The sequence below is a fragment of the Rhinolophus sinicus genome, chromosome 1 (assembly GCF_057876585.1).
Source record: "Rhinolophus sinicus isolate RSI-liver-muscle chromosome 1, RSI-T2T, whole genome shotgun sequence".
NCBI classification, from domain to species: Eukaryota; Metazoa; Chordata; class Mammalia; order Chiroptera; family Rhinolophidae; genus Rhinolophus; species Rhinolophus sinicus.
The window spans coordinates 100,606,496-101,183,211 of NC_142501.1; the positions used below are offsets into that span (position 1 = coordinate 100,606,496).

At 46.6% G+C, this 576,716-nt stretch overlaps 3 protein-coding genes, 1 long non-coding RNA gene and 2 pseudogenes across 16 annotated transcripts in view; 1 reads left to right on the forward strand and 5 right to left on the reverse strand.

Moving 5' to 3' along the window:
* Window positions 1–13,218: 13,218 nt before the first annotated feature.
* Window positions 13,219–357,118, reverse strand: DIP2C (DIP2 acetate--CoA ligase C (putative)). Of its 6 annotated transcripts, XM_088802036.1 has the most exons (38): window positions 356,656–357,103; window positions 186,393–186,464; window positions 184,675–184,842; window positions 178,164–178,274; window positions 162,739–162,864; window positions 132,560–132,769; window positions 125,328–125,462; window positions 122,808–122,927; window positions 120,500–120,697; window positions 107,793–107,884; window positions 100,953–101,063; window positions 96,102–96,225; window positions 95,773–95,882; window positions 95,523–95,625; window positions 93,608–93,672; window positions 91,307–91,400; window positions 91,080–91,199; window positions 89,543–89,657; window positions 84,775–84,914; window positions 83,603–83,739; window positions 82,269–82,477; window positions 81,275–81,389; window positions 80,675–80,876; window positions 76,830–76,939; window positions 75,752–75,832; window positions 68,741–68,864; window positions 68,116–68,237; window positions 66,721–66,832; window positions 66,527–66,636; window positions 57,645–57,775; window positions 47,649–47,817; window positions 45,537–45,707; window positions 36,139–36,200; window positions 27,093–27,150; window positions 25,066–25,140; window positions 19,088–19,262; window positions 18,465–18,588; window positions 13,219–16,094 (listed from the first exon to the last, which is right to left on the reverse strand). In XM_088802036.1, exons 1-38 carry the CDS (start codon window positions 356,738–356,740, stop codon window positions 15,842–15,844), a joined length of 4,839 nt encoding a protein of 1,612 aa, XP_088658162.1. In that variant the 5' UTR covers window positions 356,741–357,103; the 3' UTR covers window positions 13,219–15,841. The 6 variants fall into 6 exon arrangements, with proteins under 6 accessions (XP_088658162.1, XP_088658164.1, XP_088658167.1 ...); XM_088802038.1 differs by lacking the exon at window positions 184,675–184,842 and having other exon boundaries at window positions 356,656–357,101; XM_088802041.1 differs by lacking the exons at window positions 13,219–16,094; window positions 18,465–18,588; window positions 19,088–19,262 and having other exon boundaries at window positions 25,103–25,228; window positions 356,656–357,109.
* LOC109439097 (calmodulin-binding transcription activator 1 pseudogene) lies at window positions 121,377–121,903 on the reverse strand (annotated as a pseudogene).
* Window positions 357,119–369,353: 12,235 nt separating the features above from the next.
* Window positions 369,354–418,333, reverse strand: LOC148759134 (uncharacterized). The gene is made up of 5 exons (XR_016022852.1): window positions 417,807–418,333; window positions 387,531–387,760; window positions 384,613–384,750; window positions 370,658–370,767; window positions 369,354–370,128 (listed from the first exon to the last, which is right to left on the reverse strand). It is a non-coding gene; the product is annotated as an uncharacterized LOC148759134 (long non-coding RNA).
* Window positions 418,334–432,918: 14,585 nt separating this feature from the next.
* On the reverse strand, window positions 432,919–507,423 carry LARP4B (La ribonucleoprotein 4B). 8 transcript variants are annotated; one of them, XM_019718064.3, is made up of 18 exons: window positions 507,169–507,423; window positions 484,272–484,406; window positions 483,556–483,615; window positions 472,030–472,180; window positions 471,646–471,786; window positions 464,963–465,041; window positions 463,572–463,708; window positions 461,644–461,747; window positions 452,777–452,887; window positions 451,765–451,818; window positions 451,470–451,679; window positions 449,254–449,360; window positions 448,528–448,779; window positions 444,422–444,467; window positions 439,784–439,948; window positions 437,350–437,474; window positions 437,157–437,265; window positions 432,919–436,150 (listed from the first exon to the last, which is right to left on the reverse strand). In XM_019718064.3, the coding sequence occupies exons 2-18, from the start codon at window positions 484,350–484,352 to the stop codon at window positions 435,893–435,895; spliced, it is 2,190 nt and encodes a 729-aa protein (XP_019573623.3). In that variant the 5' UTR covers window positions 484,353–484,406; window positions 507,169–507,423; the 3' UTR covers window positions 432,919–435,892. The 8 variants fall into 8 exon arrangements, with proteins under 8 accessions (XP_019573623.3, XP_074181163.2, XP_074181162.2 ...); XM_074325062.2 differs by having other exon boundaries at window positions 439,664–439,948; XM_074325061.2 differs by lacking the exon at window positions 507,169–507,423 and adding an exon at window positions 496,595–496,617 and having other exon boundaries at window positions 439,664–439,948.
* Window positions 507,424–517,809: 10,386 nt separating this feature from the next.
* Window positions 517,810–518,624, reverse strand: LOC109438270 (2-iminobutanoate/2-iminopropanoate deaminase pseudogene; annotated as a pseudogene).
* Window positions 518,625–558,195: 39,571 nt separating this feature from the next.
* Window positions 558,196–576,716, forward strand: part of GTPBP4 (GTP binding protein 4) — a 21,306-nt gene continuing 2,785 nt past the window's right edge. Inside the window, exons 1-15 of the mRNA XM_019718065.3 lie at window positions 558,196–558,800; window positions 560,166–560,336; window positions 563,004–563,107; window positions 563,191–563,327; window positions 564,940–565,040; window positions 567,346–567,438; window positions 568,088–568,279; window positions 568,356–568,421; window positions 569,851–569,940; window positions 570,789–570,899; window positions 572,220–572,297; window positions 572,584–572,635; window positions 573,148–573,248; window positions 574,646–574,843; window positions 575,938–576,003. Coding sequence (XP_019573624.3) covers window positions 558,753–558,800; window positions 560,166–560,336; window positions 563,004–563,107; window positions 563,191–563,327; window positions 564,940–565,040; window positions 567,346–567,438; window positions 568,088–568,279; window positions 568,356–568,421; window positions 569,851–569,940; window positions 570,789–570,899; window positions 572,220–572,297; window positions 572,584–572,635; window positions 573,148–573,248; window positions 574,646–574,843; window positions 575,938–576,003 — 1,608 coding nt within the window. The 5' untranslated portion in view covers window positions 558,196–558,752. The remainder of the gene's footprint in view (window positions 558,801–560,165; window positions 560,337–563,003; window positions 563,108–563,190; window positions 563,328–564,939; window positions 565,041–567,345; window positions 567,439–568,087; window positions 568,280–568,355; window positions 568,422–569,850; window positions 569,941–570,788; window positions 570,900–572,219; window positions 572,298–572,583; window positions 572,636–573,147; window positions 573,249–574,645; window positions 574,844–575,937; window positions 576,004–576,716) is intronic.

Sequence of the window (576,716 nt, forward strand, 5' to 3'; positions counted from 1 at the left end):
GAAAAATCATTCATTCACTAAACATTTAACTTGAAATTTGCCCGCTTTCAAAGACTCAAAGTACTTTCACCACTTCTCAAAAAATTCAGGTTTGTTTGACCACAAAGCCTGTTTTCCTAACTCCTATACTAGGCTGAACATACAGATAGAAAATTATTCAAAAAAACATTTTTATCCATATTAATCAATTTCAATATATCAAGAATCAAACCCAGCGGTCCTAAATCCTTCTGGGGATCTCTCCCTGTTACTCACTTTTCCAACCAGGTCATGTGAAGCCGCCCCAGGCCAGGCAGCATCTCTCACCTTCAACATGTAACCCAGTGGTCCCCAGACGTCTGCCATCAGCACCACACAGAGCCGCCCCACCCCACACTGGATAGCTAAGAAGCTGTCATGTTGCTGTTAGGACCATCCTTTCATAAGCACTGCTTTCCTCATGAAAATCAAAAGAGCGAGTGGGCCATTTCATGAAAGATGCACATGTGTACACAGGTTAGTATTTCACAGATGCCTAGTGCTCATCCCCACCCCCAGCAGGACTCAAGTCCCTCCGGTTAAGAATCCCTGACCAGCGGGATTGGGCGGGGAGACAGATGGAGCCCCGTTCCTGGGACCGAGGTCAGAGCCTCAGGTCCGTGTGCACAGATCAGCTGGGGGTCTAGTTCAGTTGTAGCGTCTGGCTTAGTAGGTCTGGGGCGGGTGGGGCTGATGATGCTCCGTGTCTCATACGCCTCCACGTGACGTGATTATGCCAGCCAGGGGTTCACACTGAGGGGCAAGGTGTTCAAGGGGATGTAAGTTCACAAAAGAATTTAAAATTTTCAAATAGCATATTAAAGCAAAAGGGTGAAATTAATTTTAATATAGCTTAATAGAGCCAAAACATTTCAATATTTAATATAATGAATGAAATATTTTACATTCTTGTTTTGCAATAATCCAAACTCCAGTGTGTCACGTGTTCAGCATACCTGCCCTTGGAAGAGCCAGATGTATTCACAGGCGGCTGGTGACGACATACCTTGCATAGTGCAGCCGAAAAACTGAGCTTTGTCTTAACTGAGAACGCCTCCCCTGTTGTCAGTACTCAGCGTGTGTGGTGGAGGGCCTGCTTCATCCCAGGAGCTGATAGGAAAAAACAATCCATTGTCAGAATCAGCTGGCTGAGGCTTGTGGTCTGCTTCAATCTGAGATTGGGGAGCTCCGTCACCAGGCAGCGAGGGCGAGTGAAGAGCCCCAGGAAGTTTCCCTGAGGCTCTGGGGCCCCTGGGCTTCCAAACCTCGACCCTGGTCCTGGAGAGAAAGCTGAGATCCAGACCTGTTCGTGCTGTCTTGTCTCCTCTCCTACAGCCGCCTGAGGACGAGGGGGCTTAAGAAAGTCTTGGCATAGATGAGAATTGGAAGCCAGTGTAAACATGAATTCTTTTAACAAACACCTGAGCTCCCACAGCATGTCTTTGATGCTGAGTAGATAATAATGATCAGAACAGACATTTCCTGTCCCCACACAGCTTACATTCTAGTGAGGGCATCAATCAAATACCACATTCTACTTACACACCGGTCAGGCACAACGAAGGAAAATGCAGAGAAAACCTAACAGAGGATGGGAAAGAATTGGGGAAGGCTAAGTGTTACATGTCGGCTGAATCGTGAAAGGTGAGGGAGTTGGCGGGAGCAGAAAGGCATTCCAGAGGACTCACCACTGACGGCTCGCTCCTTCTTGTGCTAAGAACATTACTTTCAAAATTAGGGAAAAAGTTAGTAACATAAAAGGCCTCACCAGAGAGGTCGACAGGGTTAAGGGTTATAGGAAAGATGGCTGTTTTTTGTTTTCAAGTAATGAGATGTGACAAGGTCAAGGAAGCCAATGGCAGGAGAGGGAATGTGAAGGTGGTGGCCTGAGACGAGCTCGGGTTACGGGCAGAGTGACAAAGGAGTGAGGTTAGACAAATCTCCTCTGGAGAAGTTGGTTAGTGACTAGGAGAAGTAAAACGGAAATGAGGCCAAGGGGACACACGGTGACATGGGCATCATGCAATGAGAGGTGTTCCTTTTTGTCCTGTTTTCAGCAATGAACTAGACCTCCACCCACAAGCTTTGGGACCTTCAGGAGTGCTGCCCACCTGTGGCCGGCACCAGGCACACACCGCAACACGGACCAGCAAGCCGCCATCAAGAGAAAATGTGTGCGACACCCACAGACCACAGGACCGCAGAGCCACTTCCCCGGTGGAGAGTCAGAAGAGTGCGCACGGTGCTGACCACCCAAAACACAGAGCAGACAGCTGCGAGTGGGTGCGGGACACCACAGGGCAGCGATCAGGTACACGGGAGATACAGGCAAGGCCACCAAAGGGCCACGAAGGGATGCAGGTCCTGCTGTCCATGCTTGACCGGACGTCACCCACCTGGCAGCCCTCTCGGCTAACGGGCACCCCAAAGTCCCCGTGCTACGCCTGCACTGGGCAAGACAGCTGAGAAAAGGGCTGCAGCAGAGGGACAGGCCACAAACGGGCAACAGCGACACCTTCTGGGAAATGGGAGACGTTCCCAGCAGCCCACCCACCCAGTTGTCACAACCAGAGAAAACAAAAGTTTAAGAATTCTGCCCCAAGAGGGAGCGAGAGGGGAGCCACCCGGAGCAGAGAAAACCCCGGCTAATGACAAGATGACAGAACACCCCCATCTGAAGGCAGCCAGCAGATAGAAGGAGCATCCTCAAATGCGAGAGTAGCAAGGCAAAACCACGAGACACGTCATCAAAAGGTAACAGTTCGCCAATGACCAAGCTAAAGTCATGGGCATTTGCAATCCAGTTGATAAAGAATCCAAAATAGACGTTATGAAGAAACTCAACGAGCTACAAGAAAGAAAGACAATCCAATGAAATCATACACACAAAATGCAGGTTCAAAATGAGATATGTACCAAAGGCCAGAAATCATAAAAAATAACCAAGCAGAAACTGGAGCTGAAGACCTCAGTGATAGCTGTGGAAAACGGCATGCAGAGCACATGAGCACACGAAAGGCAAAAGTGGGAAGTTGTGTGTGTGTGGGCGGGGAGGGTGCTTTGAAATAACCCAGTTAGAAAACAAACAAAATGTATAAGAAAGAGTGAAGAAAGCCTATGTGATCGATGGGACTCCATGAAAAGAACAAACAGTGGAATAAATGGAGTTTCAGAAGGAGAAGAGAGGGAGAAAGGAGCGGAAAATTTATTTACAGAAATAATAGCTAAGAACTTCCCAAACCTGGGGAGAGAGTTAGACATCCAAGTTAGTGAAGCTAATAGATCATCCTATTATCTCAACGCAAAAAGACTTTCTGAAAGACACATTATAATGAAAATAGCAACAACAAAAAAAATCAAAGAATCCTAAAATATGCCAGGGAAAAAATTAACCTACAAAGGAACTAGGCTATCAGTGGATTCTCAGCAGAAACCCTATGTGTTGGAAAAGAGTAGAATGACATTCATGTGTTGCAGGAAAAACATTGCCAGCCAAGAGTCTTCTACCTGGCAGTTATTCTTCAGATATGAAGGAGAAATAAACATCTTCCTGGACAAAAGCAGAGGGAGTTGCCCATCTCCTGACCTGCCTCACACGGATGCTGAAAGTAAGTCTTCAAGCTGAAATGAAAAGACAACATACAATGATACAATGAACTGGAACAGTCAGCGTCAGAAAACTCTAATTCTGCAATAGAATGGTGTGTTAACCACTTACCTACAGTATAAAGGTCAAGGAAAAGAGCATTAAAAATAATAGCTACTATAAGTTGTTACCGAATACACAACATGAAAGAGGTAAATAATGACGCTAAATTTTAAACGGGGGAATAAAAAAGTGAAGCTTTTGTAGATTATCAAAATCCAGATGCTAATAGCTGAACATGAAGCATTTTATTTATGAGATGTGATATGTAGGCCTCAAAGAATCATAGCAAAAACTGAGACTAGATGCACAAAGAAAGGGGAGACAGAGAACATGGCCACAGAAAATCGCAGTTACAAAGGTAGGCAGAAACGGGGAATACAAAGCCAGCAGAAAACAGTAAGATGGCATTAGTAGTAAGTCCTTACACATCAATAATAACTCTAAATGTAAATGAATTCACCAATCAAAAGAGAAGGGTGACTGGATAGATAAAAACAAGCTCCACGCACAGTCTGCCAACAAGAGACCCACTTTAGCTACAAAGACAACACAGGCTCCGAATAAAGGGATGGAAAAGATAACTCGTGCGCGTGGAGACAAAGGCCAGTAGGGACAGAACTCAGGTCTGAACTGCAGCTCAACTGAAGAGTGCACGTTGTTCAAGATCAGGTCCGTGGTTGGGAGCCCAGGTATGGGAGGGCGGACAGCAGTCACACCCAAGGTCAACTGCGTCAGATCACACAAGCTAGACTTGAAGCCAAAAATGGTAACACGAACAAAGACGGTCAATATATAATAAATGGGCTGATTCATTAAGATAAAACAATTGTAAATACGAGGTCTGACAATCAGGTTTGCGAGCTCATCCTAGAAAAAGTGCTACATACCCCATTGCTGAATATCACTATGGTCACCTTCAAAGGACTCCCCTTGGGAAGCTATGCACTGACGCCAGGGCCTAGTCCACCCTTCAAAGCAATTTTGGAACTCTTTTTCTGGAATGGCCATCAGAGCTGTCATCGTATTACCCTTGATGTCCTGAATGTCATCAAAATGTCTTCCTTTCAATATTTCCTTTATCTTTGGGTAAAGAAAGAAGTCATTGGGGACCAGATCAGGTGAGCAGGGAGGGTGTTCCAATACAGTTATTTGTTTCCTGGCTAAAACCTCCCTCACAGACAGTGCCTTGTGAGCTGGTGCATTGTCGTGATGCAAGAGCCATGGATTGTTGGTAAAAAGTTCAGGTCATTTTCCTCTTTTTCACGCAGGCTTTTCAGCACTTCCAAACAGTAGAGTTGGTTAACTGTCCAGTTGGTACAAATTCATAATGATATAAAAAATGATATAGCCTCTGATATAAAAAAAAAAAATGTTTAGCAAGATCATTGGGCAGCAAGTTCGTGAACGTAATTGTCAGACCTCGTACATATGCACCCAACATCAGAGGACCTAAATATATTAAGAAAATAGTGACAGATAAAGGGAAAAACAGAATACAATAATAGTAGGGGATTCATACCCCACTTTTAGCAACTGATCAATCACTCAGAAAAACAGCCAGGAAACAGAAACACTGGACTTGAAACACACATTAGACCAATGGACTGAGCAGACATTTACAGACTTTGCATCCAACAGAAGCAGAACATACGTTCTTCTCAAGTGCACAAACGTTCTCCAGGATATGTCACATGGCAGACAGGACACAAACAAGTCTTAGCAAATTTAAGAAGACTGAAATCACATCAAGTATGATCTTTTCTGACCACAATGGTATGAAACTAGAAATCAAAAAGAAGAAAGCTGAAAAGTACATAAATACGTGGAAGTTAAACAATACATGTTGGAATAACCAAGAGGTCAAAGAAGAAATAAAATTAGAGAATATCTTGAAACAAAGGAAAATGGAAACAAAACAGCCAAAACCTATGGGCTGATAGAAAAGCAGTTCTGAAAAGGATGTTTATACCAATAAATGCACCTATTGAGAAAACATCTCAAATAAACAACCTAACTGTGCACCTCAAGGAACTTTCTGAAAAAGAAGAAATGAAGTGCAAGGTTAGCAGAAGGAAGGATATAATAAATACCAGAGAAAAAGTAAATGAAATAGAGACTAAAAAAAAAAAAAAAAATCAGTGAAACTCAGAGCTGGTTTTATTAAAAGATAAAATAGACCAGCCTTTAGCTAGACGCACCAGGAAAAGGACTCAAACTAGAAATGAAAGAGAAGCCATTACAGCTGAGACAAATACAGACAATCCAAGAGATGTCCATCCATGAGCAATTATATGCCAAGCTGGACAACCTGAAATAAATGGAGAAATTTGTACAAATATACAACCTTCTAAGATGGAATCAGGAAGAAGCAGAAAATCTGAACAGAACAATACTGCATAAGGATTTGAATCAGTAACAAAAATCACCCAACACAGAAACCCCAGGACCAGACCGCTTTACTGGTGAGTGCTACCAAACATTTAAAGAAGCGTTAACACCAATCCTTCCCAAACTTTTCCCAAAATGGAAGAGGAGAGGAAACAGTTCCTAACTCATGTGACCCAGCAACCCCACTCCGGGGCACACACCCCAAAGGACTGACAGCAGCAGCGTCTCGAAGAGAGATCTGAATACCCATGTTCACAGCAGCACTAGTCACAGTAGCTAATACGTGGGAGTGACCCAAGCGTCCACCGACAGATGCCTGGATAACACACGTGGTGTGTACAGGCCATGGAACGTTACCCAGCCTGGGAAAGGAAGAGAATCCTGCACATGCGACAGTAAGGAGGGACCCTGAGGACATTGTGCTGAGTGAAATGAGCCTGTCATGAGAGGACAGACACTTCTGTGAGGTACTTAAGAGTAGAAGAATCGGAGAGACAGAAAGTAGAAGGGTGGGTGCCAGGGGCGGGGGAGGGGAGGCAGTTAGTGTTCAATGGGGACAGAGCTTCAGTTTTATAGGAAGAAAAGTTATGGGGATGGTGATGGTGGCTGCACAATATTATGAATGTGTTTAATACACTGAATTCTATACTTTTAAATGGTTAAGATGGTAAATTTTATGTTATAATATTTTACCACTGGAAAAACACTGGAAAACAAAGTAAAACAAAAAGAACTGAACTTGGAGATTGAAGTTTGGATGGAGGAAGGGGAAGGGGAGTGAAGAGAATAAAACCATAGCATAGGTGGGTCTAGTTTTGGTCCCAGAGAAAAGTGTGTAGAGAAATAAAAGTAACCTCGAGGATTCCACTGTCCTCTCACGCCGGGCTCTGAGGACGGCAGCGTCCCAACTGCTGTGGGCTGAATATGCCCCCCATATTCATATACTGACACACCGCCCCAGGGTGGTGGGGTCAGGAGGTGGGGCCTCAGGAGGGGATGAGGTCATGAGGGCGGAGCCCCCATGATGGGATGAGCGTCCTTATAAGGAGACCCCAGAGAGCCCCTCACCCCTCCCACCCTGTGAGGTCACAGGAGAAGATGCTGCCTGTCCTCACCAGACCCTGAACCTGCCCTGACCCTGGATGTCCTGCCTCCAGATTGTGAGGGATAAGTGTGTGCTTATAATTGTGTGCTTACAAACCTGGAAACAAGCACCTGCACTGGCTGTGCGGTTGGTCCACCTGGAGGCCAAGGTGGCGCTTTCCCCGCGCCAGCCAGGGGACGGGACATGGGGGAGGGGGCGGGAGGCTGGTGCACAGCAGGGAAGGGAACCCTCACACCAGCAGACGCCAGTCACATCAGGGAGTAGGCCCTGGGCTGCAGTAGCTCAAAACCAGAGACCGGGCGACAGGAACATGGTTTAGAGACTAGCAGGCAGAGTGGAGGTCACTCATGGGTCCAAAGGCCCTTCACCTTCATCCACCTTGATCCAGGGGCAGAACACACATGTGTCCCCCGAGATAAACACTCTTGGAGGGGGAGCAGTTAGCTTAGGGCCCAAGAGGCTGCACATGACCTAACGGTTGTCACGCAGGGTGTCATGCGGGGTCTCTGGTCCTGCTCCCCTCATAAGAACACAGGACATGGTGAGGCCAAAAAGGAACACCCACGGAGCCATAGGTAGGGGAGTCATACCACTATATTCTCACTGGCGGCTGGGTTGGAGACACAGAGAGGAGGAGCCACACGATCCGCAATCCACAATCCACCCTTGCTAGCCCCCATTTTTCTGCTAGTGGAGCCACAGCAGTTATATTAGTGGCCAATGGCTCACTGGTTACAGCTGACGGCCATCCAATCACAGCTGATGGTCATTTACTACCTGAGCCAGCACCTTTCCACGTGAGGCCAAGAGTCTGGAAACTGCACTCCTGGCTCTGCCCCCACACTCCACCCCTACAGGGTCTCGCCTCACAATCTATGCCTTCGGTAAACCGTCTGGACCAAGCTTTCCATCGAACTTGGCCTGTTCACTGAGTGGGTCTCAGAAAGTAGGCCAGGTTGGGTTTGTACTGTCAACTGGCAAAAATAACTCTCCAGAAAATCCACCAAAAGAGCAGTTTATTCGGGAAAAGAAAAAAGAAACAAAAACACACACCTCCAACCCAGGGCTCCAAACTGCCGTCCACGTGAAGAACAGCTCTGGTTCCAAGATGGCTATTCTATTTATTATCATCCCTCCCCTGGAAGTCACCACAAAGTTTTAACAGGAAGTCAGGATTAGAGTTAACAGGGGGCCCAGCTCTACCCATAGTCCTCTCAGCTCTATGGGTAAGCATCTTAAGATGCCAGTTCACTTTTATCAGCAAAAAAGAAAGAAATTGTATTTTTTTCTGCTTAAGAAAAAAAGGAATGGCCTCCCACTTATTTCTAGCTCATTTTAAAGAGAATCATAAAGATTAGGAAAGCTGAAACTATAGTTCTTACAATGTTTTAGAAACTCTAGAAACAGAGCCAGGCAGATGTGACCTCACATTTCTGACTGCCTTGCCTCCAGTAGAAACCTGTGATTTGTGTTCCTTTTCTTTCTCCTACTTATCTTCAGGTCAAAGAGTGGAGCTCAGCTTCAAAATAAATCTATTCCTTCCCAAGCACTTTAATTCGGATCTGACAAGGGTCTGCAGAAAGTTGTCCAGAGGCACAAAGAATGGCCTCAGGCACTTCCCAAGGTCCCAAGGCGCCTTCTGGGGATTGACTGCAACAGGTCCCCCAATTGCGTGGGGGGCTCTTCACCCTGGGCCTTGAGCCTGGGCCTGAACAGGAAAACGATAATTAGGAAGAGCTCAAAGACTGGATGAGGGAAGGGGCGAGAAGGTGGGAGACTTGAAGTAAGCCTGGCAGAAGCACTGCTGTTGTTGGCATTTACAAAGACATTGCATTTCAAGGAAGCAGGTACAATGTGTATGGTCACTGCTTTTCATGCCAACTGAGCCTATTGGAAAAGCAACTGTAAGTGCAACGTGCCACCAATGTATCAAGGTGTCTGTATCAGGCCCCTTTTCTGTTGGGAAGTGATCTTTGCCTCAAGTCTGTCTTTGCACCACCATCTCTTGAAACAACCGAAACCAGTGCCAGTTGATCTAAATCTTCAGTGCAGCTCTCGGAATGATAACTGTGTCCCAGCCCTAACTGTCCAAGCTGACACTTTTGTTTTTTTAAACATCCAACTCAGGTCCCACACTGAGCTTTTCTTTGTGAGTTAGTCCTTTCCAACTGGAGCGACCGGATCCTTATGTGCGCAGCAATGGCGTTTAGTCATGACGCGCACACACGCTCTTCGGGTCAGCAGCTGCGGCCACTGGCTTCAGAGTCTGAGGTGCACACCTTCCCCCCGCACCTCTCTTCCCTTGAAATGGTTCTGTTTGAGAGTGCGTGCTGAGAGAGGAGACTGTTATTTAAGTAAATAAGGGTTAGCACAATCAGAATTCAAAGCAGAATTTTTCCCGGTCTAGTAACACGCCTGAGGGAAAGGCCTTCCTAGTGGAAACAAACCACTTGTCAGAATGACTATCGCCAGGCCCTCAGCCATCTGAGACCCCAGGAAGTCTCAGTTAAGAAATGGAAACTCCCAAACTGAACAGGGGTGGGCTAAAAGTGCCGTGTGCTCAAACATGACTCAAGGTGCAGAAATTCAACTCCATAACAATAAAAATTTTAGCAAAAAAGCAAATTAAAAAAATAAGTGACAAAGTGGGAAGAAAACATTTTCAACTCATCACAGATGAAAGGCTGACCTCCTGAATTAACAGCCCGTAACAGCGACGAAAATGTCTTTGAAAGGGTCACGTCAGAGCTGTAGACATGAGCCCCTTACAGATGCAACAGAAACGCAGGCCAAGATTTCACTTAGTTCACAACAAGGAAACACATAAGATGTCGCAACAGGTTCCAAGCAGAATCGCAAGGACACGCATACACAGAAAACAGGAATTCTGCAGCAAACTCACAAATAGGAGTGAAACAGGTGTATTCACAGTACAATAATCAACTGGGCGCATGGGACACAATTTGCATTTATATGGGCAAGAATAATTCGTATCATCATCAGTTTTCTATAATTTACAAAGTGTAAAGTGACTCAAAGACAATAAAAGACAGAGAGAGAACCTGGGTAGAGGAGCTGGATGGCACAGCCAATAAAAACCTTTAACAATATTTCCTGGAAAGCTCAACAACCCAGTAGTCCAAGAGACCGGAACAGTTTGCAGACAGATCAACACCAACGGCCTTCTGAAATAGTCTTGAAATGCTCGGCCTTTCCTATAATGAGACGGATGCTACCAAAATCAACACTTTCTGCTGGTGAGGGTGAGAACACAGGTGACAGACCCTGGCCCTGTCTCCCAGAAACCCGCTCTCTTGTTACATGTCCTCGCCCACATCGGAAGTGGACCAGGCTTTGTCACAACAAAAGCTGGCTATTTACAACACCAAAGACTGGAAAGGCTGCGTGTCCACTGACGGGAAGGGCATTTCTTTAACAGGAAAAGCAGACGCTACCGAGGAGGGCAGGACCCAGCATGTGGAGGGTGCCTATGGGATCAGAAGGGGGGTAGCAGTAACAACAGGTCCAAGGAACACAGAAAAGAGACAACAGAAAGGAGCACAATTATTATTTGCCAGGGGCTCTAGGGAAGGGACAGGGACATGATGAGGGACATGGCTTCACAACGAAAGCCTCTTTATGTAGTTTCCATACTTGGACTATGTGACTAGATTACCTATTTAAAACGACATTTTTTCAGAAGTGGTGATTTGGTTCTCCTAACAGCCCAGGCAGGTAATAGAACCGTCCCTAACTCGAGATCTGCACCCCTCTCTCCTCGTGTGCACTTCCTAGCTTTATCTCCATACCCAGCTTGTTGTCCTTAGTACAGTTGAGCCTCCTGACACCATCCCTACCCCCAGGTTCATGCTTTAAACCCAGAACTCCTCAGAGGTCGTGACATCAAGCCTGAGGCTGGGCTGGGCTGAGCGCTGGCAGGAGGTGGTGATGGGCGGGAGCTGGCTGTAGAAAACACTGCCCGCAGGCCACCCTTTCACATGATGAAACAAAATGTTTAACGTTTTACTACCAAAATATGGACTTGACCTTTAAACAGACCAAATGGAGGCTTTAATCATTCTCGTTATAAAGTGTCAAAGGGCTTCTTCTCAGGTTTCTCCACAGCCCCCTCCCTGTCCCCCAGACCAGGGGTTGCCAGCACACTTTCACTGTTCCATCCGTGACCCTGACATGGCCCTTGTCACACCCTAGCAGCTGGCAGCCACTCTGGATGGTGGCAGCACCTGCCTTAATCAGAGACTGCACAAGCCTGCTGTTCTCGGTTCTCAGACTGGGTCCTTCTGACACTACCTACCCCCCAGAGCACCTGAGTCCTTGGTGGACAAGCTGGTCACCTGCCATCGCCCAGGGGGGAAGACGCAGTACCTGCCTTTGCACTGGCTCAGCAGGCATAGACACAGTCAGTAGTGGCTGCACTGCACCCAGCCCCTTGCGAAGCCGTCCCAAGGGTAAAGGGTGTGGGGGCAGGTCCAGCTCACCTCAGTCGCGGCATCATGTACTCCGTCCCAGCTGTCATCTGCACCGCTGATTCTGAGTGCAGGTTCTGAGGCCGCCCTCCCGAGGTTGAGCTGGAGGGGAGGCTCCAGGCTCCATCAGCCTTGGGGCTCGTGTGCCCTCTGAGGCTTGCAGCATCCCCTTCACCTTACCCCCTGCCTCATCTCAAGCACCCATGGCCATGCAGACCGGGCCCCCTCTGCATGCCATGACGCTCGCTCGCAGCCTTTTCAGGGCCCACTTTGCTATTTCAGGGCCCGAACCTGCTGTTGGCTTGTGGGTAAATGGCCTGTCCGCTGAGCACATTGTTTCCAATTCCTCCCCCTTCTCCTTGTCATCCTTTATCCTCTCTCTGCTATTCCCAGTCATCTGTCACATGGCAGGGACGCTGGTGCCCAACGCGGTGATCAGAATGAACACACCGGCAACAGGCCCAAGGCAACAGCGCTCTCGGGATGCACTGCCACCTTCCATATGATGGGAAAGGCACGTTCTCCACGTTCCCAGAAGCTCCTTCTAGCCACCCGCTGTTACCCACCTCCGGGAGGGCTGTGAGCCCTCGTCACGCGGCCCTTGGTGCCACTGACCTGTGGGGAGCTCCTCGTCAGTGTGTTTCCTGAATGTGCGCTCTGGGCGGAGCAGGCAGCCCTGTCCTCCCACAGGAAGCTGATGGGTGAAGAGATAGTTAATACGATCGACATGTCAGCAAACAGCACGGGGACCGTGTTCCGAGGCATCAGGGAGCGTTATTATGATGAACAGCAATCGACCACAACCAAACTACCAGTGTCCCAGGAAGTCAGCACTGTGCTGGGGACGGAGCCATGCCATACTCACACCCAGACATGCACACACGCGGGCCCAGGGCCGCCTCTCGGTCACCCTCTCTGTACTGGACCCATCACTATCTGCCAGCCACCCACTTCCACCTGCCCAAAGCATCATCCCTGAGTATGGGCTGGTCCTGAACACAAGTTGGGGTGTGGCTACAAGGCCGGCACCCAGGTCGGGCCTGGGGACCTGCAGGCACACTTGAGTTCCACTGAATTCTAAGTGCATAAAACTTCTTTGGATAAGCTTTAGGCTGGAGGTCAGTTAGCCAGCTACTGCTTTCCAAAAGACAAAGCCATATGAATTCTCAGATCTTGGGCAAGAGGTCAAATGAACGAAGAGAATGGTTGGAATAGTCAGCTAGACCTACTTCCTGATATGCAAAGGTTCCCTGCCCACAGGTGGTGGCAAGTGTTTGCTTCCTCTTTGTCCCCAAACTTACCAAAATAATCAGTGCACTTGCAGCAAAATGTGAACAAATATATTTAGATATATATAAAAGAATTTAAAAAAATTTCACAAAACATTTGTTGCCATCGGATTTTTTTAAAGGCAATATATGCCCACATCAAAATTTAAATGGGTTCAAAGTATGATGACCTGGCAAATCACGGAAAGAGGCAGACGTGTCCCACGCCGCTGTAGGAGTCACCCGCCTGTGGACTGAAGCTGTCCCACACAGTGTGCCACGGGACCAATGAAGAAACTGCTATTTTCAGAGCAACAAAAATAAAAGCTTTTATTTATTCATTTGAATATAAAACAGGCGTTATCACAGATGTACAAAGCTTACTGGTGGTTCAACATACAAGAAGGTTGCCGTCCTTTGCACATAAAAACTCTGTGTGAAACCGTGACTGGTTCAGTATAGGAACTTCCCTAAGCAGTCACCACACTATGAAATAACGCTGCTAACATTCAACTGATAAAAGGGACGGTCTCCGGGGTAAAGTGTCAAGCAGGGTTAGATATCTATAATAAACAAGCACCATGAGGAAGCCGCCCTGTTGGGTCAGGTCTGTGTTTCAATGCTCGTGTGTGCCCTCCTTTGTGTGAGCTGATCACGCGCATCTGTCTGACCTCAAAAGCACACACGGGTCACAAGCAAACATTGGTGACATTCCCGCGAACGAGTTATCTACAGAACGATCCTTCTTTATTGCTGAAACGGTGGAAAGTGTCTCCTTGCCTCTTTCTTGTGTGACAAGAGCTTCAACCCCAGCCCCCCACCCTTTGAACCTCAACTCCAACAGCAGAGGTGACAGGATGTCACTGACACCGCCCTCTCTGGCCTGGGGGGCTGACCTGGGGGGGGATGTGAGTGTCATGTTTGGAGTGACACCTGACTTGCTGCTTCCGACCCTGCAATCATGTCGCCTATTCGGAGCCTCACCTGAAACCCTGGAGCCCCCTAAACCCGGCAGGTATGTAAGAACGTGTCTCTTCTGTGTGTGGTGGGTTTGCTGAGCCGGCATGTACAGGGATGTGTATCTGAGGCAAGTAGGGGAAATGGTTATCTGCCGCGATGAAGTCAAACGATATTGTAAAAGCCCAATGATTCATGGAAATGGAAGGGTGCACCCCACATGCAGACAAATTAAAAAAATACACCACTTAAATTTTTCAGAAAACAATTAGCCTTGGATCTCAGAAGTCAAACAAAACTCTTTCAGCAAAGGGCTTAGTGCCGGTGTGTCAGCAAAGGCAGTGCAGTGAGACAGCCTGGTTCTCTGCTCAGCGGCCATCTTGGTCATGCACATGGGGCCCCTGCAGGCTCACACTGGGGCAGTCACAAAACAGATGACGCTTGCAGGGCTGGCACCTGCTCCTGGCGGGACAGACACCGGCTCAGGCAAGGACTGTGCAGATGAGCTCTGGAAATGGGCCCCGTGAGGCTACGGTGGCCGTGACAGATGGGCGTCAGGAATGTGTCATCCACAGGTCACTAATGAAGGCAGCTGTGAGGCTTTCTTGTTCCCGCCAGTGGCTGTGGGGGTCCCTGTGGGCTGGCCCAGGTGACCGTCACCTGTGAGTCTCTTCCCTTAAAGCTGTCCTGGACACTGTCCACTCCACCCAGTGGCCAGCTGAGGGGACTCAACGCAACCGGTTCAGGTGGCTGCAGAATATCATTGCTTTTCATACCGAGGACCAAAAAGGGTGACACTAACCAAAAGGATGAAAAACACTGTGCAGCTAAGGGAGCCGTGTGTGGGCCGCCGGACTCCCTGAGGGGCTCACGCCGTCGTCGTGCCACCCCTGCATGAGGGGTGTGTGCATGTCCACCTCAGACCCCCCACCGCCTTCGAGATGCTCTACAAGAATGTCACTGGCTGGTCTCCGGTTCTGGAAGAAATGCTCACACTGGGCTCCTGGCCGTCTGGTCGCTCCCATCAGCAGAGTGGGCATGAGAGTCTCTTATCTACAGTACAGTGGGGGACGCCATGCAAGTGACAGGTCTGAGTGTTAGACTTTAAATCTCCTTTGTTCATTAGTGAATTTACATTTCATATATATATACTTGTTGTGATACTATCCACGCAAGATGATACAACACTTTTTATATTAGCAAACATTACAAGATTTTAATACTCTTGAATGTTCTTCTCGTTTATACTTCTAGAGAGATCAAAATAAATTAAACGTTTTGTACATAATTACATACGAAGAAGTTAACTTATTTCATCTTTTTAGTTTAGTACAAAGATATCTGCAAGGTAATTGCGGAAATACACCTTATTTATAATTTCTTCTCCTTCTATGCTAACGTCAGAGGCCACGTGCGAGCCTCTGTGTCTTCACATGGTTCTGACGGAAGCTGCTAAGACCTAACTGGAAGGTGCTAGTGGAAGGTTTCGTACCTCGACAGACTTTCCTAGAAGGGTGAGACTGAGCCATGGCTTAGATTAGGAACAGGTCCATGTCATTGTTAAGGTTTCAGGACACATTAAAACAGAGAAAACAATTCTTTGTCACACTACATAAATTGTTTAAAGGAACCCACCTGTAGGGCAGAATATTTTTTAATTGCTATTTTGGCTTAACAAAATACCACATTTACGAAGAAAGCACTTATCCAATAACTAATAAAAAAAGAAAAAGAAAAGAAAGAAAAGTTTCAAAATGGGCTTTTCCACCAAACTGAAGGCAGTGACTCGAGGTCCCCTGAGCGAAGCTCGGTGGCGGTTCACGTTTGCTCCATCGTGCCAACCAGGATCGCTGTGGGAAGTCCCCTGCGCTCTACCCATGACACAGGCTCTGTCCCACGGACGGACGTTGCCCTGGCATCCAAACTTCAGTGATAACGAGGAACGCGCTGGCATCAGGGCCAGCCCGGGCTACATGTTGTAGGCCACGTAGATGGGGTCGAGCTGGTCGGCCAGGAAGCCATCCCGCAGGTGCATGCGCTGCTTCTCGCCCCGGGAGTTGATGGGGATCACGCCCACGTCCACCACCACCACCACACCCACGACCAGGTAGTGCTCCTCCAGCACCACGTTGGTGACCAGGGGAACCAGGTCCAGCGCCTCCTGCTCTGACCCGTCCAGCTCCACCACCACCACCAGCAAGTTTGTCCAGGTGAACACAGCGCTGGAAGAGAGAGAGAAGCGTCAGCACGTGATCTGCCTGAGCCTGGCCGTGCCCTCGGGCACACAGCCCTCTCTGAGCCCATCTCCTCCAGCTCATGAGCGTGCCACACACACCTATCACCAGCCTTTTCCACCTGCCTGCTCTCAGGGTGGCCACTTGTGAGCTCTCTGTGCCTGCGAGGCCCTGTCCCCAGCTGCTGTCACATGGCAGTGGGGGTCAGAGCCCCACCCTGGATCTGTGCACTGCGACCACAGGGTGAGTCTGTGTCCTGCCCTCAAGTGCAGGCCACATGCAGTGTGGCCTGTGGGTCTGAATGGGGCTGGTGCTCCTAGGAGGTCTCTGCCACAGCAGAGGGAGACCTCCTAGGAGCCGCCAGCTGACCCATGGGCCCAGCAATCAACTACATATATGGGGGATACAACCGATTACGGCTAAGTGGCTATACTGCAGTGAAAGCTGACCCATATGGGGGTTATTCTAGACCACGTTGCAGATTCAACCCCACTGTCTCACTAGGATCTTCCCACAGGCGGGTAACCCAGAGTACTTAGTCTGCCTGATTAGCGAAAGCCTAAATCCAGGACTTTACACATTAAAGCAAATTAGCCTTACATGGTGGGCTTTTACCAAGTGGTTGTGTAAGGACCGTAACACTCATTGCCCCTAGTGACAGGGTCAGCTTGGCAGCAGAGGCCAGGAGGGTCCCAGGTGGGGGCGTGGAGGACAAGTTGCCCATATTTGCTTTCCAATGCCAAACACACAGAAGGTTTTGTATCAGCTGAGGCAGGAAGCATTTAGGAAAGTCATATTGTTTTCCGAAATGTGGAAGTGTGTCCATTAGGAAATAATCACATTATTTTTCAGCAGAAATACACATATATGTAAAATGAAAGGGAAATAGTGGGAAATGTGCTCAACAGATTGTCTCCTGGATTTGCATTGTGACCGCCTGTCCCCCAAGAATCCCCATAATATAGTGTGAGACAGTAAAGCAGTGCTCTCTGCATGGTCCGGTGAACCACACTGAGTGGTGACACCACAGGTGACCTGTGTCTTGGCCACTCTGAAAGGACGCGGTCAGGAGTTGGTCACTTCTGTATTGAGCTGGGTTTGCTGGGAAGCTGCAGGCTGGCTGCTCGTGACATTTCCTGTGTGTGCCACAGCTTTCCTAGGGGCCGAACACAGTCACCACAGAGGACAGCCGATGTGAAGGGAAGACCCTGACGGCTGGACTGTGCGACAGTGGGACAGTCATGATACGTGATACGGGTGTCACCCCCTTCTCATTCCGACGGTGACCTGGGGGAGCACCATGGGTGGCTGAAGGCAAGTGGAGGCTGATGGTGATGACGGCAGCTCCCACTGCTGAGGCCCAGCAGGGTGGGACCACCCACTCTTCTGTCCTCCTGGTGCTGTGTGAACCTGGTACAGTGTAGACCTACACCCATCGGGGACCCCACGGCAGGGACCGCAGTGATGTTGTCAGGAACTAGGATCATGGACCCAAGAGGCTGTACCAGGGAGCCGTGGACACGGGCTTTTGAGGCGGAAACAGGAAACACTTGAGGGAGGAGTACCAGCCAGTCTAAATTATTTTCTTAAAAATGCAAAGCAGGAGGCTGTAGTGACCATTTACAGCTACTTAGATGGAAACAGGTAGGCCTTTGCCCAGCTCTGAGTCAGGGCAAGTGGGACGTAGTGTCTGAGGTATAGGACCAACATGGGCACAGCCCGTCCTGGCATCTCAGGTGCCTGCCAAGCCCTCTATGCTCAGAGCAACAAATGACAACAAACGCCAGCCTGCAACCAGTTAACAGGAGGTATGAAAACTCAGCCCAATCCAGGGCACCTGGGGCTGCGGGCACCTGTGCTGCCACTAGCTTTATCAGGCCTCTGGCAGCTCAAGGACCAAACGAATGAGCAAACCCGCAGCCAACAAGGCGGGGACACCTCTTTCCTAAATGCCACCTGAGGCCACTGCAGCCCCCTCGCACTGTCCTAGGAACCCAGGCACGGCCAACACAGTTCTGTCACTGTGAGCCAAACCCCAAGACCCCCATCCTTGCTTGCTGCAGTGACTTCACACTTTGGTTTCATTTGGGCAATTCTGCCCTGTCCCCCCACACGTCACATTAACTTTCACAGTCCCCATGCTGACAGCCACGAGTGTCTCCTGTGTGTGTGCAGTGTACCTTCCCATGCTTCCTGAAACTACAAACCAAATAACAACTGCGCTACTGGGAGACGTGTGCTACCCAGCCATCCGTGGGTCATTGTCTGGAAATGTGTGGCACACCTGCCCGACCTGCCATGTCATAGCCAAGATGGTACAGTCTCTGTCCGCTCTCGTGGGCAGAGGTCCCCACTCACCATTCAGTGACACTTTTGTGGGCTCTGATGACGGACGTCTCGATGTCGATGGGGTGGTACCTCATCCCGCGCAGCTCCATGGCCTCGTCCAGGGCTCCCACCACGTACAGGGCATCATGGCGCTCTGTGCAGGGGACGAAAAACAGGTGAGCTGCACCGCAAGCCGCTCAAGCCCCTTAAAGAAAAGATTAAAGCGACTCCTAAGAGAGAAAGAGACGCAAAGACAGGGGGCCACTGAGCTGGGAAAGTGGCCCCTCTGCTGGGCCAGCTCTCAGCAGGGGCCTCCAGGACACGGCGGGGCAGGGGCGCACCCTGCTGGCCTAGGTCCTAGGACCGAACCACTGCCGGGGTGGGATCTGTCCCCACCACATGTGTCCCCTGGCTCCTGCGGGCAGCACTCCTGCCCTCGTCCTCACAATGCTCCCCCAAGTGACAAGGTTGGGACATCCCGGTCTAATATCTGTCCGTGGCTAACAGGACAGCACAGGGCTTGTGATGCCAGTCTCGGCTCTCTGCTCTCGGCCGCTGGCAGCCAGTGTGCACATGCTCTGCTGGCTCTGGGACCTTGGGCCCCACAAGGGATCAGTGTTGGGACCTGGCCTTTCGCCCCTCTGCGTGCCCACCTCCGTTGGCATCTGTGAGCTCCGTTCTCCGCAGGAAGCCCAAGTAGCCTGTCCGCGCCCATACGGTCTGGGTGTCCCCGAAGCTCAGCCTCGAGCTGAAATGGTCTGACTGCAAGGACTCGTCCCCATAGATGGTGAAGTAGCCGCTGGCGTTGTGGGCACTGTGGACCCATATCTGCAGGGAGGACGCAGGGCGAGTCGGTCAGGGGCCCTCCAGGGACTGCACTGCTACCACGTGCAGTAAATTACACTCAGCGACACAAAGACGGGATGATGTGTGCTTACCCATTTCTGAGCTTACACAGATGCCACAGAAGGCGCCACGGCAAGCCCATGGCCACCATGGGATTCTGGTGAAGCAGGTGATGGAGGGTTTTCAAAATGAATATATCAAGCGGTTAACTTGTACACATTCAAATATGACGGCTGTTTCCCAACCACAATGGAAAAGTGTGCAAGAGCTACTGGCTTGTCCTGGCCCTCACCCCCCACCCTCCTGGCTCATTCTTCTACCTGGCTTGTTTTCCCCTCCCACCCGGTTTGCTCACTCTCAGAAACGTGCTGCAAAAAACACTACACAACAAACTCTAAGAGGGAGAAGCTCTAACATCAGAAAATGGGAAACAAAAGTGCCAGAGTGTGATCACTTGGGGACACGGCAAAGGATGAGGTTGTCCAGAAGTGACGGCTGCATGGGTCACACAGCACATGGAAAGCCTAAGAGGAAACTACTAGGCCAGCAAAGCTCCTGAAACCCTGACACAGCTGCCTGTGAGGCCAGCTGTGCGGTGATGTGGGGGGACCCAGGGTGCTGGGCTGAGCGTCCCCTTGATCTTTACACCAAAACCTTCAGTCCCTGGACACCACAAACACTGTTGTGTGTACACTGCACACAGGACAGTGCCTGGCACAGCGGGCACTCGACTGACACTTGCCCAACACAGGAGGGCACCACTCTGCTCCCTGACAAAGTCCCACAGAGGGACCAACCGGCATGGGCCCCATGTGGCACGCTGCCCTCAGGATCAAGCCAGGGCCACAGCAGGGGGATGCCCAGCAGCAACCCCCAAGGCCCCAGCGCGTTTCTGGGGATGGATTAGAAGGGAGTCCCAAAATAAGATCGGTGTGGAATTTTATCATCTCAGCTCCAACTTCATGTATGAAGTCAGGGGACAAAGAACCTAAGCATAGGAGCTTAGGGCGTGATTCCCCCGTGGCCTCCTGTTTACCACGGACGTGTGTCACTGTGGGCGCCACCCTAGGAAGAGTGGTGCTCGTGTGTTTTCATAAGGCGTCAGCCAGAGAGGCAGGCTGTGTGTGGCCGGAGCCCTTCCGTGGGAGGGAGAGTGGACGCAGGGCAGGGGATACGCACAGCAAGGATGACCCTGCTGGGCCAGTCCCCTCACCTGGGTAGACACCCCTAAGTACACTAAACTGGGTGGATACCCCCAAAGGCCCCGCACCTGGGCAGATACCCACTAAATCCCCTCACCGGCAGATACAACTAAGTCCTGTCACCAGGCAGATACCCACTAAGTCCCCTCACCAGGCAGATACCCACTAAGTCCCCTCACCAGACAGATACCCAGTAAGTCCCCTCACCAGGCAGATACCCACTAAGTCCCCTCACCAGGCAGATACCCACTAAGTCCCCTCACCAGGCAGATACCCACTAAGTCCCCTCACCAGGCAGATACCCACTAAGTCCCCTCACCAGACAGATACCCAGTAAGTCCCCTCACCAGGCAGATACCCACTAAGTCCCCTCACCAGACAGATACCCAGTAAGTCCCCTCACCAGGCAGATACCCACTAAAGCCCTCACAGGCAAATACCCACTAATTGCCTGCACCGGCAGATACCCACTAAGTGCCCTCACCGGCAGATACCCACTAAGTCCCCTTACCAGGCAGATACCCACTAAAGCCCTCACAGGCAAATACCCACTAATTGCCCGCACCGGCAGATACCCACTAAGTGCCCTCACCGGCAGATACCCACTAAGTGCCCTCACAGGCAGATACCCACTAAGTCCCATCACTGGAAGATACCCACAAAGTGCCCTCACCGGCAGATACCCACTAAGTGCCCTCATAGGCAGATACCCACTAAGTCCCCTCACCAGGCAGATACCCACTAAGTGCCCTCACCGGCAGATACCCACTAAGTACCCTCACTGGCAGATACCCACTAAGTCCCCTCACCAGCTGATACCCTTTAAGTCCCCTCACCAGGCAGATACCCACTAAGTGCCCTCACGGGCAGATACCCACTAAGTCCCCTCACTGGCAGATACCCACTAAGTGCCCTCACCAGCTGATACCCACTAAGTGCCCTCACAGGCAGATACCCACTAAGTCCCATCACTGGAAGATACCCACAAAGTGCCCTCACCGGCAGATACCCACTAAGTGCCCTCACAGGCAGATACCCACTAAGTGCCCTCACAGGCAGATACCCACTAAGTCCCATCACTGGAAGATACCCACAAAGTGCCCTCACCGGCAGATACCCACTAAGTGCCCTCACAGGCAGATACCCACTAAGTCCCCTCACCAGGCAGATACCCACTAAGTGCCCTCACCGGCACATACCCACTAAGTCCCCTCACTGGCAGATACCCACTAAGTCCCCTCACCAGCTGATACCCTTTAAGTCCCCTCACCAGGCAGATACCCACTAAGTGCCCTCACGGGCAGATACCCACTAAGTGCCCTCACCAGGCAGATACCCACTAAGTCTCCTCACAAGGCAGATACCCACTAAGTGCCCTCACCAGGCAGATACCCTCTAAGTCCCCTCACCGGCAGATACCCAGTAAGTCTCTTCACCAGGCAGATACCCACTAAGTCTCCTCACGGGCAGATACCCACTAAGTCCCCTCACCAGGCAGATACCCACTAAGTCCCCTCACGGGCAGATACCCACTACGTCCCCTCAACAGGCAGATCTACCCATTAAGTCCCCTCAACCAGATACCCACTAAGTCCCCTCACCGGGCAGATACCCACTAAGTCCCCTCACCGGGCAGATACCCACTAAGTCCCCTCACCGGGCAGATACCCACTAAGTCCCCTCACCAGGCTGATACCCACTAAGTCCCCTCACCAGGCTGATACCCACTAAGTCCCCTCACCAGCTGACACCCACTAAGTCCCCTCACGGGCAGATACCCACTAAGTGCCCTCACCGGCAGACACCCACTAAGTCCCCTCACCAGCTGATACCCACTAAGTCCCCTCAAAGGCAGACACCCAGTAAGTACCCTCACCGGCAGATACCCACTAAGTCCCCTCACCAGCTGATACCCATTAAGTCCCCTCACCAGGCAGATACCTACTAATTGCCCTCACTGGCAGATACCCACTAAGTGGCCTCACGGGCAGATACCCACTAAGTGCCCTCACCGGCAGACACCCACTAAGTGCCCTCACCGGCAGATACCCACTAAGTCCCCTCACCAGGCAGATACCCACTAAGTCCCCTCACTGGCAGATACCCACTAAGTCCCCTCACCAGGCAGATACCCACTAAGTCCCCTCACCGGCAGATACCCACTAAGTCCCCTCACCAGGCAGATACCCACTAAGTCCCCTCACCAGGCAGATACCCACTAAGTCCCCTCACCAGGCTGATACCCACTAAGTCCCCTCACTGGCAGATACCCAGTAAGTCCCCTCACCAGGCAGATACCCACTAAGTCCCCTCACCAGGCAGATACCCACTAAGTCCCCTCACCAGGCAGATACCCAGTAAGTCCCCTCACTGGCAGATACCCAGTAAGTCCCCTCACCAGGCAGATACCCACTAAGTCCCCTCACCAGGCAGATACCCACTAAGTCCCCTCTACAGGCAGATACCCACTAAGTCCCCTCACCAGGCAGATACCCACTAAGTCCCCTCACCAGGCAGATACCCACTAAGTCCCCTCACCAGGCAGATACCCACTAAGTCCCCTCACCAGGCTGATACCCACTAAGTCCCCTCACCAGGCAGATACCCACTAAGTCCCCTCACCAGGCAGATACCCACTAAGTCCCCTCACCAGGCTGATACCCACTAAGTCCCCTCACTGGCAGATACCCACTAAGTGCCCTCACCGGCAGACACCCACTAAGTCCCCTCACCAGCTGATACCCACTAAGTCCCCTCACCGGCAGATACCCACTAAGTCCCCTCACCAGGCAGATACCCACTAAGTCCCCTCACCAGGCAGATACCCACTAAGTCCCCTCACTGGCAGATACCCAGTAAGTCCCCTCACCAGGCAGATACCCACTAAGTCCCCTCACCGGCAGATACCCACTAAGTCCCCTCACCAGGCAGATACCCACTAAGTCCCCTCACCAGGCAGATACCCACTATGTCCCCTCACTGGCAGATACCCAGTAAGTCCCCTCACCAGGCAGATACCCACTAAGTCCCCTCACCGGCAGATACCCACTAAGTCCCCTCACCAGGCAGATACCCACTAAGTCCCCTCACTGGCAGATACCCAGTAAGTCCCCTCACCAGGCAGATACCCACTAAGTCCCCTCACCAGGCAGATACCCACTAAGTCCCCTCACCAGGCAGATACCCACTAAGTCCCCTCACCAGGCAGATACCCACTAAGTCCCCTCACCAGGCAGATACCCACTAAGTCCCCTCACCAGGCTGATACCCACTAAGTCCCCTCACCAGGCAGATACCCACTAAGTCCCCTCACCAGGCAGATACCCACTAAGTCCCCTCACCAGGCTGATACCCACTAAGTCCCCTCACTGGCAGATACCCAGTAAGTCCCCTCACCAGGCAGATACCCACTAAGTCCCCTCACCGGCAGATACCCACTAAGTCCCCTCACCAGGCAGATACCCACTAAGTCCCCTCACCAGGCAGATACCCACTAAGTCCCCTCACCAGGCAGATACCCACTAAGTCCCCTCACTGGCAGATACCCAGTAAGTCCCCTCACCAGGCAGATACCCACTAAGTCCCCTCACCGGCAGATACCCACTAAGTCCCCTCACCAGGCAGATACCCACTAAGTACCGTCACCAGGCAGATACCCACTGAGTCCCCTCACCAGGCAGATACCCACTAAGTCCCCTCACCAGGCAGATACCCACTAAGTCCCCTCACCAGGCAGAAACCCACTAAGTCCCCTCACCGGGCAGATACCCACTAAGTACCGTCACCAGGCAGATACCCACTGAGTCCCCTCACCAGGCAGATACCCACTAAGTCCCTTCACCGGCAGATACCCAGTAAGTCCCCTCACCAGGCAGATACCCACTAAGTCCCCTCACCGGGCAGATACCCACTAAGTCCCCTCACCAGGCAGATACCCACTAAGTACCGTCACCAGGCAGATACCCACTGAGTACCCTCACCAGGCAGATACCCACTAAGTCCCCTCACCAGGCAGATACCCACTAAGTCCCCTCACCGGCAGATACCCACTAAGTCCCTTCACCGGCAGATACCCAGTAAGTCCCCTCACCAGGCAGATACCCACTAAGTCCCCTCACCGGGCAGATACCCACTAAGTCCCCTCACCGGGCAGATACCCACTAAGTCCCCTCACCGGGCAGATACCCACTAAGTCCCCTCACTGGCAGATACCCAGTAAGTCCCCTCACCAGGCAGATACCCACTAAGTCCCCTCACCGGCAGATACCCACTAAGTCCCCTCACCAGGCAGATACCCACTAAGTACCGTCACCAGGCAGATACCCACTGAGTACCCTCACCAGGCAGATACCCACTAAGTCCCCTCACCAGGCAGATACCCACTAAGTCCCCTCACCAGGCAGATACCCACTAAGTCCCCTCACCGGCAGATACCCACTAAGTCCCTTCACCGGCAGATACCCAGTAAGTCCCCTCACCAGGCAGATACCCACTAAGTCCCCTCACCGGGCAGATACCCACTAAGTCCCCTCACCGGGCAGATACCCACTAAGTCCCCTCACTGGCAGACACCCCATACTCACCTCGCCCAGGTGTGAGTCTCCCAGTGGCCCTTTCGTTTCTGGATTGGCGATTATGATCCGAACCCCCGGCAGGATCTGCATGAGGAAGAAGATCCTCGTCAGCAAACAGACAGGCAGGCGCCGCTCAGCAGCCAACCTGGTGCCTTCATGCCCGTCGTCCTTTCTGAAATCATTTGGGAAGTGGTGTGGCTTTAAATCAAGATGACACAACTACAACATTTCACTGTAATTGTCACTAATACAATAGAACCTGTGTCATAGTGATCTCAAAATTAGGCATTGAACAAAAAGATGATAAAAAATGTAATTTAACATAGGCTGATGTCTCCAAATGTGGATAGAAAGGCGTGCCATGGCATGCACCCTTACAGGTGGTCTGATAAACTCCTGGCGGGGAGGGGTGGGGGAGGCAGTCTGCCCTAGGCCTGTGGCTTCCTTAGCAAAAGGCTTATCTTTGCCACAAGCCAGCCCTGCCCATTGCTCTGTGCACCTGGGCTCGCACGCCTTTGAACTATGTGTGACCGGCTTCAAGAGAGCCCGCAGTCATGTTAACTGTTCTGCAACCCAGCCCCGCCTGCTGCCTGCTCCTGTCATTGTCCTCACGTGCCCTCAAGTCCAAACATATAAAAGAAGCTGCAAGCTGTTCTTCTTGGGAACTTGTAAGATCTTGCTCCCCTGCATATTGTCAGCTTGCTCAAATTAACTCTTACAAAATTCTCTGCAGGTTTGGACACTAACACAAAATATGAATTTTCAGTTATTTCCATTGATTTCCTTCCATTATATTTGATACTATGTCGTATACATGGCTATGAGCAGGCGTGAAGGGCGATGTCTGCAGCACACACTGACTGAGGAAATTGGGACAAGGTTTCCGGAGGTGAGTGTGGTGTGACCCAAAGTATGGCAGGCGTGGCCAGGCAATGTAGTGCAAAAGCACATTCGCGGTGGCCAGAAGAGATGTGTGTCACCTCTTGTATGGCCTGGCGGGTCCAGATGGGGACGCGTGCGCTGCTTCAGTATGCCGTCAGCATCTTCTGCAGGCAAGCGTCTTGTGCTATGATGTCCGCACTCAGCTTCTCCTTTTCAGGGGGAGTTCTGTTTGGCGACATTCTGAATCCCACTGGGATGCGTTATGTAAGGAGGCAGACGCTGGCCCTGCACATGCAGACGGCAGCCCACCCGGTTCTGCCAGCTTAACGTGGTGTGGCTGCCAGTAGGCGGAACAGCTGCGTCAGACATGCTTGGAATGGCTGCCCTGACGTCTGCAGGTGACATGTTTGGTGGGGCGCCCGCCAGGCTGGTGTAAGCACTGCCTCCTGCCAACACCACAGCTTAGAAGGAAGAAGCCCGACTGGCAGCCATGTAGACACAGAGTCTAAAGGTACTTTTAGAATCAAGTAGAGACCAGATCTGACAACTGGGGCAAAGAGAGAAACGAGGTCTTCATTTAGGTTTAAGTTTCTTGTCACCACGGTGGCAGGCACTACTACTAGTTCTTCCCCGACAAGGACTCTTCGCCATGTCCACAGGAGTCGCTAATCCCACTGTCACACCTCCAACTTTCCCTTCAGCTTGGTGTGACTGTGTGACCACATTCTGGCCAATGGGATTTGAGCGTGATAAGGCAGCTTAGGAGCCTTCCTTCAGGTCTGCACGGTCTGTCACACCTCGTTTTCTGTTTGTCCTCTTGCTGACTGAAATGTAGGCATGACGGCTGGAGCTGGAGCAGTCACTCTGCAGCCTGAGGTGCACTTAGGAACAGAGTCCACGCAGAACAAACAACAGATAAGTGCCACGGCCCTGGTGGCTTCATGGCTCTTTTAGGCGACAGAATAACATCTAACTACTTTGAAATGCTGTTGTTTTGAGTTTCTGTACTCATGGCCAAACCTAGTCCTGATACATTACATTCAAGAAAACATTTTGGAAAAAATATTCCACAGCACACATTTCTTAAAATGTCAAAGCCCAAATGCCAGGCTCACTTTTATACAGAAATGCACATTTCTTCCTCTCATACTTACTTTTCCGGATTCCATCAGAGGCAAGCTGTGAGGCGACCCTCTCTCTACTAAGCGGACCCTACAAAGGGAAACAGGGTGTTACTGAGCATGTCTGAGTGTGGCTACCCTGTGCACCATCAGCCCCTTGGCAGTGCCTGGCCGGCAGCTGGGGCGCTGTAACTGCAGCTCAGATGCCCAAGAGAACACAGTCAGACAGCAGGGTGCCACCGTGCTCCCAGGGAGAGGGCCACGAACGATGCACAGGAAGTCCCATTTGCCAAATCCACAAAGTGATGGGAAAATGGTTCTGCAATTAAAGGAACCAGGAGGCAATTTAGCACTTGTGGAAAAGGAAAAACACAGGATTAACTGTGTCCCCACAAGCTGCCAGCCACCGGTGACAGCTGTGCTCGGCCCTGAAGCACTCATAGCTCTGCATTTGCTGTGACAAGGCTGCTCGAGACAAGAGTGAGGGCCCAATGTCCCTGACTTTGCAATCGTGCCAGGATGCTCACACTGCCCCCCCATCCCTCCTGGGTGACACACGGGTAGAGTGGGTGGGGCTCCCGGCCATGCGCATGCGGTCCAGTTGTCAGCTCTGATCAGCAGCGTCCTCTGCCCTCTTCCCGCCTTCAGAGCTCACCTTGCCTCCCAGGACCAGGTCTGCCTGCAGACACGGCCCACGCGGCCTGCTGTCACCCACTGGCAGACTGCCTGTCACACCACCAGCTCTGGAGACATGTAACAACCGAGAATCACACTATTTGCCCGACAGGAGCGATGGCGTCCCTACGGCTACTGCCAGAGCGGTCACTTCAGAATCACAGACAACAAGCCCAGGGCGGACACAATGCTCACTAGAGTGGTGTCCGTCCTAGTGGCCACGTGCTGCCCAGCCCCGGCCACCCACTTGCTCCTGTGACCTGAGGATGAGCGCCATCTACTCCTTCAACTGCCACAACCCACAGGGTCCAGCAAACACAGACGTGGCATCACAGCAGGGACAGAAGGGAACAGGACCAGAGCACACACACGCCTCTGCACAGCCCATCCCACCAGGAGCGCACAAGACAACCAGCCGTGACGTGTAATTCAACAACATCTTTGTCCAGAAATAACCTGAAGCATTTGAAAGACCCAACACAACGTAACAAGACCATCGGAACAAGTTCTTTAGAATGCCACATTCCAGAAACAGGTCACTTAATCCAGGCTCAACGACTGGGTACAGTCACACCAGCTTCCTGGCCACCAAGAAACAGACACCAGAAAATTAGACAGGTATTAACATCTTCTGTCTCCTTTGCTGCTGCTGAAGAACAGAGGACAACCAGAGGTACAGGGACAAATGAGTGCAGAGGGCACAGGTGGCACTGCGCACACCTGCCAACAGCAGCAAAACAACAAACTCCACAGGACCACTGCTGCCAAGGAGGCTGGCCCCTGAAACTGGCACTTAATAAAGCTGCAGGTTACATTAGGCCAGCCCAGGTGCTGCCACATAGCCACCTGCTGACACACCCAGTCCCTTTCTGACACACTCAGTCCCTTCCTGACAGGTCCAGTCCCTTCCTGGCTCCTTTCACCCTTACGTCCCATCAGACACTACTCTCGGTTTGTCCATCAACTGCCTCTGCCAAAGTGGTTCTAACTGTTTCCTGTCACTTCCCACTCTAAGATCTTAAGTTATATGGACCTCCTTTCCTTTTCTGAGTGATAACTGAAGACCTAGTAATTTCTAGATTTGATGTGCTCATGAGCTTTGTTTTAAAAATAAGTATTTTAAAGTAATTTTAAAACTATAGGAAACTATAAAAATGAAAATAGTACAAAGAACACTTGTACTAATCCTTACCCACCTTCACCTATTGTTAATATTTTACTCAATTTGCTTTTTCATTGGTCCTCGCACACACACACACACACACACACACACACACACACAGTTTTCAGGAGCATTTCAGGGTGAGCTGATTATGTCGTGACCCTTTACTCCTGAGTATTTCGGTGTATGTTTCCTAAGAGGAGCGTCACTTCCTCCAGAAGCACAGAGGGGGTCACCCCCAGTGAAGGACCACTGACCTGACACTTGGACCTGCCATCTATGTTGCAACGCGGCCCATCAGCCCCAGGGTGGCCTTCACAGTGTCCCCCTTGAGGACAGGGCCCAGGGCTGCATCAGGCTCTGCATTTGGTTGTCATGTCTCTTTAATGCCCATTAAGGAGGGGCATTTCCAAAGTTCCTTCTTTATGATATTGACATTTTTGGAGAATACAGCCCCTGCATTATAAAAATATTATTTAAAATCATTTAACTCAAAATGGGTAAAGGACCTAAATTTAAGAGCTAAACCTATAAAAATGTCAGGAGAAAACAGGGCACAAACTTCATGACATTGGACTTGGTAAAAATTTCTCAGATATGACACCAAGTGCATAAGCAGCAAAATCAAAATATGGATAAACTGGACACCAAGATTAAAACCTTCTGTACATAAAAGGACAAAGTTAACAGAGTGGAAAGGCAACCCGTGGAAGGGTAGAGAATATCTGGTCATAAGGAATTAATATCCAGGATACATGGAGAATTCCTACAACTCAATAGCAACCAACCCAATTTAAAAGTGGGAAAGGAAAAAAAAAGCAACAGTGGGAAAGAACTTGAATAGACATTTCTCCAGAAAAGACACACAAATGGCTGACAATCGCACTAAAATCGCACTAGTCAACAGGGAAACGCAAATGAAAACACACTGAGATACCACCACCCACCTGTTATGATGGCTGCTGTTATAATCACCCAAAAAAATAAGTACTGGTGAGGATGCGGAGAAATTGGACCCCTTACGCGCTGCTGGTTGGAAGGCAGCGGATGCAGCTGTTGTGGAAAACGGTATGGTGGTTCCTCACAAAGTTAAAGTAGAACTACCACGTGACTCAGCAACCCCACTCCCGGGCACACACCCCAAAGGACAGACAGCAGCAGCGTCTCGAAGAGAGATCTGAACACCCATGTTCACAGCAGCACTAGTCACAGTAGCTAATACGTGGGAGTGACCCAAGCGTCCACCGACAGATGCCTGGATAACACACGTGGTGTGTACAGGCCATGGAACGTTACCCAGCCTGAGAAAGGAAGAGAATCCTGCACATGCGACAGTAAGGAGGGACCCTGAGGACATTGTGCTGAGTGAAATGAGCCTGTCACGAGAGGACAGACACTTCTGTGAGGTACTTAAGAGTAGAAGAATCAGAGAGACAGAAAGTAGAAGGGTGGGTGCCAGGGGCGGGGGAGGGGAGGCAGTTAGTGTTCAATAGCGACAGAGCTTCAGTTTGGAAAGATAGAAAGTTCTGGAGATGATGGTGGTGATGGTTGCACAATAATTAATGTATTTATTGTCACTGATGTGTGTATCTACCACACTTTAGAAATCACTGGACATCACTTGAATTCTCTGACATTTCCTGGTGACTAGACCAAGCACTCAGCAGGGCTGCCACAGAGGGCACTGTGCCCCCCTGGGATCCTGTCTAGAGGCCCATCAGTCCATGTAGTACCTTGGGTTTTGTTTCTGAGCTTGTTAATTCTTTGTCCCTATAGCAGAACATTCCAGCGGTCAATAATGAAAGGGAATGCACTTAAAATATCGGCATGCCTCTTTTTAGCTTGCAGCTCTTCTGTGTAATGCGGGGGAAGAGCGAGGTAAAGGGGAAAGCTGCCTGTTAGCTCCAGACGCAGACACAAACAAAGCCAGGTGAGGTACAAGCCGACCATCACCCGTGACGCTGTCACACCAGCCCCAAGCTTGGTCCCCATCTGCTCATGGGCAGAGGGTGGGCTCACGTCCCACAGGGACATCAGCTCTTTCTCCACAAGAACGCATTTATCTAAGCAAATGGATGCTTGAGTTCAATGGATCTAGGATTCTTTTACAATAATTTTCACTTTCTAACAATAGATTGACTGACATATAACAGCCACATGCAAACAATTACGTAATTGTCCTTAGCTTTTCGTTGATAAGTGAAGAACATTAAGATTGTACAATCCGATGTCACTGGGAGCTGTGCAAACCCCACTGAAGGTCCCACCCCAGAAACGGCCTTGATGAACCAACAGGAAGTAAGGCAGACACTCAAGTACCCTCCCAGCAAACCCTGCTCAGACGAACTCACACACACACACACACACACACACACTCACACACACGTGACACACTCGTGCACAGAGACCTGGCCAGATGCATGTCCCCACCCTCTCCTGCTGGCTTATCAGTATCCCCTGTACTTTTGTTCCGTGATCCTCGGCCAACCACTCACCAGAAAGTAAGTGACGTCCACGCTTCTCTGAGGCTTCAATTCTGACTTCAGTTAGAGAGAGTAAGGAAGCCACAAAAGCTTCCATTCCAGCCTTTGTGCTAAGATTTAACTCCTAAACTGTTTCTTTTAATGATGAAAATAACTTTTTTCTTTCCTGTTACAAAATTCAAGTGCTTAAGGAAGGATCAAATTGAAAGGGATTGAGACACTGCGAATTTGTCTTAAATAAACTCATTATAAAGACAATTTTAAAACTTAGCAGTCACTTCCACATAGTGTAACAGCAGTTTCATCATCGTCCCTTTGTGCATGGGGGAGCTAAATCAATTCAGAAGTAGGAGTACAAGCGTCTCACATGCACATGCACACACGATCTCTAGGGAAAGTGCACACATGTATTGACAAGTTAACCTTCTCTGGGTTAATTAAGTGTCATTTGGGCAGGTGCCCTGGGGCTCCCAGGTGAATGTGCTAAAGATATAGGAACAAAAATTGATCCTGTAACTGAATATTACATAGTGGAACTTGGACACATCAGCAGTTCCGCTCTAGATCACTGAGTGCAGGTAGACGAGGACCATGGGAAAGTGAGCACCAGCCACGGGAAGGGGAGCACCCGCCACGGGAAGGGGAGGACCGACCGTAGGAAGCAGCGGACTGACCGCTGGAAGGGAAGGATCGACCAGGGGAAGGGGAGGACCACAGGAAGGGAAGGACCACAGGAAGGTGAGGACCGATCGCGGGAAGGTGAGGACCAATCGCGGGAAGGTGAGGACTGACCGTGGGAAGGGGAGGACTGTGGGAAGGGAAGGACCAACCACGGGAAGGGGAGGATCATGGGAAGGGGAGGACCATGGAAAGGCAAGAACTGACTGCGGGAAGGGGAGGACTGACCACGGGAAGGGGAGGACTGACAGCGGGAAGGGGAGGACTGTATGAAGGAAAGGGCAGACCAGGGGAAGGGGAGGACCAACCATGGGAAAGGGAGGATCACGGGAAGGTGAGGACCACAGGAAGGTGAGGACTGATTGCGGGAAGGTGAGGACTGACCGTGGGAAGGGGAGGACTGTGGGAAGGGAAGGACCAACCATGGGAAGGGGAGGATCACGGGAAGGGGAGGATCACAGGAAAGGGAGGATCACGGGAAGGGGAGGACCATGGAAAGGCAAGAACCGACCGTGGGAAGGGGAGGACTATAGGAAGGGAAGGGGAGGACTATAGGAAGAGAAGGGGAGGATCGACTGCAGGAAGGGGAAGACTGTATGAAGGAAAGGACCGACCATGGGAAGGGGAGGACCAACCATGGGAAAGGGAGGATCACGGGAAGGGGAGGACCACAGGAAGGCAAGGACCTACCCCAGGAAGGGGAGGACTGTGGGAAGGACCAACCATGGGAAGGGGAGGACCAACCACGGGACAGGGAGGATCATGGGAAGAGGAGGACCACAGGAAGGGGAGGACTGACCGCGGGAAGGGGAGGACTGACCACGGGAAGGGGAGGACTGACCTCAGGAAGGGGAGGACTGTGGCAAAGGAAGGACTGACCATGGGAAAGCAAGGACCAACTGTGGGATGGTGAGGACTGTGGGAAGGGGAGGACCACGGGGAAGCAAGGGCAGTAGGAAGGGGAGGATTGTGGGATATGATGTTTATGTGGGTGGAGCGGGGTCTTGCTTTCAGTTTGTAAAAAACTCAACTCCTATAAGTACAGTAAAACGAGGTAATTTGCACAGCTCAAGTTAGGGGAAAAAACAGTCCCCCTCATTTTTTTAATAGAAATAGAGAAGAAAGAGAGAGGGTCACTATCTTAAAAGGCTCTCCTGTTACTCCTCCCCCAGCTGGGTCCTCTCTGTGAGGGCAGCACCAGGTGGCAGAGGATGGACACATGAGCTCTCCATGGGGACAACACAACCTCAGCACGGGGGTCAGTCCTCTTACCCACCTGCTCCCAGCGACAGCTTCTACCCATTCTGGCACCCCAGGGGTCCCTTGGGGCTGGTTTCAGTCTGAGCACAGGGACCTGAGGTCAGAGAGCTTGTCCAAGGACTGGAGGGGAGAGAGCTCAACTCTGACAGGCCGGACTCGCGGGCCTCTCCGTCATGTGGGCGCAGTGTAAGGCACATTTGACACATGTTCATGACGTCGGAAGTGACGCAGGGACTGCACGCTGGGTGGGCTGTTCGCTGGGGACTATTCAGGGGACAGTGTCTGAGCTGTGCTTCAAAGAACAGGAACTCCAATAGTGAAGGGAGGGGCAGAACAGGAGTGGCACCGGGCGGCTGGGGAGGGACAGGCGCACCTGTGAGTTCCTCTGCCACCTTCTCAAGACGGGCAGACGGGGCAGGACGAGCAGGGCCACGGCCAGCCGGAAAGACAGGCTCAGAAAAGCCCAGGATGGAACCTGCGATGACAGGTCTTTGAGGAAAGAAGTGACAGCAAGAGGGCAAGGGCCAGGGCCAGGCAGAAGTCAGGGACTGGGAAGTGCCTCAGGGACAAAGCTCTGGGGACAGAAGAAGAGAAGCCCGTGCATATGTGCTCCCCTCAGCCCCGGCACGCGGGTCCTCTGACGCAGGACACAGAACTGAGGACGGGAAAATGAAGCGCGACTGGGGTGGGGTGACTGAGCCCACGAACAACCGAGGCGCGGTGCAGTTCTGAAGGTGTTCCGGCGGGTGGCCCCGGTGGGGCACGTGGGGCAGCTGTCAGGCCACTCCGACACTAATCACCACTGCCATGAACTGTAATGACCAGTAACATAATGCACAGCAACTCCCAGCTCACAAAGCACTGTCACTTACCTCTCGGGTGACCCCGTTAGGGAAAATAATGTGTTAGAGATTATTTCACAGATTAGGACAAACTATCACTTAAGAGGATTATAGACTTGACAAACTGGAGGACTCAGTAGTTACCAAGAAGTTTTTAGGACTCGGAAGATGGCTCTTTCTAGAACAGACACAGGTCTGATGTTGAAACTTCACCACTCTACTGTCACACTGTACTGGTTCTGATTTTATGTCTCTTTTCCCAAATCACACCTTTTCTCCATATGAGATTTGCCACAATGAAAACAGTCAAAGGGGTGGGTCTGAAAATTGTTAGAAAGGATGCCCTGAGGTTTTTGTCCTTTTCCAAGAGGACAAATCCTCAGCCCCTGGTCCCAGCCACCCCAATATGCCAGGACACTCGAATGCAAAATGAGGTGACTGTTCTTTGTAATTACCTTTGTGATAAGTTGTTTGAATATGCAGTGTACCCTCTTGTGTCCCAAAGGGCAGCGGTCCTCAGCCAGAGACCTTAGAGTGCTGGTTTTTCACGTGTTCTGAGGGCCAGGCCACAGACAGAATTGCGTGAATGTCACTCATATAGAGTCTCTGATGAGCTATTGCTCACCTTTTTAAATTATAACATTATTTTCAAATAATTTTATAGGGAGTAAAGCCTAGAAGTTCCATCTGGACATTTGTGCACCCCTTGAGCCAGTTTCTTAATCTCTTCAAAGATAAGTTTCTGATTTTTGAAAACAGTCCAGAGGGGACTTGGACAATATAGCTGGTGTCTTCTTGGGGGACCCCAGCTTCCCAGGAGGGGCTCCCACCACACTAACCTGCAATTCCCTTTGAACAGCAGGGTCTAAAACGTGGGCTACAGTGACCAGGCCACCTCTGTGTGTGACATGAGGGTCATATGAAGAGCTTATCAGTCTCAGCACAACTGGTATTTATTTGGTAATGTGTTGTCCCTGTCCCTGGCTCTACCTCTCTGATGCCAGCTATACAACGCCTGAAATTATGCCACTCAGACATGACCAGGGGTCTGCTGGCAGCACAAGCAGCCTGCCAGGAACACCTGGTGTGAGTGGGGGCTGGGGAGAGCAGGTACAGGCCCCCTGCACCCCCGTCAGCTTCCACAACCTGGCCCCACCACACTCGCACGTGGCACTCAGTGTCCCAGGAGAACATGCTCAGGACATCTGCTCGGTCAGGCTGGGGCCAATTTCCCAGTCTCACTTCCTCTTCCCATGAGTTGTGTGGCACAATGACACCCGTTGGTGGCTGAGCACAGAACAAAACGCAGAGCAGGAGTGGGGCACCAGCCATCGGAGCACGCTCACGGAGCACTGCTAGTGATTTACGACAGAAGACACCCATACTGGGACCCGCTGCCACCATCAGTCATGTCGTATAAGCAGTGATTGAACAGACAGCTGCATAATTCCCAAACAAAAACGAGCTGATGGGGAAAGTCTAGAGAGAAATGTACAATTCTCTCCTCCCCCTCAAGCCTTTTGACAGCTCCTGCTGGTTCAGGCTGTCTTCTCGCTCCCACTGCACCCCTCCCGTGCCTCAGGGGCTCACAAACAGCCCCCAACACCTTAATTTTCGCTCAGGGCGGCTTAGGAAGTTGCAAAGGAAGGCAACCGGGCTTGTGCTTTTCTTTTTCATGGAAACACCTGGACAAAAAATTTCAACTCTTGTAAAGAAATGTGTTGATATTTTATGAGGCACTTCCCTGAAATGGCCGAGGAAAAGAGCCAAGTGCTCCCATGAAACTTAGAAAAAGTGACTCTGGTGGCACCTGGCTGTGGTGACAATTTTCATTTGCATCTCAAACGAAAATTCGCTTGGCCTAGCGAGGTCTGTGAACGAAACAGAGTTGGCGGGAGTGTGACTTAGCCAGTCCCACCACTCCACTCCCAGGGAATGGGAATGGCCGGCCCCCAAGGGAACATCACAGTGTGTCATACCTGTCATGTCTCAGGGCTCTCATGTCAACATAGACGGTGGTTGGGTCAGGTCCCGAGGTCCCCTGTAAGTAAGATAACAGTGTGGTTAGGTCACGTGTGGGTGGGAGGAGTCTGGGTCTGCTGCCTACTGGCCAGTGAGCATCTCTGTGGTGAAACGTGAAACTGAACAAACCTAAACACACCGAAACCACACCTCTCCGCTAACCTTCAGTTTGCTAACCTACATTCCTAGAGGAACTCATTGGGGTTATATACTAGGCTCTCACACGGCATGGCTGTCAATCTCGTTTATAAAAATAAGAAAGGAAGGAGGCATGCCACATGTCTTGCCACACACAACAAGGCTGACTCTGCTGAGACCACGTTTGCTGGGCAAAAGCAGCTGTCATGGATATGAAGCTTCATTTGCTGAGAAATTTTACTGCAGGCATCCCCAAATACCTAGAGCTCAAGATATTAAAAGGGACATATGACAGGCTAAGAAAGAAGAGATAAAAGATAATTATCTTGTTCCTTCAGGTTTTACTTGTGTCTTTGTTTTCCTCCAGCCGAGAGAGGTTATTTTTGTTGGAGATAGGGGTCAGGGAGGTGTGTGCACCGCTCGTCAGTCAGCGGCACTCTGTGGTCTGAGCCATCTGTCTTCTCACTGAACCCAGGGGCCCAGAAATCTCATCCTGCACCATGAGTCCCTTCAAAGCACATGCTGAGTCGACTTCTGACCAGTGAGCTCTGATTGACATTACGGCTACAATACAAACCAAAACTCTACGTACATTTCTTGGGAAGGCAATGCAATACAATGAGTAGAAAAAGATGGAACTTCAAACAAAGTGGCCAAAAAATAAGGGAGCACTTCAGAATTTATTTGAAGAACTACACTAAAGCTCTTTAGGAGAGAATCTTGGACCAAAGGCACGTTTAAATATAAGAAAAAGACACAAATGAAGTCGCCGTCATTAAGACATACTGTGCTACTGAGTAATCCTGGTGACCAGCACCTGCCCACTGTTACAGAGGAGCACACGGCCGCCACAATACAATGCAGAGATGTCCTGTCTGACCTGCGGCTGCACGGTGCGGCTGTTACAGGCTGGCACCGAGTGGAGGAGGGGTTCCACGTTCTGAGTAATGCGAAAGAAACGCAAAACCAGAAGACTGATCGACAAATAAACAAATCAGAAAACAGGCCACCCAGAGTGGAAAACAAGGTAAGATGGAGAGAGTCCCAAACAGGTGAAGAAACCGCCAATCCTGTACAATCAGGAAGTGCAGTGCTCGCAGAAGTGACGGCACTCGGGGCGTCAGTGCCCTCGACACAGGGTCTGGAAGCCCCAGTCGATCCCTGCACTCAGGTCCCAGCCTGTCCCACCGCTGGGAGCTGACAGGTCAGTGGTGGTGGGGGGGAAAGAGGTCCCTACCTGCTTGGCCAGCTTCCACAGCCTGTGGGGCTACAGCAGCAGGAGGTGGGGACAAGAAGAGAGAACACCAGCCCGACAGAAACCAAGAACAGACAACACACAAAAGACAGAGACAAAACAACCCAACAATTAAAAATGGGACGAATAAGAGGAAGGGGGGGGGGGGGAGGACAATGCAACAAGCAGGGAACAAAGTACAAAGAAGATCAAAGACAATGTCAAATATGGAAATCATTAAACTCAATCACTATACCACTAAATGCTAAAAAAATCTTAAAAAGATGTCAACATATCCACAGAGCAACAGAAGCGAGTAATAGATGACTGGCCGCGGACACACAGACCTGAGAGATTTTTCTAACATGTAAGGTCACTGGGTAGTTTAATTTTACGGTGGCTCCTCTTGAAACGGCTTTTCTTTCCTGTGCGCAGTGGGGAACATGAATTATGAGGGTGAATGTCCCTCACTGAAACAGTTCCAAGTTTCCTGTTACAGGGAACCTGGAGGCTTTCTAGCTAAGCTCGGGGTCCACTCCTCCTCACACCAGATTAGGTACAAGGAGGAGACCAGAGGCCGCATGCAGCATGGGGGGAGGGGACGTCGGGCTCCGACACACGTAGCTCAGCACCCTCACGGCTGCTGCCCCAGAGACACCTCCTTCATTTCCGCCTCGTGCTCCGTGGCTTTCGTACGCACCTCCATCCCTATTCAACTACCTACACTGGCCTGGCGGGAAAGCTCTAGAAAGCAATCTCCCTGATACAATATGTTTTCCCAGGTGACTTAACGTGTCTTTCCCACACATTCCCAGACATAGAAGTTGTCCCACGGGCACCTGAACGGTTGCAGTCACTTGTGCACATGGCCTCGCCAAGCCCCTCTCCCTACCCTCACACTACCAGGGGACTCCAGAGGTGACAACAGCAGCAGTAAAACAGGAGTCTTAACTTGACAAAGCCAGACTGAACAACCACTACCAGTTAACGTGGAGGCGAGTCTATAAAAAAACCAGTGGTCCCAGATGGAAGTGATGCCCCCCTCCATGGTAACTGTGTTCCTTATCTCTGGGACACTGAGGCTGGGCGTGAGATGGAGCAGGGCTGCGAGGTGTGCATGTCGGAGGCGCTCCGGACTTTCACTGCATCTCTTCAAGCTGAATGCAATGGTTTGAAGGGTTTTCTTCATGATTCCACAAATCCCGAACGTTAACTGGAACAAAAGTAAGTCAGTGTTCTCTCCAAATTATTTTAAATTTTAAACTTTGTTATAGGGGCTCCAGGGTAGTATCTGAAAAAACCTGAATGGGAACTCATTTCCTAACCCTGATGGGTGGGGAGACACAACACAGCATCTGGAATGAAACCGCACGCTGCCTCAGTACGGGTCACAGAGGACAATTCTTATGCAGCTGTTTCCAGATTTCAAAACCCAAAGGTTCAAGAATCTGAGACAGCAAGACGTGTTAGGAGCACATGCTTAACCAAATCCGCCCTCTGCCATGGAACACAAGTGAAATCTCCTTGAGTAAGATCCTTCATGCACAGAAATGTCCCTGAATTCTTAAAGACCATCAAATAGTTGCAGAAACAACTAGCAGGAAAGTGAAGTTACTCATTCTAACCCAAACTGATCAGAAATGAAGAGAAACTGAAACTGCAAATTATATTAACCAGAAGAGAGGATTAACCTTAAGTCCAGTGGTGAAAAAAATGTCTTACGTGTGGACACATAACATGATTGTACTGACATTGTTTTTCTCATTGGTGGAGAAGTAGCGCTTCAGGTGGGGCTAAGTACTTCCTGAACAGTCACATTTAAAGCTCAGCTGTAGATGTGCAGACGTACAGCACACAGCACACAAAGCCCAGCACAGACACGATACCGCTTCAGCCGAGTGGCAGTTGACTCGCACGCTGTAGTATTAGGATGACCCAGGATCAGCACACACCTCCTTGAGTTCATGCAGATGTTCTCAGTAGAAACGTGTAAAACAGACACAAGTGCCTGACACTGGGCACATCTGCTGTGCTGGGTATTTGAGGGGCCAGGGAGGTCATGGGGGGCAGTCCCTGCAGGTGTGGGTGATGGGTGCTCACCACGGGCCCACGTCGGCAGCTGAGCGCCACACAGTGTCCCACCTGCAAGGCACTGGGCCGTGTTCTCTGGCCGTCCTAGCGGAGCCACGCAGGAACAGTATTTTGATCGAGGTCTAACAGTGAAAGGCACAGATCTCACGTGTCTGGCTAGGTGAACTTTGACAAATGTACACACCATGGGACACCACCCCAAATAGCACATAAAACTGGGTCAACCGACGGTATTCCCCAAGACTCTGACTTTCCGCTGCTCACACCACGTGAAGGTTAGTCCAACCTGGCCTCGGCTTCATGTGAATGGTGCAGCATGCTGTGCGTTCCTCTGTGTCGGCTGCGGTCACTGAGAACACCACCCTTAGAGTCCATCAAGTGGCTACTCATCCCTTTAAGTTCTGACAGGTGTCCACTGTATGTGTCATCACCACCTTTGTCCTGTGGCCACTGACCATCTGCCTTACTCCCAATATGGGGCTGCCATGAAAAAGCTGCTGTAAAGCTTCTCACATAAATGTTTGTGGACGTAATTTCCCAGCACACTTCCAGACACGCTTGCTGTTCATGGGGCTGAAATGCAATGAACTTCCTAAGAAGCTGGCATCACTCCCCAAATCATCACGGTGACAAACGGAATGAACACGTGATTCTTTTCTAGTGAAAATCACAGCTTCAGCATAGGGCACTGCATGCTGAGCCCTGACTCGTGTCCTGTCCTTGCAGCTGACCCACAAAGGGCCTTTGGGAATTATACAAAATGAGGACCACTAGCAGGTGTGGGTCCCCCTTGCACAGGCTGAAGCCAGCACGCCACGTAGCTTAAATGCATATTTTCCTGATGAAAGATGACCTGGGCACCATATCACGCACTTATTTGTCAATACCTTCTTTGCGACGTGTCCACTCAAGCCTTTTGTCCATTTTTTATTAGGTTTTCTATTGTTGATTTGTAGTTTCTAATATATTCCTGATATATTATTACGAATATATTTCCCCAGTCTGTAATTTTCTTATTAATCTTCTTAAATATGTTGATTAAAATTAATTTTAACTTCAGTGAAGTCCAGTGAATCATGTTTTTCTTTTATGGTTAGTGCTTCTTGTTAGTCCTAAGAGAACTTTGTATATCCAGAAGTCACAAAGATATTCTATGATACTTTCTTCTAGAAGCTTTACTCTGGAAGTTTTAGTATAGACTTAGGTCTGTGATCCATCCAGGTTTCTTTTTTGTGTATTTTATGAGGAAGGAATTGAGGTTACTTAATTTCATCTTCAGTTGTCCCAAAACTGTTTGTCCCAAAACCTTCTCATTCCCTTCAAGAAAAACTGACATTGATGGCTTGCGTTCGGGGACTGCCGACCCAAAAACTTCCGCGAAAGCACATCCGTTTCTGCGGCTGCCGAAGATAAATAACAAAGGAGAAGCTCAGATGTTTCTGTGCTTGTTTGGTTCAAGGCACAGATGGAAAACATTCTATGACTGACAAGGAATCACGTGTGTGCGTGACAAGAGGAGAGAACCCAAACCAGAGCGAACGTATGCCTGTGTAGCGGGTGGCTCCACGTCGGCTGGACGGCCCCTCACACCCACTGTCCCACACGTTCAGATGGCAGAGCCGACACTGTCCGTTCTGTGTGGGGACGCCCGGGCCAAGCGCACTGGACATGCCAAAGTGTGAAGTGTGTGACTGTGCCCTGTGCTCTCTCCTCGTGTCACCAGAGTGGCCATCTTTCTCTTCCACTGTCTGAGCTTCAAGATGACTGTTACTGTTGATGTAATTCACACAGCTATTCAAAATAAAGCTCATCTCTCAGATAAATTAATCATTATTTTGTTATGTAAGATCAAAGTCTCTGTGTGAGGTGGCTGCGAAGCTTTTTCCCAATAAAGCGAAAACGGAGGTCTCCTTTGGACAACAGGAGACCTCATTTTCCCCTCCTTCTGCTGGCAAGGAGGATACTCACTTTTCTGTTTCACTGAAGTGATTTTCTAAGTCTAACAGGACCAAAGTCCTCTCGGCTCACACTCTGAGTGCAGTAATTGTGGCCGCAGGCAATGTCTTCTTCAGCAGAGGTTAATAAGCACCTGACAGACTTAAGAATACCACGGGAAATTTATGTTAGAGCTGATTAAACTGAGAAGTCATTAATTTGATCTTTCTAAGGTTCACCTTGGTCATAAACTCAACCAATCAAAATTGTTTTAAATTCAAGTCATTTTTTTTAATTAGTTTCAGGTGCACAAGACAAAGCAAAACTTAGACGTTTATCATTTATATCCCTCACACTGTGTGAACCCCCCTCCCCCCATCCACTATCCCTCTGTACGTTCCCCAAATCAATTTTCAAAACCCCATGGTCATCCAAGTCATTTTTAACAGCTAAGGATTCTGGGAAATGTCATTTCTGCATATACCAAATGGCTTATACTCGTACGTTCCCTTCTTCTGCAGAGTCTAAAATATACCAACAGGTCATGTAAAGTCAAAGTCATCCACACTTTTTATGAGTCCGTTCCTTTGCCATGGTGCCACAACATGGCACTCAAAGGGACAATGGCAAAATAATTAATGTGACAATTCCTGCCTCAAAATGATTAAAGGCGTAAAACAAGTCACCAGTTTCTAAGGTGAAAGAATTGAGACAGTAGCTTCGCAGAAATTACTGTCTCAAGTTTTATTTTTCTATATTTGGAATTGTCTCATTCAAGGTTTTATATTTGCCAATTTGTGTACCTGACAATGATGTACTCATCAGTGCTCATGATTTCGCTTACATTAAAATACCAGGGTTTCACATGAGAGCAGGTGTTATGGAGCAGGCAGCACAGCCCGTGACACTGCTCCCAGAATGTCCCACCACACACCGGACACATATGTGGCTTTTGAACCACTCGATTTCGGTCACATGGAAACAGCAGGTCTGATTTAAGATGTCAGAGGAAAGGAAACAGCTGAAAACCGAAGCCAGACTACTCTGCACACAGCTATAAGAGGGACTGCTTCACACGGTCACTCAGCCACAAACAGAACTGGCACTCACAAAGGCTCTGGGCTGCCCTCCTGAGCGAGAGGAGAGCCAGCTACATACATGCTGCCTGGGGGCACGGGGTCCACCGGGCGCGGTCCGTTGGTAGTTTTGTCTTTTTTTTTTCCCCCAAGTGAAGTTGTTGTCCTTTCAGTCTTAGTTGTGGAGGGCGCAGCTCAGCTCCAGGTCCAGTTGCCATTGCTAGTTGCAGGGGGCGCAGCCCACCATCCCTTGCGGGAGTTGAACTGGCAACCTTGTGGTTGAGAGGACGTGCTCCAACCAACTGAGCCATCCGGGAGCTCAGTGGCAGCTCTGTTCAAGGTGCCATGTTCAATCTTAGTTGCAGGGGACGCTGCCCACCATCCCTTGCGGGACTCAAACCGGCAACATTGTGGTTGAGAGCCCACTGGCCCATGTGGGAATCGAACCGGCAGCCTTTAGAGTTAGGATCACGGAGCTCTAACCGCCTGAGCCACAGGGCCGGCCCCGGTTTTGTCTGTCTTGAGGGTAAATGCCTCTTTTTCCAGGGCGCCCTGACCTGAGGTCTGAGACGCGGATGCTGCTGGCACTGAGCTTTACTTGGAAGGAAGACTTGGTCATGACGACACCGTGGACTCGCATTTGATGGCGATTCCCAGTGTGGCTCCTTGTGGATGAGGACGTCACTCACACGACAGGTGGGGATCGAGTGTAGTGTAACAGGGGTTCACATCTGGAAGGGACTGTGTGACCATGGGAGGCACTGGCTCTCCAACACAACTGTCCCGAGCACAGGGGACGGGACAGTTATGTGCGTGACAACGAAATATGGTAGAAGCATGAAGTGGTGGAAGGGACAAACTCACAAGAAGAACACCCCTGGGGGTCAGAGAGCTGCCTCTGCCCCATGGAGATGGGGGTGGCCCGTTTGAGGCCCAGAGTGGTGGGACTTGCTAGGCCAGGAAGTGACAGCATGAAGGCAGACAATGTCATTCACTATAAAAACGTAAAGTGGGGACAGAGCAGCTTGAGGCTGGATTGTGAAAGGTTCGGGATGCCATCAATGAAGACTATTCTTGCAAAGTAAAAACCAACCCCTAACTATCTAACTTTAAACCTCACATGTCAGACACGTCTGATTCTCAGCCACAACAACCGTCATCTTTCCCAAAGACCAGGAGACTCTTGAGGAAGCGGGACTGGGTTCTGCAAACACTCCCGGACACCACAGCTTGTGAACTGCAGGGCTTGGACACTCGGACACGGCCCCCTCCCTCATCTAGACAGTGGGGTCCCTTAATGGACCAGACGCCTCTGCTATAACAGGACTGCCCTCCTCTAGATGCCTGGAGAAAAACCGGGACCCTGCTGAGTAAGGGTCACAGACAATCAACTGAGAAAACAGCGTCATCAAAAAACAACGAATCCATGAAAGCAAACGTGCCCTCTGACCTACTTCACACACAGTGGTCACTGCGATGCTTCCAGGGGAAGACAGTAAAACGTTCAGGGCTTTAAAGATTCAGGTACAGGGTCTGGGACACCCTGGCTCTCTGTGCTTTTAATGGTGATTCTGGGAAGGTGGAGTTATGGGTGTTGTTATTTACTTATTGTCAAATATGTACTTTCTGGTTTTGTTTTCTAAAATGAATATTCTTTTATTAAAAAAAAAACAGAGCAGAAAAAAAAAAGGAAATTCAGCCTATAAAAAAATTCCAAAACTTTCAGGTTATTTCCCTTGTTGTCTAAACAGTCACAACAATTCAGCTTTAGTTAAAACATTTAACAAGCCTTTCTAAGCATTTATTCTCTGTCAGGCCTGTAGAAATACAGCAGGGAGCAGGACACACGGGCTGTCTGCCCTCAGTACCTGGGCTACATTCGCTCTGTTTGCATGGTACCACCGTCACAGATTTCACATTTTGCAAAAATGAACAGAAAGCGTACGTTTCAGTGACTGGCCTCAAGGCTTCATACTTGCTGCCACCATCACCCAAATTCTGCAGTCCCTCCACTTCACAGGACACCTGGCGGGGACGTCACGTCAAGAGGCCTTCCGAGGGCCCCTCCCACAGTCGCCTCCCATGTGTTCATGCCCCTCCTTCCCCTATCACGCTGCTCACTTTTACTAAGAACACTTTATTCATTTACTGACAAACTTATGTGTACGTTCACTGTCCATCTCGTGGGTTACGAGGAAACGGTCAGTGACAGCAAGAACTCCATCATATGTATCCTGGTGGGGTCACAGATGGGTCACAGTGGGGGGCGGGGAGCGGGATGACTTGTGCACCTGCCGTGTTCGAAGGTGAGGCTGGAGGAAGGGCCCTGGGCAGAGCGCCACAGTGCTCGCCACGGACTGGGTCTCGTGTCAGCTCAGAAAGCGGGGAGCGGTGGGGAGACTCAGAAGCAGGCTAGAGAACGGGGAAAGAAGACAAGCACTTTCAGCCATGGGGGATGCCAGGCATCTGCGCCATAGAAACACAGCCATAGTTATTTCTAAGTTGTCACAGCAGCAAATTCCCAAACCTGCCTCAAATACTGAGCCTTCCTCCAGAAGTCTCTGTCACACAGAGAACAAGCACTGCAAGAGACGGGATTTCTTGCCATGACGAAACATTTGTATCTAATCTTTGAAAAACAGCTCTCCCTGTTACAAAAATTAAAATGTTCAGGACAGGATAACTGCTATGAAAGGTGGTTTACTGACAAATACAGAATAAAAGAAAGGAAGAAAGAAACAGGGCCAGTCACATGCTTGATTACAAGGTATCTTCTCAACGTAGCTGAGCGTCAGCCAGGGAGCGGGCTGGGCTGGAGCGTGTGTGCTTCTGTCACCAGAGCCACTCTCCCGCCAGCACTATGGGCGTCAACAACACTCACCTGTAAGCAAATCGCCAGGTTCACGCGGCAGCCGAACGAGGTGCTGACGGCCCGCGGGTGGAGGCCCAGATCCTTGAACAGCTTCGAGAAGGACTGGGTAAGTGCTATTCGAGGCCGCTCCTCAGCGACCACCACACACGTCCGCACGCGGGACAAGTCCAGTCCTCGCGCCTGGGGACAAGAGCGGTAAGAGGTTAGCTGTGCAAGAGCCTGGGTGTGTGACCTCCTCAACCAGACCCGTCATACAGCCTAGTCCACACAGATACCCATCTCCAGGCTCTGTGCTTCCACTGAAACCTTCCAGGATATCTGGGCAAAAAAAATCAGCCAGTCAACCACACATTCCTAGGTGGTCAGGGCGCTGGGACAAACATATTTTAAATAACAGCAGAAGCAACCCTGAGAATGAGGGTTCGGAGCAAAATAAAGGCCGGGCTTTGCGGGAGAAAGGAAGCATTTGTACGCATGCCTGCAGACACGGACACAGGAGCACACACTGGAGAGAATGACAAGACCCATTTTAATACAGGATGGACAACCAAAAGGCAGCTCTCCTTTTATGCCCCATGAGACTTCAAAGGTCACAGATAACTTTTGTAACCAAGGGCATAGGCTTCTAAGGGACGCACACGACTAAGTGTACCTCAGTTCTGCCCCAAATTCAGTCAACTGAGCAGAATGGCAAAACACAGAGGAGGAGGAATTCAAGGGAGTAAAACACACTCTGTGGTGACAGCTGGCACGCCCTGTGTGCTGAGAATTGTGGTTAAACCTGAGGGGAGTGGAACGTGGTGCTGACTCTAACGGCCACAGGCAGACCCACTCGGTCCTTCAAGCACCTGCAAGGTGGCCTTGGTACAGGGACAACTGGCAAGGGCTCCTGAACTGAGGAAGGAAGCACAATTCAAGAAATCTTTAACACTGGAATTTAGTGCATAGACAGGATTTGATATCCACACAGTCACACAGGAAACGGTAAAATCTGGGTGACACAGTGCTTTGCACAGGTGTATGTTTGGGAGGCAATGCAGCCAGATGGTTTGGGGTGCTGGACCTGGAGCCAGAGACTCAAAACTGAGCCCCAAAGTTTATGAAATGCAAGAACTTCGAAGAGTGCTAAGTTCTCTGTAACTTAAGTTGCCTCATTTTAAAAAGGAAGACAATGGTTTCTATTTCAGAGAGCGGTGGCAAAGGTGAAATGAGTCACTTATGATATCACTGTTCCAAATGTACACAATCATTTTGCAACGTGTTCAGGTGAACATGAGTAACAGTTATGTTTTATTAATTTATTTCCCTGTATAAATATGTAACTTCAGGTAATTATACATTTATTTATGTAACTTAATATCAAAGTTATCTTGCATTTTAATTCCCGGTTCAAGCTTAATACACTAGGTGTGAAATGGGAAACAAAGTTCAGGAGAGACAAATGCATCCCTTTGCCGTCTGTATGTGCACACACATGTGATCTGTGCACACGGCGCCCACGACACATGTGGATGTGATCTGTGCACACAGCACCCACTTATCTGGGCTGTGATAGTGAAAAGTGCTTGGAATATAAACCACAGCAGGCCGTGTGATTATTCCCTCCTAGTTACTTGGATAAGAAGCGACTTAATTTACCTGAAAAATATGTCCATCCCAGTGTCCTTGGTTTAAATGAAGGGAGATGATATTATTGTCAGATAATGATAATTATATATTAAAACATCAAACCACTGTTCACTTAATTGCAAAAATGAATTTCGGTGAGGACCCAGACCTACAAATCAGTCTTCAGAGAAAACAAAAGTGAGTGTCTGAATTCAAACGTGTGACTTCAAAACCAGTGTCAGAATGAAATTAACTGTGCTGGAGAATTCAGCAACAAACAGAAAAGCAATGTAGGGCCACTCGTGTCGAGAGAGGGAATGAGATACCGTGCTTGTGTGAGCAGGGGACACACTCCCGCTGTGACCGGGTTCACAGCAAACAACCTGCAAGCTTCAGGGGACAGCGGGGTAGCCCTCGACTATTGTGATGGCTGTTTTCGCTTCAGCAGCCCCTCCGTGGCCTCGGACACTCGAAGCGCCCCCAGGCCCCTACGGGGCGGGTGATGGCGCTTACCTTGAGGGACTCTGTCTGCGAGCCCAGCCCCTTGGTGCAGAGCTCCATCACTGAATAGGAACAAAACGTATCGCGGACTTTGTACTGACTGACGGCAAGCAGCCACAAGGCAGGGTTGGTTTCCAGTTCCGACGGTGGGATGAGGATGGACTGGTGCCCAGAGTACACACTGCAGGGGAGACAGGGTGAGCAAGGCTGAGGACAGGCCACCCGGGGCCCCGAGATGCCCGTGGGAGACGGGGGTCAGTGAGGCTGAGGACAGGCTGCCCGGGGCCCCGAGATGTCCATCGTCCATGAGCGACAGGGCATTACCGGCAACTCTGCTCTGAGGGACGTCCAAGTACCAAACAAAAGCGTGTGTGTGGAAACATCCTTGAACAAAAGAACCCTAGGAATTGTGACCCAGGGTTACTACTGTGTTGAGCACACGCCCCAGTCATCTGAGCTGTGACACGGAGGTTTCTCTCAAGCTGACACTTAACAAACTGGGCTCTTTTCCACAGCAGGAAACACGTGGCTGGATTTTGGTAAAATGCTTGGAAGTTTAGACTGGAGTCAGCAAACTCTCTGCCCGTCTCTGTAATGGTGTCACTGGGCCACGGCTACTCAGAGTCCACGTGCAGACTCAGCGTGTGACAGAGACACAGACCCTCGACCACTCAGCGGCAGTCTGGGAAGGCGTGCCTGCCCATTGCTGTAGAAAACTGACATGCAGAGGAAATGAATGAAAGGGAACTCGGCACATGAACTCTGTAACTCAATTCTTCAGAATGATCCCAACAGATCACTTTCTAAGAATAATACAGTAAAAAGGATCTTCTAGGGACAAAAAACTCATAGATAAAACAGCACAATGGCTATGTTATGATACTAAAGCCAATTCTTCTTGAACAAAACCAACCTCACATTAAAAATTTCAAGACTGTTTACAATAGAATCCAACTGGTTTAAAAAATGTAAGGAAATTAAGCTGGCTCACAAAATCTACTTTAAACATGGCCCTTAGAAGGAAAAGTATTCTTCAGGGTGTTTGGGGGCAACTTTCCATTTTTCTTTATTTTCCATCCCAAAGTTTCATTTATGTTTGTCAAAAGGAAAGACAGCAAACACTGACCTTTTCTGTTATCTTCTCAAAGGGCTTAATCATCTGAAATTTGTCCTTGGGATATTAATTTAGGTCATTAAAGATCCCTTTATAGTAAGGGTATTCAAGAGATCAAATAACATTACAACAAACATGTCTAAATGATAAAACACTGACAGTTGGCATGTGTTGTTTCTTACACTGGAGACATACCATATTATTCTTAAAATAACCTTCTGAGAACTATACACTTGGGGTCTGAGAACAAACCAAACGTCTCCAGGACACGGGTCCTGTGGCCGTCTGTTTCCAAGGGCCTGTGAGAGCTAAGACAGCATGTCCTCTCCCCCTGGGACCCTGGTTCTTGGAGGCAGGCAGCTCCGAGGGCAGTGGTAAGCACGAGGGAATGCCCACAACTGGCTCAGTGGAAGCTGCGGTTTTGTTTTGCTACCGTGGACACAGTCTTTCAGTCCTCTTCTGTCACCTGCAGGCCAGTGTGGCAGAATCAGCCTGCACATCTGGTGTGACTGAACTAGAGCCTTTCTCAGTAGCTTATAGTGAAGACGGTTATTTTCTGAGAATTTCTGGAACCTGAATTTTTCTAGTTTAGATCTTAACTTCAAAAACAACAAAATGAATGAAAAGACATTCTGGAATATTTCTCCCAGCCTGTGGTCTCTCTTTTCGCTCTCTTGACAGTGTTTTTTACAGAGCAGAAACTGTTAACTTGAATGAAGGCCAGTCTATCGATTCTTTCTTTTGTGGATCGTGCCTGTGGTGTCATATCTAAAGAGTTATCACCAATACCAAAGTCAGCTAGGTTTCCTCCTGTTCTATCTTCTAGGAGTTTCATAGTTTTACGTTTCACACTTAGGTTTCTAACCCACCTTGAGCTAATGTTTGCGAAAGCTGTAAGTCTGTGTCAAGATTCATATTTTTGCCTGTGGATATCCAGTCGCTCCAGCTCCATTTGATGAAAAGACCATCTTTGCTCCATTGTGTTATCTCTGCTCCTTTGCCAAAGACTGGGTGCCTATATTTAAGTGGGGCTAGTCCTGGCTCTTTGCAACACCAACAGTGACCCTGATGTAGATTTTGGACTCTGGGTGACGATGACGTGTCAATGTGGGTTCAACAACAGATTGTAACAAATGTCCCATCAGGTGGGGGGTGGTGGTGGAAGAAGGGAAATCTCTGTGCCTTACTCTCAGTTTTGCTGTGAACCTCAAACTGCTCTGAAAAGTAACGTCTATTAAAAAATTTAAAACATGGGTAACCAGTAGAGGGAAAAAAAAAGACATTGTGGTAACTAATATAAACAATTGTAAACTACCACAACTTGGGCACTCAGTAAGGCAGCCACATGGCTCACTGGGACACACATTACCCCGCGTGTCATATGGGCTTGTGTGTTGTTCTCTTTTTAATAAAGATTTTATGAAAACCCATACATTTTAAGCCTAGAATTAAATGAATTTTAGTAAATTGCAGGTTGTAGAATTATCACAATGCAGTTCTAGAACATTCCATCACCCTAAACGCAGGCTTATGTCCGTCCCTTTGCATTCAGTTCTGTTTCCAACCCTCACCACAATCATTCCATTTTCTGTCTCTATAGATTTGCCTTTTCCGCATATTTCAGATAAATGGCACCATGATACAACCACATAACGTGTGGCTTTTGGGTCTGGTTTCTTTCACTGAGCACATGGGACGTTGATCAGTGTGGCAGCTGCCGTCCATCATATGGATGTGACAAATAGAGTATCCACTTGCCAGTTGGTGGACATTTGGATTTTTTTAAAACGAAGGCTGCTATGAGCACTGCAAGCACCAAGCGTCTGTGTGGACACGTGTCCCTTTCTTTTTGGTAGGTGCTTATGAGTGGCACTGCTGGGTCCCATAGTAAATGTGCACTTAAGTTTTAAGAACATGCAAACTGTGCTTTCACCATTTTCCATTCCCACCAACAGTGTAAGAGAATCTGTTCCGCACATGGCTGGTTACCAATGCTTTATGGTGTGTGTTTTGGTAAAACGTCTGTTCAGATGTGCTGTTCATCTGTAAACCATGTTGCTTGTCTCTCACTGTGTTGAAAAGTCCCTTTATTTCTGTTTGGAAGGGGTTTATCGGATAGATGATTTGTAAATATCTTTTCCAGTCTGTGACTTGTCTTTTAACTTTCTTAATGGTGTCTTGATGCGTAAAAGTTTTAAATTTTGTTGGAAGTCCAAATTATCAACATTTCATGTACATATTGTGCCTCTGATGTCATATCTAAGAGCTCTTTGCTAACCTAGGACAATGAGTATTAACTTTGATGTTTTCTTCTGGTAGTTTTATACTTTCACTCTTACATTAAGGTCTGTGATCCACGCAGAGTTAATTTATGTACATGATGTTAGGTAACTATTTAATCTTTTTGCATATGGCTGTCCAATTTTCCCAGCATCATTTGTTGAAAAGACTATCCTCTCTCCATTGAGTTGCCTTGGTTCCTTTGCTGAAAAATCAAATCACCAACATCTAAGGGCTTATTTCTGGACTCTCCATCCTGTCTCAGTGGGTATTTTATGTGCCTACATTCTTTATGTCTGTACCATGCTGTCTTGGTTATACTAATAAGCGTTGAAATTGGGTAGTCTGGGTTTGCCAACTTTGTTATTCTATTCCAAAATTATTTTGGATATTGTGGGTCTTTTATTTATATTCCAGAATCATGTCATCAATTTTGGCCAAAAAAAACCCCCAAACAAACCTGGCTGAGATTTTAACAGGGATTACATTGAATCCCTAGACCAATATGGTGAGAATTTCCATTTTAACAATATTGAATCTTATAATCAGTGAATATCAACTATCTGACATACTTTTTAAGACATGTATTATCTTTAAAATATTTTCAGGTGACTTTGTTGTATCAATGATTCTTAGATAAACCCTTTTCTACTTCATGACTGAAGGAAACTTTAGGATGAAGACATAAAAAAAAATTGTTTGAATTGATTTTTAAAAAACACTTTGAAACAATTACAAAGTTACAGAAAAGTTCCAAGTAAGTAAAAATAACTTTCCCCTAGAGTCATCTGATGGTGAGTCACTGCCCCTGAACACTGGAGGGGGTATTTCCCGCAAGTAAGTATATTTTCCTCTGTAAGCCAATTAAGACATCAAACTCTGGAAACAGACATTTTTTCCATCTAAGCCTCAGACCCTACTCAAGTTCTGCCTAATGATACCACACAGCGAAAAGATGAAGTTCAGAGTCTCTGCTGCGTGAAGCTGACAGCCAGCCCTGTCTGGAGCTTCCTTGAGCCACGACAATGGCGTCCGTGAAGCTGACAGGCAGCCACACTGCAGTGTCCCTCAATTTGAGTGTCTGATGTCCCCATGATTAGATGCAGGAGACATGTCTTCAGACATTTCTTTTCCTCATTGTGAGCCTCCCAGTGACAGTGTCCCACTGTTGACCAGCTTCACTTTGACCTCTGGATTCAGGCTTCTGTTCTGTGAAGACTCCCGCTGCCCTTTGTAATCAACATCTGCCATGTAGATCCTTGTGCCTCGCTGTGCTTGCAATCTGTTCATCTATTTATATCTGAAGAGTCAGACAATTTCCTATTTTATTCAAAGTGTTAGTAACCTACTACAATCTTTATTCATTTTGACGCTCAAATTGCCCAGTTTGGCCAATGGAATCCCTTTCAAGCTGGTGCTTTGGTCCTTTCGGTCCCCATCATTCTGTGAGCACCTCTTGTTTTCTCGCACAAAAAGACGTGCAGGCCATCTTGTACACTTCCTGGGACAGCTCTGAAATCAGCCATTTTTTGAAGGAGTCTGGCTCATTTGGGAGGAACACGGCATGTGCCATGTTTACAGACGCTCGGGGCTCCTCACTACCGCTGGGGCTCCCAGGTCCAGTTCTGACACACAGACAGGGGTCCTCTGAGGTCAGTGGTTCCAAATAGGCTTCCTTCTCCATTGGCCAAATGTGTGTGAGGTCACTTTGGCTCTACTGTTGGGATGGAATATCCTGAACTGTTTCCCAAGAAAAATGTCACCCACAGTGAAATGCCACTGCATTCTAGATTGAGGCAAAAATCATTAAAATATTTTAATTGTTCAGTTCTATTTGCTCTCTCAAAAAGTTTAATTGTCCTAACTAGACTGTTAGTGTTTTTTAAAGATACAGGACTAGATTTTAATCCTATCTAATACTATTAAATATTATGAATGCATCAAATAATTGTTTCAGAAGTGTCTGAAGACATGAGGAAATATCTACTACAGACGATTAAGGAAAAAGGGAAATTATGAGGCATTTCATGCTGTTGCATATCGGTTTTATAAATACACTGATGCACATTTACAAAATTGTACGAGGTATGATGAAACAATACAGTGAATGTTTTAAAAAAATTATTATAGCAAAAGACACATTGCTATTAATCCCCCTCAAAATACTCCCCTTCGCTTTGAACACACTTATCCCATCATTCTTGCCACTTTTTGAAGCAGTTCTGGAAGTCCTCTTTTGTGAGTGTCTTTAGTTGCTCTATTGTGGCTGCCTCGATGTCCTGAATCATTTTGACTTTGGGGAAGAGCCAGAAGTCACACGGTGCCAGATCTGGTGAATAAGGTGGATGAGGACACACCGTAACGTTTTTATTGGACAGAAATTGCCATTTACCAGAAGCGATGTGTGACAACGGAGCATTGTCATGATGGAGGATGATTTATGGCACACTTTAAAATACACGTTCTCTCAACCGACTGACTGCTCACACCTGACTGATTGCACTGAACAAGTTGAAACTTGTCACACACACTGTTACTAAGGCTCGATGTGACATTTCTCGTATTAAAGATCCCTACCTTTCCATTGGATGGCACTCGACAGCAGCATTCATCGTATTTTCTGATCACAATGGAAAGGATCTGTGTCACACATCGCTTCTGGTACGGCAATTTCTGTCCAATAAAAATATTATGTTGTGTCCTCATCCACCATATGCACTACATCTGGCACTGGCTCTTCCCAAAGTCAAAATGAGTCAGGACATCGAGGCAGCCATGACAGCACAACTAAAGACACTCATGAAAGAGGACTCCCAGAACTGCTTCAGAAAGTGGCAAGAACTATGGGTTAAGTGTTTCTAAAGCGAGGGGGAGTATTTTGAGGGGGATTAGTGGCAATGTGTCGTTTACTTTAGTAAATTTTTTAAAATTTAAACATTCACCATATCTTTTGATCACACCTCATGTGTGCACTTAAAGATTTATGAGTGAACTCATGCGTTGTTTGGTGTTTGCTTTAAAATGTTCCATATGAAAAAGGGACAGAAAAATTAGAAAGATGGAGAAAACAAAACAGGCAACAGGTAGACCCTGTGAATCTGGAGGGTGGGCACTGGAGTCCACTGCAGCATTTACACACTTGCTGTGTTAATAAAAAAAAAAAGCTATACTGCATTGGAAGATAAACTCAGAAAGACTATATGCCAACTCTAACTGAAGATTTCGTGGTATCAGTAGGTGGTATGATTATTGATAGCTTTATTTTCTTCTTTGTATTACTCTGCATTTTCTAACATTTGTACAGTGAACATATATGTTTAACAGAAAAAAAATGCCAGTAAGCCTCCATGTTCACCCTCTCTATAAACACTGGCTATGAGCCTGGCTCCGCGGGCTGCTGGCTGAGGCCAGTGTAACTTGGAGGGGAAGGCAGTGTGACCTGCAGCGTAGGACAGTGTGACCTGACGGGAGGGCAGTGTGACCTGCAGTGTAGGACACTGTGACCTGGAGGGGAGGGCAGTGTGACCTGGAGAGGACAGTGGACCTGGAGGGAAGACCAGTGAACCTGAAGGAGAGGACAGCAGACCTGAGGACAGTGTGAACTGAAAGAGAGAACACTGTGACCTGCAACGTAGCACAGTGTGACCTGGAGGGGAGGACAGTGTGACCTGCAGCGTAGGACAGCGTGACGTGGAGGGGAGGACAGTGTGACCTGCAGTGTAGAACAGTGTGACCTGGAGGGGAGGGCAGTGTGACCTGCAGTGTAGGACAGTGTGACCTGGAGGGGAGGGCAGTGTGACCTGCAGCGTAGGACAGTGTGACCAGGAGGGGAGGGCAGTGTGACCTGCAGCGTAGGACAGTGTGACCAGGAGGGGAGGGCAGTGTGACCTGGAGGGGAGGGCAGTGTGACCTGCAGCGTAGGACAGTGTGACCTGCAGGGGAGGGCAGTGTGACCTGGAGGAGAGGGCAGTGTGACCTGCAGGGGAGGGCAGTGTGACCTGCAGGGGAGGGCAGTGTGACCTGCAGCGTAGGGCAGTGTGACCAGGAGGGGAGGGCAGTGTGACCTGCAGCGTAGGACAGTGTGACCTGGAGGGGAGGGCAGTGTGACCTGGAGGGGAGGGCAGTGTGACCTGCAGCGTAGGGCAGTGTGACCTGGAGGGGAGGGCAGTGTGACCTGGAGGGGAGGGCAGTGTGACCTGGAGGGGAGGGCAGTGTGACCTGCAGCGTAGGGCAGTGTGACCAGGAGGGGAGGGCAGTGTGACCTGCAGGGGAGGGCTTTGTGACCTGGAGGGGAGGACAGTGTGACCTGCAGGGGAGGGCAGTGTGACCTGCAGCGTAGGGCAGTGTGACCAGGAGGGGAGGGCAGTGTGACCTGCAGGGGAGGGCTTTGTGACCTGGAGGGGAGGACAGTGTGACCTGGAGGGGAGGGCAGTGTGACCTGCAGGGGAGGGCAGTGTGACCTGGAGGGGAGGGCAGTGTGACCTGGTGGGGAGGACAGTGTGACCTGGAGGGGAGGACAGTGTGACCTGGAGGGGAGGGCAGTGTGACCTGGAGGGGAGGACAGTGTGACCTGCAGGGGAGGGCAGTGTGACCTGGAGGGGAGGACAGTGTGACCTGGAGGGGAGGGCAGTGTGACCTGCAGGGGAGGGCAGTGTGACCTGCAGCGTAGGGCAGTGTGACCTGGAGGGGAGGGCAGTGTGACCTGGAGGGGAGGGCAGTGTGACCTGGAGGGGAGGGCAGTGTGACCTGCAGCGTAGGGCAGTGTGACCAGGAGGGGAGGGCAGTGTGACCTGCAGGGGAGGGCTTTGTGACCTGGAGGGGAGGACAGTGTGACCTGCAGGGGAGGGCAGTGTGACCTGCAGCGTAGGGCAGTGTGACCAGGAGGGGAGGGCAGTGTGACCTGCAGGGGAGGGCTTTGTGACCTGGAGGGGAGGACAGTGTGACCTGGAGGGGAGGGCAGTGTGACCTGCAGGGGAGGGCAGTGTGACCTGGAGGGGAGGGCAGTGTGACCTGGTGGGGAGGACAGTGTGACCTGGAGGGGAGGACAGTGTGACCTGGAGGGGAGGGCAGTGTGACCTGGAGGGGAGGACAGTGTGACCTGGAGGGGAGGACAGTGTGACCTGCAGGGGAGGGCAGTGTGACCTGGAGGGGAGGACAGTGTGACCTGGAGGGGAGGACAGTGTGACCTGCAGCGTAGGGCAGTGTGACATGGAGGGGAGGACAGTGTGACCTGGAGGGGAGGACAGTGTGACCTGGAGGGGAGGACAGTGTGACCTGGAGGGGAGGACAGTGTGACCTGGAGGGGCGGGCAGTGTGACCTACAGGGGAGGACAGTGTGACCTGGAGGGGAGGGCAGTGTGACCTGGAGGGGAGGACAGTGTGACCTGCAGGGGAGGGCAGTGTGACCTGGAGGGGAGGGCAGTGTGACATGCAGGGGAGGACAGTGTGACCTGGAGGGGCGGGCAGTGTGACCTACAGGGGAGGACAGTGTGACCTGGAGGGGAGGGCAGTGTGACCTGGAGGGGAGGACAGTGTGACCTGCAGGGGAGGGCAGTGTGACCTGCAGCGTAGGACAGTGTGACCTGGAGGGGAGGGCAGTGTGACCTGGAGGGGAGGGCAGTGTGACCTGCAGGGGAGGGCAGTGTGACCTGGAGGGGAGGGCAGTGTGACATGCAGGGGAGGACAGTGTGACCTGGAGGGGCGGGCAGTGTGACCTACAGGGGAGGGCAGTGTGACCTGGAGGGGAGGGCAGTATGACCTGGAGGGGAGGGCAGTGTGACCTGGAGGGGAGGGCAGTGTGACCTGGAGGGGAGGGCAGTGTGACCTGCAGGGGAGGGAGTGTGACCTAGAGAGGAGGGCAGTGTGACCTGCAGGGGAGGGCAGTGTGACCTGGTGGGGAGGGTAGTGTGACCTGGAGGGGAGGACAGTGTGACCTGGAGGGGAGGACAGTGTGACCTGCAGGGGAGGGCAGTGTGACCTGGAGGGGAGGGCAGTGTGACCTGCAGGGGAGGGCAGTGTGACCTGCAGGGGAGGACAGTGTGACCTGGAGGGGAGGACAGTGTGACCTGGAGGGGAGGAGAGTGTGACCTTCAGGGGAGGGCAGTGTGACCTAGAGAGGAGGGCAGTGTGACCTGCAGGGGAGGGCAGTGTGACCTGGAGAGGATAGTGGACCTGGAGGGGGAGGGCAGTGTGACCAGAGGGGAGGACAGTGTGACCAGAGGGGAGGACAGTGTGAACTGTAAGAGAGGACAGTGTGGCCTGGAGAGGACGACAGTGTGGCCTGGAGAGTGGCGGCTGCTTCCATCCCACCTGCATCAGGGAGAACTCTGAAGGAGGACAGCACCTGGAACACCCACTGATTTAACGCAAATTCCAGACCAGGGAGAACTGCTAGGATTTAAAGGCAAAAGAACAAAGCTTGGGGCCTGTGAGTCCTCTGCTTGGGAAAATATGAGTTCCCAACAAACAACTCTCAGAATGTCCCCAGAGGCTGCCATCTCTGTGGCTTTCAGCATTCTTCACAGAGACTAATTTTTTCAACGCCACAGAATGTGGAGCTCGGTCAGCCGAGCGGGGGTGTTCATTGTTTGGAAGATATTAAAGGGGACACTCACCTGCAGAGGCACCACAGGACAAACCCGAGTCCACAGTAGGGGTCCAAGCAGATGGCCACTTCTCTAGAGGGGTAGAGCTCGCACTGCAGCTTAATGGATCGGCAGAAGGCACTGGTGGCTGAGTGACACATCTACGAGACAGCAGGGCCCAGGGTCAGCAGGACGGGTCACGTGGACAGTCATGCTTTCTGGGCGAGAGTGGGCTGCTATGTGCTCATCAGCCTTCCCGTCCTAATGAGAAAGCCACACGCACCAGCTCCTGGTCCCCAGGGCCTCAGCACCCGAGCAACTGAAGCACAGAGGTGAGTACGCAAGGGTTTCCTCTGTCACCTGCCGCAGTGCCCACTCCCAGGGCAGGGACTGCATCTCATTCATGTTCATCTCCAGGCCCCACACTACGCCTATCATGGGACAGGGGCCAGCAGAGTGTGTGGGCTGAAGCACCCCGTCTTGGGGATCAGGAAATGAGGCTCAGAGAAGGTACAGAGTTGGCTGAAGGTCACACGTCTGAGCTGGAACCAGAGTCCGGTGCACTGAGACACTATCATGTGACAGCTGCCAAAATCTACTCTCAGCCCACCATTAAGGGACAGGAATGTGCTTCCCCACTTCCAGTGTCGGTCCCACTACAGTCGGTATGGAACAAGATTTATTTTAAAGTGCTGTAAAATATATCTAATAAAACCAGTTTTCTCATAGAAGCTTTCTAGCCAATCAAACCTAAGAGGAAAAGGAAAGTGGCAGAAGTGCAGGGACCGGTCCCAGGTCCCAAGTTAATGTGATGTAGCATCTCACCAGAGTGGGACTCTAAAAGGACCAGTAAGAGGATCGCAATGTGCAGGGGACCCCGCAAAATGCCTGGGAAGCGTTCGCTGGTCACTCCAGTGAAAGCTGTCTGAAGAGCAGTGTGCGGGGACCCTTGCACTCAGGGTCACTGGGACAAGCCCTGCCCTGGAGGTTTCACACGGATATTTTGACTGAATGCATACGAGCAATGCCTAATTACTCTAGAATCGAACACAAGTAGCTCTTTGTAGCTTGCTTTCAAAGCTGCAATATTTAAGGAGGAAAAGAGGCTGCATTTATGAAACACTCCTTTAGCCTCCTGTCTCCTGGGTCAGGAGTCAGTAAAACCCGCACTACCAGTGTCACTCACTCAGGTTAGCAGCTAAACAGTGTTTACTGAACCATGCTCTGTGCAGGCACTGCCTACAGCTCGACAACCCAGTTCTTCCGCTCAGCTCAGCCAACAAAAAGAAAGATAGCTATCCAAGGACTTGTTAGTATCAGGCTTCATATTAGGTACTTGGGACAAAAAGAAAAAAAACAAAAAAGTTCTGTCTGTGTCCCCAGGGGCTTGCAATCTAGTGGAAATTCAGAGACAGCCTGAGAGCTGTGCCTGTAAGCACGGGAACAGAGCAAAGAAAGGACCCTACTCTACATCACCCTGGGGTTTTCAGAGGGTTCTGACCCAATTCTAACGAGGACACACTTGTACTTGGATAAAGAATGGTTTCCCCAATGGAATTTAACAGCTGTATACGATGTCAGAGGGGTAGCAGATTGGGAGGTGGGTTATCACTTTGTGAGGGGTGTAAACGTCTATTACATTGCTTTGTACACCTGAAACTAATAAAAAAAATATCAGAAAAAGAAAGGATGGTTTCCCCAAAGCCCATATAACAAACGTTGATGCTCTCCTGTAAAAGAGGCATGGAGAGTGGGGACAGCATGTGCAGGAATCGTGAGGACGCCGCCTGGGCTTATTGTCAAGAGGTGTCTGCCACGGATCTTGGGCCGCTTTGGCTGATGCAAAGTATATGCCCACTCTCGGGGTGCACACCAGTTAAAGTGCACAGGAAAGTGTGCAGAAGCATACTCAGTGGGAGGGAGGGCCACCTGAGTTCTTAGCTATCCTGTGGGAACCACAGCTACATAAACTGTAGGTGTGCTGTGCATCTTCCACCTGACTTCCTTGATGACCCCCATGGACCCACTGTGTTTCCCCGAAAATAAGACCTAGCCAGACAATCAACTCTAATGCATCTTTTGGAGCAAAACTTAAGATAAGACCCGGTCTTATTTTACTATACTGTAAGACTGGGTATAATATAATATAATATAATATAATATAATATAATATAATATAATATAATATAATACCAGGTGTTATATATTACTTTTTGCTCCAAACAATGCATTAGAGCTGATGGTCTGGCTAGGTCTTATTTTGAAGACCTATTAGGAATCTTCAGAGTTCAAATTACATTTTCAAACAGGTAATTTTATAAAACTTAATTGAACATATAAACATATATCATGAGTGTTATACTAAATCAGACACTTTATAGCCCACTATGGGGAAAACAGTCTTCCAGATAAACTTCTCTCTCAACTCTTGGTATGTAATTCAACACTCAACAACATTTTGTCCAAAAGCTGAAACTAAATTGGAATTTCTTCCTGAGAAAAATGGTGACCTGTACAAACACACAGGTAGAGGGATTTCCTTCTGGAGAAGACTCTAAGCCAGATGATTTCAACTCTATTTATGTCTCTCAGTATTTAAAGCAGATTAAATGACATCACAATGTATTTCACTTCAGGTACTCATCAAATAAATTTAACGGTCAAAAGTTTAAGAAAAATGTTTAGGAATTTGACAGAAAGTCTAGTAATTCAGCTCTCTGAGATTTCTAGGGTCTCTACTTATACTAACTGGAAGCACTAGGAAACCATAATGTAGATTATCTCTGTTTCAAGCAGAAATATCTTTATTGAATTAGGATTTAATATTATAGCTCCCATTTCTGTAGACAATGAAGAAACTGTATGATCAAAAGTGCATCTGTCTTTTGGTTATGACAGTAGGAGGCTCAAAATTAATTTCAGTACTATAGTAAGCATGGTCTAAACACATATCTTAGTTTTTTTTTTTAGTTTAGAGAATTATTTTATTGTATATTGTACTTTATTTGGTGTATCACCTCAAATTCTACTAAAAATCAGAGGAGAGAATTCTTGGAACATGGTAGAGCAGAAGCCCCAGGAGTGTCTCTCAGCGGGACAACTGCACTAGCAGCATCGGATGTAACCAGTTTAGGACTCTCTCTAGGGTCTGTAGAAGGCTTACAACTTCCAGAGACTTCAATGGTAAGCTGGAACTAATTTGGGAGGAATTATCACATGCAAGGCTACAAAAACAGTTGAGGGAGTTTATTAGATTGATAGTGCCATGAAAGAAATTCTCAAGAGAGCTTTGCAGGTTGTACAGAAGGGCACTAGACATAAGTCGAAGGCACTTGAAGAAATAAAGATCTTAGTAACGGTAAATTTAAAGCAGTTATAAAACCAGCCTGAGAAAGGAGGTTTAATACAGCAACTACAGTTGCTACAGTTATACTTAACTGTAGCAATAGTTTGTAAATCTACCTTTCCCCACATGATTTAAGAGACTAATACATTAAAATGAAACAACTGTTAGTCTAAAAACTATTATTATAACTTTGGGTTTTAATTTCACATTTTCCCAACATAATTTAAGAGACTAACGCATTTGAACAAATTATTACTGTATGTTTTGGGCCACACAATGTATAAAGATATAATTTTGTTACATCAACAACTGAAAAAGGTGGGGTTGAAGCTGTACAAACACAGTTTTGTATGTTATTGAAGTTAAGCTTCTATAAATTCAAAATGGAATGCTACAACTTTAGGATGTTAAATGGCATCCCCATGGTAACCTCAAAGAAAATAGCTATAGAATATACACACAAAGAAATGAGAAAGGAATTAAAATGTTTCACTACAAAAAAAAATCAACTAAGCACAAAATAAGAAAGTAATGCAGGAAATGAGAAATAGAAAAGCTATTAAGACATATGGAAACTAGCAAGCTGTGAGAAGTCCCTTCTTATCACTTTGAATATAAATGGATTAACACTCCAAAGACAGAAACTGGTAGAATGGATAAAAACCATGATCCAACCATATGCTGCCTATAAGAGATTCATTTTAGATCAAAAGGCACACACAGTTTGAAAGTGAAAAGATGGATACACATATTCCATGCAAATGGTAACCAAAAGAGAGAAGAGGTAGCTATACTAATATCAGACAAACAGACTTTAAATCAAAAAAAGTTACAGGAGGAAAAGAAGGGCACACACCCCAAAGGACTGACAGCAGCAGCGTCTCGAAGAGAGATCTGAACTCCCATGTTCACAGCAGCACTAGTCACAGTAGCTAATACGTGGGAGTGACCCAAGCGTCCACCGACAGATGCCTGGATAACAACACGTGGTGTGTACAGGCCATGGACTATTACTCAGCCTGAGAAAGGAGGTTTAATACAGCAAGAAAATATAAGAACTATAAACATCTACACACCGAGTAGGAAACCATCAAAATATATAAAACAAAAATTGAAAGAATTGAAGGGAGAAACAGGCAGCTACACAATAACAGGAGACTTCAATACACCACTTTCAATAATGGACAGAAGAACTAGACAAAAGTAAAGAAATAGAGGACTTAAACAACACATTACCACAGTGCAACCCCCAAACAACACAATAAACCAAAGAGACAAACAGACATACTCTATTCAACCACAATAGAATACACATTCTTTTCCAGAGTACGTGGGTCATTTTCCAGGACAGACCATATTTTATGCCACAAATTAAGTCTTAATAGCTTGTAAAAAATAGATATTATACAAAGTATCTTCTCTAACCACAACAGGATGAAATTAAAAATCAGTAGCAAAAGGAAAACTGGAAAACCCACACATTTGTGGAATTTAAACATAGTGCTCTTAACCAGCCAATGGATCAAAGAAGAAATCACAAGGAAAATCAGGAAATAATTACATATAAATAAAAATGAAAACATAACACACCAAAACTTATGGGACACAGCAAAAGCAGTATTAAGGCCGAAATTTATAGCTATAAATGGTTACATTAAAAATCAAGAAAGAGGGGCAGCCGGATGGCTCAGTTGGTTAGAGCGCGAGCTCTCAACAACAAGGTTGCTGGTTCGATTCCCACGTGGGCCAGTGAGCTGTGCCCTCCACAACTAGACTGAAGACAATGAGCTGCCTCTGAGCTGCCAGTGGGGTGTCCGGATGGGTCAGTTGGTTAGAGCGCAAGCTCTTGATGACCAGGTTGGCAGTTAAATTCCCGCATGGGATGGTGGGCTGTGCCCCCTGTAACTAAGACTGAAAATGGCGACTGGACTTGGAGCTGAGCTGTGCCCTCCACAACTAGATTGAAGGACAACGACTTGACTTGGAGCTGATGGGTCCTGGGAATACACTGCTCCACAATATTCCCCTCTCCCTCACCAAAAAGAAATAAATAAATAAAAATCAAGAAAGATCTCATATCAACAACCTAACTTTACAATTTAAGGAATGAGAAAAAGAAGAACAGACTGAACCTAAAGCTAGCAGAAGGAAAGAAATAATAAAGATTAGAGCAAGACAGACAAAAAGAGAATGAAAAAATAGTACAGATAATCAATGAAACCAAAAGTTGGTTTGTGAAAAGCTCCACTAACACACCTCTAGCTAGATGAACTAAGAAAAAAAGAAGGAAGACTCAAATTGCTAAAATCAGGAATTAAAGTAGTGACATTTACTACTTATTCTACAGAAAGATGAGAGTACTATAAACAATCGCACATCAACAAATTGCACAATTTACATGAAATGGAGAAATTCCATTTCATATTATTTGAAACACAAACTATCAGGAAGGAACACAAAACCTACCAAGACTAACTCATGAAGAATAGAAAACCTGAATAAACCTATAACTTGTAAGAAGATCAAAGCAGTGTTTTAAAAAAAAAACCCAACAAAGACAAGCCCTGAACCAACACGGCTTCACTGGTGATTCTACCAAACATTAAAGAAGGACTAACACCAATCCTCCTTAAACTTTTCCACAAGAATGGAAGAGGATGGGAGCATGGAACACTTCCTAACTCATTCTATGATGCCAAAGCCAGACAAAGACACTACAACGAAAGAAAACTATGGATAAACAAACCTTATGAATATTGGGGTAAAACCCTAATATACTAGTTGAGTATACTAGCAAATGGAATCTAGCAACATATGAAAAGGCTATTATACATCATGACCAATTGGGATTTATTCTGAACAGAATGCAAAGATGGCTCAACATGAAAATCAATATAATATATTATATTAAGAGAATGAAGGAAAAAACACACACAGTCATCTCACTTGATGCAGAAAAAGCATCTGACAAAATTCAACATCCTTTCATTAAAAAACACACAAGAGACTAGCAATAGAAGGAAAGTATCTCAACATAATAAAAACAATATATGAAGAAAAACATAGCAAACATCATACTCAATTGTGAGAAACTGAAAGCTTTTCCTCTAAGATAAGGAACAAGGACACACACCTTCTCTCTTTCTATTCAACAAAGAACTGGAAGTTCTAGCCAGAGCAATTAAGTAAGAAAAATAAAAGGCATCCAAAATGGAAAGCAAGAAGTAACGTTATCTCTGTTCACAGGTGATAAGATCTTAGAGGTAAAAAAGCCTAAAGATTCCACAATTGTTAGAAATTATAAATGACTTTAGCAAAGTACCAGGAAAGTCAACATGCAAAAATCAGTTGCATTTGTATACACTAAATAAAATTCTGAAAAGTAAATTAAAACAGTTCCATTTACAATGTCATAAAAAAGAATAAAATATAAAGGAATTAACTTAACCAAGGAGGTGAAAGGTTTATACAATGAAAACTATAAAACATTCTTGAAAGAAAGTAGACATAAACGAAAACATATCCCATATACACAGATGTCAATACTACATAAAACAGTCCAGATTCGATGCAATTTCTTTCAAAATCTCAATGATACGAAATAGAAAGACCCATCAAAAAAATTCATATGGAAACTTGAGTAACCAAACCAATCTTGAAAAAAACCCAAAGCTCAAGGACTCCCACTTCCTGCTTTCAAAACTTACTACAAACCTACAGGAATCCAAACAGTGTGGTGCTGCTATAAAGACAGACATAGAGGTCAACTGAATAACATAAGCAGAAAAAAACCCTCACATACACAGTCAAATGATTTTTGACAAGGAAGCCAATTAATGGGGAGGCATAGTCTCTTCAACAAATGGTGCTGGGATGACTGGACATCCACGTGCAAAAGAATAAAGCTGGACCCCCTACCTAATACCATATACAAAATTACCACAAAATGGAATGAAAGCCTAAAACAACAAAACTCTGAGAAGAAAACATGGGACAAAATCTTGAGGATATTGGAGTTGGCAATGTTTTCTTGGATACGACACCAAAGGCACAGGCAACAACAACAAAAAATACAAAATTGGACTTTATGAAAATTTAAAAAATTGTGCATCAAAAGACACTATCCACATAGTAAGTAAAAAGGCAACCCAAAGAATGGGAGAAAATATCTGCAAATCACATATGTGATAAGGGATTAATATTCAGAATATGTAGAGAACTCCCAAAACTCAACAAGAAATAAACAACCCAATTCAAATATGTGCAACAGACTTGAACAGACATTTCTCCAAAGAAGACATACAAATAGCCAATAAGCACATGGAAAGAGGCTCAGCGTCACTAATCAGTAGGAAATGCAAACCACAACTGCAGTGAGATACCACTTCCCACCCGTTAGGTGGGAAAAATAACAGAAAATATTTTCTGTGACAATAACAGAAAACAGTAAGTGTTGGTGAGGATGCTGAGCAACTGGAACCCTTGTGTGCTATTGGTGGGAATGTAAAATGGTGCAGCTGTTGTGGAAAACGGTATGGTGGTTCCTCACAAAGTTAAAATAGAACTACCACGTGACTCAGCAACCCCACTTCCAGGCACACACCCCAAAGGACAGACAGCAGCAGCGTCTCGAAGAGAGATCTGAACACTCATGTTCACAGCAGCACTAGTCACAGTAGCTAATACGTGGGAGTGACCCAAGCGTCCACCAACAGATGCCTGGATAACAACACGTGTGTACAGGCCATGGAACGTTACCCAGCCTGAGAAAGGAAGAGAATCCTGCCACATGCGACAGTAAGGAGGGACCCTGAGGACATTGTGCTGAGTGAAATGAGCCAGTCACGAGAGGACAGACACTTGTGATCCCACTTCTATGAGGTACTCAGAGTATAAAAATCTCAGACAGAAAGTAGAAGGGTGGGTGCCGGGGACGGGGGAGGGGAGAACGCGAATATAATAGATGCAGGTTTCAGTTTAACAAGATGAAATGAGTTACATGGGAAGTGATAGGGCTGACGGCTGCACTTTTGAATGTATTTAATGCCAGTGAAATGCAGACTTAAATTGGTTAAGATGGTAAGTTTACATTCTGTGTATTTTGCCACAATAAAAAAACTGGAGAAGAACATGGACATAGCAAGGGAAGTGAGCTGAACTGCATAAAGTCAGCAGTAAGACTCCAGAGGCAGACAGCGGGGAAGGGCTTCCAGAGGATGCAGAGAATTTAACAGCTCCGTGTCTGGGATGGCCCTAATTCTGGGGTCAAACAGCCTATTCACTGATAGGAAAAGGGGTCATTGCAGCTGCTATGAGCAGCAAACTGGAAGTCATAACGAAACCCCAGTTAAAAAAGCAAGAAGCTACCGGGCAGATTTCTGATAGTGCATTGGGACTCGGGAAGCAGCCAGAGAGAAACAGGCCGCTTCCTGGTGGGGCTAGAAGGCTGTGCTTACATGAAGACTTGGACCATTTACAGGGAATCAGGCAGCCTTGTTAAGCGCAGTGGGCACACCTATGCACACCCGCCCAGTCCCGGCAGGCCCCCAGAGGCCCCGTGGCTCACCTTCACTCCCGCTAGCATCCCCGTTGTGGACACGCTGAAGTCCAGGTAGGCCAGCGTGTCGGGGTTGGACGGCTTGTAGATCTGGGCCGGCCGCTTCTTTGGCAAATCATCTGGAGAGCAAAGCGGAGTGATAAGCCCATCCGCTCACAGGAAAAGCATGGGACAACATGCGCTCGGGCCGCTGGCAGGCTGACCTGTGTCCAGAATGGGGGGCCACGCCCTGACGTCCACAGCCGCAGCTGCCTCCCTGGACCTTAACAACTTGCAGATGAGTTGTGTTGTCATCAAGCAGGCAGAACGGCTCACCTGAGGGGCAGAGGGCAAAAGAGGGAGACGGTGAGCTGTAGACAGCTGTGCACGCGCATGTGCTTCCTGCTCACGTGTGCTGCCCATTAACACATGGCAACCTGCGGCGCCCAGAGTGGCTGGACCAGCAGGAGCATGGCTGCCTGGTGAGGAGCCAGAGTGGCCAACGGGGGCTCAGGCAGCTGGGAGTATGACCTGGAGGCCCAGCGAGTCAGGATATTGACACTGTATGCAGATCTCAAGGGTCCTGCGGTCCCTGGAAACTCCTAGAGCCGAGAAGCGTCCACAGTGCTGTGGTCACACTCAGAAAGGGGCTTCTGAATGCAGTCTGGCACCGTTAGCTGTCTTACTGTAAGTCCACGTGTGTCCACAGAAACAGGCAGAACGATGGTGAAAGTTCTCCCACATAGCTACTAGAAACACTCCCCTGTGGTGTTCCCACACTAACCTGTCCCTTGTCTCCTCCTCCAAGGAGACATTTCCTGATTCCCTTAAACTTCCCCAGCATAAAACAAATGAAAACAAATCTGCTTTCAAAACAGGACAGGACACCACCAAACGTCGAGGAAAAGACTTTACAGACTTGTCATGCGGGGTGTCATGTGGGGTCTCTGGTCCTGCTCCCCACATAAGAACGTAGGATATGGTGAAGCCAAAAAGGAACACTCACGGAGCCATAGACGGGGGAGTCATACCACTATAGTCTCACTGGTGGCTGGGTTGGAGACACAGGAAGCAGGAGCCACATTATCCGCAACCTGCTGTCCACTTCACTCTGCCAACCAACCCCACTTGCTAGCCCCAATCCGCCCTGTGAACTGCAATCCGTGCTTGCCAGCCACCATCTTCTTGCTAGCCCCCATTTTCTGTTAGCGTAGCCACAGCAGTTATATTAGTGGCCAATGGCTCACTGGTTACAGCTGACGGCCAACTAGCCACAGCTGATGGCCATCCAATCATAGTTGATGGCCATTTACTACCTGAGCCAGCACCTTTCCACGTGAGGCCGAGAGCCTGGAAACTACACTCCTGGCTCTGTCCCCACTACATTGTGTGGCCTTTTCACTTGGTTGGCCTGGGTGACCTCAGGGATGGCCCCTGGGGAGCTGCACTGTGGAAGGGACGTCCAGGTCAGAGGCTGCCCTGTAGTCCTACGTGCACCCAAAGGGGGGCACTTGCTTCCCAAGCTGTGGTGAGGTCCTGGGCAGAGGTTGTGCATCACCCCGCTGTCCCCCCACCGTCCCTAAAGCCCAGCTCTGACCTACGGGGACGGGCGCGGTTACCTCCACGATCATCTTCACAGTGGGCAGCGTGGTGGCAATGTTCTGGGGGTGTGGGGGGCGCACGGTGATGGGCACACAGCCCGCATACAGGCAGCCGTAAAATGCTGTGATCAGGTCTATTCCTGCGAGAGAAGAGAGGGTCTCATGGAATGGATGGCGCCCCAGCAGAACGCTCACTGGGAGACGTCAGCGGGGCACGTGACAGCGAAGAGCTCGCACACCCTTCCCATCCTGAGGGTTTGGCTAAGCTCTGGCCGCAACTTCCACCTGGCCCGGTCTGCAGCCCTGAGGTGCCAAAGCAGCCCTGAAGTTCAATTTCCATCATCCCTCTAAGGAATTACTCAAGGGTGATTATCAACCTATCAATTAAGAACTTAACTACTATTAATTAAATGGATGACCTCACGTAGCTAATAAAGCAACTTTAGACACATAAGTCTTTGTGAAATATCACTTCATTCATGCCCCTGAAAGTCACACAGCTTTGGCACAGTCCCTCCCAGTGGTAGTAACTAGACGCATGTGAGTACAGTGTGACGTCTCAGGGATAACACAGCAACTCAGGTCACCAAGCACCAATATGTGCAGTGAGGTGGCTCGAGCAGTGGCTGGCCCTGCCTTTTACCTGGAGGGTAGACGAGAGCAACGTGGTCCCCATCTTGCAGGCGCCCCCTCTCCATCAGCATGACAGCTATCTTCTCCGCTCGTTTGTGCAGCTGGACACATGTCAGTGAGTTCGCTATTGTCCCCTGAGTGTCACAAGACAAAGGGGAAGGGAGGTTTCTTTCACGTAACAACTTTAGTGAGATGTACTATACAGTTCACTTATGAAAATGTACAATCACGTGGATATCAGTATATGACACTTGTGCAACCACCGGCCACTTATAGGGACTTTTCATAAAGACTCCAAACCATCAGCAGTCACTTCCCTCCCTCCCCTCTAGCCAGGAAGTACAGCACCAAAGAGGCATCCAGCTATCCTCACACTAATAAGACATATTTACAAATAATCACTTGCCCTAAACTAGCTAAACTTACCACTTACCAAAAAAAAAACAAAAAAACACAAACAAACAAAAAAGAAAGCAACCTAGTAATTTTGGTACTTAAGTATAATTGCCATGGGCAGTGAAATTAGCAGTCAGCCTGCAGGACTGTGGAAAATAACACCATTTAAAAAGTGTCTATTGAGAAAGACCACTTAGAAACATTTAGCCTTCCTAGGCTGAATCACGAAGAATTGCAAAATCTAAATAGACCGATCACCAGTAATGAAATTGAATCAGTCATCCGAAACCTTCCCAAAAGCAAAAGTCCGGGACCTGATGGCTTCACTAGTGAATTCTACCAAAACTTCAAAGAGGATCTAATACCTGTTCTACTCAAACTCTTCCAAAAAATTGAGGAAGAGACAATACTCCCTAACTCATTTTATGAGGCCTACATTACCCTGATACTAAAACCTGGTAAGGATAACACACAACAAGAAAATTACAGACCAGTATCTCTGATGAATACAGATGAAAAAATCCTAAATGAAATTCTAGCAAATCGAATATCAACAATGCATTAAAAAGATTATTCATCACGACCAAGTGGGGTTCATCCCCAGGGCACAAGGATGGTTCAACATCCGCAAATCCATCAATGTGATACATCACATAAACAAAATAAAGGACAAAAATCATATGATTATATCAATAGATGCAGAAAAAGCATTTGACAAGATACAATGTCCATTTATGATTAAAACACTTAATAAAATAGGTAGAGAAGGAAAATACCTTAACACAATAAAGGCCATGTATGACAAACCCTCAGCTAATCTCATAACTAACAGTGAAAAACTGAAGCCCTTTGCTGTACATTCAGGAACACGACAGGGCTGTCCCTTATCACCTCTGCTTTTCAACATAGTGTTGGAAGTCCTAGTCAGAGCAATCAGGCAAGAGAAAGAAATAAAAGGCATCCAAATCGGGAATGAAGAAGTTAAATTGTCACTCTTTGCAGATGACATGATGCTATATATAGAAAACCCTAAAGACTCCACCAAAAACCTATTAGAAACAATAAACAAATACAGTAAAGTTGCCAGATACAAAATCAACATACAAAAGTCCATTGCATTCCTGTATACTAACAATGAAATCTCAGAAAAAGAAATACAAAAAACAATTCCTTCTGCAATTGCAACAAAAAGAATAAAATACCTAGGAATAAACTTAACCAAGGATGTGAAAGACCTATATGCTGAAAACTATAAGACTTTTTTGAAAGAAATTGAAGAAGACACAAGGAATTGGAAAGACATTCCATGCTCATGGATTGGAAGAATCAACATAGTTAAAATGGCCATATTACCCAAAGCAATATACAGATTTAATGTAATCCCCATCAAAATCCCAATGGCATTTTTTAAAAAGAAATAGAACAAAAAATCATCAGATTTGTATGGAACCACAAAAGGCCCGGAATAGCCAAAGCAATCCTAAGAAAAAAGAACAATACTGGAGGTATCACACTTCCTGACTTTGGCTTGTACTACAGGGCTACAATAATCAAAACAGCATGGTATTGGCAGAAAAACAGAAACACAGAAAAATGGAATAGAACTGAGAACCCAGAAATAAGACCACATAAATATGGACAGATAATTTTTTACAAAGAAGCAAAAAACATAATGGAGGAAAGACAGCCTCTTCAATAAATGGTGCTGGGAGAATTGGAAAGCCATGCACAAAAGAATGAAACTAGACTGCTATCTGTCACCATGTACCAAAATTAACTCAAAATGGATCAAAGACCTGAAATAGATAAGACCTGAAAAAATAAACTGCATAGAAGAAAATATAGGTACTAAACTTATGGACCTTGGGTTCAAAGAGCATTTTATGAATTTGATTCCCAAGGCAAGGAAAGTAAAAGCTAAAATAAATGAATGGGACTATATTAAACTAAAAAGCTTCTGCACAACAAAAGAAACCATCGACAAAATAAAGAGGCAACCAACTGAATGGGAGAAGATTTTTGCAAACAATGCCTCTGATAAGAGGCTAATATCCAAAATATACAAGGAACTTATACAACTCAACAACAACAAAACACCCCAATTAAAAAATGGGCAGAGGACCTGAAGAGATATTCCTCCAAAGAGGACATACAAATGACCAACAGACATATGAAAAAATGCTCAACATCACTAATCATCAGAGAAATGCAAATCAAAACCACAATGAGATATCACCTCACCCCAGTCAGAACGGCTATCATCAACAAGACAAATAGTAACAAGTGTTGGAGAGGCTGTAGAGAAAAAGGAACCCTCATACACTGTTGGTGGGAATGCAGACTGGTGCAGCCATTATGGAAGGCAGTGTGGAGGTTCCTCAAAGAATTACAAATAGAATTGCCATATGACCCAGCAATCCCTCTCCTGGGTATCTACCCAAAAAATCTGAAAACATTTATCCCTAAAGACATACGTGCTCCAATGTTCATTACAGTTTTATTTACGGTGGCCAAGACATGGAAACAACCAAAATGTCCTTCAATAGATGAATGGATAAAGAAGTTGTGGTATATATACACAATAGAATACTATTCTGCCATTAGAAAAGATTAAATAGTGCCATTTACGACAACATGGTCGGATCTTGAGATTATCATGTTAAGTGAAATAAGTCAGACAGAAAAAGCAGAGAACCATATGATTTCACTGATATGTGGTATATAAACCGAAAACAACCAAAGAACAAGACAAACAATTGAAGAAATAAAAACTCATAGACACGAACAATAATTTACTAGTTACCAGAGGGTTAGGGTGGGGGTGTAAATGAGGATAAAGGGGATCAAATATATGGTGATGGAAAGAGAACTGACTCTGGGTGGTGACCACACAATGTGAGATATAATGTATTATAGAACTGTACACCTGGAATCTATGTAACTTTACTAACAATTGTCACCCCAATAAACTTTAATTTAAAAAAAAGACCACATCAACGTCAAGGATGTCACCAAACAAACACCTCCCCCTCAAAAACAGTAGAAAAAGAAACTAAAGAAAAAAACAAACTGTCAGAAATTCATTTCATGTAGATTTTTAAACATGTCTGAACAAATGGAAAACACATTTGCATTGACAAATGCCTTAAAAACAGTTGTTAGGGAAGATTAGTAGCAAAACAGACACTAAGAAGTAAAACCTATGGGATTTACAGTTTAAACTGTAAAGAAAAGTGTGGCTACATTGCAGATATGAACAGACAACCAACCCGAAAACGCTTTTCCTGAGGACGCACTTCACCACTGAAGTACATTTGCACGAACTCTCAGGCATGAGGAGACCACTCTCTGCAGCTATCGAAAACTGCTTCTTCGTGAGCAAATCTATTTAAAGTGATAACAGAGAATTAAGAACCAGGAAACTGCCCAGCAGTGTCCACGTCAGGAGAACCCTTCAGCTGAGAAGTGACCCTGACCCTAAACACTTGTGTTTAGGCCACAGCTCCCCAGGAGTGTGAGTGGGTAACAGGGGGGGACCCGAACGCCACATGTGCAGGAAGAAGTCCAAAGGGGTGGGGTTGGCTGCCGACCATGGGAGGAGACGTGGTGTGGATAAGAGAGACCAGAATCTTCGGGCCATTAAAGGACAATGGTGATCTGGTGACGTGGTGTTGTGGGGAAAGACACGTCTGTACAGGGTGGCGCGGGTGGACCTTTCCTAACCACCGGGACACAAATAGCAGCACCTGAGCTTTGCAGAGACAAACATTCACAGAACAAGTGACACGTTTCATTTCCCAGTGTTGTTCAGAAAAGCATGAAATGTCACAGGTGAGGGGTCCATGAGGTAGTAGCCATTGGTTACCTGGCACCATCAACATTCATGGGAAAGATCGTGTTTCCAAACAGAAACCCACCACCCAAGAAGAAAGTTCTAGCACAAGCGATCTCACCAGAGAACTCAGGGCTGACTTTCCCTAAAAGAGATCTTGGTCATGACAGATGACAGCCCATGCTGAGAAACCACCATCCGGTCCCTGCCACGGACAACACATATCAATGTTGTCCTGATACTCACGAAGTCTGGGTTTTACATTTCATTCAATAATGACAACTAAAGAAATATTGAGGAATGAAGAAAAAGCCAAAGAGGATTTATATTTTAAAATTCTAAAGAAGTTGCTACAAATTATAAAAAGGTTCAAAGAGTTGGCGATGTTTCTGGTAAAAAAAATAACAGATGCTGTTTTGTATGTAAACACGTCTCCAGAATGTAAGCTTCTTGTGTTTGCAGTGGAAGGTGTCCTGCTACCTACCACAAATGTCACACACGACCCATCCTGTGGACGGGAGAGTGGCACAGCCAACAGGAGCCTCGCTCAGTCAGGGATGAATGCTGGTTACCTCATGTGAGCTGTGATCGGGGGCCGAGCTCACAGTGCACAGAACGCGCCATCCAGGGGGCGAGGCTGGTGGTTGTTGGGCCACTTGATGGAATAAACAGTGTTGTGGGTACGAGGCCTGACAATTAAGCTTGCAAACTCATCCTAGAAAAAGTGCTACATGCCTCATTGCTGAATATCACTATGGTACCTTTGAAGTACTCCCCTTGGGAAGCTATGCACTGATGCCAGCACCTAGTCCACCCTTCAAAGCGATTTTAGAACTCTTTTTCTGGAATGGCCATCAGAGCTGTCATTGTATTACCCTCGATGTCCTGAATGTCATCAAAATGTCTTCCTTTCAGTATTTCCTTTATGTTCTCATAAAGAAAGAAGTCATTGGGGGCCAGGTCAGGTGAGTAGGGAGGGTGTTCCAATACAGTTATTTGTTTACTGGCTAAAAACTCCCTCACAGACAATGCCATGTGAGCTGGTGCACTGTCGTGATGCAAGAGCCATGAATTGTTGGAGAAAAGTTCAGGTCGTTTTCATCTAACTTTCACGCAGCCTTTTCAGCACTTCCAAATAGTAAACTTGGTTAACTGTTTGTCCAGTTGGTACAAATTCATAATGAATAATCCCTCTGATATCAAAAAAGGTTAGCAACGTTGTTGCAACAAGTTCACGAACTTAATTGTCAGACCTCCTATAGTAAGGCAAACTATTAGAATTTCACTAGCTTTTCACCTTATTTTAATGTTGCTTTTAGAAAACAGAAAATTATGTGTGTCTTGCATTATATTTATATCAGACAGTGATGACCTGGAAGATTGATTTCAGTGGAAGCTGAACTTGTAACAACCACAGAAATGATGCCCCTGACCTTCAGTCCAGGTTGAGTGCTTGTCATGAGAGTCCATGTGGGGTCGGAGAGGGTGGGGACAGACTCCGGACTCAGCCCTGATGCCACCCTGCCGAGCAGGGCTCAGCATGTCGCTGCCCCCACATCAGGTCCACAGGAAAAGGCGGGCTGCGTGTAAGGGCCCCTTCTGTATACCCCACTCTCCATGCTCGGGGCTTTGGTCTCCCATCTCTTATTTCTGATGGAGTCCCTTTCAGGGTCCCAGTTGATGAGGCAAAACAGGAGTTAACAAAAGTGAGCCTAAAGCGGGACTGCCCAGGCCTGCATCCTTTCCCCAGGGACCGCCAGGGCTCATCCCCCAGAAATAAATCAAAATATCCAAACACTCCTAAAAAGAGGAGCTAACACCCGACTGGTTCTAACTGGTTCCTCGCACATGCGCAAACTGCTGAAACCTCCCTGTTCCTTGAAGTCTAGCCTCATTATAATACAAATAAAATAAAATGAACATTAAGGCCTGGCCACCCTCTGCCTTTTGGGTTTTTCTGTATACATTATGGGTAAGAGCATGTTCAGAAAGAGACTAGTTATATAACCAACATATGTCAATCAAATGACCTCAGAGGGACGTCACATCTCCCGCTGTAAGAAAATTTATCTACCCATTGGTAATAAGAAAAAGTTAGCCTACAGTACAGAGTAGCTGTCTCCCTGAGACACTTCCAGTTTCCTACCTCTTAACCGTAATAAAAACTTCTCCTTGTCTTTTCACTTTTCTGTGCCTTGTGAATTAATTCCTTCACACTTTGCGAATGACCAGGGGTATCAAAAGACAATATACCAGTCACCTCCAGTGAACGCGTTTTCCCAAACATCCAGTGTCTGGCTATAGCAAGTGACTGACCCTGGGTCAGGAAACACACATCACACGGGTTAAAGGAAATTAAAGGAAATTGTAAAGTAAAGTAAATCAATACTTTAATTTATTTGATGTATTTTAATTATACTTGTAAAATAGAAATGATTTTCATTCTTAGAATGAAAATCTATAATTAAAACCTAATTTCCTACTTATAAATAGTAGTTTAGTAATAAAAGTAAAGACACCGATAGCCCATAGATCTTTAACTGTTCTGTGTTGTAGAGACCATTTTGCGGGGGAAGAACTGCAGAAACAACTGCTAAAATACATACGTACACACACATATAGGCAGATGCACTGGCCCTTGCATTTAGAAGAAAGCCTTCCTAAGGGAAAGCCTCAGTCAAAACAACAGGGAGTCCCTAAGATTTGCTCAGTAGGGAGAGGTAGGCGCAGTGGATAGTGTGGTGGCAGGGAGGGCACAGGAGGGGTGAGGGGCAGGGCGGGCACAGAGCTCACCCGGCAGTTGAGCAGCGTGTAGAGCACGTGGTCGGGGGTGGTCTGCGCCCTCCACTGCAGGACCTCAGACAGGAACAGGAACTGGAACAAAGCACAGGGTTAGGATCGGACCCCGGGGTGGGGGGCTCATCCCCACATCGTCTATGTGCAGAGGAAGGGGGACCCCTGACCAGAGCAGCAGACAGAACAAGCTCAGTGTCCTCCGGTGATGACTGCACTGGAGTTCACGTGGCCACTGCAGTCTGACTCCGTTATCATTGTTCTCATCCCACTCCCGCAAGCAGCTGACCCAGAAAACCACCTTCCGGGACTTCCAGGAGGTCTCATGTGACTTTTGGGGCCGCCGCAGCAGAATGGGCCTTATCCGGTTGTGACACAGGCTCCTGTCAATGTGTTGGGAGTGGGCAGGCGGATGCCATTCAGCGGCACCGCAGACAGCAGGGACCACGTGCACCAGCCTGACTCAGGATGCAGTGAAAAGCTCAGTCTCCCTCATGTCAGCGTCCTGGAAACCCTACGTGTGCCTGTCATCTGTTTTAGCATGGAAATGAGCTGGGAGGTGGGGACACGGTGACCACAGCTTTCAGTGAGCACATCACTGTGTGTTACCAAATTCTCAGTATTTCAAATGGTTTTTGTCGCATTTCTTGGCAGCCATACAGAACAGGCCCACCTTTTGCTGAACGGTTATAATAGGACTGGTCCCCACTCGTGACAATTGTGATGTGCCTTTGGTGGCATGGGGTCAGGAACTTCTCCTACGCCCCTGAGGCTACTTTAAGCAGGCCTGGCTCCCAAACCTGGTTTGACCTGAAGTCCCTTGCACTTGTACACAGGACGGAAGCCTTGTAACAAGGCTGCCGTGAGGCACTGTGGTGCCTACCTGTCAGGGCCACGGGGAACTGGAAGCACGTGCTCAGGGGACCAGGACTGGAAGGGCTTCCCAGTCCCCAAGCCTGCCAGCCGTGCGACTGTCACCCACCCATCTCTGTGCTACTGCCACGTGTTCTGCAACACTGCATCCCCAACATACACTTTCCTTATAAAGGTATGTGGGTGTCTCCTGGGTAGCACTCACCTTCCGGGCCTGGTCATTGTCTTCTATCTGCCCCAGGTCTCTGCCACTGGCCTGCGCGATCCTCTTCCCAGAGACTAGGTTCCCGACCATCACAGAGGCGGGGCCGATCTCTGGAAAGCAACGATAGCACACACATGAGGAAAGCAGTGAAATTCCCCAGAACACGACGTCCCACCTTGGCCAAGTGCTTACTCTGGGAAAACCCTTTCAAAGACCTGACTTTGAAAGAATCTTCTCAGAACAGGGTTTCTGAAAGGTCACTGTGATGACAATGGCAATACAAACAAGCCTTTGTCAGGGTACATGAAGGAATGTGTGCACCAAGCCACCAGTGCCCCTGAGCCTGCTGGCCTGACTGTGCAATCGGGGCTGCTGAGGTCTTGTCACATTATGACTATAGAAACACTGCAGAGGACAAGCATGAGCCTCATGCAGGACTTGTTTCAGTGGAAATACTGGAAGGCTCCTGGACGGGGCGTCTGGCTGCCTGGTGGCACCGCACACCACTGACCAGCCGTGAACAAACACCACACTGCTGCTCCTCTGACTGAAAGGCCTAGCTTCTCCTCCAGTCCCACCGAAACACGGCTGCACGAAGTTCCCGACTTGATCACCACGCTCCTTCCACAGTTTATGCCACATTTCAAAGAAAAAAGCAGATACAATCTTTGTGGCAGCTTTCCTTTTCTTTTTTAATGAAAGGAAGTTTCTTAAAGAACTGTGGTTACACTTTCAGAATTTCTGACAGTAGCAAACCCTCGATCCCCTCAGGTTTCTAAAGTACAACCATCTGCAGTTTATTTCCGTCAAACAAACGGAGGCATACATGTAATAGCAAGAGCTTAGGGGCTCCAGGGGTTCCAGGGGGACATGCCAGTGGAGCGTGTGACAGTGTGTGAGTGGGACAGTGTCATGTGAGTGTGAGCGGGCTCATGTTTGAGTATGAACATGCAAGCATGTGTATGAGCATGCAAGTATGTTTGTGAGCATGTGTAGCAGTGTGAGTGTGAGCGTGTGTGGGTGTGCGAGTCTATAGGAGGAGAGGAAGGCTGAGAGATGCCGCCCAAAAGAGCTGCAGCTTAAAGTAACAAAGATGACGTCGGTGCTGAGTCCTTGGTGCGACCAAATGCAAGTCGAGGCCGTTCGTACGAAGCATTTTTGTTTGTTTTTAGTTTTTCTTTATTAAGGAAGGCGCAGCTCACAGTGGCCCATGCAGGGATCAAACCAGCAACCTTGGTGTTATTAGCACCGTGCTCCAACCAACTGAGCTACCAGCCGCACCCCTTATTAAGCTTTTGATGGAGGTAAGTTACAGGCTTAGAAATCGGGGTATACTTGCGGGTTTAGGGTGTGACAACACTGAACAAGGCACACAGTTGCCATGACAACCGCCCCAGGAGTCACAGGGGAGTGATGGGGAGTGCAGGGTGAGTGCCTGGGTCCCTCGGGCCACTGTCCCTGTGGGCACATCACCACAGACACGTGGCCTCGTGCCTCCAGGTGGACCAGACTCAGGAGGATGGCCTGTAGCAGAGCAACTTTCTGGGCTCCTGCCTGCGGGTGTCTTTGGTTTCAGATGTTTGTCAGAGCCTTGATAGCAGTTTTCATGTGTCACAGGACATACCTTCTGCACTCAGCTAAACTGCGTTTGAATTTTCATGTGTGGGAGTTTGGGATGAGTCAATTTCTTTTCTCAGCTCTTAATAAAGAAGCATGAAAAAGACAATTAGGCATCATGGTGGGTGCAGAAATGCCGGGCGCTGCTGTGTGGCTGGAGTGAGAAAACTGCTGTCAGACGGACAGATGAATGCCCTCAGACCATGGCTGCGCTGGCCAGTTGCTTCCTGTCTCCAGTTCTGTGACAAAGTGCCCCACGCTCTTCCTGGAAACTGGCTGAAACCAGTCTGAAGGCATCTCCATAACTTATTTTTAAGAATTCAAACTAGGGTAGGACAAGCACTGTTCCAGGGTCAGGTTCTCAAGGTGCCCTATTTTGTGCTTCTGTCCCGGTCACTGAGTTTATTTCTGCAGGAGTTCTCTGGATGCAAAGCTTTGGTCTTACACATGTCTCTCTCCCTACATGGGCTTAAAAATTTGTATTATATTTTCCGAAAGTTGCCAGGAGACAGGCAGCTTTCCTGCTACTGTAATTTACAAACTTCCTTAGATTTGTAAGTGTGCGGCTGAGACAGACCCGAGTGTGCTGAAGAGCATGATGCTCCCTCTCCTCACACGGTCCCCTCCTGGATTTACAAATTTGCAGTGTTGTTGAGCCCCTGCCCTACCACACTTGATCGGTTTGTGCAGGGACATGGACAGCTGTATGTGACAGAGGCATCCTGCTCCGAGGGCCCCAGCTCTCCAGGCCATTGCTCAGGTCCACTCTAGCATCTTCGATACAATGTATTCAGCTGCTTCCCTAATTTTTATAACACTGCCAGCTGATGGGTTAAAGGTTGGGGAACAGTGTGTTTTTCCAGGACCTGTCAGCTCCAAGTCAAGTCGTTGTTTTCAATCTAGTTGTGGAGGGTGCAGCTCACTGGCCCATGTGGGAATCAAACTGGCGACGTGGGTGTTACGAGCACTGCACCTAACCACTTAACCCTGGCTGCCCCGGGTTAAAGGTCTTTTAACAACAGAAATTTATCCCATTAAAAAGGCTATTAGGTTGTCTACAAATTTGCTACATTTTAGGGGCTCTATTTCAAGCATGTAGCAATACCCTTACACAGAAGTGGCCTCACTGAATTTTGCTTTCTGCCCACGAGTACCTGTTCCAGGTCATAATTTTTATTCTACGGGGGCCTTAGAAGTCATCCAGTCCATTCTCCTCATTGTACTTATGGAAACCGAGGTCTCTGGGAAACGTCACCTGCCTAAGGGACATCGCAGATCAGCTGAGCTAGGGAAGCTGACGGGCACCTCACAGCTGCCATTTAGTATTTGTTAAAAAAAATATTTTCTGAAGACACAAAATCAAATAAGACACAGAATCTCAAGAACAGGTGGGACCAAATAGCATTAAGAAAATTCTTTCCTTACAGTTATCAGTCACCATAAGCTCTATTTACCATGTTGTAGGGTAAAGCGGTCCTACACCTCCCTGGTGACCCTTGCCGGGCCCGCCCTGGGCTGAAGGCCGTCCCCACAGCCAAACACCTGGGCCTTGCCCCTGGGCCATGCTTCTCGTCTGGGTTCCTCAACAGCTGGCAGGTTAGCTGAGCCAGGAGCTCTGGACCATACATATTTGCAAATGACCCCTCCACAGACATTTGTCGTGAATCCCACTGCCACATACTGATGACCTTCTCTGCACCTGGGCCACCTGGGCAGACAGTGACAGGGACATTCCCGTTATCTCCTGCTGTCATGACAACCCCAGGGAGCCTACACCATTAGCAATTCCACACCTGAGACTGCCGTGCCCAGACAGCGCGTCCCCCAGGGCATCCACGCCCTGAGATGAGACAAAGCGACGAATGTCACCCTATGCACTGCTCACTGTTTCTGAGGCCCCCACTTGAAGTCAGGGTGCCCACATCAGCACAAGCCTACATTTCACAACAGCAGTCATATAAACCAGGGATTGAGAGAAAGAATAAATGTAGGAGGAGAAAGAAGTGGGGGAGGAATATCCGTTACGGAAACCTGGGTGGAAATGAAAGAACAGACCTAATGCAAACCCCGCGACACGTAAGCTGCATTTTGACGGCCACACAGATGTCTACACAGGAACTGCTGTGGCAAGGCGGCCACTCCCCCAGGAGGGGACACCTGGAGAAGACAACTCCACTGGCTCCAGGCCCACCTGAGGCTGCGCAAACATGCCTGGCTCTTGGACATACCTGGCTGCTTTTGTCGAGGTTTAGGCAGGTTTGTGACACAGGTGTGGGGGCACATCAGGACATTGCAGGGGTGAAGCGAGCCCTCCAGGAAAAGCTGCTTCGTTTCTGACAGATGGATGCCACCAAGCGGGGTCTTGGGGAGGGTGTTGGCCGGCACCAAGGCCAAGCAATACACCCCAACCTGGTGAATGCTGTCGATAGCCTAGAAGCCATGAAAAGGGGTGGTGTCAGAATGGGGTCGAGAAGAGACCTGGACACACAGGACACACAAGGCCACCCACAGCATGGGACATGGGGGCTGCCGCTACGCTCGCCATGCCAAGGGTCAGAGAGACTGGGGACACACACCTGGACGGGAGGTCGGGGAAGAAATGCCCTTGGAATCGTAACAAACCTAACTCGCGACCCCCACGTGGACGGCAGGACAGTCTGCAAACCCCTGACGCGACCTCGGTCTAACCGCACATCTGAGTTTCAGAGTTGGTACATTTCTGGTCAAATGCAGTGACGACGAGGGACAGATGCCCTGGCGACAAGGCTCGGCCACATGCTAACAGACGCTGCGGGAGCTGCCACAGGCCCAGGTGGGGGAAGGGCTACCTGGAGCACACGGCTCATCCACTGGAAGCTGTCCTCCTCTGTGGAGTCTGGTCGCTGCTCAGCCACAATCACGATCCTCTCGTCATGCAGGACGGTGACCGAGAACACGGCTATTCTGTGGGACAGAGGGACGGCAATGTGGGCACATGCCAGGGGCGCTCGGGGACGAGCAGTCTGCAACAAGGAACTTTAGGGCCCTGCTCACAGGGTGGAGGGCCCAGTGCCGGTGACCACTTCAGAATGGCCGTCTCCTGCCAGACACTTGCTAAGGAAGGCACCGCTGCAAGACTGGGGGACAGTGCCCCACCCCACCTCTGAGCACCAACAGGAGGTCCTACGGCCATCAGAGCTGCTGAGGTTCAGACAACACTCGATTCATATCCTGGGTTTGCATGTGTGAAGCAACGTTCTCCAAATCAGTGGACCCCTTCTGCTGGGGAAGCAGGCTTTTCTGCTAGTCAGCCTGTCACCCAGCACAGGGCCGCCGTGACTCAGTGCCCAGCACCCCTTTGCACAGAAGGGCTGCGTTAAGAAGGATTCTAAAGCAGTTCATGACTTTCTTAAAGTGAGCCCCATGGCAGGGACTACATGACCTGGAGCGCCAGACAAGCCAGGGATGCAGTCAGGCAGGGAGGCCTGGGAGCCAGCTTCCTGCGCAGCTTTGTCGCTCAGCTCATATCTTTGGGTCTTTTGTCAGGACCTGCACCAAGGTGAGTATTTGGCTCTTTGGATAGTTATTTATTGAAAATAAGTTTTTCAAATGGATATTTTAACCTAATTTAGAGGGGAAGTTAATGAAAATGTTTATGGTGCTCGGGAAATTTCTACAAAATTGGACATTCAAAAAACTAGGTAGAACCTCAAAGGTCACTGTGCCCTGGTGCGTCCTTCACAGACGAGGAAGCCGAGTCGGGCCAGTGGAAGGAATTCATGTTTCTCCTATAAAAACCGTGGTGCGCGGGGAGCGGGGCACTGTCCCCAAGGGCACACTCACCTCCCCCGATAGACGAACTTCATGGGCTCTACCGCCAGGGCGGTGGCTACGATGTCGTCCGCGTTGTGTCGCCGCCCGCTCACCACCATGAGCCCGTCCATCTTGCCCACCACGAAGACGAGCCCCCCGGGGCCGACGAAGCCCAGAAGGCCTGTCCTCACGAAGGGGTACTCGCTGACTGGGGCGCCCGAGCTCGTCACGGGGAACACCTGCGGAAGCAGCAGCTGCGAGTGCCCAGCTCTCTCCGCCCTCTGTCCAGCTGCCTCCTCCCCGAACCCCCTGCAGAGGCCGGTCCAGGTGGCCACTGGCTGCGCCACAGACCTGATGGCCTGCTGTCCCAGATCTTCTCCACTCAGTGGCCTGGAGCCTCGTGAGGTGGGGCCCGGAGGCCATCACAACAGCCCAGGAAACACTGGTTCTTCCATCTCTGAGGCCACAGCACAAAAGTGACCAGTGCAGAACCAGGTGCACTTTGAACATCTTTTAGCCGTGACACGGTCACTGTTCACTAAAATAACACTTCCTCACTGGGACCACACTGAAAAGAAGGTAAGGGCGCAAACCATGGGCATGCAGGCTGCAGCCGCTTCCATCATATCTGGCAGGTGGGTCGCATAGAAAAGGAGGTAGAGCTTCATTTACACGCCCAGGAAACTGAGTCACGCGCAACAGCCACAGCTCCAGACCTTAAGACACATGACCCCAAACCACTTCAAGAGAAAGTGGACATTCAAAAAACCAGGGTCAGCATCACTCAGCCAATGACAGACTCTGAGAATGCTGAGCTCCGGACTACATCCCTCAACCTGTCACTCATGAGTCCAGTGTATGTGTGCATGTGTGTGCTCATGCCACACGTGTATACATGTGAGGTGTCATGTGTGCACACGCACCACACAAGTGCACAGAGCACACACACCTGCTCATGCCGTGGAGAGTCATTTACGTGTACATCTGTCCATGCCGGCCAAGTGTGTCCTGGGCTGAGAGGCCGCAGGGGACGCCCCCCTTGCCCCCCCAAGCAAGGCTGTGCCACGTGTGCACTTCCTCTTCCCACCCCGCCTTCTGGCGCTCGGACCAGATAGGCGAAGGTGGAGCACCAATAAGCTGGAAAGGCCCGTTGCTTAGCAACTGTGCATGCCCTTTCTAGACACTGGTTACGAGGTGAAAACCATGCCGATAGCACAAATTTACTGAAAACTATAAAAAAAAAAAAAAAAAAAAAACGGCAGGAGAAAGTGCAACCACTGGAACAGCTATGAAAACGTTTTACTGAGAAATTACCCCCTCCTCTTTCACACCAACCCCTGATGATGATGCTCAGCCTGACCTACCTCGAAGGTGTTCTTGGTCATGCCCGACAGACCGTAGTAGGATGTCCCCGTGGCCACGGCACACACGCACAGCTCCCCGATCTCGTCCGTTCTGCACAGCTGTGGGACCCCGTCCGGTTTCACAGAGCATGTGATGGCTGAGCGTGGGGGCACAAATTATATGGAGGAAACGCACACGAACAGAAACGACATGGGAGAAAACCAGTGTGACAGGGAGACAGCGAGCCGGGCAGCCATTGTCCCTCAAGGGAGCCACAACTTTCCATGTTGTAGCAAATGTCAGGTGTCATGGCTGTGATATCAGTGGATAATTCCATCTGCTTTAATTTTAATGTGCAAATTCCATTTAAGAGGAGTAGCACTTTCTGCTCCTTAGACACGAGGATGACACTCAGAGTAAACCTAAAAGTCATCAGCCACAGCCATGCCATCAGCAAAATGTGGGGAGGGGGCCCCACAGGAAGGGCAAACGGGGGGAGGGTGACCCTGGGGGATGGGGACCCAGGGGGAGGGAGCCCCCACAGGAAGGGCACTCAGGGAGGGAGACCCCCATGGGAAGTGGTCCCTGTGGGAAGGGGACCTAGGGGAGGGCACCCCACAGGAAGGGGACCCAGGGAGATGGGGACCTATGGGGAGGGGGACCCTGGGAAAAGGGAACGCAGGGGGAGGGGGCCCCCACGGGCAGGGCACCCAGGGGGAGGGAGACACCATGGTAAGTGGTCCCTGTGGGAAGGGGACCCAGGGGGAGGGGAGTCCCCACGGGAAGGGGACCCAGAGGTAGGGGGTCCCCATGGGCATGGCACACAATGAGAGGGAGACCCCATGGGAAGTGGTCCCTGTGGGAAGGGGACACAGGGGAGAGGGCCCCACAGGAAGGAGATCCAGGGGGAAGGGACCCCATGCAAGGGGTCCCTGTGGGAAGGGATCCCATGAGAAGGGGACCCAGGTGAGGGGACCCCGCCCCCAGTGCCTCCCCCTCAGCCTCTGGAACACTGGGCTTTCTGTTATCAGGAGGAGCAGCATTACTGCAAACCCGCGAAGCTTAGCGGGCTGGGGAGGCTGGAGCTAAGCAGCATGCCCAGAGCTCCCACCCGAGGCTGTGGTGCCCTTAGGGGAGCACTGATAAGTGGGCCAGCACTGGTCGGGGCCCGGGGCCCCCGGCCCCCACTCACCTCCAGGCATCACGAGGCCGACGTCCTGAACAGTCAGCACCGACAGCTTTTCCTCCGAGTCCACACGGATGACCCCGTAGGTGAGCCCGTGCATGGACAGGATGCCGCGGCCCGGGGGCTGGTTGCTGTCATCCGTAGGCCTGTAAGAGCAGCGATGAACCATGAACACATGGCAGCGATGAGCCATGGTGACGGAGGCAGCGCCTCTTGGCCCCGCAAGGCTCCTGCGAGCTCACAGTCGTGTGCCTACGCCAGGGGCCCCGCCTTCTCAGTCCTAGCCTACCTCTGGGCTTCCGGTGTCTGTAAAAGCACCTTTGATGAGAGAAGACACTGCAGCATTCCTGGCACCCATCCCCACATGAGCCCACAGATGGCTGTCACCACGCCCTCTCTCTGCGAGGCTACATTTTCGTTTTGAAAATGGTGAGAAAGGGAGAGGAATGATCCCAAGAACACAGACGATGGCACGGACTGGAAATGGCAGAAATTCAGTTTGTCCAGCTTCACGTCCAGAGGGACACTGACTGTGAAGTGAGGTGGACACTACGCCGTCCGGACTCCAGGTCCTTAGGGACACTGCCCAACAAAACACATGCGATCACTTGCTTTATGGTCATGGGCTGCGGGGTTTGGATGCAGCACTGTCACTGTAGCCACAGTCAGGCCTGTCCTCCCAACCCCCACCTGGGTTCTTCCCACAGACATCCATCTGAGTCCCCCTCACTCCTCCAGGAAGGCTCAAAGGGGCACTTGCTCGTCACCCCATAAAAACAGCGCTGCCCCTCTGTCTCCACAGCTGGTGTCACCTGACTGCCTCCATCAGAGTCTGAACCTCCTAAGGGCAGCCAGGTTCCTCAAATCAACTTGTTCCCTCCCGTGCAGCAGTGCCAAGCGATACATGTCTGTCGACTGAATCAGTGAACAAAGAAAACGTTTCCAGGGTCACGGATTCATCCCTGTGAACTGAGTGACAACACAGTTTAGGGCAGCAGCACCTCCATGCCTGTAATGTTCCATATACAAAATATCAGGAAGGTCTATAACAAACCTAAAAGCGTAATTGGAGAAACGTGAAAGCTAAAATTTGTAAAGTGAGCTCTCGTTTCAATCAAGCAACTGGTGTGTTTTAAAAAGAAATATATGTTATATATCAATTATAACTCGAAAAATAAATAAAAAAGAAGCAAAAGAGTCTGGAAATAGAATTATTTGTAGGAATCTAAAAGGGCAGAGCCAACTGGATAGAAAAGTCTGCCCAAATAGTATGACGCACGTGAAACCACCGGAGATGACGAGCTCAAACACTGGAACCAAAAGACCACAACATCAGAGACTGGAAATGCCAGTGAGGAGCCCTGATGCCGGACCCTCACCTGCGGCTGTCCCCAGCAAAGATCCAGGTGACAGTCAGAATTTGGAAGCCTTAGTATCTGTCGTGGGTTGAACTGTGTCCCCAAAAAGGCATGTCCATCCAAGTCCTACCCCCAAGCTTTGAATGGGAACTTACTGGGAAACAAGTGCTTTATAGGTATAATTAGATAAGATGGGGTCACATTGGAGTAGGGTGATGAGCCCCTAATCCAATGACCAGTGTCCTTAAACGGAGAGAAAAAAGAAACAGACGGGGGTGAGATAGGCTGTGTGATGACAAGCAGAGAGTAGGGTGACGTGCCTATTCGCTGAGGCACAGGAAGAGCTGCTGGAACCAGCGGACGATGGAGAGGCCTGGAACCAGGTCCCCGGAGCCCCTGCATTCCAGAGTTCCAGACATGGGACTGGGAGGGGACAGGTTTCTGCTATTTAAAGGCACCCAGTTTGAGGCACTTTGTCATGAGAGCCGCAGGAAACACATGCTGTGTTAAAAAGCCACATGAAAGCAAAATACAGCCTGAGCCAAGGCACAGCCCAACATGTGGTGAGCGGCAAGCCAGACGGACAGGTTCTGTTAAGATGCAACAGCGTGCAGCCTGCCGCCTCAGTCACGTGGCCCGCTTCCCACGTTGATAAAGAACAAGCAGCAAGACTCCTACGGGTGATAAGCAAACACCCTAAATTAAAACTGCACTTGTTATAGGACATTTTCAGTGACGTGAATAAAGTGATGGTTACAGAAGACTTGAGTCTTCTCAGTTACAACGCCCACCAGTGACATTAACCATGTGACATTAACCATGTGGCACTTCAATGCCCCGCTCTGTGTTACTATGTGATGAGTCCCTGTTGTGCAGAGACAACTCAGACCCGGGGCCCTTTTCCTGGCAGATGTGCACAAAGGCAGAACAGAGGACCCCAGACTCAGCCTTGCCTCCCGACTTTTCTGTGGGACCTGCCGGCTGATAGCACCAGCTCCCTGATGACAAAGTTTGGCTCAGCTGACACTTTTGTGTCCCAGCCTGTCTGTAAACAGAAACGCTATCCTAGCTGGCCGGGTGAGTGGAGGGCTTGGTGGGATGCAGACCCAGGCACCAGCCATGCCCCTTCCCAACACTTTCCTGGCCTCTGCCCTAGAGACGGAGCATGTACTAGTTCAAGAAGTTTCCTTTTATGAGACTTTACAAGAAATGATGTGAGCACACCCTTGTACACACAAGTCCAACACTGCGGAGGGCACAGCAAAGGGCGAAAGCCCCTGGGCTGCGCCCCAGGCTGCCGACACCACCACAGAAGTCCCAGTGTCTCTAAAAAGCATTTCCGTGTGACATGCGTGCACATGCGAACGCATTCACATTAAAGAGCAGGACCACAGTATGACGGTCTCTGCCACTGCTTTGTCACCAAAAACGTCTTGCACATCTTCCTATGTGAGTAGTATGTGTGTGTGCGTATGACTGTGTGTTGTGTGTGAACTGCACATGTAATGAACTGAGCTGTTAGGTAGCAATCCAGTAACGTGAATATGCACGCACATATTTTATTCTATTTAATTTTATACAGTCGGACATATTTCCTGCAGATACATACTTAGAAAGGGAACAGAAGAACCAAAATGCACACTGACAACTTTCATAAACTTCAATAAAGTCTAAGTGTCCCCTAGGACCTACAGCACCTTGCACCCCACTACGTGCTGTCGGTCAGTGGACAACACGCTGAGGGGTCACCTGCAGGATGCTGCGTCAGCGCTCCAGCACAGTGACTAGCCTGTCATCACGGCACCTGTGAGCTGGGCAGGAGGCCCGTGAGGAGGGGCGGATCCAGGCGGTCAGCTCAGTGGCCTGTCAGCACCTACCCGGTTTCCCCAAAAGTAAGACCTAGCCGGACAGTCAGCTCTAATGCGTCTTTTGGAGCAAAAATTAATATAAGACCGGGTCTATAATATAATATAATATAATATAATATAATATAATATAATATAATATAATATAATATAATATAATATAATATAATACCGAGACTTATAATAATTTTTGCTCTAAAAAAACGCATTATAGCTGATGGTCCAGCTAGACATTATTTTCAGGGAAACAAGGGATGTGAGTTACCTGTGTCCATGGTGCTGTGTCACAGAACCGCAGAATCTTAAAATTCACGGGTGAGGTGAAAGGAATGGAGAGATTACTGAGTCCAATCCCCCATGGTTTTGGGGGGAGGGGCGGGAAGCTGAGGCCCTGGAGGGCAGGGACTTGCCAGGACGCACAGTGAGATTAGGAGGGCACATGCTTTAAGGTGTAAAGAGGGTCTGAAGGGTTCAGGACGTGGGCCTGAAGTGCACTGCTAGCCAAAGTCACACGTAATTGTCAGGAAACCGTTTGTGATGAGATGCCTGTTGTTAGGCGACAGTGCCACCAGCCTTTATAAAAGGAGGATTGGCATCTGCTTAGTGGTGCCATGTTTCCTCATCAATTTAAATTATGATAGAGATTCAATTTCCAACTCAATCGAAATGAAAAGTTACTTCTCATCCTTTAAAGATCTTACGTTTCTCAGCCTGTCAAGCACTCTAGTTAATTTTACGTTAACAAACACCTAAAAGCATCAGGTTTCTCTTTTAAGGCTGTTCTTCCAGTGAATATTTTGGAAACCAAACCTTTTGGTCATCAAGAGCAGAACTCACATGCTTTGCGTCCTGAAAGCTGTCAGCCTGTCCTACAATGCAGCATACCTGTGTGATGCACTAAAACCTAATTAGAGACGGGACCCAAGGATGCTGAATTAGGTCATGGTGCAAGCTGCAAATACCCAGGAGATGCAGACGCCTTCTCATTAGTGCGGACAAACAAGGCTGATGACAATCAGGGCCTTCCTGGCAGCTCTGATCCAGGACAAGCCTGCCTGCATCCCTGTCCACTCCCTGACCCTGCTCTGAGAGAGCGGCACTGCTGCTGACCTTTGACCCTGGGTACTAAGTGAGTGGCTCAGGAGTGCCAAGCACCACACGCGCCACCGACCCACAGAGAGCAAATATGGAGGAGACTTGGAGTCCACACGTCAGGTCAAAGGGCATAGGCAACAAAAATCCCGCTTCACCCAACACTGGCTAGCCCCCCAAACTCGACCTGAGCCTGACACGAGCAGAGGAGACAGTGAGTAACCTGCAGGAGAGGACATCCAATGTCCCCCGTCGCTTCCCCTCAGGCGGGGATCAGCCACATGCCAGTGAGGGGTGTCCCCAGCTGGTGAGCCCAGACTTGGAAAGATGCCATGCCAGCACCTGGGAAAGGCAGGTCCTGCTCTCGATCCCTCACTGAGGTTAACAGCTAGGACAGCGGCCCTCCAGTACTGAACCATGACCACTCCCAGGCTGTCCTCGGCAATCATGGGGAAGTACCTCCGGATGGCCACTGTCAGCGCCTCTGGCGAGCTGGCACAGGGACAGATGACCTCTTGGCGCAGCCCTTTACTTTGGAACACATTGAGAAACGCGTCGCAGGAAGAGATAGACCCTGGAGTGACAGAAGAAGGGATGGTTATCAGACTCGGATTAAAATACCCCATGGAGAAAAGGTAGCATGGCTACACTTCACTTAGTACAGTGGGTCCTCTGTGTTCCCACGAAAGGTGACAACCTCTAACCTAGAACTTAAGAGCTTACAAAATACACTTCTGTGCTTCATTGAAACGTATCTGCTGGCTGATGAACTTGAATAACGTTTCTGAGACACGTCTACCATTTTTCAATACGCATGTTCTAAAAGGTGATAAATCTAACCTCAACTCAATGAAGGAAACTGTACTGACTTCAATGACAAGATCCAGGTATGATTATAGGGACTTGTCTAGGGACCTGTCAGCTGTCAGTTTCCTGATACGACTTTACTGGGCTGCATATGACATGTCACTCTGTAGTTACAGGTAAAACCAACTGTGCGTTAAAGTAGCTCACGATTCACGGAGTCATTTTTTAAGTGGAAGATCATATATAAGAATAACAGTAACAAATTATCTGTTTGAAAGTCCACTTTTGCATATCAGATGTCCTTTAACAAAGTACTGTGTTTCCCCCAAAATAAGACCTCGCTGGACCAACAGCTCTAATGCATCTTTTGGAGCAAAAGTTAATGTAAGACCCAATCTTATTTTACTATAATATAAGATCTGGTATAATATAAGACCCGGTCTTATAATAATATAAGACCGGGTCTTATATTAATTTTTGCTCCAAAAGACGTATTAGAGCTGATTGTCCGGCTACGTCTCATTTTCAGAGAAACACGGTATATGCAGTTTTAACTTACAAATATGTACATTGCACAGTTCACACATGTGGCAAGAAACCAACATTTTTTCATTCCATTCACTTTCATTCATCTCCTTTGTTTCTGGCTTATACATTTTTCTGATTTAAAAAAAAGCTAGCTGGCATTCTGTTTCAACTGATGAACTATTTCTCAAGTATAGTAAAGGTATCTGTGAAACTGCTAATTAACTTGACCTGGGTGGTTTCTGCTATAGGGTTTGATAATGAAATTCCATTGAAAATGACAAGTGAATTTCCTGATCAATCAAGCTACTATGGACCATAAAATAATAAATCACATCCCAAGGAACTGCACACAGGAATTACTTCATCTAATCCTCATAAAAATCGTATGATTTAGGTACCATTTGCAGCTAAAGAAAGAAAAGGATTAGATAAGTAAGTGATGTTCTCTACAGAAGTAGGAGGTAGGGAGCCAGGACTTAGCCCTGGGCCGTGTCTACTGGCCCCATACTCCCGTCACGCAAGGAGCCTCTGGCCCATAATTCTGTTTGGCTGTTATCTTACAACTTGTTAACTAAGGTCAAGACTAGGAAAAGGAAGACCAGAGTGTGAAGAGTGAACCCACAGCCGGCCCGCCTCCACCTGAGCAGGAGACATCACTTACAAGGGTTTGCACCGTCAGCCACGATCAGCATCCGCAGAGAGGACAGGTTGATGTCTCGTTGATCCCTGTGTGCCACCAACGCCCAGTGCATGTCCCTGGACTTGACACAGGCCACTTTTGCTGAGGGAGCAGGAGGGGGAGGGGGTTAACTTGTATACCGCCAGGCGTACAATATTAAAAGAGGGGCTTGTGATGGTGGGGACACGGAGGCCACACTGAGGACGCACCTTTGTACTGGCAGACCTTCTGAATCCAGGACAGTGGGTTCACCTTCATCAGCGAGTACGGGATGCTGATCACGTGCATCATGTTCATGACACTCTGAAAACAAGGACACACCTGGAGGTGACACAGCACAGGGCCTCCCCACCCGAACCAGACTACGTGGGGACATGATGGGGGTGGGGGGGGAAGGGCTTATCCCACTGCCGGGGTGCTTGGTGCGAGCTGATTCCAGTGCATTTTGGAATGATCGGGAATACAGTCTTAAAGGCTATCTAGTCCTCTCACTCCTGTGGTTCCTGACACAGTTAAGGAATCCAAGTGCAAATCCTGTTCTATAAAACCTTCAGTCAAGTGATCATCATCCATAGTCTGGAAGCTGATTCTTTCTAGTGCTTAATTTGAAAACAAAATTTCCTTCATCAGATGTTCCACTGAGATGTCACAGAGCGGTGGGAGGTCCCCATCGCCCTCAGCGGGAGGTCTGTCTCCATCGCTCTCAGCGGGAGGTCTGTCTCCATCGCCCTCAGGGGGGGGTCTGTCTCCATCGCCCTCGGCGGAGGGGGGTCTGTCTCCATTGCCCTCAGCAGGCGATCTGTCTCCATTGCCCTCAGCGGGGGGTCTGTCTCCAGCGCCGTCAGCGGGTGGTATGTGTGTATCACCCTCAGGATTCCACCCAGCCATACTAATGTGGATCAGACCCCTCAGGGGCTCTTTTCAAATGGATGTGCAACCCTAACTCACTTTTAAAATAAATGGTTAGTCCCTGCACTGCAGGAAGGACTCACAATGCTGACAGCACTTGGGAGTGGGCAGTTAGGGGTCCACCAGGTGGGAGTACTGGCCACAACCCTCAGTGGCCGGCTCTGCCACAGTGACCACAGGTGGAGGGAGTGGGTATGGACACGTCAGACACGCCTGCCTGAATCAGGACGCTCTGAAGGATACTGTCCCCTGCCACTCCGGTCACTCCCACCATACAAGATGCCGCAGAAGAGCGTGTAGCTGTCTGGCCAGAGACCCGCCATGCTCCAGGTAGTGGCCATGACAGAGCCTCCTGGGGCCATGACTCAGAGCAGGTGAGCAGGTGGTGGCAACATTGACAAGGTCTAGCACAGGCCTCCCTTGGGGACCTTGGAAGTGAGAGAAACTCTGTTGGCAACACTAACAGCAGCTGTCACATCATTGAGCATGTGGACAGACCACATGCACTTTAAACATCAGGCCACACAATTGTCACACACACCGTCATTCCCATGGACGGACAGGGAAGGTGAGGTGCAGTCTGACGCAGGCGCGGGTGGGTGACTGGCCTGCAGTCACTAGGCTGGAGGGGGACGGCTGAGCCTGAGCTGGGCTCTCTGCCCCCTGCTTCTCCCGCTACCACATCATGGCGGTGTGAGTGGGCACGCGGAGTCGTGCCTGTGTGCTGTCACCCACAAATGTCCCGAGGGTAGGAATGAGTCGCATAGATCACAGAAAGAGGCTGCTGGGCGGTCACTGCAAGCCTATGGTCTACGTGATGCTTACATGCTCGTGTTCTAATAAATTCTGATTTGTCAAGAAACAACAGATCCCACTTTTTGTATTTATGTTCCTATCAATCATGCAAGAACAACTAGATTTTTCTACTGAAAAGAATGTATAAAGTTTCAGCATAAGAAACTTAAAAACAAAACTGCGCAAGTGAAAACACAAGGAAAGTCGAAGCAATTATGCTGCATTTCTAAGTAGTAAACATACTTAAATAACGAGGTATTTCTCTGTTAAATGTGCCTACAGCTTTGAGCTGTCATTTACCAAATGGCACCAACCACAACGAGTCATGCATTTCCTACAACGCGTGCTGAATTTTCAAGGGGGGAGATCAGGGCCTTGCCCCAGAAGCAAAATGAGACAGGAGGCTCCCTAAGTATTCATAAACACTGACTCATAGAGACAGAAGGAACAAGAATGTCGTAGCCAAGGCAGACATGTGGGACAATGACCCAAACAAGAGGCACTGGGAGCAGCACCGTGGGCCCGGAAGTGCAGGAGTGGGGGAAGCGCTGAGCTCCCGGCCTGAGGTGGCTGCCCTCACAGCTGTGGCCTCAGGACGAGGTTCAGTGACTCGGGCAAGAGGCTGTGAGACCCACGGAAGTTATGTTAGCTGACAACTCCAGACTTCGGGCGATGACGGCTTGTCTTTATAACGTGGCAGGCAGGGGCTCACCCGAGCCGCTAAGGACACAGATCCTAATTCTAACTCTGACACAAGCACCTCCCATGTAAGCAGGACGCAGCAGGGCCAGGGGCGTCACACTTACTGTTAGGATCCCATGCCAGAGCCCAACGTCTTTCTTGAAATCCAGCACGTTCACAATTGTTTCGGCTGTACAAACAAAAACAGTAAAGAGAGTTTTACTTATGAAAGTCAGGCACAGGACAAAGGGCAAAGAAAACCCGGCATCACATTAGGGGTCATGACACGTCTTGGAAAAACATCATTTCCCTGTATCTTTGTAGAAATTCTGCAGCCTCCAAACCCATTTAAAAGTGCTGGCTGCCTGGAATGTGTTCTGGGTGAAAATTCTAACACGCACGTCAAGAGCAGTGACGGTCACACCATTACTTAAAGCTCCTTATCCTGCTTTTCATGTGTTTATTTCCCCCTCCTGCCTTTTTTCTTTTTTAAAGATTCTTTTCATTTCCATCACATGTCCTCCCAGGAAATGGGGAGCACGAGGCAACTTCCAGCAAATATTGTCTGCTGCGTCACCGAAGCCCTGGAGGCAGAGCTTTGCCAGCACAGGACACAGCGCATTCAAGGGTCATGAGGGAGGCTCCTGAAAGCTGGGGGCAATAAAGGGAGCTAAAAGTATGTGGCGGAAGACAACTACAATGATGGGATGTGGGAGTTGCTGCCAGCGACACCATGAACCATGCCTCTGATGTCCTATTTGTCATCTGGCCTGGGCAGGTGGCCTGGCTGCCCACACATCTGCCCCACACTGCTTGTCGCTGAGCCCACGCGTTTGCCAATGCTTCGTCTTACATTTCTACTTGTTCATTCCAGCGATATTCCCAAAGGATAGCCTTTCACAGAGGAACCTGCACAGGGGCTTCCAAAATAAACATGCTCCAAGGAAACAGCCTACATTGCACTTTATACAGTGTTTCAGTTGAGAAATAAGGAACAAATGTATACTATATATTTGTATGTATGTATGTATATTTTCCTTCTCCGACCCCCATCGGAATGACAACCTTAGACTTCAAAAATTTAGGGCAAGGGAACGGATCATGAGATTGTAAGAAATTAAACTGAAAACAACGGTAAGTACGGTGGTAACAATTAGAGGCAATGTGTCTCATGTGTGAAAATGTCTGGGAAATGGGTCCAGGGACTGAACGCCTCACGACAGTGAATTGTTTTAAAAAGTGAGACTACCAGAGGATGGGAGAGAGAGAGGGAGGATAACAGAGGAAAAGCATTTCATCCTACAGTGGAGTGACCGGTGACACCAACTTCCTAGGGTACCAGCCCGTTGTGAGCCTGTCATCCCCACGCAGGGCTGGTCACAGCGCCCAGCCAGGGAGCCCTGGCAGCGCTGCTCACACCACTTCTGCCTCCATGACTATCCCGTTCAGGGGAAGAAAGTACAACATGAAAACCCATTGTTCCCAAGGTGGATCCCACTATCAGAGGCTTGGACTCCGCAGGTAGGTGGGCCCAAGTGTGGGCATGTTTTGCTGCTGCCAAGGAGATTCTGAAGTGCGTCCAGAGGTGAACGTGCAGGTACCAACTACCTGTTTGTGCCTGAGGCAGGCTCCCCAGGGCACAGGTTGACGCCCTGCTCCCTGATGTGGTGGAATTTGGAGATAGGACCTCTAAGGAGGTGACTGAGGTTACACAAGTCCATGGGGCAGGGTCTGTCCTCATCGCCCCACACATGTGAGGACTCGGCGGGCAGGTGCCGCCCACGAGCCAGGAAGATGGCTCACCACCAGCCACCAGCCCTGAAGGCACCTCATGCCAGCCTCCCAGCCTCCAGAACTGGGAGAAATACTGTTTCTAGCCCCTAGTCTGTGGTGTTTGTCACAGTGGCCGGAGTAACTGGGACACTGAACAGTCCAACTGAACCTTCAGCTGGCTGGGCATCAAGCCAACACACCCCTCACAGTCATCAGCAGGTCACCATGCATGTCACAGGCGGGGCTGGCAATGGGTCCTGCCCATACCTTCTGTGTAGCCACACGCCTGCGTGAGGGCCTGGCAGTGGGTCAGCAGCGCGATCCTTGTCACCGTCACCCCAAGGACACTTCCATCCTTGCACGTCTTATACTGAAACGACAGGACAAGGTGTGGACAAGTACCACTGAGAGGACAAAGCAGGGACCACACCCACCAGCTGTCCCAGTGAATGAAGAGGCTGTGTCGCCACGGGAAGCGCGGTGACTCAGTTCCTGAAGCTACAGATCAGCGACTTACCTCGATATATGCAGTGTCGTTATTCGCATCTTTAATGTGTGGGAACCAGTCACGAGGAGGTTTAGAGAGATGTTTGGACTCTGTGACAAACCACAATAGCTTTGGCCAACCTTGGAAATAAAGGACACATTCCTTTTAGGCAAGTGTTTCCCAGAGGAGGTTGGGGTCACCTCCCCAGCCAAGGACACCCACAGCCCCGTGCGCCACACTGCAGGCTGGTGACAGGGCACGTGTTAGCCAAGATGGTCACATGTAGGGAAGCGTGTCCTGGAACAGACATGAAGCAGTACACGCATCCCCAGGGAGGAGCCAGCCTCGTGCGGTCCTACCTTTGAACTGCGGGATCTCCCCTGTCGGGCTCTTGGGCAGTCCTTTGTGGCAGGCGTCGCTCGTCAAGGCGACAGTGACTCCACAGCTGCCCAGCAGGAACCCGATCTGCTGGCTTCCTGCATCCTGGGAAGAGAGAAGAGGCATGAGGCTGACATGCCGGCCGCCCTCCGGGCCAAACCTGGCCTCAGCCCTGGTCCTGGGATGGCTTCCTGGAGTGGCCCACGGTTTGGGCACTGTCATGATCTGTGGCAGCACATCACACCGTGGCTGCCACTGGCCAGCTGCATGACCTCGGAAGGGGCAGCTAGCTCGCATGGCCCTGGTGTCCTCATCTGTAGCAGGGGGTGAAGCAGAGCCAGCTCACAGGTCTTCAGGGAGAGACAAACCAGGGGCCACACATGAGTGCCCAGCACATGGCATGAAAACCCACAACTCTGTGGATGGAGACAGGATGTAATGACTGTGGAGGACGGACAGCCCACAAGGGCATCTTCGTCTGAGTGATCATGGAGGCCAGATCCAAACACTCCACAGAGGGCGGTGCTGTTCCACCTCGTCTGGCGTGGGGCCAGGTACCCACTCTCGGTTGGAGAAGTGGAGATCTGCTCACAGCTCCTCACCTGAGCACACTGCATCTCACTAAATAAGGACACATGTCAGACAGACCACCTCTGCATGACACTGACTCTTGTGACACTGAGTACTGAAATCCTCCAAACGACCAGATGCTGAGGCTGCGGTAGCCCCTGGAACTGCCAGCCCTGTGAGTGTTGTCAGTTGCCCCACGGGAAGAGGGATGGCAGCATGGCACGTCAGTTGGCTTTCTTTACCCCCGCCAGCCACACGGGCTGTGATGCATACTGTGAAGGAGCTGGCGTGCTAGAAGTGTCATGTCTGCAGTGACCCTGTCACCTCCCACCATCCCCACTAGCTGTGCCTAAACCCGCTGGGAGGCCAGACACCTGGTGTCACCTTGCCAGAAAAAGGGTGAGGTGACATGGTGACTGCACCCAGGTTAAATCAGCAGCATTCACATCTTAAAAGTGTCATCTTTCAGGGGACCAATGCCTCCTTTTCTTTTCTTACTGCAGATTTAACCCCCAGAGGACCTCGTCTCTCTACATGAGGCTGTGCACAGACAACCAGACGCCCTGCGCAGCCCCAGGGGGCAGAGGTCAGGCACCCACAGACAGGGCCACATTTGGTGCTGTTGAGGTACTCTTCCTTCAAGCAATGCTTTTGCAAACAGAGTTATTATGTTGGTGCAAAAGTAATTGCTTTTTTTGCAATTATTTTGAACCTTTTAAACCACAATTACTTTTGCATCGACCTAGTATCACTCACTTCAATGTGAGAGTGGATATCACATCACCAACACTAATCACGCAGCGGGGATGGCATCTGACGTCAGGTTCTGCAGTGGGAAGGCGTCTCTTGTGGGCGCGACTTTGCCAGAGTGCCCAGTGCCTGCCCGGCTCTCTGAGGGCGCACGCTGACTAGGGTGAGGGACTTTCGTCCCTAAACCCTGCCCTCTGATACCAGCTCATGACCTGATGTCCAAAATGATGACACTGCAATGATAAAGACACCCAACATGCAGAGGGACTGCGTGGGAGGGAAGAGACTGGGAACAGCTCACTGGAATTCGGACTGCACATCTGCCCATCCCTTGGCTGCAAGGGCCTTCATGTCCTTGCCATCCGGGCAATTCCTACTTGGAGTTCCAGTCAAACGTTGACTGCAGCATTAGCTCTGCCCACCACACTCACTGGCTCGCAGGGCAAGCTCTGCATCCCCATCAGGCACTGAGACCCCAAAACAAACTCACGCTTGAACCCAGAGCCTGGAGCAGAGCCTGCACATAGAGATACTCAACACGTCCTCCACGGACCCTGGGACGAGGACGACTAGACATTGGACGTGCCCTGCATATCCATCCACATGGCGCTCCATCAGGGGCAGCCGCCTCGTTTCAGGAAGAACGTGGTGACACTGCCCTCCCTGCATGCATGCTACCTGCCTGGGGCCCGTTTCCTGATGGCAGCTGGTCAACTCCCATCACAGAATCTCGCTGATGGCTCTTTTCAGGCATCAGGAACAATGGACCACACTGAGCTTACACCTTCCCTTTGCTTTCCGTCTTTCCCCAGTATGTAGAGTTGACTGTGTCACTTCCTGGGGAGCCACACCTCACCATGGCCACCCTGACAAATACGTCCTGCAGCAGGACAGGCCACATGGACACACAACTTGACCTTCATCTCCCCCATGCCCGTCCTGGCTTCCCATCAGAAAGCATTAATCACATCTGTGAAAAGGATTCTCGCACCAACAAGCGTGAGGCAAGTTCATGCAAAGTCTCTCCCGTGAACTCATTTTTTATTTGCAGCCTCACAACCAGTGATGTTTACCCAATCCTTTCCTTTGCCACTTAAATCCCGACTGACGGGTGGCTGGCTCTCAGGAAGGGTAAGACAATAACAGAGACCAGAGGGCAACACAGGCTCAGATAAACTCGTCTGCAGAGCGAACATAAGAACACTGCAGATTGACGGGCTTATGGTATATTATGGTCGTGGAGCATGGAGGATCAAAGAACATGGACACAAGACACTGCTTATCAATACCAAGACGAGCTAGTCCTTTGTACAGATAAGTATTTTGCCAATTAACTTCTAGCTTTTTACTTATAATGGAAATACCCAAGCACACATGTAAAGAAAAGGAAAAAGAAATCTCACGCACCATCACCTAGCTTCAACAACTATCAATGTCTGGCAAATCTGGTCTCACCGCACATGTGTGTGCACATACATGCACATGCACACGCAGACCTCAGTATTTTAAAATGAATCCCACATGTGGGTGCAGCCTTTCACACACAGGCACTTTGGCAGGTGACTGTGGCCCTGGCTGTGCTGTTTCCGTTCCCCACACCTGGTCCCCGGTCCCCGGTCCCCTCGCTGCCTTGCATTTCCCGAGAGGGGGGTTCCGCAACTGGTCACAGGAGGTTGTAAAATCGTGACAAGATGTCGATGGTACTTGTTCCAGAGAGATTTCATTTTAAAGGGATATTTCAAAACCTTTACTCTAGCAAACAGGCGGGTGGTGTGCTAGAATTCTAACAAGGGCGATCTGCCATCAGTTGGGAGAGTGAGCCTCTCGCAGGACAGACCTGAGCCTGCGCATCCAGTGGCACAGAAGCAAGTGCTGACAGGCCAGGCCCTGGCCGGGTCTCCTGTGGACCAAGGGCCGTCTTGACTCTGGTTCTGTCATACTTAGAAGTCACAAATTGCCCCTCCTCCTGTCACAAACACATGCCTGTGGCAGAGCCTATGTCCACGAGGGGAAGTTCTGGCTCAGCCTAGTTTCTACGGCTGACAGATGTGCTGGCCTTAACAGACCCGCTCGGCCACCCGTACAGAGCTTTCCCACTGTGCTGTGACTGCACAGGGCCTGTCGTGGCACAGGCTGCGGATGTCCTCTCCCTCCTCCTGGCATCCTGGCCAAACAACACAAGGACCTCGACTTCTGCTGTGAACTCTTCCCAGGAAGGGGGCGCATCCTGTCACCCCAGGAATCACCCCAGGAATCAGAATGGAGGCTACGTGTACACAGGGCTGAACCGTTAGGGCCCTTAAGCAGCATCCGGTGTGCTGGGCACAGAGCTGGTGGACAGCAGCAGTCCCAGGCATCACGGCCATGGCCCCATTCTCCACGCAGCCGAGCCAGGGGTTCTTACAACCAGGGTCATGTTCTGAGGTCACAGAGCCTGAGTGACAGAGGGGATCCCCCCACCATGACCATCAGCTCCGTCTCTGGGATGATATCACACTATCTTGGGTGACCATCGGCATCCACGCCAGTAGGTGTCCGTCTATCCTCCCACAGCTACTGCGGCTCTGGAGTGTGGACAAGCAAGCCAGTGATGTGCATGGAGGAACGTGTGCCAGTGAGCAGGACGGTGCTTTGCTTCTTTTCACACTGCAGGTGACCCTGAACCACGCAGGTCCACACCAGTGGATTTTGTTCAATAGATACCCCTATTGTTTCTGATTTGCGGTTTGGGGACTGGGATCCGCACATCCGAATGCTGACTGTGTGTACTGATCTACCCCACATTACCTAGGGGACCTGAGCATCTGTGGATCTGGGGTCCTAGAAGCCATCAAGGGACAACTTGAGTTTTCAAGGAGTCAAGTTACATGTGAAATTTGAACTGCACAGCGGTGGGGGAGGGATGGAGGGTTGGTGCCCCAACCCCACATTGCTCAAGGGTTGACTGTATAATTATTAACATCAAGATTTGACATTTATGCTAATCATAGAACGAGAGCTGACAAACTACAGGTGAACCTGGGACTTGTGAATGTCCAGGCACCTGCACAAAAGCAAAAACCAGCAGCGCCCAAAATAAGCAAAAACATTGCCATTTTAACAATGGCGCAAACGAAGAAAAACACCACCATTTTAATAACAGCAGAAAGAAGTAAAAACACCACCATTTTAACAATGGCGGATAATAAAACACCTGCCATTTACCCAGACTTCCAGTGTCACTACGCTGAGGGACAGGATACCCAAACGCTTGATTGACAGATGACTTGGCTCAGCGCTGTTACCAGCGCACACTCCCACTAAATCCCACCACTGAGCTGGGCTGAGTGCGTAGTTACTGTCCCCTCTCCTGAGGTGACCGCTGGCACCTCAGACACAGGAAAGCCCTGTCCCTCTTGATCCACATCCTGCCGAGGTGGAAAGTGCATATCCCGACCTCATGGCACAATGTTCCGGCACAGCCGAGCCCGCATTCCTGTTCACAGGCTTCAACAACACAACATGCCCCTTACCTTTCTCGTGAGTGGGACCTCGATGGGCACGGGGACGACCTCGGCCAGAAGGCAGCCGTAGAAGGCCACCATGGACGCAGCAGGGTCATTGTTGGGGAACACCAGTGCCACCTGGAGGACACAGAGGGGAGGGATGCACCATGAACATGGGTGGGCTTTAAAACACCAGGAAGGGTGCACCACCACGCACAGCAGGGTTCCCGTTCCCCCTGGAACGGACGCTGGCACATTCAGTGCCCTAGTTAAAAGTCTGTCAGCATATACTTTTCCTTTAATGAAAGGCAAACATATTACCAATGGTCATTCCTAATACTGCACCAGAAAACAGCGATCTTCATTTTCTGCATCCTGTCTTCCACATCGGCATATTTTTATGAAGAAACTCTAGGGCATGCAACTGTTTTGTTTCCCATTCTTGTCACTAGTCTTTACAACCATGTCCTCGTGTTTCCATGTGTTGTCCACTAAGCTGAGGAGTGCTGAGCGCCTGCTCCCCATGCTGCGTGGGCAGCTGGACCCACTCAGGGCAGGTCAGTCCCCAGCAGTCTCAGCACTGAGGCTGCGGTCACAGTTTTAGCCCCTCTACACCTTTTCTCATCTGAAAAACGAGAGCACTAGTAGAACCTACATCTTAGTGTTGTGATAAAGGCTCTAAGTCAGGTTCATTTAAATTGCCACACAAATAAACAAATACGGGCAGTATGGTTTTAAAATGTTTTCTGACACTCCTTAGGGTATCTTAGTGATGAACAGTTTTCCATGGGGTGTCTTCTGACCATCCTTCCTTGTACAAATGGCTTTTCCTTTCCCGGCCTATTTATCTGCTAGTATTTTGACACTGCCCCTAAAATCTGGATGAACTTGATATGAATTTGAGAGTATTGCCTCTTACATTTGATGTACAGACTTCTTGAGATAATATTTCCTGTTTTATTCTTACTGGTGCATTTAATGTTTTATGTAAATTTGCCAAATCTTTCCTTTATCACCCATCACTTCACAAATGTTGCATCCAATTTAAATTTCATTAGGAGCTCATTTTACGGTCTGCAGTGTAGTTAACTTGCACTCCAGTCACCCCAGGGCTCATTCTGGAGTAGCAAGCGGTCACAGCCGGCAACTTTAGAAGGCAGGCTGTCGGTGTGAAGTTGTGACAGGCAGCCCTCTTTCGGTGCCCTCACCCCACCCCATGCTGCAGAGTTCTGCTTCACTTTGGCAGGCACCTCTCTGTATGGGTTTGGTGTGTTGTTATAAGCACATCAATCCTATGACTTAGCACATGCATAGTATTTTTACAGTACCTCATTCAGGAATTTAATCAATTTTTTCTTTAAAAATGTCTTAACTAGAAGTTATTAGTTTTGACATAAACAGTTAGCTAAAACCCTTTATTTCAATATCGAAAGAGAGGCTGGCATAAAAGAATTCAGATGGCAGCTGAGAATGGGGCAGGCTGTATCTTAAATGTGGCTGTGTTGTTGGTCATTTAACAACACAGACGGTTGGTGGGAACAAAAGTAAGTTTCAGAAGACTTCATTTCTCTGTGGCATTCCTGAAGTTTACTGAAATCAGCTAAATGAGAGACAAAACTATAAGGCCAATAAAAGCCATTCTGCACTACTGATGAATTTTATTCGAGAAACCCTGTGAAATAATTATTAATTAGATATTAATCCTTATTTCGTCCCAACAGCACCCAGACCCAGACAGATGGCAGGCGACCATCAGAGGACTTTCAAGGAGGAATAAGAGGACTTTTCTGTGTGCCTGTGCATATGAACCTCAAGCCATCATTTTAAAAAATGATCTGAGGTTTGCATTAGCCTCAGGTGTTCTGCCTCCAACTGGTGGGCCCAAACTGATGGTGTCTGTTTTTAGATCTGGACCTGGCAAAGCAACAACATGCAGCTAAATGTCTGCATATCTTCCCGGGCACCACTGCCACACTGCTTCCCTCCCCAAAGTGGACCTCGGCGTTTGCGGAAGCTCATCACACTGCAGTGAAAACGCAGGAGATGCTGAAGTTCCACTCAACACTGATGGTGTCGCCCATTCACGAAGGACCAGCTAAACAATGACTTGTTCTTCTAGAATATGTCTATTATGCAGGTGGGGGGCCTGGTCACAAGCAGGAAACCAAGAGGAAAAAAGGTGACGTGCCAGAACCACACTGGATCGGTCCTGTTTCTGAGATTCGGGTCTAGCTCCCATCCCAGCTCCACTCAAAGGAAGAACGACTTGATCCAGGACTTAAATTCCCCCCTTTCCCACTAGTCTGTGCAGATAATGCCAGAGTACAGAGCCTTGCAGAGTTGTGTTAAAACAGGATGCAATGCTACATTAATGTAAAATGAATAAAAGTGGAACATAAAATTCTACATTATTATATGCTCTCACACATAAAAATAATGGACAGAAAAGGCTCCTCTAGAATCAAAACTGAAAAATTGTTTTGAATTTTTTGGAAGGGAAGTCTACTGACATCGTTCTCATTAAGTCTTCCGTTAATGTCTGACCAGTTCCGAGTCTGTGCGGGTGACTCCAGTCATTCCAGCGCAACAACATACAAGAAAAAAGTGCTTCGTTTTCATAAACCTACATGGTTTCCCTTCATTTGAGTCTCTGCATTCCTCTGACATTTCATTGCACCTACTTATCCTCAGAGCAGAACGGCAGCAACAAATGAAGAAGCGGAAGCCCACCTAGTGTTTGCCAAGGTTCAAGCCCGTTGAGCAAGGCCCACCTTCTTCCCATGCCCATTCACGGTTTGTCGCCTGACCACAGGCCCCTCAGCTCCTTCCCATGCTCTTCCTGGAACCGGACCCAGAGCTTGCCACTTACTTCTCCCCAAGAAGACTTCTCAGATCCCAGATGCTCCCAAAACAAAAGGGACCTCTCCTTCCCAACAGTTCAGCTGTATGTCTCATCACCTCCTTTGAGGACCTGTATCTCTTCGCAATTTGTAGAAAAGCTGGTTACAGCGTGTTTAGTCTTTAATACTGCTGGCTCCCTAAAGGCAGGCTCCACACACAATGCATCTCTGTAGCCCCCACGGCTCTCCTATGACATCTGAACACTCAGTCACTCAGGCCCAAGAGGGCACTCCACAGACTGGACTAAGGACCACACAAATGAAAAGTGTTTGTAATTAATGCTAAGGACCGCATGTTCATTATTCTGGGAAAATTTATGTTTAATTCAGAAATAATTTTCGAAGAGGGTCAAGAATCTTGTTTATTGCAACAGAAGGTTTTTTATCAATATACAGTTACGTATGCTTATTTAATAAGCACTTATACAAACATGCCACATGAATCATTTTTAAGGAATAATTTAGAAAGTAGTCTCCCTCATACAACGCGAACCGGCCCCTGACTAAAAAAATCCCTTTGCATGTGTTACTCTCTCAGAACTGCATTCCACATTCCTACAAACATCTCAGCTAAACAGCGGCAGTTTTATTTGTAATTATAAGGGAATGTCAAGAATCTGCAGGCCATACTACAAGAGAATTTTTTAAAAATATTACTCCACTAAGACTTTTAACCAAATTATAGATAAGGAAGATATGTTACAACTGACTTTTTTATTTTTTTATTTTTTTACTGTGGTAAAATATATACGAGGTGTGATAAAATACGGTAAATGTTTAAATAAAAAAAATTACAGTAAAAGACACATTGCCATTAATTCCTTTCAAAATACACCCCCTCGCTTCGAACACATTTATCCCATTATCCTTCCCACTTTCCGAAGCAGTCCTGGAAGTCCTCTTTCATAAGTGTCTTTAGTTGCACTGCTGTGGCTGCCTCGATATCCTGAATCATTTTGACTTTGGAGAAGAACCATAAGTCGCACGGTGCCAGATCCTGTGAATAAGGTGGATGAGGACACATTGTAATGTTTTTGACAGAAATGGCCATATACCAGAAACGATGTATGTCACGGAGTGTTGTCATGATGGAGGATAATTTACGGGACACTTTAAAACACACTTTCTCTCAACTGTAGCTCACACCCGACTCACTGCACCCAACAAGTTGAAACCTGTCACATACTGTTACTAAGGTTTAATGCACCACTTCCCGTATCGAAGATCCCTGCCTTTCCATTGGGTGGCACTCGGCAGCAGCAGTCACCATATTTTGTGATCACAACAGAAAGGCTCCGTGTCACACATCGCTTCTGGTACAGCAATTTCTGTCAAATAAAAACATTACGGTGTGTCCTCATCCACCTTATTCACCAGATCTGGCACCGTGTGACTTCTGGCTCTTCCCTAGGTCAAAATGACTCATAACATTGAGGCAGCCATGACAGTGAAACTAAAGACACTCACAAAAGAGGACTTCCAGAACTGCTTCGGAAAGTGGCAAGAACGATGGGATAAGTGTGTTCGAAGCAAAGGGGAGTATTTTGAGGGGGATTAATGACAAAGTGTCTTTTACTGTAAATGTTTTTTTATTTAAACATTCACCATAGTTTTTGATCACACCTCATATAACAAAGTTGATCATCTCAACTATTTTCAAGTGTACGATTCAGAGGCATTAAGTACATTCGTATGAAACAATCACCAGCATCATTTCCAGAACTGTCATCTTCCTAAATGGAAACTCTGTCCCACTAAACACTAACACCCACGTCTCCCAGCTCCTGGTAACTATCATTCTTTGTCTCTATGAATTTAACTACTCTAAGTGCCTCACAGAAGTGGGATCACACAATATTTGTCCTCTTGTGGCTGGCTTATCTCATTCAGCATAATGTCCTCAAGGTTCATCCATGCTGTAGCATATGTCTGAATGTCCTTCCTTTTCAAGGCTGAACAATATTCCATCGTATGGTTGGATCACATTGTATTGTCCATTCATCTGTCCATGGACACCTGGCTTGCCTCCACCTTTGGTTTGTGAATAATACTGCTGTGAACATTGGTGTAGAAACAAATGTTCAAGTTTCTGCTTTCAATAATTTTGAAATTGAAGTAGAATTGGACCAAAAGGTAATTCCATGTTTAGTTTTTAAGAAACCACCATATTCTTTTCCACAGCAGCTATACAACTGTATGTTCCTACCACAATATATGAGGGCTCCAATTTCTTCACATTCTTGCCACACTTATTATTTTCTACTTTTGATAATAGTCATTCTAGTGGGTATGAGGTGGGATCTCACTGTGGTTTTGATTTGCATTTCCCTGATGATTAGTGATGTTCTTTACATTAGTGAACTTCTTGACATGTGCATATTGGACACCAATGAATCTTCTCTAGAGAAATGTGTATTCAAGTCTTTTGCACCTTTTCAAACTTTTTTTGTTGTTGTTGTTGTTGTAGCTGTAGGAGTTCTTTATATATTCCGGATACTAACCAGTTATTAGATACATGATTTGCAAACATTTCCTCCCATTTTTTTATGTTGCATTTTCCCTATCAACAGTGTCCTTTAGAGTACAAAAGTGTTTTCATTCTGATGAAGTCCAATTTATCAATTTTGTTGTTGCCTGGGCTTCTGGTGTCATATGCAAGAAATCACTACCAAATCCAATGTCATGAAGCTTCCCCTATGTTTTATCCTAAGAGTTTTATAGTTTTAACTTTTATGTCTAGGTTTTTGATCCATTTTGGATTTTTTTATATATGGTATAATGGTTCAATTTTGTTTTTTTGCTTGTGGATGTCCAATTGTCCTAGGACCAGCACTGAATAGACTGTCCTTCCCCCATCTAATGTCCTAGCACCCTGACTGAAAATCACTTGGCCACACGTGTGAGGGTTTATTTCAGGGCTCTCCATTCCACTCCATTGGTCTCCGTCTGTCTTTATGTCAGTGCCGCACTGTTTAGATCACTGCAGGTTTACCGTAAGTTGTGTAACGGAAGTATGAGTGCTACAATTGACTTTTAAAGGCTAAAGGTGAAACTGGTTCAATAAAAAATTGGAAAGAAACATAGTTCACACAGAATCCTGGGGCAGCAGCAATCGCAATCTTTTAAAAATTCACTGTAATGGGCCCATGTCCTTATAATATCTCCTCAATGAATCATAGATTGTGTTCTATGGTGCTCTATGATGCTCTGTGGTGGCATCTTAATAAAATTCACTGGGAGGCCTTTGGGTGCAGGTATCTAAGATGCCAGTCTCGGGGCATCTAAGGTACATAGCAGCTTGTGGGGAAAAAGGCAAGAAAACTCGGTTCCATACCCAGCCCCACCTCTAACCTGGGTGTGAAGCTTGGACAAGGTTATTAACTGCTCTGGGTGTAACATTAAAGGGAAATACTAATATCTGTCCTCTGTAACTTATCAGGTTGCAGTAAGAAAAAAATTTGCTTTACAATGAAAGATCAAGAAATTTAACACTGGGGAAGGAATGGTACCAGCAGTTTACTGCTGAGATCGTCAATCTCACTAATGTAAAAGGAATTTAAAATGTAATTGTCCTGCCTACCCAGGTAGACGACACAAAATGTTTCAAACTAGGAGACCATATATGACAGTGGTTAGGACACAGGCTTTGGGGCCGGACAGAAATGGATATGAGTGCTGGCTACACCACCAACTAGTTATGTGCCTGCATCTGATATAATACTTGACCCCTCAAGTCCGAATGTCTGCATGGATAATGCATGGGGAATACTCTAGTTTAGCTCACTGAGTTGCTGTGAAGATTAAATGACTTATGTGTAATTGCTTTGGGTTCATAGTAAATGTTAAGAAAGCCTTACTTAGCAGCATTAGTATTAAGAGACACTGGGCTCTGGAACTTTATGACAGTAGGTAACTTTTTCACTAAGACAATGTGTTTTGCAGATGCAACAAATTAAATTGCACTCACCCTGTCTCCAGGCCGCACCATCGGCTCTTGCTTCGTACCTAATTTATGCAGGATGTTGTAAGCCACCTTCATGCTTCTTGTCCACAGTTTGCCTATCAATACAAAGTACAGACACAAGTAACTGGACACGTGCGTTCCCAGTTATGGACATATATGCACATTAAACTGCAAAGAGAGTATTACATTTTCATTTTAACCCCTCAGTTTATTCTGAGTCCCTGGAATCAAGATGGGCAATAAAAGCCAGCAATTCTGAATCATGAAATTCGAGAAGCCTGAACACTGGAATACGGTACTAGTACAAACACTCCTAGTGTACAAAATACCTACAGCAAAGCCACAGAAATTTAATTATCATAGAAGTTGTGAGGGAAGATTTCTAGGGAGTAAAGTAGGGTGAAGACCACGGCAATAGTGCGTTACCACTAATTTATGTTGTGCAAAGTGACACACATTTCCCTGGCAAATTCTACCAAACTTTCAAAGAAGAATTAATACCTACACTTCTCAAACTCTTCCAAAAAATAGAAGAGGAGGAAACACTTCCAAACTCATTTCCTGAGGCCGCCATTACCCTGATACCAAAATCAGACAAGGGTGTCACAAGAAAATTACAGGCAATTATCCCTCCTGAACATAGATGCAAAAATCCTCAACAAAATATTAGCAAACAGAATTCAGCAATACACTGAAAAGATCATATACCACAATCAAGTGGGATTCATTTCAGAGATGCAAGGTTGGTTTAACACATGCAAATCAGTCAGTGAGATTCATCGTATATAGCAAAATGAAGGATAAAAGTTCTATGATCCCCATAATAGATGCAGAAAAGGCATTTGACCAATTCCAGCACCCATCTGTGATAAAAACTCTCAGCAAAGTGGGTATTGAGGGAACATATCTCAACATAATAAAGTCCACATGTGATAAGCCTGCAGCTAACATTAAAGTCAATGGTGAAAAGTTTTTTCCTCCAAGATCAGCAACAAGACAAGAATGTCCAACCCAGCTGCTTTTATTCAACACAGTATTAAAAGTTGCAGCCAGATCAATTAAGCAAGAAAAAGAAATAAATGGCATCCAAATTGGAAAGGAAGAAGTAAAGCTGTCATTATTTACAGAAGACATGATACTATGTATAGAAAACCCTGAAGAATCCATCAAAAAAATGTTATAACTAATAAATAAATTTAGTAAAGGTGCAGGATACAAAAGCAATATATAGAAATTTGCTGCATTTCTATACACTAATAATGGACTATCAGAAAGAGAAATTAAGAAAAGCATTGCAAGTAAAATTTCATCAAAAAGAATAAAATACCTAGGAATAAATTTAACCAAGGAGATGAAAGACCTGTATGCTGAAAACAATGACACTGATGAAAGAAACTGAAGACACAAATAAATGAAAAGGTATTCTGTGATGATGGACTGGAAGAACTAATACAGGCATACCTGTTTTATTGCACTTCACCGATAATTGCATTTTCACCAACATCAAAATGAGACCCGCCACCAACAAAAACATTATGACTTGCTGAAGGTTCAGATGATGACTAGTACTTTTTAGCAATAAAGTATGTTTATTTAAGGAATGTACATTTTTATTCAGATATAATGTTATCGGAAACTTAGACTACAATATAGTGTAAACATAACTTTTACATACATTGGGAAAACAAAAAATTCATGTGACTCACTTTATTGCAATATTCTTTTTATTGCAGTGGTCTGGACGTAATGTACAATATCTCCAAGGTGTGCATGTAATGTTAAACTGCCCACACTACCCAAATCAACCTATGGATTCAATCTAATCCCCATCAAAATTCAAATAGCACTTTTACAGAAATGGAACAAACAATCCAAAAATGTATATGGAACCACAAAAGACTCTTAATAACCAGAGTAATCTTGAGAAAGAACAAAACTGGAGGCATCACAACCGGTGATTTCAAACTACACTATAAGGCTATAGTAATCAAAACAGCATGGTGTTGGCAGAAAAACACACATAGATAATTGGAACAGGATAAAGAGCCCAGAAATAAACCCATGCACATATGATGAATAAATTTACAACAAAGGAGCCAAGAATATGCAATGGGGAAAGGACAGTCTCTTCAATAAATGGTGTTGGGAAAACTGGACTTCCATATGTAAAAAAATGAAATTGGACTATTTCTTACACCATACACAAAATTAACTGAAAATGGAGTAAAGACTTGAATGTAAGACCTGAAACCACAAAACTAGAGAAAGCACAGGTGATAAGCTCCTTGACATTTGTCTTGGTGATTTTGTGGATCTGGCAACAACAGCAAAAATAAATAAGTAGGCACATCAAACTTCTGCACAGAAAACGAAACCATCAAAAAAAATAAAATAAAAAAAAAAAAATGAAAAGGCAACCTACCGAATGGGAGAGAATATCTGCAAATCCTACCTCTAACGGGGGTTAATATCCAATATATTTATAAAGAACTTGTACAACACAGTAGCAAAACCCCCAAAACAATCCAATGAAAAAATGGGTGGAGGACCCGAATAGACATACCGATGGCCAACAGACACATGAAAAGACACTCAACACCACTAGTCAGAGAAATGCAAATAAAAACGACAATGAGATACCACCTCACACCTGTCAGAATGGCTGTCATCAATAAATCAACAAACAAATGTTGGCGAGGATGAGGAGAAAAGGGAACATTGGTGGGATTGCAGATTTATGCAGCCACTATGGAAACAGTATGGAGGTTCATCAAAAAACTGAAAATAGAACTTACCATAGGATCCAGCAATCCCACTACTGGGTATTTATCCAAAGAAAAGAAAAACACTAACTCAAAAAGACATATGAAGCCCATGTTCATTGTAGCATTATTTTTTTTTTGAAGGAACTTATTCTTTATTGTATAATTTTTTCTTATTTTGAGTCAATCTCAAAATTACTGAAAATATCAAGTATAACACAGCAAACTACATTATTTCCTCAAGCCATTTGAAAGTAAGTTACCAGCCTGATGCCCTATCGCCCCTGAATACTGAATACCTAAAATAGTTTATATTTCCAATAAATGACGACACTCTCTTAGATAATGACAATATAGTTATCCAAATTAGGAAATTAACATTGAAGTCCAGTTGTCCTAATAACATTCTTTGGGCCCTAGTCAGAATCACATGTTGCATTTAATTGTCATGTTTTTTTTAGTCCCCTTCATTCTGGAACAGTTACTCAATATCTGACTGTTATGACCTTGACATTTTTGAAGATTACAGGGTCAGTTATTTTATAGAGTGGCCTTGAAGTGGATTTGTTTGGTGTTTCCTTGTGATTAGATGCCAGTCATCCTTTTTTTTTTTGTACGCATATAGTTTTTTTATTAGTTTCAGGTACACAAGACAAAGTAATACTTAGACGTTTATCATTTATATCCCTCACACTGTGTGAATCCCCTTCCCCCCATCCACTATCCCTCTGACATCGCACAGAACCATTACATTTCCACTGTCTCTATTCCTAATGCTGTACTCCATTTCTTGTAAGTATATACATACATATATATATATATATATATATATATATATATATATATATATATATATATAAAATTATAGTTGGCATTAATTATTGTTCAGCTTCAGGTGTACAGTGCAGTGATCAGGCATCTACATCAGCCCTGAGGTGGTCTCCCAAATGGGACACGTGTCCATCGGATACCCTACAAATTTTTTACAACATTATTGATTATGTTCCCCAAATTAATTTTCAAAACCCCGTGGCCATCTTGTGGTTACCGACTATTTTCTAATCCCCTCACCTTCCCCTTATCCCCACCCCCCCGCCCCTCTAGCAACCCTCAGTTTTTCCTCCATGTTTCCAAAACTGTTTCTGATTAGTTCATTCACTTATTCTTTTCTTTAGATTCCACATATAAGTGAGATCATATGGTATTTGTCTTTCTCTGTCTGACTTATTTCACTTAACATAATGTTCTCTAGGTCCATCCATGTTGTTGCAAATGGTAAGATTTCTTTCTTCTTTGTGGCTGCGTAATACTCCATTGTAGAAATGTACCATAGTTTCTTAATCCAGTCATCTGCCCATGGGCATTTTGGTTGTTTCCATGTCTTGGCTATTGTGTATAGTGCTGCAATAAACATAGGAGTGCATAAAGTTTTTTGAATTGGAGTTTTGGATTTCTCTGGATAGATACCTAGGAGTGGAATTGCTGGATCATAAGGTAGTTCCATTTTCATATTTTTGAGATACCTGCATACTGTTTTCCATAGTGGCTGCACCAATCTGCAATCCCACCAACAGTGCACACGCGTTCCCTATTCTCCCCATCCACACGAGCACTTGTTGTTTGTTGATTTATTGGTGACAGCCATTTTGACTGGGGTGAGGTGATATCTCATTGTGGTTTTTACTTGCATTTCTCTGATGGTTAGTGAGGTTGAGCATTTCTTCATATGTCTGTTTGCCATCTGTATGTCCTTTTTAGAAAAATGTCTCTTCAAGTCGTCTGCCCATTTTTTAATTGGGTTGTTTGTTTTTTTGGAGTTGAGTGAGATTTTTTATAAATTTGTGATATTAACCCCTTATCAGATATATCATTGGCAAACACCTTTTCCCATTCAGTAGGATCCCTTTTTGTTTCATTGATGGCTTCCTATGCTGTGAAAAAACTTTTTAGTTTGATGCAATCCCACATGTTTATTTTTTTCTCTTACTTCCCTTGCACGAGGGGATATATCAGTAAGAATCTTACTCCGGGTAATGTCTTTGAAGTTTCTTCCTATATTTTCTTCTAGGAATTTTATGGTTTCAGATCTTACATTTAAGTCTTTAAGCCATTTTGAATTTATTTTTGTTTATGGTGTAAGGAGGTGGTCCAGCTTCATTTTTTTGCATGTGTCTGTCCAGGTTTCCCATTTATTGAATAGACTGTCTTTACCCCACTGTACATTCTTGCTTCCATTGTCATAAATTAAATGGCCATATACGCATGGAATTATTTCTGGACTCTCTATTCTGTTCCATTGATCTATATGTGTCTGTTTTTATGCCAGTACCATGCTGTTTTGATTACTGTAGCCTTGTAGTATAATTTGATGTCAGGTATTGTTATACCTCCCACTTTGTCCTTATTTCTCAAGATTACTGAGGCTATCCGGGGTCTTTTATGGTCCCATATAAATTTTAGGATTATATGTTCTATTTCTGTGAAAAACATCATTGGTAGTTTGACAGGAATTGCGTTGAATATGTATATTGCCTTAGGCAGTATGGACATTTTAACTATATTAATTCTTCCTATCCATGAACATGTTATGTGTTTCCATCTACTTGTATCTTCTTTCATTTCTTTCTTCAGTGTCTTATAATTTTCTGAGTACAGCCCTTTTACTTCTTTGGTTAAATTTATCCCCATGTATTTTATAGTCTTTGAAGCAATTTTAAGTGGGACTTTTTTTTTTAATTTCTCCTTCTGTTTCTTCTTTGAGTTAGCCTTGGAAGGTTGCACGCCTCTAGAAAATTGTCCATTTCTTCCAGATTGTCAAATTTGTTGGCATATAGTTGCTCATACTAATTTCTTAAAATTTTTTCTATTTCTGCGGTGTCTGTTGTCACTTCTCCTCTTTCATTTCTGATTTTATTAATTTGGGTCCTCTCTCTCTTTCTTCTTTAATGAGTCTGGCTAAAGGTTTGTCAATTTTGTTTAACTTCTCTAAGAACCAACTCTTGGATTCATTGATCTTTTGTATTGTTTTTCTGGTTTCTATTTCATTTATTTCCGCTCTGATCTTTATTATCTCCTTCCTTGTACTCCCTTTGGGCTTATTTTGCTGTTCTTTTTCCAGATCCCTTAAGAGTGAAGATAAACTGTTGATTAGTGATGTTTCTTGTTTCTTTAGGTAGGCCTGCGGTGCTATGAACTTCCCTCTTAGTACTGCTTTCGCGGCATTCCACAGATTTTGTGTCGTCGTGTTTTCATTTTCGTTTGTCTCGAGATATCTTTTGACTTCTTCCTTGATCTCCTGGTTGACCCATTCATTATTTAGTAACATGTTATTCCGCCTCCATGAATTGGTGTGTCTTCCAGTTTTTTTCCTGTAGTTCATTTCTAATTTCATAGCACTGTGGTCAGAGAAGACAACTGGTATGATTTCAATTTTCTTAAATTTATCAAGACTTGTTTTGTGGCCTAACATGTGGTCTAGCTTGGAAAATGTTGCATGTGCGCTTGACAAGAACGTGTATTCTGTAGCTTTGGGGTGAAATGCTCTGAAAATATCGATTAAGTCCAAGTGGTCCAATGTGTCATTTAAGGCTTTTGTTTCCATATTGATTTTCTGTCTGGAAGACCTGTCCCTTGTTGTCAGAGGTGTGTTGAAGTCCCCTACTATGATAGTGTTACTGTTGATCTCTGTCTTTATGTCAGTCAGTATCTGTTTTATATATTTAGGTGCTCCTATGTTGGGTGCATAGATGTTTACTAGGGTTATGTCCTCTTGTTGGATCGATCTCTTTATTATTATATAGTGCCCATCTTTGTCTTTTAATATGTTCTTCATTTTAAAGTCTATTTTGTCAGAAATAAGTATTGCAACTCCAGCTTTTTTCTCTTTTTTTCCCCTTTATCTTTTTTCTTTTATTTTTTATTTTATTAAATTTATTGGGGTGACAATTGTTAATAAAATTACATAGATTTCAGGTGTACAATTCTGTATTACATCATCTATAAATCCCATTGTGTGTTCATCACCCAGAGTCAGTTCTCCTTCCATCACCATATATTTGATCCCCCTTACCCTCATCTCCCACCCCCCACCCCCCACCCCCTTACCCTCTGGTAACCACTAAACTATTGTCTGTGTCTATGAGTTTCTGTTGTGGTATATAAACCAAAAACAACAAAAGAACAAGACAAACAAATGAGAAACAGAAACTCCAGCTTTTTTCTCATTTCCATTTGCATGAAAAATCTTACTCCAACCCTTCACTTTCAGCCTGTATGTGTCTTTTGATCTGAGGTGAGTCTCTTGTATACAGCATATACAAGGGTCTTGCTTTCTTATCCACTCAGCCACCCTATCTCTCTGGATTAGAGCATTTAATCCGTTTACATTTAAAGTGATGATTGGTAGGTACATAGTTATTGCCATTTTTAAATTTGTAGTTAGATTGTTTTCATCTTTCTTCTATTTACAGAAGTCCTTTTAGTATTTCTTGCAATGCTGGCTTGGTGGTAATAAATTCCTTTAGCTTATTCTTTTCTGGGAAGCTCTTTATCTCTCCATCAACTTTAAATGATAGCCTTGCTGGATAAAGCAATCTAGGTTGTAGGCCTTTGTTTTCCATCACTTTGAGTATCTCCTGCCACTTCCTCCTGGCCTTCAATGTTTCTGTAGAAAAGTCATTTGATAGTCTTATGGGAGTTCCCTTGTATGTAACCCTTTGTCTTTCTCTTGCTGCTTTTAGGATTCTCTCTTTGTCTTTAACCTTTGCCATTTTAACTATAATGTGTCTTGGTGTGGGCCTGTTTGGGTTTATCCTGGTTGGAACTCTCTGCACTTCCTGTGCTTGTATGTTGGTTTGCTTCATCAGGTTAGGGAAGTTCTCAGACATTATTACTTCAAATATGTTCTCAATCCCTTGCTTCCTCCCTTTACCTTCTGGTATTCCTATGATGCGCATGTTGTTGCGCTTGATGTTATCCCAGAGGTCTCTTAAACCATCTTCATGGTTTTTTATTCTTTTTTCTTTCTGTTGTTCTGTTTGGGTGATCTCTGCTAACTTGTCTTCTGAGTCGCTGATTCGATCCTCTGCTTCATCTAACCTGCTGTTAATTCCTTCAAGTGAGTTCTTTATTAGAGTAATTGTGTTCTTTAGTTCTAACTGGTTGTTCATTGTGATTTCTCTATCCTTCTTTATGTTGTCTCTAAGCTCCTTAAACATTCTTATCATCAGTGTTCTGAACTCTGTCTCTGATAGGTTGGTTACCTCTGTTTCCTTTGGTTCCATTTCTGGAGGTTTCTTCTGTTCTTTTATTTGGGACGTGTGTCTTTGTTTCCCCATTCTGGCTGACTCTCTGTGTTTGCTTTGATGTATTAGGTAGATCCCCTAGAGTTCTTAGTTCTTGCTGGGTTATCTAGTATGTGTCCTTCATATTTGACTTGCACTACTTCACTCTTCTCCTCTGCGTGTGCTCCAAAGGTGACTCTTGTGTTGTGTATATTGTCCTGTTAAAGATCTTTAATTGCTTTTCGCTTGTGAGTAGGTGGGGTTAACTCCTAGGCTGACTAGTTGTGAGACTTGGCTCTGCCCACTGCAGGGTGTTCTGCTGCATGAAGGTTGACCACTTAAATGTGGTTTGGCCTCTATGGGCTCTTGTGCCTGTAAGAATTCCCTCTGGGTGTGTCACTTGTAGGTCAAACCCGGTAGTAGTCTGGTTTGGTCTGGAGTTGGCCTCTGGGTATGTTGAATCTTGTGCCTCTTAAGCTGGGCCCTGGTAGGGCAATTTCAGAACAAAGCAAATCACCAAGCACAACAACAACAACAACAACAACAACAAGGAAAAAATCAAATACATTCACATGTAAAAACAACCGACAACCCACACTCAACACAGGCAAAGATATCAAAGATATAAAGACAAAAGAAAAAAGAAAAAAAAGCAGCGCCAGTCTTGGCTTAAGCCCACCAAGTAATCTCCAGGTCGTCCTCTGCTGTAACAAAGAGTCCTCTGCGTATTGTGCAGGCAGAGCCGGTCACCTGGTGCCCAGAGTGATGTTGGAACTGCAGATTTAGATGCGTGGGGCTGAGGGGTCTGGATGATAGTTTCTACAAAGTCAGTGCAGTTTCTGCTCTAGCCTGCACATATGTGTGCACTGAGAGTAGCACAACCAGCCCTGTGTCCAGTTCTCCTGAGTCTTAGGGCACTTCTTCTGCGCGCGTGTGTTTGTGTGTGTTGCGGGCGGGAGATTTCTGAGCTGCTGAAAGCCCAGAACTGCATCTGCTTGCCGCCTACTGCTGATCCCTGGGAGTGCCTCCGCAGTTGTAATTGCCCTGCCCTAGGCAGGCCAGAAAGGGTAGGGGCTGGGGATGGAGGGGTCTTCTCTCTCCCAGCCCAGCCATGTCACACTCTTCCCGGAGGCCAGAAAAGGTGGTGGGTGGGGGTGGAGGAGTCTCTTCCCTCCTAGCCCAGCAAAAATCACACTCTTCCCAGCCTCTTCCCTGGGTCAGAGCTGCACGCCAGTCTTCCCAGAGCCTGAGCACTAAGGTTCCTCTGTAATCTGACACCACTCCTCAGTTCAGGGGCCAGTTTAAGTCTCTGGAAGGCTGGGGATTGGAAGAGCGGGGGTGAGGGGTCCAGGTATGGAGTTTGTGTCCTTTGTCCACCCTAGGGCCCAACTGGAGTTCTCACTGAGGTTATTGCCTCAAATGCTGGATATGCTGCCCCCTCGGTGGGAGAGATCAGCTGTGGGACGCAGGGAAAGAGCCCACCTCCTGGCTTTTGTGTTGTCTGTTCCATCCTGGGATCCCCTGCGTCTCTGCAGCTGCGGATGTCGGACTCGTTTCCACAGCCGCAGATGCGGACCGCATTTCCATAGCTGCAGATACGCGGCGTGTCCCCACTCTGCTCCCTTCCCTCTTCTCCTGCTCGCCCAATTTGCCCACTTTCAAGTAATCCTTGCATTGGAGCATTATTTACAACAGCCAAGATAGGGAAGAAACCTAGGTCTACATCAATAGAGGAATAGATAAAGAAGATGTGGTACATATATACAATGGAATGTTACTTGGCCATAAAAATGAAGGAAATCTTACCATTTGCAACAAAATGGATGGACCTAGAGGGTATTATGCTAAGTGAAAGAAGTCAGACAGAGAAAGACAAATACCATATGATTTCACTCATATGTGGAAGAAAATAAAAATAAAAATAAAAAACTGACCTCATAGGCACAGAGAACAGACTGGTGGTTGCCAGAGGTGAAGGCAGGAGAGGTGGTGGTGGGGCGTGGCAAAACGGGGGAAGGCCATCAAAAGGCACAAACTTCTACTTATAAAATAAACCATGAGGTTCTAATGCATAGCATGGTGACTCTAGCTAATACAATTAATAATACTGTATTGCATACTTGAAAGTTGGGAATTAGACATGAAATTGCCCCGATTTAAGACAAGTTCAACAGATGCTATAACTGGGAGAACAGATCCTGGGACCCAGACAGCAATGTGCATGTAGGAGAACAAAACATGTGGGAAAGATGAAAACACCATCCTATTACGTATGGCTTTTAACTTTACTTCAGGTTGAGTGAGACGCAAACACTGTGGAGCGTGGAATCCGGGGTGGGGGTGCGGGGAGGTGGTCAGAGCCTACAGGGAACATGGTGGCTAGTTCACCTGGAAATTGCATGGGGGCTTGGGAGGCCATTGCCAACGGTGCAGAAACCCAAAAAGATACAGAAAGGCTGCTCGATGCTTTTCTAGTTCAAACATCTAAATCCCTCGAAATATATGGGGCAAAAGCCAAAAAGCAAAGAAAAGAAATAAAGAAAAAGATGAGCATTTGTTTGGGAGAAAAGCCGCAAGCAAGCCAAGGGATCACTGTAGGATTACGAAGCACCATGGGTTCTCTTTAGCATGTTCTTTTATCTAGATTGGTAAATAAAAAGCAAAAGATTTCTTAAATAAGTTTGTTCACTACCTTTATTCGCCCTTTGTATTTTCTACTAAAGACCTTGTTCTTGGCTGGGAATTCTGCTACCCGAGGGCTTGGCAGGAAACTACACTTGGGGCTGGATGAAACTACCATGCTATAAAGGTCTGGTCCTTTGCTTATACCAAGTTACCTGGTACTAGAACAGTTCTTACTCATGAACTTTTCTGTGTCTTTTCAGCAACATCCACCACTCAGTGTTCCTCTGTTTAGTGTTTCTAAGTAGAAAGCACATTTCTAAAGCTTTCATCATGTTAGCCCACACGTTCACTTTACATTCTGATAAACTGTAATCTTACATTTGGAAAGGCACAGCTTTCCGATGCTCCTGTAACGAAGCAAAAGCCAAGATTGACCCTCAGTCTATGTCTCTTATCAGTGATTAAAATACAGCAAAATATAGAGGACTGAAAAGCAGGAGTTGGATGCCTTACTATAGACACACCAAATTGTCCTAGATGGCTGATCTGGAGCTGAACCTCAAATTTACCTTAGGAAAGTCAGCCCCATCCGTCCTCCTTTCTGGTGGTGCTTCCAGTCTGGCTCAGCACCGGGGACCACATGTCACTCCTCTTTGAGCCCCACGCCTTGGTGCCGTGTGGGGCACAGAGTGCTTCAAATACCTTAAGTGTTTGCGCACCTGTGGCTGACGGACAAGGCAGCGTTCATGTGTGCATACAGGTGGCGGTTAGAATTCCCTAACCGCGGGCAGGTATGCCCTGAAGGACAAGTAAGGAGCTGCATCTGACAGGAGATGATGCTCACCCAAGAGAGCCTTCTAGTTTTCTGACTGCATAAAACCCATTTCCAGGAGCATAACTAGAAAAAAGAAAAAATCCAGCTTATGCCTCATCATGGGTGAAATACCCTTTAACTACTTAGAATTACGCAACGAAGCCATTGAAAACAAGGTGGCTATGAAACATGCTGCTAAGGTCTGTGTAACTGCTGTCCACAAGATGTCCGGGACAGTGGCTGAGTCTGGCTGGGGGTTCCTGGGGCCCCACACCCCCAGAAGGCTGGACTGCACATTAGTTCATGTAACATCTGGCTCTTGGCCTCAGCTGCTAATGTAGACATCTATTTCTTTCCTACCTGTACTTCGAAGAGTGTTATTGCCATAAAAACTCAAAGTTTTAAAAAAAGTAATCTAACTTCACACATGCAGATATGAGTTATGAAACTGGTTTTTACAAAGCTGCAGCAGATCGCATGAATAGAACCTGACAATCAGATTTCTCACGGCCTCTTCTCCATGAACAAAGAGAAAGGGACCCCTCTGGTACAATTAACTATTTCTGAAAATTTATGGACTGCGTTAATTGCACTGAACAAAGAATTAAAGAAAACCTTCTTTTGTTTTCTGAAAAAGCACTTTGGAAACAGATTTCGCTTCTTCTGAATGATACATGTCAGAGTTTAGACACACCTTTAAGTGCCAACCCTTCCTGATTTCATGAATGTCACAGACACATTTCAACAGGTAACACCTAACACCCTGGGACAGTGGTCGTCACTACGTTTTTGGATCCAGACTCAAAAAACATTTAACCATAGTAACTTTTCTTATTCAAACCAAAACATTTCCCTGAAATATTTCCTTTCAGAGTCTATGTATTTTGCACTGGAAACATAAGGCAGCACAAATATAAGTTAGCCATCTGGGAGTGGCAGGTGTGTGCAGTTAGCCATCTGGAGTGGCAGGTGTGTGCAGTTAGCCACCTGGAGTGGCAGGTGTGTGCAGTTAGCCACCTGGGAGTGGCAGGTGTGTGCAGTTAGCCACCTGGAGTGGCAGGTGTGTGCAGTTAGCCACCTGGGAGTGGCAGGTGTGTGCAGTTAGCCACCTGGGAGTGGCAGGTGTGTGCAGTTAGCCACCTGGAGTGGCAGGTGTGTGCAGTTAGCCACCTGGAGTGGCAGGTGTGTGCAGAAGCAAACAAAGGCAGCTGAGCCCCATGGGATTACCGTAAGTGAGGATGTACAGGGGCTTCCCATTTGTATCCATCGTGGTCAAGCACGGGGCCTTTGGCGAGATGGTTCCCCATCGCTGTAAGGCGGCTTCTAAAGACGGGGGCCAATTCGTAACCACACCGAGCTGTTCCCCACGCATGGCCAACATCTGCGCTCCCTCTGGCTTTGGCTGGTTTGGATCTGGTTGTTGAACTAAATACATGTGAACACAAGAGGTTTTCAAAAAAAACACATCCATGTCAGCATGATCACGTTTTTATCCCTTTTAAAGAAGCTAGGAGATATATACTCAAGGTATAAACTTATTAGAGCATGGAAAGCACGCACACATGCTTTTCTAGAATCACAGATGTAATGGAGGCACTTAATTCTTACAATTTCCCCAGCGGTGTCGGGTGAGGTACCCGAATGCATCTGTGAACTGACAGCAAGTAAAGCTATATATATGAACATGCCTTGAGTACAGGATTGTAACACTTAGGTTTAAGAAGTCGGTTGTCTACATACGAGGTATGATTAAATAATATGGTGAATGTTTAAATAAAAACAAAAACATTATTACAGTAAAAGGCACATTGCCATTAACCCCCCTCAAAATACTCCTCCTTGCTTTGAACACACTTATCCCATCATTCTTTCCGAAGCCGTTCTGGACGTCCTCTTTCGGGAGTTTCCTTTTTTTTTTTTGTTAAACTGAAGTGAATTTTAATACAGAAAATGAAGACAGTATTTTGCAAATTTATCGCTCAAAGGTATATCTCTATTTGCGGAAATCAGCGTGTTACACTTTGAGAGATGAAATGTTACAGCTTGTACACCAAAATTTAAAAATTAAATTGAAAAATGAAATGGTTACCAAGGTAATGCAGGTCAGGGGATCAAAGGTGAAGGGTCATACATTATAAAAAAGAAGTCCAAAAGGATGGCTGCGTCATGATCACTCATTAGTGTTCCAGTGGTGCGTCTCTCTGGGTAAGCTTGAACACTTCGGCAGACATTGAAGCATCTTTTTCAGTAAAAACATGTTTACATGACTGCTATTGCTGTTCCTACGATCATCTCCTAGAGGTGGCATGGTGTTCAGGACATAGTAGGTGCTAGTTCTGCAGAATACATTTTGGGAAACGCTCTCTGGCTTGTTTTCGGCAGCCATTTCCCCTCCGTGTACCACATCCTCTTCCTCCTTGTGACCGGGACCCCGTACTGAGTGTCCTTAATTGTGCTGTCATAGCTGCCTTGAATTCCTGAATCATTTTGACTTTGGGGAAGAGCCAGAAGTCGGACGGTGCCAGATCCGGTGAATAAGGTGGATAAAGACACACCGTAATGTTTTTATTTGACAGAAACTGCCATATACCAGAAGCGATGTGTGACACAGAGCGTTGTCATGATGGAGGATGATTTACAGCATACTTAAAACACACCATCTCTCAACCGTAGCTCACACCTGACTGCACTGAACAAGTTGAAACTTGTCACACACTGTTACTGAGGTTTGACGTGCCGCTTCTTGTATCAAAGATCCTGGCCTTTCCATTGGATGGCACTCGGCAGTAGTATTCACCGTATTTTGTGACCACACCTCACGTACGAGTAATTCTGGACTCATATACGAGTAATTCTGGATCTTGCTAAATTATATTCTGCCCTTAAATACTGAGATGCAAATTTAAGTTTGCTAGAAGTACTATGAATGACAAGCACAGATCATATTTTCTAGAGTAAAACAAAAAGAATGCCTCAAAATGAAATACGATTTGCCCAAGTCTTTAAAGAGGTGAGAAGCTGAGATTTTTCTTTTTGTTCCTGGAAGAGGTTTCTCTCAGTTTGTGATGGACAGCTTCCACGTAGTAGAGAGAACCAGCTGCCTCTTCCTGTGGTGTAAAGTACAGAACTAGGGGCTTGCGTTGGATGTGATAAGTGTGCTTTGTTTCCACTTCTGGGGTTTGTGTTAAGAGGCTCATAAGCACAGCTCCTGGATTCGTAAAGTGGGGTGGAAGCAGCTGTCTGCTCTCTGTGTGCATCCCAGGCTTATTCTCAGGGGACTGTGTCACTGTTGACAAGGTTTTCCATGATTTACTTGCATGTCTGAACCCGAGAGAGTCCTTAGAAAGAGGCATGGCTGACGGGACAGTACTCGCACACCTTCACAGAACCTCCAGTCTCCAGAGAGGAGTCCTGCCTTCTAGTGAATGCCAAGGTTATTGTCTTTAAAAGGTACACTAGCCTTGCTGGAAAAATATCATAGTGTATGGGATCAGATGCCATTAAAACAAAAGGGGGTGGGAAAGGGTTCTCTTACCTTCTAACAATTCTTCAAAGTCGTCAACGAAGAATTCCCGTAAGGGTGGTCGTTTAGGTCGTTTGAGGGTGTTGACAAGCTGCTGAATTTTCGCTGATACCCGGCTACTGACTGGCACTCCTGAAACACAGAACCCCGGGTAGAGGGATGCCTTAGCACACTGAACAAGCACCACAGTGCAGTGGCCGTGACACGCACCCACAGCTCCATCGGAGGGATGGTCTTAAGACCAGTGTCCCGCAAAGTCCCACCTGGGATGATGTGCCGAGGGAGGACATTCTGCTGGGGGACTCTGCTGGGGGACCCTGCTGGGGGACCCTGCTGGGAAGCTGCGAGAGACAAAGTGACAGCAGACATGATTCTGCTTCACAACTTTGTAGAACGTCCTACTCTTGTGATGTTGGGAAGACCGGGCGGGGTCCCACCTCCAATGCCTAAAACAGGGTCTGTCACCTCCTCACTCACATGGTTTCAGGTCCTCTCTATCAACAGGGCTAAGAGAGCTGATGAAATAGTGAGACCTTCTGAGGCCATCTCTGCTGAGACCACTGTGGTGTTCGACCTCCTGAGGCCAAGAGAATGTTCTGCTGGGGATACAAACTCGGGTGCCCCACAGCGACGGCACTGCCCCCCACCGCTCATGACCACCGGGTGCCTCCCGCATCTCATTTCCGTTCTCCTGAGTGAACATTCAGGCAGTGCATCCCAGAAGCACAGCAATGAAAGTCTCTAAGTTCAGTTTCTTGCACAGAATGCTGGCATGTATTTATCCATGAGCACTGAGGAAAACTAACTTCACGTTATATAATACATTTATTACAACAACGAATGTGACATCATTTTGAAAACTGAGTAAGTGAAATAAATGATCACTGAAAAAGGCAAGGGCTTTTCAAAGTTTAAAATTACCCAAATTAATGAACAAAAGCAGCACCAAGGTGCCGCCGTCCTCAATGGTCACATGTGCCTCTGCAAGGGGCTCGGTGACCATGGTGTGGGCACTGTGCAGAGCCTGCTGTCTGAGAACCGCGGCCGCAGGGGGGTCTTCCCATAATGGCGTGGCAGTGCCCACCTCCTCCACTGCAGGCATCACAGAAACAGACCTCAGTCTTTGTAATGAATATGACAGATTCAAAGAAAACTTTCTATCAAATGAAAGCACTTTAACGATTGCCTCAAAATACTTCATGAGCACCTTCAAAGTTGAGATGTGAAATATTTTATAGTTTCGAAAATATACAAAAAGACACAACCCAGACTCCTCAGTACCTGAACAGTGTTTCCCCAGTAAACAGTCAGACCTGATTCGGTCCAGACGAACCCAGGTCATTTCACAAGGCTGCTGCTTCTCCAGCTGCATTCAGAACATGAAGGACCCGAGCTGAGGTCTGGGGCATGGCCCAGAAACTGCTTTCTGACAAGTGCCCCAGGGGATTCTGAGAGTTGGGGTCCCCACACGCTGAGGAACACTGGACAACACGTACGTTATGGAGTCACAGGGACACGTCTGAACCCACCAAGGAGAGCGGGGGAAGATGCTGGACCTCACAGTCAGGCTACTAAGATGCCGGCGACCAGAAGAATAGCAACGACCAATTTAATAAACAGCAAACTTAGTGGAGAAATAAACCAAACACTGAAACGCAGAGCATTCCAGGGGAACTAACCAAATTGGAAACTGGGGGACTTCAAATGTATGAATGGGGCTCATGAACCCCAGCGCCTCTAGGCTTTGGCCGTCCTGGAGCCGTCTGCTGCTGTGAGAGGCTGGGCCCAGGCTTCCTCCTCACCTCCAAACAACACAGTGTCACGGGACACAAGCACAGTGGGGTGGATGGCACACCGAGGCCACGGGAATAGCATTTCATGTCATCATCGGGGTCTATTCTTACTTTCATGGCCCTGAAAGGACTGAGACTTAGGGAAAGCAGAATAAAGCATGCAGCTCACATCACGCCTGCTGCTGCATGTTGGGTCACAGAAACGGCCCCTCATGAGAGCTTATCCAGATTAAAGCTATGAGGAATAAAAGAGAACCCCTACTGCTACATTTTATCAAACCACTAATACTGTTTCCAATGCGGAGAAGAAACAACTCTCTTTCTTCCAAAGTCTAAAGTACCACACTGCCCCACATCTGTCAATTACTTTGTTCACGTCTGACTTCATCCTGCCCCTCTAAGTAACCATTCACGATACTGACACTAGCACACTAATTTGTTAATTGCTGAACCAACATTAGTTGTTCAACAAGAACATCAGAATTTTATCCAATTTCCTTCTCACACCAAATTCCCACATCATCATCATTGTTTTCCTACAAGGAGTAATGCCTGGTCAACTTGGAGACAATGTGCTTTGTTGGAACTATGCCACTTTCTATGGGACGCGTGTAAAGAGTTTGGTGAGTTAGATTCAGTGAGCTGTTTATCTGGAAGAAACACATCCAATCGTGGTCTGAAAGGTAAGTTAGTGGAAATCTGCCCATGAAGGAGGGAGAAAAAGAGCTGGGAGACGTACCGTCGCCAGTTTCCATGAGCTCGGCGTTGCCGTACTTGGGTGCAGTCCGCGACGTGGCTGAGCCTTGGGGCCTCTCTACCTGGATCGCGTGCTCTGAGGTGTACGTGGTCACATCAGGAGGTGCAGAGTGGTTTTCTGTAATGAAGCACATCACAGGTTCCCTGATTCTCATGGCAGAGTTATTCTGAAGGCAAAGGAAGCAACAGGGTTTCAGAAACTGCCATGTTCTACTAGAGACCATGATTCTGAATCAAAGTCCATTACAGAAATCTCAGCATAAAGTGACTTTTAAGATAATTCAAACTGCTCAAAATGGAACAAAGTGAGGCAAAACTTCAGATATAATAGCATAACAGGCGCCATCAATTTAACTAAAATAAGATTTTCAAGCAGCCAATGGAAAAAGTGACAGAGCCATTTTCCCATCTGTCACTATCACAGCTGCTGAGCTCAAGGTTCGAGGCAGAGCTCTGCAGATTCAAGCTCTGGGCAGTGTCCCAACCTCTCTGTGCCTCAGTGTCCCCATCTGTCACAGAGGATGGTGGCGACTTCCTTACAGGGGACGTAAGGTTCTCAGGACATTGCTTGGCAGAGGGTGAGCACTGGGCATGTGTGTGCGATGTGTGCCTCGGGTCCGGGCACACAGGGAGACCTGCAGCAGGCCCCACAGCGCTCGTCCACTGACAACACTGATGCTCAGCGGTTAAATGGGAAGGCACAGCTGTGAATAAGGCTTTCAGGCGAGCAGGTAAAGTAACACTACCAATGACATTTGCTTCAAATCAGCACCTAAAACAAAAGCAGCTAAAATGTGAGTTCACTGCATTTCAATTTTATTCAGATTCACTGTGTGTGAAGCTGTAGCCTCATCATGGTTGACAGGCGGCCAGTCCGTCTCCACGCTGGGCAGCAGGAACACTGCCACGTTCCCACTTGGAGGTTAGGAAAAAGAATGATTCTAGTATATCTGGTGACTAAAAAATAGGAATAGTGACAGCTGGGTGACTTCAAAGTACTTTCCAAATTTGTTTAGACGTCACTTCCCCTCCCACTCGCTGTCCAGCTCCTCACACGTGCTGCCTGTGGGGGTATCGCCCCAGCAGCTGCATCTGTCAGGAAGCAGAAAACGTTCTGACACTGCAGGGACATACTGTGCCCTGCTATTCTGATGATGGTCAAGACTCCAAGTGTTTAACCAGCTACCTATCTTTTGGGGAGCCCTTAACAGAACCTTGTGTGTAACAGATGCTCAGGAAACACCTGTCAATGGGGAAGAAAGTAGAGTCAGGCTGAAGGAGTAGGTACATAGGTCTGAGACGCTCCAGTTCCAGGCACAAGGCCATGAGGACACGCGCTCCAGGAGCACTTGGAAGATTAGGCCACTCAGCAGAGTGGGGCTATGTCCTGAGCTTACAGCCCACTGCTCCTCAGATCAACTCTGCAGTAATTTCATATCAAGAGAAAAATGGCGGCCACCCTTCCAGCCATCTGCCAAGCATCCATCCCCTCAACCATGAGCGCCACCACACAGCTACCGTGACGCTCTCACACATGCCCCACAGGAGGCGCTCTGCCTCAGCCAGCCCTGCATGGCTTTCGCTCTCAGCTGCTGACATGGGTCCCCGAGAATCTGTAATGCGAGACAGGCACAGGAAGGAGGGCAGGGAGTGCACTCAACCACTTTCACGACAGCACCCGCACACCACTTTGGTACCGTCTCAGCAGAGCTTCCGTCTCTTCTCTTCCAACAAGTCACGCTGTTTCTGGCTGGGACCATTTCCTGGTCCCGCGGAACCCCACCTTGGAAACCTTGCTCCCTCTGCTTGTGCAGGTGTCTGGCTCAGGTGGGCTCTGTGTCCTATTCAGAGGCTGAAGTCACCTGCCCATGGCCCACACTGTCCACTCAGCAAGTCTGGGGGAGCAGCTCAAAGAATGAGCAGGTAAGTTACAGACAGACGAGTCTGGGTCTAATGCCCGCTGAAAGGTAGCATTCTTTAATTCTAACTGTGTGAATCGGAACCCCTGGGGTCAGTGGTGACAGATCCATTTTCAATCCCCTTCTAAATGAAGAGAAAATGAAATCTGGTTTTCACATACAGAAAGCAATGTGCTCGTGGTTCACTAACTGACGATGGACAGTGAGTGGTGCATTCAAAGGAACCCAACCTTCCATACACCAAGCTGTCCCATCCCGGGTTTCCTACAGTCACTTGACTGCCACTGTCACTGAGAAGGAAAGAAGGAAGGGCGGTCCGTGTGATACAGGCCCTCAGCCCATCGGGTCTGCCCAGCTGCCTAAGAGGACACGACCATGCCCTACACATGGCAAACCAGGCCCCTAGATGAAAACGTGCAGGTGAATAAAATTCAGTGGTGATGAACAGTGATGCTGGGGGAGAGCCGTGCTGCGTCCACGTGCCACCAAACAGAAGGGGGACTTACATGTTGGTTTCAACAGTGAAGGCCACTGTCCAGCTCATGGAAGGCACCTCACCAGGACGCTCCAGTTGGTGTCTTGACCAAAAGTGACACATGACAGTATATCACGTAAGGATTTATCTTATACCTTTAGTGACCACTGAGGAACAAAACATGTGGTTTACCTTGTCTTCCGTGGCAGGTTAACTTTTCTTGTGTGTGTGTGTGTGCACGTGAGTGTGAGCGTGTGTGATGTGAGTGTGAACACAGCATGAGTGAGAGCGTTGAGTGTATGTGTGTGATGTGTATGATCGTGTGCTAGCAGGAGCACATGTGTGAGTGAGCATGTGACTGTGATTCTGTGCCGTGTTAGCATGTCAGTGAGCATGTGAGCATATGTGTGAGCATGAATGTGCATGAGGGCGTGTGTGAGTGCGAATGCGTGCATGTATCTGTGAGTGTGTGAGCCTGTGACACTGCTAATGGGACTCACGGCTGCTGCTCAGTGGCAAGCGAATCACCTGGGGACTAGCCTAGATGCTTAGAAAGGGCTCAGGGTCCTGTGTTCCCGCTGCTTTCAGCCCGCATCCTGCGGGTCAGGGTCGAGCTCAGGTCACACAGGTTCTCAGCCCCGAAGCGCCTGTCCCCCACCTTCACGCAGGACAATCACATCAAGATGTGACTGCGACTGGTAGACACATTCTAAGAAGTACGTTCTAATGTCAGAACAGGGATCTCCAACATCGGAAAACAGCTTCCTGATTACTATCCACAAACACAAACTCAGGAGGGGAGTTCCAATTGTCACACAGCCCACAGTGGGGTTGGCACGGGGGCACTGAAATCTTTATTGTGCATGCAGTGTCACTGTGCTTGGCTGGAAAGAGCTCTCTTTCTGTTTCTGTTTGTAACAAGCAATAGAACAACGACACTGAGGAGACAGCAAGACAGCAGCGTCACCCACTGCCTGCCCCAGCTGGTGGGCGTCTGACTCATCAGCTGAGTCTTTGGGCCATCCTGTCAGCTCTCTAAGCCTCACTGTGCACTGTGGCTGAGGGAGCTAAGTGACGCCCTGCCCAACATGCCGCAGTGACGTGATTACTGCCACCGGTGGTTTCTCCCCTTGTGTGGGGACCCTTCCTCTCAAGAGCTCCAAGAAAGTCTGCAATTCTCACGTGCATAATGGTGGCCGTTACGACTGAGGTAAATGCATTTAAACATTGGAAAAAGTCAGGAAGTAAACAGGTGGAGTTCTCTCGTATACACCAGGTATGGGTGAGGTCAGCAGGCACAGCTGCAGAATGGGGCATACAGAGGACAAAGAGTTTGGATACTCATGGGTCCCCAAATCATTACTTTGATTCTAAGTATAAAATCCAGACAAACAATGTCAGTTTTGATAGATAAAAATCTCCAAAGCATTTTTGGGGAAAAGAGACAGGATCAGACCTGGACCCTAATAACACTGACAAGACAATGGGGTACAGGGTGGGGCCAGTGTGTCGGTTCCAGGAGCACTCTGGAATGTGGGCTGCTGAACAAAGCAGGTAGCCTTAAAAACGGGGAGTGGATGAAATGGACAAAAATGTAGAGAGAGGGCCATGGCGGGGCCTCCTGCAGGAGGAAGGGGACCAGGTGTCGGGCCACCAGTAGGGGAGGGGACCAGGTGTGGGGCCACCAGGTGGCAGGCAAACCTCCAAAGCCAGGGTTTGTCCACAGGAGAGCTGAGAAGCTTTATTTACCGCTGACTAAACACGATGACACAGGATGAGAAGCCGGCACTGGGACCTAACAAACACTCCCAGTCACGTCAGCTGGTGAGAGGCCCCCCCAAGCCAGGCTTCTCTCCTACTGCCTGACCCAACAAGCAGCGAGAAACGGGTACTTGACGGAAGAGGCTCATTTCTTCCTGGTGCTTCTAAGGCAAAATCCTTTCCTTTCTAGTTGCGACAGAGATCGTGTGGCCCACGAAGCCTGAGGCCTCATCTCCTGGCCCCTTGCAGGAGAAGCTCGCTGCCCTGCTTATGAATACGAAGCTCTAGCTGCAAGGACTCCTCCGCTGGGGTGGGGTGGGGGCAGCAGGGGGACCCAGCCCCAAGCCTTCATCACCGCCCCATGTACTGGGTAGTTTGAGGCTGTAAATGTTTGAACGCATCAGTAGAGAGATCATAAAAGAATTCTCTGATACTTCTGATGAACTTTCTCACAACGGTGGCCATGCAAGCCCTCTGAATAAACTCCCTAGAGACCCCGAATCTAGACTCAGGCTCAGGCTCCTCGGGCCAGTGCATGAGGTGACCTCTGACTCCCACCTTCTCACAGGACCTACAGAGACTTCGCTTGCTGATGCAAACAGCACACACCAACAGCAGCGTTCACATCAACAAACTCTAAAAGATTCTGGAAATGGTAATTACTTCCATGAATATCTAATAAGCCGTCCCCAACACATGGTTATAGTACCCACACGTGATGATGTCCCAGACGTGCCAGTTAACAAAGAGTGACAGAGACCTGAGAATAGCTTCTGTAGAAGCTTCTTTAACTCCCTGAAGACACAAAGTTTGGTTCTGAATATGCAAGAATGTTGTCTATCCGCTCTGTTCTTCTCTCTTAGCCTAGAAACATCTTCAATTTCTCCACTTCTACGTAGAGAACTAATTCCGATAAAATCTTTCTCTGGTGGCTTTTATGAATGTGCCTCTTGCTATTTAAAAGTGTTCCAGTGATTCTGGTTACTTTAAGCTATGTCCCTCAGCTTTGAGGGCTGACAGAACATTCTAGAGACACAAATCCCTTCCTCTCCAGTTGTCTTCAGAATGTTAGGTACAGAGGTCCTGAGTAAGCACCTTCTGATAACGATGCAGAACTTTCTGGTTCTCGCTGTGTAGCGAGGGCCTTTGTGAAGAGAAGGTGTCACTGTGTCTGTGGCGCGGGGACCACCTAGGGCAGGGCTCTTTTGCCTGCGTCATGGGTGTGCTCAGGTCCATTCTCACATCTCAGGATGGGGAAGTCTTGGTGGTCCCCGTCAGCATTATAGGTGTGACACTAACAGCACGTCATACAAGACATAGCAGCAGGCAGAGCTGTGGAAGGGACTGTGACGGCACACAAAACCTGCCTGACGTGGGGACAAATGTGTGCGTCATAAGAACCCAGGAGGGCCTGGGGTTTCGCTCTAACATGACGGTTGCTTCTGGCCTCTGTGGGCTTTAGCCTCCTACTCTCCTCCCTGCGGGGGTGGGGGGGGGGAGAGGGGGCAAAGCAGTGTCTGCGTGTTACCAACACCTTCCCACAGGGTTAGAAGCACAAGCTGATGGTTCATTTTACCCTAAATTCCTTAAAACATACATGTGCACACGTACACACACACACACACACACACATACACACACACACACACACACACACACTTTCTTATTTGTAGACTCTGGAGCGCAACAGCAGGTCAAAGATTGCCAAGTCTGATTTTTTACTTCCTCTGCTTTGTCACTGGAAAAAAAAATTTTAATTCTCATTTCATTATTTTGCCACAGCTCTCTTTCAAACCACTTTTTTTGTATTTACACTAAATTCCCTGATAGTCTAGGAACTTATCTTTGTGCCAAAACAGAAATTGCTGAAATGTCACACACTCAGAAGCTATATTTAGGTTACACCGAGACCTATGTACAGGAGTCATACACCCTTTTATAGTCTGCATGAATTTAATCCTCCATACCATCACTTCCTCTGGCACTCCACGTGCAAATTCACAAAGAGAGAAACAAATGCACTGATTCGTGTACTCAGACGATGTTTCCCTTGTTAGATTCTGGCACTCCCTTGGAGGGGACTCAGTTACAATCACACACGTTTCCAGGGCTGGGTGAGTGGCACAGGTGACAGAATAACCCCGTGTCAAAGCCCCGTGTGGGTGCAGAGTGAAGCATGTGCCGGACCACAGCCACTGGCTCAGGCTCCAAAACACACAGGAAGAAGCTTTACCACCTAGAAATACTTAACGGTCACACATTTCCATTTAATTTTTAACTTACTGTTATTTCAAACAGAGGTTCTCAGGGCACGTTCACCAACGTACATGTTGCTGAGAACATGTGACACTGAAATTTAATACCACTTTGCATCTGAGTATTACTTTTAAAAATTTGGAGGAACTTTCCTATTTTGTCCTTTTTACTCACAACAGTTCTGAGGGACAAAGAAAAGAAATTACTCCAGGAAGCAGTGACTTCTGAAGACACAGCATTCACATGAGAACTGAGACCAGACTCTGCGCCCTGCCCCCACACACTGGTCTCATTCCTGATACTAATGAAATGTTTGCAAATTTTAGGCCACTGAGCTGATCTGGCCTGTGTACATGTCCTTCACACTAGACAAGGACTCGTTTCTGTGGCAAAATGAGTGACCAGCATAAGTGGCGGCAGGAAAATGTGTACCCCACTGACCTGCCTGAAAGGAGTCATTCCGCTCACTCCTCTCCTCTCGTAGTTCTTAACAAATCTCCTTTCCACATTGTTGCCAGACATTTCAGGCAATGCTTCCTAACTGCTTTTTCCAACACAGAGGACGTCATTTGTCATAGAAGCTACGTACAAGCTGATTTCCAAGGTCAAGGTAAACTCACTGTGAAGGCCCGCCTAGGTGCACACTTTAGTGTGAGCAGAAAGCACGCGAACAAACACGGCCACCAGCATCCCAGTGGAGCAGACGCGTTCCTTCCCGAGCAGAGGCTGTGGCTCCAGCGCGAGGACACCTGCAAGGGCAACCCAGGGCAAGCCAAGGCAGAGCGGGCGGGAGCACTCACTCACCTATGTGCGTCTGGGCCATGACGTCCGCCAGCCGGTGGGCAGTGCCGCTGCCCCCGCTCTGGGTGGACGAGGACGATGTGGTGGACGTGGTGGAGCCGTGGATGGCCTGGCTGATCCAGTGCTCCATGTTGATGCTGCCCTGGCTGGAGGTGGGCGTCCCCTGCGAGTCCCCCTGCACCGAGCCCTCGTCGTCCGAGCCAGAGGAGGTATCTATGGGACAGAGCAGAGATGCAGTGTGGCCGAGCCAGGAGACACACGCGGACCCAGCCCCCAAACACAGGCCTGCTGCACTCCTCCGGGTCATCCCCAAGGCCACGCCAGTGTTTCATCCAGAACACCTCCAACTGCTATCAGAAGGGTTCCTGACATTACAATCTCAGACTGAGACTTTCCAATTCTCTCCACTCAACAGTTTGGGAAGAAACCAAAGGTATTCTTTGCACAAACACACAAAGCAGGCAGCCACAGGCAGCATTTTCTCAGACATGCTGGACTTGCACGGGCTCCAAAGTGAGACTGTTTGTAGCCTGTGTTCAGTCCCGAGGGGGCTCTCTGAGCTGTGACTTACTTTCGAGCGCAGTTTAAGTACAAGACAGCCTTGCGCCTCCTCAAAGAGTGAGGTGCCGGCGAAGAACACGGAGGGGCCCCAGTCACTGACCTGCACGAGCCAGGTCTTCCTCCTTCCAGGGGACAATAATTACCACGTGCACTTTATGGACCAGCACAATGTATTTACTTTTACACTTGTCTCCTACAAATTCTTTCATTGTTTATTTTTCTATCTGTGAAAATTGCTTATCTTGAATTGAGATAAAACATGTCACTTTTCTTTAAAATTAAGGAAATATTTTTCATTTAATGTCTTTTCACTTAGCAGCAAGGTTTTCAAGACAGAATTATTGGTGGACTTGTTACTTAAACTTCAATGTAATCCTGACATTTAGGACCCTACTTACAGGTGACTTATGTGACATGCCACAAGGGAAAAGAATGTGAGTAGCTCTAGAACATTTAATGAGAACAAGAGAAATCAAGACGTAGGACCTTTTTTAAACACAATATTTGTAAAGGATACTTACATGAATACTTTATTATCATTGTGATATGACCTATGCTCTGTGAAAACATTTTTTAAATTTGTTAGAAAAGCTACAATATTAGCAGCCTGACAAATTCTGTCCCCCTGCCCTGCCTCTTAAAATAACTTAGAATTATAATTTACATAGAAATAAAATGTATACAATTTTTGTATTCAGACCCAAGACTTTTTTCAATTTTTTTTATTGTGGTAAAATAAATACATAACATGAAATTTGCCATCTTACCCATTTTTAATTGTACAGTTCAGTGGTATTAAAGACATTCATAATGTCATGTGACCATCACCATCCATCTCAATAACTCTTTTCATCTTGCAAATCTGAAACTCCATACCCATTAAACTCCCCAGTGACCCTCTGAACAGCCCCTGGCACCTACCCTTCTATTTTCTATATATATATAATTCTGACTACTCTAAGTACCTCACAGAAGTGGAATTATGCAGTATTCTCCCTTTTGTGACTGACATATGTCACCCAGCATAATGTCCTCAGGGCTCATCCACATTGTAGCCTGTGTCAGAATTCCTTTCCTTTCTAAAGCTGAATAATATTCCACTGGGTGGATGGACATTTTGTCATCCAGTTGTCTGTCGATGGACACTTCCACGGTTACTTCCATGCTCTGGCTGTCACGAACATGGTGCACAAATCTCTCTTCGAGATCCTACTTGTAGTCCTTTTGGGTGTGTGCCCAGGAGTGGAACTGCTGGATCACATGGCAGCTCTAATTTTAACTTTTCAAGGACGCTCCACACTGTTTTCTATAGTGGCTGCATCCATTTATAATCCCACCAGCAGTGCATCAGGGTTCCAATTTCTCAGCATCCTCACCAACACTTACTGTTTTCTGTTATTTTCACAATATTAGGCATCCTAACGGGTGGGAGGTGTCATCTCACTGCAGTTGTGGTTTGCGTTTCTTACTGATTAGTGATGCTGAGCCTCTTTCCATGTGCTTATTGGCCATTTGTATGTCTTCTTTGGAGAAATGTCTGTTCAAGTCCTCAGACTTAAGACTTTTGAGAAATGTATATACCCATATATCCATACCGAGTATTACCATCTCCCCAGAAAGTTTTCTGATGCCCTTTTACTATCAGTTTTCATTCCTCATCCCACCTTTTCACAAGAAAACTACAGAACAACATCCCTCATGATACAGACACAAAAATCCTTGAAAAATATTAGCAAACAGAATTGAGGAACATACACAATGTATGGGACACCACAACCAAGTGTGCCCAGGGCTACACATATGAACATAAATTATAGTTGATTTGACCTTCAAAAGTGAATTGTTGTTATATAGCATGCTAGCAGAATAAAAAGATAAAAAGCCCTAAGTTAACCTTAAAAGTCAAAAGGAAAAAAACATTTCACAAAATCAAATACTCACTTTGTTGAGAAAACCTCTCAACAAAGCAGAAACAGAAGGCAATGTCCTCAACCTGATAAGAACACCCATGAAAACCCACAGCTCACATGGTCTTCGATGGTAAAGACGGAAGACATTTCCAAGACCGAGAACAAAGCAAGGATGTCCATTCTTGCACTTCTACTCAACATTATCTGGAAGGTTCTAGTCATTGAGATACAGCAAAAAAAATACATCAGGGCATCCAGATTGGAAAGAAAACAGTAAAATTGTCTTTATTCACAGATATGCTCTTGTATGTAGGAAATCCCAAGGAACATATCTAAAATTCTTGAATTAAGAAATGAGTTTAGCAAGGTCACAAGATAAGTTTAGCAAGATAAAGAAAAATGATCTTTATACAGATATTAACAGTGAACATTCTGAGAATTAAATAATAATAAAAATTCCATTCACAACAGCATCAAAAAGGATAAAAACCTTAGCCATACATCTAACAAAAATTCAAGGCAATAGCTAATAAAAATCCTAAAGCTTAGCCTAAAATTTACTTCGAAATACAAAGGATTTTACGCACAAAAATAAAAAGGAATTTACATTAAAAAAAAAATACAAAGGATTTTATACAAAAATACAAAAAAATTTAATTGGAAATACTGAAATAGCCAAAATAATTTTAAGAAAGATGGAGGACTTCACTACCTGGTATTGAAACTTACTATGAAGTTACGGTAACCAAGACAGTGATATTAGCACAAAAGGCACAAATATCAATGGAACAAAGCTGAACCCAGAAATAAACTCTTATATTTATGGTCAATCAATTTATTTTTGACAATGTTCTCAAAATAATTTAATGATATATAGATCATCTTTTCAACAAATGTTGTTGGGCAATGGGATAATCCTCATACCAAAAAACAATAAACAAAACAAAACACCACCATAAATCCTTACCTCACACCATAAACAAAAATTAACTCAAAGTGGATCAGAGACCTAAATGAAACTTCTAAAACTCCCAAAAACACAATCTATAAAATAATAATTGATGAACTGAACATCATCAAAATAAACTCTGAAGCTTCAAAAGATACTATTTCTTTGCTATGGGTAATGTGACAAATCACCAAGAACTCGGTGGCTCACAATGACACACTTATTTATTATCGCATAGCACTGGATGTCAGCATGGATACGTGCCTTTTGGAGTCTTACAGGCCAAATCAGTTCCTTTGTCTTTTCTAGGGACCACCTGCATTACCTGCACCCTTGGCTCCTGACCCCGTCATCTATCTTTAAAGCTTATGCCTCCAGTCTCTGGTTCCATTGTCTTTTCTTTGACTTTGACAGTCTTCCCTCTGTTAAGAGGACGTCGCCCTTCTACCAATTTTATTCAGATATAATAGATAAACATCACTGTATAAGTTTAAGGTATACAGCACAATTGTTTGACTTACACATATTGTGAAATGATTACTCCGTCCCCACACCCCTGGCCTCTGGTAACCACAAATGTTTTTCTATGAGTTTTTCTTTTCTTTTTTTTAATGTCTGAATAAGGATCATTTGATGACACTGGGAACACACAGTTAATTCAGGAAAACGGCCCCATCTCAGGAGCCTTCACTTAATCATATCTGCAAAGTCCCTTTTGAAAGGTAAGGTAATATATTCACAAGTTCTAGGAATTAGGACATGGAATATATCTGGAGGGGCCATAATTCTGTGTACTACAGATGCTGTTAAGAAAAAGAAAGGCAAACCACAGTTAACAATTATACCTAATAAAAGACTTGTATTCAGATTATATAAAGAACTCTTAACCACTGACGAGACGACAACTTACTTTAAAAAAGGGCAAAAATTTGGACATTTCACCAATGAATATATATGTATATGGAAAATAAACACATGAAAAGATGCTTAGCATTAATAGAGAAATGTAAATTAAAACCACAATGAGATACAATTTGATATGCACTAGAATGGCTTAAAAGATACAGACAATACCATGTGGTATTGTATGGAATCCTCATACAATACGCAAATGTATGTACATAAATGCTGACAGCAGCATTATTCATAATAGCCAAAACCCAGAAACAAGCTAAATGTCCATCAACTAGTGAATGAATACACAAAAGGTGGTCCATCTAAGAGGACATAGTTCAGCAATGATCATGATGCAGAAGAAGCAAGATGCAAAAGAACGTATTTCATGATCTCATTTCTGAAATGTCCAGAATATTTAGAGAGGCAAATAAATCAGATCAGTGGCTTCCTAAGCTCTGGTGCGACAATGGGGATTAACTGAAAATAGGTACAAGGAAACACTTTTTTTAAATTCAAGTTTATTGGGATGACAATTGTTAGTAAAGTTACGTAGATTTCAGGTGTACAATTCTGTACTACATCATCTATATATCTATTTGTGTGTTCACCATCCAGCCAGTTCCTTTCCATCGCCATATATTTGACCCTCTTTGCCCTCTTCCAGAGGCCCCAGCTCCTCTTAACCTCTGGTAACCACTAAACTATTGTCTGTATCTATGAGTTTTTATTTCTCAATTTTTTTGTCTTGTTCTTTTGTTGTTTTCAGTTTTATATACCACAAATCAGTGAAATCACATGGTTCTCTACTTTTTCTGTCTCACTTATTTCACTTAGCGTGATAATCACAAGATCCATCCGTGTTGCCGCAAATGGTACTATTTCATCTTTTCTTATAGCTGAATAGTATTCCATTGTGTATATCTACCACAACTTCTTTAGCCATTCATCTATCAAAGGACATTTTGGTTGTTTCAATGTGTTGGCCACCGTAAATAAAGCTGCAATGAACATTGGAGCACACTTGTCTTTACGGATAAATGTTTTCAGATATTTTGGGTAGATACCCAGGAGAAGGATCGCTGGGTCACACGGTAATTCTATTCGTAATTTTTTCAGGAGCCTCCACACTGCCTTCCGTAGCGGCTACACCAATCTGCATTTCAACCAACAGTGAATGAGGGTTCCTTTTTCTCCACAGCCTCTCCAACACTTGTTACTATTTGTCTCATTGATGATAGACATTCTAACTGGGGTGAGGTGATAGCTCATTGTGGGTTTTATTTGCATTTCTCTGATGATTAGTGATGTTGAGCATTTTTTCATGTCTATTGGCCATTTGTATGTCCTCTTTCGAGAAATGTCTCTTCAAGTCATCTGCCCATTTTTCAATTGGGTTCTTTGGTGTGTTTTTTTTTGTTGAGTTGCATGAGCTCCTTGTATATTTTCGATATCGGCCTCTAATTCAGGCGTTGTTTGCAAAAATCTTCTTCCATTCGGCTGGTTGTCTCTTTATTTTGTCGTTTTCTTTTGCTGTGCAGAAGATTTTTGGTTTGATATAGTCCCATTCATTTATTTTAGCTTTTACTTCCCTTGCCTTGGGAGTCAAATTCATAATGCTCTTTGAACCCAAGGTCCATAAGTTTAGTACCTATGTTTTCTTCTATGCAGTTAACTGTTTCAGGTCTTATGTTTAGGTCTTTGACCCATTTTGAATTAATTTTGGTACATGGTGACAGATAGCAGTCCAGTTTCATTCTTTTGCACGTGGCTTTCCAATTCTCCCAGCACCATTTATTGAAGAGGCTGTCTTTTCTCCAGTGCATGGCTTTTGCTTCTTTGTCAAAACTTATCTGCCCATATTTATGTGGGTTTATTTCTGGGTTCTCAATTCTATTCCATTGGTCTGTGTGTCTGTTTTCCTGCCAACACCATATTGTTTTGATTATTGTAGCCCTGTAGTACAAGCTGAAGTCAAGGAGTATGACACCTCCAGCACTGTTCTTTATTCTTAGGATTGCTTTAGCTATTTGGGGTCTTTTATGGTTCCAAACAAATCTGATGATGTTTTGTTCTATTTCTTTAAAAAATGCCATTGGGATTTTGATGGAGGTTGCATTAAATCTGTACATTGCTTTGGGTAATATGGCCATTTTAACTATGTTGAGTCTTCCAATCCATGAATACGGAATGTCTTTCAATTTCTTTGTGTCTTCTTCAATTTCTTTTAAAAATGTCTTACATTTTTCAGTATATAGGTCTTTCACGTCCTTGGTTAAGTTTATTCCTAGGTATTTTATATGTTTTGTTGAAATTGCAAAAGGAATGGTTTTTTTTAATTTCGTTTTCTGACATTTCATTGTTAGTATGTAGGAATGCAATGGACTTTTTTTTTTTTTTTTTTTTAAACAAACCCCTATGCCATTGTTGGCTGGGTTTTCTTTTTTTTCTTTTAATTTTACTGGGGAATATTAGAGAACAGTGTATTTCTCCAGACCCCAATAGCTCCAAATCATTGTCCTTCAATCTAGTGGTGGAGGGCGCAGCTCAGCTGCAAGTCCAGTCACCGTTTTCAGTTGTTAGTTGCAGGGGATGCAGCCCACCATCCCATGTGGGGATTGAACTGGCACCCTTGTGTTGGGAACTCGGGCTCTAACTAACAGAGCCATCCGGCCGCCCCTCCCGAAGCTCAGCGACAGCTTGTTGTCTTCAATCTAGTTGTGGAGGACGCAGCACACAGACCCATGTGGGAATTGAACCGGCAATCCTGTTGTTCAGAGCCAGCACTCCAACCAACTGAGACATCCGGCCACCCCAGGAATGCAATGGACTTTTGTACATTGAATTTCCAGCCGGCAACTTGACTGTATTCTTCATTGTTTCAATAGATTTTTGATGGATTCTTTAGGGTTTTCTATATATACCATCACGTGATCTGCAAAGAGTGACAATTGAACTTCTTCATTCCCAATTTGGATAACATTTATTTATTTATCTTGCCTGATGCTCTGGCTAGGACTTCCGACACTATGTTGAAAAGCAGAGGTGATAGGGGACAGCCCTGTCACATTTCTGAATGTACAGCAAAAGGGTTTCAGTTTTTCACCGTTAATTATGAGATTAGCTGAGGGTTTGTCATATATGACCTTTATTATGTCAAGGTAATTTCCTTTTATACCTACTTTATTAAGTGTTTTAATCATAAATGGATGTTGTATCTTGTCAAATGCTTTTTCTGCATCAACTGATACAATCATATGATTTTTGTCCTTTATTTTGTTTATGTGATGTATCACATTGATGGATTTGTATATGTTGAACCATCCTTGTGTCCCAAGGATGACCCCACTTGGTCATGATGTATAATTTTTTTAATGCATTGTTGCATTCAATTTGCTAGAATTTTATTTAGGATTTTTGCATCTGTATTCATCAGAGATACTGGTCTGTAATTTTCTTTTCTCGTGTTATCGTTACCAGGTTTTGGTATCAGGGTAATGTTGGCCTCATAAAATGAGTTAGGGAGTACTGTCTCTTCTTCAATTTTTTGGAAGAGTTTGAGCAGGATTGGTATTAGATACTCTTTGAAGGTTTGGTAGAATTCACTAGTGAAGCCATCTGGCCCCGGACTTTTGCTTTGGGGAAGGTTTCGGATAAATGATTCAATTTCCTTTCCGGTGATTAGTCTATTTATATTTTCCAATTCTTCGCGATTCAGCCTAGCAAGGCTCTATGTTTCTAAGAACATGTTCATTTCTTCTAGGTTATTGAATTTGGTGGCATATACCCCTTCATAGTATTCTTGGATGATCCTTTGTATTTATTTCTGTGGCGTCTGTGACAACTTTCCCTCTTTCATTTCTGATTTTGTTTATTAGTGTCTTTTTTTATCTTAGTGAGTCTAGCCAAGGGTTTGTCAATTTTATTAATCTTTCCAAAGAACCAACTCTTTGTCGCATTAATTTTTTTCTATTGTCTTTTTGTTCTCTATTTCACATAGTTCTGCTCTGATTTTTGTTATTTCCTTTCTTCTGCTGACCTTGGGTTTCACTTGTTCTTCTTTTTCTAGTTCTTTAAGGTGTAACGTGAGGTTACTTATCTGAAATTTTTCTTGTTTCTTGAGATAGGACTGTAATGATATAAATTTCCCTCTTAGAACTGCTTTTGCTGCATCCCAAGAATTTTGGTAGGATGTATTTTCATTGTCATTTGTTTCTATGTATCTTTTGATCTCTCTAATTTCTTTTTGACACAGTCGTTCTTTAAAAGTATGTTGTTTAATCTCCATGTGTTTGTGTTTTTTCCTGCTTTCTTTTTGCGATGATATCCAATTTCAAAGCCTTGTGATCAGAGAATATACATGTTATGATTTCAATCTTCTTAAATTTGCTGAGGCTGATTTTATGTCCCAATATATGGTCTATCCTTGAGAATGTTTCATTTACACTAGAAAAGAATGTATAGTCTGATGTTCTAGGATAAAGTGCTCTATAAATGTCAATTATGTCCATTTCACGTAATGTGTCATTTAGGGCTGCTATTTCTTTATTTTCTGTTTGGATGATTTATCCATAGCTGTCGATAATGTATTTACATCCCCTATTATAATTGTGTTTTTGTCAATTTCTCCGTTTAGTTCTGTTAGTAGTCGCTTGGTATATTTCAGTGCTCCCTGACTGGGGGCATAAATATTTATGACTGTTATGTCTTCTTGTTGTATAGTCCCCTTTATCATTATGAAATATCCATGTTTGTCTCTTATTACCTTTTTTATCCTGAAGTCTGTTTCATCTGATATCAGTATGACTACACCTGAGTTTCTCTGGATGCCATTTGCTGAGAGTGTCAATTTCCACTCTTTCACTTTGAGTCTATGTTTGTCCTTGTCGTTGAGATGTGTCTCTTGGAGGCAGGATATGATTGGGTTTAGTTTTTTGATCCAATCTGCTACGCTGTGCCTTTTTATTGGTGAGTTCAGTTCATTTACGTTTAGGGTGATATGCAAGGATTTCCTATCATTCTATCTTTGGTATTTTGGTAAGATATTGTTTCTTTGCCTTTTTGTTGCTGTCTATTATTTCAGTGTGGTGGTATTCTATGATTTCTCCCACTGAATCTTCTTTTATTATGTTATATATTTCCGTTCTGGATTTCTTTTGAGTGATTACCATTAAGTTTACATAAAAGAAAGTTTCATATTTAGAGTATTCCATTTTCTTCAGCATGCTTACTTTCTCCATTCCCGTTTTCCGGGTCAGGCCTTTACTCTCCACCCTCATGTTTTTCAGTTGTCACAAATTATCCCTATTTATGCTGGTCGAATAGCCTCCTTCAGGATTACTTGCAGTGCAGGTTGTAGGTTAGAAAATTCCCTCAGCTTCTCTATGAAAGGGCTTTATTCCACCTTCACATCTAAAGGATATCTTTGCTGGATATATTATTCTTGGCTCATAATTTCTCTCTTACAATAGTTGAATATTTGATTCCACTCCCTCCTGGATTGTAGAGTTTCTGTTGAAAAATCTGATGATAATCCAACGGGCTTTCGTTTGTAGGTTACTGTCTTCTTTTCCCTGGATGCCTTGAGGATTCTTTCTTCGTCGTTATTTTTTGACAGCTTCAATACAATGTGCCTTGGAGAAGGCCTGCTGAGATTGACGTAACTAGGTGTTCTATTTGATTCTTGGATTTGAGGATCCAGTTCTTTCCACAAGTTTGGGAAGTTCTCGACTGTTTGTTTGAATATATTCTCGGTTCCCTTCTCTCTTTCTTCTCCTTCTGGTGTGCCCATTATTCTTATATTGCTCTTTCTGATGGAGTCAGAAAGTCCTTGTAGAGTTCTTTCATTTCTTTTGTCTCAAGTCTCTTTCTTCCTACATCGTGTCATTTCCAGGTTTCTATCTTCGATGTCACTGATTCTTTTGTCCATCTATTCAAATCTACTACCTAAGCTGGCTATTTCACTATTTCTTTTTTTTTCTTTTTTGTATATATTTTTTATTTTTATTAGTTTCAGGTGCACAAGACAAAGTAATACTTAGACGTTTATCTTTTATATCCCTCACACTGTGTGAACTCCTCTCCCCCCATCCAATATCCCTCTGAAATCGCACAGAGCCATTATATTTCCACTGTCTCTATTCCTAATGCTATACTCCGCTTCTTGTAAACACATACATACATACATACATACATACATACATATATATGTATACACGTATATGTATATGTATATATACACACACACATACAAACTTGTAGTTGACATTCATTATTGTGCAGCATCTGCTTCACGTGTACAATGCAGTGATCAGGCATCTACATCATCCCTGAGATGGTCTCCCAAATGGGACACGTGCCCATCGGATACCCTACAAATTCTTTACAACATTATTGATACATTCCTCAAATTAATTTTCAAAACCCCATGGCCATCTTGTGGTTACCAACTGTTTTATAATCCCCTCACCTTCCCCCTTATCCCCACCCCACCCCCGGCCCATCTAGCAACCTTCAGTTTTTTCTCTATGTCTCCAAAACTATTTCTGATTAGTTCATTCACTTATTCTTTTCTTTAGATTCCACATATAAGTGAGATCATATGGTATTTGTTTTTCGCTGTCTGACTTATTTCACTTAACATAATGTTCTCTAGGTCCATCCATGTTGTTGCAAATGGTAAGATTTACTTTCTTCTTTATGGCTGCGTAATACTCCATTGTAGAAATGTACCACAGTTCCTTAATCCAGTCATCTACCCATGGGCATTTTGGTTGTTTCCATGTCTTGGCTATTGTGTACAGTGCTGCAATCAACATAGGAGTGCATAAAGTTTTTTGAATTAGACTTTTGGATTTCTCCGGATAGATACCTAGGAGTGGAATTGCTGGATCATAAGGTAGTTCCACTTTCAGATTTTTGAGATACCTCCATACTGTTTTCCATAGTGGCTGCACCAATCTGCAATCCCACCAACAGTGCACAAGGATTCCCTTTTCTCAACATCCGCGCCAGCACTTCCCGTTTGTTGATTTATTGATGATAGCCATTTTGACTGGGGTGAGGTAGTATCTCATTGTGGTTTTTACTTGCATTTCTCTGATGGTTAGTGAGGTTGAGCATTTCTTCATATGTCTGTTTGCCATCTGTATGTCCTTTTTAGAAAAACGTTTCTTCATGTCCTCTGCCCATTTTTTAATTGGGTTGTTTGTTTTTTTGGAGTTGAGTTTAGTGAGTTTTTTATAAATTTGTGATATTAACCCCTTATCAGATATATCATTGGCAAACATCTTTTCCATTCAGTAGGGTCCCTTTTTGTTTTATTGATGGTTTCCTTTGCTGTGAAAAAACTTTTTAGTTTGATGTAATCCCACATGTTTATTTTTTTCTCTTACTTCCCTCGCACGAGAGGATATATCAGTAAAAATCTTACTCCGGGTAATGTCTGTGAAGTTTCTTCCTATATTTTCTTCTAGGAATTTTATGGTTTCAGATCTTACATTTAAGTCTTTAAGCCATTTTGAATTTATTTTTTTATATGCTGTAAGGGGGTGGTCCAGCTTCATTTTTTTGCATGTGTCTTGTCCAGGTTTCCCAGCACCATTTATTGAATAGACTGTCTTTATCCCACCATACATTCTTGCTTCCATTGTCGTAAATTAAATGGCCATATAGGCATGGAATTATTTCTGGACTCTCTATTCTATTCCATTGATCTAAGTGTCTGGTTTTATGTCAGTACCATGCTGCTTTGATTACTGTAGCCTTGTAATATAATTTGATGTCAGGTATTGTTATACCTCCCACTTTGTTCTTATTTCTCAAGATTGCTGACACTATCTGGGGTCTTTTATGGTCCCATATAAACTTTAGGATTATATGTTCTATTTCTGTGAAAAATGTTGGCAGTTTGATAGGTATTGCGTTGTATATGTATATTGCTTTAGGCAGTATGGACATTTTAACTACCTTAATTCTTCCCATCCATGAACATGGTATGTGTTTCCATCTACTTGTATCTTCTTTCATTTCTTTCTTAAGTGTCTTATAATTTTCTGAGTACAGATCTTTTACTTCTTTGGTTAAATTTATTCCCAGGTATTTTATAGTCTTTGAAACAATTGTAAATGGGACTGTTGTTCTAATTTCTCCTTCTGATATTCTATTATTGGTACATACAAATGCAACTGATATCTGAATATTAATTTTGTATCCTGCTACTTTACTAAATTCACCTATCAGCTCTAATAGTTTCTCGGTGGAGTCTTTAGGGTTCTCTATATATAGTATCATGTCATCTGCATATAATGACAATTTTACTTCCTCCTTCCCAATTTGGATGTCTTTTATTTCTTTTTCCAGTCTGATTGCTGTGGCTGGAATTTGCAGCACTATGTTGAGTAGAAGTGGAGAAAGTGAGCAACCTTGCCTTGTTCCTGATTAAGGGGCATGGTTTTAGCTTTTCCCCATTGAGTATGATGTTAGCTGTGGGTTTATCATATGTGGCCTTTATTATGTTGAGATATGATCCCTCTAGTCCCACTTTCTGAAGGGTTTTTATCATAAATGGCTGCTGGATTTTATCAAATGCTCTTTCTGCATCTATTGATATGATCATATGATTTTTATTTTTCAGTTTGTTAATGTGGTGTATCACATTAATTGACTTGTGGATGTTGAACCATCCTTGCATACCAGGGATGAATCCCACTTGATCATGGTGTATGATGTTTTTAATGTATTGCTGAATTCTGTTCGCTAGTATTTTGTGGAGGATTTTTCCATCTACGTTCATTAGAGATACCGGCCTGTAGTTTTCTCTTTTGTGGTGTCTTTGTCTGATTTTGGGATCAGGGTGATAGTGGCTTCGTAAAATGTGTTTGGGAGTCTTCCCTCCTTCTGGATTTTTTTGAAGAGCTTGAGGAAAATAGGTGATAATTCTTTTTTGAATGTTTTGTAAAATTCACCTGTAAAGCCATCTGGTCCAGGGCTTTTGATTGTTGGGAGATTGTTGATTACTGATTCAATTTCCCTGGTGGTAATCAGTCTATTCAGGTTTTCTGTTTCTTCTTTGAGTTAGCCTTGGAAGGCTGTACACCTCTAGAAAATTGTCCGTTACTACCAGATTGTCAAATTTGTTGGCATATAGTTGCTCATACTAATTTCTTTAATTTTTTTCTATTTCTGCGGTGTCTGTTGTCACTTCTCCTCTTTAATTTCTGATTTTATTAATTTGGGTCCTCTCTCTCTTTTTTTAATGAGTCTGGCTAAAGGTTTGTCAATTTTGTTTATCTTCTCTAAGAACCAACTTTTGGATTCATTGATCTTTTTTATTGTTTTCCTGGTTTCTATTTCATTTATTTCCACTCTGATCTTTATTATCTCCTTCCTTGTACTCCCTTTGGGCTTATTTTGCTGTTCTTTTTCCAGATCCCTTAAGTGTGACGATAAACTGTTGATTAGTGATGTTTCTTGTTTCTTTAGGTAGGCCTGCAATGCTATGAACTTCCCTCTTAGGACTGCTTTCGTGGCATCCCATAGATTTTGGGTCATCGTGTTTTCATTTTCGTTTGTCTTGAGATATCTTTTGACTTCTTCCTTGATCTCCTGGTTGACCCATTCATTATTTAGTAACATGTTATTCAGCCTCCATGAATTGGTGTGTCTTCCAGTTTTTTCCTGTAGTTCATTTCTAATTTCATAGCACTGTGGTCAGTGAAGACAACTGGTATGATTTCAATTTTCTTAAATTTATCAGTTGTTTTGTGGCCTAACACGTGGTCTATCTTGGAAAATGTTCCATGTGCGCTTGACAAGAACGTGTATTCTGCAGCTTTGGGGTGAAATGCTCTGAAAATATTGATTAAATCTAACTGGTCCAATGTGTCATTTAAGGCTGTTGTTTCCATATTGATTTTCTGTCTGGAAGACCTGTCCCTTGTTGTCAGAGGTGTGTTGAAGTCCCCTACTATGATAGTGTTACTGTTGATCTCTGTCTTTATGTCAGTCAATATCTGTTTTATATATTTAGGTGCTCCTATGTTGGGTGCATTGATGTTTACTAGGGTTATGTCCTCTTGTCGGATCGATCCCTTTATTATTATATATTGCCCATCTTTGTCTTTTAATACGTTCTTCATTTTAAAGTTTGTCAGATATAAGTATTGCAACTCCAGTTTGTTTTTCATTTCCATTTGCATGAAATCTCTTACTCCAACCCTTCATATTCAGCCTGTGTGTGTCTTTTGACCTAAGATGAGTCTCTTGTATACAGCATATACAAGGGTCTTGCTTTCTTATCCACTCAGCCACCCTATGTCTCTGGATTGGAGCATTTAACCCATTTACATTTAAAGTGATGATTGGTTGGTACATAGTTATTGCCATTTTTAAATTTGTAGTTAGATTGTTTTCATCTTTCTTCTATTTACAGAAACCCTTTAAGTATTTCTTGCAATGCTGGCTTGGTGGTAATAAATTCCTTTAGCTTATGCTTTTCTGGGAAGCTCTTTATCTCTCCATCAACTTTAAATGATAGCCTTGCTGGATAAAGCAATCTAGGTTGTAGGCCTTTGTTTTCCATCACTTTGAGTATCTCCTGCCACTCCCTCCTGGCCTTCAATGTTTCTGTAGAAAAGTCATTTGATAGTCTTATGGGAGTTCCCTTGTATGTAACCCTCTGACTTTCTCTTGCTGCTTTTAGGATTCTCTCTTTGTCTTTAACCTTTGCCATTTTAACTATAATGTGTCTTGGTGTGGGCCTGTTTGGGTTTATCCTGGTTGGAACTCTCTGCACTTCCTGTGCTTGTATGTTGGTTTGCTTCATCAGGTTAGGGAAGTTCTCGGACATTATTACTTCAAATATGTTCTCAATCCCTTGCTTCCTCTCTTCCCCTTCTGGTATTCCTATGATGCGCATGTTGTTGCGCTTGATGTTATCCCAGAGGTCTCTTAAACCATCTTCATTGTTTTTTCTTCTTTTTTCTTTCTGTTGTTCTGTTTGGGTGATCTCTGCTAACTTGTCTTCTAAGTCGCTGATTCGATCCTCTGATTCATCTAACTTGCTGTTAATTGCTTCAGAGAATTCTTTATTTCAGTAATTATGTTCTTTAGTTCTAACTAGTTATTCATTATGATTTCTCTATCCTTCTTTATGTCGTCTCTAAGCTCCTTAAACATTCTTATCATCAGTGTTCTGATCTCTGTCTCTGATAGGTTGGTTACCTCTGTTTCCTTTGGTTCCATTTCTGGAGGTTTCTTCTGTTCTTTTATTTGGGACATGATTCTTTGTTTCCCCATTCTGGCTGACTCTCTGTTTGCTTTGATGTATTAGGCAGATCCCCTAGAGTTCTCAGTTCTTGCTGGGTTATCTTTTGTAGTATGTGTCCTTTAAATTTGACTTGCACTACTTCACTCTTCTCCTCTGCGTGTGCTCCAAAGGTGTCTACTGTGTTGTGTATATTGTCCTGTTAAAGAAGATCTTTAATTGCTTTTCACTTGTGAGTAGGTGGAGTTAACTCCTAGGCTGACTAGTTGTGAGATTTGGCTCTGCCCACCGCAGGGTGTTCTGCTGCATGAAGGTTGACCACTTAAATGTGGTTTGGCCTCTATGGGCTCTTGAGCCTGTAGAGAATTCCCTCTGGGTGTGTCACCTGTAGGTCAAACCCGGTAGTACTCTGGTTTGGTCTGGAGTTGGCCTCTGGGTATGTTGTATCTTGTGCCTCTTAAGCTGGGCCCTGGTAGGGCAATTTCAGAACAAAGCAAATCACCAAGCACAACAACAACAACAACCACAAAGAAAAAAATGAAATACATTCACATGTAAAAACAACCAACAACCCCCACTCAATACAGGCAAAGATATCAAAGATATAAAGACACAAAAAAAAGGGAAAAAAAGCAGCGCCAGTCTTGGCTTAAGCCCACCAAGTAATCTCCAGGTTGTCCTCTGCTGTACCAGAGTCCTCTGCGTATTGTGCAGGCAGAGCCGGTCACCTGGTGCCCAGAATGACGTTGGGACTGCAGATTTAGATGAGTGAGCCTGAGGGGTCAAGATGGTAGTTTCTACAAAGTCAGAGCAGTTTCTGCTCTTGCCTGCACATATGCACACTGAGAGTAGCACCACCAGACCTGTTTCCAGTTCTCCTGAGTCTTAGGGTACTTCTCTTTGTGTGTGTGTGTGTGTGTGTGTGTGTGTGTGTGTGGTGTGTGTGTGTGGCAGGCGGAGGATTTCTGAGCTTCTGAAAGCCCAGAGGTGCATCTGCCACCTACTGCTGATCCCTGGGAATGCCTCTGCAGTTGTAATTGCCCTGCCCTAGGCAGGCCAGAAAGGGTGGGGTCTGGGGATGGAGGGGTCTTGTCTCTCCCAGCCCAGCAAAAATCACACTCTTCCCAGCTTCTTCCCTGGGTCAGAGCAGCACGCCAGTCTTTCCAGAGCCTGAGCACTAAGGCTCCTCTGTAATCTGACACTACTCCTCAGTTCAGGGGCCAGTTTAAATCTCTGGAAGGGCGGGCAGGGGGGTGTGGAGGTAAGATTGGAAAAGCGGGGAGAGCGGCCCAGGTATGGAGTTTGTGTCCTTTTTCTGAGGTAGAGCCCAACTGGAGGTCTCAGCTGAGGTTATTGCCTCAAATGTTGGATATGCTGCCCCCTTGGCGGGAGAGATCAGCTGTGGGACGCAGGCAAAGAGCCCACCTCCTGGCTTTTGTGTTCTCTGTTCTGTACCTGCATCTCTGCAGCTGCGCATGCTGGCCCGTTTCCATAGCCACAGATGCGGACCGTTTTCACTGCCACGTCCTCACAGCTGCAGATGTGGGCCGCGTCTCCACTCTGCTCCCTTCCCTCTTCCCCTTCTTGCCCAATTTGCCCACCTTCAAATAATCCTTGCACGAGTCTCTTAGCTGTTCTGCGTGATGAGCAGACAGTCCTTTGATGTGTTATAGATGTCCTGTTGTGATTAGATCCGGAGGAGAACTCAAAAATTGCACCCGCTGCCACCATTCCTGACGTCACTCCATTATTCATTTCTTTTATTGAGTCCTTAATCACCAGAAATTCTATTTGGTTCTTTTTCAAAATTTCAATCTCTTTGGTAAAATGTTCATTTTGTTCTTTGATTGTGTTAGTTCATTAAACTACCTTTCTGTGTTTTCTTGCATCTTGTTGAGCTTTTTCAGAACTGCAATCTTGAATTCTCTGTCATTTAAGTCACATGTTTCCATGTCTTTAAGTTCATTTTCTGGAGACTTTTCACTTTCTGTCTGAGCTGTCTTGTTACCTTGGATAACTATGGCAATTAATGAATTATTTCTCTTCCTAGGCATCTACAGTGGTGGGTTCTGCAACAGGTTGAAAGAGGTCTTTCTTTTGTTTTCCTGTAGGTATTGGTAGAATGTTTTATTTTCCCTCTCAGTGCAGCCTTTTAGTCTCTTTCTCACTGTAGTGTTATATTTTCGCTACACTATTCCAGCTTTTCACACAATGGGGGGATTCTCTGGAAGGCAGGCTTCTCCTCAGTGAACGGGTTGCATGGGCCACAGGGCACCAACTCCGTGGGGGGTGGGGGGAGAGGGTGTGAGAGCTTGTGAAGTTCCAAAGCTCTTCTTGCACCAGATTCAGAGCCTGTGTGTCTCAGCGGCTCTTTTTACTCCTGCAGAGATCTGTCCAGATAGGTGCGGACAGGGGCGGGGTGAGTTATGATAGATGGCTCTGAGCAATGGTGCCGACAACCAGCATAGCCAGTCCTGCACCCAAGGCTCCCTCCCCTTCACCGGAACTAGTTGGGCTGCAAGTTCGTGTCTACGGACCACAGTTCTCAGAAGTGCATATATTCTGTTCCTTTGAATTGATACTGCTACCGTTCTACTTCTAGCAACGGGAGGGTGGGGGTGGAATGAGCTCAGGGTGGGTGGGGAGGGGGCAGCTAGGATCTGTGCCTATGCCTTCAGTCCTCTGCTTGAAAGTGGGTGCTTAAACCACCGTTTTCAGCCTTCTTCCCTCAGTCTTTGTTCCAAGGTCTCTGCAGTGAGTGTCGGGTTCAGCCATGTTATACGCTGATCCCTCAGGCGGGACTGTGGGCCATAAGTGGAGCCCTAGCCGACCAAGTTCTTCCCTCTCCTGCAACTGCAGAAGCTCTGAAATGCAGGGAGCTCCGGTCTGCTCCTGTGTCCACATGGCCTGCATCTTCACACTTCCCTCTTCCCTCCTCACCTGCTCGCCCAATTTGCCCACCTTTAGATGATTTCAGTTGCGCACATCTTAATCTTCCCTATTGCTGTTCAGGGAGTCCTTTTTGGAATTAAAGTTGTTCAACTTGTACATTCCAGGGCAGATTTCAAGAGGCTCACCTCATGCTGCCTTTTTATGATGTAATCTCAGTACAAGGAAACTTTTGGATGTGATGGAAATATTCTAAAACGAAATGGCAATGATTGCACAATCGATATATTTACTAAAAATCACTGAATTGTAAACTTACAATGGGTTAATTTTATGGAGTTTAAGTTATATCTCAAGAAAGTTATTTTAAATGAATGTGTGTTCTGCAATAGTTAGACGTAATCTTCTGTAAATATCAACTCCATCAAATTGGTCGACAGTATTGTTCTGACAACTTTCTTAAGACTATTTAAGCAGGGTACTTTTAAAATTTCCCAATGATTATTCTTGATTTTTCCATTTTCCATTCCTTATGCCAGTTTCTGCTTTATAACTTACAAGGCTCTGTTTTTATGTATACATATTCATTCTGCGGTCTTTTTGGTGAACTGCTCATTTCCCATTATGCACTGTCCCTCTTTGTATCTTGTCCTGCACTGTATTGTTGTTTGCTTTGTCTGACAGTAACACAGACTTGTTCACCTTCATGAGCTGTAGGTCTGCACTAGATCTTTTTCCATCCCTTTAAATATCCTTGCTTTTACATTTAAATATGTCTTTTGTAGACAACATATAGATATGTCTATCTCCCCTTTCTAGCCAGTCTAACAGTCTCTGCCTTTAAATTGGGTTTTTAGTGCATTTACATCTACTGCAATCACTGGCATGAGTGGGTTTAAATCTAACCTTTAGCTATTTGTTTTCTATTCATTTCTATTTTTATCTCTGTTGATTTTTCCTGACTTCTTTTCTATTAACCATATAAAGAGTTTCATTTCATACCGTCTGTTAACTCCTAACCTATACTTCTCATTTTTAGTGGTTGCTCTAGGGCAAACAGTGTGCATTCTTAAGGGGTCTATACTGGGTCAATATTGAAATTGTTTGCTCTTCAAATGCGACAATACAAACTGCTTCTTACTTCACAAATGTAATAATCACACAACAGTTTACTTCCATTCATCTGTTCCCTGTCTTTTGAGAAATTGTTTTTTTAAAGCAAATTACAAGTATTTTACATTTTCCCATTTATTTACTGTTTTAAGTATTCTTTCCTTTTTACAGACGTAAGTTTTCATCTGGTATCATTTTCCATCAGCCTAAGTGCCATCTGTCAGCATGTTTACAGTGCAGGTCTGCTGGCACCACATTCTTTCCACTTCCATGTGTTTCATTGTCTTTGTTTCTGTTAACATCCTTGCTTATGAAAAATATTTTCACTGGCTATGAGTGTACAGCTTTATTCATTTCCTTTTAGGACTTTAAAGGTCTCCTTCTATTGTTTTCTAACCTCTACAATATCTTCATATAAGTCATTGATCCTTCATGTGATTGTTTCCCTGTATGTAAAGTATCTCTTGATGTCTCTTCAAGTTCACAGACTCCATCTGCCTTCTCGAATCTGATATTAAACTGATCCAATGATATTTCATTTCAGTTCTGGAGTTTTCATTAGTTTAAAAAATATTTTTCCCTTTCTCTGCACAGCTCAAGTATTAAGATGATATTTTCCTTTATTTCTTTGACATATTCTCATTGGATTCCCTGAATAAATATTTATAATTACAGATTTGAAAACCCCATCTTCTATATCAAACACCTACTCCAGTGCTTTCCAACATATGAACAGGCAGAATTTTAATAATGCATTTTTATTTAACTCAAAATATTGTTTTAACATGTAATACATACCAAAATTAATGAAATTTTTTTTTTAATTTTATTAAATTTATTGGGGTGACAATTGTTAGTAAACTTACATAGATTTCAGGTGTACAATTCTGTATTACATCATCTATAAATCCCATTGTGTATTCATCACCCAGAGTCAGTTCTCCTTCCATCACCATATATTCGATCTCCCTTACCCTCATCTCCCACCCCCCATCCCCCACTCCCCTTACACTCTGGCAACCACTAAACTATTATCTGTGTCTATAAGTTTCCGTTTCTCATTTGTTTGTCTTGTTCTTTTGTTGTTTTTGGTTTATATACCACATATCAGTGAAATCACATGGTTCTCTGCTTTTTCTGTCTGACTTATTTCGCTCAGCATTACTCTCTCAAGATCCATCCATGTTGTCACAAATGTTCCTATATCATCTTTTCTTACCGCCGAATAGTATTCCATTGTGTATCTATACCACAACTTCTTTATCCATTCATCTATCGAAGGACATTTTGGTTGTTTCCATGTCTTGGCCACCGTAAACAAAGCTGCAATGAACATTGGAGCACACGTGTCTTTATCTCTAAATGTTTTCAGATTTTTTGGGTAGCTACCCAGGAGAGGGATTGCTGGGTCATATGGCAATTCTATTCGTAATTTTTTGAGGAACCTCCACACTGCCTTCCATAGCGGCTGCACCAGTCTGCATTCCCAACAACAGTGTATGAGGGTTCCTTTTTCTCCACAGCCTCTCCAACATTTGTTACTATTGGTCTTGTTGATGATAGCCCTTCTGACTGGGGTGAGGTGATATCTCATTGTGGTTTTGATTTGCATTTCTCTGATGATTACTGATGTTGAGCATTTTTTCATATGTCTATTTGCCATTTGTATGTCCTCTTTGGAGAAATGTCTCTTCAAGTCCTCTGTCCATTTTTCAATTGGGTTGTTTGTTTTGTTGTTGTTGAGTTGCATGAGTTCCTTGTATATTCTGGATACTAGCCCCTTATCGGAGGCACTGTTTGCAAAAATCTTCTCCCATTCAGTTGGTGGCCTCTTTATTTTGTCAATGGTTTCTTTTGCTGTGCAGAAGCTTTTAAGTTTCATATAGTCCCATTCATTTATTTTACCTTTTACTTCCATTGCCTTTGGAGTCAAGTTCATAAAATGCTCTTTGAACCCAAGGTCCATAAGTTTAGTACCTATGTTTTCTTCTATGCAGTTTATTGTGTCAGGTCTTATGCTTAAGTCTTTGATCCATTTTGAATTAACTTTGGTACATGGTGACAAATAGCAGTCCAGTTTCATTCTTTTGCACGTGGCGATCCAATTCTCCCAGCACCATTTATTGAAGAGGCTGTCTTTGCTCCATTGTATGTTTTTAGCTTCTTTGTCAAAAATTATCTGTCCATATTTATGTGGTTTTACATAATGGGTTCTCAATTCTATTCCATTGGTCTATGTGTCTGTTTTTCTGCCAATACCATGCTGTTTTGATTATTGTGGCCCTGTAGTACAAGCCAAAGTCAGGAAGTGTGATACCTCCATTATTGTTCTTTTTTCTAAAGATTGCTTTGGCTATTCGGGGTCTTTTGTGGTTCCAAACAAATCTGATGATTTTTTGTTCTATTTCTTTAAAATATGTCATTGGGATTTTGATGGGGATTGCATTGAATCTGTATATTGCTTTAGGTAATATGGCCATTTTAACTATGTTGATTCTTTCAATCCATGAGCACGGAATGTCTTTCCATTTCTTTGTGTCTTCTTCAATTTCTTTCAAAAATGTCTTATAGTTTTCAGCATATAGGTCTTTCACATCCTTGGTTAAGTTTATTCCTAGGTATTTTATTCTTTTTGCTGCAATTGCAAAAGGAATTGTTTTTTGTATTTCTTTTTCTGAGATTTCATTGTTAGTATATAGGAAGGCAATGGACTTTTGTGCGTTGATTTTGTAGCCGGCAACTTTACTGTATTCGTTGATTGTTTCTAATAGCTTTTTGGTGGAGTCTTTAGGGTTTTCTATATATAGCATCATGTCATCTGCAAAGAGTGATAATTTAACTTCTTCATTCCCAATTTGGATGCCTTTTATTTCTTTCTCTTGCCTGATTGCTCTGGCAAGGACGTCCAACACTATGTGGAAAAGCAGAGGTGATAGGGGACATCCCTGTCGTGTTCCTGAACGTAGAGCAAAGGGCTTCAGTTTTTCACCATTTATTATGAAATTAGCAGAGGCCTTGTCATATATGGCCTTTATTATGTTAAGGTATTTTCCTTCTATACCTATTTTATTAAGTGTTTTAATCATAAATGGATGTTGTATCTTGTCACATGCTTTTTCTGCATCAATTGATATAATCATATGATTTTTGTCCTTTATTTTGTTTATGTGATGTATCACATTGATGGATTTGCATATGTTGAACCATCCTTGTTCCCCAGGGATGAACCCCACTTGGTCGTGATGAATAATCTTTTTAATGCATTGTTGTATTTGATTTGCTAGAATTTTATTTAGGATTTTTGCGTCTGTATTCATCAGAGATATTGGTCTGTAGTTTTCTTTTTTTGTGCTGTCCTTACCAGGTTTTGGTACCAGGGTAATGTTGGCCTCATAAAATGAGTTAGGGAGTACTGTCCCTTCTTCCATTTTTTGGAAGAGTTTGTGCAGAATTGGTATTAGATCCTCTTTGAAGGTTTGGTAGAATTCACTAGTGAAGCCATCAGGTCCCAGACTTTTGCTTTTGGGAAGGTTTTGGATGACTGATTCAATTTCGTTACTGGTGATCAGTCTGTTCAGTCCTTCCAGCTCCTCATGGCCCAGCCTAGGAAGGCTATATGTTTCTAAGAACTTGTCCATTTCTTCTACATTATTGAATTTGGTGGCATATAGTCCTTCATAGTATTCTTGGATGATCCTTTGTATTTTTATGGCGTCCGTTACAACTTCCTCTTTTTCATTTCTGATTTTGTTAGTGTCTTCTCTCTTTTTATCTTAGTGAGTCTAGCCAAGGGTTTGTCAATTTTGTTAATCTTTTCAAAGAACCACCTCTTTGTCACATTAATTTTTTCTATTGTCTTTTTCTTCTCTATTTCATTTAGTTCTGCTCTGATTTTTATTATTTCCTTTCTTCTGCTGACCTTGGGTTTTACTTGTTCTTCTTTTTCTAGTTCTTTAAGGTGTAATATGAGGTTATTTATTTAGGAGTTTTCTTGTTTCTTGAGATAAGTCTGTAATGAGATAAATTTCCCTCTTAAAACTGCTTTCGCTGCATCCCAAAAATTTTGGTAGGATGTATTTTCATTGTCATTTGTTTCTATGTATCTTTTGATCTCTCCTCTAATTTCTTCTGTGACCCAGTCCTTCTTTAAAAGTATGTTGTTTAATCTCCATGTGTTTGTGTTTTTTCCCGCTTTCTTTTTGCAGTTGATATCCAATTTCAAAGCCTTGTGATCAGAGAATATGCTTGGTATGATTTCAATCTTCTTAAATTTGCTGAGACTGATTTTATGTTCCAATATATGGTCTATCCTTGAGAATGTTCCGTGTACACTAGAAAAGAATGTATAGTCTGATGTTTTAGGATGAAGTGCTCTATAAATGTCAATTATGTCCATTTCATCTAATGTGTCATTTAGGGCTACTATTTCGTTATTTATTTTCTGTTTGAATGATCTATCCATAGCTGTCAATGGTGTATTTAAGTCCCCTAGTATAATTGTGTTTTGGTCAATTTCTCCCTTTAGTTCTGTTAGTAGTTGCTTGGTGTATTTCGGTGCTCCCTGATTGGGGGCATAAATATTGATGACTGTTATGTCTTCTTGTTGTACAGTCCCCTTCACCATTATGAAATGTCCATCTTTATCTCTTGTTATCTTTTTCATCTTGAAGTCTGTTTCATCTGATATCATTATGGCTACACCTGATTTTCTCTGGGTACCATTTGCTTGGAGTGTCAATTTCCACCCTTTCACTTTGAGTCTATGCTTGTCCTTGTAGCTGACATGTGTCTCTTGGAGACAGCATATGGTTGGGTTTAGTTTTTTGATCCAATCTGCTACTCTGTGCCTTTTTATTGGTGAGTTCAGTCCATTTACATTAGGGTGATTATTGATATGTGTAGATTTCCTGTCATTCTATCTCTAGTTTTCTGGTAAGGCTGTGTCTCCATTGTTTCTTTGCCTTTTTGTTGTTGTCTATTATTTCTGTGTGGTGGTATTCTATGATGTTTCCCTCTGTTTCTTCTTTTATTTCAGTATATATTTCAATTCTGGATTTATTTTGAGTGGTTACCCTTAAGTTTATATAAAAGAAAGTTTGATATTTAGAGTATTCCATTTTCTTCAGCACGCTTACTTTCTCCATTCCCATATTCCGGTTCAGGCCTTTACTCTCCCCCTTTTTGAGTTTTGGTTGCCACTAATTGTCCCTGTTTATGGTGGTCAAATAGCCTCCTTTAGTATTTCTTGTAGTGCAGGTCGTGTACTAGAAAATTCCCTGTTTCTGTATGTCTGGAAAGGTCTTTATTCCTCCTTCATATTTAAAGGATATCTTTGCTGGATATATTATTCTTGGCTCATGGTTTCTTTCCTTCAATAGTTTGAATATTTGGTTCCACTCCCTCCTGGCTTGTAGAGTTTCTGCTGAAAAATCTGATGATAATCTAATGGGCTTTCCTTTGTAAGTTACCGTCTTCTTTTCTCTGGCTGCCTTGAGGATTCTTTCTTTGTCGTTGATTTTAGACAGCTTCAATACAATGTGCCTTGGAGAAGGCCTGTTGGGATTGAGGTAACTAGGTGTTCTATTTGCTTCTTGGATTCGAGGGTCCAGTTCTGGCCACAAATTTGGGAAGTTCTCATCGACAATTTGTTTGAATATATTCTCTGTTCCCTTCTCTCTTTCTTCTCCTTCTGGTATGCCCATTATTCTTATATTGCTCTTTCTGATGGAGTCAGAAAGTTCTTGTAGAGTTCTTTCATTTCTTTTAAGTCTAAAGTCTCTTTCTTCTTCTATCTGTGTCATTTCCAGGTTTCTATCTTCGATGTCACTGATTCTTTCCTCCATCTGGTCAACTCTACTACCTAAGCTGGTTATTTCATTCTTAATTTCTTCTATTGTGTTCTTAATCTCCAGAAATTCTATTTGGTTCTTTTTTAAAATTTCAATCTCTTTCGTAAAATGCTCATGCTGTTCTTTGATTGAGTTTCTGAGTTCATTTAACTGCCTGTGTTTTCTTGTATCTTGTTGAGTTTTTTCAGAACTGCAATCTTGAATTCTCTGTCACTTAAGTCACATATTTCTGTATCTTTAAGTGCCTTCTCTGGAGATTTTTCTCTTTCTTTCTGAGCTATCTTGTTGCCTTGGTTATTCATGGCGATTACTGGTTTACTATTTCTCTTCCTAGACATCTACAGGAGTGACTTCTGCAACAGGTTGATAGGAAGAGGTCTTTCTTTTGTTTTCCAGTACTTGTTGGCAGAATGTCTTATTATTTCTCCAACTGCAATTTATTTTTCTTCTCCCACACGGTAGTGCTCTTTTCTCTGCACTATTCCTGCTTCTCACACAATGGGGGGATTCCCTGGCAGACGGGCTTCTCCTCTGTTAATAGTTCGTCTAGGTCACAGGGCGCAGTGTCCCGGTGGGTATGCGGAGAGCTTTTGATGTTCCAAAGCTCTTCCAGCTCCTGATTCAGAGCCCGTATGTTTCAGCAGTTCTGTTTACTCCTGCAGGGATCCGCCCAGATAGGTGGGGTCAGGGGTGGGGTGAGTTGTGAGAGGTGGCCCAGAGCAATGGTGGCAACCACCACCACAGCTGGTCCTGCTTCCACGGCTCCCTCCCCTTTGCCGGAACTAGTTGGGCTGTGAATTTGTGTCTGCGGCCCACAGTTCTCAAAACAGCAAATTTTCTGTTGTTTTGATCTGACACTGCTACTGTTTCGCTTTTAGCACCGGGGAGGCGGGGTTGGGCGAGCTCTGGGAGGGGAGGGAGGGGGCGGCTAGTCTCAGTCCCTAAGGCTTCTGTTGTCTGCTCGGCAGTGCGGGCTTAAACCACCGTTTTCAGCCTTTTTCCCTCAGTCTTTTCTCCGAGGTCTCTGCCGTGAGCGTTGGGTTCAGCCGTGTTATATGCTGTCCCCTCAGCCCTGTGGCGCCCTGGCAGAGCCCTTGCAGTCCGATCTCCCACAGCTGCGGTAGTTCCGGGAAGCAGCGAGCTCGGCGCACTGAGCTGGGTCTGCGTCCTGTGCCCGCGCGGCTCCGTCTCCGGGCTTCTCCCTTCCCTCCTCCCCCCACTCGTGCGAATCTCCCACCTGTAGGTGATTTCAGTCGGTAGTGGGCCTCTTCGTCTTGCCTGTCTGCTGTGCAGGGAGTCCTCTGTGGAGTTTTTGTTGTTCGATTCGTTGTAAATTCCAGGGGAGCTTTACAGAGGCTCACCTCACGCCACCATTTTTCCGGAAGTCCCCATGAAATATTTTCTAGTCATTTTTTTCAGCTCATCTAAACCTGTGTGTATTTCACACTTACAGCAACTACAATTGAGACCAGCCAAAATTTTTGTGCTCGACAGCCACCCATGCTTAGGGGCTACTGAGAGCACAGCAGAGGCCAACTATTGTTCCTTTTGTACTGAGTCCTATTTCTGTGGCCGCAGATTACATATCCTGTTTCTCTGAATGTCTAGTGATTGTTTCTCAAGTACCAGATACTGTGGATGGTCCATTGAGGAGACTCTGAATTCTATAATCTTCCTCGGAAGGCTTGTGATTTCTACTTTAGCATTTACTTCAATTACTGGTGACCCTCTTGAGCTTGGGCAGACTTGGAGTCATGTTTTTGATAGTGTGAGTCTGTGGAAATCTACAGCTCCTTCATCTTCCTTGAAGTTGGATCTCTGACTCCTCAACATAGCCGGATGGACATGCTTGCTCAGACCCCAATCTCTGTGCCATGGTCCTAAAATTTCATCCAGGCAGAGAACTTGGAACTGGCAGGCCTGCCTCTTATATTTTCCTGTTGTCAGTGCAGTCTCGCACTGCTTGAGGCCCACAGCCTAATCACTGGTGTCTCCTTTGTTTTTGTGCAGTTCCATAGCTGTTTATAGTGCACGGGTTAGTATGGTACCAGTTACTTCATTATGGCTAGAAGCAGACGTGCTGGCACATTATTCTTATATTTTTATATGTGAAAACTAAAGGAAAGTTTCCCTGTAGCAGACTGCAGTATAACAGTCCTAATTAGATCTTCTCCAGAAACTATGACTCTGGTCAGCAACCAGTCATTTCTCATGAAGAGAATATAAACTTCAAGAATATTTCTTAAAGAGCAGTGGACATGAGTTCTAACAAAAGTTACCAGCAACCAAGGAAAACAGAACGAAAGAAAATGAACCTGAGCCAAGATTCTGTTCAAGCAAATATGCTTATAAATAGGCATTTATAATTGTACAAAACCATCTCGTGTGATATTATCACCAGGACTCCTGAGTGACAGTGTACAAAATGTATTCTACGCTGTACATGAAATGCTAAATAATGAAATGCAAATGTTTCATCAAAAATAACATTTCTAATAATGTTCTTTTATATTTTGCCGATATTTGTACAAGGTTTGTTTTTCTGAAAGTTTTGTCTGGTACAATAATATTTCTAAACATGGAAAAAGCATGTGAAAAAGCACATATATGAATAATCACATTGCTTCTTGCATTTTAAATTCAGCATTTCTCATAAAAGTGGCCCAGAAATATGTCCATCTCTCTGAATTCTGCCTGCTTCCAAAGATTTGGTTAAAAATATTTTAAGTGGGTTTGTTATCCTTGTAAGTCCATTCTGTTTGTTGCACAAACAACACACTCAAAATGAAAACTTCCATATTATAAATTGTGGCAAATTATAACTTTGTATACAAACAGAATTAAACATATTAATTATGCTGATTTTTAAATAGTCCCAAATTACACTGAGACTCAGCATAAAGAAAGGAAAGAGAGTAAGTAAGGAAACTGGCAAAAAGGACTCCCTTTCTTACAAGAGTATTATTTATATTCTTTTTTTATTATATATACTCTTGAGATGAAGAAGAGTTGTTGGATTATTTGTAGATAAAAACCATAATGATAATGGTATACCACACCTAAGATTTGTCTCAGAAAGCTCAGGACTTGAGCCTTTAAAGATGTGTAAAGGTGAATACTTAAGAGTTGTTTGGAGAATTACCACAAATCCGAGGTGACGTGGGTGCTCTATTACCCTCACTGCTTGCAAACACTCCAAAAAATGTTGTATGTCTTCAACTGTTCTTATTGCACCTTAACTTCCTCTTGTGAACAAAACTGGCAGCATTTAAAACTGTTCAAAGTAGTGCACAAGGTAACTTACGAGGTCTGACAATTAAGTTTGCGAACTTGTTGCAATGATGTTGCTAACCTTTTTTGATATCAGAGGGATTATTCATTATGCATTTGTACCAACTGGACAAACAGTTAACCAAGTTGACTATTTGGAAGTGCTGAAAAGCCTGCGTGAAAAAGTTTGATGACCTGAACTTTTCACCAACAATTCATGGCTCTTGCATCACAACAATGCACTAGCTCATACAACACTGTCTGTGAGGGAGTTTTTAGCCAGTAAACAAACAACTGTATTGGAACACCCTCCCTACTCACCCAATCTGGCTCCAAATGACTTCTTTCTTTACTTGAAGATAAAGGAAATATTGAAAGGAAGACATTTTGATGACATTCAGGACATCAAAGGTAATACGACAACAGCTCTGATGGCCATTCCAGAAAAAGAATTCCAACATTGCTTTGAAAGATGGACCAGGTCTGTCATCGGTGCATAGCTTCCCAAGGGTAGTCCTTCAAAGGTGACCATAGTGATATTCAGCAATGTGGTATGCAGCACTTTTTCTAGGGTGAGTTTGCAAACTTAATTATCCAACCTCGTAGGTCTGTAGAAAAGAAACTCAGGTCTGTGTCAACAATGACGTGAATAATGTTAGAGCCAAAATCATAGAGAAAACATCAAGTAGATTCGACTGTCCTTCATGTTTGTAGCAGATACCTGAAGGGTTACCTGTATGCTTCACTTAGGTTTTGAAGGTGATGAGATACAGACTATAATTATTTGGGCAGAGTGAAGTAAAAAATCTTAGGTAGTTCTATTAAGTTCAAGATTGAATAGAAGCAGCAGCAAAACCAGAAATCTAAATGGTCTATCACCTTCAACCACCTAGATCAGGGATCAGCAGGCCTGTGGACCAAACCAGCCCTCTGCCTGTTTGTATAAATAAAGTTTTATTAGCACATTCCCTACAATAGCAGAGTAAGCAGCTGTGACAGACGCCTCATGGCCTGCAGAGACCAAAATACTCTCTGTACTTTACAGAAAAGTTTGATGACCCCAAATTAGGTAACGGCCTAAATTTTTCATTTGGTTTCTTAATGCAACTTTACAATACATCTATATTTTAAAGACTTGAAAATATGTATACACCAGTCTAAGAAGAAGACAAGTTCTACTTCAGTTAGAACTATGGAGGTACACATGCTTCTCCTCTGCTACATGAAGAATTAAGTAAAATTTTGTAATACTTTAAGTCTATCATACTTATGAGTCTCGATGAAAAGTTTCAAATACAGTTTTACACAGATCCATACATAATGATGGTAACTTTCCTTCCAAGTATAAGTTAGAGCACATGTACTGTTTCTGGACTTACGGTTCACAAAACACGAGCCAGAGCACCATGACTTGAAAGCTGGCACTGACTTAGTTCTAAGCACGCTCGCCACTCACCACGCAGGGGCGGCCTGCCGCTCACCTGGAGGCGTGTAGGCGTCCATCGAGGTCTGCACCACCAAGGACCTGCGTTTGGAAGGCATAGGCACTGCCATCTTCCTTTCTTTGTGTTTTGCAAGCGCTGCCTGCACAGCTTCTGTGTGGACGTCTAAACAAAAAGAGAGCTCAATTACCCCATTGTTCAGAGACATCCCGAAGGCCCCTTGCCTTTCTCCACTTTCTCTAGTCCTGCGGAATAGTTTCTCCTCCGACAGAAACTGTCACAAGTGGATGGGTGGGGACGGACAGGAGAGAAAGTGTGAAACTGCTAGCCTGGAAGCTCCCCAGAAGACATGCAAATTCACTCACAGACATTCAATTATTCATTTTATTACCCTAAGCTGCATAAATGACAAGTGCTGTCTGCAGGTGGCTCTGTGATTTGTCTTTTCTCAGGGTGAGTGGACCCTGACCTTCAGATGCTTCTCAGTCTCATTTTCAAGCCTCGTAAGTCATTTCACTGCTAAGGGAGGCATGTGCACCTTATAGGCCGTTGGTAATGGCTTCAGCTAACACTCACAGGCACTCAGTTACGGGCCAGTCACTGCTGGCGTTCTGTGTAACTGACCCATGGCATTAACGCCACGACTACATGAGGCCACATCCTCAGGGTGGCGTGGTGGACGATCAGGTGGGGGAGACCTGTGGGTGGAGCCATCACTCTCCACGGGGTGACACAGGCCACAAACGAGCAACTGGGCAGACTTGGAACAGGGAGAACAGACTGCCCGCGAGGCTTCCTTATGAGGCCCAGGGAGCTCTCTCAATGCGAAATCACAGTGGTGAGGATGAACAAGCCGTCTGTCAAGGTGACCATGTCCGGGCAGCTCCAGGCTGCCTTCACACTGCAGCAGGGAAAACAGCCCTAAAGCTGAAACTGGTGGCCAGGGTGGTGCTGGCAGAACGAACATGAACTGGAGCAGGGCACACGTGGTAAGTGACCAGGACACTGGGGTGCTAAGGACGGACGGCGTGAACCCGATTCTGTTTGGTGGGGTTGTTCAGCCACTGTGAAGGCCACAGGAGGACAAGAGTGGATGTGAGAAAGCAGGCAAGGCAGCATCAGGTGATGTGCCAGCCATGCACAGTCTACACGTGTCCACAGAACAGGTGCTCTGAGTCCCCGCCCACAGAGGAGAAACCTCCCAGGTCATCGACCTGCTGAGCGGCACTGCTGTCTCCGCGAGCTGTGCTGCCATCCAGCCGTCCCTGTGACCACTGCCCCTGCTAACATGTTACACCCGGCTGGGCACCACAGCACGGGCCACACGCAGCTGCCATCTCCTGTGATAAAGTCTCGATGGCACACAGCCGCACCCCTTCCTCTGTGCAGACCGGCTGCCTTCCCACTGGAGTAGACTGTAGACGTGAGAGACCATAACGGCCCAGAAAGCTGAACATCGCCCACCTGGCCCCTTACAGAACGTCTGCCAGCCTGTCTCACTGCACATCACGTGTCAAATACAGCCAGCCTGTCTCGCTTTATTTTGCTCAGCTTGTGAGCACCACTCTTCTCTCCTCAACTAGACTCAAAGGGCTTTAAGGGAAAAACTGAGTTTCTGATCACCTTTTCTTAAACTCAGGCTAAAAACTGACAAATGAATGACTTGGATTCATGATCCTACATCATTTTTTTTAAATTAAAGAATTTAATAAGATTAACCAAGTCAAGTAAAATATAACTTCAAACCCCACTTGATTGAGAGTGACTTGTAACCATCTTAATGGAAGACTTTTACCTAAATTAAATCCTTCATAAAATGATTTGTTTAATTGGTGACATTTGTAGGAAAGAACCATGACAGCATCAACTGAAAACCCCTGAAGCTAAGAGGGAAGAACAGCTCTGAGCGTCACCTGACTGTGCCTCCCAGAAGGAAATGATTTAGAACAGCAACTAACACCCAAAACTGAAGTCAGAGGCATACATTATGGGATTCAGTGTTTTTTGGCTCTTCATTCCAGTGGTTTTAAGTTATACTGTTGAAGAAGTTGTTAAAATTGAAGTCTACCTACAGACTTCCACGTCTCGGCTCAGTAGCTTTAAGAAAAATATTGTTACTTGTAAGTTTTCTAATTACAAGTTAACCTGTAATTAGCCAAAGAGATGCACGTCAACTAACAACTACTCACCTGATTTCTCACATGGATCTGGGATGTGTCCACCTGATTCAAAAATGACACGTGGGACCAGTGACAAGATGGGCCACGTAAGATGAACCATGTCACTCGTACTTTCTGGCAGCGTCTGGCACCATCAGCAATTTCCATTTGGAAGAAAACCTCAGCATACACACTAACCATGGGGCAATCAGTAAGCTTTTGTGGGACTACCCATAAGATAAATGACCTAGCAAACGAATTCTTTTCAAAAAGGAAACTCTCTGCTGTTTGACCCACAGCAGGCTTTTTGTAGAAATCGACAGGGTATTTGGAAAATTCCAGGAAAATGCAATCAGATTCAGATAGCCACACAAATGGCACATACTAAACACAGCCAGAGAGCGCCTCGGGCGATGGGCGGGGGTCTCAGGCCCCAGGCCCGCAGCAAAGAGAGACCCCCCCCCACCCCCACGCCCACCCCTGACCCTGGGCAGAGGCCAACTGAAGCAGCAGACCACCCGTCTCCTCCTCCTTCTGCAGCACATCAGGGACAATGCCACCCACAGCCACACATGGTCACTTCAGTCACTGCAGATGCATCTGCTACTCTCTCTTCAGCCTTTTCCTCCAAACACCAATTTTCAGGACAGTAACCAAAGCAACAGCAACGGCCCCGAAACGCATGCTTGGCCTAGTGAGAGGCAGGGTGTGCCCTGGGTTTGCATGGCATCGAACCACACACACACACACACACACACACACACACACACACACACACACGGCCCCTGGTCCTCAGTGCTCAGCGCAGTAATCTGAGCTCTAACATTTACAACAGACACAGGCGACCACAGCGACAACACCTTTCCGTAAACAAAGCTTAGGGGGCCTCACATCTGCTTTGCATGGCGTCTTTCTTCTTTTGCTTCAAACTTGGCATTCTTGGCATTTTCTCCTTATTTCCTAACTGATCATGATTTGGTAATTATAATTAAAATGCTCATCTTAAAAGTTATTTATAAAATGAATGAACAACACCAAAAAGGTATTGAAAGATAGACCTGACCCTATTCTTTGACTTCTCACAATTTATCCACCTACTGTTTCCTCAAAGAAACTTTCAAAGTTTTTCTTTCCATTTGGATCCACGAGCTAAGACCCTGTCTTACTGTCAGGAGGCTCCACGGGGACGCAGCAGCACAGACGTCCCCACTGCTCTGGGAAATGACAACATGGGAGTGCAGGGCAGGTAGTCAGAATGCTGGCTCTGCCACCTACTGGGTGTAAAACACTGAAACATTTTCATCTGTCAGCCTCACATGGACCTCCTGTAAATGGGAACGAAATCACAGCGTCACTGTGGGACGATGTGAGACAAAATATACCAAGCAGTCCTTAGCCACCTGTCCCAGTCACAGCGGCACTCACTGACGACAGTGCCCTCAGTAGCATTCTGAAGCAATGGGCTTGGGCCAGGGGGGCTGATAAGAGGAAAAGGGCAGAGGAAAGGCCTTTTCCAGAAGAAGGGCCTGCAGAAGGGATCCGACGGCAGGTGGTGCCCAGCCCATGCTCACACCTCAGAGCCCAAACTCTCACAGGGAACCCTGACGCCGGTGTCCCAGCCAGGCACACACTGCAGACCAAGGCGTAACCCGGGAACGCTGCCCTATGCCCGGGGGGGGGGGGGGGGGGTGTTCCGGTGCTGAAGGCCCTGTAGGCACCAGGCCACACTGCCCTCAACCACCCACCACCTCCCGTCTGCATCTTGAAGGGAAATCGCACAGGGCAGTCACTCAGCCAAGCATCCTTGCCCTTCTCAAGACTCCCACATTTTTGACTCCTGGGTCAAACATCTCAATAAGCCCTTGAACAGATACAAGTTCTGAACACTGAACAGAAACCTCCACTTTCCTCTTGGTTTCTTTAAATAGATGGCACTTTCATTCACTCTGGAAGAAACCATATCCTGTAACTCAGCCAACAATGGGATATGTGAAGAATAAAAGTACAAAAAATCACACACCCTCAGCTGCTCAGACAAAGGGTAGACCTGTGAGTATTAATGGGTTTCAATCTAAGAGAAATTGCTGCTTGCCCCTTCCTTTCCATCTCCTGAAGTCAAAAAGCAAGATGTGTTTCCTAGAGCTCACAGCGTCACACGATCTCGACAACAGTTGAAACAAAAGGTGAGTCAATAGAAGAGACTGTTTTTTCCAGGACGCCTCCCTGTGTTGTGACAGCGCAGCAGTCAGGCCACGGTTCAAGCCAGACTTCAGGTTCAAATCCAGTTCCTCTAGGCACCTGGCACCATTACTTAACTTCTCTGTGCCTCAGTTACCTTCTGTGCAGAAAAAGGGAGGAACGGGAGTAGCTGTGCACTGGGGAGGTGGCAGGTCCTATGTGAGCGTATGTGCTGTGGGGTGCGGGGCAGAGCGGGCACGCAGCAGCATGTGCTGCCACTCACATCAGCGCCACGCCTGGCAGAGGGGAGCCAAGTGAGGGACAAACAACGCTGCACCGAAGAGCTAGGTGGGGACCAGCTTTCCCGTGCCATCACTGTCAAGGCCACCGGGCTCCATTCCCCGGGAGCTTCTGCAGCCGCAGCGCTGTGGGGAGCTGTGTAACGGTGACAGTGCAGTGCCAGCAGAAGAAAGGAACAGCATGACACGGCGCATTCCCATGAGCGCTGTCCTGTTCACCACTGGGCACCAGGAGCCATGCCAGTCACCCGGCTGTCACCTTCTTGCTGCTTCAGTTCCATCCCCTCCACCTCTCAGCCTCCAGGAGAAACGTGTAGTCACACAAATGCGTATGCTGTGAGACAGGACAGTGCACAGGAGTTCTGGTTACGACAGCTGATTCACTGTGCACCTACTGTGTGCCTGCCTAGTCCCTCCTGGTTACGACAGCTCATTCACCGAGCACCTAGTGTGTGCCTGCCTAGTCCCTTCTCTCCCAGGAGGCTGTCTCAGGACAAAGACGGGTACCGAACATGATAACAGAATGTCCTAAGAACGAATGCAAGGACACAGGTGGGTGAGTCTGCGGCACACCGTCAGGAGAGGTCTCGACAAGAGGAGACATGCAGCTGAGCCTCCAGACACACGCACACTCCTTCCCACCTCCAATCGGTTTTCCTCTCTTTTTATACCCCTGGTAGCTGCACAGGCACACAGCCTCGCACAGGGTCACTGCCTGGTCTTTGGCCTTGAACTGTTGCTGACAAATAATGAATAATGTCACTGTTCAACCAGTAAATGAATATGGATCAAATGTCCCCTGTGCCAGGCTCTGCTCTAGGCATAAATTATTTCTCCTTTCTTTTTCACCATAAACTCGTCCCATGTTTAACTAATACTTTTAACTCATGCTTCTGTCCTTCATGAGTGATACAGAGGATAGCATTTTATAACAGCTATAAACTAAGTACACCGGAAGTGCACCAACAGTGCATTAGAAAAACAAAGACCAGGGGTTTTGTCCACCCGTGCAGTGAGGGCTGAGAGACTCAAGTGGTGTGAGAGGGAAACTACACGAGTCATTACGTGAAAAGCACCCACCATATGTCGGGTACAAAGCCGACAGGACAGTCACCTTAGCAACATCTCATCAGCATTAGCGTTGTGACCACGTAGAAGCAACGTCAGGCTTTGCTGTGTGTTTTGGAGGCCATATTAAGGGGTAGTTGCCAGCAGTTGCTACTGCTCTCTGTTTTCTAGAATTTCACACAGATGGAGTTGTGTGAAAGTCATCTGTCAAGCCCCTTTCTTGTTAGCATGACGCCTGGAGACTAACCGTGGCACGCCTGCAGCTGTCCCTTTCTCTTCTCTGCACCTCGCCTGTCCAGGCCCTTTGCTCATCCACACCAGCTGCACAGTCGGCCTAAGCGCCATCATGGGGCTGCGGACGCTTTCATTACGACTGAATATAGCTTAGGAGAGCCGCGTCTCTACAGGGCCACGATACTCTGTCCATTACCACAGTGTACCAATCATTTCGGCCTTCTTTAATATAAAATTTTATAGTTTTCACCATAAAAGTCTTGCACGTCTTTTGTTTAAATTTTCATTAGGTTCTTTATAAAGTTTTTGTTGCTACTGACTTTTTAAAATTATATCCTTGCATTTGTTGCTAGGGTATAGAAATGATTGATTTTTATTCAGATTATATTGAGCAATTATACTAATCCCTCATTTTTTCTAATAATCTGTGGATTATTTGGGGGTTTCCATGTAGATAATTATCCTGTAATTTTATTTTCTCAGACTATCCTGGTCTATTGTTGACAGAGGCCTCTGTCCTGGAATGTATTGGGAAGGACACCTTTTTTTCTTTCCATTCTCTGAAATTATTGTATAGAATCACACTGGTTAATTTCTAGAAAGTTCAGTATAACTTAAATATAAAACCTTCTGACTCTGGTGTGTTCTTTTTTTTTTTTTTTCCCTAAGGAGGGCTCAGCCCATGTGGGGATCGAACTGGCAACCATGGTGTTATCAGCACCAGGCTCTTACCAACTGCGCGAACCAGCGACCCCTGGTGTATTCTTTATGTTTTCATGAAGTCCAACTTATCAATTTTTTCTTTCATGGATTGTGCTTTTGGTGTTCTATCTAAAAGGTCTACGCCAAACCCAAGGTCACCTAGGTTTTCTCCTATATTATCTCCTGAAAATTTATATAGATTGTTTTACATTTAGGTCTGTGATCCATTTTGAGATAATTTTTGTGAGAGATGTAATATGTGGGTTTAGGTTCATTTTTTTGTCATGTGAATGTCCAATTGTTCTGGTGCTATGTGTTCAAAAGACTCATTTTTCCACTGAATTGCCTTCCTTTGTCAAACATCAGTTGACTATATTTATATGGGTCTATTTCAGGGCTCATATGACCCATTATCTATATGTCTATTCTTTCACCAATACCCCACTGTCCTATTTCTAGTTTTATAGCAGGTCCTGAAGTTGAGTAGTGTCTGTCTTTCGACTTTGTTCTTCTTCTGTATCATGTTGGCTATTTTGGATCTTCTATCTTTCCATATAAACTCTAAAATCAGTGTGTTGATATTCACACAGTAACGTGGGGATTTTGGCTGGGTTGCATTGAATCTATAGATCAAATTGGAAAGAACTGACATCTTGATGATATTGAGTCTTCTTATCCACATACATGGAATCTCTCTCCATGTATTTAGATCTTACGATTGCCTTCATCACTTTTATAGTTTTCCTAATATAGACCTTGTACATTTTTTTTAGAGCTCTACCTAAGTATTTCAAGTTTTGGTGGTAATGTAAATGACACTGTTTTTAAGTTCAAGTTTCATTTGTTTGTTGCTGGTATATAAGAAAGTGACTGGTTTCGGGATATTACCCTTGCTATGTAACCATTTATTAGTTTCAGATTTTTTTCTTCAATCATTGTGATTTTTTACATACATAATCATGTCATCTGTGAATAAAGACAGTTTTGTTTCTCCCTTCCCGATCTGTATACTTTGTTTCCTTTTCTTGTCCTATTGCGTAGCTGGGACTTGCAGTATAACACTGAAGAGTAGCAGGGAGAGGAGACATCCTGGCCATGCTTCTGACCTTAGTGGGAAGTCATTTAGTTTCTCACCACTAAGGAGGATATTAACTGTAGGCTTTTTTCCTTAGATGTTCTTTATCAGTTTGAGGAAGTGCCCCTCTATTCCTAATTTGCTCAGAGTTCTTATCATGAATGAGGTTAGATTTTGTCTAATGCGTTTTCTGCGTCTATTGGTTTTTCTTTTCAGTTGATGTGATGAATTACATTCATTGATTTTCAAATGTTAAACCAGCCTTGCATATCTATCTAGAATAAATCCCACTTGGTAGTAGTGTATAATTATTTTTATCCATTGTTGGATTTGATTTGCTATTATTTTGAGGAATTCTATATTACCTAATATAAACATTTTTATATCTATGTTCAAGAGAGATACTAATGTGTGGTTTTCCTTTCTTGTGATGCCTTTGTCTCATTTTGGTATTAGGTTAATGCTGGCATCATACAATAAATTAGAAAGTATACCCTCTGTTTTTATCTACAGGAATAGAATATAAAAAATGGGTATTACTTCTTCCTTAGATATTTGGTAGAATTCACCAGTGAAGCCATCTGGTCCTGGTGATTTGTTTCGGAAGGTTATTAATTATTGATTAAATTTCTTTAATAGACATAAGCCTATTCAGATTGTCTATTTTCTCTTTGTTTTGGCAGACTGTGTCATTCAAGGAATTGGGTCCATTTCATCTAGGTTATCAAATCTGTAGGCATAGTTATTCACAGTATTCCTTTACTATTCTTTTATGGTCAGTGGGATCAGTAGTGATGATTGCCTTTTCATTTCTAATTTTAGTATATGTGCTGCTGAAGCGAGCACAGCCTTTTCATTTCTATATTAGTAATTTGTGTCTTCTCTATTTTTTTCTTAACCTGACTAGAAGTTTATCAATTATATTGATCTTCTCAAAGAAATAGCTTTGGCTTCTTTGATTTTCTCTATTGATTTCTGTGTTTTCAATTTCATTAGTTCTCCTCCAACTTTTGTTTCTTTTCTTCTCTGGATTTACTTTATTTTGCGTTTCCTAAGGTTGAAGCTTAGATTATTTATGTTAGATCTTTCTTCTTTTCTAATATATGCCTCTAAGCAATGCTTTTGCTGCAGCTCACAAATTTTGATCATTTGTATTTTCATTTTCTTTTTAATTCAAGATATTTTTTAAATTTCTCTATGACTTTTTATTTGATCCATGTGTTATTTAGGGTATTTTGTTTTATCTCCAAGTATTCTTTATGTAGATCTGACTATCTGACCTATCCACCTTCAGTCTATTGATGAGCCCATTCTTCATTTCTGTTACAGTGGTGTTTTTTTTTTTTATTTCCAGCATTGCCTTTAGAGTCTTTCTGAGAGTTTCTACTTTTCTGCTTACATTACCCATCCTCAATTTGGGGGCAACTGTTTGCCGAATAACCTCAGTTCTTTGATGGATCAAAGAAGGGTTGTTGATTTCCCATTTCTTAAGCTTTTCTCTTGTTATGGGGAAGGTTTCATGTTTTCACTACATGCTGGAGTAGAAACCTAGTCTTTATCTTCTATTCCATTTTATTCTCTTTATTATTTTTTTTCCTTTCTCCTTTCTGAGGAGTTATTCAATTTTCATTTTCCAATTTTTTAAGTTAAATCACTATTTCTTCAATTTCCAGGATCTCTGCTTACCTAATAAAAATATTTTAAGCTGTCAATTTCTTTCTAAGTACCATTTTGGTGCATCATACAAATTTTGATTAATCAGTTTTTAACCTTAAATACAACAGCCTCTTAACATGTCCCTGCTTTCATCCAGGAACCCACCCCAACTCGACCAATCTGCCCTATATGTTCCTGCTACACTGACATTTCTAAAATGCAAATCTGACTGTGTCATTTTCTGTTTAAGTAACTAGGCACAGGTATCCATCCAGATTGAGTTCATTTTTATTAGTTTTGGACAAGCAGACTTTACTGATCTGTGTTAACTGCATCTCCCACCTTCACCCCCACTCTTACACAAACTTGGTCCTAGAATAGCTTTGTGAAGAAGTTTGTACTGTGTTGGCAATTTCCACATCTGCACTGCCCTGTATAGTAGCCACCTGCCTTAAAATGTGGCTAGTGAAACACAGGAAAAGAAATTTAACTTTTATTTAATTTTAATTAATGTAAATTTAAAAGAAACCATGTGGACTTTGGCCTCCATGTTGGACAGTGCAGCTCTACATGGAGCAAGCCTGCCCTTCACAGGGACTCTTTAGTCGAGTGTGCAGTCTGACTTAGCACATTTTTCTCTCTTACTCTAATGTAACAAAATATGTTATTTCCTGATTTATACTAAAATAAATAAATTAACAAAAAATCGAGCTGTTCAGAGAACACAGGTCACAGAGTCACAGAGTTAGGAACCACATTAATATCAGTAAATTCAAGTTGAGTAGAGAAAGAACCACCTTCTCAATCTAGAAAATTAAACTTTAATGTCAAGGAAGAACCTACTATAGGGTAAATAAACTCTTTAGAAGCAAATGCAGTATTTTCTGTATTTTTGTCTCACCTTCAGGGCACAGCAGAGTACTCAGTACACAAACTTATTTGCACATTTGTTGAGTGAATGAATACTAGGATACAAGTCCGCAGTCTCAGAAACTGAACACTGCCACGAAGCAGATATTAAACTGTTGTCAACAGAAAATCAGTCTCAGGGTGGGTTCAGTTGTAGAAGTTTCTAGTCCATATTATCTCTTAATTAAAAAATAAAAATAAAAAATTACATTTTTACAAGTCTCATAGCAATGGTTCTCGAACTCTTTGACCCAAAGAATGCTTTACACTGTTAAAAATTGTTGAAAACCCTTAAAAGTGTTTGCTTATGGGAGTACTACTTTGACGTTTACTGTATTAGAAAGTAAATTTTAAAACTTTTAAAATACAAGACTTCACAATCACAGATTCCACTGGATATCAGAACCATAACATCACCACATGTCTGGCAGCCTCTGGAAAAATCGATTGTACATTCATGAAAAAACAAGAGCAAAAAAGGCAATAACATGTTGGTGTTATTAGAAAGATAGTCTGACGTCTCCGACATCCCTGCTAGGGTCTGGGGACCCCCAGTACCTTTGTATTCGCCGTCCTAGAGGAAGACAGGGCTCCATGACTCTCTCCCTGGAATGCACTGGGGGCAGAGAGGTGGGGGAGTCAGGGCAGCTGACCCCTAAGAGGCAGCTGCCTTGTCTACGCGCACATGCGAAGTATGAGGTGTGGTTTTTTAAACTGTTTCTAAGCTCTTAAAAAGACCCAAAAAAAAAAAAAAATCATTTAGAAACACATTAGGAGACAGTGAGCTGCATTTTAGGTTTAATATTATTTTTTGTCATAATCAGTCTTGGTAGGAATGAAAAACAACACGTATCTCAAAGTTTTCTTTTCTAGGATTTTTGGTTGGGGAAAAGGGCTGTTTAAAAATAGCTAAAAATTTTTACGCTCTAATTTAGTCTTTATCAAGTAAAAGTAATAAAGCACCTGATGTAGAATTTGACATTTTCTAGGTACTCAGCAGATGCCTGTTCATCATTCATTCACTTTCCAAATTAAATTTGTTTCCAAAGAAAGTTAAAGAGGGGAGTTGCACACTATTATCAAGAGTTCTAGCAGGAGTTCATAACAATGTACGGCCATGGATTTAAAATGAAATAGAAAAATATGGCCAGGAGAGATCAAATGTGAGACGATATGGCTGACGAGACTGACAGTTAATTAGTGAATTATCTAAGAGATAACAGAATTACTTCTTGGCTGGTATAATTTGGTCATTGAAGCAACCAAAGGAACTCTACATCAAGTTTAGTGGTCAAAGAAATTTAGAAAGCAAAATTTCCTGAGGGTCACAAAACTTTTTCTTGTGACTGTCTTAACGTCCATGCTGGATGAGAAAATAAACCAGAAAATCCTGAAATATGGACACTGGCAGTAGACAGAGATCAGGTGAGTTCATACTGCACTTTTAAAAACGATATAGAGGATAACCTCTAAGAGAAAGTACCTTCTATCAGTGACACGTCTAGTCAGGACGCTCATGACCGATGATTTGAACAACAGGAGATAGCAGAGGGTAAAGCAGTAGGGGGGTCTCCTCATCTCTCCTTCAGGGGCTGCCATGATATATGGGAGGGCGGGGGATTGAAGGGCAAGACTGTGGAGAAACGCCAGCCAGACCACACACATGGCGGGCCATTCTGGGACATGAGTCTACCTCTGATGGGAGCAGAGGAGTGTCACCAGCTGACATAAGCTCCGTGCTCTGAGCTCAGCCGCCTCAGAGACCAGCTGCACAGTGACATCTATCATGTGCACGTTATGGCCTCCGGTTCAGTGGACTATGAATGCAGGGTGGTGTGTGTGGGGGGGTCTTGTTTCCTCTGCAGCTCTCTAGCACCCAGCACCTGGGGAAGCAGGCTTCATGGCACTCCTGGGCGCTGGCCACTGGAGGGCTACAACAGTCTCTGAGCTACAGAGAAGGCTGAACTCAATGACTGGCGGGGGCGACCAAGTGAGAGGAAACCAAAGCTGTGAGGAAGCCGGCAGGGTGCCCGGACAGGTTCCCCCAGAAAGGAAGCCACAAGGCCAGGGCTGTTGGAACGCTCCACTGCGTCCCCTGGGGAGGCGGAGCTCTAGCGGGGAAGGGCTCGCGGACTTCAGCTTTGTTCACAAGCCCCCACCTCACAGTGGTGAGGGTGAGGAATAGACAGTGATTGTAAAGTAGGGCTGGGCCCAGAAGGGTCTACTTTCCTTCCTGGAGGGCCACGCTGGCTGGTCACAAGGAGCCCTGAAGCTGTCCTCCTTTGTCCTCCTTAGCCCCCACCTCCCCGGCACCCGGCTCGCCCACATCTTCCCCTCTGCCCTCTAAGGTCGGAGGTGATGTGCACAGGTGAGTGAGATGTACCTGAGGTCGAGAGATCATCATCCTACTGTGTCAGCCTCTCTCAGATTTTTACTGTCTGACCACTGTCCCACTCATCCCCTAAAATAACAAAGAGGATTTGCAAAACACGTGCCCCTTATCAAAGGCCATATAAACATCGGGGCTTACCATGCCCCACCCATCATTAGGAAAGACAGATAATGTTGGAAATAGACTGTGATGGGTTGAATTTCCCATCTCTCTGACACAGAGAGCTGTAGGTTAGACACGGACCCAAGACCCAATCTGCATGCTGAGAAGTCAGATGACAGGGCCAGACACAGCCAGGCTGGCGAGCTGTTGGTGAGCAACTCCCCGCAGGATCATTACAATCACATTCCTGCCTGAACTTGACTTTTCTCATCTGTACAATGGAAATAAGGAAGCGTGACTAGTTTCTTTCTTTGTTTTTTTTAAGTGTTTTTTTGGGGGGTTTTTTTGGTGTTGTTTTTTTTTTAGGACTGATTTTTTTTTTTTTTTAAGATTTTAGTGGGGAAGGGGAACAGGACTTTATTGGGGAACAGTGTGTACTTCCACTTTTTTCCAAGTCAAGTTGTTGTCCTTTCAGTCTTAGTTGTGGAGGGTGCAGCTCAGCTCCAGGTCCAGTTGCCGTTTCTAGTTGCAGGAGGCGCAGCCTACCATCCCTTCTGGGAGTCGAACCGGCAACCTTGTGGTTGAGAGCCTGCACTCCAATCAACTGAGCCATCTGGAAGCTCAGCAGCAGTTCAGCTCAAGGTGCCATGTTCAATCTTAGTTGCAGGGGGCGGAGCCCATTATCCTTTGCAGGACTCGAGGAGTTGAACTGGCAACCTTGTGGTTGAGAGCCCACTGGCCCATGTGGGAATCGAACCAGCAGCCTTCGGAGTTAGGAGCACGGGGCTCCAACCGCCTGAGCCACCGGGCTAGCCCAGTGACTAGTTTCTTTAGGACTAAAGAGACTGATGATAGCAAACATATGTCTGCGTTGTCTTGTGTGTGTGTCTACACATGTCGGCATGTGTGTCTTGTGTCTGTGTGTATCTTCTATGTGTTTACACGTGCGCCTATGTGTGTGTCTTCCATGTGTATCTACACATGTGTACGTGTCTTCTGTTTGTGTCTAAAGATATGTCTACATGTGTCTTGTGCATCTACTTGTGTGTCTACGTGTGGGTCTATGTGGGTCTATGTGTGTATCTACATGTCTGTCTATGTGTGTATGTGTGTACGTGTACATCTATAAAATAATAGCACAGTATCAAGACAAAGGAGTTCATGGAAGCATTTCACAGTAAGCCGACAGCACACAAGTGCAGGCCGCCACTTTGCTAATATTACCGAAAAGGGGCCTCTGAGATACCTGAAGGAATTAGACTCTTGATATGTGCTGGGTGTTGAAATACTTCTGAAACACTTAAGGCAGATTTGGAAACAAGCCCCTGCTTTTGCTGCGTCAGGCATCAAGCCCGCCTGAGAGGGGAAGTACACAGGAAGACAGTGTGAGGCTGCACCTGGCCTTTCCCTGTGTCCCGAGTCCCTTCTCGGCATGAGCACATGCTGGCTCCTGATGCCGTACAACCTGACTTTCCCCTTCTTTCCCCCAGAAAGGAGAGGAGCCCGGAGGTCAGGCAGACAGCTCCTTAGGGCACACGGTGGCATTTATCTTGTAAGTAAGTCCCTGTTAGTGGGAAGATCCATGAAACGTGCACCCGCCCAGCTCTGTGTGAACTGGCTGAGCTACTTCCTTTCCTCAAGCCTGAGCTTCCACTTCACTGTTGCTAGTGAAACAGTAATAAGGGCTTCACCCACTTGTTAGAGAAACTGAGTGAGAGAATGTCTATGAAAGTACAAATGTTAGCGCTCAGATGGTTCCCATCAGCAACCCACACGCGTCCTGAATGGTGCCTGACAACAACGTAAGCAATGACACCCTTTTAACATCACAGTTAGGGAAGCAGAGAAAAGCAGGTTTAATCCAGATGTTGGGAAAAATCCCTTGAAAAGGAATTAAAATATCAACCACAGTACAAGTTTTCTGATGCTCAATTAATGAAATATATTCAAGCCAGCCAAGGCCAGGTGACGCTTACAATGAAACGGGATCACCAAGACAGCATCGTAAAGCACAGAGGCAACAATAAACAGAGAACATGCAGCATTTTAAGGATTTTGTTTCTGTTTTGAAAACTGTACTTGAAAGACAGAAGTCACTGAGGTTAAAAAGGAAGAAAAAAATCATAGTAGCCACCAAGATTGTAAAAAGTATAACCAAACTTGAACAGTGACACACAAAAGGAATGGGCAAAATGTGGCTCATGAGAAATTACTATTTTCTAAATTATCACGAACTTCTAAACAATGAACAACACTACCTTTAAAAATGTGAAAGTACAGACAATAGTTTAGTGGTTACCAGAGGATAAGGGGGGTGAGGGGTGGGAAACGAGGGTAAGGGGGATCAAATATATGGTGATGGAAGGAGAACTGACTCTGGGTGGTGAACACACAATGGGATTTATAGATGATGTAATACAGAATTGTACACCTGAAATCTATGTAATTTTACTAACAATTGTCACCCCAATAAACTTAAAAAAATATGCAAATAGTTACCATTTACTGAATTATATGTGAGCCCTACAGAGAATGTCTGTGGCACAGGACAGCACCACCATGAGTCACACACCCAAGCAGGACACTCACGCATGCAGCTGCTGCAGACACATGCCCACTCGTCCGTGCCTCCACTGCCAACGCTACTGACCAGGGTGTTCGTGACCCCACGTCCACATCTGGTGCCTTACCTGACCGGTAGCGCTCATCTCGTGACCCTGAGGATCTCCGGCGGTGGTAGCGAGAGGCGGAGGATGGAGTAATGGGCGCCCGGCGCTCTGGTGGCAATGCTTGGTCCACCCCTGGGTTAAGGAAAATGGCAAAGTGAGGTGAGGCTTTACTTGGCAGCTGGAGTTAAGCTACTTTGTGGGGCAAATCACCTGGCAGAATGTAGTTCTGACTCACTGAGCCCACAGCCCAGGACAGCTCGCCCAGAGTGGGCATGGGGGCAGGGCGTCAGGGAAGATGAGCAGGAGAGGGACATGCATCCTGGCAGGGCAGACCCATGCTCGATGCCACAGAAACAGCACAGGCTCCTGCGTGTCACAAATGTCTAAGTGTCCTGGGAAGAGGCACTAAGCCCTAAGCAGCCACGGAAACCACTGGGGTTTAAATGAAACGATGGGACCCAAAGCTCAGAACCACGTTATGATCTTCTTTATCTAATAAACATATATAAAGCGTTAAAAATACCTGAGAAAAATGAAACTACATTTATCCACAGTAACTTTAAAATAAATCCCATAGTTTAACAATATAAGTCGGTCAGCACAAACTTTGTTCATTCAAAATTTCTAACTCTCTGGAATCTTACCATGTCTGAAGCTCAACAATCGAACACACCGTATTTCTATATGGCATTGACAAGTTTACAACACAGGTTTTAAAAAGAAAGGAATCTGACAAAAGGAGAATGGCTTCAACAGGTCACTAGGAGCTGGCCATTAAAGGAACTAAAATATTACTGTGCACATTCAACCATTGATTTTCATCTGACCTCCCTGGAAATGGAATGCGAGGTAGCTTAACGGCACTTCTCACAGGAAAAGGCTGCCAGTCCAATATGCGACTCCAAAGTCACCCCAGGAGGGCCTGGAGGGTCTTTCTTGTGGTCAACCCTGAGCACCTAACTGAATGCTGCAGCTGGAATGGGTGTCTTCTTGGCAACGCTGCCACACAAATGGTCAGTAAAACCTGTAATTAGAGCTCAGAGTTCAGCACTGCTGAGGTCTCACCCTCACACTGTGAGGAAGAGCTAGAAGCCATAGGCGACCAGAGTGTCTGTGACAAACACAGGCTGAGAGGCTCCTGGGGACATGAGCTATCCCGAGGGAGGACAGTAACTGTCCAGAATCACGTGAAGCCGGGGGACAAAAATTAACTCTGCTCAGGTGACATGGCTCCTTTCCCACTAGGGGGTCGAGCCCCAACTGGCTGCACAGCCCACAGACACTGCAAGGAAAAGCTCCAGGACGGCGTCGTGCCCTTGAGATGACCTGTGACCCTGGGCCTCAGTTTCCCACCTTTAGACAGAACTGATAGGAACAGCCACCACTTGATCACGCTGGTGTAACCACTTTATGTTTGTGTTGCACTTAGTAACGTAATCATATGAGGCAACTGCTGGGGCTTCTGTCACCTCACAGATGAGGAAACAGGCCCAGAACCAGGATTACAACGCAAGTCAGCACCATTCTCATTCACTCGGAACTCCCTTTCTTTTGTGATGGGTGTCCCCTCCCTGCACTTCCATGTACCCTGTTGTCACTTAGAGTGCTCTGGTGGCCTCAGTGTCCTGTCCCCAGGAGGCCTGGTCCCCGAGGCGGAGGCTGTGTCCTGCCCGGTGACATACACTGGTGCAATACCATGTTTCCCCGCAAATAAGACCTAGCCAGACGATCAGCTCTAATGCGTCTTTTAGAGCAAAAATTAATATACTGGGTCTTATATTATAGTAAAACAAGACCGGGTGCATGGCAGCTGTGTTACATGGACAAAAGCGAGCTGGTACCTCGAAGCTGCAAAGAAGTGTTTTTGAGACCTTACACAGAACCATTCATTCACCAGCAATCTTATAAGATGGAAACTGCTACAACTTCAGGTTGTTGCCCAGGATGTAGTCAAAGCAGGTGACAGCTGCCACCTGGCACAAGTGCATCCACCAGACCCTCACTGGGAGACGGGCAACATGAGGTGACATGGCTCCTATCGTCTCCCCCCGCCGCGCTGCACCTGGCCCACAGGATGGGCCCAGGGGACATTTCTGAACCAGTAAACGACACGGTCAAAGCCATGCAGGGGCTGGAACGCTTCAATCTGAATATGATGTCGGTGACGTGTTTGCTTTTCTCTAGAACTGCAAAGCGACTGGGAAAATGCTCCGTATCTGAGGACGAGAACCAAGGTGCATACAATGAAGAGGACACGAGAGCACAGCACAGGGTGGCTAAGTCACAGCCACCTTCCGTGAGCTGCCACTTCCCGGGTGGCCACCTCCCATAAGTCTCTCTTCCCACCCTCCACTTTATCCTCAAGGTCAGAAGGCCTAGTGCTGGGCCTGCCTGGGACCTCAGACAGAGGCCACCTCCTGCCCCCACCCGCCCCCAGGACCCCACAGTCTGTCCCCATTCTGACCAGCAGGGCTCACCCAGTCCAAGTACTACATCCTGGTGGCAGAAAACAGAGCTCAGACTCCCCCCCCACCCCCCAAACCTCACCACCCCTGCCCAGCCACATCTGCCACTCGAGCCCCAGGGGCCCAGCAATCAGAGGTAGTCGCTGTCTGTCATTCTGTCCTGCTCTTCACCTTCAGATGTGAAACCTCATTCAAGTCCAAAGGGAGAGACAGGGCAGAGAAACTGGCCATTTCTATCAGACCTTCAATTACTTACTTCTATCATGTGACACAGAGGAGCCCCAAAGACAATTCCCACCAAAGACAATTCCTAACGACGTAGCTGGGCCCTGAAACAGCCACATGGTCACTTCACTAATTATGGGAAATCAGACACTGGAAGTCACTTGACCCCCCCAGTGTCCTAAGGACATGGGGACAGTGCCGAGCACAGGTCAGACCTGCAGCACAGACATGAGGCTATTTTACAAAGAGAAACTCAGAGCATGAGGGACCTGGAAATTCAGGTTCCCGGCACCGTTTTAAGGAAGTTGTGGGGTAGGTGGGGGACGACGTCAACGAGAATGCGTGTGGGACTCTTTTAACACTAGGAGTTCTGTTCTTACGAACTGTGAAACTGGACGCACTGCGCGGGCTCTGAGTCCAGGCCCACCCGCTGTGGGTCACGCGGGAGCACCTCCAGTCAAGCCTCTCCTGCTTGTCCCCCTGCGTCCGGCATCCATTGGGCCCCCACGGGTCCTGGGCTGTAGAACTTGGTGAAGCCACCAAGGATTTTCCTTCATTTCAATTCCGTGCAAAGCACTTCTGAGTCCTGTGCCCCGACCGCAGTCCACATCAGCACTGACTCCCATGCAGGCGCCATTGCGGAATCTGCCAGAAGCAGACAGGACGGCTGCTGAGTGTGTGGGTCAGACAACTACATCTGCTGGTCCTGGCTCAGGTGGCGACCCCATGAAGTACACAGACATTTTGTCGCAGGTAAGGTCGACCCCACGTGTACTGGCCTGAGTCTTCATTACTGGTTTCTAGCTCCTCCTTCATCGTCATAAATTCTCGCTGTACATCAGTACAAATTTGCTAAGCGTTTCCTATTAAAATATTTCAGTTTGATTAGGGACTCATGACGGGAATGCAGAAAAGACACGGAGCTTGAGGGACTTTGACAGGCAGCTCGGGACGCCGGTCTTCCCTTGTCAGAAGGCAGTGAGGGCACGTGGTCGGCAGCGGCACATCAGGTTGGGCACTCTCATTGCTCCTCATGGACAAGAGCCACATCGGAAGCCATTCTGACAGTCCATGGTGACGCCTGACGACCCCCATGGCCAACTCTGCCAAAACTCCAGGGGCCTCACGTAGAGCAGCCAGGCTGTGGACCCCAGAACCACTGACATCTGGGGGAGGAACCTGAGCTTTAAAGGGCACGGCGCAGGGGTGGGGCAAGACACTCCCGTAGGAGTCCAGGAGCTGAAGCAAGGCCAGGCCCCCTGTGTGAGCCTCCAACAGGAGCAGACGTGCGCACAGAAAGTCACCCTGACCAGGGGGCCCTCCTTGGAGGCCAGCCCCGTGGACCCCGCAGCCGATTCCCAGGGGACAGAAGGACAGAGACAGACTTGCTCTCCGGTGACCCGAGACACAGCCCTGAGAGCCTCACAACCAGTGGCCATGGCAAACCCTCGTAACTGAGCCCAAGCCGTGGCTATGCAAGAGAAACCAAGTGGCTCAAGGGAGGCTGGGTCTGCACAACCGCCGAGGAGCATGCTGGCCAGTGGTACAGAAGCCACATCTGCATGCACGCTGGGAGGAACACACGTGATGTCCGCAAAGGTTCACGCCTGGGGGAACGCTGGGGTTCCCCTGCTTCTTGTCACGGCCTGTCCTGAGAGCAGCAAACACGCGCTGGAAAATATTCACATGATGCTGATGCTCCTGAAGAGGGTGCATTTGAATTTCTTTTTACAAGTTTTGTCAGATTTACAGATTAATGAAAGATAATTTTGAAGGACGCACTACACAGCCAAAAGCAGCAAGGGAATAAGCACTGAGTAAGTGTTTCTGAATACATCTTCTCCTTGACCATAATTTCCAGTGCACTCTTTGTGATCCTTTCCTTCATTAAATATGTAATTTTCACTTTTCTTTGTAGCTTCTGGGACACTTTTGCTCGCGTAGATTTACGCAAGAATTCAACACTACACTGACTGAAGACAGTGTATCTTTCAGGGGAAACCAAGTCACACCACATATTCTGTGACAGTCACTCACTTCTGAGCAGGGACAAAAATCAGGAAACGTGCCCCAAGCATCTTCTCGGGGACCTGTGACTCAAGCCATTGGTTTCTGCTGATCGCACCAAGCTGCTCTAACTCACAACAGTGTGTCCCAAACAACACCTGAGAAATATTTCTAGAATGCTTTCTGGAGAAGTCTTAGAACTTTCTGATAAATAAAAATAACGTAAAAACAAAAAGTTCCCTCAAAACACAAATCCCTGATAAGAAAGTGTGAGGCAGGATAAGAGCGGCTGAAAAAGAACAAAGGTGTTTTGCACAAACACCCTCTACCAAAAGAATTACTTCTGAGCCCGAGCTGGTCAAGAAGGAATTCTCGGTCTAAAAGCAAATGTTCGCCTCACTGCTTCACAGAGACCAGGTTTCGTAAGAGAAGCCGGTCTCGCTGCAATGCCTCAGAAATACAGGTTAGCAGTAACAGTGTGCAACTCACTGCACTGCCTTCCCAGCAGGAAGGGATGGCTCATGGAGGCGACAGAGCAGCGCCCCCAAGCAAGTCCCTCGTCCTCATTTCACCAGGTGCGTGGGGCTTTAACTGTGAAAAGGGCCTCACAGCTAACGCCCAACTCTGTCACCCACTCACCAACCCTCCGTTCTTCCTGCAAGGACACTCATTGTACCCGTCAGCACGTGACCTAGGGGACCAACAGAAGCCACACAGGGCAGCCAGGCTGGGAACCTCTTCTGAAATCCTGGGGCCCAGCTGTAACATTGTAGCTTGCCTATAATTTGTGGATGACACTCAAAACAGTGCCCTTCAGGGGGCGGCTGGATTCCCACATAGGACAGTGAGCTGTGCCCTCCACAACTGAATTGAAGACAACGAGCTGCCGCTGAGCTGCCGGAGGGCAGCTGGCTGGCTCAGTTGGTTAGAGTGCGAGCTCTCAACAACAAGGTTGCCAGTTCAATTCCTACAAGGGATGGTGAGCTGTGCCCCCCCCTCCCCCGGCAGCTAAGATTGAAAACGGCGACTGGACTTGGAGCTGAGCTGCACCCTCCACAACTAGACTGAAGGACAACGACTTGGAGCTGATGGGCCCTGGAGAAACACACTGTTCTCCAATATATCCTATTCAAATTTATTAAAAAATAAAAACAAACAAACCAAGAAACAGTGCCCTTCATTTGAGGTAAAACCCTGAAGATAAGCCTAAAACTTACAAATGCTTATTTTCTTATTCTACTAAAGTGCACTAAACTCACCTTTGGGGGCTTCTCCTATTCAAAGCATTATCCACTCACATAATTGTGACCTCTGAAGAGGGTCCCTGCCTCTGAGAATACCTTTGCGAGTAACTGGTTTGTTTTTCTCTCAAACCATCACTGCCCTCTGGGGACAGGCCTTCAATGGGCGCAGCTCTCAGCCCCCCGCCCACTTCTGAGGTCAGGACCTGCTCGTTCCAACTTCATCGCACTCTGTGGTTACAACACAAAGGTCAGTGGAAGACCAACCATTTCAGAGAGAATTTTAGGACTTGTCATGCATTCTTCTTTCTCTAGAGTTTTGGATACGGTGCCCCAACTGTGAAAACAGAATTGTAAAAATGATGTATTCTATTCTAATATTAACAGAAAACACTCAGAACTGGCCCTGAGCCAGCGAGACGGGGGTGGTTCCGGGGTCTGAGGCAGCTCTGTGACGGCTCATTGGGAGAGCGGGGCTCTGACACAGGACCCTGAGGGCCTCCAGAGCTAAGCCCTGCAGTCCTGTCTGGAAGGATGGCTGGCCATTTCCAACGGGTCCCTGCTGCGGAGTCTTTCTCAGGAAAGTGCGCTCACCGAAACGAAAGTAAAACAGAGGCCGGTTTCCCACGGTGCTGGCCACACGCTCCCTGCCGGTGGCTTCTCGGATGTCACACACCGCGATGTGGCTGCAGTGTGGCGGTCTCCTCGGGGCGCCTTCACTGTGCGGCAGTCTACACCGGGCCACGGCAGCTCCATTCGCTGCTGTAACAAGTTGAAAAAAAACTAATTAATTCAAACTTTAGTTTTTTTTAAATTTGTTACAGCGCTGAGCAGGGCTGCTGACCCCATGCAGAACAGCACAAAGGACACCAAAGGGACCACACGACACGGGGCCGCCCTGAGCACCCAGCCAACATGGTCAAGCCCACTTTGGCACCAAGGCCCAGCCTTGTTCTGGGCACTGCTTCTGTTTCACTCTTGTTTGGAAAGGCAGAGGTGGAAATCCAACACTGTCAAGAGCCTCCGGTCAGCCCGCCAGCCTTCCTCCAAGGCATGGAGGGGCCGCCTGCCAAAAGGGATTCACAGTGAAGGGCCGTGAGGACCACGCTCACCACGCAGTCCTGCCAGAGGATGAGAGGAAACGGGGAGACCAGCGCCCAACCTTCTGCCCACTTGCTCCTAAAGCCTTTCACACGTGGGTGCCAGCCCACCAAAACACTGATTTATTTTTAATTCACCCAATTACAACAGAGCTTCTTCCTTTTGTAAGCCAGACAACAGGAAGTTAGCTTATACTACCGGTCTGTCTTTAGATTAACTCTCTTAAGAATCAAGGAAAAACAAAGCACACACACAATGTCAAAACAAAATGATAAACACAGCAGATATGCAACAACACAAATCAAGTTTCCTGGGATGTGAGCCTCTGGAAGTGCTCCCTGCCAGCTAGCAGAGCACTGTTAGACAAGTCACAGCCTGGCAAGCAGGAGGGCAGAACTGGGGGTCTGTGTGCTCTGTGCATCTGCAGACTTAAACCTTCTCTAGCAGAAGCATCTGAGCAGCTTTAGAAATTGTTTCAGCAGTGAAAACAGTGTTCAGGCAGCACCTTCAACACTTACGTTGCTATGCTTCCTCCTCAAGTATAGCATCGCCTGTGTTCATCGTAAGCCACCCCCAAAGCCTAGCAATATTCAAGGCAACCCTCAAACTGAGCTGAGCTGTGAGAACTCCAGCCTGGCATCGTTCTCTGCTTCTGGAAATGCATGGAACCTGGCTCCAGTGCAAAAAGACCACAAACCTGGACACGTGAAAACGTTGGAGGGAAACAGACTCTGCTTTGGGGGAGAATCCAATGCGTTTTACAGTCACATTTCAAAGTACAACCAAGCTTTACAATTTCATAACCAAGGCAGGATATTGTATCATTTTCTAGATTTGCCCTAACCCTGAATGACACCAACAAAAACCTTGGATTAATTTAAACCATAAGCAATAACAGCAATAATTTTAACTCACTATACCAAAAGTCATGTTTAAATCATAAATGCTGTCATATTTATTATAGTATTTTGATGTAATCAACGCCATTATTGCCCTCTATAGTATAATACCTATTAAATCTATCAGGCGCACTTATAGAAAATCCTATGTGCCTGGTATATTCAGAGGAGTACGTGTGGCCAGTGCCAAATCAGGAGCAGGGTCTTCATTGGACCAGGGACCAATGAAGGACTTGTGATAAAATGTTCTATTGCATGTTGCAGGTAATACTTGAAATCAGATAATTCATGCTGGCAGCAAGGTTGACATACTTGGAGGCTGGGGCAGGTAGGCTCCAATCAATTTCGACCTCTTCTTTTCATATCCTTTCTGTGTGATGTCACCTGTAAGACAAGGAAAGGAGGCGTCAGAAGCGTCCCCACAGGCAGAGCTGATCACTCATGGAGTCTGAGAAGACATACGGTTACAACGTAGAAAGAAAGCACTTTGCATTGTTCATCGTGACCTCCTCTCCTGCCTACACAAACATACATCATCGTTTACGTTGCATGAAAACACTTTGCTAAGTACATGTTTGTCCCCAGCCCACCTCAGACGTTTCAGCTCTGATAGGGCCCAGAATTCGGCTCTCACAAGCTTGTTCACACCTGCTGGAGCAGAGACCCCATGTGCATGGCTCTTAAAAACTCAATTAACCAGGGGTCACACGGGCACCCACACTGGTGACAGCTGCCCAAACCATTACTGATTGGCACCTTTTGCCATTAGCGAGGTTTTCCTAACCAGGCATGTCGGTCCAAGGACTTTAAACTGCTAGTGACTTAGACCAAATTAAACACTAAATAAAGCAAAGCTAATTTTAACGGGACACATAGAAACCCAAAACGTGAGAAAGGTGCTTATCGATAAAACACAAGTCAAGTGTTAAAGCCAGAGGTTCACACACACGGGCAGAAGACAGAACCCCTGCTACCCCCGCTGACGATCGTCCTCAGTGCCGAGTCCCAGGACAAAATCATCTCTGACACACAACAGCCCCTCCCAATTACGAGCGCTAATGCACATAATATACCGATTTTACCCCTGAAGTTCTTAGAACCTGCTGTTTTTTTCCTAATATTCTGACCAAACATCATTCCCAAAATAGCCAAATACTTAAGTTTGAATAAAAATACAGCAAACAAATGAAACGTTGTAAGTGACACACTGACTGGCAAACGTGCTTTGCCCAGGGTGTACGCTCAGCGTGCTCAGCCCATGAAGCGCGCCCGGCGTCTGCAGCCTGACACGGACTCACACTCACTGCAGAGTCCTGCCCACCCCACGAAATGCACAACTCGCTCTGAAACACAGCGCTGGAAGCCATAGAAATGCAGAGTGCATCCTGCTGGCGGCTGGCGAGCACTTCTGATGCCAAACGGCCAACGTGAAGCACACAGCTCCCCAGGCCGGCTGTGCGCCCCGAGCACCCACGTGTGAGTGCACGCTCTGGAACAACCCTGTGACTGCGCAGGACAAGGGAGCAAACACATGGGGACGCTGGCTGGGAGGTGACTCTCACACCTTACCCCCAACTTCTCTCCATACGACCACTCATCCTGTCTCTTCGCAACAAAGAGGGGCACATCTGCCCGTCACCCCACCCCCCCCCGCAGCCCCCCCACACCCGGCTGTGCCTCCTGGGGTGTGCCTCCCCATCAGCCCTTGGAAACGACAAAACCACTGCGGCAGCCAGTTCCCATGGTAACTGTACTCCCACTTCAGCCACTCTGGGTCATGCTCACGCTTCTGCAGATTCAAAGCCGGTCTGTCCCCAGAGCCGAGGGCCTGGAACAGGAGCATGTGAGCGAGGCACGTGGTGGGGCGTCATCAGCACACACGTGGGCCCAGAGGCTCCCTGCGCACTGGGGACACACCTGTTTACCTGTACCCGCCCCCCGCCAGTCCCCCCGAGCGCTCCATGCTGCTTCCCTCACAGGGTTTACACAGTTTCACCACCAACTCTCAACCCTGGCAAACCAGACCCATTTCAGCCTGTTCACACCCCAAACTCAGCTTGAGTTTTAAACTCTCTCAGACGAACACGAAGTATCATGAGGGTGAGGGAGGCCCCTTACATCTCAGTGTCACCCAACTCACAGGGACTTTGAGCTCTGAAGTCTGCCTCTGGGAAACTCCAACTGCTAAAACCTGGGTGTAAGGGGAAATAAGCACTTTCCCCACACAACCAAGGCCCCCTGAGGGCCCTGTGCTACGCGTCCTGAACAATCACTCCTAATCCTTGCTACCGATTTTATAGGTAAGACAGTGAGGCACAAATAGCACTTAGGCTTTTCACTCAGCGCCCCAGATCTAAAAAGAAAACAAAGCCTGTCCCTGTGCAGAGCTTCCCCGTTGAAAGCACACCCAGAACCACTCCGGCCCATACCGCCGGGCCCATTCCACCCGCCTCATCTCGGGACCACCTCACACACACTGCCTGCTATTCTCCCCAGACACAGCCCAGCTCAGCGACACCGAGTGTCTGGGCTCCTGGTGGTGGCCTCCCCGTGAGGCCCCGCTTGCTGCCTACGTACACGTGGCTTATCCTCAAAACTAGGTCGTGACAACTTCATGGGTCAGTGTCCTCCAAGCCGAGTCCCGGCCCTGCTGTTTCGCAAGAAGGACTGCATGTTGATGGGTCTAAGTCACAGAGGCAAGCAGTAGGCACGAGTGTCACAGAGTGACTTCAGTCAGTAAATGACTGGACAGAGCTGCATTCGTAATCAGAGCAAACACGGGTGACTGTTCACTCCTTAGTGACCATGAGGGAAAGCGTAGAGGTGACAGTCAGTAATGCTTCTGCTCTCCACGTGTGTAAGACAACAGCTCGACTTGTTCACTACCCAGACGGGTCCTGTGACAAGTGACCAGGTTTGCTCAGGAGCCCTGCGCATCAGGCCTAAGAATGCCTTGGCCAGACCATCTTTCCCATGGAGACAGTCGGGTGTTTTTATCTCTGGAACCACATCAGACCTGGTGGACAGCAGTCCCCCACACAAATCTCACAGGAGCCAACAAAAGCAAACGGTGTGTTCTTTATTCTGAGGTACCCATGAGGTTCTCGTGCTAATACAATAATAAAGACAGATAAGCTACAGTAGATGATAAGCAAATAATATGGATGACTGATTGATGGAATTGATCATTGACAGATGACAGCTGTAGATAAGTGACAGGTAAATGATGGCAGATACACACAGCCGGAACACTTCCTGGGCTGTCGTGGGCTGACCTGAAGTCAGGGCCATGGTATCACCATGGCAACATGGTGCCTCTCCTCCGCTTGTGTCACTTCCAGCTGAAGGAGCGACTGGCTATACCTGCTCTCTCCTGCTCACCTTGGGTCTGTCGCAAGCACAGTCCCCCAGGTAAAACTTTGTAAATTCAAGGCAGGAAGGCAACAAGCAAGCCCACTGCTGCAGTCCCATCTCTAAGCAAAGTCTTATTTAACCCCTGTCACCGCCCCCTCCCAGGACTACCCCATGTGCACAGCAGGTTAACGAGCCTTCGCTCAACCCGGCAGCTAGAAGGTGACCATGATGAGATGCGCCGCCCACCTCCGTGGCTGCGTCCCCACAGTTCTGCTCCTTGAAAGATCTAAGGTTCCAAGACGCGAAGCACAGGGTCCCCACCACATAACATTTCACAGAGCTTGAGTGCTCCAGTTGCTCATTCACTCCCTTTTCATTTTAGAAATAAGAACGTATAACAGAAAACACAAAAGTGGTTGGCAACCTCAGGGAGTGGAAAATAAGTGATCTTCTGAAACACTTCCCACTTATGAAAAATGTGATAAAAGTGTGATTTGTGTTACCTTCAAAGAAGTTACATAAAACTTTAAATTTGGACAGTAGAATCGAGTTGCTGTGAGTTCTGTTACAAAGAAACGACAGTTACAGACCAGTCATAGATTTAAATGAAAATGCAATGAGTAGATGGTGGAAACACACAGAGACGGCAGAGATCACCCCTCTTTCCCTCCCTCAAAGGAATTCTTTTTCCTACTTAAACTGTAGCCAGAATTTCAGAGTGAAGTGTGAGGCTCAGAAACAAGAAGGGAAAACAGAAGCAGGGGTGAAGGTGACACTGCATCGCAGCCTCATTCTGGGAAACAGGCCAGGATGGTTTGTGCAGCCACCAGCCTGAGTCTGTCTGTGGTCTCAGGGAGAGAGTGTGCCCCATGGTAACATGCGAGCCACGGCCACGTCACGGCAGTTCCAAGGAAACGGGGTCCATTCTGGTGTCAGGAGATCATTATTTAATGCTGGAACAAGTGCTGCATGTAACAAGGCAGCCATTGCCATGTTTGGAGTCTTGTGGCCGGCAGGAACCTTCCTGCCGCTTCCCTCATACGCCAATGGTTTTCTAAGGCTGACAGGCCTCTCACCCCAATGCAGGAGGCATAGTTGTCAGCCCTGTGATGTCCAGGCAAGTAGTCACCTGTCCTAGGGCCTGGGAGCAGGCAGACCCGGACCTTGCCTCCCCCAAACACAGGTGGCTGACTTCTCAGGTCTCACTTTTCTCTTGATAAAGTACTGGTAACACAGCTATCACCTTCTACTGCAACTAGAAAGATAACACACACAGAGCGAAGTGTCTCAGGAAGCACTCATGCTGGCCTGTTTATTATAAGTTCAAAAGTGTGACGGACACTAAGGGACGCCAGGGGCAGTTCCTGTCCTTGAGTTGCGTAGGATGACATGTGGGGCAGCCTCGCTTGTGCGCCAGCAAGCCGTGCACAGTAAGAAGCCAGAGGGGACTCTGCGATGGCCCCTCCAGGGAGGCAAGGCCAAGAAGGGCTCCAGAAGAGTCGCAGATCTAGAGGGAATCATCGTCTGCTTCTCCTGCATCCTGTCAGCCTCACTGTCACGCCAGCAGCAGCCCACCCCCACGCCCCCAAGGCACCCAGCCCGGGACTGACAGGCGTGAAGCGGGCTGCTAGGGCCTGGGGAAGGCTGCCCAGCAGATCCCCACCTGGCCCGCTTGTGACGACGTGACGTCACTACAGTCATGCTTCCTTCTGTGCTGCTTAAGTCACCGCACCTTAGTTTGTCATGTTTCCAATGGGAAAGTTAGAAACTTAAGTCCCATAGGATGTTTTCAAGAAGGAAAACAGGATAAACATAAAAGTGGCACGAGGATTATAAAGTCACCGAGGCTTATCCTGAACTCAGTACGAAGGGGAACAATTCTCAGAACTACAGGTTGTTTATGTCAATGACCAGAAAGTTCCTTTCAGCATTTACTTAATGGCCCGACCAGAAAGAAAAACACGTATTTTCAATATGCCACGCGTCACAGTCATAGCTCTAGACTAGGGGTGTCCAAACTGCGGCCCATGGGCCAACTGCAGTCCGCAATCCATTGTTAATTGGCCCACAGCAAATTCCAAAAATACATTTAGTTTACTTAAATAAACAAGGTGAGGCAATACATACTTCACCTCAAGTGAATGGCCCGGCTGTTCGTGTATTTTACTGCATATGGCCCTTGGTAAAAAACGTTGAAAAAAGTTTAGACACTCCTGTTCTAGACAGTACGGTCCTGGATGTTTCAACTTTTCATTGTTTTTGTTAAAAACTCATCATACGTCGCTGGTGGCTTTTTCTTTGGAGTGTCCAGAGCTGCAGCTGTCAGAGGGCTTAGCAGGAATGGCCTGGCTGGGGCCCCCATGGCTGCTGCTGGTGGAGGAGACCAGTATAGGGCCCTGGGGCCCCAGCTGCCCTGAGGAATTCAAACACGAGAGTCCCAAGAGAGCTTTTTAAGCTTTCAGAATGCTGGCGAGAGTGCGTGTAGTGACAGGCTTGTGAGTTTGAGGCTGAATCCGTTGTCCCTTCCCAGGGTCCCGACACGATCAGGACCAGCGGTGGTGCCCTCGTGCTTCCAGGCACACCCGTCAGTGGCTGTCACCTCCTCAGGCAGCGCACGCAGCCATCTTCCTGACAAGCTTGGCCGCTGTTCTTTGAGGCCAGAATATGAAGCAAACGCAGGAAACAAACCTGCAGGAATTGTCATCTCGATCACTGAAGTGACATTTGGATGAACCACATAAAACTACCATGAGCTCTCAAAACAAAGTAGAAAATGTGTTCGACTGAACAAAAATGATGCAGTAAAGCTTTGGATCTGAAAAGAAAAGTCTCAAGTCCATAATCTAAGCTACTACTTTAAAAAATAGAGAAAGAAAAGTAAAATAAACCCAAAGCAAGTGAAAGGGAATAATAAAGAGCAGAAATCAAGGACATTTAAAACAGAAAAAAAAAGACAAAAATCATTCAAACCAAAACCCTACACAGAAAATCCCATGGGAAACACAAAATTAACTGCTAGCTCTAACAACTGACTCTAGCAAGGTTACAGCATACAAAGTCAAAACAAATCACATTAATATATTCCAGCAATGAATATTTGGGACTAAAATTTTTTAAAAAGACATCATTTAAAGTAGGTACATAGAAAAAAAAACCGAAACATTTTGGCATAAATCTAACAAAACACACAAACATGTCTAGGCCCCTGAAAACTACAAAACACTGACAGAAGAAATCAGAGAATACCCATATACATTAAGAGACATGTGCATACGTGTAACAAGAACAACATAACAAAGAGGTCAAGTCTCTGGAAATTATAGATTTAACACAATTCCGATTAAAATGCTAGCAGGATTTTTTTTATAGCAATAGACAAGCTAATTCTAAAAGTTAAATGGAAAGTCAAAGGAACTAGAATAGCAAAAGAAATGTGATATTTGAAAATAAGGTGGGAGGAATCACCTGCCTGTTTTTAAGATTTACCACAAAGTGACAACAGTCAAAGCAGTGTGGCTCTGGTGAAGGTGGAGATGAACGGGGCCCAGAAACAACGCCACAAATGTGCGCAACGTGTGAAATAGAGAAAAGACAGTCTTCTCAACATAGGAACTGGTCACCTATTTGCAAAAAATCTACAACCAGAAAACCTCAACATAAAACTTGTAGAAGAAAACAAAACACAGGATAAAATCCTCATGAGTTTGGGTTAGACGAAGAATTCATAGACATGATTACTGAAAACGTGAACCATTAAAAAAAATAACAATAAAGTGGACTTGATAAAAATTTAAAAACTGTTCCATGAAAAGGCACTCTTAAAAAACTAAGCTGGTGCCTGGGAAAAAGTATTTTCAAACCACGTACCTGACAAAGGACAACCTTCCGATTAAAAAACGGGCACAGACTTGAACAGACACTTCAACAAAGTAGATAAACAGCTTGCAAATAAGCACAATAAAATTCACGGCCCTGGACACCAAAAAGAGAGTCAATGTCACTAGATGCTAATTTTAAAAACAAAATGAAACTGCTGTGAGGGAGAAACGGAAGTGGCATCATGGGCCACCAGGCACAGCTGGCAGGGCCCACGGGAGGGTTGCTTGCCGCCTTCACTCAGGGCCAGTGTCCCCACCAGTGCCTGTAGGAAGGATGGCTTACACCAGGGTAAGAGAGAAAAGACTACTTCTGCGCAATTCAGGACCATTTCTCCAGTTCCTACCCAGCAGTCAAACTGAAAACGGGGCTACCTTTGGAAACCAGGTTGCATTTTAACACTTTCTACCCCACGAAGAATCTGTCTGCTCTTCCCGCTCCGGTTTTCATAGTCACGTCACCCGGGAACTGCAGCCCGTCACAGGCTTGCAGTCAGAACCTGTTCTGGGGACTGTCCCTATCCTCCCAGTCACTGAGAGTTCCAGCCCAAGGAAACGGCAGTCCCATAGCGGCTGCTTCACCCAAGAACTGGTTTAACCATGTGGACGAGACACAGTGCCCAGGAAGCCCCGGCCTTGACCCCAACACCGGCCTGGGCAGCAGAGAGCATCGCCCAATGTCCTCAGGCCACGAGCACAGATCCGCTCAGAAGCTCCATGCAAAGTCAGGGCCGCAGCGAGCAGCCGTGGGACAGGGGCTGAGGTCAGGCGGCTCGTTGCTCCCACCCCCGAGGGGACGGTCCTGAGGTCCCCAGACAGAGCAGCAGCTCCGGGCCGAGCCACCTCGAGATCCTGGCTGCCACCTCCATCACCCGTATCCCGTTACGACGGAGGTGGTGATGGATGAATAAGAAAAGGAAAACACCCTGAAAACTGTGATTTAAGTTACGAGTAATGGAGTGAGTTTTTTCCTGGTATTTTGTGTTCTCTCACTTTGCAACTAAACAATTTACTATTTCTTCTTTTAAAAGACAGCTTATAGTTATCTGAGTAACAGAACATGACAGCTAATTCTGTTACTTTCATCTTATAAGAAACAAATCAAAATTACTAGGTATCACACCTTACACTAGTGTTGTCCCTTTTTGTGCATGGCAAACCCTTGCTGTCCCACACAGAACTTGCTCCAAATTAAACTCAACAAGACAGGTGATATGTCTAAATTCCTGTTCTTAACACAAGGAGTCACTTTTATACAGTGAGACCTCAGTCAACGTCCTCGGTCGGTTCCAGAAACTCGCTTTAAACGAAACAACATAAGGAAGCCCAGTTTCCCCCAGGCTAACTGACATGAACACAAGTCCCCACGACATACATTTAAGGAGAGCTGCCCATATATTTAAGGAGACGAATAAAAGTAAGTAAGATCGTCATTTCCCACCTGCTCCTCCCAGTACAAGGTCAAGGGTGCCGGAGCCTTTATCGGGGGCTCAGGGTGCAGATGGGACCCACCCTGGACAGGAAGGGACGCCCGTCCTCCGCGGGGCCGCTCACACCCACACTCACTAGACAGGGACAATGCAGACACCTGTTCACCTCACGCGCACGTCTATGGGACGTGGGAGGACCCCAGGGTCCCCACAGAAAACCCACACAGACGCCCCACACAGTGGCCCCAGACGGGAAGCAATTCTTATCATGAAACCAGGTTGACTGAAACGACATCATTCAGGGGCATGCTATGTATTTCTTTCTGAGCTCGTGTGAACAATTGGTGTTTTCTTTCATTCGTTCATTTGTTCGTTTGTTCACCAGACATTTCACAGGCTCTGCAGGGAGCACGGTCCATCCTGGGTTCTGGTGGGACAAGCACATGTGCTTCTCCTGGCGTAGGACAGACTCGTGGTGAACAGGGGATGGCCATGTGGTCAGGGGTGCTGAGGGGCGACACCAGTCACAAACCTTTGCAGGAAATGCATAACGGTGGCTGCCTTGTACATGAGGGCTTCGGATACCCCGTCAGTTTCTTCACATCTGAAGAGTGTGGAGCAGACACAGGAGCCCTGGAAGTCCTGGAGACGCTGCTGAGGGGACAGGCTGAGCCTCTGGAGGTGGCTCTGTCCCATGTGGGTGACAGGGCCTGTTTCTCAGCCCCTGCCCTCCAGGACCCCTCACCCCAGCCCCCACTTCTCTGCAGCAGCCCCGGTGAGAAGGCGTCACCCCCATCCCTGCTGGGCACTGTGACAGCAGTACGTGTGGGCAGACGCTTTGTCACATGACGCAGACCCCACGAGGACCTCGGCCTGTCCTCTGCCCGCTCCACATGAAGCGTGAGTCAACTTTAATATAACAAATACTGACAGGACATGTCCTGCCCGAGGAAAAGCAGGAGCTGGGAAGCCCACAGAGGTCAGAGGTGGTGCCTGTTACAGGGATCGTGTCCACGCGATGACTTGGCAGCACAGATGTGGTGGGCACCTGGCTACGAGTGCTGCCTTTCCCACAGCTCCCCACGGACACGTCAGTGCCCTGCCCACACTCGTCACCGTGGGAAGTACCTGGAAGCCAACTCACGCGCCCCACTCACTGGGGCACTGTTGCAGGGAGCGCCATGGACGCACCAGCCAGTACCCCAGCCTCCTTTACCCACCACGCAGGCTTTCGGCACCGAGCTAACAACCAACAACGCGTAAGATTTATAAAAAGCAGACATGCTCAGGAAGTCACAGAGAAGCGTATCTCCTGCCATGTCTAGGCACAGTGGACTCTTAAGAAGTTTGCTCTTAAAATTAATGGAAGTTTAAAATCCAGGAGGCAGGGTACTGTTTGTCTATGCATGTCTCTCTGTTCACGTGTGTGTGCATGTATGTTTGTCTGTGTACCTATGTGTCTGTGCATGCTTGTATGCATGCGTGGATGTGCAAGTGTCTATGCATGTCTGTGTGTTTGCATGTGTCTGTGCATGTGTGTCTAGGCATGTCTATGCATGCAGTGAAATTAAAAACCTTTTTAAAAAGTGATTCTCTTTGGATCGTGTATATTTATCAACCTTTTGGCATCTTACAGAAGACACTAATAAAATACAGTAACCATTTTTAAATCCTCTAATGAAACATCTGTTACAAACTCAGTCCCATGGGAAAGCCAGGCTGAGTGACACTTCCGCAATCTGGCTACAATGCCCGGGAGCCAGGAACTCCATGAGAAAAGGGGAGAGCAGTGAACATTTTAACTCACACTTTTAAAGTACTAAAATACCTCATTAACCCTGACCATAATGATTATCGTGCAAAACACAGGCGATGGGGGAGAACGGCGCTGGTCCTGCATGCGCCCCACAGAAAAGTAAGAAGGGAAAAGCATGGCACTCACTTTAACTCCCGGCCACACCTCCCGGCAGGGCGTGTGCGCACATGCACACACACAGCTGCTCTAAGTATGACCAAATGTTGAGCGTATGTAAGGACCAGGGAAGGCTGGCTGGGACCGCTGTGCCACAACAAACAGGGTAGAAGACAGGAAAGTGAGCCAGCTCCCCAGGGACACCCCCGTTTCTATGATGGGCAGGAATAACAGGGCCACGGGCCGCGTCAGCGGAAGGAGGGTTCAGCTTGTCTCGTTCACCCTGAGTGACGCATACACAACCCCAGAGAACCCACCAATGCTGACGAAACACATCATCTCATCAGTCCAACCAGAGTAGGAGAGTGGGTATTTCATGCCCTTCAGTACAAGTTACCTCCATCCACAGGCTCCCTAACTCCGATGTCTCTGGACGTGTCCAGAGGGTTTGACACACAGACTCCCTCCCACTTAAGGACACTGAGCGGTCAGTGTCCCCAACTGCTGGCACTCCACCGTCATGAGAATGTCAGGACGGCCAGCACAGTCCCAAGCGTCCTTCCCGTCTTTGTCCACTACAGCTCCACAACCTCCTTGGGGGACAGTCTCTGCTAACATCTGTCCACCAAGCCCCTAGGAGCCGAGCCAGACCGCCGGGGGCCACGCCACCTACTATCCAGGGCTCTCCAACCGCAGCTTCTTCCAGGTTCTCGCTCGAAGGCATCTGCCTCCCCTCCTAGTTGCAAGGCCCCAGGACTCTAACCCTCTGGGCACTGCTGCTGCTCAGTCACTAGCATTTTCTTTCCTGATGATGTGTCTTCCATGCCCTCGGGCCCAGAGGCCTTGCTCCCAGCAGCCATCCAGGTGAAGATGGCTGTGTAACACCAGCTGTCACGTATGGCACATCCAGTCCACCGGACCTGGTCCTCAGGAGTCTGAGCGTCGGAATGGCAGGCGGCTGCTTGCCAAGAGTTTCCTCCAGTTGTGGAGGTGGAAGAGGGAAACCACGGGCCTGCAGAGACCTCATTTCTGTAGCTAAGCAACCCCAGTGGAGTGGTGACAAAAAGCTAACTGGACTTTTTAACGTCTTCTTTCTCTACAGACACGATGCAATTTAATTTTTTTGCGTCCACATTTTCAACAGTTCCCAGTGAGCATATACTAATTTGCATATACACATACTAACTAGCATATACATATGCAAATACTAATTTCCAAAAAAGACCAGTTGTTCCATCCTTTTACCATTTACCACTATCACCATTAAGAATTATCCCCAAAGAATCAAGATTATCTCTTTCTCACATTTACAAATTGACAGTCACGCAGTTAAATATCATCTAATGGAAAGGAAGGTTTCATTTCAGGTTTCTAATCTGAAAAAAAAAAAAAGAATTGATTTCTGGCAACAAGATAAACATTAATTACATAACTATGCAAAATGCCTCAGGAAAATTTAATGAATAATGTAATCCAATTAGTTCTTTAAAGTGTTATAAACACAGCTGTTTTGACAGTAATTTGTCCATAATTAAAACGATCACAAAACCTTAAAAATTTTTGATACTGAAAGAATAACCATAAATGGATAAAAAGTGCTGAACAGAAGGGTTAACACTTGGGGTAATTCTTGGCTGATAATTTTTAATACATGCACAGTTGTTACTTATTCTGCTGAAGTGTCCTTCTCTGCTCCAATGCTGATTTCCATCCGTCAGCTGACGTCTGCTATGCAAAGGCAGCCTCAAAAGGTGGGGAGGGCGAAGAATAAGGCTCAGAAAGCCAGGGCATCCTCCTGGCGCACATGCAGCACTTCTGTCCTCTGGCTCCTGGACGACAGGGTTCAGTCGCCTCTCCGCACAGCGGCCAACAGTCACCACCAACACAGGACACACCGGGGCTGACACCCAGACACACAGGACTGATTAATGGGCCCCCTGCAGAGTTCGGCCATGAAAGCTATGACACGGGGTCCACGGATGCTCAAAATTGGATGATCTGATTCAGGGGCCAGGGTGCCTGTAAGGTGACAACTTCCACTTCTGAGTGCAAAGAAAACTGGGCGGTTTTCCACCCTCAGTGGACTGAGGTCTGAGCCCCTGGCCATCTGGGGACCCCTGTAACAGGGGCGGCATGAAGGCCAGGCCCTGAGGGTCATGGTGGCTTCCCGGGACTCCTGGTCACTTCAGCAGGAGTACAGGAAATGTCCCCAGCTCTGTAATCTGACCCCTTTCCTGGAATCAGCGAGGGCGTCGTTTATTCTGCCCAGTTTGGCGACAACTCAACAGGTGGAGGAATTTTTTAACATCAGACTCTCTGTGAGTGAAAGTGACAGGCAGAACTCCGTGGCTGTGCCTTGTCCCTATTAAAATCAGTGGCATGTCCCCAGGTTGACAGCCAGTCATGCTTTGGCTTCAAGTGCATTTCTCCAAGGATGCAGGCATGGGGTGGCGAGCAGAGTGTCACCATCACCGCACGCCGTGGAAGGGAAAAGCACGTGTTGTTGAGTGACACAGGCAGGACACGCTGGATACTGCACGCCCCATGCGCGTCACACTGCCAGATCCAGCGCCACCCTCAGCTTCCTGCTTGACCCCTAACACCAGCAGCTCATGGGCGGACTAACCTCAGGTCTGAGTGAGCTCGAGCTCCAGTGACAAGAGGGACAGGACCAGGAGGGGGGCCATCGCCAACCAGGACAGGAGGAAACAGAAGTGTGCCCACTGGCCCATGGGGACCTGTTACTGGAAAGGCCCCCAAGCGGGGACACCGTGGGTCACGCATGCAGAGGCAGTGTCCTCAACGTGCTCTACACAGACATGGAGCCACGCTCACTCCCACACTGCAGGGTGTGGGGTGGGGTGCTGACATGGGGCCTCCTCAGGGCACCAACGAGCCTTGTGTCACAAGACGGGGACCTGGGTCATCTGAACCGTGCACCAATCCTGTGTCCAAACCAGTACAGACCCTGCTCTGCAGGGCTCCTGGCCCAAGGCTCTCGTCACCTGCACAGAGAGCAGTCCAGCCGCTCCAGAGCCGCCATTAGAAACGACTCACCCGAACCATACACTTTTCTCCCCTGGGGGCTTCCAAATGCAGATTCAAGAGTGGGGGGCCCTCCGCCCTCTCACAGGCGCGCAGCTCTCTAGGCCACAGCTTGGTGCCGAGTCCCGTCCTGCTCCCTCCTCCCCAGCACCCTGTCCACGGACACATCCCCACCTTGCTACCACTCTCCCTGGGACACCGCGTGCCTGCTGTATCGTCAACTCGAATCTCACCAACCAAGGCAGATGTCTGCCACAAGACAAAAATCCCACTACCTCACCTGTGACACGTCCCACTTCAGAGATGCCAAACGAGAGAACAAAAGGAGACGGTTGGGCGGCCTGGCATCTCTGAACCTTTTCTCCGTGAAGCTGCCTCGCACCACACCAACCCACGCCCCTTCTCACGGCCCTCGCCCCGTCCACACTCCTGTCACACCAGGTCTGCACTCATGAGCACAGTTACCTGCTTACAGTACACGCCCGAGAAAGGGCGTGACAAGTCTTGTTGGTGACATGACAAAAATGATTCATTATACCCGGATTGTGAGCAACAAAAGCGACAAAGCGACAGGTGACACCTGAAGGGTCCTGAATGCCCATAGCACTGCCCACCAGAGCTGGAGCAGAGTCAGCACTGCAAGCAGGTTTATCACTAGCAGAGAGGGCGCCCTCTTTGGGATTGACAGCTTACAAACATGCCCCGTGACACGGAACTCATCCCAAGGCACTCCTGCTTGTGCTGATATAAAAGGTCCCCGTACTGACGACCAGCATCCATCTCACCGAGGCTTCTGGAGAGCCAGCCAGCGTGTCCTGGACACACGGGTGACATTGTGCTACTTCCACGTCCCACATGAAATCCATGCTTCAGGCAACATGGAAACATGCCTGACCCTCTCTGACCACAATCTGGGGGTGGGGGAGGGGGCTTCACACGCCAAGGGAAACACCAGGGTCCCCCTTCCTCTCTAACGGGGGGCAGACACGCCGGCTCCCAAACCAGGTCACCTGGAAACTCTGATTCATAACGAATTGGCCTAAATTCCCTGTTCTCCCCACACACAGTAAAACATCTGGCTCCCTCCAAGCAAGCAGCAGTTCTATTAGAGAACAAAAGAAGGTCCGCTATAGAGCAGCCCACTCAAAGGTCATCTAAAGCTATTTTGTTATTTCTCCCATATCAATGGTCATTTTCCTGGAAAACCCACAAGGAGCTGTATGCCCGGGTTCTGCACATGCAGCTGGTGGGGAGTTTTCAAGCTGCTTCCTCGTCTGCTTTCCCAGTGACAGGTAGAGCCCACCACTGTCCCTCGCAGCGAAAGTCTTCTGACCTAGCCCCTGCAGTGGTCACTTGCCCGTTCACCCAGACCCATGCTGACCAGCACTGCACATTCTTGTGGCCATAGACCCAGCCTTCCCACAGCCTCCTGGGTCCTGGCCCGACACGGAGGACGGCATTCCAGGGCCGCTGCTGTGTGGAGACCACAGCAGCATGACGGCCAGCACACTGCAGTGAGAGCCAGGCCTGCACGATGGCATGGAGCCGCTACACCCGAAACTGGACCACTTTGAACTTGGCCGTCTCGTGACTCAGGCATCCAACCATCCATTCGCCCTGCCAGTGTCTCCTGAGTATGCCTGCCACAGGTGTCAGCCGTGCCAGCGAACAAAGGAGGCGTGACTGCCCCACCCAGGGACCCATCCTGGTGGAATCACAGACGCCCGAGCGCTCTGGGTGCCCGCAAATCACAGTCAGAAGCCTGATGTTTACACAGGACGGTGGCAGGCCTCTCAGGCGCCCAACACATCATCGTCATTGCAAAGCCGGTCTCAGTCAGGTAACTGCTGGACACACGGCAGCAAGGCCACATCCACTCACAGACTTTACTCGACTAGTGTTACAGGCTTTGCTTTTCTAAATAGGCTATTTCAGAGATGTTTTAGGTTCACAGCAAAATTAAGGGGAAGGGACAGAGATGTCCCATAACCCCGTGACTCCCTATGCACAGTCCTCTATTATCAACGTCCCCACCAGATGGCACATTTGTTACAATGGATGAACCTACACTGACACGTCACCATCACCCAGAGCCCACAGCTGACACTAGGGCCACTCTTGGTGCTGTCCATTCTGTGGGTGTGGACAAGTGTGTAATGACACGTACCCACCATTCTAGTGTCACTCAGAGCAGTCTCTCCGCCCTAAACATCCTCTGTGCTCTGTCTATTCATCTCCCCTCGATCCCTGGCAACCTCTGATCTTTTCCTGTCCCCACAGTGTGCCTTTTCCAGAGTGTCATTGAGCTGGAATCACACAGTATGCAGCCTTTTCAGGTTGGCTTCTGTCACTTAGTCATATGCATTGAAGGTTCCCCCTGTCTTTTCATGGCTTGATGGCTCATTTCTATCTAGTGCTGAGTAATATCACCCTGTCTGGATGGACACAGTTCATTTATCCATCACCTGCTGAAGGGCAGCTTGGTTGCTTGACAGTTTGGTGATTATGAATAGAGCTGCTGTAACACCCGTGTGCCGGCTTTAGTGTGGACACAAGTTTTCAGCTCCTTGGGTTAACACTAAGAAACACACTGCCGGATCGTAAAGAAAGAGGACGTTTTGTCTTATAAAGAATGCAACTTGTCTCCCACAGTGGCCGTACCACGTCCCCCGACAGTGACAGGTTCCTGCGAGGCCACGTCCTCCAGCACTTGGTGTCATCCGTGTACTGGACTGTGGCCATTCTAACAGGTGTGCGGTGGTGCCGCGGTATCTCGTTGTTTTAACTTGCATTTCCCCTGTGCCTTAGGATGTACAGCCTCTCTTCACATGCTTATTCACCATCTGTGTCTCTTCTTTGGTGAGGGGTCTGTTCAGGCATTTTGCCCATTTTTTAATTGGGTGGTTCGTTTTCTTGTTGCTGAGTTTTAAGAGTTCTTTGTATGTTTTAGATAACAGTCCTTTATCAGATGTGTCTTCTGCAAATATTTTCTCATCTGTGGCCTGTCTTCTGTTCTCTGGAAGCAGTATGTGGTGTGTTTTTAAATCTCCAGATGAGACGCAGACTTTTCAGCTCATCACAGTGTGTGCCCGCCCCTCCCCCATTCACTCCTTTCACTGCTCTCCACGCTCTGCTTGACCCCAGAGGCATTTCAGTTTTCCTCTGCATCTCAGGTCTCTACCCACTTTCTAAGGAAGGGAATTTAAAGGCGGAAAGGAGCTGACCAGGCAGGAGGTGGGCATGGGGGCTGCTGGTGGCACACAGTGGGGCAGCTAGGCTTTTCAGATGCCCCTCCAGTCCCCCCAGGACAGTGCCCTGGGCCTGATCCAGGTGGTGGGGCATTTAGAGGAGAGCCCCAGCAACCCAACCCTCCCATTGGGCAATCACATTTCACTATCAAAGGCCTTTCTTTAACAAAGAAACAGAAGGGTGACCCTTGAATGAGAAAACAGCAACTGCTCTGAATGACTTGCGTGGCCATTGTTTGTACCAAACCGAAGGGAACCCTACGAGCATCTAAACTTCCCAGCCCAGGGAGCCTAACAATTTTAAGAACATGAGGGTAGGGCCCGGGGTCTCCCAGCATCTCAAAGAAGGGCCCTGATCATGAATCCCCATGGGTCAGCTGTGAGGCGGGCAGCCTGAGACTTCCCAGGCAGAGGTCAGGCTCCCGGTGCTCACACCAACCTGTGGCATCCTGGACACGCCCCTGCAGTATGTGCCCCCCGGCCCCAGCCCTTAACTTCCATGTTGAGGCTCCTGAAGGAGCAGCATGGACCCCGGGAAGGCTGGACCACAGACACCCAGGGCCCATCTGGGGCTATTCTGAGCAACCTGCTGCTTCCAGAAGTTCTGTTTCCAAAAACGAGCTTCCAAAAATGGGAATGTGCTTTGTGGAGCCAGGAGAGTGGGGCATGCAGACATCCACACTCACATTTGAAAAGTCAAATATGGGAAGACAGAAAAATCTTTCAATCACCCTCACGACCACAAAGTAAAATCACTGTAACTTAGACAGATATCTGACACAAGTACAGGAAATTATTTACAGAACACAGAACAGAAAATAAATAAGCTTCCAGATCTGACAGTCACACTGACCTCATGACAGTGAGTCTGTGAAGCAGATTTCTACAACCTGCCAACTAGATGAGGAGATTAAAATGTTTAAGTCCTAGCAACAAAAATAAAGTGCTCTGAAGTATGGGCATTTTAGTTTGAAAACTAAGGATGCGTTACTTCTTCCCTAAGTTTCCCTTTTAACCAACGACATTTACTCAGAAATTCTAAAACTTGCCAACTTGATATGCAACATTAACTGTCTCTATCTGCAGACGACATGATATTATGTAGAGAAAATCCTAATTACCCCACCAAAACAATTGTTAGGATAAACAAATTCAGTAAAGTTGAGTAAAATCAATACAGAAAAATTAGCTGCATTTCTATACACTAATAAGAAACCATATAAAGAAAAGAAACTATCAGAGAAATTAAGAAAACAATCCTTTTTACACTTGTATGAAAAGAATAAAATACCTAGAAATAAATTTAACCAACGACATAAAAGACTTATACACTGACAACTGCTAAGACACCGATGAAAAAAACTGAAGACACAAAGAAATGGAAAGCTAGTCCATGCTCATGGATTGCAAGAACTGTATTGTTAAAATGTCCATACTACCTAAAGCAATTTATAGATTCAATGCAACCCCGATCAAAATAGCATTTTCAAAAAAATATGTATTGTCCCACAAGGCACTGAATAACCAAAGCAACGGTGAGAAAGGAGAACTGGAGGCATCACACTCCCTGCCTTCAGACTATACTAAAGGCTACAGTAATCCAAACAGGTTGGTATTGGCACAAAACAGACACACAGATCAATGGAACAGAATAGAGCCTAGAAATGAACTCACACTTATATAGTTATTCATTTATGACAAGGGAGCCAAAAATGCACAGTGGGGAAAGGACAGTCTCTTCAATGAACGATGCTGAGAAAACTGAACAAACACATGCAAAAGAAACAAGACCAGTATCATGTACTATACACAAATATCAACCCCAAATGGATTAAAGACTTGAAGATAAAACCTGAAACCATAAAATTTATGAAGAAAACATTGGAAGTAAGTTCCTTGACATCTATCTTGACAATAAATTTTTGGATCTGATACCAAAAGCATGGTAACAAAAGCAAAACTAAACAAGTGGGACTGAATTAAACTAAAAAGCTGCACAGCAAAGGAAACTATCAACAAAACGAAAACACAACCTACAGAATGGGAGAAGATATTTGCAAATCCTATATCTAATAAGGGGTTAATATCCAAAATATATAAAGAACTCATACGGCTCAATAGCAAAACAAAACAAACAAGCCAATTACAAAATGGGCAGAGGACCTGAACAGACAGACATTTCTCCAAAGAGGCCAACAGACATCTGAAATGATGCTCAACATCACTAGTATCAGGGAAATGCAAATCAAAACCACAATGAGATACCACCTCACACCTGTAAGGACAGCTATTACCAAAAAGACCAAAAAAAGTGTTGGCGAGGTACACTGTTGGTGGGATTGCAAATTGTTGCAGCATCATGGAAAAGAGTAGGGAAGGTCCTCAAAAAATTTAAACTAGAACTACCTTATGACCCAGCAATTCCACTTGTGGGGCGTTTATCCGAAGGAAATGAAATCAGAATCTCAAAGAGATGTCTGCACCCCTATGTTCATTGCAGCACTATTCACAATAGCCAAGCAATGAAAATAAACTAAATGTCCATCAACATATGAATGGATGTCTCACATACACACACACACACACACACACACACACACAGGAATATTATTCAGCCATAAAAAAGAATGAAATCTTAACTATTTGCAACAACATGGATGGATCTTGAGGGCATTATGCTAAGACAGAGAAAGGTAAGTACCATATGATCTCACTTATATGTGGAATCCAAAACAAACAAACTTATAGACAAAGAGGCCAGATTTGTGATCACCAGAGGAGTAGTTAGGGGGAGAAAGAACTGGGTGAAGGGGTACAAACGTGCAGTTATGTAGAAGTCCTGGGGAGGCCCTGTACCACATGGTGACTCGTATTAACAGTGCTGCATTGTATATTTGAAAGGGTGCCTAGACAGTAAATCTTAAAAGCTCTCATTACAAGAAAAACAACTGTAACTGTGTGTGGTGAGGATTGTTAACTAGACTTATTTTGGTGACTGTTTTGCAACATACACATATACTGAATCACTATATTGTACACTTGAAACTAATATGTTACATGTAAATTTATCTCAATAAAAAAATAACAGTTTTTTAAGAATAAGAAGGTGGGCTTGCAGATTTGTTTGAAGAAACCCAGATGGTCTACACGTAAAGCTTACAACAGAATGACATTCCTAAGGTCAGAAGACCAAGAATGAACTCAGGATATAGTGAATAAGGTCGTTTTACACTTACGGATATTAAAAATATTTCACGTATGCATGATTTGGGTGGAATAAATACGACATCCTCAGGAAAGACATCCAAGTCTAAAGTACAAAAAACAACCCATTCTTAATGGGCTATGGTTCCTAAAACCACAGCATAGTATATCAATGACAAATCATTTTACATCAAATTTAAAACAGCTACTTAATGAAAGAAAATATATCACATTATTATTTTATATTTTCAGAATTCCTAAGGTGCCTAAAACCTGAAATTGTGAGTTAGACAAGCCATCTCCAAGTCGCAAACAGCTTGTGTGTCAACAGCTGTCCAGAATATAGTCTTTGATGGAAATGCTTGCTTAGAAATGTAGACACAATCCCCCAGGGACCACAAAGCTGCTTCCACCTGTACAGAACAAAAGTAAGTGCATTGGGACGGACACCAGAAAGCAGCCTAGGAAGGTACTGACTACTGAGCAAAGCGGGGAGACCCACGCTGCTCTCATCCAGAGCACCAGGGCTGCGGCGTCCTGTCAGGTACAAGTAGGTGAGTTGACAAAAGGAGCCCAAACGTTGTGAAGGGGACGATGGCCACTGTCAGGACTACAAACATGTCTTCATCTGTACATGAATATGGACATCGAGCTTGCCTACCTATGACAGGTAAATAAAAGCAGAATAGGCCTTAAAAGTGTTTGTTGAAAAGCGCTAAGCTGAAAAAGAAAAGCCAGGAAAACGGAACCAGTCCTGAGCACCTGTCTAAACGCAGCAGGCCACATATTTAATCTTCACAGGGATTGAGGTCAAACGTCCAGTCCAGGAATCCAGACGCAAAGGTCAACAGGACTTGTCCAACTCAGCAGTTCTCAAACTCAGGCAGGGTGGAGCCTGATTCTGGACCCACGGACCTGCAATTCTGAGAAGCTCTGTGCCGGTGCAGCCACACAGGTCACGTCACCCGTCACCCACGTGGCCGAGAGACAGTGCCCTGCTCCACCTGGCGCTCCGCTTCTCCGTACGTGCCAACACCCATTGGCTTGGGTTTCCCAAACTTACAAAGCGGTGAGAGGAGGCAAAGGGGGACCGAGAGGCCATGGGAGTCAGTAGGAGACGAGTTTCCCTGCAGTGCAGGCAGCTGGGGTGTGAGGTGTGAGACGTAAAGAAAATGCAGGAGGGGCAGCAGGTTCGCTCAGTTGGTTAGAAAGCAGTGCTCATAACACCAAGGTCGCCAGTTCGATTCCCACATGGGCCAGTGAACTGCGGCCTCCACAACTAGACTGAAAACAACGACGTGACTTGGAGCTGATGGGTCCCAGAAAAACACACTGTTCCCCAATATTCCCCAATAAAAATTAAAAAAAAAAAAAAAAAGCCCAAAGCCAGACTTGAAAAAAAAATGCAGGCGAATACAGGCTACAGGATGCGTCAGCCTCCTTTCATGGCAGCAGCACTGTGCAAATAGTCCAGAGTGGGTACCATCAACCCCAAGCACTTTAGTTTCCATCTGGAAAGCTGGTGAGGGATGGAGGCGCCGTGTGACTGTTTTTATGCTAAATGCATAATCCAGGTGTTTACCGCTGTGACACGTTTCTGGTGTTTCCACACACATGCTCAGGACCCGCACGCAAGCAGCTATATTCTAACTCCCATTATGTGTCCATCACATGCCCAGGCCCACCCACCAAGAAACCAAAAGCCATAAAGTTCCTTAACTCAAAAGTAATTTTAATAAACTTAGTGTTACAACATCTTTGGAGATGAAACTTTGGTGTTATTTCCCCAACGACTGCCAAATATAATGGTTTCACAATAAAAGTGCATTCGCTCTCAATTCTCTACTTCCAGGAACACACCTACACTCACCGCTTGAGCTATTTCTACATGGACAGCTCCCAAAGGCATTTCACGTCAAAATACCAAAATCCACACTCTAACAGCAAACCGGGATGTACTCTCCAAAGTGTGGCACCTCTGTGTCTCCATTCTGTTGGGGCACCTTTTCTCCGGTGAGTCACTGCTACGAGGCAGGGTCCTCCCACACCTGTCTGGAAATCAATGACCTTTGTACTTCTGGGGCGACTTTGAGGGCAACAACCCACAGACAAGAATACCAAGCCTTGGTTCTTACCCTCTTCTTTCTACGCGCAGTGAGGGGTGTTGGCAAGAACTTCTGAAGAACAGAACTCTGCGAGAAACGTCTCACAGAGCAGCACACAACTACACAGATAGAAATGCAGATGTGAACACAAGTGCAAAACGTGCGGCTAAACCAGACTGACAAACACATGCCAACGGGTGGTATTTCTGAAGTCGGCATGTGTTGGCTGAGGGACAAAAAATGATGTGATGACATCGATACAGTGGCCAGCTTGGAACCACTCGCTCTCTCATCCTTACAGTAGCATCAAAAGGAAAGTAAGTCCACTTGAACAGAGGGACAGGAAACTTAACTGTGATGCACCTTCTGTTCGCATTCCCATTCACCGTGCCGCACCGCCTTCCCCAGCCCACGGAAGAGCACCGAGGAGATGGCCCTGGCAGGAGAGTGGGCGTGGGCGCTCGGCCACTCGGCCCACCTCAGGACAGTGGGCACGCCCACCCCAGCTGCAACCACCTGGGCGAGGATGTACGGGGCCAGGCAGTGGAACCGCAGGGGTGAGTGACTAGGGAGCGGGCACAGCAGCCTTGAGTGAGACGTTTCCCTGTTCTGTCGCCCCTATATTATGGAGCGCCTCTGGGACAAGTGACTCACTTTGCCCTGACACAGCAGCCACTGCACCTTTACTTAACAGTGCCATTACTGAACAGAGACACATCAAACGTCCATGCGCACCATGAATTCATCCACATAAACACCACTGTGGGTTCGGCCCAGCAACCCCACTCCCGGGCACACACCCCAAAGGACTGACAGCAGCAGCGTCTCGAAGAGAGATCTGAACACCCATGTTCACAGCAGCACTAGTCACAGTAGCTAATACATGGGAGTGACCCAAGCGTCCACCAACAGATGCCTGGATAACACACGTGGTGTGTACAGGCCATGGAACGTTACCCAGCCTGAGAAAGGAAGAGAATCCTGCCACATGCGACAGTAAGGAGGGACCCTGAGGACATTGTGCTGAGTGAAATGAGCCAGTCACGAGAGGACAGACACTTGTGATCCCACTTCTATGAGGCACTTAGAGTATAAAAATCTCAGAGACAGAAAGTAGAAGGGGAGAGGAGAACAGGAGTTATTGTATAACAGGTGCACTTTCCGTTTCACAAGATGAAATGAGCTGCATGGGGAGTGATGGGGGTGATGGCAGCACCCACTGTGAATGTCTTTAACACCACTGGTCTGTACACTTACAATGGGTAAGATGGCGATTTGTTTGTTATGTGTATTTTGTCCCAATAAAAAAAGAGGAAAGATTTGTTGTTTACCTTAATTTTGTTCACATCTAACCCACTTGGGTTACTACTTTAGCTTCAGGAAACACACAGCTCTTTGCTGGAGACTCACATTGTGTATCTTCTCACAACCATCTTTGAACTGGGGGAGCTGTACAGTGTGCTGGCTGGAAGAGCAGTAAAGAGGCAACCGTCAGCCACTTCAGTTTCCTTCCATGAACTAGCATCCCGGGGTATGTAGCATAAGCTCTTAAGTTGCATCTTCTAAGATTTCCGTTGCATTATTTTAAATTGGAAAGGTTTCCTTGCTAGGGAGAAAAAGGGTTAACCATACTTCCTTGCTAACAAATTCTTACCACTCACTGTGGAGCTGGTAGGTTAGGCCAGGTATCCTGACACCCTCCCCTCACTAACTATTTAGTCTCTGTGACACGAGTTACCCTGCAGTGTCGCAAAGCTTTGCACATACCAGGCCACGTGGTTCTTACCTTGAGAGCCCTGTGGGCGAGGCTGGCATAGCTGCCAGGCCAAGCGATAGCCGCATATAAATAACAGCCCAGAAATTACTTGCCTGATACTGTGAGTATGTCATTCCAATTGTAACTGCTTCTCATGATTAGATGCGACAAGTCACAATGGACTAAAAGGTGCTAGAAACTAACACATTTCTCAGATATCAAGTGGAGTGTGAAGTGAGCTTATTAGATTCTCAGTTATTGGCTGTGGGCTGGATGCAAAATACTTTCAGACTTCTGGGGACAAGCATCTATACTGGTGAGACCCTGGCTTTCCACGCAGAAGGATCACAAAATGCCCATTTCACACCTGTTGTTCTTATCACAACCTGAGGCCAAAGAAAAGAGAACAATAACGGGGCAGAGACCTGACTCCACGGTTGTAGGGGGTTGACCAGTGTGCTCCAGCGGGCAGGAGGGCAGGGCAAGGCAGGTCTCAGCATGGTGGCAATAAACACGTAAATTAATACGGTGAACAGCGTTCCCTGCAACTGCACAGAGCAGGGCACTGTCAGTGCTGGAGAACAAGTAACGCCCAGTCCTCCTGGCACTCTGGTGCCAGGCCCAGGGGTCTGCTGCCCGAGAGCAGCTCCGGAGTAACCAGGCCGGCCGGCTGGCCATTTGCACCAGGCAGGGCTGCACCCAAGGAAATCTGACAGTCAGTCAGTTGTGCATTTTGGGAAATCAGGAAGCAACCAGGTGCTGTGCCGGCTCCAAGGACCACGGGTCTGGAGCTCCAGGGGCCCAGAAGGCACGCAGGACGAACGGCGAAGCCTCAGCTACCCTCTCATGTCACAAGTGGTGACAGGCAGGATGACCCCCACAGGATTTTACAGCTGACCATGATTCTCATTCATTCCTGGAATCTTGTTCACTTACTATTGCCATTTTTAACCACAAGATAAAGGTTTCGTCTGATAACTGGCGCCTGTGTGGGCTCCAGCCAGCTTGGTCACCCTTACTCCCACCTTCCAGGTCAGCCACTGACCAGGCTCCTAGGCTTGCTCAAGGAGCCACTGGTGTTCACTCAGGAAGTCCAACATCTTGTGTCACACGTGGAGTGGCTCGTTGTTGAATTTGAGCCTTTGGTGAAACTACAAAGCCATATTTTCAGCATTTATCTCCCATTCCTCACGTGAACTTCATCCTGAAGCTGTGATTGTGTGCAAAGAGTACAATCAGTGGATGGTACCTCCGTTTCCTAGGGTCACAGACTGGGCGGCTTACACCCAAACCCAGATGCCCGCAGGGTCCCTCCTGCCTCCTCCAACATTGGGTGGCCCCTGGCATCCCTTCGTTTGTGGACACATCACTCTAACTCTCCCGTCTTCCCACGGCCTTTCTGTGCCTAATTTCCCTCTCCTTCTTTAGTAAAGACACCAGTCACTGGGTTTAGGACCCACCCTAAATCCAGGATGATGTCATCTGAGACCCTGGTATTGGCAAAGACTCTCCTTCCGTAAGCTAACAACACAGGACATGAACGTATCTTTTGGGACGATACGATTTAACCCAGGACAAATGCTAAGGGATCACGAATTCTGGAATTCTACTCTTGGTGAGTGGAACAAGTACAAGCCTAGTGAGACCAGGGCCATCTGCAATCTCCTCCGTGACTAGGTTTTTTACTGACTAACCGTCCTAACCGCATGAAGCTTCTCCACGGGCAGGAAAGGGAAAGTGTGAAACTGGAAGAGGGAAGGTGAAGGTCTGAAACCACTTTCTTTTCCTTGAGTTGCCATAGTCTATTTTTAATTCTCAAGTATTCCAAAGGCCCCATTTAAAAATCTTTAGTCAACAAGTATCAGGTTTTCATACTTTTTTTCCCCGGGATATATTACACATGCCATTACAATACCACTCACTTTGTAATGACAGGAGATCATTTTCAGTATCTAGGTATCAAGACTGTGTCTTCCTGAGCCTTTCATCCTGGGCACGGAGTGGAACGAGCTTAGTCCTTCAGTCTTAGTTCGTTGTTAAATGCCCACAGGTGGCCTGGAAGAGCTTCCCCACTAAGAAAGGGGCCCCTTGTTACAGCTGGATATACTACCGTGTGGGGAGGGAGGGAGCTTCAGAGCCTCAAACGTCAGTCTAGGAACCTCAGAACACCCAGAAAGATAGAAACATGTAAAATCCCGACTTATAATAAATTTTTTTTTTACAAAAAGAAATTATATCTGTCAATTCTTCTGCCAAGAACTGTATCAGTACTGCACTGGGCAATGTGATTGTGAAAAGTTTGCTATTTCGAGATGCAAGAAGCAGCTGCTACTTTAAGCCCAGGTGAGTGTGACCCCGTGTCCTCCTGTCATGTAACCCATCTGCACTTTCCTCAGCAGGGGATCGGCGATTCACGGCATCTTTGCACATTCATCTAGTTTTATGGCGTTTCTTACCCATTGCAATAAACCCTTCAGACAGTAACCAATCGCACTACCCTTTAACCCCTCATCGTATGTGATTTTTTAAAATTCTGTTTGTATTTGGAAATACAGAGGTTTTCAAAAAGTTTCTGCGTAGCAAATCCAGCCAATCTATTATTAAGAAATGCTTTCCATCACTTATGTCACTCAGTGTCCTTCCTAATCCAGACACTCAGTACATGCTCACTTTCCTGTAAGTGTGTTTGTTTTCATGTAAAATATAACATTAAAAAACTAATTTTGGCCAATTATTGAACTAATCATCCCAATATAGTTACTGAATACACATCAATTTTTAAAATTAAATTCTTACAGAAGTCATTTTATACCACAAGAAAGCTCTTTTGGTTTTTAAAGTGAAATAACCAATAGTGTTGAAAACTGGCAATATTATAAGCTAATAGGACAAAGCAGACCAGTAATAGGCAAAAATATGACTTCCAAGCTAATCACAATGTAAAAGATTACAAAACCATGAACACTAAAATGCTCGACAATAATATTTCAAAAGAAACAAGACGTTTGAATGGGGCCTTGCATGTCCCTTTCTGACTTCATTTTTTAGTGTTCCTAGGAGCTTATGTTTCAGCAGTAACTGTGAATCAAACAGAAGTAGCATCCACTGCAACACAGACCTTTAACAAAACAAACAAAAGAGGAAACATTTCATTTTTATGACAGGTAGAGAGTGATGAAAATGATATGTGTGTTTTAAAACCAACAAATATATGTTCCGATTCTCAGTCTCCCTTAAATATTAGAAGTTAATCACCAAATCTCATGGACTTAGAAAGACAACTTGCAAAGAGAGACAGTCCATTCTTATATGGATGGTGTCATCCCCACGCTTCTCCTGGACAGATGTGAAGGGGTGAGCCTGGTCCCTTCAGGAAAACCAACACTGAGGCCCCGGGATTCCCCATCACATGACCACGGCTTGCCGCCATGTCCCACTGGAACCAGAAGAAAACCCAAAGCACTTCTTCACACCTACACAGTCTTCCCTGAGAGCTCCCTCCCCCACCCTTCTCTTACTGAAATGCTTATTAATAATCCATGTAGCTCAGGGGAAGAGGGGGTGGGGAGTGAGTGTTTAGTGGGGACAGCGTTTCAGTTTGGGAGGATGAGAAAGTTCTGGAGATGACGGTGGGGATGGTAGCCCAACAATGGAAATGTGCTTAATGCTGCTGAACTACGCATTTAAAAATGGTTAAAATAGTAAACTTTATGTTATGTAAATTTTACCACGATAAAAGGTTTTAAAAAAAATAAAATGCAATCTGTAACTACTGTTCCCAGTTCTTAGCATCCTTTAAGGTACATTTACTTTTGTAAATAGTTGGTTGTGTTCTGAAAGATGTGTACGCTATGGCTTGCAAAACATGTCAAGTCTGTTAAGGTGTTTCAGGCCTGGCTAGAAAACAGTGTGTTAGACCTGGAGAGAGGGTATTCACAGGCAGCAGGGCCTGGCTGAGCGCGCACAATCCGTCACACCCATGAGGCCCACTGGGCCACCTCTGCCGACACCGTCCTGGCCCCTGCCGTGTCCTGCCCCAGAAGCACCACGAAATGCCACTGCTGTTCATCAGCTGTGGCCAGGCACAAGGGACTCCGAACCCCAACTGCTCAGAGACGGACAAAACACAATGGCCCCCCAAGTCCAAGCACAGCTGCCCAACAGCACCCCTCCTGAAAGGAGCCTGGCCACTGTTGGCATTGCTTTCTCGCTGGGTGGGGCGGGGGCACCGAGTCTCCTCTGTGCTCCATTCATGACCTCGGGGATAGCAGGCCCGGAAGGACGCCAGGGGACGGCGCCCGCCCCACGGCTGCCCCCAGGAAGCTGCCCGGAGAAGGGCCCAGTCCCCGGAAGCTTCTGCCTGGGCTTCCCCGGCTCCGGCCGTGGTCCTATGGAGGCCACTGTTGGATTCAGGGTTCCAGTCAGACGTGGATTCAAGCTCCACCCTGCTACATCCCATCTCTGTGACCTCCGACTATGACCAGATGACAATGGTCTTGACTCCGGGGGGAATTTTGGAGTGTCATGCACAGTGCTGTGCCTGGGACCCCGCACCCCACCCCCACCCCGCAGAGTGGCATCTCCTTTCTCCTCCTGGGAGCAGGTGCTCAAGTCCTCCTTCCAATGCTCGAAAACAGACCAGAGCGGGGTCACCACAGGGGCAGCTCCGTGTGGTCCCGCCAGGGGTCACCCCCACCCCAAGGTCATTACCACACTGCCCACACTGACAGCCAGGTTCAGAGAATGCAAATTTCATACTTTAACTAAAAGCAGCGAAAATGCTCCAAAGCCAAACACTTTTCACGCAGTCTGACTTGGGGTGTGGGGTGTTCGAATCCTGTTCCTCTCTGTAGCACAGAAAATCAAATACTGATTATTTTTTAAATTAGCATTTTTCTGCAAACCATTTAAAACCCGTTGTGAGCTTCAAAGTTAAATATATTACCGTCAACTGCTAGGATGTGTCCTTATTTCCAAAACAGAAAAACCAACTCTCAGTCCCACAAAATCCTCACACAAGGTGTGCGGCCATTCACATGCTTCTAGCAAGAGGCTGTTAGATAAGCAAGGCTTCTCCAAGAGCCTCAGACATTAAGCCACAGCTGGACACAAGTCACTCACATCCAGTTTACGTGGACAGGCTGCGGACGAGTCTGAAGGGGATGCTCACGGTCATGGAGGCCCAAGTCAAGAAGTCAACTTCACCCCAATAGGAGTTTTCACACGCCACACCCTCGCTTCCTCAGCCACAGATGAGGTCATCTTTCCAGGCGACAGGAAGGAAACCACAGTAACACCACTGTCTTGAGAAAGCTGCAGTCCTCCAGCTGCCACGGTCACCTCGGCCTGGGCATCTCAGCCAAGGTGTCCGTCCAACACGGTGTGGCTCTGGGAACCGGTCAGTGAGCTCACCGGCCTGCTGCTGGGAAGGACACAGGTGTCCCTGCAGGTGGGACCAGAAAAACGGCTCCTCCCGGAAGCCCCAGGCGGTTCAGGTGGTTCAGGTCGCATCCAGGTTTGGAAAGTTCTGGAAGGGAGCCATCTACCGCGGAGCGACACCAGGCTGCAGCCGCCAGGCTAGGGGATGTTGGGGCGTGTATTTGCCTTGAGGAGCGCGGGGAGACACAAGTGGCCGCTCCGCTCCTGCGCAGCCAGCTAGCGCACTGAATGCAGGAAAGACGGTGAACGTGCGCACTCCGCGCCCTCGTGGCCATGGTAACTAATTGCAGACACAGGTAACATCTGTCGGTTCTGCTCCTGAAGGGCCTGCCCACAGCTCAAGCTACCCGCCAGGCCTGCACCGCTGTCTGAGCGTGTCCTCCCTTATGTCGGTGGGGAGCGCAGACGCAGGACACACGGCATGCGCAACCCCGTCAGCAACCATGCAGGAAAGACCTAAAGGCTGAAACGTGCCAAACTTGTTGCAACGGACAGGAGGCTGATGCACTATGAGTGCATTTCCTGCCGTCTACTGAGACTACCTGGGAAAAAGAAATCTTTTGTACCTTAGTCGGCTCACGTGTATGTGTCCTTGTCCCTTTATACCAAGAACAGCAGTAAGTTGTTAGGAAAGGTAGGAACCAATGATCTGGGCTGTAACACAGCTAAGCCTGTCCCCATGGCTGTGGGCTGTCACTGTGTCCAACAGGCTCAGACACAGTTTAAGGTCCTATGAAGATGGAGGAGTTTAGTGCTTTTTCCGGACATGAGTTACATGGTAACAAGTTTTAGATGCAACATCTTTCACATTCTAAAATATCAACACCCACAAAAAAGTTATACTTAATTTCTTTTTTAATTGAAACAATTTACAAACCAACTATCCCTCCTTTTAAAGGGTACACTTCAGTGGTTTGTAGCATATTCTCAATGAGCTACAAGGTATGATAAAAAAATATGGTGAATGTTTAAATTTTTAAAAAATATTTTATTACAGTAAAAGACACATTGCCATTAATCCCCCTCAAAATACTCCCCCTCGCTTCGAACACACTTATTCTATTCTTCTTGCCACTTTCTGCAGCAGTTCTAGAAGTACTCTTTCCTGAGTGTCTTTACTTCATCCTCCATATCATGACAACGCTCCGTGTCAAACATCGCTTCTGGTACGGCAATTTTTGTCAAATGGAAACATTACAGTGTTATGTCATCTAGCTTATTTACCCGATCTGGCACCATGCTACTTTTGTCTCTTCCCCAAAGTCAAAATGATTCAGGACATTGAAGCAGCCACAACAGTGCAACTCACAAAAGAGGATTTCCAGAACTGCTTCAGAAAGTGGCAAGAACAATGGGATAAGTGTGTTCCAAGTGAGCGGCAGTATTTTGAGGGGGATTAATGGCAATGTGTCTTTTATTGTAATTTTTTTTTTTATTTAAACTTTCACCATATTTGTTCATCACACCTCGTACTTCATTGCAAATTTCTACCATCTGGCTTAATACAAAATAGCAGGATTTTCGCATGTGCTTCTGTATCAGTCTGTTACAATAAGAGTGTAGTTCTGGCTGAAGCATATTGACAACGTCTGGCCTCACGCTGACAGAGTGGAGAAGGAAGAAGTATTCAACAGTGCTTTCCAATAATTTTTGGTATTCTTCCTTGGTGCTACACCAAATTTAGTAACTGGTACTTAATGGTGATTTAGAATGTGGAATCTGTAGTCTTATCAGTGAAACTTGCATGCTCAAATCCTTTTAAATCCATTGGTCATCTTGCACTTTGGTGTTTTTAACAACGTGATTTTGTCACTGCACTTTGGTCATTTAGGAAACACTGCTCACTGAGTTCCACACATCTTTCAAATGGTGACAGTTCATCACATGACATCCAAAACCTCACATCTGTTAAAATCACCACTTATCACATCAGAAACCGTGGTGGAAAAAGGTTTCCAAAAGTTTAACACTCCCTTGAAAGTACCAATTTTATCACTGCAGGCAAACAAAGTAAGTTATTTTCCTTGAAGTGAGACAATCGTTTGTTTTGGAGAAAACATCTGCAAATCCCTGTGGCCATAGTCTCTATGTCACGCTTTCCCATCACGAGGCTGCTCCTGGTAAAGTGGCCGAGCCACCCACCACAGAGCTTCTCTTCGAGACGCCTCTCACTCAGCGTGCGTCAGGGCAACTCACGCACACTTCCCACCCCGTTGCAGAATGTGGAGAAGTGGAGCTGGGAGTTAAGATTTAGTAAAACTGAAACTTGTACTGTTTCATCAGGTGTATTTCCAAGTGAAGCTGGTCTTCTGTTCCCCTGCAGATATGTGGAGGGGAAGACGGTAGCTCCAACCAGCACCTTGATTCAGGCCAAGATGCCCACAGCGTACCCACCGTGGCTCATGGGTCATCAGTGTAAGTGTCCACACGGTGACAAAGATGAATGACCTCTTAGAATTATAAATGTTCTGACCTGGTGGGGGTACTCTCCCGGGAGTTTGGGACACAGGAACCTGTCAGGCCACTGAGAAGCAGACATAGCACAACTACTGGCCCTCAAGTCAGTGCTGCCCATTTCAGCTCAATGACGTGTGAGGAATAACAGTTTGCAGAACTGAGAGCTTTTTCTTTTTTTTTCCCCCATGGGATTGTATTGACTCCATTTTATTTTCCAGTTAGTTTATTGAGGTGACAATTGTTAGTAAAGTTACATACATTTCAGGTGTACAAGTCTATATTACATCACCTATAAATCCCCTTGTGTGTTCACCACCCAGAGTCAGTTCTCCTTCCATCACCATATATTTGATCCCCCTTACCCTCATCTGCCACCCTCCTCCCCCTTTACCCTCTGGTAACCACTAAACTATTGTCTGTGTCTATGAGTTTTTGTTACTCGTTTGTTTGTCTTGCTCTTTTGTTGTTTGGTTTATATACCACATATCAGTGAAATCATATGGTTCTCTGCTTTTTCTGTCTGACTTATTTCGCTCAGCATTATAATCGCAAGATCCATCCATGTTGTCACAAATGGTCCTATTTCATCTTTTCTTACCGCGGAATAGTATTCCATTGTGTATATATACCACAACTTCTTTGTCCATTCATCTATCGAAGGACATTTTGGTTGTTTCCATGTCTTGGCCACCGTAAATGAAGCTGCAATAAACACTGGAGCACACGAGTCTTTATGCAAAAACATTTTCAGATTTTTTGGGTAGATTCCCAGGAGAAGGATTGCTGGGTCATACGGTAATTCTATTCGTAATTTTTTAAGAAACCTCCACACTGCCTTCCATAGTGGCTGCACCAGTCTGCATTCCCACCAACAGTGTATGAGGGTTCCTTTTTTCTCCATAGCCGTTCCAACACTTGTTACTATTTGTCTTGTTGATGATAGCCATTCTGACTGGGGTGAAGTGATATCTCATTGTGGGTTTTATTTGCATTTCTCTAATAATTAGTGATGTTGAGCCTTTTTTCATCTGTCTATTTGCCATTTCTGTATCCTCTTTGGAGAAATGTCTCTTCAGGTTCTCTGCCCATTTTTTAACTGGGTTCTTAGCTTTTTTCTTATTGAGTTGTATGAGTTCCTTGTATATTTTGGATATTACCACTTATCAGAGGCACTGTTTGCAAAAATCTTCTCCCATTCAGTGGGTTCCCTCCTTATTTTGCAGATGGTTTCTTTTGCTGTGCAGAAGCTTTTAAGTTTGATATAGTCCCATTCATTTATTTTAGCTTTTACTTCCATTGCCTTTGGAGTCAAGTTCATAAAATGCTCTTTGAACCCAAGGTCCATAAGTTTAGTACCTATGTTTTCTTCTATGCAGTTTATTGTGTCAGGTCTTATGCTTAAGTCTTTGATCCATTTTGAATTAACTTTGGTACATGGTGACAAATAGCAGTCCAGTTTCATTCTTTTGCACGTGGCTTTCCAATTCTCCCAGCACCATTTATTGAAGAGGCTGTCTTTGCTCCATTGTATGTTTTTAGCTTCTTTGTCAAAAATTATCTGTCCATATTTATGTGGTTTTACATAATGGGTTCTCAATTCTATTCTATTGGTCTATGTGTCTGTTTTTCTGCCAATACCATGCTGTTTTGATTATTGTGGCCCTGTAGTACAAGCTAAAGTCAGGGAGTGTGATACCTCCATTATTGTTCTTTTTTCTTAAGATTGCTTTGGCTATTTGGGGTCTTTTGTTGTTCCAAGCAAATCTGATTATTTCCTGTTCTATTTCTTTAAAAAATGCCATTGGGATTTTGATGGGGATTGCATTAAATCTGTATATTGCTTTGGGTAATATGGCCATTTTAACTATGTTGATTCTTCCAATCCATGAGCACAGAATGTCTTTCCATTTCTTTGTGTCTTCTTCAATTTCTTTCAAAAATGTCTTATAGTTTTCAGCATATAGGTCTTTCACATCCTTGGTTCAGTTTATTCCTAGGTATTTTATTCTTTTTGCTGCAATTGCAAAAGGAATTTTTTTTTTTCTTTTTCTGAGATCATTGTTAGTATATAGGAATGCAATGGGCTTTTTGTACGATGATTGTATAGCGGGCCACATTACTGTATTTGTTGATTGTTTCAAATAGCTTTTTGGTGGAGTCTTTAGGGTTTTCTATATATAGCATCATGTCATCTGCAAAGAGTGACAATTTAACTTCTTCATTCCCAATTTGGATTCCTTTTATTTCTTTCTCTTGCCTGATTGCTCTGGCAAGGAATTCCGACACTATGTTGAAAAGCAGAGGTGATAGGGGACAGCCCTGTCGTGTTCCTGAACGAACAGCAAAGGGCTTCAGTTTTTCACTGTTAATTATGAGATTAGCTGAGGGTTTGTCATATACGGCCTTTATTATGTTCAGGTATTTACCCTCTATACCTATTTTATTAAGTGTTTTAATCATAAATGGATGTTGTATCTTGTCAAATGCTTTTTCTGAATCAACTAATATAATCATATGATTTTTGTCCTTTATTTTGTTTATGTGATGTATTACATTGATGGATTTGCATATGTTGAACCATTCTTGTGCCCCTGGGATGAACCCCACTTGGTCGTGATGAATAATCTTCTTAATGTATTGCTGCATTCGATTTGCTAGAATTTTGTTTAGGATTTTTGCATCTGGATTCATCAGAGATATTGGTCTGTAGTTCTCTTTATTTGTGTTATCCTTACCAGGTTTCGGTATCAGGGTAATGTTGGCCGCATAAAATGAGTGAGTATTGCCTCTTCTTCAATTTTTTTGGAAGAGTTTGAGCAGGACTGGTATTAGATCCTCTTTGACGGTTTGGTAGAATTCAAGGTGAAGCCATGTTGACTTTTGCCGGACTTTTACTTTTGGGAAGGCTTTGGATGACTGATTCAATATCGTTACTGGTGATTGTTCTATTTAGATTTTCCAGTTCTTCATGGTTCAGCCTTGGAAGGCTATATGTTTCTAAGAACTTGTCCATTTCTTCTAGGTTATTGAATTTGGTGGCATATAGTCCTTCATAGTATTCTTGGATAATCCTTTGTATTTCTATGGCGTCCGTTACAACTTCCCCTTTTTCATTTCTGATTTTATTAGTGTCTTCTCTCTTTTTATCTTAGTGAGTCTAGCCAAGGGTTTGTCAATTTTGTTAATCTTTTCAAAGAACCAGCTCTTTGTCACATTAATTTTTTCAACTGTCCTTTTGTTCTCTATTTCATTTAGTTCTGCTCTGATTTTTATTATTTTCTTTCTTCTGCTGAGTTTGGGTTTCATTTATTCTTCTTTTTCTAATTCTTATGGTATAACGTGAGGTCATTTATTTGGGATTTTTCTTGTTTCTTGAGATAGGCCTGTAATGACATAAATTTCCCTCTTGAAACTGCTTTCACTGCATCGCAAAAGTTTTGGTAGGATATATTTTCATTCTCATTTGTTTCTATTTATCTGTTGATCTCTCCTCTAATTTCTTCTTTGACCGGATCATCCTTTAAAAGTATGTTGTTTAATCTCCATGCATTTGTGGTTTTTCCTGCTTTCTTTTTGCAGTTGATATCCAATTTCAAAGCCTTGTGATCAGAGAATATGCTTGGTATGATTTCAATCTTCTTAATTTTGCTGAGGCTAATATTATGTCCCAACATATGGTCTATCATTGAGAATGTCCCAATTACACTAGAAAAAAAAAATGTGTAGTCTGATGTTTTAGGATGAAGTGTTCTATAAATGTCAATTATGTCCATTTCATCTAATGTGTCCTTCAGGGCTGCTATTTCATTATTTATTTTCTGTTTGGATGATCTATCCATAGCTGTCAATGATGTATTTAGGCCCCTTAGTATAATTGTGTTTTGGTCAATTTCTCCCTTTAGTTCTGTTAATAGTTGCTTGGTATATTTCGGTGCTCCCTGACTGGGGGCATAAATATCGATGACTGTTATGTCTTCTTGTTGTATAGTCCCCTTCACCATTATGAAATGTCCACCTTTGTCTCTTGTTACCTTTTTCATCCTGAAGTCTGTTTCATCTGGTATCATTATGGCTACACCTGATTTTCTCTGGATACTATTTGATTGGAGTGTCAATTTCCACCTTTTCACTTTGAGTCTATGCTTGTCCTTTGTAGCTGAGATGTGTCTCTTGGAGACAGCAAACGGTTGGGTTTAGTTTTTTTTTTTTTTTTTTTTTTTTTTTATCCAATCTGCTGCTCTGTGCCTTTTTATAGGTGAGTTCAGTCCATTTACATTTAGGGTGATTATTGATATGTGAGGATTTCCTATCATTTTATCTTTAGTTTTCTGGTAAAACTGTGTCTCCGTTGTTTCTTTGCCTTTTTGTTGTTGTCTGTTATTTCTGTGTGGTGATATTCTATGATGTTTCCCTCTGTTTCTTCTTTTATTACAGTATACATTTCAGTTCTGCATTTTTTTTGAGTGGTTACCATTAAGTTTATGTAAAAGAAAGTTTGATATTTAGAGTACTCCATTTTCTTCAGCATGCTTCCCTTCTCCATTCCCATATTCCGGTTCAGGCCCTTACTGTCCCCCTTTTTATGTTTTGGTTGCCACAAATTGCCCCATAGATGGTGGTCGAATACCCTCCTTCAGTATTTCTGTATTGCAGGTCATGTATTAGAAAATTCCCTCAGCTTCTGTATGTCTGGAAAGGTCTTTATTCCTCCTTCATATCTAAAGGATATCTTTGCTGGGTGTATTATTCTTGACTCACAATTTCTCTCTTTCAATAGTTTGAATATTTGGTTCCACTCACTCCTAGCTTGTAGAGTTTCTGCTGAAAAATCTGATGATAATCTAATGGGCTTTCCTTTGTAGGTTACTGTCTTCATTTCGCTGGTTGCCTTGAGGATTTTTTCTTTGCCATTGATTTTTGTCAGCTTCAATACAATGTGCCTTGGAGAAGGCCTGTTGGGATTGAGGTAATTACCTGTTCTATTTGTTTCTTGGATTCGAAGATCCAGTTCTTTCCAGAAGTTTGGGAAGTTCTCATCGACTATTTGTTTGAATATACTCTCTGTTCCCTTCTCTCTTTCTTCTTCTTCTGATATGCCCATTATTCGTATATTGCTCTTTCTGATGGAGTCAGAAAGTTCTTGTAGAGGTCTTTCATTTCTTTTAAGTCTCCAGTCTCTTTCTTCTTCCATTCGTGTCATTTCCAGTTTTGTCTTCAATGTCACTGATTCTTTCCTCCATCTGGTCAACTCTACTACCTAAGTTGGCTATTTCATTCTTCATTTCTTCTATTGAGCTCTTAATCTCCAGAAATTCTATTTGGTTTTCTCAAAATTTCTATGGTAAAATGTTCATGTTGTTCTTTGATTGTGTTTCTCAGTTCATTAAACAGTCTTTCTGTGTTTTCTTACATCTCTTGAGTTTTTCCATAACTGCAATCTTGAATTCTCTGTCATTTAAGTCACATATTTCCATATCTTTAAGTTCCTTTTCTGGAGACTTTTTACTTTCTTTCTGATCTGTCTTGTTCCCTTGGTTATTCATGGTCAATAGTGATTTATTATTTCTCTTTCTAGACATCTACAGGAGTGGATTCTGCAAGAAGTTGATAGAAAAAGGTCTTTCTTTTGTTTTCCAGTATGTGTTGGTAGAATGTTTTATTTTCTCTCTGACTGCAGCCTTTTATTCTCTCCCACACGGTAGTGCTATGTTTTCTCTGCACTATTCCAGCTTCTCACACAATGAGGGGATTCCCTGGAAGGCGGGCTTCTCCTCTGTGAAGAGTTCACCTGGGTCAAAGGGCGGGCGTCTGCGTGGAGATGCGGAGAGCTTTTGAAGTTCCAAAGCTCTTCCTGCACCATATTCAGAGCCCATGTGTTTCAGCAGTTCTGTTTACTCCTGCAGGGATCCGCCCACATAGGTGGGGACAGGGGCAGGGTGGGTTGTGAGAGGGGCCAGAACAATGGCGGTGACAACCACCACAGCCAGTGCTGCTTCCACAGCTCCCTCCCCTTTGCCGGAACTAGTTGGGCTGCAAATCTGTGTCTGCGGCCCACAGTTCTCAGAACAGCAAATTTTCTGTTGTTTTGATCTGACACTGCTACTGTTCCGCTTCTAGCACCGGGCAGGTGGGGGTGGGGCGAGCTCTGGGAGGGGAGGGAGGGGGCGGCTGGTCTCAGTGCCTAAGGCTCCGTTCTCTGCTCGGCAGTGAGGGCTTAAACCACCGTTTTCGGCCTTTTTCCCTCAGTCTTTTCTCCGAGGTCTCTGCCGTGAGCGTTGGGTTCAGCCGTGTTATATGCTGCCCCCTCAGCCCTGTGGAGCCCAGGCGGAGCCCTAGCAGTCCGAGTTCTTCCCTCTCCCGCAGCTGCGGTAGCTCCGGGAAGCAGCGAGCTCGGCGCACTGAGCTGGGTCTGCGTCCTGCGCCCGCGCGGCTCCGTCTCCGCACTTCTCCCTTCCCTCCTCCCTCCACTCGCGCGGATCTCCCACCTGTAGGTGATTTCAGTCGGTAGTGGGCTCTTCGTCTTGTCTGTCTGCTGTGCAGGGAGTCCTTCGTGGAGTTTTTCAATGTGTTGTAAATTCCAAGGGAGATTTCCAGAGGCTCACCTCACGCCGCCATTTTGATTTAGAGCTACTTCTTTTATTTTTATATCCAGACTTACTTAAAGGTGTAAACCACCAAGACCTCATAAATTAACTAGAGAAAAGGCTCAATGCAGTCTCCTTGTATGTGTGGTCACTGAGGCAAGAACTGAGACTGACTCGTGACTTATCCATAAGATATTATTTAATCTATGAATAAAATTACTATTATCAAGACTTCAGAGGGGATTACGTACTTGTGAACCAGACTGTTTGGGGACTGAAGCACCAAGTACACTGAACTAGTTACAAATACATAAAACCTAGTCATCATTCCTGCGCCTTATCCTACCAGCACTCATTAGCTTAACTTTCAAATTCCATTCTCAAAATTACTTGCAATTTTATTAGCAAGCTTTCATTAAATCAGACTGTATTGACTTCAAATTCCCATTTCTACGTCACACGACCTAGATTCATTAGGACCTGGCTCAACTCACTGGCATAGAAACTACCTCCAGGGGCCCAAACAACACTCCAGCCTGTCCTGCTCACAAGAGAACACGGAGGCGCCTCCAAATCATGGGGCCTGAGCCCCTCCCCGCCCCCACCCGAGCAGGTCCCTAGCCTCTGGTGCCAGCCGGCTGCTAGCACTCTGGCCACCGAGGGAAGCAGGTACCCACATGTTAAAAGCCTCTCTAAGCAGCAAACAACTCCCTCATCTACTGTGGCCATGTGACAAATCCGTGGCTGACAGGAAGGCAAAAGGGCCACTTTGCGGCTGGGCAGTAGGTGCCCAGTGAACGACAGGGCCCCCGTCACTGAGGAGGAGCGGGTACTGGAGGGGCACAAGCTGGCACAGACGGCACTTCAGCACAGACTACCCAGCCTGATCCTCATACCTTATGAGACACACATTATTCTTTCCGCCGTTTTATAAATATGAAACTGACATCCAGAGAATTGGAGATGATCATATGCTCCGCCAGCCGGCTCCCAAAAAATACTTTTCAAAGTTATACATATGTCACACACAAGGCACACATAAAACACGTACACGTGACAGAACCACGTGGTTTACACAGTCCCCTCCCTTCTGCAGGGACGCTGATGCCCACCCGGCTCTGGCTCCCAGGAGGGAGGAAGCCACGCTCCGCGTCCAAAGGGCCCATCCCGTGGCCCATCCACACTCAGATACTCTGCCTGAGCACATGCTTCCGGGGCACACGTAGAAAAGGGCCATCACGCGCATGTCTGAGGTAGCTTTCAGGGACCGAAAGGAGTGCCCAAATCCCCAGACTGTGGAATGGCTGCACTTACACAGACTCGGGGACTGTCCAAGTGTGATTTATGGATGACATTTTAATTAAACTCTTATACCCAACTTTAAAGGAAAGTAGCAATTTAGACCATTGTGTACACTAAAAGCACAGTACAAATATAGCACGCTCCGGGACCAGGAACAGGGCATTGGCAGGAGAAAACACAGCAGCTCAACTCACCCCCCCAAAATGGGAGCAAAGAAAAATCACTTAAGATCAGAAAAAGAAGTCCAACCCTCACCAGCTGTGAATGAGAAAAACAGGAGTATAAATTCTGTATCAACAGAGTTAAAAACAAAACTGTTCACGTTTACTTTGTACCTCACAGAAAACAAGAGACACATCAAGCACCCTACAAGCAATGGCCTGAGCCACCCCCACATTAAAAGTCCATTTAAGTCACTTTGTAAGTGTGTAGAAAGGTGTTCTTCATTACTGCCCACCCCACATGAGCCTTCTTAGACTTCTCCTAAGTGCCCCATCCCAGGTAAGCTGTGTATCGGTTATGTGCTGAGGCAGTTTGGAAGGGCACAAACCAGAGTAGCTCTCAAACCCCTCCCAGGACAACTCCCCCCGGGACAACTCGACCTGTAGAGAATACACGACACACACATATGGATAAAGAGCCCACTGTAAAAATGAACTATCTGGTAGACAGGCAAGATACAGCACATGAAAAGGAAAATGAGTCACCAAAGGAGAGGCCGTGTGTGCCGCCTGCCATCAAAGGCCGGCGACTGCGGGGACACAGCTGAGAGCCGTCAATTTTCACTCCGTTCCTCTCTGGCCCTGAGGCTCACAGCCGGTGTGGATTTACCCACAAAACTATTGACACACGCTACAGGTGGGCGGACACCAACTGGACACATGCTGCTTAAAAAGGAGTCCACGGCATCACACTTAATACTGTGACACTATCCACACACAGTTTATCTTCCAGAACTGTGCTGTCCCATCCAATAGCCACTGGTGGCACATAGCTACTTAAAATCAATTAAAATTGAATCAGATAAGAGTTTGGCTCCCCATCTGCACTAGCCGCATTTCAAGAGCTCAGGAGCCGTGTGGGGACAGCTCAGAGCTGCTTCCATTGCTGTCAGAGGGTCCATGGGACAGCGCTGGCTCAGTACCCATCTGCTGAAGCTACTGCGGTTTTGTTTCCTGTAGATGTTACCTTCTTCCCACTTAAAACAGTCAGGATGTTCCAACAACCAGGTCTGTGTTGACTGTCTCCTGACAGTCTTTCCTTTCTTTATAACAATCTGCAGAACACCTGAGCTCCACTCCCAGCCACGGGATGGCAGAAACTGGAAGTTCTAGAAAGTTGGAAACGAAATCGAATCCCAGCTCTTTCCCCCTACAATTTTACACCCCCTTAAAATTCAGGATTATTGTCAGAGTAGCAACAAACAAACATCCCCAGGACATCTGGTGACAGGAAAGGAAGACGACACAGGTCCTGGCCTCGGACTCACCTGTGGTTTCCCCAGCCCAGGGTGAGTGACAGTCATGGTACAGGTGCCCTCTTTCCTCTGTCCCACAGACCTACAAGCTTGTCCCCTCCCTCCTTCCACCTTCTCCAACACCCGCCACCGCCGCCACCAGCACCACCACTGCCACCAGCAGCACTGCCGCGAGCACACCACTGCAGGGCCCCCACCAGGAGTCTGGGCGTCATGATCCACTCAGCTGGTTCTGGCCCTGTTTCTGGAGCAGCATGGCTCCCTAGTGGATGTGGAGCTCCCGCACCCAGTTTGTAAAGGCCTTGGCTCTCGACCCCACACCCAGGGCTCCTGTCCCACAGGCATGAATGCACATTTGGCTTCAGGAAAGCTTCCCGCCTCCCAGAGAGAAGCCTCCCAGGCCCACAAGTGCTCAGCCTGACATCCATCCAACAGCGGCTGCTGAGCCATCACATGCCGGAGTAATCCGGGCACCTGCACAATTTTTCTAGGACATGCCAGATGTTAACTGACTAAAGATCAGTCTCCACGGATGGGAGCGTCTTCTGTGAAAACGCCTGTGCCACGTGGGCTGCAGAGAAGAAGCAGTGTATATTCACCATCTGACACAATCTTAGCAACAAGGAGGCTCGAGATTCCGACAGCTGCCCACAACTGTCCTCCCCATCCTGCGACAGGGCCGCGTAGAAACAGCCCCATTCACGCAGGAGCACAATGACACCCGCAGCTCTCTCAGAGAAGCAATGATGGGTGAGCTCAGTTTCTCCAGCCCCAGGTTTCGGTTCCCCTCAGTGGCCCCTGGACAACACACACGTCTCCGCATCACTACCCTTCATCCAGATGTGAGGTGACATACTAGTAGAACACCCAGCCTCCCTGTTATCCAGGTCCCCTCCAGACCCCTCAAAACAGCTGCTATGCGAGGACAGCCGCACGTGCGAATGAAGGAAAGGTCCTGTCATCTCCGTGGAGAATGACCGCTCTTACCACCTTGGGAACGGTGCTCTGCATCTTTGGTGACGCTGGTTCAGTTGCCATGGTGATACACATTCTGTCATTGTCGATGGCAGCTCTATAAAGACCAAGAACTTAACTAATTTTGGAGATTTACTCTCCAGACTTTCTATTCAGTATTTAGAAGGAAAGCATCATGACGTTCTAAGAGAAAAAAATTTTTTACAATCTGTCGCATCGAAACAGCAGAAATTTCACTGGGATTTTAATAGGATGTGGGCAGAGGAACAGATGGCACTATTTTAGGAACAGTGCTTGCTGGATTTTTAGAAACATAGTAAAGTCACTGCCAAGTAAAATGGTTGTTTATGCTTTTGCTTTCAAAATGGAGGAGAAAGTTCCTTATTATTCTAATATATTAAGTATGCACATATTCTGATCCTGGGTGACCACATTCTCCATGCTATTTCTGTAAAACACATCATTGTTAGGCAAGACTGTAAGTTATCATAAAATAATTTACATGCTTCATGCAACCTGCAAGTGGCCCAGGAGACAAGGACATACTTGTTTCACTGTTGTCCCCAGAGTTCTTAAGAAACAGGGACGGTGGCAGCATCCTTCTCCTCCCGTTCCCCAACCTCCAGGTGAGGGAACAGAGATGGTTCTAGAACCAGGGTCCCAGTGATCAGGCCTGAGCCTTTCTACTCCATGATGAAAACAAAAGCCTTTGGGGAGAGATAGTCAGGTGGGTAACGGGTCTTTCACTGAAGAACCTATGCCTCCAGGAGGCAGGACAAAGCAGGAACTGTGAGGAAACCTGTCCTCTGTCACTTCTGTAAGTGGGCACAATGGGTGACCACCGAGGGGACACACAAGATGACGTGAGAGCCTCCCAGGGCACAAGCAGCACCACGACACTGGGACAAACAGCTCAGGGTCAGGTGGACCAGCTGGAGGTAACAGCAGCCCCTTCCTTACTGGACAACGGGACAAACGACTTCAGTCTTTAAAACCAGGACCCAAGTGTCTAGCAGGCACAGGGACTCCAGCCTAGACTGTCCCACCTGGTCTGCACACAGCTGTTACAGCCCAGGCACACTGGGGCACTCATTCATTAAAGACACACATCTGGGTTTCCTGTCTAAATATGCAGCTTCAGGGGCCCAGGGACAGCCCACAGCCGTGGGAACACCGGCTCCTTCCTGCACTGAGCCTTGGCCCAGTGCACCCACTTTTATGGAAACCACTGTGCCCTCCTTCTGTCCTCCGCAGATGTGTTTTTACCTTCCTCCAAGCCCAGGGCTGGAGGTCACTGAATCCTGTGTGACCTTTTGTATAGTACTCAATGTTACGCTCAGTTTGCCAATGAGACTGAATGACAACAGCAACTCATAGCTCTTACTCAGCACCAGGCACAAACCTAGATTCTTCATGGAAATGAATTCAGTCACAGCTGGGGCTTTGTGACACTGAGGGGACACGGTGACAAGCACCTATGGGCAGGTGCTACACATCACTGCTATTTAAACAACAAATAATAGATTTGATTCCCCAGCCTTTCGTCAACAAAGACTTAATCCCATCCCCGAAAAAGAGTATAAAGCGGAATTCACAAGTGTGGGCCCTATAAGAGCGGCATCAACAAATTCCTTTAAATAACTCAAACTGCACTTTTAGAAAACAGGGCAGGCATCCGAACACGTGGGGTTTGCACAAGGGTAGCAGCCACCGTCCCATGGACCTCAGCTCTGTAGCTCCACCTCTCAGCTCCCCTCACCACGGAGGAGGGGACAGAGGCACAGCACCCGCCCTGCCAGCCAGCACATCACATCGCACACCATCAAAATGCCTACTGAGGTCTGGATGGACTTGCTGTCCTCCTACAGAAGTCAGCCACTTAATCACAGAGGGAAAGAAAATGAATCTGGCCTGATTTCCTCTTCGCAACACTAGGTGTTCACAACTCTATCCTGTGCGCCGACTGCCCAGCGCAGACTCGTTGAGCCCCTAGACTGCTTCCCAACCTCAAAACTGATGGGACACACTGCGCTCTCCTGCGGCTGAGCTGGTCTCCGTTAACGGAATGCCACGGCGCTGGCCCAGTCTTCAAAATCCTTGGTTTTCAGAGCTCCCCGTAACAACAGTGCCCAGGGCGGGTACGCTCATGTCATGCTTAGGGAGCAGGGCTTCTCCAAACACATGTGGCTTTCTGAAAAGCTAGGCTCTCCAGTGAGTACACTGGCTTCTTTCTCCATGCTAGGTGTCTGTTCTGTCCCCACGTCCTCACAGAGCCCTGGCCCCGCCGCTCCCCAGGCCATATTCACACAGCAGATGGAAAAGGTTGACAGTGATGGGAGAAAGACGGACAGGGAGAAATTTTATTCTGTGCCCAACAGCGATGACCTCGGCCAACGCCAGTTTTGGACACAGTGGACTTACCCACCCCGCACAGGGCCTCTCACGGAGCACAGTGAGAGGGCGTCTCCTCAGCAGGGGACTGCGTGCTGTCAGAGGCCTGGGAGGTCGGCACCATGAGGGGCCCACTGCTCCAACGAGGCACCGAGGCCCAGAGCAGGCGGCTGGCACTCGAGCCCGTGCTCTTTGTGGCTCTCCCATCAGTACGATCACATGACCTTCTGACACAAAAGGAAATGCATTTGAACATGAGGTGTTTCGTAGGTAATTTTCAGTTAACATGATTTGCCAGAACTTTGCCTAAAGAGGGAGTAAGACAGGGAAGCGTAGGCACCCGTGTCACGTGCTAAGTGGCTGAAGAAAGTGTCTGTGTATGTGGAGAAGGGGAGGGTGGAGACAGGCGACAGCTGTCCCCAATATCTTAAGTGTCAACAGGGAAAGCAAGAGCAGATGTATTCTGAGCTGTTTCAGAAGGAAGCGCAGAGAAGGTCCAGCAGGCCAGTTTGAGGCCATGCACGAGGAACAACAAACTCTGTGCGACCCGTGTCTTACAGACGATGGAGCAGCACAAATTGAAGGCGGCTGCGCCTTCCAGCGCTGAGATGTTCCAACTCAGACAAAGCCTGACCCTGTGGGCACAGCCCGGGCCCCTCCCGAGTGACCTACCACAGTGCTCCGGCTCCGCCAGGTCCTGTCCAGCGGGAGGGAGCGCCCACGGCATGGCACCGTTCGCACCATCTCAGAGCTCTTTAATTATGCTTATTCTAAGAATCTGCACTGCCAGACTGTAGGCTTCCAAGTAAATTGCCCCAGGCCACCAGCATTTGACAAAATTCCCCTCCGTCAACGATTCTGCTTGTATTTACGCTGCTGTCTTTTTCTTTCAGTTCTGATGCTCATTCCCTCTACGAGGGACCAAGGCGCTGTCTGTGGGATGTGACAGGCACACGCAGGGCACATACAACTCACAGATGCCGCATGTCCCCACCAGCCAACCAGGAGGAGACGCTGTGCCTTTCAGGGCCCCTCAGAGCTTCCTTGGTGAGGGAAGAGAGAGGCTGGCGCAGGGAGGGAGGTGAAGGCGACCACAGCAGGCAGGGGAGTGAACCCGGGGGGATGGTTACATGCGTCCTTGTGGCCCCAGGTGTTTCCCACATGGTTCCAAGGACCACAGAGGATACCAATGGTCAAGTTCTGTTTGGAACACCACCAAGAGCTCCACTGAAAGCAGCTCCCAGATCAGGCACACGCTGCCCAGAGAAGCATCTTGAAGGCGACGTCCCCATGGCTGGTGCCAGCAGCTTGCTCTCCCACCCCACCATGTCCCCACATCTCATATACCTCAGGGTTTGGAGACACAATGGGAAGGAGTGACCTGCCCAGCTCTCTCTGGAAAAGCTCGCTGTCTAGGAGCGCAGGACGGAGTCCGTCTGCAGGGTCACCCAGTGTCGATGAGGGACAAGTGACCTCCCTGCTACCTAACTGTGTGACACGGACATCAGGCTATCCTTGGCCTCTGCCCACACCGCCACATGCACGCCAGCCCCTAAGCCTTAGGCCGTGTCTGAGAGGGGCGGTCCTTGCCTCCTGCCAAAGGGAGAGACGCAGCACTTGGTGGCAGGCAGGGCAGTGGGTCACCCAACACCCATTAGCTCATCCCCCAGGTGCCCACAGGTTACTGAGCACCCACTGTGTGCAGGCGCTGCCCAGGGCCTAGGGGCACAGTGACCAGAAGAGAATTCCCTGAGCTCATGGAGACCATCGGTTTGGGTGAGACGATAGTAAGCAAAGGCAGTGAAATGCAGTCATTAGATAGGGTCGTTGCAGGAAGCAGAGAAGGGAGGGACAGATGGGCATATCATATCACCGAAAACCGGTCCTCACTCCGACGAGAAGGAACAACACAGTCGCGGACCACAGGCAGGGAGGCGTGGTGCCCAGTGGACAGGCCAAGGAGGACCAGGGTGGCGTTGGCAGTGACCGCCCAGGAAGAGTAAAAAGGCCCCGTGTTTCCTCTGGCATGGCAGCTCACAGAGCTTTGTCACATCCGTGGATGCACTTCAGTTTTAAAGCTCAGAAGCTTGCAGGCCTGAGAATTCTGCTTCCAGGAAAGCCCTCCAGGGATGCAAGTGCCATCCAAGATGTCTCCTGAGGGGTGAAAACCCAGTGCTCATCCCCCTACGGGAAGGGCATGGAAGGAGGGGTGAGCCCCACGTGGGGGCCGCGGGATAATGCTGCTCAGACCTGCTCCCCGGCCTGCGTCCCTGAGGCTGGAAGGACCATGAGCCCCAGCCCTGTCCACGCTCTCAGCCAGGGCCCCAAGGCCAGGGGACAGGTCTCCTCCCCATCCCAGCAAGAACACAGAGCAACAGGGTGGCCCCTCCTACAGCATCTGCGCATCAGGCTCCCTCACGTAAGCCATGAACTCTGTGACTGATCTGCTCTCCACGTGCAGTCAGTCACGCACGACCACGGTTCCTGAGGGATGAAAGTAAAACTGGGAAGAAGGAGCATGGCGCACATGTAAAGCCGGGAGCTGGCCCCTCACTTTCTGACGCCTGCTCGTGGACTAATTTGTGCCAGATATTGACACACCTTAGCCAATCACAAACTGTTCGACCTTCTGCACAATAACTTGGCAATTTCAACGAAAAAAAAAAGAGCATACCCTGAATCCACATGGTCCTCCGTAACTAATACGAATTAGAGCCTCACTTCCCTCAGGGTAGTGCATTCTCACATCCCACGGCATTTCTGCTGCCTCGCTCCTGTTCATGCATTTATTCATGTCCTTTGCATTTGTGGTCCCCAGACTGGCACATCATGGCCACCTGAAGAGGGCTTGCTTCTGTATGCCCTGCTTTGTCTTACATGCAGATTTCCAGGCAGTACCTCCAGAGGTTCTCATTTCATAGGTCTTGGGCCCAAGTAATGGCTCGTCTTCCAGGGCAGCCTGGGCAAGACTGAGAGTTGGGCCAAGACCCGCAGCTGTGCACATCGCATCCGACTTGCACTGTCTGGTGACCTGCCGGCACCTGCAGGGCACAACACACCTCTCCTGCCCGGTAGGCCTCCACATACTCATGGTCTCCTCCCTAGCTCCCGAGGAAGCTCTCGGGAGAGAAGAACCACGATGTGACACTCACACGCGGAGCAGGCAGTGTGATGCGAAGTGGCCACTAATGACACTTATCAACAGGGACCTTGGGGAAGTACCCACGACCCTGCTTCATCAGCAGGAACACACCGTGATGGAACCATCCATTCATCCATCCAGCACTCACTCCCTCACCGCTGTCCACATCCGAGCGTCTCTCAGACGCTGGGACTCAAAGGCAAAACTGCATAAAGACAAGGCTCCTGGCCTCTAAGTGTACAGTCTGCAGAAGGACAAGTATTTGTTTGATGCCCCCACCCCCAGAAACCCAACACCTGCAGAGTGCCCAGTGCTGCCGCAGAAGCACGGCCCGGCACCTGCAGGACCCAGCAGGGGGCAGGAAAATGCCAGACACGGACAGAGAACGGGGGTGCAATGTGGCAATGCGGCCGACCTGGTCCCGGAAATTAATCCACATAAGGAGCGGGACTGCCCCCCATACCACCGTCGCAGGTGAGAGCTGTGGGTGCCCCCAGCCGGGGACTGGCACCTGGGAGTCTCTTGGGGACCTGCCTGGGAAGCTCTGTGGGAATCAAGTTGAGGACAGCAAGTCAACAGCCGACTAACCAGACTGTAAGTGACCTCAACACGTGGCGGCCTGGGGACGAGGGCCTCAGTGCCACCTGCACAGAGCCCAATGGGGCCAGCACACCACAGGGCTTTGGGAACGGCCAACAGCCCAGCAGCTGCCCACCCTCCACCCTGCCTTTGGTCCCCCGACATCTCGCCATGGCCTCTCCTCACAGGCTTGCTCTGCACCGGTAACTCCCATTCTCAAAGCTGGTTTTTCCTTATTGTCTTGCACCTGTTCCATGTTCTTTCTCCCATTTGATTTTACATTGACCTTCAATATCCCACCATTTTAATCAGATATGCAGAATAACTAAAGAAACAAGCACAAGAGACACTGCTACCAAAGCACTAAATGTAATAAAAACAAGATCGCACTTCAGAACACAGAGCTGGACGCCGCGGCAGTATGGTGCTTGCCTAATAGCAGGGATTCCTTTGACTCACGTTCCAACAAACACATAGGCTCAGAGACACAAGAGTAAACTCCCTTCCTTACTCTTGTCTTGCAACAAGAAACCTAAGCCATCCATCTGTAGAAGCCATGTAACCAGTTATACTTGTCAGAATTTTGGATATTCAACCCCCAAATCTAAAAATCAGATTATCCATAAATACAGCAAGGAAGACATGACCGTAAACTACCAAACTACCACGTTTCCCTGATAATAAGACCAGGTCTTATATTAAGTTTTGCTCCAACAGACACATTAGGGTTTATGTTCAGGGGATGTCATCCTGAAAAATCATGCTAGGACTTATTTTCCGGTGAGGTCTTATTTTGAAGGAAACACAGTAAGTGCTGTACTGATTTGTATGAGTCTGCACTTTTCTTGGCTACGTTTAATTTCAAAGAGCTGAACTGCTGCAGCCTTCTTAGCAGAAACTCCAATTTCTGTCCAAGGAGACTCTGCTCCCTTCTCTGAGGGCCCCACTGCCACAGGGGCGGATGTAGAAGGCTGAGGGAGGTGTGTCTCCAGAGGGCTCTGGACTGGGACCCAGACAGCAATGTGACAGTAGGAGAGGAGGGCTCAGTCAACATGCAGGGAGGGCCAGGGATCGATGGAAGCTGTAAGCCCGGCAAGACTCTTGCTCTCGCACAAAATGAGACACTGCCAGCACTGCTCTCCCGCCAGCCAGCTCTGCATTCCTCCGTCTGCACACACCTACTGGGCCGGACCCCCAGCATGACAGTTTCTACCCCAAGGCAGGCAGAGCCCAGTCATGGTAAATGCTGACCTGGACCTGCCTGAAAGTGGGGGCTGTGGCACCTTCTGACCAACTTAAAGTAAGACTGGACAATGTAAGGACCAGACACATGTACATCAAACCACCCGTCACTGCTGGGGAATGACAATGGGAAGTGACAAATGCCAATTTCATGAAATAAGTTAGTTCTTCATTGTGGTTTTGAAGAGAATCTCATTCTCCAACTATTTAGAACATCAGGGTAAACTATTAATGTTTTCTGAAATGACCCTTATGCAAACTGCTTTTTATTGATTAATTCCAACAACTTCTCAGTGTTTGGGCATCTTACGAAAACATGTTTGAGTGTTTCTTCCACATACCTTGTACAGAGGCTCTCTAAGGCAGTTATTCCTATGAAACATAGTTTTTCCCATACTTCCATCAATTACATTATTCCAAAAGTGAGTGTTCCTCATACATACACACACACACACACACACACACACACACACACACACACACACACACAGGTGTTTAGAAATCATCGATTCACAATCAGTCATGATCACAAGCCAGCAGAAACAGGACAGACAGCCTAACCCAAACAAAGCCTGAGCTCACACAAGCGTTCTGCAAAACCAACAGTTTCTTCCTTTCTCGAAATAAGCATGTCCCTCATGAATTCATTTGTAAATGTTTATCAGACACCCCAGGAACCTGGTCAGTCTATGGGGCAGAGAGGCAAGCTCTCAGGGTGGACGGAGGGGCCAGAAGGGGGCGGAGACAATAAGCAGACAGGAAGATGTCCATACTGGCACCTGCCAGGAGTTACAGTGGGTGGCACCTGGGAGGGTCTGCCTTAGATGAAGACATCCCAGGACTCTGAGCTGTCAAATTTTCATGAAAAACACCCTGAGATTCAGACGCTATGGTGCAAGGCTGGCATAACCTGCACACAGCCATCCACCTGTCACCAGACCATCACGGGACTCTCCCGTCACTGGTTAGGAAAGGTCACTTTTCCTCAACAAGAGTCTAATACATGAAAGTGTGTCCCCGATAAAGAGCTCATAAATTAACATTTTAAAAGTCGATGTTTTGTCAGATACTTATCTGTAGGATAAGAAGACTGTTACACTGTTTCCGGCTCTGAAACTAATATTTCTCTATTGACAAAAGGTACCTTCTGTAGAAAGCATTTCGGAACAAAGAATTCCATTGCAGCACAAAGGCCAGGCCCTACATTTATTTGTTTCTGGTAAATGTTATTTTTCTAAGTTAATTGAGGCAACACTGGAACAAAATTATGAAAAATGTCAGTTAATCCACTTAGCCAGTGAAGGGTTCATGCTGTCTTGTCCGTGATGTAATGGAAAGAACCTCGGAGAAGGGGACAGAGGCCCACCTCTCTCACCTTCTGTTACCCTGGAGGAGTCACTTATCTACCTTCAATTTCCTCCTGGGAGGAAGGACAGTGAAATAGTGGGGTCAGACCCGTGACCTCCCACGGAGTGTGAAAGAGGCTTTCAAGATTTTGAAAGTGCAATGGTAATTGTATAATTGCATCTATGCAGCCACACAAACTAATCAAAAGTGAAATTTCTCCTTTTCTTTAGAATTATAATCAACTTGGTGCAGCAGCACTGGCTACATTTCATGCTGACTGGAAGGAAGTTCTGTGGTGGTCATGTGTCTCTGATGAACTTTAACAATGAGACAAGTGTCTGGACCAACACATTGAGATGACGTACAACTGGGAAAACAGCCAGGCCTGGATGTCTGGTCTTCGTGGGGGATCTCAGAGGGAAGGACAGGGAAGGGCAGCAGGGAACCCAAAGCAAGTACTCTGCCTCCTGCTTACAGGTAATCAGCACTAGAGGGCAGCAGATCAAGCCACCCCAACACATGACTGCAGGGTACAGGACACACCACCTCAGGAAGTGCCACTTTGGTGCACTGACTGTTTTGAGCTGAAGGCATCCGAAACACAGCAGGTGCAGGTAGAGACCTTCACAGAGCTGCCGCATCTGCCAAAACAGAGGCTCCAAAAGCAACAATTGTCACTCACCTCCCAGCAGGTTCACCAACCAGGAGGACTGTCCCTTGTCACAGGACAGGAGGCTAGACGTGGATACTACACCCAGACAGACTCTGTCACCAGCCATCATACCTCCCATAAGTTCTCCCAGGGACCCAGCCATCTTTGCTAAACCACTGACTCTCCCCTGAGAGGCCCATACCCCTTTCCCCTGCAGGGAAGTATTTAAGCCTGAGTTCTGTGCCACCTCAGAGTCACTCATCTTTCCCTGGGCATCTCCCATATGCACAGGAGGTACACATGTTAAATAAAATTGTTTGCTCTTGTTACTCTGTCGTTTATCACAGAGGTCTCAGCTAAGGAGCTCAGAAGGACTGAGGGAAAATTACTTTTCTTCCGCTACACTGTCAACCACAGGAATTTTTTTTTTTTCTTTTTTAATTCAAGAAGAAACATATTAGCCCAAAAACAATGCTAAATGTCCACAGCCCCAAACCCTCAAACCCTCCAAAGGCATCATTCTTCATGTTAACATCAAAACAGCAAATCGTACACCAGTGCCCAGCATGTTCCAGTGATAGGAAAACCAAAAGTCCCATTTGCAGTTTGGGGAAAGTCCTGGCGAGGAAAGCCTGAGAACAAGATGAGCTCAGGGCTGTCTTCCCCCACTCTGTACCTCTGTGTGCTCAGATCAACCTTCTGGGGCTCCCTCACAACCCCAAGGGAAGCCTGCAGGTGAGCACGTGTGGCCAGGTCCCTGTGAGAGTCAGGATTTGGGCAGGCCACATGCAAGCCCCATCACACCAGGGGAATTTCCACTCGTGTAACCAATTAGTCCATGAACTGGAGGCACAGAAAACTCCAGACGGTCACCTCAGCCCTTAGCCAAACGCCCTCCCCATTCTGTCTCTCCTCATCTGCCGCTGAGTCTGATGGAGTTCCTGGGAATCAAGACAATGGTGATTTTACAATCACCGTTACAAATAAAAGGAGCCATAGCAACCAAGCAGCTACTGAGTACCTACTGTGTACCAGGCACCAGCATGGGTTCCCTTGAGACTACCATCTGTGGGGACCTCCACGACAGAGCGGGAATTCAGGGAAGGCAGCCATGACTGGCGGCCAAAGTGAATCAGCGTTCAGTGGCTGGAACCAGAGACAAACAGAAACAAAAGACCCACAGTGACATGTGAGTCCTGTAAACACTGCTCTTTAAAGTAGAATACCTCACTGTTAATTAAGAGCCAATCAACATTTAAGCTCTGGAACTGCTTGACATATCAGCATACAGGCTTCTCAGGTGTCCTGGTCCCTGGCAGTAAACCCTGATTAGTCACTGGAGACGTCCCATTGTTTTCTCTGAAATGCCACTGGTTCTCAGGCTGCCCTCAAAGGACTTTTCCCCTTTGCTGTAAACTCAGTAATTAACATATTGAAACCCACTGATTTCCACAGTAATCAGCTAATTTAAGAAAATATGAACTACCACACAGTACGTCAAAAACAACGAATCAGTTTCCGGTGTTTTTTTGGACGTGTGTTCTTTTTCTTGCGGGGGGTGGGGGGGGTGCTCACAATGGACAGAAGGAGGCAGTTATCCCGCTGGACAAAGCCTCACAGAATGGGGCTGATTGTCACCGCTGGCCGGCGGATGCCTCCCACACCCAACGAGATGTGTGTGTGTGTGCACGCGTGCGCGTGCATGCATGCACACACTCTCACATTCACACACACATACACTCCTACACACTCATACACTCATACGCACATACACACACATACACTTACACTCATACTTACTCATACACTCACACTAACACTCACACATACACGCACATACACACGCACTTACACACACTCACATACACTCACTTATACACTTACACTCACATATGCACACTAACACACCCTAAGACTCACACTCTCACTCTTACTCTCATACACTCACATTCACTAACACACTCACACTCTCACACATACTCAGCGGTCTACTGGTAGAACTACACCTGGTAGGGCTTCTCATTTCAAAATCCCAATAGTAAAGCCCCAAACTTGTTCCACATGGCAGAGTATGTGTCAAGGGCTGCTTTGCATTTTTCTCTCTTGCTTCTCCTGGAGTTTGTTCCTCTAACAATCACAGCGAGAGCATCCGACGCAGGATGAAGAGGCCATGGTCCAGCCTTTACTTTCCAGCTCCCAGTCAAGTGAGCACAACACCTGGCTCTGGTCCCCTCATTGGCTGTCTGCCAGGAAGGGGGGTCTCCTGGCTCCAGAGATGACGAGGCTCCCCCAGGACGGGGTGTGAAGCACTGCGAAGGCAACACCTCTTCCTCCTCAGAGACTGCCTACCTTGCTCCCATCCAGACGTTGCCAAGACCATCAGCACAAATCCCCCACCCAGTGTCGGAGCCTTGTCCCCATCCCAGCCAGCGACCACCAAGATCTTGGGCATCCCCGGGGCCCCCTGCTGCCGGGTGGGCCCGACCTGCTCAGCTGCCAGGCCATATGCTCTAACGGCAGCTCCTAATGGACTGCAGGCAACAGCCAAGATCGCCAGGGCCGCATTGTGCTCAGATAATCAATGAGCTGAAAGGATGCAGCAGGATATCTCCTCCACAAGACCCACAAGGCTCACTGCGTGATAGCTGCTACCCCGTGTTACTCAAAAGCTGTCAACAGTCCTACCAGATAAGGTCCCCAAGTACAAAAAGGCTATTCTCTGATGTCAGAACATTAAACAGAGGCATCCATGTAAAACAATTTCTCTGCTCAGCAACATCAAGATAAACTTTAAAAAGTAATAATTTTCCTGCCTGGGAAACTGAGTTCACTTGACAACTCATGCAACCAATGGGCTCTTGACAAAGTTATATACAGATATTTAATGACAAAGACTCACTAGTTAAAGAAATCACGTGATTTATCATTTTGTATCATTTTAGTTTCATGTATCTGAAACATGAAGCAAGACTCCTGCCTGATAAGTTATAAATCTCTACCTCATAGACAAAACTCTATGTTTTAATAGATGGTCACTAACACTTCTCTCTGAGCTAAGTGCTAGAGCAAGTACACAGCTTTAAGTATAGAAACAGCACTGCTCTCCACAAGTTGGAATTCACTTGAGGAAATAACATCACTCCTAAGAATACAAGCAGTACCTGAGTTCCCAAAGTCACGCTCTCCCTCCCTTTCCCTCCCTTTCTCTCTTTCTCTCTCTCTCTTTCTTTCATATACACAGATGGTAATGCAATGTCACGATTTGGACTCTCCAAAAATATACATTTCTAGTTGAGAAACTGTCTTCAACTAGAAACAGCCCAGAGATTTATTTTCTGTCTTGGTTCTGCTTTTTAAACAATGAATATGAGGATTCATCAGTTTTTCCAATTTTAAAGAAGGCATTTTCCACGGACTACACCTACAATTTGAAACCATAGAAACCACATGTGCTAAAGTCATAAGACATAAAAGTGTGCTTTTTCCACAATTCCTACATGCAAGTTCAGTTTCTAGCAGCATCTCATCAAATGCACTTAAATGTCGTGCCCATAGGTCATCCCGAACCTAAGACAGAGGCAATTACAAACACAGTGATGGAAAGTGAGACCCCAGCACAGAAAACCAACACGTGAGTTACACGCACTCCAGCTCAATACACTGCTCGGAGTACTTGATAGATTAATGACACAATACAAATCCTGCCAAAGCTGAACAAGATACACTGATCAGTACTCATAACATACGGGAAAACAGACACTCACCGGAAGTCTCTGATCTGCACGTGCTGTTCCTCTGAACACATGTGCCTGCACCGCCGGTGCCGCCCGGTGGTGGGCTCGCACCACTGCACATGTAAGCTGCTTCCCGAGCCCTTTGTAGCTCTATGATGGAGAAAAGAGGTGCTAAACCACACCACAAAAAGGAGCCTATTTCAAAAGTGGAGCACATTTTAAGGAATAAAAAGTTTTAAAATCAGTACCTATTTGGGATGTTTTTAAATTAAAATCCTCGGTCCAGAAAATATAATTTACATTTTCACTTATCTAAAGAGCCACAATGTAATTTTTGCATATTTTAAAACTATAGTAATGACTACCATTTATTAAAAGCCTACTTTGTCAGGAATCTTACAAATACGCTTTTTGATTTTGTTTATTTATAGTGTAAATGTGTACATTTCAGAAGGCTGCACTATTATTAGTGTCTTTTTATAATACACAAACTATTAGCCAACAGGATATACAACCAAGCCCTTCACTTCTATGGTTGCCTTTATTTTCGTTTGACTAGCATTCTAAAAATGACCACTGCTCACACTGGCAGTGCACTACTTTTACAGTTCATTTAGGCTTCGGAGCTCGCACCCAGAAAGCAGGGACAAAGCGGTGTGGAGGGCAGAGCAGGGGCTGCCCTGGCCTGTGTCAGGTGTGGAGGGCCGCAGGCAGAGCACCTGTTGAATTTGGTCTGTTTTTTTTAGTGTTTGGGTGTTTTTCAGTACTCGAAAGGAGAGTTAAAATAACAATCCAATTGTGAAACCAGAGCTGAAGTTCTAAATTGGGAGCAAAAGTGTATTTTTCACCAAGTCCCACAAGATCCAAGTTGGGAAGGACACCCCTTCCAAACAGCACCATTAGTGAAGGGGAGGCCTGGCGTGACAAAAATGCAAAACCATTAAATCGCTAGCTCAACTCCACTACGGTAGAGCAGGGATGGGTAAGAGAGGATTGTTTCATTGCTGCGTGGCCTGAGAATGAACAGCACTGGAAGCTAGTGCCCTACATTCAGTTGTCCGCACGGGGGGCCTCCCCTGAATCTCCCCTGGTCCTCCGCTGCGTCTCCCCTGGTCCTCCCCTGAGTCTCTCCTACTCCTCCCGAATCTCCCCTGAGTCTCCCGTGATCCTCCCCTGAGTCTCTCTTGCTCCTCCCGAGTCTCCCCTGATCCTCCCCTGAGTCTCCACTGGTCCTCCCGAGTCTCCCGAGTTCTCCCCGAGTCTCCCCAGCTCCTCCCCTGCATCTCCCCGGGTCCTCCCCTGCGCCTCCCCTGCATCTCCCTGGTCCTCCCCTGCGCCTCCCCTGCATCTCCCCTGGTCCTCCCCTGCGCCTCTCCTGCATCTCCCCTGGTCCTCCCTGCATCTCCCTGGTCTTCCCCTGCGCCTCCCCTGCATCTCCCTGGTCCTCCCCTGCATCTCCCTGGTCCTCCCCAGCTCCTCCCCTGCATCTCCCTGGTCCTCCCCTGCATCTCCCCTGGTCCTCCCCTGAGTCTCCCCTGGTCCTCCCCTGAGTCTCCCCTGGTCCTCCCCTGAGTCTCCCCTGGTCCTCCCCTGTGCCTCCTTGGTCCTCCCCTGCGCCTCCCCTGCATCTCCCCTGCTCCTCCCCTGAGTCTCCCCTGGTCCTCCCCTGCGACTCCCTGCATCTCCCCTGGTCCTGCCCTGCTCCTCCCCTGCATCTCCCCTGGTCCTGCCCTGAGTCTCCCCTGGTCCTCCCCTGCGACTCCCCTGCATCTCCCCTGCTCCTCCCCTCCATCTCCCCTGGTCCTGCCCTGCGCCTCCCCTGCATCTCCCCTGGTCCTGCCCTGCGCCTCCCCTGAGTCTCCCCTGGTCCTCCCCTGCGACTCCCCTGCATCTCCCCTGCTCCTCCCCTCCATCTCCCCTGGTCCTGCCCTGCGCCTCCCCTGCATCTCCCCTGGTCCTGCCCTGCGCCTCCCCTGAGTCTCCCCTGGTCCTCCCCTGCATCTCCCCTGGTCCTGCCCTGCGCCTCCCCTGCATCTCCCCTGCTCCTCCCCTGCATCTCCCCTGGTCCTGCCCTGCGCCTCCCCTGCATCTCCCCTGGTCCTCCCCTGCTCCTCCCCTGAGTCTCCCCTGGTCCTCCCCTGCGACTCCCCTGCATCTCCCCTGCTCCTCCCCTGCATCTCCCCTGGTCCTGCCCTGCGCCTCCCCTCCATCTCCCCTGGTCCTGCCCTGCGCCTCCCCTGCATCTCCCCTGGTCCTGCCCTGCGCCTCCCCTGCATCTCCCCTGGTCCTGCCCTGCATTTCCCCTGCTCCTCCCCTGAGTCTCCCCTGCTCCTCCCCTGCGCCTCCCCTCCATCTCCCCTGGTCCTGCCCTGCGCCTCCCCTGCATCTCCCCTGGTCCTGCCCTGCGCCTCCCCTGCATCTCCCCTGGTCCTGCCCTGCGCCTCCCCTGCATCTCCCCTGCGCCTCCCCTGCATTTCCCCTGCTCCTCCCCTGAGTCTCCCCTGCTCCTCCCCTGCGCCTCCCCTCCATCTCCCCTGGTCCTGCCCTGAGTCTCCCCTGGTCCTCCCCTGCTCCTCCCCTGAGTCTCCCCTGCTCCTCCCCTGCATCTCCCCTGGTCCTGCCCTGCTCCTCCCTGCATCTCCCTGGTCCTCCCCAGCTCCTCCCCTGCATCTCCCCTGCTCCTCCCCTGCATTTCCCCTGGTCCTGCCCTGCGCCTCCCCTCCATCTCCCCTGGTCCTGCCCTGCGCCTCCCCTGCATCTCCCCTGCTCCTCCCGAGTCTCCCCTGCTCCTCTCCTGCGCCTCCCCTGCATCTCCCCTGCTCCTCCCGAGTCTCCCCTGCTCCTCCCCTGCGCCTCCCCTGCATCTCCCCTGGTCCTCCCCTGCTCCTCCCCTGCATCTCCCCTGGTCCTGCCCTGTGCCTCCCCTGCATCTCCCCTGCGCCTCCCCTCCATCTCCCCTGCTCCTCCCCTGCATCTCCCTGGTCCTCCCCTGCTTCTCCCCTGCATCTCCCTGGTCCTCCCCTGCTTCTCCCCTGCATCTCCCCTGGTCCTGCCCTGTGCCTCCCCTGCATCTCCCTGGTCCTGCCCTGCGCCTCCCCTGGTCCTCCCCTGCATCTCCCCTGCTCCTCCCGAGTCTCCCCTGCTCCTCTCCTGCGCCTCCCCTGCATCTCCCCTGCTCCTCCCGAGTCTCCCCTGCTCCTCCCCTGCGCCTCCCCTGCATCTCCCCTGGTCCTCCCCTGCTCCTCCCCTGCATCTCCCCTGGTCCTGCCCTGTGCCTCCCCTGCATCTCCCCTGCGCCTCCCCTCCATCTCCCCTGCTCCTCCCCTGCATCTCCCTGGTCCTCCCCTGCTTCTCCCCTGCATCTCCCTGGTCCTCCCCTGCACCTCCCCTGCATCTCCCCTGGTCCTCGCCTGCTCCTCCCCTGCATCTCCCCTGGTCCTGCCCTGTGCCTCCCCTGCATCTCCCCTACGCCTCCCCTCCATCTCCCCTGCTCCTCCCCTGCATCTCCCTGGTCCTCCCCTGCTTCTCCCCTGCATCTCCCCTGGTCCTGCCCTGTGCCTCCCCTGCATCTCCCTGGTCCTGCCCTGCGCCTCCCTGCATCTCCCCTGGTCCTCCCCTGAGCCTCCCCTGGTCCTCCCCTGCTCCTCCCCTGCATCTCCCCTGGTCCTGCCCTGTGCCTCCCCTGCATCTCCCCTGCGCCTCCCCTCCATCTCCCCTGCTCCTCCCCTGCTTCTCCCCTGCATCTCCCCTGGTCCTGCCCTGCGCCTCCCTGCATCTCCCCTGGTCCTCCCCTGGGCCTACCCTGCATCTCCTTTGGTCCTCCCCTTCGTCTCCCCTGCCCCTCCCCTGCGTCTCCCCTGCTCCTCTCCTGAGTCTCCCCTGAGTTTTCCCCTGAGTCTCCCCTGGTTCCCCCCTGCGTCTCCCCTGACTCAGGAGAACTTACCCCATGTGGGGGCAGAGCCCCAGAAAGTAGTTTCCAGGCTCTCAGCCTCACATAAACAGGTGCTGGCTCAGGTAGTAAATGGCCAACTGTGATTGCATGGCCATCAGGTGTGGCTAGTTGGCCGTCAGCTGTAACCAGTGAGCCATTGGCCACTAATATAACTGCTGTGGCTACGCTAGAGAAAGAGAGAGAAAGAATGGGGCTAGCAAGAAGATGGCGGCTGGGCTGGCAAGCGTGGATGGCAGTTTGCGGACAGTGTGGATCCAGCCTCCAGTGAGAGTATAGTGCCGCCAGTGAGAGTATAGTGGTATGACTCCCCCACCTATGGCTCCGTGGGTGTTCCTTTTGGCCTCACCATATCCTGCGTTCTTGTATGGGGAGCGGGAGCAGAGACCCCGCAGGCCTCCCTACATGACAAATGGCGCAGCGAGCAGGGTCCCCTGCACAGCAAATGGCGCAGCGAGCAGGGTACGGTGCCGGCCAAAGTTCTCCAAAGAGTGGTGGAGCAGTTTGTGTGTATGAACACTCAGTCTCTGGAAGACCAGGAGGAGCAGCTGCCGGAGAGCTGGACCCCCGTGGAGGGGTGGGAGGACATGGATGGTTCTCCCACCAGCAAAGGAAAAGCCATGCAGCTGCTGGAGAGATGGAGCCCCGTGGAGAGGTGGAAAGATGTGGACGGTTCCCCAACCAGCACAGGAAAAGCCATGCAGCTGCTGGAGAGATGGAGCCCTGTGGAGAGGTGGAAAGATGTGGACGGTTCCCCAACCAGCACAGGCCGGAGAAAGCGAAGGTCGTTGCAGCCCTGTGGGCCGGGAAGTTCCTGCTCAGGCAGCCCGGATGCAGGACTTATAGTCCCAGGAGGTAACGCTTGCTGAGTCCTCCGTGGGAGATGAGGGTGAGGTCAAGGTCGTCCCTCACCCCCAGGACAGCCCTGGTGAATGACTATGGACTATGGGGAATTGCCTTCCATCCCTAATTTAATGGACCGCTTGACTGTTTGTTTGGGAACTGTTGTTAGTGGAACTGGGGGATATTTGCTTTTGTCTCTTGACTGGCCGCCATTGAGAATATGTAAGCACCTTGATTGTGAGTCGCTGTTGTTCCAGCAGGGTACCCTGAGAGGCCCAGAGAGAGTGGCAGTGCCCTGAGAGCCCTGGCTGTGTCCAGGAAGTGTGGCTGTGCCCACAGAGAGTGGCAGTGCCCTGAGAGCCCTGGCTGAGTCCAGGAAGTCTGGCTGTGCCCTGAAGATGCCCTGGCTGTGCCCAGGAAGTCGGGCTGTATCCCAGAGAGAGTGGCAGTGCCCTGAGAGCCCTGGCTGTGCCCAGGAAGTCGGGCTGTTCCCAGAGAGAGTGGCAGTGCCCTGAGAAATCCTAGCTGTGCCCGGGGAAACTAGTGGTACCCCAAGAAGTCCAGGAAGTCTGGCCGTGCCCAGAAGCACTGGTGGTGCCCTGAGAAACCCTGGCTGTGTCCGGGAAGACAGGTGGTACCCTAAGAAGTCCAGGAAGTCTGGCTGTGCCTAGAAGTACTGGTGGTGCCCTGAGAAACCCTGGCTGTGCCCAGAGAGCCTGGCTATGTCCAGGATATTGCATTCACCTCCAGGCTCCTCGCACAGGGCCCCTCGCGGAAGACGCTTGTCGCGTAGATTGTGAGGCGAGAGCCTGTAGGGGTGGAGTGTGGGGCAGATCCCCAGAAAGTAGTTTCCAGGCTCTCGGCCTCACATAGACAGGTGCTGGCTCAGGTAGTAAATGGCCAACTGTGATTGCATGGCCATCAGCTGTGGCTAGTTGGCCGTCAGCTGTAACCAGTGAGCCATTGGCCACAATATAACTGCTGTGGCTACGCTAGAAGAGAAGAGAGAAAGAATGGGGGCTAGCAAGGAGATGGCGGCTGGGCTGGCAAGTGTGGATGGCGGTTTGCGGACAGTGTGGATCCAGCCTCCAGTGAGAGTATAGTGCCGCCAGAGAGAATATAGTGGTATGACTCCCCTACCTATGGCTCCGTGGGTGTTCCCTTTTGGCCTCACCATATCCTGCGTTCTTGTATGGGGAGCGGGAGCAGAGACCCCGCAGGCCTCCCTGCATGACACCCCACCACCATGCTCACCGGTGTGATATGCTGAGTGTGGACAGCTGCCCCTCCCACCCACCCCACGGCTGTTGTCTGTGTGTCACTCCCCTGGGACAGGTTGCAGTTCAGGCTTAGCCCCTCCACCTGCTCACTGCCTGTCTCAGGTTGTGGGCCTCTGCTGCTTTCTCATTTGCCACTGACCCCACAGGAAGGAGCCCTGGCTACTGAGATGCTTCACTACTGTGCAGTCAAGGGTCTCTCAGGGGAGCTCACTACTTAAATTCTGTGTCTCTGGCCAAGGGCTGGGCCTGGAAGAGTTTTAGGCACCACTAGTGCTGGCCCCCGTCCCCCCTCACTGCCCGCTTCTTCTTTCTTTTTTGTGGAAAAGAACATAGATCACGAAACTTACAGTTCCCTTCCTTTTTTTAAGCAAGTATGAGTTAACTGCTTTGGGCATGTTAGCAAAACTCACTGCACCTGCTGGTACCTTCATGTCCTTTGGGTCCCTGGGACCTGGTGTGTGGGGCTCCCGCTCCTTGTGAGGCCGTGTGTCCCCATGGATGCCACTGGGATGCCACGGTCGAAGGCTCTGTTGCTCCAACATGAGTCTCGTGTGGGCTCCTTTTGGAGGAAAACCTTAGAGCCGCAATGTTGATGGCAGTTATTTTTATTGTAATGTTGCTTGTATTGTAAACATGGAACCAAATATACATCCCCTAATGCTGGTAGCTCTTCTGCAACTAGATCTGAAGCTATTTACAAGTTGGATAACAAAACTCCATAAGCGATGAAACTGAAATTAATTTAAATGAACACTTGCAGAAGTGACAGCTGCCTGCGTCCTGCACATGAAGGGATGCGTCACTTGAGTCCCCGTCCTCTGTCACCAGTGGCCTTAGCGGGGGAGGCCGTGCAGCCGAGCACACGTGAGGGGAGTCTAGGGCGCATGTGGGTTACAGGGTGCCCACCCAGGTGTGCTGGGACATGTTGATGTTTACGTGAGAATAATCATTGCAATGAAAACACAGAATGAAGGAAATTCCCCAGTGACCCTGGTGGACCCGGAAAATAAGTTGCTAATTCTGTCTGAGAACCCGACCCCAGGATCAGTGAGAACAGGGAGATGAGAGAGAATGGGGAGAGGAGGCAGGAGAGGAGCAACCGGGCAAAGAAGTGGGAGGGAGGGAGGGGAAGTAACACGCGCCTTCTGTTGGGAAGTCAGCCCTGGGCGACTGTCCCTGCTGTTCAACATGCGTAACTCTGCTCCACTCAAGAGACTGTTGTCACAGTTGTCATTTGTTGTGTCCAACTGGAAAGAAAAGCACTCCTCCCTTTAGGCCTTTTTTATTGTATGGTGTTTGTCATGGTTTGATTGGGGGTTATCGTGAGAACGTTAGGGACACTGCAGAGTGATTGCCAGTTTCAGATTATTGACTTGTCGATGGGGACAGTCCTGTGTGGGCTGGGCTGACACAGGTCCCTGTGGCAAACCTGAGGTGATGTGTGAGGTCTCTTTCATGCAGTTGTGATAAATGTTTCTACTGAAAAAAATAATAGTCTCTTATCAGAATTTGTTGTTATTTGCTAAATCCCTTGAGATCTTTTTTCTTTGAATGGAAATGTTCTATTGATAACAAGTCGACAATCCATTGGTTGCTTAGCATGTGGAGGGTGGGGAATGAATTAACAGGACGTCCTACTCTCAGTGGACTGACCCGTTGGGTGGGACCACACAGGGGTGTCTGTGAATCCCATCATAGAGGAATGAGAAAAGTATGGGCTCGTACTGAAAACACTTAGAGGGAGATGCCTCTCTCCTAGGTTTTAGAGAACCTTCTGGATGAAGTGGTGCTTGACCTGCATTGAAAGGTGGCAAAGCATGGATGCACAGCTGGGGATGGGAGGCACAGGGTGTGTCGGGAATGGCAGTGGCCTCAGGGAGGTGGGCACCATCCAGGCTTCAGAGTCAGAAGGCCATTGCCGGGCTTCCACCCGTGTCACTCTGGATGGCGCACTTCGCTGCTTCGAAACTCAGTTTTCCTGCTTCCAAAATGGGTATAACAAAGCACACAGCAGGAGTTTGAAGACCCATCGGTGAGTATGGATGCTTATCCCTCCTGTCACAGAGCAAACTCAGGAAATGCAGCAGGCTCTGGGGACAGCAGTATGCTGGGCGGGCTGGGCTGGCGGCGCCGCTGTGTGAGCAGCGTGGGTTCACCTGGGGCCGGGGACAGACTCGCAGGGGTATTGGGTCCCCTGCACTCTGTGGTATGCGTGGTCAGTCAGAGCTAAGGGGCGACTGCAGTAGTGGAGGGCCAAGCTGATGAGATGTGAAAACACAGGTTAAGGCACAGGACATACAGAGGCCGTCCAGCGGCCAGGACTTGTTGACTTATGTGCATGGGAAGGTGGTGACATGGAAAGAGCCCAGATTGCTCCAGAATGTTAGTCTAGAAGACTGTGCTATGGTGAAACTGGTACACGAGTCAGGGTTACCTGTGGTTTCTTTCTGGAGACCCTGCTCCCCTGAGTCCTGTTGGGCTCACACCTGTCAGGTTTGCACTGGCTCACTGACAGCCGGGCACGCTGACCAGTCTCGCTTAGTCTCATCTAGCTTCACGTTACAAGTCTCTGGATTTGGCAGCAATACCCAGAGAAATCTGAAAGGTGCTTGTAAAGTGTTGAAACTTGTATCTGTCACCTCGCTGATTCACTGGGAGTGGCTGGACCATCCTCGGTGGCTGTTGTATTGAACTTGACCTTTGAGCTAGTTTCTTTTCACAGGGGACTCCAGTTAGCCGTACTCCCATCACACCTCGTTATGGATCTCAAGTTGTTTTTCCTCCCTCATTGTGGCTTTTACCAACATCAAGTCTGTCCTAAGCACATGACGGCTCTTCTCCGCTGAGGGTGTTCAGAGCATGCTCTGCAAGTCCCGAGTCACATGTCATATGGCGTCACTTCTAATCTGTTTCCATCTACTCATCCTGTGCAATCGGTTTATCTTCCTGCTCCTGCTCCCACTCAGGAGCCATGTGCCCTGCTGCAATCGGCTGTGGTGACTTAATAACTCACACACACTAATACAAAATCAATGTGGGTTTTAAAACGACTGCATACGTGTGTTGGCCAAGACTGCCTAACTGTGCTGTCCTAGCCCGATGTGCCAGCAGCCCGTCACACCCACGACTGTCTGTGAATGTGCCCCCTTAGGACACTTCCACACACAACGCAAAGAGGGGGCTTGTGCTCCTAATTGTGATCGTCAGCCATGACCGCGCTGCAAGGTACACGCTGACTCCCCACAGATTAAGTCACACTTCAGTCTTCACTGCATTTAATCACACTTCACTTGACTTTTGACAACTGTTTATTTGTATGTTGAAAGGCAGTGTTAAGAAGTGGTTTGGCTGTGACCGTTCACAAATTCCTACCCACTCTGACCTCAGTTTCCTCATCCACAGTTTCTTCAGTCACAAACCCTCCTCACAAGACTGCATGAGAATGAAATGAGCTGGCACATAAATCACCAGCATACAGGTGGCTTCCAGTAAGGACTGGAGCAAGTTCATTTCACCTTACCCCCCGTCATGTGGGGTCTCAGCTCCCACTCCCCACATAAGAACGCAGGACATGGTGAGGCCAAACAGGAACACCCACGGAGCCATAGGTAGGGGAGTCATACACCTAGAGTCTTGACGGTGGGTCGAGACACAAAAGCAAACATCCGCCAGTACCCCAACAGGGGTTCTTCCTGCACCCCTGTCTCACTGGCGGGCGGGGAGACACAGGAAGTAGGATCAACATGACCCGCAATCCACAATCCGCTTGCTAACCGCACTTGCTAGTCGCAATCCACGCTTGCTAGCGTAGCCACGGCGTTTATACTAGTGGTTAATGGCTAACTGGTTACAGCTGATGGCCAACTAGTCACAGTTGATGACCATCTACTACCTGAGCCAGCACCTTTCCACGTGAGGCCGAGAGCCTAGAATCTGCTCTCTGGGACTTTGTCCCCACACCCCACTACACACCCAGTTTAATAAAATCAAATGTTTATACCGAGACTAAACAATACCAAATATGTTAGAACAGAATGTCACCCATTCTGACCAGACTGATCTGGAATTAATGTCCACATTCCATTAACTGAAGATAAAATTCATTAGCTGGTACTTGACCTACGTATATATTTTCATTCCTTATGACCATGTGCATGTCTCTGATATTGCTCAGCACATTTGCTACTCACACCTGCTGAATGTGCCCATCGGCAGAAGACAAAGTGCTTATATTTCACGATTGAGCCAATCCTTGTGAGGATGCGCCCTGCAGTATTTATGAATCCTCTGGTAATGGAAAAGTGAAACATCCTTTGACATATTACTGGAACTTAACGAGGGGAATGGCCTCCAGTTACATGAATAAATCGATAGATTTAGAAGACATAAATATAGTTTATCGCCAATTCCCCACTGATTAGCAATGATTTTGTTTTGACGAAGAAGAAGAAAAACATCAAGATTTGCTAGTAGGAATTAATAAAGGCAAAAGTAACTTGAAACTTTATCACATTCAAATCAACCCCATTGCCATGTGCCCACAGCAGTCCGTACACCTGATTTTACACATCGTCACACTAAGTGGCCAGCATGCTCTCTCCCTCAGTGTGGTGACAGCTTCCCAAATTAAAGAACCTTGGGTTCATCTTTGTACCTAAGCCGCTGACACCATGCTTGGCACACAGGAAGGACCCCATGATGCCTGCCCAAGGAACAGATGGCCAGATGAAGGGTTGATAGCCCCATTAGCCCTGTATGTAGTTCACGAAAAGTATAAAACAATTCCCGCCTTCAAGGCACTTAACTCCAATTAGTATGAGACTTCCCTATGTGAAGGTTAAATAACCGTGAATGACCAAAGACTTTGTGCACACAAGTGACAAACTGGTGGTACTGTAACTTGACGGAGAATAAATCCAAAGATTTTTTCCTTAAGTTTTAAAGAGGGAAGAACCGAAAAGGTATCTTTTAAAAGTTGCAAACAACTTGTTTCTCCAAAAGTAGAAGCTGAAGTTTACCTCTGAGATAGTCCGCCCTTTGTTCTGAAAAAACTAGACTATTGTAGCAGCAGTCTGTCGACAGCGAAGCTCCCAAAGAAACGGAAATTCAAAGCACTTACTTAAAATCCCACAAGTCCAGACCGGTAATCTAAGATTGGAGGCATCTCACTCTCAAACCCCAAATTTGGAGAAGTTTTGCACCAAGCTCTTATTATCCCTGTTTACTTAAAAAGCACTCTCTATTCTTCTCGCATCCTAGGTGTCTTCACTCTCATCCTTCCAAGCCAACCTATGTATCACCTGCAATTTTGACAGTGATACTGTGTTTCTTTTGAACTGTTTATATTGGCAACATCAGAGGGATTCTCCTACATAAAGACAAAGAACTACAATGCAGTCAGTACTCTCTGAATGAAGATAAACAGTAGGAAGACGAACAGATACTTCCTGCTGGGCGGCAACTTCCCATTTATTTAGTTAAGTGATAATAAACAAAAGTTGTGATAAGGAAGTGGAGGAAAATGAGATACGTGATAGGATGCTAATATTACAGGACAGTTTCCTTTGCTTACACAAGTCATCTAGTCACTATTAAATGTCAGTGTTCTCATCTGAGGAAAAACTACTTTATAGAGCAGCTATGATGACTAAATGAACACACACCTGCGTCAATGACGTGGTTGGTTCCTGCACTGTCACAAAGGTCCAACAACTTGCCACACTTCATATCCTATGTAGCAAAGAACAACCGTGAACACCCTGTACTCTGCCCCTGCAAGACAGATGGTGCTTCAGAGGAGTTGGCGGGAGCCTGATTCCTGGTACCATATAGTGTCCAAACACAAGGTTGGACAGTTAAGTTCACGAGCTCATCCTAGAACAAGTGCTACACACCTCATTGCTGAACATCACTACGGTCACCTTCCAAGCACTCCCCTTGGGAAGCTATGCACTGACATCAGTGCCTAGTCCACCCTTCAAGGCAATGTTGAAACTCTTTTTCTGGAATGGCCATCAGAGCTGTCGTCATATTACCCTTGATGTTCTGAATGTCATCAAAATGTCTTCCTTTCAATATTTCCTTTATCTTTGGTTAAAGAAAAGAAGTCACTGGGGGCCAGATCAGGTGAGCAGGGAGGGTGTTCCAATACAGTTATTTGTTTCCTGGCTAAAACCTCCCTCACAGACAGTGCCGTGTGAGCTGGTGCATTGTCGTGATGCAAGAGCCATGAATTGTTGGCGAAAAGTTCAGGTCGTCTAACTTTTTCACGCAGCCTTTTCAGCACTTCCAAATAGTAAACTTGGTTAACTGTTTGTCCAGTTGGTACAATTTCATAACGAATAATCCCTCCGATATCAAGAAAGGTTAGCAACATCGTTGCAAAAGTTTGTGAACTTAATTGTCAGATCTCGCATATCCATACATGTATGCACACATTACATATAAACATGTATGATGTGCATATATGTTCTGTCACTTCCTAATGCAGTAAGCACAACAGCTGCTTAGCAATGACATCGGCGTTCTTTTAAAAAATCAGATATACGTCTGCTATGTGGCAACAGTGTACCATAAATTCAATGTTACTGGGCCAGTGTGGGAAAAGTAAAGGCACAAAGTCTTTTCCAAATAAACGTAAACAGGTTTCTGGAAAGACAAAAATCAAGGAAATTACGTAAGGAAAACTGTTCATTGAACTGTTCGTCAGAGCTGCAATTCAAAATGTACTTGCAGATTTTTAAATTGTAATGCTTAGACACCTATGGAAGAAACTAGGAATGAAATCACCACTATCTGCATGCAAGAGTTCACACAAAGTGATTGTAAGGTCTTTGCGATGAAGTTACATGAAAGTACTGTTTTAGTCATTGCTCATCTGAAGCTGCGAGTGGGACGAGTCACCAGGAGGGAACCACTGAGCAAACGCTGAGGTCGAGGAGGAAGGACACGAACAGTTGGCACTGGTTGGATCTGTGGCTTCTGAGCTTTGGGTCACTTGTGTCCCAGGCCCCCCGCACACAGCACACATGACAATTGTGTTTAGAAGCCTTCGATCCCACCTGCCGGAGCCCCAAGTCCCACAACCTTAGGTTTACTCAGTTATGAGAATTCCTGGTTACACGAGAACCTGAGCAAAAGTCCGGACTGGATTCCCTGAGGAGACAGACATAGCCGGACAACTAGCCGGACAGAGCCCAGCCCAGCCTGCGTGACAGTGTCTCAGAAGGAAACCCAAGAGAGCACGCTGTCCTGGTACTTCTCTTTGGAGCTGATCCCATTTGAACAAATACTGAAACGTCTTTGTGCAGACCCTCACTACACTCACGACAGAAACAGGAGGGAACCCAGTGACTGCAGTGGAGGGACACCAACGTTAAAGGACATACATGAGGCACAACCTGTGTGTCCAGGGAGAGCCATGAGCACGGCCTGTTGTGGAAGTCACGACAAGGCCACATGCTTTTCCTGTTCTTGTTTTTAAAATAGAGCCACACAAATGACACAAGGAGCTATGAAGTAAGTCCCTTTAGGCGCTCAGAATTTCTACAGAAAGAAGAAGCGATCATTGAATACAGGAATTGCTATGCAAGGAAGTTCCCACATTCACAGAGAAAATTTCTGATATATATCACAACTACCACCTCCTTTGTAAACAAAACAATAGACACAGAAGCTCACTTTGCCACATACGATAAAAGGCACTAGGACATTTCGTCAGTCGTCATAAATCCTCACACACGTCTTCACTTGGGCCACTTGCGGATTTACCAACTGTGTGAGCACTTCTGCCCCAGCAGGACGGGACATACACAGGAGGCATGATGACATTTCCTCCAGGGAACACTCAGCCATGTGAGTACGCTAGTGACAAAAACTGCAGTCGTAGAAAGTGTCTTCAACACACTGTTCACTTGCTTCTGATTAGCGAGGTACATGCAAAACCACGCCGGCTCCACCACACACACACACACATACACACACACACACACACACACACACACACACACAGCCTCCTGGTGAAGAGGAAGCACAGGCAGAGCTGAGCACCGGGGCCACACGTGCCCAGGCAGAGGCCCAACCATCATCACGGCTCCCCGACGGCCCAGGCAAACAGAACGCACTGTGGGTCTCCAAACAGGTCTCCCTTCAAATGCCTCCTCTTGAACAGAGAAAAGAAAAATCAATTGAGAGGGAAATCAAATGAAGACCAGAAAATGCAGCCATCAATTTAAACATTAAAATTTAATAACACTTTCAGCTGCAGGTGAGTGGAGGGGTGTTCCCAAATGGCTGAAAGCAGGTGGCTCTGGCAGGAGGGGTGCCCCACGGACGCTACTTCTCAACTGCCCAGGTGGGAGGACGGCTGACTCGGCCGAGACCGATCCAGTCTGCCCGAAGCAGCAGCCCCTGGCAGCCGCCCCTTCCCCAGCAGCTGAAACACACGGAGATGAGGGCAAGCGGGCGGACTGGCGCCACCCAGCGCCCTGCCAGGCAGAGAAGAAACTGGCTGCAGCCCTGCTTTCCCACACCCAGCACCACAGCCCTGCCCGGCCGAGAGAACTGGCAGAGCCGGCAGCATGTGGTTCTCCAGGAGGGAGGGCGGTGAGCTCACTTGCGGCTACGCAAGAGCCACGCTCGGGAAGGATGTCTTATTTCTCCTGATAATCATGTGCATTCTGACTCATCTGCCTCACCAACCGGCTTTGCACACTCCTTCCTAGTGCGAAACAGCAGGAATCAGACACAGTGCAACCAAAGGACCCGGCCATGGGGGCGGCAGACGCCTGCCCACAGGACCTGAGCACCCGTGAGGAGGAGGGTTAGCTTCATCCAGGATGTGGTCTCCCCACACCAGAGAACCGGGAGCTGATGCAAAGCACGGTGCAAGGCAGACTGTGACGCCCACATAAAAACCCACCGCGAGGACCGTGTCTGCAGGATCTAGAATCTTCTGACATGGGGCTTTTGAGGGCTTATCTGTAAACAAGGCTCAGTGGGCTTTTGCCTCCAGAAAGGTCAGACAGTGGGCCATTCGTCATTCTCAATGATTATGAAGAATCTATTTCTCCCAAAGTGTTGTGCTGCCAACACAGTCCTGCCAGGTAACCCAACAGGGGATGACAGCACAGACAGGTGCGGACAGGTAGGGTGGCAGATGACACAAGGGCGGCCACACATTCAGACCACCGCACGCAGCTCAGGTAAGGAAGGCCTCGCCGAAAAGAGATGCTAGTCAGAATGCTTATGGCCCCCAAAATTCTACAGTTGATACCCCGCCCCCGGTGTGGTGGGGTCACGAGGCGGGGTCTTGGAGGGGATGAGGTCCTGAGAGCGGAGCCCCCGTGATGGGATGAATGTCCTTATAAGGAAACCCCAGCGAGGCCCCCTCGCCCCTCCCACCCTGTGACGTCACAAGAGAAGACTCCGCCTGTGAACCAGGAAGCGGGTCCTCACCAGACACTGAACCTGCGGGTTCCCTGACCCTGGACATCTGGCCTGCATCCTGGGAGGGATAAGTGTCTGTTTATAAGCCCCCGCCTGTGGTGTTACAGCCCATGGACAAGGCACAGGACAGAGTAGCATCCCTACTGCTTCAGACAACAGTGGATTTAGGACAAGGCAAAAAGAAAATCTTCACGTAAAGCAAGTTCTGGTCGAAATGCAAGCGGAACCAAGTAGCCATGTGCAGAATGGGGGGCATGCGGCATCTCAGTAGGAATGTTCTGGAAGACATGGAGGTAAATTATGCTCAGCAAAGAGCATTCGAATGCCTCTCAGGCGCATTCACATCTCGCAATCCCAGAGTGAATGATTCGATGACAGCAGGGTGCACAGTCTGACTAGCGCAGGTGTCTGAGTGAGACACCGCAGGCTGACCACACCTCTGCAAGGCGCAAGTGCCATCCAGGCTGAGGGGCACGGGCTCACACAGTGGTCGGGGGGTTTTTCAATCACACTACTGCAAGACCCAGTGATGACAAAGCTGTGATCTGCACTGGATGACATTTCATCACCACAGAAAACCTTGGGCTGTGGGCTTCCTGTTTGTTTGTTTCACATCAAACATTCCTAACTGCCCTATAAAAAGGACAAGCAGTTTGCTCAGCCAGGAAACAGCCTCTTCAAGAAACCCGAAAGGCCCAAGGAGGTTATGCCTTCAAACCAGGGAAAGGTAATGAGATCAAATCCTCGGCCGTGGGCTGAGACACGGCCTGCTCCTTCACTGAAGGCTCAGCATCATGGACACGCAGCCCCACACAGCTTTCTATCCTTCAGGGGGTCTTTCTTCAGCTGTTTCTGCCACTCTGTCACGCTGGAACTGACGGCGCCAGCATGAGTGGAGAGTGCAAGAACGTATCAAGCCCATGCCAGCAAGACTCAAACAGGTGAGCCATCAGTGACAGCGAGCTCTGCTGGGCACCTGCACAGACAGAGCTCCACGTCCCCACGCCAGGACCACAGAATCATGAGCTGCATCCCTCAGCTGCTGGAGGATGAGAATCACTGGGAGCACGACCCAGCGCTGCAGTCACACTGAGTGGTGACCGCCCCGCAAACTGCCAGTTCCCAGGGGGCCTCAGCCGTGCTCACCCTTCCCCTGCTGGTTTGACGCTCACTTACTTGTATGGCTCTAAACAAACCTGTTTACATACCATTTAGTAAACAGATTTCCACAAGTGAAATTTCCACTGTGGAAAACACTTGCAGGAGCCAGATAAATACAAACGTACACACACCCAATAGAACGCTTGTATTCACCTTTGCTCAGCGGTCCAGTCAACATTCCAGGGAACGCGTGGGTCTCCAAAGAACAATAAGGGTTCATCCATTAGCCGGAAGTCAGTCCAGCTTCACAAACCATGATGTGCAGCCTGGAAGCGGGGAAACAGCCACGCGTTCAGGCTGAGCGTGAATGCGACTCGTCGAGCTGGAGCCAGGTCCCTGCCAATTGTTGGACTTGACACAAGTTACTAGCCCCCTGCTTTCATTTCCTGTGGGTAAAATGGGGACGGTGACAGTGACCTCCTGGTGACTTACCATCTACAGAAGTCACTGGTCTTAACTCCATGAGATGTTAAACCCTACGTACTAAACGGGTAGTCACGTGCAAGGCTTCCATCCAGGGAAAACAGACTAAACCCAGTGCTGCAGAAAGAGGCTGCAGCAGCTCAGGTCTCCCAGCCCCAAACCCCAGAGGAATCTAACAGAGACGCCCCCAACCCCCTCAAGAGGCCCTCGTGCAAACAGGAAGGGCTCCTCCCAGGAGGCACATCCAAGCACACAGGTTTGCTGACCACGCCCTGGTTCACTCCCAGGGAGAAGGCCAAGGAACTGAAGGCCATGAGACAGGTGCATCTGGAAGCTGGACATTCCTCCAGTTGTGGGCCCAAAGCCTCCTGCTAAAGGGCCGGGCACTGACTGCTATGGCGAAGCCACCACCCACAGCCTGCTCAGAGGCTGACACTCCCTCCCAGCAGCCCGCCAGCTGCAAAGGCAGGTTTCCATAATGATCCAGCCATCGGGCTGGCTGTGTCCCTTTCAGCTGCCCCACTCTGCAGCCCCTATCAGTGAGTATGGCTTTTCTTTCAATTCACTAACTTACCACATCAAAACACAGAAATAAAACTCAATGCAAAGTCATACTGAGGAAACCTGTTTTTCCAAAAAGTAATTTAGGGTAACTTTTCCTAGATCTATTAATGTTGTTATTCAAAATTACTTTTTTTAATTGTTTTAAAATTAGCTTGTGGTATGCTGTCTTCCCCATCTCCTAAGACTCCAGAAAAAAAGAAAAAAGTCATGAATTCCAGTTCTATTTTATGTCAGTTAGAAATACAAGTGTTTCCTGAGGACTACAAAACAGTGATGAACGAAACTGAAGACGAAACAAATAAATGGAAACATACCCTGTGTTCATGGACTGGAAGAATTAATATTGCTAAAGTGTCCATACTAGCCAAAACCATCCACAGATTCAATGCAATCCCTATCAATGGCATTTTTCACAGAAATAGAAGAAATAATCCTCAAATCCATCTGGAACCACAAAAGACCCCAATAACCAAAGCAGAAAGAAGAACAAAGCAGGCAGCACCCCACTCCCTGACGTCAAAGTTCACTTCAAAGCGACAGTAATCAACACGGAGGTCGGGGCACAAAACAGACGTACAGGCCACAGGGCAGATCCAGAGCCCAACAATACACCCCTGCATTCACAGTCAGGCTTTTACAAGGGCGCCAAGAACACTCGGGGGGGTGGGGTCTGGTGCTGCGAAACCTGCAAGAGGGTAAAACTGGACCCTTCACATACACCACTCACCAAAATGAACTCAAAATGAATTAGACGTAAATGTAAGACCCAAAACTGTCAAGCTCTGAGAAGAAAACACAGAAAAAAGATCCTTGACATAGGTCTTGGAAATATTTTTTGGCTTTGACACCAAAAGCAAAGGCAACAAATGCAAAGATAAACAAGTGGGACTACATCAAACCAAAGAGCTTCTGCTCAGCAAAGGAAACCATCAGCAAAATGAGAAGGCGACTACAGAATGGAAGAAAATGCTTGCAAACCATCTATTCGATACGGAGCTAATATCCAAAATATAAGTTAACCTGTACAACTCAACAGCAAAAAACAAAGAATCTGATTAATAAATAGGTAGAGGACCTGAACAGATGACAACTAATGGCCAGCAGGTGCAGGAAAAGATGGTCCACGTCACTTGTCATCAGGGAGACCCTGACCAAGCCACAGTGAGATGTCATCTTACACCTGTCAGGACAGCTACTATCAAAAAGACAAAAGGTAAGTGCTGGGAAGATGTGGAAAAGAGGGAACCCTCGGCACTGCTGGTGGGATTGCAAATGCATGTAGACCCTGTGGAAAACAGCATAGAGGGTCCTCAAACAATTAAAAGTAGAGCTACCACATGACCCAGAAATTCCACTCCTGGGTATTTATCCAAAGGAAATAAAATCAGTATCTCGAAGAGATATCTGTACCCCGTGTTCTCTGCAGCACTATTCACAATGGACAGACATGGAAATAACCCAAGTGTCTATCCACAGACGGAAGCATGGATAAAAAAGATGCAGTGTACACACACACACACAATGGAGTAGTACTTGGCCCTAAAAAGAAAGGAAAGCCCGCCATTTGTGACAACATGGATGGACGCTGAGGGCGTCATCTGAGTGACAAAAGTCAGACAGAGAAAGGCAGGTACTTCACGCTCTTGCCTAGATATACAATCCGAAAGCCAAGTCACAAAAGAGAGCAGAGGCGCCTCCAGCACCCGCCAACCTGTCCCCTGTTCTATGGTTTACTTTCCTGGAAGGCCTTGTGAGTGGGATTTTACAGAACACAGTGTTTTGAGGTCGGTGCCTGTTACGCAGCATAACGCCTGGCGGAACACCCAGCGCTGCGAGCATCAGCAATTCCCCGTCTGCAGTGCTCAGAGGTCAGCCCATGGGCTGGACACACGCACTGGCTCATTTATTCTCCCGCGTGGGGCAGCTCCCAACACAGCTGCTGCGAACGCCAAGTACAGGAGTCTGAGCACAGCAGCTCTCACTTCTCCAGAGTAACGTCCGAGGGCCTCATGCTGGGCCATGTGTCAGGCACGTGGTCACTTTGGAAAGAAACTGCTAAGCCAGCCCCCACGGTGACCGCCCCTCCCACTGCCGGCTCAGGGCACTGTCGCTGCTGTGTCAGCCACTCTGGCCCACGTTCAAGGCATCTCATACTGAGGGTGCTGCATCTCAGGAGGGCAGGTCGTGGTGAATACTTCACGTGCTAATTTGCCATCCTTCCATCCTTGTCGATGATGTGTCTGCGCAAACCTTTTGCCCACTTTTGAATGAGGCTCTTTGTTTCTGGACACAAGTCCTTTGTAGCAGATGTGACTTGTAAGTATATCCCCCAGGGTGTTGTCTCTGTACTTTTCGGAACTGTCTCCTATAGAGCAAAAATTTTTAATTTTGATGAACTACTTCTTTTCTTTTATGAATCCTGGTATCACATCTAAGAACTTCTTGCTTAACCTCAGGTCCCAAAAAGTTTCTCCTATGTTCTGTTCTAGAATTTTTAGAGTTCTCTATACTTAACGTAGGCTCCAGTTAACATTAACTTCTGTATGAGGGGTTGTTCCTTTTTTGCACATGGATGCTCCAGCACCATTTGTTGAAAATACTTTCTTTGCCACTGAATTGCTTTTGCACCTCGCCAAAAATCAACAGCCATATTTGTGTGGGTCTATTTCTGGACTCTATTCTGTCTATTGATCCACGTTCTACTCTGAGCATATTCTAATTCCCTACTTACTTTAGTAAATGTCTATTTGTGGGGAAAGAAAATGATTTTGTCTGGAAGCAGAAACATACCAGCGGCACTCTGCACGACCCTGCCGGCATCCTTCTTCTCGTAAGGAGGAGTCGGTAGCACAGCCCTAAACAGACAGATGCTGTAACGGCTCCCAGGCAAACACGCACGTGACATCTGAACACATTCAGGAGGAAAGCAAGTCATTTCAAAATAGTTTCCAAAGGAATTCCAACAATTTAACAAGCGAATGAAGTTCAGAAAGAACTTTGAATTAAATTGGTAACATAAACATATCCTCAGATTAAGGAGGTTGGACCAACACTGAGTAGATAATACATATCTTGAAGGTGCAAGACAACAGCTGACAAACTGAGATGGTTTCTGTACCAGGGGAGTGACCCTGACGAGACCCCTGATGGGCACAAAAAGCAGACACCCTCTAAGAGGCAGGTGCTGAGGACAACATCATAGGCCACACTGCCAGGCACTGAGCCGGGGACACGCATGCGGCCCGGGCTGCCACATGAAGGCCTCCAACCAGATGGCCTCTCAGCCCGTCAACGACGGCTCAGATGTTGCTGGGGCAAGAGCAAAACAGGGAAGTAATGACTGGGAGTAGACAAAAAACTAGTACACGGTCAAAGGAAGGGTCTAAAACAGTACACTGCCTCGAGTGGGACAAACTAACGCAACACACACAGTTGTCACAAACACACAGGCCTGCTCGTCATCCCTGGGAAGGCTGGACTATTATAGCCCACATGGATCTTCTCTGGATGATGGCACTTCGGTGACGCATGGCCGCACGGCTTCTTTTGACCAATACGCTCAGCGGAGAGCTTGGACGCTGACTCTCTGTGGCATCTGCTGCATCAAACAACACACGTGCCAGCTTTGGTTCCCTCATTTCGCTCAAATGAAGAAGGCGCCAACTGACCAGGAAACGTCTACTCCAGTCTTTAAAAGAGTACACGCCAAAGCTCAGTCCCTGCGAGATAGACGGGCTGTGTCCCATTCCCTTGCCTTCAGGGTACTGGAAATCAAATTGAAAATAGAAGACATCTGTACTGACTTCAATTGACAGTGAGCATCTATCAGTTTGATAAATGTGTAGTTCAGTGTCCACAGGACCAATCTAGCAGTTGAGAATATTAAAAAATATATCATTGTTCCTGTTCTGAATGTAAAATTAAGAAAAAAATTGAATATTAAATAGTTAACTACTGAAAATGCAAAAAGAAAGGAATTTTAAATACATAAAAGAAAAAGAAAATAGAAGACAAACCTGGAAAGTCTACTAACACGAGAATCAAATATCCGGCCAAAATCGTTCTGATGGAGGGTCAATCAGTGGTGAGAGAGTCCTGCCTTGGCAGAAATATACACAGACACCAACGTACACCCACTGATGCTATTGGCGTATCCGTCGGCTAAGCCCTCCTTGCCCCTCCATGGTGAGACAGGGCAGGGCGATACACTGACCCCTCTGTGAGACCCGCACGGCATGGCCACATTCTGATGACACATGTACTAAAACACCTGTATCCAGAGTGTCGTCCCTTTCAAAAGAGCCACCAGAGAAAGCCGCACATTCACCCCAATAAGTTAACAGCACAGCACAAATAGGTTTGGAACTGGTCTTCATGCTCCTTGTCCTTCTATCCAAAGTGGCTCAAAACTAAATTCCCCAAATTCTTTGAGCTGGGAAAGACGCTGGAGAGCTCCTTACTAAACCATAGATCTCCAGTGTTCAGGTCCGAGGCAAAACAATATGGTTCCCAAACCAATGACCTTCAGCCAGGCTGTGTCTTCTGTCCAGCATGGGACACCCACACTCTCTGGAGAAGGGGTTTTTTGTACACAGTCAAGAGACAGACAATGATTTCTGGTGGATCAAACACCAGGTATGAGTACAAATTAATGTGCCTGGCTTTTCAGGTGTGGTCAACAACCTGGGCTACAAAGGCACGGAGCTGCCATGTGGAACTCAATAATCTGATGCTCTAGGAAGCTGGACCTACAAACGGAGCCAGCTTTCAGTGTCCAGGGAGGGGGCAGGGGCCATGGTCAGTGCTGCTGCTCCTCCTGGGAGCGGGGCATGCAGACCTGGTGACAATTCTGCATGAGCAGGGGCTGCTCCTCACCTTCCTGATCCTGAAGGAGGAAAGCCGAGCCGCCCTTCCCCTCCAGCCCAACCTTCCAGAAACACCCCACCCCAGGAAGAAAGGATCGCTGTCTTTGGAGCCCAGTCTTTGCCCCCTTCTGGGGCTCAGCGATCAGAATTAGTTCCTGCTCTCTGGCCCTCAGGTACCCCACCCACGTCCATCTGCCAGCATCTGAGGGAGGTGAGACAACACAGTCACAACGCACACAAGAACCTGAGGAGCTGAGAAGAAATGGCGACTTGACCGCCTGGACCCCAGGACCCACTGCCTTCTTCCTTCATCACCACGAGCTGATCACACCTCAGTCACAGCACCCCCACTCTGTGCTTCCAAAGGGACCCGCAAAAATTGTCTCAGAACGCTTAGGCTTGAGCTGAACAAAGTAATTGTTTTTACCTTTGGCTTGTCAAGACCAACACTGCAAAGGGGTCCCAGCTTTTGTCACTAAAACCGAAATAATGTGCTGCATTTAACCATGATGGCACAGGCGCTTCTCTTTATTGGTCTGATTTGTAACCCAACTTCTCACACCCGCCCCTGCATCTTTTAAAACGAGTTTCATGGCTGTATTGTTTTCTCCATGGAATCACCAGTTACCCATTTGCAGGACAAATAACACTCGATTTAAAAAAACAAAACATCCATTTCCACAGAAACTGCCAAATCCCAGCTGATTCAAGCCTTGCACAGAAAGTCCTGCTGGTGACTGAAATTTCCCTTTTCATCTATTTACCTTATAAACAGACAAAAGCACTAAGCCCACGAATTAGAAACATGGGAAATACCAAGGCAAAGAAAACTTCAGGTAAAAACCCCAGGGATAAACAGAAAGAAACTACAATCTCCTGCACAGTCCCCGCCACCTCCCAACATTAAGGACATCAGGACGCGAAGCAGCGACGTGCGTCAGGATGCACCACCACCCGTCGGTGCTTATTAAGCCCTCTGTGCCCATGGCACACTGAGTGACAGGCAGCATCTGACTGCGAAACTATGTCCCACAAATGGTGAACCTTCTCATGCAGTAAATTTTTACATTTCAGTGAAGAACTACTACACGTCCATCTGGGAGTAGAGATGGAAAACCATATTCAAATATAACTTTACACTTCAACTGAAAACTGCAGTGATCATATAAAAGGAAAAACTGATTGCACATATTTGGGAGTATTAATAAAATGTGGTTTCTTTCTGAATGTGTACTTCACAATCTCATATTTCTGTATAATTTATTCAATTGGAGAAACAACTAATAAAATATATTACAAGTTTAAGATCTAAGAAGCATTTGGGCAACTTTAGGTGCTATATTTGTGAGTATTGAGTATTTGAATATAAGAAAATGGTTCTATGTATTGTCAATAAAAAACGGCTGTAATCCGAGCTCACATTGGTTCAATGGCAGATAATTTTATGACATTCTTATCTTCTACAAGGAAACCCTGAAAAACTGAAGACTTCAATAGGCACACATACTCCCCAATAATCTCTATGTACATCAATACGAAAACAGATGAATTATGGGATGTTCGCACGTGGCATACTCCATAGCCAGAAAAACCAAACAAACCAGAGCTGTAGGTATCAACCAGGACAGAGAAAACTACATTTTACGTTCATTAAGGGACACAATGCATCTATCACAGATGTTTGCTTGAAAACGGTACTGTTAACCCTGTGTTTTAAAAATCATAATTAGCAACAGTGTTAGGGCTATATCTGGAAAAAAAGGATAATAATGACTACATAATTCAAAGTTCCTTGTAAATTCTAGCTATTACAATGAAAATTCTAAAAATCTGCAGCTTTTTTCCCCAGCTCTTGCTTTGACAAGCTTCAAAGCTAACGTCACGGGTAAACGGCGCCCATGAAGTCTATGGAATCACAATTGGAAAGCTTGCCTCACATGCACCCACAAATGGCAAAAACATCCACACGCAACTTTGAACTGGTTCCGTGTAGTCTTGATCCCATAGCGACTTGGGTCTTTAAGGGCTTCTGTTTCCTCTGCCAGTTTCTTGGCCAACTCCTTCTTACCCAATCCCCTGCTCACTGAGGTTTCCACCTTTTGCCCTCCCTGGTTCAACAACTCCACCTGGGAGGCTGGCCCTTGTCTTGGCCCAAATTTACCCTGAGGACTCGGAAATCTCCATCTTCCAAGCCCAAAGACGCCCCATCTAGGGTGCCAGTAACAGCAAGTCTGCCCAGCGTCCTGATTTATGTGTCTTCCCAGCTTGACTGAATAGCACCGTCTTCCACTCTGCTCACCCGCCCACATCCCATTGGGTACCTCACTCTGAGATGCCCCCTCAATCTCAAACAACCACCCCAACAAAACTAATTACCTCCTTCACTGCCTCCTGGAAATCCCGTCTTCCTCCTACCTTCCTTGTTGGAAAATGATACTAGCAGCATCCAACTGATTGTCCCAAATCAGAAAGCGGAAAGTTACCTGAGTTTTTCACTAATTTTTTCTAAGGCCCTCGAGACACCACCGATTGCCATAATTTCACCTTGTAAGTATCTCTCAGCCCAGCCCCTCGTCTCCAAACTCACAAGCTCGTGTTTCGCTTTCATCATCCCTTGCCCAGCTTGCTCAGAAGTCTGTGTTCAGGACCTCCTGCGGCACAGCCCACTGTCCTCCATCAACGAAATCTTCTTTCTTCAGTGAGACTCCACGGCTGTTTGCCTGGCTTAAACCAGGCAAATGACTCCACATTTACAGGAGAAAGTCCGACTGCCCACACATCTCACCGTTGCTGTCCCCAGCAGGACCCACTCTCATCAACCCCCAAGACGCCTCACCCAGAACCCACCTCCTCTCACTCAGTGTACCCTTCTCCCCACACGCCTACACCCCTCACCCTGGAGTGCACTGTCCTGCTCTGCTGCTCAGGGAAAGCCCACTCTCTCTTGAAGGATCGGGGAGACCACCTCCTCGGGGAAAGCCCCCCGATTACCCACCCACCACCTCCATCCTTCTCCAGCTAAGCCAGGAGTCCCCCTCTGCGCTCCCATCACCTGGGGCAAGAACCTAAGAAGATCCAAATCTCTGCCTGGCTCGCTGAGTGCCTGGGCAAGCAAGGCCTTAAACTACTTTTCATCTCGTGTCCGCACGGACCTGGAGGATGGCGGAGAGAAAAATCATGCAGTGCGTGCAGAAGACGGGACGCCTGCGCCCACCGCCCACCATGAAGCCCCACTGCACTGCACTTTGGTGGTCTCCCTCGGGTTCCCCACTACAGGCACATCCGCGAGACGGTTCTGTCATTCACCCTTGACGCGCCAGGTCCCTCAGGCTTCTGAAGGAAGAAGTAATTGGAGTGAGATGCACACGGGGCCACTTTCCGCTGCAGAGGTAAAGGGCCTTTGGCAGCGGGACTGGACATCCTCAAGGGCGAGCACCAAAGAACTCAGGGATGGCAGGGGGCCCCTGGGCTCTGAGGCCACACCAAGAAAACGGAACAACGAAATCACTTCATACCCACCTGGGCTCCTTACAACAAGGCAGGGAGTAAACTTTTGAATACTTGTTTACTGTTTGTGTGAGAATCATAAGTCTGGAAGCAACCGTTTTTAATGACATCTCAAACAAACTGACGGACTCGACTGCACTGGTTAGGAGCGGGAGCTTCTGGTTAAGCTGACAATCAACAGTGGGACCTACTATGTGGAAAGGGCACAAGTATGAGGCCCATGGCCCGGTCACAGGCCCTGCACTGGCCCGTGTCAGCTACGGGGCTCGGACACACACAAGGTCTGTTTCCTCAGTGTCCCACCTGTCAGAAGGGACAACACCCTCCCTACTGCGAAGAGCACAGGTTGACATACAAGCAATAGCACTTTGAAAACAAAGATCACAAACAAAACACCCTTGTGTTTTTAAATGAAATGCGTTATATTAATGTAAAGATTTAACAGATCCATTAAAGTCAAGTTATGGTTGGTATAACACTTTCCTTATGAGACAAACCATTTATTCTATAGATAGTTATTCAACTATGACAAATACTATACTTTAGGTGATATAAAGACGAATGAGACAGCTTCTCGCTGGGAGAAGATTAAAATTCAGGTGGACAGAAGCATCACACTCTGAACTGAACCAATAAACAACACAGGGCCCTGAAAGAGGTGTGAGCGTGTCACACAGCTTCCGTCTCAAGCCCTTGATGGCAGCCTCCATCTGCATCTGTGCCGGCTCCTGCTCAGATCCCTAAATTCAGAAAAAATTATCACCAGCGCGATAAAGATACAAAGGAGCCACCTGTGTGACGAGTTCATTAGGCAGACGGAGGGCGTGACAGTAAAGCACGTCAGCAACATGTGCGGAGACAAAGAAGCAAACAGTGTGTAAAAGCTATTCGACACACACGGTTATTGCCTTGGAGTGACCTGCAGGCTCCTCGTGGCCCTGAGGTCCAGTGCCCTCTGCTGCCCGGGCCACACACAGAACTCAGGCAGGAGACAGCGAGTGAACAGGAAGCACAGAGACAAACGGCATCAGTTACAAGAATGTCACACAGTTTCAGTACATACCTATCGGTAATCAACGTATGCCACAAATGGAGAACAGTAAAGGTATTTTAAACTAGTTAAATGAATTTGTTTCATGATGTGCTCCTAATACTTGAGACATCATAACACTAGACCAATCACAATTATGTAAGTCTTTAAATGCCCTTGAACTATTTCTGTCCCTTCGAATTTTCATATCAAATAAGCCTAAGGTCAGAAGAGTATAAATAATATCACTGACAACAGCTGGGATGACATGAGGACAGAACTTACACCCGTAAGGTACTGACCAACCCCAATTTCTCTCCTTTCTATATATAAAAATAGGGACTAACAAAAGAAAGCAAATTGGAAAAAAAGAAGAAAAAAAAACGGAAAAAAAATAGGGACCAAACGAAGAGTCAGGACTGAGCGTGGGACCCACCCGTCCCTGTTCCGTGCACACTGTGTACCAGGGGCCCCTCCTCCAGCCACCCCACAGTTCTGCAGAGCTGCCAAGTGTCCCAGCACCACCGTCAATGCCCCGCCTGTGTCACTGCTCGAGCCTATGGTGGCATCCTCCTCTGGACACCATTAGCGCCCACAGTCAAGTCTAAACTGGATGAAGCTGACCTGAAGACCAGTCACCCCAAGGAAACCCCCCCATGAACTTCCAGTCAAGGACCCCATGGTGCCCAGTGAATCCACTCAAAGGAGTAGAGTTTAGTTCTTACAGAAAAACAGAAGAAGGCGAGAGAGACACAGAGCAGCATGACTTACAGAGGCGGATGCTGGCACCAGCCTCAGCCCCACCAGCACCGCCCTGCACCCTCCATGGCAGCTAGAGCCCACGGCCCTGCCTTCCCACGAGACCCCAAAACTGAGCACTAACCCTCTGATTCAAGCTTCACACCAACAAAGGGTGACAATCTGGACTCTCCGTCCTCCATCTACACGGCCCCACGCAGCACACACACAAGTACGACATGCACTTCCCATGGGCGACGGGTCAAAATCCCACTCAGACCCCACGGAGAATCGGAGTCCATAGAACACTGGCCGCAGGGTCCCGTCCCCATCTGCCTGCACCCCCTGTCCAGCACCCCTGGGCCTGCTGTGATCACGCGCCCTCCTTCAAGTCACTCATTCTTCAAATCCAAAGAATGAGGGGCCTGTGGCTTAAGAGAAAGCCCCACGCCCAGCTTATGTTTTGAATCTCTTCAGTGTGAGAACAACAAAGTAAGTCTTCATATGAAGCTGAGCAAAATGTCAGAAGCCAGGAGAGGCTCTAGGCATCTCTGACACCATGATGAGTTCACACAGTTCATTTTAAACCACCACTGGCAGAATCAAAGCCAGTAAGGATTTGTCTGTCAAAAGTATGGAAAACCCCACTACAGCCACCCAGAGGCACCTTCCAACGCCATGGATGTTTCTGCATCAGACAAACGTGGGTCCCTCATCCCTCCTTCCTGAATTGACGTGACCAAGGCCACGTGGCACCAGAGACCAGAAACAAAATAAACAAAGAAAGAACAAGTCAGCTGCTGGGGCTCTGCAAATCACAGCCTGTCCTGGTTGTAAGCTGAGTTCAGAGCCCGAGTCCCACCTCTCCTCACAGGACAAGAACAAATGCCACCCCCATCCCAGTTGGGGGAACAGCAGCCTCTCACTTGCTCAGGTCCAACACAAGTGGCACTTCACTGAAGCGGTCAGAATTAGACAATGAGGCCCAGAAGGGGCAAGGACTTACTAAGACATCCCGCTGGAATACAACAACCAGCAAAATCAGAAGTTAAAGGAATTCATAGAAACGTCAAGTCATTCACCTGCGATACTGTTATCTGGAAGATACTGACACACAAACCTGGTGAGCCATCTCTTCCTAATCCCAAATCAAACCCAAATTGCAGAATGACAAAGATCAGGATGAAACTAAAGGGAACAAGCAATAAATAATAGGTCAAGAACAGACAAAACCCTGTCAAAGCACAACCTTATCACCGGCTTTACATTAAAGGAAGGAACAGTGAATCCTCTGGCCACTCGTCACCAACCAACGGCCCAGTGGACTGTGAATCAGGTCGGTGATGAAAATTGGGCAGCCAAGGGCAAGGCGAAATGCTGACACGAAAGGGGCTGCAGGAGCCTCACAGGTCATCTACCCAAGCCCCTCACTGCACAACTGTGGGCCCACAGTCACTCGCCCAAAGTTCAATGTCAACTAAGGGAAACCAAGGCATTGGACGCTGGTGCCCTGCCTCCGTACCAGCCACCTTCCACCTGTCTTGTCACTTCTCACGGTGTTTACAAATACTAAAGAAATGTGAAAGTCATGAGTTTCAAAACAACACAGATTTTGAACACAAAATAGAAGCTGAAAAAATTAAAGAAGTGGTAAACTCTGAGAAATTAACTCAAATACAGTTTACCGAATACCCAAACTCAAAACTAATTTTCCAAAAGGAGATCAGATGAATTCAGCCTCGACCATTTTTTTAAATTTCACTTGTGACCTTGTTCCTTTTTCCCTTTGAATACATAAATAATCCAACAAATAATTAGTTATTTCATTTCAGGAAAAAGGGAAAAATCATTTTAAAGTCCCTACCACAAAACACTTATTATTCCTCTCTCTCTGCTTTATCATAAGACGGGTATTCAGCTTCAAGCATCTACAGTACAGTTTTGTTACATAGCATTCATGTGAACAGACAAGAGACCATCAAGAAACACTTGGTCTGAGCTTTCAGAACCCACAGAACATGTGTTTTACAGCAAAGGGAAAAAGACACCAGAGTGTGGGTCACTAAGTGTGCTGTCTTTGCCTTCACACAGAGGACGAGCCGAGCAAACACCCAGAAGCCACAGGCCAAGGCCGCCACGCTCAGCCGCTAGGGGGCGGTGCCCTGGGCTGCGCCATGATGGGTGTGTCCCCGGGGTCACGTGCTGATGCCCTAACCCACGCGGTGGGGTCAGGAGGCGATGAGGTCGTGAGGGTGGAGCCCTAGAGCTGAGACTGGTGTCCTTACAAAGAGACCCAGAGGGCCCCTCGCCCCTTCCGTGAGGACACAGGAGAAGATGCCGTCTGTGGCCCTGGAACCCAGCCTTCCTGGTGCCTTGATCTCGGACGTGCAGCCTCCAGCCCGTGAGAAATGAATGTTCAGTGGTCGAGGCCCAGCGTGAGGTATTTGTGACAGAAGCCTAAGCTGACAGAAACTGAGGGGACAGAGCCCCAGAAAGTAGTTTACAGGCTCTCGGCCTCACGTGGAAAGTTGCTGGCTCGGGTAGTGGATGGCCGTCAGCTGTAGCCAGTTACCCAATTAGCCGCTAATATAACTGCTGCGGCTACGAAGGAGAGCCGAGGATTGCCGAGGAGAGCCGAGGATTGCCGAGAAGCAGAGTCGAGGGGAGTGGAAGAGAGTCGTCGGTAGGTTGGCAGAAAAACGGACAGCAGATCGCACGTCCGGTGAATCCAGCCTCCAGTGAAACCATAGTGGTATGACTCCCCTACCTATGGCTCCGTGGGTGTTCCTTTTTGGCCTCACCATGTCCTGCGTTCTTGTGTGGGGAGCGGGAGCAAAGACCCCACGGGCCGCCCCGCACGACAAATGGTGCAGCGAGGAGGGTCTCCCGCACGACAGAAACCCTGGGACGGCCCCTGTGTCGGGAGGCCACCCGGCCCCCACCGGCCCAGGGCCCCCACACCCAGAGCGCTCGCTGCCCACAGCTTCTCGGGGCCTCATCCTGCCTTCTCTGACTCCACTGTCAGCAGAGCGGGGGTTTGGCAGTCCCCAGCCCACTGCCTCTGCAGCCTCGGAGAAGGGCTGCTTAGGAGAGAAATGGCCAGGAGCATGGAGATGCCTGGACACCGGGCCGTAGGCACGGCGGCTCCCTCTGCCCTCACACCCACAAGTGCTGCCACAGCCATGCGGGTCCCAATGCAGTCCACAGACGGCGTGCCAGTGCCCACACGCCGACACCCAGCACACAGCCAGGCGCCTACCGAAGCCGGACCACAGGGCCCTTCTGACAGCAGGGCTGATCCAGAAACTGAACTGTTTCCCAGGGCTCACTGAAAACTAGCTGCCTCGCTCAGCTGTGACTTTCCTGGATGATGAGCCATGTCCGCAGCCAGCTCTGCCAAAACTTAGGACACGTTACACAACAATGTGACAAACTACGCTTCCGGGGACTGTTCCACCTTCGGGCGTGTGCTCTGCGCCAACGTGCCAGTCTGTCCATGCTCACGTCACTTCCTCGTGTGTTTAAAAGAAAGCCAAACAACTGGCTTTCTTTTCCAGCCAATCACCTGCTTTACACAACTACATGGGTTTTAAATTATAAGGCTTTGATCACTTCATAGAGAAAGTCACACAAATATACACTGATGTCATTATCACCACTCAAAAAAATCGGCAAATTTCCAGCTAATCAGGCCAAAATCAAAACAACGCTTATTAAGGTTTACAACACTTAATAATAGTTTAAAAATACAATCAGGTGTCAAAAATCACCATTCCCGGAAAGGCCGGATGGCTCAGTTGGTTAGAGTGCAAGCTCTCAACAACAAGGTTGCCAGTTTAATTCCCGCAGGGGATGGTGGGCTGTGCCCCCTGCAACTTAGATAGAAAACGGTGACTGGACTTGGAGCTGAGCTGCACCCTCCACAACTAGATTGAAGTACAATGACTTGGAGCTGATGGGCCCTGGAGAAACACACTGTCCTCCAATATTCCCCAATTGAAAACAAAAATTCTTTTTTTAAATCACCGTTCCCATTTCAGATGTCAAAATGCCCATGAGAAAAACAAGAATGCGCTCCAATTTCTTTGCAACCTACACAGAAACCGCCCGTTAGCTAAAGTCCACAGCAACTACAGTCCAGACGGACGCTGTAGATGGATGGCCTCACTCGGTGTGGGGACAGAGTCCCAGAGAGCAGTTTCCAGGCTCTCGGCCTCACGTGGAAAGGTGCTGGCTCGGGTAGCAGATGGTCATCAGCTGTGACTAGTTGGCCATCAGCTATTACCAGTTAGTCATTAGCCACTGATATAACTGCCATGGCTGAGCTAGGAAGCACGGACCACAGTTAGCATGGTGGATTGCAGTTAGCAAGGGGTGGCAGAGAAGCGGACAGCGGGTTGCAGATCGTGTGGCTCCTGCCTCCTGTGTCTCCAACCCAGCCGCCAGTGCGACTATACTGGTATGACTCCCCTACCTATGGCTCTGTGGGTGTTCCTTTTTGGCCTCACCATATCCTGCGTTATGTGGGGAGCGGGAGCTGAGACCCCGCAGGACACCCTGCATGACATTCGGTCTCAAGTCCACCCGACAAGGCTGGGAAAACACACTCCCTGCCTCGTGCAGCAGGGGGACCCCCGTGGGACACAGACGTGAGTGCAGGACCTTCCTGTCACTCTCACTGTTCTGTGATGGAAGCTGCATGGCAGTTAAAAACCAACTTGGTAAGGACAGACTATTCAAAGGGACAGCTATGGCAGCAGGAGCAGATGGCTGCAATGGATGAAAGGATACTGGGCCCCAAATCTGCCTGCATCTGGAGGGAGGCAGAAAGTGAGCAAGCTGGGGGGGCCTGTTGTGGGGAGTACATGGGGGCAGCCTTACCAGACACAGGTCAGAGAAGGCCAGCCTGCCCTGGGAGATGCCCTGAGGGGGGCTTCTTGCTGGCTCCGAGCTCAGTGGCCAGGGAGAAGGTTGAGCAGAGTTTGGTTAGCATTTTGCTCCCACTGATCAGTGGGGCGAGCAGCTCAGCTCATCACTTCCAAGCAGAGGTGAGAATATGGAGGGTCTATCTGGGCTTGGCCCGGGTACACAGGGCACTGGGTGTCTTATCTAGGTCACATGGGAAAGCAAGTTCTTTGCAGTACGCGAAGGGCTGGGGGCCTTCTCAGCCATCCTGTCCAGCAGCACTCAGGACTCAGGAGAGCTCCCCGGTGTCAGACGTCAGCTCTGTACTGTCCGGGTACCTCCTGACAGGTCCCACGTCGAGTCCCTGCGTCACAGTCCTGCTGCGAAAGTGCCCAGAAGGGTTTCTGTGCCTTGCACCAACCCCATGTCATGTACTCACTGCTGTTTTCTGCTCTAGTGCCACCAGCACAGCCGCCCTGACTCTACAGCACAGGACGCATCCATGCATCATGAACCACTGCTTCTCAAAGGCCAGGGCAGTTCAGGGAAATGCGACAAGACACAAGTGGAACTCCCTGGAGGGCGAGATGGGTTCAGGAAAGAAATTCCACCAAGAACCACAGAGAACCACAGCACTGAGCATCTCCTGCAGGAAGGGGGTGGCACATTGTCACATGTCTAAGCTGGCTTCCCATCAGACAGGGGCAGCAGGGGTGAGAACACCCTCCAGGAAAGCTGCGGGAGAGCAGCACTGATGTTTAAAGACTGAGCTCAGCTGCAACAAGCCAAGAACTTGCCCTATAGCTCACAAAACAAAGTAGAATGAACCTGCCCAGGAATGCCCCACCACCACCAATTTGCTTGGGAAATGTCTGACGGTCACGTTCAAGTTCCGACATGTCAATTAATAAATGAAATCTATGTGAACATTATTTATTACAAAGTACATAAAATAGGAAGATAAGAATGTTCAGCAAATTATGAAATTTGACTGTTCCAACCAGTAATGTGGGTGAATTCTGTATCCCATACTCAAACATGGATTAACAGGATTCAGGACTCCTATCTCAGATATGCTTTAACTTTTTATTTTCACACACAACACAGGAAAGCGGAACAACTGTTTCCAATACAATGTATGCTATTACTGAGATCAGACTGTGTGACCAACATTTCATTTTTTTAAAGGCCCAAATAATACATCCAAAAAAGAGCCACTATTTCTGTCCGTCTCTTTTCCACCGTAGTTGAAATGCCTCTGCCAGAAACCGCCTCTCATTGTAACGTAGGACACACTTCAAAGGCTGATAGAACTTAGCCATTTTAAAAAGACTCCAAGGGGAAGAATAGAAACGCTCTATCCATTTCCCATCACAGCTGTACATTACCAGTTTGGTGGCCTCCAACCCCACACATTTATTCTCTCTCCACTCTGGAGCTCCCACATCTCACCCGACTGAGCTGAAGGTGACAGAGCTGCTTCCTCCTGAGGCTCCCAGGGGCCTCATCCCTTGTCCTTTGAGGCCGTTATTCTGCTATCACAAATGCTAAGTAAAAATGTCTGTGGTAATTTTCAATTTAACTTAAATTTAGGATCCAAATATCACATCACATGACAACTTAATCATTAATCATTATTAATCATTAACAAGTCATGGAAATGTCAACCAATATGAGTTAAAAAAAATCAGCCAACCAATAAATACTGAGTACCCAACATATTTCCAGAGCTGCTGGTGTGGAGAACACACAGGCATGCACACCAATGCACAGAGGCACACACACACAGACACGTACACACACCGGCACACACACAGACATGTACACACACAGATGCACACCCCCAAAAACTTGAAGAACTTTCAACTTTAATACTCTAAATCTATCTCATTACAATAAAACTGCCTCTTGATTATATAAATTTTTAGAATATGGGGTTTCTTTTTAAAATTAACTATCCAGAAAAAAATGTATATTTATGTCTCCATTAATTAGAGATGAATTTTCTTCACAAAATGCTTTTCTCAATTCTATTATCCCATATGAACTAAGCAGGTGTGTTGAAGAAAAAGAATTATTTAAGTTAATTGGGGGGGGGGGGGGGGGGCGATTGCCTGTGATTTGGCCAAGCATGATTTACTCCTGGCCAGTTAGGGAGCTGTGATACCAAAATTTGAGAAGGAAAAGCATGAATTTGTTCTTTGTACCAGGCCAAATATTCTGGGTTTTCTCGATCAGTTTGTTGGCTTGCTCTTTTTCCTGCACATTCTCAGTACAGGTTTCTTACAAAAGCTGAATTTCAAGGATGCCGACAAGGCCACCAGAATGTGAAAACAATCCACAAAGCACAGATAAATCAGGAGCCACAGACGATGAAACTATTGTAAGACAATACAGAAGATCTAAGTGTCGAGGGGAGATCGCTGCACACTGGAGGCATCTAGAAATGGGGTGAGAACTGGGGACACCTGGCATGCATGTGTGCATGTGTGTCTGTGTGCTTATGTAAGGGGTCATTCTCCCATGTCACAGGAAACCCTCCCAGTGCCGACGTTACCCAACCATCCATCCCACCGGTGCAGAGGGTGATACCTGCAGTGTCATCAGCCATCTGTACCTATAATGGTGGCTGGGGCAGCCCAGTGGGATTTCTACAGCTATTCAACTACTGGTTTTGGGGCATCTCAGGAAACCATGAGAATCCGAATCTATTGATTTCACCAGCTTCCAGAATGTCCTAAAACATTCTTTCAATTTGCTACTCAGGCTTTCCTGCCAAATCTAGTAAAGTCTGAATTCCTCTCCCAAAACACATAACATGAGGAGACATAACAAGACCAGTTGACACCCTGCCCTTGGCACTGATCAATACACACAAACTTATTCATACAAGATTCCTCTTGAGGCAAATGTCAGCAGAAACAAGACGCCGAGGAATTTCACTGTCCCCATTTGGATCTGAATATGAAGGCTCTTGCCAAAGCAGGTCTCTCATTCGGAACACAGAGCAAACGTCCCAAACCAAACCATAGCATGTTGCCCTTCACGTGTCGTCCGCCTGTTTTCTACATTGATGCCCCAAAACTAAATTCACCAATACCTGCCAGTCATTTAACCAACCACAACCATAACATGGTGACTGTGAGAGTCGTATAAACAAATAATATTGCTTCACCAAAGGGAAAGGTAAGGACATATTTGGCTGTTAGGACTCACTGCTCTAAATTTAGTGTAAAATAGCTAAAAATATCAAGAGACAAATAAGATTAGAGCTTATTTAACAACCTCCACCTACATTCAAATCAAGCACTGTGACCTTTCCTCTCGTTACAAAAGCTTTCCAAAAGTAACGAGAATTAACAGGCGGACAACTTTTTCTGGTGATGGAATCCAGAGGAAATCAGCGGCAGGTTGTTTCCCCAGCTGTCAGCAACTTTTCTTTTACACAGTATGGGTGGGAGGGAGGGTTCCACCCTCTTTCCATTCACTTCCATTCCAGCAGCCACAGTGAAGATGACTGAAGACGGGCAACAGGTTGTATCAAAGCCGAGTTTCTACATCAAGACCAAGAGCAGTTTCCTCGATGAACCCACAGTGTCTTTTCAAAGCTACTTCATCCATTTAATAATTAACTCGACTCAGAAACATGCCATCCTTTTATCTTTCAAACACGATATAATTTTACCCAACATAGTTTTTCTTTCTTTCAAATGATTTAGTTTAATCTCAGGTTGAGAGTATTGAACGGATTCTGTCATGTTCCTTGACTTCTTAGAAAATAAAATACACCAGCTCCTGAATACCAGAAGCACTGAGCCCCGCAGCACAGGCAGATTTCAGCACAAGCAGAGGGAGCACAAATCCCACTGCAGGGCTGGGTCTCACCGGAAGCAGCGCAACTTTCGCCCAGATGCCACCAGGCCAAGTCCTGCTAGTGTGCGAATTACAGACGGAAAACAGACTGGTCGTTTGTTCCTCAGCTGCTTCCTCACCAGGGGGACAAGTGAAGATGTCCGTGCACAGAAGCACCAGGCATTCCCTAAGGGCTTGGTGGGTCTCCAGCTCGAGCTAATTATTAAGTTTCCCTAATATAAAACTGACAGAAGCAGCTGACACGCACGGATGGGTTGGGGGTGGGAGCGGGACAAGGGCCCCAGGATTGGCAATTGTTTTTTCTTCTATCCAACAAAGGTCAAGTCACTAGCTTTCACCTATTTTTGAAAACCCTCTGCCAGAATTCCCCAGGCTGTTCTATCTACTTTTCCCATGTCAGGCAAACCGGGTCTGTCATCTTGTTCATCCCATACAATCTTTCCCAAAGAAGTCCCGGCCATCCGGCCCTCTCTGCCAAGAGCCTTTCTCACCACCAGTTCCTGAGATCCCCTCCAAGAAGCCTGTCTGGATTTAGCAATAGGTCACCTAACAAGTAAGGTTATGAAATGACTCACAGAAAGGACGCCCCCGTCCCCCAGATTGCCCACGGAGCTCCCAGCGCTGGAACCTGCACATTTTTGCCTCGAGTGAAAGAAGCCACGTCAGGCAAAAAGCATCAGTGGAAACAGTCACCGCCTTGTTGACCTTTCCTCCCAGCACTGCCCCCGTCAGCCAGTGCGGGGACTGTGGCCTCGTCCTGCACAACAAGCTTAGAGCAAGGATTCCGACTTGTATAGCATCTGCACGTTATTTACAGCATCTCCACCCCCTGGACGTTATTTACCACTAAGATGACATTAAAATCAGCTGAAAGGTGTCACTTCCCTTAGCTTCAGTGTCCGCATCTACAAAATGCCAGAACAGACATAAAATAATGCGGTGTTACTTCTATAAATAACAGGCCTGTGCTGGCATCCACACTGAGAGTGAACGCCTGGAATGCACCCGCCAGACCCGGGAGTGGCTGGCACAGCTGCACGAACGCCAGCCGCTGACAGATCGACTGGGAGGAAAGTCAGGCACCTAAACTTGGCTCCACTGGCTTCGTACGCTTGGCAAGGTTGGGCCAGGCAAACGACTGCATCAGTTCCCACCCTGAGGAGGCCGACTCCTTCCTGCTTTAGTGACGGTCACTGCTTCCACCTCACGCTAACCGAGATGGGAACCTAACAGCAGGCAACCAGACCAATGGCGCCATTTACCACTGACTTACAACGGCACACATGCTGGGAGGCGTGGACTTCCTACCTGCAGTGGGACAGAAGCAGCCCTGCAACCACTCCTTCAGCCCCAGGCTTCTGAGGGAGGGGGAGCACCGCACATGGCCCAGGGAGCCTTTGCGTCAGAACTTCACCCGTCCCAAACCCACTACCCAGACCAACCCCCACCCCTGCCTCCTCCCACCTCAAATATTCAGAGGCTTTTTTCCACATAAATGAATGGCCAGGAAGCCTGTTATCCAAGGGATGGCATTCCCAGTTGTCAATCTACAGCACTGTGACAGTTACTAAAGTCAGCACCCATCCCCAGGATCTCCCATGTCCCAGTGGATGACAGAGGGACTCCACCTACAGCCACAGGGTGACACTGACCACAGCACTTCAGCTGCGCTGTGCCCACTGGCCGGCCTGAGGAAGGCCATCTGCTCTGCGAGTGAGGCAGGGAGGAACGGCCCACAGTGCTGGCAAGCCGGACGGCAGCACCCACAGGTCCGCAGGAAACAGCGCAGCACCCTCAGCGCAGAGCCAGGAGACCTGAGCACACCCCCGGCCCTAGAAGCCACCTATGACCTGACCACGAGCACTCCACGCTGACCTTCAGCTGGGGAAACACAGGAGAGGGTAACAGGAAGACTGCACTGAGCGGGCAGCTGCCTTCCAGAGGCCAGCGAGGGTTCTAAGGGGACATCAGCTGCTCACGTGTCTCAGCTCCTGAGGCCACACTGACTGAGTGTCCTCAAGACACTGTCACCACACAACAGCCTTCACAGCCTCCAGGGCCAAGCTCCAAGCAGAGGCCAGCTGCCTACGGACCACTGGAGAGACCCAGTGACCCCGACAGCGGGCACTTCTGTCGCCCCTGCAGCCACTAGCGCCGGGAAGGTGTACAGGCCCCCGTGCCCTGTCCCACCTGCCCTGACACACGATGATGTCCAGGACTGACACCGTCACGTGCTGTCCTTCACGAGGAGCAGAGGAAACAGCAGGGAGAGAAACCCTGGGTATCACCTGTTCTGAGAGAAGGACCTGAAGCTGCTGTGTCCCCAGTGCAGGGTCCCCTCCGATCACAGGACCAGCGCTGATGCCCACTGAGCAAGCGGCAGCTGTCACAGAGGAAGTGCCAACACTGCCTGGAGCCCCCGAGGATGCAGGCTGAGGAGGCTGAAACCAGGTGTGAAGACCAGGTTTGGAAAACTGTCCAGGTGAGGAGGAAGCCAGAAAAGTGCGGGAGAGGAGGAAGACTTTTCAATAGGTCAGATTGGGTAAATGCTATGCCTACTGCATCCCAGGATCACACCAAAATTACAAGTAAATTACAGAACAATCAACCTCAAGCATCAGCTGAACACTAGCTGAATAGAACCCCCATAACTAAGGATATAAAGAAGCCACATCAGGACTGGTAGGAGAGGAAGAAACACAAAATGGGCTGACCCCAAACCCATAGAGAGAGGTTGAACGCTGGGAGAGACACCGTGGTGGCAGAGGCCCCCAGCCCCACGCTGGGCTCCCCGGCCCAGGAATCCTGTACCGGGAAGAGGAGTTCCCACAGCATCTGGCAGGGTAAACCAGTGAGGACACTGTCTGCTCTTCCCGGTGGGGCGGGAGGTGGCTGGAAACCCAGACTCCCTCTTGTAGAGCCACCATATGGACTTCCTTGCCTGCGGGTATTTACCTCGTCTCTGGTGGAGGGAGTGGCAGCTCAGGAGGCCCAGGGACATGGGAGGAAGGACTGAACTGAGTAGCTTTGATGCTGGAGCTGGAGGGACAGGAGCCTGCGCACGTGTGACTTACTGGAGCGTTCCATCTTTTCAGGGTTAAGCCCTCCCCCACAGGGCCAGGTCTGGGACTGCACTGGTCTGATGGAATCCGTGCGTGAGCACCACCTTGGTGAGGCTCTGAGTCCCCGCTCCACTCAGAGCACATGTTTCATCGCCTGGGAAACTCTTGACTGCGGGGCTGATGGCCCCACTCCACAGGTTGCAGACAGAAGCATGCAGAGGGCCTGTGTGTGGCAGTCTGGGAAATGTTTGGATAACTAAGGATATAAAGAAGCCACATCGGGAGGAAGAAACACAAAATGGGCTGACCCCAAACCCATAGAGAGAGGTTGAAAGTTGGAGGGCAGTAACCCAAGCCCTGTGTCACAGCATAGACGGGGTGGCTTGGTGAGCCGAAGATGGCAGGCAGCTGGCCATCGTGTTCTTGGGGCGTTTCTGTGGGGTAGTCCTGGACCCAGCACCTGTGTGGAAGCCAAGACTGCACTGCACTTGTAGAACCACTGATCACTCCCCTTAGCTCCCGGGAGCCTTGCCCCGCCCACCTAGAGCTGCGTTGTGGGAACACTCTGGGAGCCTGGGCAGCTGGCCCCGCCCCACAAGCCACAGAGGAGGTTTTTTTACAGCAGCGGACAATCCGCCAGGGCCTGGGGAGATTTTGGTGATGGACAGTGACCCAACAACTGCACCGCAGCCACTCGGGGGTAGCTCTCAGGAATTTGTGAGCCTGAAGTGGTGGCGGGCTGTAGTGTTCAGAGGGGCTAGGCAAGGTGGTCACAGGCCAGGCATTGGTGTAAGAAATGAATCTGCACTGACGTTGTAAAAACCCCCGGTCACATCTTGTGACCCCTTGAACTCCGCCACACCCAACTAGTGCACTGTCAACACCGGGGCAAACAGTCTGGCACATACACGTTAAGGAGCCCCTTTCAACACCTGGGCCTTATGGGTGGCTGGAGGGTGACAATAGGCCTAGGAGGCCCTGGGCATTTTGCTAAGCTGCCTCAGGCCCAACACTGCTGGCAGCCAGCCTTGGTTCACAGCGAGGCCACCCTCACATGCCTCCAGGTCCAGCACAGGCAGCAGCCAACCACATACAGCTTTGAGGCTCCTACCAGGTAGCTGCAGGCTGGTAACAGACAGGCTGAAAGTGGCCTGCACAGGAGCCCTCCCAAGATACACCAGAAACAACACACCCAGAGGCTGGCTTCAGACCACACCAAAGCACTGCCTGGTTGGCCCAAGCAGCACATCCAAAGAGTGGTCTCAGCAGGCACAAGAGCCCGAGGGGGTGAATCCCCCACTAAGGGGTCAGCCCCCACACAGCAGCTCATACACTGTGGGTGTAGCTGGTCCTGACTGTGGGTGTAGACAATCAGTCAGCCTGGGAGTCAATCCTACCCATTGATGCACCAAAAGCAATCAACCAAAGAGAGGCTATCACCCTAGTAAACATTTATGCACCTAACATAGGAGCACCTAAATATTTAAAGCAAATATTGACCAACATAAAAGTAGAGATCAACAGTAGCACAAAAACAGTAGGGGACATTAACACCCCACTGACACCAATGGACAGATTCTGCAGATAGAAAATCAACACAGAAAGAGCAGACTTAAATGACACATTACACCAGACGAATTTAATTGATATTTTTAGAACATTTCACCCCAAAGCATCAGAATATACCTTCTTTTCAGGTGCACATGGGACATTTTCCAATATAGAAAAAATTGTTAGGTCACAAAACAAGTTTCAATAAATTTAAGAAGATTGAAATCATATCAAACAACTTCTCTGACCACAGTGCTATGAAACTAGAAATCAATTACAAGAAAAAACTGACAAACACACAAACATATAGAGACTAAATAACATGGTACTAGCTCATGAATGGGTCAACAATGAGATCGAGGAAGAAATCAAAAGATACCTTGAGATAAACAAAAATGAAAACACAATGACCAAAAATGTATGGAACACAGTGAAAGCAGTCCTAAGAGGGAAATTCATAGCAATGCCGGCATATGTAAAGACACAAGAAATATCTCAAATCAACAGTCTATCTTTACACCTAAGGGAACTGGAAACAGAACAGCAAAATAAGTCCAAAGTGAGTACAAAGAAGGAAATAATAAAGATCAGAGCAGAAATAAACAAAATAGAGACAAAAAAAAATAATGAAACCAAGAGATGGTTTTTTGAAACGATAAACATAACTGACATACCTTTAACCAGACTCATCAAGAAAAAAAAGAAGAGAACCCAAATAAATCAAATCGTAAATGAAAGAAGTGACAACAGACACCACAGAAATACAAAAACTTTTAAGATAATACTATGAGCAACTATATACCAAGAAATTTGACAATCTTGAAGAAATGGTTAAATTCTTAGAAGTATACAATCTTCCAGGGCTGAATGAAGAAGAAACAGAAAGTCTGAATAGTCTGATTACTACCAATGAAATGGAATCAGGTAGCGGCCAGATGGCTCAGTTGGTTACAGCACAAGTTCTCAACAACAAGGTTGCCAGTTCAATTCCCGCATGGGATGGTGGGCTGCACCCCCTATAACTAAAGACTGAAAACGGCGACTGGACTTGGAGCTGAGCTGTGCCCTGTACAACTAGATTGAAGGACAACAACTGATGGGTACTGGGGGGAAAAAACACACTGTTCCCCAATATTCCCCAATAAAATTTTTTTTTTAAATCTATGAAAAAAAAAAAAAAGAAATGGAATCAACAAGCTCCCAACAAACAAAAATTTTGGACCAGATGGCATCACAGGTGAATTTTACCAAACATTCAAAAAAGAATTATCACCTATTCTCCTCAAACTATTCCACAAATTCCAAAAGGAGTGAAGACTCCCAAGCTCATTTTATGAAGTCACCATTACCCAGATTCCAAAACCAAACAAAGACATTACAAAAAAAGAAAAGTATAGGCTGATACAAAGTACATGCAAAAATCCTCAACAAAATGCTAGCAGACCGAATTCAGCAGTACATTAAAAAGATCAAACACCAAGATCAAGTGGGATTCATTCCTGGTATGAAAGGTTGGTTCAATTAATTAATTGAACATCATACACCACATAAAATGAAAAATAAAAACCCTATGGTCATATCAATAGATGCAGAAAAAGCATTTGACAAAATCCAGCATCTACTTACAAGAAAAACTCTCAGCAAAGTGGGAATAGAGTAAACATATCTCACCATAATAAAGGCCATGTATGATAAACCCACAGCTAACATCGTACTCAATGGAGAAAAGCTAAAACCATTCCCCTTAAGATCAGGACCAAGGCAAGGTTGCCCACTTTCTCCACTTCTATTCAACATAGTGTTGGAAGTTCCAGCCACAGCAGTCAGACAAGAAAGAGAAATAAAAGGCATCTAAATGGGAAAAGAGGAAATAAAATTGTCATTATTTGTAGATGACATGATACTATAGAGAGAACCCCAAAGGTTCCACTGAAATATTAGAACTAATGAATGAATTTGGTAAAGTAACAGGACTTTACCAAAGTCCTGCTAGTCATTCAGAAATTGGTTGCATTTTTATACACAAATAACGAACTATCAGAAAGAGAAACAATTAAGAAAACAACCCCATTTATAACTGCATCAAAAAATAAAATGAAATACTTAGTAATAAATGTAACCAAGGAAGTAAAAGACTGTACTTAGAAAATTTTAAGACATTGAAGAGAGAAGTTAAAGACGATACAACTAAATGGAAACATATACCAAGCTGATGGATAGGAAGAATTAATATAGTTAAAACGTCCCTACTACCCAAAGCAATCTGCAGCTTTAACACAATCCTTGTCAAAATACCAATGGCATTTCTCACAGAACTAGAACAAATCATCCTAAAATTTATATGGAACCATAAAAGACCCCAAATAGCCACGGCAATCCTGAGAAAGAAGAAGCTGGAGGTATGATGCTTCCTGATATCAAATTATACTACAAGGCTGTAGTAATCAAACCAGCATGGTATTGGTATAGAAAGAGACACAGAGATCAATGGAACAGAATAGAGCCCAGAAGTAAATCCATGCCTATGCGGTCATGTAATGTTTGACAAAGGAAGCAAGAATTTACACTGGGGTAAAGAGAGTCTATTCGATAAATGGTGCTGGGAAAACTGGACAGATACATGCAAAAAATGAAACTGGACCACCTTCTTATGCCATACACAAGAATAAACTCAAAATGGATTAAAGACTTAAATACAAAACCCAAAACCATAAACTCCTAGAAGAAAATATAGGAGAAAATGCTCAGATATTACCTTAGTAACATTTTTACCATATATACCCTTGGACAAGGAAAACAAAAGAAAAAATAAACACATGGTACTATATCAAACTAAAAATTTTTTTCACAGCAAAGGAAATCATCAATAAAACAAAAAGACACCATATTGAAAGGGAGAAGATATTTGCCAATGATACAACCAATAAGGGGTTAATACCCAAAATTAATATAAAACTCATACACTCAACATACAACAACCCAATTAAAAAAATGGGCAGAGGACATGAGACATTTCTACAAAGAGGACATACAAATGGCCAATAAACATATGAAAAGATGCTCAACATCACTCATCATCAGAGAAATGCAAATCAAAACCACAATGAGGTATCACCTCATTTCGGTCAGGGTGGCTATCATCAATAAATCAAGAAACAACAAGTGTTGGCAAGGATGTGGAGAAAAGGGATCCCTAATGCACTGTTGACAGGATTGCAAATTGGTGCAGCCACGATGGGAAACAGTATGGAGCTTCCTCAAAAATTATAAATAGAGCTACCTTATGACCCAGCAATTCCACTCCTGGGTATTATTCAAAGAAATCCAAAACAGTAATTCGCAAAAATATATACACTCCTACGTTTATTGCAGAGCTATACACAATAGCCAAGATATGGAAACAATCAAAATGACCACCATTACATGATTGGATAAAGAAATTGTAGTACATTTATACAATGGAGTATTATTACTCAGCCATAAAAAAGAATGAAATCTAACCATCTGCAACAACATAGATGGACTTAGAGGATATTATGCTAAGTGAAATAAGTCAGACTGACAAAGACAAATACTGTAAGATCTCACTTATATGTGGAATCTAAAGAACAGAATAAACGAGCAAACAAAACAGAAATAGGACTTCCGGTGGAAAAATGGCGGCATGAGGTGAGCCTATGTAAAGCTCCCCTGGAATTTACAACGAATCGAACAACAAAACTCCACAAAGGACTCCCTGCACAGCAGACAGGCAAGACGAAGAGGCCCAAAGGGAGAAGCGTGGAGACGGAGCCGCGCGGGCACAGGAGGCAGACCTAGCTCAGTGCTCCGAGCTCGCTGCTTCCCGGAACTACCGCAGCTGCGGGAGAGGGAAGAACTCGGACTGCTGGGGCTACACTAATGGCCCACAGGGCTGAGGGGACAGCATATAACACGGCTGAACTCAATGCTCACGGCAGAGACCTCGGAGAAAACACTGAGGGAAGAAGGCTGAAAACGGTGGTTTAAGCCCTCACTGCCGAGCAGAGAACGAAAGCCTTAGGCGCTGAGACCAGCCGCCCCCTCCCACCCCTCCCAGAGCTCGCCTCGCCCCCACCTGCCCGGTGCTAGAAGCGAAACAGTAGCAGTGTCAGATCAAAAGAATAGAATATTTGCTGTTCTGAGAACTGTGGACCGCAGACACAAATTCACAACCCAACTAGTTCCGGCAAAGGGGAGGAAGCTGTGAAAGCAGGACCGGCTGGGGTGGTGGTCACCGCCATTGCTCTGGGCCACCTCTCACAACTCACCCCGCCCCTGACCCCACCTATCTGGGCGGATCCCTGCAGGAGTAAACAGAACTGCTGAAACATACGGGCTCTGAATCAGGAGCTGGAAGAGCTTTGGAACACCAAAAGCTTTCTGCATACCCACCGGGACACTGCACCCTGTGACCTAGACGAACTATTAATAGAGGAGAAACCCGTCTCCCAGGGAATCCCCCCGTTGTGTGAGAAGTTGGAATAGTGCAGAGAAAACATAGCACTACCGTGTGGGAGAAGAAAAATAAGCTGCAGTCGGAGAAAAAATAAAACATTCTACCAACAAGTACTGGAAAACAAAAGAAAGACCTCTTCCTATCAACCTGTTGCAGAAGCCACTCCTGTAGATGTCTAGGAAGAGAAATAGTAAATCAGTAATTACCATGAATAACCAAGGCAACGAGATAGCTCAGAAAGAAAGTGAAAAATCTCCAGAAAAGGCACAAAGATACAGAAATATGTGACTTAAATGACAGGGAATTCAAGATTGCAGTTCTGAAAAAACTCAACGAGATCCAAGAAAACACAGATAGGCAGTTAAATGAACTCAGAAACACAATCAAAGAACAGCATGAGCATTTTACGAAAGAGATTGAAATTTTAAAAAAGAACCAAATAGAATTCCTGCAGATTAAGAACTCAATAGAAGAAATTAAGAACGAAATAACCAGTTTAGGTAGTAGAGTTGACCAGATGGAGGAAAGAATCAGTGACATCGAAGATAGAAACCTGGAAATTACACAGATGGAAGAAGAAAGAGACTTGAGACTTCAAAGAAATGAAAGAACTCTACAAGAACTTTCTGACTCCATCAGAAAGAGCAATATAAGAATAATGGGCATACCAGAAGGAGAAGAAAGAGAGAAGGGAACAGAGAATTTATTCAAACAGATTGTTGATGAGAACTTCCCAAACTTGTGGACAGAACTGGATCCTCGAATCCAAGAAGCAAATAGAACACCTAGTTACCTCAATCCCAACAGGCCTTCTCCAAGGCACATTGTATTGAAGCTGTCTAAAATCAACGACAAAGAAAGAATCCTCAAGGCAGCCAGGGAAAAGAAGACGGTAACCTACAAAGGAAAACCCATTAGATTATCATCAGATTTTTCAGCAGAAACTCTACAAGCCAGGAGGGAGTGGAACCAAATATTCAAACTATTGAAAGAGAGAAATTGTGAGCCAAGAATAATACACCCAGCAAAGATATCCTTTAGATATGAAGGAGGAATAAAGACCTTTCCAGACATACAGAAGCTGAGGGAATTTTCTAATACACGACCTGCACTACAAGAAATACTAAAGGAGGGTATTCAACCACCATCTACAGGGGCAATTTGTGGCAACCAAAACATAAAAAGGGGGAGAGTGAGGGCCTGAACCGGAATATGGGAATGGAGAAGGGAAGCATGCTGAAGAAAATGGAATACTCTAAATATCAAACTTTCTTTTACATAAACTTAAGGGTAACCACTCAAAAAAAATCCAGAACTCAAATATATACTGTAATAAAAGAAGAAACAGAGACAAACATCATAGAGTACCACCACACAGAAATAATAGACAACAACAAAAAGGCAAAGAAACAATGGAGACACAGCCTTACCAGAAAACTAAAGACAGAATGACAGGAAATCCTCACATAGCAATAATCACCCTAAATGTAAATGGACTGAACTCACCAATACAAAGGCACAGAGTAGCAGATTGGATCAAAAAACTAAACCCAACCATATGCTGTCTCCAAGAGACACATCTCAGCTACAAGGACAAGCATAGACTCAAAGTGAAAAGGTAGAAATTGACACTCCAAGCAAATGGTACCCAGAGAAAATCAGGTGTAGCCATAATGATGTCAGATGAAACAGACGTCAAGGTGAAAAAGATAACAAGAGACAAAGATGGACATTTCATAATGGTGAAGGGGACTATACAACAAGAAGACATAACAGTCATCAATATTTATGCCCCCAATCAGGGAGCACCGAAATATACCAAGCAACTACTAACAGAACTAAAGGGAGAAATTGACCAAAACACAATTATACTAGGGGACTTAAATACATCATTGACAGCTATGGATAGATCATCCAAACAGAAAATAAGTAATGAAATAGCAGCCCTGAATGACACATTAGATGATGGACATAATTGACATTTACAGAGCACTTCATCCTAAAACATCAGACTACACATTCTTTTCTAGTGTACATGGAACATTCTCAAGGATAGACCATATTTTGAGACATAAAATCAGCCTCAGCAAATTTAAGAAGATTGAAATCATACCAAGCATATTCTCTGATCACAAGGCTTTGAAATTGGATATCAACTGCAAAAAGAAAGCAGGAAAAAACACAAACACATGGAGATTAAACAACATACTATTAAAGAACGACTGGGTCAAAGAAGAAGTTAGAGGAGAGATCAAAAGATACATAGAAACAAATGACAATGAAAATACATCCTACTAAAATTTTTGGGATGCAGCGAAAGCAGTTTTAAGAGGGAAATTTATCTCATTACAGGCCTATCTCGAGAAACAAGAAAATTCCCAAATAAATAACCTCATGTTACACCTTAAAGAACTGGAAAAAGAAGAAGAAGTGAAACCCAAGGTTAGCAGAAGAAAGGAAATAACAAAAATTAGAGCAGAACTAAATGAAAGAGAAAACAAAGAGACAATAGAAAAAATTAATGTGACAAAGAGCTGGTTCTTTGAAAAGATTAACAAAATTGACAAACCCTTGGCTAGACTCACTAAGATAAAAAGAGAGAAGACACTAACAAAATCAGAAATGAAAAAGGGGAAGTTGTAACGGACGCCATAGAAATACAAAGGATCATCCAAGAATACTATGAAGGACTATATGCCACCAAATTCAATAACCTAGAAGAAATGGACAAGTTCTTAGAAACATATAGCCTTCCAAGGCTGGGCCATGAGGAGCTGGAAGGACTGAACAGACTGATCACCAGTAACGAAATTGAATCAGTCATCCAAAACCTTCCCAAAAGCAAAAGTCTGGGACCTGATGGCTTCACTAGTGAATTCTACCAAACCTTCAAAGAGGATCTAATACCAATCCTGCTCAAACTCTTCCAAAAATTGAAGAAGAGACAGCACTCCCTAACTCATTTTATGAGGCAAACATTACCCTGGTACCAAAACCTGGTAAGGACAGCACAAAAAAAGAAAACTACAGACCAATATCTCTGATGAATACAGACGCAAAAATCCTAAATAAAATTCTCGCAAATCGAATACAACAATGTATTAAAAAGATTATTCATCACGACCAAGTGGCGTTCATCCCTGGGGCACAAGGATGGTTCAACATATGAAAATCCATCAATGTGATACATCACATAAACAAAATAAAGGACAAAAATCATATGATTATATCAATTGATGCAGAACAAGCATTTGACAAGACACAACATCCATTTATGATTAAAACACTTAATAAAATAGGTATAGAAGGAAAATACCTTAACATAATAAAGGCCATATATGACAAGGCCTCTGCTAATTTCATAATTAATGGTGAAAAACTGAAGCCCTTTGCTCTACGTTCAGGAACATGACAGGGATGTCCCCTATCACCTCTGCTTTTCAGCATAGTCTTGGAAGTCCTTGCCAGAGCAATCAGGCAAGAGAAAGAAATAAAAGGCATCCAAATTGGGAATGAAGAAGTTAAATTATCACTCCTTGCAGATGACATGATGCTATATATAGAAAACCCTAAAGACTCCACCAAAAAGCTATTAGAAATAATCAACAAATACAGTAAAGTTGCTGGCTACAAAATCAACGTACATCCACCAAAAAGCTATTAGAAACAATCAATGAATACAGTAAAGTTGCAGGCTACAAAATCAACGCACAAAAGTCCATTGCCTTCCTATATACTAACAATGAAATCTCAGAAAAAGAAATACCAAAAAAAATTCCTTTTGCAATTGCTGCAAAAAGAATAAAATACCTAGGAATAAACTTAACCAAGGATGTGAAAGACCTATATGCTGAAAACTACAAGACATTTTTGAAAGAAATTGAAGAAGACACAAAGAAATGGAAAGACATTCCGTGCTCATGGATTGAAAGAATCAACATAGTTAAAATGGCCATATTACCCAAAGCAATATACAGATTCAATGCAATCCCCATCAAAATCCCAATGGCATATTTTAAAGAAATAGAACAAAAAATCATCAGATTTGTTTGGAACCACAAAAGACCCCGAATAGCCAAAGCAATCTTAAGAAAAAAGAATAATAATGGAGGTATCACACTTCCTGACTTTGGCTTGTACTACAGGGCCACAATAATCAAAACAGCATGGTATTGGCAGAAAAACAGACACATAGACCAATGGAATAGAATTGAGAACCCAGAAATAAAACCACATAAATATGGACAGATAATTTTTGACAAAGAAGCTAAAAACATACAATGGAGCAAAGACAGCCTCTTCAATAAATGGTGCTGGGAGAATTGGATAGCCACGTGCAAAAGAATGAAACTGGACTGCTATTTGTCACCATGTACCAAAGTTAATTCAAATGGATCAAAGACTTAAGCATAAGACCTGGCACAATAAACTGCATAGAAGAAAACATAGGTACTAAACTTATGGACCTTGGGTTCAAAGAGCATTTTATGAACTTGACTCCAAAGGCAATGGAAGTAAAAGCTAAAATAGACGAATGGGACTATATGAAACTTAAAAGCTTCTGCACAGCAAAAGAAACCATTGACAAAATAAAGAGGCCACCAACTGAATGGGAGAAGATTTTTGCAAACAGTGCCTCCAATAAGGAGCTAGTATCCAGAATATACAAGGAACTCATGCAACTCAACAACAAAAAAACAAACAACCCAATTGAAAAATGGGCAGATGACCTGAAGAGACATTTCTCCAAAGAGGACATACAAATGGCAAATAGACATATGAAAAAATGCTCAACATCACTAATCATCAGAGAAATGCAAATCAAAACCACAATGAGATATCACCTCACCCCAGTCAGAATGGCCATCATCAACAAGACAAATAGTAACAAATGTTGGAGAGGCTGTGGAGAAAAAGGAACCCTCATACACTGTTGGTGGGAATGCAGACTGGTGCAGCCGTTATGGAAGGCAGTGTGGAGGTTCCTCAAAAAATTACGAATAGAATTGCCATATGACCCAGCATTCCCTCTCCTGGGTATCTACCCAAAAAATCTGAAAATATTTAGAGATAAAGACATGTCTGCTCCAGTGTTCATTGCAGCTTTGTTTACGGTGGCCAAGACATGGAAACAACCAAAATGTCCTTCGATAGAAGAATGGATAAAGAAGTTGTGGTATATATACACAATGGAATACTATTCGGCGGTAAGAAAAGATGATATAGGAACATTTGTGACAACATGGATGGATCTTGAGAGAGTAATGCTGAGCGAAATAAGTCAGACAGAAAAAGCAGAGAACCATGTGATTTCACTGATATGTGGTATATAAACCGAAAACAACCAAAGAACAAGACAAACAAATGAGAAACAAAAACTCATAGACACAGACAATAGTTTAGTGGTTACCAGAGGGTAAGGGGGGTGGGGGGTGGGAGATGAGGGTAAAGGGGATCAAATATATGGTGATGGAAGGAGAACTGACTCTGGGGGGTGAACACACAATGGGATTTATAGATGATGTGATACAGAATTGTACACCTGAAATCTATGTAATTTTACTAACAATTGTCACCCCAATAAATTAAAAAAAAACAGAAATAGTCTCAGAGATACAGAGAGGAAACTGATCATTGCTAGATAGGAGGGGGGTTTGGGGATGAGTGAGACAGTGAAAGGGTTAGAAATTACAAATTGGTAGTCACAAAACAGTGACGGGGATGTGAAATACAACGGGGAATACAGTCAATAAAGATTATGTAGGGTACCAGATGGCACTGGACTTACCAGGGGGATCACTTCATTGAGTGTGTAGATAGATGCCTGACCGCTGTGCTGTACACTTGAGGTTGATATAGAAAATATTGAATGTCAACTATAATTAAATATATATGTATATATATAGTCACAGGATGTAAATTAAATTACAGCATTAGAAATATAGTCAATGGTACTATAACAGCTAACGTACGGTGTCAGAGTTGGGGGGGGTTTATCACTTTGTAAGGGGTGTAATTTTCTAATCATTACGTTGTTTTCTACACCTGAAACTAATATCAAAAATAAAATTAAAAAAAAAATGAAAAGAAAGAAAAGTGCAGGAGAGATGACACCATGGGGAGGAAGGATGCCTCTCCATCGGGACGCCACGCCAGCTGCACGGAAGACAACAGAGGGCAGGTCCAAAGCATGTGTCAGGATAAAACAGGCTGCTACGCAAAACAGCAGAGACGTAGTTGCTGACGGACTTGGATTTACTGACAGGAACTGGAAGTATCCACACAGATATGAACACCTGAAAACCCCAGTGCTTTTCATATGAATTTGAGAAAGACACAGACACACAGACACACACACACACACACACACACACACACACACAGACACACACATGCCTTTGGCCTGCAAAAAATGATCAGCACATCTCAGGTGGATTTGACACGAGATCCTGAGACTGCCTGCCCAAATCTGATTCTGTCAAAAGATAGAAAACGTGGTATTTAGGACACTGACACCGCCCTGTCTTCATAATCCCAGGCATTTGCTGCTTGCCCAGCTGTCCTGAGTCCTGAGGGATCTGATGCTGGCAGGTAGAAAGAAGTAAGAGGCACAGGTGAAGGGTCCTTAGGTGTGTACAGAATTGCTCCTCAGAAATGCTTCTGTCACACCCCCCTACGATGCACGTGCCCAGTGGGAGGCATGCAGGTGGCATTTTTCTGGACTATGAGTGGGGAGAGATTTCATCTAATAATCTGAGTGTCAGGTCATATTTGTGTAGATTCATGGAACATTTACAAAAAAACATGCCTTATTTCCCTACTGGACTGCTTTCGCAATCTCTTGCAATCAGTATCGTCAGAGGCAAACAATGAAGCCAGAGGACGGTTCTGTGTGGTTGTTTTCTTCCCTTGTTATTGGAAGAAATACTTGTAAAAATGATTCCGATTCAAAAAAAAGAGTTAGTGGCCACACACTTTCTTGGCCATACAAACACTACAGACAACTGTAGGTTCTGCACTGGCTAGGAATGAAGGTTGAGTCACAGCTGAGTACACCATTCGAGACCAATACTACAGGGACCTGTCCTTTTCCTCCGGCGAGCATGGCGCGGACAGTGGGCGCTGGCGGCTTCCCACCAACACAGAACTGAGCACTCGGGCTGGTGGCCAGGGAAGCAGGGGGTCTGCCTGAGCCCCCATCTGGCCCGCACAAGGACGATGAAGGCGGAAGCTGTCTCGGTTCCCTGTGCCTGGCGCTGTGTGAGCAGGGCGGCCCCTCGGCTCTCATGTTCACACCCTTCCTCAGGGTGGCCCCCTCCAACAGAACATCCCAGGGCGGACATATCTGCTCTCTCCAAATAGAAGCCAATGGTCACATGGGGAGGCTGGGCACCTGAAAGGTGGCTAGTGTGATGGAAGGGCTGAATGTTCAGTTAATAAACTTCTCTTCCCAATGTACCGCTAATCCTGAAGAACGTGGGAATTAGGGGCACTGGCCCCTGCACAGCTGGAAATCTACGTGGAGCTTTTGACTTCCCAAAAACTTAACTACCAATAGCCTACTGCAGACTGGAAGCCTTACCAACACACATGTTGTATGTTATATGTATCATATGTTGTTTTTTTATAATAACGTAAGGTACGGAAAAGAAAACGATATTAAGGAAATCATAAGGAAAACACATTTCCATTACTGTATTTATCGAAAAGAAATCCACATATAAGTGGACCTACGCAGTTCAAAACCATGTTCAAGCGGAACTATATTTAATTGATAGAATTACATTTTAATTAAACTGACAGGTAAAAGTCTGTGGCTGCAGGCTACCACAGTGGACATCAAAGAGCACACATGGGAAGACGTGATGTCCAGAAGCTCTTCTGTTCTTCAAAGTAACTCGACACATGACATCGGTGACATGAGGCAGCATGTGTCAGGGGAAGAGCTCGGTCCCTGGACAGAGACAGACCGGCTTGAACCCCGTCCTGACGCATGTTGCCGCTGGCCCAGGTCCCCATCTGGACAAGTAGCAGGACAGGGATGACAGAGCCACGGCGCTAGAAGACAAGCGCCGTCACCCTGTGCAAAGCAGGCAGGCCGCATCGTTCCAGGCCCTCAGGAGAAGGACGGAGGGCCGAGTCCTCAGGCACCTCACAGCCCCGGAAACGCGTGAGCTGGGCAGCCCCAGGCAGGTTCCTTCATGTCGCGGCCCTGGCAACATCCACAGGACAAAATGGAAATCTGTGTGGCCATGTGCTTTCTTCTTTCAGGACAGATCATTTGCACGGTGTTAAGCAAGAGTTATCACACAGCTTGTGACTGCCACCTAACCGCAGGAGCACCGTGGCCGGTCACTGTGCGGGAGTTTTGTCTCCTCTGATGCATTTAACTCCTCGAACTTGCACCACTGAGACATCAGTCATTTGCAGCCAAAGCCCTACAATTACAGGAGACAGGTAAGAACACCACATGCCCCAGCTTCAGTTCTCTAGGACACACCAGCAAATGCACAGATACTCATACAACGTCAGTTTACGAGGGAGAGCCAAGAACAGGGCCCCCTTCGCCCTTTCTTCACTAGAACTTTGACTAGTCTGCAACAACGTCACCAACAGATTTGACCCACAGAGGAAAGAGCACGCACACTACCAACCCACTTGGGAGAATTCCTGGGCGTTGGTGTTCAAAGCCTGTACCTCACGCATCAGGTTACACAACCCTCCAAAGACAGGAACCATGAATCACGTCATGGCATCCACGAGGGCTCTTGGAATGAAACGTTACCTATGGACCAACTGCCACTAGCTACTATATTTGTAAAAGAATTCCTTTTCGTGTGCAGGTGGGCTGAGCGACCCAGCTGAGGGCCGAGTCAGGTGAGCACAGGACAGGTTGGCGGCACAGGCAGGAAGCCCCTGGTGGCAGTGTTCCCCATCGCGTCCCAAGGGAGCTGACATGCAGCAGAGGACAGCAGCTCCGGCCCTCTCCTGCCACCCAGCTCCCCTCTAGCTTACACAATTAGTGAAAACCAACTCAGTTCTCTGTACTTTAGGCTCCAAAGCAAGTATAGAATTTCTAACAATTTTATCCAATTATTGAGCAGCAGCCTGTCATCTGGATCACAGCCTGACTCAAAACCCACCGCTACTACGGGCTGCAGGCTGCGGGCTGCGTCACTGCCGGACACAGAGGGAAGCTCCTGCTGCTCCGTGAAGATTGTTTGTGGGACCAACCTCACAAACAAACCAACTAGTCAAGCAACGCATGTCTCCAGTCAACCGCAAATTAATTTGCTTCCTTTGCAGATTTTTTTTTTCTCTCTTCCAGTATGAATTTTTCAATCTGTGGTCTTGGGGGCAAATCTCATAAGTCTGTACTTCTTCTAAGTACGGCTGTCCCTCCAGCCTCACCACTGGCAGGCACAGGAAGAGTCCCAAACATCCGCCAAGGAGCTCACCGGGCAGAACAGAGACACACGGCAGACAGTGGGGGGCACCTGGAGCCAAGCCCGAGTCTCCCCATGAACACATGTGGACCTAGGGCCATGTCGGATTGATACGGTCCTGCACATTAATGACATGGTGCTGTGTCTGCCACAGACGGGGTTCTGCAAATGGGAATCCTGCCTGCGGCGCGGCTTGCTGTGGGGACAGAGCTTCTTCAGGACACTCAGGCACAGGCACAGAAATGCTGTGGGGATGCCTAGGCGTCTGCATTTTACTGTGATTCTATGGACACAAAAGTGGGATCACACCTACACTGAGCAACAAATTGCTGGAGGCCAAGGCTGGGCCACCGAGCACACAGAGCCCCAGGCTGACCCCACTCTCAGCAGCCTCGCAGCCCTCTGCTGAGTGCTTGGGGGGGTGGGGAGTGGAGACAAGGCCTGGGGAGCAGCGGCCACTCCTGCAGAAGAACATGGAGCTCAGAGGCAGGACCCTCCCCCCAAGAACAATCTCAGGAAGGCAGCTGACCCTGCAGGCCGCCCAGAGCATAGGGGAGACCACTGCCCAGGAGGAAGGGAAAGAAAAATACCCCCAAAGAGGGCAGGATATGTCTCCTGCCAACAAGTCCAGGCTGAGAATGGCCGCTGTGAGAAATCAGACTAATGTCACCAAAAAAGCCCCATTTCACCTTAGACCCAGGGGCTGAGTGAGAGTGAGCCAGGCCTGGAGGGACACCCCTTCAGACCTCAGGACCACTACCGTGTTTCCCCGAAAATAAGACCTAGCTGGACCATGAGCTCTAATGCGTCTTTTGGAGCAAAAATTAATATAAGATCCAGTCTTATTTTAATATACTATAAGACCAGGTCTATAATATAATTATAATATAATATAATATAATATAATATAATATAATATAATATAATATAATATAATATAATATAATACAATACTGGGTTTACATTAATTTTTGCTCCAAAAGATTTATTAGAGGGCCGGCCCGGTGGCTCAGGCGGTTAGAGCTCCGTGCTCCTAACTCCGAAGGCTGCCAGTTCGATTCCCACATGGGCCAGTGGGCTCTCAACCACAAGGTTGCCGGTTCAATTCCTCGAGTCCTGCAAGGGATGGTGGGCTCCACCCCCTGCAACTAAAATTGAACACGGCACCTTGAGCTGAGCTGCCACTGAGCTCCTGGATGGCTCAGTTGGTTGGAGCGCGTCCTCTCAACCACGAGGTTGCCGGTTCGACTCCCGCAAGGGATGGTGGGCTGCGCCCCCTGCAACTATGATTGAACACAGCACCTTGAGCTGAGCTGCCTCCCGATGGCTGTTGGTTGGAGCGCATCCTCTCAACCACAAGGTTGCCGGTTCGACTCCCGCAAGGGATGGTGGGCTGCGCCCCCTGCAACTAGCAACGGCAACTGGACCTGGAGCTGAGCTGCGCCCTCCACAACTAAGACTAAAAGGACAACTACTTGAAGTTGAACGGCACCCTCCACAACTAAGATCGAAAGGACAACAACTTGACTTGGAAAAAAAAAAAGTCCTGGAAGTACACACTGTTCCCCAATAAAGTCCTGTACCCCTTCCCCAATAAAAGAAAATCTTTAAAAAAAAAAAAAAAAAAAAGACGCATTAGAGCTGATGGTCTGGCTAGGTCTTATTTTTGGGGAAACACAGTAGCAAGAAGCACCGAACAGCAACAGCATCTACCGATGGGTGGGGACTGGGCATGGAGAGACACCCTGATTCTGCCCTGAGGCTACATCAGGAATATGGGGCAAGACCTATGGCACCCCCAGCCCAGGATCAAGGTGGAGCTGGAGGAACCGAAGGTGACTATTACAACAACAACTCCAAACCCGCTCACACCAAGGCCAGAGGGACTCAGCCTCCTACACCGCCAACCAAGCGGAAGAGTGGGGCCACTTCCGGCACAAGCACCTGCACTTCAGTCTTGTTAGTGCCAAGTATTCAATCAAGACACACCAAGAAAGCAGTAAAAAACCCACTATCGGCAGACAGACCAATCCACAGAACCAGTGTGGTCACTGACGACTCAGATGTTAGAACCATCAGATGGGGAAGTCTTCAAAATTATGATTCGGATGTTAAAGGCTCTAATGGAAAATGGGGATGACGTATGACGTGCATGAAGGGATGGGGAACTTCAGCAGAGGAGGAAACCGTGAGAAAAAATCAAATGTAAACACAAGAAAATAAAAACATGGTAACAGATGAAGAATGCCTTCAATGGGCTCATCAGTAGATTCAACCCAAATCAATGAACTTGAAGACAGATCAATAATTAACAAAACTGAAAGATAAACAAAAAAAGAGTGGATGGGAGAAGCAGAATACAGCGTCTAAGGGCTGTGGGACAACATCCAACACTCTGACGGAAGGAAAACAGAAAGGAATGGGGAAAATAAATTTTGAAGAGATAACAACCAAGAATTTCCAGTATTAACTGAAAGACATAAAACCACAGATTCCAGAAGGTCCAAGAGTCCTGAGCAGGATAAGCCTGACATTACTGGCAGTGATTCTCCACAGGAAGAGACTCCCCCCTCCAGGAAGCTTACAGAATTATCCAGGGATTCCCTTTGCAAAAACTCCCTGCCCAGCAGATGTATGTCCTTCAGCTGTGTGGGAGCAGGAAAAATGGATAAAATCACTTATTTCCATCCACTCAAATCCAAGTGTTTTAAAACAACAGCTGAGAAAGAGAAGACATACATATGATCTGCTACAGGCAGAAGCAAATAAAGTCTACAAAAAAGTATACGAGTATGTAGTACCCATGTCTACAGGGAAAATTGTAATTAACATTTTTTGAAAATCTAAGATGACAGTCTCTTCCCATAACAATTTTTTTAAAAAAACCCTTTAGTAATCTGTGCAAAATTCAGATTTAAAGAACCTCATTTAATATAGCCAACCAAGGAAAAAACTGTGTAGCACCAGATTCACAGATGCTTATCTCAGTGGAGAAGCGATCGTTGAATCATTTGGGATGATAGTGAAATAGCTTTCTCGATTGATCACTGGTGACCAGACGCATTCACTCCCTGAATAAACACTGTTAACATACAACCTCATCGAGGCCACCAACGACACCTTGGTGGCTGAACCAGGGGACATTTTCAAACTTAACCTTTTCTCCCATTTCATTGATGGCTTTTTCTCCATCTCCTTTGGTGGCCGTCAGGCCCACCCCACGTGCATATTTCCTAGGCTCTCTTATGCTGTGCCAACATGTCCTCCTGATGTCAGCTGTCACATGTAAGCCTGTGCCTTGGGAAACGAGTCATCTTGAATGGTATTTCTCCCCTGAGCGACACGTGTTGTATATGAACCACCAACAAGCCATCTTTGCTGAGCGCTGGCTCCTCAAACTCAACACATCCAGACACGGCCACACCTCTCATCCCTCCTTCCCTGTTCTTGTTCCCTCCTGTCCCAATCGAAACTCTGTCCTTCCTGCTAGACTCCTGGTTCTCCTCACCGCTCTCCACAGCCATGGAGTGTGGCCCAGGCTGCCTTCCTAATGCGTCCTGCGTGTTGTGTCCCATCCTTGTCACTGCTTCTAGCTGCTGTAGTGCACAGGAGCCTCCTGGCTACGTGTCACCCCCCCACTCCTGGCAGCCCCGCACGGAGCTGCAGTAACTACCTAGGAAAGCCCACTGGTCAGGCCGTGGGCTCTGAGATAGTTATTCCACCACGAACCAGTCATGTGACCCTACAGATATGCTGTAAATTCTCCTCGGGTTTCTCAAACGGACAATGGGGACAATAATAGAGCCCACCTCAGAGGATCTTGTGACACCAGAATGAGATCACGTGCAATCCTAACACATACTAAAATTTTACTCAAGCATATCTGTCACTTCTCTGATGGAACTCCTTCAATGGCTCCTCAACTGTCAAAATACAATCCAAACCGCTGGGTTTGTAGGACCTTCTGTATGATGCACCCTCCATCTACACAGACCCTGCCTGCCACACACAGACATTCTGCCACCCAGTGGTCAGCTCGGGGGACCCGCTCTGGTGGTCACAGCAGGCCCCTCCTTTGCGGGACACCTTGCAGCTCCCAGTAGTCCCAAAGGAAGCGCGTTTTCCAGGAAGCCCTCCCTTCCCGAGGACTGCCTGTTCGTTCTTACTGCACTAATCTCACTTTTTTAAAGACTTTAATTCTTAGAGCAGTTTTAGGTTCACAACAAAATTGAGGGGAAGGTACAGAGATGTCCCATATATACCCTCTGCCCCCCCACTATCAACATCCCCACCAAATGGTACGTTTGTCACAATTGACAAACCCCCACTGACACGTCACCATCACCCAGAGTCGTCCACAGCTGACATTAGGGCCACTCTTGGTGGTGTCCAGTCTGTGAGTGTGGACAAATGTGTAATGACATGTACCCACCATTCTAGTGTCACACAGAGCAGTCTCACTGCCCTGAAACCCTCTGTGCTCCCCTGTTCGTCCCTCCCCCCAACTCCTGGCAACCTCTGATCTATTCCTGTCTCCATAGCTGTGCCTTTTCCAGAATGTCATCAAGCTGGAATCATACAGTATGCAGCCTTTTCAGATTGGCTTCTGTCACTTAGTCATAGTATTTAAGGTTCCCCATGTCTTTTCATGACTTGATGGCTCATTTCTCATTAGCGCTGAGTCGCATCCCCCTGTCTGGATGGACATTTTATCCATTACCTGCTGAAGGGCATCTTGGCTGCTTCCAGGCTTTGGCCAATATGAATAAAACTGCTATTACATCTGTGTGCAGGTTTTACATGGACATAAGTTTTCTGCTCCTTTGGGCAAACACCAAAGGAGTGTGACTATGGGATCGTGCGGTAAGAGGACATTTGGAGAAACCACCAGAACGTCTCCCAGAGTGGCCACACCCTCTGAGTCCCCCCCAGTGACCAGCACTTGGTGTTGTCAGCATCCTGGATTTGGGCCATTTTTATTGGTGTACAGTGGTCCTAACCCCACTTTTGAAGAAATTCACTATCTTGTTTCAGGACGGCCCAAACATAATGTAAGAACAGCGGATCAGGAGGACACGGGACTCAACACCCCACTCAGCAGCTTCACTCAGACCCAGTGCCATGTCTCCCCAGTGATTCTAAGTTTCTTCAAAATCCCAAAATACTTTATTTTCAAATGCTGTTGACATTTACTTCGTGCATAAAATGCTAAAAATTTAAAAGTAAAACAGATACCTCCAACTGTGTGATCGAGCAATGTATACGTTATAAATTTGCCAAATAGTGAGGTTTTTATGGTTTTGAAACTGATAACATTTTCTTATGTATATTCTGGGTATTTGGATGCTCCATTTATATACATTATTAGTACTCTGTGAGAAATGATTTTTTCTGGCTTGAGCTCTGAGCTGAGCTCTGGCCGACTCGTGGGCAGATGGCATATTTGCTGAGACAAAAAGCCCAACTCCTAGCCACCAAGGCGGCCTCGTCCAGACTCCTCAGCCAGTCACACAGTCACACGCCGGCCTGGCTGGAGGGGCTGACCTGCCACATTTCTCACTTGTCCCACACTTAGCTGCTGCTCACACTCCAAACCAACCCTGGGATGTGCGACTCCCACCCAAATGGAAATACTGTCAGCAAGTAGGTTGGGTCACGGGCCACGTGGGTTTAAACTACAATGCAGCTGGATTCTATGTCATTACCATAAATCATATGTATTTACAGCCATGACTACTGAATAATTTTTAAACCATCATTACAGGTTCTATCTTTTTGAGGTTTTTTGTAACTAAGATAGACACTATCTCTCAGTTACAGGCTACTAGTCTCAACCCTGGCTTGGGGAATAAAACTCTTCGCATAATTATCATACTCACAACACAGGGCCCAACAGCGCCCCGGATATAAAATGTCACTCTGTCTGTGCCCATGAGGACAAAGACCCAGAGCGCTTCACTGGCACAGAGTCCCCAGGTGTGCAACCTGCTGACGCCACGCCGCGGCCGAGCACTTTCCTTCACGAGCCACACCCAAGGGCACGCGTGGCAGACACACGTCTCTTACAGCCGCCTTCAGGGTGAGATCCACTCTGCGGCAAAATGACCCATCACTGCACACAAGAGACCCTCTGAGGAATCCTGGAATCGACAAGCCATGTGAGACTTTCTATTCAGAAAATGACAGTGCATGTGGTACAGCAATCAGGGTGATGTCAGTGGGGGACAGCCAGCAAGTGACAACCATCTGCAGTCCCTGGAGCCCGATGTTTACCAGGTTCCTGAAGAGACCGCCAGGTCCTCCCTGGTGCAGCGGTGTCTGTGCCCTGACCCCACGAGACACGGAGGCTAAGGATCCGCCAAGGCTTTCAGGGACAGCAAACAAAAAGCACGGCATATGCCAAGCAGGAAGCCTGAGATACCCGCCTGTCACCCACTCTGGGGGCTGGCGTGGACCCTGACACAGCCACCACAGCACGAGGGCTCCGACCCATTCAGGTCCCAGCTCCTCCCTCCCACGGCAAGCAGGTCCACCTGGACACGTCAGCCTCCACGTTCTGTTCAGCAAACATGTGGGTAATGACGAAGCCGCTTCACAGCTAGTCAAGAGGTACGCTACGACACTGCACTGGGGCTTAGAGCAAGCCGCTAGGCAAAGAGCCAGTGAACACGGGCTTGTGGGGTTGTGCTGCCGTCACACACAGCGACAGGCTGACGAGGCTCCCAGGAAGGAAGTCACTTATCTATAGCCCAAAGCAGGACTTGAGATCCTGCTCAGAAAGCTGAGGTCTCAGAACAAACAAACAAAAAGGTATTTTTTAAAGAAATACCATATTCTGGTTGCCTTGAAAAATGATTTACCTTCCTTAGCATAATTTAGTAACTGTATTTTGTTTCGATCCAAAAAAGTCCAATAAATATAGAAAATCAAAGAACTTGGCAAACGCCATACCCCATTGCAGTTTGTGGCCTCCAACCTTTTCCATTGCACTGTAACAGACATTATTTTAGGATTTCTATTAGCGGTGCCATCCTGGGACACCTGCCAGGATGAGTAAGCAGCTGCAATTCTGGTTCTCAGGGTCTGCTGGGCGAGCACAGATTCCAAGAGCATCTCCCCCTCCCTCCTCTTCCCCACTACCTCACTCTCGTCCTGTCCCCTTAAAAATAAAATAAAAATGCCTTCCACCAGTCAAAAGCACAGTGCTGTTATCACTGCTCCAACAACAGCTCCATATCTGAGGTCCCTCTGCTGAAATCCCCAACACTGACTTGTAATTACGACAGTTTAGTGTATCTCTTACGTTCTAACTGCAGTTTGCTGGGTGACTGGCCTTCTAGTTCAAGGTGGGAATATTACACCCAGTGACGTTCAGTAGGGAAGCATTTGTTAAGAATCTGCCAGGCCAGGGACAGTGGGACACAAAGACAGTGAATCAGACCTCAGGAAGCTTAGACGTCTCCACCTTAAATTCCAGAAGGCAATTTTCTAAAAGTACCTAAGATCGTTAGCCAGTTTCAGCCAATAAGTACAATGTTTAACTCATTTTTACTCTATTCCAATTCTAAATATCAAAGCATCACTATTCACCAAGTAATTATTCCACTTGGAACATCAAGCAGACGACAGGAAGGGCTCCAACGAGGATGGGACGTGGGGACCACCCCAAGGGGCCTACAGAGCGTGCGAACAGAAAAAGTACAATCATGTGCAGAGTCAGAACAAGATGAGAGGTAGGTGACATCAGACAACAAGACAAGGCTGACAAGGCCTCAGGTCAGTTCTCAGACGGGACTCCTGACAGGTGGTCAGGCCATAGGAGGTGCAGCAGCTTCTCGTTCCAAGGAACATCTCACCGTTCTCCTAAGAATCGGGGCAGGGAGCACGCTAAGGCTGGAGTGAAGAGACAAGAGACACGTCCCCGTAGAACACAGAGAGGGCTCCAGACCCCGAGGGCAACGGTCCCAGTTCTGCCGTCTTTACCCTACAGTCACCTTCAGCAGGAACAAAGGCCAAGGCAACACACGCAGCAGGCCCAGACTGTGTTGCCATGGTGAATTGTGTTCCAAACTCACCAATTACAAAATCATTCAAAATTCTTCCTGAGCTTTCATTTCATTTATTATCACACGATAACCAAAGAAATGATTGGGAAGACCGGGCCAACACAGCGCTCAAATCCCCCCTCTGCCACTCAGCTCACGGCCCATGTGATTTGCACATGCATCCAAGTGTGTAAGAAAGACGCTGCACGCCTGTCCCCTCGTGGAGTTCCTCCAGCCCCCAGGTGAGGCGACTGCTGCCCATCAGGACCTGAGCCAACTGAGTCACAATGTAACAACTGGTTGGAATTATCTGTATCATCGTGAACCCTAATCGTGAACCCTAAGGTTGCCTGCCCTAAGGTTGAACCATCGGGGCCCTAAGGTTGGAAAGGGCCTCACAGTCTCACATCTGAAACTCCCCTCCCTCCCTGTCACCAAATCCCAACGGAAACGCCACAAACGAAGTGGGATGATGAGAGCAGAGATGGACCATATCTGCTTCCTGTGCACAGAAGTGTCTCAGGAGTGTCTCAGGAGTCAACGGTTCAAACCACAATGTCAAACTCAGATGCCTGCAGGAAGAAGGTGGGTAAACGGGGACGGGCTGCCATGAAACTGGAATTTAGGTGCCCTGCTCAAGACAAATTCAAAAGGGTTATTGTTTTCAGCTTTCTTGAGACATAACTGACATATAACATTGTGTATGACGTATAATCGAAAAATACGGTGAATGTTTAAATAAAAATTTGTTACAGTTAAAGACACATTGCCATTAATCCCCCTCAAAATAGCCCCCCTCACTTCGAACATACTTATCCCATCATTCTTTCCACTTTCTGAAGCCGTTCTGGAAGTCCTTTCGTGAGTGTCTCTACTTCGTATCTTCCATCATGACAACGCTCTGTGTCAATATCGCTTCTGGTACGGCAATTTCTGTCAAATAAAAACATTACGATGTGCCCTCATCCACCTTATTCACAGGATCTGGCAACATGTGACTTCTGGCTCTTCCCCAAAGTCAAAATGATTCAGGACATCGAGGCAGCCATGACAGCGCAACTGAAGACACTCATGAAAGAGGACTTCCAGAACTGCTTCAGAAGTGGCAAGAACGATGAGATAAGTGTGTCCAAAGCGAAGGGGAGTATTTTGAGGGGTATTAATGGCAATTATGTCTTTTACTGTAATACTTTTTTTATTTAAACATCACCGTATTGTTTGATCACACCTTGCAAGTTTAAGGTGTACAACATGCTGATTTGATACACAAATACATCACGAATGATCACAACGGGTTCCTTCACCCTTCCATCACTCCACATACTCATAGTTACCTTTTTTTGTTTTCTTTGGTGAGGACATTTAAGTTCTACTCTCTTAGCAAATTTCAGGTATACCATACAGTATTAATTACAATCACCACACTGTTCATTAGGTCCCCAGAATTTATTCATCTTGTAACTGGTAGTTTGTGCCCCTCAACCACCATCTCCCCATTTCAAACCACCATTCTACTCTCTGCTTCTGTGTCTGGCTTTCTGAGGTCCACACAGAAGTGGTACTGCGCAGTACGCATCTCTCTCTGTCTGACTCATCTCACTCAGCATACTGTCCTCCTTCATTCATGTCACAAAAGGGAGGATTTCCTTCTTTTTATGGCCGAATAATATTCCACTGTGTGTCTGTACCACTTCTTTGTCCAGTCCTCTATCGATGGACCCTGAGGTTGCTTCCCTATCTTAACTACTGTGAACATGCTGCAGCGAACATGGGGGAGCAGGGTCTCTTCAAGATACTGATTTCATTTTCTTCAGATAAGTACCCAGGAGTCGAATTGCTGGGTCATAAGGTAGTTCCGTTTTTAACTTTTTGAGGACCCTCCATACTGTTTTCCATAGTGACTGCACCAGTCTGCAATCCCAACAACAGTGCTCGAGGGTTCCCTTTTCTCCACACCCTCACCAACACTTATTTGTTGATTTATTGATGACGGTCATTCTGACAGGACTGAGGTGGTATCTCATTGTGGTTTTTATTTGCATTTCTCTGATGATTAGTGATGTTGAGCATTTTTTCATATGTCTATTGGCCATTTGTATGTCCTCTTCGGAGAAATGTCTATTCAGGTCCTCTGCCCATTTTTTAACAAATTGTTTTTTGGTTTGTTATTGGGTTTTATAAGCTCTTTATCTGTTCACAAGTTTTTTAAATCCTTTCTGATGAAAGAGACTGACTCCGAGCCTGAAGCCCGGGGTTCATATTTGGCTGTATTTGTTGAGTGAGTGAAAGGAGCAGCCACTCCACGAAAGGACCACTCTCTCATACCGCTGGTTAGCACTGCAGCATTTATTCCAAAGCAGCTGCTGAAATAGCTCTCGACAAGGAGAAAGCTCAAAGCTGACATACCCCTCTTCAACTATTAAACCCCTAAATCCACTTTTAGTCCCAGACTCCAGCACAGACCTGTCACCTAACAAGGAGAAGGAAACACTGGTTCGTGCAGCTGGACGGATCTGGACCACAGCCCCCAGTCCTCGCGCAGGACATTGGGCCCCAGCGGAGCCTGGGTACCACGCGATCTCCCAACTGCCAGGGTTATGCCCCGTATCTATGCTTTCCCGAGCACACAGCTAGCTCTGAACCAGCCATGCCTGAGCAGATACAGCAACGTTACCCCAGGACTCTATTCCCAGGTGGGACGGAGCCCAACTGACACAATCGCACAGCACTGGTTCTCAAACGTTCTTCTGCATCGGAACCACTGGTCAGACCGAGTGCTGGGTCCCTTCCAGTTTCTGAGTCAGGGCTGGTGTGGCCCAATCACAGGCACTTCTGATCTCCGGCCCCTGAACCACACGTCAGGGCCCCCGTCCCCAAGCCGACCCAACGGACTCACGTCCCATTGTCCACGTCCCAGCCAAGTCCGCATGGTGATGATCGTCCCCATGATTTTCAAAAACCATCATTCCGTCCGCCTCATCTGAAACACATGCTCTTGTGACTCAAAGATTTGCTACCTAGTAAGCAGCCTTTCAAAATGAGGATGTTTGTTATCACAGAAATTCTGCATGATGCATTACTACTGGCAAGAAGGAAACAGCAAGTGACAGAGCTGTGTTTCAGGACATGGGCACTGGTTAAAAGCACCTGGGCAGTGAGGACGGAGGAGCCCTGGGAGGACGTACGTTACAATGTTAACAGGTTATTTCGGGTGGTGCAATTACTTGTGTTTTTTGCCAAATAATTTTCAATTAACACTACTTGGTATAGGGAAAAAAAAAATCAGTTGCTTTTATTTGTTTGAAAATGTTTTGGGGAAAGTATGCTTTCTTAAAGCTTCCTGATAAAATCAATTTTATTGGCTCTGACCATTTTCATGTGTCCCAGCGTCAGCATGACACAAGAGGAAAGCACATCCTTTGAGCCCAAAACCCTAGTCCTGCATCCACATCCACAAAGTGCACTGCGTCTCCCCACCTCCTGCAAAGGGCCGTGAGGAGAGGGAGCCGGGCCATGAAGCAGCACCCGACAGCTTCGGAGAACCAGCACGAGGCGAACACTGAGGACTTGACTCGGCCACGCAGCTCCGTTTGGAAACCTGGCTTCTTTTCCACTTAGTGTGCACATATCCAGAAGGCACAAAAAGCTACTATATTAAATTTTAATGTGCCTGCACTTTCCCAGCATGGCGGCCAAAGGACAGCACCCCTGAGCGGCTGCGAATGTACTCCGGCTGAAAGCAGGCAGCACTCGTCCATTACAGGATGGACTGTGACGTTAGCCAGAGAACCTTGATAAAGTCCATTTATAAATACTTTAAATATGCAAGATACATAACTAAGTAACTTACTCATAAAGGATTTCCTCAACAAACCTTAAGCCAGCATTTGACGAGAAAATGACAGAATAACACTAACAGTGCTAAGATGGAGAGGCACACAGGTTGCCATGACAACAGAGAGCTCAAAACCACTGTATTTGGGCAAGAGAACTGGGTCTCAATAAGCAAATAAAATCCTAAGGGCCCTCCAGCATCCTGAAAATTCTCTGGCGTGCACACAGCTAACCCACAGCCCCACAGGCCTGGTGAAGGCCCCACCTTCACCCACCCAAGGTTTCCAGGAGCTCACCACCTCCAGACACCAAGGAAAGGTGACCTCGGGTGGTCACCTTTCACTCAACAGTCTCCTGCATTTCACATCCAGGTTCCTGATGCCAACCATGAAAATAAAAATATGTCAAACTCAATTACAGTCACTCCTTCAGCTGGTCACCATTTATGCTAACAATTACAAAGCAGCTTGAACTCTACTGCAACCGGCAGACAACAAACCCTCTATTATCCACAGGCCAACCAGCCCTGTGGAATCGCTTGGCGAAGACTCTGGGCGGCATCCCCACATCTGCCAGTTCCAGTCACACTGACATTAAGTCCCATGACAATGACTAAGAGACAGTCACACACTAGCTTCAGCACAGAGGAAAAATCATGTCAAAATTTAAATACATCCTAAAAATGGAGAGTTGGTAGTCGTGGCAGCCGGTTCCCAGATTAAACGCTGCTCAGAGGGCTTTCTTAGCCAGCATGGCTCTGATGACAGGCTCATACTCTCTGCTCTGCTGGGAAGGCTGGACTCTGTCTGGACCTGTGGGCTAAGCTACGTCCAGCCTGCTCTGTGGCCTCACTGCCAGCACCAGATAAGACATCCGAACACTGTCAAACATTTTTGTCACAGCTTCCAAATGCTGGGGAAGGACAGAGGCGGAATGAGCACGGATGAGAAGGTTCAGTGCAGAATAGAAAAGAATTCCTCCTAAATTTCCAAAGGATTGAAGCCATCCAAGTCCTCATGCCTACTGCCGTGCCGTACTACTGTTTCTCTTAGGGTGACATTATCAGTTACAAGTTCCTCCTGTGTCCAAATACATACAGATACCGATAAAGCATTGAGTCTTTCTAATTACTTTCAAATGGGGACTAGTTGCCTAAAATACCAAAAAAGGAAACTAACCTGAAATTGTATATAATAAAAATTTTAAATGATAACCTTTCAATTTAAAAGAACTAACTGCAGAAGGACGTTGCATTAGATAGTAATGAACTAAAACAGTGACAATTACCCCTGAAGTCCCTTGAAAAAGGTCAATAATAGGCATGTCGAAAGAGATTTTCATAAACTGGAAAACCAGAAGAATTGTACCTAATGGACTACATGATAAATCACTCTACTCATTCCAAAATAAAAAACTACTTAAATTATTTTCAAAAAGCTGATAAGCTACAACTAAATGAAATAATAAAAGAAATAAGGAACCAGTAGTATTCCCATGGATGCTCCTTTCAAACTTCTACCATATTAATCCTCCGTCACATCCACATAAACACTAATACTCACTAATACTTGCTGAGTGCCTGTGACGTGCTAGGCGCTGTTTTAAGTGTATAGCCTGTGACCTTCATAATCACCTTGTGACTGAGATGCATTTGATCCCCATTCTGCAGATGAGAAAATGGGCAGAAGGAGGTCAAGGAACCACCTAATGCCACACAGTGAAGAGCAGCTGGTGACTGAGCAGGAGCCCCGCCGGGGCCCCCACAGGAGTTGGGTGGAGCCGCCGTCCTGACAGAACTCTGAACCCCCCTGCAGTCAGGTACCACCCACAGGATGGGGCCGGGCAGGAGAGGGCACCCAGAGAAACGGCTGCTGCCCGTCCGCCTGTCTCCTCAGCTCATCTCCCATTCTGGGTTCCTTGCTGCTTCCCGCAACACTTGGCATTTTCCTTCCTTTCTACCTTGAGCCCATCACACGGCCCCACAGCTCACAGAGGCTCAGTGCTGCACCCGCACCTATTCGGGACAAGATGCAGACACGGGGAAAGTGCCACCGCAGGACAGGACCCCTGAGAATGTCTGGATGAGTCTAACTCAGGAGGCGCTGAGCCCCACAAAGAACAGGACAGCCCAAGACCACCAGACAGTGAGTCGGGATTAAAACCCCCGTTTCACTCTTTTCACTAGAAGTCTCATTTTGGACCATTACTGAACGAATCCGTTAATTACTTACCCCCAAGGCCCATTTGTATTTATTCTTTGGTCACAGACACCATTCACCTGTGAGTTACTTGCAGGAAATAAGATCGATAAAAGACTCATCTCCTTCCTCTGGCTTTGTCCTCGTGTCATTAAGGTAGATCTAAGTATGTCACTCACTGTACCAGGAGTTCTTTAAGCCACCTGGTTTTCTTAAACAGCTAAAAGATGGCTTCGGACACCCCAGTGACCCCAGCCCCACCAGTGACCCGCAGCAAGATCGCTGTGGCTGGAGGCGATGAGCCAAGCAGGCGGACGAGGGGGATTCGTGGACTGTGGCTCGGAGGGCTGTGAACAGCTTAATAAGAAACTGTCTTCCGTTTCTGCGAGTTGGGATCCCAGGGCTGGCTCAATCAGGGCTCCCCTGGGAGGACCGGGAGGACGCAGCAGCACACAGCACACAGGAGAGAAGGGGCTACCAGGGGCAGCCGACGCTCATCGCTGGCTCCATGGAAAAGAATGGTGGCCTGAAGTAGCAGCAGAGGGCAAACAGGACGAAGGGGTGATGGGAGACGCCAGGCTCCATCCCGGAGGCCGACGGGGCTCCGACCCTCAGGTCAGCCGTGTGCCAGGTACTCTCCAAGCCATCACCTAACACAGAATTCTTACAGTAACCCTAAGAGGTGCCATGTCGTCCCTTTCTCCAAGGACAGAAGGCGGATTCAGGCCAATTCCAAAGCCTAGGTTCCTCCTTGGCACCAGGGCCACCCAGACACAGAGCCACTCCAGGGCTGCGAGGAGGAGGAGCGGAGCCCGAGATCTGGGCACTGGAGAGCAGCGCTAAGTATCAGGTCAAGGGCTGCTGGCCCACATAGAAACCTCTGGAATTGGACCAGATGGAGCCTATGCTGGAAGGATGAGACCTGACAATACGGAAACCAGGTCGACGGTTTCCATGAAATCAGCCCCACTGAACGGGTAGCACACGGCCCTTCAGACGTAACCTCGTTACTCCTGGGTTACAGCCTGAAGGTGATCAAACGTGAGTCACTGTGGCTGGTGTTCAAGACCCACAGAACGTGTCCTCAAGGAGGGTGACTGGCTTCCCATCGAGAGCTACTTGTAAGACAGAATACTGTGCAGAAAGCGAGCCACCTCTCATCTCTTTGGTATTGTTTCAGTCTAGTCCATTCTAACTAGATTGCAACTAAATTCTTTCCAGTGTACGTGCGCCAGGAAGAGCCTGGCCTCTGTGCCAGCCGAAGCACCCATGGAACTGACCCCTGGCATATCCACTCCCAAGGAGGGTAGCAGCAACCCCAGGAGCCAAGTGGACGCCAAGCCATAAAACGCCACCGTGGGACTGAACCCCTCTGCATAGAGGAATGTGTGTTACACACTTGACCACATCTCTAACCCGAGAGGCAAACTGTGAGGCTAAGGAAACTACACAGCTCTCAACAGGCAGAACAATTACTGATTGCTCTGTTTTTCTGGTTTGTTTTACTCTTTTTGTTTAAATAATTAAAGATACTTGTTGAAAAGGAAAAAATTCACTATGGACCTAAAAAAACAGTTCTATTTCTAATAAAAGATTTTTAAATTCTCCCATATACTTTTTTTAATAGTTGTAATTACAGCCCTACTTAATGTTAAGCACTTCAACTCCATGAAAGGTTAATTATATGGACTGGTAATTATAAAACTGAAATGACGTACAAAATGTCATAATGAATAATTAATAAGACCTCTTTGATCTGGTTCAGACCAGAGATGCAACGCTAACAGGCTCTGTCTCCTTGGTATGAGGACAATCTTACGGGGGGGGGGGGGGGGGGGGGGGGGGGAATCAACTATCTCGTACCCAAAGCAGGAGCTTATAAGAAGCATTTAACCCTGCCTTAAAATAAGGTGAAAATTTCCATTAGTTTCAGACTTTAACATTTGCCCAAAAAACGCGGAGTGGTAGCTTCCCCACCTTGTGGTCAGGCCGGAGTGGATGTCTTTGTGGTAAACGCTCTGAGACTCGCCCCCACCTTGTGGGCCTGCGCGCGGGGGCGTCAGAGCGGGCGCCTCGGGAAGGCTGCGGGGGAGCGCAGGCGCAGCAGCGGGCGGCACCCTGCCCTCCAGAACACCACGTCTTCGTAGGGGCAAATCATTCATTCAACAATTCAGATCAATAATGAAAGCTATTTGATATATTGTTAAAATAAATTCAATTCACATAATTGTTTAAATTATGAATTTGATTAAAATGCAGATGAATTGTCTCAATTATTAATTCAATTAATGTATTAAAATAGCTCAAATAATTTTTAAAGCGCCATTTGCTTTAGTACTTTCTACTTACTGCGTTTCCCATCTCTTAGAGGAAGCACAGTGAGTATTCTAGAGTCTGATTTTCCCAGGCTTTTATCTGTCTTACGGTGTTTATAGTTTCATAGCAACTTCCAAGTTAACTAAATCTGAGTGAGAATATACCATCTGTAAAGACTCAATTTTGCTTCAAAAAGAGTGACACTTGGGATCACATTTGATACACAGTTATTAATACTGCTTGAATGTGTCACTTTGTAACAACTAATTGGCACCACAGCGCAGGACATTTACCACTTAGCACCTCTAAGTGTTAGAGCTCTTAAAACATTTTTACAAGAGTATTCTTTATGGAGTGGACCTTTACAGGGAACTCTGAAGACTTTTACAAACTAATTTTACACACTAATTGGGGCAAATCTTTATCAAATGTTCACTCAATGTTAAACAACCCCCTCCAGCAATCCTGTAACAGGTACCTAAAATTTAGGTGTGACGCTTTCAAATGCATTCCTATGCAGTGTCCACACGGGAGCTTGGAGCTCTGACATTTTCACAGTATATAAATGTGAAGTTCAGTGAAGGCATTTTAATATCTTTATATAGATCCGTAATAAAATCAAAGCACCATTTCCACTTTAATACTCTACTTAAAGTACAGCTTTCCATTAAGTAAACCACGAATATTCAATTCCCAATATTCCAATGGATTTTTAAAATTTTTAGGGCCGGCGCAGTGGCTCAGGTGGTTGGAGCGATGTGCTCCTAACACCAAGGTCATGGGTTCAATTCCCACATGGGCCAGTGAGCTGCGCCCTCTACAGCTAAGATTGTGAACAACGGCTCTCCCTGGAGCTGGGCTGCCATGAGCGGCCAGTGGCCAGCAGCCAACGTGAGCAGCCAGTAGCCGGCGAGAGCTGCTGTAAGCGGCCAACTGGAGACTTTCTCAGCAGTGGGGAGAGAGCGCAAGGCTCATTAATACCAGCATGGGCCAGGGAGCTGTGTCCTACACAACTAGACTGAGAAACAATGGCTTGAACCGGAGTAGGGGGGAGGCAGATGAAGGAGGGAGAAACTTCAAAAAAAAACTTTTAGAAACTGTTACATATGATCAAAGATTATTTCTAAGTTTTGAGCTAGGAAGAACCTATATCATGGAACAGAAGGGAAAGTGAGACATAGGAAAGAAAGCACACAATGTAAAGAGTAACAGTTCATAAAAGAGACCATGTCATTCTGTAAAGCAACATAGAAAGTTTTCGGACAAGGCACGTGGGTCATCGCTCCTCCTTCCACATCTTAGATGAGACACCGAGCAACATGAGGACTATACCTGGATCGGGTGAGTTCCAGTCCTCGCCTTCTCAAAGAGGACTTGGGGACCATGTGGGAACTGCAGGATGGGAACTCGCGCTCTGGGTGACAGCTACTAGTCACTTCTCTCAGCGTCCACCTGACCTAGAACCCCACCATTTTTGTTGGACTCGAAACTGCTTCTGCAGAAGTGCCCTGCAGGGGACAAGCATGCAGCCCGCCTACCCATGAGCTCCACCTTACATGTGATTTCATTTCTTAGGTGACTTTCAATAAAACACTTCACTCCAAACGCCTTGGATTTCAGTAGCCTCCACACTCACTCTCTTTCCAGTGCAGGAAATTAAAGTGGCCGTGCTCACCGACCACTGTGAACGCCAGGAGCCCTACGACCTGTGTGTTGCATTAGCCCGCACACTGAGGCTGGACCTCTTCTCACAAGCACGTTCATAGAGCGGCATGCCTGCTGCTCCACGCTGGTCCCCCCAGACCTGCTGACACATGCCGGTGGCCCCTCGCTGGCTTCTCAGAGCCCAGGCTGGGGTGGGGCGGCGGCCCCATCCTGGCAAGCTCCCCACCCTGCACAGCTCTCAGAGGACGTAGACTCGCTCATCTATTCAAGGAACACGCTGAAGCCCCCAGGGGGGAGCAGTGCCAATGGCCCACACGGCTGCCACATGAACTCTACTCTTCCTGACAGTGTAGGGGCAGCCAGTCAACAGTGGTCAGACAGATGTGCATGTTGGACACTGAACAAAGGCCCGGGGCAAGCAGAGGCGAAGGGGCTGTCGGTTCACACAGACAACACAAGCAGGAGCCGAATGGCCAGTCCTTGGAGCTGACCTGGAAAGCCTGCCAGGCCAGCCCCTGGGCTCACGACCCCGAGGAGCTCTGCCAGGACCAAGGCAGTTACCCTTTCTTCCATCCACGTGGGAACGACCCAAGTGCACGGCCTGCCACTGTTAGAACAGCCCAGACGACCGGCCTCTGTCTCCCTGGCGTCCGGTCAAGGTCAGCCTGGGTGCCGCGCAAGCCATGAGTCGCTGCATCCAGCATTCTCCCTGGGTGAGCAGATGGCCCCAAGCAGTCTACCCAATGGCACAGTGGGGCAGGAGCCTTGAGGCAGGGCCCCCACCCTCAGCCCTCCACCTCCCACCCCATGGGCTGGTGAAAGAATGGTTCAGAGAGGTAACAAGGGCCCTCATGGGTCCCGGGGTGGTAGCACTAAGTAAGCAGTGCTGACAGGTCACCAGGAACACAGACAATGCAAACAGCTCTCACTGCACCCAGGAGAAGTGCTGTCGTGGAAATTTAAACAGGGAGTTTTAGCTTGAGTTTTTATAAACTGCTTCGCACACCCAGTCTCCAATTTTGTCAGACAATCCACACTGATATTTTCAGTATGATGCGCACACACACTCTTAACTGTGTAAAATAACAACTCTATTAGAAGGAAACCTCTGGGAAACCCACGGGGGTGAGACCCTGGCAAACTGTAACAATGTCACGGACACGAAGTGTCCTAATCCCAAAAAGGTGCAGTTTGATGGTAAATTCTTTTAATTCCCCCATTTTTATCATGAAAATGTTCAAACATACAAAAAAATTGAAGGAACGCTACAATGAAAGTACCCAAACTTTCTCCGCATAGATCCACAACTGTTAACATTTAGCTGTTTACTTTCTCTATCATCTGCCCCCAGCCCCCCTCTGCCTCCACCCTCCAAATCCCCTCTAATCCACCCAACCTCCCAATCTGCTCACCCCTCTCTGAGGATGCCACTCTCCCCACATCTGAGGGGCTCACCGACCCGGAAGCTCTCCAACCCACCCGTTAAATGGGCGTGACTGATTAAATCACTGGTCCTGGGCGACTGAGTCAGCCTGCAGCCTCATCTCCTGTCTCCCGGAGGTTTGGGAATGGGACTGAAAGTTCCTACCCTCTCATCACAAGGAAGGTTCCTCTCACTAGCATAACAAAAGACACCTTTTCTGCTCCTCAACACTTAGGAAATTCCAAGAGTTCAGGGACTGTGAGCCAGGAATATGGATGAGACCAAATACACACTTCTCTTAAATCACAGTATCACAGAAAGGTAGTGGCATAGCCCTCCTGAAAGTCTGAGGCAACAAGACATGGCAGGAGTAGTCAGCACCTGATCACAAAGGCCATCATCCCACGGAGAGGCTTCTGAGAGGACCCAGGATTCCATGGAAAGAAGGGGAGGCTTTCAAGAATTGAAGCCCTAAGTCTTTCCCACAGGGCACCGTCTGAACCCGCCACCTCCACTCCAAACCTGCTGAGGGGCCCCTGTTCACACAGCTGGTTGTGACGTCCTGGGTCATCAAGTGTTCACTGCTCAGAAGGCCCACGTTGCTATCCAACTCATGTTTTCCAGTCTTCCCAAAATTAGCAGAAGAGATTTAACTGAGAGAACTAATCGAGTCGGGAATTACCAAAACTCTGCCCAAGAATGAATCCCTCCCCCAGGAAATGTGAAAAGGTGGATGACTCAGATGTGCCTTCATCCTGTGAATGGTGGGGACACAGCTCTGAGCTAGGCAGACAGAAGGGGGTGTGCACCGGGCAAGGAGGGCCAGACATCACCTGGGTGCCACGTCTCAGAAGACATTTTCTAGCAAAAATGAAAACGTAACTGATGTGTAAAAGCATCTTGCTTAATTAACGCTAAGCCAAATTCTAAATTTGTTCTTATTTCAGAGCTAGACAGAAGCAACTCTTTAAAAATACATGTGAACAGTGACTAGGGAAGCGAGTCACAGGAGTTCCATCCATGCTTGATGAGAAAGTGTGTGCTATTTAGGAAAGTGCTGTGTAAGCTGCTCCTTCATACTGACAGCAGGTTTAGCTTCAGTTAACTCAAAAAAAGGCAAATAATTCTAAGGGGAAACCAAAAGCCTTTACAAAGACTAAAATTATACTGCCAACTGAATCAAGCATGACCATTTACCCTAAATATTTAAATTTCGAAGCACAGCACTCGCAAAACAAGACATCAACATGAACAACTCTGCCACCTGAAGCAGGAGAAGAGGCCCCCAGAGCAGCCAGCGCTGGACTGAGCGCCACAGAGGGGCATTCCAGGCGGAGGGGCGACGCCCTCTCCCTTCACGGCCCACTGTGATAATAAAACTGACAGTGAGGTCAGAGGGCCCAGTTTAAGGGCACTGGATGGTTCCCGCACTAATGCACCCAGGAAATTGGGAAGCTGCAGGTCTCCAGGGTACGTGCATCTGAAGTTACGTGAGCACTCGGTGGCACAAGCTGCCCAAGCTGCCAACCAAGGCATCATCCTTTCCTATGCAGGTTGCGATTCCGTCTCAGGGCGATTTTGCAAAATGTCCTCAATATGAACCTTGGCCACCAGGTGGGAACAGAGACCTCCACTGCTCTCCTGGCTTCTTGGACGGTCTGGAGGATAAACCATGATGCCCACATCTTATTCTGAAGTCTCATCCCAAGGTTAGGGTAACACCACCTCCTGCCCAAGTGAGAAAGGTCCTCTGTCCCCAAACATCTCATTTCTATTGTGAAATAAACAATTCTTCTTGTGCCACTGAAGTCCCAACAGGCTCTCCCATCGAAACATTTTCATTTCCCCGGGCTTCACTCTGCCCCTTGAAGCCGAAAACCATGAAAACAGATGCCAAGCCAACTGAGTGACTATTATCACATCGAGAGAGAAAACGAGCCCTACTGCACTGTTATTTTTCCAAGTAATAATAATTATGTTGAGAGTCCAACGTGTTCCTAGGACTGTAAGGGACACAGTGGGAGTCGTCGGAATAGAGAAAATGTCACCTTGATACTAGTGGAGCACAAGAGGTAGCCATGAAAACAGGGGCATGCCTGACAGGAAGGCTTCCTGCAGGTTTCCAATGCTCATGTCCAGTGTTGTCTGCCATGGGGTTCACTCATTAATGAAAACTGCATATTCTCACAGCACCAGACAGCTGGCTACACGCCTTGTGGCCCACTGCCCCTTGGCAATAGGCATATTGTGCCTGTTTTCCTGACGAGATTGAGGCTTGTCCGAGATCACACGCAAATGCACAACGTCGCTAGAATTCGTCTGGGATGAAGGCCAGAGTTGTCCCCAGGTGGAGGTCCAGATGGGCATAGGGAACACTTCCCTACCTGGCTTAGGCACACAGCTCTGGTGGCCTCACCTTCCCAAACGGCCATGCTCCGAGGGCCACATGGATGGCGACTCACAGGAAATGTGGTGAACGTGTTTGCTAAACAGACACCAAAGCTGTAATCTGGCCCGGAGGAGGCCTCTGGGACCCACCCACCGCACTGCAGTACATAGCTGGCAGGGGAAACCACCTTCAACAAAATTGCAGCTGCCGCTACCCCTGGCCGGCCCTGCATATGAAATTCCACACTGACAACAGCGGGGGACAGGGACGGGAGGGCAGAGAGCCACGAAGGCCCACTCAGGGACTGACCCCTGAGGGGTGCGTGGGGGCCACGTGCCCTGACTCACCGGGCCCACAGGCAAGCGCGTGTGAGTGTGTAGGTGCCACTGACATGCATCACAGAACTAGTCAGCAGGGTGCTCGTCTGTGCCTCGCTGGCACAGTGCCACTGCAGGGTATAGGACTGTGCCTTCCTTCCCACAGAGGGAAAGGAAAATGGGTCCAAGGTCATCACAACAAATATTGTTATAATCGAAAATCTGAAAGGATCTCAAGGTCACACCTCCTTCTTCTAGGTCACAAGGAACACACTACACTCACCTCCATCACGGGCTCTGTGCAACTGCACAGCATTCACTTCTCAGAACCGCTCACAGGATAAGTGACCGCAGGCTCATCTGTACTCGGGGCTGTTCTGTCACCTGCGCTGGCACCCTGGCCTGTCCCCACACCCAGGCCGCGGGTGGGGCGGCAGGGCTGCAAAGCCCATGAGACAACGCCCAGCGCACTCAACCGGGAGAGACCACACCCTGGTCTGTCCTTGCTCATCCATCACTGCTCCCCTCGGCTCATGTTCATGATTTAGATCCCAAGTGCCTATGGACTTTACCCTCCTCCCAGCTCACGTGGGGAAGAAAATCCACATTACGCCACTGTTGGTCGCCACTGAGCATGAGGAAAGTCCCAGCTGGCCACCACACTCAGGGTGACGCAGGGCCACTCTAACCTGCTCCTGTGCTGGTCCATCATAGCCATGTCACTGGTACAAGTCCTGGCAGGTGACCGTGGAGCACAGCGTGCACTTAGGCCACCCCTGCCCTGGTAGCAAACAAGTCACTGGGAGCCCTTAGCCCAAACAGCGCCTGCTGGGGTCATCTTCCCCACCAGGACACTCCCCTCTGCTTACGACACTGCAGCGACTCCAAGCCGGGACTCTGTTTGAGATCTAGCACAGTGCTTTCCCTGCGGCCAGGGACCAGCGTTCTGCACCGAGCTCCTTCCGAATCGCCCAGAGGGTGTGCTGAGGGTTCCCAGGTGGCCAACATAGAATTTCTGCTCCCCGAGGTCTGGGTGGAGCTATTTTCACATCTGACAAGATCTCTGAGCCACAGCCACAAACTGAGCACATGCACAGGGCAAGCTCCAGACACTCTGACGTCCAGGGCCAGCTTAAACACAAAATAACACAGCTGCTCTCATTGCACAGATTTCTGTTCCGAGTGACATGTGGGCCAACACCACCACATACATCACTCTTACTTTCAACCTTCTGCTGCCTCTAACTTTGTACAAAAGAATGGCTTCAAGTGTCAAGACTCCAGGCCCCACACAGACCCCACGCCCACCACTGTCACACAATGGCCACGCACGGCTCCACCACAATTGCAGAGAGCCTCCATGCTCTGACACTGAGACATGACAGTCCTTTCAGCCTCTACTGTTCTCTAAACTCGGTAGCAGCTAATTTAAGAAAGGAACATGATACAAATACGTGTGAGCTCTACTCTATCTTCCCGCGTGGTTTTGGGAGGGAGATTAAAAAAAGATTTAACAGTCCCATGTAGGAGCCCCCAGGATAAATCCTGCGCCCCCCACACGTGTTACCCTGCACGTCACACAGTAACGTACTACTGTGCATGGTCTTTAACCGAAACAACCCAAACTATTTCATTATTCCAATCATAGAACATGAGGACTGGAAGGGACTTGCCTTCTTGCTCACCCTTCCATTAGGCCTATTTTAGTCAATAAACATGCATGCCCCACAATGCCCGGCATCCCTTCTATCCATGTAATGCCATCCCTTAGCTCATCAAGAATGTATACTGAATTCCAGCTGGGTTGTAATTTATACCTATCAATACTTCCATCCCCTTCTCCCCCATTTTTAAAAGAACTGTCATTGGCTGCATTTGCTTTATTAAATCTTACTAGTAGTAGAAGACTCCACTTGCGGGTGGAGTGAGGACCCAGAATTGGGAGGAAACAAGAAGAAGCACACGGTGCACTTTCAGAAAAAGCACCAGGAAGAGGCGAGAACATGGCAATGGCCACACCTGTCTCCTTCCACACTGGACCTACGACCCCACCCAGTGAAAGAGGACAGCGGCTCACATAGCAGAGGCACAAGCGGGCTCCGGAAGCTGCCTTACAGAACAGAGCAACATAAAAGACTGGGCTCTGTAAACCTACTCAAGATTTAAAAACACAAATGACCGGTCTTGAAGAAGCCTCCTTGCACCTCAAGAGACAAAGTACACACCACACAGGAGGGGGACAAGCATGGACAGGGTCCAGGGCAGGAATTCAGCAGAGACGGGAAAAGTTGTGAACAGTTCTGCACTGCGCATCCTCCCAGCGGCCCTCCCCGGAAGCTCCTAACAACTAGCGGCGCACAGCAGTCCCTTCTCACACATCAGCTGTGTCCTGCTCTCCAGAGAGAGCCACTGCTGGGGAAAGGCCACAGCCCTCTGTTCTGGGAAGGTCACAGTCTCACCCTAGTCCTGCCTGCCCTCAGGCGGTGCTCTCCTCCTACGCTGGGACAACTGGGACCCAGCTGCAACCCTCTCCAGGAGCCCCGCCCTCCATTCATAGCTCCCTGTGGGAGTCACTTAAGACAGCACCTGGGGGGAGGCCAGATGGCTCAGTTGGTTAGAGCTCTCAAATACAAGATAGCCGGTTCGATTCTCGCATGGGATGGTGGGTTACGCCCCCTGCAACTAAAAACTGAAAACGGCGACTGGATTTGGAGCTGAGCTGCACCCTCCACAACTAGACTAGATTGAAGGACAACGACTTGGAGTTGATGGGCCCTGGAGAAACACACTGTTCCCCAATAAAAAAATTCAACAACAAAAAATGTGTATAAATTTCAAAAAAAAAAAAAAAAAAACAGCATCTGGTGGGCAGCCTGATCTAAGCTGCCCTACTTCCCAAAACTTCTTAGGGCAGCACAGAGAGTAAAACATTGCCACCAAAACCTCACAAACATAGTCAAGCTGTGAAAAGTTCCCATCACACAACCTGGCATCTATGTAACAAGAGCCAGAACCCAGCATAAACGTGAAAATAACGGTGACATTAAAATGGGAGGGAGAAGGAAGGACCACAAGGACACTGAGCGTGGCATGACACCTGAACGCGCATGTGTGAGGGGCAGTGATGGCCCAGACCGCAGCGCGATGAGCCGAACACTATTCTTACTACAAACATAAAGGGGAGGAAACCCTAAAAACGCTCAGGAGGAAAATGTAAGTGTCCTATCGTGAAACAAAAATCAAGTGGCCTCGGATTTCTCCTCCACACAGTGAATTCCAAAAGATGACAAGGTGACACATGGGGTTTGAAGAAAGCTCTGGCGTGTGGCCACCTCTGAGAGCAGAAAGACGGCCTCAGACGCATGGGGGCTCGAAACTGTACCATCAAAGTCCCCCAAAAAAACATCAGAGTCCCCAGGTACGTACTCTACTCAAGAGGGAAATCAAAGCTCAGGGGCTCTGGCGGGAGGATGGTGCCGCCGAGGCCTGTGTGACCCCCACCCCCCACCCCACCCGGAATACCTGCGACTCGGCCAGAGCAGTGCCAAGCCGCTCCACCAGCACTGCTGTGTCCTATCTGTCCATTCCCGAGTCCAAGGAAGTACATACCTACTAGTCATGAAAGTTATACTTAACTATAAAAAGGCCAAGAAAATTTATAAAATGATTAATGACTTATCGGGATGAGTCAGTTTTTAACAAGGTCGTCTCCATTTTCCACAATGAACACATGCAATTTTTAACAGTAAAGGAGCTTTTTAAGTTGTTAACAACTCGCATCTGCCACGTGATTGTCACACAATAAAAATCGGACAGGAAGACACTATCAAAAGTACCTGTGCAGGTGGCTAATGTGTGTCTCTTGACAGGGCTGGGGGGCGTGAGGACTGTTTTTCCCTCTATTTTCCTATGTTTAACAAATGTTTTGTTTTTTCTTTTCAAAAGTAACAAATTTCATAGTTTAGGAAACACTGTCCATCCCTAGGCCTTGTCTCCCTCAAAATGTTGTTCTCCCACCCATCACTCTGCTTTTATTTTTTAAATCAAGCGGGTCTTTTTCCTAGAAAGCAGCACACAGTATCAGTACTTTTAAATTACAGCAAATTAACACTCATGCTGACTCAGACACATTTTGGAAGGGGATATGTAAAAGTAATATACATTTCTTCAGGAAACACTGGCCACTCATCAGCAGAAAGGAACTACCACCCACCACCTGCCATCCTCGCCCATGGAATCCTGGAATAGCGCTGAGGACACCCCAGAGTCACTGCAACCAGCCACCCTCACTTCTTGCTTCCTTGCCTGCCTTAATAATTGTGCCGATGTCAAATCTGCACCCACCTATCTATTTCAAGTAGGTGCCCAAGTAGGGAGTGGGGACCCCCAAAACTACCACAAGCCAGAAGACATGATGCCACCTGGAGACCCGATGGGAAGAGCAGCGGACCCACCCTCTAAGCACTTGTGGCTGTTCTAAGACAAGGCAACCCCCCTATGAAAGAAATATGTGCAATTTTACTTTAGTTTGCTGTTAATTTTGTGATACTCAGTTAAAATACATTAATTTTTATAGCAATTACTGAAATAATTCATGATGCGTTTATCATTATTAAGCCAAGCAGCTGAAAAACTGCTAAACAAAACACATGAGCAGAATTGTATGAGATCGTGGAAGGTCCTGCTAGGCTACCCAATGCTTCACATTGGGAACTAAGCTAATTAAACCTGATGCTAGAGCTGCAGGCGCTGGTAGAAGGGAGAGAAAGCTAAAACCTTTTTTTTTTTGTCTTCTAAACTTTGCACAGACCCACCCAGTTGACAATTTTCATTGCTGAAATTACATCCTATTCCTTAGGTTGGACACCACTGCACTAAACCCTCACGAAGGCTAATGTTTATCTTTTCATATGCAAACTTGAACATGAGTGATGTGGGGGTGTGGAAAGCAGAGCAAATATCAAACATTCTGTGGTAACAGTGCTTTTTAATTAAAATGTATGCATTTCTGAGTGTGCTTTTATTTTTATTAATTTTCAGATAATTTCATATTTCGTAAGGAAACAATTTTTCTTATTAGAAAAGGGGAAAATTAAATCCATGTAAAATGATGCAACTTCCTTAAAAAAAAAAAAACACCAGAGAATCCATCTCCTTTTTTCACATTACCCAGCAATTCTCAGATTTAGAGTTTGTCACTTTACAGCAAATGCCACAAATTAAACAGAAATCAGAAGCCACAATAAAACGTGTTATGCAAATTATCAATGAATAATTAACTCAAATACCATGTTCAGAGGGCTATAAACTGAGGTTAATTTATTTTCAGTTAAAACCAAGATCCCATATGGGCCTCTATTTATTTTAAATGAAGTGCAGGTTCTTCCTAGCAGAAAACCATTCAACTTTTCATGGGAGGTAAGAGAAGAATGCGCCGCTGACATCACACACACTCACAGCTCCCTTGCAGGTGACCATCCAAAGTCACCAACATTCAAGTGTTTCATTGCTTTCACATGCTAGTGACACATCCAAACAGAAAAGAAGATGCAGGCAGATTCTGTTGTCAAACTTCCCAAGCACAGGCTGTCCAGCAAGGTGCACGTGTCCCTTATTAGGGAGGCCACTTTGGGAGGAAGCGGCAGAGGGACAGGGGAGAGCCAGGCCGCCAGCTGCCCAGAGACCCTATTGTTTGGGGATACGCTCCCCACACCTTCTCCAGGAGAGAGGAACTCTCAGAACAGTGACAAGCCTGCGGTAAGGACAGCGACTGCAGAGATTGCAGGGTCGGGGCGGGGTCCATACTTACAGAACGGATAAGCACAGGACAGGCGGCATCCATGCACACAGCCCGTTCTGGCTGCGCCTACCACAGAGGGAACATGACAGGGCCATCCTTGGAAATGCAGGCCACCCGCCTGCAAACCGCAGGCGGCTTAGTCATAGCTCAGGGTCTCGGGTGCTCCTACCTGCTGAGACAAGACCTTGCAAACCCCACAACTCTGGGCGCTCAGGATCAAACCGAAGTCCAGTGTTATCTGCAGAGGACCGAAACCACACCCCCTCCCACATCCACCACCCATCCAGGGCCCCCATCAGCCCTTTTCATCACCTGTCATTTATCAGCCTCCCCCAAGGATGTCCGCCTCTCATTTTTGTCTGTGGCCCAGCACTCAGCCCAACACCACGGCCTGAGGGACACACACACAACTCTGGAGCGACCCAGTAAGGGACTGAAGAGATAAATGTTAAGTAAAAACGTAGAGGACACAGTAGAATGTATGTGAAACAGTTACAACCATGTGATAAAAAGTATCCATGTGAAAGGTATTATGCAAAAAATAAATAAATAAAAAGTTGTTTTCTTTAACTTTGTTTCAATGCTTTTCCAATAAAATAAATGTTAAAAAAATATTTTGAGGAGACGTCATAAAAATGGCAGCGTGAGGTGAGCCTCTGTAAATCTCCCGTGGAATTTACACCTAATCAAACAACTATAAATCCACAAAGGACTCCCTGCACAGCAGAAAGGCAAGACGAAGACGCCCACTACTGAATTCACCTAAAGGTGGGCAAATCGCGGGAGCAGGGGAGGGAGAAGTGTGGAGACAGAGCCATGCAGGGCACACGCGGTCGCAGGACGCAGACCTAAGTCAGTGCTCCGAGCTTGCTGCATCCTGGAACTATCGCAGCTGCGGGACAGGGAAGAATTTGGACTGCTAGGGCTCCATTGATGGCCCACAGGGCTGAGGGGACAGCATATGACACGACTGAACCCAACGCGCACGGCAGAGACCTCCGAGCAAAGACTGAGGGAAGAACGCTGAAAATGGTGGTTTAAGCCCTCACTGCTACACAGAACAAAAGCCTTAGGCACTGAGACTAGCCGTCCCCTCTCTACCCTCCCAGAGCTCGCCCCGCCCCCACCTGCCCGGTGTTACAAGCAGAACAGCAGCAATGTCAGATCAAAAGAACAGAATATTTGCAGTTCTGAGAACTGTGTTCCACAGACACAGATTTGCAGCCCAACTAGTTCCGGCAAAGGGGAAGGAGCTGTGGAAGCAGGACCGGCTGTGGTGGTGGTCGCCACCATTGCTCTGGGCCACCTCTTATAACTCACCACACCCCTGGCCCCAACTACATGGACGGATCCCTGCAGGAGTAAACACAACAGCTGAAACACATGGGCTCTGAATCTGGTGCAGGAAGAGGTTTGGAACTTCAAAAGCTCTCCACATACCCACATGGAAACTGTGCCCTGTGACCCAGGCGAACTATTAACAGAGGAGAAGCCCGTCTCCCAGGGAATCCCCTCATTGTGTGAGAAGCTGGAATAGTGCAGAGAAAACATAGCACTACCATGTGAGAGAGAAAAAAAAAAAGGCTGCAGTCGGAGAGAAAATAAAACATTCTACCAACAAGTACTGGAAAACAAAAGAAAAACCTATTCCTATCAACCTGTTGCAGAAGCCACTCCTGTAGATGTCTAGGAAGAGAAACAATAAATCAGTAACTGCCATGAATAACCAAGGCAACAAGACAGCTCAGAAAGAAAGTGAAAAGTCTCCAGAAAAGGAACTTAAAGATATGGAAATATGTGACTTAAATGACAGAGAATTCAAGATTGCAGTTCTGAAAAAAAATCAAGGAGATGCAAAAAAACACATAAAGGCAGTTTAATGAACTCAAAAACACAATCAAAGAACAGCATGAGCATTTTACCAAAGAGATTGAAATTTTAAAAAAAGAACCAAATAGAATTTCTGGAGATTAAGAATTCAATAGAAGAAATTAAGTATGAAATAACCAGCTTAGGTAGTAGAGTTGACCAGATGGAGGAAAGAATCAGTGACATCGAAGATAGAAACCTGGAAATGACACAGATGGAAGCAGAAAGAGACTTGAGACTTAAAAGAAATGAAACAACTCTACAAGAACTTTCTGATTCCATCAAAAAGAGCAATATAAGAACAATGGGTATACAAGAAGGAGAAGAAAGAGAGAAGGGAACAGAGAATACATTCAAATTGTTGATGAGAACCTCCCAAACTTGTGGACAGAACTGGATCCTCGAATCCAAGAAGCAAATAGAACAGGTAATTACCTCTATCCCAACAGGCCTTCTCCAAGGCACATTGTATTGAAGCTGTCTAAAATCAACGACAAAGAAAGAATCCTGAAGGCAGCCAGGGAAAAGAAGACGGTAACCTACAAAGGAAAGCCCACTAGATTCTCATCAGATTTTTCAGCAGAAACTCTACAAGTCAGGAGGGAGTGGAACCAAATATTCAAACTATTGAAAGAGAGAAATCATGAGCCAAGAACAACATATCCAGCAAAGATATCCTTTAGATATGAAGGAGGAATAAAGACCTTTCCAGACATACAGAAGCTGAGGGAATTTTCTAATACACGACCTGCACTACAAGAAATACTAAAGGAGGCTATTCGACTACCATCAACAGGAACAATTCATGGCAACCAAAACATAAAAAGGGGGAGAGTAAAGGCCTGAACCGGAATATGGGAATGGAGAAGGGAAGCATGCTGAAGAAAATGGAATACTCTAAATATCAAACTTTCTTTTACATAAACTTAAGGGTAACCACTCAAAAAAAATCCAGAACTCAAATATATACTGCAAAAAAAGAAGAAACAGAGGGAAACATCATAGAATACCACAGAAATAATAGACAACAACAAAAAGGCAAAGAAACAATGGAGACACAGCCTTACCAGAAAACTAAAGACAGAATGACAGGAAATCCTCACATAGCAATAATCACCCTAAATGTAAATGGACTGAAGTCACCAATAAAAAGGCACAGAGTAGCAGATTGGATCAAAAAACTAAACCCAACCGTATGCTGTCTCCAAGAGACATATCTCAGCTACAAGGACAAGCACAGACTCAAAGTAAAAGGGTGGAAATTGACACTCCAAGCAAATGGTATCCAGAGAAAATCAGGTGTAGCCATAATGATATCAGATGAAACAGACTTCAAGGTGAAAAAGATAACAAGAGACAAAGATGGACATTTCATAATGGTGAAGGGGACTGTACAACAAGAAGACATAACAGTCATCAATATTCATGCTCCCAATCACGGAGCACCGAAATATACCACACAACTATTCACAGAAGTAAAGGGAGAAATTGACCAAAACACAATTATAGGAGGGGACCTAAAGACATAATCGACAGCGATTGATAGAGCATCCAAACAGAAAATAAATAACGAAATAGCAGCCCTAAATGACACATTAGATGAAATGGACATAATTGACATTTATAGAGCACTTCGTCCTAAGACATGAGACTATACATTTTTTCTAGTGTACATGGAACATTCTCAAGGATAAACCATATATTGGGACATAAAATCAGCCTCAGCAAACTTAAGAAGATTGAAATCATGCTGAGCATATTCTCCGATCACAAGGCTTTGAAATTGGATATCAACTACAAAAAGAAAGCAGGAAAAAACACAAACACATGGAGATTAAACAACATACTTTTAAAGAACGACTGGGTCACAGAAGAAATTAGAGGAGAGATCAAAAGATACATAGAAACAAATGACAATGAAAATACATCCTACCAAAATTTTTGGGATGCAGCGAAAGCAGTTTTAAGAGGGAGATTTATCTCATTACAGGCCTATCTCAAGAAACAAGAAAAATCCCAAATAAATAACCTCATGTTACACCTTAAAGAACTAGAAAAAGAAGAACAAATGAAACCCAAGGTCAGCAGAAGAAAGGAAATAACAAAAATCAGAGCAGTACTAAATGAAATAGAGAACAAAAAGACAATAGAAAAAATTAATGTGACAAAGAGATGGTTCTTTGAAAAGATTAACAAAATTGACAAACCCTTGGCTAGACTCACTAAGATAAAAACAGAGAAGATACTAACAAAATCAGAAATGAAAGAGGGGAAGTTATCACGGACACCACAGAAATACAAAGGATCATCCAAGAATACTATGAAGGACTATATGCCACCAAATTCAATAACCTAGAAGAAATGGACAAGTTCTTAGAAACATATAGCCTTCCTAGGCTGAACCATGAAGAACTGGAAAATCTAAACAGACCAATCACCAGTAAGGAAATTGAATCAGTCATCCAAAACCTTCCCAAAAGCAAGTGTCCTGCACTAGATGGCTTCACTAATGAATTCTACCAAACCTTCAAAGAGGATCTCATACCAATCCTGCTCAAACTCTTCCAAAAAACTGAAGAAGAGACAGTACTCCCTAACTCATTCTGAGGCCAACATTACCCTACTACCAAAACCTGGTAAGTATAACACAAAAAAAGAAAACTACAGACCAATATCTCTGATGAACACAGACGCAAAAATCCTAAACAAAATTCTAGTAAATCTAATACAACAATGCATTAAAAAGATTATTCATCACGGGCTGGCCCGGTGGCTCAGGCGGTTAGAGCTCCATGCTCTTAACTCCGAAGGCTGCCGGTTCAATTCCCACATGGGCCAGTGGGCTCTCAACCACTAGGTTGCCGGTTCAACTCCTCGAGTTCTGCAAGGGATGGTGGGCTCCGCCCCCTACAACTAAGATTGAACATGTACCTTGAGCTGAGATACCGCTGAGCTCCCGGATGGCTCAATTGGTTGGAGCGCATCCTCTCAACCACAAGGTTGCCAGTTCGATTCCTCGACTCCCACAAGAGATGGTGGGCAGCACCCACTGCAACTACAATTGAACACAGCACCTTGAGCTGAGCGGCCACTGAGCTCCCGATGGCTCAGTTGGTTGGAATGCGTCCTCTCAACCTCAAGGTTGCCGGTTCGACTCCCGCAAGGGATGGTGGGTTGTGCCCCCTGCAACTAGAAAACGGCACCTGGACCTGGAGCTGAGCTGCGCCCTCCATAACTAAGACTGCAAGGACAACAACTAGAAGCTGAACGGCACCCTCCACAACTAAGATTGAAAGGACAACAACTTGACTTGGAAAAAAGGGCTGGAAGTACACACTGTTCCCCAATAAAGTCCTGTTCCCCTTCCCCAATAAAATCTAAAAAAAAAAAAAAAAGATTATTCATCACGACCAAGTGATGTTCATCCCCGGGGCACAAGGATGGTTCAACATCTACAAATCCATCAATGTGATATATCACGTAAACAAAATAAAGGACAGAAATCATGATTATATCAATTGATGCAGAAAAAGCATTTAACAAGATTCAACATCCATTTATGATTAAAATACTTAATAAAATAGGTATAGAAAGAAAATGCCTTAACATAATAAAGGCCATACATGACAAACCCTCAGCTAATCTCATAATTAATGGTGAAAAACTGAAGGCCTTTGCTCTATGTTCAGGAACACGACAGGGCTGTCCCCTATCACCTCTGCTTTCCAACATAGTATTGGAAGTCCTTGCCAGAGCAATCAGGCAAGAGAAAGAAATAAAAGGCATCCAAATTGGGAATAAAGAAGTTAAATTGTCACTCTTTGCAGATGACATGATGCTATATATAGAAAATCCTAAAGACTCCACCAAAAAGCTATTAGAAACAATCAATGAATACAGTAAAGTTGCCGGCTACAAAATCAACGTACAAAAGTCCATTGCATTCCTACACACTAACAATGAAATCTCAGAAAAAGAAATCCAAAAAACAATTCCTTTTGCAATTGCAGCAAAAAGAATAAAATACCTAGGAATAAACTTAACCAAGGATGTGAAAGACCTATATGCTGAAAACTATAAGACGTTTTTAAAAGAAATTGAAGAAGACACAGAGAAATGGAAAGACATTCTGTGCTCATGGATTGGAAGAATCAACATAGTTAAAATGGCCATATTACCCAAAGCAATATAAAGATTTAATGCAATCCCCATCAAAATCCCAATGGCATTTTTTAAAGAAATAGAACAGAAAATCATCAGATTTGCTTGGCACAACAAAAGACCCCGAATAGCCAAAGCAATCTTAAGAAAAAAGAACAATACTGGAGGTATCACACTCCCTGACTTTAGCTTGCACTACAGGGCTACAATAATCAAAACAGCATGGTATTGGCAGAAAAACAGACACATAGACCAATGGAATAGAATTGAAAACCCAGAAATAAAACCACATAAATATGGACAGATAATTTTTGAAAAGAAGCAAAAACATGCAATGGAGAAAAGACAGCCTCTTCAATAAAGGGTGCTGGGAGAATTGGATAGCCACGTGCAAAAGAATGAAACTGGATTGCTGTCTGTCACCATGTACCAAAGTTAATACAAAATGGATCAAGGACTTAAGCATAAGACCTGAAATAATAAACTGCATAGTAGAAAACACAGGTACTAAACTTCTGGACCTTGGGTTCAAAGAGCATTTTATGAATTTGACTCCAAAGGCAATGGAAGTAAAAGCTAAAATAAATGAATGGGACTATATCAAACTTAAAAGCTTCTGCACAGCAAAAGAAAACATTGATAAAATAAAGAGGCCACCAACTGAATGGGAGAAGATTTTTGCAAACAGTGCCTCCGATAAGGGGCTAATATCCAAAATATGCAAGGAAGTCATACAACTCAACCACAAAAAAGCAAACAACCCAATTGAAAAATGGGCAGACGACCTGAAGAGACATTTCTCCAAAGAGGACATACAAATGGCAAATAGACATATGAAAAAATGCTCAACATCACTAATCATCAGAGAAATGCAAATAAAAACCACAATGACATATCACCTCACCCCAGTCAGAATGTCTACCATCAACAAGACAAATAGTAACAAGTGTTGGAGAGGCTGTGGAGAAAAAGGAACCCTCATACAATGTTGGTGGGAATGCAGACTGGTGCAGCCGCTATGGAAGGCAGTGTGGAGGTTCCTCAAAAAATTACGAATAGAATTACCATATGACCCAGCAATCCCTCTGCTGGGTATCTACCCAAAAAATCTGAAAATGTTTATACATAAAGACACGTGTGCTCCAATGTTCATTGAAGCTTTGTTTACGATGGCCAAGACATGGAAACAACCAAAATGTCCTTCGATAGATGAATGGATAAAGAAGTTGTGGTATATATACACAATGGAATACTCTTCGGCGGTAAGAAAAGATGATATAGGAACATTTGTGACGACATGGATAGATCTTGAGAGTATAACGCTAAGCGAAATAAGTCAGACAGAAAAAGCAGAGAACCATATGATTTCACTGATATGTGGTATATAAACCAAAAACAACCAAAGAACAAGACAAACAAATGAGAAACAAAAACTCATGGACAGAGACAATAGTTTAGTGGTTACCAGAGGGTAAGGGGGGTGGGGGGTGGGAGATGAGGGTAAGGGGGATCGAATATATGGTGATGGAAGGAGAACTGACTCTGGGTGATGAACACACAATGGGATTTATAGATGATGTAATACAGAATTGTACACCTGAAATCTATGTAATTTTACTAACAATTGTCACCCCAATAAATTAAAAATATATATATATTTCTCCGGAAAGGTATATCCTTTTATACTCTAAGAATATAAACCACTGAAAAAAATTAAAGCATTTATTTAAACGAAATCATGGCCTCAAAATTTACTTTTCCCTAAAATCTGGGGGATTTCCAACCAGCATCCTTGGCACAAAAAAGAAGGCCTGTCTTTTAAGCTGTGCTTGGCGCGTAGCTTCTAGAGGAACAAGATGGATACCCTCATGCCAGTGGTTTATCCCCCTAGTGAAAGCGCAGAAGAGTAACTTAGGAAGAAAGCACATAAAGGAAGCAACTTGTAGAACTCCTGCTGTAGAAAGGAAAGAAAACATCAGTACATCCCTGAGGATATGAATACTAGTGAAGTACACAATCGACACTAATGTCAACTGAGGAGACCCGTATCTTCAAGGAGCTGGCGTAGTAAATGAACAAAATTCACCAACAGGATCAGTGTGGATTTCAGAGGTTCTCGCACACCCTCGTGGTAAAGACCGTGGCTGGCTGCTGCTCTAAGCCCAGTTGCTTCTCCACCCGGACTACACGGCCAGGGCTGCGTCCCAGGCACGGCCGTATGAGCTGTGTCCCTCCAGCCTGGCCGCACACCCTCCCAACACATCCGCTCCTCAGCTGAGGTCACTGCGGAGGACAGCCAGGCCACCACACTGCACCCGTGCAGGAAACAGGCGCCTCAGCCACCTCCAGCCCAAGACCTGGGACCCCCGACTTCTTGGGGATCAAAAAACAAATGTCACCGTTCCAAGCTGTTACACATTTGTGTCTACTTGTCCCCACAGCCAGGCCCACCCACCATTCACATTTCACTTTAATCATTTGCTCTGAAAAAGGAAATCATATAAAAGGAACACATAAGCACCGGTTTTACCTACTCAGCCCCCAAGCCACGTCCCCGTGTGAACCACTGTAAGACGGTGCATGTTTCTGCATGCCGGCCACGTACACAAGCATGGAACAGACACAGCTCGGTTTTGTTCTGTTTTTAACAGAAACGGGGTCCTGGGAGATGACCTTTTCTTGTCCTGTTTCTCTACTTTCTTGAGCACCTTTCCAGGCCTGCAAACACGTACCGCCCTTTCCTTCTTAGCAGTGCCAGCATGACTTCCATGCTATGGCACTTTCCGCAAACCGTTCCCTGGATGCCTCAAATCCTTGCTGAGGTCCCAGAAGGTGTGACCAGCGATGCTTAACATGCTGCAGCACGACGACAGCCCCTGGAAGCCCCTGCTTTAAGCTATGGCAGCCCAGCCCCTCGGCCAAGCTGGGCAGCCCTGACATCCATCGTGTCCTGTGTGCCTAGAGAGTGAACGGAGGCGGCATGTGTGTGGGGGGTGGGGTGGGGGGCCTGGTCTTCCCTTAAGAAGGAAAAAAAAAGGCAGATATTCGATGTTATACTCACAACTTTCATGGTACAGGGGAATCCTCGAGGGGACCAGGAACGTCCTTTATTGGCTATCGATCACCTTTCCCACCAAATCAGGCACCAGCTAGTCCCAGGCAGAGCCTCCCCAGGCAGTCCATCTGCCCAGGAGGCGCACGCCCAGACTGAGAGCCCCCTGACCCCCAGCAGCTCACCTCCCAGAGCCCTTTGGGCTTCCTGACTGCAGCCACCCCTCAGCGGCATCTGCAGACAGTAGACAACCGAAGGGGAGGTCAGTGTTTCCTGTGGTGACCAGGGCCCTGAAGAACTACCTGGGGTACTGCTCCCCTCCCCTCAGACAGCAAAATCGAGAAAAGGCTGATTCAGGGGCCAATCAAAACCCGGGAAGGGGCTCCCCCAGTGGCTCTCCTTCTGCAGCCACGCAATTCTTTTCTTCTGATACAAATGACAACTTCTATCCTCCTATTTAGGAGGTGAACTGAATATCCAAACACCGTGCCCCCAAGCCTTCAGTTCCATACTCCCAGACGTCCCCCAGCGGGGGGACACACAGCTGCGACATCTCCATTCAATGCTAAATGTTTCCAGATTCAGGATGTAAGCCCTCAGTCACATGTCACTGAGAACCGTCATTCACGTTTCCTTGTACTGAAATCACTCATTTATGGTCAGAAGACAACATCTGGATTTCTAGAGACTAAAATTTTCCGAGAAAAAAGTAGATCTGGAACACCCACTCCTGCTGGCTTCAAGGTGATGACAGGAGCCTGCAGCCTCTTCAGTCCGCCGACGCTCGGCCGGGATGGCGCTGGCCGCAGGGAGCATTTGTCTGATGGGCGGGAGGCCAGGGCACAAAAACGAGAGGCATGAGGATAGCCCATGTTGATGCAAGTCAGGGCCAGGCCCCTCCAACTGCCATACGGGCATTACAGTCTTGACCCCCTGCTTCCCTGGGTCTCATTTATTTAAAGAAAGGAAAACGAGGCAAAGGCCCCCACTGGTGGCCCCATCTCTCCATGCCCTTCCCACCAGGACACCTAAGGTCACTGTGCTCGGGACTGACCCTCAAATTTGGACGCAGCCCTGAGTTCCCCTGCAGCCACGCTGGGCAACAGCACTTACACGGCCAACGTCCGGGTGCTCACTCACTCGTCCGAGAAACCCTGGAAGGAGGATGGGCATTTTCCTCCAGAATAATGTCTCCAAGCACTTAGCACAGGGAGAGGTAAGGCTCAAGAGAATGAGGACACAGCTGGGTGGCGTTTCTGTGGGAGACAGCCATGCACAAATATGCTGACTGGGCAACTCGAGGAAAGCACCACCCCAGCAGCAAGCACACCCTGAAAAGCCCTAATGGGTAAAAACGCCCCCTATGTACTTGGCAAATAGGTGATCCCTTTAAAGGTTCACTGAACCTTGCTATCCTAGGACAACAGCCCACACAGTCCCTCCTCCCTTGGCACAAACGCCTGTTTCCACAGCACCGGGAGTGGCTCCTGGAAAGACATGCCATCTGGGATGTAAACATGGTTTCGTGAGAACATGCTTCGAGAAACACATTCTGAGACCACCTTGAGCCTTACACATGAATCTTCCTAATTAGTTAATTAAGAGCCCAGGTCCAATAAAAGCCAGGTAACATGTGAAAGCTGCAAGTGCCAGGTAATGACAGTGAGAGGAAGGAAAACGCGTAAGACGTTTATTTGGGGGATAAAGGGCTGAGTTTGGGGTATTGAGCTCCTGACTGAAGAGCACCCCTGAATCCTAAGGACTCTGAGAAACTGCAAGTACCTGTCCATCTCCCAACTCCTTCTTCTTTCCAGGGCCCCTGCAGAAGCCAGCGGTGGGTATCCCACAGACAGCTGCGCTGTAATAGGAGAAAGAGGCACGAACAAAACCCTCTAGATCAAGTCAGCAGGCATATTCTGGGTGCCTAGAACTGCCCGGGTGCATGGTACTATATACCCTATTCTACAGTATACAGTGCTGTCCCACGTTATCCTATTCTACACTACACGGCACTGTGCTATACTATCCTACACTGTACTACTATTGTACACTACTGTACATAGTACACTGCCGTACTAGGCTACCCAACTGTGTAGCACACATGCTGTAGTATATAATCCTACTGTGTAGCACACATGCTGTACTACACTACCCTATTCTACACTATACAGCACTGTACTATGCTAGTCTAGTGTCCTTATACAATCATTTTATTCTCTTCTATTCTAAAGTCTACCATGGTCTGCCCCCTCTACTGGAGTATGTATAGCCAGTTATTCTTTTTAGTATCTCTTTTCTTAGTGCTTCTCAAGTACAATACTCACATGTGATACTCATTTTTAAAATAATGTTAGTCGTACGTAAGTGCACATTCACTGCAGCTAATGCCATTACCTATCTCATGCAGTTAGCATTTCCCACCGCCAGCCTCTCTGGGCATTTTTGTAAGGCTTTACAGCTTCCAATTTCCTAGTGAGGAGCAGCATTCTAGAATGCCAGCATCAGTACAGAATCACAATCATGCACCTGCTGTCCTGTGTGGAGAGCGTGACAGGAAGACAGGCAGACTCCTTTTGGGACCCCCAGCATGAGCACATAGTGGACTGCAGATGACAAGGAAACGAATGCTAAAATCTGGCCTAACGAGACCCAGGAGGAAGCAGCAGAGGTGCTACTAACCACCGCTGCTCTGAGGAGGGAGGACACAGGCTCCCGCGCAGGCTGAGGGATGCAGAGGACTCTCCTCCCTCTGGTCTGTAAGGAACACAAATGCTTCAGGTTTATAGAGCGACAAGTAAAATGGATTGACACCAGCTGCCCCACCTCTGTGCAAAGTCAACAGAACAAGGAAGAAGCCAAAACCCTGGTGTCATGGAAGTGGCGCAGTAGCCATGACCCTTCCAGCCCTGCAAAAGTTCACACTGCAGGATTACCGGAAACGCCGACCATTAACCGCCTGTGTTTTGAGCAGCATTTCTATCACATGTCCAGGAGTCATTCACAAAGCTTCTAACAAGAAGGCATTGGTGTCACTTCTATTACGATGTGTGTCACGCCTCTGCACCCATTTAAAACATTGACTCCCACGATGCAGATATATTTTATATACTTTCAGCTGCTTCTACCAAGTGGCAGGGCCATTTACAATTTCCTCCTGAGGGGACAGATGAAGGGTCCCGGGCAGAGGCTGTCCAGTGACATGTCCTCCCAAAGAGGACTTCACAAGTAAATACACAGACACACATGCACACATATATGCACATATCCACACACACGTATACGCAGAAATTCATACGTGCATTTGCACACACACACATTCTCACGTGCACGCACATACACAGAAACACACATACGTATACACTCACTCGTGCACACACACATTCACATACACGTATACACACACACTCAGAGGGGGCCCAATCATTCAATTCTATAAAAGAGGGCATATCCCCCCAAAGGTACCTCTGGAAATTAATGGGCCCACCTTGCTGCACGTTTCTCAATTTCAAATAACGAGGCCTGAGCAAGACCCTCTTCTCTCAAACTTGAACTATTTCTGCTCATTACATCCGAGTCAGCAAACATGTGTGTTTTCACCTCAGACTGAATGTCCTCATTCTCTTCGTTACCCTGGCAACAACGGTTATGTAAAAAGGAGCTGTTTGACATAGTGACATGGTGCCACTTAGTCAATGTAACTTCCTGGGAGCCAACCCGCTTAGAATGTTTTTTCTGAGTGATTTCCTTCAAAAACCATGAGATAATCCATTCCCTTCCTGCTGGCTCCTTCCAGGCCCTTTCACTACCCTTTCATCATCCCAGAAACTAAATCTCAGTTGTCAAAACTGAAGGCAAAGAAACAGCCCTCAGAAGTAGGCTGTTTTAGTATCTCCTGTTCCTCCACAGCAGGAGGAACCAGAGAAGGCGAATGTGCGAAGCCAAACATCAAGAGGTCCCTCTCAAGTCGGAAACACCAGATGCCACCGGCACATTCGGCAGCCCAGCCGCCCTGTCTAAAATGAAGCTTCCATCTCGTGTGGCCCTGCTTCACGAAGCTACCGTGAAGGAAATGAAAGACAGAGCTGCAGACAAGAGAAGGAAAGCAGGACAACTTTTAAAACGTGCGTCTGCTTTACGAGGGGCATGAGGATGTTAAAGCTCACAGGAAAGAGCTATAAAGGCACCCAAGCAAACATCCTCCGACGTATGAAGCAAACCACAGCTTCCAGACTCACAAGTCAGGTGTTCCACACACTGCAGGGGAAGTGTCCCGCCCAGGAGCTCCCACGTGCGATTTCTAGGAATCTAATTTCAAACCTCTTCACAGCCAACATGTCACAAAAATACAGTGATCGCAATGCCGCACAGGCGTGCTAACAACACCTATCCAAAAACAGAAGTGGCATTTCACACAAAGCCCTGCAATCAGAAGAGCATAGGCCACACCCCTAAAGTTCTCACAACCTTTTTCTACATTCGTCACCTGTGTCCATATAATAAAGATAATGATCAGTCACAATAATTAAATGATTTGACAGGGATGCCAAGATTCTATTTTCCATGAGGACCTACTGCCGACCGTATCACACAGCTTCTGTGTTTCTCACCCTTGCCCAGCCCCCGCATGGGCCCCCTCACCCTCCAGGGTCTGGTGTGTCCGATGCAGGGTCCGCTCGCTGACCTCCCTGGATCCTCTTCTGCTTTTCATTTGCCGCGTCGCGTGTGTGCACTGAAGCCTGCTTGTAGATTTGACTGCTAACTTGTATTTGCCATTCATTATAACGCAGAGGTGACAAGACGCATGCAGACTGACAAAGGCAGAAGCTGCCTGCAGACACGACGTGCACACAGGGAGCCTCTTGCTCCCCGGGCGGTGCAGGAGCAGGACCATGAGTGCAGGCCACTGCTCATTCACTGCACACATAAGAAGTGGACCTGGACGACTCAGGAGTCACACATCCAACCAGCTCTGCGGCTCTCGGCGGCAGGGGCTCCTCCAAACGGCTGTGCAGTGGGGGGACGCTATCCTCATGCACTTCACCAGGACACATGCTAAGGGTTCGTCATCAGCCATAAACCCGAACCAAAATGCACAGCGTTCCGAAAGCACAGGGCACACTCTGGCTTTAAGTTTCCTTCCAAAGGTTCCTTGTTCTGTGAACTTGGAATAATAGCCGATTCACAAAGCAGATGTGGCAAGGCTGTCCATCCTGGTTCCACTGGTCAGTGCTCTTCCATGGGTGTCGGCCTCTCCTGCCGCCGGTTCTGTGTCATCTGCAGGCATGCTCAGCAGCCACACACCAGCTGTGCCCCCAGGCACCTCCCGGGGGAAGTGACATCACCCTCAGCCTCCAACCTGACTGCTCCCTGCTGTCAGCAGCATGTGCAGCTCTCTTCCAGAAAAGCCTCTTTGGGCTCCCAGGAACCCCACCATCCACATCTTCGCGGAACCCTAAGCGAGCCTCCTGCTCCTGACCGCTTCCTAAACAGCTACAACGCACCTTCCTCTGGCCTCCTGGCTTTGCACCTGTGGCCCGCATCCATGCTGGCTACTCAACCGCACGTCCCCATGGATGGCTCCAAACCCACTCCGTCCAGACAGCTCTGGGCATCGCTCCCAGCTTCCAAGTCACGTCCACAACGAACATGTCCTCCTCGTTTCCAACAGATCTTGGATGCCCAGCCTCAAAGCTGCACCCTCTCTTCCTGCGTCTCCCAAATCCATCACTCGTGTTCTCTCTCTATCTCTCCCTGCCTCCCTCTGTCTGTGTCTGTCTCTCTCTCTCCCACCCCGCAGCACACACACACACCCTTCCTTCTCTCTCCGCTTCTCACCTGCCCCCTCAGACCTTCACCACCACCAGGCTTGTGGAACCGAGCTCATCCCAGCCTGTCCTGGCCCCAGCAGGCTGCCCGTCTGGAGCATAGCCTCGATCAGCTCATGACCCCCTCCAGAGACCCTTGTGACTCCCCAGTAACCTGAGAGTGGAGGGAGTCCAGATCCTGGGCTCAGTCGTGTCCACACACATTTCATCCCCACAGAGGTTATAGGCGACACACCTGCGTCCGCTGCTGGGCCCCCAGCCCCTCCTACACACGCTGTGTGGGCCATCCACATACTTTTTACATTTTAATTAAATGTACACTTTTTATAAAAACCAACTATGCTGATGAGAATCGTGACATTGCCAGAAAAAGTCAACTACTGAAAAACCAGAGCTCCCCTCGATCAGCTCCCCTGGCCCCGCCCTGCGGCAGGCTGTCTACACCACGGCCACACCCCTGCACGGCCACCACCTCTCCCTAGCTGCACTGCTCATGACCTTGAAGCAGGTGTGTGCGCCCAAACTGGTTCATGCCGGTTCTACCCGAAGACTTAAGATGATAAAATACGACTCCAAAGAGAGTAGCTGACTCCATGAAAGTAAGTGGAATATGTTGCAAAGACTTGGTATAGGGAAACATTTTTTAAATTTTTTTAATTAAAAAAATTGTCTTCAAATTAGGTGTGGGTAAAGCAATGAAGGTATTATGGGACATAATAATGTCTTAAATATGAGACTCCAAACTCAGACCATCTGTCAAGCATTTCCTTGTTCCCTTTTAGAGCAGTGGAAACTGGCAGTGATGGATGGGACACGGGGTCAAGTGGCCAGAGCCCCCAATCGGAGAAGCGGCGGTGAGAGGACGCCAGCCACGTGCGGAGGGCCACCGCTGCACAGGTGTCACTGAGCCCCGGTTCCTGCTCAGGCCACATCAGTTACCTGCGCACAGCGACTCTGATTCCACCACACGTGGCTCCACCTGTCTAGGAAACTGCTGGGTCTCCCGGACCCAAGAAAATCATCCTAACATTTCTGCCCTGGTGTGTGCTCTCCATTTTTCTTTTCACTTCCCTTTTACTTCGGGTGACTTATACAGTACACGTGCAGGTTCTGTGCTCTAATACTCCATGCTTGTGACCTTGATTTCATTATTAACTTCATTCTATAACCAAAATAACAAAGGGAGGGGGTAAAGAAATAAAACTGCAATCTACAGCAAGATCTGTAACTGTATGAGTCCAATACTAGTGTCACCTAGTTGGGACCCAGAAACTTCACATAGAAACACTAAATGAAATAAGTACAGTATATGAGTTAGTTTTTCCAAAGAAAAATCAAAGACGGAGATATTGGCAGGATTCTGAGTGCTCGCCAACAGAAGGCTTGGAGAGTCATGTTTTTACCCCCACGCTCCAGGCGCACCTGTCAGGTGAAATGCTGCCCATGGACACCACAGCCCAAAGAGGTACCCGACACAGCTCCCTCAGGAGCAGCTTCCACAAAAACCATTGGCCATGAGAACCAGGCAAAATGTAGGAGACGAAAACAAACACAAGAGTTGAGCTTTCCTCATCCAGGACCAAGGCCAGGAATGTGCCACGGGTCTTCCCCGAGACTGGTGCAGGCACCCCTCGGCGTTACCTGCTCCGCAGGTGACTAACTGGGGGGCTTCACAGAGCCTTTCCCCCTCCACAGAGGGTCACCCTCACGGGCCCTGGTGTGGTGCTTGGGCTTTTAAGGGTTCGCAGTCACGGGGGAACACTGGGCCAGTGGGGGCATCGTCTCTGTACACACCAACTGTGGGTCCCTTCTCATCTGCCTTAATGGGGGGCTAGTAAAAGTTCACATAACATAATTCTGAATTTCAGTTGTCTTCAAACTGGCCTTCTAGAAACAATCATCCCTTTAGTACGTCCTGGGAAAGCTGACAATAAAGCACAGGACACCATTATCTCCCTCCAAATGTTGACAAAAGCCAGAGTCAGGACTAAGTCAGAATTTCCTGCCTCCTACTTCTTTTCCACTCTGATACCCTTACACGAAGAAATATATGATTAACTTCATATGAGTGGGAGAAGCCACTGGCTCCCAATGGCTGGCCAGCTGCACTGGAATCGCTTGCAGACACTACCTTAACCCACCCTGTGATTCTGAAGGTGGCCTCGGGGCTGGAAATCAGTTTCCCACATGATTGCAATAAATGACCAGGTTTCTACGTGGCAGGAAAGCACAAACAAGTGGTAAAACAGAGCTAAGGTCCATGTGGTGGCCTGAGTTTGCCCACACCTATTCAAAGTTTCAAGAGCAATGACAGTGGCCACTGAACTGGCTTTCTGCAGATGGCCAGCGGGGAAGTGCCCTGGACTCCACACGCCCTGCTGCCTGGGTTTGAACAGCGGGCTGCACAGGGGGTGGGGGGCCTGCGGAAGGTGCCTTTTGTTAAGATGCAAGGTTAGGCAGGCTCCCCAGGGCACCCCTCCCCCCACACGCATGCCACCCGGGAAGCACTGCTCCCCACACTGGAAGCAGACAATGGGCTCAGGCCCCAGGGGAAAATCCACAAGGAAACATCAGGTGGGAAGAAACACAGATTGGCCTCAATCGTGGGGACAGGACAAGGGAACGGGTCAGTTAGAATAAAAGTGGTAACTTGTGATGACCAACTGTTGTCTTGTTTCATTTGCCAACATTTGCATTGTTATTTCAGAAGATTTTATACTGTAAATCATCCTTTTCATTCTATGGAACGCAAAAGCTCTTTGTTTAAGAAAACGTATGGAAACTTGTCAAGGGAAGGGACGATGTGCTCAACACTAATCTCGCCCAAAGAAAGACTCCAGTGACAGCGGTCGGTGCCTTCTAAGCACAGTCGAACTTCCTGCTTACAAAAGTGGGATTATAACACCCCGTGCTCTGCAATAAGCAAGCTTCTCAGGAACAGTGCTGTCTGATTATCAGTCATGTGGGAAAAAGTGAGGTCACTGCTGTGTGAGGAAGGTGACTAACACTTGAGCTGGGACCCACTTGAATTGGTCTCAGAGGGTAAATACCCCAGGCAGTTAGGAGACAGGCTGCAGCGTGGAGCAGAGCCTGAGGGAAGGTGAGCCTGTGGGGTGGGCACGACTGGTGCAGAGAAGATGGGGGCTCCTGGCAAAGAGGTGCAGGATGGATGGGAACAGGAGGAGGAGGGGGCGGGGAGCCAGGGGCCCACCAGGAGGCTGCTGGTCACCCGTTCAGTCTTCCTCTCACACTCGGGAACAAGGCAAAAGTCTACGCCACTTGCTGCCCTTTTGCATTTTATAGACTCGGAAATATTTGTCTGTCAAGTATTACTAAGCTAAATGGCTCACCTATGTGGCCACATTAACCCTGTATGTCGCTGCACTGCTGGGCCTTCACTCACCAGGGACCCCTCGACCACCCTACCTGGAAGGCTGCCCTGCCACTCACTCTGCTAACAATACAGCAAATCAACAGCAATGCCAGGAAAATACTCGTTCTTTCCCAGCACAGGGGAACCTAAAACGTAGGTGTACACGTCCTAACTAGAAGCAGACACACAAAGGGTGTTGTGTTCTCTGACCATAAGAACAGGTCTTTCTTTCACAGCTTAGGGAACTGACGGTGCTCGCCTGCCGCTCCCAGGGTCACAGCGGCAGAGTTGCTGGGGAGTCTTCCCTAGAGGGTGTCCAGGGCACCAGAACCCTCCACCTCTCACTGCCAGCAGGGGTGAAGCCGCCGGGGTGAGAGCATCCCACCTGCGCGGGAGCTTCCACTTCCCGCTAACCCCACAGTGGGCTGAGGGGGAAGACCGGAAGCAGAAAGAAAAGGAAACTAGTCAGAAGGTAACAGGCTCTGAGGCCTGAGGGGTGGGGGCGGCCCCCAGGGAGGCAGAGCTTAGAGCTGGGCCTGGGGGTGCACGTCACCCCCACACCACACCCTGCTGCTTCCTGACCTCCAGAGGGCTCAGTGCACCAAGACGGGGGAGGGCAGTGTGGACCCCACTGCATACTCACATTTACACCACACACGGCACACACTCACATGGCACACACAGTGCATATACACACACACACACACACACACACACACACACACAGAAAACCTGAAGAGCTCTGCTTGCTTGTGGTTCCCTCTTCAGCCCATACCCGCACCTGGGGGTGCTGGCAAGGAGCCAAGTGTGCTGGACCAACAGGGGAGACTGCTGCCTGGCGCTGCCATCGACAGGTGCCCTTCGACAAATCGCCTCACCTCCCACTTCCATACACTTGCTCAGAAAGTGGGAAGGTCAAATAAGGTCGCCTCCAAGGTTAGGGCCTCATACTCAGAGTCTAATTTTCTTCTCAAAATCAGAGTGTGGAAAGTCACACATCACCCCTACACAGTCACTCCACTGGACAGGAGGGGCACTGAGGTGAAAGCAAAGGACAATCACCGATATGTGCCTCTGAAAACCAGGGAAGGCCCAGATGCCTGGCGCCCCATGCCCCACCCCAAACCTGCTGGGCTGAAGGACAGGGTCAGGATGCCTCACCCAGAACACAGGCGCCCGCAGACAGCACTGGCCAGACACTGAGTGAGGCGCCACAGCTGGTGCGGCTGGCCTCCGCCCCTCCGCAAAGGTGGGGACCCTGGCCTCCAACCACAGCCCGGCCCCTGCAGCCCCCAGAGGCTCCTCCCCTGAACTCAGAACTCTGCTTGCTGAGGCCACTCATCCCACATTCCACATGGACTCGATTAGCTGTCTTTTCCATCAGCACTGAACTTCCCCACAGCCTTCATCCCATCTCCTTCTGGATTATAAAAACGTCTGTCACCACTCCCGTGGACTGGAATACAGAGCTTCACTCAAAAAACTGATGAAATAAATGCTTAAGGAAAGAAGACAGTCCAAAAGCTTTCAGACAGCAAAAGCAACCTCTGCGTACGTCTGGAATTACACAGAATTGTACTGATTCTATTTGAGGAGAAGTTTGCACACACACTTCCCCCTGTGCACACAGCACCACTTACACGGCACCTCTGCTTGTTAATACTATTACGTAGTAAACAACAAACAGTATGGACAACCTATTCAATTTACATCTCCAGAGAGCATTTATATTGCTAAAGTAGTTTACCTCCTTAAAATTAGCAAATGTCTCCTTTAGGAAGCGCAGAAATTCTTAACAAAAAACAATATAGCACAGCCTTCAAGGTCTGACAAAGCCAGCCGCTTCTGTCAGAAGGGCCTCCACACCCAAAGCTAACATGTTCCAGTTTTCAGCTGCTATTCAGATGAAAGCACCTTTGTGCTCTGCCCGTGACTTGTAGTAACACTGCCCATAGTATGCCATACCGCATGCCCTCCCACATGAGGTGCCCCCAAAGGCCAGGGTCCTCAGGGTCACTAATCACGGTAACAAAACACAGTCCACGCTCAAATGCTAGGGAAGGGTGCCCACGCGGCAGCGTGACTTACAGAGCTCTGTGTAACCACTATGCACACGGCCAGTGTTGAAACAGGCGTCAGCTGGTGGAGTCCTCGATGAGACACAGAAAGGTTAACCAAAACCCCCCGGGAAAGAGGTGAAAACTGTCCACAGACAGTCCACAAAACAGGTGACACCTGGGCAACTGAAATTTGTTTAGAGCGGTCTCATTCAAAAGAAAAGCTCCTTCCCACAGGGTATGGGAAGGTCACAGGCAGGACCCCCCCACACACACCAGGTACTAAGGGCCTCTGAGTCACAAAGACAAAACAGAATAAAAGATGGAGAGGAAGGAAAGAACACGGGAGAAACAGTGACCGAAGAAGGATCTTATAATTTAGAACAAAGTGGAAAATGTAAATGAAATACGTGACCATGGCTAGCATCTCATAAAAACCAAGAGTTTGGTCTAAGTTACAAGTAACATTAATGCTTTCATCTGAGCCTACAATCGATCTTCTGGAAACGCTCTATATTAGGAGGATAAATCAAAAAATAAAATTAATTCACAATGCAGTGTAATGATTCAGTCATGGGAAACCAAATTAATATAATCCACTGAAAATCAAATTGTATCTTTTTAGAAGTAGGTTATTATGCAGTCAGAGGGCAGCTTTAGATTTAAAATACTTAAGCTGGCAAAGGACTTTGTTTCCGTTAATCCTGATAACTGTGGCCCTGGCGAGGCCAGGACTGAGTGGCTTTCTCAGCTGATGTGATCTGAAGACAGCATTAATATTCCATGTTTTCTGTGGAAGCGAGTTGTGTGACTTCCAGTATTGCTCCACTTTTTCAACAAAGCCCACGGTAAATGCAGAGCATACAAAACCATCTTCGTTCTGGGATTCATGTATTTAATGCAACAGAAAAGTCCTCGGGTTCCCGATGCTAGAACTCATCTTTATCTGACTGAGGAAGTGGGAGCTGCACGTCCAAAACCCATACACAAAAGGCCCAGATTATAGGAAGATGCATCTCACACACATGAGCATGCACACACACACACACACACACACACACACTCACACACGGATAATTACCATCTTGGATACATGGATTCAAAAATCTGGCACAAACGGGAATAATCACGGAATAGGGAAGGTGCAGACTGGTGAGAATATTCTAGACACAGTATCCCATGATGGCCATGTCACACAAAAATCTTATCCATGTTACACACAGTCGTTCCTGTCAACTTTACCCAGATTAAGATTTTTTTATTTACTTAAAGGAAAGGAAACTATCAGATTTGTCCTAACAAGATCCCCTAATCACTAGATTATTCTCACAATTATGAGTAATCACTAAATATCTTCCTCTCAAGGATCTAAAAATTAAAATAGGACCACAAAACAAAGCAACAATCCCAACAACTTTATTAAGCAGACCATAGTTATGAAAATAAAGTATCTTATTTGATACTGCAAGCCCCTAAAATGTCCTTCACAGAACTGCGTACAGGCACCTCGGGGACACTGCAGGGTGGCCCCCACCACGCAGCAAAGTGAGCAGAAATCTTCCTACTGCTGGAGGGTCCTGCCTTCCATTTGAAAAAATACGATATCTGTGAGACAATAAAACGAGGTTGCCTGTACCGTAATGGCTGGTAATCAATTTGACTGTTATATCAGGTGGAAAAAATATATTATTTAGGATACAGGAAATAGGTAAAAAAAAAAAAAAAAAAAAAAAAAAAAGAAAAGAAAAATTACATATACCATGAAACTTGGCATCTCTTAAAAAATTCTGTATCCCGTTTTGATCTGCCTAACTTACTGCACAAGGGTGGGTCACGTGTCGGGAAAGCCGTCACCTGAAAAGCAGGTGGCAGCAGTGTCAGAAAGAGCCCAAGTGAAAGCAGATGGATGACTGGACCCAGCGCTCGCCCCGTGGCCTGGGCCAGCTCTCGGAACACTTTGCTTCTTCTGTGAGACAAATGTCATTTTGCTCGGGTCGTAAGTGCTAAAAGGTAATACATGTAATACGCCAACGGCGTCGCGGCCCACGCAGTGGGTCTCAGTGAGTGGTGACCGCAACATGTTGGAGCCTCCTCCAACATGGACGACGACAGACTTTGTTCACAGCAAAACAGTCGTCTATTTGAAACATCTGATTTAAAGGTGAATGTTAGCACCATCCATTCCCATGGAAACGACGCCAGTTCTCTGAGAACCAGAGGGGAGCATGGGTCACGTGCATTAGATGTGGGCCCGTCCCTGCACCTGGATGCGAGTAAAAGCACCCCTGTCCAACTGACTGCCCCTGAGTGATGGGTGGCTGCTTAAACACAAGGGTCATTGTCCTGGTCAGGGACAGGGAAGCTTTGACAAAGGTCATTCTTTTCTGATAGAGACGCTAATGAGGTTATTCTTGGAATCTCAATTAGAATATTTTTCCCAGAAAGAACACAACCAAGAATTATCAGCACTGCCTCTTGACCAAGATAAGTACGATTTCTGATAAAACCAGATCCAGCCTCTTGACTGGAGAGGATGCAGCCCAGAAAAGTTACCCCAAGGGGCTGCATTTCTTTATCTTCCACAAGAAACACAGGAAATTCTCAGGCACAGAAATTCCGTGTTTCCCCGAAAATAAGACCTAGCCGGACCATCAGCTCTAATGCATATTTTGGAGCAAAAATAAATATAAGACCTGATATTATATATTGTATGACATTATATTATATATTATATTATATTATATTATATTATATTATATTATATTATATTATATTATATTATGTGATGTAAGACCCGGTCTTATATAAGACCCAGTATTATATTGTATTATATTATATTATGTTATATTATATTATGTTATATTATATTATATTATATAGTACATTATATGATATAAGACCCGGTCTTATATTAATTTTTGCTCCAAAAGACACATTAGAGTTGATGGTCTGGCTAGGTCTTATTTTTGGGGAAACACAGTACAAGGCAGCATGCAATTATAAGGTTTATTTTATATATTTGTTTCAGGAAATGCTAGTGTTCCAAATATTGCTCCCCATTCCACATTCTTTCAAGAATCAATCAGTTATCACAGCTGCCCTAGGATCCCATTGATAGTCAGCCCTGGGAGCTTCTCAACCAGATCTTGAACGGCAGGGCCACCCAAGGACCACTCCACCCCCGCCATCCTCTGCCCACCTTCCTTCCCCGAGGCCTGAGGCCTCGGCCTCACTCTCCTGCCCGCACAGAGAGAGAACAGAGCATGGCACTTTCTGAAAGCCCCTGCTTATTTACACACTTTCTATCAAAGGTGGATTTCATCCAAAATCCTATGTGTGTCAAACACTGAACAAGTCATCAAGGAAGCAAGACAAATCAAGGCTACTTCCTGCCCTGTGTCCTCATAACAGGGAATTTAAAATACCAACAGGCAAAAATCCCTCACTAGTATGAGATCTGAACAGTAATGCATCACCATCTACAGAACTGACAAAAACGAATTTTACTTCCTTTCCACATTAATTTGTGTACAAGGAACTAGTGAAAAAGTCTCAATGTCTGGACTCTGATTCTAGCAGCAAAATAACCCCAAGCACTATTTCTCACTTGGCCATGTAAACCTCATGGTCCATGGGAGAGGGCCAGGCAACAGGAGATAAAGGCAAAATGAAACAATAAACCAACCAGACATAGCAGTTGTACTTTTACCGAATTGACACAGCTCTGCAACCCAACCCAGGGCAAGAGGGAACATTACAATGTATATTAGAGACACTAGTAACAAAATTTCAACCCTGGTAAATGGATACCTTATTTCCTTAGGTGTATATTAATGACTTCAGTTTAATGGAATCATGCCCTGTATTAAATAACTCCTTAAAGATTACTTTGTATTACTACATCTCAGCAGCTTTTAAGCATCCATTATATTTGCCCAAATAAATAAGATGTTTTCAAAGACTGATAATGCTCACTTAAGAATCTAGCATGTTACTCTTAGATAGTTATTATACGTAATTGAAGCCATAACTTCTGCGAACCATTAAGTTCACATGGGGGTGGGGCTTAAAAAACTCTCTCTTGCTTTTATTTTAAGAGCAGCAGCTGATGAGAGTCGATAAGGAGAAGATCCCACTGACACTCACAAACCCAGCGGTGCCCAACCCAAGAGACTGCAGGGGTCGTAAGGATAGAGCCCCAGCACGTCCCAGGTGTTTGGCGAGCGGGGCACAGGCCTCAGGTCACATGGCCAGAGCAAGCCCCTGCCCGTATGGCGGACAGGCTCTGCGCAGGGCATGGCCTGGCCTCTCAGAACTGTCCCGGCTTGCGTCATCCCACCTGTAGAGCCCATCAGCCAGCGTCCATGTGCACACATCACCAGACATGGGGACATGACAAGAAGGGGTGTCAGCTTGGCCTCTCCCCACACACACTGATGGCTGAGGACCACGCACATCCAGAAGAAGACATTCCAGAGTCACAGCCAGTGGACTTCTGCACTTCATTGTCAGTTAGCATTCAGAGGAGGGGACACTGCAGAAGACATGGGGCAGCTTCTCCAGCAAACTTGGAAACAACTCTGCTAGGAGGTTCAAACGCAGTCCTGAGGTATGCCGGGACTAAGGCCTCTACAGGATGTCCTGCCCAGATATGCCAATCCTTCCCAAACTTTCCTCTTGAAAGCGGATAGGAGCTAAAAAGAGGGGCTTCCATTGACTCAAAGGCACCACCAGGAAGAAACAAGTTTTGTCTTAAAAATAAACAAAAAGGTGCCAGGGCTGTGAAAGCCTCCCAGTATGCAGTAAGTGGTCAGGTAAGCCTAAGTAAAAGTGCTCCCCACACCCTGCCTGCACCTTGAGGGGCTCCTCCTCCCACTTCCTTTCTCCTCGGGCAGCTCCTACAGTCACTGTAACCCCAAATCACCCGCATAACCGGGGGCGAGGGGAACACCAGGAGTAGGAAGTAAGGGAGCTAACCCAGCACCTGGGAGGGAAAGAGCGGAAGTGGGTGTTAACCAAGGAACGCACTGTGACATTCAGGACTACCTGACAGCTGAGGAAACTGAGGTCGGAGGGACGAGCGAGCTCAAGACGACGCGATGCGGTGAGTGGCGGGACCAGCAGAGCCCTGACACACTGTCGGATGTATGAAAAGCAGGAAGAGGGCTTCTCAATGGATCAGACCTTCGGCCCAGAGAAATCTCAAGACCCTCCCGTGAATCCCAGCAAATAGGAATTAGAAAAAGACCCAAAGAGAAGCACAGAAGAAGGTGGCCCACAAGCTGAAAATGTCCTTTGGTACTTAAAATCCCCAGGCACTAAACTCCAGGCCCCTCAAGCTGACGGCTCCTAAGTGAACCTGTCCTTCCTGAAGCACTTAGCCACCTACCTAAAAGATTTCATCCGTTCCTCTCCCCTGACAGTACCAGGCTTTGCCACTGCTTAGAACACCTGACACCCTTATAGGACGCCTCCTAAGCTACACGTGGTCAGCATCCGGGTAACCGGACACGCCCAGCACCAGCCCTGCTCTAACTGCAACGTAACAGAGCAGCTCTGTTCTACTGATAAAGATGGCCAATGCTTCCAGTAAGGCTCAGACACTAGTCTACAGTTCCATTCTCATCGCAGGTAAACTGGCCTGCAAATCTATTTTGCACAGGAAGCACGCCTTGATGTGTCCTCAGGAGACGGTCAAGGTGGGGCCATGCCATCTTCATCTTTATGGGAAGTGAATTCAAGCTTGGTGACAAAGAGGACTGGAGACTATGCAAGGATTCAAAGTAGATTCTTCTGTTTTTCCTGAGAGTGACAAAGTCAAGGAACCAGGCTCCTTGTCCAGGCGAGGGAGTGGCTGCAGCAAATCCACAAACGCCTCTGGGGAATGTCAGACAGTTCACCGACCCAGGGCCTCTCCTCTCCCTAAAGTTTTATCTGTTTTATTAGCTCTTGGCACATGGCAAGCAACAGTCGTGAGACGCCTGGTCTGAATGCAAGCAGAATCACTCCTGTGACTTTAAGTCAAGTTTCTCTCTGCGCAGGACTGAGTGTCTAGAAGACAAGTCAGATGGGGAGGCCTCCCTCCCTCCTGTGGTCGTCAATCTTTTCATTAGGACACGGGAACAGTTCCAACCTAATAAGCAAAGAAAGGTTTAAAACAGCAGCCCTCAAGGAAAAGGTCTGTTTTGCCTACTACCGTGTTTCCCGAAAATAAGACCAATCCTGAAAATAAGCCCTAGCATGATTTTTAATAAGACATTCCCTGAAAATAAGTCCCAATGCGTCTTTTGGAGCAAAACTTAATATAAGACCCGATCTTATTTTCAGGGAAACACGGTACCTACCAGTCAGAGGCCACCATTCCTCACCAGCTTGGACAGTTTTCATCCCTGATTCTTCGTACCTGCTGTACAAAGCACCTGAGTAAAGTACTCTCTCAATGTGTAGCTCACACAGTACAGGGAGCCCATTTTCTTACACAAGATAGCAACCAAATTTTCAAAAAGTAGAATTCAAAACAGAATCCAACAGAACTCAAAAAAACTAAATAGCAACCCCTCCCCCCCCCAAAAAAAAAGACTACTCGTAATTTTGACCTTGACAACTCAGCATCTTCACATTCTCCCACTTCATTTGCCTCAAGGGCTTATTAAAATGAATAACCCAAGGGTCCTGAAGAGAAAAGGGCAGTATCCATGTTCTCAGAGGGCAGGAACCCCGTTCCTTGTCACACTGGTCCTGTACCCCACCCCATACCGGCTGGGACCCCCAGTTTGCCTCTCCTCTCTGACAGCCCTATTTGTTGTCATCAGGAACAAATGGGTATGATTACTTAAGGTTTTGCCCGTCCTAGCACAAAGAACAGAGAGCAGTGCCAACAACCGTAGGTCACCTTTGTACGGCACACAAATCACAAAAGACGGAAAAGGTCGGCAAGCTTGAAAGTAGAGGTGTGCAGAGAGACTGGAGGGTAGCAAGAGCCCAAACCCGAGAAGCAGCTGGAAACCCATCACGTCACCGAGGTGCCGTTCATGTTCATCCATTGAAATGTCCCCTATTCCCAGGACAAATACTGATGTGCAAAACCAAATTGAGTCACTGCAACCAAGGGTTTGTTGTTGTTTTTTAAGGTGCCTGAATAATTCTGAGAAGAACTAGAAATGAACTTAATAATACAACTAAGATTTGGACCAGTGAGTCAGTCCACACACATGACATCCAAACGAAGATGAGTGACATACTCTCTGCAATTCAGAAGATGGTACAACTCACCACTAAATCACTGCTTTAAAAAAAAAATCAGCTCTAAAAAGAGACAACCATTTGGAAAAGGCTGGGGCAGGAAGACAAGTGACTCACAGCATCCAGCAGCTTGTAGCCTGAAACCATAACAAGAATATAAAACCCGTGGGCCCGGCTCAAACAAAATAGAGTCGTTCCGGCTCTAACCTCATGAAGTACAGCCCTAAGCACGACGAGAGCATTGCAAATACATATCTGTGAGCATTTGGCACAATCTTACGGATCTGTGCCTTTAACGCGTGTGTTTACTTTCCTAGCTTCCTGGCTAACTTTGACATCTTATTTATTCATCAAGAAAAGAACATTAAATGTAACAATTTTCATAACTCTGAAAAGCTCTCAGAATTCAAGTCCACACATTTCAAATCCTACATATGTCAATTATATATACATATGCCATTATATATATACACATATATATTTTATATATATATATATATATATATATATATATATATATATATATATAATATATATATATGTTTGTGGGGTTTTTTTGAACACTGGTAACAACATTTTAGGTGTCGTGCCCGTATTCCGTGTCATTTGCCAGGATGCTCACAGCTCTGTGTGACAACTTTGAGAAGGATGGTACAAAGTCGGCAAATTTCAGGGCCGATGCTGCAGTCTGATTGCAGCTGCATGGCTCGGAGCACTACAGGGAGGACCTGGCTGAACCTGCTGAGCACTCTCCATCCTCGTCCGTCCCCCCCCAGACAACCAATTATCAATGAGACTCTGGAAGGAAATACTGTTTCACACATTTGTCTCCAGAGTCAACTGTTTCCTTTCAGGAGGAGAATGTACGCATAGTTGGGGTGGCTCTGTCTCTCTTACTGACTTTGGAAGGTGGGCCTAAGCTTTAAGCTCTGGGAGACCTGTTAGCTGTGTAACAACCGGGACCTCCAAGAAAAGCATGGGGGCTGGAAAGGAGGAGAGGGCCAGAACATGAGTTTAGAGCTAAGTGTGTTGGTTATCTGGTACCCAAGAGCCCTGAAAATGCCATCCCCCAAAGTTATAAGCCTTCCAAGGCAATCTCTCTAAGATTCTATCCTTTGGTGACCGGAATGTGCAAGACGCTTGTGGACTAGTCATCTGCAGTGAAAAAAGCAATTATCAGTTCCTTGGCCAACGCAAAGGGCTGATGTTTAAATTAGCACTCACCTTCTTCCACAAGCAGTGCCATACTTGCTAAGATGTTCAGCTGGACCATGTGATGGAACGTAACTGATACTTGGAGTAATCTGGTGTATTAGCAAAACAGAGCCTCGACTAAGTAATTCCCAGAAGTTAGGAAGTGAGCAGGCAGGCACACTGCTAACAATGGGTAAAGGATGGCATATGCTTTTTAAAAGCCATCTCTTCTGCAAACACCTGTGAACTTTCACAGGCTATAATATCACAAGGCAATTTCCCTAAGTTCTACCACAGTCAGAATCCAGCCACTCCTGAAAGGGTGGGGAGAGTGCCTGCTGTAGTTGCAAATCAGGTGTGTACACAGCCCCAGAAACAAGCATCAGTTCACAGAGAAACTTACTGCTCAATTTCAAACAACAAATTAATTTTGCGTGAGTCTGTCTTAACTGAATAGTTTTCTGTTTCCTTTCTACTTTGCTTGGCATTTCCATTTAAAATGTTTCCTTAAGCCAAACAGTGTTTATTCACTTATTAATAAAATTATTTGAGGGCCGTCTTAAAGCCAAAAAGAAAGACGCACAATTCCAAAAGGCAAGCATGTAGGTGAGAGAAGGGAAGAAAAGCAGTCTAGGAAAAGGAGTGTGGGCCACTCCACCTGGTATCCTGCAGCAGCCAGCTCACCGGCTGGCTCCCTGCCCGTCTAACATGCATTCCCAAGTATTTAAGCAGACCCACAACCCCTGGCCCGCCACCAACCCTGGTGCTGCCCGTCCCCATGGGAGGGGCCCTCTGCCACATTTCCCCAGAATACTCCATTCTCTGCTGACACGGCTGTTGTAGGGGAGAGAAGCTAACTTTCCCCGGAGAGGGGAGCGCTAGGTAGTAACTGTCAATGGAAAGAAGCACAGAGGCAACCAGCAGAGCAGAGAAGTGAAACCGGAGTTCTGCAGACAATGGCCCAATAAAATAAGACAATATTAGCACCTATGCCAACACCCAGCAGACAGTGCAAACCAAAACGGGGCCACTACCCACAAATCCAGATACGCAACCGGCAATGGCTGGCAGGCAGCATAGGAACTCGCACAGAAGAGGCCACTCTGTTTTTTCAGTCTGTAGTATGTGCATAAAATGGAATTGTTTTTCCATTCTCATCTGTAGGAACTCAGCACTAGAAATTCCACATAGGTTTCCACAATATTTCCGGACATCTCCATAAAACGATGAAGGCTAATTTAAAGACTCCTCTCCCTGTGAATCCTGATTGAAGAGAAAATGTGAAAGCAATATACTTAAATAATTCAGCATTGAGAGTGGTTTTAACTTTTTGCTTTGAAAGTGGGTGTGCTGGTGGATTTCGATAAGTTCAAAATGTAAAGAGACATGGAGATTTCTAATCCTACTGTTCTTTGGTTTCTCTTAGGCAACGCTGGAAAACAATGGTTCATCTAACTTAAGCCAGTAAAACTACTCTATGTGGTTATAAGACCTGAAATTCCGTATGACCTTAAAAACTGACTCCATCAACGCAGCCTAGACAAAGCAAGTCAAAGGAGACACAGCCAGTGGGGGGGGGGGGGGGGGCAGGGGGCATGGCAGGGCTGAGGCTGGGCCAACAACCCTCCTGATCATTCTTCTATTTTCCCGTGTTCAGGCCAGGTCTAGCAAGGTTTATGGAGAAAGAAAACAATAATGTGCTTTCTGCACGCAAACACACACCCCTCTCCCTGCCCAGACACTTGGTAAGAAACTCATTCCGCCCTTTTCAAAATCTGTACGACACAAGGTGTTCTCAGAGAATAGGGTTGAGCGCACATTGATCTAAAGTGGTTTAGCCATCCACTGGGCAGCAGGAACATAGTACTCACCCTCCAAGAGCCACAGCTGGTGACAGGTGAGTGTCATCTAACAGGTGAGCGCGCCCCAAGTATGCATTCAGAAGTGACCAGAAGCGACGCTCCCAGCGCAGCAAGGGGCCAGGACACATGTTCTGAGCATTATCCAATCCCCAGGCTGGAGGGGCAGGTGAGCCATTCCATGGAGTTCAGGTGACTCCCGCTTTGCCAACACTGATGGGGTGCTGACACTTGACCTGAGTCTGACGCTGACACAGCAGGAGCACTTTTTGGGAGACCATACAACAGTAGTGCCCACAAGAAACACGCTCCAAGGGCTGGTCAGTGTGGGAGACATCCCCTCTGCACACCGACACACTCAAAGAACTTGGCAGGTCTGCTAACAGACTTCACCCTGCCAGCGCGCTGTCCACAGCGCTCACTTTAGCACCAACGCAAATCTAAGTGTTGGGGGGAAGAAGGGGGGGAAGGATGCTGCACCCTGTATGTCCTGCCTCTGGGCCCTCACGTCTTCGGCCAGGGGAGCAGTATCTGCTCAGCCCCTCCTCCTGCTACCCGGCTGTTTAACATTACAGAACACGGAGGCCCTGCAGAGCCCAACATGAAACAAGGAAACCATCCATGGACATGTGAAAAGGCAGCTAACACCACACACACCACAGCACCCACGTTTATTCCCTTCTGCACCCTGCAAGCATTAAAAAGGAAAACATAAAGTCAGTATGGGCTCCTCCCTGCTGATGAAATTGGCACGAATGAATTTACTTCCTGGCTGCTGGCCCTCCCAAAACCGTTACACACACACACACACATACACACACACACACACAGAAGTTTACCACGCTGCACTGCTCCAAGTAGAAATCTGAGACCAGCCAGCCCATCCCCACCCTACCACAGCACGTTAGTGGCCTTTCCGGGGTGAGCCTGGTGAACACTAAATATATATTAAACATTAGCATTTTGGAACTTCCGTGGCTTTTCTTTAAAGACATAGCAAAACACGATCTAAACTTATGACAGTTGAGCACATGACCCCATCATTACGAGCAAATAAGAAACCGTACATAACACTCCATGAAATCACGGTGGCAAATCTGTCACCAATTCCAAATACGAACCGGGGAGCGTGAGGCACGCACGGCACCTGGCCCGAGGGAGGTTTGCGTCTCCCCACCCTTCGCATCACAACACACACGAACAATAGTAGCACCACCTTCCCCAGCAGGACAGGCCGTTTGAAAGCCAGGATGCCTGGCACATCGAGGATCAAACCCTTAAGTCCAAGGACAAGTTTCGCATTAGTACAAGGCCAGGGCACCGCAGGCCAAGCGCCGCGGAGACGTCCCCAGCCTGGGCCGCGGGGACAGCGCGCGGACGCGCACAAGGACACGGGCCCGCCAGGCCGGCCGCTCCACCCCGTGCCCCAGGCCCCGCCGCAGCGCAGCCGGGCGGCGACACGCAGCGGCCCGGGCGGGGGCTGCGACATGCACCGCAGGGACCCCACGCCCTGGGGACCCCGCGCCCGCCCGCCCCGCAGCGGCCTCCCAGCGACAGCTCGGCGCGGCCCGGCCGGGCCTGTTACCTTCCGACAGCTCCAGCTCCAGCTCCGCCAACCGGGCCCGCACCTCCAGTGGCAGCGCCATACCCTCCAGACTGCGGTCCGCCATCGCGCCGCGCCCGCCTCTTTGTTCCAGGCCGCGGCTCCGCCGCTCCTGCGCCCCGAACCCGCACCGAGCGGCGGCAACCGGCGGGCAGCGCTCCTCCTCCGGCGCCTCCTCCGCGCGGCCCCGCAGGGCGGCCTCGCGCCCGCGCCCCGCGCGCCCCCGGCCCGGCGCGGTCCCGCCGCTGCTCTGCTGCTCCGCCGGGTGGTCCCCGGTGAGCGCGGCGACGAGGGCGCGAACAGGGCGGGGGTTGCGGACGGGGGCGCGCACCGGGGACGGGGGTGGGAGTTCTGGGGCGCAGTGAGAGGGGCGCGCCTGCAGCTGGGGCGCACACCAGGACGGAGGCTATGGGTCGTGGGCTTGCGGGCTGCGCTGGGGGTGGCGGAGGCTGTGTGGTGCGGAGGCTCGCGCCAGGGCGGGGATACGGGGCCCGCGCAGTGCGCGCGCCCACGGCGCGCACCGGCCCAGCGGGCCCGCCCCGCCCCGCCCCGCCCAGTCCTCGCCTCCCTCTGGCTTAAGGCAAAAAATACCTGCTGGAGCCCTGGCTTAACGCAGAGGTTGAAACTTAAAATATTGTGGGTCTTCAAGGGCTGAATTTTTTTTTCTTAATAGTTTCTTTTTTGGGGGAAAGGTAAAAAGACAGCGTGGGCGTGGAGCGAGTACCCGGCTGGAAGTTCCTAACTCTAGATCTAGAACCCGCCAGCCGCACTGTGCCTTTTGGCTAACCAATGCATCTGCCTGGGCTTGTCCCCAACCCGCGAAAAGGAAGCTGGAGGAGAGGTGGGGTCACCCACTGTCCACTTCCACATCATCCTGAAAGGCCGTGGCCAGATCACACACGGCCCCAGCACCCACCTTCAGCTGGCTTGGGGGCGCCTGTGGTCCTTAGCAGATCCTCTCCCCCTTCCCCGCCCCCCCACCCCCGCACTCTCTCCATGACCGCCCAGGAGTCCATCCCTTTTCTCGTCCACGCCTGTGCATCCTTCCCTGAGTTACCAGCGTCACCTCCAGGGTAATTAACAGATCTGTGCCTCCAGGCCTGCCTGACCGTTTGGGGGAGGCTATCTCACGCCTCCGACTGTCCAACTAAATAATCTCAGCTAGACACCCTTATACTCCGAACTCACACGCCCAAGATTCAGCCAGCGTCTTCTCATGACTTCTAACACCTTCCACCATTTTCCAAATTGTCCAGGCCGTAGAGTCGCCAGACTTTTGTCTTCTTTGGTCTTGCCAGTCCTCTCCAGGCTGTGACACAGCCTCCGTCATCTGACCTCATTTTCATTCCTGTAACCACTCTGTCAAGTTCGACCACTGCCAGGCGCCTGGCTCATTCCCACGGCCTCCTGGTCAGCTCCCCACCACCGCTACTTGACCCTGTGGAGAGCCGCTGGCTCCCAGAAGCGCAGGGGTATTCTTCCCCGTTCCAAAGCAGGCAGGCACTGCCTTGCCTCCTGACTGCACTCCAGCTTCTTAGCTGGAGACACCGGCGCTCCGCAGCAGGGCTCCACCTGCAGTCCCACACATTTCCACCGGCTCTGGCTCTGGAGACCTGCAGCACCTTCGTTCTGGGCGCCCACACCCCACATCCACCCCTAAAGGCAAATCCGCAGAGATCCACCCCATACCACGCTCCCAACTGCTCACTGCTCGTCTCGGCTGATCTTAGGTTGTTCTCATCCACCCCGGTGTAAGCTCCTGAGGACAGAGACCCGGCCTTCTTCAGCTTTGCTTCCCAGTAACTTGATGGTGGTGACAACACAGAGTTGTCAGCATTTCTCAGTCAGATCTTTTTGGCGGGGACTAATGAGAGAGAAGTGGGCAACGGACAGTGACGAGCTTAGAAAAGATGAACCCCAAATGCCTGGGCTTTCTGTTCTGTGGACATAAAGCCAATGGACACTGGTACCCCTCCTTTCATGATGAACAGAACTGCGGTGTAGGGAGCCCTACAGAAGACCTGGCCCAGCCCTTCAGGCCACAGATGAAAGGCCTTAGAGAAATAAAATGCAGCAGAAGCAGGATTCAAGCCCCAGTTTGCAGGACAAGTCCCTGGGCTCGTGTCACTACGGCAGTCGGACTGCATTGCCACATGGAAAGAGGTATCATCACTCTAGGGCAGGCTGAAGCCAAATTAAAAATCTGTATTCAGTTTATAATGCACAGCGAGTCTTGGTCGTTTACATACTGTGCTATGACTAAGGTTGAGTCCCAAGAAGACTGACTACTCCTTTGCATTAAACACATCGATAGTACTGAGATTCTGAGCTGACCGTTCTTCACTTCAGCAGGCCTTTGTGTAAGTACAAAGTGCACATACGAGAATGTGCTCATGGACTTTCCAACAGCCTGACAGACATCTTTAGCTGGAAATCCTGCCATGTCCCCAAACCACGGTCCATCCAAAGTCAGACTCCTTGTACCAACCAATTGTCAGTCTCTGCTCGTGACCTCTGGTCATGGCCTGCTGCTCCTGCTTCCCCAGGCCTCGAGCCTTTCCTGTTATCACACTTCTGTACCTTCTACCTACAGTCTGTCTCTCACACGTCCCTCTCCTTCCCTCTGCCCACTGCCACTGCCTAACTCAGGCCTTCAGAGCACCCTCACCTGAGGTTTTTTTTTCTAATCTCTCCTAACATGGCTGCCAGATCGCTTAGTCTAAAGTGCCACTTGGAAAAGGCAACAGGCCCTTGCTCTGCAATCTACACTTGCTCTCTGCCTACAAACCCAAGAGCTCCTTGCCTTGACGCTGAAGGCTTCACGGGCCACGGCACAAAGCCCCCTCCTATAGTCTCTGTTCTGTGGCTTCCAGTCACACGCCCGCATTCACCCAGATTCCCAGATGTCCATGGTAAGTCCCCCACTTCTTGTGCCAGTTTTTGCTGACACGTTCCCCTTTCTTATCATGCTCTTTCCCTTATTCCCCAGCCCGAGTCACAGCCACACATCAAACTTCACCCATTCAATTCCTGGTTAAATACCACTTTTTCCATGAAGCCTTCTTTCCTAACCTCCGGAGCCATAGCCTCCTTCCTGCCAGACCGACCTGGATTAGCAGGTTATCTGTGCGGGGTATCTGGCAGCCAGTTTATCTATAACTCTCCCACCCATTGTTTCTCAAAGTGCAGTCTGGCACTGACACAAAAGAAGAAGCAGGCTGTGCCCTCGTCTCTGCGGCTCCAGCCAGGGCAGCCTCAAGGAAACTTGTCAGTCATGTGTGTCTCTGTGTATTAACAACCTGGCTCCCATGTGACCAGGTGGGCATAACAGTACCCGCTGGAGGTTTATTAGAGTGAATTCGATGGATGCTAAGGGCTATTTTCTTCAAAAGCTCTGCCAAAGCCCTGAAAAGTCTGTCGTCAAGAGTTACATCTTTGGGACTTCCGGAAAAATGGCGGCGTGAGGTGAGCCTCTGTAAAGCTCCCCTGGAATTTACAAAGAATCGAACAACAAAAACTCCACAAAGGACTCCCTGCACAGCAGACAGGCAAGACGAAGAGCCCACTACCGACTGAAATCACCTACAGGTGGGAGATTCGCGCGAGTGGAGGGAGAAGGGAAGGGAGAAGTGCGGAGACGGAGCCGCGCGGGCGCAGGACGCAGACCCAGCTCAGTGCGCCGAGCTCGCTGCTTCCCGGAACTACCGCAGCTGCGGGAGAGGGAAGAACTCGGACTGCTAGGGCTCCGCTTATGGCCCACAGGGCAGAGGGGGCAGCATATAACACGGCTGAACCCAACGCTCACGGCAGAGACCTCGGAGAAAAGACTGAGGGAAAAAGGCTGAAAACGGTGGTTTAAGCCCTCACTGCCGAGCAGAGAACGGAGCCTTAGGCACTGAGACCAGCCGCCCCCTCCCACCCCTCCCAGAGCTCGCCCCGCCCCCACCTGCCCGGTGCTAGAAGCGAAACAGTAGCAGTGTCAGATCAAAACAACAGAAAATTTGCTGTTTTAAGAACTGTGGACCGCAAACACAAATTCACAGCCCAACTAGTTCCAGCAAAGGGGAGACAGCTGTGGAAGTAGGACCGGCTGTGGTGGTGGTCGCCGCCATTGCTCTGGGCCACCTCTCACAACTCACCCCGCCCCTGACCCCACCTATCTGGGCGGATCCCTGCAGGAGTAAACAGAACTGCTGAAACATACGGGCTCTGAATCAGGAGCTGGAAGAGCTTTGGAACATGAAAAGCTCTCCGCATACCCACCGGGACACTGCGCCCTGTGACCTAGACGAACTATTAACAGAGGAGAAGCCCGTCTCCCAGGGAATCCCCCCATTGCGTGAGAAGTCGGAATAGTGCAGAGAAAACATAGCACTACTGTGTGGGAGAAGAAAAATAAGTTACAGTTGGAGAAATAATAAAACATTCTACCAACAAGTACTGGAAAACAAAAGAAAGACCGCTCTCTATCAACCTGTTGCAGAAGTCACTCCTGTAGATGTCTAGGAAGAGAAATAGTAAACCAGTAATCGCCATGAATAACCAAGGCAACGAGATAGCTCAGAAAGAAAGTGAAAAATCTCCAGAGAAGGCACTTAAAGATACAGAAATATGTGACTTAAATGACAGAGAATTCAAGATTGCTCTTCTGAAAAAACTCAACGAGATACAAGAAAACACAGATAGGCAGTTAAATGAACTCAGAAACTCAATCAAAGAACAGCATGAGCATTTTACGAAAGAGATTGACATCTTAAAAAAGAACCAAATAGAATTTCTGGAGATTAAGAATTCAATAGAAGAAATTAAGAATGAAATAACCAGCTTAGGTAGTAGAGTTGACCAGATGGAGCAAAGAATCAGTGACATCGAAGATAGAAACCTGGAAATGACACAAATAGAAGAAGAAAGAGACTTGAGACTTAAAAGAAATGAAAGAACTCTACAAGAACTTTCTGACTCCATCAGAAAGAGCAATATAAGAATAATGGGCATACCAGAAGGAGAAGAAAGAAAGAAGGGAACAGAGAATATAGTCAAACAAATTGTCAATGAGAACTTCCCAAATTGTGGACAGAACTGGACCCTCGAATCCAAGAAGCAAATAGAACACCTAGTTACCTCAATCCCAACAGACCTTCTCCAAGGCACATTGTATTGAAGCTGTCTAAAATCAACGACAAAGAAAGAATCCTCAAGGCAGCCAGGGAAAAGAAGACGGTAACTTACAAAGGAAAGCCTATTAGATTATCATCAGATTTTTCAGCAGAAACTCTACAAGCCAGGAAGGAGTGGAACCAAATATTCAAACTATTGAAAGAGAGAAACCATGAGCCAAGAATAATATATCCAGCAAAGATATCCTTTAGATATGAAGGAGGAATAAAGACCTTTCCAGACATACAGAAGCTGAGGGAATTTTCTAATACACGACCTGCACTACAAGAAATACTAAAGGAGGCTATTCGACCACCATCAACAGGGACAATTTGTGGCAACCACAACTCAAAAAGGGGGAGAGTAAAGGCCTGAACCGGAATATGGGAATGGAGAAGGGAAGCATGCTGAAGAAAATGGAATACTCTAAATATCAAACTTTCTTTTACATAAACTTAAGGGTAACCACTCAAAAAAAATCCAGAACTCAAATATATACTGCAAAACAAGAAGAAACAGAGGGAAACATCATAGAATACCACAGAAATAATAGACAACAACAAAAAGGCAAAGAAACAATGGAGACACAGCCTTACCAGAAAACTAAAGATAGAATGACAGGAAATCCTCACATATCAATAATCACCCTAAATGTAAATGGACTGAACTCACCAATACAAAGGCACAGAGTAGCAGATTGGATCAAAAAACTAAACCCAACCATATGCTGTCTCCAAGAGACACACCTCAGCTACAAGGACAAGCATAGACTCAAAGTGAAAGGGTGGAAATTGACACTCCAAGCAAATGGTACCCAGAGAAAATCAGGTGTAGCCATAATGATATCAGATGAAACAGACTTCAAGGTGAAAAAGATAACAAGAGACAAAGATGGACATTTCATAATGGTGAAGGGGACTGTACAACAAGAAGACATAACAGTCATCAATATTTATGCCCCCAATCAGGGAGCACCGAAATACACCAAGCAACTACTAACAGAACTAAAGGGAGAAATTGACCAAAACACAATTATACTAGGGGATTAAATACATCATTGACAGCTATGGATAGATCATCCAAACAGAAAATAAATAACGAAATAGTAGCCCTAAATGACACATTAGATGAAATGGACATAATTGACATTTATAGAGCACTTCATCCTAAAACATCAGACTACACATTCTTTTCTAGTGTACATGGAACATTCTCAAGGATAGACCATATATTGGGACATAAAATCAGTCTCAACAAATTTAAGAAGATTGAAATCATACCATGCATATTCTCTGATCACAAGGCTTTGAAATTGGATATCAACTGTAAAAAGAAAGCGGGGAAAAACACAAATACATGGAGATTAAATAACATACTTTTAAAGAAGGACTGGGTCAAAGAAGAAATTAGAGGAGAGATCAAAAGAAACATAGAAACAAATGACAATGAAAATACATCCTACCAAAATTTTTGGGATGCGGCGAAAGCAGTTTTAAGAGGGAAATTTATCTCATTAATTTATCTCATTACAGGCCTATCTCAAGAAACAAGAAAACTCCCAAATAAATAACCTCAAGTTACACCTTAAAGAACTAGAAAAAGAAGAACAAGTAAAACCCAAGGTCAGCAGAAGAAAGGAAATAACAAAAATTAGAGCAGAACTAAATGAAATAGAGAACAAAAAGACAATAGAAAAAAATTAATATGACAAAGAGCTGGTTCTTTGAAAAGATTAACAAAATTGGCAAACCCTTGGCTAGACTTACTAAGATAAAAAGAGAGAAGACACTGATTAACAAAATCAGAAACGTAAAAGGGGAAGTTATCACGGACACCACAGAAATACAAAGGATCATCCAAGAATACTATGAAGGACTATATGCCACCAAATTCAACAACCTAGAAGAAATGGACAAGTTCTTAGAAACATATAGCCTTCCAAGGCTGAACCATGAAGAACTGGAAAATCTAAACAGACTGATCACCAGTAACGAAATTGAATCAGTCATCCAAAACCTTCCCAAAAGGAAAAGTCCGGGACCAGATGGCTTCACTAGTGAATTCTACCAAACCTTCAAAGAGGATCTAATACCAATTCTGCACAAACTCTTCCAAAAAATTGAAGAAGAGACAGTACTCCCTAACTCATTTTATGAGGCCAACATTACCCTGATACCAAAACCTGGTAAGGACAGCACAAAAAAAGAAAACTACAGACCAATATCTCTAATGAATACCGATGCAAAAATCCTAAATAAAATTCTAGCAAATCGAATACAACAATGCATTAAAAAGATTATTCATCATGACCAAGTGGGGTTCATCCCCGGGGCACAAGGATGGTTCAACATACGCAAATCCATCAATGTGATACATCACATAAACAAAATAAAGGACAAAAATCATATGATTATATCAATTGATGCAGAAAAAGCATGTGACAAGATACAACATCCATTTATGATTAAAACACTTAATAAAATGGGTATAGAAGGAAAATACCTTAACATAATAAAGGCCATATATGACAAGCCCTCTGCTAATCTCATAATTAATGGAGAAAAACTGAAGCCCTTTGCTCTACGTTCAGGAACACGACAGGGATGTCCCCTATCACCTCTGCTTTTCAACATAGTGTTGGAAGTCCTTGCCAGAGCAATCAGGCAAGAAAGAGAAATAAAAGGCATCCAAATTGGGAATGAAGAAGTTAAATTATCACTCTTTGCAGATGACATGATGCTATATATAGAAAACCCTAAAGACTCCACCAAAAAGCTATTAGAAACAATCAACGAATACAGTAAAGTTGCCGGCTACAAAATCAACGCACAAAAGTCCATTGCCTTCCTATATACTAACAATGAAATCTCAGAAAAAGAAATCCAAAAAACAATTCCTTTTGCAATTGCAGCAAAAACAATAAAATACCTAGGAATAAACTTAACCAAGGATGTGAAAGACTTATATGCTGAAAACTATAAGACATTTTTGAAAGAAATTGAAGAAGACACAAAGAAATGGAAAGACATTCCGTGCTCATGGATTGGAAGAATCAGCATAGTTAAAATGGCCATATTACCCAAAGCAATATACAGATTCAATGCAATCCCCATCAAAATCCCAATGGCATATTTTAAAGAAATAGAACAAAAAATCATCAGATTTGTTTGGAACCACAAAAGACCCCGAATAGCCAAAGCAATCTTAAGGAAAAAGAACAATAATGGAGGTATCACACTTCCTGACTTTGGCTTGTACTACAGAGCTACAATAATCAAAACAGCATGGTATTGGCAGAAAAACAGACACATAGACCAATGGAATAGAATTGAGAACCCAGAAATAAAACCACATAAATATGGACAGATAATTTTTGACAAAGAAGCTAAAAACATACAATGGAGCAAAGACAGCCTCTTCAATAAATGGTGCTGGGAGAATTGGATAGCCACGTGCAAAAGAATGAAACTGGACTGCTATTTGTCACCATGTACCAAAGTTAATTCAAAATGGATCAAAGACTTAAGCATAAGACCTGACACAATAAACTACATAGAAGAAAACATAGGTACTAAACTTATGGACCTTGGGTTCAAAGAGCATTTTATGAACTTGACTCCAAAGGCAATGGAAGTAAAAGCTAAAATAAACAAATGGGACTATATGAAACTTAAAAGCTTCTGCACAGCAAAAGAAACCATTGACAAAATAAAGAGGCCACCAACTGAATGGGAGAAGATTTTTGCAAACAGCGCCTCCGATAAGGGGCTAGTATCCAGAATATACAAGGAACTCATGCAACTCAACAACAACAAAACAAACAACCCAATTGAAAAATGGGCAGAGGACTTGAAGAGACATTTCTCCAAAGAGGACATACAAATGGCAAATAGACATATGAAAAAATGCTCAACATCACTAATCATCAGAGAAATGCAAATCAAAACCACAATGAGATATCACCTCACCCCAGTCAGAATGGCTATCATCAACAAGACCAATAGTAACAAGTGTTGGAGAGGCTGTGGAGAAAAAGGAACCCTCATACACTGTTGGTGGGAATGCAGACTGGTGCAGCCGTTATGGAAGGCAGTGTGGAGGTTCCTCAAAGAATTACGAATAGAATTGCCATATGACCCAGCAATCCCTCTCCTGGGTAGCTACTCAAAAAGCCTAAAAACATTTACCCATAAAGACATGTGTGCTCCAATGTTCATTGCAGCTTTATTTACGGTGGCCAAGACATGGAAACAACCAAAATGTCCTTCGATAGAAGAATGGATAAAGAAGTTGTGGTATATATACACAATGGAATACTATTCGGCAGTAAGAAAAGATGATATAGGAACATTTGTGACAACATGGATGGATATTGAGAGAGTAATGCTGAGCGAAACAAGTCAGACAGAAAAAGCAGAGAACCATGTGATTTCACTGATATGTGGTATATAAACCAAAAACTACAAAAGAACAAGACAAACAAATGAGAAACAGAAACTCATAGACACAGACAATAGTTTAGTGGTTACCAGAGGGTAAGGGGGGTGGGGGGTGGGGGGTGGGAGATGAGGGTAAGGGGGACCGAATATATGGTGATGGAAGGAGAACTGACTCTGGGTGATGAACACACAATGGGATTTATAGATGATGTAATACAGAATTGTACACCTGAAATCTATGTAATTTTACTAACAATTGTCACCCCAATAAATTTAATAAAATGAAATTTAAAAAAAAAAAAGAGTTACATCTTTGAACTGTGGTCAGTTATCTTCAGAAAACCACTGTAAAATCTGGTGCTTCAGGGGGTTACACATCGTTAGAATTTGTTAACACTTGAACCTGGAATAATTTATCCAATAGCCAGCCTCTGTGTGACAAAGCCCAAAAGGTGTGAGACGCAGTACAAACATTCGGGTGTCCAGGAGGTGAGAAAGGCTCCCGCCAGCATCCTGGCCCACTGGGAGGTAGCCACCCAGCCAGAGACCAAAGTGAAGAAGTGCTGACATGGGACACTGTGAGCTATTTCTGCCCCTCTACCGTGTCACCCAGACAAGCCCTGAAGACAATGTGTTTTGGGTTCCACAGAGGGGCAGCTACCTAAAGCTAATAAATTAATTCATCGTCATGCCAACTAGGGCTTGGGGAACTCTTGTCTCGATCTCACTTTACTGTCTGCTGTGGGTAACGTGTAACCACTATGTACCTACCTGCAGGACCCCACCTCTATTTCTTCTGCTTCACAGAACTCCAAGCTAATTCTGAGTGAAAACTGAGCCCTAGATGTCTGAAACCTGGTTGGGGTGGCAGAGCAGTAAAGGAATGTACTCAATCAGAACGCGCCCGGAGGTAATTAGCCGTCAGTGGCTGCAGGAGGGAAGCAGACACTCGACACTCCACACTCAGTGACTGGTGCCCTCTGGGACACAGCTCACAGGCACCCTCACTTCCTCAGTCTCACCGCTGATAAGAGCTGATTACTTCTGTCCTCATCAGACTCATGTGGCATTTGTTCATGCTGTGATCCCGCCTGTGTATCCCAATTTTGCGAATTTTCACCTTTTCCATAATCACTAGGAAGAGCTGGATACTGTGGTTGGAGTTTTTTCAGTTCTTACGTCCTAAGTCCTGGGGGAAGAGGTGCTCACAACCCTTTTACAACAGTTTTCCTAAGGTGTAGTGTCCCTACAGAGCTATGCCTGGCGAGCTTTGCTTTGGGTTATGTGTCATTTTGGTCTCTCCGTGGTATCAGACGTGCAGCTTGGGTAGTGGGTTTAAAGAAAGGACGAAAGTGAATAATCTGACACACCGTTTGGGTTTAATGACTTAGAGCTTAGAGAGCAGCTTGAACCCTTGAACAAAACTTACCCTATGCATGCAAGAGTTCATTAACATTTTGTGACTTTTTTGCATCATTATGGAACAAATCTAAAGGTCAGCGAGGCCAGTAACCACGTGTGCATCTGCCTTTCTGCTACCCAACCCATTTACCTAACTAAGAACCAGTCTGCCAGCAGAAGACAAGAGGCAGGGAGGAATCCCATGAACTCATATTAATCCCATGAACGCTTATTAACTGCTGGAAGTGCTGAGAATTCAACTGTGAGTCAAAGGTGTCTGACGGAAAACCCAGTGGGTGAGATTTGTCTTAGACAAATAACTGAAGCGCTTCCTTGAAATAGGTTCTTACAAATCCATATGCAATTATCAATAAGGTCATTATTTCTGATCATTTTTGTGAACTCTTATTAGCACAAAACAACAAATTATCCCCAAATTAATTCTGTTTGGTCTTAGATTGCATCATACTTTACAGCATATCTCCTTTGCCAATTATGATTGACTAATGTCTGGCTTAATTAAGCTAATGTTAAAATCGTCATTCCCAGAACGCATATCAATTAATGGCTGAGATGAGTGACACATAAGCCTTTTTTCTTCAAGATTTTAGAAAGTGTTTTAAAATACAAGATTTTGTTGAGTGTTTAAAACATAAGCTTTTGAAGCAGAAGAGGAAGGAGTAGTTGAGGACTAAAATTTAACCATCAAAAATGCACACAGTGAAACAGCATCATTAAATAAAATTTTAAAACTGACCTCATCTCTTCAAAATGGAAAAAAGTATGTACATACACGGAGTCAACCGCTTTCCTAAATGGCTTCTACTGTGCCACGCAAACCTCCACCATCATGTCCGTAAGTAGAGTCTAAAAAGTTCAGTTGTGTAAAATGCAGAAATCTCATTATTATAAATATAACTAAAAGCAATCTTTTTCAGTCTGAGTGCCCTAGCTGGCACACAAAGTAAATAAAAACAGAGATTGTGCAGTTGGCACTGTCCACAGCTGACCATACACTGGTCTTAGAGACCTGAGGAGTCCAGGCCCTTGGTTGCCTAGCCATCCCCCTCCCTGAATCAGAAGATAAACTTTACACTTTGAGAACAGGACCAGGTGGGATCAGGAGAGGAAGGGAAATCGCAGGATGTCCAAATCCCACTACAGAGGAAACCTTACCTTAGTTGCTCAGTGTAAATGGAGTGGGGGGATGCACAGGGTGTCCCCAAGACGAGGGTTCAGGGTTTATGCTTCACTGGCCATGCTCTTATAAAAAAGAACCTGTGGGGAGTGAGCGCATCTGGGCAGGATGGAAGAAGCAGACCACAGTCCACAAAGATGGGGCGCCACTGACGGCCAGCCTTGGAGCTGTGGTGGGGCCAGGCCCCCATCAGTCGATCAGGAAAATGGATCACTGTAACCCGTTGGCACCAACACCTACAGCAGCTAAGGGATGGCACACCAGCCTGTAATAGGCTCCAGCAGGTCCCACGTCGCCTGCTGCCCATCAGTGGGTGGAGACTTGGGTCACCGAGCTTCCACCCTGCACGGAGCTGGCCTGGGCAGACAGACTGTGGGAGGTCAGGAAACTGCCGAATCTCCGGGGCAACGGCACTTAGGTGACTGCATGTTTGGGGTTTATTTTGTACGATAATATTATTTTTTTAATAAGCCAAAGAATTGTTCAAAATGACTTTATTTTGCAGCTTTACATGGGCTCGAGAAGAACTGTAAGGATGCCCAATCATTCATGTAGCTTTTACAAAGCAACCATGCAAAGCCCTGTGCGGCTGCCACAGAAGACGCTGCCAGTAACCCCTGTGAGACAGCGGTACTGGAAGCATGTGGCCTGACCAAGAGGCAAAAGAGTAGACAAGCAGGAGCAGCGTCTCTACAGGCCATTAGTCTGCATTTGCTGTGTGGGGACAGAGCCCCAGAAAGTAGTTTACAGGTTCTCGGCCTCACGTGGAAGGGTGCTGGCTCGGGTGGTGAATGGCCGTCGGCTGTGGCTGATTGGCCGTCGGCTGTGGCCGGTTAGCCAATTGGCCGCTGGTATAACTGCTGCGGCTACGAAGGATTGCCAAGGAGCCGAGCAGAGCCGAGCAGAGCTGAAGAGAGCGGAAGAGGAGGGCCGAGGAGAGCGGAAGAGGAGAGCCGAGAGAGAGGAACAGAGTCGAGAGAGTGGAGGAGAGTCGTCGGTCGGTCGGTTGGCGGAAAAGCGGACGGCAGGTCGGCGTCCGGTGGGCCCAGCCTCCAGTGAGACCATAGTGGTATGACTCCCCTACCTATGGCTCCGTGGGTGTTCCTTTTCGGCCTCACCATGTCCTGTGTTCTTATGTGGGGAGCGGGAGCAGAGACCCCGCAGGCCACCCCGCCTGAAAGATGGCGCGGCGAGAAGGCCTCTGTGCACGACAAATGGCGCAGCGAGCAGGGTCTCCCGCACGACATGCTGTCAACACACCTGATGAACAGTATGTGGATAAGGCACCCCGTATTTTCCAAAAAGTCTGCTTCGAAAAGCTCCTTGCCCACCCACACCTCATGCTGCCTCCATCCTCCTAGAGCAGGAGGCAGGCCTCTGGTCTGCCAGCTGCACCTCCAGGGCCCCATCCCCTTTCTCGGGTGCCACACAGCGGTGCTTCCCCACCTGGTGAGGCCTCGCACATCAGCATGAGAAGACGTTGGACGTCACACTCTTTGAGTGGATTCCTGACAGATTTGTCTGGTTCATGCTCTTTCTGGGCTCCCTCGTGTCCCCAGTTTGGGGACAGGCTGGTACATCTCAGAGCCCCTTTCTAGATTCATGAGTAGGGAAAGCCTCATCTCTTGGCCTCAGACTCAATGCCAAAACCAAGGCTAGAGCCCTCTTGAGAATGTGACCTGAGATGGGGGAGACCACGACAACGCATACAGTTCACGAGGCCACTGTCTGACCCACACCCCCAGATGCCCACACTAATGCAGGCAGTGCTGCAGTTAGTCTCACCCACCTGGCTGTCCCAAGCAGCTTGCCCCATCCCTCTGGTCCCTCGTAGCATCCGTTTTTTCCAAGTCCGCAGCCTCACCAGGGGCTTCACACACTCTCTCAGTGGTCTCAGACCTTGGGAAGAAAAGCAATGCATGCAAATCCAGTTAGGACAAAGTGGATGTAGTAAGTGCCACTGGGCAATGTGTTTCTGAGGAAGGTGAAGAATGAGGAAGTTAGTTTAGGAAATTCACCAAACCTTCCGAATATGATCTCCAGCCATATTCACTAATGGTGAAGCTGTGTTCACGAGACCCTACTCTACCCGCTCTCACTCAGAGGTACTGCTGTCTTTTCCCTCTGACCAGTGGTCCTCCACGAAACTAATGAAGCTATTCTTAACACGTTGCGTACGGATCACGAGAATCTTCATTTTTTCTGAGCGGACTTTTATGAGGGATTTAAACCCCTCCTTACGCAACGTGTTAAGCACAAGAAAGAAAGATGGAAAGATGGAAAGAGAAAGGTAATAATGGAGGAAGAGTAAAAGATGGAGGATGCAGCAAAGAAGGACGATTATCACATAGACCACTTAACTGTTCAAGGAAAAAGAAGAGTGTTAAAACAGAAAAGGAGACTGATAGAACAAAACACAAATGCAGGCAAACAGGGGTCCAAACTAATGATTTTTAAGATGCGAGAAACCCGGTAACATTTCTCAAATAGGGAAGCGAAACATAATTTGAGATGGTGCTATGGAAATCAGGTGCTGTAGGAGATTCCCAGGGCTGCTGTAACAGAGTGGCACAAAGCTATGCCTTTAAACAAGAGAAACATTGTTTCACAGTCTGGATGCTGAGAAGTCTGAAATCAAGTGTCCCAGGGCAACACTGCCTCAGGCACTCTAGAGGACAGGCCCTCCTGGCCTCTTCCAGCTCCTGGGGGTTCTTGGCTCGTCCTGCATCACTGCAATCTTTGCCTCTGTTATCACACTGGCGTCATTACGTCATCGTCCCTCTGTGTGTCCAAATTTCCCCTTCTTACAAGGACACCAGTCATTGGATTAAGGCCTACCCTAGTGACCTCATCTTAACTTGGTTAGCTGTGTAAAGATTGATTTCCAAATAAAGTTACATTCTGAGGTCCTGGGGGTTAGGCCTTCAACATATCTGCTCTTGGGGACAAAATTCAGCCATAACAGATGTTATATAGGAAGCAAAACAATTCTAGATAAAAACTTTACATCCCAAATACCAAAAAATTACAAAGAGCTAACTACTAAGAAGTACATTATAAAATAAACAAACCAAAATTATGGAATGGGACTGAAACAGTAGAAGAAATTATAAGTAACATTTAATACAACTTCTTAAATTTTTGAATAACAAGAGAATACTAAACTAAAACAAAAGCAATGAAAGATGATTATGAAAGAGATTAGTTCCAGCACATGAGAAACAGACAGTGCTCAATGACTGCTCAGTCCAGGTCTTAATTTTTTCAGTATTTTTCTTTCGGTTTCCCAGGTTGAACGATCACTGACCCTTCCTTCTAACTTCTCCAATCCACTGTTAAGCTCTTGCTACAAATTTATTTCAGATGTAGCACTTTGCAGTTCTCTATTTTTATAAATACTTTTCTCTGCTGACATTCCCCACTTGTTCACTCATAAATATGTATTATTTGTAATAGTTGCTTGAGAGTTCTTCCTTGTTAATTCCAACATATGGGTAACCAAGAAACAATCTCCAAAAACTGCATTTTTCTCTTGACTACATGGCTCATGTTCTCCATTTCTTTTCATATCTAGTAATTTTTACTGTGTGCTGAACATTGTGTGTGACACGCGGGAGAGAGAGAAAATCATATCTTCTTCCTACACAGAATGTTCAGTTTGTTCACATAGGGAAACTACTGGCACTTCAATTCTTGTCAGCCTCGGTTTTATTCTTTGTTGGAGTGGGTCTTTTTTTATTTAGAACTCATTTTTAGGACATACCCTTTACTGCGGAGTGTAGACTTTCCTCTTAAGTTTGGGCCTCTCTAGAATCTGCAATCTATTTAAAAATTTTCAGTGAGGTCTCTCTCCACTGCCTAGACTGGTAGTACAATGTCACCCAGGACTGCATGCCCTCCGGTGTCACCATCTGGTTCTCAGCCGGCAGCAGGTGATCTCTACTAAGTCATACAGTTTCACCCTGTGCCTGTGCAGCCTGGCTGTCCAATACCCTCCTTCCCACCCATTGTCTCACGAGCATGTGACTGTATCCTTGACTTTCTTAACCAGTCTTGCATGTATCCCTATTAAATATACTTTAACTTTGCTTCCTTTTGAAGTTCACATAAATAGCATTAGACTGTAAGTATAGTTTTCATATTTTGTTTTTTATTTACTCAGCTTTAGGTTTATAGACTCATCCATTTTGTTTCATGTAACCTACTTTTTTTCACTGAGTAATTTTTCAAATGAGTACCTCAGAGTTTCTTGATCCATTCTACCATTCCACTGTTGATGGACACTCAGGTTGTTTCCAGATTTGGGTAATTATGGGGAAAATGTAATAATATTGATACGTCTGATATTGATCAGACATGTGAGACATGTATTATATGACACATATTGGGCGTGCATATCTCATGTGTGGGATCCTGAGGAATGCTTCCCTCACTTTGAGAGCTCTGCATTGCTCCCTGTGCCACCTGATTTTTTTCAATTTAACCAGTTTATTGGGATGACAATTGTTAGTAAAGCTACATACATTTCAGGTGTACAATACTGTATTACATCATCTATAAATCCCATTGTATGTCCAGAGTCAGTTCTCCTTGCATCACCATATATTTGATCCCCTTTACCCTCATCTACCACCCCCCACTCCCCTTACCCTCTGGTAATCACTAAACTATTGTCTGTGTCTATGAGTTTTTGTTTCTTTGTTTGTCTTGTTCCTTTGTTGCCTTCAGTTCTATATCCCACATACCAGTGAAATCATATGGTTCCCTGCTTTTTCTGTCTCACTTATTTCACTGAGCATTATAATCTCAAGGTCCATCCATGTTGTCACAATTGGTCCTATTTCATCTTTTCTTACCGCCGAATAGTATTCCATTGTGTATATATACCACAACTTCTTTATCCATTCATCTATTGAAGGATATTTTGGTTGTTTCCATGTCTTGGCCACCGTAAATAAAGCTGCAATGAACATTGGAGCACACGTGTCTTTATGGATAAATGGTTTCAGATTTTTTGGGTAGATACCCAAGAGAGGGATTGCTGGGTCATATGGTAATTCTATTAGTAATTTTTTGAGGAATCTCCATACTGCCTTCCACAGCGGCTGCACCAATCTGCATTCCCACCAACAGTGTATGAGGGTTCCTTTTTTCTCCATAGCCGTTCCAACACTTGTTACTATTTGTCTCGTTGATGATAGCCATTCTAACTGGGGTGAGGTCATATCTCATTGTGGTCTTTATTTTCATTTATCTGATCATTAGTGATGTTGAGCATTTTTTCATACGTCTACTGGCCATTTGTATGTCCTCTTTGGAAAATCGTCTCTTCAGGTCCTCTGCCCATTTTTCAATTGGGGTGTTTGTTTTTTTGTTGTTGAGTTGCATGAGTTCCTTGTATATTTTGGATATTAGCCCCATATGGGAGGCACTGTTTGCAAAAATCTTCTCCCATTCAGTTGGTTGCCTCTTTGTTTTGTCGATGATTTCTTTTGCTGTGCAGAAGCTTTTAAGTTTCATATAATCCCATTCATTTATTTTAGCTTTTACTTCCCTTGCCTTTGGAATCAAATTCATAAAATGCTCTTTGAACCCAAGGTCCGTAAGTATAGTACCCATGTTTTCTTCTATGCAGTTTATTGTTTCAGATCTTATGCTTAAGTCCTTGATCCATTTTGAATTAATTTTGGTACATGGTGACAGATACCAGTCTAGTTTCATTCTTTTGCACGTGGCTATCCAATTCTCCCAGCACCATTTACTGAAGAGGCTGTCTTTGCTCCATTGTGTGGTTTATGCTTCTTTGTCCAAAATTATCTTTCCATATTTATGTGATTTTATTTCTGGGTTCTCAGTTCTATTTCATTGGTCTATGTGTCTGTTTTTCTGCCAATACCATGCTGTTTTGATTATTGTTGCTCTGTAGTACAAGCTAAAGTCAGGGAGTGTGGTACCTCCACCATTGTTCGTTTTTCTTAGGATTGCTTTGGCTATTCAGGGTCTTTTGTGGTTCCATACAAATCTGATGATTTTTTGTTCTATTTCTTTAAAAAATGCGATTGGGATTTTGATGGGGATTGCATTAAATCTGTATATTGCTTTGGGTAATATGGCCATTTTAACTATGTTGATTCTTCCAATCCATGAGCACGGAATAGCTTTCCATTTCTTTGTGTCTTCTTCAATTTCTTTTAAAAAATGTTATAGTTTTCAGCATATAGGTCTTTCACATCCTTGGTTACGTTTATTCCTATGTATTTTATTCTTTTTGTTGAAACTGCAAAAGGAATTTTTTTTTTTCATTCTTTTTCTGAGATTTCATTGTTAGTATATAGGAATGCAATGGACTTTCGTATGTTGATTTTGTAACCGGCAACTTTACTGTATTTGTTGTTTCTCATAGCCTTTTGGTGGAATCTTTAGGGTTTTCTATATATAGCATCATGTCAACTGCAAAGAGTGATAATTTAACTGCTTCATTCCCAATTTGGATGCCTTTTATTTCTTTCTCTAGCCAGATTGCTCTGGCGAGGACTTCCAACACTATGTTGAAAAGCAGAGGGGATAGGAGACAACCTTGTTGATTACCAGAACGTAGAACAAACGGCTTCAGGCTTTCACCGTTAATTATGATATTAGCTAAGGGTTTATCATATAAGGCCTTTATTATTTTAAAGTATTTTCCTTCTATACCTATTTTATTAAGTGCTTTAATCATAAAAGGATGTTGCATCTTGTCAAATGCTTCTTCTGCATTAATTGATATAATCATATGATTTTTGTCCTTTATTTTGTTTATGTGATGTATCACATTGATGGATTTGCATATATTGAACCATCCGTGTGCCCCTGGGATGAACCCTACTTGATCGTGATGTAATAATCTTTTTAATGTATTGTTGCATTCTATTTGCTAGAATTTTGTTTAGGATTTTTGCATCTGTATTCATCAGAGATATTGGTCTGTAGTTTTCTTTTTTGTGTGTTATCCTTAACAGGTTTCGGTATCAGGGTAATGTTGGCCTCATAAAATGAGTTAGGGAGTATTGTCTCTTCAATTTTTTGGAAGAGTTTGAGTAGAACAGGTATTAGATCCTCTTTGAAGGTTTGGTAGAATTCACTAGTGAAGCCATCTGGTCCCGGACTTTTCCTTTTGGGAAGGTTTTGGATGACTGATTCAATTTCATTACTGGTGATCAGTCGGTTCAGATTTTCTAGTTCTTCATGGTTCAGCCTAGGAAGGCTAATTGTTTCTAAGACTTCTCCATTTCTTCTAGGTTATTGAATTTGGTAGCACATAGTCCTTCATAGTTCTTGTATGAGCCTTTGTATTTCTGTGGCATCCGTGATAACTTCCCCTCTTTCATTTCTGATTTTGTTTGTGTCTTTTCTATTTTTATCATAGGGAGTCTAGCCAAGAGTTTCTCAATTTTATTCACCTTTTCAAAGAACCAGCTCTGTCACATTAATTTTTCCTATTGTCTTTTTGTTCTCTATTTCATTTAATACTGCTCTGATTTTTATTATTTCCTTTCTTCTGCTGACCTTGGGTTTCATTTGTTCTTCTTTTTCTAGGTCTTTAAGGTGTAATGTGAGGTTATTTATTTGGGATTTTTCTTGTTTCTTCAGATAGGCCTGTAATTATATAAATTTCCCTCTTAAAACTGCTTTCGCTGCATCCCCAAAATTTTGGTAGTGTCTATTTTCATTGTCATTTCTTTCTACATATCTTTTGATCCCTCCTATTTCTTCTTTGACCCAGTCGTTCTTTAAAAGTATGTTGTTTAATCTCCATGTATTTGTGGTTTTTCCTGCTTTCTTTTTGCAGTTGATATCCAATTTCAAAGCTTCGTGATCAGAAAATACGCTTGGTGTGATTTCAATCTTCTTAAATTTGTTAAGGTAGTTTTATGTCCCAATATATGGTCTCTCCTTGAGAATGTCCCATGTACACTAGAAAAAAATGTATAGTTTCATGTCTTAGGACGAAGTGCTCTATAAATGTCAATTATGTCCATTTCATCTAATGTGTCTTTTAGGGCTGCTATCTCTTTATTTATTTTTTGTTTGGGTGATCTATCAACAGCTGTCGATGATGTATTTAGGTCCCCTACTATAATTGTGTTTTCGTCAATTTCTCCCTTTAGTTCTGTGAATAGTTGTGTGGTATATTTCGGTGCTCCCTGATTGGGGGCATAAATATTGATGACTGTTATGTCTTCTTGTTTTATAGTCCCCTTCACCATTATGAAATATCCATCTTTGTCTCTTGTTACCATTTTTATCCTAAAGTCTATTTCATCTAATATCATTATGGCTACACCTGATTTTCTCTGGGTACCATTTGCTTGGAGTGTCAATTTCCACCGTTTCATTTTGAGTCTATGTTTGTCCTCGTAGCTGAGATGAGTCCCTTGGAGGCAGCATATGGTTAGGTTGAGTTTTTTGATCCAATCTGCTACTCTGTGCCTTTTTACTGGTGAGTTCACTCCATTTACATTTAGGGTGATTATTGATATGTGAGGATTTCCTATCATTTTATCTTTCGTTTTCTGGTAAAACTGTGTCTCCATGGTTTCCTTTGTCTTTTGTTGTTGTCTATTATTTCTGTGTGGTGATATTCTATGATTTGTCCTGTTTCTTCTTTTATTACGTTATGTATTTCAGTTCTGGATTTTTTTTGAGTGGTTACCATTAAGTTTATGTAAAAGAAAATTTGATATTTAGAGTATTCCATTTTCTTCAGCATGCTTTACTTTCTCCATTCCCATATTCCAGTTCAGGCCTTTAGTCTCCCTGCTTTTATATTTTGATTGCCACTATTTATCCCTATTGATGCTGGTCGAATAGCCTCCTTCAGTATTTCTTGTAGTGCAGGTCATGTGTTAGAAAATTCGCTCAGCTTCTGTATGTCTGAAAAGGTCTTTATTCCTCCTTCATATCTAAAGGATATCTTTGCTGGATATGTTATTCTTGGCTCATAATTTCTCTTTCAATATTTTGAAAATTTGATTCCACTGCCTCCTGGCTTGTGGAGTTTCTGCTGAAAAATCTGATGATAACCTAATGGGCTTTCCGTTGTAGGTTACCGTCTTCTTTTCCCTAGCTGCCTTGAGGATTCTTTGTCATTGATTTTTGACAGCTTCAATACTATGTGCCTTGGAGAAGGTCTGTTGGGGTTGAGGTAATTAGGATGTTCTATTTGTTTCTTGGATTCGAGGATCTAATTCCTTCCACAAGTTTGGGAAGTTCTATTTGACTATTTGTTTGAATATACTCTCTGTTCCCTACTCCCTTTCTTCCCCTTCTGGTATGCCCATTAATCTTATATTGCTCTTTCTGGTGGAGTCAGAAAATTCTTGTAGGGTTCTTTCATTCCTTTTAAGTCTCAAGTCTCTTTCTTCTTCCATCCATGTCATTTCTGGTTTCTATCTTCGATGTCACTGATTCTTTCCTCCATCTTGTCAACTCTACTACCTAAGCTGGCTATTTCATTCTTCATTTCTTCTATTCAGTTCTTAATCACCAGAAATTCTACTTGGTTCTTTTTTAAAATTTCAATCTCTTTGGTAAAATGTTCATGTTGTTCTTTGATTATGTTTCTGAGTTCATTAAACTGCCTTTCTGTGTTTTCTTGCATCTCATTGAGTTTTTTTCAGAACTGCAGTCTTGAATTCTCTGTCATTTAAGTCACATATTTCCATATCTTTAAGTTGATTTTCTGGAGACTTTTTATTTTCCTTCTGAGCTGTCTTGTTGCTTTGGTTATTCATGGCAATTGATGATTTATTATTTCTCTTCCTAGACATCTATAGGAGTGGGTTATGCAACAGGTTGATAGAAAGAGGTCTTTCTTTTGTTTTCTAGTAGGTGTTGGTAAAATATTTTCTCTCCAACTGCAGCCTTTTATTCTTCCTCACACTATAGTGTTATGGTTTTTCTGCACTATTCCAGCTTCTCACACAATGGGGGGATTCCCTGGAAGGCGGGCTTCTCCTCTGTGAACAGTTCACCTGGGTCATATGGCACCGCCTCCAAATCGGGGGTGGGGGGGTGGGGATGTGGAGAGCTTCTGAAGTTCCAAAGCTTTTCCTGCACCAGATTCAGAGCCTGTGTGTTTCAGCAGTTCTGTTTACTCCTGCAGGGATCCGCCCGGATAGGTAGGGCCAGAGGCGGGGTGGGTTATGAGAGGGGCAAGAGCAATGGCAGCGACAACCATCACAGCCAGTCCTGCTTCGACAGCTCCCTCCCCTTTGCCGGAACTAGTTGGGCTGCGAATCTGTGTCTTCGGTCCACAGTTCTCAAAACAGCAAATATTCTGTTCTTTTGATCTAACACTGCAACTGTTCCGTTTCTAGCACCGGGCAGGTGGGGGTGGGGCGAGCTCTGGGAGGGTAGGGAGGGGGCAGCTAGTCTCAGTGCCTAAGGCTTCTGTTCCCTGCTCAGCAGTGAGGGCTTAAACCACCATTTTCAGCCTTCTTCCCTCGTCTTTTCTCCGAGGTCTCTGCTGTGATCGTTGGGTTCAGCCATGTTATATTCTGTCCGCTCAGCCCTGTGGGCTATAAATGCAGTCCGAGTTCTTCCCTCTGTGGGATGCAGCGAGCTCAGAGCACTGAGCTAGGTCTGCGTCCTGCGCCTGCGCTGGCCGTGTCGCACTTCTCCCTTCCCTCCTCCCCTGCTCATGCAATCTGCCCACCTTTAGGTGATTTCAGTAGTGTGCCTCTTAATCTTGCGTGTCTGCTGCACAGGGAGTCCTTTGTGGACTTACAGTTGTTCAATTTGTTGTAAATTCCAGGGGAGAGTTCAAGAGACTCACCTCACGCTGCCATTTTTATGACGTCCGCCACATGCTTTTCTGTTCAACTCATCTTTTTTTTTTTTTCCTGTGCCACACAGCACGGTACTGATAAACACAGCTCCATAATCTCTAAACATCCGACAGGGGACATCCCCTCTGTCCTTATCCTTCCCTTCCTCCGTTCTCCTCCCTCAGTGCCTTGGCTATTCTTCTCTTTGGAATGTTTTTCTATTTTGAATTATCTTGTCACATGTCATCCCCTTCCCCAAAACACCTCTTGGGATTTCAAGTGGGACTGCACTGAACCCAGAAATCAATATAGAGATAAATGACCTCTTTGCGTTTTGCATCTTCCATTGTGTAAACATGACGTATCTATTTGATTAGGTTTTCAATACTGTCTTTCAGTAAAGTTGTATAATTCTCCTCATAAAGGTTTTTTACATCATCCTTGTCTATTTATTCTAGTTGCTATTTTTAGATGCCATTTGTAAATGGCATTATTTTAAAATTGTATTTTCTATTGTTGCTCTTATATAGAAATACAATTGAATTTTTATACTGATTTTATTTTTTTTGGTAACCTTGCTATAAACTTTCTCATTAATTCTAATATTTTATCTGTAAATAATTTCTATACATATACAATCATTTTCTTTAAAAACAACGATAGTTTGGTTTCTTCCTTTCCAAAGTTAATAGTCTTGTTTTTCTCTTGTCTTACTATAACAACAAGGACCTCCTGTCTGTGTTGAGCAGCAGTGGTGACAGGGGGGACAGAGGTGATAGCAGGCTTCCCTTTCTTGTTCATCATCTCAAAGGGAAAGTTTTCAAACATTTGCTAAATATGATATTTATTGTAGATTTTTGTAGCTTCCTTTTATCTGATTAAGAAAGCCCTAGTTTCTGAAATAAAAAATAATCATTTTAAAAAGCCCTAGTTTACTCACTTTTTAAGATGATACTGAATGTTATCAAATGCTTTCCTTGCTGGAATGCTCATATAATTTTTCCTGCATTCCTACTGGAATGCTCATATAATTTTTCTGGCATTAACCTGCTATTATGGAAACTAAGTGACTGATTTTTTAACATGGAAAACCAACACTGCATATGATATCTGACAATTAAGTTCGCGAACTAATCCTAGAAAAAGTGCTACACACCTCATTGCTGGCTATCACTACAGTCACTTTTGAAGTACTCCCCTTGAGAAGCTATGCACCAATGCCAATGCCTAGTCCACCCTTCAAAGCAATTTTGGAACTCTCTTTCAGGAATGGCCATCAGAGTTGTTGTCATATTACCCTTGATGTCCTGAATGTCATCAAAATGTCTTCCTTTCAATATTTCTTTTATCTTCAGGTAAAGAAAGAAGTCATTGGCGGCCAGATCAGGTGAGTAGGGAGGGTGTTCCAATACAGTTATTTGTTTATTGGCTAAAATCTCCCTCACAGGCAGTGCCCTGTGAGCTGGTGGTACACTATTGTCATGCAAGAACCATGAATTGCTGGAGAAAAGTTCATGTCTAACTTTTTCACACAGCCTTTTCAGCACTTCCAAGTTTACTTACAATCGTAAACGTGGTCAACTGTTTGTCCAGTTGATACAAATTCATAATGAATAATTCCTCTGATATCAAAAAAGGTTAGCAACACCGTTGCAACAAGTTCACAAACTTAATTGTCATACCTTGGATAAATCTGACTTAAGTCAAAATGTATTATTCTTTTAACATATCCTTTTAACATATTGCTGAATTTGGTTTATTATTACAATAAAATTCATCAATAACTCACCCCAAATAACCTGAAATTGAGAGTAATTGATTGGCAATTTTTCCTATCCTTTCTCAAACAGAAGCTGATTAAAGTTCTTATCCTCTTCAAGGTTTGTGGAGGGGGCTAGGGTAGCTGTACGTAATCAATTATTTCTTGCGAAGTGGAGAGTAGAGAACAGGTCCCTGCTCCCAATATCCTCCCAGTCTAATCCCCACAGATCCACCTGTTTTTAATGGATTGATTAAATAAATGTATTTAATTTGGATCTCATTATTATATTGTGGTGGGACTTTACTAGCAGACCTTGAAATTTTACATCTATGTCCATGAGTGAAATTAGCTCGGAAATAGTCCTTACTCTGGTCTTCAGTTTCAGGTTTGTGTATCATGAAATAAGTTGCAAAGTGTGTCTTCTTCTTCTGTTGCCTGGAGGAGATTATGTAAGAGTGCATTTGTTTTTAACTTGAATGTCTGGAATGACTACCTGGTGAAGCCAGCTAGCCTGGAGTTTTCCTTTAAGGGAAGAAACATACAACTGGTTTAATTCTTTAAAGATTTTTGAACTATTGCAGTTTTCTGTTTCTTCTTGAGTCAGTCTTGGTATACTTTCCCCCAAATTTGTCCACTTCATCTAGATTTTCAAATGTATTGGCACAGAGTTCTTAATATCTTTTTTCTAATATGTTCGTGTGTGTGGCATCTGTAGTGATGGTCCCTTTTTTATTCCAGTATTGGTTATTTGTACCATCTATTTTTGATCAATTTTACAAGAGGTTTGTCAATTTTCTTAGTGTTATTAAAGAACAAGCTTTTATAGCTATCTAGATCCTTCCTACTGTATGTTTGTTGTTTCAGTTAATTATTGCTTCTATCTTTATGATTTACTTTCTTCTTTTGGGGTTAATTTTGCATTTGCTTTTAAACTTATTTCATGCATATTAAACTAATTTTCAGCCTTCTTTCTAATATATGGATACAAAGCTATAAATTTTCCTCGTATCACTTCTTTGGCTTCATCCATGGTTTCAATAAGCAGCATTTTCATTATTCAGTTCAAAATTTAATTTTAATTATAATTTATTACTTGACATATCACTTATATAGAATGATGTTTCTAATTTCCAAAGATACGAGAATTTTCTCTTTTGATTACTGATTTCTCCCTTAATTACATTATGACTAGAAAATATGTGGATAGTGTTTCAATCCTTTGAAATGTTTTAATTCTTGCCTTTATTCATTGTTTGTAAAAGCTTTGTGTGTAATGGAAAATAATGTTTTTTATAGTTGGTTATAGTGTTCAATAGACACCCATAAATCTAGTTTGTTAACTATATTGTTCAATCTTTTATATCTTAGCTGTTTTTCTGGTCTGATTATTTCTTTCAAGCACTGAGAGAGGTACAGTAAAATTTCCCTCTATAACTGTGAATTTGTCTATTTCTCCTCATAGTTCTATCAAGTTGTTTTATGTACTTTGGTGTTATTTTTATGTGATGCCTACAAATTTAGATAATCATATCTTCCTGATGAATTGAAATTTTTATCATCATGAAGCATCCTTCCTCATCTCTCACAATGCTTTTTGCCTTATAGTCTATATTGTATGGCATTAATCCATTTATACCAAATATCTTTTCTAATTACAAATATCTTTTCTATCCTCTTACTATTATTCTCCCTGTATTCTCATGATATATATAGTTCAATTTTTAAAATTCAGTATACCACTCTTTGTCTTTTTTAAACCAAAGAGTTTAGTCATTTACATTTCATGTAATTATTAAGATATTTAGGTTTAAACCTGACATCTTATTTTGTGATTTCTACTTGTCTCATTTCTTTAATCTTACTTATTCTCTCCTTTTTCTGTAGCATTTTGATTGGCTAAGATTTCCTTATCATTTAACTTTTCTCCTCTATTAGTTTGGAAATTATGCATTCTAATATTCTTACTTAGAAATTATAACACCAATGGTCAAATTATCAAAATATAATCAAAATCTTTGTTATTTTCTTGGATAATACAAGGAACTTTGAACATTTTAACATCATTTACATCCCATAATTTAGCTCTCTTCTTTAGACCCCATTAAATATTAATATTGTAGTCAATCAATGTTTATTTACATTTACCTGTATATTCAATCTCTCTAGTATTAATTCTTCTTTTGTATCTCAAAACTTGTAGCTGGAATCATTTATCTTCTGTCTCCTTCAGAAATCCCTTTAGTAAGAGTTAGATGGTGATGACTTCTTTCCATTTTCACTTGTGAAAATGCCTTTATTTCACTCTCATTCATGAAATATAAATTCACTAGGTTGGCAGTTGAAGAGATCAACGCCATTCAATTTTCTGCTTTGACTGTTGCAACTAAGAATCCAGCTGTGTGTAACTGTCAAGCACTTGAAGGTGACCTGTCCATTTTCTTTGACTGATTTTAAGATTTTCTGTTTGTCTTATAAGGTATCCACTGAGTTGTAAATTTTGATTCTATTTATTTCTAGAGGTTCTGTTTTTCAAGTGGACTAAACCACTTTTTATAGTTTCTTATTTCCTGCATAAATTTTATATTTTATCACCTTCCCACATGGTTGGCTGGCCCTGAACCACACATGCATGCAACAGGCTCAAAGTTCCCTGCTGGAGACAAAAGGTCTGAATGGACTGAAACTGTTATTCAAGAGACTACAATTCCAGCATAGCCAAGAAAATTACCTACTAAGTAAACGAAGAAACACCCATAGAAAAAAATTACAGAATTCTGAACTCCACACCTTAATTCTCATAATGACCAGGATACAACAACCCAAAACTACCCAACACACGAAGAAACAAGAAAACAGAACATATTTTCAAGAGAAAAGATAATTCTCTTGAAACTTGAGAATTAAGTTTCAAGTTCAAACTTGATTCTAAGTTTGGTTCCAGATGCTGGATTTCATTTCAGTCTTTAGTTGCTTTATTCATTTTGTGTATGTTGTTAGTAAGGGTTTCTTATCCCTCCCCCCTGCTTCCTTCCAACTGTTTGGCTCGTCAATTTTCCCAATACTATTTATTGAAAACCACCATCCTTGCCCCACTGCTCTTGCAGCCTGTCATAGATCATATTGCCACAAGTCAGGTACACGCAAATCTGTTTCCAGGTTTTCCAGTGCACTCACCTGGCTCACTTGTCTGCAAATTCCACAGCGTGTGGTGACACAGCTCTATGATATGACTTCATAGTTGACACAGCAAGTCCTCTCCTTACTCAAGGATATCCTGGCACTCGTGGCACTCTGCAGGTCACTGAGGTTACACTTTAAAATGAAATGATTGAAAGCCTGTTAAAAGTGTGACTGGGGGAGCTGGAATCAGTAAGTCGACTGGGGAAGAACCTGCATTATAGTGTTGAGTCAGTAATTCATGGACACCCCTTAGCTCTTCATTTCTTTAGTCTCTTTAAATGTCTAACAATAAAGTTTTATAATTTTCCCTGTAGAGGTCTTTTGTTAGATTTATTTCTAAGTGTTTGACATTTTTTTATGCTACTATATTTTAAATGATATTTTTTGTTATATTACAATGCAATATAACATGCAATTTGGGGTACGCAGAATGCAGTATTTGGTATATTCAAAACTTCTAGTAACTTATCTATAGATTGCTTTGATTTTTCCATGTGCACAGTCATCAGTTTTATTTATTGCTTTACAATCTTTATAACTTATTTTTTTAGTACTTTCTGCACTGGCTGAGACCTGAGATACAAAGTTAGGTAGAAGTGCCATCAGCTGACATCCTTCTTGTTCTCGTCTCTCAGCCAAGTTCTCTACACTTCAGCACCGGCTGATGTTGGCTGTTGGTCTCCTGCAGTTGCCCTTCATCAGAGTAAGAAAGGTCCTGTCAACTATCAGTTTGCTAAGAGGTGTGGGTTTTTTCTTAATGGAGTACAGGCTAAAAAAATGCTTTTTATAAGTCTACTGAGACGATCATACTATTTTTCTCATTTAATGTTATCAATATGAAGAACTATATTTTCTAATGCCAGTCTATTTCTAAAATACATCCAACTTGGCTATGAGATATTTTTCCTTCTTCTTTTACTGCTTTCAATTTGCTAATATGTTGTTCAGGATTTCATGAGCAAATGGCCTGTAATTTCCTTTCTGGCAATGTCCTTATCTGGTTCGTGTACAAGATTATGGCCGACTCATACAAGAAGTTGTGATGTGTTTCTTCTCTGTTTCCTGAAATCATTTCTGTAAGGTTAGTGCTAGTGGTTCCTGAAAAGCTTCCTAGAGCTCACCAAGGTCACCCCTCCACTCACCCGTCCCAAAGGCAGTTTCCTGGAGGGCTTGTCTTCCTTGTCTCCTCTGCTTGGCACAGGCTAAGACATGTCTCCTGGGGGACCCCAGAGCTTCAGCAGGACAAGGGGCGTCTTAATGTGGGCAAGTCCCCACTGGACTTCCCACCCTGGTCAGGCCCTACCCGCACTGTCCCCCAGGCAGCACCCTAGGGACACAAGTGGCCATGTGACTCTGGCTCTCCCGTACTTTTGTTTCCATCCAGTAATGGACCCCACAGTTCCCTACTACATCAGACCGTTGGTGCCGCCACGGTGTTTTGTTTCCTAAATGCAGTCTGTTTCATTTCATTTCACCTCAGCAGGAAGGTTTAGCCTAATTACATCATCAGATAACAGAAGCGTAAGCTACCCTGTTGTCCCGTAGATGCTCCTTTCACCCTGTGATACAGCAGAAGGTGGGCTGGCTAGAACTGTTGTTTTCTTCTCTATAAAATAACATCAGCAGTACCCTACAGGGAGGTGCGACTTCAAAATCAATCACAAATTCCAAAAACACAAGCTTACACTTAAACATTTTTTGAGTTAGCAAATGTCTTAGTGTCGTCATTTCAAAGAATAAAAATAGAAACTTTAATGTTCATCTGTGTGATCCAAGGAAGTCTTACCATAAATGTCTTCAAAATGCACATTTTCGAGTAACAGAAAAGGAGTCAGGAACACTGCTGAGTAAATCACAGGCAGCAGCAAAACATGTGATTGCATATCTGCTTGTGCGCTCACAAGGAGGAAGAAACGTTCAGCTATGCCGGCTTTCATCAGGACGCCGGTAAATTTCATCTTTCAATTTTCCGGGGCTTAGTGTCTGTAATAGTCACAACTTTCAATGTTCCTTGAATAAAGAAAAATCTGATGACGTTTCTGCCTCCTTGTTCCATTTGCTGTGAGAACCTTGCGTATACTTAGCAACACTGAAGTATTATTCTTTGTTCCTCTACAAAAAAAATATGGACTTTCTTCAGGCTGGATCCACAGTCATTGTCACTTAAAACAAAAAGGAATCAGGAAAAGGATTCTCTAAATAATGTGCAGCGTATTTTCTAAATCACAAAGCACTCCTACTATGTGTTGGTGCGCAGTAGGTGGTCATGCGCGTTCCCTGGTAGTGTAAACTACTCACACAGATTATGTCACTAGGTGACATTTGCAGAAAACACTGCACCATTTGGCAGATGCTTGTAAGTTTAAGGAAAGAGTAGTACAGGAAAAAGGCAACTTGTAAACATTAAGGACTTGAGAATTATGGAAAAGAACCTTTCAGAAAGTGAACTGTTGATTTTGCTAACCTCAGGACATAGGTTGGGGATATTCTTCTAAATAGACAGCAGGACTTGATCATCAGAGCACACTGGCTACATCAATCTTGGGTGCCAGAGGGCCTGGCACTCAGTGAACAATAGCAGTCACCTAACCAAAGGAGTAACAGCAAAAAGGGGCACTCAGGACCACCAGAGGGATTCATGCCCAGGAAACGTGCTGTGGGATTAGCTCGCAGTCCCACCAAAGCCTCTATTTCAGGCTAAACATCCTGGGCAGTCGGCTCCAGGTTTTAGAGAACTCACCATCCCTGGGAGCGTCGTAATGGATGCCGCTGAGGCTGTTACTGACAGAGCTGAGCATCAGAAGCTCCTGCACCGGGCACACAGGTCACACTCCCGAGTGCTGCTGCCTGTCAGCTACTTGGGAACCAGAGAACCGAAGGGTCAGGGAGCTGCAGGGGAGTTTGGAAGTTACCTTTTGATCGCTGGTTGTGTGTGGTTCTTGCTCCCAAATGTGGAGCAGACGAGCAGGTCTTTGTGGAGAATGTCAGGCTGTCAGGACGACTGACGGTTGCTGGCAGTGGAGACACACGTCTTCCTGCTCACAGCACCGGTGTAGCAGCCCCACAGGAGATTATCTCTACTGATAAACTTCACAAAGTCTCGAACTCATTTTATGAACTTCCACATAAGGATCAAAATCATCTAAATACAAAAAAGGGGGGGGAAGCCTTTTTAGTGTGTTCAGAAATAAATATGTCATTCTCAGGACCATTTAAGTGATGAGATGGCATTTTGTGTAAATAAAAAGAGATAGAGATAAGTTCCAAGAACACTAGAGCTGTTAGCCTTCTGCTTTGTGTCGCCTTTACACTGACAGCTCCTACAACCGAAAGATAAGGAGTCCAGAGGGAGGTCACTGCAGCTCATGCTGTCACAGTGCCCAGACTCCCCAGGCACTCGAGGAAACTGACGAAAGAAAAAGGAGCACAACGATTTTTTCTTTATCAGCCAAGACTATACTCCAGCTCAGACCACAAGTAACATATAACAGATAGAAAAACTCATGTTTCCCCAAATGATTTTTAGTGATTCTCACATACTGAACATGTCTGCTGACTTCTTTCTAAAAGAGTGACAGGAGTTTGGTAAATGTCTTTTTTTTTCTTTTTCTTTTTTTTTAGTAAATATCTTTAAATACTCAAGTATCTAATGAACTATACAAATACAATGTTCCTACTTCTCACTGCTACCTTGCATTTCCCTAAATAAAATTTAGGAAGCAATTTTATGCAAAGACAATTTAAAGGCGGTCATCCCCTCGGGCCCTCCTGATGAGCCAACAGGCTGGCACTGGGAGCAGGGGTCAGGCACAGGTTACAGGAAAGCTCCCCATTCAAATTTACGTAACTTTAAAAATTACTTAAAATTTTACAACAATGTACTACTTTCATAATAAAATATAAAGATATTTCTATTTTGGGGGGAAAAGCAAGCTCACTTTTCTGAGCAAATACCAACACTGTAAACATACCATAAATAAACATACCTAAATAAAGCCAAAATTACATATTGTGAATATCTGTTGACATTATTAATACCTAGTTTTGTATAAAACATGGTTTCTTTAAAAAGTTTCACTTCTGATTAGGTACAACTGACATGAAATTGTAAGAGATTTAACGTGTGCTCGTGGTGATTTCATACACGTGCACATAGTGAAAGAGCCCGCCCATCGAGTTACCTAACGCCTCCATCACCTCACATACTTACCTTTGTTTGGTGAGAACATTTAAGCTCTGCTCTCTCAGCAAATTTCAATTATACAAGACAGTGTTATCAACGCAGTCTCCATGCTGTGCAGTGTATCCTCAAACCTTACTCACCTCATAGCTGGGAGTTTGTACCCTTTTACCTGCCTCTCCCCACCTCCCTATCCCCAGCCCTGGCAACCACTTTTCTACTGTTTCTGTGATTTGACTGTGTCTTTTTCTTTAGATTCCACATCTAGGTGAGATCATACAGTATTTGTCTTTCCCTATCAGACTTATCTCACTCAGCATAATGCCCTCAAGGTCCATCCATGCTGTGGTAAACAGCAGAACTTCCTCCTTCTCTGGCCAAGCAATGTTTCATTGATTGTATGTACCTCATTTTCTTTATCCATTCATCCATCAACAGACATTCAGGCTGCTTCTGTATTTTGGCTACTGTGAATCCTGTTGCGATGAGCATGGAGGTGCAGATATCTCTTCATGATACTGAGTTCACTTCCTTCGAACAAATCCCCAGGAATGGGATTGCTGGGTCATATGGGTAAGTGGTTCCCTTGGAGGCCTGCCCGCCGTGGCAAAAAGGATGAAAGGCCGGGCAGCAAACAGCAAACTCCAGGCCAGGGTCACATTTGCACTTGAAGAGGGGGTGAGGAAAACTGGTTTACGCAGTTTGACCAAAGTGACCATTTATAAAAGGGACTCATAGAAAATGAGATCAAGGTGACGATGGCTTTGAGAGTGTCTCCTATGTTTATTTCCTATTATCTGAAATGCTTGCTTCTATTGTAACTTTGGTCTTTTTTTTTTTTTTTTTTTTTTTTTTTTTCACAAAAAAGAAAAGAGGGGAAATGACAAGAGTCATTCATTTCATTTACTCAGCTAATATTCTGGGGCACCTACCATATGCCAGGGGATAGCTCAGTTCATGGGACGGAGCAATGGACAAGACAAAGTCATTTCCCCAATGGTGAGCGGCAGACAGTGAGGAAACAGACGCGATGCACTACAGGACGTCAAGGCATGAAAGTGCCATAGGTTTGCTCCGTGTTACACAACAGGTACCGACAGGTATAGTACGTCAGGTGATGCTCACTGCCACGGAGCAAAGGTCACAGGCACTCGTTACATGTAACAGACCCGAGGCTGGAATCAAGGCCTTGGGGCTTCCCAGCCCAGTTTTCATTTCTTCTTTCTCATGAACTCATGTGCACGTTCAGCAAACATTTAGTACTTGCTAGACACCACTGTGCTCAGCCCTGGTGAAGTACAGACAAAGAAGACGGACCCCGCCATTCATGGGCCTCCCGATCCCACAACACTCGTCTGCCTCCTCAGCTTAGGGCGAAAGTGTCTAACATTTTGCTATAAAACCGACTGTGCAGTGACTGCAACAATTCAACTCCACTGGGCTGAGGCCAGGCACTCTGGACAAAGCTCGGAGTTACAGGCAGACCACCTGTCACCCCTTTAAAAGCAATTCTTAGTTAAAACAGCCACCTTTCATCAATGTAGGAGATTTGGTCCAATGTGCACTGTGCGCTAATGTTATGTTGAAATTCTAGGCAAATCAAAATTTTGTAGATGAAATTCTACCTTAATGAAAGCCTCCTGTGTAAATCCCTGGGTTAAGTGAAGAGAATCATTACCCTTTAACATGTTTTTGAAATCTGGGTTTCAGAAGCTGAAAGACAAATGTGTTGGCACTTTCCACATGTTGAGAAGTCTAGAGCTTCCGTCAGAAGGAGTGAGGCATCTTGGTTTCTCTTCTGAAAACCAAGGACAAGGCCAGTTGGGAGTGTGCTGGGCAGATTGTGGCTGGCACCAAAGAAGAGCTTCACAGGACACGTGTCACTGACACACGCCCCAATCTATTTTCTCTGTGACTCCTGCCAGCCAGATTGAATGTGCAGCCTCCTCACCATCCTGCCACCCTGTGTCCTCCCTGCTCTCGCTCCCGGTCCTGGGGGTTTAATAGCATTGTCCTGGCCCTAGAGGTCCTGGAACCTTCAAGGGCCAGCCCTCCCTGGGCCGCTCAGGCCTCGAGCCCACCAGGGTCTGTGTCCCAAGCCTTCCCAGGCAGCTGCCACTTGGGGACACGATGCTGTGTGTGCAGGTTCCTGGGAAAGGGTCCGTCTCCTTCTGGGGATATTTGTACATTAACAGAATTCTTGACAGCCTCTCACTCCAAAGGAAAACGCTAGTGAGGAAACAGTGGGCACTGACCCAGGCCTTGCCCACGGGCACTGCCCTGTGTCCTCACCAGGCCACCCCATCACTGAACCCTCCTGGAACCCCATTTTGCCACATTGCTTCCCTGAATGCAAAGGCTGTGTGACCTTCACCCTTTACCTTGTGTCTCCTCCTGCTTCTGACTGCGTGTGATCCTCTGTCTTATGTTGAAAGAAAAAAGCAATGTCACTCATGGGAAGGTGTGCAGGTCAACACCAGGGTGAGTGCGCACATTTAACTCCAGACGCTCCGAGACTGGCCCAGGAGAGCTACCCCAGCCTCCCGGCTTCTGCCAAGACCTGTACTCTGGAGGCCACCAGGCCAGGCCAGCAAGACGTCACAGGGTGTCACAGACACTGACACTCTCCTGCATGTCTCTGAGGAGGGCACCACTCTCCCAGGGCAGCGAGCCGCCCCAGCAGCACCTGCAGAACTTGGGGACTGTCACCCACAAAGGGGAACCGCCAACTCAACAGGGAGAAAACATCCACCAAGGCAAAAAGTTAATATAAGAATTAGAGGGCCGGCCCGGTGGCTCAGGCATTTGGAGCTCCGTGCTCGTAACTCCGAAGGCTGCAGGTTCGATTCCCACATGGGCCAGTGGGCTCTCAACCACAAGGTTGCTGGTTCAACTCTCACAGGGATGGTGGGTTGTGCCCCCTGCAACTAGCAATGGCAACTGGACCTGGAGCTGAGCTGCGCCCTCCACAACTAAGGCTGAAAGGACAACTTGAAGCTGAATGGCACCCTCCACAACTAAGATTGAAAGGACAACAACTTGACTTGGTAAAAAGTCCTGGAAATACACACTATTCCCCAATAAAGTCCTGTTCCCATTCCCCATAAAATCTTTAAAAACAGAAGAAGAAGAATTAGAGCAGGAAGTTTAAAAACTATGGTGCATATTCTCAGAAGAATAGAGGTGGATATCTGATGTTTCACGTTCAGCTATGAAACAAACTGCTGGAATTGAAAAAGTTAACTATTGGGGGGAATTTTAAAGGATGCAGAAAAAAAGATATTCAGTCCAGAATGAAAAAAATCTAGAGCCAACTAGTGTACTAGAGATCAAATCAAATAGTTGTCGCTAGACGACTAGTAAAGAGATCAGAGGCACGACTAGTAAAGAGACCGTGGGCACATGTTAGGACATCAGTACCGAATATCTGAATATTATAAATTCTCAGATTTCCAAAAATGTTGATCATTCTTCATTATGCTAGAAATTTCAGTTAAGCAAAACATTTAACCAGAACAGGTTTTCCAAGTATATGTTTAGCTACAAATTTTTTATTTAAAGGGCTCTTAAGTGGTAGTTCTATATACATGTCCACTGCTAGCCTACATGCAAATAAGAGAAAGATAACCCACATCTTTGTCTGGTGCCACACAGCAACTACCCCAGATTACCCCAAAGCTGAGTGGCTTATTAATTTGCTCACGATTTCACAACTGTAATTTGGACATCTGGGCACACTAGGTGGCCTGGTGCAGTCCGTGTACATCTGCTAACATGTCCTTTGACTGAGGACATGGCTTTGCAGCCTCATTCTGAGGACCATGCCAGAAATGACAATGATCCTGCGAGTCTCTGTGGCACACAGCTTGAACACCACAGAATCCAGGACTTCTAAACCAGACCTAAGACTGCAGATGGTAATTTCTGGCCACTCTGCACACCAACCAAATGATGGCAAACAATGACTATTCCTGATGTCCACCAAACGCCCAGCAGTGTGCACGCACGTCCACGGAGTGAGAAGCAACCCATGTCTGAGCAGTGATACGGACACAGGGACACCTGTCAGCCACAACCAGGCCGTCACCAGGAGACAGTAAGACTCAGGTAAGTAGGTGGCACGTGTTCCTGCTAGAGCTCCTCCCGCACATGCAGAGGGCTGCCTTCCGCGGACCACTCACTGCAGCTGACACCTCTGCCTCTCCTCACTGGGAAGCCTGCTTTCCACCTGTGGCTACGACCACACACACACCGACCCGGACACACATCTGGAACCCAAATGACTGGCCATTTCTGTCCTGAGAAACCTGACAGGCAAACTATGCTCAAAGCTGAATTTGAATCTTCTCCTTTTCTGAAGCCATATAAAGTTCTTAGGCAAAATATTATTTCTTTTCTCATTAAGTACATAGGAGTAGCAGCCTGAACATCAGATTTTTTCCCTTTCTCTCTCATTCAATAGCACCTGGCAAAAAAATGTGGTTCATATTTGTCAAATATCTGCATTAATGTGCTGCTGGGACTAAGGTTACTCCTTGTGAAATGCCTTACAAGTCTGATGATAAGCAGAATGGAATTTAACTGAGACAATTTTTAAAAATTACTATGCCTCACTCTTCAAATAGGTTTCCATTGGAAAACTATGAAGAGATTTATTGGATTTTTTAGACCACCATATTTCTTTCCCTGACGTGAAACTTCCTGGCACTTTCCTGCCCTTGCACTGTTTCTGAGTATGGGGTCATGCACGGCTTAGCCATGGGGACATGTTCTGAGAAGGAGTTGGCGTTGGCGAGTGAACACACTGAGTGCGCTGCACAAACCCCTGTGGCCCAGCCCACGGCACACGTGCACTACACGTCCACACAGCGCATTCTGTACTGAGCACTGCAGGCAACTGTAACACATGGAAGTACTTATGTGTCTACACAAATCTAAACAGAAAAGGTACAGTACAAATATGCTATAAAAGATGACAAACAGCACACTGTGAGTAGAGCCTGCAGGACTAGAAACTGCTCTGGGTGAGTCAGCGAGTGAGTGCGACAGGCTGACGGCCTGGGACACGCTGTGCACAACTGTAGCTTCATCACACTGCACAGTTAGGCTGCATCAACTGATAAAACAACACAAGATGGAAGCAATCACAGAGGAAATTATGCTATCAAGTGACTCCAAAAGGAGAAGAACACAGTGATGGCTGAGGGGTCCTAAGGACCCATTCATTCCTATCTGCCACCCCCCAACAGTGGGAGCCAGTTACAGTCCTTCCAATGTCAGACTCAAACATTTCACCATAGCCTAATCAACATTGGATACTTCTACTTTTATCTTTGCTAATCTAGTAAGAAAACAAAAATAGTATTAATCATTGTTTTAAATTTTACTTCCTGCACTACCATGTTTCCCCGAAAATGAGACCTAGCCAGACAATCATCTCTAATGAATCTTTTGGAGCAAAAATTAACATAAGACTAGGTATTATATTATATTATACTTATTATATTATATTATATTACATTATATAAGACCGGGTCTTATAGTAAAATAAGACTGGGTCTTATATTAATTTTTGTTCCAAAGCCACGTTAGAGCTGATGGTCTGGCTGGGTCTGATTTTCAGGGACACACGGTACCAGTGAGGTATATCTGATCTCTGTAGGTATACTGGCTATTTGTATTCATCTGTGAATGACCTCTTCATGGAGTTTTCCTATTTGTCTACTGTTGTTGCTTTTTTAAAGATGGTAAAATATATTTTCAGAAAAGCAAGGACTCAATTTTCCTTCCTTAGACCATTGTTTTATTTATAAGGGTGAAATGGAGGCTAAAACAATTTCTCAGGTAATTCAAGCAAATAAAATCTTCACTTTGCCTTCAATTATCTGCTTATTCCACAGGCAAATTTTGGTATGAATTATCTCTTTAATTTCTTTAGTTCTCTGCTTTATTTTGTAGCTTCAGCCAAAAAAAGTTAGATTATTTCCATTGTACCTTGAAGAATGTAGAAATAAAATGTCACTTACTTTGTCCTTAACAAAACCAAAATCTAACACTAGACATTAATTCCGCTTTCCTATTTTCAGTAGGTGTTTCTAACAAAGCCTTTCTTACTGTTTTTACCTAAATCTTCCAAGGCCTTATATTAAGCATGTTCTTTTTGGCCACTTTGGCTGAACTAATGAGTCAAGTTGGAGAAGGAAAACTGGGTCTCCACTTAGCTGTTCCGGATGGCTCCTGCAAACTAGCTATCCCCTCATCTTTTGGGAGGTCCGGCATGACGCGGGGGGAGGAGTACAGGGCCACGAGTGAGGGCCCAGGGGACAGCAGAGGGCAGGAAGCAAAAATACAGGACATTCCAGGAAGAAGGGAAATACAAATAATAAAAGATACAACTATTATTTCCAGAGGCTACAATTTTTCCTCTATAAATGAAAAAAGAAATCAAATTTAAAAATTAAAATAAATTTTGGGGGGAAGTGATTGCATGTAAAATTAATTTTTAAAATTTGATAACATGCTTATAAACCAGCAATGACTAATTAGAAAATACGGAAAGAGAGAGAGGGAGCACGTACAAGCATGCTACCATTCTTAACGGGACCTAAAAATATAAAATGTCTGAAACTTTTAAAGAAAAAGGGGAATAGCACGTGTGACAGAAACTATGGAGCATTTTTATGAGATAAGGACGGCCTTCTGTTTCTAATAATGACTAATAAAACCCTGTAAGGCCACAGGCCTGCAGGAAACAAATGTAATCCCAGACACCTGACAAAAGCAGCCGTCTGCAGGACACCAGATGAGAGGAAACCTGTGGAGTCTCGGGGAATCCACACCAGAGAACACTTGTACGAGCCACTGCCTGTCTCTGTGGTATGGTGCAGGCCCCAAGGTGCTCATAGTTAGACACGTGGCCTGCACAATCCAGGGGATCCCCAAATCCTGTCTGTGTGTGTTTCTGAACTACACATATGTGGGATGGACTCTAAGAATATCTGCTAAAGAGAGAAGATCTGAACTGAGACCATTTCTGCAGCCCAACAAGATAACTGCCTGCTAAGAACTGAGGAACGACCCCCGTCAGAGAAAAGGAACAGAATCCTAAGTCTTTATAACTCAACATTTCAAATGAGCAGGACGTACAAAATCACCTCACAGGCAAACCGACCAACTCCAGGGAAATGGAACCCATCTCCAGAGAAAAGAAAATCAACTGACAGAAAGCCTGAGGTGACTCAGACGCTGGAACAAACAGGCAAAGATTTTAACTGGCGACTTTAAATACCCTCAGTGAAATAAAGTATGTTCACGGAGAAATAAAAGGACAAGAAAAAGAGAACCAAAGAAATTTCTAAAACCAAAAAACTTAATATCTGAAACAAAATATTTACTGGGTGGACTTAATAACCAAACAGAATGACAGAAGAAAGAACACATAACCTTGAAGATCAATAAATAGAAATGAGATAGCGAGAAATTTAGACAACATCGGACAAGAAAAGATCAAATCCTGAGGGACCTACTGGGTGACATCAAACAATCTTTACATATGTGTAATGAAGAACAATAAGGGTAGAAGAAAGAACGGGACAGAAAAAGCATTTGAAGAAATAATGGCTGAAATTTTTCACCTTATGAAAGATAAAACTTGACAGATTCAAGATGCTCAATAAAAATGGAACTAGATGGATAAAAAAAGGTACACATCATGCTCAAACTTCCACAGAAGACTAAACTTGAGAGGAACAAGAGAAACACATTAAATGCTTATATTAGGGAAAAAATGTTCTTAAATGGATAATCAAAGCTTACACCTTAAGAAATGAGAGAGAGAGAGAGAGAGAGAGAGAGAGAGAGAGAGAGAGAGAGAGAGAGAGAGGAGAGTGCGCAAAAATAACCCAAAGGAAGTAGAAGGGAGAAAATAAAAAGATAAGAGCAGAAATCGGTGACATTGAAAACAAAGTCAGCATGAAATTATCAGTAAACTCAAAAGCTGGTTCTTTGAAATAATCAATAAAATTCATAAACCTCCAGCCGATGAACAAAGATAACAGAAAGAAAGCACGTTATGTCTTATGTGTCGTTTGAAAAAACACATAAATTGAAAAAAAACACAATAGTTTGCTTTCTTACATAACCACAATTACATACTATTGGGGTTGAGGGGTCCACTGGGCACTCCCCAGCTTCTCACAGCCATGGACTCAGAATGAACACCACCACCCTCATTTTGTCCCATGTTGATTTCCGCATGCTTTTTATCAGAATCTGCACCTTTAAACCGGCTTAATAAAGTTATATCACTTATAGGAATGTAGTGTATGTAGACTGACGTTGAAACCATGATCTACCTCAAGTTAGAGGTCTGTACAGTGTCTGATGGATGTCAGGTCACAATGTATTTCCCTCTAAACCTGAAAAATCTTGCTACACCCTATGATTTTCCTGCAACACCCGGGGAGCCCTGAGAACCACAGATTTTATCAATAAGTAAATAGAACCAACTGTTAAAAAATTTTCCCACAAAGAAAACATCAGAGCCACGAACATTTATCAACAGATTCTCCTAAACATACAAGGAAAGGTCCATTCCAAACTTACATAAACTCTTCCAGGAAACAGAATAAAAGGGAGTATTTCCAACTTATTTTATGAAGCTAATTTATTTTTTGGAACCAAAAAAAAGAAAAAAAAATTGTTTGGGTTGTGTATTGATGCACAACAAACTACTCGAGAACTTAGTGGCTTAAAAAACAAACCTTTGTTCTCTCCCATTTGTCTGTGGTTCACAGGCAAGTCCTTCTACACCATGTGGCTCAGCTGGGCTGGCATGTCCCAGATGGCTTCCCATACATGCAGCGCCTGGGTGGTGGCAGCGGGAAGGCTGCGCTCTGCTAGGATGCACAGTCTACATGCATGGTCTTCAAACTTTCGCTGGACCACACAGCCTCTCTATGTGGTTCCTCCAGCCTGAGGGCTCTCAAAGGTGCGAACACTGAACCTACCAGGCCTTTCTAAGACGAATGCCCAGAACCAGCACAGCATTAATTCTGCTAATTATTTCATTCCAGTGTCGAAACTGAGCTGCGCAATCCGTCTGCATGTGGAGGGGAAGGGCCCACACGGGACGTGAATTCTGAACGCCCCGGTTTGTCTCTGAAGACGAGCCACCTTATCATTATGCACAAAGGCAGGATCCTGAACAAACTGCAGCCACAGAACCCAGCACAACTTACATTTACCCTAAGACTGCAAATTGGTTTCACACAGAACATCAATCAATGTAATTCACCACCTTTAAAGTTAACTGAGAGAAATCTCATACGATTATCTCAATAAATGCAAAAACAGTATTTAATAAAACTCAACACCCATTTATGATAAAAACTCTTAGCAAACATGGAATAAATGAGAGCTTCCTTTACACGATAAAGAGTATAATTAGAAATCTGTCCCATGTGTTTTTAAGAATTGAATCTGTACAAATTATCGATTAATTGCAATCAAGCTTGAAGTGAGAAAACTAGGCAAAGTTCTTGAAACTTTCTCCTTACCAAAAGGCTACAAATCTCCTTAAAGACAAGTGAGATTACAGAAAATACACTTTCTCCAAACAAGCAATTAGTGTGTATAGCACAAAGGTTATTATATTCCACAGGAAATTAAGTATCTGAAATTAAGTATGACACAAAAAGGTACTTCTAGGGAATAAACTCTCCCAGTTACTAGAACAGGTATAAATGTTAACACTAACGGGCCTTGACCCCAACGTAAGATTTATAGTCTCTTACAAATTTAATGCAATCAATGTCAATATCCCAATGATGCCTTCTGCAGAAATAGAAAAGTCCATCCCAAAATTTATATGGAATGTCAAGGGGCCTCAATGGCCAAAACAACCTTGAAAAAGCAGAACAAAGTTGAGGGTCTCACACTTCCTGATAAGGCTTCAAAACTTACTATGGAGCTACAGTAATCAAAACAGTGTGGCACTGGCGAAAAAACAGATAGATAAAACGAAGGAATAGAGAGCCCAAAACTACACCCTTGCATATATGGTCAAATGATTTTCAACAAAGGCACCAAGACCATTCAGTGGGGAAAGGAGAGTCTTTTCAACAAATGGTGCTGAAACACATGCAAAGGAATGAAGTGGGACCTTAACATATACCATGTACAAAATGAACCAAAAACAGGTCAAAAACCTAAGTGGAAGAGTTAAAACTATAAAACTCTTAGAAGAACACATAGGGAGAAAGGTTCATGATTTCGGATTTCGCTGATTCTTGGATATGGTAAACTTTATGTTATATGTATTGCACCACAATTTTTAAAAAATAAAAACTAAAGACTTACATTCCTGGCATCTGCAAATGTCTCACAAGTACATGCGAACTTTATCCCTGATTTCCTCTCCTACTGAGTCAAGAGTCCTCATATTCCCAAAGTTCCTTCTAACAAATGCTAGCAAGAGGCTCCTAAACTCTGGCATACACTTGGTGTTTCTGGGCCAGGCTAAATCTAAATATGTAGGACTTGTTGGAAAAGTGACTTACTGAATCAAGACATATGGGGTTTACAATTTTATTTCCGCAGTATCTCTGAAAAACTCAGCAAACTTCATAATGAATGAAGTAATGGTGAAAGCATTCCCTTAAAAAATCAGAAACAAGACAGATGACTGCTAGCTCTGCCTCTATCCAACATCGCTGAGGCCCTCACACTAAATAAAAAGCAATACAAAAAAAAAAAAATTGTGAAAGAAAAACAAATTGTCATTATTCATAGCTGTTACAGTAGTCTTCAAAATGGCCCTGAAAATACAGACACAGCATTAAAAGTTGGGAGAATATTTGACAAAGTTGCTAGATATAAAATCAATGTGCAAAACTCAATTGCATTTCTATATACTAACAATATGTAGAAAACGTAACTTATTTAAAATGCCATTTATAATAACAACTAAGAAAATGTTACCTAGCCCCCAGCACTGACAATCTTCAACCTCCATCTGTTGGCGAAATCTGCTCTTTGGCTTTCGTGTTGGGTGTGGAAAGGCCCAGTGTCTACGCTGATGTCATTTCTTGTATCCCTGAGCCTCTGCACCATCATACGACTGCAGTAACAAGCAAAGCATGTTACTAGATCTTATTGCTAGTATTTAAATATTAATATTTACATTATGAACATAGGTGCACATTCTACATGTAACTTGGCAGGAAAATCTTAAGTTCTTTCCATGTGAAGTGTTGCTTACAGTATAACTGTATATTACTGCAGAAATAAAAGTCTGCATTAATGAAGGTTGTGAAAGCAGTTGATTTTATGTAGAAAAACTGATTAAGAGCTTCCAAATAGCTGAATAAGTGAGGGAAAAGACTTCAAGCTAATAAGAATGTTAAGAGAATGCATTAGCTAGATAAATTTAGGATGAACATTATGTCATTTTTGAACCAAGAAACATTCCTAAAACTATGTAATTATATAAGCACAATACGAAGAATTAGATTATGTAATTATTCTAGTCATCATAGAATTGTTTGGCATACTAGAACTCACATTAAACAAAATAATCTTTAAAACCTGCATTTAATGTTTAGTTACTTAATTTCATTTAAATGAGAGCTTTGAGAAAAAGTATTATTTGGGACTTCTTATCCCTCAAAGATAAATTAAAAGTGTATTGTCATGTTGGAAACTTCAAAAATGTCTCTAGGGAGAAAAGATCTAGTCCATAAATACATGAAAAAATATAAAGATGAAAGTTTAGAAAAGAAAACTCTATCACTCAAGCATCTCGCTTTGCCCGGCACCTCACTGGAAAGTGAGGGCACTGCAGACGTGCAGTCCCGCTGAGGCAGTAAGAGCTGTCTGCTGAGAACCAATGGCTTCTGCATTATAATATCAAACTTAAAATTTTGATACTAAAATTTGAGTATCAAAATTGAAATTTTTTCATAACATAAATTTTTCTTATAAAATTTTATATTTATGCATGTACTTCTGACATTTATTTAGTTTTCTGATATTCAGCTTTAGCTAAATATCTGTTTTGGCACTTGGTTATTTGGTAAAAATGTTTTCAATGTACTTCTAGTGAACTGAATATATGTAAAAATTATTTGCAAGACCATCACAGAGAAAATTTTGAAACTTATTTGAAAACCATTAAAAAATACTTTATGAAAAAATACTTTAAAATAGAGCAATATATTCATGGTGTGGGGACAGAGCCCCAGAGAGTAGTTTACAGGCTCTTGGCCTCACGTGGAAGGGTACTGGCTCGGGTGGTGGATGGCCGTCGGCTGTGGCTGATTGGCCATCGGCTGTGGCCGGTTAGCCGATTGGCCACTGGTATAACTGCTGTGGCTACGAAGGATTGCCGAGGATTGCCGAGGAGCCAAGCAGAGCCAAGCAGAGCCGAGGAGAGCGGAAGAGGAGAGCCGAGAGAGAGGAACAGAGTCGAGAGAGTGGAGGAGAGTCGTTGGTGAGTTGGTTGGCGGAAAGGCGGATGGCAGGTCACGCGTCCGGTGGGCCCAGCCTCCAGTGAGACCATAGTGGTATGACTCCCCTACCTATGGCTCCGTGGGTGTTCCTTTTTGGGCTCACCACATCCTGCGTTCTTATGTGGGGAGCGGGACCAGAGACCCCACAGGCTGCCCCGCCCGACAAATGGCGGAGCGAGCAGGCTCTCCCGCACGACACATGGCTAGTAATACTCAAGATCATAATGATGTTATTTTCCCCAAAATTGATATATAGATCCAAAATAATTTTAATCAAAATCCCAAGAGGAATTTTTGTGGAATTTGATCAGTTAACTACAAAATTTCTGTGGAAGGGCAAAGAGCCAAGAACATCTCACCACTCCTGAAGGAGAGCACAGTGGGGACTTGCCCAATAGCTAGACTTCTAAAGTGATACTAATTAGCCCCGCGTGGTAGTACTGGTTCATGGATGGACCAATGGAACACCTAAGAGAGCTCAGAAATAGACCTGTTCATATTTGTAAATTTAATTTTCATAATTTTTGTAACTTGTAAATATGAATACCTATTGAGTGGGATAAAATGTGAAATCATCTGAGATAAAAAAATACAGAAATTAATTTAATTGGTATATTAAAGAACATACCCTAAGGGAGGAAGACTTCTAAATACTAGCCCTTCACCCCCTACATAATTGGGAAGTTGATTTTTTTTTTAATCATTGATTTACCCTCTGAGATTACTGTCCCACAAGCAAAATGCTCCCACTCACACTTTTAGGAATCCTAATAACTCTGTGTTATCAAAATACTACAGCAAACAGAACAGACCGTCTTCTGCTTGTGTTTTAAGTGGTCAAACTATTAGTAGAATTGTGGATTTGTTTTGGCTATTCTTAACAACAGGGTCATGGTAGAATTTGAAGCTAAAGCTAGGCACGCAACCTTTTCTACGACGAGAGAGAAAAACTATCCAGCAAATCAGTCAAAGCTTTAAAAATCCCACAAAAATGATGACTCATTGCATGACTCTATCATCTGTATCATCTCTAAAGAGGTGAATTTTGAGAGATCTCAGTTCATATGTTGAACTATTTTTATAATAATAAAAATATTATTTTTATTGACTCTTTTTATAATAATCCTTCCCATTTCCATTTCCACGCTACACTTACACAGCCGACCCACTCTGCAAGTACTTGTCTCTACGTTCTCTGCCATTGTTCTCCAGATAGGCACAGTACTTATGCCTCTCTTCCAGGTATGACTTTAAATTCCTCAAGCACAGAGACATGACCTCTATTTTCTTTGTGCATAGTGGATGCAATGCCTAGGACGGCATGTGGAGTGGAGTCGACTCTACAGAGAAGTTTGGAGAAAAGATCAGAATCAGAGAAAGGGCAGAAATAGATAAGGGAGGTGGCTAGAGCAGGGTGTGTATATGTAAAGAGGTGAGAGATGGTCTCAAGACTTTAATGACATGGAAACCTATTTATGGTATATTAAATGACAAAAATTAGATTATAAATAGTATGTGCAACATCGTTCTTTTTGTTATTAAGAAACACAGTATATATACACATACTCACACACATACACATATACTCATAGGACTCTATTAGAAAGATATACCACAATGTTAGTAATTTTTTATGGTGCATGATTTTTATTTTTTTGTGTGTCTACTTGTAATTTCTAAATTTTCTAAAATAAATATGTTATTTTTGTATTTAAGAAAAATTACTTTAAAAAATAAAACCAAGTTTTTCACTTCTGGCTGTAAGGGAGTAACCAGTATCCAGACCTGTCTTTCTGTTTTAACAGCTAGAAAATTAGACGTAATATTTTAAACAAACCATCTGCAAAATAGGCACAGTATGTAATATTGTTTGTTTGTTTTTTCCAAGTCAAGTTGTTGTCCTTTCAATCTTAGTTGTGGAGGGCGCCATTCAGCTTCAAGTTGTTGTCCTTTCAGTCTTGGTTGTGGAGGGCGCAGCTCAGCTCCATGTCCAGTTGCCGTTTTCTAGTTGCAGGGGGCACAGCCCACCATCCCTTGCGAGTGTCGAGGAATCGAACTGGCAACCTTGTGGTTGACAGCCCGCGCTCCAACCAACTGAGCCATTCGGGAGGCAGCTCAGCTCAACTCGAGGAATTGAACTGGCAACCTTGTGGTTGAGAGCCCACTGGCCCATGTGGGAATCGAACTGGCGACCCATGTGGGAATCGAACCGGCAGCCCTCAGAGTTAGGAGCGTGGAGCTCCAACTGCCTGAGCGACCGGGCCGGCCCTGTAACATTGTTTTTTGATGTTGAACAACAGACAAGGAAGACTATGACCCATAAGAGAATGAAAACAATAGAGATGAGCCCTTTAAGTAACCTAGATCCTGCCTGAAGGTACAAGTAGGGAAAACTGGGCCAAGAGCTTTTCCTCCTCCACTGAGTGGAGGAGGTAGAGATTGGAGCCTCTAGAGGCTGAATACAGAAGAAGAAGAAGTGATACAGGCAAAGACCTCAAATATCTGCATATGAGTTCTCTTGAACATTCAGCTCGAAACCATCTGCTCATGATCAAGATAAAACTTCTTAGTTTGCAAAGAGTAAATCCTAGGGGATGAAGAAGTACCGAGGAGCTATAAGCAGAGCAATTCCCAGAGCTCACACAGGGCCAGGAACAGCTCACATTCCCTACAGTCAGGCTGGAGAGACCTTAGTAGGGAAGCTAGACTAGTCCCATAGGCAAGACTAACCTAGACCTGCCTTTAAATAGCTTTAAAACAAACCCTGAAATAATCAAACAGGACTGAGAATAGCTCCAATATTTTTTTAAGGAATACAACAAAATCTAGTAAATGACCAGCTAAAATGCACAATGGCTGGCATTCAATAAAAAATTACTAGATATGTACTAAAGCAAGAAAATGTGAAACATAATCAAAAGTCTGTCAATAGAAACAAACCTAGAAATGACAGAGATAATGGAATTATCACACAAAAACATAAGTTATTATAAATATGTTCAATATGCTCAAGAATGCAATGGAACATATAAACCAAATGAGAAGAGAGATAGAAGATAGAAACAAATGGAAAATCTAGAGATGAAAAATTGTCATCTAGAGATGAAAATTTAGCTGTTTACAACAGCTAAAATACAATCTCTTTTAATTAGCTCTTCCCAGGGCCCTCTAGGATATGCATGTTTGCACCTCTGTGCAGATGAGAATGGCCAGGGCCCACTCCCGGAACACCCGGAATTGTGTAAGTGCACGTCATGGGAGACTCTCACTACCAGGACGGCATCTCCAGCAGCCCCAGCGCCCGGCCTGGGTCCCCGGGGCCCAGGATGGCTGATAGTTGAGAGTCCTGAGCAGTCCAGGTGGGACCTGCTGTGCCAGACACGGGTGTGCTTCGTAGGCCCTTCCTGCCACCTTTCCACCTACAGTTTCTCCTGGCATCTGCTCTTCATTTTAACAGTGAGTATGTGTTACTGTTTTTATAGTGCAAGAATACACACTCCAGAAAATTTACCATCTTAAGCACTGCATGTACGCAGTTCCGTGCTATCAGGTACAGTCACCACCACCATCACCACCATCCACCCACAGAATGTTCTCATCTTCCCAAACTCTGTCCCTGTCAAACCTCAACTTCCCAGTCCCCCTTCCCTGGCACCCACCACTCCACTTTCTACCCCTATGAATGTGACAACCCAGGATACCTCATAGAAGTGCAATCACAGTGTTTGTCCCTTTGGTCATGGCTGATCTATTTCACTCAGCATAATGTCCTCCAGGTCTATCCATGTTGCAGCGTGTTTAGGGCTGAATAACATTCCGTTGTACGGATAGACCACGTTGCATTTCCCATTCATTTGTCAGCAGGCACTTGGGTTGTGGTACTTTTTTGATAAATAAAAACTATTTTCATCTTGAAACCACATTACACGAAGCTTGTCCCTGAGAAACTCCTTTCAGGAGTTCAGGTCAAGCAGTGGCTCTGAAAAGCCTGGATCCTTGACTGGTGATGGGATGTTTGACAGGATGCCTAGGAAAGCGTTCTCTCTGTGAATCTGCACAAACACACAGCTCTGGACAGCAAGCTTTAGTCACGTGTGCGCTGTGGGCGTGTCTCCATCCATGACATGAGGTCCAGGACCCCACATTATTTCCTGGTCCAGTGTGAAAATGCAGCCCCTCATTCAATGGCAGGGAAAAAGTGCTGAGAAAACTGCATTAAAAGCTTTTTCTGGGCCGGCCCGGGGGCGCAGGCGGTTAGAGCTCCATGCTCCTAACTCCAAAGGCTGCCGGTTCGATTCCCACATGGGCCAGTGGGCTCTCAACCACAAGGTTGCCAATTCAACTCCTCGAGTCCCGCAAGGGATGGTGGGCTCCGCCCCCTGCAGCTAGGATTGAACACGGAACCTTGAGCTGAGCTGCCACTGAGCTCCTGGATGGCTCAGTTGGTTGGAGCACGTCCTCTCAACCACAAGACTGCCGGTTTGACTCCCGCAAGGGATGGTGGGCTGCGCCCCCTGCAACTAGCAACGGCAACTGGACATGGAGCTGAGCTGCGCCCTCCACAACTAAGACTGAAAGGACAACAACTTGACTTGGAAAAAAGTCCTGGAAGTGCACACTGTTCCCCAATAAAGTCCTGTTCCCCTTCCCCAATAAAATCTTGAAAAAAAAGCTTTTTCTTCCTTCACTTTCTCAACTCTTCATATTTTTTATTTCCTATTGTTCTGAGAAAATCTAGAAATTTCAATTAGCACGAATTTTATGATTCATTTTTATATCGTGTGATGCAGGTTTAAATGCAAATATCAGAGCATTTAGCTTGTATGCAGACGTGCACACTGAAATGACACAGTTGTGAGCTGGCTTGACCCCGGTGATGCCACAATCAGTCGTGGAGACAAAACAGCCGTGGGAGAGGGGACAGAGGGGCAGGCCCGTGCCGCACTCTCCCATCACACTTTACAGACACAAACGGGAACACAGTATTGTATTATTGAGGAAGTGCAGATGGCAACTCCAGCTCAGCTGTGCAGCTTGAGTCCAGGCTCAGTGATGCTGCTGCTGCTAGACAAGCCTGCCACCCCGGCCTCCTCGGCTGAACTGCCTGCCTGGCGGCCTCTGCTCAGCAGCAGGGGTCATGCCCTTGACCCTGACCTCTCTCGCACGCCTCCCCCAGACCCAGGTCCTGTCAGCTGGGCCAGGCAGGGGTCCCAGCCTCTCCTGTCTGTCCGCACACTGGGCTCCAGGACTGCCATCAGCACAGCTCCCTCCTCTGCCTGGTGTTGCACCCTGGAGGTACCCACAAATGTTCACTGTGACCCACGAGGAGTGCAGATGCCAAGCGAAAGCTTCTGTCGGTTGAGCAAGTTCCCTCTCATTCATGACAGCCCTGCATGTGGCCCAGGCCTCCCCAATTTGTCCCCTGCCTCCCTCCTTCCAAAACAGGAGTCAAGACAGCTGCTGGCCATGGGTGTCTGGAACCACCCAGAACCGCCTTCTCTCTCCAAGTTTAGCGGTGATAATGTCTCTAAAAAATGCTGCAAAGGGGCACTGCTTTCTCTGCAACATCCATACTGGTGAAGCCCCTCTGTCTGCACTGTTGGCTTCAAACAAAACCGCGCCTAAGAGTTTGGTAGGGCCTACAATGAAGCTGGTGGCTGACAGGGCATATCCCGCCTCTAACACATTTCCTATTTTACACCCAGGAGTTCACTTTCGCTGTGATTCATTCTCTTTTTATCTTTACATATTGTTCTTTTTTTTGCCCCCCCCCCCACCCCGTTTTTAAGCCATTGTTTCTCAGTCTAGTTGTGTAGGACACAGCTCCCTGGCCCAGCTGGTGTTAGGAGCCTTGGGCTCCCGCTCCTTCGGCCCCTCTCCCCCACCCCCCACCCCCGCTGAGGCAGAGGGTCTCCGGTCATAGGTCGGCAGCTCACAGCAGCTCACAGTGGCTCTCGTGGGCTGCCAGCCGCATGGTAGCACACACAGCAGCTCACACCAAGCTCCGGCTGCTCACCGCAGCCCAGCTCCAGGGAGAGACACTGTTCACAGTCTTCGCTGTAGAGGGCATAGCTCACTGGCCCATGTGGGAATTGAACCAGGGGCCTTCAGCATTAGGAGCGCAGCGCTTCAACCACCAGAGCCACCGGGCTGCCCGTCTTTACATATTTCAATGTCCACATTATAACAGCATTTATCTGTATGTGAAGTGAGAAGGTGGACAAACTCCAACCTAATTCCAGTGTAGCTGCCCCACATTCTGCCCCCTGCCCCCACCCCCGCAAAACTCGGAGGACCATCTCATTGACCACCTGGACAGTCAGAACCAGAAGGGGTGCACTTAGCCCGCAAAAGCTCACAGTGCCACCCAATAAATAGACACGTGTCTGCTCTGCGTGAGACAAAAGGTGGGGTGGCCATCACACCACTCCCTTCTCGCCCCTTGCACCACCAGGCAGACGGGGAGAGTGGCCTTTTGCACCTGCAGGGCTGTTCTCATGAGAGGCAGAGCAGATCACCACCCTGCCAAGGGGTTTTCATAGGGTCACAGGTGCACTGCTACCTGGGGAAGGACAGACAGGAGAGAGCAGAGCACACTGCACAGTCTGCACACAGCAACACTGAGAAAAATCACCTGCCTAGTTCTGCTTACAGGATTTAGGAAATGGGAATTTAAATTTTGATTTTCTAAAAGAGCAGACTCACTACAGATGGGGTGAAAAGACAGATTAAATGGACTGGGGGTAGATGCCAAGCTGGGTGACAAGGCGGCTAATCCATCACGGTGCTATCCAGATTTACACACGTGGACAACGGTGCCAGTGGTGAGGCGTCTTGGGGAGACTCGGGGTAAACTAGAGACTTTGGTGGCATGATGTGGAGCTCAGCAAAAAAAAAAAAAAAAAAAAAAAAAATTGTCTTTGTAATTATGTAGTCATGGTAAGAAAAACACTGATTTTGCATAAAACTTCCAAATGAAATATTTTCCAAAGATCTTACTGTGCAACTTGCTTTAGAAAACATAACTCTGTACATCAGGATGTATCCTTAAAATGGCCACATGTAATTGCTCTCCAAGACTTTCTAACAATGCATTTTCAACTCTACAAACCCACTAGCAATGAGGAAGTGCTCAGAGAGGGGACAAAAAGAATTTACAGCCACTTTAAAAGTTGGGATTTTATCTAAGATTTTTGTACCCCCCCTTTCCTTTTCCTGTCATGTGGGCATTTCTTTTTTTAATTTTTAAAAACTGTTATGTGGTAAGAACATTTAACATAAGACCTGCCCTCTCAACAGATCTGAAGTGCACATACCGTGTTGTCACCTACATGCATGACATGTGAGGACATCAGAGCCCTGTAACTATTGATGGAGATGCAAACTGTTGCCTTTTCTTAGGATAATTCGAATAGATCTGGGACCACACTTATTCTCAGCATGGAAGGCATCATTTGCAATGTGCCTGTACACTTTTAGCAGTCACCGGCAGCTGGCTGGGATACTGACAGAGTAGGTAGATAGATACAAATGAGCAGAAGGAGAGACTTAGCCTCGGTTAGAAAGCCCCTCGCTGCAGCTCCTGCTTGGGTAAAGACCCCTTGCAGCTGTCCAGCAGGACTCCAGGCTCACACATACCCCTAAGAGATGTGTTTACACAGGCCCCTATATCAAAGAAATGCATTGCTAAATGCCAGAGAAGGGAGGTCTAGGCACCTCAGGAGGAGGAGAGGTAAGAGAAGCGAGACGGGTTTGTTGTGACTATACCCACGCACCCGGAAGGAGGGGACCAAGCCAGGTGTGCTCAGGCTAGGTGATGGGAGAACACGCCCTGGCGCCCCTCAGGGTGGGAACTGAGGCCGTTCAGAGGGCTCAGGATGATAACAATCTCCAAAAAGCTCCTGGCTGACTGAAGAGACTAACTCTGACAAGATTAAACTTAGAGACACAGGTATGTTTCTGCACTGAGCCAACCCAACTGCACAAATGTGGAGGTCCTTATGATGGCGTCCCTCCCAACCCTGAAAGTCCGTTTTCTGGGAGGAGGGGCCTGCCTGGGAAAGGGTGTTAGCCACCATCACAGCCCCTCACATGCCGATCTCTGACCACAAGCAGCGCCGGGCCCTTTTCAGGGGCCTGGGGAGGTCCTGACAATCTCTCTTTTGGTGAGTGACCCCACCCCAGCCCCAGCGCTGCCCACACTTGGGCACCCGCGACGGGCTGTGCCATCTCAGGTTCAGGGCCCTGAGCGGCTTCCAGGGGGCAGGGGCTGCTGGGGGCTCTGAGGATTGAAGCCCCCAATCCTGCCCCTGCCCATCAGAGCAGATCACAGAGCAGTGACTTCATCAAACGAGTCTGAGACAGGAGGAGGATGGTCCCGTGCCTGCGGGCTGAGATACACATCTGTAGACCCACCAACCCTGGCCCTCAAGGGAGTCTGCTGGGTGCTGGGTGGCGGTACCCAGGTTAGAGAGCTCTGGGGAGTCTGCAGAGCGCGCTCAGCGGGGAGGTGATCTTCGCTCACAACCGTTGCTCCCTTGGCCTGCGACCATGGGGACAAGGAACACCTCTGGCTTCCAGCCAGCAGCTGTAGGTGGAGGCTCTTCTGTGGACAAAAGCTCATCTGCCGTCCCTTAATTTCAGGACTGCTTTTTCCTCGAGGACCAAGTTACTCAGTTTTGGAAAGTAGAGCAGGGATTGCCTGTTTGAAATGCACAAGTACTGAGGATGAAGAGAAACAAAATGAATGGAACTGTCCCCAAGAAACAGAAGGGAAAATGCTACCTGGTGCTGGAGGAGGGCTGTCACGGGTGTGGGCTCTTTCACTTAAAACAGAAGGCAGAGCCCAGGCTGCTCAAGTCCCAAGGGAGGGGGGTAGGAGGAGGGAGAGGAACCAGCTCACCTACCGGTGCTCCCCCACCTCTCTGTGCTTGTGAATCACAGGCACACCTGGCCACACTGCAAAGTCTCACCTGGTCAATGGCTGTGAGGCTAGACAGTCTGCATTTCTCGCAACTCCAGGTGACGGGCATGCTGCAGAGGGGACCACACTCTGGGAAGCAAGGGCATTTCACAGACTCTGTCCTCTAGCTGCCGGAGGGAGTCTCAGACCTGAGCCGGGACATTCGAGAATAGTGAGGAGGCTGGAAATTCTGCACCAGCCTCTAAAGTTATTATTTCCCTCCAGTGCTTTGGTGCCCTGGGGCAGTACCCCGGTACCCATCCTGATTCTGGCTCCATAGGAGGTTTGGGTGGAGTTGGCTGACGCTAAAGCTCTTTCTGAAATGTTTGCCTGGAGGCCTGAATTTAAATTTACATTACTGCTTGGGAGGATAATGAGAGTGGCCCTGTGTGGCTTTCCCACATCCTTGAGACTAATCCACAGGCAGGAACAATTCTCTGTGTGTTTAAAGTCAACAAGAAACTTGAGTCACACACAGTAAGCGATTTAGTCTACTGAACTTTTTCATTTGCAAAAGAATTCATGGAAACCTAGTCCTGAGCTTCACCCAGGAGAAATGAAGTAAAGGCCCAAGTCAGAGCCCCGCCTGCGGCCTCTGGGCAGTGCTGTGGAGCCCCACCGTTTGTGGGGGTCTAGTGCCTGTGGGGTCTCATCCCATCAGAAAGCATCCTTCTCCAATACGCGGCCTGACCAGAAAGTGCCTGCGCCAACCGCACTCTCTAATCAACTTCCGTTTCAAAATCATAGTCAAACACTGCCCTGACAGGTTCAGCCGGAAGCATTTTATCAAGAAAAAGGTTATGACGGGACAAGCTGAAAGCACAATAAGGAAACCCTTTGCTGTCCTTTGAGAATCTCTAGATACTTTTGCAATTTCAGGATCTTCCATCCATCATTGGCCTCCAGTCCTGCTGCTTTCCATTAGATAGGGGGTCAGCGGCAAGGTTCCCCCTAATTTCTAAATCGGGACCAACGCTGGCCAACGGAGCCTGGGTGCTACCATGTTTCCCTGAGAATAAGACCTAGCCGGACAATCAGCTCTAATACATCTTTTGGAGCAAAAATTAATATAAGACCCGGTCTTATTTCACTATCACATAAGACCGGGTCTTGTGATATATGATATGATATGATATATGATATGATATGAGTATAATACCAAGTCTTACATTAACTTTTGCTCCAAAAGACGCCTTAGAGCTGATGATCTGGTGAGGTCTTATTTTCAGGGAAACATGGTACAGCAGGTTCCAGAGGGAACATGAGTGAAGTGAGGTCGTGTCGGGCAGAACGCAAGTGCCGTTAGAGGGGCTACAGGTACTGAACATTCATTGTCCTTCCGCTTTAGGAATTCACTGTCTCAGCAATCTCCCAAATGTCAGTCTCACGTGTGCATCCGTGTATCATTCATTCAGCCGATATCTTGAGTGACTTCAATGGAGCAGAGACCAGACACGGTGCTGGGCAGGCGCTGCTGTACACAGCAGACACGGCCCCTTCCTCACGCCTGGCTCTCAGTCATGCGGTGGCTGGTATCCAGACATGTCCCCTAATGAACTTGCTTGGTGTGTGTACCACCATTTGTTCCCTCTCCTTGAAGCGGGGCTGGCTCTGCAACAGCAGCAGAATGTGACGGTAACTTCCAGAAGCATTAGAAGCCCTGCGGCTGCCATCCTGCCCTCGAGGGGTTCTGTTGTTGATACAGGAGAGCACCCCCACCGCCACTACAGAAATTGTAAGTCTCCTTTTCCCTAGTTTCTTAGCTCCCTAGTCCTTGGTCTTAATCACTTTTTAAATCAGTTTCTTAATCCTAAAGACTGCTCCCAGCCTGAATCAGAGAATGTCTCTCACCCCCTGCTTCAGATAACTACCCAGAAGCCTGTGATTTAAGCTTGTTGATTGTAATCATTGTGGCCCAGCATTCTCCCCAGGCCATTCCAGACCCAACGACCAGGTAAACAATGCTACCCGAAATGAAGCTAAATGGACTTTGGCTTTTCATCTATTAACCAAATCGATCTCTCCTCATCTAGGAGCCATTGGGATACAAGTGAGGCCCCAGCAAGGCTTCCACTGCACCCAACCAAGGAGGCCAAGGCGGCCTTCCAGGCAATGCCGAGACCCCTTCCTCTCATCTGAGAACAGATAGGGCGGGAGTTCCGGGGTTCCCCGATAGGCAGGGACAACAGCCACATTCAGCAGGAAGCAGATGCAGAAGGAAGAGACCTCCTGTCCCTCAACTTCCCACAGAGATTCACGAGGATCACACCTCTCAGGGGAAATGAGGCAGGCAGTTAAGAGATAGGAATGGGGTCTCCAGACATTCCTGCGTGTTCAGCACGGGCTACCAAAAGCGACCGCCCAGAGACCTCCCAGAAACCTCCCCTCTACACCCAAACTTTCCCCTTATCTACCATAACCATTAACCAGTATGAGGACACTAGAAGACACTAACCATCTAACTAGACTAGCCCGGTCACCCACACCTGTGCAGTAAAGGCCACAAAGACCTTCATTTGACCTGGGCCTCATTACACCATCATTATAATATCATACATATGTCCAGAAGTTCATTAATATCATTATAACAGACTGCATTCTGGGAAGGAACATGCACATTGAAAAGATGAGGTAATAGCCTCTTGTCAATCACAGGTGTCAGTCAAGTAGCCTCACGCCCGGAGAGGAAGAGCCCATTCTAGAGAAGAGAAAAGAAAACCACCAAGGCCCCGTTAGTTGGGGCCCTTGAGCCATCCTCCTGTGCTCGGGCCCGCTCTTATCTCTTTGGAGTGTCCTTTGGCTTCTAATAAACAGCTCTTTCACCACTGTATTTCTGTGTCTCATTCAATTCTTTGCTCGAGACATCAAGAACCTGGACACCACGCCGAGAAAGGCCCGCTCTCCGGAAACACGGTGGTGAAGGCAGCTCCCACACACCAGGTCTGACCGCCTCAGGACTGGCTGCTGTGGGGAAGCCCAAGCTAGCTAGCTATGTCAGGAGACAGCGTTGAGAAAGAGGCTGCCACCCTCCCCACCGTCCAGCCAACCCAGCCCTGTGGGGGAAGAAGCCATCTTGCACATTCCTGCCCCAGTGGAGTTGACGTGGAGGAGGTGAAGGAACCAGCCCCAGTGGGGCCAACTCAGCCAGCCCTGGAGTCCAAGCTGCCACAACTGAGACTGCTCTGCCCAAATTCCTGACCCACAAAATCACGGGCAAAATAAAACGAACGCATTTTATGCCACTCAGTCTTGGAGATTGTGCAACAATAGTAACCAGAGCAAGTCTGGTGGTGGAAATGAAGAAAAGTTAACTAGTCATACAAACCAATGGAAGGTGGTGATTGCACCAAATAAGTGAAAGAGCAGAAGATGGTTCTCTGGGCACAAAAAAACACACAAACATTTCCCTAAGCAGAGAAGTCAGGGCAGACTTCCTTAAAGAAGTGATGTGTGACATGAAATCTGAAACCAGCAGAGGGCTTGCTGGGTACAGAAGCAGGAGCAAGGCTTCAGCTGCCCGCCCACCTATGAGCTGGCAACCTGTGAGAGGCTCAGTGAGACAATGTCTGAAAAAAAGCCTGACGTTTTCTGCCTGGCTCAGGGGTAGCTCCCTGTAGACGCCAGTGGAACTGTGACCTTAGAAAGGGCGGGGTTCGGGGGACACAGGGAGGAGCCACAGGAAGGGCTGGGACCAGCATGGCCAGGGTAGTTAGTGCCCACACTACTCTGAGGCCCCTTGTCCCAGGTGAAGAGGTAGCTGAGTCAGGGTAGAAGCCCTCTGGTTGCCCAGTGGGTGTTGGGGTAAACCTGTTCTCGGTCATCAAGAGTCTGTGGGGGGTGAAGTGACACTGTACCTGTAGTGTTGGTAAGGTCACCCCAAGGGCAGGGCCGGGCACAGCTCTGACCAGGAGCCCTAACTTCTGAATGTGAACTGTGTCTCTGATTTTTGGCTCCTTCCCAATGCAGCGCCTCTGGTGTAAAGGTGCTACTTGTACTTCACATCTCCGAAGATAGTCTGTGGTGCTGGCTAAGTGTCCTGAGCTGCTGCTCATCTTGCCAAGATGGGCCTTCTGGAAGCAGCCTGGGAACCTGCATTTCAGTAAGCTCTCCAGGGGACTCCAGGACGTTGCCGATGAGAAGGCCTGGACTGAACTCAGTTTTCTGCCCCACTTACTTCCAAGGCAGCAGCTGTCAATCCCAGACACAGGCCATGAGACCCTTCTTTGCTGCAGCCAGAAAGGTTCACCCTCTCAGCCATCAGCAGAACTGGGCCACCCAGCGCCCATGTGCTGACCTGTGGCACGTAGACAGGGCCCGTGAGAAATGAGAGCAGTCAAACCCCACTGAGCTCGCCTGAGTCCCTGGGCGAGGCCCACAGAAGGCCCAACCCGGGACAGGCAGCTCACTGCTGGGTGACTGATGAGTCAGGTGCAATGCGACTCATCTCAGCCATCAGCAGCTGCTTTCCACAGCTGGCAGGCAGCCAGGGTTGCACTCAGAGCCTGCACCGTCTACTGTCACTGTCCAGGGCTGCCAGGAGGGCAGAAGCCACAAGGCAGGCTTGTTGTGGAAGGCAGTCCTCAGGCTGGGCGCTGGTGCCCTGTAGAACTGGGCCACCCAGCGCCCATGTGCTGACCTGTGGCACGCAGACAGGGCCCATCACACTCTTCCTCCCATTTCCCGTCCCTCTGAGCTTTTGCTCTTTTGTTTATTCTCACAGTGACTGACGTGCCCCTGGCATTTCAAGCATCACCACCTCGGTGTGTTTTAAAGACTGTTGTCAGCACTCACCCCCTTCTTGTGGCCCCAATAGGAAGAGAACGCCAGTCTGACCTGAGGCTGTTGAGACAGCTGAATGGTACGGACTGGACACCTGTGGCCACCGGGGTCCTGCCTGCGCTGGCATCTCCCTCAGGTCCCCTGAGACCTGGCCTGGGGCTGCAGGGGTACTCCTGCATGGAGTTGTGGGTAATGCCCTAGATTCCTGTCCCAGGGAACCCATGGACCTGCCCACGCTGTGCAACGCTGGACAAGGCACCTGCGGTCTATTGTCACCCTCCCTGTCCCCTCATCACCAGCTCTTCTGGGACCACCTCCCAAATAAACTACTTGCACTTGCCTCCAACCTCAGCTCAGCTTGGGAGGAGCCCCAGCCCAAGTCATACCTCTCATGGTCTCCCGACAGAAGCAAGCAGTTTGAAGAGCCCAGAATTTGCCTGACCCAGTGAGGGGCAGTGAGGGGCAGGCAGGCTGCACAGCCATGGGGCTCATGGGGAGGCTCTCCTCTCGCCTGGGGAAAGGTGAGCAAACTCCTCCCTCCTGGGAGGCAGAGGTGGTTGATTTCCCCTCCCAGGGCCCCCGGAGCAGGAATAACCCAGACGTGGCATCAGACTCCCGCTCCATCCCTAGCGCAGCAGGGTGAGTCATTCCTTCCTCCTCCGCAGGAACAAACCCACCAAATGTCGTCTTACCCACTGAATCAGTGCCCAGAAGTGTCATTTTTAGAACCTCACTGAGGGCTCAGTGCCAGCGGGTCAGAACTTCCGTACTGAAGTTTGCAGGAGGCAACAAAGAAGCAAAAGAGACATGTGATGGGACGATTGCTCCGCCTCCTGAGAGAGGTGACCCAGCCCACAAGGGCGGAGTGCGCAGAACAGGCCAGGTCCACAGGAAGGGCCTGCAGGAGCCTGGCTCTGTCTGTCTCTGCCTCAGCTGACACATAAGCAAACATGGGCACTTCGTTGCAGCCTGAGAATTGGGCTGGGGGACAATGCTCAGAGAAGAGGGGGGGGTGTCTGGTCTCCCCTCGGAGAATCAGTCCTGTGGGGGGCAGGACTTGGGGGGTCTGGGCCTGGGCTGCGTGGTCCAGGGCAGATCAGTCCCTCGTGGCGCTGAGCTCCCCACACTGAAGCGAGGAGACCTTGCTTCCCACATACACGCGGGGTGGGGGGCAGATGGATCGAGTCCCTCTGGATCCTGGCATTTTCCTGCATGATCTCCTCAGTCCTTTCCAAAGACCCAACAGGTAGGTTCAATTTCCTCCATCTGTCATCTGAGTAAACAGGCTGAGACGTCAGGTAACGTGCTCACGCTCACATAGCTACTAACCGACAGCAGAACTCAAACCCATGCAGCCCCTCGCCTCCACAGGCCAGCCAGGAGCTGGGACAGGACACCTGTGTCCCCAACACCAACCACTGTCCAAGTCCCCTCCCCTGCATAAGGCAGAGCTGGTGCCACTGAGCCCTGACATCTGTGAGCTCTGCTCGCCCTCCTGAGAGAGGCGAAGCAGCTCAGGGCGGACCTGGGGTGCACTGGGAGCCCCCCGGCCTCAGACTGTCCTGGGAGGGAGTGCCCCTCTTCTCCTCAGCCGCAGCCCAGGCCTGCGCATCACAGTGCTTTGACCCTGAAGTGCAGTGAGCACCGAAGGTCCTCAAGTGTGGTGTGCACAGCACCCCGGAAGCTACCCCCAAAGTAGCCCCACTCAGTGTAACACCTCTTCTCAAAAACATTTTACTGGAGAAATAAATGGGAAGCACTATAAACGTGGATCCCCTCACATTTCATCTTTCTCTTTCACACACCCGCACCCACATATGCGCATGTGCACACACACAAAAAACATCCACATATGCACGCACATACGCAAATTATGCACACACGTGCATACACAAATACGTGCACATATCCACACACGTGCACGATATACACAAACAAGTTCACACACAGAGACACACATGCACATACACCTGCACACACTCACACATATACACACGCATGCACAGATGTGCACGTGTGAACGTGTAGGCACGCTGCTTTCCCTACAGAGCAAACTATGTCTGCCCATAAACAGCCCTCACCGGCACACAATTGCTCTTCATTTCCTACCTGGGTATTTCCACACAGGCTGGTCCTGCCTGGGGCCGATGGGAAGCAGTCTAGACACCTCTCGGGCCCCACACTGCCCCAGCCCATCTCAGTAGAGCTACATTTTCGTTGGCAAGGGGACTCCTCCGTTAGCCATGAGCCTATGGTTTTAGACTATCCTCAGCCATTGAGAGCAACCCCGAACACATGGGCCCAGTAAAGACTGGGGGGGAGGGGGACTGGCCACAGGCTGCAGGCTCTTGAGAAAATGAGGCACTGTATGTATAAAACACACTGGTTCACTAAGATGATTGTGAAGAAAAGAACGCAACAGACTGCACTGATAAATGTTACATGGGTAAATAAAATATGTTAAATGAGTATAGCCTGTTTACTTTTTTTAAAATGTGGCTATTAGGAAATTTGAAATAACATCAGTGCCTTCCATTCCATTTCTACTGGACAGCGCTGGTCTAGAGTCTGGGAAACAAGATCTGGGTCCTCTCTCCACTCAGAGGCCTGGTGCTGGCAGGAGGGTGGCGCTGGCCCTACCTGTGCCATCACACAGCCACAGTGGGCGTCAACACACTGCCGGTAACATTCTCAACGGGGCGATGGCAGGTCCCGCCCAGTCAGCCCAGCCCATCCCCGATTCTCAGACTAGACTCACAGAATTATTGTTGGCGCTAGAAGGAACCTTAGAGCCAGTCGCTGGAGTGGAGTTGTGGGTCCCACCCCCCTTTATGCAGCAACACCATCAGGCTGACTGCAGCGCCCCAAAGTGCGCCGGGACCCATGTCGCTGCTCCCACTGCCCCTGAAAGCAGCCCACGATGCCTCCTCCATCATCAGGCGACCGAGGAGAGTCCTGAGGAGAGTCCTGTACGCACAGGTGTGTCACACCGGGGACGCTGCATCCGGCATCAAACCGCCTCCCAGGCCCGGCGCATATCAGAACGGAAAGAGCTGAATCACTCCTGCGGCTCTGTGTGGCCCCTTAGTCACCATCCCTGCAGCCCACGTCTGCAGAGAAAGGGCTGGAGCAGAGCAGGAAGAAGCCGGGAGCTGCCGCGGGATGACAGTGACAGCGCATGCACCTGCCGGCCGGCCTCCTGCCAGGAGCGAGACTGCAGCCTTGGCTCCGCCCAGCCCCATGTCAGCCCGCACGCTGCCTCCTTCCTGCGTGCACTGTCCCTGACCCAGCGCTGCGGCTTCCGGAATCACAAGGGTGCGTGTCAGACTTTTATTTGCCAGTCATTGCTGCAGGGCCTGGGAGAAACCACTGGCATTAGCACGCTTGCTGCAACTCCTCTGCTCACCACGCAGCACTGTATCTTCTGTGTTTCTTCTAATCTTTCGGAAATTGATCCTCAATTTTTTCAGAGTTGCAACTGTTTGACTTAACTGCAACGAGGGTGTCTTCTTCCCCCGCGCAGGTGAAGATCGGAGAACCACCCGATTACATGTAACTGGGCACCAAGGGGTTTTATTTCTTGGCGTTTCATTGCCGATCCCTTTTCTTCTCGTTTTATATTATTTACTCAGACGACTAACTTAAATGTGCACCCGGAGAGTAACTGGTAAAACATTAGAGAAATTCATAGCCCAATAAATAGGGAAATGGTGCTGTTCGTGCTTGGAAGCGACTGCATTCAGGTGGCGCACCTCCAGGAAATGCAGCTGCCTCTCTGAGCACACCGCGCACGAAGTGCACACCCATCGTGTGTTTCCTACCAGCTTCTGCTTCCTTCCAATTAGAGAAATCCACAAGGAAGCTGCGGCCATGCGAGGCGTGCATTAGGTCCTGTCACTGTAGCGCCTGTGCTATCAAAAGCGTCCGCGGGAGCCCATTTTAAGACTGTTTCCGTAAGGCTCCAAAGAGCAAAATTCGCAACTGCTTCCCTGCCCCGCCCCAGCCCCAGTTCCTTGAGAGGCAGGAATGTTCATTTCCATCCCCCACCACGGGCATCATTTCTGAGCGCGCTCTCGCCATAAGGAGGCCAGGTCTCTGAGATGCCTCAGACGCAAAAGCCACCATGTGCTGCCAGGACTGCCCGGTTATGCAGACCTTTACCCTCCTTCCCACACAAAATGAGCCTCCGCCCCACTCTGTGCTGAGGCTGATCCCAGAACAATGCCGGGCACAGGTGACCCAGCTGATAACAGATGCCCCCACTATGCCTCCCCCCAACCCATGTATTTGAATTTATGGGTGGTCTTTGAAATTTCAACCAACAGAGCACAAAAGGTGACACCAGAGAGCAGCAGGTGGCCTGGGCCCAGGCATGCAGACCTTGGTTTTGGTCAACAGGCGAGGGAGGGAGGGGGCCTGCTAATGCAGCTGGGTGTCCTGCTCTGGGGGGCTCTCCCAGAGCCCGGGCCCTCCTTAGCAAGGCGGCAAACATCCCAGTGTTTCCATCCACCTCTCGAGCTGCAGGCCATGAACCAGCTCACGGCTCTGTCCCACTGTGCCTGAGGACCGAGGAGCCAGAGAGCAAGCCACCGGGCCTGGCGAGGAAGACTCCAAGTCCACTTTGAGGTGGACAGGGCGACGAAGCCAGCTAGAGCCAAGGCTGGGCTAACTCCTACTGCTTACAAGGAAGAAGCTTCCATTTTAGGAGAGGAAAATGTAGAGGAAAAGGTTTAGGCAAGAATATGTCACCGACATTTCCAGGCAAAGTCTGCCAGTTTCGCGAGATAAGGAGACAGGAAGAGCCCGACTCTCCTGGATGTCCCCAGACCCTATGCGGCCCATAGCTGCTCCCCTGGGCCCACCTCAGGACCTGACCAGTCCTGCTTAGAAACCATGTACACCCCAGAAACTGGCCTTGAAACAGGACAGGGAGCTGTCCGACCAATCCCTGGCCCAGGGCACAGAAGTGCTGAGGGGCTGTCTGCCCAGTGGCCTGAGCACTGATAGAGCCCCGGTCCTGTAAGGACAAAGCTGAGATTTGATTTCATCTCCATGGGAACAGGCCCTGGCTGCCGCTTCAGAGTCTCTCGGCCGCCCTCTGGTGACAGAACTGGGGCGCCGACTGGAGACAAATACTTTCCCTTTTATGGAGTGAAGACTGGGGCCAGCTTGGCTGGGTCCAGCAGATGCTGATGTCACAAGGGGTAGTGCATGATTGACTGAGCCTGGGAGGAGAAATGTGGGCACCCTTCTTCAGGCCAGCGCAGGAACAAATATTGATTGGTCCATGTGACAGGGACGAATGTTGGCTTGAGTCTGAAGCCACAGACTGCTTAGGTACAGGCGGTGCCCATGCAGGTAAACTGCCGTGGGGGTAATGAGTCCTGCTGGCCCTCCTTCCACAGGGCTTCCCTTCCATCTGATGCTCCCCTCCCTTTGCAGAGGCTAATCAGGGTTGCCTGCCGCCCTGGTGTCACCCTTAGTGCCCTGTCCTCAGGGGGATCAGTGCACCGGCCTCCAAACCTTCCAGCAGCCCATGGAGGAGTTAGAGGCCTCCAGATCATCTCAGACTGTCAGTGTGTGTGTGCCTCACACGTCATTTAGAAGATCGGATCAGGAATAAACAGAACTCTGGGCAGACAGGTAGGCAGTAAAGACATTGAAGCAGGAATCAAAAACCTCCAACAAAGAAAAGCCTAGGACCAGACAACTTCACTGTGAATTCTACCACAAGCATTTAAAGAACTATGTGTGACAACTATACTTTAATTAAGAATTTTAAAAATTTTAAAAAGAAATAACACCAATCCTCCTCAAACTCCCCCAAAAATAGAAGAGGAGGGAGCACTTAAAAACTCATTTTACAAGGCCAGCATTATCCTGACACCCAATTCAAACAAGGACTCCACAGGAAAAGAAAATTACAGATCAATATCCCTGATAAGCATAGATGCAAAAGTCCTCAACAAAATATTAGCAAACAGAATTCAGCAATACACTGAAAAGATCATACACCATGGCCAAGTGGGATTCATTCTATCGTGCAAGTATGGCTCAACACATGCAAATCAATCAATGTGATATGATACATCACATAAACAAAATGAAGGATAAAAGTCATATGAACAACAATATATTCAGAAAAGCATTTGACAAAATCCAACATCCATTCATGATAAAAACACTAGACAAAGTGGGCAAAGAGGGAACTAACCTCAACATAGTAAAGGCCACATATGACAAGCCCACAGCTAGCATTAAAGTCAACGGAGAAAAGTTGAAAGCTTTTCCTCTAAAATGAAGAACAAGACAAGGTTGCCCACTTTCACCACTTTTATGCAAACATAGCACTGGAAGCTCTCGCCACAGCAGTCAGACAAGAAAAAGAGATAAAAGGCATCCAAATTAGAAAGGAAGAAGTAAAAATGTCACTGTTTGTAGATGACATGATACTATATAGAGAGAACACCAAAGATTTCACCAAAAAACAAACAAAAAACTATTAGAACTGATAAATGAATTCAGTAAAGTTGCAGGACACAAAATCAATGCACAATTAGCAGTTTTGTTTCTACACACTAGTAGCAAACTATCATAAATAGAAATTAAGAAAACACTCTCATTTCAATTGCATCGAACACCTTAAAATATCTATGAATAAATTTAACAAAGGAATTGAAAGATCTGTACAGTGAAAATTATATGACATTGATGAAAAAAACTGAAAACACAAATAAATAGAAAGCTAGTCTGTGCTCATGAATGGAAGAATTAACATCATTAAAATGTCCATACTACCCAAAGCAATCCATAGATTCAACGCAATCCCTATCAAAGTACCAATGGCATTTTTCACAAAAATAGAACAATCTAAAATTTATATGGTACATGGTACCACAAGGCACTGAATAACCAAAGCAATTTTGAGCAAGAAGAACAAAGCTGGAGGCATCACACTACTTTATTTCAAACTATACTAAAGGCTACAGTAATAAAAACAGGTTGGTATCAGCACAAAACAGACACACAGATCAATGGAACAGAATAGAGCCCAGAAATAAACCCACACATATATGGTCGATTAATTTCTGACAAAAGAGCCAAGAATAAGAAAAGGACAGTGATTTCAACAAATGCTGTCGGGGAACTGGACAACCAAAAATACAAGAATGAAACTGAACCACTATCTTATACCGTACACAAAAATTAACTCAGTGAGTCAAGGACTTGAAGGTAAGGCCTGAAGCCATAAACTCCTGGAAGAAAACATAAACAGTAGGCTCACTGACATCAGTCTTGGTGATGATTTTTTGGATTTGACACCAATAGCATAGGCAACAAAACCAAAAATAAACAAGGGGACTACATAAAGCTAAAAAGCTTTTGTGCAGCAAAGGAAACCATCAAGAAAGTGAAAAGGCAAAGTATGGTATGGGAGAAAATATCTGCAAATCATATATCCAATAAAGGGTTAGTATCCAAAATATATAAATAACTCCTACAACTCAACAGCAAAACAACAATCCTATTTAAAAATGGGCAAAAGATCTGACTAGACATTTTTCCAAAGAAGACATACAGATGACCAATAGGTATAGGAAACATTGCTCAACATCACTAAACATCAGAGAAATGCAAATCAAAACCACAATGAGATACCACCTCACTCCTGTCAGAAAAGCCATCATCAATACATCAACAAACAACAAATGCTGGGAGGCTGTGGAGAAAAGGGAGCCCTTGTGCACTGTTGGTGGGATTGCAGACTGGTGCAGCAACTATGGAAAACATTATGGAGGGTCCTCAAAACTTTAAAAATAGAGCTACTTTATGACCCAGCAATTCTACCTGGGTATTTATGTGAAGGAAACAAAAACACTAACTTAAAAAGATATCTGAACCCCTATGTTATTGCAGCATTATTCACAATAGCCAAGATATTGGAAGCAACCTGCATCAAAAGCTGAATGAAGAAGAGGTGGTACATACACACAATGGAGTATTACTCAGCCATAGAAAGAATGAAATCCTTTTATTTGTGACAACGTGGATGGACCTAGAGAGCATTGTGCTGAGTGAAATAAGTCAGACAAATACCGTAGGATCTCATTTACATGTGAAATCTGGAAAAAAAAAAACAACTGAACCCATAGCTACAGAGAACAGATTGGTAGTTGCCAGCGGGAGAAATAGGTGAAGGGTTCAAAACAAAATAAGTCCTGGGGACATAAGACACAACATGGTGAATACGGTTAACACTACTATACCATTGTCCCCCTGATCTGCAGAGGACACGTTTCAAGACCCCCAGTATATACCTGAAACCACGTATATTCTGTTTTTATCTATACGTATTTCTATACTATTGCCTTTTCACTTACAGGAAGTACTTAATGGCTTCTCTTGGGTGTATCCGAATCACCAGTCTCACCACTCTTGCACTTTGGGGCCATTATGAAGTAAAATAGGGGTGACTTGAACACAAGCTCTCTGATAGATACCACTACAGTTGATCTCATGACTGAGAGGGCTACGAAGTGAGCAATGGGTGGGAGCATCCACAGCGAGAGACGCTGGCCACAGGGATGAGTCACCCCTGGCTGGATGGGGTGGGAGGGTGCACGATATTATCACGCTACTTCCAATGGCACACGATTTAAAACTGAGGAATTGGTTACTTCTGAAATTTTCCATTTAATATTTTTGGACTGCAGTTACTGAAGCCACAGAAACTGAAACCTCAGATAAGGGGGCTGTTGTATTGTACATATACAGTGAGGCCTCAGTCAACGACTGCGGTCGGTTCCGGAAACTCGCGTTAAGTGAAACAACATAAGGAAGCCCAGTTTGCCCCAGGCTAACTGACATGAACACAAGTCCCCACGACATTTTGTCACAGAACCATCAGCAAACGTCTAAAGACCCAAACACTTCTCCTGGCAAACACTGAAGTAAACGTCAGCTGCCCATACATTTAAGGGAGACGAATAAAAACAAGTAAGATCGTCATTTCCCACCTGCTCCTCCCAGTACAAGGTCAAGGGTGCCGGAGCCTTTATCGGGGGCTCAGGGTGCAGATGGGACCCACCCTGGACAGGAAGGGACGCCCGTCCTCCGCAGGGCCGCTCACACCCACACTCACTAGACGGGGACAATGCAGACACCTGTTCACCTCACGCGCACGTCTACGGGACGTGGGAGGCCCCCGGGGTCCTCAGAGAAAACCCACACAGACGCCCCAGAAGGGAAGCAATTCTTATCATGAAACCACGATGAACAAAACGAAGTCATTCAGGGACGTGCTGCATTTGAAAGTTGTTACGACAACTATGTGTGACTATGTGAGGTGATGGAACCAGTTATATCCCACAACGTTCACAAACGTCGAATCATTCCGTCACATGCAATGTTAACACTCATCACTCGTGACTTTGAGAAAAGGAATCCTTTGGTTCCACCTCTTAGGAAACGGAGGGTCCCTGGGAGCACCGCACAGGCCGCCGCGGCCACCAGTCCTGCGCCAGCCCCCTTTACATCCCTCTCCCCAATTCTCTCCTGGCCAGGCCGTTGCGCAGGACCTGCACCCACTGAAGACACGTGACTTCCGGTCTGGCTGGTCGCCCCCTCCCCCCTCTTGCCGCTGCCACCCCTAGGGCTCCCGAAACGACACCACTGCTCCTGTCCCTCAGGCCGGTGCTTCACCAAATCCTCACAAAGATGGCCCCTCACCTGCCGCGACGGAGCGTGCGCTGGCCCGGTTGTTCCTGACGGGAAGGCTCGTGACACGCGGTCCGACTGTCTGTGGGCAGCTGTTTGTGTTGTTGACGGTCCAGCCAACAGGTCTGGGAGCTCCAGGCTGCTGGGCAGCTGGCCTGGGGACCCGCCGCGACAAGGACTGGACTCGACGTGCCAGTGCTGCCCTGAAGAAGCGAAGGGTGAGGACACAGCCCACTGACCGCCAGCAACCTGGCTGACCCGCCTCTGCAGGCCTCAAGCCGCTGAGCCCGCCGCGGGAAACCTGTGCGCGTGCGTGCGCGCGTATGTCCTGCGCGTGCGCGCGCGTGTGCGATCGCAAACACGTGTCCTGCGTGTGCGTGCGCGTGCGCGTACCCACTGTAGCGGTCTTGGACAGACTTGAGCAGGGAGGAGGGGACCCACAACTGTATTTCACCGTACAGTGCGAGACGGCAAACCCGAATGCCTGTCTTCACCCGCTGGGGTTCGCAGTCAGAGCCGGGCCAGCCCGGAACCTGCGCTCCCACAGCAGCCCAGGTGGTTCCGACGGAACTGACCTTGGAGCGCTCCAGCGCTGTGCAACCCTACGACCAACTGGGAGCAGTGTGGTCCTGGGAGGGCAGGGCAGAAATGGGCACGTGGCTCCTTGGAAGGCGGCTGTGGCTGCCGCAGTTTCAGGGCATGGCCCATCCACTGGCATAATCGACATGAAAACATAGAGGCATGCTTTAAATATTTAACAACTATTTTAAACATTTAAAACCTGTTTTTTTCATATTCACTGTCGAAGGGAGCTGCAACAAAGGCCCAAAATCCAGGTTGCTCTGTCAAGTTGAGTGAGAGTTACCGCATGATGACAGCCTCTATTTTCATGGGTTTCTGGTGCATCAAAACACTCCAGAGAGGGCCGGCCCAGTAGCTCAGGTGGTTAGAGCTCCACGCTCCTAACTCCGAAGGCTGCCGGTTGGATTCCCACATGGGCCAGTGGGCTCTCAACCACAAGGTTGCCGGTTCAACTCCTCAAGTCAGGCAAGGGATGGTGGGCTCCACCCCCTGCAACTAACATTGAACAATGGCGAATGGACTTGGAGCTGAGCTGTGTCCTCCACAACTAAGACTGAAAGGACAACAACTTGAAGCTAAACGGCACCCTCCACAACTAAGATTGAAAGGACAACTTGACTTGGAAAAAAGTCCTGGAAATACACATTGTTCCCCAATAAAGTCCTGCGCCCCTTCCCCAATAAAATCTTGGGGGGAAAAAAACACTCCAGAGATATGGATAGATGGGGTGAGATGGGCTGGAAACCAGGAGAGAAACCATGTGACACAGAAGTTTAGAAACTGAGCTAAAATCTGGTGTCTGTGCTTGGCCCCCTGGCTCTCTATAGTAGTTTCATTTCCTTAAAGTAAATGAGTCTGAGAGCAAAACCAGTGCAAGCCACACCTTTTACATTTTAAACTGGTTTTGAATATTTTTAATATTCAAAGCTGACTGGGAGGCTCCTGAGGGAGAAGATGTGCCAGATACTCTGGGGGTAGGGCCACAGGCTAAGAAGTGTCACCAGCTGTCTGCATGGACGAGCCTTTCCATTTTCTAGTGGGCTTGTTCAATCCTGTGAAATGGGCAGGGGTGGCCGCTTATGTTCATTTTAAAGACAAATTCGCAAAGGCTCAGTGGAATAAGACTTGTCCCAAATGTTACTCAGCAACGGACCACAGTCAATGGTGGGGCTGGGGTCTGAACCAGCAGTGATGGCTGAAGGAAAGGAAATTCAGTATACAAAAGCTAATTGACTGTTTCCATATGCTAGCAATAAACAATAAGAAATTGAAAAGATGTCTCATCGACAATAGCTTTGAAATATGAAATGGTGAGGGGTAAATTTAATAGATGCACAGGACCTTGTATTAATGGTACAAAACTTCACTGAGAGAAATTAAGGAGACCTCAGTAACACGTCAGGAAACTCAGTAATGACACGAAAACAGCGCAGCTCACCACCAGCGACCGGGGACCCTGGGACAATCAACTTGTCCCAACTTGAGGCCTGCTGAGGCCTAGCTACAGGCCCCCAGCCCATGACAGCGTGGGCCTTTGGGAACAGTGCTCCCTAATGTTAGGTGAACCATATGAAATCGCTGACATTCGACCAGTTTTTACTTCCAAAAATGGCCATTTCAGACGGTTTAACCAAATATAACTCAAAGGATGTATACATGTGACCAGGACTTGGGTGTGCAGACATGTGTGAACTGGAAGGGACAGCTGTGGCTATAATTATTCCATAGGAGTAGCTGAGAAAAAGGCAGTAAGAATGAGAGCTGTGAGCCAATCATCTGAAATGGGGCTGCAGTGGCCCTAGGATCTCATCAACCACCGTGTTGGCCAGGAGACCTCATGGAGGAGGCAGGAGGCAGTGACTTGGGTCCCTTCCAAACCCTCCATCAACCTGTCTAAATAAGCTGGTTCTCTTCCTTATCGAGAACATAAAGCTTTTTGGGGTGAAATTGATGGGGTTTTCACTATAGGAGGAAGAGAGACTAAGAGTGCCAAGGCATTATTATTTACAGCAGCAATCCTGAGTCAAAAACAAATGCGAGAAGCTTATAAAACCAACTTGAGCAGAGCAGGCAGGGGAAGTCCCTGGTGACAGCAGCTCCCGCCCAAGGACAGGGCTGTGCCTGCAGACGCTTCCTGCTCCCTGGAAGCACTGCTGCAGAGGCACTGGGTTGTTCCGTTGTTTTGTGTAAATGTCAATGTGAGCTGTGGGTAGCCTATGCCCATGCCCTATGGCTGCTTGAGTTGTGACAACAGCGAGATGGCACCCTGAAGCAAAAGGAATTGTGAGAAAAACAAAGCCACTGCCCCAGCCAGGGTCTGTCTCCGGCTGGGCTGTCTCTGCTGGGCTGGGCTGTCCTCAGCGGCTATTACTGCCCAAAGGACTGGCTGTCGGCCTGAGTTTAAAAGGAAAGAGATCAGCACAGTCCTCCTGGGCAGTGTGGAGGCCAAGAAAGGGCCCCTTTGTAATGCCTGGACATGGTGAAATATTAACGGCTTTACACATCAGTGGCTGGCGCCAGGTTTTGGAAGACAGAGCTGTGGCCTGGACCCGGAGACTCTGCTCCCTCCCAACCCTGACGACTATTCTCTAGGAGGAAATATTGGGCATATTTAGAACTGGTCTCATCAAGGACACCTTGATACTCCAGGCTGCCAAATCCAAGGGACACACGCTGCTCCAGCCTCTCAGGGCCTCAGAGGGTCCCCTCACACCACTCCCCTCTGCTTTCCCACTGGCTGGCCAGCCAGCCTTTCTCTGGATCTTTCCTCTGTCTTCTCTCCTCCCTCCTTGGAGCTCTGAGCTAAGGTACCATTTGTCTGTTGGACACCATATTCCACTGTGCTTGCAGGGGCCTCACAAAGTTAAACCATCCAGGACAGAACTCTTGTGCCCTTCTCTATCCAGCATGTTCCATCCGCTCTTCCTCCTCTCAGTGATGTGTCACCAGCTGTGCACTAAGGTGCTTAAGCCAGGAACTTGTGGACTTACAGGGGGTACGCAATGAACCTGACAAGCTCAGTGACCAAAAGTAACCACCCAGGATGGTGTGATAGTAAATTCCTAACTGGGCAGGCCATAGCGGGTAGTCACACCCCAGGCCTGTGGCTTCTTTAGCAAAGGTCAGTCTCTGCCTTAAGGAGCCCTGTGCACTGTTCTTGTAAATCTAGGATAACCTATCTCTGAAATGTCCAAGTAATTTTCTCTGCCAACCCCTCTGGCACAGCCATGGCACCAGATGAGACCACAGAGCCCCTCACTGTTTTGTCCCTCTAAGTGCTTGAATGTTAATTACTAGCCACCGGCACCCACCCATGTAAAAGAAGTGTGGGCCTCTCGGATCCTCGACATTTCCCTGCTTTGCTCTCAGGCCTCCTTAATCTGCCCCCAGTGAATTTCATGTATCTTCTTTATTCCGTCTCCTTTGATTCTAAACACATGAAAAAAACTGCAAAACTGCTGTTCCCCGGAGCGTCTGCTCAGTCCTTTGAGATGTTGCTACCTGGAAATTGTGGTCAGTTTGCTCAAATGAAGTCATAGATATTTTTACAGGTTTGGACAAAGTGAATTTACCTTTGATGACTTCCTTCCCTCCTGTCCCTACGCGGTCCATCTGTCACCCAGAGGCTGTCCTTGAGCGACGGCTGAATGTCCGGCCACGTGTCTCCACTCCTGACCCCTCCCCTCCATTCCACTTCCCAACAGGCAGCAAAAATGACCTTCTCATAACATAAGTCGCTTCATTCAACATTTTTTCACAAAACCTTTTAAAGGACTTTTTAAACAGTTCCAGGCCCTGGGGAAACAGCAAAGTATAACCCCCAAAGCCCCCCTGTGCCCTAATGGCATGTGCATTTGAGGAGAGGTCAGCTGACTGCAAAGAAGACACACGGATACATCCTGTCAGATGGTGACTGGGACAGAGGAAAATGCAGCAGGAAGGGTGGGCGGGTGGGACCGGATCAGGGAGGCTGGGTAGAAGTGAGCCTCTGCTGTCACACAGGTAACTGCAGGACTGTGCGAGGGGCACAGGGCTGAGTCCCAGCACTGGTCCGGTCATGCCGGTCACTGCAGAAGTGGGCCCTTGGGTGGTTCTGAACAGGGCTGAGGTCACAGGACACTTTGGCAGCTGCGTAAGAAAGGACGGGAGGGCCAAGCATAAGAGCCACGGTCACTGCATTGACCCAGAGGCAGGTCCTGATGTGGGGGAGAAAGCAGTCAAGGGGGAGGCCCGGGTTTGAGTCCCATGGAGTGACAGGTGGGGCTGCCACCACCTGAAGGGAGCACACTAACGCACAGTCAGAAATCCAGCTGTGTCATCTTTTAGACGTCCACGCACTGACAGCGAGCTCACAGTTCAAGGGAGAAGTCTGGAGCACGTGGAACTTTGGTGGCCTTCAGTGTGCAAGTAACAGTGTTTGGGACAACTGCTGAATCAATACATGAATAGGTTCTGAGACGCCCATCGTGGGCTGGGCCGCCCTCCAGACACAGGGAGACAGAGGCATACATGCACCCAAGGCCCGTGGAGTTCAAGGCCAAAAGCAAGTAAACAGATGAGATGAGATACAAATCAAATTGGACAGAATGAAGTGACTGGATGGACTCAGGGACAGGCTCTGTGAAGGGCCCAGCGGTGAACTGGGTCCAAGGGACAGGAGGAGCAGTCACTGAGGAGGGAGAACAGTCCCAGGCTCAGGAAGTACCCAGGTGGGGCAGCTGGTGTCCTGCCAGCCACAAACTTGGGAAGCTCACGGCGAGGAGCCCGAGGCTCTCTTAAGCCAGGGAGCGCCAGGGAGCACCAGGGAACGCCAGGGGATGCCAGGGAGCACCAGGGGATGCCAGGGAGCACCAGAGAGCGCCAGGGAATGCCAGGGAGCACCAGGGAACGCCAGGGAGCGCCAGGGGACGCCAGGGAGCGCCAGGGGATGCCAGGGAGCACCAGGGGATGCAGGGAGCATCAGGGAATGCCAGGGAGCGCCAGGGGATGCCAGGGAGCACCAGGGGATGCCAGGGAGCGCCAGGGAACACCAGGGAGTGCCAGGGGACGCCAGGGAGTGCCAAGAGGGTCCCTCCGGCCAGAATGAAGGAGCAGAGGGTGAAGGGGTTGGTTGGTGGCAGCCAGTGAGGAGGCGCTCATAAGGTGACCATGACCAGGCAGGGTGACGAGAGGGTCGGGGCATCTTATGAAGGAAGAGGTGATAGGAGTGTTGATAAATTAGACATGGGGAAGAGGAAATGGGGAGGTACTGGTGCCAGCAGAGGGTGTCTTGTGGTGGAAACAAGGGGTGCAGTCTGGGTGTAGTGAGTCTGAGATACAGACCAAATTCAGATGGCTACGTCACGTGGTCAGTCAGGTACATGGCCCTGGACTCAGGGCTGCCCAGGTTGGGATAGCCACAGCATCCAGTGGGGGGCTGGTGGTCACCGCCCTCTTCCTAACCAAGTCCCAATGTGTCCAGTGCCCACACCACCCTGGCCCTATCTCAGACATAACCAGTATGGAAGGCCATCACTGGTTCCAGAATAGACATGGGTCCCACTCTAACCAATGAGATGTGAATTTACTAGTGTGGTTTGGCATAATTCCTAACTGCCACACAGAAATCCCCTCCTCCCGCTGGGTGTCATTTAGCATGGCTACATGCAGCACCCTGCTCCGTCTGAAGACGAAGCTGATCCTAAAGTGGCAGCATAGATGCCTGGGGACAGCTTGAAGTTCCCCTTCAGTGACATAAGTTTTGTTGTTGCTGCCCCGAGGGGCTGTGGAATTAACTTGCATTTTGAAGAGGACTGATCAGGGACCTGCAGGAGACTGCCCTGGAGGAGTGCGCAGATAGAAAAGAGGGGATGCCTTGGCCGGCCTCTGGCCCAAAGACAGAAAGCATATGGTGACAAGCTGTGCACCGCCCACAAATGGGCCCAGACCAGTGGACGCACACAAGTGCATCCACGTTGAGCCTACCGTTTCCCCGAAAATAAGATGTAGCTGGACCATCAGCTCTAATGCGTCTTTTGGAGCAAAAATTAATGTAAGACCCAGTCTTATTTTACTATAATGTAAGGTTGGGTATAATATAACATAACATACATAATAATATAAATAATACTGGGTCTTATATTAATTTTTGCTCCAATATAATATAAATAATACTGGGTCTTATATTAATAATAGCATTACAGCTGATGGTCCAGCTACGTCTTATTTTCGGGGAAACACGGTACACCAGCCAATGCCCACGTATGACTGTCATTTTAAACCAGTGACTTTGGGGGTGGTTATGTGGAAATAGCAATGAACACATCCCCCTATTTGTCCCCAAATCTCCTAGGCCAGCACTGCACGTGGAGCATACATGCTCAATAAATATTCCATTAACTTAACAAATATTTATTGAGCAGCTACTATGTCACAGGATACAATGGTGATCCACATGGGCTTAACTAAGTTTGCCTTCATGCAGCACATTTAATCATCACTGGCAAGTTTGCAAACGATGGGTGAGTGGCACCTACGGTGTCAGCAAGGAAACAGAGCCATAGACAGTACAGAACGAGAGCCTAGATGGAGATGCACTGTATGTGGGAACGCTAAGTCACAGAAGCGGCACGTCACACATCAGTGGAAACAAGGAACTAATTAGCACGAGATATGGGAAAAAAGAACTTTCTATGTGACAAAAAGTAAAGTTGTGCTCTTACTTCAGACCATTGGCGCACATACAAATCAAGCAATTCCAGATGGACTGACAACATATACACATGAAAGATTATCTTTATGACTCTGGAGTAGGGGAAAGACTTCAAACACAAGACCAAGACACTCAAACCATAAAAGAGATGACTGATAAATTTTACTACATGGTAACTAAAAACTGTAAGCTACTCTAAAATAAAGTTAGGGTAACTGGTAGAGACTGAGAGAAAGTATTTGTAACATATATAACAGACAAAGAATAGCCAGAACAGATAAAGAATACAGTCAGAAAACGATAACTTTGTAGAGACATGAGAAAAGGATATCAACAGGCAATTCATAGAAAACCAGTCAACTCACAACTAACTGGACCACCTGTCCACTAAATCAATAACATTAGTGAGAAGCGTCATCCACGTCCAGCCTGTTACTACTGCTGGTATCACCATTATTTAGGGATAAGTCAATGACTTTGGTTTTGAGGCTCACCTATGGTCTGAAATTCACAGGTCCCCAATACCAACTACGAGTGACTTTATGGAGATATGTCCTGAGACGTGGCCCTTTCACACACGAGATGAGAAGCTGACGCAGGGGTGGAGACTTCCGTGGTAACTCAGGTGTACCAGACAGCTGGCTCCGTCAGGAGTACGCACTGCTTTTCCTACTGCTCTGAGGACATAAACATCAAGCTGACCAGGGAGAACCCTCACACTACGGACAAGACAACAGGCCCCGAGAAGCCTCATGACCCATACACAGGTTGGAGGAGACACTGATTTCATTCTCATGTACACGACAGGAGCAAATAATTATTTTTTAAAAAGATGCATTCTTGAAGAAAACTTTAATTTTAAAAAAATCAAAAGAAAAACTGAACAGTGCCTAAATCTTTATTTTTCATAACCTACATTTTTTTCAAATTAGACAGTTTTACACTGAATGACACAAAAGGAAACTTAAATTACCAATAGTTTACACATAAGCTTGATTCCAGTCTTAATGAACAAAACAGAACAGAAACAACAGCCCTCGAGAAAGCGTGCACGCCCCTCCCCGTGCTGCGAACTGGCGGCTGCCGGCTCTCCCTCAGTCTCCGATTGTCTGCTGCTCTGGGACCCTGCCCACGGCTCACACCTTCCTCAACTGCCGGCCTCAGGACAAATGACTACAGCTGGTGGCAACCAGCAATGCGACTACAGGAGGGCCTGATCACAAACATCATGACACTAAGTCTTAAAAGTAACTATGCTACCTGCAACTCATGTCTGGAGAAACGGGGCCGGATTCCTACATTTCCAAACGGTAAGCATCGTCACACAGTTGTACAAGTTAAAATGGCATTTGTGACTGCTGTATCTGATTCTACACCTCGAAGGACTGCTGGAGGAAAGGAAAGTGACACTTTAAAAAATGTACAAAAGCCACATACTACTGCTGCGTATGACAGAGCTGCCATCTGTGTCACAGCTTCCTATTGTGCCAACTCCCATTCTTGTCTGTGAATGGAAAACCTCAGAGTAGTATCAGAAAGGTGATTTTTTGGATATTATACAGCTATTTGGCATATCCCCTTTGCTTAATTAAAAAGGACACTGTAAGACTCATGCCAGGGCAAGGTTCTCAATGCCAGGCTGGGGCTGCAGGAGCCGTCAGGGAACAAGCTGGTCAGCAGCTCTAGCTGCCCAGCACGCCCCTGCCTGAGGGAAAGAGCTTTGTCCTTCAGTGACCTGGGATGACAGAGGCGACAACATCCACTCCCCCCACCAGCAAAGGCCGCGGCCCTAAGGAGTTCCTAGGCTCAGAGCATGTCTCTCCCACTCTTTACAGCGCTCACTAGTTTGGGTGGAAGAGGTGATTGTTTCTGCCTTTTGTCGGCTGTCTCCATCTGCACACTCCTTTCGCAGGCTTCTGCGGACGGACCATGGCGCTGTGTGCACTTGGAGGTGAGCATGCGGCTGCGCTGGGGCGAGCCCTCCCCGCAGGGTGACTTTCAGTAGTAGCTTATTTCTCACTTCCCCTGAGGATCCTGCCAATTCCTGCCTTCCAATATGCTCCGCACCCCTCACACCAGCTCTGATTAGCACATATTTACATACTTGAAGGAAGAACGTGAACACATCAGAGGCTTTCACAAGACTGTCCATTCCCCTTTTGCAGCAGCAAAGAGGCAGAATCAGTTCAACACACCAGTTTAAGAGGGAAAAAAACCCCAACAAATTAAAATGATATTCAAACCACAACATTTAGTTTATCTACATTCAGGTCAATAGCAACATTTATAATATATCGATAATTTGTATCAGATTTTCTCTTTAGGGTACCTTTAATATGTTCTCAGTATTTACAACTGTACAGGCGAAGCACACTCTCCCAAGTGCACACATTTAACAGCATGGACCATCTGCATCCCAGGATTTCCAACAAGCTGAGACAAGATCAGCTGTGTGAGATCGTCAGCTGTACTGCAAGCACGCCGCTAGTTCTCGGGTGCCCGCCAAGGAACTGTGACCCACTCACGCCAACCCAGGGCCGGTCTCCAGAGCTCTACGCTGTCTTATACAAAAGTTAAGGCAAAGTCATTTTCAAGTTTAAATAAAATTCAAGTCTTTAAATATTGGATGGAAATAATTTTTTTTAAAAAAACCCTCAGTCTTGTTAAATAACATTTTGTGGAATAAACTGTATGGTTACATGTAGCATGAAATATCCTTATTTTAATGGCTGCTGCTTATTACACTCAAAGGAGAAATTTAGGCATTTTAAAAGAAAATAATTTATATTTACCTTTATCACAAACCGCTAGCTTTAGAGCAGGCGTGTTCAGAGTGCAGCACTTCCAGGAGGGGCCGCCGAGACCCTGACCTCGGAGGTCCAGAGCGGGAATTCTCATCTCCCCCACCACCAGGCACCCAAATCATTCTCCCAGTCAGGGGACGTCTGCACCAATCCACTGCCGACGTAGAGCGCGGAGGTTCGGGAAAGCGCCCACGGGAGCCGGCTAACACAGGGGAGACGCAGAAGGGGGGCGGGCCCCTAGCCCTCCCGCCAGCTCGCAGAGCAAGACACCAGGGTACAATTTGCGGTCACATGTCAGTGGACGACACAGTTTATGTTCTCATTTAAGTTCTATTCACAATGTGCTTTGAATTTATCTTACACAATAGCCACTTGAGACTGGAGTGAGGAGCTGGTTACTCGCTTGCAGTGCATCAAAACAAGGTTTTGGGCTCTCGCGGGGCTCTCTGACCAGTAGATCAAAGGCAGTTGCACTTTTTATAAAAAGCTACCATCACCTGATTCTGAATGACAGTCACACTCGGGGCCAGGGTGCACCTGATCTGACTGTCCACCCTCCAGGCTGCACCCCACAGCATCACCTCGTGCCCTCAGCCCACGGTCCTCGGCCTCGCCGTCGGTCTGCACATCCTTAGAGATATGCACCATCCTTAGAGATTGCTAACCAGTTATTTTAAAAAATGAAGTAGCACAGTTCCGCTTAATTTAGAAAAACTCACTATTTATAGCTTGCATTCATAACCACATGGAGGCATAATAAAAAATATCAATTTGTTAGGATAAATGCATTTTCTATCCTGAAAAAAAATCAGACTTATGCATCACCTCCAGTTAAGCACCAACCTAAAATAAGGTTTATATTAATTAAATCCTGAAAAATAGATTTTTTTCCAAGGGGGGGGGGGGAATCCGACTCATAGAAGTGACTTGCAGGCATCTCAGAGCCTTGTCTGCACTGCAAGCTCCTAACCAGCGGCTCATTCTCGGCGCCGAGGGGGACGGTGCTCAGCTGTGGTGACCTCAGCTCCTCGCAGCCCCAGACCTGGGCGCTTACTGCGGGGACCTGGGTGGCGTGCTCTGTTCTCTGTGCAGACGCTTCCCCACGGACGGGCCTGGCGGCCTCCTCTGGTCTCTGGGTGGCCCCGGGGTGGTCTTGGTGGCAGGGGGCTCTTTCTCGGAGAGCTGCTTTTCTCCCTTCCCACAACCGACAGCGTTTGGCTTTTGTTCTTTCGGGGGCTGCAATGGGGAGGATGGAGGTTCTCTATTGGTCCTCTGGCAAATCTCCGCATAGCTGGGTTTTCGCAGTTCCTGGAAAAGACACAGTTCTGGGATTACATGCAAAACATAACGTCCCAGTGGCAACGGGTGAAAATACCACTGTCATACAGTAAAGGTAACACACATTTCCAGCTACAACCAAAGTTCCACATTCAGAAGCATTTTTAAATACTCCATAAATTTCAATAGTGCAGTTTCCCCTGCAGCATAACTTCCTCCCAAGAAACTCTAGAAAGATCTTGTAAACAGAAGTAAGACCAGGAGAGGCACTGATATGTGGAGTGCTGACCGAACTCCTCGAAACTTGAAGTGTCCAAACGCTGTGGAGGCCCTGGGGATGCCTGAGGAGGCCAGGGCCCCGGGAGGCAGCCAGGCCCCAGCAGGCAGCCGGGAGCTACAAGGCCAGCGGCAGGGCCCAGCCATCACTGATGAACCAACTTGAAAATGCCTTTCAGAAACTTTTCACTCATTGCAAACTACAGAGGGCTGGTCGTATGGGTTCAGGGAAGGAAGACAGAGTTAAAAACTTTGAAAACAAGTTAACAGAGTTTTCAGGTAACTGGAGTTATGATAGCTAAGTGACAGAAGGGAACAATTAAAACTATTTCAGCCCCATAAACCATTCGGTAACTTAAAAATAATTTTAACCTAAAATAATTTTTCTTTCAGAATTCGACCCGGTGGACAGTAAGGGTTTAACTCCTCAATTTAAACAACAGAAGCTCACCCAAGATCAATGGGGGAACACAACAAATCAGAATGAAACAGGCTGGATCCTGCCAGGGGAGGGAGTGACAGCATGTGCTCAGCGAGCACAGGTCCTCTGGGAACAGAGCTGGAGTCTCGTGACTACTCAAAAGGACAACCTCGCTTGACTGACACTGACACGGAGAGCCCAGGGCTGCGGCAGCAGAAGTGACCGGGCACTGGCAGAATCACTGAGATGCCCAGGCGACTGGCAAGGTGCACACGCGAATGCCCGCCTGCGGCTGGCCCGAGGGAGCCGCTTCCTCCCACCGGGCGCCCTGGTACCTACCGGGCTGACACCGTTCACCTGCACCGATTTACTGGCAGTGGCAGTCGGGGCGGAAGGGAGTCTGTCCGCACTTGGCGCTTCCCTTGGCTTCTCCACCACCTTGGGGTCCCTGTGAGAAGGCCATCGACATGTGAGTGTCCCACTCATCAGCCATCCCAGAGCATCAGGAGGCAGCAGCAGGACGGGTACTTACTCGGGCAGGTGGGCGGGGGAAGGGGCACGCTCGTGGGCCGCCGACAGGGTGCAGGGGGCCGGTCCCAGGGGCTCCCTGGGGGTCGCTGAGGGAAGAGTGCTCACACCAGCGTCTGTGCTGAGGCTCTGAAAACAATGGGAGTCACAGTTTTATGGTTGGGGAGAGCAGCGTGCATCACACGTGTCACTATGATCTACAACATGGCAACGACGGTGCTGACCGCCGGCCCGTCCTCCTCTGCAGGCCCTGGGGCGCCGAGTGGGCAGAATGCCAGCACGCCAGCAGGAAACGGCCCAGGTCTGTCCTCCCTGCAATCATAGCCGTGGGCCTGCTTCTGTGCTCCCATTCTATTATCTGCAAGCTGGTTTTCCCAGAGGAACAACTGTCAAAACCATCTATTCACCCGACACCCACTCCAGTGCCCCGCACAGCCTGGCACAGAGCAGACATGCAGATATCCACTAAATGTGGAATTCCACACAATCAACGAAAGCCAGAACTACCGACACCTCCAAACTGGCAAAGTTAGGAGTGTCTTGAGGTGGGTGGCAGGTGCTAACAGCGTCCCCACCTGAATTGACACACCACTTCTGGAAGCAATGTGTTAACTTTCCCAATTCCACAGGGGAGGAAACTGAGCTCAGAATGTTTAAGTTAATCATGTGTGGCCACGAGGCAGAGACTTGACACCCGATGTCCCCACTCAAGTCACCGACCCCGAACACAGTGACAGCTCATGCATGCGCCGTCTTCTTTATGACATATAAGTAACAAAAATGGCAGGAAAGCAAATAAATAATTGGAATGAGACTGAGTGCAAAATGACAATATTCTTAAAATTTTACTTTTCAAAGCAAACAGCTCAGAAGTGAACCGGAGAGCTGCTGGGGGAGACCAGTACCACCTACCATGTTTCCCCGAAAGTAAGACCTAGCCAGACAATTAGATCTATTGTGTCTTTTGGAGCAAAACTTAATACAAGACCCGGTATTATATTATAATATTATATTATAATTAATATTATAATTATATATTGTTATATTATATTATACCCGGTGTTATATTATTTATATTATGTTGTATTATATTATATTAACCCAGTCTTATATAGTGTATTAGACCTGGTCTTACAGTAAAATAAGACCAGGTCTTATGTTAATTTTTGCTCCAAAAGGCGCATTAGAGCTGATTGCCTGGCTAGATCTTATTTTCGGGGAAACACGGCACAGCCCTCAGGGGAGACAGCCCTCAGCAGGGACAGCCCTCAGCAGGGACCCACACGTGCCGCCCCGAGAGGCAGCACCTACACGAGTTTCTGCTCCAGGTGATAGAAACATGGGCTGGGGGCCGACACCTGGCAGGACAGGGACCCCACACTCCTGCACAGCCGCCTCTCCCATCCCTGCCAGCCCTGCAGAAGCTGCTACACCAAGAAGCAGTGACACAGGCGGGGACCTGGCCATGGAACCAGGCTGACTTTAGAGATTAGCAATTCTTTCTCCAAAAGAAATTTTACAGACACTGAAAATGTAAAAAGCAGTAGTTGCTGTTTTTAAAGAGCACGGAGGCTAGCTTGTTCTGCCCACCGCTGGGGGGAGTAAAGTCAGTCTGAAAACTAGAATTCATGACCTTTAAAATGCACTGACTCTCTCACATCACTCTATGAGACACTTATAACTCAGAAATGACTGCACCAGACAAGCCGAATTTAATGTGACTGCTACCACGGCCTTGCGGGTTACAAGCAGGAGCAGCAGGCACAGACCAGCACGAAGAGGCATGAACACGGGCTTTATAAAGCCCATATGAGCCCTGCCCAAGGTCCCTGAGTGCAGAGTCTGGGGGCGTCCTTCCTCACTCCGGAGGCTGGATGTTCACTCCTGGGAACTGGGGGTGGCAGCAGTGGATTTCCATGAGAAAAGACACAGGGGTTACTGCTGGCAGCAGCACACAGCCTGTGTACTGCGGTAACTGCAGCGGACCCCAGGAGCACTGGTAACCACCCCGGGGAGTGAGGCAGCTAGTAAGGCAGCCTAGAGTCCACCAAAAGCTGCTGGAATCATAGGAACGTTATCTCAGGCTTCTATGCTACTTCTGGCATAATTCAGATTTCTTTGCTTTAAATTCTGACTCATAAAATAAAAGGAGATCCCAAATAGCAACAATGAAAACGCAGCCTGAGTTTCTGGATGAGAAACTGTCTGCACTGCTCACTATGGCCCACATCTGTCTCTCTGACCTTGGCAGACAGGGAACTAAGAGACTACAGACTGGGTTCAACTCAAAATCTGTGTGGTCTCTGCAAATCACTTACCCTCTGAACCTCTTCCGAGTGGGGAAAAAGCCACGTGTGTAAAGAGCTCAGCCTACGGCCGGGCAGGAAGTCGGCACCCCGTGACGTTACTGAGCACTCGGCATGTGACATGGGTCTTACCCTCTCCTTGGACGAGCCTAGGAGCGAGCCCGACAGCCTGCTCTCAAACAAGTCGTCGGCCTTCAAGTGGCCCGCTGCACCGGGCAGCGGGGGGAAGTTGGATAGCCCCAACTCGAAGCTCGGGGATGGAGGCTTTGGTGGCGTCGGAGACTGAGTCTGACTCCTCTGAAAGAGAACAACATCGCAAAGTTGCACAAGTGTAGGCAGGATGGCGCTAAGACACACAGCAGAAGCAAGGCAGTCATCTATTCGCTAACTGGTTTCTGCATCTGTCTTAAAGAAAGAATAGGTAATCCGACCACACCAACACTTCGCCACCTAATCAGAGGTCCCTGATGAGGCGACTTCCACCACCAAGAGCAGAGCCCCTACCCTATAAAGCTTGGCCCTCACGGCTGCTGCTGGACACCGGCACACAAGCCGTGCGCACCTGCTTTCCTACCACCTGTCGCCCACACAGGCCAGGCAGGCCACAGTATGCAGCTGAGAGCAGCAAAGAGATACGCAAGGAAGATGATGCTGAACAACTGGCCCATGCTGTCAAAAAGGAGAGTAGCCCGAGTCTAGACATTAACCTGTTCATGTCCAGACAAGTTTCATGGTATCACAGAATATTTGTAATCTATGAGGTATGACAAAAAAAATACGGTGAATGTTTAAATTTAAAAAAAAAAAGTATTACAGTGAAAGACACATTGCCATTAATCCCCCTCAAAATATTCCCCCTCACTTCAAACACACTTATCCCATCATTCTTTGCACTTTCTGAAGCAGTTCTGGAAGTCCTCTTTCGTGAGTGTCTTTAGTTGTGCTCTTGTGGCTGCCTCGATCTGCTGAATCAATTCAAAACATTTACCTTTCATGGTCATTTTGATCTTGGGGAAGAGCCAGAAGTCGCACGGTGCCAGATCCGGTGAATAAAGTGGATGAGGACACACTGTTAATGGTTTTATTTGACAGAAATTGCTGTACCAGAAGCGATGTGTGACACAGAGACTTTCCGTTGTGGTCACAAAATATGGTGACTGCTGCTGCTGAGTGCCACCCAACGTAAAGGCAGGGATATTCAATATGGGAAGCGGCGTGTCGAACCTTAGTAACAGTGTGTGACAAGTTTCAACTTGTTTGGTGTGGTCAGTAGGGTGTGAGTCATGGTTGAGAGAAGGTGTGTTTTAAATTTAAAGTGTGCCGTAAATCATCTTCCATCATGACAATGCTCCGAGTCGCGTATCTCTTCTGGTACAGCAATTTCTGTCAAATACATTACGGTGTGTCCTCATCCACCTTATTCACCAGATTTGGCACTGTGTGACTTCTGGCTCTTCCCCAAAGTCAAAATGATTCAGGACATCGAGGCAGCCAGGACAGCGCAACTAAAAACACTCACGAAAGAGGACTTCCAGAACTGCTTCAGAAAGTGGCAAGAACGATGGGATAAGTGTGTTTGAAGTGAGGGGGAGTATTTTCAGGGGGAATTAATGACAATGTGTCTTTTACTAAAGTAAGTTTTATCTAATTTAAACATTCACTGTATTGTTTGATCACACCTCGTAAAAGAAATACAAGCCATAAAAGTCCACCATGGAAACACTTTGTATTTTTAATCACTGTGTAAAAAACATGGTATTGGGGACCAGCCCGGTAGCTCAGGCGGTTGGAGCTCCATGCTCCTAACTCCAAATGCTGCTGGTTCGATTCCCACATGGGCCAGTGGGCTCTCAACCACAAGGTTGCGGGTTCAACTCCTCCAGTCGTGCAAGGGATGGTGGGCTCCGCCCCCTGCAACTAAGATTGAACACGGCACCTTGAGCTGAGCTGCTTCCCGGATGGCTCAGTTGGTTGGAGTGCGGGCTCTCAACCACAAGGCTGCCAGTTCAATTCCTCGACTCCAGCAAGGGTTGGTGGGCTGTGCCCCCTGCAACTAAGATTGAACATGGCACCTTGAACAGAGCTGCCACTGAGCTCCTGGATGGCTCAGTTGGTTGGAGCGCGGGCTCTCAACCACAAGGTTGCCGGTTCGACTCCCGCAAGGGATGGTGGGCTGTGCCCCCTGCAACTAGCAGTGGCAACCGGACCTGGAGCTGAGCTGCGCCCTCCACAACTAAGACTGAAAGGACAACAACTTGACTTGGAAAAATGTCCTGAAAGTACACACTGTTCCCCAATAATGGCCTGTTCCCCTTCCCCAATAAAATCTTAAAAAAAAAAACAACAACCCATGGTATTGGATAAGAGATTATCACACTCCCTGACTTCAAGAAGGTAAACTGCAGAACAACATCCAACTGTAAACCATAAGCCGAAGATCGCAGGAGAAGGGCAGTGATATAATTTTACTAGAAAACTATAGTCAACCTGCTTCAATAAGCCGGAAGTCATTCTGTAGGTGTCCAATTCCTTGCCTGAAGCAGACAAGGAACAGGGAGAGGAAATGAGTCTGTACTGAGGTGGAACACAGGTATTCCTCTTGGCCACTCTGAATGCAATGCTCACATGGGGCTCACTTAATTTGGAACGGTTGACACTTACACCTACATATGCAGAAGCAGAACCCAGAGAAGGTCTGTTAGAAGTGAGGGGAGAGCAGACTGGAGATGGCTTGAGGCAGCCACACCACATCTCCTCTGGGCACCTGCCAATCCATCCTTCATTCTGGGCAGGTGCCCAAAGTCGAGCCTGACTGCTCAGTAACAGCCCTTGGAACAAAGCCTACACTATCCAGTAGTGGCCGTGCGGTGCTGTCTCCCAGCCACGCTGTCACCCAGTTCTATAACTATCTACGGGTTTCTGAGGTGAACCCAGCTTTTCAGAGCATTTCTAGGGAGAAAATCTACGAAATCTCGATATTTAGGAACAAAAATAACTGCCCAGATGTGGGAGTTACAAAATGACAGCACCTGCAGATGAGGTTTGATCTGTTTTTGTGTATTTTTCTCTTTTTTTAACATCTATTTTGTCACAATGAGGTCTGATGCTAACACTTTAAGATCTGACAGGCTTCAGGTGGGGTGGGCATGCTGCCCCTGGTACTATGGGCTTTATGGGGCCGATGCCCAAGTTTGTCACCATCCATGCATTTCTGAAGTCACAAGAATGTCCCAGGGGAACAACAGGTACACTCTCTTTACTAATTAGAACCATGTCATGTGCCTGGGCTTCTAGGTGGTTCCCAGGTAATCAGGAACACAAATCAAAATGAAACAGAAACAGCAATGAGAAAAAGTGTCACCTTTGAAGGTGACATGGTGAGCAATGGGAGTAATTCACATAAGGTAACTAGTATCTGAAGACAGATTCAAATGACAGTCTTGTTAGGCCAAACTTTACAGGAACTCATTAATTCTAACTGGAATCAGCCGACAGAAACTGCCTCACCGAAGGGTTCCCCAAGAACTAGACTAGGCTGACCAGTAAGGCAGAATTATGGGTGTCTGTTCACTGCTAATGTGTGCTTCCTAGGTCCCAAAGAAAATGCATTTCCTGTAACAAGACAGCACTCGATGGCTCAGGGGGCTGGACCTAAGGTTTTCCCAAGGTCTTCCCTGCCCCTCAGTGTGGAATGCATGCCACACCTGCCACTGCAGAAAATGCCCTTCCTTCCACTATGTCTCCCACATAAGCTAACTCTGCTAGGACACTCCATGTGCAAATACATCGTGTCTCGCTCACCAAACGCAGCAGAAGCACTGCGCAGAGGAGAAAGTGACATCCCATGTAGACAGGCCGCCTCACGCACCTACACCACATAGACCTACCCTGCAAGTTATGCAGGGGCAACAGCGCTTTCTGCACAGCGACGAGCTACTTCCTGCAAGGGAGAAGTTTATGCTGCCATCAAACCTAGTGAGCCAGCCATTTAAAATTACAGATAAGCCCCGTATAACAAGGCACTTCTATAACACGGTTCGAGAGTTGGGGAAAACCCTCGTAACAACATGGCATCCTAGAACACGGTTTCACTCTAACATGGTTTGAGAATTAGAGAAATCCCCGAACCACAAGGAATTTAATGAGAGCTTTTAAGAGCAAAAGATGTCTCATTCGAAATTAGGGAAATCCCCGAACAACACGGAATGCAATAAAAGCTTAGTAGTGATGACAAAGAAAACATTATTTAATACACATTAATACGTTAAACTTTTGGTGAAAATTACTTTAATAAAGATATTTCTCTTAATTACAAAAATATAATAGTATGTTGTTTTAATATTTGGAACCTAACCCCTTTTTTGTACTAGTTCTTTGTTTCGTATAACACGGATTTGCACAACATGGCACTTTTTAGGAACCTAACAAGTGTGTTACACAGGGGTTACCTGTATACTGCGTGTCACCCACACGGAGGAGTCCTGTGCACACCTGCACGTGGACAACACCAAGTGCAGTGTGCTCTTGGCTATACCTACTGCACAGCACATGCGTGTACCAGAGTTTCACTCAGGAAACCAACCGCCACCTCGTCCCCTTCAGCGCGGCAGGAATGTCACTTGTCACTTAATGGAGCTCAAGTTAAAAGCAAACCTCTTTTGAAAGACTCATTTCATCTGAACCTTTATTCGTATAATTATATCTCAAGTTTGCTTAATATAACCTAGATTTAAATGTCTTGTAACAATGACACAGGCTTCATGTACTCACTGTAAACTTCTCCTCCCTTTTCTTCCGGTAACCAAAGGAATTTTTCCTAGAAAAGAGGAAAACCAAAGACTGTTAATTTTCTCCCACTGTGAACATTTTTCACTGAACACATGTACGGTAAGAGAACAATATTCAATCTTTATAGCTTCGTAATCTCTTACAGATGACTTTCGATTCTCAAATCCCAACCTTAAGAAGTAAAAGCAACACAAACCAATTTAACAGCAAAGGACTAAAACTGATGTTTAGATAGGTAGATAAAAATAGAAAAACAAGCAAAAAGAAAAAACACAGTGAAAGAATTCAAGTGGCTATTTAGAATTTTGCTACATTGACCCTTGAACATCTGTTCAGTTGGAATGACAGGACACGTAAAACCTGACACTGAAGCACACAGGTGAACCGTTAGAGAAAGGTAATAAAATCAATCAGACTTACCGTCCAAATGCGAAGACCCCACCCAGTAGCCTGGCTGGCCTTCAGACCGCGGAGTCAACGGCCTGCGCGTGACCACCAAACACACGAGCATTTCTAACCTTCAACTACGGGGCCTGCCTAGCTGTTAGCTGTGAGCCTGGGGACCCAGGACCCGCAGGCAGCAGGACAGGGCTACACATTACAGCACACGATCACGCTGACCACCGCGGGCCCTGAGGACACTAAGACACTTCCCCTGCCCCACATGGGAGACACGGCCTAACAACTTACATACTGTTCCAATTTACAACTTCATTTTTATTTACTTGTCCCCTTGTCACTTCACCTAATGGGAAGACTCCCTGGGGGCCTTGTACTATATAAGCTGGAATTCAGAAATAATCTTGACAGATTCCTTGATTCCTTTTTTTAATAGAAAATCTGTAGACAGTCTTGCCCAAGAAGGCCCAACTAATTGGAATGAGCTTAGAGCCCTCGACTGTTTGCGGAGGATGCCCCCCAGGAGAAGCAGAGCAAACCACACACCTTCCGCTGTAGAATCAATTCCAAACATAGCTTCTGGCTTTCACCTGGCTCCCAGCAGAGACGAAATGCCCAACTACAGACATCTGTGACCATGGACCTGAGCTCCCTGTCATGATGGGGCGCTGAGCCACAGAGAGGGGGACACAAGCCCCAGCCCCAGCCGAAGCAGCACATCAGGCCCAGGCCCCAAAGTCCCTGCATCACCCCCTTGCTTTCCATCCACAGCTGCTGCCTTGTCGGGGAGCCCTCAGCACATTGACCATGGGAGTTCCAGACCTGGATTCCTCCTGTCCACGCAGTGCAACCGCCTCACCATCAGACCCCAGGCAGGAGCACCCCTAAAAGCCAGTGTGCAGGAGTCCCTCCCAGAGGCCAGAACTGCAGGCAACATATTTGCTGTCCAGGGTCTGGACATACACTGGACAAAGTATGAATTTACACTGGTTCTCAAGCAGGGGGGCTGAGGATATGGCTGGACAGAGCCCCACAAATACCAGGACTCAAAGTCTGGTGACAGAAGACCTTGGGAGGGGGCTTGTGGAGGGGACAGTGTGAGGCCTACGTGTTGAAGCCATCCACGTTAGAGAGACCCCTGGCAGCCTGGTGAAGAGGTGGCACCAGCCTCTTCGCTGTCACCCCAGGTGTGCAATAGGCACACTCGGGGCCCCTTCGTGCTGAGGCGAGCGTCTCTATCAGCCCGAGAGCACAGCCTGGACTGGGGTGCCAACCCTATCCCTCTGTCTGCCACACTTGGCAGCACCACGCAGCTGCCTTCACAGCCCGGGCCGCCCCCTCTGCACAGGAAGTAGCGTGCGCCCCCCACTCTGGGCAGCAGACTGGCTGAGCAGAGGTCAGCTGCAAGGCAGGGCCGGCAGCCTTCCCAGGACAACCCTGACACAGGGGAGGTGGCACACATGTCCAGGCACCAGAGCACCCCAGTACCCCCACAGCACAACTCTGAATTCCGCTGGTTTGGCGGACTTGGTCTCCAGGGCTGAGTGCTCTCACCTGGGGACAAAACTGACACAGCCGTCTACTCAGCTGGGTTCCTCCTGCCACGGAACCTGACTGGGTGACCGCTGCCAGAGGGTTGGGGAATCACCCATGTGCCAAGGGGGGTTCCCTGGGCTGCCTCATGTTGCTCCTTACACCCAGTGGACAAAGTCAATGGAGGACAAAACCAGAAAAGGGGGTGCTGGCGGGGGCACAGCCACTGTGGTCCAGGTCCTTCAGGACTACCAGCTGAAGAGCCCTGAGCGCCCCACACCTTGTGTGGAAAGAAAGGACACGTGAGGGACGGGGAAGGGACCAGCGGGGGGTACAACCAGGGCTCTCGGCCCAGCCTCCCAAGCTCTATGCACACAGGTCTCTGGCCCAGCGTCTCGCAGTTGTGGCCACAGTCCTCAGGGACGTACTATTTAGGTAGGAGTCTCCATGGCTCCTGGGCAAAGGCGTGAATTCGTCACTGCTGTCGAATTGGGACATCCAACTGCTGTGAAGGATTACATGTGTCTGAGTGGCCGGAGGGGGGCGGCACTGGCAAACCCCCTGCTGCCCTGCTTCACACAGACCCTTTACCCGTGTGACGCTGGCAGGTCTCCCCAGTGCCCGTGTTTGCATTGCCAGGACATTTCCTGCTGAACTTTCCCAACAGGAAGTGTTGCAGTGGGGGAGACCTGTCTTCCAGGTGACACTTTTCTTCGTTGTCCCTTTAGCCGTGTGGCAAACAAGGCCCTTCCTTAGGTCTGGCCTCAGTTCCATAGGCCCTGCTCCAAACCTCTTGGTCTGACAATCCCAAACTCTCCCGATGTCTCCCTACCCCACGGGTGGCAGCTGCTTCCCAAGGTCACTGCCTTTGCATTTCCTGTGTCCTCCACCTTTCAGCCCTTGAATGGCTGTTGAGCCAACTGTATAGCAAATTTCCTGATGCCATGCAGACCCATGCCAGCCCTGCAGCAAGCGTGCTGCCCTCAGCCATGCCGACCCTGCCTCGCACCCTCCAAGGCCGGGCCATATGGACTAACGCCGACGAGCCCCACGGACTGCTTCTGGGCCCCCCACACTCCAGCTGCACTGTGCCAGGAGAAGGGGCTCCAACATCAGCAGCGCCCACGTCAGTCACTGTGCTGCACACTGTGTGGAGCTTACAAGTGTGTCCACCTAAAGTGTGCCAAGTGGGTTTTTTAACAAAAAGCCTAGGAGGTTGACCTAGTTATCTGTCACTGGGATTTCCTTCCTGGTAGCCCGCATCGAACGAACCACTGAGAGAACGAACTGGGTAAAGCCGGGCTCAACGTGCCAAGCCCAAGCAGGACTGAATGCAGCCCCAGGACTCAGCTCCACCTCTGTAACCTCCCCTCTCTGCCCAGTGTAAGTGGCAGAAGGCAGGACAGCAAGCCGCAGCGAAGGCAAAGGGGCAGGTAATGACCACGGACACTGTGGGACCGAGGGTGCCACACTGAACACCTGGGGAAGAAAGTCCCCCTAAACGTGACCAACAGGCACCACTTAATCATGACCATTTTTGTTTATAACTATAGGACTAACGGAATTTGAACTCTTGTCTGCCTGGCTACACAAATCATTATCTGCCGACTGTGTGACTGCCAGCTGGAAAAGTAGCGAAGGTGGGGCAGAGCAGGGGGCCGCACGGCAGGCATGCGGGGGGTGGCGAGGGGGGCAAGGCTTCACAGACTGTGCAGGCTGCTATCTGTCCAAATCGAAATTCTCCACATATAACAACTGAGATCCAACGCAGTGCCACTCTATCTACACTTGTAACTGAACAATTTTATATTACAACAAAGATGACACCAGTTAGGTTTCTGCTCTAAAAGTAACCCCTCTGAGCAATTACCAGGGGTGCCAAAAAAAAATGTATACACATGACTTGTATTCATCTTTTGTTACTGGTATATATTGAGTATTACAATTTTAATCCAGTTTTTCCTTTCTTAAAATGTGTACACATTTTTTTGGCACCCTCTGTATATAAAACCTTTGATGGTCCACAGCTTTCAATTTGAATTTCTGTGATGTATTTGAAAATAATGCTTAGAAGACATACATAAATTAACAAACTTGGAAAACATTAACAGTTTATACGCATGCAGGCCCCATCAGCCCATGTCTGAGTGACTCACCTGCCTCTGCCTAAGCCGGGAGAGGACTCAAGGACACCCGGCTCCACCCGCGGGATCCCGGCGTCTCGCTTGGCGGAGGCCGGAGGGTTCTGTCCACGGGCCCTGGGCTGGCCTGTCTGCCTCGTTTGTGGGCTCCGGACACCATTCATCAAGCGGTCCGCAGTGAAGTTAAATATCGAAGGACTTTCTAGCAGCGCAGGTCCTCGGTCTGCACTGGGAATGGCATGGCGCAGATGGGATTTACCAGGATTCCTGCAAATGAGATGTCTGTCAAGGCAGTTATGAACGATCATGGCATATGAAATGAGCGCACTAACACAGGATTGTGTAAGTGATACAGGCTCTCTATGAGAAAAAGTAGGAAGAGCAGTTAGTGCCTGGCACGTCGGACAGCACTGCCACTGCACACCTGGCAGTGGCGTGTCACTTCCAGGTGCGTGGCAGGCATGCGGCTGCCCCGGAGCCTGTGTGCGGAGAGCCCGCCTGGTGTGCAGGCCCGCAGTACACCTGCCGGGTGAGGCTGCGCTGCAAGCAACCCTGTCCCTGCCGCTCATCACCAGTGCGACTGTCAGCCACTGCCGCTGCTCAGGCAACAGGACTCAGGCCGCGGTGAGGGAGGCCAAGGTCTAGCACATGTTGGTTCCTTGGCTTTCGAAGCACACAGTACAGCAGCGACCCCCCCAACACCTGGGGAAAAACAGCACTTTCACCACGCGTGGGACTTGCCTGCTTCTCGGAGGGTACTGTCTGAGTGAAGTCAGAGGCGATGTTGCGGGTTTGAAGGTTGGAGACGTGAACCCATTTATAAATCCAGTATTTGGAAATGGAGTCACCTAGATTCATTAAAAACAGACATGTCAAAAAGCTATAACCGTTCCAGATGGTGACCACTGCCTGAATCACAGCAAGCCCAGGCGGAGGCGGCTCACACAGCAGAGGGAAGCCTGATCCAGACCCCCGAACTTCTCGAGGTCCAGGGGCTCGCTCTGCTACACTGTAAACCAGCCCCCACTTATTCCCGAGGCGCCGGGGCACTGCAAACCACTCACCCCAATGCACGAAATGGAACCCCATAGCCTGAAAGAGGCAGACTACTTACAAGTGTGTCACTCGTGGCAGAACTAGGTTCTCTGTGTACTTTTACACAGAACTCGGCTCGGATCTAAGGCACCTGGCCAGCAACAATGATTTAACACAACTTGCTGAGGACTAAGAGGCACCATTATCTCATCACTCCTGCTCGAAATGACACGTATGTTTTAGACCAAGCAAAAGGGCCGCACACACCAGACAAGGAACCGCCCCCAATGGCCAGGCAACTGATCCAGGGTCCCCGTGGACCCCACTCTGGACAGGAACAGGTGTGATTAGAGAAATTAGAAAAGCAACTCAATTCAAGAAATTAGAAAAGCAACTCGACTTGTCCTCGACTAAACTAAAGAGAACTCAAGCATGGCGGTTAGCCCCCTCTGGAGAAATTATTCAACACGAGTTTATGGACTCTCTACGGTTCTCCCATGATGTGTTAAATATATGGCTATTGGTACACTTTTACAGAAGGTAGTAAATACTTCAAAAAAGCAGTACATTTTCTTACCACTAGGATTCACTCAGAAGACACAGACACAACGTTGCACGTTAGCACGCGTCCGCACCGTCCTCCCACGGAGCGGAGCGGCTCCAGACTTCTGCGGGCTCTGAGCCATGAGGACCTCTCCTGACTCGTCTCTCCCCAGCTGTCCTGCCCACATCCCACAAGCCACACAGGCAACTCCACACATCTCGGCACATTTAAGAACCTGCAGGCAGAGCTTGCAGACCTCATCTGCCAGCCCCCACCCCAACTATGAGTTAGCCCAGAACACTCGTCCTCCACAGCTGGCCCAGGCGCCTCTGCGCACACTGCTCACCCATGCAGCTTCCTCCCCTTCCAGCCTCTCGGACTCGCTCCACTTAGGTGACGACACAACCCCCAATGAACCCCTAATTGTAACTTTCATGGCACTATGTCCCATTTTTGCAGTACCGCCCGCTTGACACACTGCCCTTCTTCAGGCCGCTCCTTCCTGGCCACGCACCTTCACATTCCAGTGCGGAACAGGCACCCACATCCAGCTGAGCCAACATGCCTTCTCGCAGCCTCACCCTTTTCAGTTACCAAGAGCCTCAGGTGACGTCCCCACACAGCTGATGGACCATCCCAACCTTCCCTGACATGGTCCACAGACATATCCTCCAAGTTTCTAACTCAATTCCTGCTTTCTGACCACAACCTTCCACACACTCTACCCTTCCGTCACTACGGTTCCAACTAAAGCTTGTTGGCAACCTGCAAACCTCCCGTTCCCAAGCGGAGCCGAGTGACCACTTCTTTCCCTGCCATAGATTAGCCCTGATTCTCATACCCACTCCATCCCACTCACGCCGGGGTTCACCCGATCTAATATCTGCACTTAGCAGAGCTGGAGAAAAAAAACTGGATCCATCACAAATCTATGAATTCCAACCAGAGGCCTCAGCACAGGCCCAAATCTGTAAAGCATACTCATGCTGGTGTGAGAAATAAAACTTACAGGGCGGTGCGTCTTCTACTTATCCTCGACTATATGAAACGCCGTTCTCCTTCCCTCCCCTCTGTGCTCACAGCACCCTGGACAACCGGAGCTCGCATCACACTGTTTTACTAGGGACACACAGCTCAGGAAAGGGGGGCAAGCCAACTGGGCAAGGGTTCCCAGTGTTTGGTTTTTTTAGTGTACATGGCTCCACATTTATCTCCCAAATAAATGCGAAACCCACCCCAGAACCAGAAATTCTGTTTTTCTGCAGCAAACTACAGACATATGTGTCTCACCTACCACACAAAGACCTTTATTCTCAAAAGCACCCAGTGCAGCGTCCACAGCACAACCTGCAGTTACATAAGACAACACAGGACTCACCAAGGGCGGGTCGAGATAGCTGTGTGTTGCTGACCATGTCTGGGGGGCGACCAGGCTGTACAGAGGGAAGTGCTGCTGAGGGCTGTAGACGGGAGGTAAGTAAAAGGACGCTGTGTAGCGGTGCTGTGTGTAAAGGCTCATGTCCAGGGGCCGAAATCCATTCTTTGGCAGAAATGTGTTGATAGCTATTGCCTTTGCTTTTATCCGCGCCTGTGTGGACATATACAGTATGTGTCTGTTAGAATACTTCAGAATACTGCCTTGCAAAATAAAGTACACCAATGGTCTTGCTTACCTTAATTGGTTTTCCTTGAAAAGTTTTGACTTCTTCTCGCAGATATTTGTAAGCCTGAGGGCAAAATCATCCAAAATACCATTGTGTTAATCTTATAAATAAGATGAACTGACAGTTAACACCTCAAATAAGGAATTAATATAGTTACAATACAGAGGACAAGACCTATAACAGCGATTCCCAACCTGGGCCAGATTCCTTAAAGATACATGGCAAGAGCTACAGAATCTCTACCCAAAGTTGCGACAGACAACATGTGTACACATTTTGTAAGTATTGACAACACCATGAAAGCCTCCCTGCGACCACAGGCTAAGAATCCTGACCTAGGAGTTCCTAGGAAGAATCCCAGTTAGCAACGGGGATTACAGTTTGGGAAAGGAAAAGCCTAGGATCACAATAGTCAAAAGTCCTTATTCTTCCCCAGATCCTGCCCCATAACACTGAAGGCTCTGAGCCACCTGTTACCTGCTCTTCCAAGCCCGGCCCACCCCCACTTCCATCCAATTAAAGCCCATCTTTTAGCTTCTCGTTTCTCTCTTCTGAACACTCTGCAGGTTTTCTTAAGCTGCTGTCTCACCAGGGAGAGTCTTTCTTTAAGGGCAGGAGACCATCCTCATGCCTGCGCCTCCTCCCAGAGCCTTGATGCCCTTTCAAGTCGCTTATAACACACATGATGCCGAGTGAACGATAAGGTCAAGTTCAAATTTCCCCAAACACTTGCCAAATAGTACAACCTTTCTCTAGCCAGATACAAGAATAGAACTAATTTCCCTAGGCTGCTTGTCTTACACGTCCTTAGAAAATATTGTCACATGCTTTTCATACTGCTACAAAAACTGTCTACACAAACGCACTATTTAAGTTTGTACCACTTGATTTCCTCCGCACTTCACACTCAAACTTAACCCCTCTATATGATAGTACTCTCAATGCCCAAATTTAGTCCCACTATGTGCTAACTGTTAAGTATTGGTAAACTCTGTACTTCTTGGGGGGAGGGGGTGCTTACCTGCTGTGCATCAGCTTCTGTTTCAAATGTAATAAACCAATTATCATTATAGGCAAATTCACAGTTTATAAATTTTGGTAAATTATCTCCTTTAAATAGTGCTTCTACTTCCTATAGGAAATAGAAAGGTTAGAAATTAATTTGCAACCATGCCACCTTCTGTCCTCACCAAACAAAATTGATACATGTCCTTCAGGACAGACCCTTAGACACAGTCCAGCACCCTGGTACCTAGTAAATCTCTCCTTTAACACGGCTGAGGAAGGAGAGTGTGGCTTCCAGAACTGGGGCCCCACTGCCACAACTTACTGACTGTTGTCTCTACTCCCAAGATACCATTAAGCTAAATCAATATGAAAATATCATTTCATTTTACCAGTGTGGGGGGGTACAATTTAAGAAATTTAAAAATTAGCTGGATTTTTGCTTTTGGCCAAGATTTACCCTTGCACTTGAAACAATTAAACACAAAACACAAAAGACACAGAATAACGGTTTTCAGACAGTGGACTCAGGCCATGTGGCACAGGTGAGCTCGAGAGTACCCAGCTCATGCCTGCAGTATGCCGGCCACAGGCCAGGAGGGCAACCACAGTCCGGTCCAGCCACTCCAGAGCCCTCAGGGGTCTTCCTTGGGCTAAGCAGGCAGCAAACAGCCACATGAAATGGTCAGAGGGAACAGCCTGGAGCTCACCGGGTGCCAGTGTCTTCCCACCAACCAGGGTGGGAAATGCTCCTAACACACAGGACACAGGAGAGCACACAGAGGGCACTGCCTCAGGCAGCATGGGACAATCAGCTCCAAAGGGCAGCTCTGCACCCACCGAACAAATACCCCTAAGGACCAAACTGCTCCCAAGTCAGTCAACTGAACCTCAGAACAAAGCTCAAGAATATTCACAGCAAAAAACACAAAACATTCAGCACCCAATAAAGTCCAAAATGCCTGGCATCCATCCCAAGCTTATCAGATATGTAAAAAGAAAGAAAGAAAGAAAGAAAGAGAGAGAGAGAGAGAGAGAGAGAGAGAGAGAGAGAGAGAGAGAGAGAGAGAGAGAGAGAGAGAGAGAGAGAAAGAAAGAAAGAAAGAAAGAAAGAAAGAAAGAAAGAAAGAAAGAAAGAAAGAAAGAAAATGAGAAAGATGACCTATAATGGGAAAAGTCAATCAAAATTAGACCCAGAAATGACAGAATTAGTAGCAAAGGAACTTAAAATAGTTATTGGATATATATTCTATATTCAAAACAGGTAAAGACTGAGCATGTTAAATAGAGAGAGAAGATTAAAATAAAAAGAAATAGGGGCCGGCCCGGTGGCTCAGGCGGTTGGAGCTCCGTGCTCCTAGCTCCGAAGGCTGCCAGTTCGATTCCCACATGGGCCAGTGGGCTCTCAACCACAAGGCTGCCAGTTCAATTCCTTGAGTCTTGCAAGGGATGGTGGGCAGTGCCCCCTTGCAACTAAGATTGAACACTGCACCTTGAGCTGAGCTGCTTCCCGGATGGCTCAGTTGGTTGGAGTGCGGGCTCTCAACCACAAGGTTGCCGGTTCAACTCCCGAAAGGGATGGTGGGCAGCGCCCCCTGCAACAAAGATTGAACACGGCACCTTGAGCTGAGCTGCTGCTGAGCTCCCTGATGGCTCAGTTGGTTGGAGCGCGTCCTCTCAACCACAAGGTTGACGGTTCGACTCCCGCATGGGATGGTGGGCTGCGCCCCCTACAACTAGCAACGGCAAATGGACATAGAGCTGAGCTGTGCCCTCCACAACTAAGATTGAAAGGACAACGTGAAAAAAAGTCCTGGAAGTACACACTGTTCCCCAATAAAGTCCTGTTCCCCTTTGCCAATAAAATCTAAAAATATAAAAATAAAAATAAAGATCTGGAAATGAAAAATACAATGTCTGAAATGAGAAATATGCTAAACAGGATTAACAGCTAGTTAGAGACCTATAGAAGAAGGGAGAAGAGAAAGAAATGAAGAAGAAAAACTTAGAAGCAGTGCGTCAGTAAGCTTCAAGTACAAGAAACTTGAAAGCAAATTTCCAGTTATAAACTGAGTAAATCCCAGAAATGTGATGTACAGCACAGACAACAGTCAGTAAGACCGCGGTGGCTTTGTACTAGCAGGTTACTAGATTTGCAGGGTCTCCTCGTAAGTACAGTGATGTCTAATCACTGTGTTGTACACCTGAAGCTAATGTAATACTACACGTCAGCTGTACTTCAACTAAAACAAGACTTTTCCAGAGGGAAAGCCGGGGTCGAGAGCGAGAGCAGAGTGGGAATGTGGCCCGCCGGAAGGTGGGAGGCCTCAGGCCCAGCCGCTGTCACAGTCCCTGCCCAGCAAGCTTTGGCCACTTTAATGGATCCACGCCACTGGGGGTCATTCGCCTTCTTTCCAGCACTGGAGTTTTTCACGCAGTGTTATAGTTCCTACACCAGGGGTTTGGAGAGCAGCGATAACTTATGCTTTAGTTTATTGGGTATAAAGCTCTGTCTCCACTGGACAAAGAGAACCAAGCGACACCATGAGATACGAACCTTGAGTTAAAAGTAGCGATTCTATGAAGTTCTGAGGTTGTGTTTCTTTGAGACAAAACTCTTCTATGCGTGGCAAAATGCTCAGGGTGTTCATGGAGAGTAGTTTAAATTAAGGAGTAGACTGTCACTTAAAAGAAACTTGAAAGCCACATCGAGGTGCACTGAAATCAAACTGCTTAAAGCCAATGATAAAAACTTCAGAGCAGCAAGAGAGGGGAAGACTCGGGACCCAGTGGGAGGGGACAGAGGGACAGATGCAGGCTGCCCTGCAGAGACAGCACACTCCAGCACAGGCTAGAGTGCCTTTCAGATACACAAAGGAAGACTCCTGGCAATCCGGAATTCTATACTCAGGGAAAATATCTTCCATAAATGAAGGGGAAACAAAGATTTTCTCGACCATATGAAAGCTGAAGAAATTCATTACCAGCAGACCTAATATTTAATAAGAAATATCAAAAGAAAATATTCAGGTAGAAATTATGCCAGGTAGAAGTCAAGATCTAGACAAACGAACGAAAAGCACTGTAAATAGTAAATATTAAATGCATTTTTCTTACTTTTAATCTCCTTAACAGACAATTGATTTGTTTAAAGCAAATGTAACAAAATGGCATGGGGTTAATGACTACGCAGAATTAAAACAGCAGAAAGGTCAGATGTGGAAAAATACCTTTGAAAGGCAAAAAGTATTATATAAAAGTAGTATTATATTAATTAAAGGCAGACTTTGATAAATTAAGGATGTCAATTATAAACCCTAAAACAACCACTAAAGCAAAACAAGACAAAGAATTATATAATATTTAATGAGCCAAAAAAAGGAGATAAAAACATTTAATCCAAAAGTGGGGGGACAAAGAAGAGCAGAGACAAATAGAAAACAAACAGCCTGATAATCACTTGAACATAAAGGGTCTATCCTCCCAAGTAAAAGGCAGAGATTTACAGACTGGATAAGAAAAGCAGACACAACTCTATGCTGCTTACAGGAGCCCAGTTTAAATATAAAAACAGACAGCTTAAAAGTAAAAAGAATGAAAAAAGACGTGCCATGCTAACATTGAGAAAAGAAAGCTGGAATGCCTGTATCAATACCAGACAAAGTAGATCCCAGAGAAAATAGGGTAATTTCATAAGACTATTAACTCATCACACTTCAAAAAGTACTAAAGGAATTAACCAAATGAATTACAATTTAAAACTTTTCTGATCACTGACAAACACTTGGTTACATGAAATGAGAAAGAACTTTCGGAATACTCCCAGCCTGTGGTCCGGAACCCACGGAGAACAGCTTTTTACTATACAGAATGTTCTGGAACTTACTGTCCTTTTCTTATTCAGAGTGGACCACGTTTTTTCCCCCCTTCCTTTCTTTTTCAATTTTTAATTTATCATAGAGGTTCCTCTAAACCTCTTAAGACTTTCATCATTCGAGTTTTACAACAGACACAGGTGTGCTGTTTACAGTAATAGAAATATACTAAGATCCATGTCTGCAGCTAAAAGTGGAAAACTCTTCTTGGTTGTAGTCTTTATTTTTTCTTATGCAACTGATTTCTGATTATTAATTTTGTGTTCTGCTACTTTACTAAATTCATCTATCAGCTCTAATAGTTTTTTGGTGGAGTCTTTAGGGTTCTCTATATATAGTATCATGTGTGTCATTTGTATATAATGACAATTTTACTTCCTCCTTACCAATTTGGATATGCCTTTTATTTCTTTTTCTTGTCTGATTGCTGTGGCTAGAACTTCCAACACTATGTTGAATAGAAGTGGAGAAAGTGGGCAACCCTGCCTTGTTCCTGATCTTAAGAGGAATGGTTTTAGCATTTCCCCATTGAGTACGATGTTAGCTGTGGGTTTATCATATATGGCCTTTATTATGTTGAGATATTATCCCTCTATTCCCACTTTCTTAAGGGTTTTCATCATAAATGGCTGCTGGATTTTATCAAATGCTTTTTCTGCATCTATTGATATGATCATGTGATTTTCATTTTTCATTTTGTTAATGTGGTGTATCACATTAATTGATTTGCGGATGTTGAACCACCCTTGCATACCAGGGATGAATCCAACTTGATCATGCTGTATGAGCTTTTTAATGTATTGCTAAATTCTGTTCGCTAATATTTTGTTGAGGATTTTTGCATGTATGTTCATTACAGATATCAGCCTGTAGTTTTCTTTTTTTGTGGTGTCTTTGTCTGATTTTGGGATAAGGGTGATAGTGGCTTCATTAAGTGTTTGGGAGCCTTCCTTCCTTCTGGATTTTTTGGAAGAGCTTGAGGAGAATAGGTGATAATTCTTGTTTGAATGTTTTGTAAAATTCACCTGTAAAGCCATCTGGTCCAGGGCTTTTGTTTGTTGGGAGATTGTTGATTACTGATTCAATTTCCCTAGTGGTAATCAGTCTATTCAGGTTTTCTGTTTCTTTTTGAGTTAGCCTTGGAAGGTTGTATGCCTCTAGAAAATTGTCCATTTCTTCCAGATTGTCAAATTTGTTGGCATATAGTTGCTCATAGTAATTTCTTAAATTTTTTTGTATTTCTGCGGTGTCTGCTGTCACTTCTCCTCTTTCATTTCTGATTTGGGTCCTCTCTCTCTCTCTTTTTTTTAATGAGTCTGGCTAAAGGTTTGCCAATTTTGTTTATCTTCTCTAAGAACCAACTCTTGGATTCATTGATCTTTTGTATTGTTTTTCTGGTTTCTATTTCATTTATTTCCACTCTGATCTTTATTATCTCCTTCCTTATACTCCCTTTGGGCTTATTTTGCTGTTCTTTTTCCAGATCCCTTAAGTGTGAAGATAAACTGTTGATTAGTGATGTTTCTTGTTTCTTTAGGTAGGCCTGCAATGCTATGAATTTCCCTCTTAGGACTGCTTTCGCAGCATCCCATAGATTTTGTGTCGTCGTGTTTTCATTTTCGTTTGTCTCGAGATATCTTTTGACTTCTTCCTTGATCTCCTGGTTGACCCATTCATTATTTAGTAACATGTTATTCAGCCTCCATGAATTGGGGTGTCTTCCAGTTTTTTTCCTGTAGTTCATTTCTAATTTCATGGCACTGTGGTCAAAGACAATTGGTATGATTTCAATTTTCTTAAATTTATAAAGACTTGTTTTGCGGTCTAACATATGGTCTATCTTGGAAAATGTTCCATGTGTGCTTGAAAAGAATGTGTATTCTGCAGCTTTGGGGTGAAATGCTCTGAAAATATCAATTAAATCCAAGTGGTCCAATGTGTCATTTAAGGCTGTTGTTTCCATATTGATTTTCTGTCTGGAAGACCTGTCCCTTGTTGTCAGAGGTGTGTTGAAATCCCTTACTATGATAGTGTTACTGTTGATCTCTGTCTTTATGTCAGTCAATATCTATTTTATATATTTAGGTGCTCCTATGTTGGGTGCATAGATGTTTACTAGGGTTATGTCCTCTTGTCGGATCGATCCCTTTATTATTATATAGTGACCATCTTTGTCTTTTAATATAGTCTTCATTTTAAAGTCTATTTTGTCAGATATAAATATTGCAACTCCAACTTTTTTCTCATTTCTATTTGCATGAAATCTCTTACTCCAACCCTTCACTTTCAGCCTGTGTGTGTCTTTTGATCTGAGTTGAGTCTCTTGTATACAGCATATACAAGGGTCTTGCTTTCTGATCCACTCAGCCACCCTATGTCTCTTGATTGGAGCATTTAATCCGTTTACATTAAAAGTGATTATTGATAGGTACATAGTTATTGCCATTTTTAAATTTGTAGTTAGATTGTTTTCATCTTTCTTCTATTGACAGAAGTCCTTTTAGTATTTCTTGCAATGCTGGCTTGGTGGTAATAAATTCCTTTAGCTTATTCTTTTCTGGGAAGCTCTTTATCTCTCCATCAACTTTAAATGATAGCTGTGCTGGATAAAGAAATCTAGGTTGTAGGCCTTTGTTTTCCATCACTTTGAGTATCTCCTGCCACTCCCTCCTGGCCTTCAATGTTTCTGTAGAAAAGTCGTTTGATAGTCTTATGGGAGCTCCCTTGTATGTAACCCTCTGTCTTTCTCTTGCTGCTTTTAGGATTCTCTCTTTGTCTTTAACCTTTGCCATTTTAACTATAATGTGTCTTGATGTGGGCCTGTTTGGGTTTATCCTGGTTGGAACTCTCTGCACTTCCTGGACTTGTATGTTGGTTTGCTTCATCAGGTTAGGGAAGTTTTCAGACATTATTACTTCAAATATGTTCTCAATCCCTTGCTTCCTCTCTTCGCCTTCTGGTATTCCTATGATGCGCATGTTGTTGCACTTGATGTTATCCCAGAGGTCTCTTAAACCATCTTCATTGTTTTTTATTCTTTTTTTTTTCTGTTGTTCTGTTTGGGTGATCTCTGCTAACTTGTCTTCTAAGTCGCTGATTCGATCCTCTGCTTCATCTAACTTGCTGTTAATTGCTTCAGGGAATTCTTTATTTCAGTAATTATGTTCTTTAGTTCCAACTGGTTGTTCATTATGATTTCTCTATCCTTCTTTATGTCGTCTCTAAGCTCCTTAAACATTCTTATCATCAGTGTTCTGAACTCTGTCTCTGATAGGTTGGTTACCTCTGTTTCATGTGGTTCCATTTCTGGAGGTTTCTTCTGTTCTTTTATTTGGGACATGTTTCTTTATTTCCCCATTCTGGCTGACTCTCTGTGTTTGCTTCGATGTATTAGGTAGATCCCCTAGAGTTCTTAGTTCTTGCTGGGTTATCTTATGTAGTATGTGTCCTTTATATTTGACTTGCACTACTTCGTTCTTCTCCTCTGCGTGTGCTCCAAAGGTGACTCTCATATTGTGTACATTGTCCTTCAAGTAATCCTTGCACAAGTCTCTTAGCTGTTCTGCATGATGAGCAGAGTCCACTGATGGGTTATAGATGTCCCGTTTGTGATAAGATCCGGAGGAGAACTCAAAGAATGCGTCCCGCTGCCGCCATTCCTATGACGTCACCTCTAAAGTGTTCTTGGCGTGCCCCATACATCTCGCTGAGCAGCTCCAACCCTGGCGCTAGTGGCAGCTAGCCTTGGTTTGCAGCTTAGTCTCTCCTAGGCACCTCCAAGTCCAACACGGTTGGCTGTCAACTGCAGATTGCTTTGTGGCTCATGCCAGGTGGCCCCGGGTAGGGTTGTAGTCTTTACAAATGTCTCAAGTGTTGAAACTTAGGACCTATATTTTAGATACTAATGTCAGTTAATAAAGACATCTGGATTTGTAATAAAATATATATCAATCCTTCATATTGAGACCCTTAATTAAAAGACAAGGAAAGAAAATACAATCCTGATTTCTTTTTCTTCACATATATTATAATATAGAAGTTGTAAAAAGAGCCTAAGTTGAAGAGAAAGTAAAACTTTCTAGAACAAGGCCATACCCAAGGATGCTGCAGTTTCTCGCCTCAGGAGTGCTGGAATCCTAGCCTTTGTCACCCTCCACAAGAACTGTCTGCACCAAACCCGCACATACACTCACCTACTTTCTCCACAGAGCAGGCATTGAAAATATGCAGCACGAGACCTGAAGCTTAACTCATGGAAGACCTGACAGACAAATGACCTTCCTAGGCTCTTCCTAGTCCGCAGAGCACACAGACAGACCTCTGACGCGTGCTCTGCAGGAAGATTTTTCTGCATTCTCTCAAGGCACGAGAGATTGATTCGCTACACAATGCAACTCAGCTTGAACATTTAGACAGGTCAGAGATTACAGCAATTCTTTAACAGCAGGTTACTTTTCACGACTCAAGCTACCAAGTACTGTGTTTTCCTAAAATTACTGACTAAGTTAGTAGTTCTCAGTTACGATCTCCAGGCTCCATTTACCTAAGAAAAGATGTCTTGCCTTTTTGGTGACCACATTTGCACTGATGCTGGTCCACAAGCTACTGGGGCTTTCCCAGCATTCTTAGCAGTATCCCTCTTGTCATGACAATACTTGTTCTGAAAAGTTATGTTCTTTATTTTAACTTGTGCGTTTATTTTTTTATTTCCAAGTGAATAACTATTTAAACCTTTTCTCACTTTTAATTTCTAAACACTGAAATTATCATAAACCATTTTCTTAATGTGAAGAGTCCTGAGACCAAAAAGTTAGAGAACCATTCTTACAGATGAGATGAAGCACACTGTAACTATCAGCGTGTGTAAATCCTGTGAGGAAAGTGTTACTGTACATACGTATTCTTTGAAACACACTCTCCAAAACACACAGAAGTAAATGATCAAAACCAACCAAAAAGCCGACCACAACAAAACGTCCAAGTTGCTTTCCGAGGAGACAGGACTTACTTCTACTGGTGTGGATTCCGGGATCTCACGGAGTATCACTATGCAACGGTTTTGATTTGGCCTTACTTTCTCTCCCTTCTCATCCACTTGAACTAAAGGTAAAGCTACGGAGAGAAGAAAAATGAATGGTAAAACATAAACCGATCATTTAATTCTTTATGATAGATATGGATACTCCACAGGATGTTGTTATCCTAAGGAACAAAACACATTGAAGAAACCTGTATACAATAGGTAAGCGATCAAAGGTTTTAAGCTAATCTTGCATGTTTCATTTCTCAAAACTAAGGCACATAAGAATTTGAAATGTCCTGTAAACACTTTAATAAGTGTAACACTATGAAACAAAGGTTTAAACAGCTCAAAGAACTAACAATTATGATCCAGGGTTAACAGCTTTTCCTTTCTACAAGTCCCTAACATAAAATAATGCTCTGTCTTATTAAGACTTTTTATTATCTTGAATTCACAGAAGTAATTTTAGATTAAGAAAGTCGCTGGCCTTTACAAGTGGGTCAGATGGAACTAAACGTGCTGACACATAACATAAGTTTCTGTCTTAAATGGACCCCCACAAAACGACACTGGGAAGCACAACATTGTCAAGAAATAGTGGCATAGTTTTCAGGATTCAAACTTCATGGTCATGTTTGCCAGTGTCTTCATTATCTTCTGCAAAAGCTAATGCCCTTACGACAGTTGCCTAAGAACAGAAAATAGAGGAGAACTTTTATTTGTGAACAGAAAACCCCACTACGTTTCTAAGGTAAGATGACCATCTTACCTATTACTGTTTAGTCAAGCGCACACAAGACAAGATCTTCACTGACTGTCAGCAGTACAACTAAGCTGGCGAGAATCTGTAAACACTTTTGCATAAGAGTCAGTGATGGAAAGTCATAGCATTGACTTAAAAGAAATGGGGCTTTAATTCAGACATGGCCATGTCCCACCATTTAGAAATATTTAGGCAGCTGGGGGGCACATGTCACACTGTGTGCTGAGTGAAGGACGCCCGTGGGAGCTGCTCAATAGAGCAGGCAGGAGGAGGGAGACGAGAGAAGTAATTCACCTGATACTTGTAAGCTTTTTTTATAAAAAAGTGAGTTTTTATAATTAAAAACAATCACATTTTTAAAAGTCCAACACATCATACATTTAATATGAAATGAATCCCCACTGAAGCCATCCTGGGTGGGAGGGAAGGGACGGAAGTGTTGCGAAATGCACCAGGAAGCTCTGGGCAGTGGGGGACACGTTTATGACCTGGACCGCAGTGAAGGTTTCACTGATGTACACCTATGTCCAAACTGATCCAACTGCACAGTGTATGCACAGCTCACTGTATGGCAATTATGCCTCAATCGAGTGGATTTAAAATAAATAAATAAATAAATAAATAAATAAAAATGGCGAGAGTGGAGAAGCCTCAATAAGCAAAGCAAACTGCACCTGTAACACAGCAGGTCCACACTGCAAGTGCCCATATTTCCTTATTCTCCGCAGGTGTCTGATGTACCGTTCCAACCGTCCTTTGATGTTGCCAAATGTCCAAGAAACACCCCACTCACAAAATACATTTAAGGAAAAATGCAATTTCACCACAACTTTAGCAGGAAGGTGACATTTGAAAGAAACTCCTTTAGTGGCTAGAATGCTAAAATATATTCTACTTTACCCTCAATGCCATTATTTTACTTTTCATCCATGTCACAGCTTCTTTCGTCTCTCCACTGGCCTTTTCCACTCCCTGGACCTAAGAATGGCTATGGAGCCCATCAACACCCAGTGCCACGAGCGCACCACCAAACACTGGGGCCGGTCAGAAAGGCCCAGAGGCAGGGACATTCCATTTGCCATCAAGGACCGTAGCACTGAATAGCTATGGATCACCGGGTAGGAAGCAGCCCAGACTGCTGCTCACTCACATCTCAGCACTTCGACAATCAAGTGCAGGTCGGTGCTGAGCTTCTTGATGTGGTCCAGGTTCGCCACCGTGGTGATTGGCACGTACTGATCACTGTCCATCTGTGATATAAGGTACATGTCACTAGCAAGATTCTCCCTGCAGAAAGAAGACAAGCTCCCTTAATGAGTAAATACTTCTTTAAAAGGAAGCCTCGCAAGGGTCCAAGTGTGGCACGACAGTGCTTCAGTTAGGTCTGAGTTCCAATCCGTTATTTGCCACTTCTCTGCCTTAGGTATATTTTTTTTCCAAAGACACTTGGGTACACAGAGAGAGCAAACGTAAAAGTATTCTGTGCTCTATACAATAAAAATTAATCAGCAAGTCTTTAAAAAATGTATTTATAGCTTATCTTCATAATAAAAAGTGTTTAAGTAGCTTATAAAAACACAAACAACTTTTTTAAGTAAGGAAATCCAGCTGAAAGAACAAGAAAGTAACAGAAATATGAAAAGGGCAGGAAAGATCGGTGTCCCAAGTGCTCACTGTTCAGTATGGAACACCGGCCAGAGAAGCAGCAGGCCCAACCCTGGCTGCCTAGCACTTTCCAGCAGCCAGGATTAAAAAGAAGAAAGCCTGATCACATGACCCTGTGCGTCACAAGGCACGCCATAGATAACCAGCAGTTTGGGCAAAGATGAGCTACTTCCTGGTATTTTGGCCTATGATGAACCCAAAGGTGTTAAAGCACGACCAGTGCAAAACCTGGAAAAATCACCATTACTGATGGAAAATGTTACACATGCCATTCAGTTTATCCTTTTACTCAAAAAAAAAAATTACGTTTAAGCCAATCCCATCTTCTTGTATGCCCATTTTTTCTATTTGAACTTTAAAGGTTCTATTCTACTTTCAATAGAATTATTCATGGGGTATTATTCACAGTATTATTCATGGGGTAGGGAACAAGTAAAAATCTGAGGGCTACATCATTAAAATAACCTGCTTTCGCAGTGTTTGGCATACTTTGAGAAGTAACATAGGAAATTTGTTCTCAAACTGTAGTATGCTGAAAAATGTTTCTAGGAGATGGACAACCTAAGGCCACGCCCTCAGAGTCTGATTCCATGGGCAGGGGATGGGGCCCACGAACACAAATTTCAAAAAGCCACCTCAATAGCCACCACCAAGATGAATTTGTGGACAATGGTGGGGAACACAGCCTACAGGATCACATTCAGTTCTCCAACAGGTCAAAGGTTTAATCAATAGTCTAGATCTCCTATTAATAGACATCCACGGACATTAATATTAACAGACACACACTCCTATATAAAGTGTCACATCTGTACATAATAACCAAGGCACAATACCACAGGTATTAGGTACCAGAAAAACCACTGCCGTCCTTACCTGGATAAACAGAATTCCAATGTTTTTTTAAGTACTTCTCGGGGGTCTTCCTGGCTTTCTGGTTGAGACTCATTTCCTCCTACATAAAAGTAATGATCAACTCAGGGAAAATGACTTAAAATTTACCAAGCAGATGATTCAGTACAGCAATTCTAATATTTTCACTACACATATCAATTCATCTAGTGTATAGAGAATATAAGGAAAATGCTATTCTACCTCCTAAAAAAGAAAATCCCCTTTCCCCCAAACAAAAACAATACAGTTTCATAAAATAATCTGAGCATAAGATTTATCAGCAAAGTTTGGCAGATGCTTTTTATCACATAAGTACAAGCTTATTTAATGCTTTGTCTCAATTCTGAAAAGGATATTCAGGTAGCCTACAAGAATACAGATAAAAGCCGTAATAAAATACAAAGGAAAGAATAAAAATAAAGAAAAGATAAATACAGGCCAAAAATCAAGGCTGGGGATACTAAACACACAGGCTGTAAGGACTACACAGTGTCTATACTAGAGCCTTCCAAACGTGCCTTTAAAGTTCCAGGTAGTCAAAGTCACAAGTAAGAAATTGTGGAGTCACAGGGATGCTACCGAGAACCCTAAATAAACAGATCCTCAAGAGCAAACTTTACAGGTGAGAAACATAATAAACCTACTTTAGCTAGGTGGTCAACATCAACAGTGATAAATCATGCTGACACTATGTACCCTAACAAGAAGGGATGAAAATGGCACTTCCCTCTGTGGTCTTCCTGCCCCGAAACCCGACACTGGAATAATGACAAAAACACCAACCAAATTCCAACAGAGGAGTACTGTGCAAAACCTCTGCCCAGCGCACCTCAAGACTGTCAAGGTCATCAAAAACAAGGAAAGCTGAGAAACTGCCACAGCCAAGAGGAGCCTAAAAAGACGTGACAACACCCAGTGGTGTCCTGGGACAGGTAACACACACCAATACTGGCTCAGTAATGGTGGCAAATGTTAAGTGTTAAGAACAGAAGAAACTGGATGCTGGTCTATGAGGACTCTCTGTACTCAATCTTCCCAATTTTTCTGTGAGTCTAAAACTGTTCTAAACTAAATAGCAAAACAAAGACTCAAACCTAACTATATCAATCACCACAGTAAATATTAATGTTCTAAACACTTGGGTTAAAGGCACAGAGCATAAGATTTGACTTTTTGTTAAAAAAAAAAAGACTCAACTGTTATGTGAGCTACAAGAAGTGTACTTTATTAAATATAAATATAAATGTACTTTATTAAATATTTTAACCAAAATATGTTAAAAGTAAAAGGATAGAAAAAGATGTACCTTGCTAACACTAGTCAAAAGAAACCTGAGGTGACTATATTATCAGAGCAAAGAAAGTGACCAGGGATAAAGGTCGTTTCTGAATGACAGATGAATCAATTCATCAAGAGGCCATGGCAATCCTAAAACAGAGCTCCAAAATACATGAAGCAAAACCTGAGAACTAAAAGGAGAATAGATAAATCCAAAAATTGAAAATAATAACTCTCTTAATGACTAACAGAATAAGTAGGTAAAAACCAGAAAAATATTGGCCTGAACAACTATCACCCAACTGGACCTGACTGACACTTACAGAACGCCCCCATAACAGCAGCAAAATAGTTCTCTTAAGTGCAAAGGGGATATTTACTAAGATGGCCTATACTTTTGGCCACAGTATGTCTTAAATTCAAAGGGATTCAAGTCGTACAAAGTATGTATGTCCTTTGACCACAATGAGATTAAATTAGAAAACAATAAAAGAAAATTCCTTGGAAAATCCCCATGTTTGGAAAGTAAGTAACATACTTCTTTCTAAACTACCCATGGATTTACCAAAAAAAAAAAAAAAGCTAAGAAGGAAATTAGAAATAATTTTGAAATGAATTTAAAAAGAACAAAAAATCGCAATTTATGAGATTGTGCTGAAGTATTACTTAGGAGGAAATTTATAGAACTAAATGGCTATACGTATTAGAAAACAAGAAATGCTTCCTACCAATGAGCTCACAAAATAACAAGAAGGAAGTATATTGTAAAGATTAGAAGAAAAACCAGTGAAACAGGAAGGAATAAAACAATTGAAGAAAATGAATGAAACCAAATACTAGTTCTTTGAGGTCAATAAAATTGACAAACCTCTACACTGATTGATTAGGGGAAAAGGAAAGACATGAATTACCACTAACAGAAATGAATTATGTGACATATTCTACAGATTAAAAGAATAAATCGAATATTATGAGCAACTCTATACCATCACTTTGACAATTTAGATGAACTGGACCAAATGTCTAGAAGACATATGTAACCAAAGCTCCCTCAAGAAGAAATAGATATATAAAATGACAAATTGTGGCTGAAAACTTTCCCACAAACAAAACTCTAGGCCCACCTGGCTTCACTTCTTAAGAAAGAAATAATAAACTCACCCAAAAAATTGAACAGGAGGGACTACATCAAAAAGAAAACTATAGGGGCGGCCGGATGGCTCAGTTGGTTAGAGCGTGAGCTCTGAACAACAGGGTTTCCGGTTCGATTCCCACATGGGATGGTGGGCTGCACCCCCTGCAACTAGATTAAAAACGGTGACTGACTTGGAGCTGAGCTGCGCCCTCCACAACTAGACTGAAGGTCAACTTGGAGCTGATGGGCCCTGGAGAAACACACTGTTCCCCAATATTCCCCAATAAAAACTGAAAAAAGAAAACTACAAATATTCCTCATGAACAGGGATGCAAAACCTCTAAGCAAAATTTTAACCAATCTAATCCAACAATATATCAAAAGTGTATTGCATCATGACCCAGTGAGGCTTATCCCAGAAATGTAAGCTTAGTTAAACACTTGGAAAATCAATCAATATAATTGATCTTAACACACTAAAAAAGAAATGCCCATCGCCACAGATGGAGGAAACGCAAGACAAATTCCAAGAACCATTCCTCGTAAAAACTTTCAGGAAATCATAAGAGTAGCTGATAAAGAAGCTTATTAAGCTGATATAGGTCTTACATGTGAAACTTACTAACGTTATTGCACTCAATGGGGACACTGAACGTTCCCCCTACGATCAGTCAGCTGCCCCCTACGATCAGTCAGCTGTCCACACTCACCACTCCCACTCACCTTTACGACAGAGAATCAATCCAGTACAATCAGGTAAGATAAAGAAACAAAAGGGGCTGGCCCGGGGGCTCAGGCGGTTGGAGTTCCGCGCTCCTAATGCCGAGGGCTGCCGGTTCAATTCCCATATGGGCCAGTGGGCTCTCAACCACAAGGTTGCAGGTTCGACTCCTCGACTCCCATAAGGGATGGTGGGCTGTGCCCCCTGCAACTAAAATTGAACACGGCACCTTGAGCTGAGCTGCCACTGAGCTCCTGGATGGCTCAGTTGGTTGGAGCACGATCTCTCAACCACAAGGTTGCCGGTTCAACTCCCGCAAGGCATGGTGGGCTGTGCCCCCTGCAACTAGCAATGGCAACTGGACCTGGAGCTGAGCTGCACCCTCCACAACTAAGACTGAAAGGACAACAACTTGAGGCTGAACGGCACCCTCCACAACTACGATTGAAAGGACAACAACTTGACGTGGAAAAAAGTCCTGGAAGTACACACTGTTCCCCAATAAAGTCCTGTTCCCCTTCCCCAACAAAATCTTTAAAAAAGAAAAAAAAAAAAGGTTGTTTAAAAAAAAAAAAAAAGAAAAGACATCAGGCTGGATAGGGAATAAAACTGAATTTATTCACAGATAAATTCACGTCTATGCAGAAAATCCAATGGAATCTACAAAAAGTTCCTAAAACTAATAAAGAGAGTTTAGCAAGTTTTCAGCATCTGATGTCAATTTATAAAATTTAATTATTATTTCTACCTACTGGTGACAAACAATTGCAAATTAAATGTTTAAAAATCATTTACAATAGCACCAAAAACCATGAAATATTTAAGGATAAACTGGACAAAAGATGTGAAAGACCAGTACGTGGAAAATTAAAAAGCACAACCACGAGAAATTAAAGACCTAAACAAATGGAAACATACATCTTGCTCCTGAGCACAGCACTAAGATGTAAATTTTCTCTGTTGACTCAATGTAATCCCAATAAAAATCTCAGCAATTTGCTGACAATGACCAGCTCATTCTAATTTGTATGAAAATGGAAAGGAACTAGAAAAGCCGAAATAACTCTGTAAAAAAAAAACAAAATTAGAAGGCTAACACTACCTGTTTTAAAGAATGATGTACCTGGAATCAAACAGGGCAGCACTACCATCAAAACAGATCAAAGGCAGAAGAGGCAGTCCAGAGGTAAAGCCACACCTGTGGACACATGGCTCTGACGACGGCACACAGGCAGTGCAGTGGAGAAAAGAGCCTTCCCTGCAAACAGTGCTAGACCAGCCACTTGTGGGGAAGAAAAAATTTTGCTCCATACCTCACACTATATATAAAAACTAACTTGAAATTGTCATTGGCCTAAAAAATGTAAAACTTAAAACTATACAACTTCTAGGAAAAAACCTTTGTGACTGGGCATTAAGCAAAGATTTCTTAGGTAACAACACCAAAGGAAGATCCATAAGAGAGAAAACTGATAAACTGACTATATAAAAAAATTTAACTTGCGCTTTTCAAGATACTGTTAGGAGAACAAAAAGACAAGCCACAGGCCAGAAGAATGTATTTGCAAATCACATATCTGATAAGGACTTGTGTCCAAAACATATAAAGAACTCTCAAAACGCAATAATCAAACCCCAACAAGAGAATGGGCGAAACACTTGGACAGAACCTTCAGCAAAGACATATGCATATGGAAGGGAGCTTCCACTACTGTCATTAGATACAAATGAGAAACACAGTAAGGTCTCAGGGCTACCTTTTGGAACGGCTAAGATGAAAAGACCAGCCTCACTGATGTAGGTGAGGACGTGCAGCAACTCCAGCTTTGAGCCACTGCTGGTGGGAGCACCATGGGTCACCATGGGACACGGCTTTGCCATGTCTCAGCAGGATACGCACGCCTCCCAGATGATCCATCTGTCCCAGTCCCACGTATTTATCCAAGAGAAATGGAAACATATGTCCACACAAAGTCTCATAAATGTTCAAGGTAGCTTTCTTTGTAATAGCCCCAAACTGGAAACAATCCAACATTCACCGGTAGATGAATGGAAAAACAAGCTGGTGTATCATGGTACGGAAGGAATACTAATCAGCAACAAAAAGGAGCAAGCTGTGAATATCACATCGTGCGTGGACCTCAGAATCAGTAACCCAATTAAAAGAAGCACTCATCTTGATTGTGGTGATGGTTTTACAGGTGTGTACACATCATCATACCAAATGTGTACACCATATCAAATTTGATACATGTACACCATATCAAATACAGTAGAGAAATCAATGAGGAATGGAAAAGTCAGCAAACGGAATCCTGGCCTTTATGCAAGGGAAAATAAAACTTGCACAAAAACTTATTATAGATACACTTTAAATAAGTGATGCTTGCTGTATATCAACTACACTTCACTAAGCTCTATACCCAAAAGTAGGGAAAAAGAGGAGAGAAAACAGAAGTCCTGACACAGCTGCCCAGAAGTGAGACTTCCCTGGACCACCATGGGCCATGCTGAGAGCCCTCTGGAAGCCTGTGACCACGGAATTAAAATGACATCATTCCACACTGCGATACAGTGACATTCAGCTACACTTAACGATCTGCTCAGGAAAAGGCACATAGGAGGCAGAGAATTATATGGGAACAAGTTGGAGGCATATGCTGAGCACCTAGATAGGAAGTCATAAAGGGATGGTCTGGGTGACACCAGGAGTGGCAGAGTGACACTGACAAGCACTAGCCGAACCAGCAGCAGAGCAGACCAGGGCTTCGCGGAGGTCACCTTCAGGGGAGAAACACAGGCGGGATGCCCAGCACTTCCTAGGTGCTCACTGTGTATCTCTCGTACGTAACAGAACGCAACCACAGAAGGGGAGGGGGTGCGTTCTCCTAAGTCAGGCGTATCTCTAGGAAGAATCACCTGAACGGCTGAACTCACTCCACCTGCATCTACTCTGTCCTGTGCCTACGAGCCAACTTAGGGGACCCATTCCTTCAGTCAAGCGCCCCACCTGACAGTCAGTAATGGCAGTGCAGCCTGCCTCAGGTCTGGGCGTTAAACGGACTGCTCTTTCGGATTTTGGCAGAAACAAACTCAGACGTGAGCTCAGTGCCCCCAGGACCCACAGCACAGGCAAGTCTACATCCGCCCACATCGGGCACCCCAAAGAACCCTGCTCTCTTCTTGTTCTCATCTTCCTCTGAAAGCAGCTTTAAATACCCCTGTCAAAAGAACCAATTTCTGTTGGGCTTGACCCTCAATTCCACATTAGCGGCCCTCGTCTGTACCCTCACTCTGCCTCCTAGTCCAGTCAGGTTCGCCTCGTGGGGTGGGCGCCCGTCTCACACGGTCCACGATGCCTGCCTGACCAGAAGGCCTCATCTCTGTCCACACAGGAGTGAGTTTAGAGTAAAATCAAAGGAAGCAATGACAGGCACATTGTTTAGGGAGACATTTAGTGAGCTGAATTCTAAAAAGCAGCAGAAGAGAGCCCTGACACTATACGAAAATGAGCTCATAAAGTAGCGTTACCTGCATCGCTGCTTTCAGGCGGACACTCGTACTCCGAGTGGTCCAGAGCCACGGTGCTCATGGCTGTCTGGTCCGACTCCTGTACCTCTGGCAGCGCTGCAACCTCATGACTTCTGTCGCCATCGCCATTGGCATCCAATTCTGTAATTAGGAAATTTTACCTCAAAAGGCAGGGTTAGAATAACTTTCTCTTAACATAAAATAAAAGCTTATATTGCAGTTACTTCCATTTTTTAACTTGATGGTGAAAAGATCTCCTGGCTCTTAAATACTGTCACAAAGCAGGACACAAATCTGAGTCGACAGTTTCTTACAGATGGATTAAAATAAACTAAGACAAAGCCTGAGCACAAAGCCACCCCAGTGCCACCGGCTCACACTCACCTCCCTGGCTGCAGTCAGGCCGATGGCCGGGCGCGTCCTCCCAGGCGGTGCGCACACCGCTGTCCGCTGCACTACCTGCCTCCAAATGTAACACAGGTGTCCCCCACACTTTTGCATTGGGGTTTAGCTCCGAAACCTTGGCTGCTGGTACCTAAGAAAATGTGATATATGCATTTGTATCCAAATTCCAACCCAATGAAGTTTTACTTATTAATTCCGAGTTAATATGCATCTATGTAAGACAATCTATGCTAGAAAGGCTGAGCCCATCTACATGTACTCGGAGATGAAATCGGGTGCAACAATAATAAAAGCTGATGCCTTCAGAACTCAATTCACCATGACAGTCCGTTCCCACAAAGTACAAGGCTCTCTAGACTAGACGTGTAACTGATAAAAAAGACTGCTGGGCCAGTCAGCATCTCTGCCCTTGACTACCCAATACAGTTCACAGACTTGCAAATGTAAATTGAACAAGACGGATAAAACCTAAAAACAAAGTTCAAACACTCATGGAAGCAAAGGACACAGAAAAGGAAATTTCCTCCAGGAGCAGGTCCTCTGACAGGTCTATCAGAGGGGTGCCTGATGGGCGCCTCTGTGACCTGACCTGCTCATTTCCAGGATTCCCAGCCTCCTGCTGTCCAGACGCAGCAGGCACTTCTGCTCTTCCTGCTCCTTTGGCCAGAACAGTCTCCCAGGTATCCACAGTGCTTTACGTCCTCTGGGCATCGGTGAGGTCTTTTCCCATGTACCTTACTAAACCCACAACCACCACCCCATTTTTCTTCTGCTCAGAAACCTTGAGCGGTTCCAGAATCAAAAGAAAAGCTGATGACCCAAGAGCAGTTGCTCCCGAAACTAAGTCCACTTCTGTCACGACAATCATTCAGCAAACCCGGCCAAATTACTTGCCTTTTCCCAGGTACCACAAGCCTGGACCCCACTGTGCAGGGCTCAGAGCTTCCAAAGGGAGGGAGGAGGGTCCTGGTCCCCGGAGTCCTTGGGCAGTGCCAGGCAGGAACTCTGGGCTGGGAGCAGCCTCACTGCACAGCGCCAGAGTGGCATGGGTACTGCCCAACACTGTCCCCTCATGTGCACAGGGTCCAGATAAGCCACCAAGGAGACAACATGGGGATCGACAATCTTAGACAGACAGAAAATTCACTGTGGCTGGGGGATTAAAGCTTGTGGTGAACAACTATTTTTGAAATTGAGAGTAGAGGCTGATGTGGTTAAAACTACAGCATGTATTTTGTTCATACCTAGGAGGCAAGAATAATAAACATCATGCCCACAAAACCAGATGTCTCCGTGAGTACCTATCTGGAATTCTCCAACTCTTTTTAGGTAACAGTGAAAGGCAAAGAATAGGGTTCCCGTTCTCCTTCAAGAACATTACACTCAAGAAGCACCGATTCTTAAATCTCTTTTTACAGGACGCCTACACTTCCAGTTCATCTGTGGCCTCGGCCTCTGCAGAGTGTTTGTCTCTCTCACCCACCCATGTCCCAACAAAGGTGTCCCAAATGCTAAGGGCCAGGTACCAAGCTCAGCCTTCAGATGGAAAGGCAGACCCAGCCCTGCCCTCGTGAGCAGAAGGTGCTCCCCATCTAACAGACACCCTGCTACCTTCCTCTACCTTCCTCGGCATTTACACCTTTCCTTCCGCCTTTTTATTTTTTGTTTTTGGTTTTTGATGACTCTATTCTCTTTCCTTTTCTAACACTTGTGTAAACCACTGTTTCTAATTAGACCTGGTCTCTTTCTACCACACAACAACACACATCAAGCTTTCCCAGGTTAGTGCTATTCCACCCAGGGAACTGCCCCCCCTTAATTCCTAACACCACTGACACTGGTCTTGTCCCCTTTAGCACCTTTTGCAGCTGACTGTACTCCCTCACCTATATACACTTTGTAGGTCACACTTCCCCCTGAGAGGTAAACTGCTGTAAAAGACACTGAGAGCCGCAGGCCCACACGGGCTCGTGTCCCACGACGCCTGACTGCCAGACGTGCCTCGTGTCCCCACGAGCCCACCATTCTGTTCACCACTGCATCATTAATTCCTGCCAGCACTTCTGAACTCAGGACACAGGTGCTTGGGAAATACTCGCTCAGAATGAATGTTTAATAAAAGAGTAAGACAGAAAATTGTATTTTCCACTATTTGACAACTTGTGCAAGGTTTTATGCCACAACTGAGTAGAAGCCATCCTTACGTAATTTACTACTTCTTAAATAGTAGACACCCAAGTCCAGATCAAGTGTTAGAGACTCCACAATTTTAATCAGTTAACCACTATTCAAGAGATACTCTGAGATGTGACAAAGGATGAAAGCAGGGAGATTTATCATTAGGGGCTAGTGACATGACAGCGGACACTGGAGAGCCTGCTAGGTGCCAGGAGATGCTGCGGATTTACCTGTATTGAATCATGAAAACTCCGTCAGGCAGTGGTCATCACAGCCCCCATGTCACAATGAAGAAAACCAAGGCAGAGACGGGTTAAGTAACGTGCCCGAGAAAATGATAGTAATGAGAAAACAGTGCTGTAACATCAGCAGAAAACTAAAACATTTATCAAAAGTTCGTTAACTTCTTATAATTCACATGAGAAATAACTTGCGTTAAACTTATTTCTTTAAAATGTGGTTATTCTCTTATAGTCATACGAACTCCAACCAATTATCAACAACTCCAGTTTCACCGGCGGGCCACCTAAGTCATATTCCCACCGAAAACTCACGGCTAAGCAATAGTTACTAGAACCAGAAGTAAGCTGACCTTCATAGCCACGCTCTGAAGCGATTTTATATAAATGTCAATGTTACTCGTTGACAGACAGCATCCCCAAATGCTGATGCTCTAAAGAAACTCTTCTACACCTCCCCCAAACACAATGCTCCATTAAAACAAGAACAAAAAAACCTAACGATTCATTAATTTGTGATTTCTCAACATTAGACAGAATGGTCTCACTGAAAAGTTACTGCGTAGGACCTAGAGTAATTAATACCAGAGGAAAGAGCAAGGCAGGTGGAGAAAACAGGTGAGATAACGGGGGAAAGAAATTCGCATTTTTCATTTCAAGTTAGCAAGAACTATTCCTGGATTTGCCACTTAGTAAGTTTAATTCAGAGCAATTCACTGGCTTTAGTCATGAAGTCTGTGTACCTCTGGTTCTTGATTTGTAAAACAGAAGTTACATCTGCTATTTAAGATTACTGAAAACAGATGTCTGTCCAAGCATTTGGAAATCTGGAGTTTTGAAAAGCAACGCACGAACCTTACATGAGGTATGTCAAACAAGAACAGTGTTTGTGCGCAGCTCGTAAGGAAAGGCTAACTCAGAAGAGAACACAGGTATGTCACCAGGAGGGGTCCTCGGGGCAGCATCAGTACCCACTGCGCTCTATGCGAACTCCCAAGCACTGACATCAGCAGACAACTGTTAATCATGCCTGCATATGGAAATGATTATGCGCGTGGGATTTAAAGGCCTAATTTCATGGTGTTTGCCTCCACAACTATTTAAGGAACAAAACCGATCAACGAATGTTAACTCTGGTAAAATTCCCAAATGTGGGCATGGAAATTTGGAAAGAGGAGAGGTTAATGGATAATTTCCTGAACTACAGGACTTAATTTCTACTTGTTTATTTCATATAATAAGCATTAATTAACATTTAAGCTACATCTATCTCCTTACTATTTATTACCAATCATTTTTCTTGCCTAATGCAATAAAAATCACTAACAGTAAACTACTGTTTGAATAAATGAGATTTAGTATTAGCAGTATGCCCTTTCAATCACACACGTGTCACCTAGCTCCATTTCTCCACCATTCATCCTTTAAGAGCAGACTACCTTCCCATTTGTTGAATGTCTGCATTTGTTACAGAAAAGGTACCCAAGCCAGCTGCCCACTGAGGCATCACCTACGAAGGTCCATCCAAAGAGCAGGCCTGCGGGCCTGAGCACCATGGTCTGAAGGGCTCCACAGGTGCTTCTCAGACAAGGGAGATGCGGCAAGATGTCAATGCCTCGGACAGTCACCGTGCAAAGCACGGGAAGCACTGCTTAAGGCATGTATAGTCTGCAAGTAGAACCTTTTAGAAACGACTTTACACATCCAATGGGTCAAATGGTTGTTCCGTCCCGGCAAGGGGCTGGTGGGGGGAAGGACGGGCTGGGCAGGGCAGCCTGCACAAGCATGTGCACAGACAGAGACGACTGCGCGAGGCCACATTTGAACACCAGCAGCACAGGCTTTAGTGATGGCAGGAGCTGACACACAAACTCTGGCTGAAGTACACGAAACAGTGAACTGAATTCAGAGTCTGCAATTTGGAAATAGTTAAATCGACACTACAGTAACTCATAGGTTTATACAGAGATTCAAAAAACTGCCCATTGTTTGGAATGAATCTTCGTTAATTTTGTGAAAAGCAATCAGGATGAAAGATTAGTATGTCACAGCACCATAATAAAAACATACTTACTAACTGTGCACCTTCATTTTGCCATCCCCAAATAACTTCGCCTTCGGCCACTGGTAGCTGAGGAGGGGGCCTTCCCATCCAAAAGGAAGCCATTGCGAGGTCCTGTGGCTGAGTGTGCAGGTCCCCACCAAGTGTGGGTCCGTCTCCCAGTGCATCTTTCCCAACTGCGTTCGCCCACACACAGCACACCGGATATCCACAACCATCTGCCAGTCGTTCAGACAACATGTGACTGGCCAACCCTCCCACCAGGTAGCAGGAAAGTTCACTCACACACTGGGAGTTCAATTCTTCTGGGAAGCCCAGCAGGGAGCCCTCTGAAGGGTTTTCACATCTATTTACACTGTCTTCTGAGAGCAATAAAACCTGGTCCTCGCTACTTGGTACTGCTGTTTCCTTGTCATCACCCGGGATGACGGGAAATGCGTGCAGCACATCCTGAGGATGAGTTGTGTGTCTGTCCACTCGGGCACGATCCAAGCAGGAATACCCAGCAAGAGTGTCACCTCGCTCCATTTCTCCACCATTCATCCTTGAACTTCCCACAAAACCCACTTCACCATGGTTTAACGTGGGTTCTTTAGCTGCAGCTGTGGCATTTGTTTGTTTGAAGCAGTGTGCTCGTCTGCTTGTCCCACATGGACTCCCGCAGTCGCTGCCACTGGACTCACTGCTGTCTTCTCCCCCGGGAAGCCCCTCTTCCTCCATGCACCCCGCAGCCAGCCCAGGACCTACGGCCTCAGAGAGCTTCCCTGAGCGTGCACACACCTGCTCTGGTCCCGCAAGGCCTCCAGGGCCACTGCCATCACCACAAAGAGTGCATGTCTCCCCTGCACCTGCCAATATGTCCCAACTCACAGGTGCTACGAAGGGGAGCACCTCCTTTCTGCAGTCATTCACTCCGCAGCCGGCATCGTTTTCATCTACTTGATCTGTTTCCAAAGCAGCATGTTTTGTTACACTAGCCCTAACACAAGCCAGTGGATCCTGACCGCACAATGCCTCGCATGTTGGCGTATTTCTTTCCCATTCAAAGACTGTTTTGGAGTCTGATGTGACACTCTCTGTGTCATTTTCACTTGCCTCTCTGTGATTAGCCTGTAGTGACTCTTCCTCGGCATTTTCTAATCTGTGAGGGTCACCCCCTGAACTCTTCCCACACAGTTCACCTTCTGTTTTAAGAGTCCGGCCTGCTTCACTCTCTTCTTTTTCAGTGCAGGTGCGAATAAATGCAGAGGACATAAGGTTACTCTGAACATGTGTGTGGCTGTTCGGGGCCACTTCCTGTGAGCCTATGGGGCCCCGGCGGGGTGTCCTCTGCAACATGTCCTCCACGTGTGCTTCCTGCATTGCACAAATTAAGTCACAGGCCTGGGCCGGGGACTTGCGGGCTCCAGTATCTGCACACAGACCTACCTGACTCAACCATCTCCTTTCCAAAGCCTTCCTACCATGACTCTCATCTTCAGAAACACTCATTTCGGCTTCATCTTGATAAGACAAACGTTTTTCAGGTTGCAGACACATTTCTCCTTTGCTCCCAGTTCCCAGGCTGCGGTCACCGTCATGCTGTCCTGCCATCGCCGTTGGCCCCAGGTGCTCAGGTCTGGGGTCATCGCATCTGTGAGGGGCTGCTTGTTGGAAACTGGCGGCGACAGGAAGACACGAACTTCCAAAGCGCACTGCCGTGCTACACCTTTCCGAGCTTAAATTCATTCCACCTCGACTCAGGGAAGGGAGACGCCTGTCTGATCTGCTAACATTTAAATTGGAGCAATCGCTATCTCTCAAAGGCTTTACGACATTCCTGTCTAGGGCGTTTTCAGAGTTTAAGCTCTGATCTACACTAGTGTCTACAGCCCCCAAGTCACCATTTGGTTCAACACTGGCAGTGTCGTTAGTTCCATGAACACGTGGGTCACCCATGGGACTTACTGGTGCTGAGCTGTGACTCTCTCCTCTTGGGAGGGCACACACGCATTCTAATGAGTCAGTGTCTATGTTAGTATTTGATTCAGGTATTCTGCCAACATTATGTAATATACTCCTTTCTGGGTAATCTTTAGGGAACCTGGTGTAAGTGTTGGTCCTGAAAGACTCAGCCTGCCTGTCACCAGTGTTTACTTTCCAGGGTGGGTCACTGTCAGTCAAAAGTTCAGAAGTAGGCTTAGTTTTCTCATTAGAGACTTCCTTCACTTCACTCAGACCCGGCTGGCTGCATGGGGACAGCTCTTCCTGAGGCCCTTGGGCAGCGTTGTCTGGAGGCCAGGCCTCTCTGCGAGTCCTCTCAGATGTGACAGCTGAGAGACTCTCTTCGGCTGCAGCTGCTCCACACACAGGAGCACACGGCTCATCTTGTACGTCCGGGCCACCAGGATCTACAACACAAATACTGTAAAACTCGCTCACTATCGAATTCCACTGTCGTTTGTGATCCTCGCCCTTTGGCTCTCTACCAGACGTACTAAGAACATTATTCTCATGACCACGACTGATGTGAACATTTACCACTAACTCGCCCTCTACTACAGAGCTTTTACAAGTCACAGGGTGATGGTACACAGGGTTATTTCCCAGGGCTCCTTCCTGCACGCCCTGGTCAGAAGGCCCCAGGGCATATGAAAGACACTTGTCCCCTTCAGAGAAAGCCCGTGTCCTGTCAGCGCTCACACATGGAGGAGTGCAGACACTGCCACCAGGCTGCTCAATGACAGCAGTGTCTGAATTCCTGTCAAGCTCACCCAAATTGTCACACCTAGCTGGGGACTCACTCACTGAAGAGGCAGTGCAGTTACACGGCAGCCTTGGTCTGCAAGCCTGCGTGTGCCCGGACCCCACAGACACCCTACTCCACACGACAGCTCCAGCAGCTGGCCTACTGGCCCCCAGTTTGACACTATGAAGTCCCTCACCCTGCAGGGTACCGAATAACGCAGACAAAGTTTTACTTATCTTGTGCTCCGGTTCTTTCTCCTCCACAGATTTTTGTAACAGGACAGTTTTTTCAGTGTCATTGTCACCACTTAATTCTTTGCTGAAGCAACAACCCATGTTCAACAAAAGTTCAAACACTCACGTAACAATGCCTGTCGCTTTCTGAACTCCACAAGTGTACCTCACACTAACTCTCTGGTTTCTGACAAGAAGCCGACACCCAGACACCAAAAATAGCCCCTTGCACAGATGTCACATGTCCCTGCCACTCAAATCCAAAATCCTAATTACAACAGCCCTTGCCTAACACCATCCTACTCTACACACTAAAACTCAAATAGCACACAGAACCCAAAGACTCACAACAGCAACAAAAATTTTCTTACTCTTCTTATTCTCAAACTCAACAACAACAAAATAATTGAAATGATTATTCCAGGCAAAAGAAGGAATTTCAGAATTCTGCTTTTTCTATATTGTTTCAGCATTCTCTGAATTATATTTCATGGGATGGTGGCAACCAAAGAAGTTAGCTTGTATAGTCCCCAAAGGAAAACAATCATAAAAATCTGTTCTTTAAAATGTATAGGTATTTATCATTGTATCTAATTTTCTGCCTTTGAGAAATAACATCTGTGGGTGTTTAGGAATAACGGTGCTAGGCACAAAATTGGAATGGTGTCCCTTAGAGATCTGTATTGAAATGTTTCAAGTGAATGGCAGGTCGTCTAGGGTTTGCTTTATTTAAAGAAGTAAATACATCATAACTTGTTTTGAAGTGTGTGTATAGAGGGAAGGAAAAGACAAAATAAAGTAACAAAATATGAGAGTGATAACTTCAAGTTCATGATGGGCACACAGGGGTTCCTTTTATTCTCTCTACTTCTATAGATGTCTGAAAATTCTAATTAAGAAAAAGGAAAGAGTAAGAGAAAGAAAGGAAATCTACACTCACCAATCCCACACCAGGAGTCCCTCAGAAGCTCCCGAAGCCCTTCACCAGTGGGGAGCAGTCACCCTGCTACACGACACAGTTCCTGCCCTGATGGGTCTTAAGACTCCCAAGATAAAACTGACACATTTGAAACATTTAGTAAAATGATATAGAACATAATTTCTTAAGTACATTTTACTAAACAGTTACAGCCAAGAATGCCCTTGAAGGACGTAAAAACCTATGTGATGGTCAGAAAGATAAAAACTACTAGAGTTGACTGTATTCTAAACGGTAACTCATTATTTAATTGTATACCCCTAACCCATGTATACAATAGTAGCTTTAATAGTCTCTAGAACATGAAACACCTATTTGTTTATTTCAGACTCACATTTCCAGCTCTGTCTGCCACCGAGGCCCCAATGGCCCCACCTACCCACCTCACGGCTTTCATTTCTGCCCAGTGGATTTTCCTTACTTCTTCAATTTTTTTCTATCTCAAAATAAATGAAACCACCAGCATCCACAAAGTGTTCAACTATCCTTGATTTCTCTTTCCCTCACCCCAACATCTATACCATCCAGTCCACACACTGGTATGGTTGAACCCACCTCCAAGATAAGTGCGAAATCCACTCGTTCCTAGTCTAAGCCACCGGCAATCCTCAGCTCCATTACTCGATAATTTATTTGCTTTCTTTTCTTCCTTTTTTGACACACTATAATCCATTCTCTTAATTTTATAAGGTCAACATAATCTTCCTAAAATACAAGTCATGCTATTCCTCACCTAAAATCCTCCAGCTTCATCCCATATTAATTTCAACTAGAGACAATGCAAACAGTTGCCAAATGGCTGACAAGAGCTGGGTTTTATTTTTGGTTTTGTTTCTCCTTTTAAATGAAATAACAGACGCCAAAGAGGAAGTATCTCATCTTGAGTTTGGACTCCAAAGCCAGCTTGCCGGGGTTCAAATGCTGGCTCTGCCATTTTCCAGTTGAGTAATCGTGGGGAAATTACTTAAGCCGCTCTGGGTCTCAGTTCCTCTAGTAAGGATCACTTTTGCTGCTCACCGATTGGCTAGGCTTGTAAATAGTTACTCCTCAAAATTTTGAGGAGGAGCAGGGAGCTGTAATAAATATGACTGCTATTACCACTGGACCAATGCAAACCTGCTCCTGAATTACTCACATTTATTTGGCCATCATTGTGGCAATTCTCCTCTGACTCACTCTACACCCAACTCTGGGGAAAAGACTGAACCTTAAGAAGATTGGTTCCTAAACCAGACCGCTAAACACACTAACTGCCAATTATACCAACTGCAGACTACTGACCATGACACCAATCAAGGCATCCACACACTTAGGTGTGCCATAATTAATGCCAGTTAGAAAAACTTCCTGGAAAAAATAAACAATTCAAATGTCCCCAAAAACCAAATGGCTAAAGATATAATGGCTTATCAACATATGAAAACACCATAGAGCAAGTCCAAGGTAGTGTAGACGAAATCATGCAATGTGGAAAAAACGAGGTCGATATGTACACTGATTACAAGTACATCAAAAGTGTGTACTCTTTAACTAAAGACTTTTATTTTCTGCAAAGCTGTTTAAACTTGTTATAAATACAGTTTTAAAGGTCATACATGTTGTGAGCCGAGACGGTCTCTTAAGGAAACTTCCGGCTTAAGTATTTAACAATCCAATGAAAACCTAAGGTGTGTAACACCCTGTAAAACTGGTAAATGCTACTACATTCCCCAACTTACAAAACCTGGTCAGAGGTATGGTCTGTCGGGGACACTAGAGCACTGAGGAGCAAGGCTGGACAAAGCACGCACCGCATAAGACTCTGTCATAGGATGTTGACTCTTTTTAAAAATAAAAAAGAAAGCGCATGTAGGTATCAATAGTGGCAAACTCTCCATAGAAGTGAAATATTGAATTCAGGCTCAAGTGTTTCCCTTCTTTTATAGATAGGTCTTATCTCAATTCTCACCCACAAAGAAATTTAAAAAACAAGCAAACCCCTCTGACCCCCCTAACCCCAAACCCCCTTGCACAGAATCTAAAATCTAGACTTCTGAAGGTCTTATATTTGGATTGTAAATTACTTAAAATATTATAAAATTCATTTTTAAAAATCAATGTAAAATATAATAGGCAAAAAAAATTCCTACAAACATAATAGAATAACAACAACAATGAAATACAGTGGTTTGGAGGGGTCTTTCATTTTTTAAAGTTCTTCCTCATTAAAAGAAGATCAATAATCCAATCCCCTCCTTTAATTCTACAGGAACTGCTCATAATTTGGGTGGATAGAGCAGGTCTACTATAAATTTTGTGAGATTACTTTTAAAATTTCATTTTTACTTTAAAAAAAGATTTAGTTTGGGGTGGCTGGGTGGCTCAGTTGGTTAGTCTGCGAGTACTAAACAAGGTTGCCAGTTCGATTCCCGCATGGGATGGTGGGCTGCGCCCCCTGCAACGAAGATTGAAAACTGCGCCCCCCACAACTAGATTGAAGGACAACGACTTGGAGCTGATGGTCCCTGGGGAAACACATTGTTCCCCAATATCCCCCGCAAAAAAAAATTAAAAATAAATAAATATAAAATAAATAAATATTTAGTTTTTAATTTTGTGTAGGATTTGCAAGATCACTTACAAGATTGTCAAGCTAAATCTGGAGTGGGTCCAAGTGCACGACATTCACAGATGCAAATAGTGTAAAGCAAGATTTAAAACCAACAGATCTCCATTTCCTTCTTTCATTAATCACGGCTAAAATGTGAAGCCCATTTTCTTATTGCTTACTATGATTTGTGTGCTCTAAAAAACACAGGCTATCAACACATAAAGCTAATCCTACACACACAAGACTATAAGTGAACCATTAAAACACTGTGATGCCTATCTGACAGCAAAGGTAACACAAGGCACACTGCTGTCTGCAGAACCACATACACACATACACACACACCAGAGGACATGCGTACTGACACTGGCACCCACTGGACCCCGCAGGCCCCGCCCCTTCCGGGAAACACCAACATTTTTTAATTGTTCTACAATACTAGTTGTAAGGAGATATATGTGAGCCTCTGCTGTGATTTATCTCAGAACTGAATTACCTGACTCAAAGCTGGGATGGAGCTTGTCTCAGAAGTGGTTTGAGATATGGGACCATTCATCTGTAAAATTGAAAACATCAAACACACCATCACTGCAACGTAAAGGAACATATTTTCAAACCACAGTAATTGAGCAAAACCCACTGAGAAAAGCATGTTTTTACATGACAAAGGAAATTCAGTAAGATATTCAGAGCTATGTAGGAGCTTTGAAATTTAAAATATTTTGAAATTCTGACTGAATACCATAAGTAAAACTACTTGTATTAATAGTTTCAATGTTGAAAATTAAGAAAATCTACTTTTCCGAAAGCCACTGAGAAACTTTTAAATATTAACATGATAAAATCTTAGAATAAACAAAAGCAGTCAAAAGTTTATATTAACCCTAATTATTTAAATACATACCACTGCAATGATTATAATGTTTTAAGAGTATTTAAAAATCACTGTATCTTCTTGGTGATTTAAAATCCCAAGCTTTAAGTATCTAGAGCTATTAAGTAACTGCCATTTGTTTTCTTTATCACCGAGTACTCAACCCTACACATAAGTTTATCCAGAACGTAACAACTGAATCTAGGTTGTGAGATGTGCTAGTGTGCGGCTCTGCTTTCCTTATTTAGTCCCATGGAGACTGTTCTCAGAAGGCGAGACGCACCGCCCAACCGCCCGCCGCCTACCGGCCCGCCGCCTACCGGCCCGGACACACTCACCAGATGAGCGCTGTCTTTCCCTTCCTGGACTCTCTGGCCCTGCGGTTCAGCCACAACCTTAGCGTCCTGATCAGAAGTCATGAGCTGTTTACTTTGTGGCTCCACGGGGAGAAGTGTAATGTCAACTGTAGGGTGCTGTAAAATGACAAAAGACAGTAAATTGGTAACTCGGAGTGCAGGGTCTTAAAATGAAATTCCTAAGACGTCTTAGAATCCTCAGGTTTTCCAGGACATGTGTTTATTCTTCTGGAGTTGAAGTAGTTTAGAGACATGTGCCCATAACTTAGACCTTCCGCAACGAAGAAATACCTTGTTTAACAAGGTTCTTCACGGTCATAAATTGGTGACCCTGAGAACACTTTAAGACTTGGAAACCAACACACATAAACCACGCATGCCCAGAACTCATATTTTAAAAATAGAAAATTAAAATTAATAGAAACTCCAATTTGGAATTTGATGAATCCCAATTTATACATATAGTTTTTGACCAGCCTCATTAGTTTCATTTTGTTCCAGGACAACAGGTCTCAGGAGAAATAAACCCTAATTGGTTAAAAAGGAATCCCTGCACAATCCTGAACCACAGAGACGGAAAACAAGCCACCGCTGCAGGGCAGCTACAGCAAAGGCGCCTCTGCTCCAAAGCACTTGCTCAACTTCCTGGAAACATCTCATTCGTTCTCCCAAAGGGCTGGCGACGCTACTCTGGGTCGGGAGGGTGACTGTTTTCCTGATTCCACATTAGGAGTGTCAGAAGCAGAATTCCTGGACACCCAGATGCCATTCAAGCTACACTGCTTCACACCAAGATGAAAACCTGCGTTTAACCCAGTATCTTTTCAGGCTCTTCTGAAACACAGTATCCAAGCGCCTGATACAGAAATGTAAAAGCTAGCTATTTTTGTCTCACTAGGTAACCATGTAGGTTTTTAGTTGCTATGATGATGTTCCTTCTTCTCAATAACCTGCTTATGATAAACTCTCAAAACCCTTGTTAATGAAATAATCGATGATCAAAGGCAATCTCATCAATTGTCATGTGTATCATCAATAACAAAGGCACAAAATCCCTCCAATGCTGTAAGACAGGTTTGGAAATGCAAACCTGCTGCTGGTGAACCATTAATAATTGAAACAAATTGAATCCGTCTCACATAGGTGTTTTCCAAAATGCAGGTTACATGAAAAATATGTTAAGTTGTAACAGAAACCAACATCAATTCTCACAAAACCATCAAATCTAGAAAATAAGACACAGGTTGGTACTCAAGACTGACAAGTCACAGAAGGTGGTACTGCAGGTGCTTCTACCATATTAACTTCTAGATTTAATTTCAATATTCTCAAAGAAAAGAAATGTTTTGGTTGAAAACAAGATATTATAGCCAAAAGGGAAAAAAATCAGCTAGAAGGGCCCTTTATTATAGATGCTACCTGCACTTTTTCAGACACTTAGACTTGATGCCTCTCCTGATGGAAACAGCAGCACCAGAGAGGGAGTGGTGTCGCAAAACAGCAGCAAAGCCAGGACGTGAACTTACTACAGACTTAGGGCCAACGCAGGAACGCACAGGTTCTGCAACGTGGGCCACTACTGGACAAGCAGCCTGGCTTCTTCCACATGAAGTGAGGCAAGACACAAACTGGCCAACCTATGGCTTTATTTGGTTTATGTGGCTTTATATGATCCAAACAAATGAACATAAAAAATAATCGGGGAAGTGATACTGACCGGGTATTTGATGATATTAAAGAGTTACTATATTTTCTTAGATGTGATAATGATATTGTGGCTATGTTTAATAGGAAAAGAGACGCTGCCTTGTAGAGCTTCATGGTAAAATATTCATGGGGACATAACACAACGTCTGGAATTTTCCTCAAGATAGTATGTGAGGCAGAAGTGCGAGGGTCCACAACCGTCCTCTGGGAGAAGGTGTGGGGTGAGGAGCGGTCCTGTCCACCGTGCTATGTGAATGCTCTTTCATACAAGGCTGCAAAGGTGAGTAACCAGGGCAGCGTCTCAGTGGTCCTGATCTGACACGTGCATCCTGTCCATGAACAAGTCATCGTCACATCATACCACTGTGCCTCTTAACTACTGAGCTGACAGACATACAGCTTTTCAAAAAAGCCCTACCCCCAGCAAGCTTGCCGACAGAAAGGATTATTGATAGTTACCCCCTTTAAGTAGTACAACAGACACAAAGCATTAAAATTAGACTATATTATCAGATGTCTGAATCTAAAATAAGATTTAAAGTATGATGCTGCAAGTACTGACAATCCTTCCAATACATAACAATAAATTTTTCATTACTTGTTCAAGAGACCAAAATCATTTTGAGACTTAAACTACTGCTTCCTGGCATGGCCAAAAAGCAGGTCTATAGGTTGCAAGGTGAAATATGTCATGGGAAATCTGCTGTCAAAGCCCACAATACTTCTTGACCCAAGACCTGGTAGTTTAGAAACAGGAGGTTCAGAGGCAGCCTCCACAGAGCCTTCATAAGTTGAACAAGGAGTCAGCTCCCTGATTTGATTTCATCTCTCTCCCCAAGAAAAAGCAGAGAGAACATAAACAGCTCTCCTCCTGTCTAGTGGTCCCTGAACTAGCAGCACATTTCTCATCTCACTTTCAAAGCCACCCTGAAAAAAGTTTGATCAAGCTTATTATTAAGTCCTTGGGAGAGTAGAGTTCTCTTAGCTCTGATTCTAAATAATTCTTTTCCATATATCAGAAATGTGTTTCATAATTAGATATTTATTAAGGTCTTTCTAAACACTCAAAGCAATCCTTACAAATATAATCAATCTCAAACTTAACTGTATGTCAAGGTGGTGCCATGACTATTCAGAGAACTATTTTAAGTGATTTTAAGACAGCATTTGCATATAAGAGCCTAAAAATGTACCAAGAAACCTTGAAACGTATTCAGTAGGAGTATTCTTCAGGGGTAAATAATGGCATTATTTTGAAACTATTTTAATTTATATGTTATACACATTATAATAGGATAAAGTAAGAATTACATTAATGTTAGGTACTCAGATTTTTCAGCATAAAAAGATACAAACTTAAAATCAAATAAGCTAAGTAAAACATATAATCTGTTGTTGTTGGTTTTTTTATTAAAGATACATGTAACTTTTTAAATTATAGATCTTCTTTGGCTTTCACCAGTTTTTCGACTAATGTCCTCTTTCTACTCCAGAATCCAATCTAGGCCCCCACACTGCATTTAGTTGTCACCTCTCTTTAGTCTCCTCCAAATTGTGACAGCTCCTCATTCTTCTCTCATCTTTCATCCACACTTTCCAAGAGTGCTGAATTCTTGTGTAGAGTGTTGCTCAATTTGACCTGAACACCTGGGACACATGGGACACCTTAGCAATAAAGCAAGGTAGCTATCAAAGACTCCTGCGGTCATGTCGCAGGAGCAACAGTAAAGGAAAGGGGTGTGGCTCCTGCTGGCAAAAGAAGGACAACGTGAGGATCAGAAAGAATGGACACAAACATGTAAATGTCCATGACAGTCAAAGCATCGCCACCACAGTGGTCACTTCTGGAGGCTGTTGACACCAATCATTTTTCTGAAGATTACTAAAGAGAAATAGTAATTAGCCTGCCTCTCCTGGATGACTATTTCAGCATAACCAAATAGCTGATCGAGGCAACTTGTTCTCTATACAGGAACCACAATTAATAAGTGGAACGTGAATGACAGAATTAGAAAATCAAAACATCACAACATCTAATGAAATAACAAAGGTGCTGCTCCCTGAGCTCTGCTAAAATTAGGTGAGCAGATCCAGTGGGACCTCACACTGGCTGGGTCAGACGGCTGTTGACTGAAGATACTTTTCAGTCTTACCACTTAACGTGGAACGAGGGAGTGCACTCTTCTGATGGGATGACAGGGTACCATCTATAAAGTAGTCTTGCCCAAAAAAGAACCTTATTTAATCAAACCTTTAGACCTGACTCCCAATTTAAAGGAAATGCTGGGACAATACATGTTAAATAACACCAACACAAAGCTATTAGCTCAATTCGAAACATGGGGCATTCTACAAGACAGACGACCTCATTTCTACAGCAAATTTGAGACACAGAAAAATGAGGGAGAGCTGTATTTCTACAACAGGCAAAAGCTTTAATCAAAATAACCTTATATAATGTGAGAACTGTATCTGCATTAAAATTCAAATAAATTAAGCTTAAAATGATACTTTTGACAGGAAAAATTAAATGATGTCTAGGTAATAAAGGATATTATAGAACAAGTATTAAATTTGTTGAGTGCAATTAAGGTACTGTGGCTGTTTATTTTTTAAGGTCTTATCTAAAGACTACAGATAAAATTATATATCTGGAATTTGCTTTAAAATATGCTAATTTTTGTAAGTGTAAGGAAAGAGAAGAAACAAAAATACAAGAAGGCAGCAAGTTGATGGCAGCTGAGAGTACATGATGGGTACATTAAGGATTGCTGTACTAGCCTCTCTACTTAAATTTTCCATTAAAATTTTCCATAATAAAGGTAAAAAGAAAAATCTAACTAGGATATAGTATCAATACACATCTAAAACTTCACATATTTACTTCTATCAAAACTATGAAAACCATTTTATGAACAATGTTCAAGGCAGCTTTAGCACATTAAAAAAGAAAAACGTCTAACTACAGAAAAGAAACTGATGGAATATGTTATAATTATTTAAAATATTCACAAAATTACATAAAGCAAAAAAAGCAGGATGCAAAACTGTAGACAGCAAAATTATAATTATGTTTTAAAACTTCACATAACTTTGTGAATATTTAAAAGCAAATGAAACTAGAAGGAAATACACCAGATGACTAACAATGTGTAAGCACAAAAACGCAAGGATAGTGTTTTACTTTGTTTCATTCCTGTAGTCTCAACTTTTTGAGTAACTTACTACTTTTATAATCACACATACTTAAAACTCATCCCGCTTGCTGACCCCATGTCTCCTAAGCAGCCCCGGAACCCTTTGGGCCCTGCGGTGTGTTTCCTAGAGAAGAGCCAGGAGCCGGTACTGACCCAGCAACAAAAGCATCCAAGTCCCTTCCCAGATGTTTATTAATACAAAAAGCACTGAACTGTCATTCAGTCATCACATTTTCTTGTGAAACTACACTACACAGTCTTATTCTGGGGGTGGGGGGACGCAAAGTGTGGTCTGGGCTCAGTGGGGTCCCTTTCTGGGGTCCAAGAGGTCAAAATGATTTTCATAACAATGGTAAGATGTTATTTGCATTTTTCACTCTCATTCATGCCTCACAAAAGTGCAGTGGAGTTTTGGTGCAGTATCAAAGAATATTCAAGGTTATGTGAAAAGACTCTTAAAATACTCACTTTCCAACTACATATTTGTGTGAGACCAAATTTCCTTCTCCTACTTCAACCAAAATAACAGATCAAATGCAGAAGCAGTAAGAATCCAGCTGAGCTTCAATTAAATCAGACGTAAGGGGATTTCCAAAAATATAAAACGCCACTCACCCCATTAAATTACTTTTTGTTTTAGAAAAGATGACCATCTTTTCATAAACAATGTTATTTATACTAACATGTAACGGGTTTGTTACCAAAGAAAAATATATTTTTAAAATTTCTGAGCCTTAATTTTTAGAGACAAGCCATATAAACAAAAGTTCTTTGGGCTCCTGTATGTTTAAAAGTGTAAAGAGGTCCTGAGACCAAAACATTTGAGACCTGCTGACATAAGGCAAAACTAGCTCTGACAGATAAGACAGCCAGTGCGTGTGGACAGGGGACAGGGAGACATGCTACTCTTCTGATGGAGCAACCCTGCCCAGTTGGGTCTACAGCCTCAATGCAACCCCTAGCAGAATTCCACCTGCCCTTGGAAATCATCCCAAATTCCTATGGAAATGCAAAGGACCCAGAACAGCCAAAAGAGTCTCAAAAAGAACAAAGCTGGAAGAGTCACACTTCCTGATTTCAAACTTACCACAAAACTACAGCAATTGACACAGTGTGGTGCTGAGCTCAGTGGGACCGAACTGAGAATCCAGACATAAACCCTTACCTTTATGGTCAAGTAATTTTCAAATGGGCGTCAAGACCATTCAATGGGGGAAGGGACAGTGTTTTCAACAAACAGCGCTGGGACATCGGGACATCCATATGCTAAAGAATGAAGCTGGGCCCCTATCTCACTCTAGTTCAAACACCTAAAAGCAAGAGCTAAAACTACAAAACTCAAAAGAAAACATTACAGTAAATCTTTGTGAGCTTGAATCAAGCAACTGCTTCTTAGGACACCAAAAGCAGAGGGAACAAAAGAAAAAATAAACTGGTCTTTATCAAGATTAAAAATTTTTTTGCTTCAAAGCACACATCAATAAAGTGAAAAGATAACCCCCAGAATGGGAAAAGATATTTGCAAATTATATATGTGATAAGGAACACATATCTAGAATAAAGAATTCCTAAAACTCAGTTAGTAAGAGACAAATTAAAAATGGGCAGAGTCTGAACAGACATTTACCCATACAAATGGCCAACAAGCACATGAAAAGATGCTCAACATCACTAATCATTAGGAAAACACAAATCAGAACACAGGATACTACCTCACACCCACTGGGATGGCTAAAATAAAAAAGTCAACAAGTGTTAGCGAGGATGTGCAGAAATTGGAACCTTCGTACATGGCTGGTGGGAACGTAAAGTGGCACCTCCACTTTGGTAAACAATTTCAAAATGTTAACCATAAGGGTTACCATGTGACCCAGCAATTCCACTCCTAGGCATATATCCCACTCCTAGCACATTCCCAAGAGAACTGAAAACACGTATCTCCACCACATCTGCAAACACATATCTCAGCTTATACGTAAATACTCACGGCAACATTATAGTAACAGCCAGCAAGTGGAAACAACCCAGAGAGCACTGCCAGGCACCGCCTCGCCTAAGGACGGTCCAGTCAACCATCAAGCCCTGTAAGATTGTAGTGGATTTCACAAAAAGTCTGTCTGCGATGTTTAAAGAAAAGCCTGGACCTGACTATATAAGATGCTGAATTTACTGCTAGCTCGGGTTTCTACAGACCAGGAGGCTCAGCCCGCTGTCTACCTACCCTGCGCCCACCCACTGCCTGGGGCCCAGAGTTGGGGGGTGGGAAGAGTCTGGGGAGGAGTCGGCCCACACCAGCTCCTGCACACACGCACACATGCACAAACTCACTTCCCTCCCCTTAGTTACTCTACCTCTTTCCTCCCAGTCCTACTCCTGCCCTTCTCTCCCCCTCCCCCTCCCTGCCTCTTTTTCTCTCTCCCCTCCCCCTCTTTTCTCCCCCTGTGCCATTTATTATTTTTCATCTCAAGCTTTATCTCTCTGGCCTTTTTAAATCTCTGCTCGCCCTTTCTCTCCCCTTCTCTTCCTTTTCTCTCTCCTTCCTTCCCTCCCTCCCTCCTCCTAATAACTACTCTCTCTCAAGGGTGCCTTCCTCCATAGCCCTCCCCCATCTCTCCAACTGGAACACACACACACACAATCTTTTACACTGTATTTGCACTGTACCTTTTCTATGTTTAGATACACAAATACTTATCGTTCTGCTCCAATTGCCTACAGTACTCAGTATAGTAACAGGCTAAACCATACAATCTAGGTGTGCAGTAGGCTACACGTTCTAGATTTGTGTAAGTACAGTCTATGATGTTCGCACAACAACAAAACCAACTAATGCCTCATTTCTCCATCATTACATATGACTGTAAACTACTCAAGGTTAGAGGTTAAGAGCCTTATTTTCACACATGTGCCTGGCATACTTCAGTGGATTTTCAAATTAACAATGATAGAATCATAGTTTGAGAAATTTCTAAAACAAAATATATAATTCTTCTAAACAGCATGAAATTCCTTTTCTTGGTACAAAAGGGTGTTGTGGAAACAAATCATTTAAATTTGTCTCTGGATCAGAAGAGACCAGAATTGGATCTCTGAGTTATGGGACAAAGCGCGAGCAAAGGAGATGGACAGTACAAGATGCTAGCACACACTCGTGTTCTTAGAACTCCAGCCTATTAGGGTCATCTTACAAGAAACAGTGAATGAACATTCAACTAGATAAGTAAATAGTTTGACTAAAAGTGGAAAACTAAAAATAGAGACCGCCCAAATTAAGTACTCTATGATCTCTTTTGAGAATCAATTAGAAAAGTGAAAATTTGTTACTTTTAATGTCTAAATATAACTTTGTAGAAAGACAATTTACCTTCCAGACCTATGAAATTAAATAAATCCATGGGACAAAACAAAGATGATCAAAGAAGCTAGATCAAATCATTAAAGCACAATCATAGCATTTTGGGGTTGGAAGGAGATGTTCGTAACAGCAACTTTCTTTACTGCCTAGGAATGCCATGTGCCTGTGCTGCCTGTTGCATTACTGTGCATCTCGGAGCTGTCAGCAAACTCTGTCATAGCCCAACGCATACCCGTCTCACAGCACAGGAATCTGTGCGCACCTCAGGACAGGGCAGTCTGGACACCTTCCGCAGCACCTTACACAGATTACACAGTTGACCTTGAACAAGGCTGGGGTTGGAGTGCCGACATCTGCGCAGCCAAAAATCCAAGTATAGCCCTTGGAAAATCGAACAGCCAGCCCTTGGCATCAGCAGATTCAACCAACCGTGAATCCAGAAGAGAATTTGCCATCCACGGTTGAGAATATGAGAAAATAATGTTTTCAATCCAAGGTTGGTTAAACCCAGATGCTGAGGGCCAACAATTTATTGAAAAAACTGTGCAAAAGTGGACTCGTGCAGTTCAAACCCAGGTTGTTCAAGGGTCACCTGTATATCAACTGAACTTGTAGGCTTGAAAAGGGGATATTTACACAGCAGTAAATGGCTGTCTCCTGATGTTATTCCAGCTCTTTGTTTTTAAGATTCAATTTCTCTATGATAGTCCATTCTTTCCACTGAGTCTTCTCAGAGTAAATATGTCACTCAAAAACACTCACGAATGAAAGAAAGGAATCCAATCTCAGTTGCTTAATTACACATCTAAACTGGCACCCAGTATAGAAATACTCCTAAGCAGATGCTGCCAATAAATTTCAAGATTAATTCTTTAAATTCCCTTTTAGACATGTTCACCTGAAAAAGGTCCCTTCCACCTTTAAGACAAGTTATAATTGGTTTAAGACATTATCTTGCCTTGGAGAGGGCAATTCTTTGGAAAATCATTTTAGCTACAATTCTTATTAAAACACAAAACACAGAGTTTAGATCGTCTCATTAACCCTCTGGCTAGGAGTGAAGCATTTCACCCACGAAACCTCTGAGGAACCAACCACTCCAGTACTTGGTTAGAAAGAGGCCTAAATGAAATGTCATTTGAAACAGTGAAACAATATGAAGATGAAAGACCCTATCTCTTACTTTGCATTCAGCTGTAATGGTTACTTTGTAAAACTAACTGCAAAGAGGAGTAGGGACTCACATCCATAGAGACAGCCTTTCTGCCCTCAAAGTATAATTGCCTGCTCTCATCACCAGTGATTCCTTTTCCAAGAGAAGAGCACCTCCTGAAGCTGCCATACTTTTTCCACCTGAGGGAGAAGCAATGGAAATGATAATGACTAACAACCACCTTAGGTGGATCTTTACAGAGGACGCACTTAGCTAACTCGCACACCTTCCTGAACCCAACTGGGAAGTGCTCAGCCCAAACCTGCAGACTGCACAGAATACAGTGCAGCATGTCTACCCCGTTTAACCTAAAACGGAAGGAGTGAAATATAAGAAATACGTACTTTCAACAAAAATGTTCAGCTACACAGCTGAAAAGCTAATCGTCCTGAGTGCAGCCTATTTAGAACGTATTCTGCCCTCCATTTGTCTGTTTATCATCGTTTGATTAAGAACTACTTCCCATGTTGGAAATGACAACCCGAGGCAGCAGCATGCCACGCCGAGAGCCAGATCTTTTTTGCCTTAGTGAGGTCCCCTCACTCCCACCCCCAAGTCTTCTCACTTGCAGCAAAGGAACTTCCTGCTGAACTTCTCCTTTTTATGCCATCTCTTTTCTTAGCCACACACTAACAGCCCTCGATGGCAAAAAAAATGTATCTAGAGTCCAGAGTAGAGAGAAACCAACTTCCTGCTGACATCTCAGATGTAGCATCACCTTTTGGAGAGAGCCCAAGACTGCCTGGGTCAGTATCTTCACTTTTTCTCATTTACATATGAAAACAAAAATTGCTGATGGCCAAATTTGGCATTAGCATATACCTGTACCAAGACGTCAGAATCAATACCACAAAAGCCTTAAGAGACCAGAAGTTCTCTTCAAAAAGGAACTCTGCATATAGTACATTGTTCAATTCTTCACCTCACCCTTCTAACGAATCCTTCATTTTTTCAAGGACTGCCGATCACATTCTATTGCACTTTTTTCACGTGACTACAGTTTTTCAATTGAAAGAAAGCACATAACTTAGAGTAAGATGGGTGGTGAAGTCAACTTAGAACTCTACATTTCAATGAATGACAGAATGTCACAGCTAGGAAGCAGCTTAAAGCTGCTTTCACCCTGTGCCACTGAGATTGGGCACACATATCCCTAGGAGGGCAGCAAAGGACCAGAACTAGAGGTGGGAAAACAGAAGTCCTGGAACTACATATAAATTTATTCAGTAAAAAAAAACTGCACACCTGACTGATAGCATATTTTCACTTCATCCTGTAACAGACCACCTTCTTTAACTCCTACCAACATGCCATTTTCAAGTATGTTACATAAAAGCTTTGCTAGGCCAAAGGCACTTCTGATCTTTATTAATCAAATGCAGCAAGAACATCTGGAATGTGGACTGTTTCCCAGGTAAAGGACAGTGAAGCTCAGCCGAGTCCGGAAGAAAGTGCAAAGGGCTCTCCTGCAGTGAGCGCTGCTGTTTGATGGGACAGACCTGGGAAATGCAGTACCTGTCTTCCTCAATCCCGGCCAGAGTTCTCCAGGGTTCCCGAAATCTTACTACTGGACACGCAACCCTCATCCTTAAAAATTAAAGGCCACTAAACAGCTTTATAAATGGTGATAAGATAGGCCTCATTTCAAGACCGACGCTAATGAGTAAGCACTCTTCCTTTCTTGAACTTAGTATTCCTAAGAGACACACTTCTAGCACTTTGGAGAAATGGAAACAGCCTTGAACAATTAGAATCCTATACAGCTCTTGAAAACCAGCCCTCACAAGTCAAGGCAAGAGACCCAAACACAGCCTGGACATAAGACAACTTGAAAAACTTCATGAAAATGAATGAGTTTTTCTCAGCAGTTTCTGTATCAAACGAGTTCAGAGGAAAAAACCACCTGTTCACTGGTCCATTACCTGTGGTCTGGATCGCATTCCCTTCTCTTGTCCTGTGTTGCCAAGCACTTCCTCCTAGTCAGTGTTTAACATGCCCAGCCTTTGCTGTCTCCAAAGACAGAGACACAAGGGAGGGCCAGTAGGGAGCTGTGAGAAGCAGGGACAGGCCAGGACAAAACCAAGGGGGGGGGGGGGGCCCTGCAGCAGGATGCAGCCTCTCCAACGACAATGCAGTGGCTCCGCAGGTGGCCAGTGGCCTGCTTGCTGCTCCATCCAGCGGGCAGCCGGCTGGCCTCTACCAACTGCCTTCCTCCCCCAGCGGGGGTCTGGGGCTTCGGCACACACTCACTCACACCTGCCTGCTCTCCTCCTCCTTGCTCACCCTGCACTCCCATGCTCTCCTCTGCCCTGTGTGATTGGAAGTAAGTGTAAAAGTAAATCGAAACAGGCAATCCTACAAGCTGATAACTGAATCCTCTCCCACTGTGTACACGCTCCTTCACGTGGGCCTTTTTCCTGGCTGGAATCAGACTTATCTCTTTCTCAAATGAACCACAACCATAATGCTTCGCCTAAGACTTTCACTTTGTTTCTTTATAAAGTACAACTTAGATACTTAAAGAATAATCTGAATGGTATAAGGTTTCTATTCCCCAATTTTTAAAAATTGGAACAATCTATTATTCTAACAAAAATACAGTATGGAAAATTAGTGCATTTGAGTCTTCCAGATTAGACAGTTCACACTAGCAGATTTGCGTTTTTAGCACCTTCGAAAAGAAATATTCAGAATGAAGATAAGTGGCAGGACTGGTGACAGAGCGCTTCCTCCGACTCAGGCTGTGCAGTTCCAGAACAATGCAGGCATTTGGTGTTTCCTCCACACTTTGAGACTGCCACAGGCACACACAGGGAATGACAAAGGTACTCACTGAACTCAGAAGTGGTGGTTTGAAGGTCGAAGAGAAGCATTGAGACAAAAGGAGGAAGATGACAGGCTGGCGGAGGTCACAGGCCGGTCCACAGGCGCTGCCAGCCACGGTCTCGTCCCGACTGCCCCGACTGCCGGCAGAGGCAAGAACTGGGCGGGTGTGATCCGGCTCCATCCTTCTGCATAATTACTGAGACGGTTTTCCCAGCTCAGCGAGTTGGCTTCAAGCCTGTTCTACTGATTTGGGGTGCACTGACTAACTCTGCAGTCTGACAGGCATTTCCAGAGGCACTTCCTATGGCCTCTTTCCAATGCTGCTCACCTGTCAACAAAGCCGTCTCTCAGGCAGCCTGGTAGTCTTTCATCTTTCCCCCATCACACGCACCTTACTCTCTCATTCCCTAGCTTTTCAGAGTTGCCTTACCTGCATACGGAATTCAACAGCAGTGTTCCTAGGAACTTTCTGTTACAAGACTCCGAAACTGTGAAACCACTCTCCTAAGAGTAACGTGCATGCAACCACTGTATCAGTGTGTATCAGTGACACCGTGTAACCACACTACCGAGCACTCCTGACCTGAGCAAGTGTGAGGACACGCTCAACCAGCTTTTGTCAGCACAACACAACTGGGAGGAAGAGAGAAAGACAGAGTAGAGAGTGGCTCACAGTCACAGGAGAGCGTCACACCTGGGGCCTCAATTCTGCTCTTCCATCCTCGGCTTTTCACGGCTCCAGTTAACACAGGTGCTGAATTTCAGTGCAACGAAGCAAATTCCTGGCGAACATTTTTTTGACCTATAGACTCCTCGAATTCATTCCCACCCCACTTCTCTTTTAAAACAAATAAATGAGCAAAAAATGACAATCAATCCATCTCGAGGAAAGACAGCATACCAGCTGCCCAAACCAGAAACCTGCAAAAATATACTTCTAACCTCTTCCTCTCAAATAGGCATGCATCTCCCCATCTGTATTGTCTAAATTGCTCAGATAACCATCATCTCTGAATCACTACCCCAACTACTGAAGTCCCCTTAACCCCACCAATCCTTGCACAGAGTGACCTTCCTGAAACACCTCTCAGCTTACATCCGAGGGCCAGCTCTGGGGACACCCTGACAACAAGCAAGGCCAGCTGAGATGTCATTCCCAGCCCCCACCCCCAGCCTGGGTCCCAAAACCTTCATACCCAGTGGCACAGCATATCAAATGATCCTGTGGCTCTGGTGCTGCGAGGGCAGCACCCTGCCTACTTCTCAGCCACCGTATCCTCACACAGTACATTCATGTTGAGTATGTACTGTGCACATGCACGTTGAGTAATTTTGTCTTCTGTGCAGTAAGCATGTGGAAAGAAATTCCTAGTCTTTAAAATATGAAGCTCAGAAAGCGTGATGAATCCAGGTGAGAGCATCTGCTCTGCATATTGCAGACGATGTGTTACCGAGGGAAGGCAGTCTTTTTAGGTTAGGGTAAAACTGCTTGGAGTTCATTTTCATTTTATTTTAGATAGTCTCTAGATGTTTGTATATGTACACATATATGTAGGTGTGCATTGGGATCTAAACATATACAACAGTTAAATACAAAGTCAAGGTTACACTAAAAAATTATATTTCATCATCAAAATAACAATAAATCACTGAAGAAGTTCCTAAGTGGCAAACACACACTAAAACTCTTATTTGTACTGAAGGGAGAGGTCAAAGATCCTTTTGAAATCTGCTGAAAGCTAGGAGTCTTTTCACTGGAAAAACAGACATAGCTGAAAAATGTTAAACACTGCCTCATAAGTTCAAGGGCTCCCCACCCCTCAAGTCCATCTGTGAACAACAGGCTGGGAGTCTAAAGAGGAATTTAACCCCAACCCCCCACTCTCAGGTGACACTCCTATTTTACCTGTTGTGGGCATTTTTAGGGCATGTACAGCACAGAGCACGTTTTTAAAAACATAATCTTTACTGTAAAAGTAATCTCTACTGTTACTAGAGAGAGACAGACTAGAGCTGGACAGCCATGAACTCCCACTGCATCCAAACACAGAACCTAACCACAATCCTCAAAATTAGATACGACAACTGAATGCACTTTCCCTTTTCCAAGCTGACAGTGCGAATCAGTTAATATTAAAACTCCAATGACTACCCCTAAGATGAAGTGTTCCTTACAGAAGTGGTACTACTTCCAAAGAGAATTAAAGTTCTACAGTAATGAATGAAAAACCACACACGACTTTGGATAACCTCAGTTTGACATCCCAAAGGCATAACACAGCTCCACTCCATAAGTAACTGGATCACAACCCTACGCCAGTTAGGATGACAGTTCAGCAAACGGTGACCCTAACAACACCTCCATGAAAGTTCCAAGCAAACTATCAGAATCAGCTCCAAAAATGCCAAGCTCCTATTTGGCCTTGAGGTAAGATCCGCTGGGCCTCAACGATCAGCAATTTACAAACTACTATTAAAACGTTCCGATAAAAGCCAGCATACCTGACGCTTAGCTATGCTATGTGGCCAGCCCTCACCTCTTCCAGTTACCTGGAGCTGCTACATAGGACTAGGACGTCCATGCTTTCCAGTGGTGCAATCTGCAAAAGACTTGGAAGCGAGAAGCTAGACGGATTCCATTTTCTGCTCTTCCCTCATTTCGTGATGTAAAGCAAACTATCTCTAAGCCTCAGTTTCCCAAATAGTAAAACAGGTGTTCTGAAGAGCAAATGACAAAAAAATTAAATTAAATTTAAAAAGGCAAGGGCTTTGGGTTCTGTGAATTATAAGCCAACACACTATTAGGGCAGAACTATTGCAGCCTGCAGCGCTCCTGGCTTCTGTAGGAGAGATACAGGCTGCCCCATGGAAAGTCAGCCGGCCGCGAGCAGTCGTCGCGGAGCGTGGTAAACGGAAGGCCCAGAGAGGTGGCACAATGCTCACAGCGTCACTTCTCTCTCTACAGAAAAATGACAGCATGGACGGAGGTGCTGACTGCCAAGGCCTGAGTGCCGAGCTCGGTCGGTGTGGCTGTGAGGTTGACGGATGACAGTTTCAGGAAGGGGCCACTGGTGACATGAACTTCTCTTAGCAGATTTCTCAGAGAAAACATGTAATAACCGCAGTCTGAATCTATGAGACAAGCTGGAAGACCTGTTAGCACCTTCCTAAATGGACTGTTAATAGGTTAAATTACCTAAAATGGCAAACAAAACCTTTAATTTTCCTGGAACAAATACTTTAATTCAATGCTTAAAAAGCACAGTTGAAGAGCTGCTTTAAGAATCTGCTTAAAAAAAAACCAAAAAAAAAACAGTAAAATGCCGATTTACAGTCTATAGCAATAAGACTCTCACCAATTTCAATTTTTCTACTGAAAGTCCATTGTTAAGACTATACCCTAAGAAGTATTTTATGTGCGTTCCATAATTACAGTGCAATAGAAACCTGAACTTGGAGAAGACACCAAAGTTATAGTCTTCACTCTGCCACCAGCTAACTGATTTCTAATTAACTTTACCTCTGTGGGCTTGAGTTTCTGAAATCCTAAGACTACAACTGCAATATTACACTATTTTTCTGACCATTATATTCAGAAACTTGTTATCAAATCTCAGTTAAAATAATATAGACCAAAACTCAGTCTCAGAGAATGTCCTACTTCAAAGTGCTTTTTCATTCACACCACATACTACATGAAAAGTCAAAAAGAATTAAAAGTTTCCCTCTGGGTCTTGTAATTCCAGGCAGGTGACAAAAACAGGAATAAACTGATAAACACAAAATACTCATGCAACTGGATTAAGGCTGATTAAATGTATTGCTAGTTATTATCAAACATTTGATAAACGTATTCTTTACAAATTACCAACAAAATTCCCTAATCTCACCCCCACAGAGCAAATTGTAAACTGCAAGTTAATGATCCAGCTTTTATTCACCTGCTCATAAAATTAACTAGTAATACAATTTGTGGCAAAATGATGACTTTAGGGAAACAGCTGATCTTTTTATCTTGAGCTGTAATCTTGTGATTTTACAAAAACTTATACTGAGTTACACATTAAAAACCTCCACAATGACAATCAAATGCTTTCTCAATATTCTGAACTTGAAAGGAACAGTAAGCCCACAGTTGTGGGCTTGACTTCAGTACTCAAACTCATGGTCACTTAGGATCTCAAAGCACTCTTTGGTGATTCTGTTCTCCTTCCAGCCTTCACACTGAGGTTTGACTCTCCTGCACTGAGCCCTGAAAGATCATGATTTCAGCAGAGTACAGGAAAACTCATCAACGTATGAAAGAAACGGGGAGGAGCCTTGAAAACCTAAGGGTGCAGGCAAGACAGCAACTACTGTCAACTGCCTTACTCATTTGTCCTTTGGTCTTCACTGATTGCCCTTCCCCGCCCTAGATATGTAAGGTGTGAAGAAGCAAATACTGCTGATTCATCATTACTCATTTGTACAATGGCCTGTACTCCAAGTGACCCATTGAATGGAAACCAGAAACATAGCAAGTGTCACTGAAGATACAGATATTAGTCAAAAAGGAACATGGACCTTACAATAATGCCAACGAAAGTTTCATTCAAAAAAGGATTCAAACTAAGCTTCCACACTAAATGACAACCAGCATACTATCAATTATTTGCATGTTTTTATTTACCTGCTAAAAACACAAGAAAAAAATGCTTTTGCGTTTCAAATGTCTAGATTTTTAATAGGTAACTTTCCACAGGAACTTCAAGTCTGCTTTTAAAGATTCCTGGTATTATCTCTGACTATGTGGAGTTGTAATAAGCAAGGCAGCAATGGATTACAGTACTACACAGTCTGTATGGAATTTCGTGTAAGTGGTAACACAGAAATTATACAGATGGTAAAATGTCCACAATGAAACAGACACTATAATGTAACCAACAAAGAGTAAGAAAAAAAATGTTCAGAAGGTTTTTAAAGGACTTGATATTTTCAGAAAAAAATATTTGAAAAGGGACCATTTAACATGTTCAGAGAGATAATATTGAGGCAACTTGTAAAGCTCTATCAAATTGGTCACTATGTTTTTATTCCTGTATTTTGAGCTTGAACGATAAAACAAAGCTTTTTGAATCCTGGAAACAAAATGATCTCATTTTTCAGGTTTCTAAAAAAGGAATCTTGTTAATTAGTCTGCCTTAATAAAAGCTGAAATAACAATTTTAACAACCAACAAATGCTAGCAGATTTAAGGCACATTTTTAAAGTATTTTTTAAACACCTATGAGTATGTGTAATACAAATGCAGGGTTCTGAACGAGCTACTCCTCAATTAAACCAGGGCTGTCTACCTTGGGGCGACGTGATACCTGTCTCTATGTGCTCATTCCTCCCCTCCACGCCGCTCTCCATACAGAATTATCACGTAAAGAAGGCAATGTAGAGCTCCTGTTTAAAACACTACACTGTTCTGAGGATACAGAACAAAACTCATCTCCGAGGACCTCCTAGATCCAGGAGGACCCAGCTCCGCCTCTCCCAGTCCTTCTTCCTCAGCTTCATTCAAATCAGCTCCTCCAAAGCGCTCAGCCCCTCCACAGCTCAGCGTGTTCGCATACACATACTTATCCTTCTGGCCTAGAAGGGCTCGCGGTACCCCACCCACCCTTCCTTAGGGAAGGAAACCACCTAATGTCTTAGGCCTAGTGGTCTCCGAGCACCGCATACTCTCACACCTGAGTATGTGACCATCTACCTGTCTCAGTGGACAGCAAGCTCCAGAAAGGTGGGCAATTTATCCCTTTTGTTCACCATCATAATCCTGGGATTTATTCATAAGTTATTTAGTGCATACTATGTACCATTCTAAAGTCTGGGTTCATATCAATAAAGTAGACGGAAACCCTCGATCTCATCAAGTTTACATTCAAGTATAAGACAGAAAATACATAAAATACACAAATTACATGGCATGTTATAATGTAACAACAAGTGCTACAAAGAAAAATAATGCAGGGAAGGGAAATGAGGGGTGCCTGCCACAAAATATATTATAATAAATGCAATCGTCATAACAGGGCTGCTCCAGGAAGCGTGGAGTTGACAAGCGATCAAGAAGTTTCATGCACGGAAGCTTGGAGAGTCCAAATGCCAGTCTTCTTTCCTTGAAAACAATTCAACTTTCCTAATTTCTTCTAGACCACAGCTTTAGAGAAAAGCTCTGGTACCATTCATCATTGTACTGCTGGTGTCTGATTGATCAAAAACACGTGCTCAAGGAAGGAAGGAATCACATTCTTTCCTCTCAGTGGCCCACCTCCAACCAGGCCCTGCAGCAATAATGTGGGGGGAGCAATGATGGGGGGGGGGGGGAATCCACTTAAGTTTAAAAATACATCTCCCGATTGTAATTGCTTTGTTTTGGGGTAATAAAATTTGCATTAATTTTAAAGCAAAATAAAGAAGGTAAGAAATGTATTGTTATCAAAGGGGGCACATTTTTGAAGACCGAACAAAAGTATAATCTAGGTCATGTAGATTATACTCCACCGGAAACAGTACTGTATACACAAGATGCAGCTATCAAGTCAGTTAACACTTTATAAATGCAACTTTTATGCACTTTCTGTTATACCCTTTTCTAGTGAAAATCTTGTTTGCTTATGAAAGCATGCAGATGTATGATCTTTAAATAATTTCTCAAAAACTGAGGTGAGAGGTGTCTTTAGGTGTGCCTTTATCTCTCCAGTTGAACAAAGTTTACTAAACGTCTATTGTGTACCTGGCCCTGGGCTGGGCAAAGAGGTTACAACATAAAAGGATCTTGCCCACAAGTAATTTCCTCATTAATTAGGTGCTATGCCTAGGGTGCTATGGACACAGGGAAGCACCCATCAATACCTTAGAAATGAAGGAAGAGATTTCTGGAGGACTCCTGAAATACATTTATAAAGATGGGTTAAGGAATTAAGTTTTTAAAAAAAAGGACATTATTCAATTTCAGGCAAATAAAATATAGAGAGCAAAGGCAACACCATGGTTTTGGGGTTGGGGTGAGGGAGGGGGGTCAGCAGCCGGCGTTCCCTGCCAGCAAGGAGGAGGCAGAGATGGCAAGGGTCCATGGGGCCAGGCCTGCTGTGCTCAGGGGCCTGGGTGCTTCTTATTTAGGCAGGGGACTGTCACTGAGGAGTTTTTTAAAGGTCCTAATGATAAGGATATACCTTTAAAGCAACCTCTGGCTGCAGTGTCACTAAAATGGTCGTGTAAATAAAAGAGAGCATTTTATTTTTATCACGCAAATAAATATGATGCCATCCTAATTTATCAGTGTTTAAGCCAAGACTTTTGCATATCAGATTTCATAAAGAACATTTTCAGTGACGATAAGTCTTGTCTCAATGATTATCAAACTCCCACTACAAATTAAGTAACATGCGTTCAAATTCAAGTAAATATCAATTGTCCTCCGCGTTACACATTGCACTCTGTGGCCCAGGTCTCCCTAGCAGGGAAGGAGGGGTGACACTAAAGAAGGAACTATACCCTGACAGAAGGCACGAAAGGGATGGCATCATTCACCTGCAACTCATCATGATTAAATAGGAGCCACACAGACTCACCAGAAAAAGGGTAAAGACAGTTCATAAAGGTATGGGGGGAGGGGGGAGGAAACAAGCTAATTTTCCCTGTTCCGGAGTAAGACATTTACACTCAGGAAAAATAAACCGCTAGAATATTAGGAAAAAAACTTCCGTGTTGGAATTATCATCCTTTTAAAAAGAGAACCTAATGGCTTTCTACCTTAGAATTCCATATGCCAATAAAGAAATTCATTTTCTAATCATGGTAACTCCAGTAGAGGAGCTCCAAAGACACCAGCCAGTGCAACAATTAGGAGCAAAATGTTTAAATTGAACTACACTAAACTAACAGCAGGCAGGTCTGGTGAGTTTAACCCTCTCAGAGGCAGTGCCTCATTTACTGCATACTGTAAAATTAGCTTACAGAAAAAGGAGAACTCTTTACAGGAATAAAGTTTTACAAAAGAGCAAAAGAGCATAAGCAACAAAACCCCTTCAGCAGTGTCCTTTTTAACAATGTATTTTCCATAAACACAACATCTGTTTATTTTCTTGTCTCTATTAGCAAAAGGTCAAGTCAATGATGTCATAGAAGGAATTACAAGAATATACTGAAATTTTCTTGCATTTACCAATGTAAAAAGAAAGTCCTTAAACATGAGAACTGCAAGGTTACAAGCATGTGTTAATAAAAGCATATTTAAAACTTGTGCCTTTAACATTAGGACAATAACAAATGAATTTAAAGTAACATATCTACACATCTTTTTGCAATCTCAAGGAACTATTATAAAGATAACACGTTACTAAAATTAGACCTAGATTATAATCCTAGTTATCGCTATGAAAAGTATGAACACCAGCACGACACTGAAATAAAAATGAAAGGAGTCTGTCAGCCGCTTCTTGGTTGCTAACATCAACCACAGGCCTAGCACTACAAAAACTTGTGAATATTGTTGCAAATCCATGCAGAGTGGGCTAATTGAAGGCACCCTTTATTGTTATTATCATCAACAACTTGATTCCCAACTTGCACTTAAGTATTTTAGAATTGTTTTATGATATAGAAAGACTGCTTCATAAAAACAAATGACTAAGTAAAATATGTTTCCACAAATTTTAAATATGTATTTGTCAAAGTTTGTGCTTATTTGTAGAAATCATATTAAGTTCAAGAAATTCTCCAAATCTCAACTTTTTTAAAGAACGCAATCCCTAGGAACACTAAACAAAATCGAATTTCTTCCTGAATGTGCTGCATTTAATTTCAGCCACTCTTCTACAAAACATGTTTAAATGAGTGCTAGGACTCTTTTGTATCCATATTATCATCTATTGCCGCTCTGGCTCCTACTCAAATATAGCATAATGCCCTTCTCTACATCTACATTCAGGTGATCAAGCAAAAAAAATTTTTTCTCTGCTAAATTAAAATTGACAGTCACGGAAAGAATATTGAAAATAGTAATAAGGTAAGCACCATTTTCAAATTCTTGATAAAAACCTCAGAAATTAAAAAAATAGTAAAAACAGCCAACATCAACGTGTCACAACAGCCATGAGGCTGATGTTATTATTCCCCTTTTAGATATCAAGTGAAGCTCTTTCTAAGTAATTCCTAATCAATAAAAAGCTATGACATTCTTTCATGTAAACAAGTCATCTCACATTAACTTTTCAAAATACAGGATGAAATTTATTCCTAATCAAACACAAGTTTCAAAGAGAAGTACACAAATCAAATTTATGGTTGAATAATAAACTTGCTAATCTGATGTCTTGCAGAAAGTATTTCACTTTAAACCAACTCAAGCAAACTTTGCTCATGTGATTTCTTATAGTTTGCCTAAAAAACTGCCTTTCAGTATATTAAATACAGAGAAAAGTTGAAAAGCCACAACCATTTCAACTTCTGTCAATTACCCGGACTGTAAATTAGAGGGAGCCAGGCAGGTGGGGAAGCATGGAAATTGCACGCTGCACATAATATCTGACCACTGCAGAGAAGTGAACATCACTTTTCTCCCACCCTCCCCGTGGTCAAACTACAACTTAGCACCTATTTCAAGTGCGTTTTAAATACTTAACACAACTTAAAAGACCAGCTAAATATCAAAGAACTTTCGAAGGGAAAATAACTTGTCTGCTTACTTAACAACATTCGTCTTCAAGTTGGCATTACATGTTTTAAAAACTCTAACAATTAAAAGCTAATTTCCCTACACAGTCCAGGGAAATCTCGTTCTTTCAGTTATCCAAAACTTCAAACTTCCACTTAAGATTAGGGCACTTAAGACTGGACTCGATCAAGAAGCAGGTGGTAAGAGATTCCTGACCTATCCCTTTCTCCACTGTGTCACCTGGCCCTATTTCAAACATGGGACATATTCACATTTGATTTCTTTCTAATTCCTTCAGAATCTGCTTATACAAGCCTATCAAGAAAACGGGAGCTTCCCAAACACACACCGAGCAACAAGATCCCCACTTCCTGGTCCGAATGACCCCGTCCCCTCCCCGCCCGTCCGGCAGTCCCGGACTCCGGGGCGGAGGGCAGGGCGAGGCCGCCGCAGTGCGGGCCGAACTCGCAGCGGGGACCGGACCCGGCCCTGTTCTGCCGGGGTCCCGTCCCTGTCCGGACTCCAGTCCTATCCTGACCCAACCCCGGCCCTGCCAGGACCCCGGACTGCGACCCCGGTTCTGCCAAGACCACAAGCTAAGACCCGGGCCCTACCCCTGCTCGGCCCCCGGCCCTGTTCTGCCCGGACCCTAGGCTGAGACCCCCGACCTGCCCCTGCTCGGGCTCCAGTCCTGCCAGATCCTGGCCCCGTTCTGCACTCTGGCACTGCACCTCGCCGCCGCCCGGCTCTGTCCGGCCCGGTCCTGCCGGCCGCGTCCTCCGGGAAGATGGCGGCCCGTGACAGGCGGGCGCGGCGTGGGTCCGAGGCGGAGGCCAAGTAGGTGGGGGAACGGGGGCAGGGACAGGGCCCGGGAGCAGCCCAGCCGCCGCGCTCACCTGTCAGCGCCGCCGCCGCCCGGCCGCCGACCGCCGCAGCCCCGGTGCCCGGCGACCGCGCCACACGCGGACGGGCCGTGAGGGAGGGGCGGGAGCAGGGGCGCGGCCGGCCCGGACGAGCGGCGGGGGGCGGCACGGCGCGGGCTGGCGGCGGACGGCAGCAGCTCCTTCCCGTTTCGGGCCCGAAAATGTCTCAACCTCGCGACTCCGGCGCCCCAACGCTCCTTCCCGTTCGCATGAGAACACACAGCTCCCGCTTCCGGGACTCGACGGAAGTCCCGCCCCGCGCGCCCGCGCGCCCGCGCGCCCGCGCACTCACCGGCCAGGCCCGCCGACTGGCGCTCGGGGCCCGGGAGAGCCTGACGTCATGGAGGCGCGGCGCCCAGATTGGCCGTGAGTGGCGTCCGGCCCGCCCCTCCTCACGGGCTCTGCGCGCGCGCGCCCCTCCCAGCGGCGCCTGTGATTGGCGCGGGCGCGCACGCAGCCAGGCCCCGCCCACCCCGCTCACGCCGCCCGGCACCTACCAGCCCCACCGCCCCACCGAGACCCGAGGCGGCAGGCGGTCCCCTGGACCGCGACGCCCGGCCCCCTCACCACGGGACACTGACCCTGCCCCCCTCGGGACCGCGCCACCCCTGTCCCTGGAAAGCGACCCCCGACCCCCTCACCCAGGGCCGCAACACCCTCCGAACCGTGACCTTCGCCCCCCAGGACAGCGACCCACGTCCGCCTCCCTCATCCCGAGACAGTGACAACACCCCGTGACCGTAACCACCGCCCCCCAGGACGGCGACCCACGTCCCCCTCAAGCCGGGATCACTCAACCCCTCGCCCCTGGACGGCGCCCGCTGTCCCCCGCCCCGGCGGTCGGCCGTCCTGGTGGAGGTCGGGGTGGGAGAGCCCCCCCGAGTGTGCTCGCTGCGGAGAAGGCGGTCGGGTCGCGGGTGCCTTCAGTCGCGCGTCGCTCCTCTGTCACCTGCTTTCTCAGAGATTCCAAGGGGAGTGCTTAAGACCTGGGTATCTTCCCAGATACAGAATATGTCACCCGCCCCTGACCCAAATTATGGGGGGGAAAAATCAAACGTATGTGCACCTTTCAGCTTGCTGCCTGATTTTTTTTGCATACCCGCTCCGATTGATTATCGAAGGTATAGACATGTGTATGAATTAGTCCAAACCGTAGGACTTAACCCTTGTTATAAAGGTTTTTCTGGGTCACTCTGTCCTGGCTCATGGTGCACCGGTGCTTATTATTAGTTCTTCCTGAGGGTATTCAAATGCCGAGTACGCGTTGTGGACTTCGTGTAATGACTGGGAGGATCACCTGTCGCCATCAGCGTGGATGCCTCCTGCTTTGTGATGTGTTGTCCTATCCTAGCTCTAAGACACTTGTACGTTAAAAGATATTCATAACACCGTCTTTAAGGATAATAATCATGTAAGACTGAGATTTCCTCTAGCAGTGAAAACATGTATACATTTCCGAAAAAAATTAGCGTTGAAAGCTCACTTTCCAAGAGAACCTACTTGTTGGATATGCTGCAGAGCCCTTCTCAGGTGTCTCATTTATGCTTATGTCCATTTGTAACTTTTCAGACCAAGGACCCTACTGTTAGCCAGTGACATCATCCCTGGGCCCAGTGACGTGGTCTACCTTTGAATGATCAGGAACTCTCAAAAGTTAGTAAGTTAGACTTGTATCTTCATTGTTTGTGTCTACATTATGGCAGACATTTTGATACACAAACAAGTTCCTAAATTATGAAACAGACTCATAAATTAAATGATAGGAGAATACTTATGTTGAAATGGCATGTCTCACTTTCTGTTCATGTTATAATGATCCTTCATGAACAATACTGGGCTTTTTGTACCCCTGTGATTCTGTGTGTGTGTGTGTGTGTGTGTGTGTGTGTGTGTGTGTGTATGTTTCAAACGTAACATCCATTTTCACCTTGGGATGTGAGGTTATAACATAAAACACATTTCTATGTCATTTCTACTTAAATAAGATCAATTTTAAAAAACGACTTTGGTATAAATGTCTCAAACCACAGTCACCCACACTTACCATGTCAAGCAGTTACAAGTTCTACCTACCCTCCCTAAAAACTCTTTCCTTCTCCCTCTATGGATGGTTTTGCTCCTTTCCCAACAGTTTTAATAGCATGGTGGCCGACCTCTGCTTTCAGGTCTTCTTACCCCGTCACTCATTGTGCCAATGACATTTCCTTAAGAAGCCTCCTCGCCATCCCCTGTGAGTCAAGACCTGTTGTCTGCTCCAGAGTGACGTCCATGTTGTGTTCCGTGGACTAGAAGGCCCGCCCCAGCCCTTCCCTTCCATCTGCTTTCCAGCCCTGGGGTCAGACATCCTAACCTTCCAATCACACTGACTTAGCAAGCATTTTGAAGTCACTGGGGTAGTTGCTAGGTGTAGACAGGAACAACACACAGGCTTTACACTCTAGGATGTATCATTTACTGGAAGGTAAATCAACTGACACTCAGCACCTTGTGTAGTGAGTCCTGCTAAAGAGCAGAACAAAACCAGAGCGTGGGTTCCCAGATGTTTGCTGCTCGTGAAGTTGAGTGTGAGGCGTCTTTTGATTCCTGAGCACTGTGGTCCTTGACTGTCCTTCATCTGTGCTCTTCCCTCTGCCTGAAGCGTCCTTCTTCTGCTTCCACTTCTGCTAAAGTCTGGCTTATTTTTTAAGTTGCTGCTCAAATGTCAACCATAAATCTTTTCCTTTTAGATACTCAGTTTCCCTTCCAGGCCCTCTTAGCACTCTGTTAAAGCTGTTATAGTTTTCCACTTACAGGACTGTCTGCCCAGCCAACGGTCAGGTCCCTAAGGGCGGAGACGACCCAAGTGATATTTGTCTGTGTATGTGGGGTGGGGGGTAAGTAGTTCCTCCTTAAAAATGTCTGTTGACTTAACCAATGAAAGAAGCAAGACATTAGTCTCTCAGTAAAGGCCTAAATTTCAGCTGGTATCTGAGAACATTCTTTTCTTTCATTCTCCCAGCATTTCCTGTGAAAATTAAACACTTTCTCCACAGTGTGTCGTCACTGGAAGTGATCTGACCTGTATGTTAGCAAACTCATTTGCACCATTCAAACTTTACTCCTAATGATCCAGAGCTGAACACTCACCAAGCCCCTACTGAGCCTCGAGGGCCGTGCTGAGCGCTGGGGAGATGGCACACAGCAGAGGCAGGCGAGCAGACAGGCGGTGCCCAAGAGGAACAAGGCTGACTAGCAAGTGTGCACAGAGGGCACATGGGAGGGGCTGCAGCCGGTTGGGGGAGGAATCAGAGAAAGTGATGACTAAGCCAAGGCCAGAGAGCAAAGTGAAGGCGCTGCTGGCAGACCTCCCACGGGGAGGGAGAGGCCAGTGCTGGGCAAAGGATGGCAGTGTTTAAGCATGGCAGAGCATAAAGCCAAGGTGGTGATGCGGGGGCACAGGAGCCCAGAAGGGTGAGCAAGGCAAGGACCCCAACAGTCTTGTGCGACACTTAAACGTTTGGGTTTGATAGTGAGTCAGGATGTTATGAGGAGTCAAGAGGGGGATCGTAAAAGGTTTGAAGCTCTGGAGGATCTCTGGCTCCAAAAAGCCACCAAATAGAAATACAACAGGGAAATAGCTTAGTCAAATTAGGTGGAAGTATCAAAATAAATAATGACAATAATACATTAGAACACATTGAATGAAAAAGAGTGTATGAGTTTGTACTCAGAAATATAAATAAAGTGTAAGTGACACTGGAGTATAAGTTGCCACCGCTGCCATTTTATAGACGGGGAAAGTGAAACTCAGATGTAACGCCATCTGCCTGAGATTGCCGTGCGACTGACGGCCAGCCAGACTCCAGATTCGGTGTGTCCCACGCCACCACGCATTCCGTGTTCTCTGACAACACCATGGAGGGCCCATTGCAGAAATTTCACGTTTCGTTCAGTGGAAATTTTTTTGCTGTACCTTGCTTAACATAGCAAAGTGGAAGACAAATCACTTTCTATATAAAGACTTAACCAGACAATATGTTGCTCCCGGATGAAACCCAGTCAGCCTGTGACATCTGTGCTCAGAGAAGAATAGCTTCAATTCTCCCGGAAGACATTAGCATGTCCTGCGTGTCCAGGTCTGGTTATATAACCTTTGTGAATGGAGATAGGAGTTATTTTAGTCCATCTGAAATCAGAATCCTGTCAGTCTTAAGGTCTTGATCCTATAACCATATCCTAGTGTGTTTGCTGAATGCAGGTGAACATGGCTCTTAATATGTTCCCCCACCCCCAAAACACAGTACTATTCAATGAACACCTGTAAAGTCCCTATTTTGATCTTGAGCATGATGTTGTTTGTTAAGGGGTATACAACAAAATGCTTATTTTTTTGTAAGTAAACAGAAGAAATGCTACATGTAATATGGGCTACGTTCTCAAAGATATTACAGTGTTTGAGGGGGAGATGAGACATTTATGAACAACAGTGTATAGCAAACAGTGCTATAACAAAGTACTATTCTAACAATAAGTGCTGTGGGCACCGGGGGGTAGGGAGAGGACTTAGCTAGCAGTGTTGGGACTTCAAGGCCTGACGGGTTTCCCTCAGTGGAAAGAGAGGAGGAAAGTGTGTGGCACAGGAGGACAACACGAACTTGGCATTTATGGGGAACAGTGAGGAAACTGGACTCTGGGTCAGAGAGTACATGACGGGGAGAGACAACACGAGAAGCACGGGCTAGGCCCAGGTGGGCTGACCGCACCAGACTGGGGAATTTGGGCTGCATCCTGAGGCAATTGGAAGACGATGGAAAGATGGTCTCAAAGTGTCACTTAGAAATTGAATTTAGGTGGCAACTAGCGGTTGATCTAAATACTACAGAGAAAGTATTGAATGTTGGGTGGAGAGGTGGGCCTTAAGATCATGACTGGACAGAATCATTGGCTCAGGAGGAGAGGTTCGTGGAGGCTGAGAGGCGGAACCCTGTTCCTCTCAGGCTGAAGAGCGCTCAGAATGGAACCGCGCAATTCAGGCCATTTGCTGAAAATGAAGTCAACTGGCAGGGTGGAGCCATGGCGAGGTCCGCAAAAGCTGTTGTGAGAAATGTGCTTCGAAAGAAGTGAATGTTGGAGATGTCCTCTTGGCCGCTACTCACACGTACAGATCTGAGGCCTCAGCCTGCTTTTCCTCCAGTCTGACTTCGTCACGGGTCCTATTAATGGAGGTCCTTCTCCTGCCCACATGCGAGAACGGATGCACAGGGACAGGCCCCGTACCCCACGACCTTGCTATTCCATCTAGTGATTGTAGTCCCAGTGTGTTCCTGTTATCCAGTATTCCATAGCCCTCTTTTTGCTTTCATTTATATTTCTTATGTTAACTAGCGTGTTTGAGCACATTTTCATGTTTGTTAGTCCTTTCTGTTTTCCCTTGCCGAGCTAGATCCAGGTTTATTATTAGAAGTATCTGATGGAGACAGCTTAGAAATGGAAGCGGGGGGTGGGGAGGGTGGGGGCAGGCGGGGAATAATTACATCAAGGAAAATAGGAGGGTATAATAGGGGAAATGAGGAGATAAAGATGGAGAAGGGGAGGGGACTTCCCAGATCAAACTCCTAGACCCTCCCCGGAGCCTGACCACCTCATTTCTTCCAGGACCAGTTCCACATATTTCTCCCACTTTCTTTTCTTCTTTCTGGACCAGACTTATTTCCCTAGGTCCCTATTCTTCCCAAATAATTTAGTTTAACAAGGATCTTCTTTCCCAAAAATCCTATTTGCACACATTCCAGCCAGAAGGTCAAAAGAGCCTTCATCCTGGAAGTCGGTTCTCATTCGGATGGACCAGGCTCTGCAACGGTAGAAGATGGTGGGCTACATACGTAATAGTAGGAGTATTATTAGTACTCACCTTTGAATGAGTGGGGAACCCCTACAGGATGAGCCTCATAAATATTGGCTTCCCATAAATATAGAAAGTTGTGATAATTTCATGACCTAATGACATTTTTAGAACCATGGACACTCGCTCTGAGGGAAGCCAACTGACATATCATCAAGACAGGCCAGCAGCTGTGGAGGGGTCCCTGTGGGGAGGAATGGAAGCCCCTGGGAAGTGGTCCTCCAGCCCCAGCTGCTCCTAGGCTGAGTCTCATGCGATGCCTGCGTGAGAACCCCCAGCTGAGCCGTCCTGTGTCCTGACTCTGTTTGAAATGGGAAGCTGGACCTTTGCTTGTGTGTTACTCTGACTGTTGGGCTTAAGCAGCCTCCGTCCTCTCTGACTCCATCTAACTCTGTGATGCGTGTTGGTACTTTTTCCCAGGAGAGCACTTGGAACATACACGAGAGTGTGACTCAGAAGCCGCTTTCAGCCTTCCTTCTGAATGGGAGTGATTTCTGTCAGGTTTTCTTTTGAATGCAAGTGGACTGGTTGAGCTAAGATCGACTTTATAAAGTCTCTCTTTTTTCTTTTACTAACAAAGCTGTGAAGGAGAAGAGGGCAGTGAGGGTGATGGATGCAGGGCGGTGTCTGAGATACTGCAGAAAGCAGGAGGGCGGTGGAAGAGCCACAGCATTCATGCACTAATGGTGGTTGTTTCCTATCTTCCCCCCACCTCCACTCCCCACCCTCCGGGGACCTCCATGACAACAGGGTCACTGCTAGCCCTGGCACCTGTTATCACAGAGCTGTGTGACAGCCCAAGGAAAGTGGGTGGCTAGGGTCCTCGGAAAAGTTGGCTCCCCGACATTCTTGGTGATAGAGGGAGAGCACTGAGGCAGGGAGTGGGGCAGGAGGAGAGAGGAGAGATGGGGTGCAGGTGAGGATGTGCAGGCACCCGAGTCCAAGGTGAAGAGCATGACCAAACTCATCCCACTGGAATGCAGCATGCGAGTCAGGAGAAGTGGCCGACAGGACAGCACTCTGACATCTGACGTGGTTGCTTTCCATTGCATTCTCAGTAAGGTTCTGTGTACTGGGAGCTCCGTGTCACTGTGTCACTAGCCTGAACTTCAGAGCTCACCTGCAGACTGGCACATATAGTGATGGTGGGCTGCTTCACCGTAGGAAATCTATCATTGTATTAATACAGTTGCATCAGAGGTCGGCCCATTGCACCTCGTCTCTTGGGATGCTGGTTGGTTAGTTTTCAAAACCAGGAGAATGTGGAAATCTTGTTCAACATCATGGGCCTGAGGTTATGACCCTTACAAAAGGAGGGAGGGGCGTGGGTCTGAGAATGAACAGATTTGGGTTTGAATGTTATTGTCTGCGTTGGCCCGTCCCCATGTCCTCTGACCCTACTCCAGAACCGGACAGAGGCCTGTCATCCAGCCAGTGCTCTGGGGAAGGCCAGCCTCCCTGCCTGCCAATGCCCGTGCTCTGCGTTGTCCCTGGCCCCTCGTGTGGGGCCGGCTGGCCTGCCCCTGGACTCGGCCTCTGGCCACGGCTGACCGTGCACTTGACCCTGAGCTTCATGTACCATGTCCCATCTCCAAGTGCCTTGCTCCGTTCCAATGTCTGTTTCTAGGGCTCTTCTTTCATTTCTCTAAAATCAGTCCGTGAACAGTTTGTTAACAGTGTCTAAAGGTTGAAACTCTGATGCCTTAAGCCTCGGAATATGTGAGAGTCCAAGTTGTCTGCACAATTATTGTTGATAATATTTAACAAAATTCAAAATTCAGTAACTATTTTTCTTCTTATGTTTATGGATTTTTAAATGTTTCTGTTTTTCATGTACTATAAAATATAAATAAGCATATGTTATAAATCATGGTTATAGTTCATATTTTATATGTTATATTTTTAATATAACTTAAAGATATCTTAGCATTACTGTGTGTTATGGACTGAACGTTTGTATCCACCTCAAATTTATATATTGAAGTCCAGTGTGACTGTGTTTATAATTGTTATTTTTATAAATAAAGACACATTACTTTTCTGATAACTTTTAGTGTAACCAGTATGGTAGTTTCTCCAATTATTTAAAACAATCTTAAAAGGTTAGGAAAATTAACATTTCCTTTCACATTTATTCTCTCATTCAGGGTGGTAGCATGATGGGGGACAAAATAAGGGCAGAGGGGCTGGAACCTGGGGACCCCATTTCTGTCTCTAACTTTTAGCAAGTTATTTAAGCTCTTTGGGCCTTGTTTCCTCCATGTGGTGAATCAAAGGATTGAACTGGAAACTACACTATGACTAAACAGAGGAGATAATATTGGGGAAAAAAAAAAAAACCTCAGAGAATAGCCATTTTCTTTTCTGAAAGCGTTCAGGGATGAGGACTTGGGTCACAGCCAGGCAGAAGGTAGCCGCTGTAGCTTTGACTTACGTACGCTTCTCTGCTGAGTTTCAGAAGTGAACCTACGTCGGGGTGAAAAGGAAGCAAGAGCCAGCATTTGTTTGGTCGTCAAAACCAGTAGAACTTGCCAGTTCTTGCCAACCAACCAACCGTTTTGTTCTGCTTCTTCTGGGCATGGGGAAAATGTGACTGCGTTCTGTCTGGCAGTACGGATTGCAGGCGTGTTGTGGTCGTCTGGGCAGCAGATGGTCAGTGAGTGACCCACACCCCAGGCTGGGCCACAGTTAGTGGTGCGCAGTGTGCCAATGGGGATGAGGGAAGTCCTGAACCTGTTAGAAGGAAGCACTGTGGCTTTGGCAGAGGAGGTGAAGAAGTCTCACATTTTTTGATTGATGAATAGTGGTTTCTTCAAATGTAAAAAGCTGCCCAGATCATGAAGTTAATTACATGAGTTTTTTAAATTAATCAGTCAAATAAGGAGGCTTAAAACTTGCCAAGGTTCAGCTTCTGGCAGTGTGGTAGTGGATGCGAGCCAGGTAAGAAGACATCAGGAGGGAGTGGTGTGCGGCGTCAGCAGGCAGGTCTGCTCTGCGCACTGTGCAGTATCATGGCCTCCCGATGCACAAGGCAGGCTGCCCTGTCATTTTCTAATTAAACTTTCTGATTTGAAGTAAAGGCAGCTTTGTGTGCATGTAGGAGAAACAGTACAGCGAAGCCACAGGTCCCCTCAGAGTGGTGAGGGGACCTCAGAGTGCCCAGTGGTGGCATCGTGCACACGGTACCAGGACACTGACAACACATCCAACAACACATCCAGGACCCTGACACTGACACAGCCAAGACACAGGACATCTGCCTTGTCCTAAATCCCGGCAACCGCTGCCAGCTCACCATTTCTGTAAGTTTGTCATTTCAGGAATGTTCTATGAATGGAGGCAACAGTGTGTAACTGTTTGGCTTCTTTCCTTCAGCACAGTTCTCTGGAGAGTCACTCAGGGTGTGTGTGTGTGCGTGTGTGTATATCATTTGCTCCTTTGTATTGCAGAGGGCTGTTCCGTGGTGTGGATGGACCACAGCTCACCCATTCGCTGGGTTGTTTCCAGTTTGGGTCATCACATGTAAAGCGCTTGTGAGCATTTGTGTGCAAGCTTCTGTGTGAGCTACACCTTCTCGGGAGTACGATTACTGGGTCGTGTGGAAGCTGCATGTTTAATTCCTTAAAGAACTGCCAGACTGCTCCCCAGAGTGGCTGTACCACTGTGCCTCCCCACCTGCAGTAAGTGAGTGAGTGAGTGAGCCAGCCAGCCAGCGGGTTTCGCCCCAGCCTCGCCAGCACCCGGTGTCGCCAGTGCTTTTTATTGGCCCATTCTGATAGGTGTGTGGCAGTACCTCACTGTAGCTTTAATTTGCATTTATTTCCCTGATGGTTCATTATGTTGAGTGTCATTATGTGGAGCATCTTTTCTTGTGCTTATTTGCCATCTGTATATCCTCTTTGGTGAAATGTCTTTTCATGTCTTTTGTCCACTTTCTACTGGGATTGTTTGTTTTCTATTCTTGAGGTGAGTTTTAAAAGTTCTTACATAATTGAGACGCTAGTCCTTTGTTGGGTATATTGTTTGTAAACACTTTCTTACAGTCTGTAGTCTGTCTTTTCATCATCCTAACATGGTCTTAAGCACCATGCAAAAGGTTTTATTTTTTATGGAAAGCAATTTATCAGTTTTTCCTTCTATAGATCATGTTGATGGTGTGAACGCTAAGAAATCTCTATTCAGCCGTAGATCCCAAAGATTTTCTGTTTTTATCTAAGAATTTTATAGTTTTGTGTTTTACATTTAAGTCTGTGATCCATCTTGAAATGAAGTTAGACTGATTCCATCGCTTTATTCTTGTTTTTCAAAATTGGCTTAGCTATTCTAGTTCCTTTGTCTCTCTGTATACATTCTAAAATTTTTCTTTATTTACAAAATATCTTGCTGGCAGTTTGAACAAAAATTACACTAAATCTGTATATCTGTATTATACCAGTGTGGGGAGAATCAGGATGTTTACTATGTTGAGTCTTCCAATCCATGAACTCCCTACATTTCTTCATTTATTTAAATCCTCTTTGATTTCCTTTTTTTTTTTTTTTTTTTTTTTTTTAATTTGCATGTCTATTTTATTTCTGTTAGAAAAATATTAGCTAAATAAAATTTTGGTCCATTTTTTTTCCCTTTACCTCTACCATTCAAACTTAAATCTTTAATTTTATTCAAGTAAAAGCAGAATCATATATCTGACATGAGAACTAAATAGTCACACCATTAAATTAATAGGATTTAACTGAATTAGGTGTATTCTTTATTATTTCTCAGGAATAGTAACTCATCTTTCCTGCATATTATTCCCCTTTACTTTTATTTATTTGAGTAACTGTGCAATGCAAAGGTGTCTCTTTTCTCACATCCAGTAATGTGAGAGTGCATAAATGTACTTTATAATATCAGTAACTAGATCCATTATCTAATCTTTAATTCATATTCAATTCCCCTTATTATATGGTATTTCCATAATACTTCAAATATTTTTGTCAGTCTGACAGTTTCCAACATCGATTATAAAAGTTAAGATGTTAATTTAAAAACATTAATAATTTTCCAGACTAAATAACACCAGGTTCCCTTAGAGTGATGCTGTTGTCAGAGGGCCTTGTACAGCTACTGCTTCAATCTCAATGCGGCCTCCTTTAGGCAAAGCAGCAACCTGGTAAGCAGCTCTTGCAGGAAAATTACTCTTGAAATACTGTTTGTAGATTTCATTGACAGTACCGAAGTCATTTATGTCAGCCAGCAAAACAGTTGTTTTTACCATATTAGTGAAGTCACAGCCTGCAGCTTTCAGAATTTCACCCATGTTTTTAAGAGCTTGTTTAGCTTCCTCTGTTACCCCTCCTGGCACATGTTGTCCACTTGAAGGGTCCATGCCTATCTGGCCTGAAATGTAAATGGTCCTGTCGACTAACACAGCTTGACTGTAGGGACCAATGGCCCCTGGGGCTTTCGTGGTGCTGATCACCTTTCTGATCAAGGATGACATAGCTAATCTTTTTCTTTTGAGGCCTCTTGGAGAGAACTACCCGGTACACTACCCCTGCTCGCGACAACTCTCTTTGATTTCTTTCACTGGCATTTTGTAATTTTCAGCATACATATTGCATATGTGATTTGTTAGATTTACACCTAAGTATTTCATTTTTTTCAGTGATTTAAATTACATTTTATTTTTAATTTTAGTGTCTATTCATAGCTAGTATTTACAGATACAATTAATTTTGTAGGTTTTCTGTGCATCCTGTGATTCTGCTGAACTCTCTCTTGAGGCTTTTTTGGTTGATTCCTTGGGATTTTCTAGGTAGACAATCATGTCATCTACAAAGAGGGACAGTTTTCTTTCTTTCATTCTTATAAGTATGCCTTCCATTTCCTTTTCTTTGCTTATTGCAATGGCTAGGACTTTCAGTACCATGCTGAAAAGAATGCTGATAGCAGACCTCTTTGCCTCGTTCCTGGTCTCAGGGGGAAAGCACTGGCTTTTACCAGTAAGTATACAGTTAGCTGTTAGTTTTACATGTGTTTTATTAAGTAGAGGAAGGATCCCTTTTATCCTTATTTTTCTGAGAGTTCTCTTTTTTCTTTTTACCATGAGTGGCTGTTACTTTTATTAAATTCTTTTTCTGCATCAATTGATATGCTCTTTCTTCTTTAACCTGTTAATGTGGTAAATTACATTGAGCCAGCCTTACATCCCTGGAATAAACTTGGCCATGGTATAGAATTATTTTCATATATGCTGAATTTTATTTACTATTTTTTACAAAGTTTTATGTCTATATTTATGAGGATGTTGGTCTGTAGGTTTTTGTGGGGTTTTTTGTACTGTCTTTGTCTGGTTTTGGTATCATGGTCATACTAGCTTCATGAAATAAATTGATAAGTGTTCCCTCCTCTTCTGTTTCCTGGAAGAGACATGTAGAATTATAGTTAATTCTTGAAATGTTTGGTAGAATGCTGCAGTGACATTATCTGGGCCTGGAGATTTTGATATTTTGGGCAAAGTACTTACTTTCTATGTATGGTTCAATGACATATCACTGAAAGTCACTCATAAACAGTGAATCATGTAAGTTGGTACATATTAACTTGTTGAAACTTTAATAACTTTTGTATTTCATATAGTGAGTTAGTGTTTACACATAAATATTTCATTTAACCATCATATCAATGTGATCAATGAAATCAATGGGGCAGGATTATTCTCATCTTTTAATTTTATTTCAGTTAAAAAAAACATGTTGCCCTGTGGTGCTGTGTGCACGTTCCCTCTCAGGGTGACAATAAGCTCTTAGGTTCTGGGAGCTGATCCTGTATGAGTTCACTCCTGCCCAGCCCAGTGTGTTGGGTGCAGGGGGTGCACAGGCCAGCCTTAGGCCAGCTGATGTGCTTGCCCTGGGCGTGCCCATGACCCCTTCATTCCTAACTTGGCTCTTCTCACTTCCTGTAATGAGGGCAGAATTTTTAGGGAGCAGGATGGCTTGTGCTTGACAAGGTGGGGACTTATTGTCTCTCCACCACATCACATGAACATTTCAAACCAACTGAACGTTGAAGGAGTGGCAATGACTCTGTATAGCTACCACCCACGTTCTACAGTTTTATTATATACCCTTTTGAATGACTTGTATGAGCTTTACCTCATGTGTACAGCTCTTCTTCAATTAATAAAGTAGCACAAATGAAAACATTCATAGGGAAAGTCATTAGGTCCAAGGGCTAGGCCCAAGCCTGGCACCTTTTGGTGCTGGGGGAGGGGCTCCTGGGCTGCAGCCCTCCAGCTGGGCGGGCATGCTAGCTCCCTTTGGGACCAGCTTCCCTCTTAGCTTCCTGCTGGAATCAGTCTTACCCAGAAATCTGGTCTACTTGGCTAAAGCCTTCACAGCCTTTACCCCTTTGCCCTGCTCACCTGGACCTTCCCCTCCTTTCCTTCTCTTTCTGGAATATGTTGGTGCCTCCCTGCAACTCTGAGTATCATCCACTGCTTCTTTTGCTGCATGACCCATTTTCGTGTTGCATTCGTCCAGGAAGTGCATTTCTGTCTAGGTCACGTCTGAACACTGCATTTTTTTATTAGACCGTGGGGTCAGCACCCACCTCCGTCACCCTGGTTTCCTCCCGTCTGCCCTGCCCAAAGGTCCAGGGCCCTGTGGTCCCAGCATGGGTGGTGGTGGGTGAAAGTCGCCTGGTAAGTGTTTCTAAGCACGGTCCATGTGGCCGTGCCGCGGCTCCTTGAATTATAGCTATCTAAACATCTGATTTTCCTCACTAGGTTTTGATCTCTAAGTGGAACAGATACTTTCTTACATGTTTCATGTCACCCATAGTGTCCTGCATAGGAAAAAGTGTTTATACAGTTCCTGAATTTATTGAATGAATTTACTGATGTGACGAAAGGAAGGAATAATTGTAGTAAAGTGACTTAGAAAGACTTGAAGGTATTGGTGGTGGCCTGAATTGAAAGTGAGGCTGGTCCTAATGGGGGGGAGGAAGGTGGAAGGCTCTGGGAACAAAGCACAAGCAGACAGGAGCCTCCTGCAGACTAGGTCTGCACGCACACACCTGCACACATGCAAATGCAGGTGTGCTTGCTGGGGGCCATGGCGGTGCCTGATGGAGCCTTATCAATAGGAAAAGGTCAAAGTGCGAGGACAGGTGATGGAGCGCGAGGAGGTGGGGGAGGGCTCTGAGGTGTGAGCGAGTGTAGTGTGAGCACGGTCTGTTTAGAGCACAGAGTGCGGGATGTAGACAGTCAAGGAAGGACAAGGATTTGTAGCCAGTAGTATTCACCTTGGACTCTGGTTCCTTTTCCTCACACTGGCTTGGAGGATGGGAAACTTCAACTTTTAGTTTTGGAAAGAGAAGCCAGCTTTTTAAGTCAGAAGTTTGGTATGTGGTGGATGTTTTCACAAACTCTTCTAAAGGTAATCAGAAAAAATATAAAAATGGAACCTCCGATTAGGAAGGTCTTAGAGCAAGACCACTGTTTCCAAGTTTCCTTCCTGGAAGTCCAACTGTTCCAGCAAGATATATGAATTGGCCAGTGCCACCATTCTTTCCACACTCCGGAAAGTTCAAGAATGTTTTTACTTAGAAAATCACTAGGAAATCTGACAGCAAGTCCGTGACCTGAGTTCCTCCCAGGCTTTTATGAGTGTGTGCTTTTTGCAGGAGTCCTGTGTTAGGCCTTCTGCCTTTGTTCTGCTGGATTACGTCAGTGTTCCTGCTATCCTGAATACTGATGGTGAGAAACACTCTTTCCTATTTTCCATCGCTCCCTTCTTTAAAAACAATAAAACTTCTTTTGTTTCTTGACTTGAGAAGGTCTCTCTTCCTATACTGTTGCCCAAAGTCCGGAACAATCTTTATACATGTTCTCCAACCTCTTTTCTAACCTTCAGAGAGGATCCTTGAACTTGGTTCTTGGGCAGGTCCACACACAGGATATCAGAAGCTAGCAGGTGTGGCCTCTGCAGTTACTGCAGAGCTGGTGACACTGACGCTTGGGCTCCGCTGACCAGTGACCGTGACCTCGCAGTCTGCTGCTGGGGGGGGGACATGGATCCCGCCGGCAGTGCCTTTGGTCCGCGGAATTGCAGGCTCGGTGAGCGTGAGTCTGACACAGATGATGCACGTGCTCCTGTTGCGTGAGCGGCAGTAACATGCCTCGTGCTCAGGTCTCGGCATGTCCCTGGGTGCAGAGCTCTTTCAGAATTTGAGGGAAGCAAGGGACAATTTCCCTAGGAAGACGCCCACGGAGTTTTGTCATTTGGGTCTACACATTAGATCGAAGGCCCTTGCGTAGAGCCACAGTGTGAAGCCACCTTAGGGCTTAGACGGTGGCCTCCTTTGATCCACACCCCAAGGGACCCATGACAGTGAACATGCAATACCCACTGTCGTGCGGGGAGGCCTGCAGGGTCTCTGCTCCCGCTCCCCATACAAGAACGCAGGATATGGTGAGGCCAAAAAGGAACACCCACGGAGCCATAGGTAGGGGAGTCATACCACTACGGTCTCACTGGAGGCTGGGTTCACTGGACGTGCGACCTGCTGTCCCTTTCGTCTGCAACCCACCGACGACTCTCTTTCACTTTCCTCCACTCTCCTCGGCTCTCCTTTGTAGCCGCAGCGGTTATATTGGCGGCTAATTGGCTAACTGGCTACAGCTGACGGCCAATCAGCCACAGCTGACGGCCATCTACTACCCGAGCCAGCACTCCTCCACGTGAGGCCGAGAGCCTGTAAACTACTTTCTGGGGCTCTGTCCCCACACTCCACCCCTACAGGTTCTCGCCTCACAATCTAGGTGACAAGCGTCTTCCGCGAGGGTCCCTGTGCCATATTAGCCTACTGACACCTACGGACGAAAAGAAACGGTAGTCTTAGGAACCAACAATGGCAAATTCCTTCCATCTGGGAGGATACATGCCAGCTTCTTGTCCTGGGAAAGGAGGGTTGCTGCCACTGGCACCTTTCCCGGTTTGTGGTACCAAACCTTTATGGCAGTGCTTGGGGTCCCTTGCATAGTTTCAACATGTAACAGAACAGGGGACCCCATAATAGGCCATAGTGAGAGCACATAGTTTCCTCGCAAAATCATCCCGGTATCGGGACCTCTGTATACTACAGTCACTTGAGGTGGCCACTCAGCCACCACCCCTGGCGTCACTTGCAAATCATGAGTCAAACCGGCCCCCCATGGGGCTATCAGACCCAACCACCGACAGTGGGGGCTTTTGACCTGCCAGGGCCAAGTCCATTGCTGCCGTTCCCCTGCTTTCAAGCATGTGGGTGCTGGCAGCAAAATGTTCCCATTTCTGCCGTAGCCTGGCTTTAACAGAGTCTCACTGGTGGTAACTTGTAATTGAATGGGAGCGGCCGTTCGATGTAGCAGAGCTTCTACTGGCGCGGGCCCTCCCTTCCGTGGTCTCTCATTCAGGACTCTCAGGACGTCCCATAGACGCGAGGCCCAGTCACGCATCATGGGAGGGTGTTTTGACACCCGGAGACCTTGCTTCAAAAGACCATTATAACGTTCAATCATGCCAGCTGCTTGCGGATTGTACGGGGTGTGAAACAACCATTGCACATCCATCCTGGCAGCCCAGCGCTGCACTTCTTGCCCCGTAAAATGGGTACCCCTGTCACTTTCAATGACTTGGGGGCGCCCATAGAGGGCGCACAGCCGTGTAAGGGCGACCACTGTATGCCGCTGATCCGCAGCCGTACAGGGCCAAGCAAACATCAACCCCGTAGCAGTGTCCACTGCTGTAAATGCATATATCGCATTGCGGGCCTTAGGCAGGGGTCCAATGTAATCCACTTGCCAGCGAGTGAGGGGCACCCTCCCTCGCGTAATCTGCTGTGTCTCCCAGGGGAGCCTCCGCCTTTGGGGGCTGTCCTGGGCACAGACGGCACAGTCATAGCAGGCATCTGCTATCTCCTGCCATTTCAAAGGCAGGCCCCAGCGTCTGCTCACCTGCCACATGGTTCGGCTTCCAGCGTGCTATAATTTCCTATGCAGCCAGTGGGCCACATCAGTGGCAGGAGCCCGCTATAACCATCGTACCCGTGCTAGGGCGTCTGCTTCATCATTACCTGGGGACACTAAGGGGGAGTGACCTGTGACATGCATTAAGGTCACCTCCTTTTTCTGCCCTAGGTCCCAGAGGTCCTGCCACATGGCTTGACCCCACAGTGGACGGTGTCCCACCAACCAGTTTTGGTGTTTCCATGTAGGCAGCCACAGCGTTAGGCCCCGGAACACCGCCCAGCTGTCAGTGCAAATAACTAGGGGCCCAGGCTCGTGGCTGATCACCATCCACACAGCCCGTAATTCAGCCCACTGGCTACTCTGGCCCGTCCCAGTATCAAACCAAATGGTGTCTGTTTTGGGCTGCACACCAATAGCCGTCCAAACAGCTGCAGCCCCTCGGCTAGAACCATCGGTAAACCAGGCATCCTCAGGTACTGGGGACTGTCCTTCTTTGTAGGGCGAGGGCTCCAAGTCCTCCCCTCTAGGCAGAGCACTTGGCTCAGCCTGGGCTACAAGCTCCACAGGCCCCAGGACCTGTTGTAGCTCTGTGCTCAAAGGGCTTGAACTAAGGGTGCTACGTTGCTCCAAGTAGGCACCCCACTTGGCGAGGGTGGTGGTCTGTGCCACCCCCGTTTTGGGTCCCTGGGTCCACGTACGGACCCACCCCTGGACAGGATATGTTGTTCTAACCAACACGCGTGCCGTTCCTGTGATGGCTTCTGTGGCCACTAGGGCTGCATACACAGCAGCCAGCTGTTTCTCTATTAGAGAGTAGCGGACCTCCGCTCCTTTCCATAATTGGGACCAAAATCCCACTGGCGACCAGAGACGCTCCTGCCGTTGCCAGAGGCCCCATCCATACCCCTCTTGGGTTACATGAACATCAAGTTCAAATGGGCGGCCTGGGTCCACTACTTGCAGAGCCTGTGCCTGCTGCACTGCCCGTTTCGTGGCAACGAAGGCTTGCTCTATAGCCTCAGTCCAATCCCATGAGGCCCCCTTTTTTATCATATTGTACAAGGGCCTTGCCATTTGTGCTAAATGGGGTACAAACGCCCGCCAATATCCTAGCAGACCCAAATACGTCTGCAATTGGGAGACCTTGGTCGGCCGGGGAAAGGCTTGTATTTTGTCAATGATTGCCTCAGGTATAACCTTTGTCTTACCCGACCACACAACACCCAAAAACTTGATGGATAAGCCAGGGCCTTGGACCTTTTCCTCATTCACCGCCCAGCCGCGTGACTTCAGGTGGCGGAGAAGAGAGGGAGCTGCTTGCTCTAAATCAGAAAGAGAATCTGAGGTTAACAGAATGTCATCAACATAATGAAACAAGGCCACAGAGGATGGGTGATCCCACTGTGCCAAATCCTGGGCCACAAGCCCGTGGCAGATAGTGGGGCTGTGCAAGTATCCTTGCGGAAGGACTTGAAAAGTCCACTGACGCCCATCCCACGTAAAAGCAAACTGCTCTTGACACTCGGGTGCAATGTCAATGGAGAAAAAAGCATTGGCCAAGTCCACTACATAGTGATAAGTCCCTAGGCGGACAGTCAGACGATCCATTAAATCATGAATTGAAGGCACTGCAGCGTGCAAGGGTGGTGTCACCTTATTTAACTGCCTATAGTCCACAGTCATTCGCCAGGTCCCATCTGGCTTCTTGACAGGCCATACTGGGGAGTTAAAGGGACTGTGCGTTGGCCTCACAATATGTGCCTTCTCCAATTCCAATATTGTACGACCAATCTCCTCCTGTCCTCCTGGCAGGCAGTACTGTCGCACTGTAACCACGCACCAGGGCTGTGGCAACGCTTGAGGAGGGTGGTGAGCATGCCCGCGTGTCACCACTTTCACCACCCGGATCCAGAGACGGAACTCTCCTACCGACGTCTGTAAGCTGAGGCCATGTAGCACGTCCACCCCTAGAATATACTCCGGAACGGGGGAGACATAAACCTTGTAGGTATGAGGAGGGAGCCTTCCTATACCCAGTGGTAAGGAAACGGCTTTCACAGTCACAGTTTTTCCCCCGTAGCCATCAATGCAGACTGCTGGTCCGGGGAACAGTTCTGGGTTCCCATAAACGAGACTGCAGTCAGCACCAGTGTCAACTAGAGCCAAAACCCTCTGGACATTCGAAGGGGACCAATGTATGGACAGTTCCACGTGGGGCCTCCAGTCCCTGCTCGTCCCCTCTGACCGGGTACCTTGGCCCCACCCCTAATCAAGCTGAAAGGAGTCGGCCTCAAGCGGCTGCATGAAGTCCTGGAGGGACACGGGTCGCGCTTTCCCAGACTCCTCCTTTATGCTTCTCCGGAATTGTTGTTCCGGACGCAACTGTTTCCAAAGTTCAAGCAGGAGTACGTTGGGTTGCTGGTCTATTTTCTTCCTATCGACCCCTGCTGCCACGAGATCACGCCACATCTGTGCGCATGTTACTCTCTGAGGCCCGCGACCTCGCCTCTTTACCTTTGGTTTGGGCTTCCAGGTCTCAACTGTGCGGACCTCCTGTCTTAACTTCCTTCGCCTCCGGCTTTCAACATCCCCTAGGGTGGCCATGGCAGTTGTAACTTCATGGATCCGTCGCCCTACATACGGTGTAAGAATAGCAACCAAGGATCCAAAAGCACTCGCAGGTGCAGTATCCAAAACCAGATCTCTCATGCTGGCAGTAAAAAGCTCGTCATCTGGGCCCTGCATGTTGAGGTTAAAAATAGCATGTCTCATACCCATTTCACGGATTATTTGCGTAAGTTCCGTATATGACTGCCATTGACTCACAGTGTCTGGCAGCTCGCCAGCCTGTTCCCATACTGTGCGTACCGCAGCTGTGAGCCACGCCATTAGAGAATGGTTGCCTTGGTTGTTGGCCAACCTATGGCAGTTTTGTAACCTTTGTCGCAGGGACGGATGCACTGTCACGAAGTCTAGCTTTTCCATCTCGCCTGGGGAGCAGAGAATGTTGTCTGCTCCCTCATCCCATAAACGTAATAGCCAAGCCGAGACTGGCTCTCCAGGGCTCTGTCTGTACCGCCTCCCCAGCTCCTGTAACTCAGTGGGAGTGTAAGGGGTGTAGGTTGTGAACTCAGTCACAGCTGGGTTGCCGGCAGCAACGCCCCCGGGGCCCAAAGGTTGCTCACATTTTACCCTTTGCTTCAAGATTGGCCGGGCTTGGGGGTTGGGAGCTACATTGTCTCCACTTGCTTCCTCCGCCTCTGCCTCAGAGTCTCCACTGTGGGGCCCCTGTTCTAACAGGCGGACCCGGGCTTCCAGCGCTTCCAACCGGGACACCTGGTCAGGCACCCGGGCCACTTCATTAAGCACATTTTCCGTGTTGAGACTCAAGGCCTTGAGGAACATCCAGCCCACACGGCCGGCTGTAGCCTCCTCCTCTGGCAACTGCTCAGCCAGAGCCTGCAGGGCCCTCTCCACGCTGGCCGGAGAGCCGTCCATGTCCTCCCACCCCTCCTTGGGGGTCCAACCCTTGAGAACAGTGGCCACCAGACACCACACACTGTGTGGGGGCCATACATCCTCCTGCCCAGAGTCAGACGCCATTCCTACCTGGTCGGAATCTTGCTCACCGTGCCAGGTGTCTGAGTGGGTGGAGGCCTCAATGTAAGATGTCCACAGCCCTCGGAGCCTACAGCAGCAGCCCACCAAAAAGCCGGTAATGCCTGCTATGGCCAACAGGGCGGCATGCCATCCGGAGGCTCGAGAGGACCACCAATTCACCGAGGGGTCACGTCTCTCCCAGGCAGACTGTGCTCCCCCTCTCTGGCGCGGCTCCTCATGGGCTTCCTGAGACTGCGTTTTCACACGCACAAACTGCTCTACCATCCCTCGGAGAGCCTTGGCCGGCGCCATACCCTGCTCGCTGTGCCATTTGTCATGCGGGAGACCCTGCTCGCTGCGCCATTTGTCGTGCGGGGAGGCCTGCAGGGTCTCTGCTCCCGCTCCCCATACAAGAACGCAGGATATGGTGAGGCCAAAAAGGAACACCCACGGAGCCATAGGTAGGGGAGTCATACCACTACGGTCTCACTGGAGGCTGGGTTCACTGGACGTGCGACCTGCTGTCCCTTTTGTCTGCAACCCACCGACGACTCTCTTTCACTCTCCTCCACTCTCCTCGGGTCTCCTTCGTAGCCGCAGCAGTTATATTGGCGGCTAATTGGCTAACTGGCTACAGCACGTGAGGCCAAGAGCCTGTAAACTACTTTCTGGGGCTCTGTCCCCACACCCACTCAGCGACAACAGAGCCAGTGAGCACCCTCAGTCATCATCCTTGTCCAAATAATATGGAAAATTCCAGGAATAGTTCCCTTTTCCCATTTATTTGTCATATTTCAATTACAGTTCAATGAGCCCAGGGATTCATGTTCCACACCAGACCTAGAGAGGTGACTGGCTCTGAATACCTCAGGTGCTGTCTTCTGAGTCTTCGTGCACAGTGGAATCTGATTGGCCCCTGTCTCCGTCCATGTCCTCACTGACTCCTGTTGCCACAGGCCCCTTCTGCCCCTCGGACCACCAGGCTTTGTCCTGTCCCTCTGTGCGTGCTGTCATCTCTTCTGAAATATGCTTTCCTGTCATCTTTCACCTGACAAAAGCCAGGGAAACAGGGCAGCCCCAGCGCAGGAAATAAATGGCCAAGGGAAAATAACAGGGTGCAGGTGGCATAGCCAGGGATGGAGGTCTCTGAGGTGGTGACTGTCGTGCGGGAGACCCTGCTCGCTGCGCCATTTGTCATGCGTGGAGGCCTTCTCGCTGCGCCATCTTTCAGGTGGGGCGGCCTGCGGGGTCTCTGCTCCCGCTCCCCACACAAGAACGCAGGATATGGTGAGGCCGAAAAGGAACACCCACGGAGCCATAGGTAGGGGAGTCATACCACTATGGTCTCACTGGAGGCTGGGCCCACCGGACGCGTGACCAGCCGTCTGCTTTTCCGCCAACTGACCGACCGACAACTCTCCTCCACGCTCTCGACTCTGTTCCTCTCTCTCCGCTCTCCTCTTCCCCTCTCTCGGCTCTCCTCTTCCGCTCTCCTCGGCTCTCCTCTTCCCCTCTCCTCGGCTCTCCTCTTCTGCTCTCTTCGGCTCTGCTCGGCTCTGCTTGGCTCCTCGGCAATCCTTGGCAGTCCTCCGTAGTCGCAGCAGTTATACCAGCGGCCAATTGGCTAACTGGCCACAGCCGACGGCCAATCAGCCACAGCCGACGGCCATTCACCACCCGAGCCAGCACCCTTCCACGTGAGGCTGAGAGCCTGTAAACTACTCTCTGGGGCTCTGTCCCCACACTGACATTTATGCTGAACTTGAAGGGCTCCAGGCAGAGGGCACAGCCTGATCAAAGGCCATGTGAGAAAGGGCCGGGCGGCATCCACAGAGTGAAAGAAGGCTGCTCTAGGCAGCCTGGGCTGCCCAATAGAACATAGCTGGGGCCCTAGATAACACACATTCATTTCTCAGTCTAGAGGCTGGAAGACCAGGGTCAAAGTCCCAGCAGATTTGGCATCTGGTGAGGACCCACTTCCTGGTACACAGACAGCGTCTTCTCCTGTGCCCTTACATGGAGGGAGGGATGAGGGGCTCTCAGGGGCTCTTTTATAAGGTCACTGATCCCTTCATGAGGGCTCCGCTCTCATTGACCTAGTCACTTCCCCAAAGCCCCACCTCCTAACTCCATCTCTCTGGGCATTGGGATTCAGCACATGAATTGTGGGGACATAGGCCATCAGCCCACAGCACTAGCTGGTGGTGGGTGAGTGAGAGGAGAGCTTGGGGCTGTGGGAAGTGTCTGGTCAGATGAGGCCTTCGGCGTCTCCTGGTAAAGAGTTCCGATTTTATTCTGTATCCAACAGGGTATATATATTCTATATCCAACTGAGCATTTTAAATCAAGGCAGTGAAATTATCTGATTAAGATTTAAGAACATTGCTGCCTCATGTTTCTTCTGGACAGAAAATGGACTGGAAGATCTCAACCCGAGGAGATATTTGGCAATGCCTGGAGGTGTCTGGCGGATGGCGATTGCCGGAGTGGGGGATGGGGAGATGCAGGCATCGAGTGGGTGGGGCCAGGAGTGCTGCCCACACCTGCATGGGAGGCCCTCCCCACGCCCACCCCCGAGAGAAGGTGTCACCCAGCCCCAATGTCAGCAGTGCTGCGGCCGAGCCCGAGGAAGGCAGCAGCTGTCCAGGTGGACAGAGCCAGAATGGTAGACGGCTTCACTACATCGTGAAGGTGGACAGTAGGACTTGCTGACAGATGGCAAGTGTGGGGACAGGAGGCAGAAATCAAGCAAGAGCCCCAGGTTTCTGAGCAACCAGGCTGATAGTGGTTCTACGCAGATGGAGGAAACTGGGGGACTGTGTGGGGCGGCGGAAGCAGAGCTGCCCGTTTGGACGTCTTTGGTTCGAGATAAGCACGAGGCATCCAAGTGCAGATATCAGGTCGGCTCTCTGAAGCTCAAAGGAGACATGAGGACTGATGTGAATGTGGTGGAGTTTTCAACACACGAAAGTCTTGGGAACTTCAAAACCAATGTTGCTAGGGGTGAGCAGAGAGAACCGGAGATGCGGGGTCACGCCCCGAGCTTCACTGATATCCACTGGATGTTCCTTTATGAATTGGTGCTGACCAGGAACGTTCTTCACACTCCACAATCCTCAAAGTTGACAAACACTGATATTTACTACATTACAATCAATCTTTTAAAAAAAATTTTTTAAACCATTATCCTTCTTTTTAAAAGCTATACTGTGATCCTCTTCACCCAATTTCTAATCTTGGAACTACTGGCATTTGCTTATTATCAGAATAAGCATGACGCCTACTCCACAGCCTGTAGGGTACGTGCCCTGGTGGAATGTGCGGGAGGCTGAGGTGGGGCTGGCGTGGTTGGAGGAGAGTTTCTGAAGCAGCACGTGGGCTGGAGCCGGCTCTGGTGCTCCTGGGCCTCAGCGGGCAACGCGGTCACACAAGGGTGCCGCTGCCATGGACGCTGACACCTCGTACGTGAAGGCACTCGGCACCATCTGGTGCGTGTGGGGTCAGCATGGCTGTGTGTGTTGAGACTCATAGACACCCCTTCTGAATCATTGTACACACAAACACCCGATGTGGACGTGTAGCTTTATCCAGTTGTCTGAAGACCTCAGGCTCCAACTTTATGCGTAGGAAGTGCAGGCTCGCGTGGTACTGGACGCGAGCTGGGCCATCAGGTGTTTGCGTGATTCAGAAGGGGTGCCTGTGAGTCTCGACACACATGGCAGTGCTAACCCCACATGCGCCGGATGGTGCACGAGGTCCCCACTGAGAGATAAACCGCATCTGAAAGGACAAGTGCAAAGTGGAGCGAGTGTCACTGAGCACGAAGTAGAGGCTTTGGTGTCAAGTCAGGATATTCACCTCCATAGCACCAGATGGCTTGGTTTGCGGCCCCACGGGCCCCATTTAACAACATCTCACTGGACTCTGAGAGCAGTCGGTGTCCTCCATGGTGGCCCTGTGGGTCCAGCTCTTGGGCAGGGCAGGCTGCAGCTTTTTCTATGATGATTGGCAGGCAGCCCCTGGCTGGAGAGCTAGCTTAAAGATGGTGCCCGCCCTGCCTCTGATCCAGCCACCGTCGTGGACCAGTGTAGATCGGTAACAGAACCTGCAGTTTCAGAGAAAACACATGCAAAATACCTCAAAGTAATCCTTCCTCCCCCACACGTGTCCCACTTCACCTGGGCACACTGCCAGCCATTGCACAAGTTCAGGGATCCTGTTGACACACAGCTGCACTTCTAGGAAGGTTTAATCCACTCCTGCTGGGGGAAGGCGACACTTATTGAGAGGGAAATGGAGCACTTTGGGGAAGGGACAAGCATGGCCAGTGTGGAAGAGGGTCTGGGACTTCTCTCCCACAGCCCCCGTTCCCAGGCCCCTGCGCTGGGCTGGGAATACCCACAGAATGCCACCTGCAGCCAAGCAGCAAGGGTGCCAGGCAGGGCCTGTCTTGCCAGTCACAGTGCCCTGCTTGGCATCATCCCCCCACTGTGAACTCGGCTGAGTTGCTTACCTTTTCTGAACCTCAGTGTGCTCATCTGTAGAATGGCAACCATGACATCTCCCTAACAGGGCTGCTCGGAGTTAAGTCACTCATTGAATAGGAGCGCTTGCTTATTCATTCAGAAAGCCACTGTTATTTTTGAACTCACCAGCCATAACCCATCAGCACTGTACGGTGGCTGTTTGGTGTGACTTATGCACAGAGATAGTTTGGAAAGGCTTAGGATTCGCTCCACTTGTATTTGGTGAATCAGCTGGAAATCGAGAGTCCATTAGTGACATTATTCTGCATATCATACATGGATTAGCCTTGGGACTATGACGTATTTGTATGGGACCCCCTGAGCAGTGTGTCAGGAAATGCCATCCTCAGAGGTAGAAAGCCTCAGAGAATAATCTCGGTCCCTCCTGTGTGTCAAAGACTGTTCACACCACTGGAAATAGCGCTGTGTGAAATGACCATGCAGTCTTCTGCCTTAGGCCCTGTCTGTTTCTGGAGAAGAGTGACTCACCAGCTGCTGAAAATATTGCCATTTGGATTTTTGTGACGGCCACTCTGGGTTTTCCTTCCTGAAATGGCATTTCATTTAATTTTAACATCATAGTAAACTGTGGTGTTTCCGAGCATTCACATGGAGCAGATGCATTTACATTTCTGTTGTCAGAGGGAACTGCTTGAAGAAGATACATGGTATTTGCTTCTAGGGTTCTTGCAGCTACATACAAACAGCACTGCTACTTAAAGGGCCTGAAGTTGGCCCTTCAGCGGGGTCTCCTTGCCTCCTCAGCCAAGTCTTCCAGTTGGCATGCACCCGTCTTCCCAGAGACCAGGTGGTGTACATTGTGGGTAACGTGCAAGTCTATTCCTCCTTCCTGTTTATACCTGCGAGCCATGAGTGTGTTTCTTAGAATTCCACCAAAGGAGAGAAGCAGTTAGCCCAGAGAGACAGAATACAGAACTGGAATGTAAACACAGACTTGTTCATGATCCAGAAACACTTCATTAATGCACTGAACTCGAATTTGATCTTTGGGCTTTTTCATCTGTTTATAATCTCATCTCTGTTGTAGGTGATCTTAGGACCAGTGGAAAGTGACCCTCAAGACGGAAGTTAAGGCTACCCTCTGAGACTGGAATGAGTGAAAGTGGAGACGGCAGGTGTGACAGAGCCACACGGCTGACTCCTTCAGGGGACTCCTTCAGCAGCTCCAAGTATCCTAAGCTTCGCTCTTTACTTGTAAATCTCCAGGTTTCCAGGCACCTGCGAGGCCCTCAGATGTGTCAGGACAGAAGGGCCACAGGCAGACGAGATCAATCCGCCCAGAGGTGACGGTGCGAACTCAGAAATAGGCAAGAACTTTTTTTTTGATTAAAGTTTATTGGGGTGACAATGGTTAGTGAAGTTACATAGGCTTCAAATGTAGAATTCTGTAATAACAACTCTTTAAAATGTGGATGAACAGAGAGCCTGGGACAACACTCAGGACAATATCGTATCCGTGAAATAGGACTGGACTGCCAGGGGGAACTCCAGTGCAAGAAAGCATTGTGGGGAACGTAAAACGTGACTTTACTGAAATGAATTACAAAACCCAAGGGCCCAGTGAGTAACAGGACAAATTCAAGCGTGTAACCCACAGGGCGCATCGGAGGAAGTCTGGGCATGTACTCAGCACAGGCAGGACGGATAGGGAGAGTCTGACCAGAATCACGTGAAGAAGCAGCATGTTAAAATCTCCTGGAGACCGTCCAAGGACTGGACAAGACCGGTGGACAGACGGGACCCTGCTGCAGCTCTGAAAGTGTTTACTGATGGGGAAGGGGGGCTGAGAAGTCGGAGGCTGCAAGGGGAGCCGCTCGCTGACCATCACAGGGCTGAACGCCAAAGTTTTGGTGAGCCAGGAGCCATCAGCCCTGCAGATGCACCCTGGCTGTGCGGCTTTGGGGGCCCAGGGCTGCATGACCTGTTTGGGTGCTATGCCCAGAACACAGGCAGCGCCTTTGCTGTGTCGTTTGTGTCACTTTGCACACAGAGGATAAGTTGGGGAGCTGCAGCACAAGTGTGTCCTCCACAGTGGTTTTTATTTTTATTTTTTGCTACATTTGGCAACTATACGTGAAAGCTAATTACACCTGTTCAAAGTGGGACTAGAACAGAGGAAGGATTCAGCTGCTGAGGAAACTGCTCCCTGAGCATTGTGCTGGGGTGTGAGCAGGTTCGCTAGGGATTGTCACGTGATCCTGTCACAGAGAATTAAGTATTTCCTCTGTGCCAGAAGCTTAAAGGGTGGCAAATAACTGCCAATCCAGTGGCCAGCGGCCACCTGCTGTCCGGAGCCCTGCCCAGCATGTCCTCCCTGTCCCACATCACTTCCCTGCTTTTCAAGTGAAAAGTACATGTATTTAAGGCATACAAGGTGATGCTTTGTGTACGCACACATTGTGCAATGATCACAATCACGCTGATTAACACCCATCGCCTCACGTAGTTACTGTGTGTGTGTGTGTGTGTGTGTGTGTGTGTGTGGTGAGAACATTGAAGAGCCATCCTTTTAGCACATTTTAAGTTTACAATATTGTTACCTATAGTCAGTATATTGGATCTCCAGGACTTACTCATCCTGCATAATGGAAACTTTGTACCCTTTGACCAGCCTGTCCCCATGTCCCCTTTCTCCAGCCCTGCTAACCACTATTCTATGCTCCGATACTGTAAGTTGGACTTTTTTAGGTTCTATTTGTAAGTGATACCATGCCATATTTGTCTTTCTGTGTCTGGCTTATTTCACTCAGCAACATGTCATCCAGGTCCATCTATATTATAGCAAATGTCAGGATTCCCTTCTTTTTTAAGGTAGAATAATTTTCCATTGTATGTGTATATTACCTTTTCTTTATCCACTCATCTGTCAACAGACATTTAGGTTAATCTTGGATACTGTGAGTAGTGCTGCAGTGAACACAGCGTGCTGATTTCTCTTCACAATACTGATTTTATTTCCTTTGGATAAATACCCAGGAGTGGAATTGCTGGGTCATAAGATAGTTTTATTTTTAGTTGTTTGCGGACCCTCCATGCTGTTTTCCATAGTGGCTGCACCCATTTGCAATCCCACAGCAGTGCACAGGGTTCCCTTTTCTCCACAGCCTCCCAGCACTGTTTATTACTTGTCTCATTCACAATGGCTGTCCTGACAGACACAAGACGACACCTCATTGTGGTTTTGATTAGGATTTCCCTGATGATTAGTGATGTTGAGCATGTTTTCATGTACCTTCTGCTCATTTGTTTGCCATCTTTTTTGAAATGTCTACTCATATCCTGTGCCCATTTTTGAATCAGATTATTTGGGGTTTTGTTTGTTTTGTGCTATTGAGTTGTGTGAGTTTATTGCTATTACATTGGATATTAACCCCTTATCAAATATATGGTTTGCAAATATTTTCTCCCATTCCGCAGGTTGCCTTTTCACTTTGCTGTTTTTTCCTTTTTTTATGTAAAAGCTTTTAGGTTGATTCAATCCCACTTGTCTGGTTTTTTTTTTCCTTTGTTGCCTATGCTTTTGGTGTCATAGCTAAAAATATTATTGCTCAGACCAATGTCAAGAAGCTTCTCTTTATGTTTTCTTCTAATATTTTTATGGCTTCAGGTCTTATGTTTAAATCTTTAATCCATTTTGAGTTGTTTTTTGTATATGCTGTGAGATAAGGGTTCAATCTCATTCTTCTGAAGGTAGATGTCCAGTTTTCCCAACACCATTGATTAAAGAGGCTGTCCTTTTCCCCCTGTGTGTTTTTGGCACCCTTGTGAAGATCAATTGACCATAGGAGCATGGTTTTGTTTCTGGGCTCTCTATTCTGTTCCATGGATCTATGTATCTGTTTTTATGGCAGTACCATACTGTTTTGATTACTGTAGCTTTGTAATGTATTTTGGAATCAAGAAATTGGTGCCTCCAGCTTTATTCTTCTTGCTCAAGACTTGTGTAGCTATTTGTGGTCTTTGTGGTTCCATATAAATTTTAGGGTTGTTTTTCTGTTTCTGTGAAGAATGACATTAGGATTTTGGTAGAGATTGCATTGATTCTATAGATCATTTTGGGTAATATCAGATTAATATGGATATTTTAACAATATGAATTCTTCCAACCCATAAAGAGGGATGTCTTTCATTTATTCGTGTCTTCTTTAATTTCCTTCATCTGCGTTTCATAATTTTCAGTGTATAAGTCTTTCACCTCATTGGTTAAGTTTGTTTCTAAGTATTTCATTTTTTCAAGGCTATTGGAAATGGGATTGTTCTCTTAATTTCCTTTTCAGATGGTTCATTGTATATAAAAACGTCACTGATTTTTGTATATTAATTTTGTATCATGCAACTTTACTAAATTTATCAATTCTAACATTTTTCTTTGTGCAGTCTTAGGGTTTTCTACCTACATGATCATGTCATCTACAGACAGATATTTTACTTCTTCATTTGCAATTTGAATGCCTTTTATTTCTTTTTCCTGTCTGACTGCTCTGGCCAGGACTTCCAGTACTGTGTTGAATGGAAGTAGCGAGAGTGTGCATGCTTGCCTTGTTCCGGATCTTAGAGGAAAAGCTTTCAGTTTTTCTTCATTGAATGTGATGTCAGCTGTGGTGTGGACTCTGGCTTTCTCTGGCAGCTGGAGTCCACTTCGCCCAAGACTGTGGGGGTCTGTGGCAATGCAAGGACTGCAGGGTCCTCAGTGACAAAGGCTGCTGGGGTCTTCCTGCTCTCTTTTCCCTGTGGGGAACTCCATTTGGCATTGTGATGTGATGGTGCTGTAGTGAGGAGTCCCACAGCAGGCAACAGATGTGCTATGTGGTGGGAGATTTGACAGGTATCAATTAAATAAGAGCGTTGACTCAGGTGATTACCTTTTTAATGAAATGGTTTACTTCCTAAGTAATGTGTATCTTTACCTGCTGCCAGGATACATGGCTCATGTCTTCTTACTCCATAGATTTAAAAGAACTTTTCTAGCCTGCCGGACCTACTGCAAAACCTGAAGATCTTAGTACTTCTTCTACTTTAAGTTGTAGCAGGAAATAAGCCAAGTAAACACTATCCTGTTAACTGGAATAACTTGAAATTGCACTGCTAATTTTTAAAAATATAATCCTTTGAAAACCCTGGCAAGAAGGAAAATAAGTGAGGGTGTTTGGATGCTCAGGTCTTAATGTCCCCTCTGAACCCTTCCTGATGCAGACTGTTTCTGGCTGGCCAAGAAGTCTCTCCCTCCGCGCTCTGGTCCCCACGCTATGCCTCTCGCACTTCATGTACACACTGTGCCTGCTCGCAGTCCCACAGAGAAGGGGGTCACACACTGCCTCTGCAGGAGGTGAGGCGCCAGGACGGGCTTCGGTGCTACCCACCTGACCGGAGCCTTCTTGGTACGGCTGCCCTGGGAGCTGGCTCAGACCAGCTTCTGACCCCATGACCCTGACAGGCTGAATGAAATGACACATGCGCCAGTCCCTCCAGCAAAGTGTATTGGCAGCTTGGAGCTTGACTTGCACCACAAACTACAAACTGTCCCAATGTTCTAGAGCACCAAGAGGGGTCCCTTCTGCACACCCAAGGCTACACTGACATCCGAGTGGCACTGAGAGCACAGTCTAATGCAGAAAAGCTCTAATTTACAATTGTGTTCAGCCTAAAATGACAAGATCTAAGCAGGTTCCAATTGGGCTGCTTCCCCACTGATGGTGGGCTGTGGGCTATGGGCTCCCAGAGCTGCTTGTAGCCAACAGGAAAGTCTGTTCTGGGTCTGGGAGTGTGGCTTGGAGCTAGATGTTGAGGGTCAACAGGAGACGTTCAGATCCTCTTTATTTGGTAGGGAAATCAAGGAATGTGATGGAATGAGACCACCGTATAGACAATTACTGAAAGACGAGCTTGACATTTCCGAGATCCTGGTGTCCACATTCTGTCCTCATCTGAAACCTGAGTTGTCATCAAGTTTTCCTCCTGAAGAGTCTGTTAGTTTGTGAAGAGAATAAACTCCAAATCAAAATACAACGAAGCCCAAAATTCAAAGCCCCCTGTTTGTAGACATGTTGCCATGACAGAGTAGAGGCGGTCCTTCTGGTGACTCTGGAAACGCCCCTTGCCTCAACTGTTGTCCATCCCTGTGCTCGCTCCTCTCCCCCCACTTGATCTCCGGCACAAATCAGCACATTGGCCCCTTGACTAGGACATTTCCTCCCTTTTCTCAAAGCACTTTTCATTGGGTTTTTCTGATTACAAAAGCAGTTCATATTTATTGTCATTCATATGGAAATAAACGCCCAAAGCAGAAAATAAAAACTTCCTATCTCCCCACCTACAACAAATACACTCTTTAGTTGTGGATATACGCCCTGCTAATGATGTATGTGTGTGTGTTTATAAGAGTGGCATTCACTGTGTGTATAATGCTTATAAAGTAGCTTTTCCACTGTCTCTGATAAGCAAAGATGTATAAGTGGGATACATTGTGTGGCAGTTTCTGGAAGCTTTTTGAGAACTCCACCTTGGACCAGGAAGACAAGGCCACCCCCTAAGGATGGAGGGACAAGGAGGGAACCTGGGTCACTGAGGGTTTCTTGGGGCAGTGGGCCAGCCTGGACTGCCCACCTCCCTGCTTCTCCAGCAGAGAGAACCTGTGGGTAGCTGAGACCACTCTTACTTCACATCTAACCCTCGTTGCTGCTCTGTTGTACTTGCTGTCAAACACACAGGACAGCTGTCCCCAACCCCTCAAATTCCTGTTCGCCTCTTTTTTTTTTAATTATTCAAGAGATCTTTATTTAGCGTCCGCTTTGTTCATTGCTGCCCAAGGCACTGCGGACACTGCAGGGAGCAAGACAATCAAGCTCCTGTCCTCACAGATTTCAGTTCTAGAGCAGGGGACACCGTGTAGGTGAATAAGCAAGATCATTTGATGGTGGTAAGTGCTGTGAAGTAACCCAGGTGGGGTGTGCATCATTTCCTATTGCTGCTGTAACAGACTATTGCAGATTTGGTGGTTTAAACAACACAAATGTATCATCTCACAGTTCTGGAGTTCAGAAGTCCGAAATGGGTCTCACTGGGCTGAAATCAAGGTCCTTTCTGGAGGCTCCAGGGGACAATTCCTTTTCTTGCTTTTCTAGCTAATAGAGGCCACTGCATTGCATTCATTGGTTTATGGCCCCTTCCTCCTTCTTCACAGCCAGCTATAGCAGGTGGGGTCTTTCTCACGTCCCGTTCCTCTGACACTGACCCTCCTGCCTCCCTCTTCCACTTTTAAGGACCCTTGTGATTGCATTGGGCCTACCCGGTAATCCAGAATGATCTATTTTAAGGTCAGCTAGTTAACAACCTTAATCCATCTGCTACCTAAATTACCCTTTGCGTTAATGTATAATATTATAACACATTTGGGGGTCTAGTATTAAGAGATGGACATCTTTGGAGGCAACTATTCTGTCTGCCATAGGATAAGTGACAAAAGAACCTGGGGATATGGCATGTCCATGAGGTAGCATGGTGAAGGGAGGCCTCTCTGAGGAGCTGCGTCCTGCTTGGTGGGAATGAGGAGGTCTGGCAGCGTTCTAGCGGAACAGCATACTAGGTATAGGGCACAGAAAGAACAGATGCCTTGAGGCTGGAATGAGATCCTTCTCTACTGGGGGACAGAATGGAGCTCGTGGGTCCAGGGAGCATCCCAGATTGGGGGGGAGAAGGGCAGAGGGTCCAGGGATTCTGTATTTATTCTCTGTGGAGTGGGAACCTATTAGGGACTTTGCTAAGCAAAATGACATCATTAGATGTGCTATTTAAGAATCACTTTGTTGCTGTGTAGGTGGCCATAGAGTAAGTCAGGAGAACCATTAGGAAGGGGTTGCAGTAAATTAGAGAACATTGATTTAGAGTTGTAGCTTTGGACTTTGTGTAATGACAATGGATTCAGGATGCATTAATGACAGAGGCCACCAAATTTGCTAATGGTTCACTATAGGGTAGGAGGAAAGAGAAGAATTAAGGATGAAGCTTGGAGTTTCGGTGAGACGTGGGTTGGGATGATAGCATTCACTGGGAAGCAGAAACTCGGGTGAAAAATGGGTTTGAAGCAGGAATCGAGTCTGCTTCGGCTGTGTTAGCACGAGGTGTGTGGCAGTTCTCCCCGGGGTGGTGAGCTAGCAAGCGTGGGGTCTGTGCAACTCCGCTCGGGCTGCCATGGGGCATGAGGCCCTGACCAGCTTACACAGCAGGCATTTGTTTTCTCACAGGCTGGAGGCTGGAGTCCAGAATCAAGGTGGCAGGGCTGGTTTCTGGGGAGGCCCCCCTTCCTAGCTGGCAGGCAGCACCTTCTCACTATGTCCTCTCAAGGTACTTCCTCTGTGTGAGTGGAGAGAGAGGCCCCTGGTGTCTCCGCCTCTCTTATCAGGACACCAGTCCCATCAGATCAGGGCCCCCTAATGACGTCATTTAACCTAATCAACTGCTTAGAGGCCCAGCTTCCAAATAGTCACACTGGGGGCTAGGCTTCAACAGATGAATCTAAGGATGCAATTCAGTCCATAACAGAGGCAAATGAGAGGGCAGAACTTGAGATGTAAATCTGACCTTCCTTTACACTGCATATAATCCCCTCCCATTGATGGTGGGTGGAACCTGTGAATGTGATGGCATGTAACCCCTATGATTATGCTGCACCATATGGTAAAAGGAATTTTACAGATGTGATCAACCAAATCAGTTGACTTTGAGTTAAAAGAAAGATTACCCCAGGTGGGCCTGACCTAATCAGGTGCACTCTTTAAGCGTAGAGGGGTTTTTTTCTGGCTGGCTTCGGAGGAAGAAAGCAAAGACCTGTGCAGAGAGGTCTCCTCTAGGAGCTGGGAGTGACCCACTGGCCAGCAGCCAGCAAAACCCACGGACTTCAGTCACAGAATGACAAGGAATTGAATTCTGCCAGCAAGCTGAATGAGCTCAGAAGAAGGTCCCGAACTCCAGGCAAGACCACAGGCTCTACCAACAGCTTGACTACAGCGTTGCAAGACCCTGAGGAGAGGACCCAGCTAAGCCATACTCAGACTTCTGACCTACCAAAGCTAAGATAATGAATGCATTTTGTTTTCAACCCGAAGTTGCAGGTAAGTTGTGAAGCAGTGATAGAAAACGAATGCACTCCCTCACCACCGAAGCCATATCCCAGCTCCATTATTCCAGCCCTTGTTACATAATCTGTTCTCCCCTGCCCTCATATCCTGCACGCCCACTCTTATAAAGACCTTGGCCCAGGACTGACATCACTGCTCCCCCTGCTCCTGCCCCATCATGCTCCAGGGCTGATGCAGGATGCTGGTGGAAGCCAGTGGCCTTGGAGACCAGAAGCACAAACCCGAGGGTCCCCTGCACCATACTCTGCAGCCTGTCACTCCCCCCATTCTCCATGACATTCTTCACACCTCCCTGCTCCTCCTCAAACCCCTAACTCCCTGCAGACAGGGTCACCTTCAATTGCAGAGAAAACAGAAGCCACTGCACAAGAACGTGTTCTGATCCCCGGAGACTGCTCACGTGAGCCTGCTGTTCCCTGGGCACAGGAGAGCTGTGCCAGGTCAGGCCGGCACAGCCTGGAATACTCTTCTATATGGTCACACTAGCTCCCCTCTTCCTGCCATCCTCTGGCCGACGCCTCCCTGTTTGTAAGACTGCTCCTGCTGCGTCGCTGGCCACCTCCCAAAGAATAAGGCCGTCACACAGCCTTCATTGCTCGGCCTGTGCTGACCATGGCCTCCTCTGAGCAGTGTCTCCCCTGGGCCTCAGTCTCCTCTGTCCCTCTGCCAGCCCTTCTTTGTTCCCTTCCTACAGTCCTCTTCCTCTCTTCTCTAACGTCTGCTGCCTCTCAGGTGTGTGCTGTGAGCCCTCACTCTGCCCTCTCTCACTGAGTGACTCGCCATCGCCATCTCTGTGCCAGTTACTCCCAAGCCAGGCTCATGTGTATATATCCTGAACTTAAATTCTGTGTCCCCAACTGCCTACTCAACACTTCCTGGAGGGCTGAAGAAAAACTCACGTTCAAGTCCACAGAATGAAATTCTGCCTCTGCCTACTGACCAGCCCTTTGCCCAAACCAGCTGCTGCTTGTTCGTAGCCAGGCTCCATGAGAGGCGCTGGTAGCCCACTCTGCCCCTGATGACCACTCGGTCCTGCAATGTCTCTCCAGGGGACACTGTACTAGTTACCAATCCACTTTCCTCCCCCACCTGGTCGCTAAAAGCGAGCTCCTGCTTGCTCTCCCAGTATGTGTTCTTGCCACACCCTGGAGCAGGGTCCCTCAGCAGACAGGGAGAACACTACCACACCAATCTGCCCAAAACTCCTGCTGAGTTGGGTGGGGGGCATGCAAAGTCCTGTCTGGGCCCCCAAAGCCCTTCCTTCTCTGGTTCCTTTTGTCTCCCGATACCCCCCACTCCCACTCCCCGCCTGGAGCATTATACCCTGTCCACACCAGATTGTTCCCATTCTTCAATTGCTTACACCACAGCTGGATTTCAGACTTTCACAGAAGATTTCCCTGCACCAGTGATGTTTTTCCACGTGCAGCCCGGACTGGAGCCAGCAAGGCCGGGTCAGTGCATCCCAGGCCTGACCCAGCTCTGGGTGAGTGGAGAAGGGGAGGGTCGGCAGAACGGGGATGCAGGGAAAGCAGACAGCTGCTTGGACGACGAGGACAGTGCCGTCGCCATCAGAGAGAATGGCACCTGATGGTCAGGAGTGAGGTAAGAGGAGGGGCTGGCCCCTGCAAAGGAAGCCCCGCATGTCTGGCAGGCAGCCACCTTCCCTCTGGAGCCCACCCTGTACTGTGTGTCCGTCCACCACATGCATGTGGTGTGAACAGCACTGACGGCTTCTCTCCACGTCAGAGTTTCTAGTGTAGGAAATGGCACGTGTGCTCCGAAGCACTCAGTGCAGCACTGCGTGGTGTGCTGTGTCCTCTGCATGTCTACCCTCCAACCCCGTCATCCAGCAACTGTATTGCAAGCGCCTGCACTGTGCCAGCCACTGCCGCGGAGCTCAGCGTGAGCAAGAGGAAGACACTAGCAGGCAGCAACCAGGGTTCCTGGTGATCATGCCAACTGGCTGCTCGAGTGACGTCAGATGAAAGACATGAGCAGGAAAACCCCACAAGCTTGATGACGATGCCCCGACCCAGGCCTGCCTCACACATACGAGGTCTGACGATTAAGTTCACGAACTTGTTGCACCGATGTGGCTAACCTTTTTTTTATATCAGAGGGATTATTCATTACGAATTTGTACCAGCTGGACAAACAGTTAACCAAGTTGACTATTTGTAAGTGCAGAAAAGGCTGCATGAAAAAGGTAGACGAAAACGGCCTGAACTTTTCTCCAACATTTCATGACTCTTGCATCATGACAATGCACCAGCTCACATGGCACTGTCTGTGAGGGAGTTTTTAGCCAGTAAACAAATAACTGTATTGGAACACCCTCCCTATTCACCTAATCTGGCCCCCAGTGACTTCTTTCTTTACCCAAAGATAAAGGAAATATTGAAAGGAAGACATTTTGATGACATTCAGCACATCAAGGGTAATACGACGACAGCTCTGATGGCCATTCCAGAAAAAGAGTTCCAAAACTGCTTTGAAGGGTGGACTAGGCACTGGTGTCAGTGGATAGCTTCCCAAGGGGAGTACTTCAAAGGTGACCGTAGTGATATTCAGCAATGAGGTATGTAGCACTTTTCCTAGGATGAGTTCACAGACATAATTGTCAGACTTCATACAGACAGAACCACCTGCACGGCCTGCAAATGCTTGCTCCACGAGTTCTCCAAGTTAGTCTTCCCTGTGCAAAAATTTAGTGACTCCTCTGACATCTGAACAGAGGTGTAGGAAGCATAAGGATGAATAAGTCATGGTCCCCAACCTCCAGGCGTTCACATCTGCCCTGACACAGAAGAAAAGATGCACAGAACAGCCATGTGAGGGGAACATCCCACAAAGGAGCCTGAGGAAATGAAAATATCAGTTCCCACATTTATAAACTTGTCCATAAGACAGGAGGGACTTGGTTAGTTTTTTAAAATACAATAATTTCAGTAACATTCATTCCAGGCTATGTTTTTGTCATGGGCTGGCCACAAGTCCCGGAAATCTGTGGATTAGGGCCAAGGACAGATGAAATAACCTGAAACCCGGGTGGCAAATATTTTGCAGAAAATAATTGATTTGAGCTAAATAAAAACTGGAAGTCACTGAAGTGAACCAGAGGCCTGGCTCAATAGACAAGACAGAAGTCAAAAGCCAAGTCAGGGTTAAAGGTCATGGGCCACAGAACGTGGGGTCAAGGTCCAAACCCAGGGCACTCCTAGTTTCTAGGCCCCTGGGCAGCAGCACTGGACCGTGATGGTGTTTGGAGGTACCGGTGACCGAGGCAGGACTGCGCCTGTCGCCTGGAGCTGGGCCACAGTCAGAGCTCAGGAAGTTCAGATCTTAGAGAGGAATGGGAGGGGAAACGACCACAGCGGCAGAGTGCGCACTGCAAACTCTGGAAGTGAGGGTTATGAAACACTGGCAGGCATGCACTCGGTGTGGACATCCTGCCTGGAGAGGGATGCCAAGCAGAACTTCCACAGCAGTCCCCTGCCTTCCCTGCTGAGCCTGAGAGGTGGCGGCTATAGGGGTCAGAAGTGACAAGGGCACCAGACACACTGAGTGGACGTGTGTCACTGTGTGTCACCCATTGCCCCACTGTGCACCCACGCCCTCCTCGGTTTTGTCTTGGTGGGAGGGCCAAGGCAGGACCGAGGGAGCATGTGAGACCCAGGGACAGTGGGCAGTGGTATCAGGCACGTCTGTGGCAGATCGAATACCAGGTCTTGTCTTGACGCTGAGCCCCACACGGTCTGGGCTCTGATCTTTCCTACCACCTCCATCTTCTCCACGCGGCTCGTGCCACACGGGCCTCGACGATGGCCTCGAAGATGCTCCATGTACTCCCATTTCCCATTATGCGATTCTAGGACAGTCCGTGTCTTCAAACAGCTGGGGATCCAGTCATAGATCATCAAATGCAGCATGTTGCAGATACTTGTATGTGAGCAAAGAAAACTAAAGAAAAAGGAAGAAATGTGTCATTCTGAGTCATTATCCACCGACCCGTTGTTGAATGAGGCCATTGTTTGTTCGCCAAGTTGTCCCACAGACGTTTGCCAGACACATACTCGATGCTAAACCCCAATGATACAAAGGAAATATGGAAATGACTGCGTTGAGGGATGACCCTCTTTTGGAAGAGACTGGTATGTCTGCTAGGAAAGTAATGAACTGTTCCAGGAGCTTGGAGCACAGTCTTTCCGAACTGTCTACTGCTTTGTACCAAGTAACGAACAGAAGGAATTAGTGTGGACACTCCAGCCCCTCCTGGCCTGGATGACAAAGGCTTCCTGGTGGGTCCATTCGTTCTTTTCATTTATCCCTGAATTTGGGGCATGACACTGTTTAAAAGGTGGAAAGGAACTTGGGGGCTTGGTGAACTGAATGCATGGTTTTTCCTTTGTTCCCATCTGAAATCTCTCTGAAATGCCCATAGAGGTGGAGAAGGAAGAGAAGAAGAAAAAGACAGAAAAGGGAAGGGACATGAGTCAGGTAGGGGTGGGAAGAACAGAAGACTGTGGGAGCTGGAGGGTGGGTGAATGTGGCCTCATCGCCAAGGGCAGCCGGACCCACAGAGATGCAGATAGCAGGGACCTGTGCATCAGGGAGAGGGTGGGCCTGAAGATAGGAGTCTTGTGGAGAACAACTTCCCTGCACAGCTCACAGTAAGGCAGCTGCATCCCGGAGAAGGCTTGGTCCCTGCATGGGTCAGAGAGCAGGTCTCTGCTGGAATGGGCAAGTGAGGGACCGTACATCGAGGGTGAGGCCACCCCATGGCCCTGGTCTTTCCCCACTGGGGTTTTGGCACACTGGCGGCGGCAGGACTGCATCTCCCAGACAAGCAGTGGACACATTTTCCTTTGAAGAATGTCATTAGTCATTGAGAGAAGCCCCCATAGATTCTAACACCAGCACCCGATGCCTCCTCCCTGCCAGACCGCTCTACGTGGGGCGTACACACAGAGCCACCGTCACCCCGTTAGAGCCTGGCTCTTGCCTGGACCTCCCACCTCACCAGACTGTGGGGGAAAACAGCCAATTTACACCATGCAGAGAAAACAGACACGATATAGGCGGACAGAAAAACGTGAGGATTTGCACCCACAGACAGAAGAGCAGATACTGCAGTGACACAAGAACAAAGACACCTCTGTGGTTCAGTGGGAAGTAAAACATTTGAGAAAAACAGAGGTTCCCTGAGGGGTGACCCAAACCCTGCACGACGCATGGCATCTGGTCCTGGGAGCCATGTCACAGGGAAGGAGCAGGGCCACATGCAGAACTGGAAACAAACACCACCAATGACACCCACGCTGGACTGTAGGAGGTAACAGGGCCAGGCCCATGCTACCTGTCAGGTCGCTTCGCGCGGGAGTCCTGACATAGCCACATGCATGTCAGATATTCAGGGTCCCTCATGCACCCTTCATCTGGAAGCTACTGGAAGTGTGTTCTTATCAGATGAAGGGTTACTCAAGAAACACAAAGACAATGGGTCCAGAGAGAAAACTCCAACACAGGAGGGAGGGGAGAAAGAAAACGCCCTCAGGGTCCCTTGCTGGACTCCCAGCAAACCCCGGGGGGACTGGAGAGGATGGCTGGCTCAGCAGCTCGGCAGCAGGAGATGGGACAGACAGGACGCGATGCAATGTGCAAGTCAGGAAGAGGGTCACGTCCACTGCCGAATGTGGCTGTGCTTTCATTATAGGCACATTAAAAGTTAAGCAGGAGGAAGACAGACCGAGGCAATTATGCACTTTAGGAGGAACGTGTCAAAGAAAAGACATGGAATCACAGTTTTTCATGCAGACAAGTCAATGTCCTGTGTTCATGATGCAGCATGTTGAGAATATGATGGCTGGTGTGTGTGTGTGTGTGTATGTGTGTGTGTGTGTGTGTGTGTATGTGCGCACGCACACATGTGTGCACATGTGTTTGGGGTGAGCAGCAGCCAGTGCAGAATGGCCAGCACCTCAGCACATGTGAGGGATGTCAAAGAATGGCCCTAGAACAAGAGCAGGAGGCAGCACTAGGGTCTGCGGAGGTCACTCCGTGAGCTGGGCTCATTGGTCTGGGTGCCGCCTTGACATTGCCGTGTTGAAAGCGTCCAGAGACTCAGTGCAGCCAGGACGATGATCCCACGAACAGCGGCTTCTCCTGGGTCTGTGAACACAGCTGCAGTTTCTGGGCCACCATTTCTGGCTGCACCTGCTTCTCTCTGAAGCTCCTTCATGGAGAAGCAGGACACGGGGTCTCAGGTGTGGGCATCACACTGTCCTTTTTGTTGGTTGAGAAAGGAAGGGGGCAGAGAACATCAATAGTTGTTGATCCCCATTATGTGTCAAGTGCTGTGCTGGGGATTTTGCACACAGTACGAGGAGACATACAGATGAGGAAAGTAAGGACAGGGGTACCAAGAGAACGTTCAAGAGCAGGGCGTCAAAGCTGCCATCCCCTGACGCTCAGTGGGTGTGCACCTCACTGCCATGCGCGGTGCGGGTGTGGCACCAGGCACAGTGGGTGAGCACAGGGAGCGGTGGGCAGGCGGGTCTCTCGGGCCTATCCATGTCCCAAAAGACATGATTTGTTTCAGAAGCAGATCTAAAATCGGGAGGTGGAACTTAACCAGAGAAGGATTTTGGCTCAGTTGAACATTCTCTCTCTCTCTCTCTCTCTCTCTCTCTCCAGCTATTATGTAATATATCTTATACATAATATATTACATAGCCTTTACTAAGGAAAAATACTCAAGCAGAGGCTTTTAGTAGTGGATGGAAGTTTAGATTCAATAAACTCCAAGATTCTGTCTGTCTCCAAGACCCTATAATCCTTATGGCATGAAAATCTCATTAAGTTGGAACCTGGTAATTTGTAGTAAACACCCAGGGCTCAAGCTACAGTAACCCTCTGAGCTAATAAAAGGGCTTTCTAAAGCAAGCCCTGCTACTTGAAAGCACATTGAGGCCAAACATTGCAGATGTACCGTGCACACAATCTGTACGCTAATTGTAAGAATTCTTAGAGTAGTTTCCAAAGAAGTTTTTCTCCTCAGCAACCCTTTATTAGCATCTTTTCGGTTGCCAGATGTACTTGACTTCTCACTCACTCCATTGGCCTCCCCTCCAATTAGCCTCAATGGACAGGGCTGTGCTCCACGTGGGCATCTTAGCTACAGATGCAGACGGGAGATTGGAATGTGCTTCCTCTAATCAAGCAAACATACGAACACGCCCCTTGGGACCGACACCTCTACGTCCTCGCTAGCTGCTGTAAACCGACTCTCCTGAGAACCCAGCACCCAGGTTTCACTTACTTGTTGATGACCTGTTAACAACCTGAAGTCCTCCTGAACTATAAAGAGGAGCTTCGCTGATGAACCCAAGTGATGGACAAAGAGACATCTCCTTTCAGAAACGGTGGCAGCAGGGGGGTGAGGCTGTCCCAAGGTCTGTGTGACCGCTGCGGAGAAAGTGCTCGAAGAGATGCAGTTCTGTCCTGAGCGCAGGTTCAGTGGGGGTCTGGGGAGAAAATTGGTGTTACCATGAGTTTGCATGTCCAGAGCAAGGACCATGCTAGCCTGAGATCCCTGCCGAGGTCACACCACCCTGAGCACTGGTCTAGGTCTCGGCCCGTGTTTTAAGAAAAGTCTGGGCAAACAATAGCAGGTTGGGATGGGGGTAAAAAACTTGGGAGCTATGTTTTATGGAGAATAATCGAAGGAAATGGGAATAGTTTCTGAATTGGCTAGGATTTGGGGCAAACACAATATTTTCTAACATTTGGGAGGGAATTAAGAAAATTATTCATTTTTACTGCGTGTGGCCGTTACAACTTACTTTTGGTCTCTCTCTGTTGACCTTCCTTATTTGTCTTTCCTGCCACCCTGCTCCACTGCAGTTACGAGTTCAGACTGGATTTTGTTGCTGGCTTCTTTATAGGGAATCCTGAGAGGGGTTCTCCCTGACTGTCATAAAGCAGGAGAAGTTAGAGTTTGAAGTGGTAGGATAGAGAGGATGGATACTTTTATCAGGAGAGAAAGAGCTATTCTGGGGGGAAGGAATGCAAGTGGAGTGACTGGCCCTGTAATAGAGGCACCCTGATTCCCTTTCTATGATAGTGCCCCTGGAAGGTGCTTCAGGGGCTGCACACCCTGTGACAACCCCACCCGGCACAGGAAGTAAAGGGGCCAGGAGCATCCAGGGGTAAGCAGCATGCACTGATTCGAACAGGAGTGCTCTGATGCTTGGCTCTGCCTGTGGCCCCAAGACCTTTACATTGCCCTGGGGTCACTGACTGTTGGCTGTGAACTCTGTCATCACTGAGGTGGCATGGTGCCACCAACACTGCCAGAGGCTCAATGTGGCTGTAACTTGACTTAAAAGAAGAAATGCCAATTTCTTGCACGCCTCTATTTATGGATTGGATAAATATACATCTTTATAGCTAAATGACAGAGCAAGGACCAAGGGGTAGAAGGTTCTGGAAGGAGTATTTTAGTTAACACAAGGAAGAACTTTCTAAGCATTGGAATGGCACTGCCCAGAAATGGGATGGACTGATGTGACAAAACCAAGCTCTGGTCACAGGTGGGAGCTGGTGTCTACCCTTCAGGGTGTTTTACAGGGAAACCTCATGATGGGCAGTACGAAGTGGATTAAGTGACTTGTCCCTGTCTTCCAAATCTGGGGTTTTGTGATGTGCTGAGTCACTGGAGTCCTGTCTCACAAGTGGGAGCAGGACTGAGAGTCTAAGCGTGTATGTGTTTACACAGGAGTCCTTTGAAAGCAATGGCCGTGACTTCTGTGTCATGATCGGAGACTTTGCACTGAAAACAACTGAAGTGTGTACTTTACTTGGGCTCCTAGAATGGGTGACAGAACGCATTTTCAAGCAGGAAAAGATAGCTGTGTCAGCTTCGGAGGTTCTCAAAGGCAGGGTGGTGGTGTGTTTTTTCTTCCTTGATGTGTAAAGAATGTGATATCCTTTCTTTTGTGGCAACCATAAGACTACTGAGCACCCAGAGAGAAGAATTAGGTAAAGGCTGGAAGTACAACTGGAGGAATTAGAGGCAAAGCAATGAAAGATGAATTGAGAAAGAAGCATGGAGACATCGCGAATGCCATTTCCGGTTTCCCTAAAAGGTTTATTACAGGACGAGCTGGTGCCTTGAGGGTCCTCTGGTGACCACTCCGCTATGTGTCCGATGAAGTTGTCAGTGTTGGCAAAACCAATTAGACTGGCATTGGACACACACGCATGCACACACACAGTCACACACACGCACACATGGACACACAGTCACACACTCTCACACGCATACACACACGCACTTGCAATTATTCAAGCCCAGCTATCATTTTAGAAAAGAGTTATTTGAGTAAACTTTTGGAACAGGAATTTGTTTAACTTTAATTATTTTTCATTTTATTGAAAACTTCAAAAATTCCATGCATTCAAATATTGGTTCAAATATCAAATTGTGGAAAAGTACCTTTTCCTTCCTATTTTTGACAAACTTATGACAACTATTTTTGTCCCTTTCAAGTGAACTATCAGCAAGTCATATGTAAATGCCACATGTATTGAACATGGGGAAGGGAAGCTCTGGATGAGGAATAAATTACTCTGATTCATTGCTAGTTAAGTTTAGAATGTGTCAACTGAATCACAACTGTTTGTATTACATAATGCAGAGATACTGAAACGTGGGGGTGACCAAAGTTTTTTGTAACAACAATGGGGCAATACTTTTGTCTCAATTTGTAAGGATTTCTGATCTTGATTCCACGTCATTTGATGCTCTGAGCACACTTGCCCATCAGGAAAATGTTTAGGACAATCTGTGGGAGGCCCTGGCAGACTGGCTTTTATTGGACTAACTCTCCTGCTAATAACAAACTCTGTATTGAATATTAAGAGCAATGATTTGAAGGTACCAAGGATGAAGAAAAGCAGATGGAAAATGGAAGGATGCAATCCTCGAAGGAAGGGGTGCAAACTAGTGAGTGTATCTTAGCTACATCCGTCAGACTCCCCAGGCCATTTCCTGGTCTCTGGGGAACACCTGATACTAGAGTTCAAGCAAAAAGCTCGTGAGGAGTAGAAGGAAGGGGGTCTGCTGCGAGACCACTGAGGGCCAGGCAGCCCGGGCCGGCCAGGAAGAGCCAGGGATGGTCTCGGCCAGACCTCTAAACACCAAGCAAGGGGGTCTTTTCTCCATCACCGTGATTTCCTTTAGATTGAACAAAGTCGCCAGGACTCTTGGTGACACTAAATTCCTGTGCTTTTTGGGTGGACCATATGTGTACAGCAGGTGAGAGAATCTTGTTGTAAAGAGGTTCGGTTCTCCTGAAAACTACTGGGGAGAAAGGAGGCCCAGGCAACCCTTACTGGGCAGGTCCCACTCTCAAGGCCAGGCTGACAGGGCTGAGTTCAGTCAGTGCCTAGGGTAGACCCCGCCGCCCACTTACATGCTCACAGATAAGTAGCACAGGCTTGACTTCAGGGTATTCCTGTGTTGCTTGTTTTATGCAATTTTGCTGAAAAGTCCTAACATTGTGTCAGCCCTTCTTCCATCTGTAACGCCAGTCGTGGGTGCGATAGCATCACTGTTCCATGCAACTCGCAGGATAGCAAGGCTTTTCCACCTGGCACAGGGTGACGTTTCCCACAGCTGGAACGTGAGTGGTGTGATGGATCGGATGTTGACTTTGGATTATAAATTGAGATCTGGCCACAGTGTTCATAATAAGGAAGAAGCAGACTGACATAGAAGAACAAGGAGGGAGAAGCATGTCCCAAAATGTGGGTAGCATAAGACCTGTTTGTGCATCATTGCCAAACATCGGGGCGCTGCTCCCCATTCCTGGGGGTTTTCTGATAACTACGCACTGGACTGATTAGAGACAAGGAAGGGACAGAACTATAAAGTGGGTTAGGCCCAAGGGTATGTTATAAAATAGCTTGATATCATAATTGATCTTAAATTCTTTAGAGTTTTCTGACAAGGAAATGTGGAGATGAGTTAGTTTGACAAGCTAAATGTCAAAATTCTAGTAATAAAGAAGACATTGTGTCTATTTAAAATATAAACTTCTCTCGCAAAATAATGAACACTTGACTTTGTAAATGTAGCCCCTTCAAAGGGTGCTTGTCCGGCGTGGATCTCCCCGTACCCGGCGCCATCCTCCAGGGCAGGGCACACTCCCATTCCTCCTGCAGCCAGAAGTCACAGACCAGGCTGACGGGTCAGGACAGTGGCTGATTTACTTCCCCACGGAACACTGGAGTTTCTTTAGACTCTCGTTGTCCTGTGCAGGCTCTCCTGAGTGCGGCCCAGTGTATCCTCTCAATGCTGTCGAAGCAGATGGAAGGGACTGGTTACCTCTAATGCACACTGAGGTGTTGTGAACATTTCACAGCCTCTGTGCAGCCAAAATAAGCCAACAAACCAGAGGGTGAGGCCCCTGGCCAAGAGAAAAACCACCCATGCTGTTAACACTCTGATTTGTCTGCTGAAAATCAGAGGCAAATGCTAAGCAGAGTGGTAACTGCTGAGGAGAAAAGAGGAATGACTACACTTGTAAAGAGGGGGGGATATAAACAAGACTTCTGCCAGTTGCCTGTAGGAGTTGACATTATAAGTGATTTCAGTTTTCTTCTTTTCTGTATTCCTATAATAAGTGCATGTATTTCGTACTCAGAAAAAGGCAATGCTATTGTAAAGTGCCTCGCAAGTGCACAGCAATTTTTGTGCCTGTTTGTATTCCGGGGGGGGGGGGGGGGGGGGGCGTCTGGAATACAGTGGTTGCGCCTAGGATCTGCTAAACGTTTATGACTTGTCGGTAGTTCCCCCAAGGATTCTGGACTTGGCTTTCGACCATCATCCCTGGCAGTGCACAGGTGCCAGGGAGCTGAGCAGTCAGGACCGGGGCGTGTGGGCACTTGGCAGGCTGGCCACTGAGCTCCCAGGGGGTGGGGCTTCTGGGCTCCGTCCGGCTTCTCCTAGGCGAGAAGCACCTGGGGCTCAGCTGGAGGCTCAGTTGCAGGCGATGGCGGTTAGAGCAGAAGAAAGGGGACGCCCGCGGGCAGAGAAACCCAGCCGGGGTTTTGAGAAGCACCCACACACAGCCGTTCCGCATTTTATGGAGAGCCCGTGTTATACCTGCCAGCAAGACGTCAGGATGGCTTCCCCATCGGGCCCATGGGCTTGAGAACCTTCACCGTTCCGGGGGTGGAGGAAAGACTCAAGGATCCGTGTCTAGGGAAAGAGGCGCGACGGCCCCCACTCTGCTCAGTTCCCACTTTGTTCTCTTGGAATGAGAACGGCAAATTATTCAGACTTCCCCGAAATACGCGAAACCCAGGACCACGGAGACGGAGGAAGTCTGTGTTGGGATTGGAGAACCGGCGGCGCTTGCTGCCCGGCGTGAGGCCCGCGGCGACATCTTCATGCTCCACGAGCGCTTCGGTTCCCTAAGTTCCCTTGCACCTTCAGAAGGGGTGCTGAGCTTTGGAAAATAGCATCAGCATCTGCTTCTGTCCGCCCAACCCGAGAACTGAAACAGGGGCACTGCAGCTCCCTCGGAGAGCGCGCACCCTCTCGCCGTTCCATTCCTGCTACTTTCCCCGTAACAGACGTGCCAGCTGCGCACACGCCCACTTTCCACCTACCTGTCCCCTCAACACAGCAGCCAGAGGTCTCCCTGTGAGACGGGGCCTATGGGGTTTCCCATCTCAGGCGGGCTGTGTGAACCTCCCGGCTGCCCCCCCCCCCCCCCCCCCCCCCCGCCCCTCCAGTCACTGGCCTGTCCCTCACATGTGCCCTCTGCCGGAACCAGCCCCTCGGAGTCCACGTGGCTCACGCCCTCCTCCCCTCAGGTCTTCGCTCAAACATCATGTCTCAGTGGGGACCTGCCCACCAGGCGCCCTGCTCTGTTTCCTCTCCACAGCAGTGCCGACAGTCTGCGTGCCCTCCACCAGAGTGTGGCTCCATGAGGGGCGGGTTCTGTCTCCTTCACTCACTCCTGAACCCCCAGAGCCTGCGATGGTATCCTGCATATTGGTACTGAATGAATGCAGCTCGGTCGGGGGCTTTGCTCCCATCCACCTGCCCCTGGTCCTTGGCCTGTTTACAAGTCAGGAACAGAACTCCTGCTTCATGACTCCCAAGGAGAGGGCCCTGCCCCCAGAACCCCAGAGAGGACCGCCACACTGAGCTCATGGGACATCCGGACTATAAATGCAACAGGAAGCTTGAATCACTCCCATGAGTCTAGTGAACCAGGAGACTCCTCAGGTACCCGGGGACAGGAAGCCATGAGGCCCAGTGCGTCACCACTGTCCCCTGGCCTCGTGCCTCAGGCTCCCAGCACCAGGACAGGACAAGCACCTTAAGGTGGAAAAGTGTGGGCCTGGGTTCCAGTTGCAGTTTGCCAATAACTGGCTGCATGGCACATCTCGTGTCATCACTGGGCTTCAAGTTTCTCCATTGCAAAAAATGGAAGCTGATCAAATACAGTACCTGCTTTTAAACAATGTTTAAAAGAAAGATTAAAAGAGGACATCACTGGGGTGGCCAGTTAGCTCAGTTGGTTAGAGGACAGTGCTCTTAACAACAAGGTTGCCGGTTCGATCCCCGCATGGGCCACTGTGAGCTGTGCCCTCCACAACTAGATTGAAACAACCATTTGACTTGGAGCTGATGGGTCCTGGAAAAGCACACTTAAAAAAAAAAGAGGACATCACTGTGGATTTATTGTAACTTGGTTTTGGTGCTTTTATTAACCAACTCCATTTACTTTTCTGGCAGATATCTACTGTGTAGCCTCGAGTGTAATACAGGTGTTCAATAGAAATGTTGGCTCATTCCTGACATTCGAGCCTCTTATTTTCTCCTTCACCTTCACTTCTAGAGTAGCTGTAGTTGGGCTTCTATTTCCCCCATGTAAGTACTGATTAATTCATTAATTAACTTGACAGACATTCATTGGGAGATGGCTGCGCCCACGGACAATGGGAGAATGCTGCAGGCTCCATGGGGGTGGCACCTGCCATGGAGTGGTGCCTGCCATGGGGGTGGTGTCTGCTGTAGAGGTGGTGCCTGCCATGGGGATGAGCCCTGTTCATAGGGGTGGCCCCTGTCCATGGGAGTGGCCCCTGCCACAGGGATGGCCCCTGTCCTGGGAGGCGTACAGCCTACACATAGAACTCTTTCAGACATTCATGTTTTCTGAAGAGGGCGCTGTTGGCAGTGATGCCCCAGGTGACTTGTAGCACTGACTGTCAACCTGACAGTTATTATAGATCTGGTTTAGGGACAGGGAGGGGTGGGGCCAGAGCCTTGGTGACAGCACAACACTAACGAAATTAGTAGTCAGGTTCAGTATTCAAGGTCCCATTTCCACTGTTTTGATAATCCTCACCATTTTGCATTCTGGGATAATGTCTCTGATCGTTTCTGCCAATATGTCAAGCCTGTGAATTAGTCCTGAAACACCCAAGTTTCTCAGCTCCCTATCCTTTTGTCACCACGATTTGTTTGATGAGTTACAGGTGCATCTCTGCCGCACCAGGGAACTCGTGGTAGCCCATCACCCTCCCCTTTGGGCATCTGGGGTACTTGTGCAATCCGAGGCGGTGCTGGTGAAGTACTTAATGAACTCAAAAGACATGTGACATCACAGAGTTTGTGTACCAACTGCCTCAATGTCCCGGTCTTGGTCTCATTCACACAGAGATCTAAACACCAATGTTTAACTCAGGTGGGACCTCTTATTTTTAGAATTATAGACAACTTTCCCATTACCTATAACTTGTACAAAGAGAGGGAAAGAGAGGAGGGAAAGGGAGAGAAAGAGAGCAAGTGAACTCTGATGAAAGAACTGAATTTATAGACAAAAAAAATCACACAAATATCTCTAAACCTCATTTTAGGCTGTTAGATATCTCATCCATCCATCTGTCCATTGTCCATCCATACATCATCCACCATCCATCCATCAATCCATCATCTGTCCATCTGTCCATCCATCATCCATCTATCCACACATCCATTCATCCATGCATCTATCCATCCATCCACCCACATACCAACCCATCTATCCATCCATCATCCATCCACCCACCTGCCCATCCATCATCCATCCATCCATCCATCCATCCATCCATCTGTCCATCCATCATTCATCTTCCATCCACCCATCCATACACCCACCCTTCCATCCAGTATCTGGTGATTGTTTATCATGGGTAGGACAAAATCACCAGAAAGATCCTTTCCAGCTCTAGCATTCTATTCTTTTATGGACCCAACACTGTTCTAGGTTCTCTGAGGTTTACAGAAACACAAAGCATTGATGTTGTGTTTCTGTACCCCTGGGTTTATAAGTGGACTTGGAGGTCACAATCTAGTTTGCAATCAGACACTGGTTCCCATTATTGAATTCTGTAAATGAACAATTAATTACATTTATAACTGTAAACTCTCCCACACACATTCTTATTTAAACCATGGTGGCTAGTAAAGGAGAGCAGATTGTATTATCAAGCGTAGGGTCTGGCACATTATTGTTGTAAATAACAAAGATAGCTAACATATATATTAGTGGTTTTCAACCATGGATGATTTTTCATATCTGGCAATATCTAGAGATATTTTTGGTTGCCACACCTGAGGTGGAGAGGCTAGTGCTACCAGCATCTAGTGGGTGAAGGCCATGGATGCTGCTAAGCACCCTGCAATGCACAGGACAGCCCCCCAACAAGGAAGTGTGGGCCCACATGTAAGCAGTGCAGAGGCTGAGAAACCCATATGTGTACATGAGTGTGTGCATCCAAAACACTTACGGTTTACCAGGCATACGTGACCTCATCTAATGCAACAGTCCAATGAGGGAGATATATGAATTTTCTGTGGCTGCTGCAACAAATTACCGTGAACTTGGTGGCTTAAAAGGACTCAGAGTTATTCTCTTAAAGTTCCGTAGGTTAGCAGCCAAAATCTCATTGGGCTAAAACCGAGGCGTTGGCAGGGCTGGTTCCTTATACAGGCTCTAAGGGAAGATCTGCTCCTTGCCTCTTCCACCTTCTAGAAGAGTCTGCATTCCTTGGCTCATGGCACCTTCCTCCATCCTCACAGCCAGCAGCATTTCGTGTCTCAGACTCTTCTCCCGTGGTCATATTCTCTCTGTACACAGCTGGGAAAGGCTCCTGGCTTTTAAGGATTCATGAACTTAGACTGGGCCCAGATAATCTGTAATAATCTCCCCATCTCAAGGGTCCAATAATCTTAATCACACCTGCAAAGCCCTTTTTTGTGATGGAAGGAAACATTCACAGGTTCCAAGGATTAGGACATGGACATCTTGGGGTGCCATTATGCTTCCTACTACAGCCTGTGTTACTATTATCTCCAGTTTTATGCAGAAAAAAATGAGGTCAGAGAAGCAGACAGCTCATCTGAGGCTCTGCAGCTACCAAGTCCGGAGTGGGCCCAAATCTAGCCCTGTGGCTCCAGAAGGGCTCCTGTCAGTGAGTCGGAAGGTCAGAAGAACGAGGGACGTGGGGTGAGGGCGACAGAACAAAGGGGACTCCAGTGTTTCAGGTTCCTGCACAGAAATGCCAGTGAGAAACTACCCAGTCACGCTGGGCAGGAGAGAAGAAGGAATCGGTCTCAGTGATTCCCGAATCGCTTGCAAGTTTTCCCTCATTGTCTTCACTCTGCTTTCCTGACCCCAGCTGCTGCCCCCACTTCTCCCGGTGGTTGAGATTCCAGAGTCCTGTGAGATGCACGTGTATTGTTTGACAGAAGTGCTCCCAGCTTGTGTGTTAGTTGCATAACATGGTGAGAGAAGATGGCTGGCTGGGCCTGAATGTGGCCCTCCCCGGGGCGGGTTTAGAGCACGATTTCCGGGAGTGACTGCTGACCCCTGGATCCCAAGACCTCGCAAACCCCAAGACCCCCGATTCTGAGACCCCTCCGAACCCCGATACCCCGGGCCCACCCGAGACTCCCCCACTGGACCCCAAGACCCTCCCATTCCTGACTCCCTCTCCCGGCCCCTGAGACCCCGGGCGCACCTGAAATTCCATCCCCGCAGACCCCCAGTATGCCCAGAATCCCCGGAACAGCGAGATCCCGGATCGCCGAGACCCCCTGAGACCCCGTCCCCCCGAGCCGAGCCGGGGGGAGGCAGCACAGACCCCCAGGCCGGCCCTGCGACCCCTCGGCGGAGGACCTCCAGCCGGGCGGGGGCGCTGTGCGACGCGGAGGCCGTGCGAGGGGGGCGCAAGGAGCGCCCGGAAGTGATGGGAGCCGGCGGAAGTCCGGGCCCCTGTCCTCCGCGGAAGTGTCGCTCGCTGGCTTGCGTCCCTCGTGGCTGACCGCCGGCATGGCGCACTACAACTTCAAGAAGATCACGGTGGTGCCGTCCGCCAAGGTAGGCGTCCCGGGGAACTTGCGCTCTCGCCTTTCTCGGCCGGGTCGCCGGGAGGGCCTGGGCCTGTGAGGCTCCCCCGCCAGGCCCCGCTGTCAGGGCCACGTCCTCTCGAGATTCGGCCCCCCGGGGCTAGGGGTGCCCGCAGAGAGGAGGAGTCCCTCCTCAGACGTTACGGTGCCCCATAGAAGAGCGTTTCCTTCTCAGAGGGTCGGATCCTCCCCAGGGCGGAGGGGTTTCTCCTCAGAGGTTTGGGTTCCCCTAGAGAGGAAGGGGTCCCTCCAAAAGTGGGGGGGGGAGAGTCAGGGAAAACTGTATGCAGCAAGTAACTTTGGAAGTGGCCCCCCGAGAAGTCTTAGAAGCTGGGAGATAGAGGGGAGAGTAGAGATCTGCCGGCCAGACGTGGGTGGCCCTTCTGGTACTGACTGCTCTAGGCCATTGGTCTCTGCGCTGGAGGATTCAAGCAGAAATCTGCGGAGTGCTCGGTCACCTTACGTAGCCTAGGAAATTATAAACAGTGGATTTTAGTTTTACCCATTATTTTATGTACTTTCAAAGTCAAAGATACACAAATTGAAATTGTAGGGTTGTTTCTCTTTTTAAAATATTTTTGCTGATAAAGGATGACGAGGTTGTATATAAAAGATTTGGTTGTAAAAAGTATTTGTAGTTTAAGATACACAGTACAAAGTGTGATAAAAAAGAAAAGTACGGTCGTGAATATTTAAATTAAAAAAAAGTATTACAGTAAAAGACACATTGTCATTAATCCCCCTCAAAATACTCCCCTTCGCTTCGAACACACTTATCCCATCGTTCTTGCCACTTTCTGAAGCAGTTCTGGAAGTCCTCTTTCACGAGTGTCTTTAGGTGCGCTGTCATGGACCAATTCAGAACGTTTCCTTTCATTGCCATTTTGATTTGGGGGAGAGCCAGAAGTCACACGGTGCCAGATCCAGTAATAAGGTTGATGAGGACACCTCACAGTGTTTTTGTTTGACAAATTTCCATACAGAAGCGATGTGTGACACGGAGCATTGTCATGATGGAGGATGAAACCGTTTGCACATTTCATGTTAATGCATTGTTTGTCATCCATTATTTACTGCACAGTTTAAAACACACCTTCTCTCAACTGTAGCTCACACCCAACTGTACTGAACAGGTTGAAACTTGTCACACACTGTAACTAAGGTTCGACACGCCACTTCCTATATTAAAGATCCCTGCCTCTCCATTGGATGGCACATTGCAGCAGCATTTGCCATGTTTTTTTTTTATCACACCTCATATTAGTCTTTTAAGAAAATTTAAAATAAGTGGATGAAAAGTAGACTTCTCAGTGTAACTATCTTTATTTAATTGTAGGATTTTATTGACCTGACATTATCGAAGACTCAACGGAAGACTCCAACAGTTATTCATAAACATTACCAAATTCATCGTATTAGACATTTTTACATGAGAAAAGTCAAATTTACTCAACAGAATTATCATGACAGACTCTCACAGATTCTAACGGATTTCCCCAAATTGGATGTAAGTGACTCGGGGGACCACAGATGGTCTTATAAATGTGAGCCTTCAGGTAATGGGTGTTTAACCAGTTTGGTCTAGTCATCTGACAGATAATGAAGGAAACAGAAAGTAACTGATTTCTCAAAGTTTACTTAAGTGAGTTAGTGGCAAAGCTGGGAACAGAATACAGGTTTTTTGATTCCTTAGTATTCTTCTTTTCCCCCAACTAAAACGCACCTAAGAGGGCCAGAGCTGTCTCTTGAGGCTTTATAACCTCAGCTTACAGGGGCCAACGCAAGCTCTCAAAGCTGTGACTGAATCCAGGAGCCTAGATTCTGGCAGCTCTCCACCCTGCCTGGCTTCCTCTCCTCCCTTTTTTCCAGGCTCCTTTTCCTGGCCTCAAGTTGGGTCAGTAGCCTGAGGCCTGTCACTGTTTATGTTAGTTCGTTAGCTGATGATGGTCAATTCAGCTCTTACAACCTTCTTCACTTGTGAGAAGAAATCGCGTGGGGGAACTGTGACTTCTCCATTAAGCAGAAACATTGTACTCTGCTGCTTAGTGCAGTTTGCCCATTTATGTAGGTGTAGAAAGCTAGACGGACACTGCTTATGAAGTCCCTGTGGAGGGTCACGCAGTGGCGAGGTTGTTTGAGGTGGTGAAGGATGTGGGGTCAGCATACAGGTGAGCCTAAATTTGCCCCAAAATCGTCCCTACAGGTAGGGTATGGCAGAGAGAAAAGGTTGGTTTATGTGACAAAAATTCCTTTTATACTTCAAAAGATAATGATGGCTTGTTCTAAAAAAATACACAAGTGTGTAAAATAAAAACTGAAAGTTTCTGCTAGTGGACAGGCACGTATCTTATGTCTCTAGGGCTTGACAGGGGTGCTCAGTAGATGCTTGTTGAATGAGTAGTTCTTGGGTGAGGGAAGGTTCTGTGGAAAGTACCTGAGGATGAGAAAGGACAGATTATTCTAAACTGCTTTGGAATTAGAAAGTACCTGATTTGAGCAAACAAACACTGATCTGTTAATAGTTAGTGCCAGGTTTCTGTGATTCTTTGTAAGTTTTATCTTTCTCATCCTTGGTATGGTTTTCCTATACACATTTATGAGCAGTCTTCGTGTGTTGTTTTTTTTTGTTTGTTTGTTTTTTTAGTTAGCTGAGAATTTGAGTACAGGGTTGGAGTAAGTTACTATTCATCCAGTGATCGCTGTGTCTCAGGTACTGTTCTAGGCACTGGGAGTAAAGCAGTTATAAAAGAAAGCCCTGTCCTCATGTAGTGGTGGGGGAAAATAGTAAACATGAGAATACATGGCGTGACAGATGAGTAAGGAGAGTAGGGAGTGCCCCAGCAGGGTTTGGAGCAGGGACCTGAAGGAAGGCATGCAGCTCCCTGGGGAAAGCAGGTGTGAAGACCCTGAGGTCCAGAACGGGGTGTCTTTCCAGGAGCAGGAGGACCCAGGAGGTGGAGCAGGGAATGTGAGAGGGAGAGAGCTGGGGAGTGGGTCTGGGATGTAGTGTGGGGCTTGAATTCTGGGGCTCGGAACCGAAGCCTTGACTCCTCTCTTAGAGGACGCCTGGCCTATGGGGTGGCAGACCACTCAGGGCCGCGCAGTCACTTAAACGACTGGAGGTGGTGAAAGAGTTGAGAAATGGTTGGCTTCAGGGGGTCCTCGGAGGACGAGCACCAGGTTTACCGGAGCAGGTGTGGGCTGTATCACCTTGGACAGCGGAGTCACTGGTCCCTGAGCTGGGAACAGCTGCGGTTGGAGGAGGGGAGCAGTTTGTATGCGTTCATCGTGAGATGAGGGTGAGACGTCCAGGCGGAAGTGCCGCACAGTCAAGCTCATGAGAGGCCTGGCTGGGAGGCGGAAAGCTAGGGCTTGTGGACATGTAGATGTGTAAATGTACACGAGGTCACCCAGGAAGCGAGTGGACAGAAGAGCGCTCGGGAGCATGAGCCAATGAGGGCTTGCAGAAGAAGTGGCCAGTTTGACAGGGTCCTGGGGGCCAGAGGAATAAACGCATCAGGAAGGAGCGGCCAGTTGTGGAGGGTGGCAGAGGTCTGGTGACGTAAAGGGAGAACTGGAGGTCACTGGTGATGAACTGTGTCAATGGCCTGATACGGTCCTGACTAGATTGGATTGGGGTGGGGGTGGGGGGAGAAAGGACACAGTACCTCTCTTTTTGGCATTTACTAAGAAGGGGAGGAAAGGAAAGGAAGGAGTGGGGATTCAAAGGAGTTTTAAAACTTCTAAAATTTTCTTGGGAAGTGATGGCATATGGCCTGTTTGTAGGCTGATGGGAATGGCCAGGTGGAGAGGGAAGAATTCTAAATGGAAAAGAGGGAAGACTGGGAGCTCACTTCTTGAGTTGTAAGGGGGTGGCGTCTGGTGCACAGATGGAGACATGGAGACGTGGCCTTGGCTGGGTCTGAGGACAGCTGTCGCGCATGAGAACGGGGATGAAGGGAGCATTCTTAACGCAGGTCTGGGCCGGCGGAAGCGACTGCCGGGCTTGCTTACCTGTGCCTGCTCATGTTCTCAGAGAACCAGACAGTCATTAGCCAGGAGAGGACTCGAGGGGTGGGGGAGAGGGAAAGGCGTGATGTATTTTCCTAGGAAATTCCTCTTCGTGGGGTGGGAAACTGCTGTGCCAAGCTGACTGCCTTGCTCCTTGTTACAGGACATCCATCCTTTCTATGCCGATTTGATGAACGTCCTCTACGACAAGGATCATTACAAGTTGGCCCTAGGACAGATCAATATTGCCAAAAACTTAGTGGACAAGTAAGGTGTTTTCCTAATATAGTGCTTTTTCAGTTACGGTCAAAAGTGAAAAACTCTGACTTATTTCTTTTCACTTCTGTAAGTGTCGCTAAGGATTACGTGCGGCTCATGAAGTACGGGGACTCTCTGTACCGCTGCAAGCAGTTGAAGCGAGCAGCCCTGGGCCGCATGTGCACCATCATCAGGAGACAGAAGCAGAGTCTGGAGTACTTGGAACAAGGTGCGAGCCTGCAGAGCCGGCCTGAGTGTACTGTTAGGGTGCTTGGTCCTGTGGAGAACCTTGCTTTGAAATGTTTTGGTTTTATTTTAGAGATGACAGTATCAAATTAGTATTCCCAGCCTAGTCTGAGAAGTTCTGACAGGCCAGTTATTTAAAAAAGCAGCTAGCACTTAAAATACTTACAGATTAATAGCACTCTTAAGAAAATGTACGTTTCTCATGTTTAATAGGTAAGGTGTCTACGTTATAAATCACAGGAAAATGCCAAATATATATATACATACATACGTACATGTATATTATGACCCATGGCTTTATCAATTATTGACTTTTTAATTTTTTTAAATGCTTTTTTTATAACTTGATGGCATCATATAGCTACCCCAGTTTTGTTACCCGACAGTTGTAACAGTTGTATTTAACAGGACAGTACCTGAAATAACCCGGTATGATTTTTATCAAAACACTTCTTTGCCTTTATACATGCATATATTTTGCACTACAAATGTCTTTTTCTTGTTTTGTTTTTTTGGTTTTTTTTTTAAAGGAAGACAGCTTGTACCTAGCCTTTTTTCTTTTCCTTTTTTTTTAAAGATTTTATTGGGGAAGGGGAACAGGACCTTATTGGGGAACTGTGTGTACTTCCAGGCCTTTTTTCCAAGTCAAGTTGTTGTCCTTTCAGTCTTAGTTGTGTGCAGCTCAGCTCTAGGTCCAGTTGCCGTTGCTAGTTGCAGGGGCTCAGCGGCAGCTCAGCTCAGGGTGCCATGTTCAATCTTAGTTGCAGGGGGCGGAGCCCACCGTCCCTTGCGGGAGTTGAACCGGCAACCTTGTGGTTGAGAGCTCGCGCTCTAACCAGCTGAGCCATTCTGCCACCCCTCTGGAAGCTCAGCGACAGCTCGTTGTCTTCAGTCTAGTTGTGGAGGGCACAGCTCACTGGCCCATGTGGGAATCGAACTGGCAACCCTGTTGTTCAGAGCTCACACTCTAACCAACTGAGCCATCCGGCCGCCCCCTACAAATGTTTTTAGCTCATTTGGTTTTGTTCCCCCTCCCCTGGCATCTTGCAGATAATTTGCGATTGCAGTAAGATTGCAGTACTTGGCAGCTGTGACAGTGCTTCTTTCCTGCAATCTGTTTGATCTTCACGGTAGCCCATCGGTGTTGCTGGCGCTGTGTGCACACAAGGCCTCTGGGAGCAGTCATTACATGGAAACAAACCTGTCAAACCACAAAGTGATGCCATGCTCACTCGCTGGCTTCAAAAGTGCTTTTCCAAATGTCATGTCACTTAGGGAGAGTCGCCTGGGCACTGCTTAGACGTGGTTTGTGGCCCCACCTTGGACCTGTTTGGCAGGAACCCCAGGCTGCAAAGCCGAGGACTAGGACTCCTGTCCTGCAGCCTGATTTTGGGGTGTCCTGTCCACTAGGCCATGGTGCCTTTGCAGCTGATGCTTTTTGGTTCATCCATTTCTCCATCACTTACACTATAAATGTGGCAGTGACGTTAATATGACCACTGGCCTGGAGTATGACTCAGTCAGGCAGATCTTCATCTTTGAGTTTCTTGATTTTTCTTGGGAAATTAAACACATTTAATTTAATCTTCTCACAGTACGTCAGCATCTGTCCCGTCTGCCAACAATTGACCCAAACACGAGGACCCTGCTTCTGTGTGGGTACCCGAATGTCGGCAAGTCCAGTTTCATCAATAAGGTTGGTCTGTCTCTGATGATGACGCAGGTGACTGACGACCTGAGGCCAAAGCGCTGCCATGTGCTGACGGCCGGGGATGGAGAGGGCCTGCCAGCTAGGTCTTCAGTCGCTGCTGCCCTGGCTTAAAACACTGTTCTCCAGGGGAGGATCAAGCCTGTCTAACCTGACTCTACGTTGCTCTTCCAGGAACCGTTTTTCAATTTGATTCTTGTGTGTGTCCTACAGATTTCTAAGGGATTTAAGGACGTTTTTGTTAACACATGCTGTTTCAGCTTTCACATAAACTATTTGGTCCACGTAGTGGGAAGTGTTGAGTCACTTTTTATTTGAGTGACTTTATTAATTGGGACCCAAGGGCACTATTTAAGGAAGTAGGTGCTTCAGGACAGTTTAGCTGACTTCCAGGGACCTGAGCAGAGTTCAAAAGCTTTTGCAGTGTCACCTCAAACCAGCAACAGCTCAGGTGCCCAAAAACAATTGTTATATGTATGTGGCTACTTGCCACCGAGAACACTGTTGCTTAAGCAGATTTGTAGGTTTTTATTTTGTCCATAGCTGTGCTGACATGGTGACAAGCTGAAGCTCTGCAGTGTCCTAGCTGAGGTTGCCAATGCTCGTGAGCCAGTGCCACTTAATTAAAACGAAACAATAAAAAAATTGGTTTCCTCAGTTGTGCTGACCACATTTAAGAGAGTGGTATGTGGCCAGCAGGCCACAAATAGACAGGGCATATGCATGGTCTGACAGTTAAGTTCGTGACCTCATCATAGAAAAAGTGCTACATACCTCATTGCTGAATATCGCTACGGTCACCTTCAAAGTACCCCTCTTGGGAAGCTCTGCACCGACACCAGTGCCTAGTCCACCCTTCAAAGCGATTTTGGAACTCTTTTTCTGGAATGGCCATCAGAGCTGTCGTCGTGTTACCCTGGATGTCCTGAATGTCATCGAAATGTCTTCCTTTCAGTATTTCCTTTATCTTTAAGTAAACAAAGAAATCATTGTGGGCCAGGTCAGGTGAGTAGGGAGGGTGTTCCAATACAGTTATTTGTTTACTGGCTAAAAACTCCCTCCCAAACAGTGCTATGTGAGCTGGTGCATTGTCGTGATGCAAGAGCCATGAATTGTTGCCGTTTTTGTCTTTCATGCAGCCTTTTCAGCACTTCTAAATAGTCAGCTTGGATAACTGTTTGTCCAGTTGGTACAAATTCATAATGAATAAAGCCTCTGATGTCAAAAAAGGTTAGCAACATCATTTTGTCTCTTGATTAGGACTGACGGAACTTTTTGGTCGTGAAGAACTGGCTGATTTCCACTGTGCACTTTGATGCTTTGTTTCAGGGTTGTACTGGTACATCCATGTTTCATCACCAGGGATTAAAATGGCCCAAAACATCGTCTTGCCTTTCCAAAAGGTCTTGGCAAACTTGGACTCTCTTTTGCTTTTGTTCATTGGTGAATTCTTTCAAGACCCTTTCTCATGCCGAGATTTTCAGTTGAGATTTTCCTATTTCTCGATGTTTACTTGATCTGCTGTGCTTTCCAGTCAGCCAGTGTTTTTGAGGCACAATTTGGATGAATTTTTGCAATGTGTTCGTCAGTTCTGCTCGTTACTGGTCACCCTGACCTCTCTTCATCAGTGATGCGTTCTCTCCCCTCAGAAAAACATTTAATCCATTTGTACACTGCAGTTTTCTTCATAGCATTATCCCCATAAACTTGGACTAACAAGTCCCTGATTTCACTTCCACTCTTGCCAGGTTTAACAAGAAATTTAATGTTCATTTGTTGCTCTAATTCAAGCTCATTCTTGCAACGGCAAACAAAAACACGCAACAACAATAATGAACGCCACCGCACATGGACACAAACACAGCTCTGAGACCCTGACATATCAAGTTATGAAACCTTACCGAGCTGTTTGTTCACTGCTGCCAGTGTAAGTGCACGGTGGCAAGTTCACGAACTTAATTGTCAGACCTCGTACAGTACAACGTTTCCGTCATCAAAAAAAGTTCTGCTGCTGCTGGGCCAGGGTGGATGCATGTCCCCCAGCTAGTGTCCTTCCTCACCTCCCTATACCTAATCCGGACTCTGCACTGCAGACGGTGGTGTGAAGACGTGGAGCATGTCCTCTGTCAGAGCACAGCAGCTCCTGTCTCTGGCAGTGTAACCAAGGAGGTCTCTTGTTTCTTCTCCTCCTCCTCCCAAAACGGTCTTGCTAGCACGGCGGTGCCACGTGTACACTGTCCGACAGGAAGCGCAGTGCGGAGCGCCTGTGACGGTCTTGGTCGTTTGGTTTCAGGTGACAAGAGCAGATGTAGATGTGCAGCCTTACGCGTTTACAACCAAGTCTCTGTTTGTCGGACACACAGATTACAAGTATCTGCGCTGGCAGGTGAGAGCGCGGTTTGGACGCAGCACAGCCGTCCCGGTGGTTGTTAGCGGGTGTGTTTTCAGCCCCTGCAATGTCCGTCTCAGTGCAGTCAGAGGGGAGACTGAGGCAGTGGGAAGTGATTCTCGGGGCTGTCAGCAACACCCCATGAAGAGACCTCTGAACTTGGGCGTTGCATTCTTCAGAATGGGTTCAGGGGAATAGCTGGCTACCAGGAAGGGTTCTGCATGGTGTCAACAGTGCTGCCATTGGTGCAGTGAAAGTCCCCTTGTCACCGTTTCTGACCCTGTCATTAGAAGTAGCATTTACTACCTGTTTAAAAGCACGAGGCAATCTGTTTCCGCAGTTCAATTTATACATGATGAGGTGGTTCCTCACATATGGGCATGTTTGCTGATTCCCGTTGTCCTGTTTTATGATGTCCCTGAGAGCAGAGAGGCATTCTCTCCAGGTCATTGCTAGCTCCTTGATGAGCTCTGCAGGCCGCCAACCACCCCGCTTTTCCTCAGTGCTTTGATTACCTTACCACGGTCAGCTGGGAGACCTGCGTTTCCTTAGCTAGTGTCAGGGCTGCTGTGGGTGAGTGACCCCGGGTGCGCTGGGCGGCAGTGCGTGAGCATGTGTGCTTCGGTGTGACAAGTCTGACCGTTAGGTGGTAGACACCCCAGGGATTTTGGACCAGCCTCTGGAGGATCGGAACACCATTGAAATGCAGGCCATCACGGCCCTGGCCCACCTGCGTGCCGCGGTGCTGTACGTCATGGACCTGTCCGAGCAGTGCGGCCATGGGCTGCGGGCCCAGCTACAGCTGTTCCAGAGCATCAGGCCTCTGTTCGTCAACAAGGTGAGTGCCGAGCAGTTCTGGGGCTGGGGGCGCAGTGGGAGGGGCTGTTCACTCACCGTGCTTCCTCTTGCTGTAGCCTCTCGTAATCGTGGCAAACAAGTGTGACGTGAAGAGGATAGCTGAGCTTCCTGAGGACGACCAGGTAGGTCGCCCTGGCACTGTGAGTATTTCTTACAGTTCAGCCCCATCTCACACTACCCGAGTCAGAGGGAAGGGAATGGTAGCACTGCTGGTCCCTGAGAGCAGAGAGGCATTCTCTCCAGGTCATTGCTAGCTCCTTGATGAGAAAGGCATTTCTGTTGTACAGTTGGCGCAGTATTTCTGGTTATTTAGTTGACGTGACATTATAAAGACTTTTAGGGGCAAAGTAAACCTGAAATTTCCTTATAACTACTGTGCCGTAGAGGCTGTGGAAGCGTCTGCGCGTGTGACCGGGCAGCACGTGTAGCCTCTGGAGGACATGTGTGCGTGTATGGAAAGGGACAGTCCTACTCCGGGGCCTGAAGGGAAGTGAAGCGCAGGCCCCGGCAGCCGGTGCACGAGGCAGCACCTCACAGCATCAGTTTCCTGGTGGCAGGGGTTTCACAGTGTTGCCTATGTGTTTGCTGCTCAGAGTCTGGGGAAGTGAGTGTGGGAACTGAGTGAGTGGAGAAAAGCAAGCGTCTGACATTTTCCAGAACTACTGTCAGTCATATCTGCTGCAGTTTTCAAGCTGCAGGGATGTCAGCCGAGCTTTCCAACTCGTTGGACCCCGCAGCCCTCTTCAGTAGTGTCTGTGAGGACAGGTGCTGTGAGAAGGTTTGGCTGGTACAGTGGGACTCAGGTCATGGCCCCACCAACAGGGTCAGCATGGCTTTCTTGAGGTGAACTGTCCTAAATGCATGGCCTACGGACTCTGTCGGGAACGGGGAGGAGGAGGCCGGAAGCCTGGGCTTGAGCCCCCGGTGGGTCACTGGAGGTTGGGAGCCTCTGCAGTGGATTGCTTCCTTCCACTACTAGTGACCTGGTGGGGCTGGCTGTCCAACCTTGGTGTTCTCTACGACCACTGCTGTTTCCAGGGGAAGCGGGAGTCTGAGCAGTCGGGTGGACCTTGTAGTGGGGACGCAGCCAAACGGTCACCCGCCTCTCAATGTGGTCACGTCTGCAGTTGGGAGAGGGCCGCAAGTGAGGTCTTTTCTCTCAGAGTCTAGTGTTTTACACGGAGTTAGATTCGTAACCATTTTTATGTTGTTTTCCAAGGAATTCTCAGGCTGTGGAGGCCAAGTATTTTATTTAAAAACAACTTTGAAAACATTCTTTTAAAAAATCCGTATCTTGATCTTGCCAAGTTTCTTTTTGGAAGGTAAGATCTCGCAGAATATTCCAGAGAGCCTCTGGTGCTTGATGTCATCTCGCTTGATCCTCCCAGCAATTTGTATTTTCTTTATCACAGAAGAACACAGGGAAAAATAAATAACTTCTTGGGATACATCCTTCAAAAGAGTTAAACGACAACACCTACTTGAGAAACAATACGATTTGTTCGTGGCGACCTGGAAATAACACATCTCATTTTTCCTTTATATTCCCAGAAAATATTTATGGATTTGAAGGCCGAGGGATTTCCTGTGGTGGAGACCAGCACCCTGACAGAGGAAGGGGTTATTAAAGTGAAAACAGAGGTCAGTGATTCCGCACAGTCAGCAGTCGATCCCATTACTATTCTCTTGTTTAGAGCAGTTAGTCATGGGGAAGGTTTCTTGGCAGGAGTTGCTAGCACTGAGCGTGGCATTGGCTCAGGAGGCACACACGGAGGCACCCCCGCTGAGGCCTCGTCCCACCCGTCCCTGGAACGCGGGGCTTTGCGGAGATACTCACCCCCTGGCACAGGGAGTTGAACTGTGTCTGCGCCCTGCTGCTTCTCTTAACTGCCAGTGTCTCCACGGACGCTGTCCTGAAAAGTTTTTCCTGGAACCCAATCAGAAGTAGAAGGAAAAGTGCAGTAACAGTGGGAACAGCTGGAAGCATTTCCTGTTGGGTTTCACATGATTCTGATATTCTTACTTTGTTGTTACTTGTACCTGAAATAAGAAGAAAGGGCAACTGTGATACTGTTAGTTTTCCCCAGGCTCAGTTACTCCTGAGGTGGTTTATCACATGAATTGGGTCAGGGATGACTGGTGAGCACGAGGTCACCGGCGGTGGAAGAAGGGCCCAAAAAGGGACGTGGGGCCTCTTAGGCCAGCTCTGACTGCACTGCATCGGGGCTCTGCCTCCAGTTGGTGGGGCCCGGCCTGGAAGGGGAGAAGAAAGTCTGCTTGCCTCCGAGAGGTTGGGGTCAGCCCCTGGTAGTTAACTGGACCATGGGGTGGTACTGGGGACTTTGAGCCACCAGATGTCACTACTGAGTAAAAGTGCATAACCAGTTCCAAAGCTTTGGAACTTAGCCTCTGGGTCCTGATTCTTGTCGGAAGGTGATGGGCTGCTGCAGGATGCCTGTGACTCCTTGCCTTGTTTCCACCTCCTTCAGGCTTGTGACAGGCTTTTGGCTCATCGAGTTGAAACCAAAATGAAAGGAAACAAAGTGAATGAGGTGCTGAACAGATTGCATTTGGCTGTGCCAAACAAGAGAGATGATAAGGTAGGTGGCCTCTCCAGGAGCCTTGGCGGCGGGCCTGTGGCGCTGCTGACACAGTGGACTTCGCCCGGTGGCCACAGCTCCAGTGACATGCATATGCAGAGCGGGCTTGAGTTTCTCACTCAGACTAAAAAAATCTATGCCGTGTGTGAGGGTGAGGTACCCAGTTACAGCCTGCTCACCGCGCCAGCGGCTGCTGCTGTTACCTGTCGCGATCTTTCCAGAAATATTATCAGTATCAAAGTGTACTTTGAAAAAATTTTCAAATGCAGAAATATATTAGTTGTTTCAAATTTTTCATTTTCTTGCTGTTAAGAACGGTGCTCAAGTGCACCTCTTTATACACAGGTCTTTGTTTTTGTTTGCAAGCATATCTGTAAATTTCAAGGTATGGCCTGATGATGTCATTGTCCTCGCAGAGTGCCTCACCAGCTGTCGTGCACTGACAGCTGCCTGCACTGCGGGTGTGGGTGTTGTCTGTCAGTCTAGTCAACTGAAGGTGGTTAAAGGTGGTCGATTAAACAGTGCTGGTCACTGCATTGTGTGGAATTAAGACGCTGTCCACCTGAGATCCGTGTCAGAAGGCATCTTGCTGTGATGTTAAGGATGAGGCAGCTGAGCTTTTTTCAGTGTGCTGTTGGCCTTCCCAGTTCTCCAGCTCTTCTGTTCTTGACTCATGCACTTGTCATTTATAGTAAGGAAGTCACTCTTATGTATTCTATAAAACATTTTTATCTTTTTGTCACTGCCTTTTGATTTGTTTTTGTTTTTGTTTTGCCTCAAAGTACACATTTTTAAGCTATTAGTGTATCTTAATAGTTTCTCTGTGGCCGCTGAGTTTTGTGTCATGCATAGAAATGCCTACCATCCATTCCAGAAATAGTTCTTCTATGCTCTAATTTTTTTTTAAATTTTACTAGATTTGAATTTATTTTCTTCTTAGGAAGCAGGTGGAGATCACTATCCAGCTCTGTTTTTCAGCTGACTACTCATTTATCTCAGGCTTAATCTGAATTCCTCTTGTTCATTGATCTGCTTCGTTTATCCTGTATGACTTCCTTTATTCATGATTGTTCTGGACAGTCTTACAGTCACTTTTTCCAAACGAACTTAATGTTGGCTTGCGGAGTCATCCTAAATAACTCCCTTGCCCAAACTGCTGCTGTGCCCTCCCCCTCCCGCGAGTCACCTATTGGTTCTTAATTGGTCTGAGTATGATGTTATATTTCCTTTGCAGGTAGGAAACTTCCAGTTTTTCATTTCTGTGTTTCTTGCGCATTCTGCAAGGCATTTTGTATAAACATGTACTCACTGTCTTCTCAGGAGAGGCCCCCTTTCATCCCAGAAGGAGTGGTGGCACGCAGGAAGAGAATGGACACTGGGGAGCCGCAGAGGAAGAGGGTGGGTTTACTTGCAGAGCGGCACGGGGCATGGGGACTTAGCACCTGCTGCCCAGTGCCCGCTGCCCATGCCACTGTGCCTTGGACATGGCCAAGAAACCTAACAAGGATACCTGCCCTCGCAGTGCGGCCCTCCAGGTGGTCAGAACAGCTCACCTACCGGATATGATGTGGGAGGGCTCACCTTTAGGTTGGGGAAGGGGCTATTGCACACAGCAGGAGGGGATTGGCATATCTGGGCCCTCAAGGTCAAGTGGAGCTCATTGTAGTTGTTTGTTTTATTGCAGGAACGAGATATTGAGCTGGAACTGGGAGACGATTATACTTTGGATCTTCAGAGTAAGGGCTGGCGCATAATACTTACTTTAAAATGTCAGTTGCATGTAAAGTGTTTCAGAAAAGTGGAAGGACATTCATGAGCACAAGTCTTCTGAAATTTTGTTACTTTCTTAAAGATGAAAGGTTGCATGCTGGCAGGGCTCTGAGGTATCTTCCTTCCTGCTGGTGTTCTGTCGTTTCAGGGGAGGGGTTATTAGCTTTCGTGGCATGGAAACGTTGAGCTAGGTTTGATATTGCTGGTAATGTTATTCATGCCTTTTTCCTCCGAGCGTATCTTGTTCTTTTGTTTTCGTTCTTCTGTTGTCACTTCGTCCTAGGGTACTTCCTGTTAGACCTTCATGAACGTTCGAGTGATCCTTTCGTTACCGTGTGGCTTTGCTTACAGAGTGAATTACACACACTCTGTTGTCTTTGCAGAGTGACGTGACTTGTATAAGTTATACTTCATTTTGGGCACGTGATACTTGAAGATATTAAAAACTATTATAAATGTAACTTTTTTTTAACTTTAGAGTACTGGGACATAATGAATTCATCTGAAAAATACGATAAGATACCCGAGATCTGGGAAGGCCATAATGTAGCTGATTACATTGATTCTGACATCATGCAGGTGTGTGTCACTTGTCAAATTCTGTGATTTTGTTCCTTTTTAATACGAACCCTAAAGGACACAGCACAACTTTCCGCTCCCTGGTATCGGTTGCCCAGGTTCCTTCTATACCACTGAGCCTCCCCATCCCGTCACCGACAGCTGACCCAGCCAAGGCCCAGTGCTGCTGGCTGGGCTCCACGGATGCAGGCCACTGACCCTCTCCCCGCAGAGGCTGTGTCCCTTCTGCGCAGACTCCTCCTTCCCTCTGCTGCCCTCAGGCACCCCGGGCCCTGCACACGGCGCTGCTGGCGCTCAGGCCTGATTTGGCTCCTCTTCCCTGCTAGAGTTTTGCTGTGTCACCACAGCCCGCTCCTGTTTGAGTCTCCCCGTTTGCTTTTTCTTAGCATGAGTGTCCGCAAATTTCTCTCTTCTTTAAAAAACAAAATTCTCTGTCCTCCCTTCAGTTGCTACCCTGTCTTTTTCAGTCAAGCTTTTTGAAAAAACAACTTTATAAAATATTTGCCATCTACATGTTTTCATGTTTCTCTCATTAGCTCCCTGTGGTGCCCTTAATTTCTACATTGAGTCTCCTGATATCCGGGGATAAACCTCACTGCAAGTCTCCCTCACTGAGTTCCTGTGTTTCTCTCCTGGAACATTCCTCGTTCTCTGCTATTTGATTGGCGTCCTTGTTGCTTTGCTTTAGTCAGCTTTCCTGTCTCTTGCCCTGTTTTTATCCTGCTGTCCGCACTCCCACACGTGAGAAGTCATGTCACTGCCCTTTAAACTTTTCACTATCTCCTGCTTTTGTCTCCTGTTGCGTGGCACCCAGTATCCTCTGTGTGGGTTTAGGGTGGCCTGTGAGTGTGGCCTGGTCATGCCCATCCCAGCCCCACTGCACCCCACACACACTATATAGACATAGTGACGTGGGCACGTGCGACTGCTGGATCCCTGCCAGTTTATTTGCTGGGTGGTGACATACACACACGTATCTTTTAACTGTGCAGCCATGACGTGTTTTTGGGGTGGCCTCAGGACGAGTAAATGGGCCACTGCAGTCAGCACGGACCTGTGCAGGTTGACGTTTTCAACTGTTTTGCTGGGACCAGGGGGTCAGGGAGGTGCTATGTGCACATTTGAGCCTTGCTCTGGGCACTCACTGTTTTTTAAGGAGAAACAGATGTGGCACAGAGAAGTTAGCGATTTGCTGTCAGCTCGGCGTGCATGCACGCTTCACTTTCATCCCTGAATCTTTGGTGGGAGGTCAGCTCTGGCACATGGACGAGGCCCACATGAGACGACCCTGTGTCTGGGTGTCCTGGAAGGCTTAGGGGAACCTGGTTCCCATATAAAGGTTCTTAATGCTTATGACGTTTTCATTGTTGGTTTTGTTCCATTCTGACTCTTTAAAGAAATTGGAAGAGTTAGAAAAAGAAGAAGAGCTAAGAACAGCTGCTGGGGAGTACGACAGTGATTCTGAAAGCGATGATGAAGAAATGGTGGAAATCCGACAGCTGGCAAAGGAAATTAGAGAAAAAAAGAAGTTGAAAATTCTGCAGTCCAAAGAGAAGGACACACAGGGACCCAGAATGCCGCGAACTGCCAAGAAGGTAAGTTTGTGTGTCTTCTGTGGGGGCCCCATGTTTGCATGCAGGGTTCTGAGTCGGTGCTGAACACAGACTCCCCGTGTGGCCGTGGCTGCGTGCGCGGTGTTGGTATGTGCCGGCTTTATGGGTGGTTGAGTCTTAATCTTTCCTATCTGGATACAACCTTTGTTGGCTGTTCAAACTTCACTGCCGATGCCACCGCACAAATTAAGATTCTAATTTATGGCTGGTACCTGTAAAGACCATTAGGTCACATGGTCTTGCTCTTTATTTTGTTAGCCAGGACGCACCTTTGCCATTTCCACAAACCTGACCCGATCTAACAAACATGAAGGCAGGTACTGGCTCCAAGGATGTGTGAGGACGGGAGCAGCTCACTCTAGGCTCGAGTGTGTCGGTGAGGTCAGGGTTCTGCCCAGCTCAGCTCCCTCTCTGGAGGCATCTTTGTCTCCTCATCCTCGTCAGGGCGGCAGGGGACGCTAGGTCCTGTGCTTGTCCCTGAACCACAGGGAGTGGCGGGGGGGTGCAGCTTCCCAAAGATGCAGGGCGGTCAGAGGGCAGTGGGACGAGAAGCAGCAGGACGACATGTAGGCAGTCAGAGGGCAGGACGGGAAGGAGCAGGACGACGTGTGGGCAGTCAGAGGGCAGGACGGGAAGGAGCAGGACGACGTGTGGGCAGTCAGAGGGCAGGATGGGAAGGAGCACGACTACAGTGCAGAGCCCTGTCGCATCCGTGTGCTTGACAGATGCCACGTGGTGGTAAGTGAGCGGTTCTGGCAGACGCAGTCGTCTCTGTCTGCAGTGGTGCTTGGGGACCTCGAGTGTGCCTCTGGGCACGTTGCCGGACCTCAGGCTTCGGGGTCTCATGTGCACACAGGGACAACCTGTGTAGTCATGCAGGACGGAGGGTGAGGTGTGCACTGTGCCACACATTGCAAGTACCCTGGAAATGCTAGTTTTTTGGGGATTTAATGAGACCAAGTAAAAGACTGTCTAACAGAAGCATGTCACAGACCATTGTGAAGGCAAAGCTCACCCGATGATTTTGCTGTGCCGTCAGACCCCCTGTGCCTGAAGCAGCTGTCCTTTCTCCTCAGGTTCAGCGGAAGGCCCTGGAGAAGGAGATGCGCAGTCTGGGTGTGGACATGGAGGGCAATGACAACGTGAGTGCTCACGCCCAGTCCCAGACCGGCCGCAGCTGGGTGCACCCGGATCTGGAAACCAGGCTTGGGACCCTGGGGGTCACAGTGCTGGTGAAGAAAGAGACACGAGCTCACAGTGTTCCTGTGGGGCGCCTTGCTGGCCGGGCAGCTTGCCTGAAAGTGGAGCCCTTTGGTCCCTCCCGGGAGGGTCGGGCGTTGGGCTCCACGGGCCACGCTGTCTGTCGGTGCAGGGTGCTGCGGCCTCGCTGAGTGCTTGTGTTCCCATTCAAGGAGGGTTTAAGGAGACTTGCTCACGCCGTTGACCTTAATGAGATCCCCCCTCTGCAGGCGGGCCTTTCCGTGGCTGGCACTCTGCTGCCTGTTCACGCAACGCGCCAGGTGTCAGGTGGCCCCAGGGCTGTTTCTTTCACTTTGTCAGTGTTTTATTATATTGTATGTACATTATCTTCCAGTCCAGCCTAATGCAAAACTTGGAAAGTACTGAAAATGAGAAAGGATCACTTGTAGTGACAGCACGTAAAAACGAACTAGGATATTGTGTGGTGTGCACCTTTCTATTCGTGTTTACATGGATGGCTTCCGTGTCTGCTGCTGCTGCTGCTGCTTTTTCTCCCGTATGCTTCTAACCAGCGCCACGCTCGTCTGATTTTCATTATGCTGCAGGCACTTGTCATGTTAGGGGCATTGTCTCACATTTCTAATTGAGTGCAAAT

Coding starts and splice junctions, on each gene's coding strand:
- LARP4B (XM_074325059.2), bottom strand. CDS start 479,592: ATGGGTTGTTGCTTCAGCAAAGAATTAAGTGGTGACAATGACACTGAA. Junction 437,475..439,663: donor ACTCGGAAGAGGTTCAGAGG/GTAAGTGATTTG, acceptor CATTGTTTTCAG/AGCCTCAGCACAGACGCTGG. Junction 437,266..437,349: donor TCCCCCGCCCACCTGCCCGA/GTAAGTACCCGT, acceptor GCCTTCTCACAG/GGACCCCAAGGTGGTGGAGA.
- DIP2C (XM_088802036.1), bottom strand. CDS start 356,740: ATGGCGGACCGCAGTCTGGAGGGTATGGCGCTGCCACTGGAGGTGCGG. Junction 125,463..132,559: donor CATGGCCCAGACGCACATAG/GTGAGTGAGTGC, acceptor GCTTCATTACAG/AAAACCACTCTGCACCTCCT. Junction 66,833..68,115: donor CTGTGAAGATGATCGTGGAG/GTAACCGCGCCC, acceptor TCTGCCCCTCAG/GTGAGCCGTTCTGCCTGCTT.